Raw genomic sequence first — 565,273 nt, 5'->3', positions numbered from 1 at the left:
TATGTTTTGTTCGCTCATTACGTAATAACTAATTGGTGGAATATGATGTACAGTTGTAATAGAATATGATATACCATATTCTATATAAAAATTATATATAATTTTAGCTATGGTGGCAATTAATTTGCCACTGAATTGAAGTTAGAAAAATATCAATACTTCCTGAAATCCAATTAACCAAATCGACGAGATTGCTTGTTTATAATAATATTTGACGAAAAGGATCATGCTATTATTCCCTTACCAAGTACATAATATAGACTTTTAATAAGGACTGCCTTTAATTAGAAGTAAACAGTTTATAACCGATACTAATACACCTATTAAGAAATGTAGAATGGAAGTCGTATTCGTTTCTTTGCTTTGACAGCCAGCCAGGCGCTAAAGACATTACATCACTGCCGTTTCAGCAGGCCTACCATCAACTTTTACAGAACGACAATGCAACTCAGTTCCATTTAGGAACCTAAAATGAATCGCATTCATACTAAAAATTAAGTCGATAGTACGAATTTGCGATGCAGTTCAGTTTAGGTCGTAAAGTGAATCGCGTTAAGAGATGATGGTAAGCCCCCAGGACTTCGATCTACGCGATACATCTCTGCTACTGAGCTTAAAGTACGCCACGTACTTTAAGCTCAGACCTACTCACAATCCCAAATATCCCAACTAATATTATAAATGCAAGTGCAAAGTAAGTTTGTTTATTACGTCTTGAAGCATTATATACTGGACCGATTGTTATGAAATTTGCTACCTACGCGGGTTGAAAATAACCTAGAATAACACATAGGGAAAAAAAACATACTTTTTATCCCGAAATTCCCACGGCAGCGAAGCCCCGAGGCGCAGCTAGTAGCGAATAAAAAAAGAAATGTAACTTACTTAAGTTACATTTACAAATTAGGGATCAAAGGGAGGATCCCTTTGGTCCTTAATTAGGGAAAAGGATCCCAACTCAGCTTTACAATAGTGGACGTATTTATCAGAGATTTGGAAATTATGTCATAATGTGTATGTATAATATGTATATTTAACTCATATTACTGTGATTGAAAACTAACATTTTTTTATAGAAATTGGTAAAAATGTGATGGTTGCGCTAGTGTGCAGTTAAGGCGAGTACTCCCAGCACACTATGCGCGTGCTCACAGCGCACTATGCAAAGTGGCGCTAATTAACTAGCGCCACCTGGCATTTTTTGTTCATTTATTTCTAAGCGAAAATTAACACATGCACTTATTAGCTGCTCAACTATTTTGCAATACAGTTAAATGGTGTTTTTTAACGGTGCCCAAGCGACTTTTTAGTCTACTATCTCTTAAGGCGATTACTCCAAGCGCACTAGCGCCACTTCGCATTTTAAACAATTTCTTTAAAAAATTGCTACTTCTTTCTAAATCTTTTATTTCTTAGCGAAAATAAAAAACAATATATTTTAATAGATTAAGCAACATTACGTACATACAAAAATGTAGTAGAAAGTATTATAGTTTTCTATATATAATTTGGTAGCGCTAGTGTGCAGGGAGGAATCGCCTAAATTACTCCAATAAACATTAACGAATCTACTAATAAAAATCAAATCACAAATTACTGTACAAACGAAATTTATTTAACAATAATATAAATATAACAATTTTCTTCTGAGTTGGTTAGGCTTTGTAGTATCTGTGAGCGACGCCATCCCATTGGCTGGCGGTAATTGTCTGAAAAAAGAAAGAGAAATAAATATAGACTACCCGAATGAACATTATAACTATTATTTGATCTTATGTATTGCCAAATGAAGATCTATTATTTCTAAAAAAAAAATATTATCATTCAAAGTAGGTACCAATAAATAAATAAATAGGTATTTTGTGTCGTTTATTTTTACGTCGTCGTTTATTTTTATTAATAAAATATAGTATATATATTTTATTTTATATGTAATTCGTAAAAATAAAAGGTCCCATGTGGGTGGTTGTTACGAGCGTTTCCACCGCGGCTATCATTACGATAACTAAGTATAGGTACTACCTACGTCAATTATCTTGAGAAAGATTACAGATTAATTATTTTTCCTTGTTAAAATTTATCAATATATAATAATATAATATACTTGAATTATGTGTATTTGTTCAAAATAACAATTTATATTTTAGAAAAAAAATGGATCTCAGAGATAACCAAAGAAATTTATATAAAAATGATTTGTATCTTCCCATTGTAAATAATGAAGTGTATAAAAAAGTGCCTATATTTCTGGAATAAATGTACTTAACCATTTACCTGTAAATATCAAATGTATCCAAAATAGTCACTTATTCAAACTGAAGCTTAAGGCTTGGTTATTAGACCATGTGTTTTATAATTTGGATGAATACTATGAGTATAATACTCGTATCTTACGAGAATAAATTGGTATGTATTCCATAAATAATTATATCGTGTGCAAAGACAAATTACTTATAAGTTGTTCAAACAGTTTAATTTGTAAATACTGCACGTACTTATCCATATATAGAAATATAGTATGTGTTATAAGTGTAACATAACGCTAATATTGCATGCCTGAAAGGGTAAACTGTTGAAACTATATGTATTGTATGTGCCACACCTTGTACTACACAGTTACTGCAATAAAAATATTTGAGTTTGAGTTTGAGTTCAAAGCGGTCTGAAAACCACCTATGCATGGTAGTTTTCACCACTTACTTCTGGCTCCGGCAAAGAAAATATCGTGAGAGAAGCATCCACACTCTGGTCGATGAATAGATATATCAGCCCCTGCTTCTAATGGAAAAGGCAACGGAAACAGCCTGTTTCACTTTACATAATAGTCACTGCCTACATCCACGACGTATACGGCTATAAGAAGAGAAAAATAAGTAACCCACTCACCACTGTAAGGTTGTCACCATCAAACTCCCTCTTAAAAGTGGCCGACTTATCGTCGCGCTTGAGCACCTGTGTTATTACGTTCCCGTCCACGGTATATGTAGTCTTAACCTGGAAAAAACCCGGAGTTATGTCAAACCAAGTACAATACCCATATGGTAAGATACTTACCAAATTCTAACATTTTATAAACCTTTAAGCAATCTTGCTTAGGGGTTTATAATAATCGTATCCTCATGTTATTGTTATACCGGCTCCACAATATCGTCGAACAGTTTGCCAAACTTTGGCGGATTCGGTACACATTGCTGGTTTTTTGTTGCGGTAAATAAAAGCACGCATACTAACTACACAATGTTCACGTATTCGCGTCGGCATGTGTCTGAGTTCGGCGACAGTTCGGAGCTGGCATATTAATAACTATTCCCATAGGATTTAGTCAATGGCGCTTTATAAAGTAAATGGCGCTGTGCATTAATACGTAAGTATCTATATAAACACGTATCTATCTAAGTATCTAAATAATCTATCTCACGTATCTAAATATCTAAACAACGTAATATAGCACGGTGCAGTTAGTTTAAGTGTAAAAGGGTACAAAGTAATTAACGCTAACCTTAGACCCATCCCTGATTTCTTCATCCTGTTCCACGCCAGACTTGAACTTCACCTCCTTGGTCTTGAGAGGATCCGTGAAGGTGAATACGTAATAGTCACCATCCTTGGTCAGCTTTGTTGCTGGCTTATAGTGAGCCAACTTGGCTATGTCTTCGTCTTTAACGCCTTTGGAAAAATAAGTTATATTAAATATTTGCGACATGCCTCGGCTTTGCACGAGAATAATCCCCTTCCCCTTGAATCACTCTATTTATTAAAAAAAACCTCATCAAAATCCGTTACCAAGTTTTAAAGATCTAACGGCATAACGTTTTAAAGATCTAAGAGCATCCATAGGGACAGACAGACCGCGGGCTTGACTTGTATAATATCATGTAAATGTAACATGTAATGAATTAAATTTGTTGATTTTTATTTATATTTTGTAGAAATTTAATATTAAAATATAGATTGCAGATATACCTATACGTCGATAAAAAATATAAAAATAGGAGTATTTTTTGTTATCAATCTAAAGTCATGGGCATGGGCGTATCATTTTATTGCATGTATATATTTTATCGTAAAAGGTAGATAATAAAAATACAACTTTTCATAATTGGCATTAATACACTTTTTTTATAACCTGACATTAAGAGTGGCTTGCATCGTCAAATTTGACATTGATTTTAAACTGTGCGCCACACGTTTACACAAAATGGCGTACTTTGCGTCTTTCTCCGCACGTTGATAAAGTTAGGTAACGTCAAAATTGATGATGCAACCAACCCTAAGGAGCACCAGTCAACTTTAACGTTAACTATTGATACATTCTTTGTTATGAGAAGAACAAGAGATACGTATTATTTGTTATTTAAGTTCTACTTTTTAGCAGAGAATTTTCTAAAAATAAAATATTGTTAAATCTACTTTAATAATTATACTCACAAATAACTCTACGTTTTGTGTAACACTCACATCACACACACTCTATTCTTATACAATGCAGTAATATATAATAAATATTTCAATAATTTATCACGTAATTTTGAACAACTTACCGATTGCTTTGAGGAAGCCGTCAAAGTTATCTTCCTTTACGAATTTGTATTCCTTGCCCAAGTAAGCCATTTTGCAGAATACAGAGTATATTCACGATATCAATAAATTAAATTGCCAAATTGACCGGCGTTATATTCACAGTGATATCTTTGATAAAAAGAAACAGATTATAAAAATGCGAGGTCACGTAAATCGTTAATGCACTGTAACAATTGGGCGAGATAAAGTGTAGTTTTAACACCTTGTTTGCATTAGCGTTATAAACGCTCAACACTATTTAACATATGACAATGATATTATTAAGTTGTAACTTTGAAAGTGAAATTGTTTTGTTTTGATGGACTGACTTACTTGTCTTGTAGATAAAAGCTCCCAAAATTAATAAAATTAAAAAAAATATCCGACATTTAAACGCCAACTTTAAATTCGATAAAATCATATATTAAGCTTTGAGTATTATGCGCTAACATGAAGAACACTTAGAACACGCATGCGATAGAAAATGCCGTCTTATAAAGTTGAACAGATACTCGTGGTCGCAAATGTTCCATTGCAGCGTTTTTTTAAGCGCGCATTGAAAAAGCGTTCGTGCGAAAGTGGCCAAATGCATTATACCGTATATCGCATCACGAGTTAACCTGTATGGCTCAATGCAGGGTTATACGTATAAACTTTACAGGATGGTTAACAAAGTTGATTTTATACATGTGTTGTTACTATGAACCAACGTTGTCAATGAAAGTTGAACATAAGTAGATTATGTTTTTTATAATTATGTCAAATATATATTAAACCCAATCCTACTGAAGTATTTCATAAAACTTTCAAAGATTATCATAATCTAACAATATCTCAACTAGGGAAGATACCATAGACGAAAGAAAAATATATAAAGGTATACTTATTGACCAAAAAACAATATTATAATATATATTTAACAAAAATTATTTGGACTCGCAAAAAGAAAAAGCTATTTAGTACAATAAGGTATAAATTCATAAACTATCAAGGAATATTCGTGCAAATATGATTCATTGTGAATCTTATCAAAATGGCCGATCATAATGACTTGTTTAAAAAATTATGTGACATTTGAACCTTTATTATATTAAACTAAGAGAAGAAAAAATGGGCGTAGAAAATATTAACAAGATTTTTATATGTGTATGATGTTTGGGTAGAATTTTGCAATTACATTTGAAGCAGATTGAGCGGCCTCTACGGCATAGCATATCAGCTTGTCAAGTTCTCTACGGCGTAGCATATCAGCTTGAGAAAGTTCTCTACGGCGTAGCATATCAGCTTGAGAAAGTTCTCTACGGCGTAGCATATCAGCTTGAGAAAGTCCTCTACGGCGTAGCATATCAGCTTGAGAAAGTCCTCTACGGCGTAGCATATCAGCTTGAGAAAGTCCTCTACGGCGTAGCATATCAGCTTGAGAAAGTCGTCTACGGCGTAGCATATCAGCTTGTCAAGTCCTCTACGGCGTAGCATATCAGCTTGAGAAAGTCGTCTACGGCGTAGCATATCAGCTTGAGAAAGTCCTCTACGGCGTAGCATATCAGCTTGAGAAAGTCGTCTACGGCGTAGCATATCAGCTTGAGAAAGTCCTCTACGGCGTAGCATATCAGCTTGTCAAAGTCCTCTACGACGTAGCACAGAAGCTTAATAATTGCCAATTACTCTATCAGCTTGTTAAAGATATTAAAAATATGATAAGAAAATCGACAAATAAAGTTGTGAGACTAGTTGCAGGACTTCTGTAAATATGTGGCACGATTCTAAGACTAGGCAAGCAAAGTCTTGTCTTTTAAGTAAACATTGTTAGCAATTTATGATTTAGACTTCAAAAATTAAGTTATTATTCATGACTTATATTAGTCATTTGAAATATTGTTAAATCTGTGCTTGAACTAATTACGATCACAAATTGGTAAATGTATGCCACTTAAATAATCTGTTCCGTTTTAAAGATTTATAAAACCATACAAATAAAAGTATTAAATAAGCATTTATTTTCATTTCACCTAATCATCCATCATCGACTTCCGTTGCATCATCATTAGTCATCAAAAGGTTGGTACGGTAACGGTTATAATTGAGTCACTTTATGGTAAGTGGTCACCGCTGCACAAAATCAGCTGCAATACCAGGAGCATCGAAGGAGCGTTTGAGGAAAAGTCATAGACTCGTTTCTTGAAGATTTCAATGGCTTACCAGATCGGTAATCTCTCTCTCTCTCTCTCTCTCATCCAACCGTATTTCCGGGTGCTTCCAGTTAGTTGGTTGAGCATCGGAGCCCAGGGTTCGTTTTTCTACTTTTTCATCTCTATTTCTCATGACTGTCGGCATCCCTAGTTGTCAGACCATTGGCACGCATATCATCCCTGACGACATCATGTTAGTTATCGAAGTTAAAGGAAGAAGGGTGGAAAGCGGGAATATAAATGAAGATTTATATTCCCGCTTTCCACCCTTCTTATGTCCACAGTTTGGTCGTACGTGTGTGATACGAAGTTCTTTATAAGAATGTGGCTCATTTTCAATATTTTATATATTTTTTATGGTGACTTGTAAGAAATCAAGTCAATTGTTCTCTCGGATATTTTCTTTCAGTCTCAACCCTAATTTTGGTCTTTTTTCATGTATGCTCTTAAGTCATTGAATAGTGAGAAGCATGGAACATAGTAGGTACTCCGTACAACGAAGTAGGTACTTACTAAATCCATGGTGAGAAGTTATTATTTGTTTTGACGACCTCGGTGGCGCAGTGGTAAAGTGCTTGCCTCTGAACCGAGAGGTCCAGGGTTCGATCCCCGGTCAGGTCATGATGGAAAATGATATTTTTCTGATTGGCCCGGGTCATGCATGTTTATCCATATATATATTTGTTATAAAATATAGTATCGTTAAGTTAGTATCCCATAACAAGTCTTGAAATTATATTGGGGCTAGCTCAATCTGTGTGATTATTTTTATATTAGGACACTAATATATTTATTTAATTAAATATTAATTATATAATACATATTATTTTCAGAAGTCAAAATCATGTTTTCAATAATTCATTTGGGAATATCACATTTATACCACTCAAAACAAGTATTTTTAAAAATCTTACTTATAAAAATATATTTAGAATATTTCGTTTACAAATTAGATTTTATGACTAGAGTAATTAAAACTAGGCTGAGTAGTATCTGTTGCACACGCCGTCCCAGAAGTTGCTCGTGATAGTCTGGAAATAAAAAAAAAAACCTTAAAAATCTATTTCACACGTAACTAGAAATCTTCTTATTTTCGAGAGAGTTTGAGTGTCGAGAGTCGCCACTGTCATTGGCCTCATTCAGGTCTTCTATGGAGCTGAAAGAGGGACAACGACCACCGACTATCATTAATTTACCTAAACTTTCAATTGTCTTATGTCACCTTTCAAACTTAAAATCCGCCCAACCCGCGCGCGGGGCTTCTAAATCTATGCGCCCAACAGTTTTGTTAGAGAGACACAGATACGTCATCATTATATCATCCCTTTATTATATACCAGTCGACGTCCGCGACTTCGTTCGTGTGGCCGATCAATTTTTGGTAAGGAGTCAAAAATATTAGAGAAATTTAATTGTACTAACAAATATTATATAATATACATCAGACTGAAAAATTATATTTCCTATAATTTAGCTGGATCATTATGAATATTGTTCAGGTGTTCTAGATTATTTATACCTCAACAGAAAATTCTTATTAGACTGAATAACTTTTATTAGGGCGTCATTTCTATATTTCCTATAGTTTAGCTGCACCATCATGGTTCTGCATCAGGTATTCCAGATCTTCGATTTTTATATCTTAACAGAAAATGCTCATCCGAATGATTCATTAATACAAGTATGTACTTATATTTTTTGACCCACGTTACGAAGATATATTTATATATTTCGATATTATAAAGTTAGATAATGCTTTCAGCCATTTATTGCACTTTTACAAGAGTTTCATTAAAAACAACTTACAACTTTAAGTGAGTCACCGTTGTATTCTCGCTTGAAAGTGGTTACTTTGTCTTCATGCTTGATGACCTGTGTCACCACGTTACCGTCCACTGTGTATGTAGACTTAACCTGAAAAGTGAGATGGAAAATTTTCCAATCAACAACATCATTTGTTTCAAATCTCAATAATATTTTAATTTCCTCGAAAATATTAGGAATAAATTAATTGAACACGAACTAGCTATTTTCCATAAAGTGTACAGTTGTTTCATACTACTTCCTACTAAAGGCGAAAGCTTGGATGGATTGAGAATGTTTGACTCAAAAACATTCATAAATGGACCACAACCTCGCTCGGCAAGGATTGACCGTTGCATGGAAGTGTTATTTTTTTAATTTCTATGTGCCTATTTTATATATTTTTTTACTTACAACCAGTCCCTCTTTGATTTCATCGTCCTGTTCGACTCCAGGCTTGAACTTCACTACTTTAGTCCTTGCTGGAGAGGTGCTAGTAAAGGTGTACGAGTCTCCATCCTTCTCCAGTTTAGTGGATGGCCTGTATTGAGACAGCTTTGCGACCTCTTCGGCGCCAAGACCTTAGATATGTATAGAAAATAATTGACCAATGCATTCTAAAATAGAATTTCTTTAAATCAAGAAGATTGTTATGTGTAAAGTAGTTATCAATGCCTGTCCAGATTTTGTACTTGATATCTGCACTTAACACTAATCGAACGAACCTGGCTTAGGATTTACTATTTTGTTATTTTGATATATGTGTTAACATTATATGTTTTTTTGGAAACGTATGTAAATAATTAAATAATATAAAAGTTGTATTCATTCATACACAGTTTACTACTACTCAAATATAGAAACAATAAATGTTTAATTTGAAAAGAAATAAAATATCTGTATAAAAAATATTTTTGAATATTTTTGACCCCTTTAGAAATTGAAGCGTGCTGTAACTGAAGAAAAAAGTGAAAAAAGTGTGAAGAAAAATGAAATTAAATAATATTTTACTACTTATTAAATGGGCAAAAATGGCAGCTCTTGTAATCTAATAATTGTCTGAGGTATAAACAGATATAAAAGCATTACATTGAACGGTATAAATCGGTTAATGCTTTTAAGGCTTTAAAAATATATATATCACTAACTGTTACACGCAGCTTCGTCCGGTAGTCTATTCCATATTTCATTATAATCGAACGACATTCGGATAATACATATACTTAATATTAGTAGATTATTGTATTAGATTATTTATTTTTATATCGATAAAATCCCGATTACTATCTCAAGACTAATTATTATTGGCGTATAATGTTCATTTCACAATACCGGATCTCATATCGTAGTGACTAATTGATAAAAATATGTTTCATGATATCACTAACTTTATGAGTATATCTACAATGTAAATGCTACAAACTGAAATAATAAAAAAAAACGATAATTTCGAATAATGAAAACAGATAATTCATCCAAAATAGTTCCATATCTTTTAATAATTATTTATTTATTCCATAAACTGCTTTACTCGGTAATAATGGCACCGAAAATTTACAACAAAATTCCAAATCAATATAAAAGCTTAAATTTAAATCTATTTAAAAAGCACCTCAAGTCTTTATTAACTGATAAATGTTATTATACTTTAAATTATTTCTTTAATGATAGACTCGGAATTATGTTTTTGTTTTGTTTTTGTAGTGGATAGCATGCTCCTCTTTATTTATTTATATTTGCATACCTATATTCGGTAAAACGTGTAGGTCTAATTCATTTTCATGACTAATTGTACTCATGTTTTTGGCAAATAAATGTTTTTCTTTCTTTCTAAACATAAAATGAATACCGAAGATTATAAATAAATAAGTTGACATATTTCTACATATTAATAAATTGATACTAAACTAATACTACGTATTTTACTAGTGTTTGGCCGTGACTATCCATATGGTTGAAGTGATGGAGTGTGCCATTGGTGTGGACCAAGAATCGTGTCAATCCAATGTTCCATTTTGTCACGAGAAAGGGACAACAAACAAAGGGAATAATATTATGTGGATTGCTCAAAATTCACTCGTGGATAGATAAGATTTAATAAAATACCACAACCAAATAAAGATGATATTTTTTTCTATTACTAATTACGACTGGAAACAAGAAGATTTTTTAAAGTGTGATTTTAATTATTATCAATTTATATAATTGTAAGCAAGTTGTATCAGCCACACACTGGTTGAACAAAGATCGACAAAAAAGAAAAAAGTGGTTGGTTCTAAAATTTCTAAGATGGTAGTAATAGAAAGACTTATGGCTTCAGAATATAAGTCAATCTTTCCTTGTATATTAATCACAGATATTAGTTTACTCTTTGAGTCAAGCAAGCCATATACTTACCTATTTTAATTGTTGTAATTAGTTTTGAAAGTAATTTTAAATAATAGAAATACAACTTTAGATAAGTAATTAACTACATAAAATAAAAATCAAAGGAACTCACCAACTGATTTGAGGAAGCCATCAAAATTCTCATCCTTCACGAATTTGAATTCCTTGCCCAAGAACGCCATTTCGCTGTTTATTGTGTATGATCTCCGCCGACCAGTGTGCGATAGTAACGTTGCGATAGCAATATCTGCCTTTTTATTTACCTTCGTATCTGTGATAAAGTGATAATAAGTACCTAAAGTGACCAAAGTTACAATGAGTCGAAGTACGAAGTATTAATCAATTTAGAGAAAATTATTCGATTCTTTTAGACAAATTATAGTATTTTTTCTTTTAAATTACTAATGAAACAACAATTTCTAAGTATAGATTACGATTAAGAATATCGTAATAGGTGAGCAAATTAGGAATTTTAGAAACTCATCTATTAATAATCTATCTTATCGCTGGCTGATCATTCGGAAAATTCTGTAATAATATTAAATGACGACATAATTCAACGTGTAAACGTTTTTTTCACACAATCTGTCTCTCTTTTTCTTTATCTTATATGAAATTCATTTTAAAATTAAATGACCACATATAATCTCTCTTTTTCTTTGAGCGTTTTCTCGGTTTCTTCCTCAGCAGTTAAGCGTCGGAGCCTAAACCACACACTTGCTGTTTATCGTGAATATAAATAATATTTATTTTCACTACCAGGCATTTCAAACTTCTCTTATCACAAGGCGTGAAGAGTCCAATTTTGATGACCATTCATAGATTATGTACGTAACGATAACAATCAATGTGCGTAACACACCAGCACCAAATCGCGAAATAACTGTGATTGATCTTGAGTGTTTAAAAATATTTAAACTATGTTTTAACGATTGTTACTTGATCGTACACAATATGAATTAAGTTTGGGTTAATTAATGAAATAAAATAGGTTGTTATTAAAATAAAAACTGACTGAGAAGTCTGTAGGACGCATCAACATGTTTTTGTAAATATACCTACCTACATATTACAAAAACTTTTGCTTCGTTAACGTCACATCGACTTATTCTTGGAAAAAAAAAATACAATACTAAGAAATAGATATCCCATTTTTTAAAGATTAAGACGACCGTTGTACTTTATTAAGTGTAGATACGCAACTTGAACCAAAACGTTTTCCAGATAATGGCTTTCCACTTTGTACATAGTGGGAAATATTAAAATCCATTTTGTTCCAAAATCGATTATTTTAGATAAATGCATTACTCACAAAACAGACTTTGACCGGACTAAACATGACGATAATATCAGGATATGATATTTTAATGCACAGTTAATGATATTGTAGTAGTAGAGTACCGCGAAATTATTAGGTCATCATGACATTGACAAATAGATGTACCTACGCAAGTAGTACAATGACTTTAATTTTCAGTCTCATATATAATGTTAATCCATGGAATTAGTAGGTACTCCGTACGAAGTACTTACTAAATCCATGTGTTAATCACACAATAAAACCGGCCAAGAACAAGTCGAAGTTTGCTACGAAACCCTAAAGCAAGAAAATCCATGGTTTTCCCTCCTTTTTCCGCATTGTTGACTTTTATAATATGTAGTCGCATACACACTAGTAAACTTCTTTTAGTGTGAAGGATTTCGCACGATGTTGTTTTCTTTCCGCGGAAGCAAGAGGTGGCAATGATATAAATTTACCTAACTCTAAATGAATCTGATTGTCAAACTCACAAAGTCTGTGGTCAAACTAATGTTGGAATGAGTAGGGAATTCTAACCTGTGACCGATTGTGCGTCGTAACCATTAGGCCACCACTGAGGTAATAAAAGCCTGGTTTGATACAAAATATTTTATTAACGAGTACAGTACATAACGAAATATAGTATAATAATTAAGTACATATGTTTATGCGGAGTAATATCTGCGAGCGATGCCATCCCAGTTCGAAGATTGGATCTTTTGTAAAGTAAATTTCACGAATATAAATTATTTATCAAAATTCATTTTACATGTCTAAAATAAAAGTAGCAGTAACTGCGGCTTTATTCTCAAGGAAATTTCTAGACGTGATAGATTTGAAAGAATTTTTCATATCGGACTGGTAATTACAGACATTTTATTAAATTTGACTTCCATGTGTAAATTATTTAGTGCAAAATATGAAATATAAATTTTCATAAATAGGTGCCAGTTTGTCTACTATAAAATTGTTAAGAGTTAAGTAAATTATGATCATGGTCTGGCTAATAGTTTAACATTTAAAAAAGAACTGAATAAATATATATATGTATATATATATGAAATAGGTAATATAATCTTATCATATCATAATTATGATACTTATATCATGGGCCACACCTTATGTGGGCTCCACACTATCGCCGTGGAGCATATATACAGGGCCACAAAGCAGTATCAAAACCAGTCGTTCTATTTTTAACTAGCTAAGAAAAGGGCTACTCGCAATGACCAGAGGTTGTTGGCTAGGGGAGAAGATCCTCTTGAAGGTAAGCTTGCCCTTGGCTCCGAAGTCCTGGACCTGTGTGACGTTGTCGCCATCTACGGTGAACACACTTTGTGCCTGTAATAAGAAACAGAACTAATTATATATCAGAGAGGTTAGTGCGGGTTGGCTTTTCACTTCTCACCATCGAATCGATTCGAAGTGAGACGCAGCGAACCAATGTCATTGCCGTGTGATTATCAGTGCGTCACAATGGCGTCGATTCGTTGTGTCTCGTTTCGAATCGATTCGATTCGATTCGATGGTGAGAAGTGAAATGTAACCCGCACTTCGCCCACAGGTCACCGTTTAACATTTTTTTATCCTGTTAAGCAAACAAAAGGCATGCGGTCTCCCTGATAGGAAGTAGTTATGTCTAGCCCTTTGACGCCTGTAACAAGGGTGTATCTTCAAAATTTTAATATATATTTTTTACTACCCGAGCTTGTCGGTACCCTCACAGCTAATATAATGTACGCTCAGATTAAAGGAAGACATTATCTTTTTCAGTTATGTGAGGTGAATAAAACAGGTTTTTTATCCAAGACTATGATCAATGTCTTATTTGATTAAAACAGTAAAACTGACATGAGTATACATTGTTTAGTGAAAATACGGGTCACTCAAGTGTGATATTGTAATCTTGCGCTCGTCTTGAAAAAGTTCTTCTATAAGACTAAGACAAAAAACAAAGATTATTTATTTGCAAAAACATGAGTTTACATTTTATTACAATGTGGTGTTTAAAGAAAAGCTTAATCCTACATGTTTCACACGGGTATGCAAATTTAAATGGAGAGCATGCTATCATCCCACAAAACAAAATCGAATAAATAAAAGTAACTAAATTAACTAAATTTTTATCTAAATCTATCATTAAAAAAAAATTCAAATTATAATAACATTTATCAATCAGCAAGGACCTGACGTGCTTTTTAAATAAATTTAAATTCTGATCTTTAATTTGTTGTGGAATTTTGTTATAAATTTTAGGTGCCATACATACAATACTTTTACTGGCTGAAACTATAGTCCACTTTTCCAGCGTAAATGACCCGTAAATCACACGTAAATGACCCGTGTTTTCATGAACAATATATTTATTACCTGAAGCCCATTAATCTCTTCCTGGAACTGCTTTCCGGGGGTGATTTCCTTAGTCCTCTCCCCGAGGACGGAGATGGTGTAGCTGTCTCCGTTCTTCACCAGCTTAATCCTGGGCTTGTAGTTGAGATAGTTCAATTTGTCGTCGCCGGACAGACCTGGAATTAAACGGTATTGTTTATATTACTATTTAGGCAACAACATCGAATACCAACAACAAAGAACCGGATGAGGTGGTGCTCCTCTAGCCACAAATACAACCTCTTCGACTGTGTGGTGCTGTCTATTCAAAGGATCACCTATGGGATTCGAACCTGGGACTAGACAAGCGGGCGTCCAATACCGCTTGTGATAAACACAGTACCACTTTATAAAACGCCATTTATACTTATGCTATAAATTATTCACTGTGAAATTACGACCACCATTTATTTTATTGTTAAACGATAAATGTCCCTGCGCGAAGCGAATAATTCTCCTTAAATATACATATTATAAAACAAAGTCCTCTGCCATGTCTATCTGTTCACAATAAACTCGAAAAACTACTGCACGGATTTTCATGCGGTTTTCATCAATAGATAGTGTGGTTCCTGAGGAAGGTTTAGGTGTATGATTTATTATGTTTATACCCGAGCGAAGACGGGACGGGCCGCTAGTATTATACGTATAATGAATCCAATACTAATTTATAAATTACTAATGGATAAATATATTTGCATTTGTAGACTTATTTACAAGACATTTATTTACCAGTTTGCGCAAATTTCCGCGACTTTAGACTTTGGATTTCCGATACTTATGGATTTGTTGATTTGGCTTTATTTTAGTGCAAGTTTAATGTGATGTCTTTAACATTAATTATCCTTTACGAGGAAGACAGTCCATTGGCTAATGGGCATCTTGTGTCGGCCTGTCCGTCTATCGCAAAGTTGTTATTTAACAGAGGAACGAAAACAAGTAGGTACATATTTATTAAAAAAATAAATGTTTTTTGCTCTAGGTGATCGTAGATAATAACAACTTGTAGAAAGAATGATTTGTTTTGAATAAGACTGGCAATTTAAGTTCTCTGAGTAATAAATAAACGTAAATATATATTGGAAAATTCATTTATTCTGAAGTCAAATATTCATAGATTTTACGCAATTCAGAAATTAAAACATTTTTAATCTTGGAACAGTCCCAACATTTCTAACTTAACTTCAACTTTTTATTGATAAATTGTTCATAAATTGTCTGGCAATAAGATGTAGTGAATTTGAAAGTTGTAACTCAAAATGAAGAAGCGAGGTAATAAATGAATTCTCCCAGTCATCAAGGTGACTCATGCAAGGTAACGTGATGATTAGCGCTTAGCGCTCAACCACAGGGGTTTTTCACGCAACTTTTTTCTGTGGTTCACTAAATAACCTATCAACTTCTCGAAAAGTCTATCGTTTTATTATAAACATCGCTAAATCACCACCTTTTTGGTTATTGGTGCCCTTGGATTGCGTTGTTTTCATATCAACAGGCAATAAGCATATTTATTTATTTACCTACTATGTTACCTTCTTATACAATAGACGACACAATGTGCAAGAGAAAATCTGCAGGATCCATATGTACTATATAAAATATTTTCAGCAGAATTAAAATTAGATAATTATCAACTTTCAAAATCGTAGAAAGCAAACATGCACGCAAGTTTCCAGATGGTAGGTAAATGCAGTCTGTGGACATCAGTAAGTACCCAGATAGATTTGCCAATATCATAAGAAAGCGGTAGACTATTTTTTGAAATTGATAAAATACAAATTGAAATCTAGAGCTTTGATGAAGTTCTCAAAGTTCTCCTCCCTCTCGAATTTTAAGTCTTTGCCAAGGTATGCCATGTTAGCAACTTGTGCCGTGTTGTGTTGTGTTTCATTGGACCAACTAAATGGATACACATTTATCGCTCCTTACATTTGTTTTGGTAAGTCACTGTAAAGTTGTAGGCTACTGGGTTACATTTAAGATAAATTTAGAACTATGCTCGATCCGCCTATCTATAGACTTTGAAGCGTTCCAACTTCAAGATATTCTATCAAACCTAAGTATCAAACCATCGTCTTGTTTCTGTGAGTAATTGCGAAAGAGTCAAGCAGGAAATCAAATAATTATTATATTCATATAATTACTATATTATTATATTCATATAATTACTATATTATTATATTCATATAATTACATTTTTATTGTCAGTACCTTTTACAAAATGTGAAAATTAGATTGTATTTCCAAACCATTGCATAATAAAGGCTTGATAATAATTGAAAATTGTTATTTTTTATAGTCAGCTGATTTATTATAATATATATTATATTTATGAGGAACTTAAATGAGTTAACGTTGAATACTTTTTTTAAATAGCTATTTATGGCCCTGTGTTGGGTCCAGTGTTATATCGCACCATCCTCTATGAAACTTACCTAATTCAATTTCTCATTCCAGCAAAAGGCGGCCGGGTCGTCCACGGTTGCCAAGGTTGGTCGTCCAAGTGAGGAACTGAATTGAATACTAGTTACTCCAAGAACTACACGTACATAATTAGTCATTAGCCTTAACGTTTTCTTTCATTTAGGATTGGTTTATTATGGGCTGGATATATTTCCGTGGCAGAAAACTGCCAAATCATCTAAACATATTACAAAATTGTGGAATATTTCAAAAATTACTTATTCGATTTTGATGCCCCACGAACTTCACAATTGTATTACCAGATCCTAGTTCCACCAACGGTTCGAAAGTTATCGCGTTACAAACATACATACAAAAAATGTATTCTTGCCCCAAGTTGATTCGTAGACATCGCTCGCTATGCTCGCTTCTGAAGTATTTTCTCATTCTATTCCGAAAAAGAGAATTCAGAAATATTAAATCTAGTATGAATTTTTGGGGTTACTTATAAGTACACAGTCAACCACATGCAAAGTTCTATAAGACAGATAAGGCTTTAAGATGAAATATGTCCAAACATAGGAAGCGGTGGTGGTGTAATGGTTAAGACGCCCGCCTGTGGGTCGAAAGGTCCCAGGTTCGGATCCGACTCGTGCCACATGAGTTTGTATACAAATCTGACTCATATAAAGTAGTTTTCATCGACCACCACTTGCTTCCGGTGAAGGAAAACATCGTGAGGAAACCTGCACACTGGTTGATTATTATTAACTTGTGTGTAAAATGGAGAAGGCAATGGCAAACCACTCCATTAATAATGCCAAGAAAGTTGTTGTGTGTGTTTCATTCCACGTAATGACCACGACCCTCAGTCATGAGGAATACGACTATGAAGAAGATGTCAAAACAATAGGCAGCGCCGGCTAATTTATTATGAGTATTATTATTTAAATAATTCAAATTATATGTATGTCTGCGTGACACAGCAGAACGCATCATTAAACAAAGGTGGGAATATTTTACAAAAAATAAACAGTTGAATTTTTTTCGCTGTCAATAAAAAAATAAGAGAGGTCGACGTAATGTCATTTTCAATCACACGATACGAGTGCATGAACGCCCAAAGTTGAAGTACTTATTAGATTTATCGGCTTTATTTCTCGGATTAGCTTTTGACCGCGGCTTTGCCCGCGTTTGTTTCGCGTGTCCGCTCTTAACATGTTATTTTAATATCTCCTATATAATGTAATGTTTAGTAAATAAACCTGTACCAGTTTTTAAGTCAGACTATCCGCTACACAGCCGTGAAAATCGCACCGTTTTGCGTGAAAAGCGAACGAACAGACAGAAAAAAAAAACAGTTTTGGCTTCTATTAGTATCAAAAATATTATTTCCCCATTATTTTTCGTTAATACGTAGCTTACGTAAATCTATCTAAACAAAATTTCAAAGTAATTCATCAAACTTATTTGATAATAAATCTGATAGAAAGTCTGTCTTTTCTGACGGACATCATCATCATGTTTTAGTTTAGTTACGACAATATTCATTTAACTTTGACATTTCGACTATCAAATACTGAATGCATATAGGTAAAGATACTAGGATGCGCAGTAATTTCACATACGTATAGATTTAATTTGCTCTTAATACCTCGCCAATTGTTATCATCGATTTCTCCCTGACCTTTGCCCTGCTACTATCAGGGCATTCACAACAAACAATCGATATCAGTTACCTTAATCCACATACGAGTTATCTAGACCACACCTGTTGCAGGCGATAATCTTCGTTTATCTAGGTTAGCGAATTTATCTTAATGCAATTTCAATCGATTTCCCTAAGTTTTAGAAGTTTGTATGGCAATGCATTATTATTATAAGCATGGCCTTGATGTTGCACCCACGAATTTTTTGTCACACAATGTATGCATTATAGTCTCTCTCTTTTTGTAAATATACTTATTTTTAATTTTGATAACACATATATTGTGCTATTTTTTCCAGCAATTTTTCTATTATTTTAATGGTTATAGGTAAATATAATTATGTTTTTTTATTTATTAAGAAATACTTTCTGATTACAATATAGGGAGAACATTTGTCCAGATGTGGAATGCACATATGCACATGGCGCGTAAGTGTCGTGTTTTCATATATCAAAAGATTTTGTTCCGGAAAAATCCCAACCGGATCTTTCAACTCAAAGATAAAGCAAAAATATATATAAAAATTTAAATCCAGGTGAGTCATATCAGACAGTACCTACGTATTTGTAGAGCTGTTGATGAAAAAAATCAATTACATAATTTTTTATGTCTGTCTGTTTGTACATCACGCAAAAACTACTGGATGGAATTTGATGCCGTTTTCTGATGACTGACAATGATAAGTTATGAACGGACGAAATAAACGCGGACGAAACCACCTGCAAAAGCTTGTTACCTAATAATGTCATCATCTGGCTACAATATATTTGCAATAATAAAATTTAATTTCTTTTATTTTCGCCAAACTTCAAACAAATTCATAAAAATCATCACCATAATAAAAAATCTGATAACAGATTAATGAAGATGATCTAAAAAGGGGAGATCAAACCTTATATTGTATAGCATATAAAATAACACATATAAACACTGAGATACCTTTATTTTGTGCTCATTATTTAACCATCACATCATAGGTACCTTGTTTGTAAGTACACTAGCATAAAACAATTTATATGGTAACTACGTGATAGGTACCTAAATCCTACATGTTGGTATTATAACTATTTGTATAAAATTTGATGTTTCATCTTATGTAAATTTTCACATACAATTATAATTTTTACTTTGTACAGTTGGGGACAACCTGATACATACCTGCTTATATAGAGCGTTTAGAGTAGGGTAGGACTTATCTACACTCGTCTGTGCTATACCTAAGATAACGTATGGCAGTCGGTAGTTACAAAAATCAATTAAAATAACATTTTTATTTTTTTGTGAAAGTAAATCACCACCACAAGGCATATCCAAAAGATATTTAAGTTGATTGTTTAAGCTAGAATTGAATACTACGTTACAATAACAAATGTAAATCTATTATTTAATTGTAAAATCCTATTATAACTTAAGTTATAATTAATATCAAATATTTACAAATTTATTACAGTAACAATAATTTATAAGTTTTTAATTTTTTGGAAGACTTTTTTTGGCAAGAATGTATCTAATGCTGTAGGTATCCCTTTTCTGGGGACTTTTGATAGCTTTGACGTATTTGTGTGGGATATAAGTACCTGATATTTACAATAGAAATTAATAGCATGTTATTCCTGAAAGGTATTCTTATCTTTCAGGGCATATTAGCCATTACGTCACATGTAATTGCATTTTCTCGAAAAGATAAAATTTTGACATAAGCCTCGTTGAATTTAAATATTCATAAAAACCTAAATTTATTCGATTCGAAAACAATAATTAGTACTTATATTCACAGTGAAATTCATGTACTAAAAAAGGTAATTATTTCACGATTAATCAACCAAAATTGTAACAATACTCTATCTACCTTATTTGGTATTCGCCTTTAATGTTTGATCCTACTTATCCTCTAATAGTCTAATTGGTCTACACAAAGGTATAGGTAACAGTACAAAGAGAACAATACAGATGAATTTGTTGCTCTAAGATGCATATTTATATACTCGAACACACTCCCCGTCCCACCCCTCTGCTGTGGTCACCTGGACAAAAAAGAAAGAAACAAAATTAATACAAACTTTTATTTAAATCACATTTTGTTCGATTTCTTTTAATTAACAGCGAAAACTAACAAATTATACCTACTTACACACAGAAGATGTGTTATACTATATAAAGGATTTTAATATAGTACCTATAATAGAAGTCCATATACCAAATGTTTTCAATATTTACGACAAGATCACCATTTTATATTTTATGGCTAGATGATAAAGGTACACTATTGCATAGGTATGTCTGAGATCAAAAATGTAAACTCATTCGAAAAAACTACGCAGTGACTGATCAAGTTTGACTTGTTTTAATTTAGAGTTTGCGTCAAACTCCTTTATAAATGACATAGGTATATTTTTTTTGTAAAATCATCAATAGCACGCCTACAATTTGTATACTAACCAAGGTCACGGAAATGATCTTTATTTTCAAAATACAATACCTAGTTTTAGGTTTTTATTGATTTTTTCATTTGTTATTATTTTTAGAACAACGGTGGTTTCAGAATTAATAAAATAAAGAGAAATTGTTTAATGTAATTAAATAATAATAATTTCTTTTTTTGTAATATCACTGATTATAATTATTCTATTTTTACCTCTAATTTTGATAATAATACATAGGCGCTTTTTTGTGATTATATGGGTAATATATTTAAAATTGTGACTGTGATTTGATATATTTAAAATTATCTATTACAATTTTTTTTACTCGATGAGTTACTGTCATATATTTTGTTAATTATTATACAATAAATCGCAAAAAGAACTTGTATAATAAGTGTTGCATAAAAAAACATTTCTGTGTTTTTGACAAACACATGTACCTGCTTATTATTTCTTTTTGTGCCATCCTCTCCTCCATCGGTTTATAATAATCATCTTTTTTGCCACTTTGTTCGTCTTTTTTCTTCTCTTTACATGCCTAAACCATAATAACCTGTCCTCTCAACTCATTTAGGTAGGTACTACCAGAGCAACTATCATACTTCTAATATATTCGTTACTCACACAGTCAATAAATTAATAAATAAAAAAATTACGTACTTAATTATTTCTTTGTTTACCGATTGACATTAACAATGGGGTCACTGATCCAGAAGATAGTGTAATGGACTTACCGCAGTAATAGATTCATCGGTGAATGTGCGCACATGTTTGGAAGTCCTGCCATTGTCTTCGACCTGGATGTGCACCAGTTTGCCATCTTCCACCGTCATCTTGGACTTCACCTGAAGAGTAATGTGAGGAACAAATTAATAACGAAAATGTAGCTTAAGTGGAAGACCATGCAAAGTTAGATATTTTGGTATAAAAGTTTGCCATCACCAACGCATTTACGCCTTCTTTCGGTCTCCCAAAGTACACGAATCTGAGCAAGATTAGTAAGAAGCCCCAAGTAAGTCTAACTCAACGATACCATACTGGCTATAACATCTAACAATATCGTCTTCACTCGGGTAAATTATACAACTAAACCTTTCTCAGGAATCAGACTATGACAGCATCTATTGATGAAAATCGCTTGAAAATCTGTGCAGTAGTTTTTGAGTTTATCGCGAACAGGACTGTATTTTATTATATGTGGAGAATGTAAGGATACACATACAGAGATAAACATCCATATCAGGCATCAGGTCATCAAATCAGAGCCGATTTTAAATCAGAGGTCAAGCGTGAGACCAAAATGATGTTAGGAGAAAGAGAGAGAATACCGTACCTTGACGCCATCAGGTCGCTCCTCGAGGAACTCCTCGCCGATCTTGAAGACGGAGCGGACGGTCTTGATCAGGGTGTGGAACGTCAGCACGTAGTAGCCGTTCTCGTCCTTGGTCAGCTCCACCACGGGATTCACTGACCCGGCCGTCTTGCGGGACACTAAGCCGATTTCTGGAATTTAATAAGTAATATTTCAGATTGAAATATAATTCTAAATTCTATAAAATGGTTGCAATGACTTCTCCCACCATGGCGTGCTTGCGGCCATGCTTTGGATCGTGCCCCAAATCAAATCTAATTCGTATATTTTGTGAACATAGGTAAAAAATCTTCTAGTAACAATGTTCTTAAGACTATGTTAGTAACTTATTTAATCTAATTATGGTATCAGAGCCCAGTGTTTAACAATGATACTGTAAGACAAACCATGCGCAATGGAGAAAGATCGATGGAAATGATGGTAGGTAGAAAGGTAGGAAGGATCCGACGCCTTACGACTGCGAAAGAAACCGGGAAAACGCTTAGACGAGAGAGAGAGAGAGAGAGAGAGAGATATTGTAAAACAGAAATATAAAAAGCACCTTGGGCTTCACCCGCGGCGTTCCTTCCTCAGCCACGTGGATTCGCCTGCCTGGATTTTTTTTTGCCATCGCCGGGATTGAGAGATAAGAGTAAGTTTTTGTGTAGAGATAGATGGAAGGCTGAAGAGTGACGCATAAGTACATGTAGATGTAGTGTACATATATGAACACTCAAAGCACTACACACCCTTTTCACCAGTCGTGTAAAATTTTTGACTGCTTTTATACTACCTGCTACCTGTAGTCTAAATCTTTCAAATACAAATTTGATAGAACGATTGAACAATTTGAATACTTTATGAGGACAAAAATAGGAGAAGAGATATTTATAATTGACCAAATGTTATAATCTATTATTAGTCATACAGAATTATGTAAATTTGATTGCCGAATATTACGTCTACGTTATAAGGTCGGCAATCCATTTGAGTAAGTTATAAAACCATATACCGGCTCTACACTGTCGTCGAACAGTTTGATAAACTTTGGCGGATTCGGTATACATTGCTGGTTTTTCATTGCGGTAAATAACAGCACTCATACTAGCAACGCAATGTTCACACATTCGCGTCAGCATGTGTCTAACTTCGGCGATAGTGTGGAGCGGGCATAAGGAGAAGACGACTAGGAAATTTATTTTGTTTCTAGAATTTATGCAAATGCTTAACCTGTTCACCTTACAACGCAATAATGCAGAAAATATTAAATGCATATTTTATGGTAGGAAAATAAATATTTTTAATACTCTAGAAAATCTAGAAGCTAATTTAATTGCATCTAGAGACTGGAGCTCGGAACATTAAATAGTTTAATGTCTTTTAAATTTTGAATATATACTATTTTGGATACTGCATAACATTCTGCGATCATCCTATACTATGTACTATAGATAACTAAAGTTGTAAAAATAAACAAATATCCACAAATAACACAGATTGAGTTGGCCGCAAAGTAAGTTCACGATTTGTGTTATGGGATACTAACTCAATGATACTATATTATATATTTTATTATATATATTTTATAAAAAACACATATTAGATAGATTATCCAATACTCAGGACAATCAGTATAAGATTATTTTCCGTCTAGACCTGACCTAGGTTCGAACCCAGCAGTCCGGCAAGCTCATTAGAATTTACCATAAGCCACTGAGTTGGTCAAAAGCTCTTACCAATAGACCACAAATGTATATATATGTAATAGGTAAATTAACATTATAGGTAAATTAACATGATAATTATTAGGTAGGTTGTGTAATATCTGAAAGTTAATAGATGGTTTTCAACTTTTCAATGATCTGCTGTACCTATACTTAAGTACTTTCATTTTAATTCCTCCAAATTGCAATGAAAATTCGTTTCAAATTTTCCACTTACTTCACTAATAATAGATGTTGACCGGTCAATATTATACCGGTATTAACAATTCATTGCCGGCAGTTTATGTCAAAATACACGCCCACAACAATAAACTTATCTGGTGCCCCACATGTAACCATATAAATTGAAAAAAATACATAAATCTAAAGATACATTTAAAGATGTCTCTAAACATGCTAATAATTTCAATATATTTTTCAAATGTATTACTTTATTTTTAATACAACTTCTACCATAATAATCGTAAATAAGATGGATTTATTATGAAAATTGACAACTAAATTCCAAGTAACAATTCAACAAAAACACTCAACTTCGAAGTTAAATCGATCTACTTAATCGATTAATCTTTATCGGTTTCATTGAACTTAAAATTGCCTACCAGATTAAACCACGACCATAGATAAAATAAATATACTACGACTTACCTAAAAACTTCAAATATTCGTCGAAATTTTTAGCATCGGCCGTTGCTAGTTTGTATTTCCTTCCGACAAACTGGTCCAAATCCATTGTAATTTAGCTCAAGGCTGGTACTTGGTATCGTAGAGTAAATACCCGATTTTGTCGCACGTCACTACTGGAGGGCGCGGTACACCTGACTGAAGTTACTTGAGTCGGAAAACATTATAAACAGCAACGAATAGCGGTCAAGAATGTTCCCGTCGCGCTTCGGTGGTTCCTTACATGTTATATTCATTTTTAACAAGACGCTTTCGTTATAAAGTTTTATCAATACTCATCTACTCTTCACCGCTACTTATCTTCACTATATTATATAAAGGGAAGTGTTGGTAACTTTAAGGTAATATTCAACTAATTTACGTAATTTTTTTCACCAGTAGGAAGCTGAATTGAATTGTTTTAAGTTATTTTAGTTTGACTTAACTTCGATAAATTTTCAATAAGATTTTCAGATTCAGTAAAGTTTGTTCGATAAATATACAGAATTCTACAAAATATATTTATATTATCAAACATTGAGGCAACTCGTTTTTCGAATAAAGTTATTTACCTATGTCTTTACAATTTACAGAGATGTTAGTCATAAAACTTCTAGCCTATAAAAATAATACCCACAGGGGCTTCACAAAAAATCTACAGAGCCCTAAAATGGACTAAACATCGCACCTATTGATATACGGATTATTTAATTGACGTTTCAATTCTTATTCATGACACACTAAACTAACATTCGACTTGTCTATAATTTGACTTTCACACAAAAAGTTTTAATCGAAAAAAATTGACACAAGTGAACAATTGCATATTGAAACTTTTTTTTAAGTTTTTTTCATGCTGACTTTAATCCTATTACGCAAGTATGACTAATCAATATGTAAAATTATAAAATCATTTAAACAGACTGTCTTACGCTATTTAGAGACACGACGACTACAATACGAAACTTGAATAATTTTTAAATTAATGTCCATAACATCTCACTATTAATTGAAATATTTCTAAGCTCGCAGCTCCACCCGCGTGATCTATGACTATCTTGACCCCAGCTAATTTACTACATCTATTCAAAATTTCATCAAAATCATTTCACCCGTGAAACTGATAAGCTTTCGCATTATTATGTTAGTACTCTTTTATATATTAATTTTTAATGAAATTTATAGACAAAACGTGTTGCTAAGGAGACAACAACATTAACGTCGAAGAAGGTTTTATATGAAGAGAAAAATTGGAAATATTCGTACCTTTTATACGTCCATGCTCGTACCCATGTAAGGAAGCCCAGGGCGTTTAAACCTTCAATCCATTCTTCTTCGACTTGTCTCATTGGACTATAGTAGTTTTGGCCATTAGTTGGCCAAAACCGACAAACCCATATATAACCTATATATAGGTAAATAACAACAGCTACTTAATTGTACCTATCTTGACACAAAATAAAATTGTTATTAACTGACACTTAATGTCTACTGACGTTATAACCTGCTAATTCCATGGTTATAACAAATAAACATTAATTTGTGTCCGTGAAAGGGTTCAAAATAAAAATAAAATAATAGGTAGTATATTTTCTCAGTTGACCTGTTATACTAATTTTATTTGTAAATAAAAATATACCAGATCCTTCTTTATTAAAAATGATAACGCAATGTTGAGGTGCTGAAACTTGTATAAATAAATAAATAAATAAAAGTCAAGGTCCGCGTTTATACGTCAACCGCGATTATACGTAAATAAAGCAGGCATTTTCTAAAATGAGATTTTCGTAGACAAAGCCAGAAGACATGATTGGTGCTTCTAGCAAATGTTAAGTATGTCGTTTATTACACAGTCCTAGGTGGGCGACAAACGCGGCAAGGCAGCGGGACGCGATGTGTAGATATCCAATGTACCCAGTTTGTTTAGATTTATGTTCATAAATAAAGATACCTAAACTTCTTGCGTGTTATAATCAATTTGCTTGTTACATTCAAAATCATAAATTACATACATATTATGTAATTTATGATTTTGAATGTATATGTGTTATATTTCGTAATGTCCAAAAGTTTTAAATATAAATAAGATATAGCAGGAATAATACAAGCAAAACTTAAACAAATTTTAGATGTAGGCATACTAAGTTTTAGTTAAAATGTTTTTAACATGTTTCCTATTATGTCGCCGGCATCACTCATATGCGCACAACGTCGCATCGCGTCGCGCAGCGCTAAGAATCTCAACTAGGACGCCGGGTAAGTAGTCCCATTCCGGTTTTCGTTTATGGTACGTCGGTTGCGACATGCGTAAAGCAATACTCTATAAATACCTTATAAAAAACTTGCACTTGTGTATATTTGCTTACGAGTTTATTTTAGTATGGAGTAGATTTCCTTGTGTCAACATTGTGTTTATTATTTACTAGCGGCCCGTCCGTGCGTAGTTTTAAAGATTTAAGCATACATAGGGATATAGGGACAGAGAAAGCGACTTTGTTTTATACTATGTAGTGATTGTTAATAACACTGTACGGGATATTACTTACCAACATATGTTACCGTGAGCAGAACATATTATTTAATGATAAATTAATTAACTGACTTCAATGTCAGTTAATTTATTTGGCACCAGCATCAGTCTCTCTACCAAATATTGTTCGAATAATAAAATTATTAGAGAGAAACTAACATAAGTCCGAAGGCATATTCTATACATAAATAGTAGTTTTAGCCAGTTTAGGCAAGTTTGTAATGATAGATCACCCGTCGATACGTCGATATCGAAAGTTCGATATATGCCCAAACTGTTAAAAAAATATGACACTTCTTCAGGTGTTCCAGATCTTAAATTTTTATACTTCAATATACTTAAATGAAATGCTCATCAACAGTAATAGGTATATAACAAAAAATGTTTCATTCGAATCAGTCCAGTAGTTCTGTAGATTAATGTGTATAAAAAGACAGACAAATAGACAATTATTTTTTTCAAATTCTTACTCTGTTAATGCCTCTCTCACCTAATTTTGTTTTTGAAACTGATATTTACTTATGAAAATGATTTTCCTTTAATATTTTAAAGATCACAGACCTTAGTTTATCATTAAATGTTTAAAGATACTTAAATAAAATCACTTGGAACGACCTACTTGACCCACGAACTGTCATTTCCCAAACGCGATACTTTGAATCTACTAAAGTAATGTTACAAGGTCCAATTTAACATGTTTCTAAAGTAATACTTAACTGTCATTTCAGGGACGTAATACTTTGAACATACTTAGTAACATTTATTATTATTGTTATTTGCTGGAACTAAAATCAAAATGAATTCGCTTATTCAAAAATTAGCCCATCAGAAATTTACAAAACGGCTAAATGACCTTCAGCCAAATCGTTGAACATTTTATTCAAAAACGAACGAATAATGCGCTGGCCGGGCTGTGGCAAGTTGCAATTAGAACGGTCGCTGAAGTAGAAAAAGAAAATTCAAAAACTTGGCTATATACCTACTTACGCAATGTAAGTATATAGTGAAAATTTATACAGTGAAATAAATATTTACCTTGTACCTATACCTAATAAAAATAAATATGTCTGTTCCATAGATAAAAGAAGTCTGTTAATTACGGTGTGTAAACTATATAAGTAGACCAATTTTGATGAAAGTTTGTATGGATATAAGTTAAACATATGACAGGTATTTAAAACGGAGTGAAACTTAGTAGATTTTATCTATAAGATTTTATTTTACAAATTTAACCATCTTTGCTAAATGAAATAAAAACGTAATTATTTAGATATCACATTTATTTAATACTGAGTTTCGTGATCACTAAAACATAATATTTAATGTCTACTTACTTAATATACTTAATTATGTGTTCACAAAATTGCGTTGCGGTAGTTATATTACGATTATATTGTATGTTCAGCGTTATTCAATCTTTTTCACTCCACTGACCCATAGAAAATCAAGAAAAAATTAACAGAAACCGTAATGTATAAAACCGGTTAAGTGCGAATCGGCCTCGCGCCTCAGACTCCAAAAAGTGTAAAGTGTTACGGTTTTCGAATTGTGTCCTTCATTTCTATTGTAAGCCCTTACTTCTTGCCAAATTCGCATATGCAGTAACTCCGTGCTATAATGAGGAATCAGATCCATTTTAGTCTTGCGTCCATGGGCTGCGGTGACCACTTGCCATCGGGCGGATCGCGTGCCTATTTGCCTGCCCGATCGGGCTCTATATTTTCGAATACTACAATGTAGTATATAAATAAAACTAAATCAAAAATTTAAAAAACCTTAGAAGCCTCAGAAGTTGCTAGCAAAGAACTGACGAATTTAAAATGGCCATTAGCACATTTTCCAATCATAGCTAACACTCTCAATTAAATTCTCTTTCAAATAAAAAAAAATAGCTCATAATCGCTCACACCGTTTAGAAGATACGGTGACACGGATAAACATACATATAAACTTATAACTACTCCTTCTGTGGTCGGGGGGGTTATAAAAACGTGCATCAAATCAAAATTTTCTGTGCTCGTTGTATACAAAATTCACTCGCGGATCATAGCAAGCGCCAACTCCTTGAGTTTTCGACGGTGCACTTTAGTAGACGCGGTCGTGGGAATCTCGCTCACGAATATTACCCCGCCGCGAAGTTGTTTAGAGTCCGACAGCGATTCTGTAACAAACATCAACGATGTCGTAAAAGTATAGCGGCAGAGCATAGATCAGAATGTCATGCCAGATGCCTTTAGGCGACTTCAATAAAATGACAACACACTCGATATGAATGAATAGATCCGAAGCGGTGTAATGGTTAGGAATGACGCCTGTGAACCGAAAGGTCCCAGGTTCGAATCTTACTCGCTGCCACATCAGTTTGTGCACCAATTTGAAACATATATCTAGGTATAATAGTTTTCATCGTGTTAATCGGTCATCAGTGTTTATGGTTTTACCCTAGAGCAGGCGGGATAGGCCGCTAGTCTTAAATAAATTCTGATCACAATTCTAATCAGCATTCCAATACATTCAAAATTTTCTTAATCCGTTATTAATTGTGAAGACCTGTAAATGACTCTAAAGTTTATTAAGCTGTTGTCCCAATTTATAAAATAGACCAAAATAAATAAATAAATAGTAGAATATACCTTTGACCAAGTCCTTGATGTCCTGCGCAGTGACGTCGCTCCCGGGCTGCCTCACCACACAGGCCACGGGCAGGTCCCCGCACTCGGGGTCGGGCAGCCCGGTCACGGCCGCGTCCAGCACTCCAGGGTGCTTCCTGATCACGTTCTCCAGCTCCACTGGAGATATCTAACATAATGGGATCTGGGTTAATAAAATCATATACATAAAATAAATAGAGGCGAATTGAGAATCTCTTACATTCAAGTCGTTTAAAAATAGCATTAGTTTTTATGTGTTTTTAATTCTCTTTTGCCACTGCTGAGCAGAGGTCACTCTTCGGTTAAGTATAACATTCCTTTATCATTATTTTATTTCGTTCTCAATGCTTTCGTAATGCGTCTATAAGCGAAAGTAGACGATTTTGTTTCATTTAGCAGCCACTTTTTTCAGAAAACGATAAATTATTATAATAACTTTATTTTATAATAATTATATTAGGAGTAAATCTTTCGATCTATCGATAAGGTAGGTATTTCGAAATATACTGCTACTGAAAAAAAGCACTGAAAATGATAACAACGTGAATGTTTGAGTTATTGATGCCCATCACGCTAAAATTGCGCCATTTTATTGAATATGACCGATCAACTCTTGGACAGATATTTTTTTAAAATTCCAGTTTATTGTGTCATTTAAAAAAATCACGAATGTATATTCGTGACAACAATAGACAACATTTAGACGGCACGCAATGTTAGCCTGTCCTATTTAGTATTTTGTTGCTAATATATATATTTTTTTCTTTTTATGCATGTATATTCTTAGTAGGTATGACTAAACAGAACAGAAGAACAGAAGCAGGCAAACAGACATGCGGCCGGTGTGGTCCTGGTAAGTGGTCACCATTCACCAAGCTCTACCTCTGATTTTCCACCTCTACGAGATCACTTACTTGGTTACTCTTGTACTTGAGCAGAAGCTTGATCCTCTCGACAAAAAAGAAGTTCCAGTACTGGTCCCTGTAGAATGTGTCTCCGGTTTTGAACCAGCGATCCTCTGCAAACGTTTCTTCTGTTGCCTCGGGGTTGTTGTAATATTCCTGAGACATTTTGTTACTTATGGATAAATTAGGTATGTATATTCTTTTACATTGAAACTTGGAGGATATGCGTGCGTATCTTACTAGTAAAGATGCCAAAGACCGTGCGAAATCTAGGTGTGTTGCAGTGTTTTTTTATTTCCATTTTGGAATGTTTCGGTTGAAATAATCTAAGAGTACTTAATAAATATTGTATAAGTAAGCGTAAAGTAGATTATAAGTAGATAGAATCAGATGTACGTATAAACCTGTCAAGGCTTTTGTACATCTTCTATGTACGTTATTTTAAGGTTTTATAAATAAAAATAATAATAATAATAAAAACAAAGCGGAGAAGAAAAAGTAGGAAAGATGACCCTGGACTCCGAAGATTTACGTCTGTGGAAGAAACCGTGAGCCCCTGTTATATTCGCAATCGTTAAAACCCACCAATCCGGAATCACGCGTGGTGGGTGACCATACCCATACCTTATCCATAAGGAAGGCCTATGCCCCAGCAGCGTGTACGTTTAAATGACTGTTGATGATAATGACGATTCTACTTATCGTCATTATTTCGGATGAGCAGGAACAACAGGGGACAATAAGACCAACAAATTTATGAATCCTAAAAATCTAACCAATATTTAGTTAGGTAACCCTTCAAAACATTTAATAACAATATGTAATCGTAAACCGGTGAAGCGGTGGTAGCGTAATGGTTAAGCCTGTGGATCGAAAGGTCCCAGGTTCGAATCCTACTCATGCCACATGAGTGTGTATACCAATCTGACTCATGTATAGTAGTTTTCACCACGACCACCACTTCCGGTGAAGGAAAAACATCGTGAGGAAACCTGCACACTTGTTGATTATTAACTTGTGTGTGAAATGGAGAAGGCAATGGCAAACCACTCCATTAATAATGCTAAGAACGTTGTTACGTGTGTTTCCGTCCATGTGAAGACCACGACCCTCAGCCATGAGGAATACGACTATGAAGAATCGTAAATCTATTTGTAATTTCCGCAAATTGCGTCTTTCGATTTCACAGCTTTGTAGTTTCAAAATACGAGTAAGTTACGTAAGTAAGTACGTACTTACTTTAAATATTCCGGGACCTTTGATCCACAGCTCCCCTGGCACGTGAGGTTCAAATATGTCTTCTTGTGTTACGGAATCTACGATCTGTAAGGTAAATTAAAATTAAGCATTTCAGTACGTACCTATGTTTTATGCGCAACTCTTGATCATATCCTTTATCCTAATCCTAACTAATATTATGAATGCGACAGCAAGTTACTTTATTACCTCTTCAAGCTCTATCTACTCAACAAATCTTGAATAATAAATAAATATAGGTATTAGGACGAATCACACAGATTGAGCTAGCCCCAAAGTAAGTTCTATACTTGTGTTATGGGATACTAACTCAACGATACTATATTTTATAACATATACATACATAGATAAACATCCAAGACCCGGGCCAATCAGAAAAAGATTATTTTCCATCATGATCCGACCGGACCGGGGATCGAACCCGAGATCTCTCGGTTCAGAGGTAAGCACTTTACCACTTCGCCACCGAGGTCGTCAAATTTTTCTTGAAATTTAAATACATGTAGTTTAAAGTACGGAGAAGGACATAAGGTACCTTTCATCCCGGAAAATAAACTGTTCCCGAGGAAAAATTTGGTGTACAAAGCCGCGGGCAACAGCTAGTTCTAAATAAATGGAACAAAAGATATGAAATCCTAATTAAAGTACTATAGAGTGACAGTTATGACTATGGTCTAAGCCTTTGAGAACAGCTGCTCCTGTGAGCTGCTATATATATTATTGCTTGAATTCCCAACTTCAAAAATGGATTTCAACACAAATAGTGATCGATACAAGAGTGTGACGACATTAACAAAGTAAATAGGTAAAGGGAACTAAAAGTGACCGAATTAGCCAGACAAAAGGTTTATTGTATCTAAACTAAAATGTATTCTCCATAGGTATTACTCACCCTATACTGGAAACACCCCATGGGTCGGCCGCACGAGCCGGGCGGCGGGCTGTCAGTGTGGAACCCCACCGACGTCAGCTCACTCATGCCGTAGCCATTCCACACCTCGGTGGCTGGAGTCACCTCCTGGAAACATCACTAGCGTAAAATAAAGTCGCTTCCCGCTCTCTGTCCCTATTTATGCATATAAAACCTAGACATAGAAGACCACATAGACCTTTAAAACTACGCAACGGATTTAATGCTGGTTTTTTTATTAGTGTGATTACTAAAATCTCAGTTCGGCGATAGCCGACTCGGCACCTAACAATTGTTGATAGCAAAATCACATACAAATATTTTCAAACTCTTGTAGCAATTATCTTGTTAGTGTTTAGCCTAATAATTTCAACTCTAAATCGTTTAAACTTTTATCTATATTATCTATAAATTATAGTGTAATTAGTTACTTAGTTACCTTACTATACAATTTACCCCTTAGATAATTATATAATAAAGCTTTCGAAAATCAATACAATAAAAATCCCTTAACTGCATAGGAAACAAAGCATCAATTATAAGCTTGAAATTTAAATTGTGACCGCAAATGGCGCAAAGGGCAAAAAAAGGGTAAAATAAAGGGACGATTTTAATGCGTTTCGTTCCATTCAGTAATAAGAAATACATTTAGGCAAGTGTCAAGCCCAAACAAGTTATAAAAGAGTGACCCATTCTTCTATATCTATTGTTCACTAGGAATGCGAGCAACAGCGAGAAGTGGAGAGCCATTACGAAAGCAGTAACTTTAGCCTAAGGAACTTTTGCGTAGAAGATTCTACGCCAGCACGATTGCCACAGCCACAACCACTCTGCCCAGAGTGATCGACTAAAGAAGGAAGCCACGGCCAAAGACCAAACACGGGTTTTACCTTGATCTGCGCGATGAGTTCATTAGGAACAGCACTGCCTCCCAGCATGAGGGACTCGAAGCATGTAAAGTCACACTGTTCCCGGTCGCCAGGCTTCATCAGCGTCGTCATAAAGGTTGGCGAGAACACTGTGTAAGTTGGCTGAAAATTTTAAACATGAAAACGTTTATCATGTTGGAAACGAAAATAGTTTCAAGTAATGTTTGGATATGATGAAATAGTAATAATATTCTTCTTCGAATCTGTTATTGCTAACACTTGTGTCACATTTTATCCCAGTGTCCCATAAAATGTGATACGGTAAAACTTTTACGACTCTATCGACGTTTATTTGGCAACTCGTATACACACTGTCAACCGCAGGTTTCCTCATGATTTTTTTCTTCACCGGAAGCAAGTAGTGGTCTATGAAAACTACTAACTATACATGAGTCTGATTAAATAAATAAATAAATAAATATATTAGGACAAATCACACAGATTGAGCTAGCCCCAAAGTAAGTTCGAGACTTGTGTTATGGGATACTAACTCAACGATACTATATTTTATAACAAATACATATATAGATAAACATCCAAAACCCGGGCCAATCAGAAAAAGATCGTTTTCCATCAAGACCCGACCGGGGATCGAACCCGGGACCTCTCGGTTCAGTGGCAACAACCTTACCACTGCGCCGCCGAGGTCGTCAAAACAAAATACAATGATTGGTATACAAACTCATGTAGCATGAGTAGGATTCGAACCTGGGACCTTTCGATCACAGGCAAATGAAAGGTTTAGGCAAGTGCATGGCGCCAGATGTGCCTTTAGTTTTTTTATGTGACATGAAATCGTCAAAGTTTGGATACTAAATCGAAATTATAAGTACGATCCTACATAATATATTTATTTTATCTATGGATCCTACCAAAATTTTGTGACTGGCCACAATAAAATACCCGCCATTAGTATATAACGTGAAAATATAAAAAAATGTAAGGTTAAATGGATTTTGTGATCGCTTATTAGCTTATTAAAATGTGATTAACTTTAATAAGCTGTAATGGACCTACAACCTTGGCAATTTAGTTGAATACTATAGGTATGTCCGAGTCTACTACTATTAATTTGTCAAAATTAGACGAATTACAAACTAATAAATCCATACAACTTGGTATACAATTTGTACATTATAAAATATTTTGATTAACTTATTATTTACTTGTATTTGATAATAATCTCCCATAATCTTCATTACAATGCATATTGTAAAATGTCGAGCAAAGGAATCCGCCGGATATAGATAGAGTCATCGCTAATCTTAACTTATCTTTTTCAAAAGACATTATAATTGAACTTAAATAAATATTTTGCCATTTATAACCAGCTTACCTGATAAGTATTGATCAAGTAGTAGTTATAGCCACTGGCCCAGTCATAGTCGTAATTAGTCTCAGAACGTTCCACCGCTGCGCCGCATTGTCATACGATCCATCAATTTTCTTGATGAAGGAATTATTTCCAAAATCGATCATACATAAAATCGTGAGTATAGATTTATTAGTAAAAAAATTATTGCTTTTGTTAAAATGTTAAAAATTGTAATGACAACGCGGCCCCAGCTGTCGCGATACGTTCTGAAATCCCCGCAACATTGGAGAAATAACGAAGTTTATCAACGCAGGCAGCCGCGGCAGAGATTCTATCTAAAGCTAATTCAGTTACCAACTCACCCGGTAAGTATTAATCAAGTAGTATGCGTGGTCCTTGGTCATAGCCTGGGAGGTTTGAAGTCGGGTGTAGCGCAGTATCGGAGACATGACGAAGTTGACCAGCGCAGTCAGCCACTGCAGAGGGGAGCCTATGAGCGCCATGCGGGTCGGTGCTGGGAAGTCGGTGAATCTCCCCCTGAGAAGCAAATGTATCTACCTACTAGCTGCGCCCAGAGACTTCGCTCCCGTGGGAATTTCGGAATAAAAAACATCCTATGTGTTAGTAAATTGTAGCAAATTTCATAATAATCGGTCCAGTAGATTTTGGGTGAAAGAATAACAAAAATACACACAGACATCCTCACAAACTTACGCATTTATAACACTAGCTGCGCTTCGTTTATATTCTGATTCTCTTATGTTTTAGGTTGTATTTAATTAAATCTTTATAACTCGTAAGTCGAAAATAATCGTAACATTTTTTGTTAAATATAAATAATCAAGTATGATTTTCTTACCACCAATAAGGTCCAGTAATAGCGAAGTTCTTATGTGTCGCCGCAGCCGCTTTAGGCAAGCCCGTAGTGCCACTGGTGGCTATGAGGAAAGCCACTGTGTCTTCTGGGTCAAACTCATTAGGTCTGAAAATAAATATTCATACTGGAAGTGGTTCCGCTTTAGGACCACTCGTGGAAGTCGTTATATGGGGCGACTAAGGTACACCCAGCCTAATAACCTAAAATAGCTAAAAGCCTAAAATTTTAAGGAAATTTATTGCACTAACCCCGGGCTTTGCGGAATCGCAACCCCGAAGCCTGAAACATGCGGAGATGAGAGAGATGCCAATATGTAAATGGCTTCTTACTTGAAGTCGTCAACGGGAGAATCATCACCGTGCTGCTCCAAGAAGTCCGCGAAGCTGCCCAGATAATCACCAGTGTCAAAAGTGACGATGTGGGTGTCCAGCTCGAGGGCATTTAGCACTACTTGGATATCAGGTGCTTTCCCGCTTTGGCAGAATACTATTTTAGGTCTGTCCACACTAAAAGTACCTTGAAGTTCGTCTGAAAAAAGTTGATTCTCATATTATTTAAATGTTATTATTTAAATTAATTATAAAGTTATGAAACCATATAATTTTACCCTGGGCTTTCAGGCATCACAGCTCCGAATGTAACCGAGAACACACGAAGAATTTTACCAAACCAAACAAATGAATACTCGAAAGTAATATAGCTGGTATCTGGATGGTGACAATATGGAATATATAGGTAACCATTATATTAGGAATTGGAAAGCCCATGGTGCTTAAACTGTGGTCGACTGAAGTCCAAAGACAACGACAAATTCCAGGCCTACATTTAAAGTATGTCGTTGCGTGTTTTCCTTACCTTAAAAAAACTAGGTATCCTAAATATCGATGAAGAGTGTAATATATGTGTGAATCTCGTTTGAGCGTAGCACCTGACTTTATGGTGTTATTACATAATTGGGTTATGAATTCCAATTTATTGCTTTCAAACTGTGTCGAAAACTTGAACGAAATCATTGACCCCATGGGAGCAAAGATATAGGGTACAAGCTGTCTGCCCCTGATTCTGTTTTTGATGCGGATATTTTTAATTTGTAGAGTAATTTAAGTTAAATATTTAGGGGTATAGTTTATTATGGTTTTATCTGAGCGAAGCTGGGCCGGCCGACCTATAAGTTGCTTATTAGGGTCCTTGTCTTTGTGGGACACGATACTAGAAACGAATACTGGCTAAAAATAAATGACTATCAACTTACTGACACCAAGTGTACTATCAACGGCAGCTATGATGATCCCTAGGCATAAAGCGGCTTGTAATGGCACGGCCAGGTCCACGTGGTTCGGAGCCATGAGAACTACGACGTCACCAGTCTGCAAACCAAAGTTCCTAAAGGCCACAGCACACCGCACGGTCTTCTCTAAGGTTTCTGCGCTGTTTACCGTCTCGCCAGTAGCTCCGTCAATCTACAATGTTTTAGAAGCAAATAAGTACCTAGATATAATGAGGAAAGGCCGAAATTAGAAATTTGTGAAATATAATTTACTTATTCATTCAGAGCGCGATGTCAAGTCAAAATTTAATAGTACCAAGAAAGATGTGTTTGTTTCGTTCCACGTAATGTCCAGGATTCTCTGCCTTGAGAAATACGACTACGAAAAAGAGATTCTGTCAGTAGTCATTGTAAATTATAATTTTTTTTTAATTTATCCAAAACAATCTCGCTCTTTCTACCCAAAACTATTTTATAGAGTCAAAAATTTCTATAACTATTCTCGTACACCTACCTATATTTAATTATGATATCAAGATGCAAAGTTGTAAATATTGGACATTACATAGAAGTCGTTATTCTTGCGCAACGCAAAGCGGAGCGCGATAATAGGGCCACTATATTCATTTGTTGCATCGGTTATATTATCGCATAAATTACCTGGACAATAAATTCTGGGTCATCTTTAAGACTCTGCAGCATGATCTTCCCCAGGTGGAACCTGTCATTTGGGTTCCCTGACTCGGCGATGATGCGCGATGTCAAGTCATTCATGAACCAGTGAACTCTGTCGTTTGAAATCCTTGCCTGCCTCGCCATTTTGCTACAAAACCACTAACAGTAAATAAAAATACCGAAATAACGAAAAATAGACAGGAAATTCTGTGACTTTCATTCCTAAAAATTTCAACAAGTTTACTCTTCTAAAAAATATATTTTCATACTAGTTCTAAAAAATATATTTTTCAAAAATCTTGAATCATGGATTAAAGTGTACATAGAAGTGCAAAAATATCAATCGGTTATACGAGTTAATAAATTGAAATTAACAAAATAATTGGCACACAGTGACTACTTACCTATCTAAGTTTTCCATTTAATAAAGCCTTTTTAAAAAGTACTTAATCTAAATTGAAAGCTTAGTTAGGAAAATAATACACACGCTCCTTGGCATGGCTGTTTAAGTCCTCCACTCAGACTATAAGTACATATACCAATGCTACTTCATGATCACGAAATACAGGTGCCCCAGGCAGTTTAACAAACAGTACTACTTGCTATTAATCTATAGCCATAGTATAAACTCCTAACCGATCGACCAAGAAAAATATCATTAGGTTGCAATGCAAAATTTCCGGAAATAAACACAAAAATAAAATCCCTACTTTTACAGTGGCTATACCTTTTATAGGCCCCTTTTATAGTTTTAAACGCCTACCTCACAAATTCCGAAATTGACCATTCACTTTTTAATTCACACACACAACGACATAAAACTGGACGTTACCAAGAGGGTCGTGCGCCCTTTCTAAAGACTATACTTTGAGTGATTTGACGCTTGTTGTTTGATAGATTTTATGTCTCGTCCACAGTACAAAATGTAAGGGTAATTGCACACTGATTCATATTTGTATTGGGGCTAAAATACGAAAACGTAATTAGAGATCAGAGCTATTTTGAAAATGGGTCTCATTATTTAAGAGCGCAATGATTTCGTTATGAGAAAAAATAAGTAGCGTATATATTTTTACTAAACTAGGTCTTCCTTGTCTTAGCCCTTCAGTTGAACAGCAGCGTTTTTTTTATGTTGTTAACAATGTGGACATTTCAAAGCTCGCTATATTTTCTATGTATCTTATGCTGACTCCACACTATCGCGGACCAGTTCGCCAAACTTGGTGGATTCATCATACCTTACTGATTTTTCATTGCTGTAAATAAACGCACTCATACAAACTACGCAATTTTCATGCATTCGCGTCGGCATCTGACAGAATTCGACGATAGTTTGGAAAAATAGCTGTAATACAAAACACACAATAAACCATGAAATGTGCATTACGTTACATCTCTCGTCGAGAAACGCAATACAATTAATTGTGCAGCAATTGACTGCAGCTGTCATAATGTTTTATTGCACGTGGGATCAAATGAATGCGTATTTGTAACGAAATATACTATTACAATAATAGTTGTTTGTCTTGTAGGATCAAAAGCTGCAGTGTGAGTATTCGCCTGTGAAATGAAAGTTTCGGGTCCTACTCGTGCCACATCAGTTTGTATACCAATCTTACTCATGTATAGTAAGTTTTCATCGTCCACCACTTGCTTCCGGTAAAGAAAAAACATCGTGACTACACTCTGATCGATCATCAACTTGTGTGTGAAATATAGAAGGCAATAGCAAACTGCTCCATTAATAGTGCCAAGAAAGTTGTTGTTTGTGTTTCATTCGAGGAATACGACTATTAAGAAAAGAAGTTTCTCACTCAAATGTGCAATTCATAGGTACTTAGGTATAACAGATAGCAAAGACTTGAAGTGTTTAATAAGTCATTGAGTACTACCTATTTAAACTACTAAGTACCTACTATAAGATCTTATGTGACCATCATGTTTCGTTTGTTGGTGATTATATTTTTCGAATTTAAAAAGGGAACGCGTTAACTTATAGTTCCATTTTAATTTCTTTATCGTAATAAGTATATAAGTTATATTCTTGACTATATTACCTATTTAAATATGATCAGCAAAAGTCGCAAAAACAATTTTTTGTTAGATAACATTACATCACAATGTAAAATACTCTTTACAATCCGAAGAGGTCGTTCTTTAGAACATTTATAATGCACAATATAATGAAGCACGGCGATTCAGGCCGCTGCAAATTACAGGTCTAGACTGTTGTCAATAGGAAATCCTACATGATTTTTTCAAGAGCTGGTAGGGTATCCATTACAATGTACTTTATCTTCCTAAACTGACCTGTGTGTGCGTAGTGAGACTGTTATTTATTTCTCAGCATAGAGTCAATTCGCAGCGGGGCACATCTAATCAATCAGGGAGAGAAACAGGGAGCCATTGTGACGCAACGACAAACACACCGCAATGTGATTGGCTCGCTGCGTCTCATCGAATCATTAAAATCGACTCCATAAATAAATATATTAGGACAAATCACAAAGATTGAACTAGCTCCAATGTAAGTTCGAGACTTGTGTTATGGGATAGTAACTCAACGATACTATATTTTATAATAAATACATACTTACGGATATAAATACGGATGGCGCTAGTGTCGCAAACGTCACGTACTGTGTCTCGATATGGTCAATTGAGCCTCTTTTAATATTCGCGCCTACGTATAGATAAACATCCAAGACCCGGTTCAATCAGAAAAAGATCACTTTCCATCATGACCCGACCGGGGATCGAACCCGGGACTTATAGTTACTTATAGTTTGTATAGAAATGAATTATCATTGAGGTCATGGTAAGTACATTAATTGCAGAGTCACTATAAGTATAAGTATGTGTATAAATAGCCTTAGAGTTTAATGCATGTCATTATCATCAGACCGTTAAGTACTTGTGTATTTACTTGAATCTACAGATATAATTCACTAAGATGTAACTTTAATAGGTACTTGGTAATGATACCCATTATTGATATTCCACTGTCATCGTTTCTTGATTAAGTAGTGAGTATATTCATATAAGTAATACTATTGTATATGGACTTATGTATTTGATCGCATAATGACATATGTATCAACTTATAAAACGAATATACACTATTAAACAGTTCGTCAATCTATGTCGGTTTCGACGTTCATTGCTGACTTTTCCATTAAATTAAAAAAATTAAATTTCCGGTAATAAAAAGCTCTCATACAAATTGAGACGCATTGTACGTTCATTCGCGTAGGCATCTGTCAGAGTTCGACTATAGTATGTTGTCGGATTCTGTGAAAGATTCATCCATTGCAAAAAAAAAATATGGTGACAACACTGATCAGTATTTCAAATGTATCCAATTATGTGTATATTTCCATATTATAACAGTACCTAACCTTGAACGATTTTGCTGTACGATCCAATGGAATATTATAACAGCTATGTATACTTTGTCATGGCTAAACTAACAGCGATTTTATTTTCTTTGATGCTTTAAAATTAGTTTTCAATATACATAACTTACCGTTACTGAGTGGCTGACTGACAGACAACGTACAGCCGAAACTACTGGGCGTAGGAAGCTGAAATTTGACATACCTATAGGTTCCCTGGGGAGTGTAGGTGAGCACTAAGAGAGAGATTTTTTGAAATTCCACCCCGAAGGGGGTGAATAACTTTAATTAACCTTCAACCCCTTCAAAAGATAAAACAGGGGGGTAAAGATTGTATGGGACTTAATACAATGTTCAAGATAAAGAGCTCAAAATTGGCAAACTCTTTGTAGTAAATTAAAAATAAAATTTTCAAGATTCTTTAGCAAGTGCCCTCCTTTATGGAACAAATAGAAGCCAAAATATTTTTTTTTGTCTGTGTGTTTGATCGCACATCATGCAAAAACTGCTGAGTGGAATTTGATGCGATTCTCACAGTTGTATAGCATATGGTCTAACTTAAAATCTGGAATAGGTTTCATCGCGATACGTTGCTTAAAACCCGACCCTTGATATTGATCAAAATAACGAGTTACAAGCATACGCACGTAATAAACGCGGGCGAAGCCGCGGGCAAAAGCTAGTTAGTTTATATTTTGCGTTTTAAATTTCAGCGTCTAATATACCCGCTATCTAATGCTGATTGATTAGATCAATAATGCTGACTGGAAGAAATTGCATGGGTTTATTTATTTTAAAAATTTGCCACAAAATTAAAAATAAATAACGACACCATTAATTGTTTTCTATTTTTTTTTGTGGAAGAAATTGACGACATTGACATTTGTTTGAATACTTAATAAACATATGATCAGTCTGTACATTTACAGACTGATGGTTCAATTTAGAGTTCTATCTATCAAATATAGACTTAAATATTAACACCCTGAACTTCGAAACAAGGTCAATTGTTAGAAAAAAAGTCCGTTTGGATCAATATTATGTAATTACTAACATGGCATTTTACAGACAATGGAAAATCGTGTAATTGTTGTCCAGCAAGTAAGTACCTAATAAACAGAACGATTCGAATGATCGCAATTATCAATTGAATGGTTTCGAAGCACGGGAAGGAGGAGAATGCCAATAGACCGAGGATAGGAATAATGATGGTTGTTTTAAAAAAGAAGAAAAAGTTTTTTTCACATTTTACTAAAATCATTTATTAAAATAACTTTATAACATGAGACGAGTCTCATTATATATCATATATTATTTACCCCGAGGGGTAAATAATATATCTCAGAGTAATAGATATATATTTTGTTATACAAGAATAAGACCCGATAGGATCTTAAATATTATTTGTATAATTTTAAAAATATTTATATCGTAATTCTAATATATGTTGTTTGTTGTGACTCTTGAGTAGGAATAAAAAAATAGAAATTGGAAAAAGGTAAAAGAATTTGAATTACGACAGTACAATGTATTTTGTGCCAGCACAAACGAAACAGGTTTAATGATATCAACGTGATGACCACGTTAGAACTTGATGCAAATTTATACTGTATATATATCGATTCTGAAATAAAGAGCAATTTTATATGTTTTTTTTTTATTGATTTTGTCTAGCGGGGCTAGATTTCCGTCGGAACAGCATATCAGCCATTTCTCTTCACCACATTATGCCGAACGTATTCCATTCATTCCATTCCTTTTCATAATGTCCCCATACCATCGAAGCTTATTCTTTCAATTTTTTCTGTAATTGTTACTACTTTCAGACTTTCACATTAAGTCCTAGTAACTTCACACATCCATCTTAACAATCTCTTCTACGGCACAAGCAATGTTCGTTCATCCGTCACCTTGGGGGCCCCACATTCCGAACCATATAAAACAAACGTTCTTGTCCATCTAGAGTTTGGAAGGCATTCGAGAGTAATAAATGGCTCCTGCGATTTATTGTACTAATTCGACGTAGTACTATTTTCATACATAGTACTCATTAAACGTTGGCAGCTTTGGTGAACATTATTTAAATTGGAATAATAACATGAAAAAGTGTCTGTGAAGGTCTAATGTTTGAATAAATGATTTGATTGATTTTTATTTTGAAACCGGACGTATACCCATCTCTGGTTATATATAACTAATAGTAAACAAGTAAATATATTTATACATATATAATTTCGAGAAATATCTGATGTGATGCCCGTTATTCCCTGTCCATGGTGAGAGCCATCTCCTTTAACTTCATCCGATGCACTTTAGACGTGGCTGTAGTGGGAAAAGCGTCCATGAATATTACTCCTCCCCTCAATTGTTTTGCATCCGAAAGCAAACCTGAAAAAAACATTATGTGTAGCTAAGCAAAATATTTATTGTTCTTCAACAATTCAAAATTATAAGATATTATATTCGATACAGCTTCGCTCCGGGTAAAAACATTACATACACCTTCCTCTGGAATCGTGTTGAAAATAAATCAAATATTAGTTCAAACTTTAGAATGTACAGACATTTTAAAATATTATATAAATCGCGACAGTAATTTCATAGTAAGTACCTATATTCTAATGTATAAGTATTGCTGTAAAATTAAAAAGACATGATAAGATTGTCTACATAATAACTCTGTAATTCATAAAAAACATAACTTTAGCAACACTGTAGCAATGATACGGGTGTTAAAATAAAAGGCGAATCCATACTTTTAACCATATCCTTGATCTCCTGCGCAGAGACGTTGCTGCCCGTTTTACGGACCACGAAAGCGGTGGGCAATTCCCCGCATGATATGTCAGGTATGCCCACAACCACCACGTCTCGCACGCCAGGGTGTTGCAGAATTACACTCTCCACTTCGACCGGAGAAATCTAATGACAATAAAAAATACTTAAATTTATTTGAAGCTGAAGAAGATCGAATATCGAAATCGATTAAGTTACAGCTAGGAGAGCTAATACAGAGCAAGGTCCACGTTCAAGACACATTAGAATATTTGTTTGTATCCCCTTTTTAATGTCAGTCATAGTTAAAGAACCTCACTCGCGCACATAATTGAAACTGTATCGATATTTTTATTATGTACAATAAAAGGTTATTGTATTGTTTTGTAAAACTGTACATAATACAATAACTCACCTGATAATTTTTATATTTGAGAAGAAGCTTCATGCGATCCACGAAGTAAAAGTTCCAATGTTCGTCTCTGTAGAACAGGTCGCCAGATTTGAACCATCCGTCTTCAGTGATTGACGCTTTCGTGGCCTCTGGATTGTTGTAATAACTCTATAAGTAGAACAACAACAAACACATGTAAAACATATTTTGATTTATCACTAGGTGTTGTCCGCGACTCCGCCCGCGGCAAAAAGTACCAATATTATAGGTATCTTTTTCATACAATATCTCAACCCCATTACAGCCCTTTAGGGGTTGAATTTTTTAAGTAGCCTTTGTTTGAAATCGGGTCGAAATAGATCTGTATCTTAACCGTTGATGTTCGTAGTGTTTTTTTTTAATCGGATTGATAATTGGAGAATAATTGGAAATTAATAACAATATAAGTAAGCTAAATAAATAAATGCTCAAGTCAAAATGAAAGTAATATAAACTTACTTTGAAAACAGTTGGCCCTTTGACCCACAGCTCTCCTTTGACGTTTGGTTCGATTATTTCTTCTCCAGTCACAATGTCCACAATCTGCAAAAGACGGTAGTAAATACAAACTTGGCTTTTGGTTCCGCCATAGAACAGGAATACTCCATCCTCCCGTGAATATAGCATTGCCGAATCGATTCGCAGTGAAACGCTCACCAATCACATTGCGGTGTGGTTGTCGTCGTGTCACAATACCTCACTGCGATTGGTCATCTCAATCAACGGCAACTCACTGCGAATCAACTCTATAATGATATAGGTATGCAATCCCACAATACGGACTCTGGACAGACTAACCTTGTTTATCTAGGACCATCCTAAGGCCTATACCCAGCTGTGGATCATGGAGAACTGTAGATGACCTTATGTTTTTTTTTCTGTAAAACCATACATATTATAAATTGAAGTCCTGTCGCGTATGTTTGTCTGTATGAACGCGATAAACTCCGCCCGTCCCGGCTTAGCTCGGATGAAACAATAAACTATACCTATATATCTAAATCTTCCTCAGAAATCACACTAAGTAAGTATGTATTAGAGATAACCGTACAAAAATCCGGCCGGTAATTTATCGCGAACAGACAGACGCGGCAGAGGACTTCGTTTTATAATATGTAGTGATAAAGACACTTACTCTGTACTGGAAGCAGCCTACGGGAGTCCCGCAGGAGCCCCGCGACGGGAACTGCGGGTGGAAGACGGCGCCGCTCAGCTCGCTCATGCCGTAACAGTTACTCGTCTCACAGCTCGGCATCACTTTCTGTTTTAAATTATTTAATTCAACTCAATATTAATTTATTCTCATAACGATTTTTAGGGTTAGCTCGCGTGAGGAATTGGACATATATATGTATATTTACATTATCAAATTAGCAAAAAAAAATCAATTAATATCCAAGTTATAGAAGAATATAAAATAGAAGGGTATAAAAAACGCAATGTATTTTAGATACTGTTCGTATTAGGTGGAAACTTGATTAGTTTTATAACTGTTTCGCAAATAAAATAAAGATTTATTTCAATCCAAACTAATATTATAAAGAGGAAAGATTTGTATTTTTGTTTGTAATTAATAAACTCATAAACTTCTGGGCCAATTTTAATGAAATTTGGCACAGAAATAGGCTAGTGTTGAATATGTTGTATGAGGAACTCGCGCATTAGCGCCATCCTTCATATTGGGATACGTAGTACCTACTGATTAAATTATGGCTAGATTATAATAATATGATGACCAAGGCAACTATTATTTCTAAGCCATAAAACAGTAACCTACGCCTACGTTAAAACTTGAGATGCGTGAGATGTTAAACTTTGAAGATATAATGATTCTACTCCAATTACCTCCACTTCGCCCAATAATTCCTGATGCACGGCGCTGCCTCCAGTGAAGATAACCTCAAAACTACTGAAGTCACACTTATGTCGGGTTTCGGGGTTTATCAAATTTATCAACAGGGTTGGCGACATGATCGTGAAAGTTGGCTGGAAAGTAAATAATACAAATTAAATGTGTTAAATTCTTATATTTCCTATATATTGTTCATTTTCAGTACATTTATCTAATATATCTAAAAGTGGATTACCTACTTAATAAAAAAGAATCGTAGACAGCAAAAGAAGAAAATAATGACGCGATAGTTTTATTCTAAAGTCATCTAGAACTGATCTGGTACATTATATTTCTATGAGTAATGTACATACTACTATCGAAACCAAATCTTTATGAATAAATTATTGTACAATTACCAAAAAATATTAGGATCTTCAGCCTTACCGTCTTCAGCCTCGGTACTTGACTAAAAAGTCACTTGCTGGTATTAAATTGGAATCCTTATAAGTATTAATGATGTGGTACGTATGGTCCACAGTGAGGGCCCTCTCGGAATGCAGCCTCGTGAACCTTTATGCTATAGAGCTTAAAATCTAATTTTAGGCGGCCTACATCCAATCCAAACATAATGTCAAACTTTATGAGCATGAGAAGTGAAAAAGATATTAAGTAGTTGGACCTTCATCGTCAGAAAGTCAGCTGGTATGAAATTGTATATGGAAAAAAAAAGCTACATGAACCTACCTTATAAGTATTAATGAGGTGGTACGCGTGGTCGACAGTGAGAGGTCGCTCGGAGTGCAGCCTCGTGAACCTCATGATGGGGGACGCGAGGTAGTTGAGCACTGCCGTCATCCACTGCAGTGTTGTGCACACCATGGCTAGTCGGGTCGGCGTGGGAAAGTTGGTGAATCGCGACCTATGGGCACGAAGCTATAGGTAAGATTGTAGCCAGTACTCATAAGAACTTTTTAGTCCAAAGTACATGTGTTGCCATCCATGCTAAAAGGTAACGATACCTATACACAACACATAGGTATATACCTAGTATAGGAAAGATAGAAAGTAGTGAAACTATCTTCCTGCGAATAATTTCATAATGAAAAAAGAAGAAATGTCTAACTTTTCTTTGCAATTTTAAAGGTAGCAACTTAGGTACACACTCGGCATTCAGCACACCTAGTACGCGGTTACCGCAGCCTGTGAATCCAGCAATTTTTATAATACATAGTATACATTTGGCATGAAAATGCTTTTAAGTAAAGGCCTAATTTTCTGAATAAATGCTTTTAATTTGTCTTAGAAGATGGAAAAATCGCGTCATAAAAGCTGGTTACAGTAAACTCACCACAAGTAAGGGTGTGCTATAGCGTAATTCTTGTGTGAGACGGCAGCAGCTTTAGGCAGACCTGTCGTGCCACTCGTCGTTATGAACATGGAGGTCGTCTCTTCTGGATCAAAATCGTTAGGTCTGCAAAATTAAAATAATACGTTCTTGACCAGCTTTTGATGTCAGTTGAATATTTACTGAATGTATTCTTATTCACATGATAATACATCTGTCTCGCTCTCTCTCTCGGGACATAAAACATCTGCTGAAACTTTGCTGAATCTGCTGAATCCGTCAACCACGACGTCATTGCTACGAAAGCAAAAAGGTAAGCTCAAATGTGAGACGATGAGAGAGAATGATGAAAGGACATCTAGCACTTAATTTAAATGAGATAAAAAAATACTCGAACGGGAATCGAACCCACGCCCATGTCGAAGCGAAAAGCATGATATTCAAATACGAGTACCAATATAAAATGTAACACTTACTTAAAATCTTCAACAGCCGAATCATCTGAGTATTTCTTAATGAATTCTTGGTAACTCATGTATTTGTCCCCTTGGTCGAATGTTACGATTAGTGTTTTCTCATTTACAGTTTTGAGTGCTTCGGTAACGTCTGTTGCTTTGTCGCTTTTACAGAATATTATCTTAGGATTGTTCACTTCAAATGCGTATTTTAGCTCCACTGAAATTAATAACATTTAAATATAAATATCTACATTATATCCTACTATAATATACCTAATATAATATTCCTACTAATATTGTTTGTGAAGATGTATTTATGTACCTATATTTGTTACTCTTTCACGCAAAATCTTCTGGACGGATTTTTATGAAATCTGGTACCAACACGGGTAGAATATAAACTCGAATAAGACATAGGGTACTTTTTATCTCTAAATTTCCAAGGGAGCGAAGCCTCGAAGATTACAGAGCGTAGGTACTCTTATTACTTACAAACAGCCAAACTCATATCGACCGGAGCGATGACGACGCCAAGATACAGGGCAGCATAAAATGCCGCGGCCAAGTCTGAGTAGTTCGGAGACATGAGCACCATGACGTCACCCGGCAGAAGCCCCAGGTTTCGGAATGCTGTGGCACACCGCACCGACCTCTCCAGACCCTGGGCGAACGTCACCGATTCCCCTGTTGATCCATCAATCTGAAACGAATCAAGATCAAAGCATTTATTCAGAAATTCGACTTTCACTTTATCACGTCAAACTTTTTATAGTGTGACTAGCTTTTGTCCCGCGTAAATTTCATGGTAAAAAATCTCGGTTATTCTTTTATCGCGTATTTTGTAAGACTGGTAAACATATATGATTTCAAGTTCAATTTTCTGTTTCCCGCTGCGTGTCTCGTCCCGCTACTTGTCTAATCACGCTTCCCGCTTCCTTCCATGTAGGGATCCCGTATCATTGTCCCATCACGTTTTTCGCCATGTGTTCCACCCGGTTCCTACTACTTGCCTTGCCCATTTTTCACTACATGTCTCCATCCCATTTCCCGCTTTCTGCAACGCGTGTCGTCCTATTTTCCACGACGTAGGTATTACGTCCCGTTGTTTTATTAACCACAAACGTAAATCAAACATTTCACAGGTCTCTGTTCAAGAAGTTGAAGTTTCATATAAAATTTCATCCCCCTACATCATTCCCCTAGATGCAATTTTTAAAAAATAAGATTGCATTGTTATATTTTCTTCTTCTTCCTCTTACCTTTTATTATTTGTATATACCTGTTATTTTCACTTCAAAAATGATGAATAGTATGTTCACCAATTTTCAGCTTTTTATCTTGAAAATTGTATTCATTCCCATACAATCTTACACCCCCTTTTGAAGTTTTCAGAAAAATCTAAACCAAGTATTCATTAATTTGTGGTAAACGGTGTAGAACTACTGTTTCTTTAACTAAATGTCTACGAGTCCCTACATAATATAAATTTAAATAAATAAATATACATATGTATGGAATTGGACAAATCATAATGCACAAATTGAGTAAGTACGAGACTTGTATTATGGAATAAGTACTATTTAACTCAACGACAAGTATATTTTTAACATGTATTAGATAAACATTCAAAATTCAAGATTTAGGTAATCTGACAAAGATCATTTTCCATCTTATGACTTGACCAGGATTCGATCTCGGAACCTCCTTTCTAGCAGCCGGCATGATGAAAATTAGACCATAGAGATCGTCATAATATGATACCTACGTGGTAAGATATAATGAAAGACTAAAATAAATCACGTAATTTGTTTGTGATAACTAGGCCATATGTTTCAAAAAGAATGTATTTGAACAAAGAACTTTTAGAGGATATTCTATATTATATCCAAGTGTTTATGTTATCAGACGTTTGATTGTATAATAGTCTCATATAATCAGTACCTATCAGATATGCTTTGAAAAACATGACTATTCATTTGCATAGCTTTGTAGATTTATTGAAGTCGGGCAATCAGCTATATTGTAATGTAATTTTCCAATCTGAGTCTGATTATATACAATTTATCTATTGTTATCATATAAGTAGTATTTGGAATATTAAGACACATGCGTCATAGGAATCAAAAATAATACCTGCATAATAAAATCCGGTGCATCTTTGAAGCTCTGCAAGATGAGTTTCCCCAGATGGAACCTGTCTTCGGGTCTTCCAGACTGGGCGACGACTCTGGATGCCAGCTCGTTCACGTGAAGATGGGTTGCATCATTGGGATATCTCGGGCTTCGTGACATTTTGCTAAAAATATGTATGATTTTTTTTTTCAATTTTTAAATATCGTTTTTTTAATCCTACTCTTTTTACCCTAACAATATTATTAGGACCTACGTCCCTATCTAAATAAAAATATTTAATGAGAGAAAATAGCTGGTATGAGTAAAAACTCATACCCGCTATTTTCTCCTATGTTCTATTTTTACTACATATTGGCATCATAAGCTTTTGTTTGTAATAACTTTATTGGACAAAAATAAGTATATGTAAATTCAAACAGATACAAGAAATATACATATACGACGTACTTTTTATATAAAGGTGTATATTTTTTAAATAAAAATACAGATTAAAATCACAACAAAACCACCTATGTAGGTATAGGTACTTAAGTACTACTTGTAGTTAATTAGACATGTTAGACTCATTTATTGAATTCTTAATTACTATACATAATTATACAATCTTACATGCTACAAATACACTACAAAAGAATAATTAATACTTACCAACTTAGACAAAAACAGAATTAACATAATATTCAGAAACTACATAATTCGGCCAAATGCACGCCTTCCTACCATTCTATCAAAAGGCAACCTTGAACTAAACCACACGACTAGCCGCTCCGCGCCATTAGATTTGTTTGCCTTGGTATGAGTGATGATTCTACATTGTTGAAATAAATTATCTAATACTAGCGGTCCGTCCCGGCTTCGCTATGATTTATTGGTTTTACAATAAATCATACCTATACCTAAATCTTCCCCAGGAATCACACTATCTTTTGGAGAAAACCACATGAAAATCCATGCAGTAGTTTTTGAGTTTATCGCGAACAGACAAACGCGCCAGAGCACTTTGTTTTATAATAGGTATGTAAAGATAAGGAAAGGAAGGATGCATTTAGTAATCCGAACTATAAGTAATGTAGGTTTGTACCTACCTTTATATACTAATATTTCGCGATTTGAAGAAGGCAAGGAGAGAATATGCTGAGAGAAAAACCACTGATTATCAAATGCAAATATAATTTACACTTTCTCTTACAACACTAAAATATGACAAATAAACTACTAGATAAATCTCCCCGAAGTGCTTGACCCGTTAGACCATCCAACACTTGTGAAAAAAATATTTAACACTCAATATGTTACATAATATGATAGGCTATCTATACTATACCTATAGATACTTTATCGGTAAGCATCATCTCAAACTAGAAAATACATTGGTGTTAAGGAAAATAATATTTTGTTTTTTCCAACACCAGGTTTTAAATTATTTAACTAGGTAAAAATAATTTTGTCAATGTATTTTTCCCGCCATTAATTTTTTGTTTTGTTTTTATTTTCCTTTGTATTTTGAATGAACTGACGTCACTTAGGTATGTTAAACAAATAAATATGTAATTCAGTTTATTTTAGAAAAAATAATACTTAGATTTATGTACTTAGTAGACTATAAGGGCCCTTTAGGATCATATAGATGAGTTGTACAAAGGTTACATAATAACTTACACTGATTATTTTAATTGATATCAATAATGTCTCCTTGTTTTTGATACGAGTCCACGACCTTTGACGAGCGTAATCTTGTGTGATTACAAAAATCTAAATATTATACTGTAATAAGACAATTCTGTTTGAGCAACATACAATTAATGATAAGTATTTTTTGTGTAATATTTATAAAAATAAATTTTTAGTTTACAAAACAATATAGATAATATAAATGCATATTGGCAAAGAAAATATATTGAAATAAGTTATGGTTCTCAAAATCAACTGAAAAGTATACAAAAGAAAGGTTGATCGTTTTTTAATTCATTTATTCTCTGTGCATAGTGAGCGCCATCTGTTTCAATTTCATTCGGTGCACTTTGGAGGTGGCCGTGGTTGGGAAAGAGTCAAGGAAGATAACGCCTCCCCTCAACTGCTTCGAATCGGCCAGCGATTCTGGAAATACAGATAGCGATCAAAATTTTATCCTATCATCAATTTGGACTTCCAATTATACTAATAATTAAGCGTTTTAGTTTATTTAAAACTTCATTTACAAAAAAAAGTACGGAACAAGTTTCTTGGGATACAGCCACCGTTACGACATTCTCCCAGTTGCCCACTTATATAAGTGAATTTAGTATAGAGCTGGCGCTCATTATAATCGGATGTTTGTCATTGTGCAATAACTGACCATAAACAAGCAGCAGTGGTCCTCTGCCCGACAGTGATTACTAGTTAGTTACTAGTTAGCACGGTGGGACGTCTAGTCAAAATGGTTGTGACGTACAGTTCCTTACAGAGGTGAAGCACGGAATCTTTTCGTGTATAAGTTAGAGCTTTGAACTATTTTTATATTCATTATTACACTATTCCCTAACAAAAATCTTGAATGTCTTCCACTACATGGAAATATGTGAATCTGAATGAATGAATGATTGAATGAATAAACCAGTGAATTCATGAAAGCATTCAATCTAGAGATATCTATATCTAACTTTTGACAAGTTGCTTAATCTCGCTGGCAGTGACGTCACAGCCAGGGCGCCTGATGACGCAAGCGACGGCCAGCTCCCCGCTGGACGGCTCAGGGACGCCGACAACCACGGCGTCCATCACACCTGGGTGTTGTAGAATCACCCCCTCCACTTCTACTGGCGATATCTAAAAATAAAAAAATATTGATCTGATCCGATAGGGTAGACAGAGAAAACTATACTTCGTCATACACGTATCTTTCGTTTCACTCATGCAAGAAAGAGAAATGCGTAGATTAGAAATACGCGAGAAGGAACGGGACAGCCTAGAACGCGTTGAACACAGTTTTATCGCTAGTCAGTTTTTGGCTTGTCTTTGCTCGTACATGGATCACTAGTTTTGACCGGAATACAATAATGAAATGAACGCCGTCTGGCTGCATAAATAACTTACAGTCGATTAAATTTCTAATATTAACAAAACAACAAAACATTTTGCGCTGTTTTTACGACGGTAATATAAATATGTCATCAGTAACATCTATAAGAAGTCCACTGCTGGACGCAGGCCCTTTAAGACTTCCACGTAGACCATTTAAAATAGGCTTTGATGGGATGATAATTTTTTTTAAATAATAATGAGATGAAATAACTCTGGAATCGAGCGGGAATTGAACCCGCGCACCTGTCTATCCGGGACAGTGCTCTTAATTCAATTCCCGCTCGATTCCAGATTTTTTTCATCTCATTATTATTTTCAAAAATAAGTTAAAAAGCATGTGTGACATGTGTAACAAATCCATTTAAAGTAATGATAATTACCTGATGATTCTTATACTTGAGCAGGAGTTTGATTCGCTCCACAAAATAATAGTTGGAGTGTTCGTCTCTATAGAAAAGGTCCCCGGTTTTGAACCAACCGTCTTCGGCATACGTCAGCTTGGTCGCCTCTGGGTTGTTGTAATATGTCTGGGAGAAATAGTGTGAAGGTTGGAACGCTATACTGAGCCTTCACGCCGGTGTAAAGATGGAGACACTGGTGTGAAGGCTCAGTGTGAAAGTAAGTATGTCGTGAAAATAACATACCTACTTATTACTAAATATCTAAGTACTACTAAGAAAGTCGCTTACATTAATTATGCCGGGCCCTTTCGCCCATAGCTCTCCATTGACGCGCGGCTCGTGAATATCCTTTAGTGTTTCCACATCGATTAACTGGAAATAATATACTATGTCTTTTGATGTGTTTTTATGTTCTTTCTAGTATACTAGATTCAATAAGTATCGGAACCAAATCTTAGCGACAATTAATTAATTGTGTTCAACTAATTTTAAACTTTCGGGTACTAAAAACGGGTGTGGAATCCACGGACGAGTTGATGAAATGAAACTCGTGGAGTTCCAACAGTATTATTTAATCTTCTTTTACAACAGTAATATGAACACCTCTCACACTATCCAATACAATTATTAGGAAGTAAGGATGTAAAATAGCGGGAGTAGCATGCATCAGGGATAGCGTCGACGACAAAGCAGGCAACATGCGGACGGTGCAGCAGACATCATCGGTGTGTCACGAGACGGTGAAAGCGGCCGTCTGCGCGGAAGTGGACAAATTTCGACCTCTTGCGCGCATGCTGTGCTAGGTCCGCTACATATCACGACACGACTGCAGATCTGCGGCACGACTCGTCGTACTGCGAGGTAAATGAAATTATTATAAATAGCAAATATATATGTTGATATATAAATAAAGTATTTATATGTATAGATATTATATGTGGGCACGCCACATCACTCCCCCCCTGAGGCCGTCCTAGGACGGACGATAACGGGCCGGAGGCTTTATCGTTCTTCTAAAACGAGTGCGTTTGTTATTAATCTGAATGTTTTTATCTATTTCAGTCTTATTTTCTTTAATTTCTTTTTCCCTTTCAGGATTTTCTTTTTCATTTGCTACATTTTCTCCTTTCCACCCCTCAGTTTTCTCAGCGCTTCTTCCTTTTCTGTTTTCAGTTGAGCTAGGTTCCGCAACCGGATTATTACTGACGAGGTAAGCTGGTTTCAGCCTGTCTACTGACACAGTTTGTTCTCTGCCTCGTATTAGCAATTTATATGTCTTGTCTTTTCGTTCAAGGATTTGGTATGGGCCAGAATACGCCGGCTGGAGTGGAGACTTTACACTGTCATCTCTAAGGTAAGCGTGAGTTGCTGCTTCCATGTCCTTGAAGATGAATATGCTTTTGTTACAGTGACGAGTTGCTGGAACTGGTCGAATATTGCTTATAATGTTACGAAGTCGTACAATGAAGTCGGTCAAGTCCGTCGATGTGACTGAACTTGGGTTGAAGAATTCTCCAGGAAGTTTTAGGGTTTCGCCATAAAGAAGTTCAGCGGGTGACGCTTGCAAGTCTTCCTTAATGGCACTCCTCATGCCCAGTAGCACCAAGGGTAGCGTTTCGGTCCAGTTTGCTGAGCCATGACAGGTAATCGCGGCTTTTAGCTGACGATGCATCCTCTCTACCATGCCATTGCATTGGGGGTGATATGCCGTTGTCCTTTTGTGTTTAAATCCAGCTATGTCAGACAGGTACCTAAATAGCGAAGATTCAAATTGCTTGCCGCGATCAGTAACGATCTCCGTGGGGCATCCGAAGCGTGAGATCCAACCTTGTAGCAGGGTTTTTCCAACAGTTTCTGCTGTGATATCTGCTATTGGGAATGCTTCAGGCCATCTTGTAAACCTATCCACTGCTGTCAGGCAATAACGACATCCATCTGAAATGGGGAGAGGCCCTATAAGGTCAATATGTACATTTTGGAACCGAGCTTTAGGAAGACTGAATGAATTGAGAGGTGATGACGCATGTCGGGTAATCTTTGACGATTGACAAGCATGACATGTTTTCGTCCATTCTCTGCAATCTTTTCTTATTCCTGGCCAGACGAAACGATGAGCAACTAGGTTTGCAGAAGTCTTTGCACCAGGGTGACTGAATGAGTGTATACTTTCGAACACTTGTCTTCTAAATGGTTCAGTGACGAAAGGTCTTTCTATTCCTGTGCTGATGTCACAGTAAATGGGAATATCAGTTCCATCTAACTTCACTTGCTTAAGTCGAAGCGCTGTTTCTGTGTTTTCCAACAAGTTCTGCAGCTCAGCATCTGACGATTGAGACTTCGCTAAAGCTGTCAGGTCTATGGGCTGTGTAACTTCAGCTATCCTGGACAGGCAATCCGCTACCACATTATCTTTCCCTGATATGTGTTTTATATCAGTGGTGAATTGTGCGATATAGTCCAGATGCCTGAATTGGCGCGGCGAACAATTCTCTTTACGGGCCTGGAACGCGAAACAGATTGGCTTGTGGTCCGTAAAAATGGTAAAGTGTCTAGCTTCCAGCATGTGGCGGAAGTGCTTGATGGCTTCATAGATGGCAAGTAATTCTCTATCGTAAGGAGAATATTTCTGTTGTGATGGACTCAACTTACGAGAAAAGAAAGCTAAGGGTTGCCAGTCGCCGTCCTTCAGCTGCTGTAAAGCTGCACCCATAGAAGTGTCTGATGCGTCCGTTACTAATGATAATTTTGCTTCTAGGTCTGGGTGTGCCAAAAGAGTTGCCTGACAAAGACTGGTTTTGCATTCCTCAAATGCGTTCAGCAGACTTCCGGTAATATCAACAGGAGAAGAGCCTTTGACTGATCCTGTCAATAGTGCGTTCATAGGAGCCTGTATCTTCGCTGCTTTTGGAATAAATCGGCGATAATAATTGATCATCCCAAGAAATCTACGGAGTTCCTTGACATTCTTCGGGACCGGGTATTCTTGTATGGCTCGAACCTTTATATCCAGAGGCTTTATACCCTGCGCTGAGACATTGTAGCCTAGGAAATTGACCTCTGATGTCCCAAAAACGCATTTGGAAGTGTTGATGACCATTCCAAATTCTTGGAGTCTGGTGAATATTTGTCGTAGGTGTTCCATATGACTCGCCTCGTCACGTGAGCAGATTAAAAAATCGTCTAAATAACAAAAACAGAAATCCAGGCCTCTGGTCATCTCGTCAACGAACCTTTGGAATGTCTGTGCAGCATTTCTGAGACCGAATGTCATAAACATAAACTCGAACATTCCAAAGGGCGTGGTGATCGCTGTTTTGGGGATATCCTCCGGGTTTACCGGTATCTGATTGTAGGCTTTTACTAAGTCAATAGTGCTGAACACTGTACAACCAGATGCGTGATGAGTAAAATCCTGTACGTGTCTTATGGGGTACCTATCAGGAATTGTGCGGGCATTGAGCATCCTGTAGTCACCGCATGGTCGCCATCCGTTGTCCTTTTTAGGAGTTAGGTGCAGCGGCGACGCCCAGGGGCTCTCCGATGGTCGGGCAGTTCCGTTCTTCAGCATGGCTTCAAATTCCTGTTTGGCGATTCTCAGTTTGTCCGGCGCTAATCTTCTTGGGGTACATGAAACGGGCGGGCCTGGCGTTGTCCGTATGTGGTGGACAGTTTGATGCCGTGGTATTCGCGGTGTACCAGAGGGACGTGTTATTTCCGGGAAATTACTGAGAAGTTTGTGGTACTTCGAATCACCAAATATTGTTTTTACTGATGATATGCTGGTCGTTGAAGTCGCTAGTGACGCAATTGTCGACAGTGATGTTTTATTATCAATTATACGACGATTCCGACAATCTATTACAAGATTATAGAAGGAGAGGAAATCTACTCCAATGATAGGCTTGGTTACGTCGGCGACTATGAAGCGCCAGGGGAAATCCCGTCGAAGACCAAGGTTAAGCTCCAAGTGAATGATTCCATAAGTTGCAATGGGTGTCCCGTTTGCTGCAAATAATCCATAAGTAGTGCGATCTCGCCATTGTTTAACAGCAGAACGGGGATACACGCATAGGTCGCTGCCTGTGTCGATTAAAAACTGCATTCTAGTCCTCCGATCGGTGACAAACAAGCGACTGTATGAAATAGGGCAGTCATCTGTCGCCATTAACGACCGCCTCTGGAGTTTTCCGGTTTGTAGTCGCACGGTTGTTGGCACATTTTAGCTTCTTCTCCATATTTAAAGTGATAGAAGCAAACAGGATATCTTCTATAATTTGACTGCGACCGACGACCACGCTGGCTATGGGAACTACTACGTGACCTTGAATTTGATCGACGATGATTCCTCCTATCTTTTGACGAGAGAGCGTCAACTTTGCGAGTCAGTTCCTCGATCTGTTTTGTCAACTTGGCAATTGTTGGATCAGGAGATACGCTGGCTGCTGCTACTTGCGGGGCTGAAGGTACGAGTTCGTGAACCTTATCTGCTAGATCGGCTAAAGCCTGAAGGGTTGAATCGGGCTGGGATGCTATTACCGTCTGCAGGTTAGCAGGCAGACGGCTGGTCCAGATTGTCCGTAAAAAATCTTCAGGAACGTTAGGCCCTGCCAGGTGTTGGAGATGGCGAAGGAACTGTGAAGGTCGACGATCGCCTAACTCCTCATGCATAAGGAGCTGCTTAACCTGTTTTTCCTTCGATGCTGATAATCTTCTAATTAACTCCGACTTCAATTTCTCGTATTTGCCTTTCGATGGTGGTGCAACAATGATATCCTTTACTTCAGCAGCATACCGTGGTTCCAGCTGCGCAGTGACATAATAATATTTTGTTTCATCATCCTTGATGCCGGACAGTACGAAGTTTCCTTCTATTTGCGCAAACCATATGGCCGGTTCCTCTGCCCAGAATGGTGGTAATCGTACCCCCACTCGGTGAATATCGGATGGTGTAAACGCACCTTTTTCTTTTATTGCACTATCTTGTTGATCGGTTGTCTTGGAGTTTGCCATTTTTATTTAAATAATATTTCACTGCCTTACTTGGTTATATCCAGTGGTTGTAGCCGAATCGTGTTCATGAGGGGTCACCAGTGTGGAATCCACGGACGAGTTGATGAAATGAAACTCGTGGAGTTCCAACAGTATTATTTAATCTTCTTTTACAACAGTAATATGAACACCTCTCACACTATCCAATACAATTATTAGGAAGTAAGGATGTAAAATAGCGGGAGTAGCATGCATCAGGGATAGCGTCGACGACAAAGCAGGCAACATGCGGACGGTGCAGCAGACATCATCGGTGTGTCACGAGACGGTGAAAGCGGCCGTCTGCGCGGAAGTGGACAAATTTCGACCTCTTGCGCGCATGCTGTGCTAGGTCCGCTACATATCACGACACGACTGCAGATCTGCGGCACGACTCGTCGTACTGCGAGGTAAATGAAATTATTATAAATAGCAAATATATATGTTGATATATAAATAAAGTATTTATATGTATAGATATTATATGTGGGCACGCCACACGGGTATTAAACACGGCACGTAACTTTTTACACCTTTTTTCGGACCGTTGCACGTTCCAAAGTATAAAAAAGAACATGCGCGTTTTTTTATTGTGTTCAAAGTTAATTGTTAAGTTACCGTTAAGTTGTAACTTTATGTGAAGTTTTTAGAATTCTAGAACAAAATATACACTAATTCTAGTATCATAATTGTAAATGATTGACTGTACATTTTACACATCAATACAAGCTTACTCTAAATTGGAAGCATCCTAAAGGGTGTCCACACGCGCCCCGTGCGGGGTACACACTGTGGAACCCAATGCCGCTCAGCTCACTCATTCCATAGCAGATTGACGCTTGCACGGTTGGTATTACTTTCTGAAACAATTCGATTTTCAAATAAACATTTTTTTTTTCGGGATTTTTTTATTATTAATAATTTTAATTTCAGTTGCAATCCTACTAATATTATAAATGCTAAAGTTTGTAAGGATGTATGTGTGTATGTAAGTTTGTTACTCTTTCACGCAAAATCTATACTGGACGGATTGTTATAGAATTTGATACACAGGTAGAATAAAACCTGGAATAACACATAGGATATTTTTTATCCCGAACTTCCCAGTCCCACGGAAGCGAAGCGCCGGGACGCAGCTAGTAGTTAATAATGTATCTTGACATTTTGTAGGAACATTCTTCAGATATAACAAAGGGAATTTCAAGTAATTTTTATTAAAAGCTAAGCCACATCAAAGTTTCTAATGGTAGGTAATGTTTTACCTCGATTTCGTTGATAAGTTCCTGGTGGACGGCACTGCCCGACAACAGAATGACTTCGAAGCTACTGAAGTCACACCTGTCTCTGAGCCCAGGAGTCAGCAGGCTCGACATCAACGTAGGAGACATTATGGTGAATGTGGGCTGAAATATAAAATCTATAACAATAATCGACTCTTTCTTTCACGTAGTTATACATATATCACGTCTATTTCCCATGGGGATATGCAGAGACTAGGGATTTTCACTTGCCATGAACCTGACAAATCTCATTTCCCTCCTGTACCCTCCTCTATACTCGTGTGGACTCTCTTCATGAATGCTTTTCTGATGTAGGTACTCCTTATATCTCTCTAATGGTTAGTTGTAGTTATAAATAAATCTTAATTAAACTATAAAAATAAGTTTAAAAATTTCGATTACTCCTGTTCAATTCTTTCGCACATTTCACAATTTGATAAACAATCGATATTATTGGTACACAAGATTTTTTATTGGATTACTTATAGCTATTTGTAGGGTCTTGCATGGTAGTATGGTTGCATTTTCGATAAAACATATTGAGGGTTTTTTCCATTTTAATCTGTTTTTAAATAACTGTTAAAATGGTATTGATTGGTCTCGTTTTTGTTCCGAGGTCTCCTAAACAAAACCGGCCAAGAAGAGCAAGTCGCATTTGCTCACGAGGGGTTCTGTAACATAATATTTTTTGAAGAAGATTTAGGTGTATAATGTATTTTGTTTTAACACAAGCGTAACCGGTACTGTCCGCTAGTATTTAATATACTTATATTTTTTTTTATTTGATGCCAACTTTAATTATACACTGTACTAAAAATTAGTTTACCCGATATTTGTTAATGAGGTCATACGCGTGGTCCGGAATCATCGGTGCCGAGGACTGTAGTCTGGTGAACCTCATTATCGGTGAAGTCAAGTAGTTCATCAACGCAGTCATCCACTGCAATGTGGTGCACACCATAGCCAGGCGGGTCGGAGTGGGGAAGCTTGTGAATCTAGACCTGGGACGTGAAATAAAAATCTGTATCTAAGTACATTATAATAAAACTGTAAGTGGGAATGTCTGTATATAAGAGATATTCAAGATAAATAATTATGGGATTAATGGTATAAAAAAGCGAAAGCAATAGTGGTTTAATGGTTAAGTTGGCCGCCTGTGGATCGAAAGGTCTCGGGTTCGAATCCTACTCTCGTGCAATGTGAGTTTGTTTAATAGTTTTCATCGACCACCACACACCACTTGATTCCGATGAAGGAAGAGTGAGAGTATGGTGAGGTAATCTGCACACTGGTTGATTAGTATCTTATTATCTTATAGGTAATGGCAAACCACTCCATAATAGTGCCAAGTAAGTTGCTGTGTGTTTTTCATTCCACCTAATAACTATGTAATAAAATTTCAAGATTGTTTGAGTACCTATATAAAGCTTGAATACGTAATAAATAAAACATACTTAGTTTTGCATTTATAATTATTAGTTACAATTAGGATAAAAACTTGGCATTAAAAAACTGATAAGCAACATTAGCATTGCCAAAGAGGGTTGCCGTCACAACCGTGTCATCAAAATACTTTTTACTTCGACCCTGGCATCACAGCCCCAAACGAAACCAGGTGAAACATGTGAAGATAAGAGTCATACCATAAGTAAGGTTGCACTATAGCCAAATTCTTGTGTGTACAGGCTGCAGACTTGGGTAGACCAGTTGTACCACTAGTAGCTACCAAGATGGCAACTGTGTCCTTTGGTTCAAAGTCTCTCGTCCTGAAAAACCGGTTTTAATTACAGGGTGACCAAAAACCGCGCGTAGTGGAGAAGGAAAAAGAGGATAGCGGATCCGCCAGCTGCCAAAGATATTTTAGGTGTCGATTTTGATAACAATAATATTTGTATTTACAATGAAGGACAGTGTCCCAGCAGTGGGGACATCCTAATTAAGACTCAGTATTTTTTTTTCAACAGTCCTTATTGCTTATAGCATGGATCTGAACTACCTAAATATTAGCGATGATTTTTTATTTTATCTGTAGAAACGTTACCCTGATAAAATTATAAGTGGACTGAATAAATATTGTTTAAAAAATATAAGTACTTATAGCTCTCAATCGGAGAATCGTCTGTATATTTCTTCATAAATTCGGGAAACGTCAAAAATTGATCTCCCTTGTCAAATAATACTATCGGCGAGTCCAATTTGACAGCTTTGAGGGCTTCCTCCACATCCCCCGCCTTACTTGAATGACATAATACTATCTTGGGCTTGTTTACTTCGAAGGCATTCTTGATTTCCTCTGTAATGTAAACACAAAAATTATCAAAATATCAGCATATAGTTAGTCAAATAATTACATAGTTATATTAGAATTCCCTCGCATCTACAAAATCAATACCTATTTAAATAGCACTCGTGATGTTGTTGAGCCAAGATATCCTCCCACTCTTTGCTTTCCGGCAATATTTCTGGTCATTATTTTGTGAAGGAGATTGGTACTGGGAGATCCTCAATAATAATGTGACCAAGGTTTGAACATCACTATTATATAGTATAAAACAAAGTCGCTTCGCGCTGTCTGGCACTGTCTGCTTAAATCTTTAAATTATTTAACTTATTTAAATAGATATTCTGAAGAAGATTTAGGTGAATTTATCATGGTTTTACTCGAGCGAAGCCGGGACATGCCGCTAGTTTAAAAATTATACTTACGTGCACCCAGTCCCATATCCACAGGAGATATTATGACGCCTTCATATAAAGCAGCATAGAATGCTATAGCAAGGTCGGAATAGTTGGGCGACATGAGCACCATGACGTCACCAGTCTTCAAACCTATGCTGCGGAAGGCTCGGGCACAACGCACCGTCCTCTCTAAGGCTTGGGCGAATGTAACTGTCTCGCCTGTTAATCCATCGATCTAAAAAAATATATGTTACTAGATGTTGCCCGGGGCTTCGCTCCCGTGGGAATTTTTAGATAAACTCTTGGATAATGTTACCTTTATAATGGTGAAAGAATTTTTGAAATCGGTTCGGTAGTTTCGGAGATTACCCGCCTCAAACATACAAACTCATAATTAATATACTCATATTACCGAAATTATTTGCATATACTTTGTACGCACGTCTTTATTTCTTACGGCGCAGACAGAGCTAAGAGTTGCTAAACTTTTGAGTTTGGACTCACTTTGGCCCAGGGCTCCGATGCTCTATGACTACGAATGCGGTGCTTGCTTACAAAACGCTCAAATTATTGATAACATACCTGCATGATGAAATCCGGCGCATCTTTGAAGCTCTGGAGTATAATTTTACCGAGATGAAAGCGGTCCTCTGGATTCCCAGTTTGGGCGACGATTCGAGAAGTCAAATCATTCATAAAGAGCATGACCAGGTCGTTGACAGTTTTTGGTGGGATTCCCATATTGCTACAAATGAGGAAGGCGAGAAAAGATCATATGATAGTGAACGCAACTTTATACTCTGACATTTACATTGCTTTACGGATCAGGTTTTGGAAGCTAAACGTCCTTGGGTGCACATCGACTACAATGTATAATGCTCTGAGAGCAAAACGTCCTCAATTTGAAATGGGTTCGAAAGCTAATTGGCCTTGCCAATAATTAGACCTCTAGACATAATGTCTTTGAATCTTTTTGACCATTACGGAAAAAAAACCAAGAAGTAATTGGTCCTCATTTCAGAAAGTACTTAGTGCATTTTTCCTTCTCAATAAAGATAATTTATAGCATTAGTGTAGATAAAACCTATTTAGAATATTAGTCTATGATTGTTATTGTCATATATATGTCAACAATGTTTCAAACGACCAAACGACCTTACAACTGCAAAGTTTGTGAAATCATTTTTGGATTTGAAGGTTCTTCTTCTAAGTGGACATTAACTGCAATTAATAATCTTTAAGATGTACAAGTGTAGTTTTATATCTCTAAATTTAAATAGTACTTAGGTTATTAAATGAAACAATACTTAGGTGAATAAATAGAAAAGTATATCTGTATTTATTTCCTTTATCGAATATTTTTCATACTTTCATACCCTCATTATAAACGTTTTGCTCTCTAGGGCATTATATATTGACGTATTCTCAAAAGAGGATTATAATTTTTTAGTTTTTTAAAACGTCTGGTTCAATTGCGGATGTTTTACATTGGAAATTACAGAACATGAAGTCTTCTAGCTGTCATGATGCTTTACAATGAGAAACTAGCAGTCGTTTTAAATTGAGGACGTTTTGCTTTCAGAGTATTATATATTATAGTCGATGTGCACCCAAGGACGTTTAGCTTCCAAAACCTCCTGATCCGTAAAGTTACATACAAAATACTGCTTATATTTATTTACCACTAGCTGCACCCGGCGGTATTACCTGCGTAATTATTTAAAAATACTCACGTTTTTATGTACACCATCTACTTTACAAAGCGGCATTGACAATCAAACTTTTTGATCAAATCCTAAGGGAATCGCCTTTTTTCGGGATAAAAAGTATCTTAAATAAAAGGTATCAACTACCTCAATACCTAATTTCATAAAAATTGGCTCACCCGTTTGAGCGTGATGAAGTAACAAACATTCTCACAAACTTTCGCCTTTATAATATTAGTGGGATAATGCCATGATCAAAGAACCTAACGAAAATGTTTATTTTCTTGGGCATTTCATTTCAATTTTTTACTTGCCATAGAAGATCATGGTGGTGGTGAAATTGATTGTTACAAAAGGATAGATTGACGATTATACCTAAAAAATCCGGTCCCAAGAAAAACAATACGATAGGCACCTACACCAACTTACTTCATTTCTATTAGCCATCTCTATCTTTTTGTTTTACGATGGAAATTTTAGTAAGTGCTTATATTTTATTAGGCCCCAATTTATCTAGAAATAAACCTTATTCCCGATCATAATATGTGAAAATTTTAATAACCATTCATGAACCTCTATATGCGGCGGTAGTAGGACGAAGTTTTAACAAATTCGGGTAGTTGATTCTGTTCACTGTATGCTGTCAATAAACTATTATTTTACATACCATACGTGCAGTCTCAATCCTATCTGATGTGCACCAACAAACAAACACTGAGGCAATGGCCATATAATTATAATATGCTATTTGTCAACTATCACATTCCTAAAGAAGCGTCTACATGAGGTTGTAAAAAATCATACTCATCAAACATACACCTTATGATAGTCCCCACTATCCTTGTACGATAAACACAAAAATTAGCCGACGGATTTTTGTATGGTTTTCACCAACAAATAGCGTGATTCCTGTGAAAGGTTTAGGTTAATAGTTTATAATGATTTAGCCGAGCGAAACTGAGACGGGATGATAGTAAATAATAACTAACGTGAGAAACATACCTACTTACCTTCTACCTTGTGTTTCTCACATTTATTCGACGACGCTCTATGTTTAAGGAAGTAACTCGTAAACGCGCAGATGACAGACATAGTTTTTCGTTTGTCTCTGCTAGAGGACCAGTTTCTTTAATTAGATAACCTTATTATGTTATCATTGTATAATATTATTCAAAGCCGTAAACATGATAACATTTCTGATGGAATCAAAAATAATTGTGAGCTCAATCCCAAATTCATATCTCTACTATTAATATCTCAATGTACGTTTGTTCGTAACAATAAACAAACATGAAACAAATAGGTACAAGCGGAATCCACGCGGGCGAAGTCGATAACGCTAGTGTTTTAAAAAAAATCATTAAATAAATTTTAGTTATAATGATTAGTAGTTAGTACTTAGATTAATTTTCTTAGACAATAAGAAAATAATAGGCTGTATGAACATGGCCTTTGTTTCAAAGATACGGTAAGTCAGATAGTAACACTTGGGTGTAATGATTTTCATATTTAATAAATTATCAAATTATACTTTAATCATCAAAACTGAGTTTGTACACATTTTGTTATCAAACAGAAAAAAACTGTATCGTTAAAAGAAAATTATATATACATATATAAGAATACAGATAATGCCCGGGACTTCACTCCCATGGGAATTTTGAGATAAAACATAGCCTATAGCAATCTCGGATAATGTACCTTTCTAATGGTGAAAGAATTTTTGAAATCTATTCGGTAGTTTCAGAGATTACCCGCCTCAAACATACAAACTCACAAACGCTTACCTCTTTATAATAATAGTATAGATATAGATAACCAACTGAAAGTAAGGTTTCGACAACTTTCGACACAAAATCGTGTCTTCCTTCGACTAATGTACTTATTAAAACTTGGCACGGACTTTCACTAAAGCCATAGTTACATGTATGCCAGTTTGTCTCTTAGATTAAACCCACTAATTATATTATTTCACGGTTTTGAGTGTAATTAATTAATGAGTTTATTGCTGTTAACGTGGTACAAAATATTAATTTTGTTTCTTTATACCTATGTATTTTGCTTGAAGTGAAAGGTAGCAAATCAAATAGTATTTTATCCATGATTTCAAGGTCTGGTTTTTCCATGGAATTACTAGCTACTCCGGGAGTACCTACTGATTCCATGGGCTTACCTTTAATTATAATGCGCCCTGCGGATTCGCTCCCGTAGGAATATCTGGATCTGGAAAAATACTCTACCTACTCGTATGTTAATCTAGAATACTGTATCGTTATATTGTATATTATATAAATAATTTGAGTAGAGATTATGTACTGTAAGTACCTACTTAAACACAAACTTAGAAATTAATGTAGACCACAGATATTAGAACATTTGGACTCACCAAGACTAAAAATAAAACTAAACTTGAAAAATAATAAAATTTATTGAAATAATTAAAAGAAAGAATATTAACAATCGTTATTATAAAATACATGGGTTTATTAATAGCACATTTAAAATATTGAACACGGCATATAAATGTCACATTTTTATTACAGTACTATAATTTGATAGATTTACTGCTCCTCGCAACGTATTCTTTTGTAGATTCTGAAAAAAGCATTTAGAAATATATTAACTCTCTAATATAGTCTCTCTTTTTGTCAAATTTTTAAAACGGTTAACACACGTTTTCATACTTCGATCATTTTACGTTTGGATATTATAATAGAAGAAAAATCAATTTTATACTCGGAAAAAACATATTCCACGTTTAAACTCAGATGTGAAAGTAAGTGATTGCAGTAGAACAAAAAGGCAGGCGGAAAAATGATATGTATTATTTAGTTTAGTATCCTTCCCGTATGGACCTCATTGGATACAAACATCACCTAGACAGGTCCAAACCATGGATTAAGTAAGTACTTCGCGGAGTACCTACTAATTCCATGGTCCAAACAGAATTCCGTAATATCATATCAAAATTTTAGGACAGCAACAAGGTTGCCGCTCGATAGTCAACAATCGATTGCGTTTCAATTGACTATCGATAGTTTGAGGAAAAGCAATAGTATCGATAGCCGGGTTTGGTGCAATACATTGAGCAATACTATCTAATTATATTGCAAAACAATCGAACCGTGATGATGATTCGACTATCGATACCATCGATAGTATGGCCTTTTTCGATTGAAACTATCGATTGTTAAACTATCTGTAGTTCGGCAACCCTAACAGCAACTCAAAATTCCTTGTTAGAATCTTTTACTTTCTTTTCTCTGTATACATACAACAACTATATAATATACCTACTATGCATTCACAATATACCTACCTTTTTGAATATATTAGCCATCAGCAAATTGGTCTTTTTAATATTTTCTTTCTTCTTCTGCTCCTTCTTTTGCACAACTTCGGGCAAAGATTTGTATATTTTCTCCGAATGTTTCTTCATTTCTTTTTCACTTATAAATTTAGAGGGAACTGGAAATAAAATAAATTCAAGATGAAAAACAACCAACCATGCCATGTCCACTCCCCCAATAGATGGCATTAAAATTATAACAAATAGTAATTTTTATTTCGTCCTGCGAGGGAAGCCGCGGGTAATAACTAGAATATCATACCGCCATGTAGCAATGGTGGTCTGCGAAGTCTAAGGCGCCCGCCAGTGAAGCAAAACAGTTTGCATCTGATTGATGTAAAACATCGGGAAGAAACGTAAAAACGAAAAGTGTGAAATGGAGTAGGCAATGGCAAACCACTCCATTGATATTCCACCAGGAAGTCGTTGTGTGTACACTCACTCCACATAACTATAGACTACGTAATGCCTGACGTTTTGCTTATGCAAGAAAGAGAAAAACGTTTTTGTTATTTTGTCCATCATTGTTTTAGTCGCTTGGATGAATGGAAAGGTCTATCTCATGTGGCTAACGAGCTAGCGTTCGTTGTCTGTAGTTTGCTTTGTCTGTGCACGGGATTTATTTAGCACTATTACAGATTTGAATGAAGTACAGTGAAAGAATCACTGGACAAATCGAACTACGCTCGTGTTTCGATTTTCTTTTTTGGAAACTTTCTAGAAAATTCTACTAATTTTAAATTTAATTTTAAAAATTATACTTTTCTTACGCCGCGTGTCACCCATCTCGGCGAAGTCACTCAATGGCCGTTGCTCCAGTTGCAGCGACAGCAGCTGCCGCTGGGCAGCGCGTTCATTTGCTCTGGAAAATTGTATTTTTATGTAGAACCTATACATTTATCAAATTATTCTTATCAAATAATTCTTGAGCCAACAGGATTTTTTGAATCAGTTATACCTGTCATGTCCCCCAAGTCTTTGTTTCCAAGGGGGATTCCAACTGATGGATTTGTCTTATGATGACAATGACTGATTTTATCACAGACCTCGACGCTTCCTGAGAAAACGGGCCTTAGGAACCCTAGAAACTCCTAAGCCATATGTTTGTGAAAAACTCACCAATTCTGGTCATTTCACTCATAACATGCATGGGATTATGTGTTAGGCAGCCGTGAGGTAAACATGGCGGACAAAGCTCGCAAGGATTTTGAATCGAGCGCAGCGTACCTTCACCAACGAAAAACGGTACTATGAATACTCATTAACAAGCATATAAGTGATCCTCAAAGTTATCAAAGTTTAATTACTCAATTTCTTATACTGAAAATAATAGGTACTTGTTATAATGTTAACTATTAGTATTTCTCTTTTGGATGTACAAAAGTTTTTATGGATTTTCTATTGTATATAAAAAATGCTAATCTAAAATAAATAGTATTGTAGTACCTCCGCAACACACATTGTAAGCCTCCATAGATCCCATAGCCTTATATGGCTGATAATAAAACATTTTCATATTTGGCAGGCAGCGCGCATCTGTTGTTCTGGAGTAACAAAAATTGGTGAATTCTTCCAAACTACATAATAATTTTAATGGATACCTGATATTATTTTTAATTAATGACCTATAAAATTGAAACTATATTTAAGGAACGATTTCCAACAATTTTCTATAAAGATCGTTGTATCTAAGAGGTAGTTGTCGGGTATTGTTGCCATTTTCGGCAATGACCTTTAAACATATGATCATGATCATATAGCACCACGTAGACACCTTGCGCTGGAAACGGTAAGTAAGATGATGATGATGCACAATATCTCAGATTTTACAGGTTCAAATAAAAAAATATCTTACCTTTTCTCACTAATCGTCTTCAAACAGTTCTGGCGATCTGAACTCCGCTCCACGAAGTCTGGTCGGTTTTTCTCCAAATAGTCTCTGACAGTATAATCTTTGCTCTTTTTAGTGCAGTCTTCTGGGGCACAGTTGCACTCGCTGGACACCTCACTCTCATTCGGACAACTCCTTGAACGGAACATGGACCCGCGGGGGCTACCAATCTTTTTCTCAATTTTTTCATACACCTCCTTGAAAGGGACATTATCAGAAAATTTATTCTTTGGAACTTTCACGACAATATGTTGTAAAGGTTTACTATTTTTATTGGGACGCTCGTCGCTAACCACACTGTCAGACGTCTGTATTATCAGATTGTAAGCCAGGCATTTCTTTCTTACTTTCTCTGTAGCCTTTTGTCTAAAGCCTTTACATTTATGTGTCCGACAATGGCAGTAATGTATGCGCTGACATTGGTTACAATTCGACGTACTACTAGAAGGATCACATTTCTTCCTATTTCCGTGAGATTTACACTTCTTTTGATGATACTTCTCACATTCTTTTTTTATCTTGTTAAGAACACAAGTTGCAGTGTCTGTAGACGATGGCAACTCTGATGATTCAGTAATACAACATCTGTCTTTGGATTTCCCAACATTTACGCCTTTATCTACCATTTCAATTGGCTTTGTACATGCAGCCATCTCCATATTAGCAGCTTCAACACTTTGGCGACAAACGGCGTCTTGTGAAGTACTGCTGTCAGACACTACGTGATCTTGCTCACCATCATCAGTATCTAATAAATAACTCAAAACAGTCACAATTTCCTTGAAACATTTCTTTGTCTTGTTCTTTTCAGCATCTTTCTTTGAATAGCGTCGTGTTATGTCTTTAATTATGTCGACTATAGGATCTTTGCTGCTATCGCAACTTGATTTGCAACTGGCCGGCTCATCCGACGCCTCCCCCTGGTCTTTGCATTTACAAGAGTTTTTGGATGATAATTGAGGAAATACTCCAGTAAGGTGTTTGCTTTCCTGGCTGCTGTAAGGGGCGTCTCTATTATCTTCACATTCAGGTATATTCGGTGCTGCTGCATCCAAAGTGTCTACATTTCCATCTTTTGTAGATTCTGTATTGTAACAAAGTGTTATAAATTTGCCATTGTCTGTATTTCTGCGGGTGAAGGGTTTAGGTTCTTGTTCATTATTTTGAACAGTTCTAGGATATGTGTCCGCTTTTTTATCAATAAGGCAAGTATTAATTATACAAGTCTTTCTCAGAGAATTAATCTGTTCTTTGAATGGGACAAAGGGTAATTCTGAGAATCGAGGACGAGTACTAACTCTGGTTTGATCTTTTGGATAAAATATTTGTGTAGCCGAAGACTGAACACCCTTCGAACATTCTTCCGTAAGGCAAGTACCTTTTTCAGCTAAATTTATTTTGTCTGTTGCAGTAGCCTCACAAACAGATGTTTTTTGTTCCCACAAATTGTCGTCACTGTTTTTCGGATCATTTTCATTAGTTTTCGCACCAATACTGACAAGTAACGTCATATTAGTTCCCTTAATGGGTATAGTAAAGTTATCTTCACCTTTATCTAATATCCTATCAACATTAGTTTCTATATCAGATTGCACCTCTTTTTCTAATGTCCTCGCTATACTAGAAATAGTACTTCTGATGCCTAGATTGAAATCTGTTTGTGAATCTTTTGCAGCAACATGCTTTTCATGTATTACACATGTCCCTGATCTCTCGCCCTCTGCACTACATTCAGGAGAATTATTAAAATCATTATCAGATTTCCCTTTCGATACCATTTTATAACATTCGTTTACCACCCTGCAGCAATCAGTATCACTTACGATGTTAATATCTCTCAAACATGGCTCTAAAATTGCTGTATTTATACTGATTTCAGTTTGAACAGACCTGGTTGCTTCATGTACGAAAATATTTTGATTTCCATTTTTATTTGATGTTACTCTGTAATTATTTTTATTATCTGATGATAATGTATTAGCTCCTTGGCAATTTACATGGAATGCCATATTAACGCTACTTGGACAAGGCTGACTATTACGTCTTGCATTTGCAAAAGGATCAAAATTTGCTCTTCCCCTATTGTCATTCCAATCTTCTCTATCTTTGGAAGTGGACGGCTGATTGAGACGGTAATTGGTAGTATTAACAGTACTGCCACATTGGACATTGCATGTGGCGGATGATTGTGAGTTGAGAGTATGGTCAGAGATTCGAGAGCATTTGTATATGTACATATTAGGAGGTATCCCTTGAGAAGCTACATTCTGATCAGCACATAAACATACATACTTTATTTCTTCTTCATTTTTCGATTGCTTTTTCTGTTCCACAGAACTGACATTACTTGTGTTTTGTATATTTACTTGTACACTACTGTCAGCGACATCAATTTTAGGCCCTTTTATATGTAGATTACCACATTGACAAAGTCCATCTTTGCTGCTACCAGCTCTAGATTCTTTCATTTCTTGTTGTAATCTTTTTTTCAAATTGTTTTTTCTATGAGGACAACTGTCCGAATTTGCTGATGAGAGGGTGAACACAGAATGACTCCTCTGATTTTTAATGCAAAAGCCATGTTCATTGTCAATAGCATTAGAATTACCTCCTCCTTCTAATTTACTTGCATCGCCTGATCCGTCATCATAATTATTTCTGGTGAGATCTTTTAGCAAATCCTGTAATTTACTATTGGCTTTCAAATCAGGTCGTGAAGTCAATTTGAAGGCCGTATCACTACTGACTAACTTCTGCCTAAGGAAATTTTCCTTATCTTTCAAATGTCTCTTGTATGTCTCTTCTCTTCGAAGAGCAACTAAATACTTCTGATACAATTCCTCTGACGATGTCTTTGCAAATCCAGCATCTGACGACTTTTTTTCACTTGATACATCAGATTCTGTGTTTGATGATGTCAACACTTTAGGTACTTTAGATAATATTGACTTCTCACTTGCAGAAGCTACAGGTAGATTAGGAGCACTTTGAGATGTTGATGCTAATACATTTGAATTAAATCTGTCTAGTCTCAGTATTGATTTTTTTGGCAATTTTTCTCTAGTTTGATTTCCATCAGAATTACTAGATGTTGTAGTATGTCCTTCACTAAGGCCTATCTTTTTACTGTGAAAACTCAAGCCTGAAAGAAAATCAGTTGTAGTATCATCATCTCTATAATTAGATTTGATTAGTCTTTTAACAACATCCTTGATCAATTGTTTTTTCAAAGTTGAATCGTCATAACGATGTTTCAATGCTGCTCTGAGCAAGTCAATGCTTTTTTTCAGATCTTTGGTAAAGGAATGTATAGAAGTTTTACTGGAGTCTGTAGTAAGAGCCCCACTAGACTCAAGGCTAGATTTATTGCCAGCAAAACTGGAAAATTTTGGGTTACTTTGATTAAAATTGTTTTGGTTCTGATTGTACATATGACCAGGCATATATTCGAAACTCTCAGCTTCAGAAACTTGAGCTCCACTTTTCTCTTGAGCTGGAAGATTCTCTTTATCAACTTCTAACTTTTTCCTACTTTTCAATCTCTTTTTAACTGTTTTAAGTTTCCTTCTTTTATTTCTCTTTTTTAATGAATTTAAGTTAATCAAAACAGGCACTTTATGAACATAGACCGGTTTCACCATAGTATTTAAGTTAGCACTGGAAGTTCCTTTGTCTTTTGTCAAAGTAGTTTGAATCTCTTTGTCATGTCTTATATGTGGTGTGACCTCTGTCTCCACAGCAACATTTTCTGGAGTAACGCTTGCATCAGTCTTATCTTTGGTGTTGTTTGGATCTTTCCTTTCATGAACAACACATTCACTTTCCTTTTCTGGTGTAACACTCAAATCTTTTTTAATGTTTCCAAGACTAACAACTCCATCTTTTTCAACATTAAAAGATATATGTTTTGTCAAGTTCACACTGATTGCCTGGTGACAATTGCTTTGAGGTAAATCAACTTCAACAAGATCTATATCTCGGTTATGAATAGATGTTTTTTTTGTATTGCCTCTTTTACCCTTACTTTTATTTTCAGATTGATCAAGAAATGTAGAATGAGCTGTAGGTGGTCCTAAGTCAGATTCTTTTTTTGTGTCATTATTTGAATATTGTTGCTTCAAAGCCAGTCTTTCTAAAGTGCTTAAACTGGAAGCAGATGTCTTTCTATCACTTTCATTACCATAGCCAACATCAGCTAAGGAGTCCCATTCAAGCTTACGTTGAGATGTGATGCTACTTGTTGGTGAAAATGGCTTATTTATTGATGTGTCCAAAGCCAAATCGATAGCTGAAATATTATAACAATGTTTTATTTTTTATCATCTAGATTTTAAAACACAGAACACAAATTCATTGATATACATTCAATAAATGTGTGCCAAATGCAACTAAAACTAAACTAAAAGAGAAAGTTAGGGGAGGCTTTTGCGGTGCAGTGGGACACTAGTAGTTAAACAAATATTAACAATTCCAAAGCAGCAGACACATACATATAACATGTTCTATTTTTATAAATAGAACATGTTATATGTACTTACACTTGTGCATTTTCTGGCATGCATAGTTCTGTTAAAAATAATAAAAACTAGCTGCCCATCCTGGTTTTTCTCAATTAAAAACAATATAAATTTTATAAACCTGAACCTTCCTCAGGATTGACTATCTATTTGTAAAAATTGTTTCATGCAATTTTTACCAATAGATAGTGTCAATCTGTGCTGTAGTTTTTTGAGTATACTGTGAACATACAGATGTGGCAGAGGACTTAGTTTTATAATATGTTGATAAAAAGCTTTTTGTTGGACCAAACCATTAAAAACCCAAAAAACAACTTATTTACATTTCTGTGAATGGTTGTCAGACTTCACAGAATCTTCTCCATCACTGTATTTTGTTGCATCTTCTGTGATGATTGGTGGTGATACTGATGCGCTCTTGTCTTTAGATTCCTCTTCCTGAAAAAAAAATTTAACAAATATTGGTGTCATTACTACAATTTTACTACAGTTGATTGTATGTGACAGACTGTTGAGCATTCTTTAAGCATTATTATGTATTGATAGATAGAAGATAATGGCCAAATCAGTAGCAGTACAGTGGAACAAAAATCAACAGCTCAGCTTAAAGTAGCCCTGAAAAACAACCAATGATTTTCAGCTGCTACCTGAAGGTAACAAGAAGATGTAACATTATTTAATTTAACTACTAAATTTCTCTGAAGTTGATATGGAAACTACTATTCAAAATTTCTAAAGCCAATGTTTTAAATTTGGAACTATGGACACAAACATTCATCTAAACCCTGATAATTAATTCCATGGAGTTCTGAAAGTCAAAATCAGGATTTAATTTAAACTTTTGCATTTTATCAAACCACAAATTTTAGAAGACTGCATGGAAGATAGAGAAGTTATTTACTACGTACTATCACATTACAATACCACTCACTTCCCTGTGTTCGGTTTGTCACCAGATGGATGCAAGAAGTATATGCAAAGTGAGTTTTACACATGTCCTCTATAATAGGTCTAAATGTCACAATAAAAATTATATATTTTTTTTATACCTGAGAGCTAGGTGACTGTTCTGGCAAAGAACACTTAATGGATATTCTGCACAACTCCGTGGAGGATTCACTTTTTTTGTCACCAGAATCTGACGACTCATTTTGAGATTTCATTCTCCTCCAAAACAAACCCGTAGGGTCCCTGATTTCACCATGCGCCGTTGATAACGAAAAATATTGTTCCAAATCTCTTTTTCTCCCAAATTTCTTGTAATAGTCCAAAATTAATGAATTCACTGCGGTAGGACTGGCTTCAGCATTCACTTCAACAGAATCTGCATTTTCCACATCTCGAATTCTATTACAGTCATTGGATTGCGCACTTTCCATCATTCCCTTTTAAATACACACCAATATAAGCATACATTATTACAGAAAAGGATACCACACCATTACAGAATAATTTCCACTGCAGAAGAGAAAGAAAGAATCAAAGAAACAACCGAAACAAACGGCAAACAAGCAACAAAACAAGTCAAACAAACTTCAATCAAACAGTCATGAATGACAGTTAAATTGACAAGTCAACGCTCACTTTTGAAAAAAAAGTATTTTTCTAACCACTTTACCTAATCCACTGTATTGACGAATAGGGAGTATTACTGCACATTTATCCCGCCAGAATACATCACTATATGTTAGGTACACAAAAGCTTTGCCGCCTTTTGCTATATCGATTTTACGTTTATTTTAGGGTACTTTATTAATCCTTTCATTAAGTAAGCATTCGTTTGTGAAAATATACAACAAATGTAGCATATTCGGGTGCCGAAATATTGGGAAAAATCGTTTTCCGTAAGATAAAAAATTTCGAAAACTATGGGATACGATACGGCTCACGCTGTAAAATTTTCGAGCCAGTAAACGGTCGAAAAAAAGCTCGGAACACTTTACACGTGAAGACTTATTAAAATATAGACTTCATACAGTTAAGATCTTCAGTCAAAATCAAGTTTATATCAGTTTATGACCACAGTTGACCAAATAATTAAGAACATAACCTAAAAACTGAAGTATTAATTAAAAGTGTACTCAAAGGCAACAAAGAGCTGCTAAACGTGAAACTCAAAAACAAATATGTGTCGTCGTATATGAAGTTAACCCTGTAGACGGGTTTTTGTGTTTATATTTTTTATTTGAATAGTTTTTGGGTTTATGTTGAAGAAGTGGAGTGGTTGAAAATAATATACATATCCCAATCCCACAAATAGTGCAATGTGATATCAATAGTGTTGAATAATTATAATAAAGGTTATGTTTTACAATGGACTTGAATCATTTAGCAAATTAGTTTTGTATTTAACACTTTGTGTTATTAAAGCCTATTCAACTAAATCCTTCCTTTTTCATTTAAACTCGCACAACGATTGTGTAGAAGGCATTTTTGATCGTAAGTCTGCAACAATATTGAAAATTGGCGCTTTTTGCCTCCATTGGTAATGTTTGTGTACCTTAGTTGTACCAGTACCTCCATCTGCGCTGAGCTTGCGTAATATTAACCTATTTTTTCTATGCCTGACCTAAGGCCTGACTTGACTGCTTGCTAATGTCAAAGTCAATGTCAAACAAAATTGTAGGTAGGTAGCTAGGTACCTATTTTGCAATATTTCAATTTTTGTACACTCCTTTCAATAAATAGGTATGAGTTTGTTTCTATAAATTCTATAGGGGCAGGCCTAAAATATTTAAATAAAAATGCCCAGTAACGCAAAGACTCGGTAAGTTATATAAACCTAAAATATGAATAAAAATTAAAGCATTTTTATAGTAATACATAGTGTCGCTATGGTCGCTATTCAATTTATCCTATATCCTTAACTTTGGTAGAGTGGTGATCACCTTGCTTGTTGTATTCTTGTTGGCGGTAGTACGTTTACGTCAACATATGAGACCAATCCTAACAACCCATAATTTACCTTTTCACAAGCTTATATTTAGTTTCACCTGTACTGTCTGTAATAAAAACTTGAAGATACAATTTTACTTTTCATTTTATTCATATTTATAAATTGTTGGTCGTACAAACATATTTGTATGTTCTTTCTTTCTAAATATTCATATTTCAATATTCCTTTAATGTTTGAAACTAAAACTCCAGCATTTCTTATGTGAGTATTTTCCCGAATCCTTTGTCAGCTGTTGAGCTTCGGTGCCCAGGGTCCACTTTCCCACTATTTGTCTTCACTTCCTTTGGTCATCAGCATCCCTTGTTGCATGTCATGTTGAAATATAAATAGGTAATTTTACTGGTGTGGAAAGATCTGCCAATCCAACTACATACAGGAAGCCTGATGGTAATATCAAGCCAGTTGTCACCTTAGGTGTCTTTAGTTAAATTATTTGTTTTCTTTTATCTCATTTCAGCATTGCAAACCGCACACAACTAGGTATTGCTGTGATATGTTTCATTATTGGTATCATATTAATAGCTTTGGGTGCAAAATCATTACAGGTATTTATTGTTAATACATCAATACTTTAGGTTATTAATATTTGATAGTGCTATGAATTAGAAAGTTTTATGCATAAGTCTGCAGTACCTAAATATTTAACCCATTTGTATTTAAAATATTGAATTTACCTGCATGTATGATATTATATTATGATACTATACTAATATTATATTATTACAATAGTTTTACTGTAATGGTAGTTGTAAGACTATAATAAATAAACATTAATAATTGCCAGCCATTCTGCTCATTATGATATGATACATAAATATTTTCAGCCATCTAAAAGGATTGAATGTAAGGAAAACTTTGTGGGCTCTCTTTAGGCGTGATGATGCAAAGGCCCACATAATCCATACTAATGTTATAAATGCGAAAGTCTGTCTGCCTGTCTATCTGTCTGTTTGTCTGTCTGTCTGTTCTGATTTCACAGCTAAACCTTAGGACCAATTTTGATTAAATTTGGTATGCATATAGTTAAAGGCTCCCATACTTTTTTTTTTCAAAATCAATCTTCAAATTACTATAAGGGGGGGTGAATGTTGGTACGAAAATCATGTTTGTTTTAAATTCACGCGGGCGAAGCCGTGGTCAAAAGCTAGTACCCAATAAAATGGAATTTCCCTATGAGGCTGGCATAATTACACCAAGCAACTGAAGACAAAAATATTGTCAAAAAATAGGTTTTAAAAAAACATTAGATATAAATATATATTTTCAGCCATCCGAAAGGACTAAATCGAAGGACATTGTGGTTGACTACACAAACTGCACACAGCACATATTCAATCAACCCGAGATCCGATGCATTGATTACAATCTAACAAGCCCTGTGTGTGTTTGTCAACACCAATTTGTTGTACCCGAACCGCTAATTGGTAATATTACTTTATACTATGAATTGGATTCAAATGTACAGACAGGAGATTCCTATATTAATTCTAGGTAAGTTTGTATTACGAATTTCTGTTACATTCTACTGACTGTATCCTAGTTTTCGCGGCGTGTGGTTACCGCCCTTGAATTGACTTGAGCACCACTCCATAATCCCCCATGGATATTGTGCCAGGTAACTAAGGTATAAAGTGTTTTGACAGAGGACAACTGGCAGCAAGCCATAAAATCTGAAAATATTCAAATTTAAAGTATTAACTAAGGTATAAAAGCCTTGACAGCTGATAGACAAGAACAGCATTCCCAAAATGGTTGGAGTCAGGCGGCGGCAGGCGGCCGGTCATAAAATCAGAATATCTTCCAAGGTTTATTCTTCATACAAAGCCAAGGGCAAAGCTTAGCATTTACCTTAATTATACATCAAAATGCTAAAAGCTGTTTGGTATAAACCACAAACAAATAGCATTTGTACACCCCAAACATGAGGTATTTATCAATAACATGAAAATGAATGTAATATTACACGCTTATAAGGAAGTTAAATAGTTTATAAATGTGGATTTCCCTTCCCTTTGCAATTACACAATATTTGCACCAGCACCAGTAACTTTGACGTAAATTTTAAACTGCGAACTGCCGTCGTTTATATAAAATGGCGTACTTTGCGTATTTCTGCGCTGGTTAAAGTTAAAGATAATGTTGACTGGTACAACGCATCCCAGAGTACAAAGTGCTACAAACACCGCGACACGCGACTATTTATTTCGAAAACCAACGTAGTTTTATACAATTTCTTAAATATAACTTACTAGCGGGCAAAAGTCCGTGACTTCGCTCGCGTAAATTTCCCACGCGAACAGTATTTTTTCCGGGGTGAAAGGTACTGTATGTCCTTCTCCATACTTCAACTACATGAATACAAAATTTCAAGAAGTTTTCGTTGTGTCAATAGAGCGTGAAGAGATAGATAACAAACAAATTCTTTCGTGTTTATAATATTAGTAGGATAAGTTAAATCATTTATCCACCTCATCTACAATATACCCATTGTGTCGCAGTTTGTGTTTAGCCAATAATAAACTTATTTTCATTTAATTTCAAGAGTTGTTGTACAAAGTAAGCATTTATTTTGCAGAGATGATCAGCAGTTATCAGGACAATTGTTCCAAGAGCCAGCGGAGGAGTGCGACCCTTATAGGTTCGACGATTCTGGCAAGCCTATAGCCCCGTGTGGGGAAATTGCTGATTCTATGTTTACTGGTGGGCACATTATCCATACTTACTCTCTCATATCCGCATGTTCCCTGTTACGTTCGGGGCTGTGACGCCGCGACGCCCGGGGTCAACGTGAAAAGAACCTCAAAATTTTGAAGATTCGACGCCTGCTTGTAACCCTACCTGAAAATGCTTTTTTTGCCAATATTATCACAGTATTTCGACATGGGGATTCATTTTTATAATATGTAAGCATATTAGTAGGTATAGGTACTTAATGTTTCAGATAAATATTTGTTGAGACGACCCGGCGCACAGTATATGAATGTTACATATTACGGAATGATAAAGAAGGATATGACTAAGTATCACAATCCGCCCTGGAATAAGTCATATCCGCTTAGTAAGTATTTATATCTATATTAAGAAATTTGTTTTTATCAACGACAAGGAAAACTAAAATCGACGAGCTAGCGTAACCTAATGAGATGTTATCACACGATAAGTGACAGGAAGATACTAGATAGGAACTCCTCAAAGGCTTTTTGGACAGACATGATATTTTGTCACACATTGAATGCAATAAGATCTCTCTAGCAACAATAAAAATTCTGTCTTCGAATTGCACGCTAGTCGGAAGTACAATTCCCCTTTATTTACTTAAAATAAAATTACTAGTAACCCAGTACCAGTCATAACTAGTAATCTAACAAAATAAAATTGTAATTGTGTGTGTTTATGTAATGTAGTCATACTTGACAGACTCAGGAAAGTGAAGAAAACGGATTTTTGACGAATTACTTTTTTAGAATGGTCAAGATTGGTTGATAAACTCCCAGTGTTGCCAACCAAAAGGAAACTGCGCCCTCATTTAATTTCTTCACTTTCTTTATATACTGTAATATATAAAATATCGCAAACATAACAGTGAAACTTGTATTTATAGAAGATGCATTTAATGATTTCGCTAAGCCTAAAAGTTGGAGTCAACATATTTGGGAGTTAGATCCTGACAATCCTGATAACAATGGATTCGAGGTAAAATTACATTACTTACTAGCTTTTGCTCTGTGTCTAATCTACTACTACTATAACTAATCGGGTTTCTCCATATAAATTTTGCACCCCCCCTCTTTATCCCCTTAGAGAATTTTAAAAAATCCTTTCTTATTGCACCCCTAGACCACATAACTTTTAGCACGTAGGTTACGTGCTAAATTTGAATTTTCTAGATCTCGCACAGGTCAAACCCCCAGCGGTTTGACCTGTGCGTTGATATATCAGTCAGTCATTGTCTTCCATACTATGAAGAGAAAAGAGATGTATTATTGCAATGATTAAACTCAAAAACTACTGATTTTGTTGACTGCCGATTTTGATGAAATTTGGCACAGAGATAGGCGAAACATTCAAGAGTGACATAGTCTACTTTTTATCATGGTTTTACCCGAGTGAAGCCGGAGATAGAAAGATAATAAATAGATAAGAAAGTCCCTACCTATATAAAAATTACGTGCGACACTTGAGCAAAATTTTTTCCACAAGAAGCTATCTGGAGATTATGAGTTCAATTCCTCGCGCGGACAATTATTTGGTACCTGTGATCGTAAATATTTGTCTGCGTTTCTATTTGTGTGTGCCCGTTTATTCAAGTCGCCCAAAGGCATGATATGTAGACATTATAGTATCTATCTCTTATTCCAGAATGAAAGGTTCATTGGATGGATGACTACTACAATGAAACGCAAGCCTGCCTGGCGACTTGATTCCTCTTATAGTGTTCCAAACGGATCGTATGTATTGAGGGTGGAATACAGTAAGTATGCAATGACCATCTCCTAACGAATATTATAACTCCGAAAGTAAGTTTGTTTGTTACCTCTTCACGCTTTATCTGTTTAACCAATCTTCTTGAAATTTCGCAAAGTACAATATAGTTTGAAGTACGGAGAAGCATGTAGGGTATTATATACATTTTATCCCGGAAAAATAAATGTTCCGGTACCGTAAGCTTGTACTAAATAAACGATTATTATTATCGTCTCTCAACTTTAGGAATGGTATTTTTGCAGAACAGCTGTCTTAGCAGCGGACGAAATTGAGGGCAAACATTTGTAATAGATGACAATCGTTAATATATTTTTAATAACGATGACATCGTACGAGGCGACTAAGGGATACAAAACCTTAACAGCTGATAGGCTGAGTGATAGCATTCCCAAAAAGTGTTGACGTCAGGCGGGCGGCCGGTTGTAAAATCGTAGCCAAATCTTTCAAATCTAATGGCATTTTTTTACGCTAACCTTGAGCCTTGGAGCGTCATAGCTCCGAATGAAACCGGGAACATGCGAAGATGAGAGAGAACATCGTTAATATATTTTTATAATTCCAGGTTACCCGCCATCTAAATATAATGGTACGCGGAAGGTTATATTGGTCGCAAGCTTGAATGTTCTAGACTACGGTTCGTATGGCGGTGGGGTGGCAATGGTCGTTCTTGGTGTTATCTCTTTAGTACTCTCCTTGGTTTTGGCAGGTTATAACATTATGTTGTACTTGAATAGCCGCAGGGAAACCAGGGGGGCCGGCGATGCGTTCGGCGGCCTCATGAATTAGGCCATCGGAATCACATTGATTTATATTTTGTAACTTGAAAAGGTTGAGACTGCCCAGCAGTGTAGCAAAATTTGTAATATTTCCGGTAATTTTTCTGGGCATAGTTGATTTAAAAAAAATGGTTAGACAATGCTACCGTCATAAGGAAGAAGGGCTCGACTAGTGTTCCAGATCCTTAGTCCACTATCGATAGTGTCGATAATAATTTCTATATTGAGTATTGAAATTCATCTCTTCCGGATAGTATTGCACTATATTAATACTATTGTGAATTGCAAACTGAGCTATCGATAGGTCTATCAATATTTTAGATGATTTCCGAGGTCAACTATCGATAGCCCTCATTTGGATGATTATTTTTTTTCAAAATCCAAGTCATTACATATTCGTTTTCAGTGAAAAAGGCGCATATTTCATTATATTATTTGGAAAAACTTCGAATACGCTCTTCTTGCTTATAGCGACAGTATGAAATTTTCCGTAATACCTCAACGCACGAGTTTGACTCGCACTTGACTGGTTAATTTTATGTGTGAAACACATAATATATATTCCTAGGGACTAAGGTGTAAATGGATTTAAGAGTAATATTTTCTTAGTTTTCGTAGGGCTAAGCTTAAAGCTACTAGTCTTGGAAGCATTTACCATTTTATATTTAGCTTTTACTACATTTTGTCTATAAACCCTATAAAATAAATTAGCTCTTGGCTAGCAACACTGGGTGTTTATCGGCCAATGTTGAACATTCTACTTAGTATTGTAATAACAAAAAAAATGTAGTTAAGAATTAGTTTTCTGTTCTTTATAGACTGTATATGAATCTCTCAACAAAATTACGCCAAAGAATATAAAAATCACTGTATTATATGAGTATCATTTAAACGGGCGAAGCCGCGAGTGAACAGCTAGTTCTCAGTTACTCAATTGTTTTACATTTTATATAAATATTAGCTGATGCCCGCGAATTCGTTCGCGTGGCCTAGCTGGACCATTATGACTCTTCTTCAGGTAGGTATTCAAAATCTTCAATTTTTATATACTTAAACAAAAAATGGCTCATCAGCCTGCTCATCAGGCTGAACAACTTTTGTTAGGGCGTTATTTCTATATTTCCTATAGTTTACTAGGACCATCATGGGTCTACATCAGGTGTTCCAGATCTTCGATTTTTATACCTCAACAGAAAATGCTCATCAGGCTGAACAACTTTTGTTGGGCGTCATTTCTATATTTCTTATAGTTTAGCTGGACCATCTCCATCAGGTGTTCCAGTTTTCAAAATCATTTATACCCTATATTCGCGCTTAATAGCTATATAACAAAAAGTTTCATTCGAATCCTTCCAGTAGTTCCGGAGATTAGCGTAACGCCTAATTTTATTTTTATGTAGGTAAAAATATATTCAATATACAAAATTTTTTATTCTACTGTTTTATTATATGTATTGATATTTAAGTAATCTTGGTGGACAGTATTTAAAAATAAACATATACGTACCTAGTTTATAATTGATTTCTCTTCACCCGCGTTTATTTCGTGCGTCCGCGAACTTATTGTCAATATTTATAATAGGTTCTGAGCAACGTATCGCGATGAAACCTATACCAGTTTTTAAGTTAGTTTATCCGCTATATACCTGTGAAAACCACATCCAATGCCTAGCGTGATGCACAAAAGTGCCTCTTAGTGCCACAATTATTGTTACTAAATATCTCCTATGTACAGACATAGCCCATATTATATGTATAGACGCGGTTTAACCCTTAGGTTTCATTCAAAAGGTGGATGAAGAAATTAAAACTAGCTAAATTGTGAAAATAAATGTTATTACAAAAGAACAGGGACTTTTAACAATTTATTATAAAATATGATCTTTAAACCTATTATTATCAAAAATACATCACAGTCACGTAATGGCAGCTTAGAATAATTTTGTTGTAAGCAACACCTGTAACAAAGTAAACAAAAAGTTTATTTATGCAGTTCTGTTCAAACACAATAATACACATGATTTTTGGAATTCAACATAGTCCGGAAGGTCTTCAATTATGAGATGTAAATACACTTTAGACTCTAATGCAGTAAAAGAGATAAATTGTTCACTCCTGCAATTACGGCTAAAGGCTAAAATATAAAAGTTACTTTTTGACAGCTATTATTAAACCCGGAACAACAAAAAGGTGAAGTCTTATTCTTCCACTTTCTGAAATAGGTTGTTAACGATATGCGGGGCTGAAGAAGACGAGTGGGGATGCCGTAGACAAACTACAGACATCACATCACTCTCATCTTCGCATGTTTTCGGTTACATAGAGCTGTGATGCTCCAAAAAAATAACTACAAAATTTTGAAGATTTGGCTATGCTTTTACAACCGGTCACCTGCATGACGTCAACCCTCTCCGGGAACGCTACTGTTGACAGATGCTACTGACATCCACGGAAGGTCCTATTCTAGGGCGGGACCACACGCCACATATTATATGTATTGATAAAATAAATTAATACCTACATAGATACCTGTGTTCAAGTAACGGCGGGCACCTGCTGTTTGTTGTGTATACTGAAGTAGTCGGTCAGCTTGCTCTGCGACTGCACGTCCTCCTTGTACAGCAGCGGGCACGGGAAGTACTTCTGCAAATACAATCCTACATCACAATCAAGGCGGAATCCAATCATAGACAATATCAATCAAAGTACGAGGTTTCGTTTTTTAGATGACGAGGTTATTCGATTATAATAAATAAATATATAGGGATAAATCACACAGATTGAGTTAGCCCCAAAGTTCCAAAACTTGTGTTATGGGATACTAAGTCAACGATACTATTTTCTATAACATATATAGATAAACATCCAAGACTCAGATCAATCTGATAAAGATCATTTTCCATGTTGACCTGACTGGGGATCGAACCCGGGACCTCCAGTGTAGCAGTCCGGCATAATGACCATTAGGCCACGGAGGTCGTCATGATTATAATCGACCTAACACATTTTTTACACATTTTTTAAACAGGAAAGTTTGTGATAATGGATGGATCAACATCACTAAATTCCTAGTATAAAACAAAATCACTTTCCGCTGTCTGTCTGTCCCTAGATATGCTTAAATCTTTAAAACTACGCAACGGACTTTGATGCGTTATTTAAATAGATTAGTGTGAGTAAAATAACTCACAGGAAGGTTTATATGTATACCTAATCTATTAACTTTTTACCCGAACAAAGCCGGGGCGGGCGCTAGTATTAGTATAACTTTTATATTTAGTTTATGTAAGATGATGCATGTCCTCAATTTAAATTTGCATAACCATAGCCGGTTAAACATCATGAGGTTTCTATTAACAACACATCCTACTAATATTATAAATAGGTACTAAAGTACGTATGAAGATGTGTATGTTTGTTACTACTAAAATCTACTGACGAGTTATTATAATCTGGAAAAACATATGGTACTTTTTATCCCAAATTCCTACGGGAGCGAAGCTCCGGGGCGCAGCTAGTTGTAAATTCATGCCAATAAATTATCTTTATCTATGATGTTCGTTACTCTTCTCCGCAAAAACTTCTTCAGATACATTAGTAAAGATACGCATGGGCTGGAGAGCGCGTTGGTGATGTCGAGAAAATGGAACAATGACATTTATTTTCAATTAGCTTTTGCCCGCGGCTTCGCCAGCGTGAATTTATCTACGAAAGTGAAACAGTCACGATTTTCGTACAAACTTTCACCCCCGCATTATAATCATTTGGGGCTTATGTATGAACTAGCCTATGTTTGAGGTCTTATCAAATTTCTTCAAAATCGATCCAGCGGTTTAACCGTGAAAGCAAAAGCGAAACAGACAAGACTTTCGCATTTATAATATCAGTATGGATTCCAAGAAGGCATTTTTGCCTTTTACAACCCTGTGAAACCTCGGGTTTTGTTTTTAGAATCAAAAGCAAAATATTATTACCGGGTCACTCATCCAGTCATTATGTACTTTCTTCTTACTAGCTCTCTCATTTGAGCGTTCTCAGTTATCCTGATTGCTCCCTCAGCCGTTGAGCGTCGGAGTCCAGGGTCCTCTAATTCTCTTACACTACAATATATATAGCTATTGTGTGTTTCTTAGAGCGTTTCGACCAATGTGGCAGTGCTGTCATTTCAATTTTTCAAATATTAACAAAGACAATAATTATTTTCCCAACTGACTTTAAAATAATTAATCTGTACAGTGGTAAATTTTATGAATAATCGATTTTGGTAATGATTCCTTCAAGAAAATTCACGGATCAATTAATTAACAGCGCGGCCGCAGCAGTCGAAACGGCCTGAGAAACATCCTACTCTACTCTACTAGTATTACTTGCAAGATATGAACCTAACATACATTGCAAGTTACTTAAAAGCCTGTAAAAACACCTGGACAGCTTTGATCCCGCCAGAGATGTCGACGGTGGGCACCACCTGCTTCGGCTTGAGGAACTTCACGAAGCGAATCATCTCAGAGAAACTCGAATGTTCGCTGTATGGAATACCTGTAACGGCCACAATCAAACACAAGATAAACAACTGACACTTGATACGACACGATGCCTTTAGAAATAAATAAATATGTATTGACATATTACACAGATTAAGTTAGCTCCAATGTTAGAGACTTTTGTGTTATGGGATACTAATTCAACGAAACTTTGTTTTATAACATATTCGTATATAGATAAACATTCATAGAAGGAAAAGAAATAAGGTCGCAGGAGAATAAAGACAGTTACGTCACGCAAATAAAAGAAAAAGTGAGCGTAGTGTCGTATGAAGAAGTGAATGAATTGGCTATGGAGAGAGAACACTTAAATTAGTATGCTTGTCAATGAAAGTGTCAATTCGTCAAGTTTTCAAAATTCCTGGCTCTGTCTACCCTGTAAGGAGTAAAGACTATCCATATATATATTATTTTGAAAATATTTATACTTGTGATTTCACAGATGTTTCTATGTAACCTTCAAATAGCTCGCAAAATAATATCTGCCATCTATTGGCTGTAGATTGCCAAAATTGTTAAAGCGCTTACCGTGTATGGTGACCACGTCTTTCTCAACAGTGGAGTTCTTCTCGTTCTCCCAGCCGCTGGGTTTGAAGGCCACCACCTCCGTGAACGCGCCTTGGAGGCTCTCCAGGTAAGTTTTTAATTTCTATAAAAAATATTCAGTTGATTTATTTTTAGCGTCTGGCAAAAATATATGAATTATGAGTTCCAAGCTAGACATGAGTTACATTGGTTCTGAACGAATATGAACCTTCACTAGCTGCAGCACGCGGTCCTCCTCTGGGAACCATGACCAACTTCAGAGCGCATCAGATATCAGAGAGTATCTCGTGTAAGTACACAATGGTGCTGGTTCACTGACCTCATAAGTCAAATCCCGCATGGCCAGCACGTGCAGCTGGCAGGACTGCGGCGGCGCGTGGCTGAAGCTCCGCCCCTCCACTAGCTGCAGCACGCGGTCCTTCTCCGGGAACGCCCACACTGTACAACCCACGCGCCGAGCCATGCCCAGGAAGAACTTCTCCTTGCCTGGATGGAGAAGCCACAATTTAATTTTACACTAATCATGAAACATGGTAGATATAATAATAATGAAGAACACTTATATTATTGTAAGAAAGAAGAAAATATTATATTTGTCCGATTAGAAAAATGATTTCGATTTGATGACCACATCCGGTACGAAAAGAGGAAATGCGGCAGACCACACAAGCGTTGCAGTGATGATCTGTGAAACTTTACTAAACGATTATTTTTAGGAATAGGGGGAGACCTTTGTCCGGCAGTGGGATGGAATAAATTAAAACAAGACACATTTATGAGTAAGGTTGTAGGCTATATGGAATCCCGAAATTCCCACGGCAGCAATGAGTCATGACACCAGTTTCTGAATAGATCGCCTAATTTTAGGAGAATCATTTCAACATTGTGTTATTATAATTTCAGCCCACTGCAATTTATTACATTACCAAGACCAAATACCAAGCCAACTTCAGAGAAGGTAGCGGTAGCAAACTACTACAATATAAATGGGAGCTTTTTCTTAACTTACCAATAGTATAAGTTCCGCACACAATCAGAACGGAGGAGAACTTCTTGCCGACCTTTTCTAGTGCGAATTTCTTCTGCCGCAACAAATACAGGGCCATTTCCAAACTTTGCTCCTGAGTCGGAAAGTCGTAGCGGGGGTTACAATACCTGAAAATGTAAAACTGTTTGAAACTAAGGGATATGCGTGCCAATAGTCTGATAATTGAAGAATTGCCAACGACCGCGTGAAGTGGAGAAAAAAAAAGTAAAAAAGCAGACGTTTAGGGCGTTTCGACACTGATAAAATATCATAGGAAACTGCTAAATAAATCTGTCTGATGTGATTACCTAGTTAGTATTTTCTAACACTTTTGAAACACAATTTTAACGCTATATATTTGACAAGTTACATTACGCTATCAGATTTTATCAATCAGCGACGTACAGTCACCCTTAGTAAAATTTTGTTAGTGACCGTAAATTATAAACAAGGATATTAAAAATTCGAAGTATTTTTTTTTTCATTATATAAGTAGTAACATAATACAATTATGCAAAACTTTAATGAAACTTCTCAATGATGTCACCACACTCACCATAAAATTGTATACAAAATTAAATATATGCGGGTTTCCACCAGTCATGCAAAACTTACACAAATCTCAATGTGATTTGGTACAGTATTTATAGCATATAACCTGGAATGCAACATAGCATTTTTGTCTCGAATTTAGTGTTTGGGCGTAGTAGCTAGTTTGATATATGTCGAAAGACAGACTCACGTGGTATCAAGGTATATAGTATGTATATCCTTATTCCAGAAGATAGGGTAGGACTCCATCATGGGGCAGGCTCTGAAATCGCCACAGTGCAACAACGTCTTCCCATTGGGCAGTGTGAACACCAGCATTATCGCACCTGGACAACTGAAGAATACAATCGAAGTTATAAATAAAATATAATTTAGACTAATGTTTAATCTATCTTGTTGCTTATATTGTGGTCATATTATTTTTATAAACATATTTATACATATTTCCTATATACATATTTGCTACACACATAGGTATAAAGTAAAATTCGCTCAAAATCTACCCAAAATTACTTCAGGTGATGGAAAATATCGTAAAGAAGCCTGTACTCCAGTATTGTGTGATATGGACAAATGTCTTCAGACATATACAATATCCACACTCAAAGATGCTTTTACATAAAAATCTAAAGGAATTTATATTTGAAGACATTTTATGACTCACTGATTGGCATCCACCGCTGTCACATCAACCCCCTCCACTTTGATAGTCTCATTGAGGTTTATTACATGAATGCACTTCGAATTCACACCTAGCCGAGATATGCACAGATCCGCTGAAAAAAAAAATATTTTTTTATAGTTTAAATTACATATTTTATACAACATGCATGTATAAGTTGAGTGGTGCAACTAAACCTTAAGTTAATAAAAACAAGTTTTATTTACCAGTAACTTGAGAGCAGAATAACCATTTATTGAATCCTTTCTTCAGGCCAGAATAGTGATCAGAATGGAAATGGGTGAGAAAATAATACTTCACATTTGGAATATCACCATACGAAAATGCATCTACAGCGAAATGTGTACCTGAAAGACGTACCTTAATTATTTTTTTATTAACAAATATAAATATGTCCCTAACATATACAACACTTCTTTGAATTTCTAATATAAGAATCTTAAAAATGGGGGCAAGAAGATGCTCAAACTTAAATCTATTCATATTTACACAATAACATGCATTGATATGTATACAAAAACATTACATTTTAGACTATCACATTTCAATGTGCACAAAAAATAAAATTGCATTACTGCCAATCAAAAACATACCTGCTACTATTTTATGATGTGGAATAGTCTTAGAACTAACAGTAGATTTTGCGATTTTGGCTTTCGATGATAGATTAAATTGTAGGGACTCTGCAGTTTTCCTAGGGGAATATGAACTTATGCTGTCATTTCTGCTGCGCGGTGACGAGCCGCGCGGCGCGTCGGAGTTGGAAGTTTTGACGTCATTGCGTTTAGGAGACTCTCCTTCCCTCCTGATCCTGTTAGATTTAGGCGATTCATTGTCCCTCTTAGGCCTTAGCTTCCCGACTCCGGTATTGGCGGCGTCTGCGATACTCAGAGTCTTGCTCATGACCTGCGCGTCATCACGAGCTGTAATAGCACCTCCAGCTACATCTAATTTCCTTATGATACCACTTGACAGTTGACTATCTGGTTTAAAAAAATAACTCTCAATTCTCTTCTGTTTCAAACTATCACTTCTTCCATTCTTGTCTGGAGACTCAACTATTTTCTTCTTGACACGGCTACTAATTTTTTTGCTTGCAAATTTTCTTTTCACTAATTTATAATTTGGTGGCTGGACAATGACATGGGAAATCTTCTCAATAGCATCAGTATTTAAAATAAGAACTTTTGAGTTGTCATCTGTGTCATCTGACAATTTTTTCCTTTTTATTTCAAAGTTGACAGATACTTCCAATTTTCTTGTTCTTTGTGAATTATGTGAGAAAGCTTCATTCATATTTTCTTCCAAATCACTTCCTATTGATAGTTCTGAGCTTTCAACTATTTCACAATCAACATTGGTTTCTTTATCTCTATGTGATACTAAAACCCTTTTAATATTACTATTTCTAGTACTTACTTCTACATTCTTACAACTTTGTACTCCAAATGACACCTTCACAACAGGCTTTTGTACTTCATAAATGACTGTATTTTCACTTTTCTTATCTGACACACATTCAACTAAATCTGTATTAGATGACACAGACCTTACAGATCTATTGTCTCTTTGGTGGATTATAGTGGTAAATGGTATAACATTACCAAAACTTAAAGGACTAGAATGAGATTTTCCTATTGTATTAAGATCTTGAATCGCAGAGTATCCAATGCTGCCATCTTCATCTTGCTCTTTTCTATTGTTTGCACAATACTCAGCAGCAATGCCCAGATCAATTACATTTTTAGTAACATTTGACTGATGTGGTGGATGATTTTGAACATTTAGTGAATTTTCCTTATTTTTGATAGGAATCTGAAAAAAGGATATTAAAACATACACTTGCTATGAACAAAGTAAAATAATAGATATATAATAAAATAGTAAAAAAAGTTGTACATTTCATATTTTTACAAAAAATAATGAAGAAAGAGTAATATGAGTAAGAATTTTTTTAAATGGCTATCTGTTAGTACATGATGTAAATGAAGGTTAAATTCAAGCCAACACACAAAAATAAATAAATCACTTACCTCACACACTTTCTGTTTCCATTTTGATATGCAGTTTTTTCTCCTTAGGGATAAAGAGCATCGACTGGCAATAGAATTCTATGCAAAAAAACTAAATAAATTAGAGCTAAAAGTTACCATTCTTATTTTCTGAATGTAAACAGACAGAGATACACAGATAAAAATACTTAATTGGTTCCAAAATAAGTTTAGTTTAGATAAAGGGCAAGGTTAAATAAATTACCTATATTATTTAAAACACTATCAATGTCAGCTAAAACAGCACATTGTGTTCCAGAATGTAATTGTTAGCTGTCATTTGGGAACAGTTATGATGGCCATCGTCTGAGAAGAATATCCATATGAATAAGCTCTTCAGCAATGATAGTACTTAATGATCATTTATTTTATACAGTGACAAAGTGCATGTACAATCGGTCTGAATTGTGTTTATTGAAATTTTAACCATGACTGTTACAGCTATTTTTATTTTTGTTTCTACTTTTAGCTGTAGAATCATATAGAATTAAGCTTTTCATTGTTGTACAAGTTATTATATTGAACTTATAAAAGAATCTTGGAAGATGTACACAATTTAACCTACCTGCGTTAAACTGATATCTTTATTCTCCTTTTTATATACTCTTGGATTAAGAATCGATGGCATGTAATCATTTAAGTCGTCTTCTTTCATTTTCCATGTTCATTGTATTCACAAATTGTTCATTTAGGTTGTTTATTAACTCCAACCAAAACACCAACTTTCATTCTACCTAGGAGGTACCTACGGTAACTTTCATTTCAACTTTTTTTTATTTCATCCATTGTCAACGTCAATCATCAGAACAAAACTGTCACTGTCATAAAATAAAACAAATGGCTCGTTAATGTTACCAACTGAAAATTCAATTTTCTGTCGACATTTCATTTACTTTTATAGAAAGAATAGTTTTTTTTACCTATGTACCTTTTTGTATTTAAAAACTACGAAGTTTCGCATTGTGTCCACAATGCACAAAATCAATGATCTACGAAGATTCATACACGTCAACGACCTTGCTAAGGAACGTGTTGCTATTATGTTATATGTTTTTACCGAGGTGAATGAAACCCTATCTATATGAATGAGTATATATGTAAAACCCTCAGAATCTATGTATAATAAGTTCATGGTGTACACAGAACAGACAATGAATTTAAAGTAGGCGCCGGCCAGCACGTGTGTCAACAAATATTTATTTATTGTTATTATTTATTACAACTCATGTTGTAAAGCACAATAAATAAACTTCAATACTTGTCTTTTGATTCTCCATTGTATTTTCTGTTCTGTGATGAAGTATGTATAGGCAAGGATAGTAAATTCGCTTATTACAGGATTTAGAAAGCTACTATGTTTGCTTGCCGTCAAGAGTTTAAGACATCTTTTGCCATATGCAGACCTATAAATAACTATATTCAGTTTAATATAATTATTTTGCTAATTATCATTTCACATGTATGGACTACATGGTACCGTATATTATGATGAATCGATTTAATGACACGATCACACCAAAAAAATGTATTAAGGTAATTTGATTTTGAGTATGGCAACATTCTTAGTTTAGTACTATTTGATGACTTGTGGAAGAAGGTTTGATTAATGTATGTATTTAAATTAAATTAATCATTGAAGTTTTAATAGGTAATATACGAAGAAATTAACATCATCTTAATTTTATTCTATCTCTCTTGGATTCAATCCAATTGTAAGTACCTATGTTTTATTTATCTATTATGTTATTGTTTAAATAGGTTAGATTTTGCATTTAATTTTTGCTGACTGTCCCCTATTATTTTCTATTAAACTAATACTCATGCTTATTTTACTAGGGGCTGAACGAGCTTTTTGTTTTTGGAACTTCTAGATATTATCATATGTTTCGATCATAACAATCCAGTGACACAAATGTTACACTTGACTGAACATACATATAAATCAATAATTTTGTGAACATTACTTTTCATTGGATTTAGTCTTGTTTACATCTCAGAAATTCATTCTTATAATCATAACATTAAATAAATATTTTTAACAAGTTTCTATCATTAGCCTGTATCTAAACAGTAAAATTCATATATTCACTAAATGAATATAAGTATTTACAGCAATTCTAAGAAACTTGAGGTGCGTTACCTGTATTTGTTTTTACGAGTAGAATTATTTGTTTAAATCAGTTCATTTATTTATTTTTGTAAATTTTATTGCAATTAAAATATGTAAAGCGTAAGAGGCAAATGCTAAGAGCATTATCAAAATCTTGTCTAATCTAGTTACTACCAGAATGTCCTATTCTAAAGAGCAATTTTATCCTACGTCTAACATAAATAGTATATATGATGTATGATAAAAATTAAGTAGAACCGCATAGCTATTGTAATAAGAACTACTTATCAGGATAATGATGATTCATTGATTCCTTTGAATCACAATTTGAAGTTTAAATGTCATCAATATGAAATAATAATTCACTAATGAAAATAACTTCTAATTAGCCAGGTTATATCTTTTAATTACTCAATATTATATTTTATTATATATTCTCATGTTTATATTTAATTTGGCATTATGGTATTTTAAGTTTATATATTGTTAGCCATTTTACCTATTTGTTCTCAAATCATTCATAAAACTTATTTTATTATAACTAGTACTGATTTTTATTTATTATTCTTTGCATATTTATTAACTAAGTGTTACCTATCTAGTTATAAATTTAAAGCAATTTTATATAAGTATATCTTACTTCATTGAGATAATTCTTTTAGAATAGTATATAAGTAAACTATTATATTAATTATGTATGTTTAGGAAGGATGCCCTGCAGGATCTGGAGAATGCAAGATTCTCTTAGTGATTAGTTAATTACTAAAGCTGGCTGGCTTATTGTGTTAATCTCCCATTATTTAAAAAAATATTGGCAAAAAAAAGATGGGTAAAAATGACTGTTTCACCTATGAAAACTTTACATTTTATCTCCATACCAGGGAGACAATTAGTTATAGTTAATTATTCAAAAATATTTTTTACTTAAAACATTATTTGTAATTTTAAATTTACCCCTACCTGCAGCAATGCATACTTCTTGATATCAGTATTTATTATTATATACTTGAATGATTTTCCCTAATTCTACAAGGAAGAGAGGAGTTACATCATATGGAGTTATAAATTTCTTATACACAAACACTGGAAGCATTTTGAAATTAAAGAAAAGAAGAAAGAGCAAATATGGCAGGCACAAGACGTGCACGAAATCAAGCCAATTCTGTAGCTATACCTAGACAGAATTCTGTTAACGAAAATGGCAGAACTCGGCAGAATTTGAGCCCTGAAGTTTTGGCAGCAATGAGCAAAGAACAGCTCCGTGCAGAATGCAGGAAACGGGGGCAGCGTTCTACAGGCAACAAAAATGAATTGGTATAATGCTGTCTGAGTTTGACTGTGCTTTATTTAATTTTTTTTGCCGGCCTGTATTGTCAAGCTTATTGTTATAATCTTTTATTTTTTTATAGTTTTGGTAGATAAACATTGACTATTGGCACATTTGGATAAGATTTGTGTTGAATTTTTTAAGAGTTTCATACATGCATGATGCAACACATATTTTTCTTGTATAAATTATCTACTGCCAATAGTCGATTTGTAAATATAATTTTTTATTTTACTAATTTAAATTATTTTTTGTGTATTATAATTCTTAGGTAGGCATAGAATTTTTTTCAAAAATGTATTTTATGTATTTTTAAAAATTAGACACATCACATGACATTTTAGATTTCATTGTGCTATATCTTATTATATTTTTTTCTATTTGTATTACTTTTAGTTATTGTTGAGTGCTTGCCAGGTAGAATTCGAACACACATACACATTGCACTTGATTTACAAAAATTAAGTACCCAAGTAATATGTAGTAAGACTCAGAATGGAAGATCACATAATATACAAAATATATAAGTACCTACTAAAACAAAGTACCTAAATATATCATCTAGAAAGTATAGATCAAATTAAAGTTTGTTGGCTAACCATTCTAACACAAAAATACTAACTCTATCATAACCAATTGAGTAATAACTTTGTTATCAAAATGAAATATGAATAAATTCCATTCTGAACTCCCTACTCCCTACATTTACACTCGATTTTAGAGCACTAAATGTTTTTTGGCATGATATCTTAGGATAAATTAAAATATTTTTCTTCTAATTTCGATCGTTCAGGAACTGGAATTAGTATCCATAATATTCATTAATTAATGTAAAAGTTATACAATTAATTTGTAACTACATTTTAAAGTATATTACCTACCTAATTTAAATAAAATCATAAATTACATATTTTAATCATAGAACTTCGATTCCATGATTCAACTATTTAGTGATTTAAGGATTCCATATTCTACTATTTACTATTCAAATACGTATTTTCCTTATCATTTAAATTACATATCATCTTTGAATTAGGTACCTATTCATATAATATATACTATTATTTATTTTATCGTTCTTTTCATTTCAGTTTCGAAAAATATAAAAAATAAATTTAATCTACCAACAACATTAACAATTTGTTTAAAAAATATATTATTTGTTTAAAAAATATAATATATTATTACATGCTTAAATTATTGTTTTTAATAAGCGGAGTCTTATTCGCATACTTTTAGATATTTAAACATATGTTTGTATCCTATATTTCGCTGTAAGCCTACTTAAAAATAAAATTAATACTTATCTATCATACTACGAATAATAGACTAACTACAGAGTATCGAACTCCACGAATACAGGTCAGTAGACCTGCGCACGCGATCATCACGCCACCTCCTCTATTTCCGTACTATGTCTGCCGTTTAAATTTATGTTCTAATGTCAAGGTTATAGAGCATTATTTTAACTGTACGGACTAGCCGGACACAGTCACATTGATTTAAAAGTAATTCTATTGTTTAATTCACATTTCAAAATAACCCCTATGCCGCTAAATCAAGATCGAGAACTGATTGTTATAAATATGTTGGACAGTAGCCCAAGATTGGTATCACAAAGACTATAGACGTTAGTTTTTGTTTATGGATCATTAAAATACTAAACGACCTAAGAAAGCCACATTTGGCTCCTAATAATATGCAGTTTCTTTCCGAAATACAATTGTAATTAATTAGTTAATTTATTTGCAGCCAGCCATTAGCCAGTTTTAATTATAACAAGGTGTAAACAAATGCGCTTTTGTTTGGCCAATATTTATTCGTTCGCGTTATAGCCAGTCGGTTTTCGGTAACCGTCTTGTACGTCTTTGTTGTAAGGACAAAAGAAAATATTCGATCGAATTCAATTGAATTTCTTTTTTTTCTTGATAAAGCAGTGATTTTTAAGCGTTAATCTGCATTTTTAAGTGAATAATGAAACAATAAATAAGTCTAATATCGCATACAGGCTACTGTGTCATGTAAGTAGGTAGACCAATGTTTTTTTTATTTCAATACTATACTTTATTATCGAATGACGTTAATTTTTTTATTTAAATAATTTAAAATTTGTTGTGTAAATTGTCAAATTAGAAAACCATAAGTAATTAGTAAAAACAACACTTTAATGCAAAATAACTGAAAATAAATTGTAATCAAATGGCGAACTTAATTTAAAAACTATTTTAGCCATGTTACTCGTAAAAAAATTAAGTTGTCTCTATCTGCCCATGTTAAATATTATAAAGTGCGATAGAGGCAAAACATACATTAATTGAAATTACATATATTGTAACTTTTTTTATAAATACCGGAGTTAGGTACTCTACAACGCTCGTACCTATTTAATAAAAAAAAGTAATAAATCAATTTTCTACAAGAAGATTACTTTCGATTTCTGTCACTATGCGGCCCGAAATGATAGTGAAATGAGTGAGAGTTTGAAAGTGAAACTTTTTGTGGCGTGATGTGATGTCACAGCCATTTCACTGACTGGCGCGCTAAAATAAACTCACCAGTTACCGACGAACTCGTAAAGATATAACATTATAATTAATTTTCTATTGGTAATTTTTTATTTATTATGTAAGTGAAAAAGTATACTATGTGCATTGTTTGTTAAAAAGTATATAAATTATGATTGTGTTTAGTAAAGCACTAGTTGTGATCGTGACTTGTGTCTAATCTAACAAAACAAATTTTGAGTGCATATTTGTATGAAAGAAAGTAATTTGATGTTTGTGTGCGTGTCTGTTTGCATAATATAATAAAACAAAACTATTTGGTAAATATTTTTTTATTTTCCGTTCTTCATACACAACCATTTATTACGGTTATATTTTCTTAGTAGATTATATATTTCAAATAAAAAAAATCTGAACAAATAACATCTGATTTTTCATTGTATATAAATACTATATAACAAATTAAAGAAAAGTGAATTTATCGTCTGACTATATACATATGTATATTGATATAATTATTTTTATTATTTTTGTATGCAGCTCGCCCGCCTCGGGTATTATAAACTGGCGGCTGCGGTACAGGCTGATAGCGAGCAGCGCACGCGCAACGGACTCCACCATCCTTACCCTAAGGAGATCAGGTCACTATTTTATATTTGAATGAATGAATGATAATTTGTATTAAAAACAGTTCAAGAGCAGTTGTTCAGTATCAAATCTACATTATACTACAAAATGTTTTGGCGGAGCTTTGCTCCCATGTTTATATTTAGAAACAAAGCCGTTTCTCTCTGTCTTTATGTATACTTAGATCAATTTATTGCAAATTATCACAATTTATTTGCTGTCCATATTGGGTTTGTGAGCAATACTTAAAACTATGTTAATAATATTACAATTTATTATATAGCAACTTAGTAATTATCATACAAAAGCCATCATATATGAACTATATATTAATATATTTAATTATTAAATACATCATATAATATCATATTGTACAAAGTAAACAAAATTAATAAAAAACCTAATTAGCTCAGATCAAGATCTTATAAAATGCAGCGTGTTTACTAAATGCTACCTCCAGTGAATTCCGAGCGTGTTTACGTCGCGTGCTCTTAGTTGTGCACTTGTAAGATCTACGAATGGATTCACACGATAATACGCTACCGGGAATAATTGAATATTATCACCGGTAGCCGCTCTGTTAGCTCTCGTACTAGGCTACCTGCCTTGATAGCTCTGCTGTGATAGATAAATAAAATACTTACAGTCATCGAAATCTATACTATTATTACAAAGAGGTAAGCGTTTGTCAGTTTGTATGTTTTAGGCGGGTAATCTCCGATACTACCGAATCGATTTCATAAATTCTTTCACCATTAAAAAGGTACATTGTCCAAGATCTATATTTTATTTCAAAATTCCCATGGGAGTGAAGCTCCGGGCAACATCTAGTGTAATTATAATTAACAAACTCGCCCCAGTAGCTCGGGTGAAACCAGAATAAACTATACACGTAAACCTTTCTTAGGAACTAAATATATATTGATGAAAACGGTACAAAAATCCGTCAAAAATTGTTGAATTTATTGAGTTCATACAGACAGACAGGTGGGTTTATATATCTACCTATGCTTGCGAAGCAACTGTCTGTAACTGCAGAGCATCTTGCACCACATTCACGGAAACGATAGTCTGATCTGTCTGTAAAGAACAAAAAACACAAACTGTACAAAATGTTATTTTATAACAACTTCATATTGATAAGACTCTAATAATATCCGAAAGCAGTTTTAATACATGCTATTAGATATATCACGAAACTTCCTATACAATTATTATTAGTTTTTTTGCATAAATAATACAAATTTCCGACTTAGAAATGTATTGCGCAGTTTCCAAATTATATCAGATACAATATTTTGTGCGTTTGCGTGGCTATAATTCCATTTTTTTTCGTGTAGGAGCAAAGCTGTGACGATGGATACAGATAGTTTGGTGCTTTGGCGGCGACCCTTAATTACAATAGAGTACTTCTTCAAGGAGCTCTTTATATTGATCTCAAGCGGTATACAAAGGTAATATACTATATTTATTTCTACTTTTTCAAGGACTTATCATGTCTGTAGACGTACCTGTCCCGGAAAGTGTGAAGTATATTTAGGTTTTTGGGAAGGTACTTACCAAAAATCCTAGTCCTAACTATTATTATAAATGCGGAAGTAAGTTTGTTTCTTTGTTTGCTCTATCTACTCAACCAATCTTCTTGAAGTTTTGCATATTATGTAGTTTGAAGTATGGAGAAGGACATCAAGTACCTTTCATCCCGGAAAAATAACGCGGGCGAAGCCACGGAGAAAAGCTAGTATACATATACATACTTTAATAAATATATTTACCATATAAATATAAATATGTCATATTTAGATGATGGAATTTAATTCTAATTTTTAATTTGAATTTTATTGCGCAGGAAATTTTTATTGTTTCCTATTTACTATATTAGTTACTGCATATTATTTCTTTCCCATATACTATATGCATAAGCGTTGCATTGTAGCGGACACTGGGCTCCTAGGTTCAATAGCGGCGGATGCATTAATTAAAATTGCATTTACAAAATGTATCTACAATTATGCATCGATCGATATCGGATCGCAGATCTCAAATACAAAGTTTCTTTATATATCTTTTTCAATTAAGTTTATATAAATGAATGATAGATGGGATCATAGTGTGATGAGAGCCATTGTTTCAGGTTATTGGCGTATAAATTATTAGCATTAACAATAGTGGTGGCGACGATAGCCACCGCTTCTTCTTACCATATCAGCGGACCTCACCAGCACTATGTACATGTAAGTTTACATTTCCAGTTCGTAGATATCTTTTTATAATATGTAAGGATAACTTTTTATAATATGTAAGGATAACTACATATTATAAAAAGACGTCCCCCTGTCGTGTTTGCCTGTATGAACGCGTTAAAATCTAAAACTAACGGACGTAATTTTGTACGGTTTTCACCAATTGATAGTGTGATTCCTAAGGAAGGTATAAGTGTATAATTTATCATGGTTTAAACCCGAGCGAAGCCGAGACTAGCTGCTAGTAAATAATAAATGAGGTTGCGTTTAGTTGTTTATTATATTTACAAGTGGTGGTTTATAAAAACTATTTTACTACTATGAGCCAAATAGGTATACAAATTCATATCAATTTTATCATTTGGCACGAATAGGATTCGAACCTGGGACTTTTCGATCACAGGAGAACCATGGTTGGTGATTATTTTCTGTAAAATTTTTGTGGAGCTAGCTCCACAGATATGATGTAACGAATTGTCCTAGTTATGTAGAGCGTATATTTCTTATCATGGATTTATTGCGACATTTGCGACTTCATTTCCCAGCCGGTCAAAGTCAACAAATATTGATACTGTTAGCGTTTTTTCAATTGTCTTGGCTTACCACGATACAATACCAGATTCTGAGTAGATTCTGTTTGTGTTAGCGTTTTCTGAGAAATTATCGTAGTGATCTTCATAACTATAAGCATTACCAAGACTGTGTACTAGATTCGAGTACAATATTGTCTGTGTATTTACCTTTTAATGCATAGCAATGCAACGCGTATTACTAACGCATCTAGAATAAAAAAAACTTACAACTGGACTCTTCTGATTACAATAGTTACATTTTTTTTTGCTTTTGCATCACACGTAACACGTACATTACAGTAAACAATTAAACTAAGTATTAGTTTAATTTTTTACCTATTAAATCCAGAACACAATAATCTACCTATGTATAAAACGCGCCATATGAATGAGGCAACGTAGTCAAAATACTGGCAGCGTTTCTCGTTGTATTGCGCGCCTTACACAGGCAATAAAACTAATCTCCTGCTAGATATTGATAAGGAGACGATTCTTTTAAAAATGGAATTCCTTTCTTCCTAAGGTGTACTGTAAACGGTAACGCTTAGGCGGCCCCTTGATCAATTATATTGTGCAACATTAATGAACACAGAGGATATCTGGCCCGGTGAAAGAGTCAGTATAGCTGTGTAAAATTGAGGAGAAAGTGGTACTTTTCAATTTGGTCATGTATTCTTGTCATTCATTGATATTGCGCAATTTTGACCGTTAACACAGTAAGCCGCCTGTAATTCGAATGGAAATTTTCAGTTGGTGGTGTCTACGCTAGCATGGTGGGGCTGGTGGGTGGTGCTTGGGGTTTGCAGCTCGGTCGGGCTCGGGACAGGGCTGCACACATTCCTCCTGTACCTCGGCCCGCACATAGCCCGCGTCACGCTAGCGGCCTACGAGTGCGGCGCACTCAACTTCCCTGAGCCGCCGTATCCTAACGAGTATGTGTTTTCAATTGTTTATTTTCCCGTGATAAAATGAAAGTTTTGTTTTGTCAATATTTTGCTATATTAATGGGCAGTTACGCTAGCGGTCTTCGAATGTGGCGTATACTGACGCGAGTAAATAAAAATGTGTTTGACGTTTTTATTTGCGCGTGATAAGATTACAGTTTTGTTTTTTCAATATTTGAACGCACAAATGTGTTCGAAGGCTAGATGTTATTATATGTGTTAATGGCAGAAGTAAGTCATTTGTTTTTGACAGGCATATCGATTTTCTCCATTTTTTTTCTGGTTACAAGCTTCTTATCTGCGCTTTTGAAGTAGGCAGTACACTATTATGTAAATTTTGCATGTAATTAAATGATGTCTATCGCCATAAGTTGAATAAAGATATTAAATTTGAAGCGAGAAACAGATTCATAAAAGTACCTTTTTTCTCAAGAAACAGTAATATAAATAGTTTTTGTCTTGAAGTTAATTTATGCGGCAAAACTTTGTTGAAATGAGTGAGACTATGACCTCTATAGGCTGTAAAAAACAGCACAAGGTGATACAAAGTACAAACTGACGAGTGTGAATCAATATTTTGTTTGTCAATGCTCTATAACATAGGGAAATTTATTAAGATAGCAGAGAAAGCTGTGTTGCTTTAAAAACTTGTTTGATTCGATGTCTATTTTTGACTTCAAATTCAACCGGCTCCAAAGTGATAGCTTTAGATTTATTTTAGATCAATAATATAATTAGCTGCGAAAGGAACTTGCGCATTCGCGGCAATCTTCATATCAGTGTCATAGCAGATAAACTCCCTGCGCTGGTACGGCCTCAACTGGGTCAACCAGCAAATAACGTGGTATGTGTTATTCTTCTCTCAAAAACTACTAGTCGGATTTACTACTACTAGTCGACTAGTAGTTTTTGCGTGAGAGAGTAACATACATCCGTACTTAGTCACGATTATTCTCATAAATGTATTAATGTATATTAAAAGAATTTATTTCTACTATTACTTTATTTTTCCATTGAAATAACCGATCAAGTGTCGCTATACAGGCCCCCATTAAAACATGTTAAACATTTTAATTTTACCTTTTTAACTGAATTCCTTGATAAATGGTATTGCAGTTTGCGGTTCCAATTATTACGGTACGGGCTTATCAATCGCAATCAAATTTGCGGAAAAGTAGCGTTTCAAATCTACTGAATATATTATTTTCTATGATTAATTACTACATTTGGAAAATAGCATTAAATTACTATATTTCGACCACTATAATGTGTTACGACTGCTGCAAATTGATGGCGGCACTCGTAATAGTATGTCAAGTTGTCATATCAGATGCCTATAGGCGATTAGATTAAAAATTGCTGACGTTTCAAAGCACCGAGTAAAAAATAAATCTTTAAATTTTGAAGTCAGAAGAAGCTATGATTTTCCTATTTTTTTTGGTATGACCCGCATTCATTTGTTTAATTAACAATATGTTAATTTTTCAAACTTCCAGCATAGTTTGTCCAGCAGAGTTGGACCCGAACAATCCAGTGACGATATGGAATATAATGGCAAAGGTCCGAGTGGAGTCGATGATGTGGGGCATCGGGACAGCCCTAGGGGAGTTGCCGCCTTACTTCATGGCGCGCGCGGCGAGGCTGTCTGGCGGAGGGGTCGCTGAACTTAACACTAATGACGACTCTAGGACTGGCAGGTATAGCTATATTATTTTTTATAAAAAAAATATACTTCAAACTGGTCATAAAAAAAAAGTTTTCTGACGAAAATATCAGAACATTCGTTTGTTTGGGAAACATTGTACTGTATGTTTATATGTCGTGATGTGTACCTACGTAATCTGCAATGCGGGGAATTACCGTGATTCATAGCTTGAGCTGGGAGGTTATCTGAAGGGGTCGCTGAACCCATGATTCTAGAATTGACTTGTATACTTTGATAATGTGTTTATATTTGATGTACGTTTAGGTGAATCACCACATTATTCTATAGTGTTGCCAGCGCATGTCCGTAAAAACATTCTAATATTTTTGAATACTCGGTATATTATATTGATATTATAATGTTTTACGAATAATAACATGTGGCATTATGGAAAAATATTCATTAGTAGATATTAGAATAATTTTTGTCTAATAAAAAACTGTAGCAGTATCACTAACTTTTTAAAAAATCACCTTGCGATACCACATTGTTAGTACAAATTTTACCACACATAAATTTTTTTAATTTTCAGAGCAAAGATAATGGTGCAAAAGTTAGTAGAACGCGTCGGGTTCGCGGGCATCCTAGCGTGCGCGTCCGTTCCCAACCCGCTATTTGATTTGGCCGGGTTAACTTGCGGACACTTTCTGGTGCCGTTTTGGACATTCTTCGGGGCTACCGTCATCGGCAAGGCTATCATTAAGATGCACATACAGAAGATGTTTGTGATTATTGCCTTCAATGAGACACTCGTTTCGTAAGTATTTCATACTAGTTTTTGCATACTAAAGAAGAAAAATTTTGTAAAAATTAGTCGTCTTATATCATGAAGTGAAGAAATGAGAGAGAAAGCAATGGAAGTAACTCCACTGGCAAGAGCATCCCTCTTAAATTGTATGATGATGAGTGAGAGAGAAAATTAATATGCCTTCAAAAACAAGCTCAGTTTTTCTACCGTAAAAAGTTGTGAGATCCATGTTACCAAGTTGATTAATTTATTTAGTCCCTACTTAAGGTACCTTATGTCTTAAGTTATTACTCAAGTTATTATCATAACAATATTAAAAATCTTTTAGGTTTTAAATAAATAGATCGACTTGTTAGATGAATTGTTTAGTATGTACCATGCAACACTACGGAATTATGTCATCCGATGAGCTGCTTGGAAAAATTACACATTCGTTTTGGAGTCGAGTTTCAATCGAGTGGTAGTGATGATGAGTGAGAGAGAAAATTAATATTATTGCATACAAGTACTTCAGTGTATGCTACTACTTTCCACTAAATGTGAGTAGGTGGTTGTAAAAGTTATGTCAGGTGCCTTTAGCCGACTTTAATAAAACCTGTAGCTCCGCCGGCATTAGCTGTGTTGGTTGTGTGGTGTGTGTGTTGGTTTCGAGTCATTAACTATATCTAGGTATAACATATTATATATAACATATACACATATAAGCGTAACAAACAGAAAAACTGTAATATTAGTTGATCTCACCTATAAATAAATATATTATGTATATAAAATAAATAATATTGATGAACATCTTCAAAAAATGTTATAATAAAATTAAATAATAATTGATATTTTTTATTAATTTCAGTCAAGTTCTCTCCTGGGTAGAGAGGATACCGTACGTGGGGCCGAGACTAGAAGAACCATTATTAGAATTCCTTCGCAACCAAAAATCGCGTCTTCACAAAAACGAAGGACCTCATATAGAATCGTCAAATCAAGGCTCTATGCTATCGAGCCTTCTAGAGAAATTCGTATTAGCTATGGTAGTCTATTTCGTAGTGTCGATAGTCAATGCGCTTGCGCAGAATTATAGTAAACGGATGGGTAAGAAGAAGGGCAAGAAAAGGGAATAGGGGTCGAAGAGAGGCGACTCCTTTGGTGGACTCGGTAAGTTTATTTTTTTCTTCTTGATGAATCCTATATGTATTCTGATATCCTATATGTATGTATAACACAAGCTGCGCCCCGGGCTTCGTTTCCGTGGTAATTTCGGGAATAAAAAGTTCCCTATATGTTATTCCAGCTTATATTTTACCTAATATATTTTATTATATTTTACCTGTCTACCAAATTTCGTAACAATCGGTCCAGTAGATTTTGTGTGAAAGAGTAGCAAACATACATTCTCACAAACTCTCGCATTTATAACCTTAGTAGGATATCGAAGATATTTATTATTTATTTATATATAATAAATATATAAATAAATTATATATATTATTATAACGCTATACGCAGCACGTTTTATATAAGTACTAGCTTTTGCCCACAACTTGATGTGAGTAAAAATCCGTTTCCCGTGGGAATTTCAGTAAATCCCTTCTTAGTACTCTCCTACGCTGTCCTACACACCAAATTTCAGTTTTTTACGCCCAGTAGTTTCGGCTGTGCGTTGTCTGTCAGTCAGGCACGCAGTAACGCAAGAGTTTTATATATGTATAATAAATAAATAAATATATTACAGTCCAGCTCGCGACAGCGGAGCGCGCGCGGTAACGCCTCGCGACATCTAGCGGATATTATTGTTACCTACGTACAGAGACATTTTAAACGATACCAGTCATTACATCCACTACATTAACTGTTACGCATGACAGATGTAAACTTGTAAGATTATACTCTTAACTGGCTGTGCCTCGCGATTTTGTTTAAAGCGAGTGATGTCTTAGCGGGTTTTCTGCACATTATACTCGTCAGATGTCAGCAGCGAGCTGTCAGACCAGGACATAGAAAACTATAGACATCGATGTGACAGCTTCCATACACAAAGATATTAACGTTGTATCTCGTTTCTTGTGAATTTCTAATACGCATTTCTCTCCTTCATATCTCTTGTATGAGCGCAACGAAAAATATGACGAAGTCTATAGTTTTCTCCGTCTAAGTAAGCTGACGTTCCAGTGGCACAATCTGGTTGGTAAAAAGCAGAAACTCCTCCCTCTTGGACAATGAAAAAAAATTCTGTGTTTCCGTTCGTGAAAATAATTGCAAAAGTCCAACAGCTGGTGTGATAGCGACCTGTGTTAAAAATTATATTATAAGATAAAAGTAAATCTGAGGGTATATTATCTGAAGTCTACATCTGTAATATGTAAAATTACTGAGTGAATTGTCAATAAGAAAATAATGTAAGTGATAAATCTAATAAACTGTAAAGTTTCATGCTATACTATTGTCTTTCTGACAACTCAAAACTAGTATTTGATGGCCATCTTATGTTACACATAACTTTGCAAAGAAATCTGTCACTTACAGTCGACAAAATTTAGAAATAACTAATTCTGTGAAAGTTAAAATAATAACAATACGGGTACGTGTAACATGTAATGATTGCACTTTTCGTATAATGCAACTTCAATTTATTCAAATTATCTGGTTATTTCTTTAATTTTGTTGACTGTATCTTCCCTGGTTCATTATTGACTTTCGAAGAGTGGAAAACTTTTTCTGCCAAGGTGTAACTATAGCATAACATTTTAAACGTCTTCTCAATGTGTCTATATTAATAACTCATATGCTGTGTAAAAATTTATCTTAGATATCAGCTATCGCCTGACCGAGACTATCTTGCCTTTATGTCTTTGGCAGTGGGTCGCTTTGTTCGGCCTATTACTTGTACAGGGCGACGTAAAATGTAGGAAATGGTAGTTAATTGAAACTTAAACCTGGCAACATCGAGGTTTTAATCGAATCACAAAAATGTAGGAATAAAATGTATCAAGATCACATTGCTGCGTGTAATGATCATTCGTAATTATGTCCTACAATTTTTTATCGCACTTTATGATTGATTTGTAGAAATAAGCTGGATTGAGGCTTACATGGGACCGATACAAAAACCTATTTAGAATACTGGTTTGATACTAAAATGTTTCGTTCTACATATTTAGTATCAGAGTCTACAATCGAAAAGTAGATACGATCAGAAATGAATTACTATCGTTATGTTAGTATGAAATTTATACTCTTAGCACCATTACCTACTGTGTGAATACCTAGTTGTGTGACGTGCTTATTTTTGAATGTATATACTTAGATTATATCAGTCTGAAGCGATGAGTATATATAATTTCATATATTAGAATGAAGTGCTTTGTGTAATTATATACCTCGAGTTATGTAGACTGTAGGTGTAAGCATGAAATACAGGAAAACCATCTCATTGACAGAAATATGATAATCATTTATACCTTGATTTATTATTTATTTCTACGATTGGATATGTTTGAAAATGACACTGTAAAATGAGAATATGAAAGCATACAAAAATCACTTTTTGTTATTCCGACTTTCTATTGTGTTCCACATTTGTTACGAAAGAGGAAATGAATAATAATGATCAATAAAATGAAGAGCCAATGAAACTGGTTGTGTGCCAAACGATGAAATCTTTTTATGTGAATCGAATTATATCAATGTTTTTTTATAAACTACAGTCTATAGTAAATCTTACTTTGTTTAATACTATTCCAAGAAATAAGCTTTTGGTGCTGTTCCTTTAATTGTTTTGAACATTTCATAAACCTAGTCCATAATAACAAAATCAAATATTGAAGATTTTAGTCAAATGGAAAACCTTTTACCGTTAATTTAAGCCTTGACTTTGGTATTTCTGTCATAAACTGTATGCGTCTGTATAAGTTCTTAAATTCCCCTGAGTCCTGCTTATTTCTTTTGAGGTTTGTATTCCCTGGTGCTCGGTGGGTCACTTTACAGTCAAGACACAAATATCTTTATTTCCGTTATGTACAGGTTTAATTTAGTCGGTTAGTATAAATTATAAAGACATTTTAATAGTGAAATATGAGTAAGCAGAATAAGCTCAGTATTATAAGAATTTTGAAAAAGGAAAGTTCTAATTTCGGTAAATTTATCGTTTGTAGTTTTTAAATATTATAAGCGATATTATGTCCCTTGATTAAAACAATTTAGTATGTATTAAATAAGATGAGTTTTGTAACGTCATGCAGAAAATAGAAGTAGATAATGCATGCATTTTTGCACGCATGCATGCTTTGCATATTTTCCATAAATGTATTTAGTCAGTATTTTACATTCCATACTAATGTGAAAAACTAACATGAATGCAGAATTGTGATTTCATAAAAGTTTTTGGTGTTTAGCGATATGTGTTTCATGTTATTATAAGTCTGCACAAGTGTATTTTTCGGATATGTTAATTTCAATATTTTTTAATCTAATGTAATATTTAATAAATCAATTTATGGATAATTTATGATTACGTAGGAAGATGTGCTGTTAGAGATTGTACTATTTCATTATTTGTAGACTACTATTATTATTAACTACTACTATAATTTACTCGGCAGATATAATTTGCTATAAAATTTATTTCGTGAATAATTTAACTTATAACCAAATTTTATAATCATCATAAGTTTTGTTTTGGCACAGAAGTATATAAGGCCAGGGATTGTTTTCATGGTTTTTAAATATTGTTGTATTTTATTTTCGAGTTTGTTTCAAGTAAGTTAAGCATATAAGCATGGTTTATAGTGTGTAACTGTACAGTCATGTGGAGTGGTACATTTAGTACAAAATAATGCTTATAAAGTTTGTAAGTTTGAGGTTTCATACTCTGAAGAGCAATAAATGAAAAATAATGTTCACTTTGTAGCTTTTATTTGCCTACATCTAGACTAAATAGACTGTCCGTATAGATTAATAAAAATGGTAGACCTCAAGACCTGTCCATAACGTATAATGGAGAACAAATTGCAGAGTGTGTTTCGACAAAGTTTCTAGGAATCACAGTTGATAAACATTTGTCGTGGAAAGAACACGTTGAAAACGTGTGTCAAAAAATAAACCGGTTTGTTTATGCTCTATATCGGTTAAGGAACACTTGTGGCCAAGAAACAGCACTCCTTGCCTACCATGGCTATGTTTGCTCCATTTTACGGTATGGACTCGTCGTTTGGGGAAATTCAGTGGATTTAAATGATGTCTTTCTTATACAGAAAAAATGTGTGAGAGCTTTATGTGGCGCTAGACCATTGGATAGCTGTAGACAATTATTTCAGAAATTAAAAATTTTGACATTAGTTTGTATGTACATATTGGACATTTGTATTTTTGTAAAGATGAATTTAGAATTATTTACAAAGTTGCCGTACCCTTCTGGATTAAGATACCCAAATCGTTTAGTTGTACCACCTCACACTACCACGTCTTTTAGAAAAAATAGCTATAATATGGCGGTAAAGATATACAACCATTTGCCAGAGAGTTTAAAGTCACTGCCATTTACGAAGTTTAAAAAACAACTTCATACTTTTCTGGTCACCCATTGTTTTTACACCATTGACGAGTTTATTAGTTTTAAATTTTGACATAAGGTAGCGCCCTCAAATTTATTTATTTTATTATGTTGACTTCATTTTTTAATCCTTGACATATTTTTATTTTATTTTTTATTTAATTTTTAATATACCTAACCTAACATTTGATTATTAATTAACTAGAACTTTTTATGTATTTTTAAATAAATAACTTTAAACATTTGCATGCCAATTGTTGGCGCAACACGCTTGTCCGATTTAAAGACATATTTGTCCTATACATGTATATATACCGTGTTTGTGTGCAAATAAATATTTCATTCATTCATTCATTCATTCATTCATTCATTCATTCATCCGTCTGATATTCATGGATTTTATAAGTATGAATAAAGACGAAATAAAAAGCACAAGGCTAAAATTTGCCAACACGGAACTAAAAAAATATTATGCTTGTGCTAATTACATAGGTCAATAAAAAACCTAACGACCACGGCAATAAAACTGAAACCGTTCTTCAAAAGGCTCTATTGTTGTTGTACATGGCAACATTTTGAGTTAAACTTCGACGAAAATGACAGTGACAACACAATTGACACAGTCACCAAGTCAAAATAAACAGGACTTGTGTTTTCTTCTAGTTAGGTTATGTATGAAATACGTTTAATATTTTTGGCTAGTTTGTAATAATTGCTTCCCAATTCATCGCCAATAATGTTACGTCGCTTCACGACTTGTTTAATTCAATCTCGAGGCATAAAAAATCAAGTAAAAGTGAAATGGGTGAGGCCTCCCTATGTGCCTGCTTACAAAGCCGAAAGATCTGGGGACTTAGAGGGCCTTCCACCTATTCCCACAGATGCAGTAGCTAAAGAATATGCCCAAAGCGAGGAAATAAAAGAGTGAGTACATTCATCTAGCTGTTTACTATTAGATGCAATGTTAGGTAGTTATTGAAAATAAACATGTAAATACTCTCACCGTCGTGTGTTGCCTTCGGGCAAACAAAAATAAATTTTGACCATTTGTTGTGATTTTGCAACAAAACACCTGCTTGCTATCAATCCTCTTTGGAAATACTGTTGTTGTCTATGTGGGCCACATAGACAATAAAACACCAATAGCATTGCCATTAGTCACCTTGTTTAACACCTTGATATGGTGTCGTGCTATTCTAACTACTACTAACTATGTTAATTTTAATAACTATGCAAGGCAAATATGTATAAGCAATTTCGATCACGCAGAATGAGGACACAATAGATAAACAATTGTTTGACTGGCACTTTTTGTACCACTTTGTAAGGTAAATGTTAATAAAGAGTTTTCAGTTATTTAGAACCATAAATAATTTTGAATAAGTATAATTTGATAACAAATTCTTCTTTTCAGTGCATCAGATGCAGTAAAAAAAATATTTTCTGTAGCACATATGGGCCAAAAGGAATATAATGCTTTAGTTATACAAGAATTAATAGACAGAGTGAGAAGACATAATTATGATGAAAGAACAGCGGAAACAAGAAGTAAGTGTAGTTACAGAATCTTGTTATTTTAATATGCTGAAATTGGTTGACTGGGAAACCCTCCATGGGACATGTCAAGGGTAAAGAATATATTGTTCATATTTAGCAAGTGCCCTATCAATTGTTCTGGAAAATCTAATTCTGATGTTGTTGAAGAGGTCAACAAGCAAAGAAATTAAATAAGCAATTCCACAGCATGTAAATTTTTTAGTGTACAAAGTGTTAAAACACTCATTGGATTACTTTACAAAAGTGTTCTCTTTGACAAAATAGTTTTATATTTGCAGTTGCCAGAATCACGGGCCATATTAGATGTCTTCAGAGCACCATGGAGAAATTTCCCAAAAATGTGAAAGCAAAGGTAATTATAATTTTGAGGTTTTTATTTCGGTTAGTTAGTTACTTATACAAAAAACGAAACAAAAATTCCTAATCAGATTCAATGAAAGTATTATATATGTTGAGGGAGAAATTGAGTAAAACAACCGGTGTATTTGACTGTGTATATTCGACTGGGCGCAGCCAGCCTTTGACTCAAGTCTTACACTAGGTACCCACATATTATTTATAAAAATCGTATGACGTTTAACATTTATAACAGAAAGATACTTGAGTAAAAGCTAAAGTTAACATCTTGTCATTTATTTTGTTTTATTTTAGCAAACAGTCCAAGAACTCATTGACAAAAGGAAGAAACTACTAAAGTTTCTACGCCAGTATGACTACAAGAAGTTTGAATGGCTGCTAGAGAAACTAAATATTGAATATAAAGCATTCCCGGAGTAAGTGTGTGACTATTTTATATCATATGAGAGCTTTTGTTTTAACAATAGTAATTTATTTAAAAAAGTAATTTCTTTTCCTAAGTATTGTAATACACATTGTATAATATAGCTAGAATCTATGAAATAATATTTAAGTTACCTAACTGTATAATTTTCCTTCCTCATTATTACTTCATTATCTACTACTACATGGTTACTGTATAAAGTAATTTTAAAATTTATTTTTTTCTAGATCATATCACAAATTATCTCGCAAAGAGTCACTGAGGAAGCTGACAGAACTGCACTGTGAAGAAATACGAGACAAAAAGCTTGCTGATTACCGGAACTTATTGGAAAGTCAACAGGGGCCATTCCTCGAAGATAAGTTGAAAGCATTGAAGTTCATCAAGAGCGAACAAATGGAACTCAAGCTGCCAGTAACGATTACTGATCAAGATATTAAGAAGATTGAGAAACAGCTGGAGGAATGGAAGATCAAAGATCAGATCAAACAACAAGCGAAGAAAAAGAAGAAGGATCTGGTGCTAGATTTGGATTGAGCCTTGCAATTGTAAATAAATAATAGTAGATGCCACAAGATATTTTTTAATTATTAAAAATAAACTTTATGTATTGGGCATATTGCAAAATAATACTAGCAGCACCCCACGGTTTGTCATTCTTAGTAATTCTTTAAAAAATACGTTTTTAATTTTATGCACAGTAGTGCCATCTACTTTGTAATGTGACACTGGCTATCAGGCTTTCTGTCCTAATACTACGGGAATATCATCATTTCCCGTACCCTGTGTTAATCCAAGTAACAAGATATTACAATGTTACTAAGCACTTTTGTTATTGGGGTTTAGATTAGAGAATATAGGATTAAAAAAAAACAAAATCTATATAGTATTTTTATAACGTCTATTCATACAAATACAAAATATCTTATGTAATCACAAGATTTGGGGTCTGTTTCACCGCTTTCTTGTAAAATATCAAATCTAAGTCATTGTAATCTGACTAACTGCTAGATATGATTGGTAAGTTACAGCCATATTAAATACATTATTTGCGCTGTCTGATATGTTACATTTAGGTTAATCTAAATTATCACAAAGCAGTAAAACAGACCACTTTTTTAAAATACATAAAAAGCGTAATAAGAAATTCAGTCGAATTTGGACGGATAATATACAGTAGTTATCGGAATGTTGAAACTTACGACTACGGAAGACAATCTTAACTAAATTTACATAATAAAAAAACAATATATGGCCATAATTAAAAGGCTAAGATTAAGGCATTTTGAGTAATTACATAAAGTATGATTTTAATAATAAATTGACAACATGTTTGTATTCATGTAAATGTTATATTGAAAGTCGAACCATGTAGCCGGAGCCGAAGAAACTATTATGTTCTTGGGAGTATTGGTTCCAATATTATCTACAGCATCATATCGGAGAGTAATGTAACTACGTCTTCTCGTGTGTGGACGCTATAGCTGGTGTAGCGGGAGCGTGACGTCACAGCTCGGTGGTGTGCGGCGCGCGCGCGTAGGCGGTGGGGATGAAGCCGGAGCGGCGACACTTGGGCGCGTGCGCCCACAGCCAGCCTTCCACCGTCTGCTGCGTCAGGTCCGCGTACACCCACTCGCCGCGCTTCACCGACAGGTCGTCCGGCGCTTGTGCCTACACGACAAAGAGAAATCATGATCACAAGTTAAAAATAACTGTGGTTGTATAGTAGTCCAAGAAGTCAAACTTTTATTTAAAAAATCATATATCGACAAAAAAAAATTTATAGTTTGACTTCACAATGAAATTAGATTTTAAAAAATATTTACATTTTTTTGTGCAAACACATTCGAAACTTAAATTTTATAATCTTTAAATTACTCAGTAATTTGTTCCGGCTAATAAAATTAGATTTCAAAGCAGTGAGAAAAATTTCCCTACAAAGAAAGCTGTCAAAAGTAAGGATTATTCTCGAATTAAGCCTCATTTTCAGAAGCACTAAAGCCAACTATAAACGTAACTATGATGAGTGTAATTATTTACCTTGTAATCATAGAGCATAACTAGCTCCGTGCCGTGGTAGCGGCCGTCGCTATCCGGGGCGGTGAGCGCGGTGGTTGTGGATAACATTGTGGTGTTGGGGTTCGAAGCCGGCGGCGACAGCAATTGCTGACTGTTGTCTTGCTGAGTGGCTGAAAACATTATTAAAATTCATAGGGCCTATTTTATAGTATATGTATTTTATTTGGAAGACCAACACCAAAAGCCATACTTAATAGATACAAATTAGAAACATTCGGCCATTTATAGGCCCACACAATGTTTAACGCTATGGAATAGATAGGGTAATAATTGTATTTCACAGCTGTTACATAGGGCTAATTCACCAATCATATCAGGCAGATTTATCAAGTGGTTAGTTTTCTATTCAAATTTTTGAAGGGGAAACAGTAATAACAGATAATGAAAAGAAATATGGAAGGAACACCATCGACATGAACCTAGCTTTTACATTGATGAAGACTTTATATCACAGTGAGCACTTTATTTTGTGGGTATTGAGACTGAAAATAGCATTTTAAAAAAAATTATCAGACAAAAAAAATGCTTACCTTGTACTACTGCTGGGTAAACAAAGCCGGATGGTATGAATCCCTCTTGGCCGTCGCTTCTCACTATCCAATACCAATCTGGGTCTTCTCTATTGAGTACTGAAATTCATGATCCGAAAATAAAATATGTTCATAAAATTTTAGGTACTCAGTTTTGAACATATTACGACGCCATGGGTACCGTATGAGTAAAAAATAATTTTATTTTAACAAGAACCAGTGAATTTAAATTAATGTAAATAGTCATCAAATTAGAATAAAATTAAATATAAGTATTCAAGCTAATAAAATTTCTAATGATAGCGAAAGTGTCGATAGGTTATGTAAGCAGGTTGATTAATTCTTGGAGAAGTTTTAGATATAGATATCCATACTAACATTATAAATGCAAAAGTCTATCTTCTGTCTGTTCATTAAAAAGGCTACCTTGTTTGTATGAGAAAATGTTTTCTACGTAAGATAACTTTAAATGAAGATTCGAAACATCTGTTGGAAATCTCTGAGAGACCAGTAAGACATATACTTTAACTAACCAGTAACAAATTCTCCTCGTTCAACATCAACATCATTCTCATCCCTGGCAGTGAATGTGTACAGTACCACGTACCGCCCTGATGGGTCTTTGCTGAAGGGACATGCTTCTCCTTCGCTACCTAGTTCTGAGTGCCCGTCATTTGTTGCTCCATCTGACACTGATAGTCTGGAAAACGTTTAAAAAATTACTGGATCTCAAATGGAGACAAGGTAAAAGTTATATTCTTGTATATCAATATGCGTGCAGAATTTTTAATCTCCTGTTTTTTTTCTTATTTATTTTATGATTAGGAAATGTCATGTGATATAGCATTTTTTTATTGTCTTTGTAATTCAAACATCTGTATTCTATACTCATATTTATAAAACAGGTGATAACATGTATCTTCTACCAAAAGATAAGGTCCAAGTAGATATATGTTAGATACTTAGTTATAAAATTATTTATTTATCATTTTCTGTATGTACAATAGTACACTTTAAAAAAATGGTGTCATCACACAAAACTTTGATCTTTAATTTGATAGATAAATAAAAGAGGTGCTTACTGTGAGACATCTCTGTGTGCTAAATCTGCAGGGGATCTGCTTCTCGGAAGCTTTTTCTTGAGATCATGAGGTTCACATGGAGCACAGTATGAGTGTGGTATGAACCCTTCTCTTCTCGACTCTGCTACAATCACATACACCCAGTCATTCTCTCTGTATAATACATTTACAATTTGGCCCCTTTTAACCTGGAATTTTATATAAAAAGTATGAAATACACCCATCCTATAAATGTGAAAATGTATATTTAGGTACTATAAAATATTTAAAAACTATCTCTATGCCTTCTACATTCAGACTCAATTTATTACATTTTTTTTGTTCAATAAGAGATTACATTGTCATCAACATGCCAAAGCTCCAATCCACAACTCCAATTTAGCTACTAAAATAGTACATTAACATATGTACAATTTTATTTTAAGAGTGCTTACAATTTAAATAACATCATGTGTATCATTTTTACCTCAAGTTCATCATCAACACAAGGTGCAAAGTCATGCAGCACCACCATCTTGGAATCTGGGCTGAGACCATGTTCCTTTTCAATACCGACTCTGACCAGGGTCTCAATACTTGCAGACCCCGTGATCCGGCCCATGCCAGGACTGAGTCCTGACCCTGGCCGTGATAGATCCTTGTCGGAATCTCCACTGCTGGCTAGAATTTATATCATCAAGATAACATTTATATCTATCCAGCTGTCATGATTTAGTGCAGCACTACACTGGAAAATAATCTACTAGATTACACATATGTAAGTTATTTTATTATGAAATTTCTAAAATGTGTATTATTTTTTTTAAAGCATCTCGCTCCTGCTTCGCTCAGGTAAAACCATAATAAAATGTAGCCTATGTTCAATCCTGAAAGTTTCGCCTATTTTTGTGCCAAATTTCAAATTGTACTAGTACTTTTTGAGTTTATTGATTACAAACAACTCTTTTCTCTTTATATATAAGTATGGATATCATTAACTTGAACCTCATACATAGACCAACATGTTTGGTAATTATAAGATATTTAATTACTAAAGTTCCCACGGTATAAGCTTATATATACTTGTTTTTCGTCAAGTACTATAAGAATAAAATTAAATTTTCAATATATTTCTAATTATGTAGAAAGTATACGGGGTCAATGACTTAAAAAACTTACGAAGCTTCGTGGTACTCACATTTCTTCTTTTTCCCCCTTCGTATCCTCACTGGACATAGGAATGCCATCGTGTGTTGATATTATTTTAACGCATTCCTCATATATAACCAATGTTTTTATAAAAACATTGTTGAATCCTCACATAATTCACCGTTTTACAACATTTTACGATTTTCACACGGTTTCTACCTGTCAAAAAAGTTCACCAAACAAGTTTTTTGAACACGTTTTGTTTCTCAAGACTCACTCGCTTACTTTTGATGTAAAATGTCAAACGTCAAGGCGTTTTGTTTCATTTTAAGTTAGTATTAAGTACCCGAAAATTACATTCGGATGTGGCATACCGTATCGCATGGGGCTTGAAAGTTGGGCAAATGTGGCATACGCATAACATATGTGATACTTAGTACGCAATTCATGGATGTTGGTAGAGCTAGCGGGGGAATAGAGAAGCAATATTTACCTGTATGTTTTCAGGCAATATGTGGGTAGGTGAACTACCTAATAGATTTGCCTGAAATCATCGGGCTGATAAATAAAAAGTCAAATATTTCTCGATAAGTTTTATTCATATCTGTATAAGGCAGTTTAACCAAATTTAATTATTTTAGCATCATACTAAATATTTGGCACATAATTTATTATACTTCAGCAACATGAATAGGACTCTATGGTGGCTCTAGTAATATTTATGTGGACAGCTTAGCAAAAAAGTGTTTCGGTCATAAATAGGTACTTTTAATTATTCAGGTTTCTAAAGTTTCACCATGGTTCGGTGGTGTACGTACCTTAATGTTATTTTAATGTATATTTATATATGTATATTTTAATGTTCTTAGACAAGTTTTAGATCCTGTTTTGTGTTGCTTTGATTTGCCCTCCATTATTGAATACTTTTTGTTAAGCTGTATAAGATACTTAACTAAGTATGTAGTAGGTAAGTAGATACAAAAATACATTAATTACTTATAACAAGTATACTTAATATAATTTTATGTCGCACACAGTATTTCAAAAATATAGCTTTCATTTATATTTTATGTTTTCATATCTTTTAATAGTGAAATTATTAATAAGCAGAATATAGGATTGAGGAGAGGATCGACATTTTCGAAACGGTTATTTATGTAACTATGTAGGTATAACTACGAGTACCTATATATATATTTTTATTTATCTAATTTGGTATGACGTATCTAGTTTAAAAAACTAAAACTTTTCCCATTTTGTTTACGTATCTAGTTCAAAAAAATAAAACTTTTTCCATTTTGTTTTCGAAAGACGCGATTCGAAGTCGTGGTTATCTAGCTAATGAAATAACAATTATAAACCATTTAATAATGTTTAACAATAAAATATTAGGCATATGCAACAACAGTTACTACTAACATCGGTTTAGTGTAATATACTTTCAAAAACAAAGCTTTTTAAAGTACCTGTTTTTTTAGCACGACATATAATCGTATCCCAGCACCATACATTTCAAGCTCTCATACAATGAATATAATAAATAGGTATACGGCATACAGTAAAAACTATCGATCAGTAAAAATATTGAAGTACATGATAGGTATATCATTTTCTTTACAAATGTTGCGTATCAGTGAGGGAATGCCATTGTTCGTGTCTATGGTCAGGGAACTTTATACAGTCCATCCAGTGTTTTAGTCTTCTGCCTTTACTACTGGATCCTAAGACTAAACTGCCGAGGAAATCGTTTGGCTTCCCGTAGTCTTTGTCCCAAACTGTCAAAGTGAGATTTTGGCGGGAAAGCTCCGTTGGACGAGTCTCAAACAGGAACTCCTCATTCCACACTGGATTCAGATTTCTCCATTTGATCGATGTTTTATGTTTTTTGTGATACGGATCGGGGTCTAAATGCCTGCAAAAATATATAAATTAGTCTATTCCTTTGTAATATTGTCGTTCAGTTCGAATTAAACTATTGGGGTTACAATACACGCATTGAAATCTGAAGCAATCGGGAGGTGTTGCTACATTGGCTTGCTATCAATTATGGAAATATTCGAATTGTGCAGTTTTCAAGTAAGCGGTCAAATAGGAATTTTCTATATCTATCAATGTAACTATATAAATAATATCGATAGCTATTTTTTATCCACACCCTGCCCCCACTACGGAACCTCTAAGTTACCTACATATAAGGAGGTTTCACCATAAATATCCCACCATGCCTAATATGACGCGGTGGTATTATAACTTAATACAGTCGTTACAAACAGCACAATTTGCTTTCCGAAGCACGGATTCAGGTATATCACTTAGGTTATTATTAATTTTCTAGCTCACAAGTTAAGTAGACATAACTCACAGTTTAACAAAAGGATCTGAGTATCCGTTGCTATCCTGTGGCGGGAGATCTGCTGCTCTGCACAGCGTGACGACCAGCGCGCGTTTCTTGGTGCTGTAGCAGAGAGCCAGAAGGATCCTGGGCCCCGTCGGCTCCACGGTGTTGGCTCCTGAAAGCGCTAGGCGGAGCTGCACTGGTGCCTTTGCGCATTCTCTAAGGGATACTGTGGCTGAGCCCATTTCGTCACAGCCGAATCTGAAAATTGTATTATATTGAAACGAAATAAAAATAGAAGTACCTACATAATTAAGAAGAAAATTGCAAGTGAAATAAAACTATAAAATTGAAATCATGAAAATTAAAAAGAGTAGGTACCATATGATTTTTAGTACCTAGTTCGCACGTGTAAAAACATAATCTGGGGGCTCGGCAGTGCTCCCGTAAGTCGAGCAAAAAAAGAGGCACGGCAGTACCATCCTTTTCTCGAAGCAATTCAGGCCAATAATTTATACACCTATCAAACTATCTATTGGTGAAAACCGCACGAAAATCCATGCATCAATTTTTGAGTTTATCGCGAACAGACAGACAGATGCTGCAGTGGACTATATAATATTAATAATATGTAAGGATAACATTTCCTATAACATAATTGGCAGAGACATAAGATTTTGTTTCTGAATAACCGCTTGAAAGAATTAATGCGAATTTCCTTTGAAAAACTACCTATCGTCGTCAAACAAGACGATTTCCAAGGATTTGCTGCACAAATCGGACTCTGTGATGCCGAAGAAGTGAAGAGTTTCGTTGAATTCCGGGTTTTTGGTTTTGTGTACGGTTTTTGTGCGAAGTCTGTTGGAATAGGTGCCTTCTGAAAATAAGAAAAGCCGAAGTGAGGCGTGCGAATAACGAAATCAATTAAGCAATGGGTGTCGTGAAAGTTATAAATAAATAGAATCGTGAAAAAGTATATATATGTAGGTAAATGTGACACTCATTAATTATGAGTGTTTAATAAACACTAGTTTTAAAATATGAAAGTAACGTAGTACTTCGGTAACGCAATAATGATTTTACTAAGTATGTTCGAAACTAACTTTATAATTAATTATGTACAATAGAAAAGTAAGCTATATAACAATACTTTACCCCTAGGCAAGACTTCTAATCTACAAAACGGGTCGGAAAGACCAGTCATGTCCATTCCGATTAGACCTCTCGCCCTCAGCACAACGACGGCTACTGAAGATGTGGCGTTTTCATACGCCAACTTTATCTCCAAGGTACCGAAACCTGCGTCTGGTATTGTAGTGGGTCTTTCAATCTGAAAATAAGTATAAATCTATCATAAAAATAATTTTAGCATACATAAATTGCGTCACATATGAAGGAGTCCATTTAAGTGTCACATTGTGTGATAAGGGGAGGGTTCTTGTGACTTTCCATTTCGAAATGGAAGTCAGCTTTGATGTTAACTTTAACCTGCGCACAACAATACAAAGTTCGTTCCATTTTATCTAGACTTCTTTTCTCATAGTTAACGTCAAAGTTGTCTGGTGCATATGATTTAAGCAAGTTTTGTACTCATTTTCCACCTCATCAAGGTTTTCATTTACCATAGGGGTAGGTTTAGTTTCTTTCCGTGCGTTTCTCAGGCTGTAGGCACTGCCTTTGCTGCCAGTTCGTTTCAGGGCCGTCAGGGGTCGCTGGTTGAGGCTGTCGGTCCGGTGGAGGCTGAGGCCACTTATTCCATGAGTCAAGATGTCTGTTTCGCTCCAGTCGTAGTGGGAATCCTGTAAAAATAGTACTTTTTATATTTAGAAAGTTGATATCTATTTTTTGTGTCAGAAAGATGTATGCGAAATATCGAGAAGATTGCTAATATTTTTATATTAGGCTGTTATATATTATAACAAAAAAATATTTGTCTTTATTTTGTTTTTTTGTTTGTAATGAATAAACTCAAAAACTATTGGATAGATTTCGATGAAATTTGCCAGTATTTATTTACTCTCCATAGGGTCATAGGATTACAATATCTTACCAAATTTTTCCCGATTTGGTCCAATAGATTCGAAGCAAATAAAATTTCGAGTAGGGTAAGAGACACACGAGTGATCTATAGTGGCTCCGTATTTTATTTTTTTACGAAACTCTAAAAAACGTATCATATGTGCAGTTAAAAATATATAAATATAAAAAGAATATGATCATTAAAGTTTGTTTTAAAATTAAGAAATAAATAATTAAGAGTTGATTAATGTCAATAAACTTAATCTACCTTCAAGTACAGGCAGTAAAAATAAAGAATAATAGCCCTTAACGATGCCTAAGCTATACCAATAAATATCTCGATGAACGCATTTATTTTATTGCGCGCAACCATGGAGCGAAGTGTTCACTCAATTAGGACTTTTATAGCACTATGGGATGTTTTGACATTCAAATTAATGGCTATTGCTTATAGCCATTTATTTTGGAATTATTTATTTATTTATTTGAAAAACAAACAGGCTTAAAATATTACAGATAAATCTTATAAAAATATAAGTTGAAATAAATATACCTAAAAATACAAACTCGTAGGACGATTGTAGTATGGAGAGAAATGCTACTTATGTAGGTAATTTAAAATTTGACACTATCTTTGTAGCAGGGAGCCGTTCGTAGTGAAATCGTAACACACGATGGCGCACCTGAATCACTCTATATCCTCCCATGGATGTCGTACGAGGCGGGAGGAAGGTTGAAGTCCAGGCGGTTAAAAAAAATATTTTTTTTAAAGGTTTTTTTTTTACTCTGAACCCGGGTTTCACGGCGTCACAGCTCCGAACGCGAAAACGAGAGAAAGAGCATATTTGCAGTGTTCGTAGGAGTTTGTCTTCATTAGAATTTCCGTAGATGATTCTTAGGGATTAAAATGTTCTAGAAATCTGACAACAATAGAACGTAAGTAGGTTAAATAAATTAAAGGATCACCAGATGGTTAATGATGAAGGCATTTTATGTTTTGAAAATGACGGTCGCCTTAGGCTGTAGTTATATTTAAACCTCTACGGACATAAGGCAGCTTTGAATTATGACATAAACAAGTCCCGGCGGACGGAACTACTTAACTCATATATATAGGTAGGACTGATTTGTTTTTACGCCGTCTTAGTGCTTCATAGAAATGAGTTAAATAAAGTTAATTAGCATAGCGGTTACCACGCTCACTCTACATGTGGTATGGGGGTCATGTGTTCGAATGTATTTGTACCTGTGATCACAAATATTTGTTCCCGTTTCTGCGTTTGTGTCCATCGTACTCGCGATACAAGCTTAGTGCTTGGTGTGGGCCGTTGTCCATTTAAAGTGTAAACATTCTCGCAACACACTTCTAACCATATTATCTCCACACCATATCTCATTTTCTCAGTTATTAGTAGTTATTAGTTTATAATTATATTACGGCATCGGTCTGCAATATACCGACGTATCGATTGTATTCAAATTAGAAAACAAATTTGTCCAAAACCTTCCTCTTGAATTTAACTCTCTTCCCTACATCAAAATCCGTTGCGTAGTTTTACATAGGTATATAGGTACATAGGGACAGACAGATAGCAAGAAAGCGACTTTATACTATGATAATTATGTTATGTTGTATAGGCTCAAATTTAAACTTATTCTAGTAATACTAAAACAAAAAAGAATATATAATATTCTACTAGAACATTAGATTATAGAAAAACCGTTTACTGTCAACCCTATCCTCCGCTTTGCAAATGCGTAGGTACGTGATCAAAATGTAAGAACCTAGTAAGTCATCTGAGAGTTTTTGACATAACGTCGGCTCTGGAGAAATGAGACGCGAAGTGACCTCAAATAACCCGGAATCAATAATACTCTATGATCATCCTCCCGCCCGTGCTTCCTGCAGGGCTGACAAATAAATATATACTCTCTGGGGTTGATAACTACTAGTATCAATAAATACTTCAACCCTAACCCTTATCGTGAAAATGGGGATCGATTTATTCGGATGTTAACTGCGCTACTATGGGAGTTATTGATAATAATAACTGCAGAAATAGTAAATAGGTAATACGTCATAGTGGCGTAGCGTGGGTGTCGGCTCCCCGGGGCAGAAAAAAAATGGGCAAAAATAATAATGTCTACCCACAAGTCTATGAGGGAAGGACAGACAGATACCGGTGGTGGTCCAATGGTTAAGATCGCTAGTGAACTGAAAGGGCCCAGGTTCGACTTCTGTGTGCCAAGTGAGTTTGTATACCAGTCTGACTTCTGTACCTATAGTAGTTTTCGAACACCACTAGCTTCCGATGAAGGAAAACATCGTGAGGAAACCTGCACTCTAATTTATAATTTATCATTTACTCTGAAAATCGGTGTGTGTGCACTAGTTAACTTTAACTTGCGCAGAACTACACAAATTACATCATTTTATTTAATCAGCGGCGCCTGATATAGTTAACGTCAAAATTGAATGATAAAACGTTTAATAAACACGGTCATTTAAATTACGGCTGTAAGGAAGGGAAAATGAGATCGACAACCCTAGAGCCAGACTCGTTTTTCCAAGCGATAGATATGATGACGCACAGTGACGCGGCGAGGCGACGCGACGGCAAAATCTTTGAGATGACGCCAAATTATGTCTGTGATGTTGTTCCGATGTAGGTTTATAGGGTACACAAGGTATATTATAGTAGAATCATTTTTTTAAAATTATTCTCCACATTCTTATTATCTTATTAGAAAGAAAGAAAATATGTTTTTTCGCAAAAAAAAAAAACATAAACTTACAACTAACTATCCGACTTAAAATTAACAATTAAGTTTATAAGTTTTCGTCGAAAAGGCGGCCAGTTCAGCATATTGCTGTGGTAGAAGCCATAGCGCTGGTTTTCAGCTGGCACAATGAGACAGCTTACTATATATATACATATATTATAGGCATTAGTTCCTGGGCTTCTTAGAAATTTGACAGAGCAACGCTTTCCTGGAAATTAGAACTAGTCAGCTATTGATCACGTGGCGTAACTAGGTATCCGTGATCCGTGATTCCATAGCATACAATTATGAGCTGATACTGAGAAAAGATGTATTTTTTTTATTATTTATGTAGAAATGTAATAATTTTCTTTTTTCCTTAGGTCTTGTTGCGAAAAAGGGCCCCCAACCCAACTCTGGCTGTTTTATATGAAGTGACGAAAAAAGCGCTGGTCAGGTCCGATGGCCTCCATGGCCAGGGCCACTGATAACGGGTAGCTACGCCACTGGACCTTCTGTTGCTTTTGACTACAACGTGTGTAATTTCATAGGCTCCATTCGACAAAATTTGGTAGGTACATTCATTATATAATAAAATCTACTTACCATTACGTACATACCTATAGGGCATTTTTAGGAGTATCCGCCAGAGCAAAGAAATATGATATAAAGGTATGTGTTTGCCTTCGAACGCAAACAAAAAAACACCACCAAATTCCCTTAGCAGTGTAATTACGCGAGAATCCTGTCAAACGATTCACACATGTACCATTACGACTATTTTGTATGCTTACATTTTCCGTATAACTTGTGCTATTTATAAAAAAAAAACATATCACTAAATTTATACAGCCTTCATAGGCCGGCGCTGTCGGCACCTGCATCCTTCTATTCCGGAATAGGTCAGGGTTGTCTGATTCCAGCGCCTTCCTACATCATTTGTTCTATTTACCGATAGTGGATAATAGATAGCCCGGTCGTAAGTGAGTGACGGAGCGCTGCATAAAGCGATGCTGTACTTGTATCTCCTGGGTTTGGATAAACATTTATCTCCGGCACAAATTCATATTTGATGATTAGACGTATGCGCCCGTATATAAAATTCGAGATCGCGTCGACTCGCTGTACTACTTTTGTTACTCATCTAGGACACCGGTAACGAATCAGTAATCACACACTAATCAAATGGAAGAGGCCGTGCAATAAGAAACACGTAAACTACACTTAGTTTATGTATTCTCCTTGCATTAGAGTGACAATTTAAGAGCGTACGTGCTTACTTATAGAATCTTTAAAAAAACTTGAGCAAGTAAAAGATTAGCAGGCTTGTAGAGCAGGTTTGTAAATAACTGGGGGAATATAAAAGGAAACGAAGCTTATGTACTAAGAGGATTGCTGACAAAGGAATACTTACTTTAGCTTACACTTGTTACTTATGTTCAGATTGGTCATGCAAAAAGGTGAGTTGGAGTGTTTTTCTTTACACGCCTACTCAAGACTGAATTCCAGAATCCAGAGATAGTCTGAATAATTTTATTGTTCGACTGTTTTTATTCCCGTGCAATTTCTCCGGTAAATTATTATGACTCTAATTTAATTTTCATTTTATAATTTTTATTTTATTTGATTATTATTATTATTTGACTATTTTGTATCTCCTTTTGGGATTCACGGCACATAGTCCGGTTCTTTGAGAGGCTTGCGTGGGGATATGGATCCAACACGTAGAGTAGAGTATTTATATATTTTTTTTTTGAATTTGCAATACGTTCGACAACACATACCTATCAATCTGTTAGAATTATATGTTTTTTCATACTTTACAACTTCAACAATGTGAACAAATGAAACCTTGTCTTTACTGGTGCAAAATTCAATAAGCTACTTGTTTACTTTTTAAGACATATTCAAAGGAATTTCTTCAAAAGATTATATTACTTTTATCAAATAACAAAATATCTTATAGTTAATAATTAATTTTTGGTAGATTTCACGTTATTTAGAGAGGTAGTATAAAACAGAATCGAGTTTTACGTAATCGATTTTCTATATTTGTGGATTTAAATAAGGAATAATTTGTAAACGATTGCGAATTCAGTCACAAAATAAGGAATTCATAGAAATATCAAGTAGTCAACATATAATTTCACTACCTACCTACATATATAGCTAAAGCAAAAAAACAAATTAATATGAAAAACTTTATTATTATTATCAATAATTAGTACGTAAGTATTTATATAGAGAAAAAACACTAATGAGAAATGGAATACTTACAGGGCTGTTTATTCTATGACCTGATTATTGTTTATTCGGTCACCAAACTCGTGGTTGGTAATTAATTTCGTGACAATCGTCTCGTTTCGAGTGATTGACATAACTGCTATTTATTCTGTATTCCAATATGATTTTCAGTGTTTTTATTAGATTAAGTAGTATGTACTGGACCTAGTCGTTTTACTTTTAGAACTTTCAATATTTTCACACCAAAATGAGCCAGTAACATTTAGCTTCCAAAATCTCAGCTGAAATTTATGTAACAGTCATGAAGGGTAAATACCTAGTTACCTACATAAACACACATTATACAGTACTCGTAGGTGCAGGTGGCCGTACCTACTGTAGTTAGGTAAACCTATGTGTGTTTATGTAGGTAATTTACCTTTGTAATTGTAAAGTACAGAATCACAGTGTTATATCAGCACAATAATATTTTTATTCACAAGTACCTGTTGTTATTCTGCTAGTTTCGTAAAGTAAGTATTGTTTTCAAAATTACATACATATGTGCAGGATCGTTAAAAAGAAGTATAAAAATTTGGTAAATGGGTTTATTTTATTTCGAAACTCCTATGAAAGGGGAGACCACCATGTGCGCAGGTTGAATATCACATATACAGAAAATTACTAATTTTTTATTTGTCGCAAACATTTATGCGCAGATTTGGTATACAAATTAACGGTAAGAAAATGCTTTTAGCATTTAGTCCGAATTACTTTTACAAATTGTATTTTGAAAGGGAATTTAAAAAATAAATAGTGTTCTTAGTTGTGTTTGGAAAATGTGTGTTCACAGTTCGGAAACCGTCAGCTCTTTCTCTCTTTTTCTAGCAGATGAGAGGATGCCTGCAACTTCATAGTAAGAAGATTTTAAAATTTTTAATTGAGTTTTTATTTGTTCCAAGTAATGAGCATATTGAAAAAAAAGTCCAGTGTTAAAAAATAGCCTGTACTATAGGATTCGTTGTTGCATCACTGCACAGAATACATACACGTGTCTCGTGTCAACTAATATACTGTGGTTCAGTGGGTACGAGGCAACTGTTTGAATAAATATAAAAATACACACGTCGCAAATATTTTAGCCATTCATTGATTTTAAAGTATGTTTTCCTCCCTTTATTTGCAACTCTAATTTATTATTTTTGTTGAGAAACAAGAAAATTCTAACACCTGGTACCATATTCTTTCAAATTGGAAGTTTAAGTTTCTATTTAACTTTTAATTGAGGTTTGTTGTACAATTTAGTGAACGGGAAAATGATGTATCATTTTCCTGTCCCGAGGGCTACTGAAAATAATTATATAATCAGTGCATGAGACAAGAAAAACATACGTGAAAGCGACACAGTAAATGGTACCTAAATTACTGAATGAATGTCATTATACAATAACGACAATACGAGATTTAACTTATACACATATTTTTATTACATGAAAAAATATTGAAATTTAGCTTGAGATAACCCTAACCTAAATTCCTCATTAAATATTTAAATTTTTATTTGCATCTTGTTCATCTTTGAACACTTCCATTAAAGCCCCTTTTGCCCGAAGCTACCCCGGCACGTTATTTAAACCCGTTTAATTATATTCATAACCGTTCATTAATAAAACCATCCTGAAAAATAGTTATCCTTTCAAATCAACTTTTATGAATTATGTGAATTGGTGGAATTTGTTATCCATTTCTATTATAGGATTATTGTTAAAAATTAACTTTCTTTATAGATCTACAAAAACGTACACATAACTACATAGTTAGTATAGTAAGTCCTTTAAAATAAAGTCCTATGTCTGTCTGTGTATGCCTGTGGATCTTTAAAACTGCGAAACAGATTTTCATGCGGAGTTTTTTAAATAGTCTAGGTGTATATCTGTTATGAAGCTGGACCGGGCTACTAGTTTTATTTATATTTACCTTTTTTCACTTAATTTCAGAGAATCGATTAAATACATATTTAAGTATTATTATTATTAACTTAGAAAAGTAAGTACTTAAGTATGTTTTATGTGACGACAAAATCTGCATTAAAATAGATTTTGTGACAAAATCGGTTTCATACCGTCTTTCCTAACCTCAAATCCGAAAGATGGCTACTAAGCAACAGTTCCCAAATTTATGTTTGTGTTTTGCCGTACCTGTTTACTGTTTCAGTGTCTCATTAGAGAAGTTGGAAAAGCGGTTTGGGTTTATTTATAGTTAGGTTAGTTGAGTGGTGCTGATTTTATTTAGAATTCACAGTGTTAGAGCGTGTTCCCATTGCACAATTGCGCTGTGACGACTTCCGTCATGTTGACATCCGTTGACGGGTCGCAGAAGAACGTAGGACGTACAATTTCTACGTTCTTCTGCGACCCGTCAAAGTTTCAACGTACGTCAACGCATGTCAGTGTCAAACCCTATAGACAACAACGGAGCACGACGGAGTAATGGAAACAAGCTCATAGTACTGAGCATAATACATATATAACAAGGTTACAATTAAAATAAGGCATTTAATTCACTGTTACATTATCAGTCCGTTGCGATCCAAAAACCAAACAAATGATGTTATATAGCGTTTCATTCAACTAATTCCCTTTTGGCATAAGCCAATATTTTCTGCCATTTATTGCTATGCAAGTAACATAATTTAATTACCAATTTTAATAAGATGAAACTTGGTTGGAAATACAGCAAAAGGAAAATATAAAAAATAGACACTAAAAATATTTTTTGTTTTTATATGATACTAGCTGCGCTCCAGGGCTACGCGCCCGTGAGAATTTCGAGATAAAAGTATCCTATGTGTTATTCCAGATTATATTTTACCCGTGTACCAAATGTAATAACAATCCGTCCAGTAGATTTTGCGTGAAAGAGTAACAGACATACACACACATACATCCTCACAAACATTCGCATTTGTAATATTAGTAGGATATTTAAGCAGCCAAAAAAATCCTTAAAACAAATTCGATAAATAAAGATTTATGAACATCATAAAAATTGGTGAGAACACATTTCCTTTACAAGGCTAAAACTTTATCCCGTATTTATTTCTCGTGTACCAGTAATTGCTTTGAGTTTGTTCGAACGGTTCCCGACGTGGATGGAATTGGTTGATGGAATATGTACTAAACAGTATTCTAAATATGTTATAGAATATTCAATAAAATATTGAACTTTCAAATTGGTCTTACTAATCGACTTGTATCTAGTTGTATTATTTCCTAACAAAATTAACTCAAAAAACGTTGTTCTCCACTAAATAATATTACACATATATGAAAATGTTTGGTTAATTGTGTTATATATTTTTAGTTTTTATCAGCACTCGGTCATAATCATAACATGTTATTTTGTATACTTTTTGACAATGTACTTCATGAAATTAAGTAAAAGAAAGCTCTTAAGGCATGATAAGGACTAACACTGTTTAAATGTGTATCTTTCAGCATTTTTCTCCAGTATTTTGTAGCTTTGAGATATCTATTTAAATTTGATGTGAAGGTTTAATTTTTAATTTTGAATTGTTGTTCTTAAAAATTATAAAAAGTTAACGAATGTATAATTTATATTGCTTTCACCCCGTAGCAGTGCTACGACGTAGCGCGTTACCGGCTACGAGCTACGAGGGTCGTAGCCATATAAGTTCCAGCGATCCAGATTTGAATTCCTTCATCTTTGTCGATGGCAAAAGCCCTACATCTTGGTTACGAAATCATATATTGCCAGAATTAAGCCACTTCCTTGAAATCTATCTCACTCATTTTTTCATATTCCCGGATGCATTCGGAATTGTGTCACCCCAAAGCCAAGGGCAGGGGCAGAAAGATTTGGCTATCCATTTAAAATTGACTTCTTGTCTATGTTAAGGTTGCCCTTAGTCGCCTCGTACGACGTCCATAGACTTGTCCTATCATAGGACGGGACTACACGTCAGAATTTCCTTTAATTCCTTGTCATGTTCAAAATTTTCTTCTTTATTTTGTGATGACGAATTAAAGATGCGAGTATTAATTTAGTTTTTTTCTATTGTGTAACTAGGTACATTATTTCTCATATACATTAAATTCATATATACATTGATATATACTATATCGTCTACTTACATGCGGGGAGCCGATGGACTTCCGACTGTCGTTGTTGCTGCCCTGGCGCGAGAAGGTCGGAGCGTGGACGCTGAGGGGCGAACCCGGCTCCGAGTCTGTCTTCCCTTCGTTACTACTGTTGCCGCCATCCTGGAATTATTATATATTCACTATCGCTCTCATAGAATATGGAAACTCTCTCTCTCATCTGAGCGTGTTCCCGGCTGTTTACATTTCCAGCTGTGACATCTCGGAGCCCAGGGTCCGGTTGTAAAATAAACCTTCAAATACTACAGATTTCGCTGTTATCATCATCATATCGAGTATGTTATTGCTAACACTGGTGTCAGATTTTATTCAAGTCGCTTAAAGGTATCTGACATGACTTTTCCGACAACTTACCTCCATCTGGTGGCAGGTAGTCGCATACACACTAGGGAACTAAACTGTCAACCAGTGTGCAGGATTCCTCACGATGTTTTCCTTCATCGGAAGCAAGTGGTGGTCTATTAAAACTACTATGTATGAATCAGATTGGTAAACAAACTTATATGGCATGAGTAGGATACGAAACGGAGACCTTTCGATCCACAGGCGGGCGTCTTAACCATTACACCAGCACCGCTTTCACCAGATTTTGCTGTGATTACTATAAGGACTAGGAGCTAATCACTTCCTCTTGAAGAATTATATTACCAATTGTTTTACGTACATACAATGCAAATGAAATATAATTATTCAATTTAAAACACCTGGCTAAATCAACCAAGTGCTTTAAGTGCTTAAAGTACCTGGGTGTACCTGTAGTCGTACCTGGGTGTAAAGTAAAAGTACCTGTGGCTTAAAGTACTAGTAAAAAATTCTGTAAATAAAACCTTGTAAAAACAGATGTTTCCAGGAATACACTTTCCAACAAGGATTAATGATGGGTATGTAAGTACTTCACGAGTTAATATTATTTCATGTAAAATGAGTAAGTAATAATGTGTATGCTCGGGTTTTCCCACTGACTTTCTTATAAGTTACTTTTCGAAACATAATGTAGCTACCATCGTCGAAGCAGTAATAACTTTATCTGAAGCTATGATGGTCCATAGTGGTTATGATCAAGCACCTGTGATCGAAAGGTTCTAGGTTCAAATCCTACTCGTGCCATATATAAGTTATTATAATGTGCAAGTTTTCTTCGATGTTTTCGCTTGTTAACAATATAACTTTACTACTGCGTACGGCTACTAAATACTAGTAGCTATTACTACTATATACTTGCCACCAGATGTCGATAGGCAGTCATAAAAGTCTTGTTCGGTGCCTTTAGGCGACTTTAATAAAATCTGACAACAGCATTAGCAATAATACACTTGAAAAGAAGAAGAGCTTTCATATTGAATATCAGAACAATGGCTAAAGTTATGTTCAAGGTTCATTATGTTGATGTTATCAGTGACGTTGTGTTTGTATGCAAAGTTTCCGTTTCAGACAGGTATTGGGTAGGTTGTGTATTCGGGCCAACAAACAACACATCTATTGGTTAGTATACTTAAGTATTATCGTGTACCTTTATTATATTAAGTGATGGTTAATCGCCTCCTTTATTATGTTAAGAGCGGGAATTCCGCATCATTATTACTTTCAAAATTATTAAAATAGCATGCGTGACATGTATGTATGTACAGTACATACATACAAGCTTCTACGCGAAGTCATCATCGAAGAATCAGAAAAGAAGAATAAGAATCGCATTTTATAAATTTATTGTCTCGCTTCCATCGCCTTAAATGACATCAGCAAAGTGCTGCTGGCGTTTCAGTAATAATTGAGTTTATTACGGGAATTGTTCCTACCGCGGGATTGTTAATTAACCAATTATTTCTCATGGACGATCATCTTTATTCTGCAAAATAAAAATCCTAAGTCATTACCTATTAAAAATGAATGAAATTAATAAAAATATTTTTATTTATTTTTATCACGAAAACACATACAGTTTTATTGTGTACTCAACAGAATGTAATTATCACAATACTATCGAGTTGTAGGTGCTTAATCACAGTGCTTATTATATGTATATCTTATTACAAGTATATACTTGTAGTGAGGGCTTATTTTCAATATTTACTATCTTACCTGTAAGGCTCTAGCCAGTTCCGTGTCGTTGTACCGGCCGGTGGCCCGTCTTTCTGGCAGGATATACTTGGGCAGAGATTTGAAGAACCAGGCACCCGACTTCTTCCACATCTCCCTGGTCTCCGCGCACAGGTTGCACATGTACTGTTCTCTGGAACAAATGGCAGATCTACTCCCATTGGTTTTATCTTCAGGGGTTGTACGGTAGCAAAAAATAGAATTTTAGAAAATTTGTAATTTTGTTTTCAATCATGCTGGGATTTTAATTGATGGAGAGTAAGGAAAACGTGGCCCATAAAAAATTCTAACTACTTTCGTTTTTTTCATGAATAACATCGAAACTGTTTGTTTTAAATAACAAAACTATAAGTACGTGAGATCCTTATAACGAGCTTTTTATTTGATACATGACACAATAAGATTTGTAAAACTTGTTTTTAAATTTCCTAATTTATTCCCGAAAATCCACCTTATTTGAAAATAAATTATGTACTCTGCACGTCTGTGTTTGGGTCATAGGATTACCTATACCATCTTACCCCACACCTCTAAATTTCACTTGATTTGGTTGACTAGATTCGAAGCAAATTGGTAGTGACAGACGGACGTTCAGACGACAGACACTCGAATGATCTTAAGTATAAACGTTCCGTTTTTTTTGTACGGAACCCTAAAAAATAACGAATTACTAAAACTACATATATATTCTGTCTTCTGAAATTTTATTTCTAATATATTTTTAAATCTCCTCATAGGACTCACGACACAAAGTCCGGTCCTTTGGGAGGCTTGCGTGGGGATATATTAGCAGATCCTATAGGTAGAGGCCGTTTTGAGAGTTATGATGTTATGTTGTATGTCTCCCACTAAAACCTGCTCCCGGATATGCCAAATAAATAATAAGTCCATTAACTAGTCTAATTCTTATTAAAGAATGAAATAAAAATGTAAAATACATCGTTTGAGTATAATAGACGACCTCGGTGGCGCAGTGGTAAAGTGCTTGCCTCTGAACCGAGAGGTCCCGGGTTCGATCCCCGGTCGGGTCATGATGGAAAATGATCTTTTTCTGATTGACCCGGGTCTTGGATGTTTATCTATATATGTATTTGTTATAAAATATAGTATCGTTGAGTTAGTATCCCATAACACAAGTCTCGAACTTACTTTGGGGCTAGCTCAATCTGTGTGATTTGTCCTAGTATAATTATTAATAATAAAAACAGCTTCATAAAATGTGTTTACTGAAATTCTTCCGGGACCCGAATAACTTTGGATTTACAGAGATTCCGTTGTCGCTAACAATTTAAAGAAAATATTTGCTTATATCATTATGCATTGCAAACGGTAATTGGATTTTTGGATTTGGATCGTAAATTTTCCAGGATTATTAGGATTCTCTAAATTTCACAAATTCATGGAAAGCAATTAATGGTAAACATGTGGGGCACAATTGGTTAGGTATACCTATCCCAAATCGATGTAATTTACAGAATCATAATAATAAGCAAGAAGCGGTGGTGGCGTAATGGTTAAGACGCCCGCCTGTGGATCAAAAGATCCCAGGTTCGAATCCTACTCGTGCACATGAGTTTGTATACCAATCTGACTCATGTATAGTCGTTTTCATCGGCCACCACTTGCTTGCGGTGAAGGAAAACATCGTGAGGAAACCTGCACACTGGTTGATTATTAACTTGTGTGTGAAATGGAGAAGGTAATGGCAAACCACTCCATTACTACTGCCAAGAAAGTTGTTATGTGTGTTTAATTCCACGTAATGACCACGACCCTCAGCCATGAGGAATACGACTATCAATAATAAGCAGGTAATTTATATATATATTCGTTTTGAGTTCAAACGAATGCCAGTTGTTTCAACTGACTGACTGTCTACATTGAAAATCCCTCTTTGGTCGCTTAATTAAAATGTCCGAACTATTTATGATTTATGAAAAAATAAAAGGGTATATTTCTAATGATGGGATCTTGGGAAATATTCGAGGGAACTTTTCAAATCTTTCATCGAAATTTCTTTCTGCATTCTTCTATACTTATTTAGGGTTAAAAAAAAGTTCTTACCTATGTGGTGGGTTTTCTATGACACATTTGGCGCAGGCGGACTGCCGGCACATGACACACGTTCGCAGCGGAGACAGCAGTCTGGCGGTCTCGCCGCAGACCAGACAGGATCGAGGCGCTGGTCCTTGTGCTGATCTCCGCATGCCTGGGTAATATGAAACAGTCACTACTTGTCTTCAACCGCTATCTTATATGAACATAAAGTCGTCCAACGCGTTAGCCTCAACTTCGTTTAGTTTCTAAGCTCGTTTGACGATGTCTACTATTGCTTACTGCTTGGTGGATATAGACAACAGCAACTTACGCGTCGTGCAACCAGTTATCCAGGCTTTGTGGCCATAGACTACACAAACCTTCGAGTCGAGCGACCAGTCGCCCAACGCGTTTAGCCTCAACCTCGTCCAGTTTCTCTGCTCGCTTGACGACCGCCGCTATCGCTTCCCGCTCTGTGGGTGTCAGCGGGGGCTCGCTGCGGGCGGCACTCCATCCCGTGCGGAGTCTGTAATGGACAGAAATTGACATTTCATTAAGTTATCTATCAATTTTTTCCCGAATCGATTAACATATTTCCTAAATTGCCCCGAAAATTTCTTTTATTTGAAGAAAATATTTATTTATTCTGCACCTCTGTGTTTGGGTCATAAGATTACACTCTTTTTCTATAATGCACCTGATTTAGTCCATAGACAGACGACGGACAGATAGGCATACGACTGATCCTATAAGGGATCCGCTTTTATTCTTTTTGTACGGATCCCTAAAAACATAATAATAATAGATAATGTAATTTCTTAGTACTTTAACGACGTTTTGTTTAACCTTCTATTCAATTGTGGTGATGAGAGTGTATTAATACATTGAACGTTAACAATTCAAAGCAAATATTATGCTAGACTCTAGCTCATTTTCGTTTCGCCAGTTTGATAAAAGAAAATTTAACTAATTTTGCTTTTAGAAAACGAAGCAAAACACGTAAGTCTGAATGTACTTTACCTATCTCTTATCTTCATGTGTTAGCGTAAAAATAAACCTTAAAATGTTGAACATTCACTGGCTTTACAACCGGCCGCCTTACGTCAATGTCAAGTCCTTGAGAATGTTATTGTTGCCTATTAGCCAAGGCTATGTATTCCTTAGTCGCCTCATTCGATATTCACGGGAGGATATGGTGTGGTCGTATTCTAGGGCGGAACCATTGTACTTAAAGGTAATGAACTAATTGCTCTTCATAGTGCCAAATCATTCATTTTCCACTAGCTTTTCCCTGTGGCTTCGCCCGCGTTAATTTTCCGGGATGAACGGTATCCTATGTCCTTCTCCATGCTGTAAACTACATACATAGTTTCAGAATATAACCTATTCTATTTTGCAATTATTACAAAGCATTTTGGTATAGGTATTTTTTCTTAATTCCCTACAAAAATTGAAACGTTTGATGTTTTTAATTTTGCGCAATTATTTTTAAACTTATGAAGGTAACATTTTAACTTATTGACTGTACCTTACAGCTCGAACTATGTACGACTAATTGTTCCCTGGGGCTTTACTCCAATGGGAGTTTCTTATTTATATTAATTAACTTCAGGTTATATTATACCTATGTAACAAATTTCATAACAATCCGATCAGTAGATTTTGCGTGAAAGAGTAACAAATATATACATATATAAGTATATCCTCATAAACTTTCGCATATATAATATTGAAAGGAAACAGATAATCAAAATTCGCCCTTATTACCGTCGCTTAGACTTCACGGCTCCAGGGTAACATGACATGCGGTACATCACCTATTGAAATTGAAAGCTTAATGCTCAATCACATACTGATCCTATTTTACTTAGTACACTACAGTACAAGCGCAGCCATTGTACACACAACGCTGTCTTTATAGTATCACATGTTGGGAATCGCGTATAAAAAGATATTTTCTGCCCTTGTGTCTTTACATGGCCGTGACCGTGACCATGACCTAATAATAACGTTACTACCCAACAATATTTCCCTTAATGAATACATAATCATTTGCCCCGTGGGATATTTCGTAGATCTTCGAAATTTCCCATACGTGATTACCTTCTATTATTCTATTATAGGTTATGATCTATGACCTTATGATATATAATTTTATAAGAGAGTCGATCATATTTTCATCGACGTGTGATCCCCGCCCTGGAATAGGAGCACTCCGTGTCTGTTCGTAGATGTTGTACGTGGCCACTGAGGGTGACTAGCGAGTAGCGAGACATAAGGAATAGATAATTTACTGTCGTGGATTATGTTCGACCCTACATTATCCAAAAACCTTGATTATATACGGTGTGATTATAGTGATCACAACTTTATTTATACAATCTGTAGGCATTAAATTACTTTCGCATGAAATCCGCGACGGAGTAAATTTAGCCTTTGCCTCACCTCCCATGGTTTCAGATTCGAATTTCGTCTAAGAAGCTTAGTAAGTACGTCATATACGAGCGAAATTAGGATGGGACAAAACATTTTAATACCGAAATCTAAAGTGATTCTATTTTGAAAGCTTTTTTATTTATTGAACATGGGTGAAAGTCACACATTGTACATAAGTACAGCATATAATAATAATATATATTTTACTGCTACATAACTGCCAGCTAAATACATTCTATCACTACATAGTATAAAACAAAGTCACTTTCCGCTGTCTGTCCCTGTGTCTGTCTTTAAAACTACGCAACGGATTTTTGTACGATTTTCACCAATAGATAGAGTGATTCAAGAGGAAGGTTTAGGTGTAGGAGAATAGTTTATTATGGTTTTATCTAAACGAAGCCAGGACAGGCCGCTTGTATTCATATAATATAGCAACGTGAAAGTAGTAAATTTCTATCAATATGGAATTAAAAGCACCGCGTTGCGCGTTTGAAAAATAGTTGGTTCTCTAATGGGCAACTGATCTCGATCGAGAAATAGAGACGACCATCAAAATAAAGAAAACACAGAGACTTATACCTCTTATATCACAAACAAGTAAGGTATGTTTTATCTCGTTCTATAAACGTCAAATACTGTAAAGTGCGATAGTGACAAAATATGCTGCAACATTTTTTTGATAAGAGGGAAATATAGGTACCTAATACTAAATATAATAAGCAAACCAAAACCACCTATCCAAACATAATTTTTGGGTACTGGAATTCTTGATGTACTCTTGATCTCCGGAAAACACAATCATATCAATTTGAAGTTCTTAAAGTTATGACAATTTTGAAATGAAGTAAATAAATTTATTGTTTGGGACGTTTTGTACATAACTCATTATAAATGTAAATCCTATACGTAGTTTGAACCTCATTTTCAGAAATAAAATTTTAACATTCATTGAAGGAGATTTATTGGAGACATTTACATTTGTAACTACTAATTTTGTAAATGCGAAAGTTTGTCTGTATATGTCTGTACTGTAATAAATCGTCAAAAATTATAGCCTCTTTATTTCATAAAACATGCAAAATATTATCTTTTCTATCCTTGGAAATACAATATCTGCAGTGTAACGAGTAACGTAGATATAGGGTGTTATTAATCATCGCGGAAGGTTGACTCTGAAAAATCTATCTAATTTCTACAGGGTGTATCAGGTAAACCAGAAATTACTTTATCTAAGAGTCGTACTTTGTTACCCTGTTTATATTTTTTGTGATTTTCGATTATTTATTTAAAGTATGAATTATGCGGTTAATTATAGCGAAAATGTGTCTTTTGTACCTACGTGTTTTTTAAATTTATCAATATGAGAATATTTTGGGTTCTATAAGTTATTTGTGATTTGTGATGTGATGACCCTACGTCGTACGTCGTCAATCAATTAATATTGCCATTTCCAACTAATATTATATTTGTTTGTTACCTCTTCACGCTGTATCTATCAACCAGTCTTCTTGAAATTATGCATTCATTTAGTTTGAAATACGGAGAAGGACATGGGTACTTTTCATCCCGGAATAAAATCCTGTTCGTAAGTAACTTTTGAACGCGGCTTCGTATGCATTTATATATTAATACTATATTATTATTATTGCAATGCAATTCCATAATATTAATGCATTTTGAATATACCATGTGCTCGCTCAAACAGCGAGATATTTCTCTCGATACGACTTCGTAGACCCAGCTACGAATTTGCTACAAGTTGAAGGGATAAATATCTAATATCTGTATACAAGGTGAAATCTAGTTATCACTATAAAGTGATTATAATAATAATATTATAATCAATGTTTTTTAGTGAAATTGTGAGTTTTGATTGTCGTCGCGGTCGGTGTGAATGAACACAGGAAGCGGATGTTAAACAAAGAGATAAAACGTCGCAAGGCCGGTACTGGCTGAATAATCCACATTACCGTAGCCTCGGGTTATTTTTAGAAAAATAAAACTTTTCCTTTTTAAAATTCTCGCTTTGTACCAATTTCGTGATTCTTTCTTCACTTTGAGAGGATATAATTGAAACAGAAAAGTATGTATTTAACTAGCATAAATAACGCAATAAGCTTATAACGTTTGGATGGATTGGATATACAAACACAAAACCGAGCACAACAAAATTTGCAACCACTAGGAATCGAACCAAAGACCTCTAGTGAGGTATGGGCGTGATTCCAACCACTATGCCAAGGAGATCAACGTGTTCCTAGTCTGATGAGATAAAATTACAAGCTGATGATATCAGCTGTTCCCATGCCGCAGGTATCACATTAATTGCTAGATCGATACTGACAAGAGTAGTAAGAGATAAGAAAGATAACATTACAATTATTAATGTTTTTTTTTACTTGGAAACAACCGTCGATACATCCACTTATTTCACTCTACTAAAATGATAGTAAACTTATCGATAAGTAGGTATCTGACTTACTATACCTACAAATTAGAAAAAAAAACTATTTCTCTAGTACTCTATTAGTTATACACTCTACTATACAAAACAAAAAAAAAATAAGCTTATACTATTTGAACTTTGGAATGTATCTTCAATCATTCAAACCTTGCACATTTTAAAATACCTAAATACAACATTTTTATTTATATTATCCGTTAAAAGTAAAAAAAGAACATTTCGTAAGTAGGTATTTTTACGAAATGCCTAGTTACGTTAATGTTTTTACAATTTAATCAGTAAGTTAATTCAATCTCAAATAATTGTAAAGCACATTTTAGAATAGTTAATAAGATTTCATCATATCATAACAAAACATCATCATAAGTACTTGATGCTGATAATAAATAGGCAAAATTCTCAGCAAAACACGTTTATAAAATAGGTTGAAATTTTTTTGACAAAATAATTTCGTTATAATACTGTTTCTTATTCAGAAAACAAAAATGTAAATAATTGTTTTAAACTGAGCAGTTTTAAGTTTCTCCTTGTCAGACTTAAAAAAGTTTTAAGTACCTACTTATCCTTAGTTTATTACTTACTTGGCTCGCAAGGAGAGCTGCCGGTCGTTAGGACACACATATTTATTGGCTTTACTTTGACAGTTCATTGCTTAGTTTTAAATAAAAACAATAACAACAACGATTGACAAACGTGGAAAAAACGGCGGGAAAATGTGGTGCCGCGCGTTCCCGCCTGTTGATACTATCCAACTGTTGCTTCGCGCGTGAACATGGCTAATAATCGATATTTTAACAACGCTGCTCTTGAAAACAGCACATGTTGTTGCCTTTTTATCTGACTGATAGACGCTAACTCCCTTGTTAACAGGAACTTTATGGTTAACATTTCAATAGGGTTTATAAAAATAATATATTACCTTTATTGAGAAGATTTTTTGTATTCTTAGTAACCATTTAATAAGTAGTTAACCAGCTATTTGTGAAATTGTAATATAGAGATATTTATTATATATAAATGTCTCGTAATTCTAAAAAGGAAAATACGTGGAAATTGATAGTTTATATTTTATTTGTCTAAATTAACTATAATATACTCAAATTACCAACTTATATTTAAAATTTTAAATGTACATTTATCGAATATAAATTAGCTACTTAATAGTAACCTTTATGATTGTTCTATAATTAGTTCATTTAATTTGCGGGCACTAAAATAATGTTTAACATGCTTTTACTTTTACCTCAAAACTTTAAAAATAAAGCATTTCGTAATAGGTACCTACTGTGGTACAACTACCAACATATTTTATTTACCGCGCTTTCTCTCTAGCGGATTGTGGTAATTTTTTTGAAGTACCTAACTCTATAAAATATATGTGTTGAATTTTTTATACAAAAACTCATTGCATGAAACACGAAACCCTCTTTACCCAAGTAGGTAAAAGTTACCAAAGTTTTAGTATCAGCTCAGTACAAATATCCGAACGCAAAATTATAAGCTGATATTTCCATCTCTCTTTATAGTAGCTGCCTCTCATTTACTCTTATCCGATAGCTCATATCGAGAATAGTAATGTACGTTGTATAATTGTAACTGTTATTTTAATAATAAGTACGTTATTATAGTTTAGGATAACAGCAGTTGTCCACACCTGTTACTACAATTAGATAGAGATAGTTTACAAGAAGAGTATTTAATAACAATCAAGTTATTTTACTTAGTTAATGAGTGAAATTGAAAGTAATACATAATATGGCGGGAAATTGTATTGTTTTTAGGTAATTTATCTGTTGATATTTATTTACGTTTAATAATGCTAATAAGTGCGAAAAATTCGGCGTAACTGTATAGTTACGCCGCATTTTGCTTATTCATCCATACGGATGATCCTTTATCAAGATGGGGTTATATCAAACAAATTCTCATTGTATCCCCACTCTGTCTGTTCAATAATGCTTGTGGAAAGAACATTCGTTCGTTTCGTTTAAAGTCATCTGATGTCAAGTACATCATGTACTACTTGATGTACTTGTCTACTATTTATAAAAAGGTAATCAAACGTTATCGTTGAAATATTGATAACGTTTGTCATTTTGATCGCTTAACGATAATGAAACTAATAACGTTTACGTTGTTTTTTTACAGCACAGCACTACACTAGTCTTAATTTGACATTTCACTTTTTTAGTAATGATGGCGCACTTGCGAAAGGTGGATAGTTTTCTGTAGGTAATCTTTGTTTTATTTAGTGCGGTGAAGTGAAAATAAGGTGACTTTAATGCCGTACCCCAGGCGCTTCTCCGCCAAGATGCCAGAATTCGACGACGACGTCACCGTCGTCGATGTGTATGATCTGGCATCGGATATTGGCAAAGAATGTGAAATAATTATCGAAAAATATGGCCCTGACGCAGTAACTGCACTGCTGCCGAAGGTGATAAATGCTCTGGAGCTGCTGGAGAATCTAGCAGTGAGGAATGAGAAGGAGAATCATGCTTTACAGGAGTTGACGGCGAAGATATCTCAGTTGGAGAATGACAAGATAGAAAAGGCTGAGTACAGACAGCGCTTCGAAAAGGTACGTGGTTGAGGTCATTGTTTATTAGATTCTGTTTCATGCGTGCTGTAAAATTGAACGAATGATCGCTCGGGGTTTCGTCACCAGCAGTGGATGCAGTTGCAAAAGGTAGCGGCGCAAAGCGCGCCTATTGCGCGACATTGACTTCAGCACTGCTCACTTACATTTAACTGCTATTGCTAGGCATGCTCTTGTGTTTATTATAACTCTTTCTGGTATATCAATTTTAACCTGCATTAATTATTTTGTTACATATTTGAGGTAAGTTCTAATGTGTTACATTAAAAGTATTTAATTTTTCTTGTTCAAACAAATAATAAAATTATAGAAACATCTCCATATGATTTCCTATGATGTTTATGTATGATTCATATATTTATACCATTAATATATAGATAAGAACACTAGGCAGGACGACTATCAATAGGTTTTTATGTGAAACCATGCCATACCATACCAAATGTGCACCACATGGGTGAATTTCATGAGTGTTTTTAACTCTGCCGTGGGCTCTCATTAGTGTTTATTAAATTAAGTACCATACACAGTAATCAATTTAATGAAATATTAGACCATATTTTCACTTTTATATTCACTATCCATTACCAAGCTTTTAAATCTAAAATACAAAACATGGTTTAGAATTCTCAAATGGATAAATTAAAGACCCCAGCAGTCATGTTTCATCACTAGTTGTATCAAAGTAAACAGTGTGTCTGTATCCTTATCTGAAATTATCATGCATGTTTTTGTAATTCAAATAATATATATAAATTATTTTTTTTTTGTTGGCATTGCCTGTGTGATATTTCCACAGGTACCTTGTTTAGGATGGAATATACACTATGTTCTGTATATTATCTAATTGTGTGTACAGTTCACAGCACAACAAGCTACCTTAATATTATACCTTCTAATAAATATATTGCAAATTTGCTGTTATTACCGCTGCATAGGGATCCATTAAGGGTAACTTGTCTTGTGGTCAACTGTACTCACATAATATGTGTTTTTTTTTTGTAAACTGGTTGAGTAGATAAAGAGTAACTAAATAAGAAAAGAAAACACACTTTCATATTGTAATACAAAAAATCAAAGCTAGGTTTGTCCCAATTTTATGATTGAACATTGATAGACATTATCATATCAATTGCTCCATTTCTGTAAGGAAATTTTATTTAAAAGATTGTTTTATTGCATTTTTTTAAATTATAATATGTTAGTGTGCATCTTGTTCAGATTTGATCTAATGAAGGTAACATAAATGCCCAGGCCATCACAAATGTATACTCAAAAATCATTTAATTATGACTTTTCGCAATAAGACTGGATGACGGAAGAATAAATTTTATGAATAGGTTTTGAATAATGGAAGACAATTTTTAAAACTCAATTTTCAGATAAATATTATTTAATAAACATTTTATTTTTATCTATTTATTTTATTTTACATACAATTACATATAACATCTTTATTGTTTTCCAAATAATTTACAATGGCTTCATTCTAGAGATTACTAAATCAAAAACATGTAAACTATAAAACATCTTACAAATGTACAGTTGGTATTTATTGTTCAATTGAGTAATTGGATTCGGTGCTTCCTGTCGTGCATACGCCACGTTTAAACTTATCCTTATGCATTCACGACTAAAAATACAAGTAATATAAAATGACACTTATGGCTATCGATTTAAGAATGGTCTGGCAATATTTTTCGACGTCACTGTTCACTTATATTAGACATAGATAGGTACTTGGATCATGTATTTGCAAATACTGAATGAACGTATTGTTCGATAAATACAACGTGTAGCTACTCTAAGTAATAGATTACCTAGCTACTCCATTCGTCATGCATTAAGATTTCTATAATATTGTGAGGGTACGGTAGAGCTGAATCATCGTCTTGAGATTCTTCAGAGATGACATTTATTTATCATATTGATTTCTTATTGTTATCCCATTGATATCGGTGTGGTATACTAGTATGCGGCAACAAAAACAATGAGTTAAGTATTATTAATTATTTTTCATAACTCAAATCAAAATATAAGTTTTTTTTCTTGTTTAGTAACTGGAAATGAAATAAAAACTTTTATTCGTAGCATGAATGAATCATCGCTCGAGTGTTGTTGTGGATCCGCTTTGTTTTTTTTTTTCACCTAGTCTGTCCCACTTTTTGACAAAAAATCTCCCACAACTCCTTCGAAGCCGTTTTATCCAATGCCAAATCTCCCCATTGGTCTGCCACGTTTCCTCTTTCCGTACCTAGGTGTTCGATCTATAGCTAGTACCTATTATGAGCTAAACAATAGCGTACTCCATCCATTCCATTCCATTTTAGTACACCATATTGCAGAGTATAAGTAATCTAACAATATTAAACATTTTGAAAGCTCTTTAAAAATTAGAAAACTGGAGTATCTTATGTATAGTGAAGGGAGAACAATGTTGTGAAGTAATATAAGAAGGTATTTTCTCAGCGAGATTATAATAACAACGTTGAAACATTCCTTACAAAATAATCTGGCTTAAAATATCCAAAATATTCATTTACTTCGCGAAAAATTTCCTATTATTTCGGTCGGGAATATCGAAATAACTGAGATACAGTTTAAATCTCTTTGTGCAATAAATTCTTCGTCGTTATACCGAACGAGGGATTCAATCTTGTCTTATCTGTTTCGATATCCTATACGAAGATGTAAAAAGTAAAATAGATGTTCAAATATTTTACTGTTTTAATTTTTACATCAACTGAAAAGGGGATCAAACTCTTTATTCATTTAATATAGATCAACAACTATCACGGCAATAGATGATTTGAAATAAATAAATAAAAAACGTTTTATTCATAGTCGTCGTTTTAGGGTGTTTGGTACTGAAAATGACAGGTCTTGGTTGTACTTCTCCAGGTTCTATTAAATTGGTCGGTTAAAATTACTGTCGAAATAGCCAATTTCTGGAAGTACCTGTGAAGTACAATCCTATGACATTTTAAATGATAATGAAATCTTAAGAATGTACTTATAAAGTAATACCGTCTTTTTTAATGTGGGGGTATTCCGTTACGACGAGACAAACATAAATCTCGCACATTTCACAGAAAAGCCTCCGCCCTGCCTTGTAGACGCACCCTTTATAAGGGTCGTACCCTTGTCTAATCAAATACGGTATATTTAGTCCCCTGACGCCTGTTCAGTATTAAAAATCTCATTACGAGGTCATGCCAATGACGAGTTCCTTTTGAAAATATCAAACGCTATCGTAGCACGCAATCTTTTCTATTTTCGACTTGGGTACATTACTTTTGTTTTCGTGGGAATTAAAGGATCTGATGTTTAATAAAGAAAAGTTATTATTTCTCGGGCAAACAAATTCGTCGACTTTTAATTAAAGTTTGTTATTTATGTAATGAATTTGTTTAATAAAATTTAGAAGATACACTGGTGAAAATGGTCATTTCTCACTTTGATTGGAGACTATTAAGCATAATTTAAAAAAATATAGAATATAGTAAGGAAGAAAAATCCTGGGACACAGAATCCATGACGACGCGACGTTATAAAATTCCCTTTTGATCGTTCATCCATAAGGACTCTCATAGACATTAGTGTGACAACATGATACATTTGAGTTTTTCAATACTCTCGAAGTATTTTAAAACCTAAATAATAATGGGCAGATCATTGCACTCATACATTTTCGGTTTGTACCAAATGAATTACTCAATCTCACTACGACCATTTGGCTAGATTATGATTTCGATACTAAAAGTACTTTTAGTATGTATAGTATAGGTAGACAGTTACTTACACTTAATGTAAATAAGTAACACTATGTCTACCTACTTTACTCGTCACGGTACATTGATTACGTATATATATTCATTATTTATTGAGATAATGAACATCAAAGTCAATGGATGTGAGTTATTACAACGCTCTATTCGGACAGTATGTTGCGGTCGGAAAATTATGCAGGAAATGAAGCTGATGAAGTTGAATATTGTACGATGGTTACGGAAGATTCTCATAAATGTATAGTATACAAAATATTATATGATGCAACAATACCTCTGCGACACATGACGTGCATGCTACGTATCTAGGTCAGCTTAGTCTCGTTTGCAATAAAATATTATGCTTTAAAATAATTAGCTAACTGTATAATATTTAAACGTAGCGGCCCTTTCGGCTTCATACAGACAGTCCGACACGACAGGCGTCTTCTATTTATAATATGTAAGGACATTAAGTTATGTATTATATATTATAGTATTCAAAACCCCACACCAAAATCCGTTGCGTAATATTAAAGATCAAAGTAAAATAGGAACAGGCACCGGGAAGCGACTTTGTTTTAGGTATAGGTACTATCTAAGTGTATTATTTTGATCAGATATGAACTCTTTATATATTCACGGAAACAAAATTAATCTACATTTAAAGTGAATTGATAGCGTACTCTACAAATGTTTACGTATAATATTTATCTGTTACCTTGACCAGTATTTAAGTTATCGAAGTAGATAGTTGACATTGTGTAAGTAATTGTCAGTAAATGCAGGCTTTACCTTCTAGATATGCATAAATTCATCTTGGTGACACCTGCATTGAAACTGAATTCAGCTTTTTAGATAATGGCTACCTATGTTAGCTACTTTACAAAATGGTTTTTGAGTCTCCATTTCCATTTTACTTCCAGATGTATTTGGATTTTTTGTCGCAAATTACGTAGGTTGCTAAAACAAAAAAAGATACTATCATTTGAAATGTATATTTTCATTTAAAGCATGTTTTCATTTGAAAAGTTCATTAAAACCCAGCCTTTGCTATTCAAATTTTTTTTCCCGCGCATGTTAAAAACCCACTTCACTTGTATAAATTCTCGATTGAATTTAAATTTTTGTACTTTACTACTTTTCCCTAGCTGTGTAAATCTTATTTTTGTGGCTCTACCACCCGGTCGACTCAGTGAATCATATATTAGTGAAGACCAAATATGTCGTTACGCCACCGATACAGCATTATCTGTGGCGTCATACAGATCGATCACCAAATAAATATGATAAATTATTCTCCTATACGATTTTCTTCTATTTTGCTTTGTCTTTGACCTCCTCGCTCCAAGTTGTTTTCTTGCTTAACTTCTTCAGGTCTTGATGAAGACTCTTTCACTGTGTAATTCATAAAGCTAATTTGTTTATTTTAATGCATGCATTGTTTCATTTTCCTCTCTTGTATAAAGCGATATAGTTGTCATTTACCTCTTGTTTTTCATCTGAGGTTTATAGAATTTTTATTATTTTTATTAGGTCTCTACATTTATCCACAGATATCGAAACTTTTATTTCATCATCATTTAATTAATTTTAATTATAATTTTCTGTTTGTAATTTATCATCATCATCACTACATATTTTTTCTGCTCACTGCTATTTTTTATATGTATAGGAATATTAATACTCAACATTTCTTTCATACGTTGAAGATTTAGAACCTTAGTTTCTGACTTAAACGCAAAGGTGGCCATGGACTGTATTGTTACAACTTACAACATTATTACACCGCTTGACACAACTGATTGAGAAAATGTTGAGTCCACATTACATAACGTTTTGTTACAGTAAATAAATTACTGGCGTTCTTCAAGCATAACTCAATGATCACTATATGCGATAATAATTATACATCAATGACGAGAAGAGGCTTTCATTGTTTTGAAATCATTGAAATATAAACACAGTTCATTAAAATAAACAAAATCAACTCGTGCATGTCCTGTGGACTGTAATAAAGTTCGCCATTTTAATGTATCTTTCTTGTTTTAGTAAAAAAATATGTAGTACTTACTTTTTTGTACAATAACATTGTTACAAACAAGGTCTAGCAAATTTATCCCGTCATCTCACCTCTAAAAAAACTGTTGAGTGACCTTTTGTGCGTGCCTTGCCGAAATTCAGAAAAAGCTTTCGTCAATGCAAAAATGAACTAAATCAATATCTCCCGAAATGAGTGACTATTTTTACCGTCATAAGCTTTGGCGTTGCTATGAATTTGAATGGACTTTTTAGGTAGAATTTATTACACGACTGCCTAAAAGTGGGTCTTTTAAAAGTAGGGTTTTCAAGGTTCATGAGTTCACTCCACTGTTCGTGTCTCAACAGTTATTTGAGACCCTTTTCTTTATAATAATACCTAATACATTTATTTTATCTCCACAATCTTTATGTCCGAAGGATTACGCCGGGTACATTTCTAATTTATTATTTTTCGACAGGAAATAGAAGCGATTGAAGAACAATGGCGGACAGAGTCTGCGGAATTGGTGACGGCAGTGGCCAGGCTCCAGGATGAGAACAAACGGCTACGGAGGACCATAAACGCGCCCGGCGATGGTGAGTTGATAATCATTTGTATTTAATACAGAGAACTAGCTGCGCCCCAGGGCTTCGCTCCTGTGGGAATTTCGGGATAAATATATTGTACCCGTGTACTACATTTCATAACAATCCCTGCAGTAGATTTTGCGTGAAAGAGGAATATACATACATACTCGTACGTACATACATAATACATCCTTACAAAAAGCATTTATAATATTAGTAGGATGTGTAGAATTATCTTGGTGAACTTACAAGTACTAAGGTAGAAAGTACTGGACGCTGTGATAGTTTGCTTATGTAGTGGATAAACAGTAGGCAGAAGGGGCAAATCCAAGATGTCATTGTTATGCGTGGAGACGACGAAGTATGAATGCGGACACTGGGCACCGAAAGAAAAGGAGAAAAGGCTCAGATGAAAGATAAACATTGCGTAATATCCGCATATGAGTTTGTGATCCTATGTATTTCTTCCTGAACAAATATATGATGTCATATATTTGTTCAGGAAGAAACAGAAAAATACGTATTTTCTAGATTTTACTTGACCCAACGTGATATATTTTCATGTCACTAAAATAGCTCAAAAATCATGAAAAAATTCCATATACGTCTTCTGAGTACTGTTCATGCATTTAATTTATTCACCGATGTACGAGTACAATGAGCGGATAATTACGTAGCTCATCTAATTACACAAATTTGAAGAGTTTAGTTTCTTTTGTAAAGAATATCAAACTAAATAGTTGCCCGCATTCACTGTACTTCAGCTAGATTTTTATGTTGAGGTTAATACTAGTTAATTATGCTGTTAATTAAACACATAAAATCCATGGTGTTACATTAGTTTGAAATGTAATTTCTTAGTTTATCTATTCGCAAGTACCGCGTTTCCTGTTCTGTATAATGAAATACCACATATTGGTTTGGTTTGTGTTTAATAATAAATTGTACCACCGCAAATATCTGGAGTTACCTGTGGGATTTGAAAAAAATATCATTAAGGAAAATTGGGTTTTTATTTTCATGGGAGTGTAGCCTGAGGATCAATATATTTGAAACTAGTTGTTGCCTGCACCTCCGCCACCCGCGGTTGCCTATGTTTGACCATTAACTATTAATTTATTCCAAATTTCATCAAAATGGGGCATTGATTTATAATATATGTAAGTAAGCATTATCACTACTTGCGTTTGGGAACAATCGCTGCGCTGCTAAGAAAAAATTGTCGACTGATAATGGCCCTAAGGTACTGAGGTACGAAGGATACGAAGCAAATAGACAAGCTGTGCGTTCCTCGGTCTGAGGCCAAGTCCACTATAAGTACATATTAAACTTCTTCTTCATCTGCTACAACAAATAATGTGTTTCAGGTACCAGTGCGCCTCCGTCGCCGGCTCGGGAACACGATCAGGAGGTGTTGTCCAGGTTGAGCAGCACTGCGGAGAAGCAGAGGGCGACCCTCCGCCACCAGGAGTTACAGCTGCAGGAGAAGCAGCAACTCATTGAGGGGGTAAGTTTAATGTTTAATTCACCACTACTGCCACTAGATGACACATTTTTATAGCTCGAAAAACACCCTATTATTACAGATAATGTGCTATCATGTGCAGATATAGCTACGTTCTCGGCCAGAGCACATAAATGGGTTAGAATGGCCAGTATTAGTACTAACACTATATGGGATACTATATGTAGTAGTACTAACACTATATGGGATACTATATGTAGTAGTAGTACTAACACTATATGGGATACTATATGTAGTAGTACTAACACTATATGGGATACTATATGTAGTAGTACTAACACTATATGGGATACTATATGTAGTAGTAGTATTAACACTATATGGGATACTATATGTTCTTACTAATCTCCTTAGCTTCCCTCTGTGTTATAATTCTCCTCGGAAAGCTCGACAACACCTTAAATATTAAGCTTATTATATATTCTGTTTGTTATAATTTTATATAGTTCCAATATCAAAATTAAAAAAAAAGAAAAGACATTGATGTAGCCAACTTGTGGCCCAGTAAAGTTGTAAGGCTGGCCGCTCGACTGAAGTTTTAATGTCCTACTTTAGTTAGTATTGACTTCGAGTGGAGTTTGTCTTTGAGCTATAAATAAAAGTTTTAATTAACTCAGTTATCCTTCGTGTAACCAAAGATTAATTCCATTCCCTTTGAAACTTTGTATATTCCGATAGAATAAGTTTTTGACAATATGGTAGATGACAATTTTTTATTTTGATGACTATTCGAAGGACCTTATACTTATTATTAGAAACACCAGTGAAAATAATATTTTACAATACTTTTAAAGATAAAGAATGTATATAATTACTACATAGTATAAAATAAAACAAAGTCGATTCCCGCTGTTTGTCTGTCCCTATTTATGATGGTTTAAAACTACGCAGCGATTTTATTTATTTATTTATTTATAAAACTTTATTGTTCCAAGTAAAACATACTAATAAACAAATGGCGAACTTAATGCTTTTAATGTGGTTCTTTTTATAGATAGTGTGATTCAAGATGAACGTTTATTATGGTTTTACCTGAGCGAAGTCGTGATGGGCCGCTAGTTATATATAATGGCCACATGGTCGAACTTCCTTACTTTTTACAACAACAAATTTGAAAGTAATAACAGTAATATAGAAAAGTGGAGAGTAAAATCCCAGGCTAATTTCTTTTCCATTGATGGAACCAGATATCATCATTAATCATACAAATCCCAAATATATTATATGCTTTTCGATTCAGAACTCGGACGAGTAGGTTTTTAAATTAATCATAATATCAGATGAAAAGATGTAATCCCAAGCGCTGCAATTGAAAATTATAATGAGCTGGATACATCATGTTTTATTCAGCGAGCGAACCTCCATTTTGGTTTGAAAAGTTTCCTCGTCTCATTCGGAAAATGTATTTTGGATTGGACGAAAACATGGACCAAATGTTCGTTTTTGCTTGGTGGGCGAAACCGACGTGTACCGCGAACGGGCCTCATTGAGCATAAGGGACATAGCGCGAAAGGACTTAAACCGTCCTCACTCTAGTGTATTAAGTTCAGTCGATGCATTTTTTCAGAAATTTGACCTTCACAGATTTTCACGTCAAATTTTAATGTATTGGTATTTCTCAAAGATCTTTATGTAGAATCTATTCACCTTAGCTATTCACAGATAAAACATGTCGAAAAATGTATAACAAAATTTACTTTACTCATGTTGTACAAAACTATTTTCCGAGACTAGATTTATAAACCTTCGAGAATAAATTGTCTAAATAACAGTGAAGACCGCATAAACCACGCAAAAGGTTGGTTTAAAAGAAGTATATATAGAAACAGATAGACGCTATGGGCGACTTTATTTTATAGAGGTACTATATAGTTGATAATAAAGCATGTACGTTCAGTCAAAGTGACATCAACCTGACTTTAGGTACATGCGGTTGAATGTACTAATTTATTTAAACTAAATATAGATATTTTTCCTGATAGATAGCTATTTTAATGAACTAAACCTGCCCTGATACTTAAAAAACAATCGCGATAATATACTTTATAATATGACGAATACTATATATAACAATCGTTCCGTTCATTAACAACTGCAGACACTGTCTAGACGATCCGTACATTTAAGTACGGGCCGCCTTTCAAATAATTCGCCGGCCTCATGGGAAAGTACATATCAGTGAAAGTTCTGAATGTTTCTAACAGTTTGCTAGCTGGCTGGGAATTTGCGATGTTTCTCAATGGTAGACCTAAAATATGTATACATTAAGATCATTTATATAAGCTGTGTACAAACATAACCACGTTTTCGTTACTATAGTTTAGTACTATTTCTAATAATTCTGTTTTGGCTAGTTCTAGCCATTGCTATACCGCACTGAAATAATAAAAAAAAAATTAAATTTTATCAAATCCAAATTAATTAATACCATTTAATTTCACAAACAAGGCGATCTTATATCCCGCAACTGTATAAAGCAATGCAGTTTTACTTCCATTACTAAGCCTTGTTTGTCAGCATTATTGTATTGCGCCGGAACTCCTTTGTGGACTTATTCCTATAAGCTGATGTTGTAAGCAGGATTATTACTTACGCTTTCTTTCTATAAGGACTTAGGTATTATATTAAGTCTCAAAGACACTCAAGACTAAATGACGACAGCCGAATCTTCAAAATTTAAATTATATTTAGCCACACCTGCTACATAGAATAGACTGATTTTGATTTAATAAAACCGGGAACGCGCGAGGTTGAGAGTTTGAAAGAGAAGATGGAAAGAATAAAGAAGAATAAATAATAAAAAAATTATGACTCAAAAGATTTTTCGCCATTATTGTAATTACATTCACATTATTTAGTTTTTTTACCAATGGGACAAATATCTCACTGGTAAGAAAACTAAATAATGTTTTTTAATATTAAATTTTAATATTAAATTCACATATATAAAAGGAAAATATCAATTTTTCTCAAAACTGTTAACAAGGAATATTTATCAGGAAGATTATCTAGTGAATTGCTCTTACAGGTTTCTGTATTACCGTTCATTTGATATAAAACCTTACGAGGTTGTCATAAAAGCTATTTCTGTTTGATGACCTGTCGACCTATGACATCAGGGGGATGCTTTACGTATTTTGTATGGCCCGACGATAAATCCATCTGACCTTTCGTTTATGGGCCTTTATGATCGTAGCAATTAGGTTCAAATTCTTTTGCGACTGCAATGAAATGTCTTAGGTCATTAAGTCGACCTACTTATTACTAAAGCTGTAGTTTGTGAAGCTCGGTGCAGACCCAGATTGCGGTTTCAGTTCGTACTAGAATATATTTTAATGTAGCTTTTACTGGTAATGAGTCTGGATATAAAAAGGGTTAGAGTAGTACTGGAGAAATGAGTCTGCATTAATATGTATTTCTTTAGCTATTTTTCTTTCAAAATTATTTGAATGAAAATTTTTCACCGAGTACTTTCAGTCAGTTGTATCATGAGGATTGTTGAAAAAATGCTGGCTTTGATGTGGTAAACGATGATATGAGTGCCAATAGTCTGACTATTAAGGATTCCCAAGACCGTGCCAAGTGAAGCAGAAAAGAAGGATCCTGAAATCCGGCGCTATACGGCTGAGGAAGTAACAGGGAAAAGGCTCAGATGAGAGACAGAGATAGTGCAATATCAGCGCCTGCCTGAACCTCGCGCTTTGGCTGTAGTCTAATATAATAAATAGCCTAAGAGTTAGTCCAGCCTTGCCCCTATGAAGACATAGAGATAATCAGTACGTACGTACGTACATGGTATCTAACTGTCCGCACTGAACATTCGTCATAAACAAAGATTACCTGCTTTGATAATGGCCGCCAATGTATACTAAAATATGAATAAGATTTATTATTATTTTACATACAATAACAATGTCAACGTAAGTTTACGTAATTTCTAGAAAGGGTCTGAGATTATGAGCACATAAACGTCACATAATTATTAAAAAAATTAAATGACCCTTTCTCTATTCAAGCACACGTGCATTGGTTATACAACTCACGTTTTACAACAGTCTTGAATCTCGTGTTTAGATATGGATTTTTGAGACTGAATAAAAAATATATTACATAGTGTAGTTATCATATACTTACTTATATCTAAAAATAAATTACATCATTTTGGATCAGGACGATCGAAAATAAGATTTTGGCCGAATGTCTCTAGGTTTCACGATCCGTAAATAATGTTATTTTATGCTAGATTTTGGTAATATTGTGTATTTTGATTATTTTTATTTTATTTCCCTGTGTCATTCCATATTATTATTGATTAATAGATTAGCTAGGACAAGGATTTCGTAAGTTAATTCAAGGAGACAAGGATTTGACAAATAAAATATATGGAATTTTAATACAACCAACACTTGTTTAATCACGACATGATTCACCGTGGCTAAAGAAAATATGATCTCATCTGGCTGTGGATGTTTACACAGATAATGGTTTTAGTGCAAAAAGTAATCAATCATTTGGAATAGAGATAGGATTATATGTTTTTTAATCTTTATAGCACTTTTATTTAGCCGCCTGTCCCGGTTTCGCTCGGGTAAAAACATAGTAAATTATACACCTAAACCTTCCTTATGAAATACGATACTTAATGGTGAAAACCGCATGAAAATCCGTGCAGTCGTTTCTGAGTTTATCGCGAACAGACAGGCAGACGCGGCAGAGGACTTTGTTTTATAATATGTAAGAATAAGCATTAGGTTTTTTATTGTTTATTTATGCATTATATATGTTAGGTTACAAAAATATGTAGACATTATATATATTGGTATAGTCTGGTACAAGTACAATAGATCGTGAGGATACATCCATATCCTAAAAACATGTTTGTCAAACAGCGATTTGCATCAAAGTAAAGAAGTACCCTATGTGTTATTCCAGGTGGTACCTACTACCTACCCGTGTACCAAATTTTATAACAATCCATCCAGTAGATTTGCGTGAAAGAGTAACATACACATATGTGTGTATGATGTATGCATCATCATAAACTTTTGCATTTATAAAATTACTAGGATAGATAAAACCATTCAAATGGTATTTTACTCGCTGTTACAGTTTCTGTTTGCGGTTGTAGTGTATGTACTCGTATTACAGCACTGCCGATGGTAACCTATTTCATTACGTATGGCAAAGTTATCGTAATATCTATCAGAAAACATTATAATGCCCAAACTAATCAAACTGATGAAGTTTTGTCGCCTATTAGCTAATGCCTCTTGATTATATGTGTGGGATGCAAAGATAATTTTATTATTATTACTTGCTGTTTTGTCATTTTAAAGTTTATGAGTATATTAACTTTAGACCTAAAATGATTATGTTTTACTGCTTTTTGGTTTTCTATTATTCTCCGCCACTTCACACAGTCTTCGCCAGACCATTGCGCGCATAGAATCTTTGACGACATCAAAGATATAAGGACTAGAAACCAAGAAAAAAACACGAAAACGATCAACAGACTGTTTTAATTATTTAATTTCATTCGAACTTATAGGTTTGTTGAGTAAACGAAGTTAAGTAAGTTGCGTTCCTGTGTGGGCTTAGGATACGATCGACCCGAACCCTGGGCCGGCAAATTGACCATTCAATCAATACGGCGACGTTTTGACAAACTGATAAATTGCCTTTTTTATAAATATACCTAATATTCCTTATTAAAACTGTCTGCCTGTAGTCTAACTTTCAGAAAATTGAAAACATTTCATAGAATGTTCAATCCATGTATAAAATTACAAATAGTTAGTAATTTTTTTCTCTACATACTACGAAAAGACCTAAATTGTAATAAATATGCGTCGTACGAGATTTCAAACATTTTTTGATTCTGAACAAAGGTTCTTAGAAATCCCATTATCACTTGATAAGGAATGCTTAAGAATCAGCACACCTGAGCGTGAATGTGGTTTGAGCGCTCGGCGTGCCTAATATAATATTATATATCGCTCGCATTAATAAATCAGGAACAAAACAAATGAATTAGTTACTCTAAATAAACTCGGAATAAGCCAACGTCATACTTGATTTGTATTACCTAAATGTTAGTGCTAATGCAGAGGCACCCCCTAGGGAGGGCTGGCAACAGCGATGTTTTATGTCCGTAGCGAGCCAGACTGTGTTGTATAGTTCTACAATATGTAGGTATGTTGTATCTGTGCCCAAATTGGCTGTACGAACATGGCAACTCTCCAATAGTTTAATGCGCCACTTTTATATGAAATATTTATAATCAAAACTAGCTTATCCCTTTTGGGACCAGTTCTTTATCCATATTCTATATAATAATGCGAAAGTCTTATCTTCTTAATGAAATTTCGAATAGGTGTTAATGACTCGAGGTCATTTAAAGGGTACTACGGGCGGAGTTGGGAGTAAGAGCTAGTTCTCAATAATTTTCTTTATAATCTTAGGACTATAAATATTCTCTTTTAGTATTTACTGATCATAACTGTCTACTTATTATCTAGACTTTCTCCTCTATGCATGCTTCTACCTAATTTAGAATATTTTTTATTGTTTGTGCAGATGATATCTGGAACTACTGGACCGTTAGTAATTTATTGCATAGAAACCACACGTAGAAATCTAAGCAATAAAAGTCCACAATAACCAGGAATTGCGGTACAAAAATCGATTTATGCAAGAAAAGTTTCGATAATAACCATAAAAACTCATAAGGAAGAAATTATTTATTTTTAAAATATATCGCAGCATGTGATTGTGTTAGGTTCCTATTTTATCCAACACGATTTCAGAGCTCGTTCTGTATTGATATTTCTATAGTTGGATTATTACATTAGATAGAATTTGGACCACGAGGATGTATTGGTTGGTGGTTGGTCGGTCCACTAAATTTTAGATGATTTAATTTCCCGTGTATTGCTCGTAATTGGTCTATTTTAGCAGAGCCTAATTAAACACGATGCCCTAATTTTTATGTGTGCTTGTTCTTCAAATATAAAATGCAGAATAAATAATAACAATATTTTTGTAAAATTATTATCATGGACAGAATTTTTGATTATTTCTACAAAAAAAAAAATACAACAATTTTCGGCTTGTGAACCATAAAGTTAGGGGTCCAAATTACCAACTTTCCTTTATGTAACTCTAAACCCTAAGTAAATTTCCTCAAGTATTATACTCAAAACTTTCTGACCATGAGGAAAATGTTAAAAGCGTAGCGATGGGGAAATATTTTTAATTAGCTAGCAGTAGAGATTCGCTACTGAGACTGTACAAATTCTTCTTGTCTTTATTTTTTATTAGCTCTTGCCCGCGGCTTCGCCCGTGTATATTCCCACATGAACATGAAGTTCTTATTCCGGGGTATAAATTAATCTTCTCAGAACTCCTAACTACATGACGATTAGTTGAATATATAAAGCGTGAAGAGGTAACAAACTTACTATTGCTTTTATATTAGTTATTATTATCTATTAAGTATATTCAATACTATAAATTGTATAATTAGTCTGCATGAAAATGTTATTAATTGATTTTAAAATATTTTAGTTGAAAGACAACACCGATGTCACACAATTAGAAATGTAAAATTATTCAGACCGGTAACCATTGTGTGAAAATGTTGACTTACAATGTTATCGTGTGTTCATAAAAAAAAACTAATATTATTCCGAAAATTGCGCAAATCCCCCGCAAAGATTCACTATCACATCGACATACGAAGTTTATCTTATCCATTGTCATAAAATTTTGAATTATCGACGTAAAATAATAAAGTTATCTTTGTTCGATAGCCGTCTTATGATCAAAATCACGTGTGTCGAACTGGAAAACTCCTAAAACTATTGACTTGTGATAGTTTCTTTCGAGTTTTTGAATAATAATGGCAATCTTGGACACTTTGCAGTTGACCAACCAGGTAGAGAAGTTGGCGCAGGTCAGTCGCGATCTCCGGCGGAAACATAAGCAACTACAAAATCAGGTAATTATTACGACAAGGTTGTTATTTTTTCCACTTTACATGTTTCATTCGAGTTGTGCCTTTTCACAATAACTTTTTTCTACAATAATTTATTCTACCGGTTTTTTAATAAGCCGACGTATTGCCACAGATTGCGGGGTTTATTTACCATCAGGCATACCGCATGCTCGTTTGCCTATTATGCTAAAAAATAAGTTTTAAGGTAATTTCTCAGTTAACTTATGGTGTGTATAGTTCGATATCACTATCTTTCATTCCTTAACTGTATTCTCATACTAGAATGTATTTTTTTGCGAATTTTATTAGACATCTCAAATTAAAGTTTAGGTACCTACCTATTTGTCAAAATTTGTGATGGTGTCCATCATTTCGTATATCATTAAATTTTCTTCTATTTTTACACAAGCTGTTGTGTGATTTTAGATGCGGTTAGTATGCGAGGAAAGGTCGGAGCTGACTGCAATAGTGCAGTCGCAACAGAGAGACATCGCCACGCTGCAGCAAGCGGACGCACAAAACAAGGTTAGATTGGTTTGGTTTTGGTTGTTGATATTTTTTAATCAAAGCTCAACTTCCCAGTTTAAGATAAGAAGAAATGTATTAAAATCACAAATGTATCAATTAACAGCTTAACTGAAGCTATTTTAAAGAACACCGATAATTCTAAATGTATGACGTACATATACTTGTAAGTCGAAACTGATTAAATTGTCATAAATTTTCGTCGGTGCAACTTTAAACTGTGAAATCAATGTGAACAATGTAAACCGCAGACAGAAAAAGCTATACAACCTCATATCTTCAATTCGCTCTAACGAAAATGGGATGTGTTTATTTGAAATACGTGAGATGAAACTAGACAGAACGTCATCTATTATCCCTCATCACGTGCCCGGGCAAATACCACCACTTTCATTGAGATGAGATGGACCAAAGACTATATAGATATATAGTTTTATCGGTCTTTGATGTAATCTAAACGTGATAATGACTTATTTCAGAAATGTGCCGCATGCGGCGCGTCGACGCCTGACGGTGACGACGAGGACCAGTCGTCAAAGCCCACATTCAGCGTGCGCGAACTTCGTGCTATACTACATGAGAGGAACGAGCTGAAGTTGAAGCTGAACAGAGCTGAGGAACAGCTGCAGGCGCTGCAAGTCGAACCACAGCCGGACAGGTAACTGGCAGGTTATGATATCCTGCTACATTAGGAACCAAATCAAAAGTAAGAACCAAATGAGCTGAACATCAAGCTGGATAGAGCCGAGGTTCAGTTATAAGCATTAAGTAATCTAGGTAACTCGCTAATTATGATATCTTGTAACATAATGTTAATGTCTCCCACCCACCAAAATCCAAGTCGTAAACTGTGCATAATGACAGCGCGGCAGCAGCTGTCGAAACACTGTGAGAAACACCCTAATTATCTGATTGAATACTGCAAAAACCATTGGTATTGCAGTGGTTCAGACACGTCGCCGTCGCTGAGCAGCACGGTGACCGCGGAAGAGGAGGAGGCGCCGGTGCAGGGCCCGCTGCCGGCGGAGCCCGACGACGCGCCCTGGAAACGGCACAGCGGCATACGCAAGTTGTGAGTACTACCACTACAGCTTGCCTACACCTTCTTCTTTTGGCCGGGTTATAATCTGTCGTCCTCCCACAGTGCATGTTATAATCTACGAAAGTGGAGACTTGAAATATCTATTTCCGAATCATTATCTGTTATAAATATCAAAATATAGGTTACTAGCGCCCTCTGTGTCAAGTCTTATATTATTTGTGGTTATTATTAAAAAATATATCACTCTGGTCTTTTGCTTGCTGATGCATGAACATTGCTTAGTTTACACGAGTGCTTTTATTTACCGCAATGAAAAACTAGCAACTTATCCGCGATACTGTGGAGCCGGCATATGGTTTCCCTGCGGGGTGGACGCTTGTATACCCTTAGTATCTTATGATGAGCCTATCTTTAACCTCGGTTTATTAACTATACCTAATCAAAATTTCACCAAAAGTGGCCCATCGTTTTAGCCGTGAAAACATGTCAGACTTATGCGTTTATAATATTAAGTATGAACTTTGAGCACTCTTACAGGAATCGTACAAGAGTATCTTTGTATCTGTTTACACTACAGTGGATTTATAATACCACGTTTTACTATCGTAATTTATTTGAAAAAGCATTCATGTGAATAAGATTTCTCTTTCTCGCTTTTAATTTGACTCTACGAAACGGACGATTTCATTGATTTATTTAAAATTCTATCTGCATTCTTGAATATTTTTTTCTTGTGTTTGCAACTATTTTTATTTACTTGAATGTGTCACCGTATCTTTTTTGTGATGTGGGCATTGTAAATATAGAGTTCTTCACAATAATTAGTGTGCACCACATTTATACATAATCTGTCAAAATCTAACTTTATTCATGGTGATGGTTATCTAAATCCTCGGTGTTGCCACTCACACAATACACTTTTGCTTTTGTTTGGTTCTGGTACATTTTTTTCCTTTTTTTTACTGTTAATTTGGGTAGTAGACGCATACAAATTTAAGTTAAGATTACTCTTAAGTATGTTTAGTTTATTGAACATTGTTTTGTCTTCGATGTATTTTTATATTGTTCAAAATGTGACCAGGGCCGAAAGAGATCTCCACAAATACAGTACATTGTCTACACGTGTACGAATTTGCAAATAGACGAATAACGTTTGGCGAGCTTGATAAAATTTCAATTCTAAATTAGGACTTTAGAAAAATAAAGTTCTAAAATTATTTGCAAATTTCTCGAACGTGTGTAAGACGTTACACTTTACCAACTTCCATGTAATACTAGACATTGAAATGTATACCTGCTATAGTGACGCTCAGTACTAAAAACTATTTTTATTTTTTAAAATATGTTTATTCGTTTGGAAGTTAACAGATAACATAGGATTCTCTGTTTGACCCAAAGGTTGACTGTTACATAACGCTTTTAGGAATATGTCCGCCTATTTTACTTAAAAAATATATGTTTTTGTGTAATAAAGCTTAAATAAATAAAAGTAAGGCTTAATAAATTCAAAATCTACTGAACCAATTGAGACGGAATTTGGGAAATAGAGATAGAGTAGCATATAGGTGAATTTATACCGAAATTCCTACTAAAGCGAAGCTAGTTTAAATTAATGCATTAGTGTGTATTTAATGTTGTTGTTTGACTAACGACTTTATATTACTGCGCTACATCATAACATTACTCTCCAACGGTATTTTTTCTATTTTCACATTATCTGGAAGTTGCTAAAGGCACGAAGCACGGTTTTGCATGGAGTAATTCTGATACACGAACGAAAAGCTTGGACCCGCTTGACCACTCAACATCCTTTCCCTCCCTGTTTATTCATTTTCGTTACCACGTACACGTAAATTAATGAAATCATATTTCAATATATTTAAAGCACGTCATTAAAATGAAACATTTCATCAAATACTTGTAATAAATCATTATTTCTATTTATAATCGCACGTTTATTTTTTATTATATGTATGTAATATTTTTTCTTAGATCAACATTACCAATTTTATTTAATTTAAAATTTTATTAAAATACAATATCTTTATAGATGATATTCAGATATTATTATTTTTTAGTTTTTATATTTAATAGTTTTCGAAATCTCTAGAAAATACTACTTAGTATGTCAATCTTAATAAATTAGTGATGATTTTGATTTTTTTTATCCTTTCGATACCTCCCCCCTTTTTTTGTTCGTCCCCCCTGAGTGGTTGTGTTTGGACCGTAGGTTCCGGCTGGCGCTGTCGTCGCGCCGCTCCCCCCCCGCGCGGATCTCTTTCGGTCCCTGGTACTGAGGACAGCGTGGTATGTCCATCGGCAACCACTACCAATTACATGCCTAGGATGTCATTCATTCTTTAAATGACTTCATGGATATTTATTTGCAAACATGTGAAGAAACATGTAATGAATACTTTTTTTTGTGGGTGTGGTCACCAACTACAAAGATATGTTTAAAATATGAAGTTTATCATTTTAAACATATCTTTTCTTGACAATAACGCTTTTACAGTTTCTCAAATTATACTGGAAAATACGGCAGATGTATATATTTTCTGGTATATTAAAATAATGTGCATTTAAATGCATGCTGTTAAGAAAAAAGAGGTAATATGGTAGTAACCATAAAACGTTAGAACGCGTGGAACTTATCGTGTTCGTTTCGACTACTGTGGGGCTACCATGAAACAAAAAACACGTGACACGTTATTGCGTCCACATGTTCCTTCTTTTTTTTACACGATGTAACACGATATGGGAATGGAAACATTATTGATATAATTATATATGTCCTGTGATATAGTACAGTATTAACTTCATTGGTGCCAGTTAACCTACTAACATATATAGACAAATTATATATTGAAAATATTCGCATGTACTTTCGTGGTGTTAACTAATAAAAATAATTTTGAGACATTTTGGTTACACTTAACCCAAGTTTGTATGTGATTGGTAGTGGTTCTTGATTTAGTTTATATTTATGTCAAAATCTAGCTTAATGTAAGATTTTTATCGCAAAAAATCTAAAGCCTAGTTTCGTTAGCCTACAATATTGTCGGAAGATTTTTATTAAATTAAATTTTTCGACAATCAATTGTTATAACGCATACTCTATTTTTGATGCATTTTGTCTATTTTTTGGCTATATTTATGTAATTATATTTTGACACAACATGAAATTTTTCAGTTTTCGCAAGCTCTTTGCTGAGTCTGATATCACCGTGGGGTCGTTCCCGCGCCGCTCGCTGTCGTCGCTGGCCAGCAAGATGTCCGCGCCCCCCGCGCCCCCCTCCGCCCCCGCGTAGACACTCGCTGCCCCCCCTCCCCCGGCCACCGCTCGACCCCCACTCCCCCCACCCTCCGCACTCCCCGCACTCCCCGGCCCGCTCCAAACTCGACCTTAGACAGGAACTCCTCAACTCCGACGTCCCGGATCGCGACTTCGACGCTTGGCTCGGAGACAAATACGAGACGGCTGAAATACGTGACGATCGGTTCATACACGACGTTCCGTTGCAACGGTCGATATCTTTGGACGGTGGTATTGCCATAATCAATTATTTAGAAACGGTCAGTTCGGATTGGTCGGGACGCAGCGTCGCTTCATCTTGGACCATTGATTCTGAAAGCGGTCCTGGGACCGGACAGTATAGAAGCTTTGAAGATGTCCCGACTTCTCAATGGAAAAGTAGGCGCGCATCTTCAGATGTCGGCACCGCGTTATTCGAACATAATTTGGCTTTGTCGGTGTTGAGAAACAGCTACAAGGGCATCGATGTAGAAAGAGGCAGTTTGAATCCACAGATAGGACGATTGAGGCGGAATTTTTCGGTCTTGAGTACTGATGACCCTCAGGATATCAGAGGGTCAATAGAAATAAGAAACGATAGTAGTCAGAGTGAACTCAGCGGTAGCCTGGATTATGAAACTGAGCTAGAAGTGGGGAGACCGTTCTATAAAAGCATATCACAAGATGCGAGCGAGAGTAATTATGATGCTCCTATCAGAAAAGTTGGTATAACGAGAAATCTCTCGTACCAAGGGATCAAAAAGATGGACGATTTGAGAAGGAAAGTGTTGACCAAGCAAAACTCTTTTAATTTCGGCAGCTACGATGATATTTTCGGCCGAGATATACGTAGACGGCGTAGATCAGGAGAGTTGAGCATAGACACGTCAAAAGCTGTTAAATTACTGAAAGATAGTTACAAGGGTATGGAAGCTGGAAGTAGCAATATAAAAAAGTTAAAAAGGACATTTTCGTTTCGTAGCCCCGGCGAGGGCGAGCGAGCCGTGCCCGCTGTCATAGTCTCCAGCGCCCCGAGTGATAGCAGTGTTGCCAAAAGTTTATTTCTCCCAAATACTTCCAATATGGTAGGTTTTAGTAGAATTTGTGACTGTCAGATTTGTACGGAAGAAGAAAAGAAGGATCGAAGGTCGATGTTGTGTAGAATGTTAAGTAACCTGTTTATGAAGATTGTATCCTGTAGAGATTTTGGTAGGAAGTTGACATATTGGGACGAGAATAACAATTTAAGCGAAAGTGAGATGTATAGCAGTTGTATTCACTTACTGAAGTTAATGATTGGCCTTTGGCTGAGACATTTTGATCACAATTAGAAACACGTGCCATTAATTGCAGTCTGACAAGAATCATTAGGCGTGTGCTCGAAAATCTAAGTATATAGATATACTTAGATTTTCGAGTGATAATATTTCTTATATTCGAGGTAACTAGCGCCCTCATTAAAATTCGGAATGATACTTGTTGGATTGTTGAATGACAACAGGGTGACAGACTAACGCAACTAAAGTCTACATACATATGTATTTCATACAGTTATACTATAGTTCTATTGATTTCTAGTGAGTTAATGTTTGTATACTGTGTCAGAGGATTGTATGGTCGGTCGATCTTATCATAGTAGGTATAGTGGTGTATCGTAGTGTTTTATATTGCGTTTTCAAGTTCACGCGTCCACACTGGGTGTTTTTTTACATCAGTAACTTCCTCAGATGGCTTTGATGAGAAGATGGAGAAGGTATCCAAATAATATACAACAAAAATGTGTCATTTTTGCTCTTATGTATAAATCGATCGGTATTGACATAGAAAGTAAAAATGAAAGAAAATAAAAGGAAAGTAAATTTTGTTTTCATAATTTACTATAAGAATTTATTGCAAGTTGTCGTATTCCGTGTACTGAGTATATTTCGATAATTTGGCTGATGTTTAAAAAAATAGCCTCTATAATGAAGTAAATGCACTCCGTCGAATGCCTTGTATTCCAATTTATGTCAATTTCCTATTTGTGTTTAACGGTTGCAAAAAATATCAAGAGATATATAGAAAGTGACGTATTTTATAATTATAATTATTAATTCAATGACATTTTTAACTTTGATAATTATATGATATAGGATAATTTCGTGTTATTTTATGCAACCAACTTATGGCTACAATGTATCTGTGGAAAGTATGTATGGATACCTGAAAAGAATGTCAAAAATCGTTCCAAATCATAGATGGGTTGGTGGCGCCTGACTTTTTAGAAAGAAACTGAAAAATACTTGATGCAAATTCATCTATGATTTGGAACGACGAAACTGGGTGAAGACCCATATCTGTTCCAAATAGCTGAGTAATGAAAGTATTGTTCATGATTACGCGGATTTTCAGGTGAATTAAATGTATGAAGCGACTGATATTCGGCTGTGTATGTGTGTTTTGTATGATATGGCCATTTATAATAGGCTATCCAAATTACATGACTTGTTATAAAATCGCGTATTTGAAATCGTTATTAATTCATGTGCAGCAATGCATTTTCAACACAGATACAAGATTTTTGTTGCGATTTTAATTTTTTATGGCAATATTCGCACATTCCTTTAGCATTTTAGTAAACAGGTATCTTAAAAATTTTATCATATTCATCTTAACATCGTTTATAGTTTTATAATTTTATTAAGATAAATTGATCGAATTTAATAGCTATGTCCCGAAAAACAACGGCATCTTTTTATAATTTATATTTTTGTGGAAGCGAGAGTGCCATTGTTAAATTCATTGTGATTTTCTTTATAGATTTCTTATCATGTTTATTCTTGCTGCATTAATTTTGTCAATTATATCATTCACGTTAATCACAATTATTTCATTTGTAATATCAAATTTTAAAAATACACACGGTTATGTCAGACCTTAATGGCCTAATGTTATATTTTTTTATTTAAGTTACCAAATCGCCTAAAGTATACGTTTTATAAAAGTATTATTTATTTTAATGGAAGTTCAAAGCACTCGACAATAAAAGCACATTCCATATCACAAATTAAAGAAAAGACTAACCCACTGGACTCGACTGTAGGTACTATCGTAGATTAGGTAAAGGGTTTTCATAGAAACAAATACGAACCATATGTTAAAACGTAGAAAAGTTTTGACAAAATAGGAATTAAGTCTTTAGATTTTTTTGCTTTTTTCATCTTTGCAGCTCTTTCGCAGTTTAAGGTTAAATAACTTCAGTTGCATAGTATAAATGTTAAATATCGATGTTAATTGCGTTAATTTTTCACGGCCGACCAATCACAGTGTGGCATTATGATGTAATGACACCAACGTCACAATGTGATTGGCTGCATTAATTTTTCGCACTTCGCATACTGATGTCATAATTTATTGCATCCAACCAAAATAACAGTTTTATCGTACAAGTGCAACTAATTGGTTAATGACGCTGCAATCTTCTAAAATTTGAGTTTTATGCGTTCGTGTTTAAATATGATAATTGTATAGCCTTTTCTCTATAACCCTTTTCATTAAGAGAACGAAAAAACTACCAGAAGCGTACCCGACGCTTCTGGTAGTTTTTTCGTTCGCACCTCTCGAAATACGGTATTTTAACGTAACTTCAACTTTAATTAGTAATTGTAAGTAAAATATCAGTAATATCATTTCCGAGAAAAGGTGGAAATAGAGTGCGATACAAAAACTGTCAGAAGTGAATCATATGTCGGCGTACGATTGTAAATACAATTACATGAACCGTGTTCCGTTTCATTTTACATTTTGACGGTTTCACATGGATATAAAGTGTCGAAAGTTTATACGTTTAGGTATCTTATGTACCCGCACACTAGCCCCACTGTTTTTATTAATTTCTTTTATTTGTTAAATTTATAAAAAAAATATGGTGGCGCTAGTGTGCAGGTACAAAGTGCCTTAAATTGTAATCGTATACTCGACAATTTACAATCGCGCAAGGAATACTAGAAATAAACCAACGTTATTTACAATTTTACGAAGATATATAAATGGCTTTTATAGCTAAAACGAGTGCTAATAATAATACACACCTGTAATGTATTTATATAGCTAGAGAGCTATTTATTTAGCTCTCTCAATTTCACTTATTGTTGCAAGTTTATGCAAATGTTGATTTCAAAGTAATTTGTTTATTTCTAGTCACAGTACAACTGGTACTAGATGTAGGGGTAATTAACTTACTTGTTACGCAAAAGGTGTATAGCAAATATCGACTTCTTACATTAAAAAAAAAAGAAAAACTATGTACGAAAAAAAAATTAAACTTCACAAGTGGAATCCAGATTCGAATTGAATTTTTGTCGTAGAGACAGAGTTTTTCGATTTAAGGCACTTATTCCCGCACACTAACGTCACCATTACATTTTCATCAATTTTTAAGAAATAAAAAGAAATTTATAAAAATGGAAGGTGGTGGGTTCGGGCGCCTTAAGATTGGCTAATAAATTTGGCTGATAAAAAAATTAGATGACATTTTTTAAATTAGCTTTACTATACACCTTTTGGGATAAAATGAACACTAAATCATCAGGTTTTCGGGAACACTAAATGTCACTTTATATCGATTACTGATTGTAATCGATACCATTTGAAACCTTACCTAGGTTTTTTATTAATCGTAATTATGTTGTAAAGACATTGGTACATCTATATATTATAAGTTGACGGTGTCAAAGTAATTATATATCTGTTTGTATTAAGAACTGGGTTTTTTAGTTTCACCTGAATTCCTGTCCTTTCGTTCAGATATTAATCATAATAAATGCGAAAGTTTAACGCTAAACCTGAACGTATTTCGATGAAATTTGGTACACGAGAAGAATTTAACCTGAAATTGCACATGGAGCGAAGGCCCGGATTGCAGCCAGTTCTATGTATTATACAGAAAAGCTAAGAGATAGGTACATTTGGCAGTCCATGATGTGTTAAGAGGGCCAAGGCTCATTTACTAGACATACATTCTACACTACTATATATTTTCCATGAAAAATATACGAAGTATGTAATGTATTAAATGTACCTAAATTCAGTATGCGACATTTCAGCAGCGTCTTGCTATACCCACCTACCTGTGTGTGTGTACCTTTTACCCAGTATTTTGCTAACTGCTAACCCAAGCATTATACAGCAATATAGTAAAATATTTTAGTCTCTAATAAGTATTTAGCGTTCTTGACTATTGAAAGTATTGACGTATTTGTTATGCAAAACAGGTTCAGAGTTACATATCTATACGTATTCGTAAAAACAACAGCTTAATGATCTTGTTTTCGACAAAATGTTTTAAAATAGTATCACCGACTAGGAGGTAGGGCCTTAAATTTTATCTCCTATTCTCTTCAAGGCGGCAAGTAATGACATGACATTTACATTTAAATTTAGCTTTGTTTGTGACAAGAATTGTGGTACCTCAAACTGATACCGCATCCAGGATCTCAATGACTTGATGACGATCCTGTTTTAGTGATCTGTGACCTGTTAGAGTATTTGTCAACCCCTGTTGGTTTACTGGACATTATTCTATAGATTCGAAGGTCCAAGATATAATTCCCAATTACGTTACATTTTAGCCATACGTACAATCGTTTCGTTATTAGACAAATACAATCATCTCAAGCAGAAAATGTCCCCTAATAGTAGAAAGATTAAAATATAATTTCATATTAAAATGTAAAATACGTATTAAAATAAATTTGGGCGTTAAAATGTTTTTTTATTTCTTTGAAAATAGTATTTTTATTGTAAGTCCCTGTCGCGACATTTTGCGAACGAGACATTATGCGAAAGATAGTTATCTAGTAAGAATGTGTGTAAAAGTTGTCTCAATAGTTTCATTACTGTTTTTCTTTCAGTATTATAGTAGATGCAAATAAATGGTTGATTTACACAACTCTGTCGCTATAATGCGGTACTCTATGCTAAACAAATCCAAAATTACTATTCAAGAATTTTAGTGCGACAAGGTTCCGCTGTCGATGTAGGAAGAAACAAGTTGTACATAACAGGTTTATATATTTTTTTAATGCAATCGTAGATAACTTTTTTTGGATGTTACCATCTTGTCTGATCATTATCTTAGTTTATAATTTATATATTACGTAGGACTATATGTTAGGCTAATATTGCGAAATGGTTGTTTTGGAAAACGATTTCAAGATTTTTATGAAGATCAGTTTGCTCAAGATTAACTAACGTGCATGTTTCAAAATTTTTAATTACAAAATTGAAATCGTATCGTCGACTGAGAATAGTTAATAGGTAATAGCTATGCCTCTGCCACTCACAGATGACGGTTATCGAGTCGTTTCAGATGACGGTTATCGAGTCGTTTCAGATGACGGTTATCAAGTCGTTTCAGATGACGGTTATCGAGTCGTTTCAGATGACGGTTATAGAGTCGTTTCAGATGACGGTTATCGAGTCGTTTCAGATGACGGTTATCGAGTCGTTTCAGATGACGGTTATCGAGTCGTTTCAGATGACGGTTATCGAGTCGTTTCAGATGCTTTTAATCAGCTTTAATCCAATTTTGAAACCAGTGTTAGCAACAACACATTCGTTATTAAAGAAAATAGACGCTTAGACACTAGAAGTGTTACTTTCATTGTGTCTTACAATTTCCTCAATTCATTAGGAGAATCATTATTTGGCTTGATGATGGCTGATGGCTTAGTTAAAGTGAAATCTTTTCGTATCGAACCCGAAAAAAAAAAACAAAGAATTAAGTAGTCATGATTAGCAATACCTTCGGAAAATTGCTAAATAAATGGTCAAATTTTAGACTTTTCATAAAGAAGCTCGGTAATGATTTGCAAAATTTCACACGTAGGTAGAAATTACTAAGAACGTAAAAAGGAACTATGGGTACACTGTCAAGCCTTTACATATCAATGATTGTATTCGTCCTCTCAATGCACACTGCAGTCTAAAGGAAAGTACTTACCTACAGTTTCCTGCAGGTTTCCTCGTCACACTGGTCACCTATAATTTTCGGAATACCAACGCGACAGGACCGGTCTTGGTCAAGTTCGCAGCAGGTTGTGACCCACATCGCGCAACTTTCTTTGCTCGTAAAAATGACGTCCCACACACGCTGTGTCGTCGCAGTATGTCATTGTCTCTTATGCTCAGTTGTTTAGATAAAACTGATTGATCTTGAGTTATTCATTAAGAAACAACTTATTTTCATAAAGACATTATGAAAATAAGTTGTTTCTTTGCTATCTCTCTCAGCATGTACTGGGTTGCATTTGGGGTGGAGCGGCAGAGAGCAAAAAATCCTTAAAATGGCCTTGGCCTGGCCGCCTGCTTGAGCTCCTTGCGTGATTGCTATATTTGCAGCTGCCAATAGTATGTATCGGTTAGTCATCTCGTACGACATCCATGGAAACATATGGAGATCTATTAAGTAGATATTTTGCTCTCTATGTGAAGCTTAAAAGTCTGACAAGAAGTATTCTACTTATAACTAACTACCTAGATTTTGGCTGAGGCTTCGCTTCCATGGGAATTTTGAGATAAAATATATATATAGCCTATAGGAATCTTGGATAATGTACCTTTTTAATGGTGAGAGAATTTTTGAAATCGGTTCGGTAGTTTCGGAGATTAGCCTCCTCAAACATACAAACTCATAAAGTCGCAAACTCACAAACGCTTACCTCTTTATAATATTAGTAGGGATAAGCCATTTAATAAATCTTGTCTGCTTTAGGGAGATCAAAAAGCACTTTTCCCCCCCTTTTTGAGAAGAGAGAGAGCATGAGGGGGAAATATCGTCTAAAGGTTAGATCCTCTAAAGTAAAGACGTTAGCGTGACTAAGTGTAGGTTAGGTTGGAAGCTAGGATAGCTTCGATCCACCGATCAAGGTGCAGTGATGTGAAGGAATCACATCGTTTTGTTCATATAAGAGATAATGATACATTTAGATATCTGAACCCACACAACGTTTTATAAATGAGGCATAATGTAACACGTATTTACTAAACATTCATGACAAATGCAGTTATGAGCGTAAATTATTATTTATTTGTTTGCATACCTAGTGGTATTATTTAACAACTTGTGATCGCATTCTGATTCAATCGGTGCTTACGAGTACTTCAATGTTTATGGTAAAAATGTCATGTCAGTAAGGTAAGGTACTTCAGAACAATCTTAAACCGATTTTTTTTAGATTTTGTGCCCATGGCCAGGGCGCCCATAGTGCCTTTTAATAGGCAGACAGGCTATGTACCTACCACATAATTTTCAAGATAGTTTAACAAATTTATTCAGCGCAGGTAATTTTCCTTTCTTCGTCCTGTTCTATAAATTAGTTCAGGTTTTTCGAAAGAGTTATCAACTTTCGACGAAGCATTTGCGTAGGCGCAGTAATATTGTCGTTTTCGAGTCGTTTAGGATATTGAATGCGATAAAAGTTGTTACGTAGTCGAATTATGGGCAGGTAGCTTTCTATCGATTTAATTTTAATATCTCTTCCTTCGTTAAATGGACGAGTTTTAGTGAAGGTTATTATAACATGTAGGGTGAGTTGCACCAGTAACATTTTTCAAAATTCTTTATTCAATTTAGGTTGATATACTTACATCGCTTATTGACATCAAAAAATTATGCCCCTTCATTGATGTTGACTTTAACCTGCGCGCCGTAACCGATGTTTAACATCACAAAATGGCGTAATTTGTGTTTTCGTCAAAGCTAACGTCAAATTAACCTAATGCAACCCAATCTTATTTATTGATAAATATGTTTTAAAATTTCAATCTTCACACGTAGGTCACTAAATCAACAGAGATTCTCTCTCTCTCTCTCTTATCTGAGCGTTTTCCCGGTTACTTCCACGGCTATGGAGCGTCGGGACGCTTAGATAGGCACTACTTTTTCGCCTCTCCACTTCACACTTCGTTCGTATAAAAATACTCTCATCAAAAATGCAGTTCATATTACATTGTACTGCTTATGAATTTCTGTATGATGTTTTTTATATAAATAAGCTTTAAATATTTATTGTATATATTTATTGCCTACATATATATAAAGATCGATAATAATTGTTTTGGGTTGTCGATGATAAAATCTTTCTCTACGTTTATTTTGATTTTGACTGTCAATTGCAAAAGTTACCCTGAACAATCCCTTAGATCTATGCGGAGAATTAAAAAAATAAATAAAATCATGTTTATTCAGATGAACAAAGATCCAAATATGTTAGTAACAATTTAACTTAATACTTAATATGTTAGTAAATATTACCGCGAGCCAGTCATCAACCACAATCTTACTCAAGAATGAGAGGAATTAGTAATAAACTTGGGTATCGATGAAATTGGTAATCGATGAATTTGCTCGATTTCATCGATTTAGGTAAGGTTAAATTCGCAGGTGATTCGGAGCATTTTGGAAGAAGGAAACATAAGTGGCCTGAATAATAATAATAACCTACTAATGTTGCGTAAGAATCGCCAACACATGTAGCAATAGGTATAACGAGTTGCTCCTTGATCGAGTTTAAATTGCTGTTTACATTGTCGTAATTTGATTTGGGTAATTTATAATTAACCTCAATTGTTTGTAAAATAGTTAAAATGCTACTATTTAGTTATGTTTGTAATTGTAATGTAACATCTTTATTTTCGCAGGCAATTGATAGCTTAAATTGTTTTAATAAAGGGTGGGTAAGCAAACTTTGTGTTACCAAATCTTTTGTTACTCATAAATTAGTAAGTAGCTAGCTGTGGTAGGTAGGTACCTACAGTCGAACGCATGTCAAATTTGCAATGAATTTAGTAGATTTATATGCTGACTACACATTCTGTGTAATACCTAATATGATTTTGTACACTTTATATCTAAATGAATAGTCTAGCGAACAGAAAAAATAAGGGCCAATTTTCAATATGATGAACTAAAAAAAATATTAATCAATATATACAAAGTGTTCATTAGTCAAACATATAACCGTTCTATTTTGACTAACGCAGCGAATGGACATAGCCACAAGACATAGTAATGTGGGGCATCATAAGTGTGTGTTCACAATGTTTTTTCAATCCGTCCGAGTATTCCGCGAGTCTGACAGCGATAGATGGAGCGTAGAGAGGTGCAGCCGAAAATCGAGGCCGCTCAGCCGAGATCTTGGTGGTGCGAGCGCGACGACATGTCTTGATACTTTTGAAGCTAATATTTTTTATATATAATAACAAAACATCTTTTATTATTCTCCAGAATAATAAGTAATTATTGCTAACAGTTGGATGTTATAGAAGGTAGATACATGAAATTAGGGAGAACTGACTGCTATAGCCCAAGATCAGCGTAAAAAAGAATCTTAAATTTTTATACATTTGGCTGTAATTTTCCAACCGGCCGCCTATCTGATGTCAACCCTCCTTAGGAATGCTATTGTTGCCTATCACTTGCTTAGGATATGTGTCCCTTAGAAGCCTTGTACGACATCCATGGGAGGATATGGAATAATCCTATTCTAGAGATCACACGCCACAAATGTCTTGTGTATCAAAGATATGTGAAACTACAGAGTTGGCCGAAGATCCCCGTTGCTAGGCCATCATGGTGGATTTACAAAATATCAATATATCTACAAACTAACTATTCCACTCTACATTGGATACAAATCTTCAAGCATCAAGACATCAAGGCAGCGTATAACTAAAGGTGAGGTCTGCGCTAGCGCACCGCGTGACGTGTCTCACTTCTCTTCCTTCAGTGAACCGCGAGCCGCAGCCCGGAGTGAACGTATTGAGCGTGTCGCAGCGAAAAGACAACAGTAATTTAATTACTGCTAATTGGTGTTACCTTCGACATAGTGTGATAAACCCGCGTCAATAAAACAATCAACTAATTTGAAGACACACTTTTCTTACGAAAAGTTGTATTTCTAGAAGGCAAGGACAGTGTTTTGAAAGTTCTTATTGCAGGTCAATCTGAGTGATATTTTTTCAATTTGTTCAATACCGGGATTGTTGCGTGTTGTGTTACGGATTTTTGAGGTGAGTGTTCAACTTAATGCTATCTATTGTACGCATTTTGTAGAATCTGTTAGCATCATGGAGATTTTATCACAAGAAGTCGCGGTCAAACGGGCGAAACGCGGGGCACTTGCGGGTCGTTGGCTGCAAAAACAGTGAAATGTTTGCATTGTATGCCTGCAGAAGAAATGTTCAAACCAGTAAAATTTTTAAAATGTGCTATGTATTTCATTTACATTCACCGAATAGTCTATTGAGCTTACGATATCAACGGGATTGGAACGATTTTTTACATATATATGGAAAATACAACAAATAAGACGCTGTTTGAAACAGTCTGAATATATTATATTTACCCTTTTATACCTATCTAAGTAAATACTCTTTTTGGTTAGTTTTGCAAAAGTATTAAAACTATCTGCACGTCGAAATCTAACAACAATCAAAAGATTTGTTTGTGTTATGAAATGGAAGTAAGAAAGCTTCGTCAACAATTTTTATACTTTATGAATTAGATAATAACCGAATGAGGAAGTAGTGACGTTGCATATTAAAAATTATAGGTATGACAACGATGTATGTGTTATGTGATTATTTTGGTATTTGAAAGCTTGCATGGCGTTCGCCAATATCAAGCAGGATCGATTCTCAGCGTGACAAATGATCGCACGTTCACCGACAGCAAACACGAACTTGGTAACCCGGCGTCCTATTTGAACGACGATACGTTGTACGATGCGGTGCGTGTGTTAGCAATTACGGCGACAAAATAGGCCGACAAACAAAACCGGTTACATCTACATGAATAAATATGTTTCATTTAGTATTAATCTATCATATAGCGCTGCCTTGTCGCGTTTGTCACTCACCTACGACAGCGGGTAAGAAACGCATCAAACCAAAATATAAATTCATGATGTCATCACCAATTTAATTTAAAATCGCATGCGAAACGGGTTTTTGATTGCTTATATTTGCCTGTCCGTCTAAAATCGTGAGGACCTAATTTTCTGCTCACCTAACTGCGCTGGCAATGATTGATGAGCAAGATCCTCATCATCATTCGATCTGATCTTTCAGAGCCAATCATCTCGAATTATCCGTAAACATCTCGGATTTTAATTTGTGCATTTTAACAATTTGAAGTTTAATTTCAACTATCAATCAAGATGCAATAACAGTTTATTGCGATAACAGTTTGTCGCTGTGGTCCAGGCGGTTGCATCTTGTTCTGGAGGTAAGCCCTTCAATTAATGATAATAATACTTTGAAGCTAATGGATTACTTGATTAATCAAATAATTACAAGCTTCATTCACATGATATTGCAATAAGAAACGATTCGCATGATTTTCTGTGCAGTATAGTAAAAGTAGATGTCACACTTATTCATGTCGCTACCAAGGCAAAAACTTTGCACTAAGGAACGCAGGATCGATTGATCTTGCAACAAACAATTTATTAGGAAAGCTTGAAATTCAAAATATAGGGAGGATTTCAACTCTATGGCTTCCTATTGAATTACCAAATACGTGTCTTTTATAAATACGTGTCCTTTTGTGTCTCACTGCTGGGCAATGGCCTCCACTTTCTTCTTTGTTGCAGTAAAATGTATTTCGCTTTATAATGACAAATATGAAAGTAAATTATCAGTTCTGCCATAGTTAGGCGAGAGGTGAGGAAAGCGGTTTGTTCAATATATTTTATATGATCAATTTTATGATATCATATAGGTGCTGTAACATCCTCGATTTCTCCAAGCGTAGCAGTGTATGAGATGCGTCTTAATTTTAGCACTATGGTTGAAAGCAAAACAAAAGTTTAAATTAAATTTAAAAGTACCTACGTGGAATCCAGTAATTAATTCGTAAAAATAACAAGGCAATAAACGAAGGTGTCATTATGAGAATTATGCCAAGATTTATGAATTCCTGCCTCAGATAATAATATCTAATCTAAATTTAACACGCACATTAATGAAATCATTAATGTGCTTGTGCAATTTAGAGACAAATATGCATTTTTTGACTACTTGAAAAAACCTTATATTAGGAGAGAGAATGGTATAGTATATCTGTAGCGAACTGGTCAGCTAGATCTCTTATTATAAGTACTTTATTTTGTCACTAATATTCGTCCCGATTTTATTTGCACTCGATCACAATCGTAACCTAACACTTTTCTCTATACCTTTTGACCATGTACTTTATGCGTTTGTTATATTAGCTTTTGCCCACAACTTCGTATGTAAGTAAAAATCCATTTCCCGTGGGAATTTCAGGAAACCCTTTCTTAGTGCTCACACTATCCTACGAGCCTACACACCAAATTTCAGTTTTCTACGCCCAGTAGATTCGGCTGTGAGTTGTCTGTCAGTCAGTTACTCAGTAACGCAAGAATTATATGTATATATATAGTATCTTTCTGTATAATTTAATGTGACTTTAATGTTTTTCAGAATATATGCCTATTAGACCTGACAGTGAAGCCCAAAGACTAAACGGTAGTCAATACGAGTACACACAACACACGCTGACCTCATTAAAACAACCAAGCTGCGCCATTCATTACACTTTACTGTTCGAATGTACTGATTTCAGTACTTTTCGCATGTTCAGTATCTTTCTGTGTATTATAGTTTGATGATTTGAATTCGTAAATCATTATTGTAAGGCTAAGTGGAAAGTAAATAAAGACAGAGATAAGTGAAGAAAATTAGGGGAGGCTTTTGCCCAACAGTGCGACACTAACAGCTAAATAAAAAAATATTTACATAACCATTACGTAATTGTTTTGCAAAACGTAGGTTGCATTTTATTGTATATCCACTACGATTGGGATAATAATATGTATTTTAATATATATTTATATTGAGAAAATAATAACCGTTCTGTCAATCTATAAGGTCCATTTAATATATAAGTCTGTAGGGACAATTATTTTGCCATTCGCCTACGGAACAATATGCATGATGTAGTTACATGTCACAAATTAACTTTCAATGTATGCAACTTACAAATACGAGTATGTTGCAATCTGATAGGTATAAATCCTGTTCTCGTCGTCCTATCCTGACGTCACTATATCGCCTTGATTTCAAGAAAGATGTAAACACGGATACAAAGAAAGGGCCGTGTTTGTCAACAGCATTGTTCGACGCGAGGCTCCCCGTATACTGTTGTGTTTACATTTTTTGTCGCAATGCAACAATGTGCACTGCGCCCGAGTCCAGAATGTTTGTAAACAAAATATGTTAATCAATTAATGTGAGGTACCTGCTGTGGCGTAGCTGGTGTCTATACTGTAGACTATTTTGGGGCCCAAACAAAACCTTAATAAGGTCACCCCCAGTCAATTTTAACCTGCGCAGAAAAATGCTAAGTACGCCATTTTGTCTTATCTTGGTCCTCTACCAAGGATGTAGGACACTGGGCTCCACTCTGTGCCTGAGAATTGAATGACTAGTCACTCCGATGAGTGTGCAGAAATATAATTTTGTCCTATTAGACATTGGAAACAGCTTTCAGGTTATATTCTGTCCATTCATCAAATTTCAACGAAATATCCCTTAATTTTATAATATTTACATCCAAACTTTAGAATATACGAGAAGAATTGGATTTCAAATTGTTTTTGTAATACTCTGTATTTTATTAATCTACGAATATTTACATTATTGATAATAAAAAGAAAGATATCATATCATACAAACACGAAATAAAAAGATTCCGCACGCACAATGTAAAAGACATCAACGAGCTCGATGATTTTAGTATTTTATTTTTTAATTTTTTGTTTTTTATATATTTATGTGTTTCACTGGACAATGGGAAGCAGATATTCCTACTTTTGTTTATTACTAAAGGATGTGTTTAGTACTAATTTATACTTCATGTATCTAATACAATGCAAATAAGCATCAAATTAATTAACTATTCCGGAATTCAACCAACAAATTACCGACACGATAGATATAATTACATGGTACTTTTATGGAAATTCAGATAATCACCTAGCATATAACATACATGTATGTGATGTGTGTATATGTTGATTTCACAGTCGTGTAGTGATAATTAGACGGGCGGGTAATAACTGATGTTATCTAGCTTTTTGTTAATTGCTACACGAATGTGAGACTAATCAAGCAATTAATTTATGTTCCTAAGTTATTTGCGCCGAGCACTCGGTGCGGAGTAAACATCTTCTAATTGTTAGAAATTTCAATATTTAGAAATCGCTCGATATGTTCATTCATTGTTTTGTTTTGTCATTACCAATGACTTATTTTCTTAGAATATTTATTATATAAGGATATAAGAAACAGGTTGTATTTGTATGAAATTGAGGCATGGCATTGAAGGCAAATGAATGTTAAAAAAAATGTTTATTTATTATTTAATTTTTTCATACACTTGTGTGTGTAAGCAGTCTAGGGTTAGGTAGAAAAACTTGTGCAATAGGTAAAAAAAAATGAAGATGTATTTTATTTTGTTTTTTTTTTCTTTGGGGTCCTTGTGGACAATTGATAAAACAATTTCATTCAATTTTGAAAATATTAGTGAGATTGAAAAATTCTGGAATCGAGCGGGAATCGAATCCACTTAAAGATAAGGCATTATTATTTTCAAAAAATAGTTTAAAAAAGGCATGGTGTGACATTTACTTATAACAAAACCATTTAAATTTCATACAATTACAAACGAGTGAAATGTTTAGATTAATATGTGATCAGGATGATACTCCAGAAAGCTGTTTGTCAGACGCACAGTGAGAAAGTACGAAAGTCGACGACGTAGCTTGCGCACTTTCGCGTTCCGTTGAATATCTAGAGATTATTATCTCTTGATTATGTGTTCGTTTCATCAATGGGTTACTTTAAATAAGATTAATTGGGTAAAATTACTTGATTAAAATAAATTGCGTAAGTTTGTATGTTTATAGTCCTCATCAAAAATTTTGTTAACAACTCGTGGAAATAGGATAGTGCAATGTGGAGCTTGCACGGTGACGTGCTGTGACGTCACGATTCTATAGTCAAAAATCATTCCTAGCTTAGTACTTCGAACAAAAATAAATAATTCACGTAAATAATAAAACTGATGACTTCAAGTGATATTATACATTATTGTATAGGTATTTTTATTAAAAAAATAAATATATGTAATAAAATAAAAATATAAAATTTATATAAGTAAATAAAATGCATTTAAATTCTTACTTATACATTCAAAAACAATTTCGGGATAATTATTTAGTCCATTCGGGTATTTTACCTATATATATATTATAAATCTTATCCAATCTCGCAATTACTCATAAAAATATTGTTATCTTAAAATCTATTATTTTTTCAGCAAGTTAAAATATCCATATATCCAGCTTGCATGAGTCTTGCTTTATCTTACAAAATATGTATCTAACTGTAATTTTTTGTAGCCAAAGAGCACGAGAACAAAGTATAAACAAAATATACAATTCATAACTTAACCGCTTAAAAACTGCGTTCCCGTCGATGGCCTCTCAAGCATTACTTAATTTTTATTTTATTTTCATAAACCACATGCCGACTGGATCGCAAATGCTTACAAACTAGATTTGAATCCTCTTACGTTTGAAGAATGGGTTTCCTTTCGGTTTCTTCGTAACAAATTAATGCTATTTATCTATTGCCGATCTAAATCTAGCTCTGTGTCTTCACAGTAAGGTACAGAATAGAGTGTGGATAGTAAATTAAATTATGTAGTGAGAAAAAAAAGGAATTAGTATCCTGTGAGTTATGGGTGGGCTCGGCCGCACGATCTAAGTCATATTTTTATTTTACTTATATAAAAGACTTTTTCCCGTGGCTTTGCCCGCGTCTTATTTTAACCCCCCATAATAGATTCGGGGGTTGATTTTTGACCAAAAAAAAAGTAGCCTGGATTTGAACAGGTATAACTATTTCTGTACACGAAGCAATATTTTTCTGTGTAACATGCCTCATGCATTGAAACGATAGTAACTTCCAGTGATATAGATTGCATTATCAAGATTGACATCTCAGATATCAACTCGAGCGAATATTGCTTTGCGATATTCTTCGGGAGGCGTTTCTTACTTAGATTTAATGGAACGATATAAGCGTTTGTCTACTTTTAGAGGTGTCCTTTAGAGCAGAGTAGTAAAGATTAAAATTTATACATTACAATAATTTTGGAATCTGTGGAAGTTTGATAGTTATTTTGCGGACGCAGGACTGCTATAACAGTGATAACAATTAAACTTCTTTTGTGTCCTATCGAACATCCGCGAAAATTCTCATTAACTACCTGACCACAGTGATATTTCCCAACTTTTAGACATTATATATCGCCCTGAACATCGTTGAAATGTCCTTACATATTATAAAATAAAGTCCTCTGCCGTGTGTATCTGTCTGTCTGTTCGCGACAAACTCACGCAGTTTCAGACTTTCACAGACTCACTGACTTTCATGCAGTTTTCACCACCAGAATTAAAATGTATAATTTATTATTATGTTTTTATTCAAGCGAAGCCGGGACGAGCCGCTAGTCTACATTATAATAAATTTTCTCCATCCTCGCCACACCTACTATCTATTTCACAGATCATTTTACGAGATCACGATTCGAAGCTTCCATTTCCGCAAGTAAGCATGGCTCTGACTCCAGTCCAATTGCGCAACACGATATACTTGATTCAGAATGGATTTCTGTCTGTCAATTATGCATATTTATTGCCTTGAAGTATTTATTATCTGTGGTCCCAGCGCTATGATCCCCTAGTGGGACGATATGTATTTTTTCCACAGAAATTCAAATCTCCTTTCAGTTTTTTATTTATTTCCTGCATAATTTTCATATGTCCTGAGTTTGCCTTTGTCCAAATTTTTTTAGACGCTTATTTTATCCCAACCCTAAAAGATAACAAACATTTCGGCTTTCAGTTTGAATTCCTATGATTATTACAAGTGATTAAACATTTTTTATTTCTATTTTAATTACTCAAATTTGTACTACTTAACATTAATACATCGTCATTACGTACATTATATAAGAGCGAAGCTCTTGTCGGTGGAGTTACTTCCTTTCTATCATTCTTTCTCACCATAGTTAATTCCTTCATTTCTTGATACGATACTCCACTATTTAAATGCTATTACTGATGCCATATTCTAACTGTGAACCAAATATCAAAATCCGTCCAGTCGATGTTACGTGAAAAAGTAACTTCCTTAGAAACTTTCACATTTCCATATAATATTAGTATGATATCTTTAACCCCTCAATACTATTATCGTGTCTATACATTACATAATCTATTAATATTTATCAATAATGATATATCAGACTTTCCCGTTGATTAGAAGCATTCACGAACAGATCACTGTAGTGTTGGTTGAATTTGATTGACGTATCGTTCAATCTATTAACTCTTATGTAATAAAGGGAAGCCCTTTAAGATTTTTTTATGAATGTCGCACATGTATAATGGAATGGCATTAGATAATAGTACATTTCGTTCAGTCTGTTATTAAAAAAAAAATGTTTGACATACAAAAGTTAACTGTAAATTACGACAGACAAAACATTAAATTTGTCGCTGTCTCTTTCAGGCGGTTTTGATCAATAGATAGTGTGGTTCCTGAGGAAGGTTTAGGTGTTTAATTTATTATGTTTTTATGCTTTGCCCCGGCTTCGCTCGGGGCGAAGCCCGGGTGGTCCGCTAGTATATAATATGGTTTGTGTAACATATTTCCGTCGTATTAATATCGTTCGAATGAAAATAAAGTTTCGCTCGTGGTAATCTCTAGATAAATAAGCTAACCGCTATCACATCACACCCCGCGACCTTGCTGAGCTACAAATGTGACTATCATCAAATGTATTAAGACATATACTATAGACTACTAATATATTTAATTTCGTGTAGCCCATTTAGTCGTCATAATATAATTATTTCATACCCGTATCTTCGCATCATGTCAATTAGTTTACCCGCAGCTAGCGGTGACAGTGCCATCCACACAGTTTTCGCGGCACGCCGCCGGATGCGCGCGCGCACGCGGCATACTAAGCCTGACATCCGGCCACAAGTAGGGCTGATGCCCGGCTTTTCTTTGCATTAGTATTAATCTATGCTGATTTCTGTACCTATATTTAATTGAAGTTTATTAACTAAGAATATGTAAGTTGTTTAAAAAACCTCTTTCTTAGCATTGATAATTTCTTTCACAATCTCTCTCTCTCTCTCTCTCATTTTTAATTCCTGCAATTTTGGTTTACAAATATAGAATTAGTTGTACAAAAAACACAATCATAAAATCTTTTACGAAGATATATTTTACGTAGAATAAGAAAGTAAAACAAAGTTTAACATAGTAATGATTTGGCATTTATTTAGATTTTTGGTTGCTAAATGGAATTTTCCCTTTTGTTTGTTTACATTTATGGTAGTGTTGTGTTAGGATATGTTGTTTATTCTGAGCGGAATATTATTATTAATGAGGTAACTATTCACTGTTTTGTTTAATCGTGCTTCTTCAAACAACATTACAATGTAACAAAACTTCCGTGGTCATAAATGGTCTCGTTCAGGTCATCGACCGACCAACGGTAGCTATATAGGACACCCACTTTGCTTGCCCTGTAAGGATTGCCGGCCGATGTCACGGTCGACCTCCATACCTACTCAAATGATGATCTAATAAAATATGAATTCTATAATGAATGTCGATTAAAGGACACATAGAGTTGGCAACTTAACAGCTCATACGCAACAATAACATTCCCGAAGATATTTTGCCGACTATCATTGGTACTTTCTTTCTCTTCTTGCATCTCTCTCGTACTCCTACGCAAGTAGTGTCTATTTCACACAATTCAAAATTGAAACCACTTCCATAATGTCTAATATACTGACGACCTCGTTGGCGCAGTGGTAAAGTTTTGCCACTGAACCGAGAGGTCCTGGGTTCGATCCCCGGTCGGGTCATGATGGAAAATGATCTTTTTCTGATTGATTCGAGTCTTGGATGTTTATCTATATATGTGTTTGATATAAAATATAGTATCGTTGAGTCAGTATCCCATAACACAAGTCTCGAACTTACTTTAGGGCTAGCTCAATCTGTGTGATTTGTCCTAATATATTTATTTATTAATATAAATTGACACTAAAAATCTTGTATGTTTTAATTTGTGTGACAAATACAGACTTAGTTACTTGTGTATGTATGCTAATGAGGTTATCTTCATAGCATTTAGCAGCTCTTCCGAAGAATCTTCCGTCCGGAAAATCTCCACAATGCCACGGAACTTGAATGCTTAATTATATTGTGAGAAAATCAATTTGTACCGCAAACTATGCCGACTATGTTTTATGTTGTACTTGTTCCTTATCGTCGGTTGCAATTTCCAGTGCAGTTTACAAAATGTGTTTGTATTGTGAAGAGAGAATGGCTAAGTATGTATATAGTATGGTATTAGTCACGTTGTGAGGATATTTAGGAATACATAATTTATATGTTTTTAATTTCATATTAAAGGAGTATGTTTTTTTTTACTTTTTTATTTTATTATTTCGCATATAAGAGGCTAGGCGTGTATACAATTTTCAATAAAAAAAAACATTGCTTGAATAACAGAGATTTGTCTACAGTTCCGACACCTACTGCTTGAAATGTTAATTTAAATCTTAGATATAGATTAGCATGACTTTATTTTTAGCAGGATATGAATTATGTATCTCAAAATACATATGTTTAAAAACCCAATTGGGAGTGTGTCATCGAGACATTTTTTGTTTTTTTCTCTGGACAGCGGGACGGACAGTTTGAAAACGGGACAATTCTACCAAAAGCAAGTCCTCTTTCACATTATTCATGCATTCTTATAATCTTTTTACTACTCTCATCTAGTTCATATGACAGCTAGTCTGCCTGTCTCTAAACTAATGTCGTCTCGCTCCACATGCATGTGTGTAGGTGGGTGTAGATTCTAACAACGTTTAGTTACAATCGTGTCTTTCTAGTATATGGTATTCTTATTAAAACTCAATTAAATCTATTACGGAAATCCTGTAAGAATGTAATATTTACGTATAATATATTTTATTTGTCATAAGTCTCCCGTTGTACATATCTCAATCTTGTGTCAGTTATAACTTATGTACTTCATTTTTATGCAATAAAGATGTTACAAACAGCCTATTGAGACACAATTGCGGCTTAACGTCAGCAGAATAGATACCCTGGTCATGTCGTCCGCGGTCGCTCACTGTCACAGAATACCGTTGTTGTGTCGCTGGCGTTATCTTCACGCTCGCAAGTTCAAGGTTTGATGATTTGTCGGCTGCATTTAAATTATGAAACCTAAACAAGGAACAAACGTTAGAATATAAAAATCCTTTATTACACACAACGTATGCAAACTTAATCATCACTACATAATAGAAAGCAAAGTCGTCCCCCACATCTGTCTGTTCTTCTTTTAAACCACGAAACAAATTTTGATACAGTTTTCACTGTTTCACATTTATAATTTTAGTATGGAAGTATGGATTTCCACTCGAAGATAAAGTACATTAGTATCAAATGAGCTTGTGTAAATTAGTGATAAATAAAACTGAAGTGTATACAATATTTTAAATTAAAAGGATCATAAAATATATATTTCTGTTGTCGAGAAATCGCAAAAATACCACAAGATCTTCGCTAAATGGCAAAATTAACCCCAATATTACTCTCGTGAGCTTTTAATCCTCAATTAAAGAAGAAAGTAGCAGTCAATGGGCGATATGTTATACTTTAATATGGCAACAAAGTTATTATGGCCTTTCTTGATATTGGGCACGCTTCAATGTTGTGAAATTAAGATTGTTAATTTTATATTTAATTGAGACTTGGGTTTGAATAGTGTGATCTCGAATCAAGGTTATGGGCACAATCAATATATGTAATTGCTGGGTGTTTCACTATATTGAATACACATAGTTAATGTTGGTGTTTTAACGTATTTATTAAAATTCATTATCGAAAGAATTCTTTATTTAGGTGTAGATAAGTTCACTGTCAAGTTTTCACAATTGTCGCTTGCACGAACAATATTGGTAGCAAATCTCTCGATATCCGATTGTATCTGTGCAAAATTTAATTTATCAACACTGTAACTTGGTAGATTTTCGGATGATGAATGAAAATCTGAAAAATATAGTTTCAAAATGTCGACAGAATGGATTAAAATATGCTAATAGTTTTCCCGTTAATAGCAAAATATGCATTCAGTATGTAAAAAAACTTGTGAGAAAATTTGAATTGAAACCCACCCGAGGCATCAAAAATTACCATAGATTTAGAGTTTCGTCTAATAGCGCGTGATGCCTTGGGCGATGTTACGATTGAGCGTAAAAGGTGCGCGTTGCTTTCACCAAGTGAGACAGACGTCCATTTCTACCTATATTATCTATATTCTGTATATCCGTCTCCCTCCGACGAACCGTGAAGTTAGATATCTTTCACTGCTCAGTTTTTTCCACATTTTCGGAATTATATCTGACATCTAACACCTAATACATTAACGAGGAGCGAAGTTAAACTATATCTGGTTTGAATTCCACTCTTATTAATGTACATTTCACATTTTCAGGTAAATTTTTCTACTAACTTCTATTAGTCATCACTTCACCAAGTCACCAACGAAAACTTGTCCCAATATAACAAGTGATATTAGAAGCTAGGTCACCTGTGGTCTTAGTCATGCGGTAATTAATGATTAAGAATGTACACACGTTAAATAGGGACAGAAACACTATGATATCATTGATTACAATGGCTTTGGTAGATACAATCTTTTATTTACATGCATTTAATCTCAAATATTTTATCTTTTCAGATCTCCGAGCATACAGCAGAGCCAAACACGTAAGTCCTAGCGATTCATAAACACAGAATTTGGATTAAATAAAGCTGTGAAAACAACAAACAAACAAACGCTGTGAAATATGCTATTATACACTACTTATGATGCTACTGATCAAGCATTTAACATCGTTCTTTCTGATGGAGCAGCCTCCATTACCTTATATCCTCTGCCATCGATTATTACTCCTGCGACACGACTCTTGTATTCTCTTTCAACTGAGCCACGAATGTGCTTCTTGGCTTTCCTTTACCTTTGTGTTTTCCGACTTTTTCTTCAATCAATAATTTCATAAAGTGATGTGTTTACACGCCCACTAATAACGAGCAAATTATTATATTAATATTCAACTAAAAATGTCTTATTATTACAAATTCTGTGTCCATAAGCCATTTTATCTTTGAAATCGTTCATACTTCTGTTCAATAATAAAACTTGTGAAATCTCGAGCTAATAATGATTGCAGTCTAGCACGCGAGTTAACGCTTGTGTGGGATAGAAAAGGAAATGCACACGCGGCAAATTATCCACTGTTCAAACTGATAATAAGTATTAATCCAGTAGAAGCCACTGATGTGGAACAACGATGTAGGCACGTAAGTACTACGTGAGAAATTTTAAATCTTCAGTAAAAGTGTTGTAGCGATCAGTTGGTATAAAATTATAAGTTTAAGGTATATCTCACTAGGAGTCTTCACCTATCACTTCACTTGATTTAGTCACTAAGTAGGTGTTTAGTGCTCGAAGATTTTATAATTTGGTACGATTTACTTATTTATCGATATGTTTTGTTAAATTTCATTTAAGAAATATAGCATGATAAAAAATAAAATATAGTATGTAACAATTGTATAAGAACATTATAAACTTGCCGCAGATTTTTTGGTAAAAACACAAGACACGCAGGAGACGCAGCAAAAAGTTACACAACAACGATTTCCAGTGATGCAAGTGTGGTTATTAAAAATAATTACTCTGTCAATCTGTTCGTTTTGTCATGATGATGCGCCGGCACAGACGTCACGCTGCTGTCACTTAAACTGTTGTCATGTTGACGGATATGATTGTTACGAAATTATTTCGACAAATGTGACAGATGTATTTATGACCTGATTTTTTATTGCCTGTTTAGTAAAACCGAGAATCAGTTAGGTAGATTGTGATTTTTTCTTCACGATGCAGAGCACCAAAATCAACCTACATACCTAACTATAATAGGTTCATAAGTGGCGAATTTTTGTAATATCACGTAGCAACAATGGCTCAAACACATTGTATAAAAACGCGCCTATTGTAAAATACGCATAGCGTATTATATGAAAACACGGATTTATATTTAGGCAAGGTACACATAACAATGTTTAATATGGGCAATTCAAGTCATAACGGCGCGTACCATATTTACGTACTTTTTGTCCAATTTGTTTAGTAAAATTTTCCCACACAATTTATTATATCACCAAGAGTTTGTATAGTTCGAAAACGTGTGAAAAATAAACCGGCGAGCGAGAAAGCTGTAATCCAGTCTGTTGACGCGTAATGCGAAATGGTTGTCCGCAAATATGGCCGCCGCCGGCTTTCCATTTCGGACAACGGCCCCGAAAATGGCACCCAATTTTCAGCGTTTATTACATCACGTGCGTTTTGTAATGTTAATGGCCGTTATTAATCTCGACAGAGGACGCGTGAAGGACATTTTAATAATCCACAAATTATACGTCATAACACAAAGCAGAATAACAATATATAAAATGTTAAAATCGTTAGTTGGCAATGATATAGAATCTTTACTCACCTGGTTAAAATAGCTATGTTTATTTTAGCTATTTTATTTAGAGGCTAACGAAATTTTTCATTAAATATTATTGGACAGGTTATCTACTTACTTGACCTTGACAATCTATGACATGTTTTGTAAGGTTAACAATCATTTACTTAATATTTTATTGAACCAGATTGCGATAATTTTAACCAACTAACTATATTCACGATATTCTAAATATTGAAAGAGGTCCGGTCATTATGGCAGTGTAGTGTAGCTCTACCTAGCCCGGAAACTGGTTTTTCTTTATATATAGTAGTGTAATATAAAGTAATTTTTTTCATTCCTTGTAGCTTGTTAGTACCTTTTCAGGTTTGGATCTTAATTTATTTTATAATAACTATTAACTTAAATGTACTTTTGATTTAACAAAATAATTATTATCACTTATTCCATTACACGTAAATATAAATGTATAATTTGAGATGACGTATTAACATTTTAATTTCCACTTATGAGAATGGCAATAAAATGTGCAAAGCCAATAAAAGTTAATAGTTTTTATGGTATAACAACATCTGAGCTATTCCTTATCAGCAAGATGTTAATGATAAAGTTAACCTTGATGTGGAAATCGCAGTTAATACGTCGTTTGATGCTTGAAGGTTTACTATGCTATAACTTATATCGAATGCTCGAAACGATGACTTTTCTTTAAATTTAACAATTATATGTTAAATTTTTAAATTATATTTGGTCACTAGATGCACCACCCGCGTTTTAAAAGACATCTACGTTTTTATTCATCATCGACTTTTTGACTTACGGGAATCGTCTACTTTCGAATAAAAAAGTACCCTATGTGTTTGTTCCAAGGTATCCGCAAGGTCTCCGTAATCGCTATCTCTCTACGAAATATCATATAAATTGGCCCAGCCGTTTCAGCAGTAGGCAGAGTGAAGAAGTAACAAACATACAAACTTTCGCCTTTATAATATTAATTGTATGGAATATTACCCCTACAACAATATCCAACATTTATTACATTTTATAGGTACTCAGATTTACCGGTTAATCTGGATATAAGTATTTTTGGATCTAGATTTGGATCGATCGTATAATATACATTTTTCTACCAACATCAGTGCACTCATAAATAGCTACATTATGTAAAAACATTTTCCTTGTTTTACCGGTTTGGATTTTCTTCATTTTAATCCAGTGTCAGAACCCGTTACTTCCAATTTAAAAAGTTATAAAATTGTAAATAGCTGTCCGAAAAGTATCGGATCTAGAGAGCCTTTTTTATTATCTGTGAATCCAATTTCGAGATAGGTACCTATTTATTTTATTAAATTAGACATATGCATTATGCATGTAGAAGGAACGAACACAAATATAAAACTTAAAGATATTAGAAAACTAGTATATATTTTGTGAGCTTATTTCAGTAGACTTCCTAGGTCATATATGAAAAACAATTACACAAATCGACAGCGTTCTTCGTGGAATTTTTAGTGGCATGGAAAATTGATGACCCAATAAGCCTATATGAAATTTACCGCGTTTACGTAATGTGTTGATCAAATCTGATTAAATTTGACCCTTTGGAGATCTGTCGGCACTTGTGAAACGTTTCATTAGTCAATGTTACAAAACTTGGTTCCACCGACCCGCTTCTGTGAGAAATTAACGGCAGTACTCGACATAAGTTGTGCTATGCTGTGCTACTGCTGAGCAGTGCCACTCAACCCACCTGGGGCGATATAATAGAATATAAATAGAATATCACAACTTATTACTAACGAAATTCTATCGGTTGTTCGAAACTTAGCTTTAGTTAGCAGAGCATAGCACAGCTCTTGTCAAGTTCGGTCCTAAAACTGATGATTCATGGACGCGTCGCGGAAAAAGTGAAGCTGTAAAAATAATCTAAAAAATATTGAGTCTAGTCTGAAAGAGTACCGCCTGGGCGGTTGTGTTCCACTTGAAGTGTTAACTTTCCATCCAGTGAGATCGTTTACCTGTTATTCAACTATTTATTGAAATACAAATCTCAATCATAAAATTTACGTGTTCTTAAAATAATGATTACCAGGAATGTTCCTCCTTTTTTAAAACATAGCTCACAAAATGTTGTTAGGTGTATTTCGATTTTCGTATGTTGAAGAATAAGAAGAAGTATACAGCACTGTCAGACTAGAGTATTTAAATTGAAATTTACTTATATAAACATTATGTTATAAAATCAAACAAAACGTTTAAAATAATGCATTTTAATGTAAATAAGTAAGTATTAACTTGTCGTTTTCGTTGTGCTGTTAAATATATTTCGACATTGAAATGTTTCTTAGTTTATCAGACGGATTAACTGTTGACCCATAACAAATGGCCCAGTGAACCTTATGAAATAAGTTCATTGGTGACTTGCAAAATTGTGGTGACCGCGGATAATGTTCCATTGTCGGCTTATATCAAATAAATTACATTGTAAGTATCTAAAATATTATGATAGTTCCTCTTTTATCATTCATGATAACAAAATACGATCGATATTTCATTAGCTCTATAGGTACCTTATATTATATAATTCATACTCAAGTTTGATTTGATTAATTAATAATAAAAAACAAATATGTCTTTTAGGTAACCTCATGTTTGCTGTGCCCTTGCAGGGCGTCACTTGTGCTTGTCTGCTTATGTAACAACTTCTAACTTGTGCTTTGCAATAAATAAATCGGACCAATTTCTTAGGTCAGCATTAAAAAACTATTGTATACTTAATGGTAATAAAAAGTTAATAATATTAAATTTCTAAATAAATATAATTTAAATTTTATCGGTGGCCAGCGAAAATGTAATATTAAACCTGGACAAAATCTGAATTTTAAGTAGATACAATTAAAAAGTTCCTATACACACATTTATATATTACTTAGTTATATGTATGCGACTTCTTTTCTTACAGAATGTGTGGTGATTTGAATAATGCGTCTCAATATAACATCCTCAGTACACAGTATATTTATGGTTATTGCCGACAAGGTAATAATTTGCTATTATAACTTACCAACCATGCATTAAGTAGCCATTTAAGTATTTTCCTGAAAGCATCTAAGTACTTATATACCTACTGTTTTATGACACCCTTAAGTCTTGGACAAAGTCTATAAGAAATAAATGGAAAAGCAGATAGAAAGCGAAAAGATTTAGTTATCACTGAAAAATATCTGTTATTTCTGGTATTTGTCTAGAGGACTTGGTTAAAATTAATGAATCGGGTAATAATTAAAGTGCACAAATCCAACATATAACAAATATCTCAATGTAACTTTATTTTTAAACATCGATTTAATATGAATGAACAATTTTGTTATGAGAAGCTAAAATTTACAGCGCTTTATGAAAGGCAGTCATGTAAATATGACATGAATTAATAGAGAAAGCTTACATATCTCGGTTATAGGAAATCATAAATTGTAGGAGGAACTTCATACGCGCTGTATGAAAGTGAAATATTTCTTGTATAAAAAGCTAATTATTCACAACATGATGATTGAGGTGCAATAAATGCACATGCATGCATTAATATGTAAATACTGTACGTGCAGAGTGCACTTAAATATTTCAATTGTAAGCAAAAGATAATTTTATGCTCGATTGAACGAGTAGCCATATCGTCTACATAGGTCAGACACATAAATGATTTTAAAAACTCCTTACTGTTGTTTTCTCTCTGTATCAGATTTCAATACTACCGTATTCATAAAACGCAGCGCAAGCATTAACATGCCCCATCCAGTGCACACACCAGTTGATTCACTTTTACTTATCATTCACGCTAGGCAGTGAAAACAATCGATTGCGGACTTTCTCGTCAGCCGGATACCTGACCCCTGGTCCTGATGGCAAATTGTTAATAACATGTCTTCACGGGAATCTGAGATTTCTCTTCGTGGCTTGCGAAGGTAAATTAATGGCTTATACTTGTGTACTCGTAAGCCGGGCAGACCTAGTGTAAAGGTTGTGTGAAGTATGGTACATAGTAGGCACTGGTGAAAATAATGATGATCTATTAATATTGAAAGTCGTTGCTTGTGTTTCATCTAACATTTCGACATCAATGAGTGATAGGAATATATTATACGAGTACACACTACACAGGTCTTAAATTCCTTTATATGCCGAGTAACCCTGTATTTACATGGTTTCTTGAGATACCATATCCTCACACGACTAAAGCTAAACGTCAACAAAATATCGTACACTAGATGTTGCCCGGGGCTTAGCTTCCGTTAGAATTTTGAGATAAAATATAGCCTATAGCAATCTTGGACAATGTACCTTTCTAATGGTGAAAGAATTTTTCAAATCGATTCGGTAATTTCGGAGATTACCTGTCTCAAACATACAAACTCACAAACGCTTACCTCTTTATAACAATAGTATGGATTGTTCTACTAGTTGATAATTCGTTACATTTTATTTTATACAAAAATTATTGCACATCGCGAATGAATACGGCGACGGTAAACCGAGGTTACTTTTTGTTGATCTATGCTGTTATATATATACAAGTAACTTCTTCAGAATTATTTTATGTCCACGAGAATTGGAATTCCAAAGATATAATTACTGCGCTTATAGAACGTTAAACGGAATAGTAATAGAACTGTATACCATTTCCCGCTGTGAATTCCATTTCAAAAGTAAATAGGTATCATTTTGAAATAGCTACTACACAAATCATATTGAATGGTTGACGTCACATCGTGTACATTATCTATTACAAATTGAAAAGTATCTAGTTCATTTCTTTACACTTTCTCCGATTTATATTTCTATTTGATGACTAAAAATTTTTATAAATACTTTCTAAGAATTTTCTCTAGTTGTTTTTTTCGACAGTTAGGTAAAAACAAGTGAAACAAGTCTCACATTTTTAAGAATTTGTACAGTTCTTCCCATTTAAAAGGATATAAAAATTGTTTGTTGGTGCTACTTACATATAAGCAACATCATTTATAAAGATTTATTGGGATAAAGTTTCTGCCACATCATCTGCTATAGATGAGTTTTGTAATACTTAAAGTGTGTGTGGTTTGATGCCCACTTCTTGAAATCCTATGAATATTATTTTAAGATTTATAGAAAAAATTGTGAAAGTTGTTGACATTAGATTTGTAAAAGGCTACCGGTGAGGAATAACATCATAATTGTAATCACTGCAAAAATATAGACAAATTTAAAGAAGAAATAATATCGAACTAACAAAATTCTGTTACCTTTTAGTATATTTATATCTGTAATATTCGTTCAGAGCGCGAAGTTATTCGGGTGTATATCGTTTCGGTATGCTCGGCTTCAAATATGTTTTAGCTCCATATTTATTTTAGTGGCTCTTTTTTTTTTTTGCCTTCGTAATTCATGTTATTTATCTATAAATAACCGTCTAGTATAAAAGATAATTTCATTAAAATGAAATGAATTTGCGGAATTTAGTGCTACCTTGGAGTAATTTAACTTATAAATAATAAATGTTTCACCCACTTTACGAGGACCAAAGCATAAATCAATCGTTGAGAAATTAATAACGTCAGACTGTTTATATGCTTTGACATCAAAACAAGTTAATTAGTTTTGTAATCCACACGATCAAAAAGATGTAAATTTTAATAAGTTTTAATTTGATAAAAGAGTAACCAACCAAATTATTTGAAATTGTCAATGTTTTAAATTGGAGTACCATTTTTGACGACGACTGTACTGGTATCCTTTTCTGGACAGGTAGGTGTGTCAGGCACGTTAATGGTGCAAGTTCGATTCGATCGCGTGCCTGTGTTTTTTTTTTTACACTTTTATGATCTTTGTTTCCTTTTTGTAAATTCAATATGGTTGCTCCATCCTGGTTGCTTCGTGTTACGGTGTCTTGGAACTTACACTAACTGGTCACAATCGTTGTATTTCGACTTACATTGCTTGGTTGACTCAAAGCTTACATCGAAACGATGCAATGTACGTCGAATTGTGGCGATCATGGCCGATGTAGAAGAGGCAGTACGGTTTAACGCGTTTCTGGAGGTGTTGGAATGTTGTGATTTATATTTTGTCTCGTTTTAGTAATTTAGAAACTTTTTTATCACACGGATTGTAGTGATAGCAACAAAAAATGTTGTCCTTATCAAGAGCACTTTATTAAAACAATTACTTCATATACCTATGTACCGACGCCTTATGTATAGGTATGCTGACTGTATACCCACCAGCATTTTTCATAGGACATTAACGAAACTAGTATGTTGCGATTAAGTCCATGCTAGCAACTTAGGTCCACGCTTTTTTTGTTATTCTAATTATCCGATGTTTTTCAACTTACATTGAACTTCGTTTGCTGACCCGGGCCGATTCATCGTCCGATTTGACAAGCGCTTGACCGACTTACGGTATTCACTCGATACTACGAATCGATTCTTCCGGAAAATCGGTTGCGTAATCGATGCAATATCGAGAGAGCAATGTCGTGATTCTTATTTCATCTTTTCGATCAATCATTTGAGAGCCGATCGATATGGCTATTAATTTGCATGTGCATGCAAATTTTTTCACGTTTCGATTCTAAATAACAATCCGGAACTTACATATATATGTAGGACACATTTATATCTAGTGCCAGTTGTTGTACAGGTATATTGACTATAGTCAAGCAAAATGCGGATGAGGTATGTATATTTATATACCAATTTAATAAACATGTGTATTTCATTTTCTTACAGGCAAAGATTCAATGATTTGCCGTCTTTTATATATTTTAAATTAGTAGTAAGTAAGCTTTAAAAGTATTGAAACGTAAACGTGTTATAAACGTCGTCGTCACACTATGCGGTGAAATGAGGACTTCCTACCGGTTTCTGTTGACCCCAAGTAAAAGCTACAGCTAACTGATAAGTTTATTGGATGTTTTAGTATTCAGTTGCTTCTTCTGTGACCACGGCCGGTGTAACCTGTGCCGAATTAAGCAAAAAATAAAAAGGTATGCACAAATTAAAAACAAATATACCGAATGAACTGTACTTATAGATGAAGAGCAAGGTATTATACCAAGGTACTATATACGAGGTACCCAAGGTATCTCATGGTTACATGAGATATAATACCTTGGGTAGATCATTTATAAGCTTCAAGTAAATACATAATAAATTATACACCTAAACCTTCCTTAGGAATCACACTATCAATTGGAGGAAACCGCATGAAAATTCATGCATTAGTTTTTGAGCTTATCACAAACAAATACGCAGACGCGGCAGTGGAGTTTTATTTTATAATATGTAAGTATATTACATAAAAGTTTGCATAAAGAATCCCTATCTGACATTGTTATATACAGGGCGTTAAAATCATATGTGTATGAGTATATGAGTATATTTTAACGCCCTGTATAATAAAAGTTAAAAGGTACATGGGTATGTACCTATTTGTAGTACTAAATATAAGGTCAGAGACACACATAGAGCTCACGGGCTGAGTTAAGATACTGTACCATTGCGCCGAGTGGAGTGGTCGCCCTCCACTCAAGGTGACTCGGACCAGTCGCATTCCAATGCGCTTTTTTTTACCATTGTTGCCGAACGAAAAAACTTGGGTCTCGCTTTGTCATTAAGCCGAGTTTCTGGACTGTTAGATAATCTTTGTTGTCGTGTTATCCTGTCTTATTAAACGAGTAATATAAGTATTAAGTATGTATTGAAAAATTAAAAAAAAAATGTTTTGGCTATTTTTCCCATGAAGACCCAACATATTTTTTTTATATCTCATATGTACAGATTTCATTATAGTCTGGAAAAATAGTTTTTTCCATATTTAAAAAAAAATATTTTATATATATATAATTTATATATAATTAATAACGGATACTTAAAAAAAACAGTTACTGTTTCTCCTATGGCTGTTATGTTTTAAAAGCGTTTCTGTAACTTTGATTCGTTGTTGCTAACATAGGAATACATATTGTTGAGCTGCCAAAGTTGTGGCGATTCGTACTACGTTACAAGTTACAACAAACTTAGCATTGTGCTAAGTACAAATGCGTAACTGTTTTACATGCACTTGCTAAAATGTCTAAAAATTACACAGCAGATCGATTTAGTAAATAGCGATCGTTTGGAAATATTTGAGAACTTATAAAAATGTTTGAATTATTATAAACATAATAATAATAGTTTTATATTTACATCGTTATATTGTTTACGTATAAAAAAATAAAATCCATACTATTATTATAAATGCAAAAGTCTGCCTATATGTCTGTCTCTTCGCTTTCACGGCTAAATCACGCTTTTGATGAATTTTGGTATACATGTAGTTAAATATCCTATTCAAATCAACTTAAATGTGGGGTGAATGGTGTATGAAAATTATGTTGAAAAGATAACCTAAAACGACATAATTGACTATCATACAAAAATATTGGTTCTAGAAATTAGTAACTGGCGTGGGTGTACACATGTAATATCAGACGTACGATTGTAGAAAATAATAAGTAGATCTAAAAAATCCGGTTCCCAATATTTTAGCAATTATGATTAATTATAAAATGTATCAACTATAAAAATAATTATGTCATGTATGTACCAGTCAGTTGATTTTCCATTTTCTCTAACATTCCTAGTATAAGGTCACGGAGATGTTAACAAACAAATAAACATATGCAAATCCGAAGTCCACCGGTATTCGTGTCAAGACGACACAAGGACAAGATATTAGCATATTGATACAACAGTGAATATGGCAGTCATAAAAGAGGTTGGTATCAACAAACAGACCCACAAACTAAGAGTGATATATGGTCGAATATTAATCATATTTTTTGCTCTAAATTTAAAGGCCCATCTGAAAATCAGCGCAAAGGCTCATGCCACAGAATACAGCTGAGCTGACATCCTTTTCGGCAACGATCAAATTTTGTATACATCAGTAGAAATGTATTTGTTGATAAGAAATTGTAATGTGTTTATAACTTGTTCTTTTTTGCCGAATAAAGCTTTTTTTAATTTATTTTCTTAGTCTAATTAAATTTTAAAAATATTTATATATATATCTGCAGGAGTAAATTTTTGAACCCTTACTTATTTGTTAAGGTATCATGTTTTTTCTTCGATTTTCTTACTAGTTTCCATTACATTCTTGACTGCCAAAAAATAATGTTTAAGATCTAGGAACAAAAAAACAGCATAGCAATACAATTACGTAGTTATTATAGATTGTAGTAAGTACATAAGTTTGTAATAAACCTATGTCATACATAAATATAGTTAAATATAGTAATTTTCTATCCAGCACAGAAACAATAGTGATGTCAGGAGTGAAGTGCGGTTCACCTTCGGCGCGTGCGCCTACTTGTCGCATTCTATGTCCATTCTATTGCACGGATATGGTTAGCAGATAGTCTGTTTTTTATTTACATCAACATACGCCCCGTGTGGATGGATAGGAGAAGAAATAAAGCCAGGGGTAGTATAAAGGTAGTGCCTATTAATATAAAAGTAGACAACTTGCTAACAATCGCCCATGAGGAGAATACCTTTTACGCGGGAGGATACTATGTTTTCGATTTGATCAGACCAGGATGGAAGGTAAGAAGTATATACCTTAGACCTTACATTTTACTTTTGTATGCACGGCATTTGTAAAACGAGGCATGGCAAGTATAAACAGTTTTCCCGAAATTTCCACAAACCGTGAGCGAAAGGCGTTGCATTAAAGATTTTAAACAATTACCTTTCGTATGGCAACTATTAGCATACAAAATAGGCGAAGTAATGAATGATAGATGAACTTATGATTTCCATTGACCCACAGTAGTGTAGGTAGGTATCTACTCATTCAAGTTAATTTTTAAGTTTATATTCAATTATTATTATTTTTTCAATTCAAATCGTTTATTGCCATTCATATTGTACATCAGTTCTCTTAGCTAGCTAACACTGTTTGCATAATAGGTGCAATATGAACCCTGTCGGGTATTTGCAATATACTTAGACTTAACGTTATTAGGTATATCTACCTTTGCCTATACTTATATCTTCCACATGCAATCTACGCATGAAAAGTGTAAATTTTGTATGATTGAGCTGATTTTACCTTTGATGTCAATCCTTTTTGAGAATGCTGTTGTTGCCTATAGGCTGTCAAGGTTTTTTAATCCCTTAAGGGCCTCATAAGAAATCAGACAATGATCAATTGTACTTATTTGTAAATGCATCAACTAAAATTCCAAACGCGTTTAACCCACAACACATTTAACCTTCATTGAAACTTATATATGTAAATATTTCAGTAATTCATACCTACTTATACAAATTCATACAAATCTATGCCATACGGTTGTATAATTTACTTAGTTCATGTATTAAGCACGTGACACCAGGACCTGACATCAAATGATTATGGTATTTCAGAGAATAATATGATGAGTCATGTGATTCCGCCTATATACCCTAAATTTCGCAAAAAACCTTATTGTCCTACCCTATGTGTCCTACCACCTGCACACTGAAAGACCTATCTGACATCATATATAGTTCTGTTTGGGGGGCGTAAATTTAGACGGGTTGACGCGTCATGAAGAAGATGCCGCGAGCGGAGTCGCGTACAGCTTGTAGCTTATAAATACTAGCACAAAATGCACATGATTAACTGTATCTCATTCGAAATATCGACTAATGCTAACACGTTTTAAATCCTATTAACTAATCCCGTTAGCACGTACCGGTCTGTCCGTTATTCAGATATGATTGAACCTGCTAATACTCTACAATTTATGGAGATTTATCAGGAATTGCCAAAGGTACCCTGAGGCTTGCTGAACGAGTAAAACATATTACTTTACTGCGATATTGGTGTCAATAAGGAATGAATGTTCTTTGGAGGATTGACTTAAAGATTTCATTGTAATCTGACGATAAAAATCTGGCCAGTTAGCCTCATCTAACACTTGTGAAACAGTTTTTAACGCTATCTTTTAGATATGTTACATGTAAGCTATCAGATACTTTATCAACGAGTAATGAAACAGTATATGGTTTTAATTATAAGTATAGACTTAAAAGTATAGACCAAAATTAGCCAATTTTGAGTACCTGAGTGCTAAAGGCTGACCAAGTAGATGTCAGGGTGACCTCAACAAATTTACCCAACAGTGGGGTATGTCATCAAAAGGTTAAAAAAATTAAAAACTCTAAACTCATTCATAGGTATGAGTTAGCGACACGTAACAGTTTCAGGTTCGAGAGACGATTATGTTAACGTGTCTCAATAGTTTCTCGATGCTATAACTTCTCGATGGTACTCTGTGTTAATGTTAAGTCATAAGCATGTCTTAACTAAGACTTACCATTATTACAGTCGAATTTTAGTCAGTCAGGGTCATGTGTCCTTTAAAAAGTAAAGAAAATTAAATATATGTATATTCATGTTCTCCACTACCTAATTTCTGGATATATTTTTTAACAAATACCTAATACTTAATATCAACATCATTAACTTTTATGAGCATGTTTTTTAAACCTTACTCATAATTAATTGACCTATCAATCCAGCAGTTATATAAAAAGACACTCAAATTATTCCAATGATGCAACCATACGCCTTGAAGAGAACACAATAGCACATGCCTTTCAATCAAATATAAATTCGACATCTTAACATTGATCGAATGTTAATTGAGGAGCTGCCTACGGTGGCATGTGATAGACAATATTATGTAGAATATGTGTCCTTAATAGTAAATTAATTTGTTTCTTTGATTGAAATGCACATTTGTGTCAAGTATATTTAGGGGGCGATAAGTTTAGTAAATGGAGGCAGCTCCACAGGCAAGAACATGATTGTTTATTTGTTAAAATACATTAGGTTGATTAAACACTCATGTTCAAATATACGTAGGAAAATTGGTGTCGATATAGATACGACATAGACAGAGCTAAAAGTCCACGAGCGAGCTTAATGGTGGAATTGAGAAAGTAACAGGTTACTAAGCTATCGTCTATGAGAAGAAGCCCTGAATAGATTAGATGAATGTGATGTTTTGGATTGTATAATAAATAGTCACTGTGTTATAAAAATAATTTATATTATCTGGTTATGTACAAAGAGTATAAGGCGAGCAAGGGTCTACCGGAAGTAGAATAAGATGGCCGAATATCCGTCGCTACCCGGGTTCGGTGTTGCCTGGAATTGGCCGCAACAAGCCCTAGTTTATATCATTAAATATTCATTTACTTTTACGATCTGTGCAGAAGGTGAAGCTGGCACATTCTTTGTTTATCATTTGCTCCCAAATCAAGATGTCAATAATTTCAATAATATCTCTTTCTCAAGATGCTTCAAGGAATCTAGAGAATTGTTAATAAGTACAATACACTAACGAGGCGCGAATGATTTGACAGGAAAAAATGAAAATCAAAATAAAATTGATCGATCGGAATGTCGTTTTACCTGATAACTGTTATCTAAACATGTAGTTCAGTTAAAATTCCATGTATGTGGTTATTTTTTATTGCAAAATGACGGAAATGCTATGGCTAAATCTTGCACAGATAGTAAAGGCATGTGGACGTAGTTGATAAGATGATAAATCACATATCGAAACCTTTTAGTTTGATGTCAGCGAAAGAATGTCTCAAATATTTGTTTACTTGAGTACGTTTGTTATCTCAATCGATAAATGGTTTCAATTTGTCAGATAGCCAAGTTATTGAGCATATATTTTCCCTAGGGATGCAGAAATATCTAAGTCTACATTCACATAAGTCTAGAGATTGAAAAGAGTATAAGTACCTCATTAAATTATCTACAGGTTTTTGACCTTGTAAAAGTTAACGGAAATTTGCACTTTCAAAAGTTGATTCAAAAGTTGACTTTGCAATTTTTCTTCAAATATATCTATGGTCCACCATAAACGAGAGGCTAAACGTTCCGCAAGCGCCGTATTGCATTAATAGTCGCAAAAAGCACCTATTCAAATCGATTCACGTCGCGCGCTCATGACCCATTCGAAATTTATTCGTCAAAGAATTTCATTTTGGTAATACAGAAGGGTATGGCCAAATACGTATTCAAGAATTTTTATTTTGAACGTTTATACAAAATGGCAATGGGTCTATTTTTTTCATGGTACAGTCTAACAACACCCACATAGAATAAATGGCTTCTTAGGCTTGTGTTTGATGTTTTCCACAAGGAATTAAGGCGAGTCTCCTAAGAGATTGTTATCTAATAGTAGTAGCGCACAGTAGTCCTATAGTAAGTAGTACTGTTACTCCACTTATTACATCTAAATGAAAAATCTTGTAATTTGCGTAATAGCACTTCTTTAATGACTTGATTAAGATAGCTCTGAAATTCTGAACGGGTCGCGATGCCGCATAACTGTTCCTTTGAGAAAATGCTAGGAAGAGCTTGTGGCGCAGCTACCGGAGTGCTGACCGGTGGCGTGTACAGCCACCTTTCTTTCTTTCGTCACATATATTTCTATAGATTTTTTTGCACATGTACCCTGCTAGTATGGTAACTAAGCTCAGGGAGCCCTCACAAGCAAACAAGTGACTTTTTTTCATCGACACGAGCCTCCAGATCAGTTTTGCACCAAGTTCCATGGTCATTAGCTACGCCACTGAAGCGCAATTTTGTTGACGCTGTGATTAATATAATAACCTACGCCATCTTGGAGGAATGGCGACTGTCGTGACGACATTGTAATTACACACTGATATCTCATGCATCTCCTTCATAATGCTTAGGTTTCGTGCAATGAGACCGTGATTCTCTTTTCAATTCCAATAAATTTGTAGATTTATTAACTTTATCATACAAACCATCCAAAATATTAATAAAACGACTATTTTGGGTGGTTTGTATGATGTGCTAATAAAAGTTTAAGTCTTAACTCGTAGACAGACGACTTAAGACTAAGATGGAACAAATAAAAGGACATGTATGATGGTTGAAGACATACAAATATAAGCCATAAAATCGTTTTTATTAATTGATGTAATATTAAATCTCCGAGATGAAAGATTAGAAAAGAAACAAATTTTGAAACCGCATCTTTAGCGACCATTTCCATCACATAGATTACGTCAGCGTATATATATACCACGAACATGTAATGGTCTTCATAATTTCGGAATAAATTGCAAAATAACTGTCTAGCTATGAAATGATAAGATAGTTGTGGTTAACCAATCATGTATGTATTTGATGCCTTTACGGAATCTACTAACCACAATTTAGTAAGTAAATATTACTTAGTCAATGCCAGCTCTTATGTCAATTCTTATTAAAATTTTATTATAGTAAGTAATTATTAAAGGCGTTTTTCACTAATTAAATCATGACAGATCTCTTAGATTTGCTTAAGCATAATAGATTTGTAAGTTTTTTTTTAATAATTATTTTTTATTATACAAACGGCTAACTTTGATGAAGTTTCAATCACAAAAATTACGATTTTAAGGTCCCAATAAATTTGAAGTAATACAATAGGTAATATAGGTCCCAATAAAATTGAGGTAATCGGAAATTTGAAACAATTGTTATAAAGCTCATATTTTATGGTGTCAATGTAATCAGTAAATACGAAAAAAAATATCCAGATCGAATAAAGGAAGAACAACGTTTTCTCTTTTTGTATGGCCGAGTGGGCAGCCCGCCTCTAAAGTGTCAATTCTATTTATCACCATTTATATAGTCTATGGCGACACCTAGAGTAACGGGCGCGGTCGATGACAGCGCTCCTGGCCCGCAACTCACCACAACTTTTTGCTTGTATTACATAACATATTTTATTATCTAATACATAAATAGGTACGTCGACCGCATGTCAGGTTAATTAACCCTGCATGGATTTTTTACGTTTGTAAAGATCCATGCAGGGCTATAATACTATGCTATAGGAACTATACAATACTACAATACCACATAGTAACTAGAAACAGTCTAGACTATATACATACACTATTCTTCGTTCAGAAAGCCGTAATACTGAAAACCTGACAGAAACAGAAGTTTAATTTCTAACATCATCTAGGCTCATATCTAGGTACAATGCTTTATTTTTCAAAAAAGGAAACGACATTTATAACTTAATAAAAATAATAAAACCCTGTATTGATTCTAAAAAGTTGCAACTACATTATAGAATTAGAAACTGAAAATAAAGTCGCATGCAGGCATCTCTATGACGCGGTAAATGAGGCTAATTTACAATGAATTTAGATAGGTTTATGTGCTGTTGACTTATCTCTTAAATAATTTCAAGTGACTCAAATTTTTATATAAGTTTCACAAATATTAGCGATTAAAAGGGTAGCATATCCGCTGCTAAAGCAACGTATCCCTTAATCGCCTCGTACTCCATCCAAGGGAGAGCATGGGAGACCACAACCACTAAAATAAGTCTTGACATCAAAGTACGAGCCTTCGATTTAACTGCCCTTTTACTGGACGCAAATAATAAGTATTTTAGTACTTTTAAATAATACTTAATAAACTTCAGACCTACAAAGCCATCGTGTCGTAAATAAGAGGACGCGTAAGACCTCAAACCAAACATCCCGTAGGTACTTACTTACCTGTACGTAGACCTTCGTGTCCCTTTTCAGGGCTATCGCAATTCTGTTTTTTATCATCATAGATAGACCTAACCAGATAGACTCAAAACAGAGATTTGTAACCATAGTCACCTATCATTTTTATACATTTCTTTTTTTTTTTCTAAGCTGAGCTAGCAACCTGTTCGGCAATGATCTCATCTTGTTTTGTATACATCAGTAGAAATTTATTTGTTAGGCACATGTAAAATTGTAATATGTTTATAACTTGTTTTTAGCCGAATAATTTTCTCTTTCTTTCATCAAAAATGCATAAGTATTATTTACCTAATGGTAACTATCATATTCGACCATAGGTTGTCCCATAAATCAAATCTTTAAGTATGATTTATTTACGAAGCAACTTCTTCAAAATGGCTTTAAAAATCTTTAGGTCTATTTTAGAATTTTTAGCATTATTTAGTTGCAAGTAGATCTGCATAGAAATTCTCACTTTTATTTTTATTTAATACTTACATTGCTTTTCTCTATCAACTTGTGGGAGTGATCTATCAGCTAAACGAAACCTTTTACCAAAACAAAAAAATATTAGGCAAAGTAGGCAGTTTTATAGCACGACGAAACAATACTGGCAGGTAATAAATAAACTTTAAATCTCACTTTCAAGTTTTCAACTAAACATTAAAGCGGGTTAATGAACTCTAAAATGCTACAAGTAAGTGAAACTTGTCATAATTGTTAAATAATTGCCGAGAATTTTGCCTAAAGCCATAACTACTAACTTTCTTCTTGAAGCGAAATTGTACACATATATTCATTAAAAAAATTGTTTTAGCTACAAATCTTGACATTTACGATAGCAATTATAAATAATCAAAAAAAATATTACAAAGGGTTGACAGATAGTCAGCGGAACAAAGGTAAATAATTAAAATCGTGTCACATAGCTTTAATTAGAAAAAATGAGAGAAGGATAAAGTTGTGTACACAATACTATTATATTGACATTTAATTTAATAGAAATTCCTCTGCCCCAACCCTTGCCTACGCATCCCGTTACCTAGGCCCAGCCGGGACCGGTCTAGACTCGTTTCTAGATAGATTTATCCGCGGGAAACGAACACTTAAACCTTGAATTGGATAAGGTTTGTTGTTGATTGCACCATTTATGTCCAATTATATCGAGCAAAAAGTGTTATAAATTGAATCGAGCACGTAATCTAATTAAACTTTTTTAAATCACACGAATGCGCATAGAAATAGACAAATTTTATTACGGAACTAATGAAACTGAAAAACGTTTTCAGAAACAATCACTTTTTTGTGTGACTTTTCAGCGGTAAAATCTATCCACTACTTACATAGTATAAAAAACAAAGTCGCTTTACGCTGTGCGTCTTTCTATATATAATATCTTCAAAACTACGCAACAGATGTGTTTTTTAAATAAATAAAATGACTCCATAAGGTTTAGGTGAATATGTCGCAGTAAGATAGAAAAAGCCGTAATATAGTTAAATCCCTAGGAATATAATTATATGCCGTAACATAGTTATAAGAAAACATTTTATTACTATCTTACTAGGTATATAATTATAAAACGGTTCAAGTTTAGTGATATAACTATATTACAAGATTCAGTTCAGTGAAATAATTGTAGAATTGTAGTGCGGGGTGCGGCGGAGGCGGCTGCGAGGGCATTTTATATTGCCTCGAAACTGACAAGTACGAAATTTTTTCATAATCAATAACTTTTTGCAATTGTAAATATTGTAGATTTAAATACGAAATACGATTATTTTTACAAGGGTGTTATTTAAACGGTCAGGAAAGTATTCGTGGGTGGGTTGTGCCCCCTGTAGCTCTTGTTCTCTGTGCTAGGTTTTCAAATTATTGTCATCACCATCATATATGCCTAGTAAGATTGTAATAAATTGCTTTCTTATAACTATGTTCCGGCATATAATTATATTCCGTACGGCTTTTTCTATCTTACTGCGACATATATAATTTCTTAAGGTTTTACGAGTAGCCAGCGAAGCAAGGACGGGTCGCTAGTTATACCTAGATAAAAACACTTTGATTGAATTCTACTTTCATGTAACTAGCGACCTGACCTGGCTTTGCACGGAGTAATTGATGTATGTATAATTGTATAAACCTTCAGGTAAAAATTGTCTAAATCACAGTGAAAACTGCAACAAAATCCGAAAGCTTATAAACAGACAGGCACGCAAAGGGCGACTCTGTTTTTTACTATGCAATGATATAATATGACTATATAAAGTATAATGTAATGAGTTGACACGAATACAGTGACACGACAAAACCGTAAAAGGAAAAATTACCGAGAAAGTGGAAGCTACGCACGTAACATGTTGTCCCTTGGGTGTGGTGGTGACGGGTACATTTATACGAATTTTTTTCGAGTTTATGACCTCTTTATAACCTGTTTGTCCATTTCTTTTGTCACTGTGGTAATGCTGCTAATTTATCATCTCTCTCTCATCTTCGCGTATTAGGTTTCATTCGGAGCTGGGACGTCCCACAAGCCCATATTTAGCGTAAAAAAATTGACATTAAATTTGGAACATTTGGTTATCATTTTTACAACCGGGGCGGCTGGTTGCCGTCCACCCTCTTTGGGAATGTTATCGTTGCCTATCAACTGTTAAGGGTTTGTGTTCCAGTCGCCTCGTACAAGATTCAAGGTTTTTGAAGGTGTGTGTATTTTTGTTATTTTTTGACGCAAAATGTATACCTACATGATGGATTTTGCTGAAATTGTGGGCGGAATCCAGGACTGTAGTTAGTTCGTAAATAAATAATATTCTTTTTAATATACATCTCATACACTGACATTTGAATATGTACTTGTAAATGCATTTTGCAAAGTCATCATGAAACATTTGGTTATGTACATATTTCTGTAACTATTTGATCTGTTACGAGTTAAACTAACGTAACAAGCCGCCTTTGATAGTTGGCAGTTCATTACAGAATTACGATTATTATCACTTCATATTACATTCTTAACATTTCTAAAAGCCAGTGAAAGTTTAGTAATATATTATGAACGTTAAAATCTGTTACAGTTTTTATTAATCTAAGTTAGACAGTTTCTATACAAATTTACTTTCGTACGTTTACAAAATTTATATAAAATTAAAAAATAAATCAAATTAAAAAAAATCAGCTTAATTACAGTCTTCAAAACTTAACTTATTAATATTGCAATAAACATGCAATATATATAAATATATTTAAGTATCACTTTGCTGCCTATAACGATTTCTCTTAAATTGATTGGCCAAGAGTTCGGTTGTAAGCACCTCAAATTATCACTTAATGGCTAATACAACGTGGAATGTGCGTTATTTGTGCGTACCGAGTATCGAACCTTGGACCAGTTGCAAGCACGATATACCTACGCTCTCGTGTGGAATAATTTGCAGCACATTGTCGTTTCGTACAGTCTGAAAAATAAAATCGAAGAAAAATAGCTAGGAAATTATATTTTCGTAATTAATTATAAATAATAATTCAAATTTCATTTTCAAAAAAGAAAATATATAACATATTTAATTTTTTTGCAGAAATTTCTAAAATTAAATATTGACTAAATAAGTCAACAAAGCCTTTTTATTCCTGGATCAGATAATCAGGTATATTATCAAGTATAATTAGAAATAATTATTTATAATTTAAAAAAATATGTGACTTACTACGAACGAAGGTACCTTATGGACGAGAATTTTATGCATGTGTTTTTATTTTAGATCTGAATAGTTTTTGAGTAGCAGATTACAGAAATATGCATAATTATAAATCGACCAAGAGGTATCTTTACCTGTGGAACGTCACATTGATTTTTTTATTTTATTTTAGCTTGATGTATTTGCTATCGGTACGCAAATTAGGTGTTTGTGTGAATTTCACAAGCGCGATCTAATAGTCGCGTAGGTCGTGGCCACTAAGTATGTATTAATAAAATAGCCAGTACAACCATCATTGTCTCTATTGCATGTGTGACGAAACTGATATCGTTGCGATACGATCTTTATGTTACAGATTTCATTGGCGCGAATTATTCTTAATGTTCAATAATCCTAATGAACTTTATTACGCTATGAATAGCTCGGTATTAATTTGGGTTTTTATTATTTATCTGTGCAACATAATGTTAGTTTATTGATTGTTTAAATTTTTAATAGAAGCGTTACACGACCTGATTACGAGTATGATTATACATTCAGATAAATGAAGATTACCTAATAACAAAGGCATTGCTGATTTGATTAAGCGTTGATTCGTCGTCAAGAAAATATGTGAAGTAAGTGTATAACCAAAGAGCTAGAAATTAAAATTAAACCGGCCTAGTGCGAGTGGCACGTCTTCACCAAGGGTTCAGTACCATTATCTATATAAAAACAGAAATAAAATCACCTTTGTTGTATTCTAGCTTTTTAACTATAAATAGAAATATTACAAATGAATTTCTATATGGCAACAAGCAAGCACCCTTCAGCCGCCGTCGAATATTTATCAGTATCTATACAAAAATCTCATTTTTTATTTACTTATATTACAAAAAATAAGAAATATATATTCCTAAATTAATAAAGAAATAAAATATTATTTGAATAATTTTAAATTGACAACATCCGGTATGATTCAAATCGTATGGTGGGGATGGCGATTGGACAAAACACTTTGCACTCGCGTCAACCGGCTCAATCTGTGTGCGAATTTCAAACAGTTCACACATTGAAAGAATATTATGCTGTGTCTTTCGAGTTATTTCAAATTAATATAAATAAATTATAAGGAAATTTGAGTCCTGAAATTATATTATTTATTTCTGAAAAATAAAAATTATGTTTCATTTATGAAAAATCAAGAAAATAAAAGGAATTATATTGAGGTGAGCTTTTATTATAAACAAACTCCCTTAAACGATTTTAAATTTCCTCTGAAGCGAAGGTCATACTAAATTCTAGTTTTTATCTAAACCCACTTGAACTGCTCCAATGCACATAAGGTCTAGCTTGATATGCTAATGTCCTTATCTAAGGTGAACGACCGATAACGTTACCTGGCTCTGCTCTTAGTGCATAGATAGGTAAGTACTCTTAATCGCTTGATTTACATTAGCTAACTATTACTTGAGGCTACCCACGCGTGATAAGGAGTCTATTTCACAGAGATAATTAAACTACATTCTGAAGTGCATCTTAATCTATGACCACGATATTTTATGTGTCGCCTGCTTTCGTTTCAATATACGTAATAGTAAATTCAATATACGTAGGGACCAACACTGTTCAAATGAGTTTCTTTCGGCATTTCTTCTCAGCAGTGGTCGTTCCGAAATACCAGTAGTTTGTAGCTTGTGAGAAATAACTATAAATATAAAAATTGACGAGAAAAAGTGCCTGTGCAGGTCTAATTTCTGAATAAATTATTTGGATGTGAAAATGGCAAAAGCTACTTTGAAATAAATATTACAATTTTAATTTCAGGACTCTGAATAATATAACATCTAATATTTATGCTTTTAGTATAAAAAAAATCCATAATCATAGTTCTTTCATAATAAATTAGATTATTTTCATGCTTGATCTAATTTACTATCATACTATGACAGTCGCTCATACATATAAAAAGTAGTGTAAAGTCACAAGAATATCACAATTTATTTTAATACATAGTTTATGTTATTTTTTTATGTTTATTTATGTTTTGTTATATTTTTTATTTGTTATTTTTTTTATATTTTACTTGCATCAGCAGTTACGCAACAACAAACAAACATTACAGTCTAAGTATGGGCAAACATCAATTAGATACTTTTCCTACATTTCAGTGGTATCTAGAGGCTAACTCCATTCTCTTTGAACACATGTATTCATCTGTCGGCAACCGTGTTGCTTCACTTCCTTTAATAGCCTGTCCACTCGTATAATTAATTTATCTTGTATCGCATGTAGAGATAGGTTTACTCCCGGGCATAAAAGTTTTTGCCCGGCGTAAACCCAACTGTCATAACACACATAATAATATGTGCTATTTCATTTAAGTAATGAATTTAATTTTATTTGTTGCAGATTAATCTCGGCGTAATAAAAATACCGCATTGAAGGTAAGTCTTTAATAGAATATAGTTTCACGGTAGTTCTTTCTCACTCTCATACCGCGTGTTACTCGCTGCATTTGTGGCTGTGACACCTTGTCTCCATGCTTGAAAAATCTTTTTATTTTGAATATTCAACTTTTGTACGATGAATGCTTGATGTCACCTCATCCCTCTTTGGGTAATCCTGTTGTCACCTATTAGCTGTCAAGACTTATTATCCCATAGTCGACACGCACGACATCCACAGTATGATTTTGGAGTGAGTTATTGAAGATTTTTATCCAGAGCAAACAAACTAAAGATTGAAAATAGTTGCAATTACCACAAACAATCGTTTGCAATACCAAACAACTTTATCCGTAGTTACTACCTACCTTAGTACTCACTACCTTTCTGGATATAACTATTTCCTACATTAATCGATTTGAGGAAATGTAGTGTAGTGACACTGACTTCAGTTTGTCGTGTAACTGTTTACATATTGTTGTCCAATAATCAGTGAATTTAGTAATGGTACATATTTTGACTTGTTACCTGTGCTTGTTACGAACATTCCCAAGCTATGACGCCATATGAAGTACAATTGAAAGTCTGTTGTTAGATATAATTTTAAACCGGACCTCGGTCCGGTGCCGAATCTGCTAAGTTATAATCGTGTCTCAGTGGTTTTAAAATAGTAGATGGTATTATTGCACGTAATAGTAGATGGTATTATTGCACGTAATTTTTTTGTTGAAATATACTAGTGGTAAGTTACAAGTGGTCTTATTTGTCAAATTAGTAAGACTATACTCATGTTTTTGGCAAATAAATGTTTTCTTTCTTTCTTTCTTTCTTTCTTTCTTTCTTTCTTTCTTTCTATAATGTATGAAAATTGTCAGTAGTTCGAATAGTAATACTGCTCCGAAAAAATGTAGGATCCTTATATTTTTCCGGAGCAATATTAAAGTATACCGCCTTTTTTGATCTGCGATAGAAAAACCATGGAATCATCTGTGATGCTTGCATAGTATGGATGTTAGAAGGCATTTTTATTGCTCATTCTCGCAAAATTTACTAAAAATATTTCAATGACATTCGAATTGGATTACTTAGGTATGTGTGAAAACTGAAATATATTATTTTAAAAGTCTACAACGCATAGTGTTTCTTAATAGGTGGCTGGTCCTCATGGACTGTAGGTACTTGCAACCCACAAGTTCCTATGCGTACTATCGTCTAAAAATATTAAACTAATTCGGAATAGTAGCATAGCGTATTGTGCCAAAATGTGTGTTGTTGTATTGTATCAAAATGCCATTCTATCCAAATAAGCAACTATCAATAAATTTATTAATGCAACCATTATCTTGATCGTAACAAATTAATGGACTATTTGTTTATCGGTATTATAAATAATTGCGTGCTAAATTTAGTGATAAAAGCATTTAATTGTATTTAATTCTCGTTTATTCTCCAAGGCATCATTTGTAGAGGAAATAGCATCTCGTAAAAAGTAACAACATGGCGGAACATGCACGATTACCGGGGAGGTTTCCGCTCAGTTTCCCACTTTCATTTCGCTATAAAAATGCACAAAAAATTCATAAATGTATCAGAGATGATCAGTAAATTGTAAGCGCATGCAATATAATCATATGGTCGGTTTAATGATAGATAGTGCATAGATTTTCACTTGCAAATTGTAGTTTATGTTTTAATTAGATATTTTCGTTTATACGGTTTAACGTGATAATAGATACTCCTTTAGTTCAGTGAGTATTAATAGGCTATTTCATTACCAAGCGGACTTTGAGCTCCGACGATCTACGACTGAAGAAGGCCTTACTTCGCCTTCATACGTCTTACCGCTATGATATCGCTGGTATAATATATTAGACAAATTATGTCCAATATAAATTATATGATATTCAGAATTATTTGATTTGTTGAAATCTCCCTCTCGTCTGAGGTTTTACTGTTGACTTTCTCAGCCATAGAGCTTCGAAGTTCAGGATCCGCTTTCGTACTTCTACGAGTATTTCTCGGCCGAGTCGAAACTTGTATTGCATATTCTCCCTGAAGACATCAAGACTTCTTTGAAAAATTTGGTTACGCAAAGTACTTTTGCATGTTTATAACTAGTTAATTCAATGTAATAATCACTATATGTTAATTGAAAGTCTTTGGAGAAAAGTCTGCGGTAGACTAAATTTTTTTACGCCAATAAATGACTTGTATCATCCTAAATAGAATAAATTATTTTGCATTTTGAATGTATCAATCAAAGTGGATCTATATACACATCAAAGTGAATGGGGTCACAAAAAATCGTCTTACCATAATATGCTGGCTTGACAGCATTGTGCTGGGTATAGTCTTCCGTCCGCAATCCAGAGAATTGCTCATTGTTCTAGCTGACACGCCCTAGCTGTGTACACACTCTTACATGTGCCAATATCTGTATTTCTAAGAATTAACTAATAACATTTACAGGAATGTTACTTTCTATGTAATTGTACGTTCGATTGGATTGATCGTACACGCGTAAATATTAGGTGTGGATTTTTAAGAATATTTTCGAGCATTTATCGGGTTAATTTTATAAATTGTTCAAAGCAATATTAAATAAAAGTTTATTATTTAATTTATATATTATTCACATTATTCTAAGAAATAGAGAAAAGGAAAGGGATGGAGAGGCCACCAAACCAAAGAAAGTCGTTGTGTGTGATCCATTCCATTTTATGACCACGACCCTTTCGGATTCGACTCTAAGGGTAGCAAATAGAATTGTGTTAAAAACAATATGAATACAAGTAAAAACAAAACAAGGTAAGAGTGAATAGCCATTTTTTTTTTTGGACTTGCGTGTAGACCGAGCCTTGCCTAGAGCTCATCTTTGTTTCCCATTTGGCGACTTCAAACGCACCCAAATTATCATTTTAAAATATATAAAATATGATTACTATGACGCTAAAGCATCTTACAAATGGGAAACAGCTATAGGAAATTGCACCAATCGGCCGTATATTCCTCTAAGTTGTTTACATCACTAATAACACCATGTATATGTGCCAGCAGTATATCAACCTAGGAACGGTTATCGGTAGCGTGTAATTAAATCAAGGTTGCACCGGTGTTGCGCAACCGTTACAGTGACGGTAACGGGAACACCGAACGGTTTACGGTACTCTGATAATTTTACCAGTTCGTGTAAAAATCTCATTTGCAACAACACACAATTTTATTCCGGAATTTAGATATAAATAAATAAATATCTTGACAATAAAAATTAAAGGCGCCGCCTCATCGAGGCAAAGTATCCGGAACACAGGCGATGTTTTCTCACTGAACTGCGAGTTGAAAGTTCTCAAAACTCGTTTTAATTTTGTTCTAAGAACAATAGATAATTACGATTTTTTTGAAAATTTTTTCTAAGTATAAATCAAATATTTTTCGATTCTGGTTAAGGACTTTGAGAAGTCAAGGCTGGAATAATAAATTTGATCTATAGATGAGATATTAATAACTGAATTAGATAAATATTTTTAGTCCATTTCCTAGGCTAGAATCATAGTGAATCGTATAATTTCAAAGGAATTTTAACTCCAAATAGGAGTGCACAGCTAGATTTCACGTTGCATGTTCTATAGCGTAGCTACAGGCTACATCCATGATGAATGAAAATAATAGCAAAAACCGAGAGTACATGATTTCACTTGGCGCTGTATGAGAAATGGCCGCGTGCCCTCGATCTCTAAGCTTATGCTATCTACATATTGTAGGATAATAATGGTTATACTATAGCATTGTTGTGTGGACAATAGCCGATGATTGTTATTTATTGTTGCTCGACTTACTCATGAAGAAGTTAAGGAGATCACTTTTTCTAAATCTGAATGAAGTTGGCTAATATGGTTTAAAATATACAATCAATCATCAATCAATATCCTTACGCATATTCCATCCTCTGCCGCGTCTGTCTGTTTATTCGCGATAAACTCAAAAACTACTGCACGGATTTTCATGCGGTTTTCACCAATAGATAGTATGATTCCTGAGGAATTAATTTACAATCTTCCGTAAAACGCACAGTCGAAGCTACTCCCGAAAGAACATTCCTTGAGGAGAGTAGGGAGGGCAACACGAACGAGGAGAGGATTGCCCATAATTCCCACGGGAACGGGAAACGTCTGAATTGTTTTTGCACATACTCGTAGCATGGTAGATAGCGAAATTACTATTGCTAAATTACTATCTAAAATTATTTTGACCCGTCGATCGCAGAGTATCGAGATACAATACGCATTTGCACTGCAATGTCATCTACATCTCATCAACCATGGTTCGTGAGGTAGACGTTACATTTTTTATTTTATCTGATATACATGTATGTTTTGCACAATGTATTAATGATACATTGTGCAAAACATACATGTATATGTGTAATAATTCATTTTGTACTTATGTATACTATGAACTAATTATGCACGTACGTTCGTTTTTTACAATCAGTCACTAAGATTTATTGGAATATAATTGGTATAGTAATACATAAATATGAAATAATAATAATCTTGATTATTACACATACATATAAACGACTCCATTTATTTTTTTATAGCATTTTAACTTAATTACTATATCATATTTAATTAAAACATTTAGACCTTTAAAATCTAGAACGTATTATGCCGATGTATGTGATTAAACTGGAAACGTAATCGTAAAATTAATTATCTTTATTGGTTTATTCGGGCGGGATACGCGTTTATTTAATTCCAAGATGACACGGCATTTTTTCTTTTTGTTTATCTAAGTATGTGCATTGCCCACCAACACATTGCCACTATATTACGTATTTTATTTATTCTTTACTAGTTGTCCACTTCGTCAACTATATCCACACTAAAAACTATGCTCCGTTTTTATATGAAAGAATGACAAACAAATAAATTTGCTTTCACATAATATTTCAATTAGAATCAGTAGTTAATGATAATTTCTAATCGAATATTTTAATTATGTGAAATATCTTTTCATTTACTATCTCTGTTTTTGTCTGAGCGCATTCCTGATTTTTCCTTCCTTTCGAAATAAAGTATCTGGATCCAAGGTCCGCTTTCACTCTGTCGTCGGCATGCCTAGTTATCAGACCATTGGCACACATATGTGTGTCAAGAAGTGCTGGCTCGATGTCGTCAAGGATGATATCATCCTTGACGACTTCGAGCCAGCACTTCTTGGGTTTGCCCCTTCTGCCAGGGCCAGGCGGGACCGGTATAGCCAAACATTTGTTCCATACGTAATTTGCCGATGTACTATTTGTAGTATAATCGATTCGTGAGATTCCATTAGCTGATTATTTCAATGTCTTCGCGGCCCTTGACTATATCCAATCGAAATGGATTTAATTAAGAGTTCCAACTGTTTGGCACTATTGTAGTGGTCACGGTGAAAGTGACAGACTTTGCCCGATTGGCTAATTACACAATGGAACACAGGGCCGTGATGTAATTGTTAAATAACGAGTTATTTAGTTGTAAATATGTCTCAGTAGAGATCGCCCAATTCTGTTTTGGGTCTCTGTAGATTCGTCATAACGGTGAACTCGTCGATCGTCATCAAACAAGTGCATGGTGTTGAGTTAGCTTATTTCATTGCATCGATAAATAGAATGTCACAAATAGTAAAATTGTTCTTATTTGGCAAGTGAAAACCAGATTGTAATGTGAATTGCATGCAGGAATATTATACATTAATCTGATTTGTAACATTTGGAAATATATATAAATAAATGTCACAAATTTCGGGATAAAAACTGTTTGAATGTAAGCTAAAGCTACCTAGCTTGTTTTTATTTCTCGAATAATAAATATCTAATAACTAACTACCCTTTGAGGGATCAAAGTGGATCGGTCAATGCGGCTAGGACGCTAGGGGACAATGCGGCTAGTACACTAGGAGATAACGCAGCTAGGACACTAGGGGATCAAATAGAATGAGCGAATATTTAAATTTGAATTTGCATACCCGTAACCAGTGGAACATGTAGTATTATGTGTTCCTTTAACATCACATTGAAAATAATGTGTTTACATTATTGTTGTGTGTGTGTTTACAAAAAACATGGGTTTTCATGTTTTTGAACATAAATTGTCTATGTCTTTCGTAATTAATAATACCAGAATAGAATCTAAATTATTTTTCAATGGTAAGTACTGATGTTCATGAGAGAATGTATACGCGTAGGAAGAAAGGACAATCAATAGTCACCACACAATCACACATCGAATGATTAAATTTGAATGCCTGCGTGGGAAATATTGTTAGCATCTACTTATGTGGTTATTTAGCACCTAATAGGGATCCTGGTGACGAATCACAAAAAATAATCGATGGTTCCCATTGTATTTGCTTTAGGTATGTGATCAGTGTGACGAACACACCATTGTTTAATAGTATAAGCATAATTTTGCATATAATAATGTGTTTAAAGATGTTTATGGCGCAACGAAAAGGTATTAGAATTAATTTACAACCCACATTATATAAAGTGTCGTCATAATTACTATGACACTTTATACAACTCTAGGTGTTAAAGGTATTGTAATGATACTCCTTCATTACATTTGAAAAACCTCTTTATTGCATTTCGAATGAAGAATAGAAAAAAACAACAAGAGTTTATTTGATGTATGTTTTGAGACAGCCAGCCCCCAGAGCTTAATAAGATTACGTGTGTGTTAAAAAAAGTATTAAATGATATCTAATAATAATACATTTTAATTAATAAGCCATCCCAATCGTTACAGTATATAACTTTCCACGTATATACAAAAATAACAAATTCTAATTTGTGTCTAATATTAATAATATTCACCATGAAAATAATAATATTATCGACGCCCTTCTCCGTACTCCTACTATTAATATAACGCTAACTATAACTATACATACTTATGTTATGAGAGATTTAAACAATATTGCTTGAGTAGATAAAGCCTAAAGAAGTAACAAACAAACTCACCTTTTAGATTACCAACCTACGACAGGATATTAGGAAAACTATGATATAACTATCTGCGACAAAATATTAGTATAAAGCCGTGAAAAATTAAATAAAAAAAGCATTTTTTGCCTTAACAATAACGGTAACTTTAAACTTATTTGTTACTTTCAGTAAGAGGCTAATATGAGTCTGAGTGTAACGGTACTGTCACTAGATGGGCCGTGGCCATTACTGACACGCTGCAAAAAATCTAGGCAGCCTCTGAAACACATAGCGGTTCTCTCAAAAACCGAACTTGGCATTTTGTCTAATTGATCATAATTTGCTATACGTACTGACAATTAGTAAGTATACTTTTTTATCAGAGGACAAAAACGACACTAAAGAGTGCCTGCGGTTTAATGAATCATTTAAGAAAAGTGTCAAACTACGTACTTATATCGTTGTACAGGCAAACACAACCACAAAATATATTACACTGTCTCAAGGTTAATTGTTCTTAAACTTTGTAAAATATAAATTGAGTCATATGACAGCAGGATGAAATACATTCGAAATGAGAGCGCCAGAAAAAGATGTATTATTTTCATAATATACCTATCAGTCTGTCATTATAATCAAGTTATATTTTTTACAAAGTATAATCGTTGACTTTTCCGAGTATAACACTAAAATGTTTGTATTCTGCTGTATATTCCAATAATATATATATATATATATATATATATATATATTTGAATTAAATTCCATTAATTGATTACTTTTTCTATATTCAAATTCAAATTCAAATTCAAATCATTTATTCAGAAATTAGACCTTCACAGGCACTTTTTCTCGTCAATCTTTAAATTTATAGTTATTTCTCACAAGCTAGAAACTACTGGCATTTCGGAACGACCACTGCTGAGAAGAAATGCCGAAAGAAACTCATTTGAACAGTGTTGGTCCCTATCATGCCAGATCGGCTTACCATTATTGTTTCTTACAAAAAAATTTTTTTTTTCTTTTCTTTCTAATAATATATAAAAGTACATAATGTACATAGTCAAAAGGTATATCAAAACAGGTTATGATCGTGATCCGAGTGCTGATTATAATATATATATATATATATATATATATATATATATATATATATATATATATATATATATATATATATATTATATATATATATATATATATATATATCGATGTGAAACACAATTAACTTACATGAAAATATATGAGAAACGAGATGACCAGTTCCCTCTGGCAGCACCCGTTCACGAGTTGACGCATGGGACAGCCATCGCGTAGCTCAACCATAATAGAGGGAACCTCACGACCCGGCCCACGACGCCACCACCAGATTGACCATTTGAGTGAGCATGACACACTCGATTCCCATGACTTCATAATTACAATTCTTATTCGTCGAAATAGAAGTATAATTCAGACACTTGAAGATCACAAATCACGTACATGTTTTACAAATAAAATTTAAATGCCATACGAATTATTATAACAAAATTCAAAATTGTGAATAAAATAATAAAAAACAGTAAAATAAAAATTAGGAGATCATGTGTGGAGTGGCAAAGTTGTCGGGAGGATCCAAGCGTTTTTATCAGTCAAATAGGCGTTAATTGTGTAATACGCTTTATCCATTAATTTTTTCTTAACATAAATTTTAAAATTTTTCATTGGCAGATTAATAGCCTCTGCAGGGAGTTTATTGAATAATTTTACACTTTGACCCACGAAAGACCGCCGAACCTTTTTAAGCCTGAATCTATTCATACTAAGTTTGTGCTTATTTCTAGTGTTTACACTATTTACTTCGTTTAATTTTTTATATAAATGTAAATTTGATTTGACAAAAATAAGCACATCAAAGATATACTGACATACAACAGTGAGGATGTTAATTGATTTGAAGAGTTCTTGAAGAGAATCTCGAGGTTTTAACCCATAAATAAAACGGATAGCTCTTTTCTGTAATACAAAAATTTTTCCTATGTCAGCTGCATTACCCCAAACTAATAGTCCGTAGGACATAATGCTATGAAAGTAGCTGAAATACACAAGTCTAGCTGTATCTATGTTCGTACACTGTCTGATCCTTCTCACTGCAAAAGCTGCCGTACTAAGTTTTTTGGCCGTGATTTCAATATGTTTATCCCACTTTAATTTGTTGTCCACAGTAATGCCCAGGAATTTAGTACTATGTACCCATTCTAGAGCTTTACCATTTACTGTTAAAGGTATAACATTGTGCGAGTTATTTAAGAGAGAAAATTTAATACATTTTGTCTTCTCTGTATTTAGAGCTAAGTTGTTGGTTGTAAACCAGTTAAGCACTACCGACATGCTATTACTTATAAAGTTATAGTTTTCACTTTTTCTATTGACTTTAAATAATAAGGATGTATCGTCTGCAAATAGAACTACTTCGCATAAATGTTGGGCAAGGCATGGGAGGTCGTTAATATAAATCAAAAATAAAAAGGGACCGATAATGGAGCCTTGAGGTACGCCTATGTGAACAGGTGCACTATCGGAAATTGTTTTGTTAATTTCTACTCTCTGTGTTCTATTATCTAGGTAAGACGAAAGAACACTAAGAGCCGCGCCAGTGACACCATAATGTTGAAGTTTATTTTTGAGTATATTATGATCTACACAGTCAAAAGCTTTCGATAAGTCACAGAAAATACCTACGACATCTTGCTTGGATTCCCAAGCTTCATTAATTATTTCGACTAAAGTGGCTGCTGCATCAGTAGTTGAACGACCTTTGGTGAAACCGTATTGACGATTATGTAAAATTTTATTTATATTAAAATACGACACAAGTTGACTGAAAATAATTTTTTCAAATATTTTACTTAGAGTGGGTAATATAGAAATAGGTCTATAGTTTGTGGGATCATGTTTAACGCCTTGTTTAAATAGAGGAATTACTTTACTTATTTTCATTAAGTCTGGGAACACGCCTATTGAATATTATGGTTAGGTGAGGAGCAATCAGGTCAATAATGCTGCTCAATACTGAGACGGAAATCCCCCACAGGTCCTCAGTGTTTTTAACATTTAGGGCTTTAAAAGCACATATAATTTCATCTGGTGTAATATGTCTGAATGTAAAAGTGGACTTAGGGTCCGGAGCATTTCTTTTTAATAGATCATCTGCCGCATAGGAGCAAGAGAAAAGGGATCCTGTGATATTCTTAGAAATGTTGGAAAAGAAATTATTAAATTCGTTGGAAACTTCGTCATCTGCACTTATGGTTTTACCGTCAAGTTTTAATACAAAATTTACGTCACGCGTGTTAATTTTACCAGTCTCTTTATTTATGATAGACCAGGCCGTCTTTATCTTATCACTCGAATTTTTTATTTTATTAGTTAAATACAAAGATTTCGCGACAGAACATACTTTTTTAAAAGTTTTAGAATAGCGTTTAACATATGTTATGAATTCCGCATTAAAATTGTACTGTTTTTGGCCATAAAGTTCATAAAGTCTGTTTCTACTAATATAGATACCGTTTGAGGCCCAATCACAAAAGTTAAGTTTATCTTTCTTGATGAAAGTTTTGATAGGAAAAGATTTTTTGAATTCTTTTTCTACTATATTGAACACCTCATTGTATTGGTCATTCGGGTTTTTTGTGAGGTCTACATCTGGCAATTTGTTATAAACGGATTCGCGAAAACGCATTTTACGTTGCTTAGTTAGAGGCCTACAAGTTACAGGAGCGGTGCTTAGGTCAGACTCTCCGTCACGTATAAGTGATACCTGTTGACCCAGGTGGTCAGACCCCAGACAGGCGAACAGTTTTTGATTATAAACAGCGCAATCGCAGAAAACGTTATCTATACATCTGGCTGAGGTCGAGGTTATTCTAGTGGGTTCAAAGAATGTATGCTTTAAGTTAAATGAGTCTAGTAGATTTTTAAATCCATTGGTTTCCGAACATGAAACTAAAATGTCTATATTAAAATCACCGCATAAAATTATATGCTTATTGTTAGATGTAACTCGCCTGAGTGCTTCCTCCAAAACGTCTAAAAGAGTTTCGCAACAAGCTGATGGAGGTCTATAAGCAGAAATAATAATATATTTATCCAACTCCACACAAGAAAGTTCTATAGTACATTCAACTGATAGACTTACTATGTCTTTCCTTTCTTTATACTTATAACTCTTATTTAATACTATTAATGATCCTCCGTGTTCGGCATTTTGTCTTACAAATGCACTTGCTAATATATACTTATCGGGAAAATTTAATTTAATTTCATTTCTAAAAAAGTGTTCAGTTACACAGAAAATATCAATACTATTATTTTCTAAATATAAACAAACTTCATTGAATTTGCTGGTGAAGCCCTGGATATTTTGATGTATAAGATTTAAATAGGAGGGCTTCACCGCTGTCTTATTATCTAGTGTAAAACTAAATTATTAGTACTTGTACTAATATTTGGTAATTTCGTTATATCGGCTATAACGGGTCTATAAATATTGAATGCTAAGAGTTTAGCAATGGTCAGCTTAAATCTATAAGATAGGTACACGGCCTAAAGGTAAATCAATAATATTGGCTAGGGCAAATATTAATGTTCTAAAGTCACCGTTTAAAAATGTCCTGGTCACACCATCGGCACCCACGAAATCATATAAATAACAGAACCGCCATCACCGCAAAGATCCAGTAATTTCGTGAAATTGCGGACAGAAGCAGAGATATTACAAAACTGCGGAACAGTTAGCGATGTGTCGGGAATTAGTTTCACGATTCAGGCCATTAGAGCATTCATTGTAACAGATTTTCCTTGGATTTTAGTTTCGCTTCATTCGGCTTTTAAAACAAATTTCATGGGTAAAGTGATTTATTTTACAATATTGTTTTTTTTTTTAATAACGTGTCACTTATCTTCACTTGTTACTATTCGAGGTATAAGGCCGCGAAGCCGCGGGACAGCGTAAAAATAAACTTAAAAATTTTGAATATTCGGTTGTTATTTTACACCCTGCCTGATGTCACCTCTTTGGGAATTCTATTATTGTTTATTAGCCGCCAAGGCTAGTGTCCCATAGTGGCCTTGTACGATATTCACAGGACGATGTCGAGTGGTTATATTCAATAGCGGAACCACATTCCACAAATAAGGCATACTTATCTTTAAAAAATTACTGAATAATTTTTTTATGAGACAGATTACCTGTTATGGAAAACATAGTACCTAATTTGAAAAACACAGACATTATGTTATTTATTACAGAAAGTATATAATTCCTCCAACCGCCATCAATAATACTTTACAAAATTCCTCCAGTTTATTGATAAAAGGTTAATTGTACCACCAACGTATTTCCAACACAAATTGAGACAAAAACTGTGTTACCATTACTTCATGCCTTATAGGGTTGCCATTTAACCTTTAAGAAGAATAGCTTCACCTGCAGAATGCATCTTGCAATAATAGATGCTGCCGACCTTTGGTTGATACACGCTAAATGTCAAGCGAAACGTCTTCGTTGCTTCGTTGAATCAATGAAATAAATTCCTTTAATTCTCCAGTCCATTTTTTATCACCAACGCAGTAAGTACGATTTCTAATATGCTCCCATAGGATCCAGGTAGGATTAACAAATTAGGATTGTCAAATAATAAATGATCTTCTTAAAGAGATGTTTAGATATTTATAAAGTACTCTTTTTCTCATTTTCGTTAGTTTCCAGGTGTATTGGAGGCAATGATGCTGCGAAGCCCGGGGTCAGCGTTTAAGCCTTTATTTTGAAGAACTCTTAAATTTTGAAAGAATTTTACTCCTTGGCACCCACTGTAATATCTTTAAAATATTTCGCAATTATTTTTATAGAAACTGTATTCAGAGTCCCGAACATCATTCGTTGCGTGCGCACACGCATATAAAAGAAATGCCGGCCGCAACAATCTTGAGACATAGCATGGCAACAATGTCGAAATAAGGGCAGTGGACAGTCCTTTGTTTATACGAAAATCTCACGTGTCGTTCTCAAACCTTGAATAGATTTAATTGTTGGACAAATCTGTGCTAATATAAACTGCTCCATTTCGTCATTCACCTTGATACTCTCGCAGAGACGATTGTTATGACAATACAACAATCTTCTGACTTTATTTATGTATATTCTCCTTACGTGTGGCGAGCAATAAAGTGCCCATTTAATAACGTTCCCACAACGGTTGATAAAAACTGCAATATTGATTAGATCTTTTTCGCTTCTGTATACTTTTTGACATTGTTTGTTTTTGCTAGTTATTATGTTACATGTAACATTTCATACTCTCAAAGGCTAGGTTCTCAGAGCTCTAATTAGATATAAGTTTTCTATTAGAATTCATATCTAAGTATCTAACTACTTAATAACCTATTGGTAAGAATATTATGTAATATGTTTTATGGAATTTAATCATTATTATTATATATTATATTTAATCATTGGCTACAATATGTATTGAAAAAAATCTTATTATAATTAAATTTGGTATCAAATGGTATAAATAATAATTCTCAAAGTACAAACTTCTCGGAACGACCATTGCTGAGATGAAATGCCGAATGCTTTAAAGTTTGAAGGAGAACATATAAGAGAAACACTCTTTACATACCAATTCTAAAACCCGCTTCATAATAAAGTGGCCGATAAATAATTTCTAGTATGTTATTGGAATTTTAATATAGACGGAATCCGAATATTAAACACACGTTACGTTGCATACGAACATTCTTCGAAATCAAATGCCATTTAGATCGTATAACAACGTGGTAAGGTCTAAATTCTTCATTCATTTCCCATTACCGTATAAATAACGATGCTGTTAGAATAATAAAATATCTTTGTCTTATTGTATGACATTCAGTTATCTCCTGGTCATTGACTTAGGATTTCCAATAAAATTAAAGAGTGTATGAATTTTTAAACTTTTAGAAAATAGAGCGTAAGTAGACATAAAAAACATTATATACTTACTAGCACATGGCTAAGTCATAGCAAAAGTGTATTTGTAAACAAAATATCCGCACACGCGTATTTTTTTTTTATTCCTTTTTAGGGACTTTTTTATTTAAATACAATAATTTACTTTATTTACTGAAAAGAATATATTTTTTAATGCATAACCTATATGTCTTTAATTCTAACAATTGTATGAATTGTTTCAGATTCCCAACAATGTCATAAAGCTCTCACAATGGCGCTACGACTCAAGAAAGACATCAAAAAGGCGTCGTACTACGTGTGGTTCCTGGGTGCGCAGGAGTCGCGGGGCCTGCGCGGTGAGGAGTTCGCGCTCCCTGCCATCAGGGTACTAGAGGAAAGGGCTCGGGACTTGGAACCTTTTAAAGTTACACTACAGGTGAGAAAAGTTACACTATAAAGACTATCTATGTAATTCGCTAAAAAGTTATATTCTACTTTTGTTCCTATCGCATTTCACAATATTGTACATTGAAACATATGACCTAAAAGAATGAAAATAAACATGAAGAAAAGAGTACATACATTTATATATATTTTTTAGTTATTCTGCTATTCTGGTCAGACGATTAATTACAAAATCAAAAACAAAAGTCCTTTCGTACTAGGGTTGGTGTAACTATTACACATTTATTTTACATTAATAGAATTGCTTTATCTGAAAATTTGTAAAAATTATTCAAAAATAAATATCATAACAAGTACATAAGTATTGGAAAATTAAATGTTAGTGCCTGTGATGGGAATAGAGAAAGTAAATTTTACGACGGTCTAAGTGATTTATTGGGAGCTTCGATCGCTTACATAACTCTATGCAACACTGAACCGACTTCCGACAACGGTGTTAATTCCATTTATTATCATATACGGGTTAGGAAATTATATACATTGTAGTACATAGTAGAACATAGTATATAAAACCGATATATACAATTTTATAGATAAAGCAATCAACTCTTTAATGACAAATTCTCCTAGCCGAACCTTGTGGAAACCATTGGAAAGTAAAAAAACTGAACCAAACACGGTATAGTGACATTATTAATTAAAGACTCTGATTGACACGCGAATCCATTAAAATTAGTAGAACATTTTGTGTCCTTTCCTTTGTAATTTTAGAATTTTTTAACATTGCTTAATTTCTAACATTTGCCTATTTTCTCATAATATACACAGTGAAGAAGAGAAAATATAGCAGTCTCTGGTCTCCAAAGCTTAGTTGCTGAGAAATGGATGGGATATTATACAAATTATAGAAAGAGACAGAGACCTAATTTTCAACGTTTACGTACTTTGTGTTTTGATCATTTAAAAATGTACGTTATGTGGATCTATTACATATTGTATTGCGTCCTGCCGCCAGGTATCCCACAAGGGCCTGAAGATAATCCAGAACGTGACGGCTAAAGGCAAGCAGCAGACGATCAAGCACTTCATTCCGCACGGTAGTATCACCAGCGCAGTCGTCCAGGCTGATGTGGTGGCGTGTGTACTGCTGCTGTACAACCCCGTCACCGGCTGCCCCGTCCATGTCCACGCTTACAGGTTCGTGAATAGAGTTACGTAGTGCGGAGGGCTACAGTATAGATGATCATATTAACACGCAATAAGAAGTGACTAATCACATGAACGATTATGGGTTTGAAAGTAGTACTCAGTCTGTGTGTTAATAGGATCATCTGACTTTGACGTTGACATTGATCATCTGTGTTGACAAAATCAAGAACTGACAACTACTTTCAAATCATAAAGGGTTTGAAAGTAGCTGTCAAACTATAACTTCAGACTCTGGCGAAAGAAGAAGCTGCGCCGTGGGGCATCGATCCCGTGGGAATTTTGGGATAAAAAGTACCCTATGTGTTATTCCAGGTTATATTCTACCCGTGTACTACGATTTTATAACAAGATATATAAGCAAATTCTACTGGACCGACCACTAGAATTTGCTTGAAAGAGTAACAAACAATACATACACACATCCTCACAAACTTTCGCAATTGTAATAGGATGTTTCAGCTGAAAGGCTAAATGTCGTAAATGTCAAATAAACTGCGTGATATTCCACTTGACATTCGCGTACGGAATGTGCCTCTCAACAACGGTACACCCGAAGACTGGGTCAAGGTGGAGATATGTCTGATAAATAACATTTATTATCCTGCCAATAAAGAGCTTCTCTATAAACTAGGGTTCATTGTTAACACGGATATTTATACTGGCTGGATAGTAAACTTACTATACAATTGTTGATACATGCAACTGCATGTATCACAGTTTATGACTTATTCAAATTGAGGTGATTTTTGGTGTGGAGATGTTGGAGAGCTGGAAAGTGTCATAAGCTATTTTTTGCCGATCGCGGAGCCGCGGGCAACAGCTACTATTCTATATTTATACCTCAAGAAATAGTCCCGAATAAAGTTGATGAACAAAAACATTTGAAAGACATATTGTACAGCATACTGAGGCTTGTACACACAAAATTTATATTGAAAAATTCCATTCCGTGTTTGTGATTAGACCAAATTGACTATATAAATCTGCTATTAAATGAACCAGTTCTCGCTTAAGGTGCACATTAGCGCCACCATCACATTTTTATCAACTTCTTTCATTTCTTTGCGAAAAATTAAATAAATATTTTTACTTTAATAAATATTTTTAATATGCCATACTAGAAAGAATTTAGGCAGAAAGTAGTTTTCCATAATACAATATGGTCACAGTTGCCTAAACGGAATTTTGTGGCCGTAGTTTTCGATTTAGTCAACTAGGACTACCTACATTGTGTAATAGATAATATTTTTTTCTAATAAAAGTTTTTTATGTGCCATAATCTGTTAAAATATTTTTAGTTACAAAAAGCCTTTAAATTAATTACCAAATATTTACGAAGCGAAGTTACCTATCACTAATTTATTATATCTATTAACTTAATATGTGCTGGTTTATTAAATGGGTTTATTATTGCCTATATCTATTGCTTCTGTAGTTATCAAATCTTTATCGTTATAACAGTAGATCTCGAAATAACAATTTTAAATAATGTCCACGATAAATAGATATAGAAATGCATTTGTTAAATTGCTCAGTTTGGCTTGACTACTACGTTATTGAAGACCGCAGTGCAAACGTAGGAGTGTCACCGATGTTGCTATAACAGAGAAAAATATGTTTGAGTTTAAATATTACCTGTGACCTTTGTGATCGAAATGTCAAGTTAATCTTAATTCTGACTTCAGCATCGTGTTGTACGAGTAATTTACAAAGCTAAAACCACTTCTTTTTATTTATGGCCAGTTATATTTGCAATAATTCCAATAGGTAAGTGAATTTTGCTTAATCATTTCTTTTTTGGGTTTATTTCCTATCTTATTATGCATTTTATTAATTGCATACGTTCTTGGGTTTTAAACATCGCTAACTAATTTAATATGTTTTTGCATAATTTTGAAACCAATATAGTCTATTTGTAATCTGAAATTCAAAGTTTTAAATACGAGAAGTATTTTAAATATCTGTTTTTAAAAAGTATGATTTTACACGTTTTTAAAGGATGATTTTAAGAAATATTTTAAATACGATATATGTTTTTAAAAAGTATGATTTATACGATGTTTTTATATACACAACAATCTTAATATAATATTTTTACATTAAACTACAAATAAAAGAAAATATCTGGGACTGGCATTTTTAAAAATGCGTGTATATAATTCTTATCTTCTTTTTTTAATAGTTTCTTATTTTTAAACTAAAGAGTGTATATAATTCTTATCTTCTTTTTTAATAGTTTGTTATTTTTAAATTAAAGAGTTTTATTATTTTAATTAATAATAAAATCAAATAGATACTTAATTTGTTCGTGAATCGTGATGCGTTTTGTAGTGTATAATATTTGCATACAAAAAGGGCTAAGCTTCACCTTTGAATAGGATGTGTTGCAATCTGCAAGCTGCGCGAAGATGCATCCTTGCATGTTGCAACAATTTGTAATCCTACTTCACTACACAGTATAAAACAAAGTAGCTTACCGCTGTCTGTCTATCCCTATGTGTGCTTAGATCTTTAAAACTACGGAACCGATTTTGATGCGGGTTTTTAAAATATATAACGTGATTGAAAGGGAAGGCTAAGGTGTAGAATATATTATGGTTTTACCCGAGCGACGCCGCGACGGGTCGCTAGTACATAATAATCGTAAAAGTTTATATGTTCATTACAAATTCATGCAAAAACTATTTGACGAATTTAGTTGAAATTTCTATGGCATATGGGTGGAAAGAACTCTGAAATAGCACATAGAATAACTGCTAATTATATGTTCAGTTTATTTTGATTTATACATACGCTCTATAAATTTATATAACACCAAAGAGTGTCTGTCTGACTGTAATAAGGGTTAAACCTATACCCTATACTTTTTTCTAACTTATTTGAATTTTCATCTTCAATAACGTCTTCAAAATGATAATAAACTTTCCGGTTATTTATTTAGCTCTTTAAAGAAGTGTTAAAATCTAAGCAGTAGTAGCCCTAAGTTGGTATTTTATGTAAACTGTGGCATCCGACATGACACAAGTAGGCAGCGCCTACTTCTGCCTATGGAATCTGTGACGAGAACTGCAGGAATGGTGACTGTTACAGCACTTAAAGCTTAATTTCGTTAGGTATGTCATTGACTTCGGCTAACTTTTAGATATAAAAATACCTATGAAATATGTAATAAAAGAATATAACATAGTTTATTCGTCACTAAATTAATTATAAACATAACAAAAAACTACAGTGTTTTCTCAACGTAGGTAAGTAAAATATAAAATAGTGGACGAACTAGGCCTCCGCTTAGTACGAGTATAATGACTTGAAATACCAAATCGTTATATCATGGCGCTGGTTTTCTGCGAATACCAGGAATCGTTCCTCAATTTACTCTTAAAACTCAAAGCACAGTACATTATATATTAGCTTATACTTTTAAGCGCAGAGTAGTCTTTGTGAGTCAAGAAAAAGTAAAACTAAATCCAAAACCATTAATCTACATTGGAAGGAAGTCAATTATTTCGACGTCAACTTCAATAAACAAGTTTAAAATATCGTCTTTTGAAAAAAAAATATAAAAATAATAGGTAATACTTATTAGCTTATGAAGAGTCTATTGGTCTAATGGAAAATAAACCACCTCTCTTTTGAGGAGACCATTAATAGAACCAAATCAATATTTAAATTAAGTAACCAAAGGCCGCTTCGTATTGCTATAAAAAATTAACTTAATAAAGGAATATCATAAATCAACAGACTGAAAAACATTCAGCAAGCAATATAAATACAAAATATAATTTCTCAAAGTTTCAAATTACGTAGGTTATGAATACAAGAGCAGTGCATTAACCAGCAGTAAACGCGGAGATTACAAACGAAATGGCGACTAGTTCTAGGTTTAATGGACACAAAAAGACTAAGGGAACCAGCACGGCAGTTAGAAGCTTTAATCCGGAATGAAACCAGAATCCCGCGCACAAAATGGCGACGCAACGGGCTTCTAGCAATGGCAGCACACTATGCCTGCTGAAAACATACGCTTAGCATGTTTACGTTCTTAGGAAAATTTATGCGTTGCGAATTCAACGTGTAAATCTCTCTCTTTCTTCTCCTCGCGTGTTTCATTCACGGATGTGACATCCGAAAATATATAATTTTAAATTATTAATATTTGCATTTGATATTCGACCAGCACCCAACTGGACTTCAACCCTAGCTGGCTGTAGGCTACATTCCCATCAGATATCACACCACCAACACCAGTATTTTATAGGCTTTGTACGCGAGCCTAAAGCAGAAAATCACCCTAAGGTATAAGTATGATTTTCTGATAAACCCACCTTTCTTGTGATTATTAACAAAACTTATTTAATTCTTATTGTTGCCAAATTGCATTTAATATCAACAACCAAGTACTGAAGCATTTTTAATAATTAGTTTGCCATTTTTAGTACTTCCGAAATTAAATTAAGTTTTTTAATATTTTTTTTGTTTCGAATTTTAAGTGCATTTGACTTCTATTTAGCCTGATGGGAAGCAGAGATGAGGTCTAAGATGTTACACGCAAGAATATATTCCAGGGTTAGGTAAGGGTTAGTGCACTTTAATTGCAAAACTAGACTTCTGTATTCTCATGATTTTATACATCGGGCCAGTAGCCATCTCCCTAGTGAGTTTATGATAGGACCTGCCGTTTAAGGAAACCTGATACGTTGATTAACTTGGAAACAGCCTGCAATCTGAATTCTAGAATAACTATGTAATTATACTATGTATGGTTCTTTAACCTCGTAATTTAACTTATAATTTAGCCTGATTGGTAATAAAATATACTTAATTAGAATTTTAATTGATTTACGATGCATTTATATTAGTTGCAAGAAAGTGCTGATTTAAATCAGTATTTTTTATTTAATTTTTATTAAACAGCAATTTAGATTTTCCATCTAATTAGAACTCAAAATGCAATAAAAAAAACTCAAAATTACAACTTTTGATCTACATAGACCTTGAATATATATTATTATCTGAATTATCTCAATCTGCTTTACTTTATCAGTCTCTCTCCGACTTTAATACATGTCCTTACTATACATCCATACTTTCATAATATCCACTAATGTTAAAAGAGAAAAGGTTTGTATTTTTGTTTATTTGTTTAACCCTATTTTGATGAAATTTGGCACAGAGACTGACGAAACCTTCAGGAGTAACATAGGCTACTTTTTTATTATTGTTTTACCGCAACCGAGACGCGAACTCAAGTTATTTAAAAGATTGCGTAAATATATATTCGTTTAAAGACAATTCACATTCATCGTATCCAAATCGCGCTTATAGTCAAATAGTTACTTTCTAATGTTTTAAAATTCACTTTTCTTCGTTTACTAGACCAAAGGTTAACAGTGTGACCTCGGTTTCAACAAAGACTTGGAAAATATTTCTGTGACTCAGTAACAAACAACAGCGACTGTGAAATTTGATAAAAATATTCATTTCGAAAACTTTTAGGTCATTAGTAAAATCAATGTTCATTGTGCTGATGTTAGTATATTCATTAGAGATTTTAAAAAATATGATATTATGAGCTACAGTATTATCAAAATAACTTAATTTCTCAATTTTTTGTTATATCATTTAAATTATTATCATTAGGTATACCGTAATATTTTCACTGGCGTTTCTAATAACATTAGGGCCTACGAATAGTCATCAAAATAAAATTTTGTCATCTACTCTATTTTCTTTTATATCATTAAGAAGAATATGAACCCCTCGACTCTAGACAAAATAAAGACAATTGAACAGGATTTGCTGTCCGATCTAGTCGCGCGGGAATTGAAGGGTCCTATTTTTAATTACTTGCTTTTCTGCGCTCCTCCTGTATGAAACGTACACAAGTAATACCCAAAATTCGTTTTTAGTTGAAAGTTGTGTATAGTCAATTCACTAATTATTGTAATTTTTCCGATTTTCAAAGGATGAAAGCTGGTAAACATCAGATAGTGATATATTCCTAAGAGATACAGGAGACTTCCCTCAAGACTACAGATAAATAGACAAATCATTTATATCGTAGTAAATGAATCAAAATCGATTGGAGGTATTTGCATTACTATAACAAACGTTGTAGATAGATAAAACGTTTACTTGTAAAGACAATAACACAATACATCCAGACACAGTAGTAATTTCGCTAGTCCATCAGACGCTAGTCACTTGACACGGGAGGTAGTCGTAAAAGTCGCTTCAGATGCTATTAAGCTAGATAGATGCTAGCAATTAACACGCTCGAAAAGAAGCTGGTCCATTCAATACTCTGTTTGTTGAATTGAGATGAGAGACTCGGGAGCAACCTCTTTTCCATTATACCAGCAATATACTATTGCAAACAGTTCGCAAAACTTTGGCGTATTGGGCATACATTGCTGATTTTTATTTGCGTTAAGTAAAAGCCTTACGCAATGCTTGTGTATTCGCATCGTGCATATGTCAGAGTTCGGCCGTATACCGTATAACCGGCATTAGAATACAACATTTGATTGATAACTATAAAAACCGCAAAACTTTCTCCGCAGTGTCACCTGTCAAAAGAAATACGGTAACAATGAGCTGCCTTTGGGCGCTAACATCAGCTGAATAGCCTGTTAACAAACCATGAAGTGAAATTTTAAAAACGCCCGTTGTTTTGTTTCTTTATATTAAGAAAAAAATATATTTACTTGGGTAGACAACTCTAATGATAAATTTTACTTTTTATTAAACGTAGTGTCAAAACAGTCGTTAATGATGTTGATTTCTAAACGATTGATTGGATAACTATGCAAAAATATGAAAAACATGTTGCATCGTACGTAATACTCTAACCGGTTTTCGGGTCTAATTAATTTTTATTCTCGGATGGATCCCTTAAGTTCTTATATAGTTTATTTTCATTCATCTTTTATAGAACTATTGAGGTTTTATAGATGAACAGAAAATGATGATGTTTAAAAAATATACGTTTACGCCTTTTAAATTTTAATGGTGCACAAGTATACATACCTTAGTAGGTACCACCTACAGAAGTTAATAATAACTTGATATAAGTACAGGAATGAGGATTTTATAATTACTTATATCGTAAATAATATTATCCTAAATAAATTCATTTTATTTGGGTAATAACATAAGTACAAAACGGAACCATACAATGATAACCGCCGAATCACATCCTATTAATGTCTGGCGCCGTCGCAGCCTTGACTTTAAAATGTCAACATACCTCAGTTACCCATCACCAGGGTGTTGTGGTTCCTTGCACATCTGCAAGTAGACCATCACTAAAAATGTTTTTTTTTTTCATTTTCAAATAAGAAGAACGATTGAATTAATGAGCGACTGACATTAATATCGATTTTTGGGCCTTAGTTACCTGAAATAAAGCTATTTCATTTTTTTATTTATTTATAGAGCCTCGGGCAAAATTAGTGAACCAACCGACATGTCATGTTCTAGTGCGCCGGTCCCGTTGCTCATGTAATAACTGATAATAACACTAGTGTACACTGAACACGTGCTGCATTACAGCTAAATGGCATCTCTGCACCGGCAATTATCTGCAAGGAGCTGTAATTCATGTTATTTGACTTGAGGAATGCGAAGCTTGTCACGTTGTCTTTAACCTATATGTGTCTATATAGACTACTCGTTATGTAATTTTATTCTTTTCTGTGTTTAGTGAAGCATTTGGTGCGTCCATTTCACTGTGTTAATAAAATTACTTCCTCAGTGCGTTGTAGTTAATATTTTTATTTACGTCGCTTCGTTGTTATGGATGTCTTTCAACCTTATTTTTCTACTTAGCGTGTTCGATTGATAACTTGATTAAATAACCGATGTAGTCATTCTATCAATATTTCCCTTACTAGCTAGTAAAAAAACTTAGTACGTAGTGAATTTGCAGGTACCTACATGTAAACAAGTAAAAAAATACTTTAAACTATACGAAACAACACCTTACCTAAACAGACAACAGATTTTGAGTGATTAATGTATTTTGAAATATTAAGTCAATTGCTGTGTGTACTATTGAGATTATCAACCTTCTTGCTCATGACCTCAAACGTTAAGAAATACGAACATGGTCACAATCTAGAGCGAGTATTATCATAACAATAACTGCAGCGTTATTTCAAACGCGTTTAACGTTATGTAACAGTATGTTAATAACATTCTATGTTAATCATCTGATACGCCCATGTGTGAACAGTCCTTAGGAATTGCATCACGTCCGTCAGAAGTTGTTTGAATTTAGAATCGTAGTGATGTCAATAGTCGGAGATACGAAGACTATAAAAAGCATAAACAAATTATAATTGTTAGGTTTATAATCTGTCTCTGACTATACTTATTATATAAAACTATCATTGGATAAATATTGATTAATTGTATAAATTAAGGTACCATTGACCTACTTATCTGTTCGTTAATTCCACGTAGTAGGTGTTTTCAATTAACTTTAATTCGTTGCACGCCGAAAAATCCGTTCACTATTTATCTGTTGTAGCTTTTCGATATGACATTGATTAAAGGTCGAATTTTCACGTTTTTTTAATCACGACATATTATAAACATTCCATAGCAGGGCCATAATAAGAAATTACCTGTGTGTTCGACTCCATTTCAGCTATAGTAATCGATAAGAATAAGCGGTATTTCATAACAGTGTGATATTTATTGAAGTTTTATAGTTCCCTTACTACTAAAACGAAAACAAAGCATACGTACCTACGTATAGACATTGACAAATGTCAACCTCTACCAACTACAATAGTAGAAACGAAGACTAAGAAATGTATTTATCCGATGGACGATTATTCGGTTAATGATATAGAAGATTTTAATACAAGATCCCGGCCCAATCTGGCTAATTACATACATAGAGTCAGCGCCCTGTCTCGTTTCTTCTCGTGTGTTTCTAATACCCACATCTCTTTCTTGTATGAGCGAAATGGAGCATATGACGAGGTCTATAGTTTTCTCTGTCTTCATGTTAAGCCCATCTCAGTCATAAGTGGACTATAATTTGAAATGACAGACGAGGTCGTGTCAATAATCGTTCAACTTTGACATTAGCTAACAATGCAGCCTGTGGCACGCGGTCCGTATCGCGTTACGTGTCTTGTCAGTCACTATACCTACTCTATTTAGTAATAGGTATATCGATATGTTCCGAAACTTTAATGGCACAACACGCGTGGCATTGAATGACATGTTTTCATAATGTTATTTGGTAATTTCTGACGGTATTTTAGGTCGATGGCGTTTACAATGATATATTGTTTCACAGCAATTTTTATTAATATATTAATATTATAATTGTTGGACTTCGAACAATTAGGAAGCGAATTGATATTGACCTTTCGGCATCAAGTACGTTAGTTAATAAAATTTAACCTTTTAAACGGGAATGTCAATAATAATTTAACATTATGTTTCCAACCATTTAATGCATTATAGAAAAATAGGTAGGTACATTTTTTAAATCGCCATTGTGGTATTTAAAAATAAATATTCTGTTATTTTCAATGTTAAAGATATACTTAAATAACTATATGTTTATCAATATATGTATATGTTATAAAATATAGTGTCGTTGAGCTAGTAACCCAGGGCCTCTATAGCATTGCACAAACTACCCCCTAGGACGGGTGCTGACTCTCTGGCTACTTAGGCTTCCACACACCCTCCTCATGGCAATATTTATTTGTCCAAAAAATGATAAATAAATGGACAACACTCGCACTAAGCTTGTACCGCGGGTCCGATAGACACAAACACAGAAACGAGCAGAACACACTCAGAACCGCAAACAAATATCACAGGTACAGATATTTAAGTTAGGAATCGATCCCAGGACCCTTCAGATGGCGGACGGGCATGGTGGCCACTACACCACCTCGGAGGCCGTCAATGATCTGACAGTGGTCCTACCAATAGCATTAAATATTTGTTCCCAAAAAAGTCACAAACGAAAACTAGTAATAATTTGAGCCTTATTGTCTACAGATGCGACTCCGACCACACAGCTGAAATGCTGTACACGCACCTGCAAGCGCTCATAGACAGGCCAGAGAACCAGAAGAAATTCGCCGACATTGAACGCAAACTGCAAATGAGGGGGGCGCTCCCCTCCACCAAGAAACCCCCAGATTCCTCCCTAGGGAGCGAAGTCTCAAGAGAATCAGACTCGGGAAGTAACGAAGAGCGCTGTGTTGCCAACTTATATGATAGTCTAGCAGCTGAACTGAAACAGAAATTGTCGACAGGTAAAAAGGGACTAGGTCAGTGGTATTTTCGATTTTCGTAGGTAGATCGCTTCCACGCATTTATATGTGCACCTCTATTTGGTAAGGGTACGTAATTGCTATTTTTATATAGAAATATATAAAAATATTCGCTTTATGAAAAAAAATGTCTTAGATTTAGTCTTGGTTAGTAGTTTTATTGATACCTGCTACTTTATAACGCGATATTTTTATTTTGTTAATGCAAAATAAAATATAATATTCAGCATATGATACTCAATTGGCCGAAATAAATACAATATTATATAAATTATTTATTTCAGACATGCACGCTATTAGTTATCTAACGATATATTATTTATACTATATTATATATAAGTATTTAACTATTGCTTTTAAACGAAAATAATTCTTTTTAAGATTCTTCATTTTAATTTTAGGTACATTATAATAAGTATTTTAACTATTCAAGTTCTGGATAAGAGAGAGAAAGAGAGAGAGAGAGCGTTCCGATAAAAATTAAATATTGCAATTTAAAAATAACTCCAACTTAAATAATCAAAATATTTGTCACAGCCGATTTGATTCGATTGAGATAAACTAATCTGAGTAGCATTGAACACAACATTGTAATATAATTTGTAAACAACTGTCACTAAACTAGTAAATAACCTACAACGGACATGAATAAAACAATCGCTAGCGCTTTCTGCTACTACACCATCTCATGTGCCGAACTTTAACCCTACTGATCAATTCCAGGCAAGAGCCCCATTTTACTGCCTCCCAGAGACTACGATACGGTCCACAGACAGAAGGGCAACTTGAGCAACATCGACACCCGTCGTTGCCTCAACCAGAACATCGTTGGAGTCAACGCGCGCCGCAAACTGGAGTCTTCTGGAGGCAGCTCCGGAATAGGCAGCGATCTCGCGCCATCGCCAGAGAGGAATGAGTACGCGAGACAGCACGATAACCACAGCACCAGCGGTAAGATATCATTTTCTTCTTTTCTTGTTTTTTAATGGCCAGTATTATAGTACATAATACTCGTTAAAAAAAAAGCAAAATGGAACATACTTATCTAGCCCGATACGGGCGACGCTGCTGATGAATCGATTTCTAAATAGCTCTTTTATTCAAAATTGCCAGTTTTGGCCACCGGTTCAAGTAACCTTGTTAATTGATAAAAATGGCCACTATATTCTATCATTGTTAAACTGGAGTAAAATAAACCTGGTGTTATAAGGAAAAGATTGAAATGTTATTAGAGGATAGAAATTCTATTATGATGTAGTACGGCTATGGCTGTAACGTTATTTGTGGTCTTACTTATGTGAGAATACGACATTTTTATAGCACTACTAGACTGTGGTCAGGCCGTTAACATGTTTAGGAAAACTTTATTATGAAAACTTCGTTGCATAACACTCACACGTGGGTGGGTGCGGCGTCCATTATTATGTTCATTTAACATTAAAGTTATCAACCGCCAATCAATTTTTTTTAATAATATTTCCGGTTGTAATAATATTTTTGTCAGTCAGTTACTACTTTGTTATTTATTTTAAATTTTAAACATACCTACACAGTGCTGAAATGTCTTATAGTTTCTATGCTAAACATAAGTGCTCGAACAAAATTTACAGTGAATTATTCAGTAATGAGTTCCTTAAAATGTAATATTGTGAACTGTCTTTCAAAAGAACTATTTTTATCTTTTTCAAACTTAAATTAACTCATCAATTTTAAGTCAGTCTCTATTTAACTACACAATCGTAGAGTTTTTGTAACAAGCAAAGCACAATAATTAAAGCACAGAAGAAACATCACGTCGATGTACTGTAGCGTAAAATATAGTACCTATTGTTGAAGCACGGAAAAGTATTAATCCTATGTTTTCAAATAAAACAAACAATTCAGGAATGGATTTTCACTTCTCACATGCGTTAGATCATCTATAGATAGATATTTTCAGCGCAGTTTATTGAAATTATTCAAATTTTACAACATATAATATGTGATTTAATATTTATTTTTCCACTAACAGAGTTTTTTACTAACTTAACAAAGTAGAACTAGTATGTATGAGATACATAGTGGTTTAACTTTCACGTAACACTTGTAGATAATTTCGAGACTTTTAATTTTTCCTTTGCCTTTTCTCCTATTGTTTCGCTTTCAAAATAAACCGTTGTCTGTACTACCGTTCTGTACTCTATTATTTTTTGGTTCACGTCTATTAGTTGAATTGCAGTAATTACTCTGAGACACACTTGCGCAAAATCCATTGTTTTTGCCGCAAGTGGGTAAATGTCTCGCTTTGGTTAACTGCTGTTACTAAATATTGCTAATTAAACCCTTTCATATCTTGATAAGGGTTTTAAAAAATCGTCTGGTCTACTGTATGCTCTTAACGTTTCAACCAGGAGATTACATCGTTTCCATCTTTATTGCTAATATTGGTGTCAGATGTATTCAAGTCTCCTAAAGGCATCTGACATAACTTTTACCGACATCCGGTAGTGAGTAGTTTCCTATTCCTTTTGGCCGATAGTTTATTAGAATGAGTGCCTAATGACCACCTTAAAATATTTTCATTTTATTATATAGTTCAGTGGCAAAATTTGCATTTGACCGGTTTTTTATGCAAAACACATTAAACCACTTTACTTTATCTGTGACATCACTGTGCCAAAATAGCTAGGCAATTAACAATTCTATTTGCAAGTGGAACAGAAAAGGAATAACACGATAATGACATAAAACTGATAATAAACACATTAAGCAAGTAATGTAGAGTATAAATAGTCACGTACAGTTATTGAGGTTGACAAACACATATTGTTCGGAGAATTGATACATTTTGTTCGTAGATACCAGGTATTTTATTGTCTGATCGCACATCAACCTAGTCTAATTCATGGCAATGCCGCCGCTATCACCGCTGCATCTGCATCGATAGCTGCGTTCCGGATCTGCTGTTGCAATTACGCTCCCTTGAGCATAAAACATGAGTATCCAACTTTTTTCATGATTGTATTTTAGTCTATAAGCTATTTTCACAATACTAATATTAGTTCATTATTTTAGCAGACTAATAAATAATTTTACATTGACCTTGTATTATAAAATCCACACCACTGGTACCAATATTTTAAAATTATAACAAGTGAGCAAACTATTTTTTGTGAGAAATTCTGAATGAATCTTAGATTTAAATCGGTCGATTCCATGCTTATTTAGTAGTTTACGCATTTATTTAACCATAGACACAAATCACGATCGTGACTATTCGAGATTGTTTTTCCTATTTCCTGCACAAATACATTATTGTTTATATCATCAGTTTTTACTGCTCACAAACGAGTTATGAATCGCTTAGGAGATGAGTTCACGAGTCGTGACAAAAACTCTTTTTATGGATTTTAAATGAGCATAATTGTGTTATTTCAAGACTAGCTTTATCAAGTGTATCTCCTTGGTGAAGGATTCTAAAGTGAACTGTCTTTGTCGGTTGCAGCCTGCTCGATTATTATTGTTTGCATACAGGAGATAAATCAAAACAGTTTATTCGACAGCTTATGATATTTTAGCAGACTTCTAATTTTAAAAAAGCTTATTTATTTATAACTTAATTGACAAAAATAGCAATATGATAGAAAAGATATACTGATTACTAATAGCACGCTATACCAGTCAACATTTAGAATAAAAAGAAAACAAAATTTTGACCAAATATGCCCAAGAATCAACAACACTTAATATGAATAAAATTACACCCAGCAAAACGTTGGGAGAAGAACTTACTGACAGCAGAATTTACAGCACAACCTTTATATGTTTTTCTACACATAATATCAACAAGATGTTTAATTTGTTTAGCCGCGGGCATCAACTAATTACAAAGCAAACATTGGCATAAATATTTCACTTACAATAAGTAATTATCATCATTCGCATGTCCTTGAATTCACATAATATTCGTAAATAGAACTAACAATGTGGCAACTGGCAAGTCATGTTGGTTAACAATCAATTTGTAATATTCATATTTTGATCTCGTGTACTTTATCTTCATTTTTTGTAACCGTTGAATTCATACAAGATATTATTTATATATTATACTAACCACAGATCTTACTACTTACAGATATAAGAATTTTTGAACTTAATAATACTCAATTATGTGAATCTATTGAATAAGATACTCTTATCTAGGTACAATGACCAAGTGTTCAATGAACCATAAAAGAAAAAAAAAGAGTTATTACACTTTATTTCCATACAAAATACCATAGTTCGACAATACAACAAAAGATCGATACTATTTCAAAAGTATTATAAAAGTAACATTGAACTGTACAAGAGTGGTTATGGCGTCATTTAGAACGCGTCGTGGTCGTGACTCCACCAGTTTACATCATTTAGCATCAGTACCACTAAAAATAGACTATTTTTACATAGAAATTTATAAAAATAAACGTTTCAAAACCACTGTATTCCGATTTATAACAATTTGGTTCAAAGATACTTAAAATTGAACCAGTATAAACGAGAATGTAGTTAACCACAACACAATCGTTACTAAAATATGCCTCAAGCATTTCTGTTTCAATACAGAGAAGACGTTTGGATAGATACTGATGGATTACTCGACGTCCTAACTGAGCTGCAGAACCCAGCGAGCACGATGCGATTCTGTGCATTTATGACAGATGACATGCGACCAATCAACCCACACGTTTAGGCTGGAAAAAATTCGAGCTCTAATATATATTATATTATTCATATTGCTGCATCGCGAATATAGATGGGTTTACTCTTGACTGTTTTCCTAGCCTAAAAAGTTTGGTGCAAACCTAACTAGTTGTTGGGTTTTTGTCGGACTAACATCTATGCTCGCGAGGCATCGCGCTGCTTTATCGCATTTGTCGCTTAGCTAGGATGCCGGGCTACAAACTATCTAATTTCAAAACAATTTTAAACGAAGCGACGTATCACGTCGTGACTAAAAAATATTCAATGTGCTAAGGTTGTTATTAAGCTGTAATTAAGTAATGTATACGATGAATGATGGGAGCTTGTTTCTAGAAAAAACTAGAGGAAATATGTAATATGTTCTTATCGTAAGATAAAATTATAACCGCCTTCAACGTGTCGTTGTGGAAATAAGAATCATGTGATATTCTCAACGTTATTTCCGATTATACCAGACGGAAATTTTAGTTATAGAGGAATGTTCACTTATTTCCGATTATATCAGAAGGAAAATTTAGTTATAACAAAATTAATCTTTTTATGATACACATGAAGCTGTCCAAAACCATTGCATCATTGCATAGAGTTTTAAGTAGACAGCCTGACGGAGGAACTGGTTGCCTCAAATTGTATTTACATAAATTGAAGAACTCTGTATATCATGTGTACCACAATCAGTTACACTTTTGATTCATTTGTAACTTGGCTAGGATTGACACAGTTATATGGCTGTCCCATTATTTACAATGTATGTATTCGTGCACTCAATAAGTATTATAAGGTCACACCATGAATAGTCGACTTTTTTACTCCGCTCAACTCAAGAACAGAAGTTCACCTTCATACCACGCAACAATAATAGTACACGTATCTAATGGCACATAGGCCAAAATTGCTGAGTTTTTATTTGCGTTGATTTAAAGCTGATATTTAAAACAAGCAATGGACGTCGTAAGACCGCGATCATGGCCAATAGTGGACGTAATGACTATTGCTCAATCACAAAAAAAATCCGATCATTTGCTAGTATTTACAAATTGATTTCGATTGCATTCATGTTAATTATAAATTAAAAACTTGTGGTGAGAAAACATGTTTCAATATGTTTCTATCATTATCGAATCGTATAACCAAAAATGGCCAAACCAAACATTCAAAGTGATTAGTATGTTGAAGTTACACAATCGTTTAGAAAATACTTCAGTTTTTACTAGGCGAACTAACGTATTGATGATTGGGCATAAATTAAGGAAATCAACTAAATACTGACTAGTAGCTTGTTTGTATGCCTCTATTTAGCCACTCTTTAGTCTCCTGAGCTACCAGAATACATTTTTTGCCTGCAATATTCCTGATGTCGACGACCTATTTAGCTGCCAGATGTTCTAAACTCTATTACTCATTCCATCTTTTACCGAGCGCCAGTTCGTTTTTAAACTTGTGATTCTGAAGATCTCGTCTCGAACTTTATTTCGGCGATATTCGTACTTTCACCAGGTTTTTTCTCATACAGTTTAGTTAAAACGAGTAAGTAATTAAATGTAAGATTATCTTAAACAACACGAAAATCACAAAGAACTTGCATCGGCACAAGTAAAGTTTTCCCAGCGTACAAAATGGCGATTGTAGGTAAATCTTCCTAATTAATACGACCTTCGTATACCTACAGTACCTTAGGTGCACTGTCCAATTCTTTTGTTTATCCTTTACTGTGGGGTGAAGTTTCCATTGTCTTGAGTACCTACATCGTTAAGATTTGTACAATCATTTTATAAACACTTGCAAACGAATACTTATGTTTTTTTTAACGTAATATAGATATTTTTGTATGTAATGTACTAACTGTAACTATTATGTAATGTACTTTAATACTACAAATGTTTTCTCGTAATAATTATACAGGGTAATTTCAAAATCAATGTGTAATTAAATTGAAAATGTATAGCCAGACCAATAGTTTAATGTTATACATTGCTAGTTACTTAACCACAAATTAAATTCCTTAGTAATCCAAGAAAGATGCAATTCCGGATTCTTGGTGAATTACCTTGAAAAGAAAGTGGTGAAAACAATTGTTGCTACAATGTGCACGGAGAACTAGTCCGTCTCAGCACAATATATAACATTAAGAGGCATTATCACCGCGTTACCTAAATCCCATACAATTAAAAGCGCGCGCTTTAAAAGAGATTCGCTGGATAAGTTCCGCTCTGCACGTGGGAGCGACAGGTTCTTTTGTATGTCAATTTGAGTTTAGAAACACGTTTGCGAGCCAAAAGGCGTTTTGGAGATCAGATCGTCCCGTTAGCCGTATTTATGTGCAAAGTCGTTTAGTGACAATAGGTCACGTAGTAAGAAACGTTTGCGAACATCCATGCATAAAATTATGATGTTAAACTGGGCTAGTGGAGCAAAAAATGCTTAGATTATCCGCATTTGTCGTAACCTGAATACTGCCAATTGATGCAGTTTTTATGTCGACCGACGTTATTGAGCTTGTTGTTGTTTTCGTTACAGAGGAAGAATGGGCCGAGAGTACTGCGTACATGATGCACGAAGCATTCGAGGCTTCACCTCGCCGCGCCGTCTCTCCCCGCCGCGCCTCCCCGCCGGCCGCACGACGCGCCCTGTCTCCCCACAGCTACGACCGCACACCAGCTTACGACGATTACAACGACCAGTACCGTGACCAACTTGCACCCTTCAGAGAACAATCATCATTCGATCGAAGGTTCCGCCACGAATCCCTCGAACGGGTCAGCAAAGACAAGCCGGACAAATTTAATGACGATGCTCCGAGTTATAGGAGAAGATACATCACAGATTCCAAACCGTCCAACAGAAGCATTGACAGGGTGGAAGACCGTCGATTTGGAAAGCTACAGAGAGGAGCCAGCGAAGGGAGCTTGAAAGTAGCAGAGATAGCATCACCCAAAGATCGGTTCAATGTAGCGAAAGAGAAATTTATGAACCTGGAAAGAGAAAGGTTTAATAGAGAGTTGGAACAACACATGGCTATAAGGAGGAGTATGTTAGAACGCAACAGTCGCTCGACTTCTTCCCCAGAGGAAGAAATAAGGGACGAGCGGCCGGAGCGTCATCGAGAGCTCAACTCCCGGAGAGAACCAGAACGTACCCACCGGGAGCTGGACCGTGCTCACAGGGAACCCGATAGACGCAAAGATCCCGAGAGAGTACGAGACGTGGACAGAGATTTAGCACACAGAGAAATTGAAAGGCTACCACGCGTCAGCAGAAAGCGTGATGACAATATGAAGCGGTATGAATATGGGGCTGAGGAGTATTTGAATAGAATAGAGCCCAAGCCTCAAAGAGAGGAATTTGACCGATACAGAGATAGAAGGGAATTAGACAGACGCATCGATGAAGATGAAGTTTTCGAGCCTGTTATAGAAGAAAGAAGACGAGACTGGACAGACAGGCAAAGAGCATTTAGCCGTTCTCGGCTCTTGGAAGACCATCGCCAGTCGTACGCAGAAGGAGACAGAGATAGGTATTATGACAGAGACTACCCCAATTTCCGCGACCTCGCGGAACGTCAGCCGGCAAAATTTCGCCATAGCTACGCGGAGCCGATACCGAGGGGGCGCCTGGGCACGGTTCGACCGTATTAAAGTGCATGCCATAATAGATTTTTAGCCCTTGCTAATGAATATGTGACAAAGCTGTTAAGCTTCATTGTTTATGAACTAAGAAGGCGGTGTCTTTCGGTTGGAAAGTCACGCCGATATGCGGCTGCATTGTTTTGGGTTAGAGATAATAAAATAAATACAGATTCAACTTTCCATGGTCGCTCATTCACATTACTTTCGTTTATTATTATGTTCACACGAACATACTGATATGCGTAGAAAACTGAAAAATAACGGTCATAATTTTAATGCGACCATTTTTATAAAATTGCGAGTCATTATGGCTGAGAAAATACCGTACTTGATATTTTAGTGACGTCCATGGAATAGTGTTTTTTTTATTGATCCAGAACAAATAGATATGTATCTATATGAGTGTAGTCTAACGATAAAAATATATCAACAAATGGGTGTATTAGCTAATAGTCATTCGAATCATTCTAAGTACCAACCCAATAGGATACAATTGTACTTATAAATACTCAATTGCAAGCAGATTCAAGTCAAGAATTCAAGATTTATAATATTGTAAATATAAATTACATACCTGTATTAAAATTGACTGTCAATTCTATTAGCACCTAAGGCATACTAAAATTAACATCTCTAAAACATAAGCCATATATCATTTTAACGATAACTGAAGATTTGCCAATTTTAGTGTAGTCTTATTCTAATAGGATTGGCATTTTGTTAAAAATTAATATTAGAGATAATAATATGTCTTTATAAATTATAATTTTTCTATAAAACAGACGGATGTATAAAATTTTGTATTCATTCGATTTGTTTCTTCAAAGATCGTATTAATTACAGATAAGATTTTAACTTTTTTCTTATAGATATTTTTTTTACAAATTATTTTAAAATAATTTAAATGATAAAATAATTCATCATATAAATTTATGAAAGCATCTTTTAGAGATCTTCATATTCATTTATGAAGTCATCAAAAAGTATTAACTATTTTTTTTTTTGATTTTACAAAACGAAAAATATTTAAAACTACATACAACATATTAGGAATATATGACAACGAGATTATGTTATAAATAAATATATATGTTTATATATTCGTTGTATTTTATATGTATAATAATAATAATAACTTTAAGTCATATATAAAATGTAGGTACCAGTGACAAGTTTCTTATTCGTGTCCGTCCGAAGTACTTACAAAATATTGTAAATTAATTATCAATAAAACAATTAATTTATCTCGGTTTTTATTACAGATTTTATTTAGTTTCACCTGTTGTGTTTACTTGAAGCGCTGGTGGTCAGGTGGTAAGACCGTCCGCCTGTGATCGAAAGGTCTCAGTTTCGAGTCGTACTCGTGGCACGTTAGTTTGCAATCTGTCTGTTGTGTGACTGACTGTCTATGTGACTCGTGTATTGTTTTCATAGACCACTACTTGCTTCCCGTGAAGAAAAACATCGTGAGGAAACCTGCACACTGGTTGGCAGTTTGAGTTCACTAATGTGCAGCGTGCGCATGCGATTACTTGCCACTAGACGCAGTAGATAGCCGTAAAAGTGATATCAGATGTATTTGTCGTAAAATGAGAAAATTTCCAAAGCATCATTTGCATAAAAATTCAAACTAACCATGCATGTTAAATCCTATCAATTCACGAGTCCGTGTTAAACCACATTGCTTACATTATAGAATACAGGATAAAGCTGCCGTGCATGTTATCATCAAACGTGCATATATAATACAAATGCCTCATTCACTCAACTACCTGAGCCCACTAAGCATGTTTTTAAATAATTTTATATGATTAATAAGAAACTTTAAACAGATTTTTTAAACTCTTACCCACTGCACAGGTTGAATACCGTGGAATTATAAAAACATCCACGATTCACCAACCTATAGGGCGGCAAATTAAGATTCCGCCCTGGGCGGCAATGACAAAGCTACACCACTGTAAAAAACGTTCAATTAGTCGGAGAAGCTGTTTAAGGCGAGAAAAATGGTAAATCGCTAATTGGCTCCACTGTGGGGAAATAAACGCTGCTGCAAAATGTTAGTAACTATTCGTGTGTTTCACAATAATCCTCATACTTGTTAGTGTAGGGATATTGTGAAATTGAGTTAGGTTCTAACGTTTAGAGCCATGACCAATTGCTCAGTCGCGCTCCGTCGTTGTCACGTCCATCGCCAGGCAAAGCAAAAGTTGTATCAAGTTTCGGCGTTCATCAACGCACGTTATTGTCACACACACTGTCACACGTTGTGATACACCTACAAAGTCATGTGACATGAATAGGATTCGAACCTGGGACATATGGGTTCACATCACCACACCACATCGCTTCATAATACATTCTGATGTAGGAAAATCAAATGCAGTTTTAATTTTTATTATTTATTTCTTCAACACGTGTATATTTACAGCATAATATTGCACTCTGGGAGTGATCCAGTAGGTACTTAACTTTAAAAATATTGCACCGAAATTGCACAATGGTTTTATAAGATCAACGAAATGCACTAGTCTATGCTACTTAGGGGACGATGAAACGATGTTTAGACCGCGATGGTAATAATAGTAATTAGCTCTTTCAATTTCTTAAAAAAATGTTTTAATTGTTTCTTAAAAACAACACATGGAATTTGTCTAAAATTATTGGAATTAAAATAATGGAATTTGTTATCCTTCCAAATTTTTATGAGCAAAGTTAGCTATTTTATTTTGCCATGCGCTGATTTTCTTTAGAACCGCGAATAGCTGCTTATTCAGCTTGAAGCCACTTACTAAACATCACTTCATAGTATCCCAAACACTAAAGTGAACAACTAACATAACTAAATTAACAATTATGAGTGACTCAATATATTGCACCTATGTATAAAATGGTTATTCAATAAATAACTACATACATAGTTCTTATAAACAATCGATATACTTATAATCCTTATTCAGTTAATAAGGTGGTATACGGTTACAACGAATTACACGAAAAATACGATGTGTAAAGAGTTATCGAACAAAATATTCTGAATGATAACCAAAAGTTGAAAAAAATATTCCGTGAAAATGTGTTTGTGAGAAAGTTTATAATAAAAAAATACTACAATTTATTTGATTCTTTAGATGTAAGCTGAACATTAATTAGTATTCCAAGAAAAAAAAACATATTTTATGCTTGAGAGAAACAATGATTCTTATTGTTATTTACACTTTTTCTTTTTTTTCTAAATTAGAGAGCAGTCTCCGTGATCGAGTAACTAAATTTCATACGCTTGCTTGACATTCTTCCTTTATACAACATACTTTTGACATACCAGAATAAAAAAACAAACTACGTAAAGATTCAACAAGGGTCTTAGCGAGGAGAAAAGATATGCCAATTTAATTCACGAAACTCCTTTCTCGTTTCGCATAGCAATTTTACGCTACTACATCCTAAGAAAAACTACGGCAAATACCCCAGAGTATCTTCAAGGCTTGCGTTTCTGCTGAGCGGACGGTGGTCGAACATCCTGGCCAGCGGGGGCGCGGGGCGGGGCGGCGCCGGCGGCAGGGGCGGCGGCCGCGCCCTCCTCCCCCCCGCGCCCGACACTCCTCCCCCACCTCCCCCGCCGCCCCCGCACAGCGCGCGCACGTCCGTCCTCTGCGAGAGGCGCACGTCCGCGAACAGAGCCGCCATCTCCGCAGACTTTTTCACGCTCAGGGCGTCATGCGACCCCGCGCCCGTACTGCGGACTAAAATAAAACCAGGTTTAATAATGAAGGTCATTTCTTCCTATGTCAAAGTCTTAATTTGAAAAATACAGCTGCTTAACTTGATTTTTCCTTCCTTCTAATGAACTAATTAATTATTTTGATTGTACAAAAGTATACCGTCTATGAAAACTATTACATGGCATATATGGGTTGGATTTGAACCTCACTTATCTTTCGATCACATATGGACGTCTTAGCCACTTTGCCATCTCCACTTTGTTTTTACATTTAGTTACTGAAAATATATTAATAGGTAGCGGTCCTAATACAGTCCCTTGTGGAACACAACAAAACATTCCACTTTCCCGCCATTCATTTTACACAGAAAAGTAAGGCCTCCTGTGAATCCTATCCAACGGATAGTCATCTATCTCTGCGTCCTAAATACATCAGCAGGGCACCATCGTAGAATATAATATCCATGCCAGAGAAAGGCGTCAAAAGCATTAGCAACGTCTGAAATTATAATTAGCGAATGGATTGCAGAGACGGGGTGGATGGTGGTTCTAGGGGTGACAATGAGGGAAGACAACAGAGTTGTGGTGTGTGACTCACCTGTGAGACGCTGCATGTTGCGGCTGCGCGTGTCCCGCGCGCGGTCCTGCAGCAGCAGCTCGTAGTCCAGCGCGAGGCTGTCGGACGAGCGCGCGCGCCGCCGCTCCGTGCGTCGCCGGCCGGCCAGGCTGCCCGACCTGGGAATTAAAACGTCAGTGGTGACAACCTTCAACAAATAGTCTTATCATCAACCTCATATTTTACCATTTTAATGTCATCAATATAGGTGCTTTGACCTGTTTGGTTGATGAAAAATAAAGGTTAGTTGCATATAGGTTCAATTCGGATTAGTTGCTTTTAACGATACCGAATACAGTCCTGCACTGGCTAATTTTTTTTCTTCCTTTCTAATGTGTATAATAACATAATATATTTTCTGACTGTGGTCTAGGCTGGAAGCTTTAAAGCCGTAAGGTCGTGTAAAAAATTATCTTTACCTGTTTCTACCCCTACTGCCGTCGTAGTCATCGAAGGCTCTCTTCAATCTGTCCGAGTAGGTCTTTTGTGAAGGACTGCGAAGGTACTCAAGACTTTGTGAAGTCTGCATAGTGGTACGACGGGGACCGGCACAATAGCACTTATTGCTGTCAGCACAGCTCTCAGAATCGCATGAACAGTAGCTGAAGTCACCGTCGTAAACTTCTCTAAAATAGTAATTGTAGAAATCAGAGAATAACCAAAATTAGATTATAATAAATCCTGGTTCAAGCCAGTACCCAAACAGTATTCAAACTACGAGTCGTTCACGAATTTAAGTGTTTTAAAATATTTATAAAAATGTTGTTCATTATCAGACATTTTGATGTTCCCATAACCAATGCTAAGTCACTGGATCATGAACTATGTAACATAGGTTTAATCTGTCACATTCACATGCTACTAGGTACTTTAATTGTAATTTATCATGATTCGTACGAGTACCCACTTTCACTAAGTCAAAACAATATAATTTTAAAGGAAATAATAAATTACGTTGGTATTTCCTTTATGATATCAGATAGGTTATAAAAATAACAACGGAAATCGATTTATTTATTTTAGTATTAATTAAATAATATTAATATCGGAAACAACCTAATATAACTTCCAAGCAGCATCATTACTGAAAATATTGTTTACTGACAATGATTGATTGATAATGATCAACACGCAACTAATAGAATCCGAACACTCTTCTTTTAATGACTTGAATTATAGAAGAATGTTCTATTAACGCACCACACTCAGTCAATTAATGAGATTCTTCCCATATCCTAGAGAAATGATTGAATCATAGCAAACTGTAAATAATTCTAATTTGGTTTAGTTACTCACATGGCGTCGCAAGCTACGGACGCGTCATGCTCTGATTAACGCCCGCACATTTCATTTCTACATCCATACATATTATTTATAATGAACCATAAATAACAATAAGCAAGGTTCTAATTCCTTTGGAGATATTAGCGACAAGTTGGCGAATGTAATTAAAACACACTCACTTCGCTGAGATGCTGCTACGAGCTAAATGAAATGTAAAACGAAGACTGACGAAAGTAGAGAAATTTTAACTTTTGTTTATGCTAAGACAAATTATATGATTATTAGACGAAACGGAAAAATCTTTAACAATTACTTAATAATGTTTTAAAGTCTGTGGATCAGTCTTAATAGAACAAGTCTTTACAGTATTGTATAGGTACTTACTTTAAGCAATCCTTGCAATTTTTGGTTTTACTCAGCAACCTGGCTTTCGCTGGATCTCGCTTGTCGTCTGCGACGGAGCAGTAGCACTTCTTGCTGGTTTCTTTCAGGGAACAGTAACATCGGTCTATACAGCTTTCAGACTCACATTCGGAACAGGACACATAACCGCTAGAACTATTTCTATTCTGGCACCCGAGTCGATTGCTTAAGGTCAGAAAATCCGAATCTTCTGACGTCGAGGTCCTCTCCCCAGGTCTTGACACTTTACCGTTTCGCTTCGATACTTGGACCATTTTTTCAGATCGCTTGGAATTCCGCTGTCGCATGGCTTGCCTTTTTGGTGGCGGTAAAACTGGTTCTTTTGGTCGGAATTGTCTCAAGTCATAGCTTGATGTTGACACCGAACTTTCAGATATGGGTTCCTTAGGGTCACCTACTTGAAAATCAATGGAGCCCAAAGGAGACATCTCTTTTTCTTTTCTTCTAACTTCTTTACCGAACGGTAGTCGAAATACCATTCTCAAACCGCTAGCTCCTTTAAACATTTTTCTCCTTTTATTTTGGAACAAACTGTTTCTTCGCAATATCTTTTTCTTTTGTTTTTTCATTATCGCTTTACTATGCTGAAATATTTCGTCTTTTGTCAACGTTACCGCTAATTTGAGCAAAAACTCTTTGTAAATCGGCTTTAAGTCATTAAAAGACATTCCTTCTGCATCAATTATGGCATTTAGGATCTCGTCCATAGAGTGCAAGTTTTCTTGAACTTTGAATTCATTGAAAAGTTCATTGAAGCCTAAAGGCGATCCTCCTCCCTTTTTGCCATTATTTCTGGAAATAATAGACAGACATAATTAAAAAGTTGAATATGGTTTTGCTAAAGTGTACCTATGTAGTAGTTGAAAAAAATGACGTTGTTATACTAGATCATATAGGAATGCAACGGACGCGGTTGCATTGGCACAATTACGCGCATGCACGGTGGAAACACTTCACTAACTAAGCGCATTTCATTCGCATCTCGTTATAACTCTTTGAGATATTTTTGCGCTACATAAAGAAAATTGATCAAGTGAGTGTCCGACGCGTACAAATGAGATGTCAACGTACCGATTAAAAAGGAAATGATGTCGCTGAAGCGTTTAAATTAAATTACCAGGAACCAATGGCGCCTGATTATGTGACTGCGTAATTTTACACTTTGTCTTCTTACCTGTGTCCGATGGACTTGTACCGAGTCAGACCACCAGCGTTAAGGAAGCTGCCAGAGCGTGGAATAGCGACTTTAGTGAGTATATCACCAGATTCATTTATAGACTTTCTCCCGCTTTGACTTCTTCTCAAAGGCTCTTTGGATGCCTCTGTTGTCGTCTCCAATGGTGGCTTTGACGGTACAGGTGGTGGTAATGTCGGTGGCCTTTGAATGTTTTTCCGCCGCTCTAATTCTCTAAAAAGCTCTATTTTCTCTGACACCTTACTTCGAACTGATGATTCCGTACTACTATGAGGTTTCTGGAGATTTTGAATTCTACTACTTGCATTAAGAGAATGCTTCGCTACTGACTTTTTCGATCCTTGCGTGTCGCTGCCACTAGTGTCATTATGTTTTATTGAATCCAATTTAGCTTTCACTTCTTCAACTGTGATTCGCTTCGCTTCAACGTGAGGTACACACGGGGGCGGCGGAAGACGCGGCATGCTCTCCGTCGAATATTTCTTTGTCCTGTCCGATTTATGTTTTTCGTTATATGATTCGCTGGCAGAGAAACCATCTGCCCTGTCACTGTCTCCACTTAAAGATGAATTACTTCGTTTTTTCCGAGGTGGTCTGACAGGAACCTCGTTTGGAGACAGACTGCTTGCTACACTCATGCAGCTCACTCCATTTCGATTCTTTAATTTCTTTTTATCGGTGTGGCCTTGCCGACTCATATGTGACATGAGGGACTTGTATAGCGTAGCCGCTATGACTATAGCGTCTTCCGTCGTTTGACATACAAACCCATGACACTCTAATTGTTTAGCAACGCCTATCTTCCTCATCACGACAGCGAAAAGTGGCGAATGTGAATTTTCGTTGTGGGAGAGGATGTATTTTTTTTCAGGTGGGTCCATATCTTTGAATAAGGCATGTCTATCGATGTTATCTGGATCTGTTATTAAAGGTAAGAATGCATAACTTAGTTCGCGACTGTCGTTGTCTGAGGATTGAACTACGAATTTGACGGCTGACCAAACAGCTATCGTGGGGAAAGGATTCAACTGTTCCAAATCACCCTTTTCTCCTTTATATCTAACTTTGAGACCACTTTTGGATATTTCTAATCTGCCAGTTAGTGCACTTTTGTGGCGAAAATTTCTTCTATATGCAAAATATAAATCTTTCAGTGGCGTTTGGAGTCCAGACAAACTGGTGACTTTACTTTGTAAGGGGGTGGAGCCGAGGTAATGTACGCTGAATATGTGGACTCCAATATTTTCGGTGGATTGTCTGGATTCTCCCGCCATTTCCGCGAACATCCTCTCTATTCGATCTTGCACAGTGTTGTTGATCTTGTTAAGTTTATTCTCGCAATAATCGTCACCATCTTCGTAGATCGTCGCTTTACTCTCCCGTGTAGAACTGATCTGAAATCAAGAATTATAATGAATCAATCATCATGCATAATAACAGTATAAAAATGTACTTACATACCTATTTTAATATGCTGTGACTGTGACACACTAGCTACAGAACGACCACAGTTAAAAAAATATATAAGCTGACTGGACTGCTCAAAAATAACATCTATTTTGAGCTTGTAGAGAGAAAGGGAAGACATGCTCAATGCATGAGATCGGCGTACCTTATAGTCTAAAAAAAAACTGCAAAGCTGCTGGTTCACTCACCTTGCTATCCCTTCTTCCCAGCTCCGACACAGTCAAATTGGGACCGTACTGCGGCAGGCTGGCCACAGAGCGGCTGTCATCAAAAAGGGCATCAATCTTCTGCTTGTAGAGAGAGAGAGAGGACACGCTCGGCGCGCGGGAGCGGCGTGCCTCATCCTCTCGCGCGCCCAGTCGGAACCCGCCACACGCCGCGCTTTCGTCGCACGTTACCATCTGAAATTCATTTTGTAACCACATAAACTAGCGAACTAGTACCGCTCTAGAATAGGACCTCGGCATCTGCTCCCGTGGATGTCGTACGAGGCGACTAAGAGACACATAGGCTTATCAGCTGTCAGGTAATTATAGCATTTCAGGAAGGTTGACGTCAGCCAGGCGGCCGGTTGTAAAATCACAGCCTAATAGTATTTCATTAGCAGGGTTTGCAGCATCACAGTCCCGGGTGCAAAGGGAAACACGCCAAAATTAGAGAGATTTATACTAGCAACCCGGGCCGACTTCTCATTGTAATTAAACAATGAGATGTAATTTAAAAAAATCTTTTTAGATTTGTAGCGTGGTTCAGTATGAGCCAAATTGAGATGGTTCATTTTAATGAGTATCAACATCAACGCTACATGTAGACAGAAGAGATGTATATGTTCTTGCTCGGCTGCAGGCTGACATCATCTTACTACACTAACAATTTAAAGGCAGGCGGAAAATAATAATGTAAGTTAGACAACGAGCTTGTATCTCAGTAACATAACCAGCAAGATACAACGTTTTTGCACATTAAGTTTTCACTGAGTAAATAAACCATTCTGGTTTTTTTCTCAAACCAGATTTGTAGCTGGAACACGCATAACTTACATTGGGTTATGATTTCGTGATCATTGAAGTGTGAACGTTTAAATTCAATATTCTACAGATATTAGGAACCAACAAATCAGACAAATAAATGGTATGTGCAGCGCACCGCTCATGCAACGGTACTGGACGGCAAAAACAAATGGCTACGCTTCTATTGCTCTTGCGCAAATAAAAAAAAATGCAGAATTTACTTCATTCGGCAGTGTTCTCAAATTAGCGTTTTATACTTAGTTATCACTAGATTTAGCCCGCAGCTTCGCCCGCGTTTAGTCGGCTCACAACTTATTATTGTCAATATTTTTAAGTGAGCGAACAGTAGGTTATGTTAGTTTTCTAAGTGTAGTTATGTTAATAAACGTTAATATTTTCTAATAAAAATATTTAGTAACTGACTCTTACACTGTGATAAATCAATGGGCCGCTTTGATGTCCCGGAGCCTACACAAAAAGAAAATTTTAAATTTTATAGATTCTGTTGTGATTTTACGACCGGCCAGCGTCGGCTATCTGGTATTCTTCTGTATACTATTATCATTTTATATAAAATGCATTTGCACTCCCAAGTAACCGATATATTAACATTAGCATACATACATTAGACAGTATACGTCCTTCATATTATAAATAAATATATTAGGACAAATCACACAGACGGAGATAGCCCCAAAGTAAGTTCGAGACTTGCGTTATGGGATACTAACTCAACGATACTATATTTTATAATAAATACATATATAGATAAACATCCAAGACCCGGGCCAATCAGAAAAAGATCATTTTCCATGCATCATGATCCGACCGGGGATCGAACCCGGGACCTCTCGGTTCAGTGGCAAGAACTTTACCGCTGCGCCACTGAGGTGTCGATCATGGAGATTATGGAGTTTTTGTTATGGAAATTATTGCATCTATTGAATGAATCTCATATCAATAAATATAATAAATTCTGTCGTCATAGTAAGTAAACGTCAATTATACCTATTCTATTACATATTTTACAACAATAACACACGCAAATAATAAATAAATTACTGTTTATATGCGATTTCTTCATGAAACGAATTCTATTGTCAACATAAGATAAAATTGTGGCTTTCTGAGTCTTTTATAGTCTGTAATAGAGCAATGGATTGTTTGTAATTACTTCATTACCACTTCAACACGGTTCATTCACGATTTCTTAACCTAGAAATTCATAACATTTTCTCGCAGAATTTGGTGTAGGCTATGTTTATACAAGATTTATTTAGTTTCTTTTGTCTGTAATCAAATCTTGCAAGTTAAATTTAACTTTAACTTTTCAGTGTTAAAATTTTCCACATCGCTTAATTTTTTAAACGGTTTTATCATAATAACGCATGATTTGTTGATGAATTCCAACTGCAGGGATATGATTTTTTGTCACACATTAAGTGCTATAAGATCTCTCTGATGACGATAAAAGCTTGTCTAAAATTTCAGTTTTATAAAAAACTTCCTTTCATTTCATTTGCAATCTTTGACAATTCAAAAATGCAAAAAGCAACGGGTTAAGTACCTTCAGAATAAATAGCCATGAGTAATTTACTAATCCAATTATGTCAGTCATAGAGTTAAGAATTTACATATCAAAGAGAATTGGATTCGGTTCGGTGCCAACAGCGGAACAAATAAACGCAGCTTTGCGTAAGATTATCTCATAATTCGTCTCTCAACTTTGAATTGACACCATAATAAATCGTTACAAGATTTAGGGTTAGGTATAATAATAATATTATTTTGGTCAGGGGGCCAGCTAGTGTTTGGAATTTGAATTACCCATCCATAATTAAATATCTTATTTTTTTATATGAACGCTCTTAATTCTAATTTAATTGGAAAAGGCAGCATAAACCTTCATACTAACAATGAATATTTATTTATCATGAAAAAGTATTTTTTGTAGTGTGAACTATTTCTAAGCAGTTATCAAAACTTACTTCTCCACGTGTGGTTGGGCCCTTGGCCCAAAAATTTTTAGCATTGTGACACACTTTCGCCCGTTATCCCGAACACCTGAAACAATGAAATTATCCAAAGTCAGTCTAAATACCTTCGCGAATACTAATACGAATTTCTTTCGAACTTTGCCTGATTAAATTTCCTGATTAAATCCTAACTAATATTATAAATGCGAAAGTAAATTCGTTAACTCTTCACACTCTATCTATTCTACTCTTCCTGAATTTTTGCAAAAATATGGTTATGAGTATTGAGGACATAGATATAAATAACGAAAAAAACTGTTTCCGTAGAATATTCACTCGGGTGGGATTGTTTAAGTTCCAGATCAAGAGTTGGCATCGTAAACAACAAAATAATTTTGCTACATAAATCTGGATTGTAAAAATAATAGTCAAAAACATTTTTTATTCAGAAATCAGACACTTTTTACATAATAAATTACTACAAACTACTAGCATACTAGAACGATATGATTGTTAAGCCAATTTGGATTTAGTGATCGATGCCTTTATTGCTAGTAGTCAACCACAAGATTCTCGAAAGGAAATTTATAGTCATATCCTGCAATATTCTGAGACCACTAACGCTATACATCGTGGCACAAATTTTGAACTATAAAATAAGATATCGATTACCAGAATACGTATTTGCATCCAAATATAAAAGGGTCAATTTGACTCAACTCTTGATGGACCACTACGAGGAAAAAAGATTCCAGAATTTACAAAAAAGTACAAATCAATACATGAAATATAATTTAATAATCTCTATATCATAATCATAGTTTGACACGCCTTTTATGTCCCACTGCTGGGTGTATGTCTCACTCAATTTATACCATTCACCTCTTTCCCGAGCTCGAACAATTTTCGACTTCCGACTTTCGATCTAGCCTTCAGATGTATGAAATGTAAATAACATTTCTGTACTTTATTTAAATTAATTCATGTAACACCATATCTTATTACCCGTAATAGTTCAAGAGTAACATTAGTAGTTTACCTTATTCAAATGGTACAAAATTTAAAAAAAAATTACGAAAAATATTTTTTGCAATACAAAATGAACTTGTGAAATCAGCTCGTGTACCTTCAACAAAACGGAAAACGTATTCAGTTGCACAATATTGACCCACAAGTCCGTTACTTAAAGATAATGTCTATTTTAATTGCACCAGCATAGTGTACGAATAGTCATAAAATAGTTAGGTACAGAAGCATACTCGTAGTTCCTTATGATAAGAAGGACGGTGCCACAGCAGTGGAAAATCTAAAATCATGATATAATATTACTTGCAGAATCACAAAACCAATAAATTTTAATTGCAGTTATCGTAACGTATATGTTACGAAAAATATTTTATAATTTAATTTGTTATTGTTTTATTCTACGAAAAATTTATATATATATATATATATATTAATTTTTATTATTAAATAATACCTTTGAAACATTCATTGCATTGTGTGTAATCCGTACCTATTACATATTCGTTTATATTTAACTAATTTTATTATTGTAAAAAACTATATCTATGTACGTATGTATGTACTATGTACCTATAATAACAAAAAGAGATCTTTATGCACTCTCGTTGTTTTGTTGTACGGATCTCGTTGCGTTAAATCGCAGATAAAACTATCAAATGTTTATTTAACTATGTAAATGAGAGCTATAAAGCGAAAGCGAAAGTGCCGTATCATACCAGCTAAATTGTTGTGAATTCAAGGAAAATTGGTGTTATCTTTGATTTGCCAATTTTCTGTTCCTTCATATTTATATATACATTACATAGCAGTTTGTGTACAATAATAAAAACCAAAATAAATGTTACGATCAATAACACGTGATTACGTGTTTGTTTGAGGGTTTTAATTATGTTTAACCATATTCGTGAATATAAGCGATAGACATAATAACATGCTAAACATACAAGCATAAGTTGAAGTTAAATTGTCTAGCTGCAGCTGACGGGTGAAATGGAAATACATGCCTATTAAAATTATGTATTGTTTTAAGTTTCTAGTTTGTTTTAGGTTCTTATCGATTCGTGGTCGGCTTTTACGTATTATACTAGTCAGTATTAAATTAGCGTGGGCTAAAGCCCACGAGCTTGCTTGCATGAATTTCTTGCGATATTCCAAATAAGTAACGATATTCGTTACTTATTTGGGATGGACAAAGAACTTAGTGACACTTCCCTTTACATGTATATAATGAAGTATAGAGTGGGAAATAATACACAGTAGAAGTATAGCATTTTTATGCATATATGTACCAGACATATAAAAGATTGGTTAAGTATATAAAGCATATAGGTAACAAACCCACTTTAGAATTTCATTTGGATGTCTCTATAGCAAATATGCCAGAATACAAAGCACAAGTTCTACATGCTTTATTTTTAAAATAGGAATTTTAATTCGAATACCAATTACACTCCGAAAGACTGAATATTGTCTGAGAAGATACTGGCCAGTTATTTCCTCGAAGCGAAAGTATAATATTTTGTGCAGATCGAGTGGCGTGAGGCTGGTTCGGAATTCAAACAATGGAATGCATTTCAAATCCTATCCTTCACGCTTTGGGGGTTTGACAAAATAACTGCTGCTCTTTATTAATGCTGAAAGTACTAGGGTAGTTAATGAAAATTATTTATATTATATTGAGAATTCTATAGATTCGCCTACATTTTTATCTCGAATTTGTCTTTTTCCCAAAAGGGTGTAGAAAGTCTTGACAAATTAATTTTATTTACATAAAAATGGATGAAATTATTCCAGCCATATTATTGCTATCGATGAATATATATTAGGTTTCAACAAATTACCAACTAAACTCGTTGATGTCTTTTATATTGCAACGATTGCAAATCTATCTGGAAACACATGTAGTTGCGTTTCAAAGATACGCCATTCAACTCTTTTTAATTCTAAACGACTGTGATGGAAAACAATTAGCATAGATTTATATCAAAATATTATTAGTTAACAATTAACTTCACCAAAGGGAAGACAACTAGGCTTTTCAAATTCATATTTAGAAAAAAGAATGAAAAAAGTGTTGACTAGAACTAGGTATGTGGATGTATTCGTGAAATGGTATTTTATGGTCGTAGGAGAGATTAGTACTTAAGAATTTTTTTTTGCAAAAATATGTGTAAATAAATATTTTGACTAAATATAAAGGGACATGTATCTTGGCAACTGATAGGAAAAAATAACATTCCCAATTGGACGAAGATGGCAAAATTTTAAATTTCATTTTTGATTGGACCCCGGACTTCGTGTCATCATAGCCAATAATTAAAATTGGGATCACGCAAAAAAAAGATAATAACACGTATACACGTAACTATGTATAACCAAACCTAATAAGTCATTACGCCGGCCTGAGTCCGAGTGAAACACTGAGGTGTACACTAATTAACGCGATTTGATTAACGCTGATATCGCTCGTTGAAAGCGATACTTAACGCTGCGTAATTTCTCCGCAGTGTGTTTTGTGTAGTAAAAGTGTAGCTAAATTATCCCAACTAATATTATAAATGCGAAAGTAAGTTTGTTTGTTACCTCTTCACGCTATATCTACTCAACCAATCTTATTTATATATCTATATTATATATATTATAAAATTTGCATATGTGTCCCTCTCCAAATTTTGCATATGTTGTAGTTTGGAGCATACCTTTCATCCCGAAAATCATCCATCCCGAAAAATTAACGTGGGCGAAGCCGCGGGCAAAACTAGTATAGTATATAGTTTTGTAGCTTTACACCGGGATTTTGCTCGTAGACTCGCTTCAAGCGGCAGTTCTGGACGCTCGCAAAAAATCGGCCGTCCTATACTATTAGGAATATAATTTAGCACATCAATAGAGTTGATTTTTATAAATAAAACACATTGGACAATGATACGAAGACGGATTGTTTGTATATCTTATTCCAACACAAACATTAAAGTATTTGCCTACATAAGTAGTTGCCCGAACATTATAGTACATACATATAGGTGCTCTTTCACCTCTTAACGTCATGAGGAAAACCTATAAAATTATATCCGGACACGTGAAATTTGCATCCATAAAACAACAATTACCATAAAATTACACATAATAAAGTTGTGTTTGTGTTGTGGTTATTAAAATTGGCATGTTAACAAATAGTTTTCTAAAATAAACCATATACAACAACAAATCAATTTACTTTGGAAAAACTCTACGCACAGGTAATATTGATGAATTTTCAATGATTTTCGACAACATAATATACAGTTGATTGTACCTGGTAAGTACATCGTTTCCAATTGAAAGTTTATCCGGGCGGACAAATAGTCGACTAACTTCGGTTAAGAACAGTGTTCAGGCAGCCGTTAAATAAACATGTTGATCGAGTTTTACTGGACTTGTACAAGAAGCTGCTTGCCATATTATATTATATTCAATGCTATATATCTATACAAATTAACTTTCCAATTTTAAAATTACTTATACAAATTAAAAGTACACATTTTTGCATAAGTACTACATTTATGCAAACGAATAATTTGTCGATGCAATTCACCCTATCACTACTACATGGAAGGTGTACCTATAATCATAAGGATGTTTTCGTATTCGTTACCGTGAAACAAACAGACGGCCACTTTTTAGAAGTATTTTAATATTAACTTGAATCATCGCATGAAGGATCTACCCGAGGTACCGTATATTACCACTTCGTATTCATGAAGATATTTTGTACCTAACACCCTGTCACCCTGTATGACACTGAACTGAAACTGTAGTGTGATAGATTTTTGCGACCTACTAACAAAAGCCACTACCAGCTAGAGACCATGTCATCTGTCATACTACAAGACAAGACCAGTACCGTACTCTTTATAGTCTCTCTTCAAATATATTTATGTTCACGTAATGAGTTCGACGACCGAAAAGTTGACGCACAGCCAAGTAATATTCTCAATTGTGCAAGTTTGTACGTATATATTTTTTGCGAAATTAGTGGCAATTGTTACGTTGGTAACACTAAGTGGATTAGGTGTAAGATCTGTGTTACGGAATAAGTACTTATGTACTTAAACATTTATAACAGTTTTTTTTAATCATTACTTACATACGCAAATACTAAGACACATAAATACATTCCACTGAATTTTCTGATAATAGTGATATAATTTGTTCGACTGAAACATAATATTTATTAAAGCTTATAACATGTTCTGATTATTTCCAAGGTCACAAAATGTCGAGTCCAGCGTACGTTATCCTACTTTTCTCCTCACCACACAGTCTTCCTGTTAGACCATTAGCAGTTGGATGTTTATCTATATTCCATAATATGAGTCTCTAACTTATTTTTGGGCTAACTAAATCTGTGTGATTTGTGCATATATTAATGTGTGAAGTTCTTACATTCGCATGTTACTTATATTTCTCTTTCAAAGAAAAACCATCACCACACTTTACTTATCACATTAACTATTTGAAAGATCAACACATATCGATAATTTTGTCAAATTACGTTCCATTAACAAGTCAAATGTATAATAACCTTTTGCCCCTTTCTTGCTTTGACATAGAAACCAACATCATTTATCTAAATTATTAATGTATCATACTCGTAAGAGCGTGTTAACATTTTGTTTAATCTTTAAGATCTGATAACAAATAATTAAGTTGAAGAGAAATATATTTTATTCCAAAATCGAATAATGATGTTATAATGAATTCATAAATACATTAAGATATTTTCACATTTGTCATTTATTGGCTTCTGTTGAAGCTTTATGAATATGATATTAATATATTTAGCAGGGAAATTGAAACTAAATAGCTTTAAATAAATAATTTTATGCGCAAACGCAGAATTAGAAAATATTTTCACATTTCCAATGCATCACTAAAGAAGTGGGTACTTTTAATTTGGATTGAGTTAAAAGAAAGAAGATTTCGCTTTTAAAGAATAGTAATTCATGTTAAATTTTCCCGTATATTTCTTCATATATTTTCGTCAGATCCCGCTACGGGTTGTATGCGAAATCATGCGCACGCGCTCGTCAGCTGCCGAACGAATTCAATTACACTCGCATTGGTCATATTATAACGGCGAAGCACCGCTAGGCTACCCTGCCTCCAGCCACTACAGTTACTGTTACCCCACTTGCCTGAATATTACCAGATTGAGCCATCTCACTTATCAGGTACGCGATGCAATAATCAGAATATGGCCATTTATGGACCGTTTTTCGATTCAGATTTCAATCTTTTCTTCAAGGGAGTCGAATCAATTATTTTTTATGTTTAGTTATTTAAAGGTTGTTTCATCGCGTTTTGATAAAATATCTTATTTTAATCTAACAAATAAACTAACCTACTAGATAAATCTGTTTGATGTGATTGCCCAGTTACCCCATATTTAATCCAACACTTGAAAACACAAATTTTTAAGGCCATCTGTTCGATATAGATTCTCAGCTGCTTGACCAGATCATACAAAGAAAATAGGTAGTTTAATTTATAAAATCGATTATCTAATATCGTAAAACATGCCTATTGTGCTGATACTATTAATGTACTAATTTAGTAAAACAGACGAATCAATAATCAAAGCAGTTGCGTGTAAAGTATGCAAAAAAATACCGAAACATGGCAAAAATTGATTGCCTCATCTACTTGAGCATTCGTTTAATTTACTTAATTACAAAATTACACAGTCTCTACGCAAATAGAAAACTTGCTTATATAAAATACAAATAATTTTAATCAACATGAAAGCGACGAAGTCTTTAATAGTTAAAAAAATGATATAACTAAACATGAATTTGAAAAGGAATTGGAATAAGTTCGTGTATGTGAACTCGTGTGCATTGTTAATTATCTGATCAACTTTCAAAACATAATTATTATCCCTTAAAATTACTAAGTTCTATTTATTCAAATATTTTTGCAAAAGGTGCACTATGAAATAGACTTGTAAAAAATTGTTTATTTTATACTTAGCTTTCACTCCATGGCTTCTTCCATCACAATCCTTAATGCTTTATTGCACCGGTTTAGAGAACTGTTTCCACTCATGGAAGATATCTTTTTTTTATAAAATATTAAAGAGAAAATAAAAACTTCATTTGTAAAATTTTGAAAGATATGCTAGTAGCGCAATTTATTTATAACCTGTATGTTAATGGATCCTGCCATTTGAAGCTAGATACTTGACAAACTTGAACATTTTGGAAAACCTAAAATGTACTAACGTTACATAAAAGCTAGTAATCTGGCATTTGACTGTCTAGGCAATAGCGGCTGCGAACTTGCCGTAAGTACAAATAATTTCATAACTTTAAGTACGAGTAGTAGTAGTAGTAGTAAGGAGCTTATCTGTCGCAGCCGTATAAAGTCATAATAATATGTTTATTTTTGTCAGACATGAGTTACATCAGTCAGAACATAGTACTAATTAAAAAATATATGAAAATAAAACTTTGGCTTTATTGTGCAAAAATTCATCATTTAAGGCTAGGCATTGACACTCCATTATTAATGACCATAACATGTTTCCTTTACGAATAAAAAAACATCGGCCGTTATTACACAAAAACGAATTACCCACATACGAAATTTACATGCGGAATTAGAAGCCTTGGTCGGCCACTGTTTCGCAAAGGAGAATCTATTCTTGGTTGCGTTTATTGATTGTCATCGTGAATGGTCGATTGTCTGTAGCAACCTCCGATCGATGAGTTTACGTGTTTGAGCACAAAGAGCAACTTTCTCATTTGCAAAGCATTGGGGTTTTCATCAAGATATTCCAATGACTTATTGGTATACTGCTACAAGACGACCTCGTGGCGCAGTGGTAAAATGCTTGCCTCTTAACCGAGAGGTCCCGGGTTCGATCCCCATAATGGAAAATGATCTTTATCTGATTGGCCCGGGTCTTGTATGTTTATCTGTATATATATATTTGTTATAAAATACAGTATCGTTGAGTTAGTATCCCATAACACAAGTCTAGAATTTACTTTGGGGCTAGCTCAATTTGTGTATGATTTGTCCTAATATATTTTTAAAAAAAAATTTTACTTGTTTCATAAAGCCGTGCCGCTGCACTCGCCCGCGATAAGTGCAGCGACACTTTTATACTTGATAAGAATATTTTAAATCTTTTTATCACGGCCGCTGCCTAAAACACTGCTTTCAGCGATGAATAGAACAGAAGCAGAGTTTAAAAAATAATGTTAATTAGCCGATTTAAAATGTTTAGAATGTATAATCCTTTCATATTATAAGTCTTCTGCCTCATCTGTTTATCTGTCTGAATGTTCGCGAAAAACTCAAAAACTACTGCACGGATTCTCATGCGGTTTTCACCAATAGATAGTATGATACCGGAGGAAGGTTTAGACGTATCATTTATTATGTTTTTACCCGAGCGAAGCCAAGAGTCGGCCGCTGGTGGTCTATAAGAAGTATATTTACAAACCATACGCTTACCTTTTATTTATATTACTACTATACTTTGTGTAGAGCACGAACATCTGTTCGTGCTCTACACAAAGATCGAGATATACAAATCAATGTGAAAGTCAAATGCAAAAGGGACATAAAGCTTATAAATTCCATGTATCGTCCATAGATTTCTATTGTGTGTAAATGGCTCGTGTTTGCCAGCAAGGAAGTGATCTACATGATCTACGTGCGCACTTATCTTCGTATACATAAATGACAACGTTGTATTCTCAATCTTAAGAACTTCCTATTATACGTGCGTGACTGTTGAAACGGAAATGATCTGACATACAGTGCCCGCGGGTGTGCTCGCGTAAACTGCAGTACAAACATATTTCATCCTGACCGCTTTGGATGGATGCTTTAACCCAAAAATATATGTCGCTACCAAGTCACATATTATACAATCAACTTTTACTTGCGACGTGGCACGTGCGTGAAATTCCGTTTTCTGGAAAAGGATTCACGTATGTACAGGTATGTCCCATCATAATGACTTCAACTTAACTATGTAAACTGAAATAACGTTACTAACAGTTCCGTTAGTTCGAAATGGGGCGCCTGCGCATGTCAGGGCCTCGCGGTAAATCTGGATAGATCTGGGTTTGTGGGCTGCTGGATCTGGTTTGAATGCATTACCGCCATCCCCCGCAACTTACTAACGATGCCATATTACATTTGGCCTAGTAACTTGAGAAAATTTACTTTGAGGCTCCACAATGTTGCTTACTGCATTATAATGTAAATATTTTTATAACCCACCGAAACGTGACACAGATTTGATAAAGTATTCGATATAGTTTCGTATTGGATCATTTACAGAGCATAACGGTAGAGAATTAATATATATTCGAAAGTTAAGTCAAAATTAGTGTCTTAATAGGTAGGGTAAAATACACTAATATAAACAACAATCGTCGATTGTAAAATGAACGAAGTAGACCAAAGATGGGAGTATTAAATCTATATTTCTGACAGAAATGTGATGTAATTATGAACAAAAACAATACGTCAGTTCGATTAGCTTCTGCAAGTAGCTATGTATTGAACATCTTATAAGAACAGGCACATAGAATGGGACACAGAAACTTTAGTTATTAATTATTTGTACTTGCTTAATCGCAATCAGACTGATATTAAGGTCAAGATTGCAATCGAAAAGAGCTTTGAACCGCAACGTGTTTTTGTATATTCAAAGAAAACCTAAGGATGCATGATTCACGATAATCGCTTATTGATGAGACGTACGGTTTTGCAATTGCACTTTCTGAGCACAAAAATAATTCCACAAGTGACAATTGGCTATTTTACGTAATTACGCGATTTACTGTCAAAGTCTATTAGGAATGCTTTTTGACTCTAAAATTATTTGACTGATTTGACTAGGAAAATAGCCTATTGGACAAAGGTTTTTTAACCGCTAAGTTTATCGCTCATTCGTCGCGTGAAATATTGACAACTCGTCGTGAATCATTTGAACTTCTCGTCAAGTCTATTTTGGTTTCAATATAGCAGCAAGTCTTTAAAAATTGCTAACTTTCAAGTATCCATTAGTCAAGCCGTTCAATACCTAGTGTTAACTGGTCTTCAAATAATTCGGGTGAGTTTAACTCGGCAATTACGATGGCATGCATTCGGTATCGAATGAGGATGAATGAAGTAATTCAAAGAAGCTTCGATAGATTTCTACGTATAGCCGAAGTAGGTGAGTCCTACCTATGTACAGCATTTTCCTGCGATTTTATTCACCACTAAATATATATATGTAATACCCAACGCGCTTGTCGGTAAATGGTTGCTTTCTAGAACTTGCCTACCCCTAAGGCCTTCGGTCCTTGCTTCAGTACTTGACTATTGTTACTTTAAAGAAGCGATGGTCCAGTAGCTAAGACGCCTGCTCGCGATCGAATATCCCAGATTCGAATCGAAGCTGACAGAGAATATGGTGAATAAACGTGCACACGGGTTGACTGATTAACAAATGTATTTAAATAACTAGAAAGGTGACAAGATGAATAATAACTGCGTAGATTAGCACTAGGAAGTTATTGTTCATCTTGTTAGGCTAGGCTATATTACTGACACAACTGACATAATTATGTTCTACAGATTTCCTCATTTACATAAATCCAAGCATATCCCTCTTAATAGTCTGTTGGGTGACATTAATAATAGTTTCTGGTATAAACCGTCCGCCAAGCGCTGTCTTTGATCATGATCACGCGCTTTCACTTTCTTTCGGACAGTTTTCGTTATGGTTTTCTTCATACGTGCCCTCTCAGATTATACTAACAAAGTCAACAATATAATTGACACACGTTTCAAGCACAAAAGTAAGATTTTTGAGTTTAGGGTAAAATAACTACCTATATCTCAAAAAACTAAGTATATAACAATTATTTTTATAGTGTGTGGTTCCCGCCTTAGAATAGGATTACCGATGGATATCGCACGAGACGACTAAAGAATATAAAGACTTGATAATTAAGAGTCGAAAAAACCCTTAGATTTACAAGGACATTGTAAAAAAATATATTTTACTTTAAAGTTTTTATTGTAATATCCTTTGAAAATATAATCACTAGAATGAAATGATGTAATATACATAACAGATCGTAATATTCGTAGTATGCAATATGTAGCAATAAATAACATCTTTACTAATAAACCGGATTTCACGCTTAAATCATACAAATTTATGCTGCCGAAATTAATAAGTATTCAAATTCCTTGTGTTGAATGATAAAAAGTAGTTTTCTTTCATATTTTACGGTCCATAATATCTCACCGATGTGATAAATTATGCGGAGAAAGCTATTAAATGTTTCGAACAATTCTAATTATGAGTTATTTATTATATATTTACAGAGTTTTTTTTAAATTTTATATAGGAAAGAATATATATAATAAGGTAAGCGCTTCTGGCATGATATAGACCAACTCTTTTGAAATGAATTTCTTTCAGCATTTATTCGAGGCAATGTTCGTTCCGAAAAGCTAAGAGTACCTATTATCTTTATGTATGTATATGTATATATATCCTATATGTATCTTTGATAAATATTATTTAATCTGCGAGGGTCTCATTTCTGTATTAATTGACAGATCACGAATTAGGAAAAACAGCACCTGAATCCATGTGATTATTGGGTGTATAAGTGTGGAAAGCAATACCTGAGTATACGTATTTTTGGAATCACGCATATCATCTTAGCAATAATTTTTAATAGCAATTCGTTAATATAAATAACGAAATAATATAGTACATGCGCATATGCATATTGCGGCCGGCCCAGGAGTCGTTCAGGAAAGCTGATCTATTTATTTTAATAAATACTAACACAATATTTTATATTTTTTATTAACAACATATGGACAATTGTCTGAAATAAAAACATTTTATTGTATTTTGGTTAATGAAAAGTAAAATCTACTTAGAGCGATATCTTATTAGTTTAAAGAATAAGTATACTTAGGTACCATCAATTTTCTATATGTCTACTGATCTATATGTAATTGTAAGTGAAAGTCTAAACGTGTGTTGCAAAGGAAATAAATATACTTAACTACACTACAATAAGAGAAGACATTAGATATAATATTAATGGGCTAAACTAAATGATAGATCCTGTTTAAAAACTAAATCAGAGACAATACCTACGTCCAAGAATCATTAGGAAAATTAAACCCAGAAAATTTGGTTTGAATATATACATTCTCACAGTGGTTGCATGTTAGAAAAACCCTTGAAGTGAGAGTTTTATGTCAAAACATTGACCTCATTCATCGCATATCATGACCAAAATTTTTAATTTATGTGTCTGTCTCACGCAAGCCTTACCGTTTGGTTTGATAGGCACATCGAGTGCATTTCACTTTATTTTAGAAATCAGTACTTTTATTGCTTTTTTTCTTGGGCTCAGATTGTATTTTATACTTTTCAAAATGTTCATATTTTAATAAAATTGTTGGTTGTAGTAAGTATCAGAGCATTTGTTATGTTACATAGATATTTAAATGTATTTCTTGTTGTGCTTTAATCTGAATTGAGTTACCATTGAGTCACAACTTTGGCTTAACTTTAACAATTCATCCAACCTCGAACGGGCAAATAACACTCGGATAAATAACTGGAATAAGTGACAAGCAAGAGCAAAAAAAATTCTAATTACGGTAATTCGTTACATTATCGTGTATTAATAGTAGTTCCTATTGCGTGTTAATATATGAGCTATGATTGAAACACACATGGGGTCAACGTTAGCAAAATCGACACATAGGATACTTGGCAGTAATCCTGACATAATCGGCCACATAACATAATTAAGTAATACGGTTATTCAACACCTACTTGCGCTCCACCTAATACGACGACGCATCAATCAATTATCAAGTTTGTTGCCAAGTATTGCAAATATAGAAGGCAATGATAAACCACTCCATTTTCCCTTTGACAATAAAGTCGTTGTGTGCTTCATTTCTCATTCAAATACCACAAGATGTCAGTCTTTTGTAAAGGGTTTTACTACATCGGAGAATCCTTTCAAGGCATTACAATGGTTTTAGAGCTACTTTCGTAGTTAGGTATGTGCCTGTTGTTGTTTATATTCTACGTTTTTTATGAAAACTTTGCGTATCGAGAGAGAGAAAACAGGTACTCGTTCCAAAGATATCAACGGGTTGGAAAATTTGCCAAAAAAAAAAACATTATTGACAACCAACGTTCAACAGACTTCATCCAAAACACTTTTACAAAAATTGTTATAAAATGCCCTGAGACTATTAAATCACCTTCTCAGTCACTCTGTTTAATTTGATAGCTTTAAATTACTCATCAAGAGACCACGGTCTCAGAGCCAATTATAATGTAATAAATTTATTTTCTAATCGAGATCTTGTACCGCGATGTTGGAAGACGAGAACGCACCTTAGCGTTTTATATTAGAGCAACTCCTCGACATAATAATTGTTCACTGTTGAATAATGATAGGTAATTTTAATATGATATGTGAGGAACTTTACAAACCTAAATAAAGCCACATGCATTAATGTAAAAATAACTGAATGTACTGGGTGTTATTAAACTTACAATATCTTTCATCTTCACAATATATAATTAATATTAATTTCTGATGGAAAGCTATTATTTTAAACCTTAATGCTATGAAGTTAAAACGCATAAATTTTACTTGTTGGTAGACAAAGTGACAAATTATGTATAGAAACCGGTCGGCTGGGCTGTTTATTAAATAATAGTTATCTACGTAACTGTTAGTAACGAAACATGTAAATTTTTATCATCCACTGGCCCTGTGACAGTTATTATTATATTTATTCATGATGGATCAATCAAATTTTATTATATATTTATACATATGTATACACATCGACGAGAAATTTTTTGGAATATCACGGCGGTCATTTAATAAATTAGTGAATAAATTTAAACTGAGTTTATATTTTAACAAAAATCTAACTGGGATAATTTTATCAGGTCACTTACACATTTATATTAAAATTTTGTGAGAGTTTTTATCCAGTATCATACTGAATGACCAAGCAAATGCATACTTTTTAATATCAAGTTTAACCTTGAGTGGTGTGACTTTTACTTCGATTGTACGATAATTTTATATCGATTTGAATGAAGATGACATGTCGTAACAATTCCACTTTCAATCCGTCTCGACCTTCGATTGAATGCATAAATGCATCAGTAATCTAAATAATATGGATTTATATGCAATGGTTTATTAATTTGAAACAAAATTATGGTGACTTTTTATTATAAGCCCTATCAAAAGTTATAATATTAATTTTCTTTAACATGTTTTTGATTAGATTCGATTTCCACGTATTAAGATAAATATTTCGTGTAACATTATTGGTTTTAATAATTACTTTTGATACATAAAAAAAAATATGTTGATTAATTAATTAGCGTGGAAAACAAAACAAAAGTGCTCACATTGAGTTGTATAGATTAAATTCTACTCGTATACATTCATATTAAGTTGATTTAGACATATTGATACTTTTTTATGAAACTTTTTATAAATAGCAGTGTTCGATTATATAAGAATATTTTTTTAATAATAAAAAATAATTACTTGTTAATTCTTTAATAAAAAATATATCAAAACATAATATCACTAGGGAACTAATAACTTTGAAAATGCAGGACTTTGACATTACTACTTACTACTACTATAACTACACTGTTAAGTGAAGGTCAAGCCATGTGCTAGTAAATATTATGGCCACATTTTATAACATCGTCGAATAGGCCATCATAAAATTCATAAAATTACCTGGCCTATAAATTAGAAATAACCGTCTGCAGAGTACAAGAAGCTGCATATTAATGTATGGATTGATATATTATATGATATGGATGAATAGTTTGATGTGCTGCTGACTGTACAAGAAATGAATTATGCGCGAGCTTTTTGTTCCGATACTCATTCATTATAATAGATGATGCGTAATTATAGACTTAGTTGACTTATATACCTACTTTGGTAGCAATTTTATAATTATATCTTCTTATTTTCTTTTCTAGATATCTTTGTGTCGTCCATAAGTGTACACTTAGTACATTATTAACATAAACACGTGTGTTATTGTATTAAAAAGTGTGTGTTATTCATTTTACATTTTGCTTAATCTGGACAGAAACCTAAATATTAGGAGACTAATATTTATTTCTACATCTGGAATTTTTTTACAAATATCACAGCTGCAGAAAAAAAATAGGGAGTCCGGATGCTGATGGATGGAGTAGCAATCGGGTAACCGGTAAGATTAGAGAGGCTCGGTTGAGAGAGAGTAGAACTATTTAACTTTTTATTTTCTTTATTTACTAAAATTATATATATTTTATAATCTCCAATGATAGATGAACTTGTAATAACGCTGAATAACGATTGAGAAAAGGATGAAAAGTAGTGAACAAAACGCCGCTACTTTCCATACACCACTCTGTCGGTTAACTGGTAGAAAAAATCCTAGGCTTTAACATTTTTTTTATTAAAGCTGTGTGTGTGTGTTTATATTTTCTGTCATTTGAGCTTGTCAGTAATTTTTTTATGATTACGGATCAGGTAACTTGAAATAAACTTATTTTATTTTTTAAATAAATAAATGTAACATGAAGTTAGCAGCAGTTTCCTTGCGTTTCACAGCAATCAGCCGAGCTCGAGACGCAAAGATTAATTTCCCGACTAGAAAGCTGCTGGCCGTGAGCTATAGTCAGCTATCGGCCGTATCTGTAACTTGACTGATGCCTGTGTAAATATACAATATTTGTACAAATTCAAATTATCTCTATTGAAGATGCCAGATAGGCAGATCTTACATTACAGTTAGGATAGCCGTATCCCGCGTATTTTTATAGAAAATGAACAATCATGCGGTGACTCACATAAGTAGGTACCTATCTAATATAGAAAAAAATGTATTACTCTAACCTTTCACTCATTTTTCCATCAGTCATGTCTACGAGGGCTGCTATTTATGTATCCGGAACTGGCCAATAATTCTAGAATATTTAAAAAGTAATTACAACATTTGAAAATGGAACTCTTCGGCTAGAGAATAAATATTTTTCATGTCCCTGTCATTTGTTTTTTTCAATTGGCGCCAATTTTGAAAATAGCTTGTCTTCATTGCCATGGATTTAACTCGTGAACATTTTCGCGCAATGATTTATTATGATTTTCGGCGTGGATTAACTCAAAAACAGTGCATCGAACAACTGATTTTAACTTTTGGAGATGAAGCACCATCGAAAACCACTGTGTATTATTGGTTTAAGGAATTTCAACGTGGACGGTCTATGCTCACGGATGAAATTAAGGAGGGTCGTCCTAAATCGGTAGTGGTACAACAAAATATTGATGCTGTGCGACAATTAGTAATGCAAGATCGTCATGTTACATACCGCGAGATAGAGGCGTCTCTGGGCATTAGTATGACGAGTATACACGCGATATTACACGAACATTTAATTGTTAAAAAAATTTGTTCGCGTTGGATTCCGCACAACTTGAGCGTAGATCAAAAACAGGCTTGTGTCGACTGGTGTAAGAAAATGATAAAAAAATACAACCGTGGCACGTCAAAAGCTGTTTATAATATCTACACAGGTGACGAAACCTGGATCTATGCTTATGACCCTGAAACTAAACAGCAGTCAACGGTGTGGGTCTTTCAAGATGAACCGAATCCAACAAAAGTTGTTCGTGCGAGAAGCACTTTAAAGCAAATGGTCGCTTGTTTTTTTGGTATCAACGGACATGTAGCTACAGTGCCACTAGAGAATAGTAGGACGGTTAATTCTGAATGGTACACCACCATTTGTTTGCCAGAAGTCTTTGAAAAAATACGAAAGAACAACCCACAACGCAGAATCATACTTCATCACGACAATGCTAGCTGCCACAAGTCAGCTGAAACAAATAATTTTTTGGAGGGTCAAAAGATTGAATTGACGGGTCATCCGCCGTACAGCCCCGACCTGGCACCCAATGATTTTTATTTATTTCCAAACATTAAAAATAAATTACGTGGTCAACGTTTTTCGAGCCGCGAAGAGGCCGTTGATGCGTTCAAAACACACGTTTTGGACATACCTCAATCAGAATGGAAAAAGTGCTTTGAAAATTGTTTTCATCGTATGCAGAAGTGCATAGATCATCGCGGAGAATACTTCGAGAAACAATAAAACCATATGTAATAATATATGTTTGTTTAATTTTGTTATTCCGGATACATAAATAGCAGCCTATGTATCTGCTTCATCTGTAGCAAGGCAGAACTAATTTCCTTATTCATTTCGCGCGCAATCATTTTGGAAAAACCAACAGACCGTAATGTAACAGAATGCTTATCTGTAAATAGAGGTTTTGTTTTATACCGTTGAAAAATTTGTGATAAAAACACATAAAATCTTGCTGTTATATATTATTACACGCATTTCTATTTTATAATTATGTTTGGAGAAAAGTAAGTTATTGCGATTACTTCTTCATGTGTTTTACTTAAATCTAGCTTCGTTTATGGGATTTAGTAGAACAGTTTGAACGAAGGAAGCAAAAAATGTTCTTATGAATACTGGTAAATAAATCATTACTAATTAATAATAATCATTAATAACTGCTAATCTAACACTGTTCAGACAAGATGTTCTACCCACCTATATACTTATCACTGTAAGAAATATAAAGATACACACATAATGAGACATGATTAAAATCCAAGAATCTTATTTTTAACAATTTTTAGATTAGTATAACCATATTGTCATAAACTATGTATAATATTTTTAACTATTGTTGTAGACTAATACCAGAAAACTTTTATCATACGTATTTACCTACTTGAAAACCTAAATCTCCGTTGGCAGTCGGGCAGACAGAATAAATGCAGTGTCAACACAAAATGTCCATCGATGTCATCTGATCAGGGTTTCGGTGTCATTATCGATTGTCCGATGCAATAACACTCTCATTTTCTCCTACCTCTGACCTCTGCTTTCGCTGATACCACACAAAACAACAATAAAACTTCCGCTATCTCATTGTGAACTTGAAACACGACTAAGCAATCCTTGACCACGCTCCCGCCAAAATAACTGTCAAAAACGACAGACCGCTCCGTGACTTGCACGTGTCAAACTGCAGTTAAAAAGTGAAATTTACCTTTTTATGAGCTTACTACATATTAGATATTTGTATTTCGACAATATGAGATCTGAATCGTTTCGCTGTTCAACATATTTAATGAACTAACCGATGATACTCATTTTGACACGATATTTTTTTCAAGCTCCGTAATTGTTCGTTTTTGCTTCTAATAGTTTAAAAAATCTTTAGAGGTATATTAATTTGTAATGTCTCTTCTTCTTCCTGTAGTGCCTCTCCATTACTGGAGGTTGGCCGTCAGTTCCGCAAAACCGGTGTTCTACTCTGTTGATTGTTGATGTCTCTATACTGGTCTATTTAGAAGAACTAGAACCTTAATATTTTTATACACTGATCTGTATTTAATCGAAAACCAAAAAGTATATTCCTTGAAAATATCTAGTTATTCAAAATCAGTAACCCAGACTAACCCATGTACTTACCATGCCTAGCGCATGAAACCGTCCAAAATTGCAAATTAATTATACAAGATAACTTTTCATGCTATGGACCGTACAATGTGTTATTATAACACTTGTCTGGTAGACCGTCTCATACGATTGATATTAAAGTTTAACGGTGACTGTTATAGGCTAGTTAAAAAATTTGTTACACACTAACCCACTGAAGAACACCGAAGAGAGCAAAATACAGACAGTGCAGAGATAGGCCACTTTAAAGTATATAAGGTAATCATAATTTGCTATTTAGTAGCTTAATAGGTACCTACATATAACTATAACTTTAATAAACACATAACATGTAGGTAGCTACTTGATTTATTACAATTACGAGATTTTTTATATAATTGAGCAAGTAGCTCAACATTGTAAGTGTCGGTAATACACTACACTACTGGTACTATCGCGTTCAAGCCATGCCATGCAAAGAAAAACTTGGTTTGTGTCATTGGCATATTTTATTATTTCCGTTTTCTCGGTATTTTGTGCTCAATATATTTGAAAAAAGACAGCTGAATGTGGGTTGTTGCGTGCTTGAATACAATGATTTACATTTATGAATCGGGCGTATTTCCAATTGTCATAGTGATAGGTGAGACCACACGCATTTCGTTTAGTGATATTACTGATTATTACTCTAGGTAAATAGGTACATATATGAACCAAACTAAAGACCGGGATTTTATCATACCAAAAAGCTGATGTGTAGTAGCAGTTAATTGACTCAAGAAAAATCTTTATGTTGTACTATGTACAAAAATTGAAATATTAAGTATACATTTTATCTGCTTTTCATTAGAAAGAGGCTTAAGTGTACACATTACCAAGGTATACTTAGTTGATATATGTAATGTCCATCTCCACGTTTCCCCAATGACATAGTCCAAGACAAGTCATACTTATATGAAAGTCAGCAAACGAGGGCGCGATTCACAGAAGCTTGTTACCTGTACTCCACCTACATTTTGATTCTCAGCTCTCAAATCGGACATTTAAGGTTCAAAAGTAGACAGAATAAAGTATTTTTAGAACGTTCTTATTTGATCACGTCACTAAATGACATTTACAGTTGTGTTTCTGCAGATTTAATTTTAAAAATATTGTAGGTATTTAACGTATTAAAGTATATCAAAGTTGAAACAACAAAGCCGATCAACTGATGAGCTGTATCTTAAGATTTATCCAGAAAATATGTATCACGATATAACATTCGTAGCATATATACTTTGTAGGAATAATAAGCATAAATATATTTATTACCATGTTTTATAATTATCCAAGCTACGAATGTATATTCGTTAATGTTATGAATACAATTTTCTCCGCCGTTGGCCGGTGAGTGGTTAACTTTCGGAAGTACTCGCAATTCGCTTAGTTTTAACACTTTTCACACATGACGGGCCACACATCAACATTCATACATAAATTAGTTCCCAGCAAGCAAATAAAATCTCAATTAATTAAGTACATTATCTTTATTTAAATTAGACTAATTTAGAAACTTTTCCCGCAAAATATTGAGATGTCAGGTGACAGAAGTTTATTTACAGTGTCGTAAAATTTATATTGGCTATTCCATGTGTTATCTTTTTTATGGTTACGACTTATTCTGGCGGTTCATTTTGAGGATTAGCCAATATGCATAAGATATCTTGTTATTCTATTGACAAAACAGCATTTCGCGAATTCATTATAAAAATATATTGACTTTGAGAATGTCCACCAATTAAGTAGTTTTGTTAATCGATATCATAAGTTATTTATATTATCAGCATCTGCATAATAGTAGTCTACACTCTGAGCAAACATCGTAAATATTATCTGTCGTATTTGTATTTATAAGGCAAAATTGATTTATCTTCTGTATTGGAAGAATTTTGAACTTGACTTTCCCATAAAGTATTTGCTCTTTCGGGGGCTCTTTAACACTATGTGCTTACAATACTGCTAAAATAAGTATAACTAAGATGTATCGTAGGTACAATTAGAAATCATTTCGCATTTATATCATATATAATGTGATATATAACATCGAATAGATTTCGTTAAAATTGCAGTTAAAAGTAGATCGTAAGTGGTTCCACGTTTAAAACGAAATTGGCCAAATGGAACTCAAATTTTGTATACGATTTCCAAAACATTAAAATAATATTTTCTTCCTTGTCATCGTAAATTAAAATGGTTTCGTTTTCACAGTCACTCGCTAAATGAATCATATGAGTGAAACTACACAAGATAGATAAGTAAGATAGCAATAAAGGAATGTATCGCATCACACAACAAATTGTATGGATGACATAGCATTCTTTCTGTAATTTATTGTGATTGAAAAAAATATATATAGTTAATAAAAACTGGTTGCTTTAAAAACATAATAAAAATAAGATACCACTAAAAATAGATGATACAAATTAATCTACATTAACCAATGACATATGTTGCAAGAAAACATTGTCATTGACATTCACATAAATTTCTGAGCACATTTCCTTTCCGTTCTAAAGCCATTTTCATACTTAAATGAAGTTTACCTTCGGTTTTTTAATCATAAAAATTCCATACGATATACTTATTTCGATTTCGACTTCCTTTAATTAAAGTAATATCATCAAATTATATAAACCAGTCTAGAACAAAAATGTTTTCGAATATATGAATTTATAAATGACCAGTAGGAAAACATAATTTTATAAAATACATTTAAAAAGTCGTAGCCATGTCATAATATCGTAATATATGAGTAATACATTTGCAAATTTGCAAACAGTTGTGAATGGACAGACAAAAAAATGTAAAGGTATCCAGAAGAAACTAAATGCTACCTAGACATTAGATTTGCCTAAGGTTCGCCCATCGCGTACTCAAAAGTTCATCAACCTACCCAACCTCATTTCAAATTCGCAACTCTTCCCGGCAATAGGCAGGTGCAGAGTAACTTGCCCTGCAGTAGACTAACTACACAATCACCCATAATTCCATGAAACTATTAACGCCTTCTACGTTGAAGCACCTATACATAATATAACTGTAGATTATGAGGCACGCGCACCGTAAGATGCTATCTGTATTGGTTCAGGCTTACCGAACAATTAAACGAATAAACAAACGTAAACGTAGATTCTATCATACAGGGACGTAGAACGGAACATGCTAGCATATATCACTGAGGATTATATGACAGTGATCAGTTTTTATACAAACAAATTTGTAAGACTATCTTCAAGTAGCAACTTCTTATGCGGGTAAAAGTTTAGCTTCTGCGCGTTCCAGTGGGAATTTCGGGAAATTCTCTCTTAGTACTCCTCCCTTAATGTCTATGATGATGACGACACACCAAAGCTACAATTACTTCTTCCTCAACAAACGGTTATCTTTATAGATAAATTTCGAGGAATTTTAGTTAGTACCAGAAAATACGAGTACAGACAGAGTCTCTAGGTTTTAAATGTATTTTAGTTGGTACCTATAGATATGTAGAAAAATATATAAGTACCACGATTTAATCGTTTAGTTATAGCATGTAAAGGTGTGTGAGGTGGTAGGCGGCATGTGAAGATTAAAATAACAATGTATTGCAACCCTATAGCTATTAAATACTTATGTCACTAGAATTTCTTGAAACTAGGTACAGTTTCATAAGCTACATCTTTTTATGGTATAGGTCGGCAAATGTCTGATGATCATGTGTTAATGAAAATTAAAAATTATAAGTGATACTTCACAAGAATGCTTCAAAGAAGGTTCGCAGTTTCACTCCGCCGTTTAATTTAAACGAACGACAGCGCGGGTAAAACCGCTATGTCTTAAATAGTTTTATATACATACATATACAATTTGAAAACGCATTTTTCAAGTTAGTATCAGTTTTAGTAGATTTATCTATCATAGCAGTGAAATGAAATAAAACTGAAATAACTAATATAAAACATGAAACATTTACTTACCATAATAAAATCCGAAAATGTGCCAAATAAAAATAATAAATCTGCAGATTAATGTTCTTGAAAATCAGTAAACTGTTAACAAAACCGAAACTTGTCATAAAACAAAACAAGATAAATTAAAACAAATAAAAAAATTCTTATTTAAACACAATTTTATCACATCACTTCAATTTCGAAATCCGAATTGCGCCCGACAAAAGACAATGCATCTTTTTTTTTGGTTATTGTTTTCTTTTCCAAATATTTATCTCCAGCCAGTGATATAAGTTCGGTGAAATTCGTTCGGGAGTGTATCGTGCGGGACGCGTGTACAGCACGCGCCGGACGGTGGTCAACTGTACTGTATGTATAGTTACCGCACATGATGCGCTCAACATCTGTATATTTTGTTTCATATTTAATTAATTTCCTTAAGTTTGTACGCATTTTACATAAAATTATTTATTTGATAAAAACGATTAAGCAACAATTATTTAATTATTGGTTACCCGCCGATTTATGAGAGATAAATTCAATTTCTTCAACTTTCACCATACGCGAAAATTCGATGATGATTATCATGTTAAATTCGGTGGGCACAATATGGGCGACAAGATGTGTGTTGGCCAAAAGCAGGTACTAAATTTTAACTATAATGACTTTCACTTTTGTATTTTTACTTAATTTAAGCGCCAAAGACCATTTCTAATGAGTACAGAGGTATACGTGGCTATTCTTTAGAACGTCAGAATGTTTTAGTCGTAAATTATAAATTAGTTTAGTCATTTCATCACATCAGTTTCATCAGACCATCTCATAATGGTTTAATGCATTTTAAAGACATTGAACTTTTGAGTGGGTACAAATTTTATTTGGTTTTTAATGTTTTTAAGAAGTTTTATAAAAGGTCGAATGTATTCTTTTTTTTTGCTTTAGTAAAATATAGATATCTCTATACGAAATGCCGTGCCAATACATAATTTACTTAAAATAATCACTCTGCGATATTTAGAAAGTATTTACTATTTTTATTGCCGGAAACCTTTTTTGTTACGCATTAGTAGTTAGAATTATGTAGGATCAATAACCCATATATACTTAGAAAAGCATCCGTACGAGGCTTAGATATAAGGAAATCATTTAACATAAATAATTAGACACAAATGGCGCGAGAGGTGTCGGGCGACCTGCGATGAGATGGGAGGACGATATAATAAAAGTCGCAGGTTGTACGTGGATGAGAGAGGCACAGGACAGAGGAGGTTGGCATACACGAAGAAGGCATGCCTACGCTCAGCAGCGGGCACAAAGAGGCTGAAATGATGATGTTATTCTTGCAGATAATAAGCTATCAAGAATACAGAAGACCGTGTGAAGAGGAGAAAGAATTATGTACATCGCTTATTGACGTCAAACTTAGAACTTATCTCCCGCCGCAAAGAGCGACGCGACAATTTTCACCGCAGCGTTTTTTACAAAGATGTAAATTTACAAAAGAATAAGCGCCAGAAGCGTCTATGTAATATTTAACGAAATTCTGTACATTGTACATCTGTAGGTAGGCAACAATGCACATTTAACGGATTGTAAAGAATGAGGCGTGTGGTTGCCGCCCAAAAACAAAACCACTCTGATCCTTTCATTGATGTCGTATGACAACTAAGCGATATAAAACCTTATAATGGCTAAGCAATATAAAAGCATTCCCAAAGAGAATGAAAATTTGAGAAACCTGACCCAAATAATTTAGTCGATGAGAAAGAAATACACTGATGGTTAACATTTTGCTTATAAAAATATTGCGAACGAAAGTTAGCTCAAAGAAAGTTAAACGAAATAATTAGAAGAAGCTACATCTGTACCAAACAAATCATTTTAACAATAAAATGAGACATTTTTTACATTCGCATTCTAATTGGATGCAAATTAGCCACTACATGAAGCTAAATTCTATGCATACAAAATTACATACTTGATTGATTCATTATTTTGACCGTGTACAGACAAATGGACGATCAGATTCGCTTTCGAGTTATTATTTTATTTAATAGATACTTATTACAAATGTAATGTTTTCTTTCGATGGAATACTTAGGTTGTGCCAGCTTTCTCCTACATTATAATATACATTTTAACCATGAGATGCAGTCCCATCTACCTAAATAGCGCTTAGTGTATTATCTCCACTTGTTCCTTATTTTCATCCAACTGTTCAGCTTTCTATATAAGGTTTTTGGATTGGAACTTACGCGAAAAATTAATAATTTAGCCAAGCCTTGCTCAACCTATGCGCGATAGAGAGAATAGAATCCATGTTTAAAACAGATTAAAATTATATTTTCTTAATTCAAAAGTTGATCGCACTTGATCTTCGATTCTAGTTGACAAGCAGGATGCTGCACAACTATGTAGAGCTAGGGCTCCAACTTTATTGTCTCTTGATATCGCCAATGCCTTCAACTCCCTCCCCTGGCCGTGCATTATGGAGGCACTTCGCTACCACGGGGTGCCGGCCTACCTGCGCCGGATCGTCCAGGACTACCTCTCAGATAGGAGGATAGTATTCCCTGCTCGAGATGGTTGGAAGGAGAGCACAATGACGCGCGGTGTTCCACAGGGTTCTGTCTTAGGACCGCTCCTGTGGAACATCGGATACGACTGGGTGCTGCGGGCCGTAAATCCACCAGGTGTGGAGTTGGTGTGTTATGCCGACGACACCCTGGTCGCGGCCCGTGGAGCCACATATCGAGAGGCGTCATTGGTCGCTACTGCGGGAGTAGCGCAAGTGGTGCGCCGAATCCGCCGGCTGGGTCTGGAGGTAGCCCTTCAAAAATCCGAGGCGTTGTGCTTTCACGGCCCTCGAAGGGGGCCCCCGCCAGACTCCAGCTTGACGGTTGGCGGGGTTCAGATCGCCATCAAGCCGACGATGCGGTACCTAGGCATCGTCCTTGATGGCAGATGGAATTTCGGCGCCCACTTTGCGGCGTTGGTGCCGCGCGTGATGGCGGCGGCTGGTGCGCTGACACGGCTCTTGCCAAATATCGGAGGTCCGGAGGCGTCCTGCAGACGCTTGTACATAGGGGTCGTGCGATCCATGGCCCTCTATGGTGCCCCCATCTGGGCAGAGGCCCTGAGTAACCAAAATATCGCTCTTCTGCGACGTCCGCAGAGGGTGATGGCAATCAGGGCCTCCAGAGGTTATCGCACGATCTCCTGTGAGGCAGCGTGCTTGCTGGCCGGTAGTATTCCTTGGGACTTAGAAGCCAGGACCCTCGCGTCTCTGTTCAAATGGCGTGAGGAGGCACTAGCCCGGGGCCACCGGCCAGCACCTAGGGAGATTGCGGGGCGCCGCAACGAGCTGTGTCAGCGCAGCATTCAGGAGTGGAGCCACAGGTTGGAGCGGCCCTCTGCTGGGCGTAGAACCGTCGAGGCTATTCGTCCAGTTTTGGCCCAGTGGTTGGCGAAGCAGCACGGTTCGCTTTCGTACCGCTTGACGCAGATGCTTTCAGGGCATGGTTGCTTCGGGGGGTATCTGTGTCGAATAGCGGGGCGTGAGCCGTCTGCCGTTTGCCACCATTGCGACGGATGTGCTGACGAGGACGCCCAGCACACTTTGGAGGACTGCCCAGCCTGGGACGAAGACCGCGCGCAGCTGCGCGCGGTTGTGGGGGACGACCTCTCCCTGCCGGCTGTCGTAAGACAGATGGCCCACAGCGAGACGTCGTGGACAGCGGTGCAGGCCTTTGCGGAGAGCGTAATGCTCCGCAAAGAGGCGGCGGAAAGGGAGAGGGAGGATACAACCGACCTCCCCATTCGCCGCCGGCGCACAGGGCGCAGGAGGCGGGCATACGCCCTGCACCTGCTGCCCCCACAATAGGGCCGGTCGGGTGGCGGAAACGGGATTTCCCGTCGCCCGGCTTAACGGCCCCCGGGTAGAAAGGCGCGCCCATGCCAAGCGCGCCTTTACCCAAGCGGGTAGAAGGCTGACGAGCCGTCCCGCTGGCCGCTCCGAGGAGAGCGGCCGAGCCGAGGCCGCCGTGGTAGCGGCCGCCGCGCCGGGGCTGTGGAGCGAGAGTAGCACATGGTCCCGGCACAAATGCGGTTGGCGTTGGCATCGTGTGGTTTTAGTGGGTTCAAGTCCCACACACCTGTCCGGCTTCCCGTGGCCGGATGGACGGGACGAGGGTCTTTCCACACGTTAAAAAAAAAAAAAAAGGGCTCCAACTTTATAAATTAATTCAACGAATTTTTTATGATACAACAACAGAGCTATGTCCATTCAAAGATCTCCACAAACACGTTTACACAAAATTGTACCTGGCACCATTTAGGTACCATTATACTAGGTAACACATTACACAGTACCATTATAAGTAGGTAATCAAAATTAATCATAATTAGTATCGACTAAATAATACCTGCGGCCCCAAGTGCAGGTGTTTGAAAGCGAGAGTGTAAGTACTTTCTCTGTGATCCTGGCCCAGGGAATTGGCAGAGATGCCAAGAGGGCTTTCGATTCGAATGATTTCATCGCATTGGTAACACCACGGGGATTGGAGAAGGATTACTCAATTAATTTCACCACCTACGAGGATGGAATATATAATACATAAATATATTTACTATGCTTCCATGCTGAACTAGGATTGAAAGAAAACATATAACAAGCCAGCTACTTCTCCTACTCGTATATAATAGCCATTAGGCCTTAGAGCTACAAATTATTCCAGGTAAAAGAGGAAATCTATTTGTGTATAATGCAATGAATTCGAAATTCTGGATTTGAACCAAAAGCAGCTTAAATAACATAAATGTTTAATTTTAATAAATTAATAAAAGGAAAATTTTTGGAGATTCTCTTCATAGGCGATACGAATAGCAACCTTTTCTTTAATTAAAGCATTCGACTTTTACAACTCTTGGCTATGTCAAACCGGTGAGGATAAGACGTGATAATATATCTACTACCAGTTATACTAAAAATAGGTATAATATTAATGGGCTAAAGTTAGGGTTTCACATTTGTTTTGGAAGACAATGTTTTTCATGTGTACTTACAGTGAATGATTTTCATTATTTACAAAGAAAACAGAAATAGCTAAGTTATACCTTAGCACAAATAACTAAATAACATAGTGACAACCGGAAAAAAGTACTCATACAAATATTAGAAATTTGAAATGAAGGGACAGACACTTAAAACGATCACCGTTTGTGTTTGATTCTGAGTGTGTTGTGCCTGTTTCTGTGTTTGTATGCATCGATACAAGCTTAGTGCTTAGTGCGGGCCGTTGAGTGTTGTCCATTTAATAAAAATAAAAAAGATATACATTGAGTACATTTTTTTATATCGGTTCGGTCGAACTTTAATCAAGAGAATTTTTAATTGAATAAATAACCGTAATTAAGTACTTATATAGGTACTATGTATTAGCTCCGTATAAAGTCAGGTGTCAGTCTCAAACAAATATTGCCGTCATGTTAGTCTAAGGGTGAGTTGCATCTATCACTATTGACATAACTTTAACATGCGCGCCGCTTACGTTTAGACAAAAGTTGGCGTCAAAGTTGACTGGTGCAACCCGCTCTGATTTTATCCAATTATGTATTCTTAATTGGTTTTTGACTACACTTCCATCCATTAGCATTAATTTATCACTAGCATATTTATCATTGCCAATATTATTCAAGTCATAAGTCACTTCAGGCAGAGAGAAACTTCACTATATCGCAAAATGCAATGGTGTGTCTATGCAAGAAAGGAGATCGTTAAAATCATATAAGTAGTTGCAGAAAGTAAACTCTTATAAATTTTAAATCGCAAAAAGTATTTATAATATTTCAAAATTTTGATTATTTTACTTGTGCAAAATGTGTGTACTTTACAGTTAAATAAACCAACTGTTAAACATATATACTAATTTACTACTAAATTGGAATGTTGAATTTCTTGATGTCACCCTAAGTAAAATAAATATATTTGAAATTGAATTTGAATCCTTGGAAGACTTTTCGATGCTGAGTTGATGTTCCTGTCAATATAAATTTATACTTTTATTGTTTAAACACGTAAAACGTGGAACAAAGAATTCCGAAGCGAGTTGCGCGCGCGTCGCCGCTATCTCGGCAAATATCCGACGCGTGCGTACATTCACAGATTAGACAGGGAATAGAACGGACGTGCGGAAACTTTGGTTTCACACTTTTATGTAACAGTTTTTGACAATACTTTTACTAGTCAACTTAACGCGAATTTAAATTTATTGATTGTTACTTAGAAAGAAAATAAACAGATAGGTACATACCTATAATAAGTAGCATTAGGCAAAACACACGCGGGCGAAGCTGCGGACAAAAGCTATATATATAACAAGCTGCGCCTTGGGGCTTCGCTCCCGTGGGAAGTTCATAATAAAAAATATCCTATGTGTGACATAACAATCGGTCCAGTAGATTTTGCGTGAAAGAGTATCAAACAAACAAACATACATACATACAGACATCGTCACAAATTTTGGCATTTATAATATTAGTAGGATATACATACATACACATAATATAATATATGAAAAGTTGTAAAATAAAAGTCTTACTCGAACAATCTCCTTATACATATAGGTACTATGTTTTGCCCGCAGCTTCGCCCGCGTATATTTCGCGCGTCCGCTCATAACTTATTATCACATGACAACCCATCTAGAATGTTATCAAAATATGATCCTCCTAGAGACACCGCATGTACCTATCTTCACAAATAACATATCATATATGATATTTACTTACTCTACGATGTCAGATCGTGTGCAACCCGTTAGGTGAGATTAATTACCTGTTCGTACTAGAAGTATTCGCTCTGCGTGCGGCCAAGTAATAAGCAGGGTGGAAATGTATCTGCAATCTTCTTTTCGAGTGTGTTAATTGCTAACACTGGTGTCTTTCAATTCGACTTAAGGTATCTGACATGAATTTTGCGAGTACCTACAGCGTCTAGTGACAAGTAATAGTATTACACTAGTGATCTTAAACTGTCAACCAGTGTGTCGGTTTATTATAAATATAAATGTATTTTAACTTCCAATTGTGGTGTTAACGTGAACGTGCTAGACAACGTGCGAGAATTACATCGTATCTACAACGTCAATAGTTATAAAAAAATATTATAATAGTACCTTTTACATATATAGGTGTTGTTCATATTAGGTGACAATGGGACACAACCTAGGCAACAAAATTCCCAAAGTCAGCCTAATCTTTAAAATTTTAAGACCATTTTTACGCTGACCCCGGGCATTGCGGCGTCATAGCCCCGAACGCAATGTTGATTAGATGAGCGAGACTCATGAACAAAGAAATGACGATCATTGCCAGGAGCATCGCCTCCTGAAGATAATTCGGGTTTGTATATAATGGACAACGCTTAAGTTTGACATAATCAGTTTTTTAATAACTGTGCTGATTTTAACACTCGCTGGTTAAATCTTAGATGCAGATTCACTTTTAGACTATTAGGCTACTAAAAGGCTAAAAGAGTACCAATTACCTACGGTAATCAAGTTACTACATGGAAACAAATCGGAACTGTCTTCTATTAACGACTTTCACCGTGACTTACAACTGCTGATTCTATTAGATAAGTCGCGGAAAACAACATTTTGTGTCTCTTCCTCATCTAATCGTTTCAACGGTTACTTCCCAGCCATAGAGCGTCGGGACACAGGGTCCGCTCTCCTGGTTCTTTACTTCTTTTTTCATAGTGGGCAAACGAGCATTGCTTACCATCAGGCAACCCGTATGGTTGCCTAATGGTAAGCAAATACTGCATGCCCATGGATACCGTCAACCCGATACGGGTCACCGGTGCCATTTTTCTTCATATTCTTCGCACCGCTTCGCATAAATTTCGTTCTATAATCATATTTTGTTATATCAGTTTACGTCCTGTAAACAGATGTTTCTATTTAGAAGTTTTTATTCATGTGATGATAGATTGGAGTGGAAGGGAACATATCTATGAGAAGATTTCGTTGGTGAAAATTAGATATTTGTTAAATACCTAACCACATACTGAATTATGATTTCTAGCTTACTAGCGCTGGAAAATACTTGTTTTGTCTGCGGTTCTGTGCGCGCTTTGTTTAGTCAATTTAATTTAGGGATTGTTAAGAACAGTGGTAGTGTTGTTGTGCTAACCAGTAATATATATACATACCAGAGAAACGCAGTAACTGGCAGAAAGCCATAAACATTGCAGTTTATGGTTTGTGTTTTGTTTGGTCAGGTACAGCTGTGGAATAAGTAACATGTTATAATTTTGCGTGTCCAGTCCAATCCACCTAAAGCTTAACTATGTCTTCTATAAGAATTTAGTTCTAACAGTGTGAGCTATTTCAGAATTTCCTTTACCTATTTACCAACTCCACCAAAATAACCTTGTAAGAATCATGCCCCATTGGTGTCTTGCTCCGTTGCGACCACGCAGTACGTTGCGGCTCCGTTGTACTCCATTGTTTTCTGGTTGAATCTCCATATAATTTCTGCGTTGCCCACCTTGACGATCAAATTCTTTTCGGTTATAATAATACACGCCTGTCTATTACAAATAGCATTCATACAATAAAACGTCATATCAGAAGCTAAACCGACTTGAATAAAATCTGTTGTCAAACTTACGCTATGTAAAAATTATTTCTATTGTTTAAATAAGTATATTATTTCTTAAACGTTGAAAAATTAAACATTTTGTATCATATAACAGTCTTTAATGAAGTTAAGTATGGCTATATACAATGAGTATATGGTTATAATATTTTTTACTTACATTATATCCTACGAATAAATAAACAATAAATATAACTAACTAAAATATATCGGGCTTAAGATTAAAAAAATATCGACCGGTTTCACCCTCGCAAACCAATGTGAACACGTTCCATAAAGTATTAAATTAGTTAAAATATCCCGATTGTCTATGATGTCCAATATGCCCATAATAGAGAAAAGTACCTACCGCCACAGGCGTGACCAATAAAAAAACATATCAAAAAACTATCCCATCATAAAAAAAAAATTGCCAATATTTATTAATTGCAAAATAATTATCATGTTACAGTGTAGTGTCATTTAGTACGGGGCGTTCAAAAATTTCCGAGATCATTACCATTATGAAAGTGATTATTTCACATAAGTATATTTCTATTAACTAAAATTCGGCATCTAGCCTATGAAGAGACTTATTTGATTGAGAAAATAATAATGAGATCAAACAAATTCTGCTGTCGTGCGAAAATTGAACCCACACCTCTATAGGGTGGATATTTGATTTAATGAAAACGTCAGCTGTTTTCAGTGTCTGATTCCGACGTGACCGGATTTCCGAGACACTCCACAAACGGCCTCAAAAACTGCATTTGGTTCACCCACGGCAAAGATCTTGGTCCATCGACTTGTTCAACACCCTGGTTCGACCTCAAGAATATTCTGTAACTGTCAACCAAGTTTTTCCATTTCAATTTAACTGTCTCACCTGCAAAAGAAAACATACACACTCACATATTACATAAAAAGTACCCCTATCGCGTCTGTCTGTGAGAACACGATAAACTCAAACAATATCAGATGGATATTTGTATGGTTTTCTCCGAAGGATAATGTAATTCCTGAAGAAGGTTTAGTGGTATAATTTATTTTGGTTTTACACAAATGAAGCCGGGACAGACCGCTAGTATATAATATAAAAATGTATATCATGCGAGTGGTGGCGGATAGTGATCCCACCCAGACATTAACATAGCTTTAAATTAAGAATAATTATTACTAACAAAAATGGATCTCATACGTCATAAATGAAAATATATTAAAAATTAATTTACCGTCTTTTTCTCCAATGACTTGTGCTATATTGTCCCATATTTTGTTTTTCTTTTTATCATTTCTGTATCCGGATAGAGTGTTGTCATACAACACTGCATAATTTTTTACAACTTCTATTAGCCTCTCTTTCTCTGTAGCGGTCGTGGCCGCCGCCTCTGCTGCTGCAGCTTTCGTCCTTGAACATAGAACATTAAAATTATTTTTTATGTCACAGCTAATATCATTTACTAAATTTTTATGTTAGGAAAATACTCCATCCACAAGAACCAAGAACCTCAACCTCATTGTTAAATTTATAGATGATGTTAGACTAAAATAATCAGAAACATAAACTTGGATATTATAGGTAACTATGGTATAATATTATGATGTAGATATGATTACATTTCTTATATCCATCGAAAATATCAAATTTAAACTAATATATGCCCAATACAATAAAAAATGAAAGAAAATTTAAAATAGTACCTAATAGCTACAAAATTACATTAGAATTATTTTTTTTACCTTTTAATTTCTTTTCTAGAAATATTATTTCCAGCTGGTATATTCAAAGGTGGCGCGCATATTATTGCGAATTGTTGGGACTCCTCAATGGCAACCTCTTGCGTCGCAATGATGACCGGACGATCTTGAGCCGCAACAGTCATCGTGTTCAACGCACTGCCTCGATCCTGCTTCTCATTAGCACTTTGAATTTCAGCATCCATCATCAATTTTGCAAATTCAAATTTCAATTTTGCTTGAAGTTGGAACGACATTTTATTAACAATTTTCGCATAGCCCAAAAATATCAAAGATGTTTCGTCATAATCTGCAATTGTTCTGTTATTAACATAGTCATTTATTTCTTCACCATGTGAAAATGCATTCGGTTGATTGAATGAGCCATTAGAATTTACAATTTCTGTTTCTCTAATGACAGGTGCAATGAGGCAGTCTACAAATAGTCGCAAAAACGACATTTGGTTTCTCCAAGGCCATGATTTGTACCTCTCATCTGTAGTGGCATAATCTGCATCTGGTCTATTTGCTTTTAAGCAATTGATGTAGCTCTCCTTTAAATTTTCCCACTCTGCTTTGACTGTTTCCCCTTTAAAAATAACAACAAAATAAATAAGTAACACAACTGACTTTGAAGTTATTGCTGTGCTGATGATGATAATGCAAGCTGCTTTTACCATTGATTTGGTCCTGTCTATAAATCAGTAGATTTATTCCACTTTTTTCATATTAAGTGGAGGTAAAAATTCTCCATACACATTTTTCAAGAGTTTGAAAAATTTAGTACTATCCATACTACTTTAACACAAAAAGTAACAATTTCAACTACCAGTGTAATTTAAAATAGTAGCCAGGAAACTTACCATCTTCTTCACCCATAACATTAGCAATACTATCCCATATTTTGGTTTTTGTTTTATTTTTTCTGTATTGGGCATGAGATGGGTCATACAAAGCTGCATAATTTCTTACAATTTCTATTAGCTGTTCTGTTTTTTCTGGATTCTTTCCCCTTAAACATAATATTAAAAATATTAATGTTCTTTACTGTAATTTAATTGAACACATAGTCTTGTTCATAATAAATACAATACCAATTTAGACAACAGATAAATATTGGTTTAAGAAAAGCGAGAGTTAGAAAGTACTGTCTACATACTTTAAAATATCCAACTAATATAATAAATGCAAAAGCAAGTGAATTTCGTTACCTCATCATGCTTTATGATTTCAAACATTGTCTTCCTGAATTTTGGCTAACATTATAGGAGTACTGAGAAAGATATAGGTTAGATAGCAAAGTTATATGAGCAGCAAGAAAGAACTATAACTTACAAATATTCTTTTCCAATGTAAAATATTTGTAATGTAGACAACTCACCAGTAATTATCATTTTTCTCACTATCACATTTTCGCTTTTTTGAAATGCTTACATTATCTTCAATCTGTGAATCCTCATTGATATCTGAACAAGGTTCATTTTTGACAATATCCTTGCCAACCTCATTTTCCTCAAATAATGGTGTTAGTTCAAACAGAGGATTTTTTCCTATAAGTGTTTGAAACACAGTTTTTAACTTTTTATACTGGATTTGAAGTTCCTCTAATTCATTGACAAGATTTAAACATGTCTTGCAAATGTATCCGTGTGGTGAAAACCCAAGACCTGCCTTGGCAAATTTGGTGAAGAAAGTATACACGGTAACCCCGGAGGCTGTAAGCTCTGTGTTGTAGATTACGAAATTATCCAGGTGCGGTTTGATGCACAAAACGCAAGATAATTCTTCCTGTTCTGTCTTCACTAACTGATCGAGCATTTCATTCTTTACTTTAAAGACAAACTCTTCCGAACTGATGCTGGATGATGAATCCATGTGGATGTTTTAAATAATATATAATTTAAGGAATATAATTCATTTTACTGTACATTTAATACTTTTATTTAAGTAAATAAATAAAAGGCAAAAAACATTGATATTATTTTGAAAGCGAGCGACAGTCTGCGACAGCCGACAAGCCGACAGTGATAGATAGTGTTGTATTGACGCTTGATAAACACCAATCGATAGTTTGAGAAAAAGCAATACTATCGATAGTATCTACATAGTCTAGCTTAGGTAAATAATATGTACCAAATTTAGAATATGACGTGAAATGAATTAATTTTTATATAGATAGAGGTTTTGGTGAAATAGTATTGCACCAAAACCGGCTATCGATAGTATGACCTTTTTTGATAAAACTCACCTACATAGTTCCGCAACGCTAGTGATAGAGTGATAGTAACTGACTCCAAGTGTAGTGATAGAAGCACATCGTTATGTTAATATCGATGGTAGGTTAATCTTTCAATAGAATCGAATTATGTATGAATCAGATGGTTGCGTGTTCAAATTAGTATTTTATTTAGTTTCACCTGTCCCGATGTTTGTTTGTCTGTCTATAATCAAATCTTGCAAGTTAGATTTCTCCTACTTCCAGTTGTCCTACAGAGTTGAAATTTCACACATCGCTTCGGTTTCGGTCAGTATATTATCAGTATATTTTAATTACCAAAACTTACAGCTTAATTTAGCTCCAAGAGTCATAATGGAGCGTTGAGACCGCTCTCGTCGTACCTCTCAAACCACGATTGACCTGCGTCTAAACGCTCGAAATTGGACTGTAGGCACCAATCAATAGATATGACATGTAGGGTTGGCAAATAGTCAGCTGTGGCAATAATATATTTTTAGTTCGTTAGCGAAGTACGCAGGGCAGTGTAGGTAGCGTGACCCTTTTCCGGTCCTGCAGCAAATCATTCTTCTCATTATGCCCTCAATCCCTATTTTGTCGGGTTGCAATATGAGCGCAAGTAACTAGCTGGCCATTTAAGATCAATTGATGTGATTTTTGGTATGTCTGCGGATCGAATATATATTTATGACTTCTAAAATCATTACATTTTTTCTGCCAAAATAGTTCTTATATTTTAATTTTTTTAAAATAATATTCTTTAATTAAAATTTAATTTAAATACTACGTACTCCTTTCGTACTAAAATATTTTCCCTATTTAAAGATAGAAACCAACCTGGCTCACACCAATTAGACTTTATCGACCTCATTCATTGAAGAGGTCGCTACTAGAGTCTAGTGATAGTGGCGCCATCGTTAATGGAGATAGATAATCTCTAGATTATCTATTTCTAGAGATTATCTATCTCCATTAACGTAGGCGCCACTATCACTAGATCACTTTCTATACTATACCATGAAAGACAATGGTCTTTCATGGTATAAACGATATTCTAAAACCAGGCGAATTAAAAACAAAGCAATGTACGAAACTACATAATTTTAATTCATTCATAATAATTGGATACATCGTTGTCTTTTCGCTGATACTGTTTCTTACTAAAAGTATAAAAAGTATGAACCATTATATACAGAATATTTTATAATTATTAATGTACAATGCTCTGCGATTAGGTACTTTCATTAAATAAGTAATTCAGTAAAATAATAACATTAATGGCACACATAGCCTACATTAACAAGACACATATCTCCATTTTTCACATAATAAGAACTTAAAGTACCTACCTACAAAATTTAAGTAGAATTATATATTTATTTACAATAATCATTTACGAAAATATCTAGATAAATATCCATATATTAAAACTTAAGAACTTAATCATAAAAGTTTGATTATGTGTTAGATTATAACAAATGCAGACTTAACTACGTATAGGTAATTTTGAAATAAAAAAACACTTAAATAGAATATTATTTTTTTGCCTATTTCAAAAGCAAAAAAGTAAATAAGCATTTGAACTTTGAAGGTACAATACAAAGCTTTGATAAAATTTCCATAAAGTAATTAATAGTGTCCGTAAGTATGTCTTCTTTATATTAGACGCATAACTACATTTAATATTGATTAAAATAAATGAATGAACAACCATTTACTCAATCGCTTTTTAGGAAGCAAATTATGAAACGTAAACTACTTAGTTACATACGCCCCGACTTGGTTGGATCCGATCTTGCTTCTCTTTATTTTGTAGGCATAACTGCATTCCTTTCTTTAGATCGGTCCCACAGATGATGTTACAAGTTTTATCTATAAATCTAGGACTTATCTTTATTACTAATTCGTAATATCCCAAAAAATATTAACATAAGTACCCTAATGCAATGGAATTACGCCCTCTCTCAATACTTAGATATCTAAGACTTTTGACGCTTGTTTTTATTCTAATTTTGTACAAATGTTCATACAATAATGGCCAAATACCGTTTCATATTTTACATTATAATGTCTACAAATATTTTACCTCAAAATAAAAAACTTTTTTTTCTTATACTTTTCGCAGGTTTGCATAATATGCAAATATTAATATCCCGTACAGTCAGCGTCAAAATGATACGAGCGTCTAGTAGTAGATAATATAGACTGAAACATATGAAATCAATTAGATTCAGGTAGGTACGCAACTCGAATCATCATATTGTTGTCTGTGCACAGGGTATAATAATATACAAAATATCTAAAAAAACAAATCAATTTTCGTAATTAAATGACCACATTGGATGTTAAAAATTATTTTAGCAAACAATACGAGTTGGGGATGATACTGATGTCCTATAGTGTGATAGTGGGAATAATCACTGGTTGTGAATAAAACCTAGAATTAAGTAAGTATATAAATTAACACCAACTTTAGTGTAGGTATTGATAGAATTTGAATTTTGAATTTGAATTTGATGGAATAAATATGAAGCAATGATTAGTAACATATTTTTAATACCTTGTACGCAGACAATACGATGGTTCTGTATCATATTGCTTTTATATTTTTATTTTGATTACTCTAGACGCTAATATAATTTTGACGCTGACTGTACAATAAGTACACACATTAACCTAAGCAACGGTCATAGGTAGATGTAAATCAATGGTAATTTTATTTTTAATAATTATTAATGACTTATGAGGTTCGTGTGGTTTAGCCATGAATGTTACATAATGTGTGATCAATTGGATAAAAATACCTATAACCTTAAACATGACATTCCTATCAAAATTTCATAGCTCAGCTCACAGTACGTTTCTATACGATAAAAAAAATTGTTAACTATTGACAGTATTGACGCAGATGACGTTTATCATTCAAAGTAACTTATGAACTCTTTCTGTAGTTTAACTTACATGTAGGTAATAAAACTGAAACGGATAAGTACGTCAGTAAATAGAGGATAGTTATTTAAGAAAATTAAGTATGGAAATGTAGAATTTATACAGCGGGGGCGGTCAACAGAAACAAAAAAGAAGTAATTTTTACAATTTTCTGTTTTACTGTAATCGCTTGATTTTATTATAGTATAAAATATGCTTGAACAAGGTTGCTATTTGTCTATTATGAATTAGAACGTAACACTATTTAAAAATGATTATAACTTGTAAAAAAACCATATTAACTTAGGTAATACAAATTCGATTTGGTATTTAAGACGTAGATAAGATGCATTTACAACAATGCAAATTATGCTTTACTGCTTCGTCTTATGTATCAAGTCGGTTACATTTGCCATTTGGTTCAACTGTTCAAATCGTTTTCATTATTCGATATCGCTCAACTGGCCGAAGCAGATTCTATCCGAGAGATGGCACCACAGCTGCTATGGCGTAGTGTTATCTGAAATTTAAAAAAAAAACAACGTTAGCGTTTTACAGCACAACTATATAGGTATCTAAAATGCCTAGTTACCCCAAAGTTGACTAGAAGAGATCGCTTTTAGCGATAAGTTCGCCTATGTGCCTTTTTAAAATTTTGTATGTTGATATTTCTTTTCTGTGCATTTCACTTTTGGTGCAATAAAGAGTATTGTATTGTATTGTTACAGTGAAAGATAAAAAGTTTGGAGATTTAAGTAAATAAGTGCAATTTTATGATAGTCGACTGCACGATCACGATCGCTTTGTATGTTCACATGAGATCGATCTCCTCACCTGGGCGCGTGTCTCGCCCTCAACATGTGCGGCGGTACCTCGCGCCGCTCCACCTCGTCTGAGCTGAGCTGCAAACCAGCTACCATCTGCATGATCTCCCGCTCTTTCTTCAGTTCCTCGCGACCGGACTCCACCTGGAAATGAGAAAAATAAAAATTAGATACTTAATTCAGAAAGAAAAATAAGTGTCACTATTTTTTGACACAAAATATAGGTTTTGTTTTTAATTTCACCATCGTGTCATGGTCATTTCACGGCTTCAATAGTTTCCTATGCGATGTGTTCAACATCTCAAGTCACGTTTGATTACGCAAATCGTGATGAACCGTAAAGTTCACGCGTTTGAAAGTTTTTAAATAACGTACCAAAACAAGTTTTATATGTTCTCGTGCTAGATTATTAATTTAATTAAAAATATTAAATGAATTAAAAATATTACATGTAAGTATCTGGACTTGGAATCTATAGAGTAACAAACTACATACATAAGTAATACACAGTTCACGGGGCGTGCTGTAGACAGGGTTTGGATATGACGGGCGGGGCACGCGTGTACAATATTGAACAGTTAGAGACCAATTAATGTCGTGCTATACTCCAACCGTCTTTATCCATACTAATATTATAAATGCGAAAGTCCGTCTGTCCGTGTTCCGCATTCATATCAAACCGCGGAACCGATTTTGATAAAACTTGGTATATGCAGATAAAGATCCCCGTTCAAACATAGGATATATTGTTTTCAAAATGAATACCTATAGTCTATTATATTATTAATAGGGAATGTAAATGTGTATGAAAATTATGTCTTCCGCTTTTACAGATTAATTCATGCGGTCGAAGACCCGGACAAAATCTAGTATGTATAATATCAATTTTATATTATGATCTTAGGAGCACCTTTTACGGGGGAAATTTTAACATATTCATATAATTTAAAAAAAATACAATCCCATGAAACCAAATAGATAAACGAATCGATTAATCTGCACTCGGCCGCAAGTCCTAGCGCAACACGTAATGTTGCGCAAGCGCAATTGGCGACCCACTTGATACTGTATTCAGTACTTCCTTATTGAACCGCGAGGAAATGGCTTTTCAAACATTTTAATGCTGTTGGAAACCAGTTGTGGAGAACGTGTGTAGGTACATCGAGTTAAACATGCAACATAAAAAATAAGACATGAGATTTAGTTTATTTTGTAACGTAATGTTACAAGTCTTTTCAATAAAGATTTAAACTTGTAACTGTAAGTAGAGTTTTTAAAAAAATCTCAAATTTTTTCGAAGAACAAAAAATGTTACCACCACGCATGAAATAATAGTTAAATGTATTTTTTATTTTTATTGAACTGACAAAGCTTTTTATGGATACCACTTCAGTTCTATGGTGAAGGAAGATCCATAATTTACCAAATTAAGACTATATTACTGACGGCTCGGTCAGCAACCCAATCAAAAGTCACTTATGATGACCGGTTGGATGGCGGTTCCCACGGAAATGCATACGAACTTTGCAAAACTCATCGTACGTTGTGTTATGTTACAAGTCTTTTCAATAAAGATTTAAACTTGTAACTGTAAGTAGAGTTTTAAAAAAAATCTCAATTTTTTTCGAAGAACAGAAAATGTTACCACCACGCATGAAATAATAGTTAAATGTATTTTTTATTTTTATTGAACTGACAAAGCTTTTTATGGATACCACTTCAGTTCTATGGTGAAAATACAATTAATTCATGGATAACATTTTCGTTGACAATCGATACCACCAATAATTACTTACTGTACCTATTTGATTGACTATTGACGAAAGTTGACAATCAACGATATCAACCTGTTCATCGTATATGATTTTTTAGTTTTTCAAATTAGCTTTGAAGATAATACCAATAATATAAAAGGACCAGCTTTTGCCCACAACTTCGTAAAAATCCGTTTCCCATGGGAATATCAAGAAATCCCTTCCTAGTTCTTCCCTACACTGTCCTACACTTTTTACGCCCAGTAATTTCGGCTGTGCATTGTCTGTCAGTCACTCAGAAACGAAAGAGGGGTAACTAGGCTAACTTTGGGATAACTAAGCATTTTAGATACCTATGTAGCTGTGCTGTAAATCTCTAGCGTTGTTTTTTTTTTAATTTCAGATAACACCTACGCCATAGCAGCTGTGGTGCCATCTCTCGGATAGATATATTGATTGATAGAACTGATTAATTCAAAATTACCTAGTTATGACATACGCAATATATTCTAGCGTACATCTCATCAGCAAAATAAGACAATACGTGATGAATCAATCATAATGGCATTTGTTTGTATACGTCATTACTTTCTCTTCATACAGGTACCTAGGTAGGTACTTAAACTACTATTGCAGACATAACGATTTGGGCTATGTACCTACCTACCTACGCACTGACAGTTTCTCACACGGTCCGGCAGGATGGACCGTCCAGTTTTCTGTTTGTCAAACATTTTATTATGTTGGCTATACATGCCGAGGAGAATATACGAAGATTGCGTAGTTTGTGTGTGAGATTTAATTTACCACGATGAAAAACTAGCAATGTGTATCGAAGCCACAGTTTAGCAAACTATATCGCGATATTATAAGTTCAGTAATTTATTTAGATGTCTCCAATTAGGCAATAGATTTTCTCATGGTGATTTATTGAAAAATATGTAATGTAAGATAAGAAAAATCACGATGAACGCCATCAAAGTGCCTTCAAACGATTTGTTGGGGTAACAAGCTAACATCGTATTATCACCAATCCTTACTCATTGTATGAATATCAATAAAGTTGTAAGTGAATGCAAGTTATTTATGAATTAATAAAAATCATTCATAAAAATCTTAGGGTGAGTTGGACCGTCAAATTTGACGTTAATTTTAACCGACGCGCCGCCGCTGACGTTTAGACAAAATGGCGTAGTTCCTACTTTGCGTTTGTCTGCAAGTTGACTATGAAACCCACCCTTCGTTGTCTTCATTCTGTATTTTATGATAGCCAATAAAATCTTGAGAAAATATGGCCACCCACCCACTAACTATATAAAATTAAAAATTATACACAACCAATTACCCCGTCTATCAATTACCATGTCATCATGGATCTTCTATTGGATATCAATGTGGCAAAAGATTCGGAAAAAAATCAAAACAATTTAAAAATTTAGTAACGTACCTACTATACCAAATGCAATGGACATCTCAGAAATGATGTCACTCGTCGTTATCGACTCACGACTTCGTGTATCAATCAATACGTTTCGTCTAAAACATAATAAATATTCATTCCACCTTCCTCATTCCACTCTCAAGGGTAGGAGCAAATAATACACGACGAAAGCTGTTCACCATGAATTAGCGGAGTTGCTACACGAACGCGGCTGCATACCAACTGAGTCGTCAAAGGAATAGCTTTGTTAGGTTCATTTGAGGGCTTTTGCGGTCCAATAAGTTTTCCAAAATCAAGGAACTACTAAAAAACGTTTGATGTCGATTTAGTTGAACTACAGTTTATGTGTAGTTAATGGCTTAGAACAAATTGTTGCCTCCAGTAATCTATATATATATATATAAGAGCGAAAAACACTCATTCACGAAATCTCGATAACTGCAAAGCCCAAGCCAATAAATAGGGAATACGGCAAGAATGTGACTAGGACCCATACGCTAAGAAAGGACTTTTGGAAATTCCAGCCCTAAGGGGATTAAATAGGGTTTGCATGTTTTACTTTGGAAGGCAAATTAACGTGGGAGAAGAAGCCGCGGTCAATAGCTAGTATCTTATACGGGTTAACAGAACAATATGGCTAAACAGTTATAACTATACCGCTATAGAAAAATATTGAATACAGTTCAATAGTGACGTCTCGTGAGTAGGTCATAGGCCCATTCACGACGCTGTGTCGCTCAAGGTTACTGCTTTCACACAATCAGCTGTGGATTAGCTGTGTCTAAAGTCGTTCTACATAAGGACCAATGTTAATCATTAAAACTCCGACAAGGACAGTTTAGATAACCGGCCGATACGCCAATAAAAAAGATTTCTAGGTCACAGTTTTGTTAATTAATTCTTGGTTTCGAACCAATTTTCAGATTTTTAAACCAAAAATAGAAAAATCACTTTTTCTCATATTAAATTAGACCGATGAATAATTTGGATAGAAGACATGGATTAGGAAAAACTAGTTTTATTTTAATAATTCACAGTCTGTCCAGAAAATCATTGCAATACCAAATATAATGATCAAGATTGGTTGATAAACACACAGTGTTGCCAGTCAAGCCAACAGGAGACATCGCCTTCATTTTATTACTTCACTATCTGGACAGACTGTAGATACCTCAGAGTCAGGTAGTCAAACTAAGTACCTATATAAATGCTACAACGAAATCGTGAATCGTGACAATACAATATCTAATAATATCTACCTGTATAAATGTTACAAACAAGAACACAAGAACTACCTCAAAGAAAACAAAAGTGCAAACATAAAAGAGAATCACAATAACTGAGAGTATAGGCAGGTAGTAATATTATCCTTATGCGTTTAATTTCTTTTCGGGTTATTTCAATAGTTTTTGTTCTCAAACCGCATCGTGGCGGCCGCAGCCTCCCAAAATGTCTGACGAGAAAGTAAAATACACAAAAAAGTCGCCAGTCGAGTTTCTCCCGCCAAAAGCGAGATCACTGACCGATTGACATTCGATACCCGCCCCCCGCCACCCGGCGCGCCCCTGTCTCAATAGGTGGACACACTGGGAAATGGAAATGCGCATTTTTTATTGAAGTGCCCACCTGTGGCACACTGGCCGCACAGAATAAATTAGCAATAAGTTTATAAGTTTTGACATATCTCCTTATATTTTTAATCAACTCAACTAGGTAAAGCCACAACTTCAACGAATCATCTTTTCGAAGGTTTCCCCATAATAACAAAACAATACAAATATAGTTTTCAACTCATTTATGTTTTTACGTTTACCTGCACTATAATGCAGCTTATTTTTTCTAAAGAATCATCTTATAAGCCGAAAGACGCTCAGTCACAAAATAAATAAAATATTACACAGTCCAGTGCATCAAGTTTCCTTAGCACGTACAATCGGGAGCAGGTAAAACTAACCACCTAACTAATCTACTAACACAAGTGGGTCAGATTTATCTGCCTCCAACTATACAAAATATGGGGAATTCGCAACGAATTTGTTAGGTTAATGCCGTACCGTAGCATAGTTTCCCACGCATCACCTCCACTAGTGAGCACATTGCCACAGAATAGTAACTGCACCGACATTACCCACAGCCTACGGTGGTCATTAATTAAATTAGCGGGCCGCGGCCGCGTTTAACGAACGCTTTATTACGACAAGAACAATAATAAATACCTAGAGATAAGTTAAGTGGGAAAAGAAAGAAATTTTCACAAATATTGTACTTGATTATGCGTAATAGCTGCAAGAAAGGGTGAAAAACATTGGCGAAACGGGGAATAAAAATTATCTGTCATCGCACAAGGCGTAAGGCGTCCATATAGGAGTAAGGCCATGGGGACCTCGAAAAATCAAAATGCGAGCGAAGATTTTTGGGTTTATCCTCTCTTATGGCATCCTCTATGTCAAACAGATTTTTATACGCCTCGTGATTCGATATGGATTTCGGCTTCTCCTTGTCTGTCAAAGACGGGATTTTTTTTCACGCGTAAACAGGAAAATGTGGCATTATACGCGCATACAAAGTTGTAGGCAAAAGCTAGTTAAGTTTCTGCAAGTATTACAAAGTAAGCAATTTATCTTCTTCTTCGTCGTAGAAGTCGACCTTTCTGCAACTCATATAAATTAAAATAATAATACAATAATTATTTCGGAATTAGATTTTTACTACGGCCAGCGCATTATTTGTGCTCTTCATAAGATCTCCCAAAGAGCACGAATCTGTTATTACAATTAAAATCCTAACTACCTAATAGTGCCAAAGCATGTTTGTTGTTTATTACCTATTTACGGTCTACTCAACCAATATTCTTGAAATTTTGCATACATAAAGTTTTAAAAAAGACTTAGGGTACCTTTCATCCCGGAAAAAATACTGTTCCCGTGGGAAAATTACGCGGGCGAAGCCGCGGGCAAAAGTTAGCTCATTATATTGTGATAATACGGACTCTATAATGTACTTTTTGCTGTTCGGGCCGAAGGTAATGACCGCTTACCCTTCAATGGTCAACTGAAACATCGCAAACGGGAATATCTCGTTCCTCGTATCGAACTTGAAGTTGTACAGTCTACAGCAATTCAAGCTACACAAATTTATTGAAAATTCGTCACAAATAACACTATATTACCGCAGTCGCATAGATTCAGCCAATAAAGGGTCCTCGGTTCAAATCCTATCCGTGTCACGTGATTTTTTATATATGTATGTATTGTTATCAATCTGACATATATATATATTCATGTAAGATAGGTAGTTTTCATTGGCCTCGACTCCTGTGAAGGAAAAGAACGCGAAAAAAACCACTGCACAAGCACTGTAGTTTTGAAAATCAACTTTAACTTTAACCGTCGCGCCGCTGTCGTGTGTTTGCTTTTTTCTGCGCACGTTAAAGTTAACGTTAACGTCGATGGTGTAACCCACGTGTGTTTAATTCTAGATAATGATCCCTCACCCATGAGGAATACGATACTCGACGTGCGGTCGACTGTACCAGCAAATCGTATACACTGTAATGTTATGCTTTTAGTTTCAGTGACAATGAAACCCGAGACTATTTGCTGCAGTGGAGTCAAAACTTTGGATTCAAAACATTTTGACATGATTTCAAGTTACGATAACAAAATATAATTCTGAATTTATTAAACACGCCACGTTTGGTTAATTCCATGCTATATTTTGTTTTTAGAAGCATTTTTCATTCAGTATTTTTTAAACGGTGTTAAAATTTCAGTTAAATTTGAACGTAAAACTCGGTAATTTTACGTTAAAATTTTACTGAAATTTTATGTTCAAAGCGAATTCAAAGCTATAACTAAATTCTTACATATTACTTATGAAATAAACACCTCTGCGCGTTTGTCTGTCTATTCGCGATAAGACTCAAAAACGACTCCATAAATTTTAATGTGGTTTTCACTAATATATAGTGTGGTTCCTGAGGATGGTTTAGGTGTATAATTTATTATATTTTTACCCGAGCGAAGCCAGGACGCACCGCCAGTATATGTTAAAAGGTTCGTGCTAAGTCTATAAAATATATAATGTAGTCAAACTTTTATTTAGCTATTTCACCTGCCCCGTCTGCCTGTAATCCAATCTTGCAAATCAAATTGATCTCCTGTTTGTTCTTTCGTCATCGATAAAGTATGAAATAAAACGGCGTTTCTATCGTACATAAAGGAAACTAAAAATCCTTATAAATTTTGATATTGTCGATACGTTTACTTTATCACAAATACTCATGCTAACCCATTACAAGGACATAATGTTTTTCAACACAGCAATTGACTGTGGCCGAAACCGAAGCAGGTCCGCCATTGCCTGCCGGTGTCATAACTTACGCCTCGGCCATGAAACATTGCGTCTGAATGCGCAGATTTTTCTTTCAGCGAAAGTAAATAAAATAAGTTTTTTTTTTACTTTCGATGTGTAACAAAAACATCATGGCCGTGCAGTAACCACGAGTTCCTACGTCTGGGGCACCGTTCCTGGGTGCACCATCAGACCATGCTTATCATAATAAAGCATTATTATCCAGACGAAACGTGTGTAACAAATTTCTTCAGCTCATTCGGTTTAAGATATATGCTTCAAAATTGAGTTGCAAGCTCGAGTGGAAACTCGAGACATAGGGACATTATACATTACAAGTTAAAGCTTATAAAAAATACGATTTATATTTAGTTATGTTTGTGTAACTCAAAAAATCTATAGAGGAAATACTGCTCTGTATGTATGGAATACAATTAATAATGCAAAAATAATTAACATTGTAGGTGCAATGTATGTTAGACAATTAATTAATCATGGAACACGTGACAGTACCAAAGGTCAGTGATTTCTTTTGCAACACCATAATTTTTCACAACCCTACATCTTCATTTATGTATTCTTTATGACCCTTAAAAGAAGACTCAATGTTGCATACTTGACAGTTAATATTAAATTTGTCGACTGCAGTATTCAGAACGCAGCGGGTTCGTTCGAAACCCGCATTCCGATCAGCGTGCCACTTGCGTGACATTTGCATTGCGTAGGTAAGCCACGTCTAATCTAACTCTTATCCCTTTATGAATAAGGGCTAAAAACAACCGAAATGTGCGGATATTTTTAGACGTGCCTGCGAGTAATAAAGCCTATGTTGTGTGAAGGTAATAATAAAGTAAATCTTATTACGTGTTCATCAAGGTCGAATACTGAATGTGTCAGAGAACCATTGACAGTTTGAGTTGCACTAAACGGTACCAACTTTATTCGTAGCGTAGGTGAGCAACTGGCTGAAGTTTATGATAGGTATGTATAGTCAACAGCACAACAAGTTACCCTGCATTTATCTCTATAGCGCGGTAATAGGGGCGAATTTGCAATGAATTTGGGTAGGATCCTGTGCGGTCGACTATACCTTGTAAGAATTTGAGGAGTGTACTCCTCAAATTCTTCTTACAAGCTGTACCTTGGTACAGCATGTATGCTGTACTAAGATTTTGAAACTAAAATTGGGTTATTCGTTAAGGTTCCTCATCCTCGAAGTTAAATATAATCCATGATATTATTAAGTCCTATATTTAAACATAATTTTGATTGATTGCTCTAAATGTTTGGACCTAAATTTCGAATAAAGTATTTTTTTAATAATACTTATATTAATATTTTTAAATTGCTTTTTCATTTAGCACTATGTCTTCGGGTATATAAATAGACACAAAATATATTTCTTTCAAATTTAGTCGTAGTCACTACTTACACACTACAAATCAATACTATGGACTATAATTAATCATACAAAAGACATCAACGCGCTATTAAGAAATACAATTTTGATAAAATCAAAACTTATTTTTTCCATTTCAATATTTATTATTAAAAAAATATATATACTTGTTCCTCAGCACTAATATACTATCAGCCGTATTATTTATCTTACGATAACAATGGAACTGCATTTAAAACAAGACCATTGAAATAATGCACCTCGTTCAGCACCAGTTCAGAGTTATTTTTGACTATTGTTTATTCGAGTACTGTGCAAAATATAATAGGTATTCAGAACAACCTAAATGATAAATAAGTTCTTTTTTACTTATTCTGCGACAGATTTATTTATAGAAAAAAAAAGTTATGTACACAACATCCTACTAATATAATAAATGCGAAAGTTTGTGAGGATGTGTGTGTGTATATATTTGTTACTTTCATGCAAAATCTACTGGACGGATTGTTATGACATTTGGTACACGGGAATAACATATAGTCATTTTTATCCTGAAATTCCCACGGGAGCGAAGGCTCGAGGCGCAGCTAGTAACAGATAAAAACTTAAAAATACAATAAATGATAAAAGTACTTCAATATGCCCAAAAGAGGGTATTTAATTGGTTGCATTAACTACGCAGCCGATAGTCATGAAATTTTGCATACGACGATGATGACTGATAGCACTTAATCCTGAAGCGTTGACTCATACTATACAGCGAGGAAACTGCAGATTACAAGGCCCAGGATCAGATGTTTTTTTATTTATTTCCACGCGGACGAATTTGCAAACACTAGCGAGTTCACATATAAATCTCACTACATCAAAGTCAAATGCAAGCATGCTATCCCGTTGAAGTATATTGCGCAACAGCACGCATGCGCGGACAAGACATGTCTGCATGCAATTTGCCGCCTTCACACGTGGACACGTAAATCTTCCTTTTTTTTAAGTTTTAATATGCACTGTTTAATGTACCATCGAAGTCATGACTAAAAGTTTCTTTAGATAGACTCGCGTTCAACATGTCCTATGTTGATAACCATAAATAAAAGAAAAAATATTTATTTTATCTATGGTTATTTCTAAGTTACGACTACTACACTGTTAACCTTACTAGTTTTTTAACCCAAATAAATGAACCAAAATCGTTTCTCTCTCCCTCGCCTTTTTCCGGTAAATAATTTTTTTAGAGCCAATCAATAAGTTTACATTTGCAAACATTACATAATTTCATACGGCTAGCTGGGACGCCCGAAGTTCAAAAAAGGAACGTTTCTGTAGCAGATGAGAAGAAGATGTGATAAACGCACAAATCTTCTTGAATAATCCTATTCTAGGTTTCAACTATATTATTTCGTGTAAACTAGACATTCGTGAGCGCAAAGCGTAGACATAATCTCAACAACATAAATGCAAAAATATCTCTACCATATTGTGATAAAGTATATTTTCATATAACTGAGTCGGTTATTGGCGATTAAATTACATAGCCGGCACTAAACGCTTAATGGAATGCCGTAACAACAATGAAGAGATATTGCAATTAGATATGCACAAGTGATAGAAGCTGCAAAAAATTCAACAGCTTGGAAGAGTATGTATCAGAAAGTATTCAGATTCAATATATGGAAGGAGATGTGTCTCGCGGCATCCCTTGCCCCGCTGTCAGAGCACCTTCCCCCTGGATCCAATCTCCCTTGGCCACCATGGGAGTCTTTAAACGGGCTCCGGTAACAAGTCAGTCGAAGAAAATATATCCAAATAGGGATACAGCTTGGAAACTGCTTGCCTATCCTCAAACCATGGCACACAAGCTGGGCAAGCCCTGCGTGTTCTACCACCTGCTCACTGAAGGATCTGCATGACACCACAGATACTGCTGTATCGGTGGCGTCTTATTGGTCTTCACTAATATGAGTCGACACGCTAAGAAGAAGTAGATTCAAGACTTCTTGACAATACTTCAAAAGGGATTGGAGATTATTTTTGTGCAATGAATTATGGCGAATAATTTCTAGGCCAGGTTTTTATTTATATACAATACAACCCAGAGCGGAGTACTTTTCTGTACAGGTGTATGAGGAGAGCCCAGACTCCCAATAATAAGTGAAAATGAAGACATATATCTAGAAAACAAACCCAAGAATACATTTCACAAAGGCAAAATTTAGTTACAAATATACAATAAACTATCAAGGACTTGACAAATACTTCAATAGAGTATATTAAATTGTTTAATTAAAAAAATTCGCGGCTCTTACAAACCCAACCGTGAACCGATTGTTGTACATTTCAATGAAAACATTTGGTTTAATTTGCATCAACAGAAACAAAGAGCTGTCATGGGAGTACCCGATTGTAATATTGTAGGAGATTTTATTTAGTACCGGCCACTTTGGGTGTGGCGTACTTTTACATTGACTTCAAATAACAAGAAGCTTTTTATTCATAATTCCACGCGATATTTTTATAATTGATGGAAGTGTGGAGAAATATTTGAATTAAATCTCTTTTTTTATTATTTAGGTATTTGATCAAAATCATAATATTGTATAATCATATTTTATGTGGAATATCTACAAAAATGAAGAAAACGACAAACTACAATTTTTAAATTCGTATTTTATATTATTTTGTAACTAAAATATACGATCTACAATATAGTGCATACAGTTAATGAATTTGTGAATAGTAAGCTCCATTATCATTTAAAATATATAAAGCAATATCAATTAACATATCCATAATTAACTTATGTGTAATAAGTATATACATACACAGGCGAATACATTGTTTATTCGTCCCGCATTGCGGACGACATGAACGTAAAAAAAACAGGAAAATATTAAGAATTCAGGACGCATGTGGCCATATCCTACGGAAAGCCTCGTGTTTCATAGAAAGGAATAGCCACAGTCGTTATTGTGTAAAACGTTTATTCTGTTGCGATTTAATTATTCAAGAAAACCGATTGCACTTTTTCTAGCAACACAGTTTGGGATTGTAATCCACTTTCAAATAATACCTACTTAAATCATTCATTAAAATAAAAAATAATAAAAAAAACATGCAAAATTAAACAATAAGTAAAAAAAATATTACTAATTCTGCGATTCAACAATCACTCGGTGGTTTCCTTTTATATCTATGCATTAAAATAAATTAAAAATACAAACACGTCTGTCGGAATTACACCATTTTTCGAAGATGTTTAATATCACTTTATTATAAATAGTTTAATGGATTCTATTAAAAATACATTCATACACAATGTCTGATGCACTGTCACATCTCTTTAATTCCAATGAACAGTGTCTTTAGCTCTAATTACATTTTGTCATAATTGTAAAAGTGATTCAGATTTATTGTAATACATATACACAATATATGTTAATGATTAAACTACTTTGTACCATGAAAATATCGGTAATTCCGCTAGGGTGACCAAGCAGTCCCGCAAATTTAATTGATCGAAAATATATGACACGCAGACTAGCTTTTTGTGCCACGACGGCGGCCGTGTCAACCGGGCCGCCACTTACAGAGCCTAGACTGTTATCAACATGCTAACTAGATCACATTTACAGCTATCCGATTTCGCATAGATTGTTTTTTACATACGTGTGGTGACAAAAATTGTGGACGTTGCAAAATGATAGCTAGACTGAAATAGTTCAACTTCCGCATGCACCAGGAGTGGTTGGCACAGATTTTATCATCCTGGGTTCCTGCGGTGGTTATAAGAAGTCAAGGGCGAAATGGTCAGATGAATTGAGAGCGATTGACAGAGAATTAATTATGTAATTAGGCTTTAAGACCTCCTTAAATAAATAAATAAATAAATAAATAAATAAATAAATAAATAAATAAATAAATAAATAAATAAATAAATAAATAAATAAATAAATAAATAAATAAATAAATAAATAAATAAATAAATAAATAAATAAATAAATAAATAAATAAATAAATAAATAAATAAATAAATAAATAAATAAATAAATTAAAGAAGCTGTAAGACAGACGATAGAAAATATTGAGATTGATATGCGTGGAAGTTAGAGGAGGCTTATGTCTAGCAGAGACAGTGAGTATGTGACATAAATTAGTTATTATCTAGAAATACAGTAGTTATAAAGATTATATGTTTCAAATATGTAGAAAATATCTAAATATGTTTCTTAAAAAACGTCCATGTTTAGTTTAAAATATTCACACAGAAAACTGCCAAAACATGTAAAATCTTACCATCATACGTATTGAATCTTAAAATAGCGATTCACTATTTTCAATTCAGATTGCTGATACACAAGTAAATATAAACAGCTTATTGTTTCGTGTGCATTGGTCCACCGTAGCCAGTTGGGAGTTAAAATCTGTATGTATGGAAGCGGCGACTCAAGTGTGACGTTTGAAAACAAAACAATGGCTTATTTAGATAGCTAATTACTCTCATTGTGATCAACAACCCACCGCTCACAGAAACCAATAAGGCGATTAGTTACTTATGTTTCGGAAACTCATGCAGAAAAAATGAAAGTAAAATAATCTTCAGTTATGATTATGATAAAGCTACTTTCAGCGTGTCGACTCGACTAAATTTGAGAGAAACGATACAACGCCACCGACGGAGCATTATCATCACATTTGACATTTGTTTGTTTGAAAATAATTTCATTAAAATATTGAGATAATCAAATTACCTATAAATCGACCTGGATTGGATGCCAGAGCTCTGTACTTAGCTTAATACTTGCAAATGTGGAGAACTGTGTAATAAGTATCTTTATGATATTGTGAGATACCAACCACTAATACGTATCGTATTTATATACGAGTACGTTAACTTGTTGAAATCCCTTGAAGAAGAGTCTATATGAAGCAAATCATGTGTGACTGCGTCTCGATGGCTGGTAAGCAACTGGACCTGTTTGAAGCTGCGTATGCGCGGAAAGTACAGGCACTTCGCACCAGGTGATCAGGGAATCTGGTGATGATGATTCCTTCTTCCCGGAAGAAATCCCGGCGCGGTTGAGTAAGGCATGGGGGTGAGTAAAAAGGTTCGACATGCCACTTTATTCCACCTAAAATTCCCGCCTGATATTCCCGCTGAATAGTATACCTAAATTAAAAAGAGTCTCGTACTATAGATTCTAAATTTCCTTTCTACACACGGTTCAATATAACAGCATAATTTAGCAATTTTCGACACACCGTTGTGGAGATCGGGTAAGGCGTGTGTGATAAACTCTTGCCTCACCGTTACCCACCAGTTGTGAACGAAAGTAGTCGATACTACGACACGCTCCGCTGGCCCAATGTACAATATGATTAATTGACGAAACAACCGGCGAAAGTAAACGGTAATGTGAGTCAACAAGTTTCAGAATTTTATCACCTCTCTTGTTGTTAACTTGGCTCTCTCTCATATTCGCGTGTTCCCTGTTTAGTTAGAGGCTAGCTAGCGTCACAGTGAAAAGTGATCCTAAAAATTTTTATGAACCTGTCTTACTTGGCAGAAATTAAGCATTGCAAAATGACAACAGAAAAACAAAAAGAAAAGGGCTACTTTCAGCCTCGGTTATTAGTAATTTAATTCTGAACTGAGAGATGAGAAATAACCTGTGCATCAAGTGAAATGTTGATGCAACTTCATTTTTGGAATAAATCCAACCGAATCCCTCAGAGATCCCTGAGAGGGTAGAGGTCCTCAATTAATTTAGCTACATACGACGACGCCTATTGACATAGCAATCCTGAGAAAAGGTCCAAAGCCGTGATAAATTCATCAAAATAACTTAATTATTCAAAAAGAAAAAAATGTAAACTACATTATAGATGTATTCATTATAAACTAAGTTATCATTTAAGTATACAAAGGCAGGTAACAAGAAAACTTATAACTCATTAAAGTACTAACAGCGGGCCAGAAGCATTGACCGTTGCTGAGCAGCAAAATTGCGTGGGAGACCGCATTACAATGACACAGATGCTATGCAACTGACTCTTAACTATATTACATTAGAGTATGATTAAGGATGGCATTGTGTTGATATAACGTTGTGAAGACGACAATGCATTCACACGCGCCGTTGACTCATTCCTAAACTAGTGCAGTGTAACGTGGCTTGGGATTTAGCCCCAGAAAAATTAAAATGGTCTAAAAATAAGGTATAACTTTTGGTTTAAAGTCACACACAGTCTCACAGTCAGTAATTGTAGCCTAACATTTTATTTTATTTAAGCTTTTTGGCACAATAATACAATTTATAGGAAGGTTATTATCATTCTTATGGTGTAGCTCGCAGGAGTTAACAAAAATCTGGTATGACTGAATCCTACCCAATTAAAACGTAATTGGTATAAAAAATACAAGTTTTCAATCTATATTTTAAAACAGCAATCGAATTTCAAATGTGCATTTTATCTCGTCTGCAACCAGTACGGATTGGCACACTACTGGTCTTTTTTTTTAAAGGCTATTCTGTTCACGCTCATCTCGTAATTAACAAAGCATTTCCGTTAGAGGTTTTCATAGCTTTCAATCTTCTCGGAAATGCAGGTTCCAACTTCATAGAATGGACGTCCATATGAATTTACATTATAAAGAGAAATCTTAGCAAGCTTTTGACAAGATAGTACCTACATTTCAACTTCTCAAACATTATCTGACTAAGATTATTAGTCGCCGCGACTAAATAAAACATGTACAAAATTAAGATGATGAAAAATATTCACCAAGTACTTTCCGAGTGGCTCCATAGAGCAGATGTTTAGTTAGTTTGAGCCACCTTTACATTGACATAACTTCGAATACGTTGATGAACAAATTCTAGGAGATTTGGTACAAAATGACTTTTTTCATGTGCTAAATGGGAAGATCAGTTTCCTTTTAAAATCTGAAGTGGCTCCTCTATCCATACGTTCACCTTACCTCACACTAAGTATGTAAGCAATTCTTTTTGGATTGTAGATGTGTGCCATGACCTATGTGCCATTTAACTTTCAATTGAGTTAAAGTAACTTTACTTTTGTAATTAAAAAACTTGCATTAGTTAACACAAATGGAGGCTTTGGCACCGAAACAGTAATCGTACAAAAGTAGCATTAATGTTATAGATTTAACTGCTCTTTTCTGCTTTTCTCCTTTTTATCCGATAAATATCGTGGCGTTTTAAAAAGTATCGCATATCGCAAACATCTATTGTTAAAACGTTTCGCTTTTCGTGGTTAAACACAATAAAAGTTCGTGCGCTCATTTTAACAATTCATTGTTGCATGATAAGAAACGGTGCAACCAAGTAAGCAACTGTCTTATCTACACTAAACACAGCTTTTGTTCAGTTTTTTAGCAAAAAAATAAACATAGTAACTACATTTTCTATAGGTAGTACATATTTTTACAACATACAGTCGGGTGCAGATAAAACTAAACAATCTCCTAACTAATTAACACAAGGGCGTCAGGTTTATCTGCCCTCGACTACTAGCTTAACTACAGCGCCCCGGGGTATCATTTCCGTGGGAAATAGGATATATAGGATATTCTTGGTTTTTCTCTGTCTGTATACCAGCTAAATCGTTTCAATCAGATTTGCTAAATCGTTTCAATCAGATTTTCATAGAAAAAAAACCGAATCGGTGGAAGTTCGAAACCTTGTAAAAATAACCCTTTCAAATACCTGAGATTTCTCAAAAGGAATCTGACATAAAAAGAGATTACATCATTTTACCTGCTCCTGCGCAGCGGCTCGGCCTCATCTGTAAAGCCTCCGAGCGCAGCCGTGTCGGCAGTTTTTGCAACACGTAATGATGAGCTCATGCATAATTATTTAATGTTGATTAAAATGCCGACGCCCGACGATTAACTTCGAACGGGTCTTGACCGAATTCTTATGTGGAAATTTGTTAAGTACATGCACATTGATTTTGATTTATGTATAGAATTAACTTAATTAATATTGAAAGAAACGCGAGACATAAAATGTTATGAAGAAATAATTATTGCAAGAGAATTTCTTCTAAAATGTATTGCTTTAAGTTTGAAAAAAATTATAACGACCGAACTATATGTGGACCGAACTATATGGGTGTTTAAGATAAGAAGAAGGACTTGCAAGTTGACATAAATGCTTGCAACGAAACCTATTTTATCATCAACTGACATACATCTGTACGCACGTGAAATTGGTACCTAATAGGTGTTTAAAAAACAAACAATTTCGTATATGATCCATGATGGACGGCAGAAATCTGAACTTGCCAGGCAATAATCAGGTAAATAGAAAGGCAACTTAGGAACAGGAAAACAAAAGTTTTCAATAAGTACTTGGGTACATAGGTACATCCAGTAAGTCGTTTATATGCGTTTATGTGACAACATTAGTGACTATGCCTGCGGTTGCATAACATGTTCGTAATTGGAACGCAATAATTTCGTAATCGGCCAGTGTCATTATTATAAAAATTTACGTCTCGTTAAGTATATGCTGAGAGAAAACGAGAATATAACAGGAACAGCGGTTTGAACTCGAGTAAATATATTTTATTATTTGATATAGGAAAATATAGGTATTTACATGTTGTCCATTCAGAGACATTGCTGTAGTATTGACATAGTAAACTCTTTAAGGATAATTTTATTTGAATTTCGAATTTGCGTTCTAGATAGTTCAGAATCGCTAAAACTCTTCTAGTGGCGTGGCTTGTGTATTTTTCATTGCTTTGATTGATTCAAAGAAACTTGTTTACGAATAGAATGAAAAAAATAAAGCGATTATTACAATTATGTGTCGATAAAAAAACATCCGACGAGTTTTGCACATTTGACTGACATTGGCAAAAATAAATTCAGGTTTTTAAAACGTGTATTTTCTGTTTTTCTTTGCAATAATCACAGACCATTTAGCCTTAATAATAATGTATAATACGTAGTTAAACGATAAAAACTATATCCTTTACGACCACAAGCGGATATTTTAATTCTTCAGCACCAACTATGAATACTCGTACTATTTAAATTACAACTACAGATTGCAATACTTGTACATCTCAAATAGTTGAAAGAAATGGAACAGGTTGGGATTACCATCAATGGTAAAGGCGACTTTTCTAACTGGTCTTGCTGCGCGGACGTTTGACATAACCACAGGCAAATGCCCACCGCACCAGAATAACTGGATACTCATAAATTGGCCACCTCGATGTAAGAAACTACTCAGTTCGACGCCGCATACTTGCAAAGATAGAAATTGAGACGGCGGATATCGATTATATTTTTTTATCCTTAAGGCTGGTACACACCGACGTGCGTGCGTACGCGCAATCATTTTTAGATAAAAAATGAGACTATTTTTATAGAGATGAATGATTTGTCAAGATGTCATGATTTGCGTTTATTCATGGATTTTAGTCATGCCATCAAATGAAGAATAATTTCATCAAAACTTATATTTACGTAATAAATAAGTCAAGATTTCACATTGAATAAAATTATTTATAGCTGTTAGGATATGTACTTTTTATTATACCTATGTTAGTATTAATTTATATTTGCAGTAAATCTCTCGAATCCTAAGTAGTATTTACTACTCGTTCGACTTGGACCATCGCGGCTTTACTCGGTAGTTACTGACGACCTGTGTGGCCTTTGAACCTTCGCTAACATGTCATGATATACCTAGCTAACAATAAATTATCTGTACGACCGACTTATTCTCTCATTTCAAGGAGATATGCAATAGATCTAAAAAGAGAAAACGTTTATCACAAAATTTGTTTCTCAGATTTCATCATAGATATTCTAACACTGCTTAAAAAATTTTACAATAAGTTTACGACATCAACGCGATATTTTCCAAGAATTCTGTAAATGGATAAATACTCAGCTGTTACATTGTGTAACCAATCGCATCTCCAGACGATAATAGAGATAATTGCTGTACAAACGTAGCTTGACGATTACATTGTCACGTAATAACTACGGCGGTATTTCAATTTCAAATGTTCATGAGAATAGGACATTTAAAAAGAGGAGTCTTGATGGAATTTTAGTGGCGGAATAAATAGCGGCTCACCTCAGGCGGAGCGGCGAACTTCAGGTTGGCGAGAGATCCGTGTGACCGACTTCTGTGTTCTTGTCTGATACTATATGAAAATGCGCGCTCGTTCAGATGACCTTTCTTCCTGTAGATCCCCCCAGCATCCTCGACCGCCTCTAGCCCGGTCATACTCTGCGCTGCTTTCATGGCCGAGGGCGGAGGCTTCGAACGCCGGGGATCAACTGTGGCATACTGTAAGCGACCCCTGCCTGGCGGAGGACCCGGTGGGAAGGGGCCGGGCGGCAGACGACCCCGATGGCCCAGCGTGGCGGGCCGCGCGTGCGGCAGCGTGGCGGCCGGGTGCGCCACCAGCACCATGGGGTGCGCCGCGTGCGCCGCCCACGCCGGCGGCGCGCGGCCCAGTGACCTGCCATTCATCATGGGAGCCGGCCCCGGCATTGTCGCATACAATTCGTCGGCGGACGCAGAAGACTTTTTCTTTGTTTTCTTAGTTGTCGCCTTCTTTTTAGGTTCCTCAGGTGGCGGAGGGGGCGGCGGCACCGACGCGGGCCTAGTGATCTGTCGAGGACGTGGCGCTCGCGTCGGGTGAGGAATGTCATCGCTCGCATCGTCCCGTTCCACCTCCCCTACCCATACTTTGTGATTCTCATCCCCGTCAAACACTTCCAGCTCCTCTTCGGGTTCGGGTAGGAGCTGCGGGGGCGCTCTTTCTGCCTCTAAACGTTTCGCGTAGGAACTATCAGCATACGCGTGGAAGCAACAACGGACTAGAGCATTGGCTGCCGCCTCGCGGCGACAGATGAAGGCGTGACACTCCAGGACCTTTATTCCTTGAGTACGACGTAAAACCGCCGCGAACAATGGAGGACGTCGAGGAGCGGGAGCCCGAGCGAAGGGCGAGTCCAAAGGTAAAAATCTCGGCGCTCCTTCGACTGTCACTCGCCGAACAGCTGCGCAATAATGTAGACTCGAAATGGGAAAAAACCTGGCCACTCTAGAACCGCTCTCATCGACATTCTCCAATAAGATGCCGTTGGACCAGACGGACAGCCACGAGTCTATGCCGCCGGTGGTCGCTCCCTTTTCCGGATACAACTCGCGCAAAGGTTCCTGGATGCCTTGCAGGCCGTCTTTACTCTGTTGGGGCACCGCCGAGCCCAAATAAAGCACGCGGCACCGACAGATCGGAGTCGACTCCATTTCGTCACTGCACCATCACAACATGTCACAAAACCACTTAAAACACTATTATTGTAATGTATTTGTGCGGTCACCAGTCGGTACGTGCGCTGGCAGCGAGTCGGCCGCGGGTATGAGTGAGCGGAATTCAAGATGGCGGGTGGGGCGGGCGCGGGTGGCGCGGGGAGTCGCCTGGTTACCTGCGCTTACGCACCTGTGAAGACGCCTCCGCGGTATGGGACGGATAGTGGCGATGAACCGGCATTGTGTCAAATGAATCGTTGCGAATTCGGTCGCATTTCTCTCGGTGACGCGCACTCACCGACGTGACGGAATGCCACTTTTGTCTTTGCAGTGAAATCTGAAGGCCAATTGACCGATGTGCCGATGGGAAATGATTAATTTCTATAGCGATAGCTGTGCGTTCCGGCTTATGTACATATTTAATTACGGCCGGTCGACAGCTATAGAAATGAATGATTTCCAGTCTGACCGGATTCTTAACTGAATTCGGTCGTCGAACATTAGCGGCGTAATGCCTCATTTATGGAAATCGACGTGGCTTAATCAAATGTGGCTTGAAAACCTAATGACAGGTTGCGCAATAACTGGCACTAAAATATTGATATTCAGACTAATACATACAAATACACAAGTTAATTGCCGGATCTAAGTAATTAATTCCGACATACGTTTTATGATACTCGAGTGAACCACAGAAAAGTATTTTAAATGAAATAAATAGTACACTTGAATACAATATTTATTATTACATAAAACCTAAAATAATATTTTTATATACAGACTTATACTTAATTATAAGCACACATTCTATCAGGCACTTAAGAAAACCTTAGCCAACACAAGTTGCAAGCAACACAGTACCTAAAATTAATTACATTTAGATAACAAACATATTGGATAATTACAAAGTACAAAATACTTTTATATTGAACTAATCTTTAGTGAACTTTTGGTGATATGGGACATATATTTTACAAGTGCCTGCATAAAAAATTTTTTAGTATACCAACGGCCCGTCCCGACATAATGGGTAAAACCATAATAAATTATACACCTAAACCTAAGGAATCACACTATCTTTTAAAAAAACTGCATCATATTCCGTTGCGTTGTTTTAAAGATCGAAGCATACATAGGGACAGACAGATAGCGGGAAGCAACTTTGTTTTATACTATGTAGTGATTATTACTATTTTATGTTATTTCAGGAACATAACAAATCCATGTAGAACATATATTATTTTTGTGGTATATGAAGTAAAATTATACTTGTAACTCTAATTTCTAATCTTAATATTGTTATATTTTTCTTGTTTGTGTGAAATATAGGATATCGAATAGTGAAACTTAATAAGTTTCAATATTGAATGACGAATATTACAAAAAATCTGAGGTCTTAAATATACAAATAAGCACACTCACACACATATATCTAGGATGTTAGTATTTCGGCGTCTTGTAACTTGGCTCTTCTGAATTCTGCGGTGCTTTACGCTTTTGAATGATATTTTGAATCTGCAAACAAAGTTTCTTCTATGTAAAAAAACAAGTTTTACAGTCTTCTTAGCAAGTCGACAGACTATCGATAGTTTAAAAAAAGCAACAGTACCGATAGCTATCGATATTATCGATAGTTTTGCATACTTTAAAAGTTAAAATTACAATAAAATTATATGTCTACATTTACTTTTTTATAATACCTGAACAATGGGGTAAATAGTGATTTCTACAAAATATGATCTTAGTACAATTTAGTTCTGTATTTGGCTAAATTTGAATTTGGAATTATGATCTGACATACCTGCTGCCACTCCCGGTCCAACTCTGCCTTCTCGCTCTTGTCCTTGGTCTTCCTTGTCTTACGCCCATCCTGCGTCTTCACCCCGTATTGGAAGGCTGCTTTAGGAAGCGCCTCCTTGCTGCTCATGTAGGCTGAGTACTCTTCCTGGGTGTCGAAGTCCCAGCGGCCTGTGTCAAAAGATATAATATTGATTAAGCCATATTAATATTACTAATTTTCTGTTTAGTCCTATGGTTTGACTAACAGAGAATGCCATATGGCAATTTTCATATATTATTAACTTTTCAAGTTGTTCAATAAAATGTAGCGGGAGCCAGGTTATTGCTCGACCGCCACCGCAGGGAAGATCTCCCGCCGCCAGGCTGCTGCAGCGCCGGGCACCGCACGCGACAGACGGTGTCATGTCGGAGGTTGTATATATGCTTCCAATCGAAAACGCACTGTCTGCGCGGTCTAGGCTTGTTAGCTTTCTATAGTGAGTCGACCGTAGTGCCATCTATCCGTAGAGTCGTGGATCACTTGTGTGGCTTGTTATTCGTTGCGTTGGTCGGCTTTTTACATCTGCGGCGTTGTGCATGTGGCGTGGTAGATATTGCCACAAAAGTATAAAACATTAATGCTGTTGGGTCGATTTTTATTTGTTTCAAATTAATTAATCAATGACCTGAAGTCAAACATGGACAATTTTGGATATAAATTTAAAAGTTATCGACACGTTAACATTTTCGAAAATACCGTGCTGCCATATGGAAAGCGCATACTCACCGATAGGTCCCTTCTTATTGCCGGCGTCCATCTTGGTATAGTCCACTTCATCATCAGAGTCGTCGATGGCGTCGTCCATCTCCCGCAGGCCGGGGTAGCACTCGGCGTAGCCCTCGGGCTCCGCCGCCAACCGCGAGAGCAGTGCGGCCGATCGCTTGTCTCGCTCTTCCGCCGACGCGCCAGTGCGCCGCGCCAAAGGACCCGGACCTAGTCACAAAGACAAGTAATATTTTTTTACAAAAATCACATTTTTGACACAAGCTTTTATCGTTATCACAGATATGTCATTGCATTAAATGTGTAATGTACATACATACATATAATAAAAAAAAATAAAATGTGGATTTTCACAGTTATCTAACGGATGGTCTAACTTAAAATCTGTTATAGCTTTTATCAGCAAAAGCTAGTAAGATTCAGTGTATCGTTTTCTCTGTACAGTGTAAAGATCCTCACCCTCCTCCTTCTCGGCGTCCCGGCTGGTCTTGTCGAAGTACCCGTCCCGCGGCCGCTCGTCCCGCCGCTCCGCTCGACGCTCCGCCACATATTCCCCTATCTCCCCGTAGATGGAGTCGTCTGCGCGACCTTTCTCTGTTGTTTTGTCCTGTCAATTTTACATTTGATTATAAAACAAAATCCTCTGGGGCGTCTGTCTGTCTGTTAGCGATAAACTCAAAAATTACTGCATGGATTTTCATTGTTTTCAAATAGAAATATAGTGTAATTCCCAGAAATCATATCAGGATAGTTTAGGTGCATAATTTATTCTGTTTTTACCCCCAGCGAAGCCAGAACAGGATGTTAGTTTAATGATAATAATTAGGGCCTATTTCATCACTTGCTTATAATGTAACTGACATGTCTATAAATCGAACAGACAAGTTTTAAAAAATTGTGTTTCAAAAGTGTTGACTGTACATAGGTAGGTACAGTTCACAACTATCAGTATTTGTGAATTGTGAATGCTATCGTAATGGACTGTAAACAGATAAATAAATAATTGTTAAAAATTACATAGGTACAATTCACAACAATCATTGTGAATAGTGAATGCTATTGTTATGTACTGTACATTGTACAACACACACACTCCATCCTCACCTTGGTCTTCTTAAGTTTCCTGTGGCGGCCGTGCCGGAGGTAGGAGAAGATCTGCGCCAGCTTGTCCAGCAGCACGTGGCCGGCGGCGGCGGAGCTGGCGCCGGCGTCGTCCGGCACGTCCGCCTTGCTGCGCGTCAGCGTGGTCGGGATGTCGCTGTCCAGCGCCGTCTCCTCCTCCAGCTCCACCACGTACGCCATCCGACCCGCCGCGAATAACTCGTTCCGGGACACCTTCTTACTCCTATCACCGAGAAATTGTAAATAGAGAAACGAAAGTCACAAATTCTAACGGGGGTGTATGCTGAGACCAGAGACGTTAGTCGACCGCAAAATGATAAAAAATTATACATAAATTTATATTTGAAAAATGGTAAGCCCTTCTGGCATAATAGGGACCAACACTGTTTGAATGAGTTTCTTTCGGCATTTCTTCTCAGCAGTGGTCGTTCCGAAATGCTAGTAGTTTGTAGCTTTGGTAAATATCATTTATCTTAGAATATAACGTGAAAAAGAACCTGCGAAGGCCTAATTTCTGAATATGATTTGATTTTGTTTTTTTTAAAAACGCACGAATTGTGAATCTTAGTTTCTTTCGAGTGATACATAGTGCTTTATAGTGCTGCCTATGACGATAATAAAAATAATAGAATAAAATACCATTTCTAATACATAAACAATTACAAAAACGTCCATCAAATATTCACATTCGCAGTACCTATATATTTCGTGTTTTTTTTTTAATAGAAAAATTTTTTTGCCATTCTGCATTATAAACATTATAAAGTCTGCATTATTTAATCGACTAATATCATACAAATGATGAGGGACAAAAGATGTCCAGTCTCATGTATTTCTAATAGGTACGTCACATTTCTTTTTTTGTATGAACGAAATGGAAGATATGAATAGCTCTGTCGGCGCCTATGACAATATTTTTGGTCCATATTTAAACGTTTTTAAAGCATAGTGATACTTATCTATGTATTGATTTCATCAGTATCACTTGCACCGTGGTGATCTTCCAAGCATTACTGTTTCTGAGAGTGAGTCCTTTACTAGCAAAACTCTATGTAGGCACATCTTTCATATTTACTATTCATCTACAAATTACTGACTTCCTTAGTATCAGTTTTTGAAAAGAACTGTAAAATCTGTGGTAAAATTCAAAATAAAAATCACTGTCATAACAAATGACTAGCACAAAGTTTATCAATCAAGTAGCCAATTAATATGGACTTGTGGACAAGTGGCGATACACATAAATAAACATGTTTGCTTACTTTTGTTCCAAAATCATGTTGTAGATATTCTTTCCCATTGTAGTCTTGAATTGCATTTCTTCCTCCTAAAATATTTAAAAATATAATTAAACAAGTGTAGAGTAGAAAAAATCTATGTTGTAAAGATTACACTATTATATTTTTTGTATACATACTGGATACAGCTAGAAGTACTACATTTATGTGAAACAACATTTAAATGTACAACATAATATTGATTGAACTTCAGTTACCGAGCTTAAATCAACTTTTAATCAAGTTTTGACTGATACATTTCTCTATAAAATAAGCTCAGTGTGCCTCTTGGCAAAGGCCTCCTCCAACTGCCTCCATTGGTCTCTGTCCAAAGCTACTCTTGTCCATTTAGGTCCCAATGTTAGGCTTAGCTTGCCTTTCTACCTTGTTGTAGGGCCAGTGGGTTAAAGTAAGTGGGATAAGTCTGCCAATAAAGATACATGTACAAACACGTATCTTCCTTGTATTAATTTAATTTTTGTAAACAATTTCTTCGTAGTAATTGCAAACAAATGTATTGCAGTTATAATTTATTTTCAAGACATGGAGAAAATTTAAAATATATCTCACCACAACTACTTCCTTCTTTTCTTTGACCGCTTCAGGAGCAGGGACGGACACAAGTCTCTCCATTTCCGCTTCTTGCTCTTGTTCCTTTGTTTGGATTTCAGATCGAACCTAAACACAAAAGTTGGATTGGGTATTCAATAAAATTTGAAGCATCTAATTATGTATCAGATATCAAACATTTTATAAACATCTCACCTTTTGCAACAAAGCGTAATCAAGACCTTTCACCAAGTGAGTATGCTCCATGTCACCACCTAGATATTTAGATTCCTGAAATAAATATATTCATTTATTCATCATTATTATCACAGTACTCTCGAACTCATCTGGTTGCATTCGCGGCTGTGACGACGCAAAGGTTATGGTCAGCATTTTTAATTTTATTTTGAAGATTCGACATTGATTTTACCACCAGGCGCCTGTATGAAGTATTTTTTTCTGCAATGCTGTTGTTTGTCTATTAGCTGTCAAGGCTATTCGTATACTTCAGTCTCCCTGACATCTAAGGGAGCCTATGGAGTGGTCTTAACTTCCAGGGCACACTCTCTCAATAGCTTGTTCCACACACTCTCAATATTGATTTACACTAAAACTATAGACAACAAGCTGGCAACCAAAATAACCAAATTTGATAGAACATTTCCATACAATTTGCAGCTTATTATACAAAAAATAGGTGTTGTAAAACCAGGCACATGGTTAGGGGACAAAAGATATCAGAACCCTGTCCATGTCCTGTTTCTTGTGTATTTCTACTATGCATTTTTCATTATTGTATGAGTGAATCAAAAGCATTGACTCTGTTTATACTTTAAACATACCTGAATAAGCTGTCGCCTTCTTTCCTTGGCATCCATGCCAGATTTGAGATCTGGAGCTACAGCTCTGAAAAATTAAAAGCATTATTTTTAATTTAAGCACATTATTTGTATTGTTTATTATAGTGTTTCCATAATTTTCTTGTAATTTCATTTCCAACTTCGAATAAAAAAGTACAGTATTTTTCGCATGTACTGTGATACAACAATACCTATACAAATAAGAAATACCTATAAGCACTACTAGTATTGCTGGTGGGATCTGCAGGCCCAATGTCATTAGAGCCATCTCTTCTCTCCCTCGCTCTGTCACGGTACTTTTCTGCGAGCTCTGCAAGTTTGTTATCTTCTTGTTTCTTCAATGCTGCATAGTAAGATTTCTTTTTACGACGTAACTCACTTTTGTTTTCTGCTGGTGGAGGCATAGATCTGAAAATATCACAGTTTATCAACTAATTATTATGCCTAATAATATTAAGTTCCTAACTAGATAATATTTTTAAAAAACTGTGGAGTTGATATTGTGTGTGTTATGGACCAATTGGGGTCTTTATCGATATAAGGATTATAATTTGAATTCCCTTATTTATAATATGGCTCACCATAGTGAATATTGTAACATGGTTGTCAACAATAATTCTAAACTCTATTTTTCTATCAAGTCTTCATCATCAGCCTACCCTTATCCCACTTTATGTGGGGTTGGTAGTTTGGTACAGCATGTTAGTCTCCTCCACTTTTTCCTTTCTGATGTTAACCAATCTGTTACTTCCTTTTTAGGCATGTCTTGCCTAATGCACTCAATCCACCTATTCGGCCTGTGTAGGCACAGGCCGAATATATAAGGCTTATTTTCCCATTCAATTTCATATCCATAACCTTTCTTACAAATATTATTTCCCTCCCTTCTCATAACGTGACCATACCATCATTGAAGCATTACTTTCCAATTTTCTTATGATTGGTGCTACCTTGAGACTTTCTCTTACATATTTGTTCCTTATCTTGTCCTTCCTTGTCACTCCACACATACATCATCTCCGTGCATGCAACATGCAGTAACCTTTCATCCTTGATGGCCTAACATTCCGAACCATACAAAACAACAGGTCTGATCATGGTTTGTAGATCTTGCCCTTGAATTTGAGTGGTGTTCAAGAGTCACAGATGACTCCGGTAACCAGCCACTATTTTTCTATCAAGTCTTAGATTAAATTACTTTTATGGTTAAAAAGTGTTTTACTTTGAAACGTATAGGTTCAAACTAACATTTGATTTGTAAGAAATAACTGAGTGTAGTTTCACACTTGCCTATCTTTTAACTATAAATGAAAGGTAAGTTTTAAAAATGGGTTTTGATTGTTCTGCCCACTAGGCCATGCCACAGGTGACGAGAATTATTAATATACATGGTTTATTACACTTAGATACGAACATAATACAAAATTAAATACATTTGCCCCTCACAGATAAAACTTACATTATATTACTTTAGTTTTACATACCCTGCATTAGCCATAGCCTCCCGTACAGAGCCCGCAGGATGGGAGCCCCCCGAAGGAGTTGCTCGAGGGGTCATCAATAACTTCCTGAAGTCATCATTCGTGAGTCTTTGAGATGCAGGAGTATCCTCCACATTTCTATGTTCGTCCATGGTTGGTTTTCACGTAATCCTTATTGCAGGAAATTAGATTCAAAAAGTTTTTGATTAGCAACAATCTAATATTCTGGATCAGAAGAATACTAGCAACTAAATTAAGTAAAGAGAAAAATCTTTTCTTGCATAAAACCCTAACCAAACATCAACCAACCACAACCATTATTCAATTGATTGACGTTTCTTCTTTATAATGAATGAATTGACAGTGACATATAACAAAGACAAGGGTCTTTTTTTCCTTTCATTTTAGCGCGTACAAAGCATCTTGCAGCCAAGATGTTTATTTTTGTTAAGCATTTAGCGGCTATTAGTAGTTCTTGGGCTCAAGTATTTTTCCAATATTCGTAGTTTTAATTTTTCAACACCACATGGCATTTCAACCCTTATAAAAATGATATAGAAATAATACAGCAAATAGATTCCTCGAAATACTTTAAGGAAATGGGCTATCCACTTAGGAGAATAAAATATTACGCCTACTCAAGGGATTGCAAGGGCAATCGCCCTTTAAATTCATAAACCAAAAGGATTATCAACATTGGGAGACTTTAATTCCCTATTCGTATAACTTACGTAACCAATGTTACGTAAGTTATACGAACCTGGCTCCTGAATCAGGGGTTCTGGTTTAAACGCAGCATAACACTTTATAAGTAAAATATTAGATAATAAACTAGCTTTCAGGAAGGAAAACACGATGAGGAAACCTGCACAATGGTTAACTATTAATATACCTGTACCACTTATTATGTACCTATACGATAACTTGTCACTAGATTGCAGTAGGTGAGATTATTTCAAGTTGCCGCAATAAAAAATCGGAAAGGAAAGTTAATAAAACAATTTGATTTTTGTCTAATTTTATTATATCACATTTATGAATTATAAACCATTCTAAAAAATAAAAAGTTATATGAAATGTTTATGTCAAAAATACATCAAAATATTAGTTTTAAAAAAACTAAGGATGCTATAAAAAAACTAACAATTATATATTTTATGCTATAAAAAAACTAACAATGATATATTTTATAATCTACATATCTTATTAAAAAATATATACTTAGGTACATTATATACTTTATCCAAATAAAGCATGGAATGTGGTTCCCTTAAATCCAACATTTCCAGTTGGCTCATCTTGAAATGTTATGTACATTCTGAAATTTAAAAAATATATTGATTAAGGTGCTGCATATTTATGATCCACAAGTACTTTTACTTTAGCCTTTGAGTCTTTATGCAAATGCAATAACATCATTGACACCAAGTATGTAGGTTCAGTTATAAAACAATGACATCATATTGTGATAACAAAGATGTTTATTAAACATGATAGGTACTGTAAGTGCTATCATATCTCATTTTCACTCACTGCAACTAGAAGTTATATGCATGAAATGTACAGAATATTTTAAACAAACATTGTGGGAAATTATCTGTAGTCACAAATGTTCCTGATCGCTACCCACTGGTCCTGGCACAAAGTGCAATCCCAAGAAGTGCTAGCTAGATGTCATAAAGGATGATATACCTGCCAAATCTAAGAAGTATGGATTGTGAAGACCATGCAAAGAATTTTTGAAATTGGTTTGGTAGTTTCGGAGATTACCTGCCTCAAACATACAAAGTCACAAATGCTTAACTCTTTATAATAATAGATTTTGTATGGCTGGCCAACTTATATACTGTTTAATTGATATGCCCGAGAATCAGTAGAGAAATCATCAATTGTACCTTGAAATAAAAAAAATATTTGGAATTTACCTTTCTGTAGATATTCTCAACTCATTAGCCACTACTTCAAACAAAACCTTGGCATGTTTCTTGTTTTGTTCAACTCCAAGGCCCCCAATTGACATAAGATTAGCAATAGCACATGGCTCAGTGCTACCACCAAAACTCATTATTACATCAGGTATGACACTCACTACGCAATACTGAAATGTAATGATGAGAAACATGAATTGGTAATCTTTATGAAATTATTGGGATTCTATTACTTGAAATCTTGAAAATTTCAACTTGCAATTCACACTTCTATTAAACAAAAAAAAAACACAGATAGGTTTTTTAAATTTTTTCCAGGACTAAATTATTTTGTGAAGGGAATTTTCAGAAAAAACTTCAAAAAACCCCTTTTTTCACGCACAAGTTATAAAAGGGGTCAAAAGCCAAAGAATGGCTCATGCACAAATAAAATATCAGAATGAAGTCACAACAACATAATTCTCGTGCTGGAGATAAGTAAAATTCTGTCAATTTAATAAAGCTGGACGCACACAACCCATTTGCATTGTTAATAAGACGGATTGGAAAGTATGAAGACGCAAATAACGCGTAATATCAATATTAAATTTTATCAAACAAAACCATATTTCGTGTAAAACACATTGCAAAAATATTGCAGGACTGCAGATACCTGCTCAGGTTTGCCGAGGGATTTAGCCAAAATAGAAACTATTTTAGACACAAAATCCTGGGGTATCTTATTTCTTGGCAAGTTTGTTTCAATTCTAAAGTGAGGCATATTGTGTTAAAACTTTTTGGGAAAGAAACAAATTCTTAAGATATTGTACTTTGGCAAACTTGATCGATATCGAACTGAAAGAAAATAATAAAACTAGAATAAAACTAGAATTAGGGACAGGACGCACTTCTCGGTCGACTCGACTAAAAGAAATTAAATTCATATTTCATTAATGATTGACATTGATTGATTTGCAAAATGACAGTGACAGCGAATCGGAGCCAAATCGTGATTGCACGCTTCCAAGGAGAGACGGAGCGGAGGGCAAGAAAAGGAATGCCATGGAATGGCAGGAAGGAAACAACTATACTTCACCATGAAATTAGTAGGTACTCCGTAAGTACGTTTATACTCCGTAAGTGCATTATACTTTCATTTCTGCCATTCTTTGGCACAGTAAGATGTGCCTTCACCTCGTCTACCGATGTGTGCTGAGAAATCACTGTTCTCGGTTTCATCACAAGAGAAATAAATTACTATAGGACATTTCACGGCAAAGACCAAAAAATCTATTTATAAAACGACGGACGAGTCTAGACGTTTTCCTAAGAATTCCATACAAATCCCGTCCCAACCCGGCTAAATCCGGCTAATCCATACTCCATACAAATATTATAAAAAGAAAAAAAATGCTTTTAACGAATAAACTCAAAAACCACTTGGCCGCTTTGAAACCTTCAAGAATAACATAGGCTACATTTTATTATGGTTTTACCAGATTGGACGGTGCACGTCATAAGAAACAAAAGAAGGCATCACTTTGTCTCGTCTCTTCTCATATATTTTAATATCATACGTACATAGGTACTTTCTTATAATGAGAGTTATCCCTTTGTAGAACGAAGATAAAACGAGGTCTTCTCAATTTACGTTTTATGGGAACGTTGTGAACTAAAATCTAGAAAAAGAAGGGTAAGGGCGAACGGACGGTAGGAAGATTTGAGGGGGTAGATTCATAAATAAAAAATAACATACCTACGTCAGTGATAATCTGTAATTATAATCTAGTATGTACTAGTAGTAGGTATTGTACTTACTGTTCAGTACGGAAATAATTTAAAAATATATACTTTTAGAGAAAACTGTTTTGAAAAATGGGTACAACGAAATCTAAATTTAGAAAGAAGGATGATAATATGCAAGATCTAAAAACTGAATCACAGACAAGGTAAGTACTTAATTTGTAGTAAGTTCTCGCATGAAAAACAATCCGAAGAAAGATTTTAAGCACTTTATTGGTGACTACTTTATGAGACATCATACCAATACATTATGTTTTATTTATGGAAATACAAACCATACCGTTAGGTTAGAGTGTATAACATTCTTGGTTTTATTTAAGTTATAAAATATAGAAATTGAAAAACAGCGTAATGTAAAAAGTATAGAAATTGAACAAGGGGCCAAGTGCGAGTCGGACTCGCCCATTTAGGATTCCGTATTGCGGTGAGGAATAATAAACTTCACGTGGAAGGGACGTGTGGGCGGGGCGCGCGTGCCAAAGTTACTTAACTTTCTAGTCTAAGGAGACTTAACTCGACTCAGTCCACACGCAATCTCTTCGTGGTTGCTAACACTTTGTGACGTCTGTATCCGGCGTGTTCGATTACAAAAAAAACACACAAAATGACTCGATGTTCTGTTCTAGAATGCAAAAGAACGAATTATTACGATCAGGTATTTCCTATCATCGGTATGTCGCTATTCACTTTGAATATTATTATTTTATATTTCGGTTCCAATTAACTCGAAAAAAATATTAGTGTGAATGAAAAACAACTTGTATTCCATTGTGATAAAATCTAAAATCGTATAACGCTTGATCCGTATGCGGCATCTAACGTTGAGTGGCTACACCACACGTAACCCCACCACCTCTTTGAGTAGAAAGCACAGTTCTAAAAAAACGAATGAGCGAATTTGAATCTCAACCTTAATTAATAGCTTTTGCATAAGGTGTAATTATTATGGACATATTATTTAGTGACATCTATCAAATAGCATAACTAAATCAACAGTAATGAATTAAAGCACGCAGATAGAATTCCGACATCTAAGTGTTAGTTAGTCTAAGTTATCAGATCCAGGGATCGAACTGCTATCCCTTTCACGGGTTTCGAAGGGGTTTTTGGTAAGGGTTTGCTTTCGAAAGCCGTTCGGTGCTGTAACCCGTTTACATTGCTTTGGTAAGCGCTATATCAACGACTACAAAACCCTTTCTTTGAGGTAAGTCATACGAAGGGGTTACCCGTTCAGATAGTAGGCTAATTTATGCTTTAAGCTCAGGCCATACGGTTTTAATTTGAATAAATTGCAATGCACAACAAATACTTACCTACTAAGCGCGTGCGGTAAAGCGGTGCGTTATTATTTATGTACACGATTCAATGTGTCGTTTCGTGTGTTTTAGGCTGTTCACACACGGAGCTACGCAAATTTGCGCAAAGCGGGGTGTGATGAAAACCAGGGACCGGACAAGCCGTTCGTTTGCTGGACGGACAGACGGACAGACGGACAGACGGACAGACGGACAGACGGACAGACGGACAGACGGACAGTTCCGTTTCTGCCATTAGGCTACGGAACCCTAAAAATCAGTGAAAGCGTCTGCGTCCGCCCCTACCATAAAGTAACACGTTATCGTGAACAGACGCCGCCATTTTGTATTGTTTGTCTATTGGCGGGGTATTTTGTTCGTCACCGATCGACTCAAGATTAAACAATCTGCTCATTCTCGTATTGTAAGTTCGTTAAAAGTTTGTGGGTGAGTGAGAATAATCATTATTCTATTGCAAAATCGGTTGTTTGATACAGAATAGAAAATATCTAGTGACATTAAAAATCAAAGATTTCGAAATGGGCAACGAACCTTCCAAAAATAATCCTTCAGAGCAGAGATTTGCTGACGTGAGAACGCCACAAGTACAAACCAGGTTAGTAACAAAGAGTCATTTACTTTTTTGTCAACTTATTACTAGCCAAGTACTGACGCTAACATTTATTTATTCACTTACAATAACCACAACAATATTTAGTCCATTATAGTCATCTACTCGCAAAAAAACCTGAGGAAATTTTGAGCGTGCAAATGATATATATATTTCGTTCACAGCAGTAAGGAATCTTAACATAGACTAAACTTTCTTAGTAGGGTTGGCAAAGGAGCCATTTATCATGCCAGCTCCACACTGTCGTCGTTGAACAGTTTGCCAAACTTTGGCGGATACGGTATAGGTACATTTATAGGTACTATTTACACTCTTTTGACTATAACCCTGTTTAAAAAAAAAGTTAAAACAAAGGTTAAAAAAAAACTTACCTAAAATATGTTTTGTCTCTTTCAGTCAATTTTAAATATTATTAAGTGCGATAGTGACAAAACATATTTTAGTATAAGTACTTAGGTAGGTACCTATGTTTTAATTTTTCTATGATAACGGGGCGTCTATTTAAGACTTTTCTCCACTAAAAATAATCTAAAATTCAGTTTTACTGAGCTAGAGCGCAAAACATTGCGACAGTCGTTGCGCAGCCCTCAGCTTGTAGGTAGGTAGGTAGGTACGCGACAAGCGGCTAGTAGATAAACCATCAGAGATAAGCACACATATGCACTGCCTGCATGCTTGTAGTAGTGTACCTGCGAAAAATATGTAACAATCTTAGCCTAGTTCAAATTCCTTACTCCTGTCTCGACACGATTTTATCACTTTCATACTGTATGTAGGTACCTACTTAGGTACCTGTGGAACTGGAAGTGGAAGTATTATCTAATCTGTGCACGGAGTATAGGTATAGGTATCCTAATCAAAACTAATATTATAAAAATGCGAAAGTTTTGTTTGCTGTTTGTAAAATCTGTTTATCTTCACGGTCTATCAACTCAACCAATCTTCTAAAAATTTTGCATAGGTACGTCATGTAGTTTGAAGTATGGAGAAGGACATAGTGTAACCTTTCATCCCATAAAAATACTGTTCCCGTAGGAAATTAATGCAGCAGGCAAAAACAATAATACTTAGGTATTATACCTATACCTATACCTACTTCGTGTCTGTGGTAGGTAATTGGTACCTACCTACCCGTAATGTTTTTCTTACTTTCAATGGCGCTGACTATGGTGATATGGATCTGATTATTTTATATCAGATTATTATAGGTATCTAATGGACTAGCTGATACCCGCGACTTCGTTCGCGTAGACTCTATGACTCCAGCAAATTATAAAATAGGATATTTGTGTCATTATACGGTATTGGTATTTTCAGAGGCCCCCGAGAAAAAGTTATGTATTTGTAACATTCTCTTAGTAAATTTATATGTGAAATAAAATTTAAATTGTTATTTATTATTGTTTATTATATTAATAAATGAAATACTATCAGTCCCAAAAATGAATGATATCTGGTTACAAACAAATTAACAAAAATATCAAATTTATATACACACGCAGACATAATGCGATGTCTTATTAAAAGGTCCCGTTTTTACCCTTCAGGTATGCGGAAACAGAAATACATAATGTGTGAAAATTTCAACTATCTAGCTATCACGGTTCCTTAGATATAGCCTGGTGACAGATGGACAGACAGACAGCGTAGTCTTAGTAATAGGATCTCGTTTTTATTGTTTTAAAAGACCAAACAATAATAAATTACATTTTAGTCACTTCCCTGGCTTTAATGTATCTCCCCTGGTTACAAAATGCCAGTGGACTGGCGCCAGATTAGTGACAAAATCGCGAATAACCTCTCAACACAGCTTAAAATATATGTTCTTCCATATTTTCATGCAATCTGATGCCTGTGCTCATAATAATTATTGTATTTTATAAATAAAAATCTAAGTAACAATAAAATATAAATGAATAGTCTTATCAGGGTAAATACTGCATCGACTGGCACAAACACACTCAACGACGCAGTATCGGTTGCTATAGCGACGCTCATTTGTAAATCCGCCCTTGCGATTGGCTTGTTTGTTGTTATGTTTACTTGTTTCGATTCCAGGCTGTCATAGTTATTATCATCGTTATTCTCAATTTTTGGCCGCCAATTTTGACAAAAGTTTGCCAGGTGGAGGTGATACTACTTTACTGGCTCTTAAAACTTTGTTATTATTATACGTAAATAATTAAAAATCCTTTTCATACGAGTATAAGTAAAAATGCTTATCATTCTGAACCAGTTTCGCTAAGGCGTCATTTCGATATCTCTATAGGTACATATACATATCTACCTAGTTCGGAGATTAACAGATAAAAATACATTTTTTTTGCCCTAAACAGACTAAAATATTTTTTTTGTAAATAAGTATAATACATATAACATAAATAAATGTACCTATTTACAAACTAACTTTTTATACTGTTTTATTAGGTATACGTATTGATGGATAGACGCGTAATTCATCTACCTACATATAACTTACGATAATCTAAGATATTTTATATTGATTTTTAAAATTCATCACTTATTGACGTTAAAAATTACACAAAGCGCAGGTGAAGAAGAAGCGGCGCAACAAACTTCACCGCGGCCTTTTCCCCAAAGACGTCAATTAACAAATGTAGGTTTTATAATTATAAATCTCTACTTATGTAGGTACTGTTATTATTTGATGAACATTTCTTTGTTTCAGGGATCTATTTACAGACACAGAAGTGGCACAGTTATTAGAACGTCAGAGAGAGTATTTTGAACAAAAACATCAAAAGGATACGCGGGCCACCCAGTAAGAAGAATACCAGTGCTTCTAAAAGCATTTACTATTACGTATTCTATTTTATTCATGAGTTGGTTGGCCTGGTGCCATCCTGTGGATATCGTACGAAGCAACTAAAGGATAAAAAGGCCTTAACCGTTGAAAGGCAAAACTAACTAAAAACAATTATGTAATCATGAAATGCAAACCAACACTATCACTAGTACATTATGCGTAAAAGAGTAACAAACACACACAAATCCTCACACACTTTCGCATTTATGATATCAGTAGGATGGAAGATAGGTTAAATTTTGGTTAAATTCTTGGTTAGGTACCTACCTATACTTATAACGGTATATATTATAATATGTATATAGCTATTGCTACAGCCTGACCATTGCACTGTCTGAATCAATAACCTAATTATTTAACTGCATTATGTTTAGGCTTCAAGCTCAAAATGTGGCTGGAAGCAGCAGCAGTCCAGTGAGTCCTTCAAATGCTGCGAGTCCAACATATCCTAAGTAAGTGCCATTTTCATTAACGTGTATTTTAAGTACATACCATGGAATTACACACGAGCCCTTACTAATTTCATGGTACGGAGTACCTACTACTTTCATGGTAAGTACCTACGAAATTGCTCTGCGACGAGTTAGAAAAGATTCACGGCCGAGCACATTTTCACGTCCATTTTCGTACACATATACACGTATTATAACTACACTATTAAAATATCATATCATTTCAGACCGATTACTACAGAGATGAAACGCTAGAACACATTATGCAACAAAACTTATCAATACGAGTACCTATACTACGTCCGCGCAGATGGCTATGATGAGAATGAAATATATATTTTTCCCAGCATCAGTATTATGTACCTTGAACCCATAACCTTGCTCATAGTACATTATTTCTTTATACTTGCTAAACTAAATAAACTTTAGATAAAAAAAAAACTGGATAAAATTAAAACTAACTAACTAAATTGCTAACCGCTATTACTTACATCTTAAATCTTATTTACAATCTTTACTGATTGGACATACATTCTTTAAAATAAATATTACCTGTATGATGATCAACACACATACCAAATTGTCTTCAAGAATGTATGAACCACAAATTTGTACCTATATTTTCTTTTTCTGGACATCCATATCTGAGCAGAGGCCTTAGCGCGGGTTTGCATTTCACTTCACTATCGAATCGATTCGAAGTGAGAAGCAGCTAACCAATCACATTTCGATGTTGTTGTTGTTGTTGCGTCACAATGTCGCAATGTGATTGGTTCGCTGCGTCTCGATGGTGAGATGTAAATAGCAAACTCGCACTAAGCCCTCCGTGGTATCTACAAAATGACTAGTTTCACTAACTAACTGCTTTATTTCTACTGTTTTATTTTTGTTTCAGCGTGGCAATGGCTACATCTTCATTCAGTCATCCACTGTTTAACTCGCCAGCACCACCGGGACACACTTTATACCCTAATTTGAATACTGTTCAGAGTCAGTATCAATTTCAAAGCAACGTGGCCCCACCCCCATCGACCTCCGCAGAATACGTCTTCGTCAATAATAGTGGAAACATCCAAGAACGGTGATTATTTATAAAGTACTAGCTTTTGCCCCCGGCTTCGCCAGCGTGTATTTCTCTGCGAAAGCGGAACAGACAATATTTTCATATAAGTACCACGTACTTACTTACGTTCACTTCACCCTCCCTTTAGTCATTTGGAGGTTAACTGTACACATGTAGGTATAGGTAGGTATAATCAAAATCGGTCCAGAGGTTTAGCCGTAAAAGCGAAACAGACAGGTAAACACAGTCTTTCGCATTTATAATACAGCGCCCCGGCGCCGGGGCTTCGTTCCCGTGGTAATTACGGGATAAAAAGTACCCTTAAATGTGTTATACCAGATTATATTCTACCCATGTGTCAAACATAACAATCCCTCCAGTAGAGATAGTTGCGTGAAAGAGTCACAAACATACACATATTACATCCTTACAAACTTTCGCATTTATAGGTAATATTAGTAGGATTGGACCGGACTTAGATACAACCAACTGAAAATAGCGGCCCAAAGCCGCGAGGGTTTCCGTATGCTGACGAAGTTGGCACCCCATCATGATGATTAGTAGGATAAGATTTCTGAGCCTAGATTCAAAACCTTGGTTATCTTCGATAAAAACTTACTATAATACTAATACGTATAGCGGCTCGTCCCGGCTTCACTCGAGTAAAACATAATAAATTATACACCTAAAACTTCCTCAGGAATCACATTATCTAATGTAGAAATCGCATGAAAATCCGTGCAGTAGTTTTTGAGTTTATCGCGAACATACAGACAGACACGGCAGAGGACTTTGTTTTATTATATATGTAAGGATAATTAATAGGAACACTAGGAACTATCGGGGAAAAACTTGTTCAAATAAATATATACTTACCCATATAAATATATATTTTTTAAATGTATAGCGGACCATTATAATGGAAAAAAAAGAAAATAAACATCACGTTACAGAAATGTGCCTGTCCCGACAGCCCCCCCTGCTCCAAGAGATCGCTCGATTTCAAGAGATCGCCATAATTCAAGGTTAGTAGGTACTTACCTATTTTAGGCGGTGATCTGCGACAAATGCCATAAGCCGCGTCCGGCATCTTTATTCTGCTGAACGTCGACGCCGCCGAAAGTTTACGTTTATCGTTATTGCTTTCTATTATCTATGGTTATTACGTAGGTACGTTTATCGCAGGTTTAGGCCCTAAACTTGGGGTGGTCACTCTAGGACGCGGGCTTCCAACGCAAACTGTGATCAGATTCTCGCACTTTTCTTGAAGAGGAGGATGACGATGATGTTATAACAAAAAATGAGAGAGAGAAGTTTTTCTCGTTGAGAAGAGAAGAAAAAGGCGTGACGACACAACATTTAATTTAATTTTAATTAATTTTCTCCGAAATGACTGCATAGGCGGCGTGCGGCGCTCTTGCACCACCGCCATGTCAGGCGCATGTGAGAGACCACATTAATAAAAACATTTCTGATTAGCCTCGAAATAGTTATTCTTTGTATTGTCTCGTTCTTTCAATGTCAAATACTGAAAAGAGAGAGGGACAAAACAAAGAAAAACGACTTCAAGATGACTCCAAGCATGTTCCATGCCTAATCAGAGAATTAAATGTTTGTGCGGTTAGTGTTTTCCATATCAAGCATTTGTACGTCGCGTCCAGCGTCACGCCGGACGTCTTCTGGAATGTAATTATACATAATACTTATAAAAAAGTATACTTACTTACAAATAAGTAATATTTTAATACTTATCTACATAACAAATAGTAGAAGGTTGAAGCGGTTGTGGTCAAGTGGTTAAGACCGTCCATCTATGTTCCAAAGGACCCAGGTTCAAATCCTACTCGTGCCACATGAGTTTGTATACCAATCTGACTCTTATGCATAGTAGTTTTCATAGACGACTACTTGTTTCCGGTGAAGGAAAACATCGTCAGAAAACCGAAAATGTCTACGGATATAAATAGATGTATTAAATAGTTCTACATATATGCGGATAACATTATTTACGCTAATTGGATAATAATTATATACACTGTACCTACTATATCGAATAATAATTCACAGGTACAGTATATTTAAAATAGATATATACAGAATGCCAGCTGTCAGTTTTCTCTCTCACTCTTTATAGACAAAATATACCTACATACCCCACTATAAAAACCAACGCAAACACTGCCAAAGTAGGAACTATAGATTGCTTGTTTTTTAGGCCCCGCTATCGAAAGGCAGACAAAGAAAAAGGCAGTGTAAACGAAATGACATGCCCAACTTGCAAGAAGATGTTTGGATTAACTATATTCCAGTGTTCGCGGGGCCATAGCTCCTGTAATGAGTGCAAGCAATTCAGACGGGTCTGCGGCATATGCCACCAGCCTATAACTGATATGCGGAATATTGACGTGGAGGCTGTCATTTCAGAGGTAATTACGTATATGGTATACAATAGTTACCTACATATCCATAGCTTTTATCAAAACTTGTATTTTAATGTATACTAATATCTCTCTATCATCTCTGCATGTTACCGGTTGAGATCGGGATTGTGAATCCGCGAAGCCCAGGGTCAGCGTAAAAATGATTTTACAACCGGCCGCCTGCCTGACGTCAACTTTTCTTGGGAATGCTATTGTTGCCTATCAACTACCTAGGCTGTGTGTCGCTCAGTCGCCTCATCGACGACATCCACGGGAAGATATGTAGTGCGGGCCCTGGGCGCGTAAAGACTGAGTAACAACCAGGAGCTTAGACGTGCGACAGATTTACAGTTTCATTTCAGATGAAAGTGAAATGTCCATACTCTGATGATGGATGTCATCTATTCATCAAGAGAGCCGACTTGGAGAAGCACTCCAAAGAATGTTTATTCCGAGAGATGCTCTGCCCGCTCAACTCTTCATTTGGTTGCCAATGGAAAGGTAAGACGAAAACATTCTATATTCTAGGACAGAAAGAAAAACACTTTTTTAACTACCGTAGCATATGGACGCTTACAACACCACGGGTGTTGCTGGCGCTGATAGGTTTTTTTTTTCAATCCACGAAACTGATCGTCAGTTCCAGTTTCGGTGTTCAATCTTTATTTCCTTCCAAAAAATAACTTAGTATCGGAGATCGTAATATCGATGCATTTATTTCAGGTAAACTTTCTCAAATAGAGTCGCACTTCGATAACACTCATCCAATAAATCGAGGAGCTGTCGACACTGAAATGACCATATCGAACTTGAGAAACAATAGTCATAACGCTCATCTGGTAGTGATCGGAAATTTCAACTTCATGTTTCACTTCATAGTCTCCCATAGCCGACAGAATGTCTGCATGGCTGTGCAGCTCATTGGAACCAATATTAGCGCATCAAAGTGGACGTATGAAATCCACGTCTATAACAAAGGACAACCTCGCAGGAAGTATCAGCATGTAGACGTCTGCCAGCCTGTCAATATCAGTGTTCATGACGTCATCTCTGAGTCTAAATGCGCTATACTTCCCCTATCCTACGCATCTACATTTGCTACAGATAACAAGTTGACATACAAATTCTATATAAAGAAGGAAGTTAATGAGAAGCCTTTCGGAAGAAACAACCGCGGTGCCCGCGGTGGTCAGGGCAGATAACTAGTTAAATTATTATTTTTATGTTTGTTTTCATTTTCATTATCATTGTTTCAATCATAAAAAAATTAATAAGTACCTAAATACAAAAAAGATGTGTGTATTGCACTATCGGTAAATAGAAAACGTAATTTAGTGAACGTAAACTTTAAATTTATCGTTATAAGTAGTATATTGATTGATTAGTATTATTTTGCCTAAGCCAAGATGGCATAGGTGCTAAAGTATAAGTAAAGTGATGGGCTTTCCTTGCAATAAATAAAAGCACTCATACAAACTACGCAATGTTCGCGCATTCGGGTCGGCATATGTCTGGGTTCCGGTGTGGAGCCGGCATAAGACATTTGTTGTATTAATTAAATATATAATCATTGATAAATAATCTTAAATTCGCTGATCATGTTTTTAATCAGATAAGTAGCACTGAAGATGCTCTGTATTCTTAGTATTATTTTATTTGTAGCTGGCAAAATCGCGCAAAAAAATTTGGTTCTGTTTGTACAATTTTGGCACTTCTTCGTATTATAAGAGAGAAGTTATTTGATGCACCAATCAATAACTAGGCAGAAAAGCCGCGTTGGTCGTAGTTCTAGCAAATATAATTATAAGTCTTGAATAACGATTAGATATGTATTTGTATACTTTTATAGGAACGAAATACAGGTACAGTCAACAGCACATCAAGCTACCCAAACTCATCGCAATTTCGTCGCTATTACTGACGTATAGAGATTCCTGCATTGTCACTTGACGTGCGGTTGACTGCACAAACCGGCAGTGTTCCTGCCTAAATAATGTGTAGCCAGGTCTTTGGGTTTACCGCTGGCAAGAAGAGTACGTACAAGAGAACAACCAACACCGTAAATTACAGGTGGAACTTCTCTATTGTGAAAATTTAGTAATGGTGCATGTCACACAAACACTATTATGAAAATTTGGTACAGGATACGGAGGTAAGGTTAGCAATGCGTAGACGCGTCGTCCGCTGCCATTGCGCATTCGGTCTGCACCGATATTTAAAATGATTGAAAGGAAAAGTTCACCCATAATACTACGGTGTGAATGTATACCTAAATAAAGTTTAATTCAAAGAGATATGGAATGGGTAATTTTGTGTGATGATTGATTTCATATAACTTATACCCGTATTTTCCTGTCCTTGAAATATACTTGTATTATGTATTAGTATGGTTGATAAAGCCTTAAGTCCTATTCCCAGCAGTAAGAAACGAAGGCTGTCATCGATGATGATGATTGATAGGCTGGTCGAATTAAGTCATTTAGTATTAGATGTTTTTTTAAATTCCATATTACCTATAATTTTTAATTTCAATTTTATTAATGTATCATGTATGAAATCGAAAATTTTAATAAAGCTTTTAATCACAACACCCGCTTCTCTTTTCCCTTTCTATTATTTAACAAGGTTTTCACTAAATCTAAAGTATCTCAAAACGAGATAAATAGTTATTATACTACAGTTAATATTATTTACGTCCATTAAGTACTTTTTTCTTTTTGTTGTGTTATGATACTTAAGTATGGTATGGAACAAAGTGTCCATTAACTAAAGATAAGCCATTATTGTGTCTCAATATTAATTCTTATTGCGTGTCTATATACCTACTATTGAAAAGCAATTTTGGCTTAAAATTAGCAGAATAGACACCATGATGCGTGGTGTTTCAATAAAAGGTGGTATGTCATTATTGTTATTTTTTATCTCATCGACAAACTAGTGTAGTGACAGTGACAAGGCAGATCATTATTAGTATAGATTAAAATACAACCGTTTACAACCTATAACACAGATATATGAACATAATGTTCATATATCTGTGTTTACAACTGAAAAACCACTCGATTTCTACAAATAAAATAATCAAAAGTTTGGAGAAAATATAAAATCAGTTTTTTTTTCACACAAGAATATTCTTGTAAGAATAAAAAACAATATGGTCGAGATCTTGAGGTTTACATATAAGTCTGCGGTCAAGATAGTACTTCAAAAGATTTAAATAGTTCTGCACCTCAGCCTTATCTACAGAGTAATCTGCATCTTAACAATTACATACCTACCACATCGCTACTGCAACATCCGTGGATGATATCTACCATTACATAAATAAATTAAACATATAGCAAATAAACACACACGTGAACACATTCAATATTATAGTCTTGAGAATTTATGATAAGTTCGCTTGATTGGACAAGCAATTTGGACGGCATTATAAGAGTTCAAATGTTTTAAATCATTTTAGTTCCTGCGATAAAACCAACCGCCATACTGCAAATAGCAACACAAACGCATAGCAAGTCAGTGCGTCCACACGTTCTATCTTTTTTTTTGCACGATGCGTACACGGTATATGGGAAAAGGGATAGCTTGTGGACGTTAGTAACGTGCTGCGTGCGTGTTTGTGTATTTCGTGGTAGGCCTTTCAAAAATATTTGAAAGCAATGGCTGATGCAGCCGTGTTTTGACCTTAAATTATACGAAGTGTGAGGTTCCACTGGCTTACACCGTACAAAACAAACAACAAACATTAGTTTTGTAATGCCGGCAGATAAACAATCGCCGAACTCCTGACAGATGTCGACGCGAATGCACGAAAATTACACATTGAAAATACAACAATGTAGGTATGCCGAATCCGCCAAAGTTCTGCGAACTGTTCCGCGATAATGTATAGCCGGCATAGGTAGAGTTTCGAACCAAACTATTTAAGTCTTAATGTTTTAATATTATTGTCGTTAATGCTTTCTGTCCACCTTGGAATATAAAATAATCATTATGCCGTTAAAACCTTTAAACTCCAATGTGTTAAACTGCGAAACGTATTCGTAGGTTGCACAATACTTTTACAGTACTTTACTATTATTTCGGAGCAGTCTTATATTAAAAACCATTAAATATGTATAAACTGAGTATATATTTCTTCTTCTGACGAGATCGTAATGAATAATGACTTATAACATTATGGAAAATAATTGTAAATTTAAAACATGATTACATTTATAATTAAAAACAATAAAGACAATTTTATTGATTTGATTTTGTTAAGGTAAATCTTATAATTTGTTGTATTATTACGTCCTCCCTGTATTTCAAGTTATTTGTTTCAATATTTCATGACAGAATAGATTTACAATTAATTATATTCGAATGACTAGTTTTTAGATCAGTGAAGCACCCACTTAGCCTACTCACATTACAAAAGTGTTTCACACAATAATACAATAAGTGAATAAACATTAAGTGCTAAATAGTGAAAACGAAGTGTCCATAACAAATTCTCAATAAAGGCACTCTCAATAAGTCAAGTACCTATATAGATAAAGTTGCCTTCCCACTATTCAGTAGGATAGTTTTATATTTGATTTCAAACTCAAAAAATATATTTGTTGGATACTAAAATCTCTCGAATTAGAAGAAGGTTCTAATGATAACTCCGCAACAACCTGGCTATCGGTTGGTAATGAAGAGGTATTTATGTGTTTTTCTGATGATGTTATATGATGAGTATATGATTAGTGGAAAAAGCTTAAAAAGAAAATATGAGCAAATACTGATAATGTACTTTAAAAATTGACAAGTAAATAATGGATTCAAGAAATAGTATTTAAAATAAAGACAAATACAATGTTTTATGTTGGAAAAGTAAAGCATCACTTTACCGGAATGTGAAATATACTAATTAGGTACATAAACAACTTTCAAATAAGTACCTAGATAATAAATTATTTACTATTCAAAAAGTTGAAAAAGTAGTCAGTTATATCGTGAGAGGCATTCATTAATGAGAGTGATTTTGTAAAATCATCAGAATATGAAGCTAATCTATCATTGCAATTGATTACAATATTACAACTTACAATTTTTGGTACCGTGACGTAGCCATAGAAAACTACAGACATCGTCATATCTTTTGTTTCACTTATACAAGAGAAGCTTGTATTATATAACAAACGGGACAGAGCGCTTATATATTCTGTCCCTCAATCTTTACCCACTGCACCAACGCCCACTTTATTCTAGATGCAATAGATGGGTTAGTCCATCAAGTTATAGGTACCTAACCTACTATTAGTTAAACGGTATCGACAAAAATTGAACGTATGTGTTGAATTTTTTGAAGTTAAGAAATGTTTTTAATTTGGCTAAGCTGGGTCGATGTCGTTAGTTTTCTTTGCCTATGACGCCGAGTAAGCAACCTTGTCTATCGAACTAAGCCTCCCCGCCCACCACCCATAACAAATATTTCAACCGTATCACGCACGCTGGTGACACACCGCGACCTTGGTCAGTTATTATTGATTGCATAAAGGCGCTATTCCATTAATACACACGATAGTCACTTAACTCGCCTTTGAAATAGGCAAATATTACTATGGCTATTAGGCCCAAGTTTAGAACCTATATGGAGCATACAAAACCCAAAAGTCCATTACTGTATTCACACCTAGTTTTCTGATGAACAAGAAGCTAAAAATGGATTATTTTTATCCTTACATAAAACAAAGTCCTCTGCCGTGTCGGTCTGTCTGTTCGCAATAAACTCAAAAACTAGTATACATATAAGATCAATGGCTTTCTTAACATATTTGTCTATTTGTATGCTAGAAAATATTTTATCTTAATTTTTATTATTGAATAACTTCGGTGTTTTAAATTGTACCACATCCTACTTCATTTTCTTTGATTTCATTGTTTCTCTCACAAATGTAAGTTTCACTTTGAGAAAATCTATAACAATAAATTATGAAACCATAAATTACAAATTCAAGTTGATTAAAATTAAGTACTTAACTAAAATGTTTGATAATAATAGTAAATAGATATACATCACAATAATTTAGATCACAATATCAAACAATCAATATTACAAACCAATGGAATGTGTAAAATATAACAATAAACACTTTTTAAAATTTCCAGATAAAATAATGAGTGCCAATTAGGAATTGTAAATAAGAACATAAGTAAATCTATTATACAGTTCATTAGCTTATATTTCTTTTATCAAATTTGTTTGTCGAATATATTGCTATCTCTTTCGTAAGGTTATGCAAGATGAAAGAGATAGCAATATTATTGGATTGAACAAACTTTGATGATTGACAAATGGAGTCTTAGATAGTGCCACTTAAATTTTCATTAATGATAATGAATGCAAATTTTTTGTAAACTGAGTATAAATATAGGATTTCATTCATAATGCTGGCTACACACTATTGGTAAACTCAGACAGCTGCCTAAGGGAATTAAAGTCAATTGCATAGTTTGTATGAGATCATTTGTTTACCAGCATTAAAATACCAGCAATGTATATTGTAACTTGGCTTTGGCGAACTCTTTGCAGATAGTGTACAGTCAGCACAATGGCTATATTGAAGCATGTGCATTCATATCATAAAAACACAAGTGATACTATATAAGTAGTTCAGCATGCCAGTGAAAGATTTAGTTGTTTATACCACCATTATATGCATAATCTGCCTTGTTGTGCATCACAAGGCGATTATCCACGAAGTAAAAGCTGTCCGAACAAGTCTCAAATGGTGCTGCAATCATTTCTTCAACTAAAAATAAAGAAAAAAAATATTTTTAGTTTTATGAATGGGTTGCCCTTCTTATCTTTTATTTTTGTCCTTTTACCTAGAAAGTTTCTACTGTAAATAAAGTATCTGTGATATAAGTATAAGTAGCAAATGTTACAAGAATTATTAAATATAAGGTAAAGCTTTACCATATTAAATGTATGGCTATACCAAGGAAGGTGTGATAAAAACAAATTCTAGTGGGATTTAGAAAGCAATGAAAAAACATTGTAACACTGCATATAAGCAACCCTAGCCTATAGCAAAAATAAAATAAAAAATTACCTAGATCAGATGGCAGGGCTGGAAACTCGTATATATGTTCACAGGTGTTTCTAGAAAATGGAATGCAAAATCCAAACTCAAAATCAAATGTTTTGAGCAATGTGTCTCGAAAGAAGTGCTTTTCAATCATTCTAAAATGGTTTACTGGTCGGGAACCTACTGTGAACTCCACACTGAAAAGATTTTTAGGAAAATTATAAATATGTCAATATATTTTAGAAACAATCTGTTAAATGATTTCCTGACATGAATTTGAGCTTAAATAACTAGTGTTTAGAAAAATTTACATTTTTTTTATGACTAAAGTATAAAATTATTTTAAAAACAATTGGTTTGTGATACAATTAATAAAGTTAATCTCTTTTTTTAATAATAAAAATAATTTGCTTTTAGGGTACTTACGTGGCTCCGACAGTCTTCAGTTTCAAAAATTGAGGAGTAAATTGGTATCGGACGAATCTTCCCGCATTTGGATCGAGAGGCTCCTCTGGAGTATCCTCAGTGCCCTCATTGTCCACGCCAAAGTCAGTTGGAGGCTTTGCTATTTCGAACAACACTGTTCCAGTCTCCAAATCTCTAATTTTAAATCGCGTAAAATCTATGTCGTATACATTGGCTTCGGGACTACAGAGATATGTATCAGTAATCCTGTCCAGGCGCAATACATCATCTGGTGTTATTTCACTGATGATACCATCTTTATTTGAATCTGTAATGGCAATTGATTCGCACTTCTTCCCAACCAAACTCATTTTTAAATCAATTTAGTAGAACGAATGGTAAAGTAGATTACCTATAAATTAATCACAAAAATATAGGCACGGCTGAACTAGCATCTGAACAAGATGAATATTTTTATCTTATCATTTTTAGAATTTATTTTATGTAGGTACTACTTATTTTTTAATTCATTTTATTTCTGCAAACAAATCAATCCGTTCAATTATGGTTCAGTCGGACAAAAAAAAATTAACTTTGATGAAATAATGACGTTTGTATATTGATTTATCTTTTGACATTGACGGTGGTGATTTTTTCCGTTTAGTTGTCAATGTCAAACAGTCTTTTTTTTTTACGATTCCAAAAATAAGCAATGATTTTCAAAATGAATAGGTAGCTTTGTAATGTTTTAATATCTTGTTTATTGTAGTGTTTTAATTATATGTTGTTGAAGAATATTATTTGTTCATGGTCAGTCGAACCAGGCACGGTACGGCGGCGGTGACAGGTAGCGCAATTCACTTATATTCACTGTTCTATTATAAGGTGAATATAAAATACTGAACAGAAACGCACTCTGAATGTTGACGTAATTTCCGTTGCGTCATAGAGCGAGCATGCGCCTTGTCATTTTCATTGGCTGGTCATAGATAAAAATTACAATTCTGCCAATAATCGGGCCATAGCTCAAGTCTTGTTCTGTGATAAGTCTAATTTTACGGTGTTAGTGGGCTGTCTGATGTGCATTTAAGTGAAAATAAATTATAATAACAACATGCAAATCAAAGAATAGTAAGTATTTCGGTTAAGGTTACATGGTTGTGGATATAAATCGATTTTTGTCTTGTACTCCTTTGAGTATTCTTCTTTGAGATCTTCTTATCAACCCTGTTTTGTAGCAATAATTGGCCGTGTTCACATTGTGTGCTAATAACCATATATTATCATACCCATGGCAATTGAACTGCTCAAGCAATCGGTACATTTTAATGCTGACACTGACAGATCTTCAGGTCAAGGTTTGCCAATGGATGGAATGGACATTTCAGAAATACTTGCAAAATAAAGATGAACAGTTTTATGGTTAGCATATGCTTATGCTCATAGTGTATATATATTTTTTATTTACAGCCGTGTTACTATGCCCCTCACAGTAGATGAGGTAAGAGCTTTTTTTTTATCATTATACAGTTTTTAGTGTATTCTTAATTTGTCAGTCTACTCTTATCACTATGATTAGGTATTATCAAATTTTAGGAAGAATATTATATTAATTTATATAAATGATACCTGGACTAAATAATGAATCAAAATTTCTTCCCTTTTCACTTTACATAATATCATAATATTTGGCAAAATGCAACATATCTTGTTACAGGCAAAGGGAGAATACAATAAATAACATGAATTATGGTGACATCATAATTTCTGTATACCTATTCTTTTTGATACTCTTGTGATTAGTTTCTTTTTCAATTTAAACATGTAGGGTTGTCTTCCGGATCGAAAAATGTGTACTGTAATCAAGTCTATTAACTTATCTTCTTTTGTTCCATAGTACCAAGTTGCACAGTTGTACTGTGTAGCAGAGGTGTCCAAAAATGAAACTGGTGGTGGGGAGGGCATAGAAGTCATAAAGAATGAACCCTTTAAAGATTTCCCCTTACTGGGTAAGTCCATTTAGTTTTAAATACTAACTTATAAAAGTGAGAAGTATGTTTACTGGAATTATATACTATTAATTCCTATAAGGAGATTGAATGGCAATATAGTATTGATAGGGTTCCTGTTGTTTATATATCTTTTTAATTAACTGTTATGTATTTGTATATTTTAATAATAATTTTGCTATTTTTAGTTGGTAAAAAGATTGTTGAAAATGACGAATGTGGAGTTTGCTCATCGTGCAAATCCGGTATTTTTAACTCTTTACGTGTATTTAACTTATAACATTAATTTCGTCGTTATTCTTAGTAGAATTGTATTACTTGATTTATTTCATTACATGATATACCATAAAAATATTAATTTAGTTTTTCTTTTATCACAGTCGAAACTAGAACCCAAGAAGTACCTGTCACTTTGTCGTAGCTTGAAGAGAAATCAGTATCGTAATTTATGTTCAATATCATAATAATATAGAATAAAATATTTACCGCGCGATTTTCGGATTCCCGGCGGGTCTTGTCCTAACCGGCGGTTCTAAATCAATCAACACTACAAAAATATCAGCACCAACAGTATTGTTGCTGAAAATATGATAATTTTACTATCGACCTTAATCGAATGTTGATCTTGAAAATCATATTTTGATGCAGTAAGCATTTTCGATAGTTTTGCGCACTTTCAATAGTATTAAAGAATAAAATAATATCGAAGTTATCGATAATTCAACTACTGTCAAATCGCATCTCTCTACAACCTCTGACAAAATGGTCTTAAAAACATTTTATCGCAAAATGTTTCTTCAGTAAAATGTCTCGATCGCAAACTCTCCCTTTCTGGGGCAAAAAGAGATTAAATTGAAGACGCTCCATAACAGAAGGTCTCTCAAGGAAAATTACGATGATTGTAACGATTTGTTAACAGATATAAATTTTCCATCACCACCAATAGTTGCGTTCAATTGGAATAGATGTAGGTAGTAGTACTTCAGATTTGTTGGATTTTTCGTACATAACCTCTGCAGCGGTAGTAGAGGCTATTGCTGTAACTGACATCACAGTAGTTTGCTCAGCTGTTTGTTTGTTTAGGTGTGGCGGAGTCTGAACTGTGCGCACCTGTACAGTGGCTCTAGTTTTATATTTATATATTTATAGCGGCCATTCCGGCTTCATAAAACTATGATAAATTATATACATAAGCCTTCCTTAGAAATCACAATATTGGTGAAAACTGTACAAAAATTCATATACCTAATATCATAAAAAAATCATCGTAAAAACCAGAATCAATTCACCATCTCATCATTACATATAAAAAGAAGTCCTCCTATCACGTCTGTTCACGATAAACTGAAAAAATCTCTGCATGTATTTTCATATGGTTGTCACCAAGAGATCAGGTGTAATTCCTGAAGGAGGTTTTAGGTGTATAATTTATTACGTTTTTCACCGAGCGAAGTCGGGACGAGCCGTTAGTATCACATAAAATTAAATCATATTCCCTACATACGTATTGTACCTTGCCCTCTCAGCTTTTTCCTAGTTTCTTCCGCCGACATTGAGCGTCAGAGCCCAGGGTCAGGGTCCGATTTTATATTTTGTTTACTACACTTCGCACGGCTTTCTGCACCCTTAGTTGTTAGACCATTGACGCGCACATTGTTCTATACGACATCTTTCGGCCTTTCTGCAGGACCAGAGGGAAATATAACATAGTACCTCTACCTATATAAAAAAATAACAGAAGTCAACGTCCCTCCCTCACGTTTGAATATAAGTCGGCATTTTTGTAGTTTTCCATTTTCGTCAAACTAAAAAGTCGTATAGAAAGTTAACCCTCGTTGAAGTATTTTCCGAAGGTCCCGTTTCAGTGTTCTCGCGCCAGCCTCCATTGTTCTAAAAATAACCCACAGTGGTCTAGTCTCAGTTTTTATGTCTCAGCATTTCCGTGGCGACTCACCGACTGGATTGAATGCTTTTACAAATCGCTGTCTATTACACGAGATGCAATTTTATTAGCGATTAGTTTTTTTTCACTAAATTAAATAATATCTATGTTTATTTCCTCTCTCATTAGTCTGTCTGCAAAATCCTATAATTTCTATTAAATATTTTCTCAAGAATTTATTTATAAATCAATCTCTTGATAAAATTCCGCTGCCGTTCCTGATCTATCATAGCTTTCGTTAGTGCCATGAAATGATTGATGTTCAGTCAGTCACAGACTCAGTCACAGATCTTGAATATTTTGTATGAAAATAAAAAAATCTATAATCGAAAAATCTAGTGTCATGAATCAGCTATTTGACGATTACTTACGGTTTTCATGGCTTTTCAAAAAATATATATTTCTATTTTTTTCTCCAATGCCAACCAACCACACAACCAACCACATGAGACATCGTCTGTTTCGTGTTTGTTTTTGCCTTTATTTACAGCAGTTTCCACACAAACATGTTGGTGTTAATAGTTCCATAAAATAATGAATGTTTTCGCTATTATAACTTGCACAATATTAGTTCGAAATCACATATTCCTCTAATCATATATAACCCTTCTTAAGCACTCATATGTATTTGAACGGAGTTTATCTCACGTGTTACGAGGTGCCTCCACAGTAATAGTACCTGACACACGCTTCTATCGCTATAGTAGTATGATGTCAGTATCCGGAAGATGCGCGTATTCTGTGACTTAATTTTACGTGATTTACGGAATGCTTTATTTTTAAAATCGTTTTCACACAAAATGTATTAAAAACACAATACATTAGAATTATAAAGCTGAATGAATATGAGTTTTAATAATTGTATAAAATTCTTTACTAGATTGAATCACAGAACGCTCAGTCAAATCACCACCGGTCGTCGAAAACTGTTTTTTTTTTATAATTGAAATGTACGTACACTTACTTTTTACCCAAACTTACCACAGGCCCGTGAAAAATTGTGTTTTTATAAACGTACGATGATGTTACGATCAAAAGGTAGTTTCTTATAAAATACATTGATGAACGAAGATATCTATATTATAGATAGTAAATTAAATGTATGATTATCGCCTATTTCTTAGATAACAAACTCAGGCTGAGTACTGTAGCCTAATTTAGCCCAAAGGAAAACAGTAAATAATTATCACTTCTCTGTGCAATTAGCATGCAGGAGCGCCAGGGTGCTCCATTGATCGTCCATTGTTTACACTGCCGTATAGCTGGTTCGTAGAGTATACAAAATATATAATTATCTATGTACTGTTGGCTGATTCATCATCACATAATATTGTAATTGTAATAAAATTTTGCGTAATTTAACACATCTAATCTATACGCCCATATATCATTAAAGTATTTATTATAGACTTCTGTGTTACTATTTTAAAGTACAAAAACTTCTTTGGTTCTACTAACCCCTTCACGGTAAAATAAGATTCGAAAACAAGGACGAAGCGGGGGCTAATTTATTTAAATCAAAATACATAAAAAATGTTACCATGTATTGTGTCTTGGTTCCACTAGGTACCTAAGACACCGTGGTTATGTATAATATATATCTTCTGATTTGACACTTCTCATTTCCATACAATAAGAATCAACTGCAAAAACTATCAATTAACGTAGTACGTACGTATTTTTCTATGATTTATAGGAATTTATAGATATTCTATAATTTATTGTATTAATCTTCTGTTCAAGGACTTGTATGTTTACTACAAATTTTCATATAACTACAGGATTATTACATATTTCAGAATAATAATACATATAACTAATCAGTTCTATTGGAAGGCTTATTATTAATTTTTTGTCATTATTTATACAGTATGTTATATCCAAATTATCGTGAGAGAAGCTATGGTTCGGTTAAAATTCTCATACTTACCTACTTCTTAAAATTAAAATTTTAAATTTGGAATCAGGTGGGAAATTTTCATCTGGTCAGTACACATACAAGATTTACCACTTGGCGTCGAAAGTGCCAGCGTTCATACGGCTACTGGCACCAAAGGGCTCCATGGAAGTGCACGAGGAGGCGTGGAATGCCTATCCTTACTGCAGGACCGTGCTCACGGTAAGCACATGAATTATGTATGTGTTTTAGCATAGATGAACAGAAAAGAAAAAAATATATTTAGTCGATATGGCAACTGTTTGCGGTATCTTAAATTCTCAAAAATGTTTATTTGATAGCATTTTGTGGCGAATTACTATTTGTAAGTAAGGCGAATCTCATGTTTCACAAGGTTTATATTATACAAATGCACATCTAGTAATTGTTATACGAATCTCATCAAACAAGTCGAAAGGGTCGGACTTTGTAACCATAGATCAACAAAAAAGAAAATAAATTGTTTACAACCGATTCACTCTGTAGAAAGAGAAAGAATAAAAAACATTACATTTACAGCCACACAAAGTTTTTGTCAGCTACCACTGTCACTGAGGCTCTGACATTGATATTATTTACTTATTTATCTCAAACTGCCGCCGTACGCGACTTCGTCCGCGCTTTTTTTGCGATGGAAAGTGTAACTCTTTCTCAAATCCATGCTGTAATTGTTGATTTTGTTACAAACACAAAAATAGACATATGTGACGGGGACGGGGAGTGACGAGAAGTATTACTGTCTAGTTTCTGAATACACGTTTAATCTATTCATGTTTGCCTTATCAATAATGTCTTGACTTTCAGAACCCGGGTTACATGAAAGAAAACTTCGTCATTTGCATAGAGTCACTACATTTACCAGATGTTGGCGATCAGTTCAATGTAAGTATTTTATTATTAGCTCTAGCGTGTTTGTTTGTTTGTTTGTTTGTTTGTTTGTTTGTTTGTTTGTTTGTTTGTTTGTTTGTTTGTTTGTTTGTTTGTTTGTTTGAAATAACTTTATGGTATTTTTGTAATTCATTTATTAAAAATACAAATAATAAAACAAAATAAAACATAAATAATTGCAAAGTTAATCAAAAATGCCACCCCGAATTGTACCCGGTTCAAAAGTACCCATAACGCTAGCTGCGTTACTTTATGGTACAGAACAAAACACAAAAAAGGAAAGAAGTTATAGAGAAAACTTACTTAGTTTTTTCTCCTACGTGCGTAAAAAATAGTTTTGCTCGCTGTCGTGGATTTTATTTTGTGCAGTGTTGTGTTTACAGTATTTATGACATATTATCTTAGTGTAGGGGAATCTCCCCAAGGAAGGAACCTACACGCCAATTACCAATATCCAACATTTTATAATACACTAGCTTTGCCCACAACTTGGTATTTGAGTATAATTCCCGTGGGCATTTCAGGAAATCCCTTTTTAGTGCTCCCCTATACTGTCCTAGGAACCTACGAAACACCAAATTTCAGCTTTCTACGCCAGTAGTTTCCGCTGTGCGTTGTCAGTCACTCAGTAACGGAAGAATACTTATAGATTGATTTATTTCTTTTTCAATGAAAACCATATACTATTTGTTTGTTCTCTTACGTGTAAAATTTTCATAGATTGGCCTACTCTATCTTATTAGACCTATTAAAAGATTTGTGAGTTACAATGTAAACAAAGAACTTATTAACATGGTAATACCTTGATTGGATTACGTCGAAATGAACCGTGACGACGCTTGAGAAATAGTGTAGCAAGTGAGCGATGTCGGTGGTGGCATAAATCTTTTATTTTGTACCTAGGTTTGGAAATGATTGTGAAAGTAAATGATGTTCTAAGAAAATGTAAGATAACTAATACCCGTAACAAGTTCCAGTGTTGCTTTGCTATACATACCTATATACTTCATCGAATTGCAATTAAGTTCTTTTGGAAGTCGATCAAAAGTAGCAATGTTAAACAACATTTAAATTTAATTTAAAAAATGTTAAAGTATACGTTGTAAATGGAAGTGGAAAAATGAGGATTTTTTGTAATAGCTAATATAGCTACCGGGTTTTTTTATATACTGCACAATACTATTAGCTACGGATGACCAAACTGAGTACTGAAAAATATTTTTTGACCTCTCATTCATAATATTAACTGATCAGCCGATCGGATTTAGAAGGGGAGGGGGAGTCCAAATTTCACATTCTTTTATTATTAATTTATGTTGTTTAAGAGTAGGTTGTTGTATATCATGTACTGAGCATATTGTGAAAATTTGTGCAGTGAATAAAGGATTATCATATACCTACTGTTTGTTATTTTTTGACATGACCACTAAAAGGAAATATCGTATCGCGGCTAATAGATTACAAAAATTGATTCTTTAAAAAGCGAATTTAATAAAAATTTCATGATCGCGCTTAATCTTCCGCCTTTATCACCGGCCTATCGCAAACATTATTAATTTGCGGCCTTCCCTCTTGTGATAACAGATGTTTCGGAACTTAAAGTTATTTATATACTGCGGTGTTTATATAATTTTTCCTTTATCAGTAACTCCAGAGCATTATCGCAGTTTTTGTACGTCAGCCCTTCATGATCAGCCATTTTGTCCGCATTGTGTCCGCAACTGCTGGGGTACTGGCCTTCCTTGTGGATGGATAACCCTGGCTATGATTATGGCACTTTTATTAAAGATTTAAGTGCATTTAGCAGATTTATGTATATATTTTTTGTTATTTGACTTTAATTTAGCAGATTTATGTATGTATTTTTTGTAAAATTATTAACTTCCAATTACAATTATTTTAGTGTTTTATAATCGCGTAAATGTGTCAACAATAGGCTTATCAGTTCCACATCTAGTAGTATTGATAAGAAAAAATGTTTACTGCCACATAAATATAATAGAATCTGAACAATGGAACCAAATTAAAGTAGACGATCACTAATTGTAACGGTGACTTACGTTGTATATTTTAGGATTGGACATTTATTTAAAAGTAACATAATTATTAATAAGTAAATATGATATTTATTTTTCTTTTTTATAAAAACGCCTTAACTTTTGATTTACTTTTAAACTTAATTTTCTTTACGTAAACGTAGAAAAAAAATTTAACCCATATGTAATATGGGTGTGTAACCTCAATGTGGTGTGTTGGTTATTACTAATATGTCATCTTCGAGTAAATATTAATTCGAGGTGGAATATTTGATTCGACCTCTAATATGATCATGGCCTCTCACACCATTTGCCTCCAAAACTCAAACCTTTTTAACTCAAGAAGATAAATAAAACCGACAAGACAGCGCACGGCGGACGACTTTAAAAATTAATTTTCTGCAAAAGTACTCTGTAATAATCGTTTGCGTAATGACTAATTACAGTGGATCTTGAACTTAACATTGGTTGCGCAAGGTCGCGACAGTTGTGGTTTCATGTTCCACCTGTATGTATTACTAGCGACCGCGCGCTACTTCATTCGCGGTCATTGAAAAAAAAAACACATTAACAAAAAAATAATGTCCCCGGTAAATAAAAGGCAACCAAAATTACATTTCTGATAGTAGTCTATATTTGTGCCAAATAACACAAAATATGTAGTTTTAAGAAATCTTTACTCTTTATACTATTAGAATAGATCGATAACTCGTAAATTTGTTCGCTCAGAGTTCCATCCTACTTCCTTCCTACTAATAATATAAGTGCGAAAGTTTGTGAGGAATGTATGTATGTTTGTTACTCTTCCACGCAAAATCTACTGGACCGATTGTTATGTAAATTGAAACACGGGTAGAATATACTCCGGAATAACACATGGCTTCTTTTTATCTCGAAATTCCCACGGGAGCGAAGCGTCGGGGCGCAGTTAGTAAACTATAAAACAAGTTCTTGAATACTATATATATGTATATGGCATACTAGAATATTAAAATTTGTTCAGCTCTTTTGTGTTCTTTTGTAAGTAATGTGCCATCATAATTTTACTTTTATCCAAATCCATAAAGTCTATTTATATTATTAAAAACTACGCGCACAGGTCGTATGGTGTAACCCGCGCGATATATAGAAAGCTATATATCTATAGCTTTCTATATATCGCGTCGCGTATAAGCTATATATCTATAGCTATATATAAAGGTAGGATTAGTCATTTTTGACGCGCAGAAGTGGAGGCACCGCTAGCATCATGTATTATAACTACATATGCACAGCCATTTCCTCATTGGGCTATAGTTTCGCCCTGGAACCGGACCACTCCATATCCTTCCGTGGATGTCGTACGAGGCGATTAAGGGACACGTACGCCTAGACAACAACAGCATTCCCAAATAGGGTCGACTTCAGGCATACGGCTGGCAAAGTTAAATTCGAGTCTTAAAAATTTTAAGATTATTTACGCTGACCATTGGCTCCGAGGCGTCACAGCCCCGAACATGAGATGTGAGAGTAACATATGTCCATTCCCAGGTACACGAGCTGCCCCCGGAGAAGCTAAAGAACCGTGAAGTGGTTAAAATCGACATCGCGAATGACCCCATCTCGGCGAAGGACTACAAGCCAGAGACAGACCCCACGAAGTTCAAGTCGAAAAAGACGGGCCGAGGGCCGCTGGTCGGACCCAACTGGAAGGACGAAGTGAAACCCGTAATGACGTGCTACAAGCTGGTCACGTGCGAGTTCAAGTGGTTCGGGCTACAGGTAATATAAATAACTTAATGAAATATATAATACCTAGTTATATATGTATGGACAAATCACACTTATTGAGTTAGACCAACAGTAAGGTCGAGACTTAACATCGAAGTCTCAGGTCAATATGAAAATGATCATTTTACATTTGGACCTGACCGGGGTTTGAACCCGTGACCTCCAGTGTAGCTGGCCGGCATAATAGGGTGTATTTCCACCAGGGATGCTACGCTACTTTCCTATGGATGCGTTTGATAACCACCACTCATATTCTTTGGTCCACATAGCATAGTAGAGAAAGGGGTTCTATCTGTGGTGGAAAAACACCCTAAGACCTTGACAGATAAAGGTGAATATCGATTAAGTAGTTAAATCAGCTGTCTTTAGTAATCTTGTCACGGAAATACTATCTCACGACTAGTATTTTGCGAAAGTTTATATGTAAGATTGTTAGTTTGTCACTCAATCTTGCTGGATACAATTTTAGAAAAAATATCTATAGTTAAAATATAACCTGAAATTCCCACGGGAACGAATCCCCGGGAAGCAAGTAATAATACCTATTGTGTGTACTGTGTGACAGAATACGACCCCTCGCGCTACCTTCATAGGGCCACAAATACTTATTACTCATAAGTATTTTGAAAGAAGTTCTAAACCTACGTCCTTACGTCCAACATTGCTATATAATTAAATCGACTTACCACTAATAAGCAGTCGAAGGTCGAAATTGTTGTTAATTGTATTGAATTGTAAAGGAAAATATTCCCATAATACAATTCCTACACAAATTACAACAAATATATACTGGAGTTCAAAAATTATTTGTCTTGTTATGAAAATCTTTTGTGTTTCTTTTTTACATTCAACATGTTTGTGTCATATAAATATTATCGTATACTGTAATTATTTAGATGATCAAAAATTCATGAAATCTGTGGAATTTTATATAAAAAATCAAAGGACAAATATAGATATTGAAGTGATTGAAGAGAGTTCGAAGTACAGAAAACATTATGGTGTGATTGGCGTGTGTATTTGCATTATGATTGACTTCTCGAAGAGTAGTTGACCTTGACGTGTACCGTCTGGTTTAAGAATTTATTTCTCAAAGAACAATTACATTTGCTTATAATTTGAGAAACTTTAACTTAACCTGCCTTTTGTTTTCGCAGAGCAAAGTAGAAAATGTCATCCAGAAAAGCGAGCGACTCTTGTTCACAGTTTTCCATAGGTGAGTAACTGAGAATTTTATTATACTGCTGAATAAGCAATCAAGCATGCGCCACCTGATGGGCAGTGGTCACCGCAGCTTACAGACGCCTGCAACACTAGGGATGTCACGTGTGCGTTGCCGGGCCTAAATCTATACACGTCTATTTGAAGAAGTCCATTATTTATTTATCAAAGAATCAACAGCACTTATTACTTAAAATAAGAAAGTAAAAATTAAACACCAATGATCTAAGAAATAAACAAAAAGGACAGGGCTCATTATTCATATGTTTTTTCGACACATTTGCTCAAAATATTGCAGCATTTGGTACTTTAAGTATTAAAAAAAAATTGTCATTTTTTGATAATCCTAATAATGTCAATGTATAGTTATATACAAACGAATGTAATCGAGAATGGTTTCGCTGGTTGGCAGTTTGGTTTCGATTGTTATTAATAGTTTTGTCTTTGGTTACAGACAAGTGTTCTGCTCTATGGACGACTGGTACGGCATGTCGATGGCGGACATCCGCGCTATCGAGGACCGCACCAAGGAGGAGCTGGAGAAGCTGCGGCGCGAGGGAGAGGTGCGCGGGATGCGCGCAGAAAACGAGTAAACTGTACAATATGGACAGGTGATCGGACTTGACGAAATTGCGACTATATACCTTCATTTGTTGTTATACCTTTGTTTTCAGGACAGCGAAATATGACGGTTACGTTACTGAGGCGATGGGAAAATGTGCCGCACTTACATTTTGACGCACTAGACCAGATACGCGAAATACCAAACTCAATTCGAAGCTGTTGTATGGAATTACTTTTCCATATAAGTTCGTTGGCTACGAATATTATACCCGGTTGTTGAATTGATATCTGTATGATTCAGAGTATATTATTGTTTCTATTTGTGGGTAAAATGTATCGTTTCGTCTCGTGTCTGTGAAAATTTGTATATTTTGTGCTGATTACATGTAAAGTGCAAAAACTCCCAAAGCTTTATCCATTAAATATTAGCACACGCCCAATCTCAATGAACATACAGCCCCTCTCAAGTAAAAGAAGACTTATTTTTCGACAGTTGTTTATTTATACTTTATAAAATAATTAGATAATAATTCTTTATAAGAAAATCGAGACGTCTTTGTCCTAAGACCAAGTTTATGTTGATGCTTCGCATAAATATTTATTTTTAATACCGATATGTAGTTGCAATTTCTTCAAAACTCCGTTTCACCATTAGGCGTCAGGCGCACGCTAGCTTCCTCTTGTAGAAATGGCCAGTTACTTTTAAAATATCCGTATAAAGTGCTAATATAGCAAAGTGAAAAAATTAAAGTAAAAATGTTTAATATAGCTTCATAATATACTATTGTCTTTAAAAAGTGTGTATTTTTTGGACATTTCTAGAACAGGAAGTTTGTGCGCACGAAGTGTGCGGACGCGCTTGCGTCCACCGCGTATGATACGCTCATTTCATCCAATAAAAAGTTTTATTAATATCAATTTTTGTGTAGTAAAAATTAGTGTTTCATGACGTCCATTACTTCGATGAGTCGTTTGTGAAAGAAACTGTTACAGAAGCGCTCGGCGCGTCCGCCCTCGCTCACATGCCCGAGCCTCGCGGAATATTCTGTTTGGAGCAATCTTTACACAAATTGTTATGTTACGGCTGCTGGCAGTCTTAGCACGTCAATGTTTATCTAAATCTTTCTTAGTACCTTAAGAGATCCCCTTTCGTACGAATTAGATCTCGACGAGGCGAAGGCATAAATACCATTAGAAAAATAATAATATAATTCAGATGTGGAATAGATAATATTTAACTAATAAGTCGATGTAGTCAGTGGTTAACAGGTAGTGTTGTCGTTACCTAATAATTAAAGTAATTCGATACAACTTTGACAATTGATTTATCAACGAGAACGGTGAGACTCGCTGCTTTCGCCGTTCAAATGTTCTGTTAGATAACTTGCCTCGAGCAGATTTTTGGCTGTTGTTTATATTTATATTATTATATAAAGAAAACACTTATTGTAAGTAATTTTGCGCAATAGTATCAGGTAAATAATTTTGGCACGAATGTAAATTCGAATGGATATTTTATCGGTGCAATATATTTTTAACATTGGCTACCGGAGATATTATGTGGGTCGGTTTCACACGTAGCGGGCGTCGTCGGTGGATACTAATATGGCGGCGGTGGCAGTATGGGACATGTGGGACATTCAACATATATCGTATTTATAACAATATGCGCGACGCCCTCGCATGACTTGGTGATGCATGTGTATTTTAATTAATAATAAGTGTTTGTTGTTTAACAAATCAGTATTGTAATATTTGTGTGACATTCCAGATGCTATGCCGATTGTTGGTTTTAGTTTATTTTGTCGTTCATTTATTGTTTATTAGCTCTCTGTCCGCGTTATACCCTGTAATGGGCAGCGATTTGTAAACTAATTTTGATCATTGAGTACAATAACATAAAAATATTATTGTGTCTGCCACCTTGAATAATGTCCAATCCAAATGTAAGCTTTTATTCCCCTTGTTTTTAACCACTGCGACTTTGGCCGCATATATTTATATTGCTTCTGTTTGTTCAGAGCCGCCGGAGACCGCATTCTCATAGTAAATGAACTCGGCGTTGTAGCTCCAGAGCGGCCCCAGCGACTCTGAACAACTAGATATTTTTGCTTAATTATTGCACTCGTTTTTTAAGTTTTTTTTACTTATGTTGTAATAAGTTTTACATCAAATACAGCGTGATATATATATTTGAGAGTAGTCTTTTATTAGTAGACATTAGCAAATTGTTCGCATCCCGCTTTTAGCAACGTCTAGAGCTTGTGTTCCTGTGTTTCATTACTTTGAGCAGAGATGTAGCATTTAAAGTACTTAATGACTGCTCTAAGGTCACTGAAATAGCACAATCTTGTTCGTGGAGTTACAAATATAAATATTTTTGTAGTATTTCGGACCAAAATCTAGGAAATCATTTTATCTGCAATTCTCAAATGTTTGGCCATAATAAAGAATCTGCTGTTTATTAAATCCTTGTCGCTTTGACATTGTTAAACTAATTTGTAGCAGTTACCAAATAAAATTAAGTACACATTTAAAGATATTTTATTTTTCGATAAATACTTTATCGAAACGTTCCTCAATGTTTTTATGTGTGTTGACGTTTTCATGCATGTGTTGTGAGATTATTATTATTTACGCTTGACAGTAAAATCGAAGTATCGCTGGTCTCGCGGGCTATTTATCAGTATTCTATTGAAATATTGTGGGTAGCACTATGTGGTATTGGAAAATTTCCGTATTTATGATACCTATAGAGCGCTAAAATTGTCAATTTTAAAATGTTTAGCTAATTAAAAGTTTTGAAACGTTCTCGCATTGAAATGTAAGTATTATAATAATGTAATAAATAACATTTGTTGTAAAATGTACTATGAGTATTTTGAGGCCAACAGAAATAAAATTAATTTAATCTGTTATGATTTGTTTGGTTTGTAGTTAGACATCACCTTACTTTAATTTTAATATACATTTATAGATAAATAAAAGATTAGGTAATTCTTAGTTGGTCATATATTGCAGTGTAATAAAATAACAATATTCATTTCAGAAATGAATAACACAAGCCAGCTATAAAAAGATTATAGTAATCGACAGGTGATTATAGATAATGCACCAATTGTACAAAGTCCAAAACTTTTGGAAGCGTAAAAACATATCACAGGTAAAATACATTTCCAAATGTTGTGCTAATCTAAATAAAATTAATTCCATTTCCTATTGTTCCTGTACTTTTTAGTCATTTTTGTAGTATATCAACATTTGCATACAATAATAAAATAATTTATATACAAGAAGGAAGCAATATCTTTAAATTTTAAAACATATTTAAATTTAATACTTTTATTACGTCACAACTTTTCAAATATAAATACTTATACACAATACAGGGCCCCGAAATTAATGGAACCTATACTAGCAAGTTTTATAACACCCAAACAAAAGAAGGGAAAGGTGCGATATTTTAAATTTTTTTTTTATAAAATAACACAATGGCGTGTGTTGCATTGCAGTAGAAAGATAAATATTTTTTCTGGGAAGCCTGCCAATGTTGGGTATTGGTTCAGCGTAAGTATTTACAAGTTTTATCCACGTACTATACATAATATGTACTCCAAAGGCTTGACAAAAATCAATAGTAATCAGTATATATGAATAATTTAAGTACCTATGTTGTACGACAATCTCAAACGTGTTGATATTATATTACATAAAAGTTACTGAATAGAAATGCGCAGGTATGCGGTTTTCGTAACCATATACGATCGAAGACTTATCATCCTTGTTCATTCATCGGGACGTTCAACAACAAACACCATACATAGACATAATTGCTATTCTATTACATATGTAGATGTATATGATGGGTCCGTGGATTTAGATATTATGTCCAACTTTACTAAACAGACTTTTACTGAATTATTTTGAAAGGTACACTTATTTGAACATTCAACATCACCCTAAGACTAGCCAATCTTATTAGTTAAGTAAGATTACTTTTAAAATATTGTACCTAAATGGCAACTATAAACTTATTAACCTTCTAAATAAATATAAACATAAGCAGTCACATCCTAACCTTTATTGCAAATATTTGGAAGGTTTAAATACAAAACACACATGATTATAGCAAAAAAAATTGGATTCGTCTTTTCTATCAAGTGTTTTATTGCTGAAACTGGTATTAAATTTTATTCAACTCTGGCGACTTGAATGAGATTTGAAGGCATCCGACATGACTTATATGACATAATACCTTAGATGAATACCGCCATTCTAATGACAATAGTCTTGTACACATTAGTGATTGTGATGTTTTCCTTCACTAAAAGCAAGTCTATGATGAAAACTACAATATGAGTCAGATTGGTATACAAATTCACGCGTGCGGCACCATAAATTGAACTTGGGATCTCAGGTCGTAACAGCTAGACCACCACCATTTCAAATTTGAATTTAAAATGGCATAAAGTATTGAAAGTATTGGGCTCTTCACAATTATCCATAAACAAAAGTGTGAAAATGATTCTCAATATTCTTATTCATCATTTATAAAATAAAACACAATAATTTTTGTACTCAGTCAGAGAATTTGAAACATTTTTTCAATGTGGCTGATATTTCAGACTCAGTCATCGACCTCAAGTTCCAGTTCTATGTCAGTTAAACTTATCCGCCGCAGCGTGTTGATGACCATGTAGCGGGAGAAGCACACGTAGAGATGTCGGAACCACACCATCTGAGACTTGTGCCGCTTCATCGCGCGGACCACGCGCCGGCTCTCAGTCCAGCGGAGGAAGTATCTGCACATTTTTAAAATCTTACTTTTTGATTTTATAAATTGATCTTCAAATTTTATGAATATCTTTGTGTTTTTTAGTTTTGTTTGGAATTAAATAATAGCATCATACCACAGTTGAGTGGTATGTAAGTATAATATGAGGAGTATGACAATAAAATTTTTTCTCAAAATAAAACACATTAAAAATATAATTACGCAAAATAATATGGTATATTATAATTGGTTAAATTTAAATTTACGTATATTTAAATAGAGGTAAATATCCTATTTAACATTGACAACTTACCTTTTGGAAGACAGTACAAAGCTAAGTGGTAGATCAAAGAAACCCAAATATTTTCTAAGTATATTGACTGAGTCTAAAGTATATACTGTGCACCCTGGAAACAAAAATATCATACATCAATTTTATCACATAACATTATATATACAAATATATTGAAGAAAATAGGAACAATATCCATTTTTTAACCCCCAATACAAAAAGAAGGGTGTTATACGTTTGACCGCTAAGTGTGCCTGGTTGTCAACAGGTGAACCAATTTGGATGTGTTTTTTTATTTGATAGCTAATTTTTATGGAGTGGTTCTTAGATATAAAATTGTAGCTAAATGAATATTAAGCCGGGGTTTTTTAATTTGTCTAAGAAATAAACTTGTTTTTAATAAAAAGGCTATAGTATCCTTTGCTAATGTATGGGCTGGGCACCGCACAGCACACTAACTGGCAAGACGACTCGTTCCAAACTTATAATAAACACATAAGTTCACATCATTAATTGATGATCTAGCAAACTTATGACATGGTTTGTTTAAAACAATTTATTCTGATAATAATTTTAACAGATAAGATTACTGTTCATTGTGGAATTCAACAAGGAGGAAAATAAACTTTAAAACTGAGTAAATAGATTCCAAACAAGGTTAATATCTGGTTAAAATTGCAGTCAGAAACTGTATTAAAAACTACTTCAACAGTTAAATAGAGAATAAATAAACTTACTTGTAGGCATTATTTTTTCAACAAACATATATGCTACAGCATAAAACACTGCAGAATGATTGACATGTGATGACACTCCTCCACGGTCAAATGTAACTAAAGTATCAACATCTAACATTTCTAATTGGCGTTGTATAAGTTTAGCAACCACTGGCACCGGCCAGTTTATTTTAGGGTTGTCCCTTAGCCGAGTATCATTTATAAGACAAATGTTTTTATCTGGGATTCCCAGTTCTTCACAGGCATCCCACAACTCTTGGCGCCTAATGTGGCCTTTGCCCTCAAAATTACCTGAAACACAGTATAATGAGTAAGAGGCAAAAAATAAATTTTTAACTGAAAACACATCTTGTTTTCATTATGACTCCTGTCTGCCGTACAAACAAACATAAGAAATATTTTAATTGATCTAAACTAAAGCAGTGGACACTATCTAATTTTTTTCATTAAGAAATTCTTAGTATTGTAGACAAAATAATCACCATTTGATAAGCAAAGTAAGTGCACGTCAGCCCCTTGTTCACAAAGCCTAAATATTGTGGGACCAAAAAACATGCACTCGTCATCAGGATGGGCCACAACTACCAAAACTCTTTTAGCTCTAAGTGACCCACGAGTCCGTGTTGGTAGCCGCCTTGCGTATCGCCGATATACTACACAACACACTAATATATAACAGAAGAACCACAAACTTATGTACAATGTAAAGTTTCTAAAGTATAATAGAGTTTCAGCCCAAAATTTCAAATATAAACTATATAATAGCTCTAGGTCATAGTATGAGGAAAATAGTAACATTTCTGACTAGAAACTAAGGAACTATTTCTATACTTTTTTAATTATCTCCGCGAATATTCCATAATTTCTTAATGAATCACAAACATTCTGTCTGATAAGGTTAAATAAAAGAATTCGCGAAATTGTACGAACATAAAAAACTTATTTCTCGTTATTCGTCAATGTTAGCAACTGTCAATATGTCACAGTGAGTGACAGTCAGTTTGTTTTTTCTAAAGTTGAGAGGCGGAAAAATTTGATGGAAAGCTCTTTTTTCATTTTTTTTCACTCTAGTAAATCTAACATCGTTCATACAAGTGGAGTAAATATACGCATTAACTTTGTTATGACCTAAGTTTATTTATTTAATTTCCACAGCTTATTTCACATTTTTAAAACTTTCATCATTACAGTCAAAATGGTTAGGCGAAGGTACGTACCTACTAATTCCATGGATATGGTCAAAAGATTTTGACACTGACATTATTGAATTGACAGCTAATTCCCGAGTGACAGTAGGTATGAAATGTTTTTTTCGTAATTTAATTGCTTCTTTTTTGTAAATTTAACATCTCGTTGTAGTTATAAAAAACGCAAGCTTAATATTTAATTATTTCCTTGCACAATTCAACAATAATGATCCAACCGGACTATCCTTCTGCAATGGGGCTGCTAGCTCACTTAAATTCGGATGAACTTAAGGAAATGCTCAATGATGATACAAAGTTCGATGCAGTATTGAAAGATTTTAAACAGGTATATTATCTTTATTTCATATTTTTCTATTACTTATGTAGTGGATTAATAATAAGTTATTTGTATTTTTAAAACTTTATAAATAATTTTACCTTTGACATAGTTTTGCATGACTCATATTTTATAAACAATGGGGATTCGGAATTACCTATCAGTTTAAACAGAAATGCTTTACTGTTGAAAGTGTGGTGCAGTGACTGACCAGAACACTAATATTATATATTAGAAGCTGACAGCCGGACCCTTTTTTAAAATTTGTTATTAAATATAATTACAGATAAAAGATTGGGACACAGAAAAAGAGATGATTATTGCTAGCAACCGATCTCTGGCTGAGTTCAATCTGAGTAAGGAACCGGAGCTCGAGGAGTTAAAGGCGCAGGTGCAGCAGAAGTCTGAGACAGGGGAACAACTATGTGCCCGCATCCAGGAGTTGCTCCATGAATACAGTAAGTTTTCCTTTAAATAGATTTGTACAATTTCATAGTGCATTGTCCCATCATGTACTGTAGCTAGCTACTGGATAACTAACTATTGTTTATGCATTGTGTCTCAATTATTCAGAATTGGGGATTAATTTGACAAATTGAATTGTATTTGAATTTTGTTTTATTTCATTTTCCTTTCTCGGAATTGAGCATTAATTTGAATTAATTTTTTGCAGAAACAAAATCAGCTGGAATTTCTCCAGACACAACTTTAGCCCTTCTTCAGACCTCTGCGGCAGAATGTGAAGAACAATCAGAGGACATAGCGCAGGACTTTTTATCTAAAAAGATAGACATGGAACAATTTCTAACAGACTTTGAGCCAATAAGGAAGAAAATGCACTTGAAAAAATTCAAAGCAGAGAAAATGAATGAACTGTTGAGAGCTGGAAATCAAAGTTCCTATGGCAATGGCTTTGCAAAGCCTTATGTACCATACCCTAGTTATGGACCACCTCAAAGTGCACAGAGTGTCCCCAGTGTGCCATATCCTACAGGGCCCTTCAACATGCCTATGCCAGGGATGTTTCGTAACCATTTCTGAGATCATTCTGGCAGTTGTATGTTCAGAGGTTGTCTGACATTATATTTGTAAGCCAAAATATGATGTATGTTTTGTTGTGTCAGTTATGGTGAATAATGTGACACTTTATGATTATGAAAATATGCTACATATATATGCAGTGTAATAACATGTATATTATTTTGGAACAAATATGTTTTAGGATAATTAAAAAGGCCTTGTTTTACCAGATAAATTTATCTTGATAAATATTATTATGCTATTGTAAACAGACCTTCAGTTTTCATGAGACGTAGGCCTTATGTGTCTATGCCTTCTCTACACTATAGGGGAATTCATATGTCGACGTGAATGTATGTGTACATTGCGTAATTTTTTTAATGCAAGATAAATTTAGCAATTTAGGTTGAAACTGTTAAAATTCAGTTTGATGTTTGACAATAGTTTGGAGCCAGTTTTAACAGTAAAAAAATCAACATTATGTTACATTCATCCTAAAATTATTTAAGTGTTATTATTTATCAAAGCATATATATAATATATATATATATATATATATATATATATATATATATATATATATATATATATATATATATATATATATATATATATATATAAATTTATCATTTTTGAAATTTCAAATAAAGCAGTTTAATTGACAAAGAACATTGCTGGAAAAATATTTGACCACCAGAATAATAAGGTTGACCACTTATATATATATATATATATATATATATATATATATATATATATATATATATATATATATATATATATATATATATATATATATATATATATATATATATATATATATATATATATATATATATATATATATATATATATATATATATATATATATATATATATATATATATTATGTATAATTAACCAAACTAAAAAAACTTTTAATAAAAGATCGAGCTGATATAGAATAATAAGGTTGACCACTTATATATATATATATATATATATATATATATATATATATATATATATATATATATATATATATATATATATATATATATATATATATATATATATATATATATATATATATATAAGTGGTCAACCTTATTATTCTGGTGGTCAAATATTTTTCCAGCAATGTTCTTTGTCAATTAAACTGCTTTATTTGAAATTTCAAAAATGATAAATTTAATAATATAAACCTGTCCGCTTCATGCTGGTGCTTTTGTAGGATATGAGATGAGTATATGTAGTCTAATAGAAAAATAAATAGTTAAATTGTAGAATGCACCAAACAAAACAATGTTGTTTAGTTTATATACTCTAGTATATTTATATACCAAAAACACGAAAGATCAATCTGTTTGACATTTACAATCATTATATAATTTACTTGCACTTTAAATGAAAAAGAAAAAAAACATCAAAATGTACATTAATAAAAAAATATGAATTCATTCATCTGTAGTAAAAATCTTTCTGATTATAGTACAGTTCTTTCTGTGTAATTTAAGACCATACAATCTCAAAATTAATAAAATAGACAATTACAAAAATAATATGTTTTACTATGGATTAGTAAATAAATACTAAGATGTTTGTCCCTTATTTACGTTTTTATTAAACTATTATCACAATTTTCTACAATTATTTGAGGTATGTACATTATATACAATATACTCTATTCAAACACGATATTTATATACATACCACATTTTACATTATGCCTATTTTTGGTAAAATAAATTAACTACATAAGTCATACAAAAATACAATGATGCTAAATCATGTAGTAACTGAACATTTATAGTATCAAATTCAGCTAATTTTAAGGTTCAAACTGAAATAATTAGACTAGATTTTCAAAAGCAATACCAGTGTCAAGTTAATCTCTATCAAAGAATCAGTTTCAATTGACAGTCTCATTCAGTTGAGACTGTGACAACATAGGCCTAGTAATGTATAGTGGTATTACAGCATTTTATATGTAATATAATATAAAGTTAATGTACTTCATTTTGCTGGTCTGGTTTACTTTCCTGGTCTGTCTGATTTTCTGTATTTCTTTTTATTAAATCTTTATCATAATCTGCTGTACCATTAACCACAAACATTAAGAATAGTCCACATATAGCAAATACAAGATATAACATTGCTTCCTGATGTGTGGTTTCTGATATGGCTTGTCGTTTAGCTTTCTTTTGCTTTATTATTTCTCTATCATATTTTGCTTTTTTGAATAAATCACCATAGTGATTCTTAGCCCTGAAATAATAAACAAAACAATGTATTTTGCATTGAAGAAATACAAACTTAAAATTAATAGTTTAGTTCAGGGTCATCCATAAATAAAAAAAGTATGATGTTAATACTTTCATGACATTTTGACACCTCCCCCTCATTATCCTAATAATTATGTGATGTAATTTATGGATCCCTTTTTAAGATCGTTATTTTTATTTCATTATTTGGTTTAATTTTATATAAAAACTATTATTACAATTACCAAGCGTCAAAGTCATAAATGGGCATTTTTCCGTCCAAAGTAGGAGCTACATGTCTCTTAGCACGCGACTTGTGAAATTTAAGATTCGGGTCTGTAGGTTCTGGCTCTCCATGGTAGTCCACTCTCGAAGTACTATGACGCCCTACTATCAGGCCTGGAATTAAGAAATAGTCCATTTATTTGTAACATAAGTACATTAGCAGAAATATGAATTTTCAACAAATTTATTATAATCATGTGTTTATGAAAGGGAATTTTAAAAACTGACACACAGGAAAATTCTATCAACCATTTATTTATATTTATTCGTATAAGATTTCCTTCCTTTTGGTTGATAGAAACCATATTAAAAACTATATTTATATGAGTAGTAAGTACTTATTTTTATATGAGTTCACTGGATGTCAGCCATTATACAAGTGGTATACGGAACAAGTGTGAATAGTTGGTTATAGAAATAAAAGTTTTTTCAAGTTATTATGTAATGAGCAAGACAGTTAACAGATATATCATAACTAATAAATATTATAAAGATGTAGGTACCTCTGTCATACATTTTCTTCAGTTTTATATTTCCAAGAACTTCATAAGCTTCAGTTATTGCTCTAAATTTCTTTGCAGATGCTTCATCCTGAGCACAAATTGAAACTGGTAATAATAGCAGCATTATTCAAATATACTAATGAACTACTCAAAAAATCTGAGTATAATATAACTAATAGTGAATATGAATTGACTTTAATAATGTTATTATTGATAAATACAGCCCCAAGTTCAGTCATTGAGTCAGACTTATAGGTATATGATAGGTTAATTTATATGATAATGATAATAAAAATTATGAGTAAAAATAATAGCATGTATATCGACATACATACATCAGATTTATCTGGGTGATAAATTTTGGACAATTTATAATAAGCAGATTTGATTTCACTTTGTGTTGCCTTCGGAGTTACTCCCAGTGCATCGTAGTGGTTTGAATAATTCCAACAAGACGTACTAACAGATCGCAAAATGCCAGAAATCAATCTTAATTTATTATTGTTCAGCATTTCACTGAAAAAAGATATTTTTATAACCTCTGTTGAAGACAAAATAATAAACAAATACATTACGTAAAATATTACATGTTTGCAAGTTTCATTAAAGAACTATCAAATTTAACAAGCTTATTTTTTAAATTTTGCTAAATTTAGATATTGTGTTAGCATTATCTAATATAAAACGGAGAATTGACAAATGAAAAAAAGATCGACATATTCAAAAATCAAAATCATAGGACAAGGACAGGACATTGACATGAGAGGACAGATGTTGTTTGTTGCCCCTTGCCTCTCGATGGTCAAATATCGATAGCGTTTCGATGGACTACCTATCAATTGTTTTGTTACTATCTATAGTATCGATAGCCGTTTTTGGTGCAAATACCTAAGAATAATATATAAAGCACAATACTATCGACAGTATATATTTAACCGAGATGATGATTGGACTAACGACTGTAGAGTACAAATAGAAATAAAATATGAACAAAATTATAAACATGTCTTATTCGATTGTGTAAAACGATCAATAATTTATGTAATATTGCAGAGCAATATTATCGATACTCTACTCGTCATAATGTTTCGATACTATCCATAGTATTGTCCTTTATTGATAGTTTTGTCTTTTTGACTTAAAACGTCGGTAGTTAAACTATCGATATTTCGGCAACACTAGGTACCCCGAGTACTTGTTTACTAAATCCATGGTCGGTAGTGTTGCCTTTGGCTTTCGAAATCTATTCTCTCATTTCTACAAACTATTCGTGAAAAGCCTTTTCTATAGTCTTTGACATGCATGCTTGACATTTCTTTTTGACTAAGACTTGACCTGACTTGACAGTCTAAGGACTTGACTGACATTTTGTGACGTCAATTTATTAGTCACCGTTTTTACAAAACCTAAACGGAATTTAATGATAAATTTCGAGGTGAATAAAGGGCGTAATACATTTTAGTTGATATTATAAGCTATTCCCTATCACGTAAGTAAAAGCACCTATTGTATATAATGTTAAAATATAACAGATGGCTGGAATGCAAAACTGTAGCCTTTTATGGAAATCCTTGTGCTTGTTGTGACATCGGGCGCCCTAGATAACTATTACTAACACGAAAAAGTTATTTGTAGACCTCTTGTGTGAGTCATATGCTCATTAATGCGGTGTCAGAGATTCTTTATTGATGGAGCCGATGACATATCATTAAAGTTTATAATTTTCGTGCCGTGTTTGTCAAGTCATTGCTTAGTTGTACGTCAACAAAGTGCGACCGTTATTGCAAGACTACTAAACGGGTAGGTAATAATTTTGTTTGCCCACCAAAAGGAATTGATGACTATCTCATTGTATGTCGTTAAGGAAAAAGTAACAGAATTAATTTAGTAGTAGAATGTGTAAAAAATTGTGTATTAGCTTACTAATGTACAATGTAATACCTACCTGTAGCACGGTGGAAACAATAGAAAGCATAAAAGTGAAACCATGGTGATGGTACGCGTAATCAAGAGCTATATGAAATTATGAGCTTTCGGCGCCTCTGCCGCAACCTGCACTACACTCCTACAATTATTTCATTGAACTGAATCTAGTAATGTAGTTATATTACTAAACTTGAACAGTTTTATAATTCATAGTAAGAATGTAATGGATCACTTTCATATAACTATGTCCCTAGGGATATAACTTTATTATCTAGGGATATAACTATATTAAGGTTTTTTCTATATTATTGCAACATATATTCAGTTATTATACTATTTTTCAATAAATGTAATCCACTGTTACTTAGGTGAAACTGCTATTGTTTTTTGTAAATAATTATGCATAAGTTTATATGTGCAATATTCCTACTAATAATTATCTTCAAGTGACCAAATTTTTTTATAAATGTTTAGATCATGTCATCTCGCAAGACTGCCGGCCGCCGTGGCACTAACAAGAAGCGCGCTCAGCGTGCCACCTCCAATGTATTCGCAATGTTTGACCAGGCACAGATTGCAGAGTTCAAGGAGGCCTTCAACATGATCGACCAGAACCGAGACGGATTCGTTGACAAAGACGACCTCCATGATATGCTAGCTTCTTTGGGTATGGAATTTCAATTTTTTAATTTAGACTGAGTGCCCTTGCTGTCTAGTGTATATTTTGTTACATGCAATTGTTTCGATTTCTGTTTCCGAATGTTAGGTTTTCAAAGATTTAGGAAAACCATTATAAATCAAACAGATCTATGCCATTTTATCAACTGACTAGTTTGATATTTATAAGTCCTTATATTTTCTTCTATTATGATTGTTTCAACATTCACTTCTAAGTTCACACAAAACACACCAGTTTTGTTATTGTCTATTAAAATATACATTATCATTGTTCAGGAAAGAACCCCACTGAAGATTATTTGGAAGGTATGATGAATGAGGCTCCAGGCCCCATCAACTTTACTATGTTCCTGACGCTTTTCGGGGAGCGTTTGCAGGGCACTGATCCTGAGGATGTCATTAAAAATGCATTTGGGTGAGTAGAAACTTGTGATTCAATATTTTGAATGCAATATCAGGAAATTTTCTAATATGCCTGATTAGTTGTATAACAATAATCCAGACCCAATCATTGGCACCCTGTAGCTTTATTATTCAAGTCTATTGGATTTGATGTATAACAGAAAAACATATATGGTACTATCATGTTATAATGTGCTATTTTAATTCCAGCTGCTTTGATGAGGAGAACATGGGTGTGATTGCCGAGGAGCGTCTCCGCGAGCTGCTGACCACGATGGGTGACCGCTTCACCGACGACGACGTGGACGAGATGCTGCGGGAGGCGCCCATCCGCGACGGGCTCTTCGACTATGTGGAGTTCACGCGCATTCTCAAACACGGCGCCAAGGACAAGGACGAGCAGTAAGCTGGCGATGCGGGCGGGTACGAACAAAGACAATGAAAACTAAAGACTGGCTGGCGTACCCAATTGTAATTGAAGATTTCTATACAACTTTCATGCTTCCATCTCATACAAAGAGGCAGATTTGGCCTTGTAAAACTAGGCACGTAGTGAAGGAATAAAGATATTAGCACCATTAGCCGTTTTTGTGTCTATTTCTAGTATGCATTTTTTTCTTGTACGAGCAATGATGTCAAATGTCTATAGTTTTCTCTGTCAGTTATGATGCATTCACTTCTATCATATTTTTTAAAAACTCTGTAGTGTATGTCATTCATTTCCAAATTATGTTGGAAAATGTTGTTAACCCATAATAATTTGAACAAAATCAAGTGTGATATGCTTGATAGAGGTAAATTTCAACTTAAGTACTTATTTTGAAAACTTAATACCCGCCCAAATTTACATATTGATTATTGCCAAATTTTGTATTGGTATTATATTAAGATTTATTATAAAGCTATGTTTGTTCTAAATCAGAAACAGTATAATCTCGAATTACAGACTGAGGTGCTAAAATACCGTTTATTAACATTGCATTTTCGAAATGGCGTGTTTTATATACCATGCATTTCTCAATATGATTCCATGTATAACATGTAACTGAAATTGAAAATTTTATTTTTTGTTCTTTCTGATTTGAAATTTTCTTAATAATGTGATTGATCAGAAGTATTAGAATCATTCCCGAAGTAAGAGATTGATTAATTCAGTAATATTTTTTAATGAAGTATATATTTTAACTTAAGTTCATAAAATTTGTTTTAAATTATGAATTATTAGTTTAGGAGATGATAGCTATCGTAATATGCAAGCGTGTGTGTTACATAGATATAAATAATCATGTACCTATGTATGTATTTATTAAGCCATATTATATTACTAATTTTTACCATATAATTTTTTGTTTAATTTCAACTGTTGCTTCATGCTTATGTATTATAAAAAGAGGTTGGTTCCCTTGTTGCTTGTTTGACTTTTAGGCGGTTTTCACCAATAGATAGTGTGATTTCTGAGGATGCTTATAAATTCAAAATTAATTTTAAAAAACCCTATGGTTTTTATATTGCTAAATAATGTATAATAAACATGAAACTAAAGTTAAATCTTATCAAATGAGATCATTATTGTTTATAATTATAATTTTGGTTATTTTAATTACACTAGCCATGTTGTAATTTATATTAGTTTTTTATTATTTTGTAGTTGCTTGGTTCATACAAAATTCTCTATCCTTAGTGCTGTGAATGCCAAGATAAACAAGTCAAATGACGTCATTCTTCTATAGAAAAAACTGCTCTGACGTTATAATGAAACAACACTATTTATAGTAAATTTAAAATAAATCCTACACGTATAATGAACGACATGATATTATTAAACATACGGGCCAGTGTCCGCGTGATATAAACACAAATGTATATTCTGACAAGTGACGAAACTAAATGAGGGCTTTGTCTACAGTTGGCTGGCAACACTGGGTGTTTATCAACCAATCTTGACCATTTGATTAGGTATTGCAAAGGCAAAAAAACGTAGGTCGTCAAAAATCTGTTTTCTTCAATTTCTTAACAGGCTGTATAGAGGTTTAAGTATGTATTTGTTTGCATTGTAGTTGCAAAGTGTTGTGACACCAACGCAACTACAAGAACTTCCTAACATTACATTGTTTACTTTAGTAAGGAGACTAAGTTGAAGATCATAACGCCATTAAAATGAGTAACGGCGGACAAAAACAACGAATGTTGAATTCATCTTTATTATCATTAAATCACACTTTTTACAAATCACAGGTCAATATATTGTAAACTAGCTTTTACCCGCCTCTTCGCCCGCGTGAATCTCTTTGCGAATGCGGAACAGACACGATTTTAATACAAACGTTAATTTGGGGGTTGATATTTGAAAAAAAAAAAGTATTTTTTTGAACGGGGGCCTTTAACTACATGCATACCAAATTTCATCAAAATTGGTCCAGTGGTTAGCCGTTGCAGCGGAACAGACTGACAGACTTTCGCGTTTATAATATTAGTATAGATTTTCAACATTTTCCTCGTTTAAAATATCATTAAGTAATCTACTGTTAGGTCTAAAATGTTTCCACATAGACCTTTTTGTCGTTGTAGTTATGATATAGCGGTGCTGAAAGAAACTGGTTTAAATATATAATGTTACTTGCTAACATGCAACAGAAATAGCCACGAAAACATTATAAAACAAGCCTTATTTATCTTATATTCAATATTACCAAGATTGGTCATTATGGAAATAGGAAGTACTTAAATGCAATTATCATTTTGTATTTATTTAATTAAATTGTACTTCATGTCGTCTACGTAAGCTGTGCTTACTAAGTAAGAAAAAATATACTTAGGTATGTAACTATTTCTTCTACGATCATACGAGATCTAACAAAAGCATTGACATTATTTTACAGACTGACTTCATTTGCTTTATGACATATTTATCATTACTGTTGACATTCATTGTGAAATCTTTTCATTTAGTTCAAGTAGAGTTTCAAATACTTACTTAAAATTTTTTACATAGAAAATAGTGTCGAGATTCTGTATCAAACATATAAAACTTTATTTAAAAAATTTTGCTGTGTAAAAACGCTTGCTTGAATATTACTGTGGAACTTTGAATGTTAAAACACAAAAGACATACCCTGGTTTTTCATTTTGGTGAAAATTGATGAATTTGTGATAAGTACCTAATAAAGTAGTGGTTATCATAATTGTCTAAAATTATAGTAATATTATTATTGCACTATCAACAGACTTTACAGTCTCATAACATAAAACGAACGCCTTGTAAAGGCCTGTGCACACCGAATTACTGTGCGGTTGTAACTATGGATTTGTAACGCTTACTCCTATACACGCGTGTATACGTGCGATTTCCATACAGTTGTATTGTGTATGTGCTGATAAAAATGCAAAACATTTGACTTCATAAGTTTATCAAGAATATGGTGACTCGTTTTACGAATAACTGTGCTTGTACAAGCATCCTGCCATCTTGCCACAGCATGTTGCAAAACATTTGCTGTCTTTATCATACGGGAGCACAATAAAACATATCGATAAAATCATTATTCAAAAAACAAAATCAACTGCACAATATAAGAAAGTACGATACCAAACATATTTTACGTTTTAATATTTTATGGCTACGGCGGTAACAGATAGGTCAGTATCTTTATGAATACTACGTCGATTTGGACCATTCCTGTTTGATGAGGTGTGCTCCGCGCTCGGCCACCATCATGATGGCGGCCTGCGGGTTGCCGGTAGGCTGCGTCGGCATCGACGACGCGTCGATCACTCGAAGACCTGCAAAAATCAAAATCAAATCATTTATTCAGAAATTAGGCCTTCACAGGCACTTTTTCACGTCATATTCTAAATTAAATGACGTTTACCAAAGCTACAAACTACTAGCATTTCGGAACGACCACTGCTGAGAAGAAATGCCGAAAGAAACTCATTCAAACAGTGTTGGTCCCTATTATGCCAGAAGGGCTTACCATTTTTTAAATATAAATTTATGTATAATTTTTTATCAGTAATATAACATGTAAGTACACAATAAAGTACATGGTCAAAAGGTATACTGAAACATATTATGATTGTGATCAAGTGCTGTAAGGAAAATATATATACTTATATATATATATATATATATATATATATATATATATATATATATATATATATATATATATATATATATATATATATATATATATATATATATATATATATATTATGTATAATTAACCAAACTAAAAAAACTTTTAATAAAAGATCGAGCTGATCAGTTCCCCCGGCAGCACCCGTTCACGAGTTGACGTTGACGCGTGAGTCACCCACCCGAGCCACGACGCCTAGCGCGTAGCGGCCTTTCTACGGCGGTACTTTCGACCAAATGGTCGAAAGTATTCCTAATTAAGTCCAACTGACATAATAATCGTGACTATTCAGGGCCGGCAGCGCGCGTTGATGGTTTTACAAGCGTCTATAGGCTGCGGTGACTGCGTGTCAACGGACAGCCCTTGGATGTCCTGCATGCTTACGAATAATTTGCAGTGGAGTTTGTTGAGCCGGTTCTTCATAAAGCGCAGGTCTTTAGAAGTCGGCGGTAGAATTAGTTTAAGGTAAATTTTAACGTCAATAACGGATGTATATGATCCAAGTAGAAGAAAGAGCTGTGTTTATGGTATACCTGTAACATTGTAGACTCTGAGGTCGGTGTCCAGCACGCGGGCGATGGCGGCAGTGCCGAGCTGATGGTTCTGCGGGTCGGTGTGCTGCAGCGCCATACAGTCCAGCCACGGCTCCGACCACGCCGCGCCCGCCTCGGAACACGGGGCCGCGTATTCTGGGTCGAGGATGATGCCGTACTCGTCTTGTAATGTCTGGAATTGTTTGGAAACTTTAGTCGGTATATACTTTAGAGGTCAAGAAACTTTGAATATATACTAAGAGCCAGTTTCACCGTTTTCACAATATCATATTGTAATTTAACAGATTAACTGCTAGATTACTGTCCGGTAGCTGCCAGACACACTAATCAGATAACACGTTTATGCACTGTGTCTCGATTCTTAGCGATCGAGGGATACTTAGTGTATACTTACTTTGCTCTCAAAGATCCTCTGCAAATACCTAGCGGCGTCCCTTATCATGATGACGTCCTCTGACCGAGTGAAGTACTCCGGGTAGAAGAGGGGGTAGTCCAGAGGGTCACTGGAGTTCAAGGTCATGTAGCCGATACTGCGCGGCAAGAGGAGTGCGGCATTTGCTCTAGAATAAAATAAATTATTATTTTAAAAAAGCCACCTGCGAATGTCATGTAGTAACGATACTTTATAAGTGAAGCCAGAAGAAGTATAGAGAGGTGGTGGCGAATACTCGGCCGACAAGAGCATAACTCTTAAATATGAAGAAGTAAGTACTCTATGCAGTACTCATATGTTTTTATCTAATAAGTAGGCATGTTCCTTGGCACACCTCACAGCATGGGTTAGGCTAACTTACAGTTGTAAGTGTTGTGTGTACTATTTACTACTCCACCAAAACAATTAGGCACATGGCAAACATGGCGTCACTGTAGCTAGGGAGGGGAATATTCGAGACTCGCTGATACCTAGTATGAAACTGGTAAGTAACTATTGTGAATACAACTTAGTATGTGTATATTATAACTATACTTTATTTATTTTGGGAACAGAGAACTGTGTGTGCAAAGGAAATAATAAAACTCCTAATTGATTAAATGTACTTTATTTATTGGAATAATTTGAAAAATTGTTCTAATCAGAATCTAATTCTTCAATCCCTGACATTCTTTCAAAATCTGAATGTGATTCCAAATCACTGTCATCGCTGTCGTCATTTACATTTATGACTAACTCTCTTGCGTCTTCTAAACCTTGCTTTTCCCAGTACGCCTTCCGTAACCGGTCCACGTGATTAATTTCTTTTTTCCAATCGTCTTGCGTTATTGATTGTATGGCTTCCCTGGCTAGTTTTTCGATTTGTCTCTCTGACTGATCGACATTCTTGTCGGCGACTCTTTGTTTGACCAGGTTCCAAATGTACTCAATAGGATTGAGGTCACATTGATATGGTGGAAGTCTGAGGACTTCGTGACCGCTCTCCTCTAAAAGTTTGTCCACTAAATATTCTTTTTCCGGTCGGTTGCGAATTATAATATAATTCAACTCAGCCTTTGTCATTCGCGGGTCAAACGTAATGTTTCTCTCGCTCAGCCAATTCTGCATGTCTTGTTTACGAGCGGCCATAGTAGGAGGCTTATTTAATTGCTTGCTGTGGTAGGGCGCGTTGTCTATGACAACAATACTGTTAGGTGGCAAATTTGGAATTAGTTTTTCGGTTAACCATTTCGTGTAGTTTTCTGTGTCCATTTCGTCGTGGTAATCCCCTTTACTACTTTTACATTTGTATAATAAGTCTGCACCTTCGACGAACCCAGTCTCTCCTCCTGAAATACAAAGATATAAACATTAATAAACAGTGTAGTGACATGAACAATAGTTAAATTATTAAAGTAGAATATCACGTACGTGCAGAAATATTAATTATATGGAACCCTAATAAGACAGCTCATTGGGTATTACCTGCGTGAACGATTATCCAGCGTTGGCCAGCACTATCGTTTTTTCTTATGCCTGGGACCGTTTGACTTTGCCAACACTTGTTGACAGTGTAATGCGAGTGGACCCATGTTTCATCGGTAAAAATAACAGGTTTTTTTTCCGGGCCCAAGTCGTCGTTTTCTTTTAATCTTCTTAAGTAACGTGCACGCCACGCTGCTATTTCAGGTCTTTCTATGAGCACGTCTCGTTTTTTGGAGCACTTTTTGAATTTAAATCCCAAACTTTCTGTTATAATTTTTCGCAGGGTCTCTCTTTGACCAGGAAAGTTAAGATCTCTCTTAACAACGTTTAAAATTTTTTTCAATGTAGGCACTTCTTTGTACACGTCATAAAAGCTTTCAATTTTTGTTTTAATTGCACAAATCATGAAGTCATCAATTTCCAGCTTTTTCTTTTGTTTTCGCTTTTTCCCTGGAGTGGGTAATTTGACTGTCTCTGTTGGGGCTTCGCTTGACGTACCCGGCTGTGGTGAAAGCCTTAGTTTCTCCAAAACTTCTTTTTCCTCGTTTTTTATTCTGGCCAATGTGCGTCGACTAATGCCAGTAGCCGTACACACTCGCTTTTCCACTTGAGATATTGGAATAGCTATTCCATGCAACTTTTCTTCCTCAAAAAAATGTAATACTTTTAATATCATTGTCCTTTCGGACCCACGGATAGTTTTTTTCCTACCCATTATGAGGTTAACAAAAAATATCAACAACAAAAACAACACGGGACTTTTAAACAACACAGAATGAATTAATAACAATTATTTAACAAAAATTAACAACACAAACTCAACAAAAACCCAACTGACAACGAAAATTTTAGGAGGCGCGAAAGCACGTGGTGTAACTGCAGAGCGCGAGTACACGACTGCGCGTCACTAGGGAGAGCGCGGGGAGGTGAGACGAGGTACGGGCGCCGAAACCGCATTCCTGTCATGCGCCTAATTGTTTTGGTGGAGTAGTACAAATGAATAAATACATGGATGAATGATTGAGTGAGTGAATGAATAAATAAATAAATAACGTACGAGATGTTTCTCCCGCGCTGTGAGCAGTCCGCCCGCTCCCCGACGACGCCGTCCCTGGAGCAGTCCGCGTAGAACCCGTTGAAGAACATCTGGATGTCGGGCTGCCGCCGGGACTTGTCCGCCAGGCTCGAGTACATCAGCCCCGTCACCTGCAACCACGTCAAACTGCCAGACTCGAGTCATGGGAGAGACGCCACAGAGTACTGGATTTCATCGCCCTGCGACAACTTCCGGCTGGCCATGATCAGCCCTGGCCTACTTGGAAGTCGCTAAACAGACTGTGGAGGCTCACACGGTGCAAAGATAGTCTACCTAGGTGGGGTATGCTTGATCACTCTTATAATATGTGCGATTGTCGCTTTTTCCCAAAATCGATCGGTAATCTGCTCGTCTGTCCCGAGTGCATATAAACATTTGCACTCGTGGTAACTTGATGGCAGCTTCCAATGAAGCCAACGAAGTGGCTCGGTTCTAACAAGAATAAATTTAGTCTCTGATATAGAAGACAGACATACAGACAAACATTCTAAAATAAATTGTTTTGGATTCTATTAGTCCCACAAAAAAACCCCAAAATTATTTACAGTAGATATAGGCCCTTAACAGTTTTATTATATTTATATGTGAATAGGGATAGTATTGAGTATAATACTTAAATACATTGTTAAAAATTGGGGCTAAGTACTACCTGTACTTATTCACACTAGATAAGATTCCTTGTTAACAATTACCAGCAGTTTATATGGTAATCGGGGACATAGCTGCATCCTATGCGTTCCGAGGATGCTCGCACTTCTATAATCAAACGTAATTTTAATATTACAGGTACATAACTAATTGTTATCATTTAAAATGTTTATCACAGACTTATATAAAGTCTGTGATATTTATAATACGGAGCACGGTAAATAAATTTAGATATTTAATTTTAAAAAAAAAAAACGATATAGGTACTTTAATAATCTTTATTCCACTAGACTCCTAGACTAGCTAGCTCCTGAAGGTGGGACTAACAGCAGTACTACTGGCCACTAACCCTACTTTCCGCAGAGCTCAAACTTCTCTCTCGTCCTTGTGTGATTCTAAACAAAAACGACAAGTTAATAAAAACCTTTAAATTCGGTTGTCACTTTTAGATCGACCTCCTCCCTGACAACAACCCTTTTTGGGAATGCCGTTATTTTTTATAAGTTGTCAAGGTTATCCCTTACTCATACGACATCCGAGGCAGTATATGGATTCTATTCTGCAGCAAACTAAGATGGGTGACCTACCTGCGTGATAGCAGTAGAGCTCATGGGCCCGTCCCTCTTCAGGAGATACTCGGTCAACGCCTGCCAGTCTAGCTGGTTGGTGTTGTTGTTCTTCGTCAGAAGGAAGTTCAGGGTGATCCCATAGTGGTTCCGTAGATTCTGCCCCACTGGCAGGTCTTGTATGACGGGAATGTTGAACTTGTCCAGGGTGTCTTTCGGCCCGATGCCGGAGAGGAGGAGGATGTGAGGACTGTTTAATGCGCCTGCGCTTAGAATTACCTGAAAAGATACCAATGATGTAAAATCCTTCTTTTAAATTATGCCTAGTCGCTATTCTGTGCATTGGGGCCGAATGGATTCCACCCGATATTTTAATAGTTATTGTGAAAGTAAATATATTTGCTTGTTTTGTTTATAGAAAGTGATGAGTATAAAGCGAGTACGATTTCTCAGGATCGTTTCATGTGGAAGTCTCTAGTCTCTGCCTATATCCATGGGAAATAGGCTTGATAATATGTATGTTTGTTTGTAAAAATAGACACTTATGAAAAAAACAGCCTTTATTTTTCTTCCTATCCTCAAGATCGAGTTATAGATATTAGATAATACCCTACTGATATGGACATAAATCATTACTTTGTTTATTGTCTATGCTATTGCACAATAAAGAATGCCACATAAATATGGATTTGGATGTTACAAATGCATAGTTTGAAAATAAGCAAAGCAATTATGTGCGCTGGTTTATTTGCTCATCGCATCTTTCAATTCGGCCGATAAAAAAATATCGAATATCATGATGAGCGTACAAACATGCAGACAGGCAAAAATTAAAAAAAGAAGTTTCATTCTATTAGTCCCATAAAGACCCCCATAATTATTGGAGAAGAAACGTTAGGAAATTTGACAGTAGGCTTCAACGCTAAGTATGAGGAAAGAGTGGCGACTATTGACAATAGCAAATAACTACAGGTAGGTATAAATACTGGCCATTCCTTAAAAAAATTCTCAACATATAAATATGTCAATATGAATCGGAAAAATGCTCAGATGAGCGAGAGAGAGAATATTTCCTATTTGTCTAACCTCTTTAGTGGTCTTAACAGTTTGCTGTTTCCCCTGTTGGTCGATGTACTCCACCCCGACGGCTTGCTTTCCGTCTACCAGCACTCTGCTGACGTGAGCGTTCATTAAGACGTGAAGATTCTGCTTCGGTTCTAAATATGCACGTGCTGTGGTGTATCGTTGTCCGTTTCTGAAAAAAAAACATTTCAAATGTACTTGACTGTGCATTAATGAAATGAGTTATATTTATTTATTTAAAAACATCTATATATTTTTAAATAAGTTGTAGCGCTTATTGAAGAATTGATGATTTTTATACTATCAGTTATTTGTTTTGATCCGGCTAAAAGGACCAAAGTTTGAATGACTGAAATAATGATTCGAAAGTTCTTAGTGCAGGCAGAGCTCATCTTGTGTGTTCGATTGTAAACATTAACCTTGCCGTTTTGTGTAAGGTGCTGGGAAGTTGTATCTTCTTTTTTTTTTCCACTGAACACTGGAAAAAACCGTGGACACCTAGGAAGGGGGGCCCAAGTAGTGCCGGACTCCTACCGGCCATCGCTATTACCGGTTAAAAAACTAGTATTCAGCGGGCTCAACTTTTTACTTTATTCTTTGAAACAGTATCTTACAGATTGAAAGCTTGTGCGATGGCGAAGCCGGCGGGCGTGTCGGGGTCATTGAGGTCAGTGACCACGGGCAGCCCCGTCTCGTTGATGGCGTCCAGCAGTCTGTACACAGCCTTAGGTTGGTCGTTGAACTAAAAAATCAAGGGCCTGTATTAACGATTACTAAAGCTTGTGCACATGACATTTTTAACGAAAATAAAGTCGCGAAACTATCCTCGTGCCACTACTTTCGTAATGAAAACACAGCTTAGGATACAGTCTGCGTTGCTTAGCTTATATGACACCCCTAGCTGCGGCGACCATTCACTGCAGTCTATGGACGCCGTTCACTGAAAAAAAAAAATGGTTGCTAGTAGCTAAAAGTTTAGCTGCATATCACCAAAATCGAGTGACTACTAAACTGAGGGCTACAAGTAACTAAAACATGTTTTGTAAACAGAGTTTAGTAATATTATATTAACTTCTTTTAGGTAACTGGTGATAACTTAGTTTTGTTATTTGAACTAAACTGTTTGGCTGTCAATAGTGCTCCGGTAAAGTTGCTTTAGCAAAGTTACTTTGGCTAATTAAAGCTAAAGTGTTAAATAACTAGTAAATCTAACAGTTCAGTAAGAAATATTAAATTATTTGTTTAATAATTAATGTTAAGGTGTGGTTATCTCTTGCTAATCTGTTTCATTACTAGTAGACAAACACTTTATGTGGAGGTAACAGCATTGTTTGTTTACCTGCTCCTGTTGGTTTATTTACCAGTAGCTGGTCCTAGATCTGCTATTGGACCTGGATCTACAGGCCACCTTCAATATTATTGGGATGTACTGGATTGATATGATTAATCATATCAATCCAGTAAATCCCAATAATATTATTGGGATGTACTGGATTGATATGATTAATCATATCAATCCAGTAAATCCCAATAATATTATCAAATGGTGTCCTGCCTTGTGGATGTATATACAGGTCTAACAGCCACCTTAACATAGGGATAACGGGCTAAGTGCAATAATGAATAAAAAAATGTATATTATATAAGTAATTTTTTTGAATTATTTATTTAAAATGTTCAAAAAAATAAAATAACACAATTTAATGTCTTGTCATTCACTCAATAAAATCCAGATTATTAAATTTAAGTTACATACGCTGTAGTATCTCCATTGTATAATAACTGGTAATCAAACACCAATATATTATAAAACATAAATAGGGCTAATAAAAATAAAGAATAGTTAACCAAATATTAATAAGACATTGCTTAGCCCAAATTAATGTCAAACACATTACTTGAGTTTAAAATTTAACATAACAATCATAGTCTGTTTTCTTCATTTTATATAATTCAGTGCACACCGGGAGAGGCGCGGCGAAGATACTTAGAAGAATTAACTTTCAGGAATTCATTCCATTTTCTTTGTAGCGAAGAAGTAGTCCTTTTCCTTCATTACATGATCTCAAAGTGTTGTATACTCCCTGAAATTTAAGAAACTATAGAGTGAACTAATAACAGTCCTCTTGTTTAGCCTAGTAATAGACACACAGACAGATGGACGAAGCAAGTGAAATCTCAGTAATAAGATCCCATTTTAATCCGTTTTACCTTAAAAAGTAAAAATGCTTACATTTGTATTTAAGTTTGGTACTTCCTCATTCTGTATATTTGTCCAAGTTCTGTAAGTTTTCAAGTCCTGATTCAGCAATATACTAGTAGGTAATGTATGGTGCTATCAGTAAGGATTGGCAAGTTATTGATACACACAGCATTTGATGATGCGATGATGCAGGGATGCTATCATCACGGATATTATGCTGTAAAAAAATATGAAATTATTATCCACACTATTAATAAAACATACACATCTTAGGGATATTTTATTAGTTAAGATTGGTAAAAACATATTGCTTACATCAGAGGTTAATCATAACAATTATTATCATCTTAACTGCAAACCAAAACTAGACTGATAACAATTGTGAAAAATATCTTAAAAATTCTAAGTCCTCTGGACTAACCCTTTCAGGGCACCCTTGTCTCCAGTAGCAAGCGGCGCGAATGGAACTTTGAATGAAGCGACCCGCCTCGCCCACTGGCGACAAGACACACTACGGGGCTTCCCTGCCGCTTTCGTGCTACCCGATCCGGCAGCCCTCTGCGATACCTACTCTGACCGCGCCAATATTTGATGATTGTTCGACTGAACATTAAACTAACACGAACTAAATAAAAATTAAACATTCACATACCTTTGAACAAATTTATGTACATTTCAAGACCCCATAAGCGCAAATAGTCACTCATAGGATCAGCGGAGGTCTCGTCTTTGACCGTCTGCCATTGCACTGTTTATTACGAAAACACGTTTACTAAGTTTTTTTATATACATAATGTCGCTACAAATCTCCCGAAAACAATAGGAATGTGAAAATCAATTCGATTTGCCGCCTTCACCAGCCAAGCCACACAATAATGACCGAACGCAGAGAACGAGTTCTAACGTGAATCGAATATAACTTTAATGTACTGACTCGGACGCAGTGCTGCCAACAGTGCCAACTAGTTTTAACAATATTTTAATTAAATATTGTTAAACAGTTTTGTGATAATACTTACATTTTTATTTTAACTTCATACATTCGACATAGGCAAATATTAATCAAATGATGATTTAATGGCTGCTAGAAAAGTTTACTACAAATAAATAAATTGATGAATGTCCAAATAATGACTTTGATTGTGTTATCTATAAATAAATTCATGACAATGTTTTAATCAACATTGTATTAAATTTAAGTACATATGTTCGGTTACCAGCTATGAAACAGTTTGTTCTTGCAGCTAAAGTAGTTTGACTGGTTTATTTTAATAAATAATAGCTAACATTTTGATTACTGATTATCAAGAACTGATTAGCTTATCTGGTTTGGGACATGCAGTTACATTGGTTTAGATAATTACAACCAAAGTTTGGTATCTATTAAAGAAATTTGCAAATAGCAAAACTGGTTCAGCTATTTCTTTTTTTCAGTGTTCTTGGGCTACTGCTCTGGGGCCCCTGACTCCGACGCTCTGCAGCAGAAGAAACCGGAAAAACGCTAGATGAGAGAGAGGGCAATAGCCCTGTCCATTCCCTAAAATCGGCATTGTACTTACAGTAAGCAGTAGACGAGTCTGCCGCCAAACTGTCTGAACTGGTATCACAGTTCTCTCACCTGAGTGTTTTCCCGGTTTTCTTCCTCAGCCTTTGAGCGTCTGAGCCAAGGGTCCGCTTTCTTACTTTTTCGTGTCCATTCGCACAGGGCAACCCTCCGATTCAATAGATCAGGTGATGTACCTGATCTTAATGTTATACATAAATAAAATAAAAATTACTTGTTGCACGGGCAGAGGGCCGGTGTCCGAGTGGTGTTTGGCGCTGACGAGCGAGCCGATCTGCTTGTTCCCCTCGGTCATGTCGAAGTAGGGCAGGTTCTCCTCCCACGACCAGCCCTTAGCGCCCGCGTTCACCCAGTCCTCGTAGTCGGCCGCGTGCCCGCGATGGTACATCATGCCGTTAAGCACGCTCGAACCACCTGCGATCAATAAATGCAAAAGTAAGTTTATTTGTTTGTTACTTCTTCACGCTCTATCTACTCAACAGATCTTCTTGAAATTTTGCATACATGTAGTTTGAAGTATGGAGAAGGATAAACCTTTCATCCCGGAAATCAACGCAGGCGAAGCCGCGGTCAACATGTCGTTCTCCATGTTAACTATGCAAAATTTCAAGAAGATTGGTTGAGTAGATAGAGCGTGAAGAGAGATAAAACAAACAAATTTTCGCATATTTATAATATTAGTTAGGATCTTAGGTAATATCAAACAATTTTTATATCCATAATAAATGGATTATAGCTGCTTTAGTTTATTGTTGCTTTACGAGTTCGCAAAGAAATTGTTATATTTTATTTGCATGTGCCTATATGTCACAACGTTAGGTAATATTTGTTAAGTGAACATATCAAATTTATTCATCATGAATAATCTTGACTGATAATAATTTGTATCATAACTAGGTACATAGTTACTTACGATAGAAGGATCACAATACATCCATCCATCATTCTCATTAATAAATTTAAAAATAGAAAAAAAATATAGCACTTATTTTTTGTCGTTGTTATGTAGGTATAATAGGAAATCATAACCTGATACATATAATATAATTAATGGCGGGAAGTATCGAAAAAAATAAAACAAAGAACTAAGCATATTCGCCATAACTAGAGCAAAAAACTTCACAGATTATAATTTTATATGTTGTCTTTGTATTTAAAAAAAACACTATACAGTAAAGATTGTCTTTTTATGTCTTGAGGTTTAGGCGTGTGGTTCCGCCCTAGAAAAGGACCACTCTATATCTATATATGGATGTCCCCTCGATGAATAAACTCTGCTCTGACAGCTGCTGGGTAACAGTAGCATTCCTTAAATTAGGCAAGCCGCCGGTCGTGTAACCAACCAACCGTGTAAAGCGGAGCCTGGGCTTCGCTCAACGGTAGAGTAAAGAACCGGGAAAACACATGAGAGAGAAAGAGAAAAACTTGACATTCGCACGTAAAAAAATTACGAAAATAAAGCCACGAAACTTTTTTCATGTAACTAGTTTCGAGATGAAAACACTATTCCGTGTTAACGTAATACTATGTAACTTAAATAAGACAGACCATTAAATGGTCTGTGTCCTTACCAATAACTTTCCCCCTGGGCCACCAGCAGCCCTTGCCTTTCTGGTCTAGACAGTAGTTGGACGGGACCGTGCGGTACTTCCAGTCTACTTGCTCGTTGTCCCAGAAGGTCCTGTAGAACGAGGGAACCTTTGCACCTATAGGCTCTGGACCACCCGCCTCTATTAGAAGGACCTGTTGGCAGGATATTTGTACTTAATATCTAGGTATTTTGTATACAGGATGTTTAGGTAAATACCAGTATTTCGTAAATGAGCAATTAGAGTTGTTGTAATATCAATAGAAACATCGATAATTAAATGGAGGTAATGAAATTATCGATACCTTAACAATAATATTGATGATTTTGTTCGATGCGATGGGGGATTTGTCGATGGGGTTAAAAAGTATGAAAAACGTACAAGTTCCTTAATTCGATGAGGACGGAAATACCTTAAACTTTTCATCCTCTGCCAGTCTACCAGCCACAATGGACCCTGCCGAGCCTGCACCCACGACTATGAAGTCGTAGTCCTGGTCCACACGCTTAACTGACTTTAGTCTTTTGCACGGAGACGCGATGTCGCATCGTCCGTTCAGGAACTGTTCGAGAAGCACCATGAACAGGATTGTACCGCTGCATATTGGGGAGTTTGTTAACGACGGCCCTTCTGTTACTAAAGGGCATTGGCAGTCCTGAAAATTAAAAAGATTGTAAGCAAATTATTGAATTAATGAACTTTTATTGTCTTTGATATTACAACTTTCTTTTTGATAACATACTTTAACGAAGAAATGTTTTAATGTACAATGGTACAAAACAACTGGTACAGTCGCGTACTGGAGTTGACATAATTTATGAGCAGTAAATAAAGCTTCTTTAGGTATTGCAGTCAGTACTTTATGTACACTTAGGTACTGAAGTTGACGATATTATTCGAATATACATTTACGAGATATGTATTGAGATACAAATATATACACATTTCTTTTGATATATTTTATTTTATTTGCATGAATTCGCATATTTTTATTCTCGTCGTAGATGAGAAATTTATCGCAAGTGCGATGAATCTACATATTGATTTATAGCCAATTCATTATTATCAGAAACAAACTGGATAAATCCGGTATAAATTGATAACGTATTTATCGAGCGGCATTTCATTTTTTCTTTTGTCTAAACTTACTTGCGCAGCTAAAATCATTTTGACTCTTTGAAGTTTCGGGTGGTGCGCTGTGTCCCCTAGTGAAATAAAAAAAAATTAAAAAAATTGTTAATATTACTTTCTTGACTAGGATTTAAATGGCTGGGATAGTGTAGTCCCTTAAGCAGAGATGTCACTATTAGCACATTAATGCTGGGAACGTCATTTATATAGGTAACAGCTTATCTGTTTTACATCAGCAATCAACATAGCGATGATATGAGCACACGTGGACAGATTTTCCTCTTATGGATGTTTCTTAATAAGTCCAAAACCTTTTCCTCGGGAAGAAGTAAAACGACCATTTCTGTGATTATAATTAATGTAGGAAAAAATACAAAGAACGCTTCTATATACAATGTTTTTTCATGCAAGGCATTATATTATAATCGCTAGTGTCAAGCTCAATTTGTATGAGATAGCAAAGCGGGGTCACTTGTTTGGCTCTCTCATACAAATTGACCGATGATCACCCGATAGAACTTAGTAAAATCGAAATTTTACGTAAAATTTTATTTTTTTGGAAATTTTAGTACCTATTTATTCCATGTAGATAGGTATTGAGCATATTGTGGAAAATGTAGCTGATTTTTAAATAAAAACCCTGTATACGTACGTTATTAGGTTACCTACTTTGATTTTGTAAGAAATTGATGAATGAGATAAAAATTCAAATCATAATCTTCAATAAGTAATCAGGTTTTAATAGTAATAATGTAATAGGTGGAAAACCTATACATTATTACTATGTATTGAGTGTATGTAAGGTAAAAAGCTAGGATAATTTTTTTTTCTACAATGACAACGTACTTCAAACTAATGATATAAAAAGATTAAGTAGAGAAGAAATAAGTAGATATAGGTAGGTGTATCACATTGAAACTGTTCTTGATTTTCGAAGAAATGTAAATATTTGTTTCCTTATTTATCTGTTGGTAACAATATTTGTTTTCCTTCCGCTAGACTTATCAAACTAAATAGAAAAAAATTAACTAAGCCTTGGACTTAGAACCTGAATGATTCGTTACGAGAAAAGAATATAGAATTAGAAAATAGACATGCCATCAAAAACATGCTGTAAAAAACCCAAGTCTCGCAGCTCAGTCTGTCTACCGTAAAAAGTTATGAGATCCATGAGACCAAGTCAATTAATTTATTTAGTCCCTACTTAAGGGACCTTCTGTCTTAAGTTATTACGCAAGTTATTACGCAAGTTATTACCATATCAATATTAAAAATCTTTTAGGTTTTAAATAAATAGATCGACTTGGCCATCGCATGAAAACACAATGTATCTTACAAATGTAATACTACATATTATATTAGATTGTTTAATCTATGGCGCGATTGAAACTCTCGTCTCCAAAAATATAATACAGTACCTGCTTACTAACAATACTGAAAATTTAGACTTCCGTTTTATCCACAACGAAGTTATTGGGGTCTCTAATTGACCTGAATTGCTTTGAGAAAAGGATGGTAAGGCCGTGTTTTTTTTTTTGCTCGACGGGGGCACTGCCTTGCCCCCAGATTGGCGACAATAATATACATTTTGCACGTGGCTTCATCTGCAATTTCCATCCTTACATATGAAAAACAAAGTCCTCTGCCGCGTCTGCCTGTCACGAAAACGACTACAAGGATATCACCAATACATAGTATAATTCCTGACGAAGGTTTAGGTTATAGTGTACTTATTAGCATATTCATTAGGTGCTTAGATCATTTTACCTTTTAATATTGCCTCCTAATCGGTAGATGATTCCAATAGAAAAGAAAAACTTACCCGAAAAAGATCAATTTTAAAAATAGACCGGAGATAAAATAATGAGCAGTCTTAATATTACTGTTTGTAGATATACGTTTCTTTTTATTCGTAGACAATTAGTAAAACAAGTATACAGTGTGTACATAGTTGATTTAGCAACAAAAAGAACTTCACTAGAAAAAATATATTTCAAGTAAAATCTAATCTTTATTTTTTCTTTTCGAGTGTGTTATTGCTAATACTGGTGTTAGATTTTATTCAAGTCGTCTAAAGGCATGTGACATGACTTTTACGACTACCTGTCAGCATCTAGTGGCAAGTAGTTGCATTCACGCTAGTGAACTTAAATATCAACCAGGGTGCATGTTTTCCTTCTCCGGAAGGAACAATAAGTGGTATGACTACCACTTATTGTTCTACAGTATTTACATTACATACATTACATACAGTATTTACAGTAAGTATTACTATACCTACAGTCAAATTTACATAAAACCGTTAGTATAATCGAAGATCAGTTCAGTCAAGAAGCTTTTTTGCAGCAAACGACAACATTTTCTATACGTATACTATTGCAAAAGTAATATCTCAAAAATATAATTATCGTAAGTCGCGGGAAAACAGCTAGTTTACTCATAAAATAAAATAAAACTGCCTCTAGTTGACAAGTGTTATTTTTTTTTGCAAATTCATCATAATCTATACAAAACTACAATGTAACGATATGATTAATGATAACGAACACATACGAACGAAATTTTTGCATTACTTTGTATCCACTTAAGATAACTAGTCTTTTTCTTTTGCTCAATAATACTCATGGCGTAGTGAGCTTGAGCCATGAATGACACACAATTAACTCGTCCTCCCTATTCATCCAGTGCCCAGCAGTGAGGATGTTAAAATGGTTGATGATCATAATCCTTACATATTATAAAACAAAGTCCTCTGCCGCGGCTGTCTTTTCACGATAAACTCAAAAACGAACTAGGTATGTTTTTAAACAAGCTAAGCCGGGCCGGGTTCTAGTTAATGTGTATGTTAACTGTAATTATATTAATGTAAGCATTATAATTACGCTCTATGTTTTCTATAATGTAATACGTTTGAAACGTTATTAGAACTCTCTATTTTTTTAAAATATTAACATTATTATCATCTTGTACTGGTATATGTTAATGAGTAAGTATATAATCTTCTGTAAGTAACCTGCTAGCATATCCATATCCTTTTCTGTGTCCTCTCCATGGATTCACTACAAAACTCAATGAAACAATTGTTGGAGCACTTCAATACAAAGATGAATTCCAAAGTTATTTGCAAAGAGCTAACCCTACACCAACAGTTAGAACACTGTCCACTGAGTTCGCGTAGATCTGAATAATTAGTAAATTTAGTTAAATAAAATGCGTATGGAGAACAAATAACGTTGTAATTTTTTACGTCATCAGAAACCAGCTGTGACAATTTTGCTGTATTTAAAACTGGATAAATGCCTAAAGACAAAGAAAAAATAGGCCGTTTATGTAAATTGGATTAATTTTAGGTTGAATAATTGTTCAGTTGATTTCAATTATTTTTAGAATATATCCCTTATAAATATATCGGCTCTCTAAACATACCTACGCAATTAGATACACAAATGTAACAAACATTTGAATAATTTTTCAAGGAATTTGACGGTTGAAATAACACAAGGTCTTATTGCAACTATACCATCCGTTCATCTCCGTCATTTATACAAAACCAATAACTTTTATATAGTTCCAATTTTAAAGGTCAGTTGCATATAATTACTATTTAATTTAGTTAGTTTTTATTTTATCAAAACATGTAAATAAACTAATACTGTATTATAATAGAATAGCAATATGATACTAAACGCGTATTTGTGATAAAAGCATTCTCAGTCAGCGGTCAGGAAAAAAATAATGGAACGAGCTAATTTCCTTGTTTTAAGTAGGGTTCCGTACTAAACCAAGAATATTGCAAAGGTATTATGGAAACTTACAGTGATACGTGCAATTCAAGGCTGCTTGCTAAATCATATCCGTGCATATCATTAGATTCATATTTACTCACATAAAACAATAGTAGGAACACAGGAAAGATTTAGAATCAGAAGGGAAGAAGCTTTAATAAATAGATAGATGCCGTGGGCCTACCAGTAGCCTACCACGATAGTAGGTAGACTACTGGTAGGCTACACGTAGGTAGCACGTTAAGACCAACGTCCATGTTGCCTCTTTTTGTCATATCGTGTACATATGCATCGTATAAAAAAGAGATAACGTGTGAACGTGCGACACGGGCTAAGTGCTTTATGTTTCGTGGTAGCTCTACAATTACAACAGCTTTATCAAATGGCATAAAATAAATTTGTTTTCTTCTTAAAACTATTTTAACAACTATTATCTAAGACTAAGACTACATTTCTAAGACAAGACAATAAAACTTACCAACATTAGGCCGTCTTCTTGTGTCTCTAAATGAGATCCAAGACGATTGTAATATCAATCCGTACAATAATAATTTTTCAAACATATTTGAGGTTTAATAATCAAAAATCATTACTGGAACTTTGTTTTTGTATAATAATGTAAGATTTATGAACAAAAACGCAAAACTAAGGAGTTGATTAAAAAAATCAACCTTCAATCGGCTGAAGATATTTTATTTGTTCACAACTGAGAACATTCTCTATAAGTCACATAAGTATGTAGTGCAAATCAAATTCGAACCATTCTTTTATGAGCTATGATATTACAAACAGATACACATTAAGTATTTTTACGTTCGTATATTTTTTAGTATAAGTCATATTGCACCATTGACGGTTATTTACACAACTACCGATTTTAAAGTTCAAAAGGAGACTAAAAAGCAAAGTTAATGACTAGTAGCATAGTTAACGTTAGAACGGATGCTTTTATTACTATTAAGATTTCATTGTTACATGTTAAAATAAATAGAACATCGATTTGTTGATAACAACTATATTTCTGTATCTAATTGGTTAACGCAGAATGGTCGAAAAAAATTAATTAAAAAATGTTGGTCAACGTCCTAAAAAAAATGTCGTCTAGATTTCTAGTAACTCAAAAATAACTTCACATTAAGGATTAAAAGTGTACGAAAGAAAAAAAATAGATATATATGTAATACAAATAATAGCACACTTGTACATTGTAACTCACGTATTGATCTTAAATACATAACTAGTGTATATAACCTGCGATTAATTATTTCAGTCGCAGAGGCTCGGTTTGCCATCACTGAGGAGCACTGCCCATTCCAACACGTTGTGTATACGCATGTGTGGGTTTTCATTTTTCACTGAAAATAAAAATAATAATTAGGTCACTTTTTCTCATTAGCGTGTCGACTCTGCTAAATTTGTGAGGACCAATAAGATGCTGCCGATACAGCATTATCTAGGATAATATAGTAGGCAAACATAAAGTTCCAGGCTTTTAAGATTTATTTTTTGTAATAAAGTTAAATAAATACCTATAGATCTCACGAACTGCTTGGTGGGCAGGTCAATGGGCTTCCACTTGGGTCTGCCGTACATGAAGTGCGATGTGGACGAGATGCCTTTGTGATATTCCTATAATTTAATTGTTTGTTTTTTCTAAACACTTATAAAATTCATCCCCTATTTCATCAACCAGCTATGCTCAAACGTCCTCAAATGTTCGCTTTACTATATTAGCTAACATAAGACCTAGTTGTGGCGCGTGGTTACGCCCTAGAATAGAATCACTTCATTTCTAGTATCATTATACAGGGTTACTGGTATCTAACGCATAACATTCCAAAGGCGCATAAGACATAGAGACTAACATCTTTTGTTCTGCGACTTCTGTCTAATCGTAATAAATACAAAAATGTTCCTTTTTTTAGTTTTAATGTCGATTCTATAAAACGTTAACTCTATGTTCGATTCCGCTACTTATAACGCTACACTGTACTGTCTCGTGTTGTCTCTATTACATAGATTTACGATGTGTATCGCAAAGTAGATTGTATTTTTTTGATGTACCCACTTGGGTACATCAAAAAAAGACTACTTAGTCTTTAGGAGGTTTTGCGTTTTATACCAGTAACCCTGTATATATCATAGGCTTGGCAGCTCGGCTGGAACTCATAGGCTTTCTCAAATAGGGTTGACGTCAGACAAGCGACCGATTGTCCAAAACATTGGCCGTATCTTAAAAAAATTTAAAGCCCGCGGTCGCGGCTACACATCCCCGAATGCAACCGGGAACACGGAGGGTGAGAGAGATAGGACATAATTACCTGGTCCCAGATATTTTTCCTTATAATTTTTGGTTCCTGTCGGTCAGATCTCGCGGATTTGGGGTTGTAGTCAGGGGGGTGGTACAGCATGTCGTAGGCGCACAGGGGTTCTTTAGTTGGCTTCCAATTAGTATTAAAGAAAGTCCCTTTGGAGACTGGGATAATCATCTGAGTGATCATACGGTCTTCTAGTCCGAAATCCATTATTATAATTTATATGTGATGCCAGTAGATATAGTTGTTATAATTTACGACTTATAATTTCAACGAGACCAAATGCAACCAAACGTTCAGTTGAAGTGTTTTGACATTGGTATATGACTTGCAATTATACCGTCAATAATGATATAAAAGCTTTTTCTTAATTGAAATATCTATTATTAAATATATTTTCTAGTCATAGTTTGGTTTATTCGTGTTACAAAATCTATTGCACCCAAGGATTTTAGATATTTATGATCTTTGATTTTACCGTTATCAGGCCAAATTATTAGTAGTAAGTACTTTTAATTTGTAGATATCAACGCTTAGAAAATAAATAAAAACCTTGCACTATGGGTCGCGGTCAGAAATGTCATAATGTCAATAAAAATTATGTCTGCTTTCATAGCTGCATTTTCTTATTCGATGTAAAAATTAATAATTTCAAAATTTCTGATATCCATTTTATATAATGGATTATAGCAGCGAGTCTGAACTGATAGGTTTGAATTAATTTTGTTTTTATCAATTTATTTATTTTTTTGTTTATTCTATACAAATCATATTTGCTTTCCCTTTAGAATCTTTGGATTATTTAACACTACCCGTGAAGAGGAGTAGTTCTATTGGCAAAGGAAGTGGTTTTTGTGAAAAGAACAAAACACGATATTTAAGAGATTTTAGAAACAAAGTTTCTCATAAAACACAAACCTCGCATTCTTTGCATAGATGTAACGATTCTATAATACTAAATAGTACAAAAAAAGAAGTAAGTAAAAGAATCTTTGTATATAAGTAATTTACATTAGATGTGATTCTCTCATTAAAAATATATTTTTGCAGATCGTACAATATTACACCGTCTTGAGTGAAACGTCCTCCGATAAGTATTTAAAAATTTTACAGTCCGAGGAGAGAAACAACCATAAAAAACCTAAATCACTTATCAAAGTTACTGTTACACCCAAAAAACCCAAACCGCAAAAATTGAATATATTTTCGAGACGCAATCAAAGCTCTAAACAGCTCCACAACACCGTGTCTGAGGAAGACCGGTCTAACAAAGCTAAACATATGTGCTTGGTCGTCACTGGAAGAAAACGAGAAAGACAATATAACATAAAGACTACTGAAAGTGCAAGACTATTGAATGATATACGCAAAGTAAACGATGATATATCATTAGATCAGGTGAAAAGTGTTAAACACTTAATAGAGTCTTTGAATATGGACAAAAAACGAAAAAAAGCTCCGGCAACCAAAAGACCGGCGTCACCCACAAAACCTAAGGGCAATGCTACGAAAACTGAAAAGAATATTGAAGTCAGTGACGGACAAAATATGGTCAGAATTACAGGGCAGATTGGTCTAGGGCAAGACAACCAACTCATGGTGAGATGTGGCGTGGAGGGGACGAAAGGTTCTTATTCATTTAATTACTGTTAACACATAAATATATTTATTCATACACTATTAAAATATCATTATATCTATTTCAGCTCCAAAGAGTATAGAAATGAAAGAGTACCATCCTTCAAGCTTTGGGGAACATATTGCAGGAACACTACTACAGTAAGCGGTATAAATGTATAATAATTAAGTACCTACATAATATTTTAATGTTCAGTTTTTACACACTTGCTCGAAATTTTATAGCATTAGGGCGAAAATCTTACCTCGTATACTACTTACTTCCAAAATATGCACGCTGTACATTTATTTTATATATTACACTTTACTCGTCTGTCTATTTCCTATCAATAACCTTTTCATTAGGTTCGCGTAGAGATATCATATTGAAATTTATATTCAACTAGAGTATCTTTTAGCTGTTATTAAATCAAACTTGTAAGCCAATGCGCATACGACAATATAATCATATGGTATCCTATTTAATACTGCCAGTTGTCAGAACCATGTGTCACCACCAAAATTTTGCAAGGGCTTGCAATCTAATAAAGAAAAAAAAACCGAAATCCGCAAATATACCTATGAAAAAAATCTCGGAACCTTTTTTATGTTACAGCACTGTCACTCAAGGTACTCAGATGGATATCAGCGTGGTGGATAGCGCACCACATAAAAGTATCCCACTGTATCCAAACAACATGACCTGTTTCTGTAACAATGTCAATGAATTTGAGACTTCACCTAACGATCACTCTGCAGTCAAAAAATGTCAAAGTCCTCTTGTTGTAATAACAGTCTATCCAAACGATGAGCGATGTGAAAATGTGAAGATTTTTAAAAACCATAATCGATGTCGAACCACTTTAGATGAGATGTATGGAAGTTTAACAAATTTGAATTGTATGCCACAAAGTACTCGATTTAATAACCAGTATCAAGAAGATAAAGAATGTGTTGACAAAATTAAAAAAGAATCTGGCGAAGACAGAAAGAGGCGGCCCAGATCTGCTTCTAGAAGTGGGAAAGGGAAAAAAGCAGAAACGAAATACAAAAGGGGTTCTAGTCGACCAAGAAGTGGATCACGTAGCACAAATTCTAGTTCTAGTCAAAACGTGAAAGGACAAAGACCTAAGACAACGGAAAATGCCACTCGCCCAAAAAGCCCTAGAAATCTGTCTCCCAGTAAAAATACCGCTCAAAATTCTAAACCCAAAGAAACAGAAAACCGACAAATGCGTGCAAAAACCCAATCACCCGATACAAAAAACCAAAATGTAAAACGACAGGATGAAGGTAATAAAAACATTTCAAGTAAAAATAAAAAGGAAGAAAAGTACATGAAGAGCCCCACTTTATCGAGAAGTCCATCTCCTAGTGGAAGCTCTAACCATAATGTTAAACGGCAAATCATAGAAAACAAAAAAAACAAGAAGCACGAATCCAGACAACAGGGATTACAAAGAAAAGAAAAGGAAACTAAGTCTCATTTGACTTCGACAGCAACCAACACAGACCATGTGTTGACCAAAAAGGCTCTCGTAGACTCCTTCACAAAGGAAATAATGGGGCAAATGGGAAAGCATAATAAAAAAGATAAATGTAAAACCCCACAATTCACAGAGTCTCAATTACAGATCAATATAGAAGGTGATAATGAAAATTACGACGTATTTCTGCAACAAGGCAGAATGACCACTGATGTTAGAGTGAAAAAGACTTCAAAATATCCCTCAGAACAACGAAACACAGAAAGGTATCAGTGTCAAGCATTCCCGGATCCTGCTTATATTATGGAAGAAAAATCAAAATCGTTATTGAACATGATAGATATGGATGATTTTAGGGTATATTTTCTGTCTATATTTTGTAAACTAGTTAGTAGTGTGTTGTGTAGACTGAGAAGCTTTAAATAATTAGAAAGAAAGTAGCTAATGTAAACTTAGAAACGTTACTTGTACTATAATAGTACGGTAGGGTAGTTCATTGTAGAAGGACCAGATGGATGTATTCCATTTTGTATGTTCAAGGATTGCAAATAAGTGTCTAAACGAAAAATAACGTTTCATTTACAGGAGACTTATGAATCGCACGGTCTGACGAACGCGAATGACATATTGGAAATGCCAGAAATGAAAGTTAGGGATAGTTTAGAAATTGGCCATAAGTAAGTATTTTTATGTTAATGTAGTAACTACCTATTCTCTCAGAAATTCGTGCTGAAATACTGAGTTGTTATAGAGGCCGTGTAACTAATCCAATGGCCTACATGCTCCGCTACCAGATATTACTAATCAAGACATGCGAACACCCACGGTAGATAAAATACTAATATATAATCATATTATGTAAATTGAAATAGTTACAGTGGTTGAATATATGATTTACTCTGATGTTATTTCGATAAGATCCGATTTTAATGATTTTTAATTATGTAGTTTATATTTAAAGGAATGCTAATTATAGGAAAACATTTGTAAATGTATGAAATGTTGTACAAAAGTATCTACTAACCATTCTTTTCAATAAGGAAACAATTCAAGATGATATCATTTTAGGTTCCTAGAGATATAATGAAGTATAATACTTATGAAATTAATTTAAGTTCACTGGAACTGCGCAATATTGATAAAATTAAATAGTAGCGATCAATAAGAAACTGTACAAGTACAAGACTATATTGTTAGATTTATTATTAACGACAAAATTACTTCGTCGATTTCTCACGTTTCTTGGCTCCTAGTGAACCTTTAGGGTTCGCTTCTCTTGCTCGCACCAGTGATGAAGCGATTAGCCAGACAATGATATATTTGCCGAAGGTAGTCTATTAAACTGAATGTCAAAATAACAGGCGAAAAGACCGTTCACCGCGGAACACAAGAGAGGAAGATTTCGAAAGAGATTTTGAGAACCACCTGCGGGAGCAAGCTGGTGCGTCGGCTGCGAGGGATAGTTTCGGTATTATACATTTATTTACATCAATATATATTCGTACTTTAACCCAGAAGTCGAAATTGTCAATTGTCAAAATATAAGTCAATTGAAAGCTATATTTCAGCTAACAAATAGTATAAAATTGAGTGATAGAAAGAATTTCAAAAAAACATCCGGGTTGAAGGGAAAAATATTTTATAGTATTAAAGAGTATATGAACGATAAACATTGAACTTATATAAATATTTTATGGCATAGCATTGTTTCTAATTAGTGTATTATTTATTATTAATATTTGCATGCCTGCATGCAGGTTGGTTACAGTTGACTTAAGATCTATGTAAATCTTGCATTTCTTTTGACTTATTATTTCGACAGTCTTATATTGTCCGACCTAATTTATGATTGAATTTGTTCCGGTAACAACCTACTAGGTTTTTTTTTCCTGAACCTTTATCTACTTTTTACCTAATGTAAAACTTAATCCGTAAGAGATTTGCCAGGAAATTGTTATAAAATAATCAAAACAATTTCCCATTAGTTGCCTAAGGATCAGTTACAATCTCGAAACATAAAGTTTACATCACATGATGATCACGAGTTCTAGGTGGCCCCTCATCCTCAGCGCATAAGGCCACTTTTACATTGATATACATTAATTATATGGTTGTGTATATTTGCATCCTGGACAGGTTGTACCTACACCACAAAATCAGGAGAAGTAAGTTTGAGGAGAAGAGGGATGTTTGTATTTTAATTTAACATGGAAGCATCATCAGAAATATAATAATATACCGTAGCCTAGAATTATCACAACCTGCTATGATTTAAGTAGTGTAGATACCAAAATCGACTTTTCTAGGTAAAGTCTTTTAATACAGTATTCCTATGATTCAGCGCCGATCAAGCATTACAGAGGTGACAAGTGCCTCATCCCTGACCCAGTCAAAAGGGACAAGGAAGTCAGGCAGCTGTTGGGTTTGGAGGCGACACGGAATGACTGTTGCCCGTGCCCTTACCAGGTTAGATTACATTACATTATATGATAGTGATGAGTAATATCTAGCGATATACACTGTTATAGTTCTATACGTACACCACTGTTTGAGCAGTCGTGTGAAAAAACATTTGCTGGCAACATCTTGAATTGGTTCGCTCCCGACTAGTGATGTGGCGAGAAATTTTAGAAAGTTCAATTTAAAAAACAGTTTTTCAGTATATTTTTAAAGCATATTTCTCTGGAATCTCTTAGAAAATATGTCTTTCGATTTCGGCCAACTTAAAAAGATAATTTGTGATCATATGCATCTATCGTCATCTTACAATGAAGTCTATTATTCTTGTTAATGTGAAAAGTTGCTTTCTTTTAATAACTCTCACAGCAAAATTATATCCTATAACTATTATAACTACAAGAATAATCAGCGGATGTTTTATATATGTAACTACTGTATTTTTTTAAATTATGTTTTAGATGCCGCATCATCATCGTAAAAATGATGAATCGGAACGACTATGTGAACTTTTTTATGCGAACGATAACTACCGATCACGGTTATTTTTCTTTGTTTTTATTTTTTATCATTATACCTACTACTTATTATTTCCTTAATTGCTTTTGTTTTAAAATGCGAGGAATATTATCTGATTTATTTTTTAGATTAGTACTTGGTAGGTACCTACCTAATGTTTATTCGATTTTTTCCTTGTTGGGTTGATATGTATTATTTAGTTTGGTTTTCAGTGAAATTTTGAAATTAAAGAACATATTTTCTGTGATTTCTAGAAAAACAAAAGACGCTCTACGAAACACGGCTCAGATCAATCGAATTAATTATCATAAGAAAACTATAAAACAGACAACCGGCACACAATACGAAGCGCCAAATTATAGTCTGGACAGTTCACTATCAAAAAAGTCGACATTAAATCGTAACATCCAAGTACTCCTTGAAGTTCAAAAGTTTACAGAAGAAAAACCAATAATCTTATCAAGAAAACAGTATCATAAAGTGAAAAAGGCGATAGAGCATACGATATCTAAACATCGTCCGAAGAGCAGATTAGCAAAGGCTAAATGTAGTATTATGAATATTGAAACTAAAAAGAAAAATGTCAAATATATTGATCAAAACATAGGAGAGAAACGAAGTCATATCAATATATTTTCTACCAAATCAAAGGAAGTATTTGCAAGCAACGAGACTGCAGTATTGTTCACAAAAGCGTTCATACGAAGCAAAGCGCAAGCGAAACAAGAAGAGCCGGTGAAGCACCACATATCAATAACTGACCTGCGCAGGTCGTTTCTTGAACCTTGGAATGAGTCTTCCACTAAAGTTGCAGTAGGCTCATCTTATTCTCATTCTATACATACTCTTTTCAAAGGTATGATTTACGTAGATAATATTAGATATGTAATGAAAATCAACATTCCATTCCCAACAAAGTTCCATTATAGACAGTAGGATTATAAATATAGATAATCTCCATGTTTAATACTACATTTACGACTTAATGGCTGGTAACTTTTTGTGATAAATATGTTTTTTACATTTTCCTCCTATAGATATCGTAAGTTTGTAAGGTATTATGTGATTAAACATTACAGTTTATCTCGCTTATCTCGTATATATGATATTGTTGATCGCGTTTCGCACGGTTGAGTATGGTTTCTTAAGCTTAATCTGATTTGAGAAAAATCCCTATTCCTCTATATCCTTACTGACATTTCCATTCTGATAGGGATAGTGATACACTGAACTCCGACACTCTATGATTGAGTAAGAAAAAGGAAATCGCACAAATGAGAGAGAGAGAGAGAGAGAGAGAAAGGAATACAAGTTGCTGCCCCTTTTTAATTTAAAAACCATTCCTTTTCTATAAATTTATAGGACTCAAAAAACCCCGCACTCCTAACTTTGGAACATCGGCGTGCTCGTTCTTCTCAAACAGCATTAATGAATATCAGGAGTGCGACTCGGTGAAAAACTTCAAGTCTCAGCTAGACAAACCCATCAGAAAGCCGTTTTTGAAAAGGCTCATTTCATGTTTGATCTTGAGGGCGAGTACAGCTTCAGAAGTGAAGTTATCAGCCATGCCGCGACGGATGTCTAGTAACAACAGCTCAATCGACTCGTATCACATCAGCACATCACTTGGGGTATGTATGACTCAGTTCTTAAAATTGTGCACCAATCACGGAAATTATCACAAATATCAGAGATCAAATGTTTGCAGAATCCATTGGTCGAAGTAGAACAATTTTCATCGTATTTCCTTGCATTTGAATTCTTGAGCGGACTTTTACAGGCAAAATTATATTGGTCGTTTTAGAGACATTATATGTAATACTTCTTTCTTTTCCGAATCAGTCTTAATGCTTAATGCTTTTATTTTCTCAGGCAATAGAAATGAGTTCGTCGATATACGACACCTCGGAGTCTTTCTACAGTAACCACAGCATTATGCCAATCAACAGTAAGATCAAGAAAGAACGGGGCTTCTTTGGTTCTATGCGCGGTTTACTGACTGGAAAAAATTAGTGCTATAAATTAAAAGGATATTTATATTTTTGTTTTGATTGTACAATTTTACGATTTTTGTATATGCTAATATAGTTTTATCTTTGTTGCGTATATTTTTTATCGCCTCCATGTTATTACATCATCTGCAAAAATTACTCTGTTTTTGATAATGTATAAAAAAGTTCTATCAGCTGTTTCTGATAAAATATGTTATAAATATATTTCAAAAACAAGATTCGTCGAAATGTTTTTATTGAGATTCTAAAACATATATTTTTTTCTATATTTTATGAAGAGCGCCGTTTTTATTTTCTCACGTTGTGTAAAAAGAATAACGTAATTTTAAGATTCGTAATTCGTTTCTCCATTCGGCTACGAAACATACATAACCATGTTCACATGAATTTAAAAAACATACATAACCGAAAAAAAAAATTACATGTCTTGTCACTGTTAGTCAGACGTTAAAGACTTGGCTGTATGGGCTAGTACCCTTTGCCTCCTCAATAAAACGAGGGAATAAAAAAAAAAAAAAATTAGTCAGACGTCTGACATGACAGAAAATGTCAAACTTTTATTTATAAAATTATGAGCTTGTGAAAAGGTGATTTAAATTTGATAATCTTCATAAATTTACTGTAATGGCTTTAATTCGACGTTTTGCGCCTTTTATTAATTCGGTGAAATATGTTCCTACATCTATGCAAGGTTAGTACATAATATATGTATCTAATGGATTTTAATGATTGGAGGTTATATACTTTGTTTTCTTATTCTTAGCGTGTCGACTTGGCTTAATTTGTGTGGACTAATACGACACCACTGATACTGTTTTCTAATTTTTAGCTCGGAAAATCCACAGATATGTAGCTCCAACATTAATGGAATTCAAAAGGAGAGAAGACAAGCTCGGTGGTAAAAAAATAAATCCAAGAAATACATTTCTTGAATGGAATTTAGAAGCAGAGTTGTTTGCATTTGGTAAGCGCTTAAATGAGGACTTCGACTCGGACCTATTGCTGCAAGCATTCACTGATCGTTCATATGTGATCAAAGAGGAAATGAAGCAAAAAGAACTTGATTTTGATTTAAAAATGAAAGACAATAGAGAGTTAGTGGAAGAAGGTAAATACTAGCAATATACTTTGCAATATCATTACTATGTAGTTTAATAGCTGTCACCAATTGCTTTGCTATCCATCTGAAAGGAAGATGGTGATATCATTAAAGCTATGAAATGTCAAATATGTATCTGTAGTCACCATATTCAAGCTTAAACACAATGTTTCTGTTTCAGGCGAAAGGTTCATAATTGAATACATACAGTTGTATCTAGAGGCCGTCCTGCCAAAACTGCCTTTAGAGGGCATCACCAATGTCCGGAAACACCTCACCAGTGAAGAAACATTGGCACATGTGAGCCTTCATCTAGGAACAAAGGATATTATTCTTGCTGCGGTAATATTTTGTGATTATTATTGAACAGAAAACAAAATTTGTAATATTTACAATTTAGAAATGTAACCTGTATTTTCCTGTCTTGCCCTGTGTGAGCTGCAGACATAGAAGAGGTATTGTATCGTCCTTATTAATTCAACAGACTAGTCTCACTACAAAAGTTCAAACAGGTAACATGAGAATGATGGGCATTAACACAGTTTACAAAACAATTTATTAAAAGGAATTATTTGTAATGAGAATAATTTATACAAAAAATGCAGGGCGCCTGGTCTTCATAACAACATGTAAAAAGTTATTATTTATTTTAGGAATATCCTGTAGACAACTACATCCTCTCAAATGCATTTAAAGCCATAGTGGGTGCACTACTGAAGTCATCTGGTGAAGAGAGAGTGGCGCACTTTGTACGAGACTTTGTTATCACACAGTTACAAGGTATAAGCTTTATAAAGTATACTAATTAGTAAAATTTTATAATATATAGTAATTTCTCCAAAAGCTACAAATTACTGGCATTTCGGAAAGACCACTGCTGAGAAGAAGCCCCTAAAGAAACTTATTTAAACTTAAGCTTCACAACATAAAGTGATATTAAAATTAGAGTCAAAGGACAGACACTTTCACATTTATGAATTAGTATGGATATAAATGGACAATGTCTTTTAGTAATTTTAAGATAAGGCTTAATCTCCAGGACAAGATGTGAACGAATTCTGGCATATAGAAGACCCATGGACCATGCTGTGTGAGATCCTGTCTAGGGATGGAGCAACTCCGGAGCCGAGGCTGATTGGGCAGGCCGGGACCGGCACGCTGCTGGCCTGCTACAGGGTGGCACTTTATGTAGACAAGAAAATGATATCCTCTGGTAAGTTTTGTCTAAATTTTCAAAAAACGAAAATTTCAAATATCAAAACGTTTTATTTTAAACATTTGTCAATAATATGAAATTTTTAAAAATAAAACCATCGCAGGTGATGAAATTTAGAAACGAGACTCGTAACGAGTCTCGTTGACATTCTCCTGCTTTATTTTTTACTAAATTACTACATTTTGCTACTAAATAGCAGAATGGCATATAAAGCATGCTTGGTTAGGTGGTAGGAAACAGAAAACTGGTGACAATATAAGTTGAAAGGTTAAAATCGTATGTAATGTGAGTTTATCATTTTATTTAAGGTTTTGGTGAAAACGTGGCAACCGCAAAAGAAATGGCAGCAAGAGAAGCCCTGAAGAAGATCTTTGGCACCGAGGATCACATGAAACCCATCAACTTCCAGCTCCAAGGAATGCCCAAGCCGCAATCTCAAACGCGTCACCAAATATCTGCCAGCTAAAATTATGTAATGTAGTGTAGAATAAGTATTAAAATAGTACAAGTAATAATTTAGTTTCATTTAAATTATAACCCTTCGAGTGCTGATGCTGACTCGCGGAACTCCGGTCCGGTCTCCATTATTCATAAAAAAGTTAAAGTGTACTTTAAGCTAAAGTATGTTTTGTCACTACCGCACTTTACATTATTTTATATTGACTTAGTAGGTACTCTAGGTACTTTGTACGGAGTATATACTAATTCCATGGCTTTATTATTAACAGGGTGTATTGTAACTGTACCATCATACTTACGAAGTGCTATTTGTTCATATCTCTACGATAGATACTAAACTTCGTAAATATAATAAATACGGTATGATAAAAATAATGCTTTAAACCTGATGGCATATTTTAGCAAGATGATAAATGAAATAAAGAATGCAGTTAAATTTCCATTTATTTTCTTATACATAACTAATTCAATTCATTTCTAATTACATATCAACAACTTATCGGATAGTTAATAACGCAGACGTGTCTCATAAAATAAATAACACAATCAAAAATATATAATATATAGTAACAAAGTTGCATTGTAATAATAATAATAACAATCACATTTTTAACATTATACAGGGAAGGAAGTATAAAATCGAGATGTTTGTAAAGATTGCTAATATTTAAAACATGCACAAAGATATTTGATAGAGTAGAGATGAAGAAATTAAAATGCCTAAATTTAAAAATTTATGTATTTAATAAGCCAACAAAACTGCATAGATTCGAGATTCTACCGCACTCACATAGAAAATACTCTTACTAGAATCAAATTCATAATTTTGTACAAAAATAGTGTCCGGCCGATATACAATTTCAAGGCATCTTCTATTCTCTATTTAAGCTACTACTAACTATTGCTACTAATCTAATGAGGAAAAGAACATTTTACTAAAACAATGCTGAATATGAAGGTTAATGGTTACAGAAGATGGAGACCAAGAAAGAGATGGGATGGACTGTGTGAGAGGGATGTGAAGGAGATAGAAGTGGACGCGATTATGGCAGGAAGTAGAGATTTACTGAAAGAAAAGATTTATTGCGCAGACCCCAAATTATGGGAAATAATAAGGAAGATGAAGATAGCGGACTCTGGGCTTCGACGCTCCATGGTTTCGGAAGAAGCCGGGATAACACTCAGATGAGAGAGAGAGAAGTAAGGATGATGATAAACTACTGATACTATCTAGTCGTCACCCAGGAGCGGAGTCCATGATGAGGTGTCCGTGTTTGTTCTTGATGCGGACTCTGCCTGAAGCGTATCGCGTCTCTGACGTGCCGTCATTGTACACCAGCTTCACTGTGCCGTCGGGGAACTCCCGGCGCTGGGGACCGACAAACAGTGTTTAAATTATTTCAGAGAAAAATAAATTGTTTTCTACACACTTAAGTATAAAATTGAGTCTACTTGGGTAACTTTTTGAAGATTTGTGTTACAATACCTTCCAGTGGTGGCCTTGGATCTGAATCAGTGTGTAGACTAGACCTCAATTGGGAGTTTGCATTTTTAGTTATACATGCGTCTCCTGTATAGACTGACATAAATATGTTTTTTAATATTTATTCTTTATCTATATCCATATTAAAAAAAATGTATTGTCAAGACATGAGTATGATTCCCACTCTGCCTGAGGTCACTCCTATACTATTTTTGATTAATAGCTAAACTAATCCACATACTCACTTTATGGTCTTTAGCATGCACTTCAAGCTGTCCATTGGGGAAGACGATCCTCTGTTCCCCGTCCGCGGCCACGGTGAGCGCGGCGCCGTCCGGGAAGCGCCACTCCTCCCGCACGTGCTTGTTCTTGGGGTCGAAGTAGCGGACGCTTCCATTCGGCAGTCTGATCTCCGACGAACCGTCTTTGTAACGTTTCTCTACTTGCCCGCTGGAATTATAAAACAAATCATATGTAAATTTTCAGGAAAAGGAAATATATTTTGATCTCAAACAGTTAGAAGCTCCACTAACTGGGAGTTATTATTATTGTAAAATATTTATGTGAAATTAAAAATACATATTATAAATACTTCAAATAGTATGTTCAGCCGCTCCATAAAATTGATTGAGGAGCTGATCTTAAAAATGTGAATATTGTATGTAAGAAAAAGATCTGCTTTATATAAAAATACTCACTCAGGAAATTCCAGCACTTCTAAACCATCAGCATGAGTAGTATGGAAAGTTTTTGTTTCTGCATAAAAATATTTGATTCTGCCTTCATTGTAAAAGTTTTCTTTAATATCTCCATTGTAGTAAATAAATTTGCTATAAAGCCCATCAGCTGAAATATATTTCACATTACCATTGGGGAAACGAAGCTCTTTAGAGCCATCTGGCTTTAAAGTTTCTGTTGGGTTCAAGTTTGTCTTTGATAAACTAGTTTTGCTAGTGGATGGTTCAGGACTGACGGCTGATAGTCTGTCCCTGTATTGTGCTTTATTCACAACAGTTACAGGTTTAAAACTATTTGATGAGAATTGCCCACTTGAATGTGGTGACTTAGATCTACTTGGAGGACCAGATGAATTGTTGGCTATACATTCTCTAGAGCCGCGCAAATCCTTATTTGATAACATTCTGTTATTTACTTTATGACTAAGTATTGATACAGGAGACTTCGATTTACTGGAACTAGGTCCACTATAGATTCCATTTAGAATATAAGGTGTATTTGATTGAGAAACTGGTGATTTTGAGTCCCTACTACTTGCAGACTTCCGTAAAAAGAAGTGATCTGGGTCAGAAATGTTACTCTCAAAACTATTCCGTTCACTGTTAGTATTGGTGGAACTGGATCTGTTGCATTTGGGTGATGTGGATTGAAATCGCTCTGTGTACAATTTTTCCAAATTATTTTCATTTTCACTATCACTAATATCTTTCTCATGAACAGAGTCTGATATATTCAAATTGTCTTCTTCACATACACCATCTTCATTGTCTGATGGATAAGTATAAGTACCAAAGTTCTCTACATTTGATGACTTGTTTTTCTCTGCTTGACTGACAACATCTCTCTGGCTGAAATACTTGGCATAACGAGATGTAACATTCAAGTTGGGCACACTCTTTGCTCTAGGTCTCATACCAGTCTTAGTTGAAGGTACAGCTCTTCTGCTCCTACTTTGTCTTTCAATTTCAAAAGCTTTGTACTTCACATTGTTATCCATATCAACTTCTGATTGTGTCTCTTTAGCTGTCATGTGATTTAATTTCTTATTGATCTCCTCTAAGTATTTTAAATTAGTTAACCTCCTAGTTACTTCATTACTATGTTGGATTCTCCGATTTTCTTTTTTCAGTTTTTCAACTTCTGCCTGCAAGTCTTTTTTCTCCTTATCCATAATTTTTAACTGATTTCTTAGTCGGGCTATGGTTGAAGTTGATTTTGCATCTTTAAGTCTAATTTCATCTTTGAGATCATTGATCTCTTTCTTTAAATTCAAAACCTCATCTTTGTCCTTCTTGTTTAGCCGACCCCTGATTTCTCTAACATATCTTTCATACATTTGCTTCTGTTTAGTCAACTTTTCTTTTTCTTCAGCTAAATAGTATTCTGAAAGTATTTTTTCTTCATTGAACTTTTGCTCATACCCTGCCTTTTCTTCATAAAACTTTTGCCTTTCCAGATCAAATTCTTCACGCATTTTTGTTAAATTTGTATTTTCTTTCCTAAAAGATTCTATTTCATCTTCTAGTTCCCTGAGTCTATCTTTTAAGAGCTCACTGGTAGCAATTAATTTGGCATTCATTTCTGCCATATTAGCTTTTATGGCATCAGTCTCAGCGACATTGTCAGTTTGATCACAATCATTAGAGTTATCAACCTTTTTTTGAGAAGTTTTTACTTGTGATACTTTTTTTGTGTTATTTTTTTGAACTTGATTTTGTTGTGTTTGTCTGGGGTTAGTAGCTTGTTCTACAGTTCTACAAGAACAGCAACTGGAGACTGAAGAACAAGCATCACTACAGCAGTCAGTGTACTCACTGTTACAAGTCTCTAATTCACTGTGTTCACTTCCCTTGCTACAGTTCAACTCGGGGTGTATGTGCATGAGAGCTGGATTATTAGCTAAACATTTCTGCATTACCAGAGGAGTACTCTCCCCAGAACATTCTAACTTGCTTTTCCTGAAAAACCTATTGAAAAATGAATTTTCCATGTTGAAACTTTCATGAGAAACTTTGCTTTCAAGTAATTCAAACATTTTTTGCTCAATTGTTTCCCGCTCTTGTCTGACTTGGGACAGATTTTCATCACAACTGATATCAGATGTAATGCTTTTGGCAGGAGAAGCAAAATTTTTATAATATGAACTTTGTTTGAGTTGCATAAGAAAATCATTTTGTTCTTTTGTCAAAATTGCTGCCCAGGTTTTCCCTTTATTCTGCATCATTGGGTGCTTCCCTTTAGGCCATTCAAGTAAACCTTTCGGTTGCACTGGTGATGCACAGACATTTGAATGTTTAGGCTCTGTAGAAGTTAGTTTACTCTCACTTGTTTTTGATTCTGCATGTGATATAATTTTGTCACAGTTTACATCTTTAAGACCAGAGTCTGTAGCATCACTTTTATTGACTATTATTTTTGGTAATTTATCTTTCTGACCAGATGTCATTATTTCAACTGGTAATTCTTTGTTCTTTTTATTGTTTGATTTTGGAGTTGCATTAATCTGTTTGTTCTTATTTGATTTAGGATATCTTTGTCTCCAAGGTAAAGACTTTGTGTTCTCTATAACAAGATTATTCTTATTCAATCCAAATCGAGCCATACCTTGACCTCTTTTTAAATATGATTTTTTAGGAAGTGGCAATGATTCCAATGGAGCATTTTTGGCTTTATCAACTTGCTTTTCTTTTTGTAACTTTTCCAATATTAAGGCTTCAAAATCTTTTTTTGGTGAGAGTATGGGCATTTCGTCTAGTGAAATATGTTTCTGATGTTTAACCTTGTTTTGGACACTATCTGTCTGGGATTTTATTGACTCTGATTTACTCAAAGCTGAAATTTTACTCTTGCCTGAATTGGGAGAGTTAATGATAAATTCAGATTCTTGGGACAAATTTAATACAGAAACTCCGTCAACTAGATCCCGTTCTTCTAGCTTATGTGATAGACTACTTGTGTTAAGACGAGGGCTTGCTTCATTACTGCCTTGGGGAGTTTGCAGCAAACTACGAAACGTGCTGTAACTGATACTGTTCGTGAAATGGCTAATAATTTCAGTGATACTGGAGGAATTTTCAGATACATCCTGATATTCTAAACGCTGCTTGTGCAGCTTACCTCGCTGTAGTAGTTGAAGTTGTCGTAAAGCTTGTAAACGTTCCAATATCTGTGAAGGCGATAGTGTAACATCACTCTCGGAGTAGGATTCATCCATAATAACTGTTTGTATGCTTATAAACTCAACAAATAATTTTAAAACTCTACAATACTATTCACAAGTTTATCAAAGCGTCACACAAGTTTTGAAATTTGACAGAGGGAAACGTTTACCTTTGCCTTTCATTCATTATTCATATTCATTCACTGAGTGACATATAGTAAGAAGTACCAATATTGAGAATAAAAATATCAGTATCAAAGGTGTTTTTTTCTATCCTGCAGGCGGAGTGTTAAACCCAAACCGCAATCCTATCGTAGTCGCGACGAACAATCTTAAAAATGTTTTTATATCTGTGCAACCTTCGTGATAAGTGTGGACTCAGCATGAATCGCCTGACGATAGAATGGTGAATACGTTTCTTTAATTTAAATTGCCAACAGTGAAAAAATAATTAATTAATAATTTGTTAATTAGTAATTTTGGAAACTAAATAATTAAATACTATGTGCATTTTGCGCATTTTCACAATAATATAACATAATTTTAAGAATTGAAAAAACAATAAATTATTTTTAATTCTAAAAAAAGTATTAGTGGTAGTTTATAGTAGAAATTTTATTCAACGCACTAGCACACCAAACATGCGTACATAAATGTCAAAATTTTTGTTCGTGTATATTCAAAAAACACCTAGCTATCTGCAGGCGAAACACCTTTTTATAAATATGTCTAAAAGAAATGCATTTCACAAAGCCCCTAAATTTAAACCTGAAGTGAAGAATTTGTCGGGTCGTCCGTCCCAACCCCAGCCAACAATGCTTAGAAAAGAAAAAGTTGTGGTTCTGCCTGATCCCATCAAGTCTGAGGCTGATCACAAGATATACAAGTGAGAAATTTAAATATTTTGATATTCATCATCTAGTTCGTACTGTTACTTTCCATACCTAAATAAATATAGTATGGCTGATTACTGGTATCAGCAGTTGAAATATGGATCAGCTGAGTTGTTGATGATTTCTTTAACCTCTTCGAATTTCTTTGTTGCAATTTTAAATTATTATCACTATATATAAGGTTAAAAATAGTTCTAAAAAACTTTTTTGTTCCTATTTTTCTATCTATAAATTAACCATTTCTTCTATTGCCACCAGTAGAACTTGAGTATTTTTATTTTTTAAATAACACATTAACATTTTAGCATGAAATATAACATGAAGTTGATATGTTAGCTCTAAAAATAATAGATTATAGTTATCTTCATATTGTTTTTGTGTTTAAGTAATTATTGTATGCAAGGTTAACCACTTTTTGTGACACTATGTATAAAAAATATATATCATCCTTGTATCTCAGACTTGCCTATGTTAAAAAAATGATTTCTGGACGCAAATAAACTGCTTGTACCTTGTGGCTTTGCTTCCATAGGCTTTTGTGGATTTTAACCTAGCTCATGCATTATTCTAATTAGCAACTGGCACGTCTAGAAATTAGTATTTTGAACATTGATTTAATCAATAAATGGAAGATATGAAAATATTCATTAAAATAAATATTTGCAGTAAAGATAGGAGTTCAAATTGGTTTTAAAAATAAAACTTATTCTACATGTATTAACAACTATGTGTATTGGGTATGTAAAAATATACTATGTAATTAGTATTATTTTTTAATTTTTAAAGATCTAAAGTATATAGGTAGGTAATAGGTTCTTAAAATCCTTGCATAATCCTTGTAGTTAGTAGCAAAATAATTCATTATGCAAGCATGGCTACTTCACTGATATTGTTCACAGAACCATAAGATTAGAGAATGGCTTGACAGCCTTACTAATATCAGACCCGACTCGGCCACCTGTGACCGACATCTCCAGTGAAGAAGAGTCCAGTGGGTCAGACGAAGCCACGGGCCCAGATAGCGATAGTGGTCAGTCAGCACAATCAGCCACTAGTGACCGAGGCGCCGGCGCTAAGCGCCGCAATGAATTCGATGAAGAGAAACTGGTGAGTCTATTTTTAAGCTATACTTTTCAATATTTTCAAATGAAGGTTAACTATTAGCATGTCCAAATCTTTTAAGAAATCAGATGAGATAGATGTTCTTTCCACACAAAACAATAAGTTTAAATAAAACAAAATTCTAGCATTATTCCTGAAGATCATTAGACAAAAATGTTTCTCTTGTTTCAGAGCAACATTGTGATTTATACATTGTATGGACAATAAAAATGTTTTTAAAAACAAACAGATGTGCATAGATATATTTTTGCATTATTTCCATGTAGTTTATATATACAACTTGTCATTGTTGTCAACTTGATTTTTTTCATATTTTGAGCGACTTATATAACAGTCCACATCATATTCCTATTATCAAAGCATACATAACCAGACATAAGCCAGACAATGGCCAAGGGCCGTTTCTATACTTATGAAAAAAATTTACAAAAATTTTGAATGCATTTTGTTTGCATTTCAATGTTAAACAATGCCATTTTTGGGTTAACCCTGAAATAACTGACCACGACAACCTTCACCCTAGTTAGAGACCTTCATTTCGTTGGGTAATGTTCTCGATTTGTTATTTATTGAAAAGAACAGCAGAATCACCTATTCAATAGCCGGCAGAACAAAGTACTTGATGCAATTTGTCCTAGACACAGCTGCTGTGTGAATGGATGCTATTTATTTAGTGAGCTGTCGCGACCGCTAAACTAGACCGTAGTTGATTGATAGAGAGAGATGGAAAGGATAAGGTCATTTGTTACGTAACTATAGTTATCTTTTTGAAAAACAGATCGTTATAACGTTTCCTCGACGCTTTTTGAGAAAGTACAATATAAAAAAAAGTAAGCACCTACTTATTTACTAGGACTTATTAACTAAATTTAATGTAGACCACACCAAATTAAATAAATCTAAACACCGAAATATTGTGTCTATGTTAATTTGGTAGTATGAATTTGTGAAGTGCTGTTAATAAGACCTCAACTTAAGGCAAAATATTAGGCAAAGGACACTGAAAAATAATCAGAATTGCGTATAAATGAGTTATCATGCAATGCAGAAAAAGGAAAAGTCTAAGTGGTACTTAATTTATTTACAAAACGAATGCATGCATACACCAGCAATTTTAAGTTTGCCAACTTCTATAAGTACTTATCTACAAAGCACGAAATTCTCGGTATGCGAATCCGTCTCGCACTTGACCGTTTTTTTTTCATAAAGCATCATGCTGGTCATGGTTGACGTCCCCTTAGAATTTAAAGCGGTTACGTCAATTCAGGTGGTCAGAAGCATTCGAACGAGACTGACCCAGTTCGCGATATATAGATCAAAATGGTTATTCAATATTTCACTATTGGTATCGTAGTATACATAATCTTGTTATGGTCTAGACTAGATGTTTCTTATGGATTGGATTGTTAGGATTTATGCTATTTTTATTAAACAACTAGCGGCCCGTCTGGGCTTCGCTCGGGTAAAAAACATAATAAATTATACACCTAAACCTTCCTTAGGAATTGCAATATCTAATGGTGACCGCATGAAAATCCGTGTACTAGTTTTTGGGTTTATCGCGAACAGACAGACAGAGGACTTTGTTTTATAATATGTAGGGACAAGGATGTAACGAAGGATTATATTATGTAAGGAAGAAACTACAAAGGATATTACGAAACAACTTGTACAATTACAACTGTTAAGTATTTAATCAGAAATCTAGCCAGAAAATTTAATATGTCATAAAGTCAGTGAAAATGTAAAGGTACATACTGTAAGTGCATTGTGTACAAATTATTTACTTGTCACCGCAATGCCCTACATTGGGTCTGTCACAACTTATAGGTACAATTTGAATTAATATTGACTCATTTTTACAAGTAAAATCAAAGTAATCGTATACTAAAAAACCTACTAATGTTATAAATGTAAAGTTTGTAATTGTGTTATTTTTATTCAAAACTAGCGACTAGTGAAAACGCCCTGGTTTCGCTTTTCGGCTAAAACCGTAATAAAAAAGTATGTATATTACTACTGAAGGTTTTGTCAAACTCTATGCCAAATTTCATCAAGATCAGCCCAGTAGTTTTTGTGTCTATTCATTACAAACAAAAATACAATTACAAATATTTTTTTTTAAATATTTCTATGAATATGGATAGTATAGATTTAAATGGACTAGTATGAATGAACTAGAGTGTAGATTTCTCCATTTGGTCTGATATTCTCGAGGTAAAGTAGGATTAGAGTCTGTGATTCCTAGGCGTCTCAACTTTTTGTCCATAGGTTAGTAAGATAGCTGATTATATTTATGAAAATATTGACAATATAAAATATATTCTGCAGTGCACTCGCTACAAACGTGACATACTGAGAGTTGTGCGGTGCGCATGCCGGAAAATGTATAGGAAGCGGTGCAAGATGTTGTTCGTACACGAACTCTCCAAGGACACGGTACCTTACTATATGTGACATAGGTACCTTATGGCGGGTTTCTTGTTACAATTATTTCTTCTTCAACTTCTATTCACGATCGATGGTTCGAACTAAACACAACCTATACGACGGCGACACTGCGTTGCCGAGTATTTTGTCCGGCTCGAAGGACCATATAAAATGTTTCCAACCTCTTGCTACTGGGAAGAAATGACTGGTTACAATGTAGCAAACAAAAAAAATATATCAAAAATATAGAGCCGTTGCCATGGTGTATAGAGCCAGTATAAATATGAATGATGTAATTTTTTATAAATACTAATTGATTCCTCCGCAGTGTTGCCGTCTGGGTTTGTCAAAAAAGAAAATAATATACTTAAAAACCTTCCTAAGGTACCTTTACCCGAAAACGTTACATATTTAGTTCATACTGTAATTGTACATAGCTAGTTAGATAGGTAGTCGTTTGGGTGAGTAGGTGTTGTTAAGTAGGTAGGCTTGTTAAATAGTAGGCTGGTAGGATTAGGGTTGATTTGCAAGTACCTAAGTAGGTAGGTATCAGATATATTGCTGTCAATACACAATTGAAATATTACGAATTCAAAGTATGATGCCGGACTATCTATCCTTTTCTGTGTCGTCGTCAATAGGTCAATATGTTTTTCACTTTATACCTGATTTAAAATTAATATTTTTTTATTACCCAAGCTGTGTATTAATATTTATCATTATAGTTAGATATAGAAAAACGCAAGAATCTAGATATCGCAACGGCGTTCTCAACTTGTCAGTTTCACTCCATCCATCCATAAAACGCTAAACGGTCGCGTGAAAGTTTTGTCGCGAACACATTACCAGTTGATAAACTATAATTTAAATTCTTTAACAACATGGTCGCACATGCACCACACACATGCTTATACATAAGGAAACTATGTGTTATTCTATCATAAAAACAGAAAAAAGTTACTGATTGAAGAAATAAATTAGGGCTTATTAGCATATTAGCACGATAATAGCAAACGTAAGAGTTTATAGCTGTTAAATTTTAATTGTGTTTTCCACGTGTGTTACTTTTTTACTGTCCGCAAGATTGTTAATGATTTTTTTTAGGATGACAAAAGTCTGATCGGATTTTTTTTACTAAATAGCAAAATAGGTACGCGTCCAACTGATTTAAAACGGTTACCACAGACACGTGATCTCGGTACCACTCGTGTTGCCTCTCTTTCTATTGCCCCACTGAGCTGTAATTACTCTGCCTTTCTCACCCTTCAAAAGAAACAAAACAGAACACAAAGCACCCTCTACATTGTGGCGGCAGGAAGAGAAAGTGGAGATGACTATTACCGTGGAAATAGAAGCGGGCGGTAAACAGACATCGATAGAAGAACATTTTTGTGGTGGGTGAAGAATGTTACTTAAAATTTGTCGTTTCTCACAGGCAGCCTGCGCGCTATGCGTCGGAGTGGGCAGCTACAGCGACCCCCCAGACATACAGGGCTTGGCGCACTTCGTCGAGCACATGGTGTTCATGGGCAGCGAGAAGTACCCCAAGGAAAATGAGTTCGACTCTTTCATTAAGGTGAGAAATTTCTAGAAAAACATGCGGTGAAGGTTTTTGCACCGCTTCTTTGGGCGTTAGCAGTAGATTTAGTTTCAAGTAAATTTTTGACTACATAGTCTTGAACATGGCCATAAACCTGCTCATTATAATATAATATTGCATATAGAAATTCTTTGCGCACACTAATATACCTGTTTTGCGTAAAGAACCCCTTTTAACCGTACGATGCTCCACTTTCGTATTTCGCCGAGTGGATCCACGTTTGATTGCTCGAGGATGCATGTGTGTGTGTATAACATTGTGTGCATGGGTATAACATTAGTGTCGATAAAGAGTGCACACAACTAATCATAACCGTTAGCGTTCGTATTAATATTATGAATTTAGATTGACTAAATCATATCTGTATTTTTATTAAGCATTCAGCTTTGTAACTAATTAATTAAGGCTGAGAATGTTGATTAACTACTTAAGGAATGAAACTGGGGATTTAATTTGCATAGAGCTAGTTACGTTAATCTAGAAATAAATCGAAATCAATATTTTCTTTAAGGACTAACACTAAACAGTGTATAATTTTATAATTAAATTCCTTTTTTATTTTTTCCAAAGGTTTGTGTGTGTTGGTTGACATAAGTTCAACTTATATTGAATATGCCGAAGAACTTATTTAATAAACGATTGGCTCAAGATGAGATAAAAACATTAGTTCCGTAAACACATAACTTTCCAATACTGGATACAAGTGACGAAACGGCGAAAGTGAATATTGCTTATCACTGAGCTCATAAAATATTAGCATAACAAATACGCTAGTGGAATATTCTGATAGATGGCTTTGCGATGCGCAGTAGAAAGTGATGGAGAAATATATTCGATGATAATTAATACTACACGCAGCCCGTGAGAAATAATATGAGACTTATGTCTTGTAATGTTTGATTTTACAAGCTAAGTTAACACTGTTTTAAAAGCTTCCGTATTGCTAATCGTAAAGTTTGTTATGTTTATATTGAAATTAAATTTTAGCATCATGTTACGTCTTACAAATTTTCATAAAACACACTTTTGAAATGAAATATTTTAAAGGGTTTGAAATTATGTCATCACCATACTTCTGTTCTGAAAAAAGGGAGTATCTATCTATTTTTGTAAATTTACAAGTACTGGTGAAGTTTAGGTGTTTTCTAAAAAACACATTTTATGTCTACTGATAAGTTATTATATTGTTGACATTATCTTTACAGAAAAAAGGGGGAGCAGACAATGCAGCGACGGACTGCGAGTTGACGACGTTTTACTTCGAGATCCAGGAGAAACATCTGCCGCACGCCATGGACATGTTCAGCCAGTTCTTCGTCAGCCCGCTCATGCTCAAGGAGGCCATGCAGCGCGAGAGAGAGGCCATCGAGTCCGGTAACTATTCCTCTCTCCCTCTTCTCCTCGCTTATTCCAATTTTCGTTCTCCACTGTGACACCCTGATGCTCCGTGTCGGTGAAAACCTTCCATCAAATTTTGAATATTCGATTGTGATTTTATGACCGGCATATCTTCTTCGAAAGACGGCGCATTATACCGCTTTGCCTACTTTCATAGGCTGCCGTGAGTAGTTTTATAGGATTCAGTGACCGCATCACTAATAAACACGCAAACGCATGTATATAGTATAAAAAATAAAATGGGTTGGGTTATCCCAATGTCTGGCCAGATCAAAAGAGTGAATAGGAAAAAAGTATGTATCCCTTAACAATAAAGGCACTTCACATTGAGTATGGCAAAACCATAGCTATTTCAGCTATAATTAACATTTTTCATGCAAATCAAGCAGATAAACTAAATAAAAATCTCAATCTCCTAAGATACGATCTCACAATACAATTACGACTTCCTTAATACAAACGGGTCACTAGGTTAAACATATAAGAATCACATATTTTCCTAGGGCTTCTAATAACATTCACGTAACGTCATTATGCATGTTGTTTAACATTATTAATCATTTACATTAATCAAATGTTTAAAGAGTTACGAGCGCCAATCGCCATTGTTATAAATAGAAGTGTAGATCTAGGTGCAAGTACAATGGCTAGACATTCACACAGGTTATTTTATTTATATTCTTAAAAAACTGCGATGTTACATCACTGGGACAAAGATCGAAGTGATCTAGAAGCATAATTGGATTTGAGTTAGTTTGGACTTGAGAAAAATAACTTCGCTAGTAAAGAATAAGTAAAAGCTATTTAATTACTTTTTTATAATTCTAAAAACCACGGTTCTAAAACTTAGTCTATCCCTTATCCTTCTCAAGTTCATACCAAACTTCATAAATATTAACATCAGCATTTTGCATGTGAATAAGTAACATACAAGTAGAAACATAATACTACTAATATGAGTATTATAAATGCAAAAGTTTTTGAGGATGTATGTATGTTTGTTTGTTACTCTTTCACGTAAAATCTACTGGACGGATTATTATGAAATTTGGTACACCGGTAAAATACAACCTGGAGTAAACATAGGGTACTTTTTATCCCGAATTTCCCATGGGAGCGTAATCCCGGGGCACAGCTAGTGTATAATATAAAATTATTTTTGGTGGAATTCCAGTTGTATTTTTTTATAAAAATTGGTACTTATCACACGTGAGCAAGTCAGGACAGTAAGGACTGTCCGAGGCTAAATTCAGTTATTATCTAGATTACGAGCGCTTCCGTGCAGCTCACGATTGTATTGTCAACTGCAACTCAAGTATGCCAATAGACTCTATGCGGTTGTAATAGAGGCAGTTTGCAATGGTGCGCGTTTTGTTAACCGTACAAATGTGGTATTTTATCACGTGCAGTCGTTTACATTTAGATGACGATGATGTGACATTATTTTCTTGCAATTTATATGCGAACATGTTTATAAAATAGTTAAACGCTGTGTATAATAGATTTTAGTCGATTGATGTACTATTTTTTTACATTTAACTTGCAATGTTTGTACGTCAAATTTTCCTTTCATTAAATTAGAACCAGTCTTTATGTAATGTACATATTCATGATCGTTTAGTTGCTATAATTATGAATTTGATGAATGACAAGTCTAGAACTCCTTATCGAGACATATTTTGCTTGAATGTTGGCTGAAATTACGACTATAACAATACCACTGTTCTGAGAAAATCTATTCGGATGTACATATTTGTTTATCTTGACCCGATGACATGACGTATACATTTTTTCTTATACAAAATTTAAATTATAAGTAGTTCACACTGGTCTAGGAGCGAAAGAATAACATACAAGGCGCCAGCTGCTTCTCTCACCCAATTTGTAAAAATCAATCAAGGAAAACGCAGATAAACTGGAGGCGTTATCTGCACACGGGAACACGCGATTATGGACTTTATATGTTCGATCATAAGAGCCTGTTAGCCTACACGACTATTGCATTTTAGAGTTCGCGTTAGCAACGCCTTCCGACACGAACCGCAAAGACCAGCTGCTCTCCAGCTTATTCCCCGAAGGTCATCCAGCTAGAACCTTCACTTGGGGCAACATCCGCAGCCTGAAGGACGACATCAATGACGATGAGAAGCTACACCGCGCCGCGCACGAATTCAGGAGACGGCATTACAGCGCTCACAGGATGACTGTCGCTGTTCAGGTAACTAGTTTACGAATATATTGACATCGAATCTAAACCATCGAAATCTGTAGTTTCAATCGAATAAAATTTTATCATTTGTCTTGTGCGCATGTCCAGCGCATGCACACAACACAATCGTCATAATTTGGTTTGAAAACTAACCTTTTGCCATACCGGCGGCTCTAGCGGTGAATTCGTGCGCATTCCTCCATTCATGTGAATCCCTTAAATTTGTTTAATACAAACTTAAACTCGCAATAAACAGTGCCTATCCACACTGTATACGTTACACCTATATGCAGGGCAGCCGATTACGACTAATTATGCGCAATTATTGGCAAGTGAAACGTCTTCGCGATTCCCCTCTGTGAGGTACTTGAACATATCTTCGTTTTCATAGCCGTATCCCGCATTACGTGGAATAAAACACAGACAACAACTTTCTTGGCACTATTAACGGAGTGGTTTTCCATTGCCTTCTAAATTTCACTCGCAAGTTAATAATTAACCATGAGTGTGCAGGTTTCCTCACGATTTTTTCCTTCACCGGAAGCAAGATTGTTATACAAATTCATGTGGCATGAGTAGGATTCGAACCTGGGACCTTTCTATCCACAGGCGGGCGTCATAACTATTACACAATATATAAAACAATATATCATGTCCTGTAAACGTAACTTCAAGGCCCGCATGGAGCTGGACGCGCTGGAGCAGTACGTGGTGAACACGTTCGGCCGGATCCCCAGCAACAAGGCGCCGCCGGACGACTTCAGCCCGTTCTCGTTCACACCGGACGGCGTCACGCGCCAGTTTGCCAGCCTCTACTACATGCGGCCCGTCAGTGACATCACTGAGGTATATACTCAAATTGACTTAGTATATTATTGTAGTATTTTCAGGTTTATTAAAAAAAAATCCCGCAAGATTTTATTGTCATCAGATAATCTTGTTGCATTCAACGCGTGACAAACGTACGTGCTGTAAACTTTTGAGGAGTTCTCTCGTTGGGAGCCAATCCTGCACCATCAGGTCATGCTTATCATAATATTTCATTGTCATGGAAACTAAAGCGATGTGGGAAATTTCAATTAAGTAGTAGAAGTGGAAGTAGGTAAAGTTTACCTTGCAAGATTTGATTACAGACAGACAAACATCTGCACAGGGGAAACTAAATAAAAGATTGTAAAATACTTTACTTTTTTCTGCATTTTAAGGTTCGAAGAATGTGAATCATGTTTGACGTATGTTAATTTCTTAGAAGTAGTGACGACTGGCAACACTAGAGGTTTATTAAAAGGACATAGTCACAAACACAGAGGGCTGTCATGTAAGAAAAACTATACTACAATGTGAAGTGAAATTCGATTGTCAGTGAATCAGAGAGACTGTTTATTGTATCCATCGATACATATTATAAAACAGAATATCCCCTGTCGCGTCTGTCTGTATGTACGCGATAAACTACCAGACTGATTATTCTACAGTTTTCACCAAAAGATCATGTGATTGCTGTGAAAGGTTTAGCTGGGACGACCCGCTGGTTCTATACATACATGTGTTCGGTCCCCAGCTCCATTTGACGTGGTGCATGCGGTCGTTGATATCGGAGTACGAGTCGAAGCCGCACCAGTACATATCGTACCTGCTCGGCCACGAGGGCAAGGGCAGTCTACTCTCCTATCTTAGAAAGAAGTAAGTCTTAGGGCCTTGCTGTTAAAGTATCTGATTGCGTATAATGTAACATATCGAACAGATAACGTTAAAATTGTACTTCCCAACTGTTGGATAGAGCTAACTGGCCAGTCACATCAGGCAGGTTTATCTAGCGGTTAGTTTATCTGTCCGATTACGATATAATATTTTCATTTATCCGAAAGTTGTGAAACATGTCCATATTTAAAAAAAAAATATATTTTATTCATCTTTTGGCGAAAAATTAAAAAAAAAATGCGTAGTTATTAAAATATATGGTGTAAAAAAATACCTGTACAGTGTGATTAGTAATTATAAAATACGTTACATTTTTCTTACGCCGGTCTAATGCTTACATTAGACCACCGATTAAATTTGTATAAAAATAAATGGTAGGTACCATTCTACTTAGTTTTTTTATTTGCATGTTTTATATTTACACTGTTGTGTTGTGTAAATGATTATAAAAAAATTATTTTCTTACACCATCTATAAAATATATATGAAAACCATGTTTGTCTCTATGTCTTGAACAGAGTGTGGGCCCTGGGCATCTACACCGGCAACTCTGAGAGCGGCATCGACTACACCACCATGCACAGTTTGTTCCTCACACAAGTCGTATTGACCAAAGAGGGGCTCGACCACATTGACGAGGTATTTTTGTTACATTACCTACATATCCATGATTCCATTCTATACTAATATTATAAATGCGAAAGCCGTGTCTGTCCGTCTGTCTATTACGCTTTCATAGCGCAATGCTGTGTCGGTTTTGATGAAATTTTGAACGGTATTGACCCGAGATCTCAAACATAGACTACCGCGGGCTACAGTTAAGCTAGTGCTTATATAATTCGGTGAACCTACTTGTTGAAATGAAACCTTTATATATATAAATAACTTAAAAAATGTATAGGTATATGTTTGTTAGAATTTGCTTGTTTTATTACCTGTTAATATTAAAATCTTTGTTTCAGGTTTTAGACGCAATATTCTCTTACATAAACATGTTGAGAAAAATAGGTCCGTCTCAGCGTGTGTTCGAAGAAATAAAGGTAAAAAATTCATTCTATTCCATATGTGGAGATCAATTAAAGACTCTGTCTCCTCTATTCCACACACAAGATGAGAAATTCAAATTCTACTACTAATCTCCGAATTCGAATACTAGTCGCATTAATTCGACTAGAATGCATGCACGTTTGCTTGAAGCTAGGTAGTGGTCTATTATAACTACTATACACTACTAATTTCTGGGCAATATCGATGGTGTGGTTTGCTATTATTATGTCCATTTCACACACGAGCTGATAAATCGTCGACTAGAGTGCACGTTTCCTCACTATGTTTGGCTTCACTTGAAACTTTTTATCTCTTAAAACTACTTTACATACATGAGTCAAACACATAATTAATCCTAGGCAATATAAATATGGTGATAGGCCCACCCCGAAACACCCCGGGGTGCAGCTATAAAGGAGATGAAATATGTATAGAGAAAAAAAATGTCATAAAAGAATACAATGTTACAGTTCGAAGATACGTTTCATGAATTTACCTAAACTTAAATATAATTAAAACATGCTAACCTCTACGATATCGACGTAAAACAAAACGTTCCGTTATAAACTATAGAAATTAACACCTGGCTACTTATTATTTCTAGTTTTAAAGTATGTTATTGACATTATTATTTCAGACTATAGAAGAAACAAGCTTCCGTTTCGAAGAGGAGTCTCAGCCGAGCGACTACGTGGAAACTCTGGCTAACAACATGCACTTCTACCCGCCTCAGCATTACATCACGGGCGACCGACTCTACTACAAATACGATCCCAAGGTGGGTCACCACTGTTACCATATTTTCGATACACTCTATTTCACCACTTTCTTGTAAAATACTAGATTTTGCGGCTTCGCCCGCGTGAATATCCCACGGCAACATTTCTTTTTCCGGGGTGAAAGGTACCCTATGTCATTCTCCGTAATTAAGACTACGTGTATGCAAAAATTATGTACCTATTTAGTTCTGCACCCCGGGACTTCGCTTCCGTGAGAATTTCGATATAAAAAGTACTATTTGTTATTCCGGGTTTTAATAGATTTTGCGTGAAAGAGTAACAAACAGACACATAAATACATCCTCACAAACTTTCGCATTAGTATGATATTTTTGGTACATAAGGTTTTAATTTGTCACAAAGTGATTAATTTAAAATTAAAGCTGCAGCTTTAATTTTAAATTGATCACTTTGTCCACATGTGGAAAACAAAACCACTGTAGAAGATATAAATCACAGACAAGTTCGAATTTCAATCGACCTTGTCTGTGACCTGCCTTTTTATTCTACGAGAAATAGAAAGAACGAATTTGTGTAACTCCGAAATGTTTAGCTTTGGTAAATTTAATTTAATTTAGAATATGACGTGAAAATGTGTCTGTGAAGGCCTAATATCTTCTTAATAAATGATTTGATTTTTGATTTTGACCTCATAGTAATGTAATATTTACAAATATCCGCAGGGTATAGCGGAGCTGCTGGACAGCATGCGGCCGGACAGGGTCAACATCCTGATCATGTCCAACAAACACTCCACACCCATTATTTACGACCAGAAGGAGAAGTGGTTCGGCACAGATTACAGGCGCGAGGGTAAGTCACTGATATAACTCAGTTGAATCAGATCCGTACTGTCGTTCGACGGTTGCTGAAGGGCAAATAGCCGCTAAGGCTGATAACGCTGTTAGGGTTGTCACAAATTATGAAAGACATGATGCTGTATCTGTATTGATTATTTTTATTAATAAAAAATATAGCCTTTGGCTTAGGGAGCGACCCCCTCGGCCCCGTGTCTCTCAGCACCTTCACTATTGCCCAAGTGTTAAAGTTGTAACGATGAATTCTTTTCAGGTTGAAACCAGTTCTAAATCAAACTTTTGTAATAAGATCGGTCAGTGTCAGATTTTAGGGTTCCGTATCGAAAAAAAAAACGAGACTTATATAGTGTCCGTCCGTTTGTTGTGCCGTGGCCGGTTTTATTATTATTATATATAATTTATCTTCAGACATTCCATCAAAGTGGACCCAACAGTGGTTGACAGTAGAACCATACCCCGAATTCCACCTACCGGCCAAAAACGTGTACATCACCACAAACTTTGACCTGGTGCCCCCGGCCCACCCCTACGTGGAAGCGGCTGAGGAACTGGGCTTGGAGCTGGCCAACGCTACGGCTAAAGATGTGTACCAGAAGATGAAGGATCGCCCGCCGAAGACCAAGGTGTTGAAGAGGGGTGACCTTATCGCTACAGTTAATAATTTCAGGTTGGTTAATTTCTTACATTATCCTTATTGTATATATTGCAAGCAATAGTGAACCTTATGCGGGGTTTACTCAAACAAAATGTTTGTTAAATGTCAAAATTAGTAGTTATATTTAGGTGACAATAAATAAATACACAATTGCAAGTCAAGTGAGTGAGGCTTGAATGCAACACGATGTAATTTTCTATAATGTTCATCATTCACATACTTTTGAATGTAACATGTAAAATAAGTCCATTAGAAGAGACTGACAATTTTTCCTTTTCGTAATATATAAATATGTGTTGACAGGCTGGACCAACCGAACTTGATCCGCAAAAATAGACACATGGAGCTGTGGTACAAGCCCGACTTCAAGTTCCGCTTCCCCACCGCGTTGCTCTACTTCTACTTCATCACGCCGCTCAGTTTGAAGTCGCCGCGCGAGTGAGTAGCGCACAAATAATTTATTTTATTCTTTATAAGTTCATGTATAGTATACACGAATTATGACAGGACATACGTCGAGATTTGTACATATTTTTATTATTTATATATATTTTTCAGGAATTCTGACAGTGTATCGTCGGCAATTCTTTTGAAACGGCTGTTGCCTTGGATTATTAAATGACGCCAGCCACTTCTTTTCTTAAATTTTTATTATTTTTTTGACATGATTGAAGGACATACTAGCCTACTTTCAGTTTTAAAATATTAGTGTGATTTACTTTATTTTATTTAGATTTTTTTTTCTAAATTATTATTTTTTTTTGACATGAAAGAAGGACAAATCTTCTTTGACATTAATAATATTAGTGTGATTTCCTTTAATTTTTTTTCTTTTCAATTAAACAAAAATATTTTAAAATACTTTATATTTTGTTCACAGGGCTTGCCTATTGGATCTGTGGAATGATGTCTTGCAACAAAATTTAAAGGTAATTTAAAAACAGTCATTTACATTACAACAACACATAGGGTACAAAAAAATGTTATAATAAACGTATTTGTTTTATTCAAAGACCGATTTTAAAATAGCACTTGTGATAATCAGGCGTAATTGCTACAAAACTCTTTAAAAGTACCGGAGCTAGACCTTGGTAAAAAATCGTATGCTTAACTCACTCATCTATTTATGTAACAAGAGTCGAACAAAAGTGCTTGCTTTGATGTGTTCCGGTTTGAAGTTTAGAGAGGCAGTGTAATTACAGGGTACTGTGGCAAAAGACCGTAGACGGAAATATATTTTAATCGGATTTGTAATTGTTAGATTAATATCAATTTCAATGTTTTGTTACAGGAAGATGTGTACCCAGCAAACATGGCAGATTTAGAACACGTGATATTTGTGGCCGACAAGGGAGTGACGTTAAAAGTGATTGGGTATAGTCAAAATTTACATGTAAGTTATTTATTATGTTTCTTTTGTTTTAGGCGGTTCGTGGATGGAGCTGCGTCTACAGTTAGTTTATAATAAGGACGATTTAATGAAATTCATGCAATACGGCCTTGTAAAAGGAGAAATAGCCGACAGTGCTGTTAGTGCAGACAGGGTTGTCAAAGAATATGAAAGACGTGATGCTGTTTGTTTTGATTAATTTTATTTCTCAAATGTTACTCTTGAATTAGACCCAACTTGTCATGTCTCGTGTTGGGAGCGGCCCTCTCCGCATCTCTCAGCCCCTCATGAACAACCTGTCTGGACAAAAGATTTCATGTCACGTGAAGGACAAAAGATGTTACAGCACACAGTCTAATTTGTTTGATTGTCTAATTTAATTTGTATGATTTCCAACACGTATATGTCATGATCTATAGCTTCCTCCACGGTAGTTAGATAGTGAGATCGGGCACCTGGTGTTGCAGCTGCTGGTGGAGCTGGTGACGCGCGAGATGGGCGCGGCGCGGCGGTCGCTGTCGGCGCCGCTGTTCGCGGCCGTGCGCGAGGTGCGCGCGCGCACGTACCACAACGTGCTCATCAAGCCGCACAAGCTGGCCAAGTACTGACTCTCTCCCTCTCTCCTTCTCTCATCTGAGGCTGCCATCACCGAAAAATATTATAATCACTAAAAACCTTTCTGTCACAACATATGTTAAAAGAAATAAGAAGAAATAAAATTTTGCGCACTAAACGAGACGCTTTGTCCCGAAGCACTAATCTAAAGAAAGGTTCCATGCTTCGAATCTTCTATTTTTTCATCCCTTATCTCATTTGACTTGAGGTCACTTGTACACTTGGGCCAGAATAAAACTGAACACTACTTTTTGCTTGAAATTATTGCAAGAAACTTCACATATAAAATCTCAAAATTAGGTATATATGATAGGCATTTTGTAACACCCTATATATAACCAAGTTTAAATTTAATTATTATAGTTTGTTAAACCAACATATTATCGATATAGTTTTGTATCTGTTCTAAGTCTGTCTATTCGTCCGGCAGGGACATGCGTATGAACATACTACTAGACCCGTACATATCCCCGCGAGACAAGGCGGCTGTGGTCCAGAACATTACACTCGAGGAGCTGAAAGACTTTAGCGACAGGCTACTCAGCAAAATGTATCTACAGGTAGGTGCAACGTTAAAAAAGAAATACCAGTAGTTTGTAGCTTGTGAGAAATAACTATAAATATTGACGAGAAAAAGTGCTTGTGAAGGTCAATTTGAATTTAATAAAAATGCGAATATATTTCAGCCAATCATATATTTTTGGCTAAAAGCAGCGCGTCATGCCTGTTCAATCCACTGTTGGTTGCTGTCTAGGAGCGATCTGGCTGTCAAGTAGATAGAGCGAAATAGCACAATATGTTTTCTATTTAGTATTAATTTATAACATCTGGGGCACATTTTTCAAAGTCTAATTATTTTCTGAGGTACCATGTGTTAAATTAATTTTATTAGTAAAAAACCAGAAAAGATCTATTTTTATCGAGTTACTGCGCTGTTGGTTTCAGGTGTTGATGCAGGGCAACCTGGCGTGGTATGAAGCTATCTCTATCTCGGAGACTGTTCTCAAAAATATCAAGTTTGAGGGGCTGCCTGAGGAGGAACTGCCTGAAGTGAGTTACAATACATTATGCTTTATTGCCAAAGCTTACAAATTATTAATCACTACTTACATGGTATAAAACAAAATCGCTTACCGCTGTCTGTCCCTATGTATGTTTAGAACTTTAAAACAACGCAACGGTTTTTACGCGTGTTTTTTAAATAGTGATTTCTGAGGAAGGTCTAGATGTGTAATTTATTACGCTTTTAGGTACTCGAGCGAAGTAGGGACGGGCCGCTAATACAAGAATATAACATTAGGTACAAACAGCGGTCTTATCGCTTATGCAACTTCTAAAAGACGACTTAAATTAAAAATTTCTTAAGTTTTGAGTTCCATGTCTTATCAGTCAATTTAATTTAATATCGAAATATAACTTTTATGTATAAAGTTTATTTGGAGGCATTTTCTTTTCAATATCTATTATAGCTATATTACAATTCGGCTATTGGGCAACTACAAGGTTAGTATATAACAGTTGATTTACAGCTGATATCTTTATGGAAGTTGGGACGAGAGAATTCTAATTTGAGATAGATGTTCTCTCTCTTTAATCCTCGCGTATTATTACAAAGACCCTGGTCTTTAGTTGGCGTTAAAACTTAATTTAGAAGTTATTTTGTGATTTCGCCTGCTTGACCTCAACAATGTGGTCTATTACATGAGCTAGACCTTGGTTATAATTTTACTCTAATGAGATGGAAAAATTCATGAGTCGAGCGCGAATCGAAACCACGTCCCTGCCTAACCGAGACTTTTAATCACAGAGCTATCGACTATCATACGTCAGATTTTTTCATTATATTACATTATATTTTAATTACATTATATAACATTTTCGTTTTAGTTACGCGTTCACCAATTGCCTCTGGGTGAGAGGAAGATCCGCGTGTACAACCTGAACCCGCAGTCGCCCAACAGCGTAGTCACCAACTACTACCAGGGAGAACTCACCAATCCCAAACATACCGCCACCTTGGAAGTGCTCATGGTGAGATCATGATTTTATCTACACGTTGTAGTGAGTTAGCTTGTTTGGACGACAATTATTTAGGCGATCATAGTTTATTTTTCTTAATTAACCCAACTAACATCGTTTGACTCAACCAGCATTTTTTCTCGTCATATTACACCTCCGACATATATATGTTATCAATATATATATATATATCCGCGGTCGGGTCTAGATGCTGATGGAGGAGCCGGTGTTCGACATCCTGCGCACGAAGGAGCAGCTGGGCTACAGCGTGTTCTGCATGATGCGCTACACCTTCGGCGTGCTGGGCTTCTCCGTCACCGTCAACTCGCAGGCCGACAAGTTCAGGTGACCCACCTTACACACTCATTTCTTGTTTGTTGTGACATTTCTCATTGAGGGTTATAGTCATTACTGGCCGCCTGTCTGACCCTGGCAGAAGGCAAACCCAACTAATGCTGGCTTGATGTCGTCAATGATGATATGCGTGCTAATGGTTTGACCACTACGGATGCCGAATCCTTCGAAGTGGAGACGCAAAAGTAGGAAGGCGGACCCTGGGCTCCGATGCTCAACGGGTGGGAAGAAACCGAGATAACGCTCAGGTAAGAGAGAGGGTCGTGGACATTACGTGGAATTGAATACAGACAACTTTTTTGGCACTATAAGAGTGGTTTGCTATTGCCTTTTCTATTGCATACACAAATTAATAATCAACCGGTGTGCAGGTTTCTTCACAATATTTTCTTTCACCGGAAGCAAGTGGTGGTCGTTAAAAACTTCTATACATGTGCCAGATTGGTATACGCTTGTATACCAATCTGGCACATGTATCTGGCACACTCATGCGGTACGAGTAAGATTCGAGCCTGGAATGTTTCGATTCACATGGCCACTACCGCTTCAACTGCGCTATGATATAGCGGCCCGTCCCGACTTCGCTCGGCTAAAATCATAATAAATTATACACCTAAATCTTCCTCAGGAACGACACCCAATCTTTTCTGAAAAACCATCCAAGATCATTTACATTTACTCTCTCTCTTTCTCTCCCATATTTGGTATATTCAGTAATCACGTGTTGGACATGAAAACCATTGAAATTGCAGCGTGTCGCACGTGGACAGCAGAGTGGAAGCGTTCCTGAAGAAGTTCGCGCGCGACACGCGCAAGCTGCCGGAGCGCGCGCTGCTGGGCGCCAAGCGCGCGCTGCAGCAGCTCAAGCACACCACCGACTACGAGCTCAAGGAGGAGGTCAGTCAGTCAGTCAGTCAGTCAGTCAGTCAGTCAGTCACTGTCCTTGACATTTATTTTGCTTGATGTATCACTTCACCAGGATATGTGTAACTTGGTGGTTCTCAGTGAAATGAGGTCTATGTTCAGCAATGGGCGGAAATGAGCCCTTCCACAATGTTTAAATGAGTTTCTTTCGGCATGCGGTCGTTCCGAAATGCAGATGCATGTTGCGGATTTGTTATTTAATTTAGAATGTGATGGTCTAATTTCTGAATAAATTATGAGATTTAGATTTGTGTATCTGACAATATACCTCCTTACATTATGATAAATTAACTGCCGTCCGCTGCTGCCCATGTCATTCTCGTCTCCAACTATCTCCTCCACACTCAAAACCACCTCATGGTCCCTTTAGAATAAATAAACACATTTATATTTTAAATATGGATTAATTTTCAGGTTGAAAGAAACTGGAGGGAAATCGTTAGCCGAGAGTATCAGTTCCAGAGGTTATTTACTGAGGTACTTATGTAAACCTATTATTTTTAAGTGCAGCCATTTTTTCAGTTGGATTCCCCTACTTTATCTACTGAATTTTTGTCAATAAGTAACCAAAAGTACCGGGTATTTTCTTTTTGTTTCCAAATTTAAGAAATACGTTATTACGTTAACAGCACATCAAGTTAGAGAGTAGAGGATTCTGCAAAAGGTTATATGTTTTCAAAGTAAATTGGCTAGAAAATCCCAAGTAAAAAACTTACCGCATAATGTTTTAATAATATTATAAGCCTAGTAGAAATGGCACGAAGAAGAATGAAAAAATAATACTTAATTTGTATTATTTTTTCATTCTTCTTCTATCCAAAGACTGATTGGACTAGGTCCATTATTGTATTAATTTTTTGTATGTGTCTCGGGAATAAAGAATATAAATATGTGTTGTATGTTTTTGCATAGTATGTTCATGTTAGGTATTTGCTAAATTATTTTATTTCTTTATTGTACAGTCAACAGCACAAACTGAACCAAATTCATTGATATAGAAATAGAAATAAATTTATTCATAATATACGAATATACATCACAGAAAATGAACAAAATTTTTGTTCAGTTCAATTAAAATTATTTATTTCAGACTTGGTCCATATGATGTTAGTAACTAACTTACACTAGTATTAGTAAAAGCAAACAAAAATATATTCTATAATATTACAAAGGTACATTAATTACAATACAAAATGGTACCACTCAGCTTGTGCCATGGCGAAGAGCCGTGACGCTGGCACGCCGCCGCTTTATACCGCGCCATAGAGGTTCATGCGGGTAACTTGATGCTATTAACTGTACTACACAATACTGTTAACTGTACAAAGCTAAAAATGTAAAGAGTCGTGACCTCGAACGTTTGGCTTTATGGCCTGTGGTTCCCTCCTATAATAGTACCACTCCATTCCCTCCTGTGGATGTAGTACGTATAATATTGGCAAGGAATTGAGTGCTTTATTAAATAAAAATTTTGATTGCAGGCGGAAGCTATAGAAAAAATAAAATTGTACGACCTCAGGAGTTGGGTGGAGAACCATTTCTCCACCGGAAACAGGTCACAGTTCCGGAAACTATCCGTCCAAGTATGTATTACAATATTTTTTAATTATACTTGTAATATTTAAGAATCAATGATTTTCAAATTTGTATGTCTATATCATTTTATTTACGCTTCGATACCTAGGTACTTTTATTTCAATCAAACTGTAATGCATTTGGAAGTCTTGATTAGCAAATGAATAAAAGTGTAGTGATCTCACTATTATGTTAAGTATATAATTGTCATCACTAGTTTTTATTATTTTATCAGAGTCGTCATTTACAAAACTTAACTTTAATTAAATATACCTTAACTAAATATACCTTAACTAAATATTTACAAGTTCCTATTTGCAAGTTTTATATATTACTTATTTACAACAAATTATTATTTACAAATTTACTTTACAATCGATTGATAACATCTAGTCACTTTATTATATAAATTATCATTTGTATAATTTTCCTTTTACTGTATCTTCTGTATTATATTAACACAATATTTATACATTGGTAAACATGTACACAGATTGTAATAGATATGAAATAAACACATTGGTCAAGGAGCAAACTGTCCGGGTATAATGTTACATAGTAAATCCCGTAACCGTTGTCTAGCTGCCGCATGACGACCGGTTTGGCCGGCCGTCGGCCAGCTGATACTCGCGGCCTCGGCATTCCTGCGCGTGAGCGGCCCGTAGTCTGAATATTGATCCGACGCGAAACGCACGATTGTTGTTTGCTCCTCGACCGCTCGCAACGCATTTACGTGTTATCATTTATTCTATATCCATTCTTCGCTATCATACTTTCTTTCGCTTGTCTGGCTACTCCTTCTGAATTTCAAAATCTTTGTCAACAACGCTTTAAAAGCTATCCGTCTCTTTGTAGATAATGGGCCACAAGCCGGGGTGCCCGGACGAGACGCAGCAGGGGCTGGCGCTGCTGGGCGCGCTGGGGGACAACGACTGCGACTTCATCAAGGACATGGAGCGGTTCAAGAAGGGCCTGCCCATCATCCAAGTGCCTAAAGTGGAGTTAGCTCAGTGTTAGTGCGGGAAGCTGCGGCTAACTTGCGAATTTGTGCTTTATTGCGCGTTTATAACGCATATATATATATATATATATATATATATATATATATATATCCTTTTGTTCGTAAAAACTAAATTTGTTTGAGTTAGAGTAATTATTTTACAGTATTTGACAAATAACGCGAAAAACTTTAACTAAAATATGAATTTATGAATAAGTGGGTATAAAATAAATTTACATTCGCAGTAACTAACAGTCGCAGTTACTTTGATTTAGGTCTTCGGCTAGTAACGAAATATTGAAAATAGTTTGACAGGTTTTACAGGAAATAATTTATTATTTAAAAAAATAATAACTGATTTGATAATTCGTTACAAGCTGAAGTGTGTCCTGATTAGTATTAGTAGTTCATTTTTAATATAATTTTATATTCAATTTTATAACTTTTAGATAATCGAGAACAGTTTGTTTTTGCGATGATGCGAGAAAATTTAGTTGAAAACAACAAAAAACTGTAAACTATAAAAATAAATTTAACGAAATTACTTAAAAAATAAGTAATATATTTAATTGACTTATAAATATGGGCTTTATTTGTAAATAAAGGAACATATCTACCATAGTATATATAATTTATGATGACTAGAGCTCAATGGTCGAATTTAGAACAATATATTGTAAATATACTTATTATTATTATCAAAACTTTAGTGTTAATCAATAGCACTCTGTGAATACCAATTGTGCTTAGAATGAACAATATAAAATAATAATGTGACAGAAAGATTTTTATTTTTACATAACCTGTAAAATACGGCTGGACATAAAAGCTGATTACTGTGTGCATAACAATGTAATTTTGTCGAGAGTTTCACGAAAAAAAAAATGGGTTTATGTAAAAGTTATATTAGAATGCGCGCGCATTCTAATTTGTACCGGGTACGCAACAAAAAATAGTACAAGAGGCGCGATTATTAAATGGCAGTGCACTGTTATAAAATCGCATTGCGCCACATATTTATCCGAATTATTTAGTTTTTTATATTTATCCGAATTATTTAGTTTGTTATATTTATCCGAATGATTTAGTTTTTGGTTTATAAGTTTTTACTTGGAAGTGTAATAAATAAAAAATGGCAGGTATATTAGAAAATTGCGCAGATTCGCGCTCGGGCACAATCTGACATGAATATCTTCCCGGATATTCAACAAGGGTGCCCTTTGATTCGTTTAAAATTATTGTTTCTAATTTCACTTCGTCAAACCTTATTGGCCGAAACTTAACGCACAATTATTATCTAGTTTATCGCCTTATAATTGTTAGCTACAATTTTAGAATCTCTATTGTAAGACATCCTAAAATCGTTTAGAATTTCTTTAGACTTAACAGTAACCTAGTTCAATAATATTTGACACAAAGTAATAATAATTTCGAAATGTACTACAATAGGTTCAAAACTCAAGTCGGACAGCAGAAGTGCACGGGGGCGGTCTAAAAAGAAACATATAGATAACAAACCTGTGACGGTTAGGTTAGTATTGTAAACACACCAAGCAGAGCTTCAAACTATGCCAACAAAAGGTTAGGTTTGGATATGTGTCCAAAAAGTTGGTTAGGTTGGAAAGGCCCTATACTTACTGAATGATGGTTGGTAAATAAAGATTATTACACAATAAAAATTAGGCGTTATACTTTTGTACTTAATTGTTTAGTGAGAAACATAATTAAACTATTATGAATATTAGAAGTAATAAATTATTTGGACTACTGACTAATTTGGGAAGTAAATGAACTGTGGTAAAATGTTAGGGAAATCAAAAATAGGCTATACTAAATTAAGAATAGTAAAAATGTACGAAAAAATTTTAAGCAAAAAGTTTGTGTACCAAACTAAATTAGTAATACAAAAAATTAGGGGAACCAATAGAGATCCATTCAACAACAGCTCAGTCTATAGTAAAACAAGTGAGAAGAGAATATAAGCTTTATTTACAAGGGCGTAAGTGTTAATTTAGTAGACGATCTGTATACGGCCGTCGAGATCTTTGACCACGATCTGCTGTCGTCGCATGAAGCGCTGCAACATCTCGTAGTCCACCTCCAGGTCTATCGAGTTCTCTTTGTTCTCTGACAGCATCTGTGGAAAAATATACTTCAAATTAAATTCTAGCAAACTGATCGAATTACAAAAACTATTAACAAATTATACTATTCATTTCTACAGTATCTATATACTATTTGCCGCCGCTAGTCCTGCCCTGTAAAACGATGCAGTAAGTGGCGCTAGTGTCAAGCACCATATACTACGATATGTGGTAGTCGCGGTAAACGAAACTGAATTCTAAATTCTCACGACAGTAAAGCCAAGGCATGACTAATTGGAAAACTCTCACAACATTAATGTAAAACTAGTATTAGTTTTATATTAATCTTGTAAAGAAAGCATACGCTTTCTTAAAAATACTTTTAACGAACTACATTTTTTCCATTGCAATGCCAAATAGTCAAGATTGGTTGACAAACACCCAGTGTTGCCAGCCAACAAGAGCGTCCAGCGTCAGCGTCGTCATTTTTAATCACTTTCTTGACATAGATATTCTGATTTAGAACATTTCTCATAAAGTACAATGAGAAAACAAAAACAAGTATATAGAAACGTAAAAGCTATTGATAAACAGTCTCACAGTGTACCCGCCGCCGCCGTCGCCGATGTAGTCCTGCGTGACGACGCGGTAGGTGGCGCTGGTGTCGAGCGGCAAGTACCGCGGCACGGCGCACTCGGTGCAGCGGACCAGGGCTTCGGACACGCGGGCGCCTGCTGGCTGCGACGCGTTGTACGTCACTCGCATTCCTGGCCAACGCAGAAAATTATTTCGTCAATGTATTCTTCTGTTGTCTTCCCTCCAATCGCGCTGATAATATCAATTAAATCGCAGATGAACCTCCATCGTTCGAGAATTTGTATACCGTTCCAGTATTGTGATAAGGACCCTATGTCACTCAGGAATAATATTGAGCAATCTTCAGAACGAATCAATCTATTAGTGAACAGTCGAGCGCACTGACAATTCTTTTTTTGAGATATTATGGCAGACAGAATATTTTTTTTTCACATTTATGCACGAATTACCTCCAATCTGTAACATGCGTCCACTGTAAAAGCCGCCAGGTGTCTGGGCAACACCCACGGAGAATTCCAACGCCTCCAAAAGATATTTCCCTTTCAGGTCGTATACCTGCACGTAGTTCTCGAAAGGCATCGCCATTAGCAGACTTTCTGTTGTCACATCTGTTATCAAAAAATGACCTATCTTTAGACAAAAGCTTTAATTATAGTTATATACATCTAAGGAGAAGAAAAAATTAGTAAAATGACAACGACGCTCAATGGCTGAGAAATTAGAGAAAACGCTAAGAGACGAGAGAAATATATATTACACTAACGGTGGCTTCATTCCAGCGGAAATTTCGGGATAAAAGTACCCTATGTGTTATTCCAGGTTATATACTACCCGTGTACCAAATTTCATAACAATTCGCCCAGTAGAATAAATAAATTTTATCATATTTTAAATAAATAATAAATAAATAAATATATTAGGACAAACCACACCCCCAAAGTAAGTTCGAAACTTGTGTTATGGGATGCTAACTCAACGGTACTATATTTTATAACAAATACATATATAGATAAACATCCAAGACCCGGGCCAATCAGAAAAAGATCGTTTTCCATCATGACCCGACCGGGTATCGAACCCGGGACCTCTCGGTTCAGTGGCAAGAACTTTACCACTGCGCAACCGAGGTCGTCAATTTTATGCGAATATAAACGATACAAGCTATAAGCTTAAAGCGTGTATCGTTTATAATCTCTAGATAAAATACTATTAAGCATTACTCACTGCCTGGGTCAATCTGGTTTCTTAGACCACCAGCGTTGATCAAACAAACGTGAGCGTCATTCCACCGGCCGCCGTCGGCGCGGCTCATCAGCTGAAAACAATGAATATGTTTTAAATTTTGATGGCGACTGCAATTGCGGTCGTCTGTTCGTCGAAACGTTGGCTACATTACATAAAAAAATAAATAAATATAAATTGATTCTCATCCGCAACCATTACAATTATTTTTAAAGTTAAAAGCATTAAATATGTAGGTGATAAAGTTTATAAAGAAAATTTCTGGTTGTGGAGAACTGGTGTCCGAATTGTATTACGTGTCACAGGACTCACCAAACACATCATGATTAGCATTAGGTACACTATAGGTACAAAAATGTATACGAATAATTATAAAAAGACTTCATTTAAATTATCTATTCCAGTATTATAGTTAGCAGTGAATGTTTATGTAAAGTTTGCAGTTTTTATGAAGTTTTACGTTATCTTTAATATCGAGTGAGTCGTATGAGGCGTCTATGGTATAAAAGTCAATTAACAGCTGAATGGGGACAAAATCATTCCCAAAGAGAGATGACGTCAGACAAGCTGCCGATCATAATGAGCCTTGAGCAGAGAGTGTATTACGGAACACACTTTGTAGAACCTCGAAACAAACGTGCTAGTGTGTTTCCAAGTTCATCAAGCGGACCCTGAGCAATTGAGACATCACAACCGAGTGGTAACAGGAACACACCCACATGAAAGAGACAGAGAATCAATGTTACCTCTTCTAAGAACCCGTCGCATGCCCAGCTACCCAGGATACACTCGGCGCTGTAGCAGCCCCTGGATAAACGCGCGAGGGTTGATCCCAGCACCTCCTTCCCTACAGAGTCCACCTGCTCCCGCCAAGGCTCCAGCTCTTCCATAATGAACGGATCTATTGCAAATAATTTAACTATTCAAGCTATTTGACAGCAAAGATTTTATTCATTATGGCAGACACCATCTTCTTTTAGATTTAAAAGGCATTCTAATATTATTGTCTGTTGTTACTGGCCACTAATAAGTTGCATTTTGTGAGATTGTTATATAGGCAGCCGTGCCGCGTGGTCAATGGATAAGACAAACAGACAAGCCCAAACTCTAGAAAACGTTTTCTTTGGAATAACAAAAATATACAGCTAGAGATATGTGTATTGTTGTCATCGACAATATAATGTTTATAATGTGATCGTCGTAAAAATAACATGAGAACGTTTGGTTTGGGAGTTTGTATGTTTGAGGTGGGTAATCTCCGAAACTATCGAACCGATTTCAAAAATTCTTTCACCACTGGAAAGGTACATTATCCAAGATTGCTATAGGCTATATTTTATCGCAAAATTCCCACGGTAGCGAAGCCCCGAGCAACAAAAGGTTTTGAAACGTTGAGATTTTATAACGTATATTGATGAAGTATGTTTTATTTTACGAGCCACCCGCCACGCCTTCGTTCGGGTGAACCCTTAACTCAAATAGATAACCTATTCTCAGACTTACCAAATATACATATAAAATTTCATCAAAATAGGTCAAACCGTTTCGGAGGAGTATAGGAGGTAACTAACACTGTGACACAAGAATTTTATATATTACATTTTACGTGGTAACAAGCTTCTCTCTGATAACATTGTCACCTTGCACGATGGAAGTTCCCAGATACACGGGCTGGCCCTCCCACCTCTGGACCACACCTTCTACGTCGATGAATAACTTGATGATGCCCAGGTACCTCGTGTAGCACGACGCCTGCACCACTGGGATCTGAGGCAGACATCATCTCCTTTTACATTTGACTAGCGGCTCGTTTCGGCTTCGTTCGGGTAAAAATATAATCTATACTATGATTGCATAGAGATAATCGTTTGTAAATTTGTTATTTTGCATGTTAGGCGGGTAAACTCTGAAACTACCGAACCGATTTCAAAAATTCTTTCACCACTGGAAAGGTACATTATTCAAGATTGCTATATTTTATCACAAAATTCCCACGGCAGCGAAGCCCCGGGCAACATGTAGTACATTATATAGCTAAACCTTCCTCAGGAGTCACACAATCTATTGGTGAAAACCGCATGATAATCCGTGCAGTAGTTTTTGAATTTATCGCTAATAGACAGACGCGTCAAAAATCTTTTTTTTACATAATTTTATCAAAATTAGCCGTAAAAGCATGACACACAAACTGTCGCATTTATAATATTAGTATGGATTACAGACACAAATACGAGTATCTCACCCTATGTCCATTCTCCTGCGTGACGACGGTGGGGTACTCGCCCAGGGCAGTCTCCCCGCTCGGCGTGTCGCCGGTGTACAGCAGGGTGTGGGAGTGGGCGCCCACGATTATGTCCACTGTTGGGGAAACGCGCGCAGCTATATTCCTGAAACATAAATCTATATTATGTCGATATCCTTATATCTGAGTGTCTTATCTAAACATAAAAAAAACTTATATATCTCATTCTGAAGTCTCGAATACTACTGTATGCTCCAAATTCCAAATTTCATCTTAATGTCCAGTACTTAGAATGAAATTTTCTGATAGCTAAGAAATATATTATGGAAATGCCATACTTGAAAATTTATCGTTGATATGCAATTGTTGACAAGAAATGAGCAGTCCAGTCTGCTAATTTGTTGTCAATGTAAAGTATGTCTACACAGCATGCTTTAAAACTCACTTTTCAATGCGCGCATCTGTCTGCTCGTGATAAACTCAAAGACTTGTGCACGGATTTTCACACGGTTTTCACTGTTCATTGATAGGAAAGTTTAGGTCGGGACGCGACGCTAGTTGAACAATAAATTATGAATACTCACAGTTCATTCTGGTACCCGACGTGTGAGAGTACTATGATGATGTCGACTCCCTGCTCGGTGAGGATGGCTGCCTCGCGGTTGATGGCCTCCACCTCATCCTCCATTATCACGTTGCCGGTAGGCGCGGAGAACTGCCGATTTGTATTTTTAAAAATAGGTAATCATTTTCGCACGGTAATCGTCATCCACAAGAAAGATAGCAAGTTTTTGTGGGAGCTAACGCCAAAAATTTCGAAGTTTTGAAGTTTGTTTTCAATTATTACGTTTGTGTTACGTACGTGTGCGCACATGCACATGCTTACAGAAATACAGAATAAAGAAATTTATACTCTTAAAAAACGAAATATAAATAGTTTCAGAATATTTCACCTCGGTGGCGCAGTGGTAAAGTTCTTGCCACTGAACCGAGAGGTCCCGGGTTCGATCCCCGGTCGGGTCATGATGGAAAACGATCTTTTTCTGATTGGCCCGCGTCTTGGATGTTTATCTATATATGTATTTGTTATAAAATATAGTATCGTTGAGTTAGTATCCCATAACACAAGTCTCGAACTTACTTTGGGGCTAGCTCAATCTGTGTGGTTTGTCCTAATATATTTATTTATTTATTTCAATATCGTACGGAGCACGCCGATGGTGCCAACAAACAGCATCAGTTATTATTTCGATATTGTGTAATGGTTAAAACGCTCGCCTAGCGAATGTGGACCCAAAGGTGTCAGGTTCGAATCCTACTCATGCCACGTTAGTTTGTATACCAATCTGACTCATGTGTAGTAGTTTTCATTGCTTTCTGTGAAGGAAAACATTGTAAGGAAACCTGCACTCTAGTCGATAATTAATCACCTAGTATGTATTGCCAAGAATATCGTTATGTGTGCTTCATTCCATTTAATTACCAAGACTCTTAGCCATGAGGAGGATTATTTGGATATCTTACGACTCTGAGCAGCACACCAATGATGCCGATCCTGCGTCCCCTCCGTTCGACGACCACGTGGTTCTTGACGTACGGCGTCATGTCAGGCTCGAAGGTCGTGTTCACGTTGGCGCCCAGCATCGTGGAGTTCAGCCGCTCCAGGTAAGGAACCAGCCCTTCTATGCCGTGGTCGAACTCGTGGTTGCCTAGCACCTGCGGAAATTTATTTACTTACCTAGGTATTATTATTATTAACACACAAAACAGTTTATTTTGTACGCGAAACCCGGAATCTGGATTCTGGATTCATATCCAAGAATGCATGAAGAACATTGGTAATAAGAGAGAGAGAGAGAGAACTATTATGTACTCGTAAGTATTGGCCTAGTTTTAATACACGCCTACTTTACATGATTGCTATTAATTGAGATAAGAAAATTCGCGTGCTAGACAAAGAATGATTACAATAATTTATTAGATAATCATTTAATCACTAGTGGAATTGCAAAAAATATAGCTATATACGTAATAGAAGATTGACGTATCACAGGTAGAATCAGATATAAACATTGATTGATTTTGTTATACAATGTTATGTTATGGTACTTATATAAAAATACTACAATAAACATACTTTTCTGAAACTTTAATAATTCATTGGCCGAATGCGTAATGTACATATTAGTACGCGTTTATAGGCGAGTATTTATGTGTGTTTATGTTTGTCCTTTTTTCACGTCAATACGTAATTGGATTGAGGTGATCTTTAGTGCGGAGATAGTTAAAGTGTAACAATTACTTATTACCACGGGTGTAGTCGCGGGCAACAGAAAACCTAGTTACATATAAAATATGAATACGCACATGAGCGTCGTGCGGCATCATATTCATGAAGTACTGCGTGACGTTCCACCTGAGGAAGTTGTACCAGATGGTGCCTTGGAAGGTGTCCCCGCCGTTGAGCAGCACCGAGTCGGGCTCCACCTCTAGGGCTTCCTTAACGGCCGTGTACAGCCGCGCGAAGCCCCCGATACATTGTTCGCCGGGGCTGCATACCGTGCCCGTAGAGCTCACTTCTTCGAAACTGAAATATATTTTTAACATTATAATATAAAATAACTATTGGCCCGTCCCTGTTTCGCTCGATTAAAAACATAGTAAATTATACACCTAAATCTTCAGAAATCACACTATTTATTGGTGAAAAACACACGGCCCGAAAAAAAATATCCCGAGAATTATACAGAAAGCAAACAGGCATGTGGCCCACGAGGCGTTGCGAGCCATGAATAAATCTTATTGCATGCCTGTTACTAGATAAATTTACAACAAGCGGGTCGTGGGACTGATGGACACAAACGAGAACAATATCCTAGACATATGATAAATCTATCACAGCAAATATTCAAAATTTGGTCAATGGGTTACAAATGGCTTAAATATTTGCAATAATGTCCCCCCCCTGATGGGTACTGGCCTTCCGTATAGATAGAAGAGAGTAATTTCTCCACACTTTTCTTTCAGCAGACTATAAATAAATGTACTTACTGTGCGTGGAAGTCATTGTAGTGGACGATATTGAGTTCAAACAAGTCTTCATTCTGAGCCATCGCCGCCGCCAACAAAACTAGACACACCACCAAATTCGGCATTTTGCGGCACGAACTCGCAACAGTCTTACGAAAATGTACTGAAGTTTTTGTAGCACTAGCAGGCACAGGGCCGCGTCTAAACGCGCATAGCGAATAGCAGAGTAGCTGGTATCAATTTGGTAGATTGCTTCCTTGCGAGATTAATTAGTTTGATTGAAACAAGCGAATGACTCTTGTTTTTAACCGACTTCAAAAAAGGAGGATCTCAATTTGTCGCGATCTTTTATTTTTTTTAATGTAATTTCTGAGACACTTTATTAATTAATTCTATAAAGTTGATTAAATGTGATTAGTAAAATATATAGGTAAAAATATAATAATTTTGGTTTGTGCTCCACAAACCAAAAACACGAGTTTAAAGGAATTAAGTAAGCCCATATTACCAAACACTAAATTCTACTAACGATATTATGATGAAATTTTATGATTTGTTTAATTCTGAACGCGGCACAAAACTGCTGCTTTTGTAGTAGTTCTAAAAAAAAATAATTTATATGTCTCTAATACCTTTGGAAATATTATGGGCGACTTTGCATAAGGAAAAGATAACAAATCATTGGATTGGCGGTAATTAAAGTAATTTTAAACTAAGTATTATAATATCCAAAGTTTGCCTCTGTGTCGCCGATTAGGTAGCCATGATAGATGAATTGATAAGATTTGTTTTTATCTAAAATATTATAACAGTAATGCTTTCTGAATTATTCTTTATCAGATTATCATATCATAATTCCTTTAAGTAGGTACTTCAATGCATTTTGGTATATCCAAAAGATGAAACGAATCTTTTAAATAGGCACGCCCCTGTACAAAAACATTCGTGCAAAAATTCAATGAAAATCAGATATTATCAGTTACATTTATTTCATAATTACATATTTAATATTTGGGTTTCATGGTGCGTGTACATAATATAGGTTAAACTACAACTACAGCGATAATTATAAAACTGACTGAGATTTATACTTGAAAAAAAAAAAAAATGTTTGTTATTTTTTATAACGAACCAATAAAATAAAAAATAACCTTGCAATAAGTTTTCTAAAAAAATAAGTAAGTTCTAAAAATAAGTACCATCAAAAGTAATTAAAATTTCTTTTATTTGAAGATTTCGACTACACAAATACATACAAGGGACAGGCAAATAGATGTAACATTTCGCACTTTTGAATATCTAAGGATATAAAATGGTGTAATAGTGATTACAATTTTTGTATTCCTAAAAGGCACTTAAGTTTTCCTATATAACTACTTACTTAAGGTAATTTAAAGTGTTTAAAATAGTTAAAAGAGTGTTATTTTAAGAGATAACAAATACATTTTATTCATAATTAGAATATTACGTAAGATATAATGTATAAGTACATAATAGATCGATGAAATAAAAAAAATATTAAAACTTCCAAAGCAATTTAAAATCAGAAAGTATAGTAGAAAATTATACTAAATTGTTAAAAATAAACATGGAATAATTACACAATATAATTTTGTTCAACAACGCAACAATAAAGCACATACAAATTACCTATTATAAAATATTAAAATACTGCAACAATAACCAACTATCACATTGACTAAACTAAATGTACCTGTGGAGCTAGCGTGCCATCGAAAATATATATATGGAAAATAAACAGCACTTCTATCAAATGTAAAAAAAAGCCATTAATTTTCCACATACAATTTGACGTTTATAAAATTGCGTTCTCGCAAATATTCTCGCTAACCCCACTGGTTATATGCACAATGTAGCACTTATATCGAAAATTCTGTTTCTCACTTGAAAATAGTCCTTAAATCTGTGACAGAAGGTTCCATAAGAAATGACCGCCTAGGGCGCCTTGTCACTTGAAATAAGTTATAATTGTCATGCCCTGTCAACACTCTCGTCTGCCCACACCACAGATATCTTCGATTAAACTGATACAATACAACACAATCTATGATTGAAGTATCTTTTCGTCACCTACCAAACTAGTCACAACTAAGTGAAAAGCAATCTACTTCTCTTGATACGGAATAAGTCTACGCTACAATAGCAGAGTGTTATGTCAAAGAAAATTAGACACTATGTTCTGTTTTGGTATGGCATAATTTTGCGTGACAATATGGGGTTTAAGATTATTAACGCATGAAAATGTTACAAAAAATGTGATCATGCCAAATGAGACATTATTGTATGGGAGCATAAGGACTAAATTATACTGGAAATAATAGCCGATGCTACACTTATAGAAGTTGATACACTTGAGGAAGATTTTCCTCAAAAACAATCACGATTTTACATGTGGCGTAGAATTATACCGTACGTTAACTATGAGAAAATTAGTTTATAAAATCATTTTGCATTATTAAGAAATAACATTAAAAACAAAAACATCGAGTACTTAGACAGAGAATATTAGAATTAAATAGATTGCTTGCAAAGTATCACCATTGAGTAAATTACAATAAATAAATGCACGTTTGTTTATTTAGTGATAAACCTAGTTCTGATTGTTATCGAGAGATGGCGCCATCAAGCTCATTGAGATTTGCCAATTAGCAGCGACGGCCGTAACCAAACGAAAAAATAATTCGCATATACGATATTTAGAAATCCAAATAACATCTAGCCATTCATAAATACAGTCTTTAATCAAGATAAATTCGCAGCATAACATGATTTAAATCACATTAATCACAAATACTTTACGAGACTTGGTATTGAAACATAACACGATAATACTTGTAACACTTTAGATGTTTTGTGTTCAAATAGACTTTATATTACCTTAAACATCAGAGGTTCCATTCTCTACCTAAGCACACGAGATATATACCTCGATGAAATTAAGAATACGGTGTACGTGGGTTCACGTTGATCATTTCTGTTGTGCTGGAAAGAGAGAAACGATAGTATTAATATTACTGTTTGAAACGAATGTCTTGTTCACAATCTATTTGCTATTTAACTTACAATTTTAACTTATTATGATGTACGTGCTAAACGTATTATATTTGTGGCGCCCGGCACTTACACCGTTATAGCCGTTGTTTTGTATTCGAACCACGGTAATAAAGACCTAAGTGCCAGCCGACATAAGGTCCCTTTTGCTTTGGACGACCACATTTAAGTCGCTTTTATTACAATAAACAACTACAATATATAGGAATCAAGTCATTTATAATGATATTTCATGTATATAGGTCCAAAAATATAAGGAAGCAAAACTTGAATAACTATTATCTAAATAAATCTTACTTAATACGCTATGAATTTCTTAACAATATACATAATTCTGCAATACAATTGAAATACAACACTTTCCGATTTTAGTAAAGAGTTCCCAAAAAGACTTACGCACTAGTGTTTGGAGACGTTTCTTCCTCAAGGAAGTATGAGGAGGTGGTACATGGGACGTATCTACGTCACAAATACTTTATTAGACCTATATGATATATATAGGATATATTTGTCTATTCTCAAAAACATTTTTAGAAAGAGTATTATTTTATTCCAAAACTAGTGTCGTAATATGATGTCTATCTACATTGATTTTTTTTATACTACCAAACAGGCAAATAGGCATGCGGTCCACCTGATGATAAGTGGTCACCACAGCCTATCAACGCCTGTAACACTAGGGGAGTCACACGCGCGTTGCCTATTTTGTGGCCTAGGATCTTTCGCTACAGTACCCTGTGATATTACTGCCTCTCTCACCCTGCAAATCGGAATACAACAATGCAAGCATTGCTGTTTGGCGGCAAGAAAAAGATAAGAGTGAGGTAGCTACGCAGGCGACCTTTGCATCTACTGTACCTCTGGTAGTAATAATTTGGTATTAGGTTTGTATGTGAGATCCACGATCCATACCATCCTCCAACCAACATTTTGGCGGCCTCTCCGGGTGGTTTATTAAAAACTAATTTTTGCCCGGGCCTTCGCCCGCATGAATTTCCCACGGGAACAGTTAGGCATTTTGCCGGACTGAAAGGTACCGTATGTCCTTCTCCGTACTTCTAATTACATGTATCCAAATTTTCAAGAAGATTGGTCGAGTAGATAATTCGTGAATAAGTAACAAACAAACTTAATTTCGCATTTATAATATTAGTTATGATTTGCCATTCAAGGTTATTCACATCTGGTGTGAGAAAGCTGCTGCTGCTGTGTTGAAAAAAAAATTTACTTTTTGAACATTCTGGAAAGAGGGAAATATAGACCTTACCTCTTAGAGCAGCGCACGTGTATAACCAGGAGCACAATGCCGAGCAGCAGGCACAGAGTGCCCACGACCACGTACGCGACGCCGAGGAACGGGTTTTTCCCGCCGAGCAGCGACGTCGTCGATATTATGAACGTCTTGCGCCCATTGAAGTCGATCACTGTGTAATCTGAAAGGAAACAGCCGTGTTATAAGTCTTCACTACCAGGTATCAGTAGTTTGTAGTTAAATACTATATAATTTCAAATTTGTCTGATTCATGAATAAATTATTTGACTTTTTAATCAGATACTTTTTTCCATATGTCAAAAACAATAATTATATGGAAGTTGTATGTGGTGATGGAGTGACGTTATTTTAGAGTTAAAGAGCATTCATATTCAATAATATTCAATAATATTCAATAATATTCTATTAAGAACTAAAAAAAATAGGAAACCACCAAATTAATTGAAGTAATAAATAAACCTTAAATTATAGTGCTTTTTATTTCAATATTATTATTTACTTATTAATTAATAAGTTGTTACAGAAGAATAATAATGGCATTATTTGTACAATGTTGACAGCGCTGCTGATGTTGGCTTGTATACTATCCTCTACACTCTGTCTCTAGTACAATACTCACTGTAAGCCACCTTCAGCATGTATTTCCCCTTGAGCAGGCCGTTGGAGAAGCCCGGCTTGCTGTGGTCCACGCGCCGGTACAGCTTGCGGAATGTTGGCAGCGCCGCCGTCCGCATCCATACTATTAGATCTTCATTCTAATAAATACAAATATTTTTGCTTGTGTAATATCTCTATATAAGCTTGTCTAAGAATATTGCAAATTAAATATCAGCTAGAGTTGAAATTTTCCAGTCGCTTAATTTCCGTGACAATGCATGACCTGATGGTGCATAGGATTGGCTCCTAAAAACGAACCTACACAACGGTTTACTGCACGGACATGTTTTGTCACACTTTGAATAAAACAAGATCTCTCTGACGTTAATAAAAGCATGTGGCCAATGTGATTTTAATTATTTACCGTATGGTTTTGTAAAAACCTTATTTTATGGTGAATGCACTATCAAATTTGACGTTGATTTTAACCGACGCGCCGCTGACTTTTAGACATAATAACGTACTTTGTGTTTTCTGCGCAAGTTAAAGTTAACGACAAAGGTGACGGCGCAACCCACCCTTAGTTGATATGGAAAACTAATATTGATATGGAAAACTAATTTCATACAAATTCAGCATTATAAAATACTCACACTCTCTCATCGGAAAATATATGCACGGGACTGGTCGTGTCAAGGCTACATCGCCTCGCTATCGACCCGTCTCCACCGTTAATTTTTGTTTTACTCAAATCATCGAATGTGTTTCAAAATAGTTCTATGTTAAAAGTTTTTTGCATCTCACCCAATTGGATTGTTGCAAACAAGGCGTAAGTAATTATTCTGAGCGCGAAAGACAATAATCATAATGTGAAGGCACCATGTAATTACACCATTAGTCCCAAAGTTACAATATTCTTACTTGGAAACCGTTATTGTTCGGATCATCGAGATCCAATTCCCAAACGTTGAGACGCCAATTCAACGGCTTGGAAAAATTTTCAAATGCTGAAATGTACAAGAACAAAAGCAAATTAAATATATTGAGAGATAAAAAAATTACCACATCATTAAAACTTTTGGGCCAAACAAAGTCAAAAAATAGATAAGAGTACACGGAAAAAATGGAAGTTTAAGAAGCTTCAATGTAAGAGTATGTTTATGTATAACTAGCTGCACCCCGCCCCATAATTATTTTAAAAAAAACTATTTCAATGCAAGTAGCTCCATCTATTTTATAAATCACTATTGACTATCAGACTTTTTGATAAAAATTATCTTATGTGTTAATTCAAGATATCAGCTACCTCAAATTTCATAATAATTCATAAAAATTGGCTTAGCCGTTTGAGTGTGAAAAGTAACAACCTACCTACAAACTTTCGCCTTCATAATATTAGTGGGGTTCTATATTTACCTTTCTGGAGGTCTCCAGGAGGATTTCTGAACTTTATCTCCTTATCTGAACTCCAAGCTATGCCTGTGCGGAAAGTTGGCACTTCTTCCTGAACATTTTGCAAATATGCATACACAGTTAATGTATCTGCAATAAAACATCCACATGACAAAGCTCCTCACTAATATTAAAACACATTTACAAATATTTAAACACAGCATAGTAAAAATATTATCATAACATAATATATAAGAATTTAAGTCATGGACACATTTTTTCGTTTTTACAGATTGACATATGTTATAAAATATTGTCACTTCTGATTCTTTTGGCTGAGTGATCAATTATTAAGAATAAACAACCAACCATATACTATAAGTAACTGGATTTTCGTTAACTTTATTTATGCTTATAAATATTTTTTATCATATTAATTTTGTGTCTTAAAATTTAAGCAAAATGTAAGGATTAAAATAAATACCATTGAAAAGGGAATTTGCTATTGCGCCACAGGGCGCCACAGGTTTGTTGTCCAAATATGCAAACGGCACGCAGTCTGATGATGGAGTCATGGACAGTCGGCCTAGCAGTTGGTTATCATCCCTGTGTAAAATATTCTAGTTTTCAAACTGTTGTTGAAGATATTTGTTTCCTGTTTTTTTTTTCATTCCCACTTCTTGGGCAATTAATAAACATGTGTTCTTTTTGTATTCATGTGTTTGTGTACATAAATAAATAACAGAATTTTTCTAAATTCTGTTATTTATTTATGTACACAACATAAGAGTGTAAATATTAAACTTTACAACCAGTATTATTGTGCATGTAAAACAATAATGTCAATTATGAATAAGATAAAATTGAGACAATGAGGATTTTCCCAGAATTCACACTTGATAAGATAACTGTTGACTCAATTGGTTGCCAAATGGATAATAGAATAAACTAGTATGAAACGAGTATCAAGTACTCAAACCGTACCTAGATTTCACATATCTGCGATGATTTTGGTAGTAGTTGCTGAGTCCGTAATAAAAGAAGACATTACTTTGGAAATTATCCTCCAAAGTAAAATCAATCTGGCATTCACATGGTTTCATGAAGTCCTGCTTGATATACTCTGCACATGATATATTAAATCCATGTCTAGTACAGTCTGTGTAGTCAATCACTTTCTCTTTAACCTAAAAGAATATTTATTACTTTTAATTTTAAGGATATCCAGGAACGCAGTTAAAATTTGAGAAAACTTTGAGCATTTATATTTAGGAGACACAGAAAGTATATAGGAGATACAATAATCATTGACATACAGGTCATCCTAAATAACAGGTGACTTTAAATTATATGTATAATTGCTAAAGCTATATCAGGGTTTCCCAAACTATGTGGGTGTGTATATAGAGTGGCTGAATGATTAGATACTCGTTTCTTATAAGTAGTAATAACTAAAATGACTAAATAAATCACGGAATTGGTCACTATGGTATCTAAGAATAACAAATTTTATGCCTGCTTCTTCTTGTGACAGCTTAGAGATGGGTTCCAGGGTTGGAAACTAGTATTAGATGAGTCCAAATAATTTTGGGAACTACTGAAATAGAGACTGTAAGTATATTAAATATTTACAGAAATGTTTCCTCTGAATTGATTTCTTGACTAGAACTAATATAAAAACTGGTGGAATTAATAAAACGCATATACAACATAAATAACAACAAAAATCACTCACCTCATCCGAAAAGTAAAGTAGTCCAATGCCAACAGGGATGAAGGCGATTCCTATCACAAAAAATGTTGGCAAAACGGTACCAGCAGTCAGTATTGGTTGCCATGCTGGTAATCGCTGCTGCTTAAATGCGGAATCTACGAAATGAATACCTTATATCAGTGAATAATTTACTGCAAGTTCTAAAAGTTAATCGATACGACAAGGTCGTACACTGCAGTACAGGGTGTGTCATTGAAGCTTACCAGCAGGGCGCTTAGACTTTGCATTTTGATCTGAAGTTTCACTAGGAGTAGCCATTTTAAGGCAGCATCCAATATATTTGCAGAATGAAAATCCTAAATAATAATATACGATAAATTAATTGAACAGGATACTTTGTTGTTTTCACAGACTAGCTAGCTTTTAGCTGGTTGGCAGAATTTATTTTGACTTGACAAAATTGACGATTTGACAGTGGCAAATAGAGTGACCCAGCCGGCATAGAATGATGTAATGTACTCACAGACCACTAAATGGTTTGTGCCTCTGGCCTACACACTTTCCAATCTGTATTTACAAGTTTTCATGATATCAGGGCGCAGACAGGATATATACAATCTACACGTGTATATTTCAACACGTGTATTTTTTTTTCTTTTTGTTTATCTATGATTTTATCAGCAAAAATGTTATTTGGGAATGCGGATGCCTGTCCATAAAAAAAGTGTCAGATTTATTTTCTCTATGGCAGGAACTTAAATGTCATTTCTGTTTCTGTTGAGGTAGCGGGTGGCGACTTCATTTCGTCAAAAATAACACAAATAACAATAAATAAGGTTTTTCCATAATTGTGATCTATTTGTGCATTATTGAATATAGTGTTAGGTCAGTTAGTTTTTAAATTAACGTTGATATAACGTATAGATACCATTCGTCATCGTTCACTCGTTTTCGCATCTAAATCAACCAAGGCGAATAAATAATAGTTACTTCATTAAGGAAAAAATATAGAAAATGTCTAGCGAAACAGGCAAAAACGTAAGTAGAATAGTGTACTATAGAGTATAATAACCTATTTAGTTTTCTCTTGTCTTTATACGAAGCTGAGACTAGATTATTTACAGTTTAGAGTTTTTCTGCATTCCATAGCAAAGTGGATCTCAATACAGTTATCGGCGGAAGTGTGTCAGTGTTTGTGCATGCACGGAATATTTGACAACTACTTACTTTCATACAATCACAACATTTTACATTTTTAAAGGCAATCTTACAAGTGTATTGCATGCATATATGCCATGTTACTTCATCTGTTTATATAGATACTTGTTGTATAGAAGGTGTGAGTAATGCTACAAGTCATTGTGTGAATAATAATAAATTGGTGCTGAACATCTGGACATCAAAATTGGTGGTGTCTTCACCAATCACTTGACATCAAGTGATGGGTTCTTTCAGAAAGAGAAACTTCATAATTCCTACTCTTTGACAAATCAATATAGAATTTTATTAAATTAATAAAATCAAAATAAAGAATATATGTATGTTATCTGATAGTCTATACAGATATGGGTCATTCCATTTCAAATGCTACCACAGCCAATTTTCTAAAGTTACTTGTTTTTAAATAAATTATCATTAAAATCCATCACAATACATTATATTATCCGAATAAAGAATAAAATTTGCATAAATATTACATTTTCATTTTTTTTTCTCACATAAAGTTAAGGTAAATATTTTTTACTCAGTGGTTGTATTTGTATGTCTCAAATTACAATATTGTAAAAAAATATACATCAGTTTTAGACAGCTAGCAAATGCAAGTATTACATAAATTTATAAGGTGATATATTGGAGCAGTATAAACTTAGGAGATGTTTATTTATTATTGTAGTTGTTTTTTTGTATTTTCTTGCTATTAACTTGTAATAACGCAAATAAAGTAACAAATTTACTAATCATTAGCATGCCTATCTTTTGTTTTTGTACCTACACCTAATAATGCAAGGTTTTCGTTTGTGCCTGAGTTTTAGCTTCATGATGGAGAGAATGAGAAAATATCGAGAAATATTCAAAAATAATGCAGAGAAATATTCTGAGCATCTGACAAAAGAGAAGAAGAGAGATCGCAAGCGGTGTTAAGTTTTAAAGAGAAAAAGTGATTAAACTACAAACAACTTTATTAAATTATTAAGATTAAATTAACAAAGTCTTCATCATTTTGAAACAGTTAACAATACTGAGATAACAGTTTCACGCACTTCAAAATCGACTCCATCTACCATTGAAGTCAAGAGTTTAAATAGCGAGAACTGATGATGATGAGTCATCAGATCGGGATGATGAAGATTCATCATCTTGCTGCCACGCCAAGCGATAAAATAGATGAATGTGTTGGTATATCGCTATTTAAATTGGATTACGACACAGATTACGAGGACGGATCTGACCTTCTTCTGATAGGTGGTCTTTTAGATTGTCAACAATATCAAGAAGAAATGGTGTTTGATGAAGGCGAGGTTCGCGTAATGTTCCTTAAAATGGTTGACTTCAATTCATTTCTAATGAAAATGATTTGTCTGATGTTCCATTTGAAATTATTATTAATATTTTGAAAGACCCCATTCTCGCATGTTTATGAGAAATAAACATAAATATTACTTAAAATAAGTTATAACAAGAGTTCCTATTCCTATTCAGTTATGTTTTCTAATATGTGAACAATAAATGAGTTATTTGTTATAATTTCGTACGCGTAACACCGCGTTATAAATGCATGTAACACCCATTACAAATATTCATATGCATAAAATTTAAAATTTTCTCTAATTTTTCTTTTACGCATGCTATGCTAATTATTTATTTAGTATATTATCGTCTGAAGTCAATATTTATTAATTATTCAAGCAATATTCATAGAAATTTGCGTTTCAGTCTGACTACTACCGAGTAGGAGGCAAAATCATGTAACGCCCGTTACACACCTTTGAAGCTAATTTTTGTTCGTTTAACAAGGAATAATTAAAATATACTTTTATTTAAAAGAAATATGAGGCTTTAAGTGATTGTTTTTAACAAATCTATGTATGTATCTTTAGTAGTTATTAAATTATTATCAGTTAAAGTCATACGAACTGTAACACCCGTTACATGGAATGACCCATATGTAACTGATGTATGTTATCTGATAGTCTATACAGATATGTAACATAGCATCAAAATTGTATATTCTAACTGGCCAATCATGAAAGGCAGATTTATCTAGTAGTTAGTTTTACTGCCATTATTATATTTTATCCAAAAGAGGTGAAACAGGCTCTCTTAGATTATTTTATTAAATATTAATCTAAAATTTAGCCAAACATTACATACAATTTTTCTTGTTCATTCTATGATATATATTTTTTCAACCCTTAATTTTTTTCATGTTAGTTGAACAAACATTCAAACATGTCCTCATTAACTGCAGCTCCTCATTTTAAAGTTGATAACTAGTAGGTACCACTTATCAAACCTTGTTTACAGCCAGGAATGTTGTTACAACATTGTTATCAGTAGTCATTATGCAGCTGGTTCAACTCACCTAATTGCCCATATGTGTGACTCATTAGTTTGTTTGCATCCAAGTGTAAAAGTAAAATTGCTAATAACTTTTTTTTTGGCTACATAATTAACAAGATGTTTAGAATTCGTATAATGAGAAGAGAATGTTCAACTGATATTGGTTAGACAGGCTTGTCAAAAAATCCTGGACTCAAGGATAGTGTATTAATGAGTATGTTATATATGTTTGAGTATATTAATATAAATAATACTAGAAAACAATGTTTATAATTTAACAAATCTATGTGAAATGCATGAGGGTTTTTGGGATGAAGTTTTTTAGAACTTTTCTTTCTATGTGATATATGGTGTATTGTAGTGTTGCCTATTAGCTGCCTAGGCTTTGTGCCCCTTAGTTGCCTTGTACGATATCCACGGGAGGATATGGAGTGGTTCTATTCTAGGGCGGAACCACACGCCACTTTACAAAATGAAACAATGTCTACTACAAAGAACAATATAACTGTAAAAGGAAATAAAATGTTTCCATCTCTCTTTCAGTTTTCAAATCTGGAGACACCTGGGTATGTGGGGTTTGCGAACCTTCCAAACCAGGTGCATCGCAAGTCTGTGAAGAAGGGGTTTGAATTCACTCTGATGGTGGTTGGGGAGAGTGGACTCGGAAAATCTACGCTTGTCAACTCTTTATTCTTAACTGATCTCTATCCAGAACGCGTTATACCGGATGCTACTGGTAAGTAAATAGAGTGATATTATATTCAAAAAATATTGTTTGTATTGTGTGTTATTAAACCGTAGTTAGATAAGGTCATTATCTGATTTGATTGCAAACACTGGTGTCAGATTTTACTCAGGTCGCATCAATATATAAAGACATCTGACTTGACATTTTTACGACTACCTACCGCCATCTAGTAATAGAAAAATAAAATATTTTTCCTTCTTGCAGAGAAAACAAACCAGACAGTGAAACTGGACGCTTCTACTGTGGAAATCGAGGAGCGCGGCGTGAAACTGCGCCTGACAGTGGTTGACACCCCTGGTTACGGGGACGCCATCGACAACACAGACTGCTTCCGTGTAAGAATGTCTTCCGTTATGAACCAGCTGTTGCCCATAGTCTGTGATAACCTATATTTGGCCAGTTTATTTACTATGTCTATTTTACATTTCATCGAAATCGGTCCAGCGGTTTAGCTACTTACATACTTTCACATTTTAATGTTAGTGTGAAGTGTGGTTAGTGGTTAATGAAAATATGATTCACTCTCACACGAGAGTGAGTCATATTTCATGTTTTATATTTTTTCAGCAAAAATGTTATTAGGAAAATCGACTATAGTTTTATAGAAGACCAAACAGATCAAAACTAATGTGAGAAATTGAACTGTTTTTATGTCATCTAAGACAAGAAATAGTCACTTATTTCTATGTAATATAGATGAAAAATAGACACTTATTTCTAAGTAATCTAAGATAAATAGACACTATTTATCACATTAGTTTTTAATTAATTCATATAATCAGTCAGGCAGTTTTAAAATAAACTACATTATCAACTATCATTGTTGATGTGTATATATATATATATATATGTCATTCTTCTGGCAGATATATTACTTGTATGTTTTTCGTTCACAGTCGATCATCCAGTACATCGACGAGCAGTTCGAGCGGTTCCTGCGCGACGAGAGCGGCCTCAACCGCCGCAACATTGTCGACAACCGTATCCATTGCTGCTTCTATTTCATATCGCCCTTCGGACACGGGTAATTCTCTTACGGCTTTTTCTCTTATGGGGTATAGGCAGTATAGTCTAGGAAAACTCTAAAACCATGTTCAGTTGGATTGTGGTGGTAACTATATTTTGCCCGCGGCTTCGCCCACGTTGTTTTTCCATGGAATCAGTAGTTTTTTTCTGGGATGTAAGGTAATCTATGTTCTTCAACATCGTACACATAATGAGGGGTCTCATTATGTGTACGGAAAATTATTTATTTAAGCTTAATATATTATATAAGCATTCTTATATAATAGCATTCTTATATGATAGCCGTGCGTATTTACCGGTAAATAGGTATAGTAAAACAAACAATTGAAATTCTGATATTTTTATAGACAACATCATATGAAGTTCTTTTATCTATGGAAAAATATTTATAGTGATACTGACCGATATTTTACTAATAATTCATAAAGTAATTGGCATTGATATTGTTAATGATGTAACAAAACCAACAATAGAACAATATGCAGTATAAACTGAACTGACTCTATTCACAACATATCCCATTGTCCTATTCTTGTTCTGTTTGTCTATTAATTACTGCATAATGTATTATCATATCCAGATATAAAAATGTATTTAGAAATATCATTGAATTAAGAGAAAATTTTAAATACAGTTCATTGTTTACGTTTAAAATATATGTAATATATAAATACTTATTTTTATTGTAACGTACTTATTCTTAAATTGCTTGAAAATGTATTGTAAGTACAGGCACATAGGAGCTTAGATACAAAAATATCTAATTTCAAAAGAAGATAATTTGATTTGTTGTTAATTGGCCCATTAATGCTGGCCAGTATCTCTTTCTATTACGTCTCGATTTGTCGACTATCAACATCTGGCACATAAGATCAATATGAGTAAAAAAAGAGAACATTGATTTAAAATAGTGTATTCTCTGATGTTACAGACTGAAGCCTTTGGACATAGAGTTTATGAAGCAGCTCCACAATAAAGTGAACATCGTGCCGGTCATCGCCAAGGCTGACTGTCTCACCAAGAAGGAGGTGCAACGGCTCAAGACCAGGGTATGCAATTTTCATATTAATTTAATAAGTACATAAAATAAAATTAATACAAGATACATGTACAACGGCGGAGTTATCCTATGTAAGGTTCTCTTACAGGCAACTGGTATTGTCTTATACTGTTTTCTCGGAGAAGTTATTCTTTTAGACTCTACCTCCCATCTTCGCGTGTTCCCGGTTTCATTCTCAGCGTGAAAATGTGAAAATTTTCTTTGAGAAAATATACATATTTTTGAAATTACTTTTTAATCAACAATTAACATTGTTTGAATTGTCTTTGTAGGTGATGGAGGAAATCGAGAGAGAAGGAATTAAGATCTACCCCCTACCTGACTGCGACAGCGACGAAGATGAGGATTACAAGGAACAAGTAAGTTTATTTTATTTTCGATTTTTATATACAAATACGTATTTTAGGAAGAAGAGGTCCAGGGAGAGAGCGAGCCGATTACATTTCACTTCTCACCATCGAATCGATTCGAAATGAGGCGCAACGAACCAATCACATTGCAGTGAGGTTGTCGTTGCGTCACAATGGCGTAATGTGATTGGTTCGTTGCGTCTCACATCAATCGACTCGATGGTGACATGTACGATTGCACTAGCTAGTACCTGAATGTCAAAAACTTAATACTACAGAATAAATAAATGGTCTGTGATCACAAAACGCTTGGGGCGGCTGCGACAGGTGCGGCAGCTGAAGGCGGCGGTGCCGTTCGCGGTGTGCGGCGCGGGACAGCAGCTGGAGGTGCGCGGCCGCCGCGTGCGCGGCCGCCTCTATCCCTGGGGCGTCGTCGAGGTCGAGAACCCCGACCACTGCGACTTCATCAAGCTCCGGACCATGCTCATGTGAGTGACACTTGTGAAGGAGCTTGGTTTATATTTGCCAAGTTTCTTCCGGTGCAAACCGATCTAATGGTTTGGTCATACTGATCACGGTGCATACGTTCTGTCTGTAAAGAATACAAAACAGATTTCTAGCGTACACATTTTTAATGCCATTGCGGTATATAATAAAATGATCCAAATTGGTTCATAAACGCCCAGTTTATTTTCTACCCTTTATACAGGGTGTTACTTTGCATTCTTGCCATATTCACAGAGGTTGTTATATTACTGATTCTGAACACAAATCAATTAAAAAAACATGATCAAAAGTTAGGTATTTTTTTTAAGAATATTTTATTTAATCGACATTATGTTATGAACAACACTTATTATCGAAACATATGCACATCACTAGTCCGTCGGCAAACTTGAGTACATAAGTCGGCAAAAAAAGCTCCGCCCCTTTTCTTTGTGCGGCGTAAACGCCGACCGACGGCCAGCCATCCCCGCAACCCCGCAACGCACCACCACCCCGCCCCAGTCTATTCGCGACGCCGACGCACGGCGGATGTCAAGATTTCGCTCGCTCCGCTCGCTCTGCTCGGTCCGTGTTGTTTAAGTTGCGTATCACAATCAAATCAAGAAAATGACTGAAGCGTATACCAACCACGAGTTGGTGGAAATGGTGCGCTTGTATGCCATATGTGGTGACAGTTTGCGGCAAGCCGTGAATATGTTTGCGGAAATGTTTCCACATCAAAGGAGGCCGTCCCGCCAGGTTATGCTTGCGGCCACACAGCGATTGAGAGACTTTCGTCAGTTTGACGTCCCAAGACACGCGCAAGCTCGAGGCAGTGTAGGGCTTACTGTAGAGTTGCAGGAATTAATTCTAGACTACTTCGAAGTAGAGCCCCGTGCCAGTACCCGTGAGGCAGGACGACACTTCCATGTGAGCCACGTGACAGTGTGGAGACTATTGAAAAGTGAACAGAAACACCCGTTTCACTTTAGAAAAGTACAAGATCTGCTCCCACAGGATAATAATGCACGAATCACATTTTGTCGCTGGCTGCTAGACAACCGAAACGCCAACATTTTGTGGACAGACGAAAGTTTGTTCACAAGAGTTGGTGTATTCAATATCCATAATGAGCACTGGTGGAGTTATCGGGATGAAAACCCCAGAAAAATAAAAAGACACTCTTTTCAACACCGATTTGGTTTAAATGTCTGGGCTGGCATAATAGACGGACATTTACTCGGACCTTATTTTATTGAGGGCCGTCTTACCGGCTCAACGTACCTGGAGTTGCTGGATCACGTTATAAACGAGATGCTAGATGACGTTCCTCTCGCTTCCCTGCAAAACTTTTATTACCAACAGGATGGTGCTCCTCCACATTTTGCAATCCAAGTGCGTGAATACCTGACCCGCAAGTTCGGTAATAACTGGATCGGGCGTGAAGGTCCAGTAAACTGGCCAGCACGGTCCCCAGACCTAACTCCATTAGATTATTATTTGTGGGGTGATGTTAAACGTTTGGTGTACACTGAAGAAATCAACAGTGTTGAAGTGTTACGCGAACGAATCGTTTCAGCATTCGATAAACTGAAACAGGATTTGTACGTTTTACGAAAACTAAAACGAAATTCTTTACGCCGTGCAAGACTGTGCATTCGTGAAAATGGTGAGCACTTCGAACAATTACTTAGAAAGACTTAGATTTTTTTTACTTAGATTAATTTAGTGTTGTAAATAGACGAATCAATTGTAAATAGGATGATTTCAGCTTTTTAACTACGCCAAAAATACCTAATTTATAAAAACAAAAATAAGTTTTAACTTTTTGATCTCTGAAGAAATGAGGGATAATGTAATAAAAAAATAAAACTAATTAATTAAAAATAGGTATTTCTGTCGGTCCTAAGCCCGTAAAGTAGGAAGGGAAATCTGAAATTATTCATTTACATGCGCTGTTTCGGGTGATTTCGGCCGTGCCAGACGGCCACGCCCACTAGATTTATTCCTATTGCGACTTATGAATGCACTCGAAAAAATTGGTTTATTCCTCAGTGTCCTGTAAATTTAAGTTTATTGATTACTCAGCCTGCGTTATTCTAGGATGTCTCAAATTAAACTAAACTGATTGGTATTGGTTAGTACTATTAGCTGTGTGAATATGGCAAGAATGCAAATTAACACCCTGTATACATATTAAATGTACACTGTGGCGCTACCACCATCACCTTTTCACAACTCTCTAACTATGCACTACCCAAAAACCATCGTAATAAAATGCTCCATTTTGATGTGAAACAACAACTTTTGTTTCTATTGTGTTTTTTTTTTTCAAAGTTATATCAAACAAACACGTTTATAATATAACGTATGTGACTTCCAGCACGCACATGCAGGACCTGCAGGAGGTGACGCAAGAGGTGCACTACGAGAACTACCGATCGGAACGCCTCGCGCGACAGGGACAGCTGCCCAAGCGACACACGTATGTTATATTAAATTAATATATATGAACAAATCACAGAAATTAAGCTAGCCCAAAGTAAACTCGACGTTTGTGTTATGAGATATTAAAGGTTCATATTTGAATCTTAATTTGAAGTATGACATTTTGCCGTTCAAATGTGAACTTTTATAAAAATAAAAAAAGAGGTCGCAACAAACTGAAAATAAACCAAATGCGAGTCGGACTCGCTCACGATCTTTTTCATACTATTCTTTTTCATCTATAAAAACTGCAAAATAATACCTAATTTGTTTTATTAGGTTTTTTAGTATTTATTGTTATAACGGCAACAAAATATATCACCCGTGACAATTCCAACTATTTAACTATCACCGTTCATGACATATAGTCTGATGACCGACAGACATACGGAACCTTTAGGTACAGACAGATACCTAAAAAAGAGTGTCCATTACCGTCGGCAGATCGACGGAGAGCGGTCTGAGCGAGACGGAGTCCAACGGACACAGCAACGGCGCCGGCGAGGACGCGGCCGGGCGAGAGCGCGCCTTGAGGGAGAAGGTGACGCATACACTACACTACACTACACTACACTACACTACACTACACTACACTACACTACACTACACTACACTACACTACACAGTACACAATACACACTACACACCATGTACCAATCATTTCAATTTGATCTCAAAGACAAAACACTATGGCAGTTACTTAGATTCTGCACAGGTAGATTCAGGTCGCCACTAACATAGCATTCGACGATCAACATGTTGGGGCGCAGCTTACAAGCTGCGCCGACGCAGGGCTCCTCTCCCGTGGGAATTTCGGGATAAATAGTAACCCTATGTGTTATTCCAGGTTTTATTCTACCCGTGTATCAAATTTCATAACAATTGGTCCAGTAGATTTTGCGTAAAAGAGTAACAAAAATACATCCTCACAAACTTCCGCATTTATAATGTTACTAGTTTACCCGCACAACAAAAAAGGAATTCTGGGAACTGGGTGAAATATCTCAGATTGGGAGGACGGATCACCCGCCTGGACCAGGAAATAATAATAATGGTCGACACGCCAAGAGGAAAATCCCATGCACTGTCATTAAAATACCAATATATTTTTATGTGGCCACAGCTACTGGGGTATTATTTAATCTGTGCCACAGCCGACTGATCGATTCAAATACTAATGTAAAGTAAATGTGGTGTGGTTGTCAGGAGGCGGAGCTGCGGCGCATGCAGGAGATGCTGGAGCAGATGCAGCGCCAGATGCAGCTGCAGGCCGCCAGCACCACCACAGCATAATGCTTCACCGACGCACAGGTATACGTTTGTTTTCATACGTACTTGAACCTTCAAGGTCATAGCAACCGTTCCCATCAGGCATAATGTGTCATTAAAAAATGACCTTTGTGGCGTTATCTGTAGACAACAAATTAGCGGACTGCTCGATATCAGATCTAGCCTTAGGTAGCTACATAAATAAAATTAAGTACATATAATCTAGTTAGGTACATAAAAGGTAAAGTTTATATATAAAATAAATAAATATATTAGGACAAATCACACAGATTGAGGTAGCCCCAAAGTAAGTTCGAGACTTGTTATGGGATACTGACTCAACGATATTATATATATATATATATATATAAATAAATAAATATATTAGGACAAATCACACAGATTGAGCTAGCCCCAAAGTAAGTTCGAGACTTGTGTTATGGGATACTAACTCAACGATACTATATTTTATAATAAATACATATATAGATAAACATCCAAGACCCGGGCCAATCAGAAAAAGATCATTTTCCATCATGACCCGACCGGGAATCGAACCCGAGACCTCTCGGTTCAATGGCAAGAATCTTACCACTGCGCCACCGAGGTCGTCAATATATATATATATATATATATATATATATATATATATATATATATATATATATATATATATAATATCGTTGAGTCAGTATCCCATAACACAAGTCTCGAACTTACTTTGGGGCTACCTCAATCTGTGTGATTTGTCCTAATATATTTATTTATTTTATATATAAACTATATTTTATATATATATAGAGATAAACATCCAAGATCCGGAACAATCAGAAAAAGATCATTTTCCATTATGACCCGACCGGGGATCTAACCCGGGACCTCTCGGTTCAGAGGCAAGCACTTACCACTGCGCCATCGAGGTCGTCAAAAGACACTTAGGTTACTTTTCGTTCTAACCGTTACTCTAATTGAGATGTCGACTCAAAGTTGAGTTGCGAGATTCCACCTGAATAAACAGTGATCTTCATACATACACAAGTTTATATAAACTTGTAAAAACGGTATGCTAATGCTCTAAAATACGTCAAAAATAGCCTTTACAATTTATCTATATGCAATTTATCAGTATGATGGAATAAGTATGTATATGTAAGTTTATATAGAATGGTATGTATATATTTCAGTATATATGTATGTAATTTTAGGTAGTTTTATTTTGTTTTGTTTAGTACACGTACTTTACCCTTTCTTCCTCTTTCCTCTCTCGGGTCTGCTGGAAGAGGTTTCTTTAGAAATAAGCAGTACCTATGTATTCCACAACATCATTTCATTCACGTATTCTGTTTCGTGTACATAAATTGCTAAATAAATAAATAAGAATTTTCGTTCCAGTGCGAAACGAACGCGACGACGTACAATCCAATCGGGTTCGACATCGTCAACACCATACTGTGCGTCATCCCCTACTGCGTCACCTCGACCTGATAACAGATCAGTATGATTTATTCGTACGGCCCACGTATGTATTATGTTAGAGTACACTGATTGTGCCCAGTTTCTTATAGTTTGTAGGACACTTAACGTCTACGGACGTTATAACAATATGACTTCTTTTGTGTCTCATTTAGTGTTCGTGAAAGGGTTAAACAACAAAGGCCGGTGCATACTGAATGCGCTTTGCATGTTTATTGAATAGGATAGAATATAAAATACTTTATTGGCCACTAAATATAAACAAAAACATTACATTTCTTCTTAACAATAAATAAAATATAAAATATTGCATGTGATTATAACGCATACGTGCACGCGTATACATTAAGCATTAGGTCTGCACCGACTTTGAATACCATTTTGCCTATAATATATCGTCATAATGTATTCTTGTCTTTTCCTCTAAAGAAATCGCGTCGAAGAAATAAACGAATCGCGTTATTACTTTACATAATATGCATTGATCAAAAAGATGAGGAACTGGGCGTATCAGATATATAATTAGTATTATTTTCATTATTATTTTATCATATATCACAAGGCGTTTATTCTGGGCGACGTGTAACTAGAACATGAAACAATAACTTGAAATTATTTTTCCTTATATGTACGTTGATATAAGAAAGAATGATACTACAAAGATGATTTATTGAAAGATAATTTTCCATAAAAATTACGCAAACCCAATCTTAAGCGTACTTTGCTTATAAAAAAGTGTAGCCTGTCAAGAAAGTGAAGACGGATTTTTTATGAACTACATTTTTTGCCATTGCAAATAAAATGGTCAAGATTGCTTGACCCAGTGTTGCCAACGAATAGGAGACAGCGCCCTCATTTACTTGCTTCACTTTCTTGACAGACTGCAAGAGAGAATCTGGTAAAGAGAAGTGTATTTAACTTAAATCACGAATATGTTCATATTTTTATCAAATATATTCAATGTAAAGATCTGCAAAATATGAGTTTGACGGTTTTCCATGATATAATTTGCTAAAAACTCCAGCTTTCAAACATGTAACGATAAGTTGTATTGAGTGCCTTGTTTCAAATCTTTTCGTCCTTTAAACATCTCTAGATTTATCCCTCGTCTTGTCTCTCGCCTAGCGTTGCTGAGAAATCGATAGTTTTACTACCGATAACGAACTACCATCAATACCATCTATCAATCGATATTGGACTATTGATCGGCAACACTACTCTCGCCCTAAAGATATACTAGTAGTTACTAGAACTTATTTCTATGACTAAGTATTTCCTATATAAATAAGATGCAATATTATATTAGCAGTTAAATGTAGGTACAGTGTTAGCTGTAGACATAGAACTTCAGTCAATGAGAGAGGGCGATGCAATATGTCGAGTAGTGAAACGAATGTTAATGTATGGAATTTCGTGAAATACGTAAAGATATCAGCGGTGTGTGCAGATGAATGAGATTGGCAGAAGAGAATGGGGCGTTCTATACAAAACTATACTTAGTGAATACTTTTCGCTTTATTTTATAGGATAACAAATATTACACAATGACTAGTCTAAGTTAAACAACGCTTCCTAATGAAGTGAAAAGGCGCTGAGAAAAAACTTAACTTCAAAAGTAACACACTCTATTTTTTGTATAATATTTTGGGTTAACACATTATTTAAAAAGAAATTAAAATTTATTAAACATAAACCAGGTGCATGGAAAAATACAGTTCTTTTTATTCTGTGTCATTTTTTTTAACTGTGCTGATATAATTTGAGTCATCCATTGGTTTATTTATTCGAAGGTAAAATATGATTTGTTAGATTTAAGGCTGCAACTATTTTGCTAAATGTGTTGTCATTAACCTATGTCTCGAATCAACTACGATTGAACTTGAATTTTATTAAACTATATTAATTGTTCAAAATCAACAGTGTTATTAAAGTATTATATTTTTCTTATTGCACGTATTAACGTATAAATTTAGCTTGATTTATGTTGGTTAGGACCAATATAGCAGGATGGAAAATTGATATCTAATGACGTTGTGATTCTCATTCGTGATTTACAACATTTCTATAATACAAATAATAAACATCTTGACTTTCAAGCTAGATAGACTTGCCGATGTACTTACATTCGATGCTAAAATGCTATTTTATAAATCAAGGTACATTTGATTTACCATTTTATCTATGTCATCATAGTATTTTTTAAGATTTTAAAATCTCAATTTGACTGATTGCGTTTTCCATTAATTAGGATTTTTTTACTCTTTTATACAGTGTTTAATCTTATATAGTGGCTTGCCTGCTAGGATAAATTGAAAATGATAGTGATTTGAAATAATGGAAGGCTGATGTAGTTCCACGACTGGAATGGTAAAAGGAGTAGGGCGTAAAGTTTAGGTAAGAAAATCGAAGCTACGTAAAACGTGTTACACTTCCAATCCTTGAGGGGATCGTTTGGGCTCATTCGCTGGGCATTTTTTTTTCTGTATCAAAGTCATAGCAAAAGAAATTTCTGAAAATATAATCTTTATAGAAGAAAAAAAAAACAGTATTTTATGTGTTTGGCAAGTGTCACACTTTACGTATTACTCGTGTATTACACTTGCCTCGATTGACTTACAGATCTTAATCAATTAATTCGAATATTCCATATTGGTGCATTTATTTTATGTATGTAGCCTAGACTTGCACTCCTAGTGATATAAAACTTTAATAATAAACTTCTAATATTCTTATGTTGACTTGAACAAATCTATTTTAAAGTCAATGTCGCATTAGGTGGCTCTTCCTTCTTTTATTTCGAGGCAATAAGCGTATAAGATTTGATGCGTCATTAATTTTAAAATGTTTGCAACTAACCTTCTTACTCGCAAAAAAGTTACAACTCAATTTTAATTGACACTTGTTGGATGTTATCATGATTAAAAAAAACTCCTTTTGTGTCTCGTTTGGCTAAAGGTCTCATTCCACGAATCTCAAATATTGAAAAACAGCGGTCGGCAACCTTATCAAGCTGTCCACAGCAATGTTAAAAGAAATCCCTGATTTTTCCCTGACATTCCTGAATATGGTCACCCTTTTGGCAGTCATGGGCCACAATGTGGGAACATAATGTAAAGTCGAATCACATTGTAAATGTATGCCTAGAAATTCAATCCTATATGCGTACAATTGGTCACGTCTTATAGAATCAATAACTCCACATCCATCTACTATACTGCATATAGACTTTAAAAAGAACTCTTGTTTATTACAAGGTGAACTTGAATCCTACTATTTTAAGACTAGTCTTAAAATGTTGAGTTTACGAAAGAATGCTTCGAGCCGCGTGTTGCTGACTACTGTTATAAAAAATTGGGCTGAAACATATTTTGGTTAAAACAGGTGTTAACTTTTTTATGAATAAGTGGTAAGATTATAAATTAATTGGTGCCAAAGCTACATTGAATTGTTAGAACAGTTCTAAATTTAAATGAATCTTATTTCCAGGCATATCTACAAGTTAGGTGTTATAATGTACTCTATAGATATAAACTTATGTAATCACTATATTTTTTATAATAAATGAATAAATATAAGTAATTTTGTTTTATTGAGTATCAATACAATTATAATATAAATTACATATCTTTTGACATTGCGGATAAAATTATAGCCCATTAGGTATTTAAAGATAAACAATATTGTATAATAATAAACGATTTACTTATGTCATTTAGACAATTTGTAATTTTCAAGATGGTTTACCTTTTTAATTACCTACCTAAAATAATGGTGTATAGCTACTGACTCGTGGGAGCCTTGACATAAAGATTAACAAAGATTACAAAACTTATAAACATTAACATATAACATACAATGATTTGAATAGGGTAGATGACAAGGTAAAAAAGTTGTATTCTCTAGATAGATATTTAAGACCATTGTGACAATTCATAGACTGTAACAATGCTGCTGGATCATTATAGGAACATTTAAATTTGGTTGGAAAGTCAATTTCACGTTAGAGTATCATTTAGTATGGAGCGTTTGGACGAGTCCAAAAACGTGATTTTATTTTTGTCGTATCTTTGAAAGTATTGTTGTGTGTTGTTATCACTGGTGTTTCTAATAATATAAGGGCATTCGATTAGTCATCAAAATAAAAAATTACAAATTGTCATCCACCCTATTCCTAAAATATTGCGACAAATATTATATATTTTAGTTACATATATAACATTTTGTTAACATTATGATACAAGTGTGCAAATTTTGGTTCTTACACACGAAGTTGGATTTCTTGCGCAAGTCAAAGCCGAGCGCTATTATATACAGGCAGAGTGTGTAATAATCAAAGCACGCGTGTGTCATACGTTTTTCAACACATTTAAATATGCAACGTAAAACGTCGAATAAATAGCTAGTGCTGTAAGATTTCGAAAAAATCTGTCCGAAAAATAATCACAACTCGTTGTCTTGAAGGGATAATTTTATAGCTGCCAGTTCTTTTTTATTCCAAATATCTTTGGTTCTTTCAACTCATATAAATCCCCAAGTCACCCACCACCAGTCCTAATGACTAATGATTCCCAACAAAATGTATCTAATGCGCCTATAATATACCTATAATTTATACTTTTTACATTAGGTATAGGAACATGATTTTGACTTTCGCATGATTTTATGAGACCAAACAAAGATGAAGTTCATTATGCTGAAGGTAGTAAAGTAAAAATAATATACTTCAAAATAAAATAAATTTTATTCAACATATTTAAAACAGAATTTATTCCAAAATTGGAACAGCAATTAAAATACGGAAGCTGACTTCTACGTTATATGTTTCATAAGTAATACTAGCTTCGCTCTCGTGGAAATTTTAGGACAAAAAAGTACCCTATGTGCTATTCCAGGTTACATTCTACCCATGTATATAATTTCATAGAAATCCGTTCAATAGGTTTAAGTGTGGTTACACTTAAATGTACTGAACGGATTTCTATGAAATTTAATACATCCCACTAGTTATGAGAAAGTTTGTTATTCAACCGAATAACAAACTTTCTCATTTATAACTAGTGGGATATTAGTTATTAGTCAAAATCACATCCCTTAAATTGGGTCTAAACGGGGATTACCCTTTTTAGTAGTGGACATAACTGGCGAGTCAATGTGATGTGATATCGATATACAAGTAGTTTTAGAGCAAAACCAGTGGCACAAAAGCTGAGGTCTACTGATCCGGTACGGTCTGAAAGCACGCCACCGACTTTGATCTCACTGCGAAAAGAATCTATAGTGAAAAGCGAATTGAAAACTCGCACTATCGCATTTGGATCAGTCGTAGACAGAGAAAACTATAGACTTCGCTATATCTTTATAGTAATATAATACACTAGTAGAAACGGGACAGAGTGCTAATATCTTTTTCCTTCACAGTGTGCCATTTTTATGAGTTCAGCCAGATCAGGCCATATAGAATCATTTATCTCATTTGGCTCGTCTTTAGTTTTTTTTTTGGGATCAGTTGACGCCAGGTACTCTAATAGAATACATTCAAATTCAACACGCAACATAGCGAAATCACATCGCTCCGTTGCGTTACTGTGACTTCCATTCAGTTATTACAGGGTGTTACAAAATATCTATATACATAGTGTATAGATAGACAAAAATAGTGTTCTACACTCCCGCTTGAAGTAACATCCTGTATCTAAAGTTTTAGGTATCCGTGCCACCAGCTCTCCTCTTCATCAATACGCATCACAACATCAACGTGGCTTCATTGGACCAATACATCGCCACCGAAACAGTTGTGCTGTTTCGTGGCGTTATACAGGTCCTTCAGTATGCTGGTGGTAGAGAACATAGGACAATAATTGTGCCACAGTTTGGAGATCACGCTGTTATAGATCATTTGATCTATAGATGGAAGGTGCCATGGTTTGGGGATCACTGTCGACACTGCCGATCGCACTGGTATAGATTTCGAGATCTATCGATGGAAGGCCTGCAGCTTCTCGCAGCTGGGCGTCCTGAGCTTCTGCGCCTCGGCGTACTGCTTGGAGTCCCCGAAGTTGCGCGCCTTCCACGCCATGCTATCGCGGTAGTTGCGCTCGCGCTGGCACGCGTGCCTCAGCCCCACTGGAAGGCGAATGGCATCGTTATGAAATCAAATAGTAGAGATCACGCAAATAGATTTTATTAAAACAACCTTATTTAGAGATTCCATTCGTTTAGAATGTAAATTAATGCACTTTCACTTCACTTCTATTATTTTTGAAATTTGCATTAGTAAATATTTGATGAGTTAAAACAAATTATTTAGATTATATTATTGAGAGCAATACCTATGTATTCTTCCTCTATAGCCATTTCAAGCCTTCGCAGTGACCCTTGGTAGTCTGTGTGGAAATTCTCCTTCACATAATATGGTACCTGAAATAATCACAAAGCTGTATTTGTATCATCATCATGAGGTGCCATCTTCGAATTGAAGTTTGGAGGTCAGCATACGGAAATCCTCACGGCTTTGGGCCGCTATTTTCAGTTGGTTGTATCTAAGTCCGGTCCAATCCTTTATATCAACAAACCACTTTCGTCGTGGGCGGCCAGGTGGTCTTTTGCCAGGAATTTTGCCTTCAAGAATCAGTCTTAGAAATTCAAACTGGGGTCCCCTTTGTATGTGGCCAAAGAAACCAGCTTTCCTCCTCCGAATGTATTTGTATGTACTAAGAAAATTATAATTTGTCTATAGATTTCAAAGTACATGAGAAAAAGTGAAGTTTGTTTATCATCCTTCATGTCTAATAAGAAATCCAAACTTCAGGATATCAACTACATTAAATAAAAAGGTTCGTGCTAAGTTCGTTAATGTGTTCAAAGCGCGAAAGATCAAAAACTTCCTAGAAATACCTTCAGATTGACAGTTTCTCTCGGGACAGGATACTTGGAGCTGGGGGTCAAGCTAAAAACCGGTTCGCTGATGAAGAAGCCGGACATCATGGACAGCAGCACGAGCACCAGCACCGGCAGCAGCTGCACCAGCCCCGCGTGCGTCTCGCGCGGCGACGGCGAGCGCTGCCGGCGCCGCGCGTACGCCGCCGGTCCGCCGCCCGGGAACGCTGCGACAGCGGGGTGTACATCACCACTACTATTACGTGTTTAGGTGTGAGTGTGACCAATAAAGACATCTAATAGGCTAATAGTTTGTTTCAATGTCCCTTTGCTTGCATAAACAAATACAATTTTTACAAGCTTTTATTTATTAATCTAATAAGTATTTTGTTCACATAAGTTTTGAATATATAAGAAATACGTACCAGTGGCTCCAAAGAACATGTTGAACAGTTCTTCCGCCGTGAGATCGGACTCGAACCCTCGAGCATAATACTGATGATGAGAGTGAGTGGTTTGAACTGGCTCTTCACCTCTAAGGTCATACTGTTTGCGTTTATCCGGGTCTGTTAGGACAGCTGCTGCATTACCAATTGCCTGAAAATAATCCAGTAAAATTATAAAGTGTATGCATATTATTATTTTGAAATAATAAGTAATAAATATTTGTTTACAATAAAAATAACTACTTACCCGAACAATTAGACATTATCATAGGAAGTACTATAAATTTGCCTTCACAATTTAAGTATTCACAAGGCAAATTCTTTATTTCAATAACTTAAATGGTAAAGTTTAAAAAAGTATACATCAATGATAAATGAGCAGGTGAAATCGTCCTTATTCAGACATTGGTGACCATGCCAAACATGACCAAGCCACAGATTATACAATGCTTCCAGTAACCAAACCATTGTCAAATAATAACAACCACACTGCAATGCTGCAATAATTGGTTAGCTGCATCTCACTGTGAAGCTATTTGATAATGAGAAATGAGATACACATACTTAGCATTTAGATTCAGAGAGGAATGATAATAAATAGGTAAATAAAAATAGACAAATCACATGTTCTGGTCAGCAGCTCTATGGAATGAGATTTAGGGTTAAATCCTATGTGGCAGCATATTTTACTTGATTATTTGTGAAATTAAATTAATATAAAGTATTGGAACAGGTCAATTGTATGGATCATAATTACCTTAAATGCTTCAGAAGCTCCGGGAGCATGATTCTTATCGGGATGCAGCTGGAGAGCAAGCTTTTTATATGCCTTTTTAATGTCCGAGTCTGTAGCTTCCTTTGTCACTCCTACAAAACATAAACATTTCTATAAAAACAATATCAATGACAGGCGATAGTAGTTACTGTTTTGTTAAAGATGATATTTAATAAAAAGTAAAGTACAGGTGTACTTGTTTGAAAAGAATAAATTATTGGGTAATAAAAAAAAATCCAGATTTTATAATTTTACCAAGGATTTCGTAGTAATCTTTGCATTTCGTATTGATGCGACGGACTGCATCCAGTTGATCTGAGGTGTATTCTCTCTGTGGAGCCTGATGATTAGGAGCTTTTCGTCTGCGAACTTCCTCATTACTGGCAGAGGGACTAGATGGCGGAGTACGTTTACGCTCCGAACTAGAGCTTGCTGAAGCCCTAACTCGCGATAAAAACTCTTTAGACTTCGTTGAAGGAAATAATCTCTCAGCTTTTAGCAAGAATCTCTCTGCTTTTTCAAGATTTCCTGATAAAAATGCAGTTTGAGCAATCTCAATACACTTGTCAGCTTCGTCCTTGTCTTCGATGGTCATTTTAACTTCAGTAGCTGTCTAACGTGTACCACAAAATTAACTGGGTGACTGTGAAATTTTAACGTCACAACGAAATGAACAACACCACTGGGTCCACAAATCTAATTAGCGTAAATAGATTTATAACTATTTAAAATTCACACGTCATATCCAATCAAAGAAATATTTGGATCATATCTAATCCAAAGTAAAATTTACAATATTGTAGCGTTAAATTGCAATCAGCCACCATCAGCCTGTCTGACTTGTTTTTTTTTTTTGGTTTATTCCCTCGTTTTATTGAGGAGGCAAAGAGTACTAGCCCATACAGCCAAGTCTTTTGTATTGAATATTTATATATAAATAAGAGTGGCTAATATCCACTGAAGAAGAAGGCATAAGCCAAGTCTGTAGTGTACATCAAAAATTGAGGCCTAAAAGGCCTAGTCTTTAGTAATAAATCCAAATAAAACATAACCAAAAATATAAATATTTTTGTTTTAAGTCCAATCAAATTTCCATAAAAGTATTTGTTACAAATTCATATAAAGGTTTAAAGCATGCAGGATTGGATAAGAGTTCCTGAAGCGAGCGCGGGATTGCTTCAGAATAATTATAAATTTGTGTTAGGCGGTCGACTAACACAATTCTTTGCAAACAGAAATTGGAACATTCGTAAAACAAATGATGTAAAGTTTGATCTGCAATGTTGCAATAATTGCATATAGGAGAAGACAAAAGTTTAAGACGAAACAGATGAGAATTAAAACGACCATGGCCAAGACGAAGACGACAAACTATAGTATAGAACTTTCTACCAGCAAAATCTCTTCCTTTTACAAACCAAGGTCGACCTAATTTATTATTGATTCCCGCATACCATAAACCCTTGCAATTCAATTCCCAAGTCTCCTTCCATTGTTTGTCAAAAAGCTGTGATATATTTTGTTTTAATAAAGATAGAACATCTCCCGCTGGTAGTGAGCAAGATTTTAATTCAATGCAGTTACCATAACGCACTATAGTTTTGGCGAAATAATCTACACTTTCGTTACCCTTCACACCTATGTGTGATGGAGTCCATAGTAATATTATATCCTTATGATGATTCTGACAGAGATCATAGTACTTTTCTCTTATTTTATGTGTTATAAATGAGGTGGTAGAATAAAATTTTGGATTATTAAGCGAACTTAAAATACCCATATTATCAGTAATAATAATCCAATTATCATAGGAATGTTGAGAAATGTATTCGAGAGCTGAAAATATTCCAATTGACTCTGCCGTATAAATGGAAGCATTATTAGGGAGTCTACACCCATGACCCGTTTTGGCTTCTAAATCATAAATAGCCATTGAGACAGCTGACGTTGACGTATTCTTTGAACCGTCTGTATAAATTTGCTTGTAACCTCTGTATGATTCTAATTTGTTGTAAACATCCTCTTTAAATTCAAGAGATTTATCTATAACAATTTTAATAGGATAAAATTTGCTTTCGTAAGAACCTGAATAGCATGGCAGGATTACACTTTCATAAAGATTATTTTGAAGTTTGAATTCGACAGCTTCTTTAAGACATTCTGTTAAGTTTGAAGAAGAATTTACTAACTTAGGCATTAAGGGGTGACCTGTTGAAGAACAAATTTTGAGCAGAAATTTATAGTTAAGATAACGGAATCTTATGGCTAAAGGAGGTATGTTACATTCAACTTGCATTGAGATAATTGGCGTAGACATCATAGCACCCAAAATAATACGAAGACCTTTATTCTGAATTTTTTCCAGCTTATCTATACTTTTCTGATTAGCATAACAAAAATATGCATATTCGAAATGACTTCTAACTAGGGATTTATACAACATTAATAAAATTTTGGGGTCTGAACCCCAGTAAGTAGCAGATAATGTTTTAAGAATATTAAGAGCTCGAAGACTCCTGTTGGATATAATATCAACATATTTATTAAAATTATTATTGTTTTGAAACATGACTCCCAGAAATTTTATTGACGAATCAGCAGGCAATAAATTACCCTCATACATTATACAAATATCCCTAACTTTAATAGATTTTTTTGAAAATACAACCACTTTACTTTTTTGTTTGCTGATGCTCAGCTGGAGATAGGTGAAATATGAGTTCAACCCAGCCAGGGCTGAATTCATCTTTCTGTTTATGTCTGACATATTATCTCCTTTGCAATATACAGCCAGGTCATCAGCAAACTGTAAATTATTGACATCCAAACCTAGATTAATATTTAAGCGATGAATATACAACACAAACAGCAAAGGACTCAAGATTCCTCCTTGACTTACACCTTTATATGAATATCTTGGTCCTATAAGATTATTATTAAACTTCACATATAATTTCCGTTCATGAAGAAAATTAAAAATCCAATTTACAATTTTTTCAGGAAGTCCCAAGCTGATTAGAGTGGCAGAAAGAACATGCAAGTTAACATTATTAAAAGCACCAACTACATCAAAGAAGACACAAGCCAGAATTTTATTGTTTGATAAGGCCTCCTGAATGTCCAAATTCAAGTGACACAGACTTTCTCGAGCTGATCGACCACGGCGAAATCCAAATTGATTATAAGGCAATAAATGGTTACTCTCTACATAAAATTCAAGACGTTGTTTTAATAACTGTTCAAAAATTTTGCCAACACATGAGGTCAAAGTAATAGGACGATAAGAGTCTGGATCATTAGGAGCTTTATCTGGTTTTAGAATTGGAATAATACAATCCATTTTCCATTGTGAAGGAATTAAGGAGTTCTGCCATAGCAAATTTAAAATTGTTAAAAATGTTTGTTTATTAGAATCATTCAACAATTTCAACATTCTGTAAGATAAATAATCTAGACCTGTTGAAGTATTTTTTCTAGAGTTAAGGGCTGATTGTAATTCTTGCATAGAAAAGTCCTTCAACAAATAAGAATTATTGGTTGTGTGAATAGAGGGAACAGTAAAATTATTTTCAACTGTATCTGGGGTGTATTTATGAAGAAAGTCAGTTACCCAATTGTATTCAGAAACAAAATTTGTGGAAGGAGAGTATGAATTGTTAATTTTTTTAATTTTCTTCCAAATTTCACTCATAGAAGATAAACGATTTAGTGAGGAACAGTATTGCAACCAACTGAATTGTCTTTCGCGTCTTAAAATAACTTTTTTAATAGCCTGAACACGTTTCAAATTAATAAAATTTTCTGTAGACGGACAAGTTTTAAATAAAATATAAGCTTTATGAACATTTTCAACTGCTTGAGAACAAATGTGATTCCACCATGGCAAAGATCTACGACTTGCATTGATGCTGGGTGCAACAGAATGTTTAGCTTTGGGAGCTGAAGCTTCAACAGTACTAGAAATTATAGAACAAAAACTATTATAAGAATTGATGGGATCCACATGATTAACATTGAAATTAGACAACAATAAATTGACCTGTGCTTCATAAGTCTTCCAATCAACCAATTTTAAATTAACATGTTTTAGCAAATTTGAAGAGTTATGAAGCATATTATTAGAATTTGGTCCTAGACACAACCTTGTTAATGTAGGTAAGTGATAACTTCCAAGTGGGTTGTCACAGACCTGCCAATCACACTGTAATACTAAACACGATGAAACCATGGTGAGATCAAGACCATTAGGTCTAGCAATATTTGAACCAATTGTAGTAGGCACATTGCTGTTTAAGAGAACCAAATTATTTTTATCTATAATATCTAGAATGTCCCTACCACGAGCATCAGTAGAATGACAACCCCAATATGGGTGATGAGCGTTAAAATCTCCTGAAAAAATAAAGGGTTTGGGTAAAGAAGAAATTAAATTATTCAATTTATTACTACAGAATCTAGGGGTGCTAATACTAGGACAATAAACACTAACTATGGTGACAGATTTACTATTTAATTGAAGAGAAATTGCCACAGTTTGTATTGAGTTATCAGATGCAATAGCAAAATTAGAGAAATGAAAAGAGTTATGAATTAAAATAGCTACCCCATTGTGGTCATTGCCAGAGTCATTTCTTACAACAGAGTAGCCTTTAATATTAAATTTGTGGTGTGGTCTTAACCACGTTTCTGATATAATAGCAACATGTATATTTTGATCATATAAAAATTTCTGGAAGTCAAGTCTATTATTTAATAAGCTTTGTGCATTCCATTGACAAATATTTATTATACCTGTGAATTTTCCGAACAAACTGAATTTGTCTTAAGTATATCCTTAAGAGTGTCTGCAATAGTTTTAGTATTTACAATAGTGTTATTATTGATTTTATTGTGTGTAATCACCTTTATGATTGCTTCAGTGATGAAGCTGAGCATTTTAGTGTCAGAGAGAACAAGTTTTTGGAATTCTTGTGAATTTTTTGGATTAGTAAGTGATGGAAAGGCGTTGTTTTTCAAGGTTTCAGAATAGGATTGTGGAATAATCTTGTTTTTATTTTCAATAATTTTTTGTTTTTTTACTGGACAAGTGCCTGAAATGGCTATATGATTGCCTTTGCAATGAATACAAACTGCATTCGCTAAAGAAACATTACAATTTTTGAAGCTATGGCCTTCAGTGCAGATAGAACAACGTTCTGCATTTTTACAAAATTTGGCAAGATGGCCATAACGTAGGCACCGGAAACATTGTTTAATCGGTGGAATATATGGCAGAACAGGTACACGCCACATTTTTAAATAAACATAATCAGGTAAAGACGCACAAGATGCAAACGTAATCGCCACGGTCTGAGTGGGTTGTAAGTTATAAGATTCGCCTTCTTTTACTTTACGCATTATTCTACGAACACAAATAATTTTTTTTGTTGTAGTAGAAAGAACTTTAAAGATTGTTTTGTTTGACAAGTCTGATGGAACATTAGTTATAACACCAGTTATTTCTGTAACCGCTGCCGGAATAGAAGCAGTGATGCGATGTTCTCTATGGAAAGTAGCATTGTCCAAGAATGAATTAGCCATGTTAGGATTATCGAATACAACCCCCATTCTATATTTGTTGACTTTTTTTAAATATTTTATCCCTTTTACAAAGCGAGTGAAACTATTACTTAAATACATCATATCTCTGGAACCTATTGGGACATTTTCATCCGAGCTAGCTATGAACACGACGTGCTCATGCCCTGGACTATCTTCAGGATATCTACGACTATAATCGGCGACCCTATATGGTTTGTATTTGTCCAGTGGCGACTCTGACGCGTCAGAGTATTCTGAGTCACTATCAGAGCTCTGGATTACCGAATTGGTTTCATATTCTTGCTCCTTCTTTTTCCTCTTCTTGCCGCCCATCGCTGGAAAGGTAAAAACTTACCCCGACCTCAGCAACACTTTATACAAAACAGACTATAGAAAATATATAAATAACGAAATTATATACAAAAGGAAAGGTATTTACAACAAAATTTACAAATATATACAGATTTTGCACAAATTTAAATTTTCCCAGAAAAAAAGACCGCCGTCGCTTCCAAATTCCCGCGCTTTTTTCGAGATCATTCAATAGTCCTGTCTGACTTGGTTTCACTGACGTAGGTTGTCGTTTGACATATAAAAATTATTTTTCGTGTCTATGGTGGGAGTTCCAAAGGAGTCCATTCACGACACGTCCTATTTGCAGCCTGCAAATTGCAAGACGTAAACCGCGCGCGGGGCCCCTTTAAATCTGTGGTGAATGACAAGTAACATTAAAAATAATAATGGTGACACAGTGACATTAAAGTTAAACTGAGTCGAATGAGTTTGTCGTCATACAAAGTCGTCGAATATAACTGAAAATAAATAACAAATTAAATAGAATTGTTCGTACAATTATCTACATACTTCTTTTACAAAAGTATCCATCCTACAATGTCACGCCAAACATCTCGTCTCGATGCAAAAAAAGTTGTAAGGATTAGTTTTTCTTTTATTTATTTTCTATTTACAGCTACATTTTTTACAGAAATATATTTCAATTTACAGAATTCCGAGTTATTGACTCTTACATATGGTGCATTAGTGTCGCAAATGCTCAAAGAAACAGAGAATACGGACGATGTGAATAAGCAGTTGGAGCGAATCGGATATAATATGGGCGTGAGGTTGATCGAAGATTTTCTGGCTCGCACCACCTCGACGCGCTGCTTGGAGATGAGAGAGACTGCCGATAAGATACAGCAGGCTTTTAGGTATTAGTTTTGCTAATTTATTGACTTTATAAATACAATCTGTACTTCCATACTATATTAGTATGTAGTAGCGATAGTCCGTCTCTCATGCTTTCACGGCTAAACCGACAAGAGTAAACATTTTTTGGTAGCCCATAAAGCAACCCTTAGGATTTACTTCGTATGGTTATTATTAGATAAAAAATATTATGTTATTCCAAGTAACTTCTATTCCACCCATGTACCTACTAAATATAACATTTGGTTCATGTACGAAAAAGTATGTGGTCTTACCTAGGAGTCAATCCCATGTCAAGAATTTGGTCCAGCTAAATTCTTCCAGTAAATTTTACATATTATAAAAATCAGTGCCCCTATTGTGTCTGTTTTTGTGAACACAATACACTCAAAAACTACCAACAGATTTTTATATGGTTTTCACCAATAGATAGTGTGATTTCTGAGAAAGGTTTAGGTGTATAATTTGTAATTGCTTTATCTGAGAGAGACGGAATTCTACGGGTTTCTAGTTTTAAGTATTTTAAACTATTCATTGATATAACTTCAGATTATACCTAAATATGCAACCGACAGTCACAAGTTGGAGTAGTTCAGGGGATGAGTTTTCCCTCGTGTGGGATCAGTGCCCTCTGAGCGAGTGGGTCGAGATGCCCAACAATGGACTGAAGTACTGCACTCTGATCCCAGGGGCCATACGAGGAGCACTACAGATGGTACAGCTGGAGGTGCAGTGTTGGTTTGTGCAGGTGAATGCAGGTTGTCTTACTAATCCTTATCCTTAAGTCCCCTGTTGCATCTTTCGGTCTGTATGAAGCGATAAACTCAAAACAAAAGATTTTTTATATACGGTTACACCAATAGATAGTTAGGTGTATTTTATTATGGTTCTACCCAAGAGAGAGTCTTTAGTATAATATTATGAAACACAGTTTTGATGATCATTTTCAGTCTTACAACAAAACATTTCTAAAGTTGAGCATTTGTAAAGTTATTATACACCAAGAAAAGATATCTACAACTAGAAGTTGCCATCAAACATCTTACGTCATTAAATGGAAGGGTAATAATATGTTTAACATTGACATATAGTAAGACTGTTGTCCTATATCAGTTCTTCATTATTCATAGTCGTATTCCTCATGGCTGAGGGTTGTGGTTATGAAACACACACAACAACTTTCTCGGATTATTAAATCTAGTGATTTGCCATTGCCTTCTCCATTTCACACACAAGTTAATGAGAATCAACCAGTGTGCAGGTTTCCTCACGATGTTCTCCTTCACCGGAAGCAAGTGGTGGACGATGAAAACTACTATACATGAGTCACATTGCTATATACAAACTCATGAGCCATGAGTAGGATTCGAACCTGGGACCTTTTGATCCACAGGCCAGGTCTTAACCATTACACCACCACCGCCTATATCAGTTAAAATATGTTAAATCAAGTTCATTGCTAAATATGGGAAAAAGTTAGAGACAACAATTATTTCAGCTGAAATACACACCAAAAATAAAGTTTATCATTATTAAAGTCCTTGGATTTTTCACAACAGAAAGGAGAAATAAAACGGGATTCTAGCTCAATATTTATACTATAATATAGTCTGATTAGGAGTTAAATTTAAAAATGTTAATTGGAAATGGGACAATACAGATACTTGGAACAGAAATATGAAAGTATTTTTTTTAAATAGCCTTTTTTTACATAGGGGTTTCACTGACCTCTTCTTTTTTCCATAAGTGTCTATTTTCGGCAATATACCTCTACAATAAGTTATATTAAAAATATTAATTTTCAGGACCAATTGAAAGGAGATGCAGTAACTGAACTCAGGGTGAAGTACATAAAGAGATTAGAAGACGCAGTGCCAGCAGGCGAAGACTAAACAGTAGTTGTATACACATTATTATTTCTTGGTCTTTATGGCTATATACTATTGAATGCTAGGCACCGGTAAAAGTACTAGTTATTCTATTAAAATGATGAATAGATGAAGCCCCCATTGTTTATGAACTAAAATGGTAAACAATGTTGATATGATACGCAGTGTGTATACATAGATTTTTTTCTATAAAATAACTCACTCTCAGAAACAGTAATGCTTGTATGATCTCCACCTCCACCATACTTAACTAAATTTAAATCTAAACTGATGAATATGAAAATAGTTATAGTATTTCAAACATTTAATGTATCGAAATATTCAATGTAATACCCACTGCAAAAGGAGTTCTTTAACAGTTGATTGACCCACCTTGTTCGCTACTCTTTTGATATCAGTGTAACCAAATCTTGTCAACAATACTGTGCATGTCACGACACGATTCCATAGTATCAGTAGGATGCATGGAATTAGTAGGTACTCCGACGAAGTACTTACTAAATCCATGGTAGGATGATGCCATTGGTAGCGTCAAATACGAAGTTGATGGAATTCAAAGTACTGTGGATATCACGTCTAAATGGATCTCTATGTGGGGGCAATAGAGGCGAATTCACAATGAATTTGTGTAGCGCGATGTGCTGTTGACTGTACTTATGCATATAACATTTTTGGTACATAAATGTGAGACAATTATATATATAGTCTTGCAATTTATTCTACCAAAATTCGAAACCATGATATAAGAGTAACAGCGAAATTACTGTATAATTCTTACATGAATAATTACTGTAAATACATTATGAGGCATATAAAGTGTATTAATAAATAATATAATTTACTCTAAAGGTGTTTTATAGGTTTCTCTAAGAGTTTGAGTAAATCCCAATTAAATAGTATTTTAATTTAAAAACAAAATTTATGTATTAGATTGGCTTTCCCTCATCGTACTGATACACAAATATCATAATAGATTTAAAAAGATCAAGGAAAAAATAATAAAATGGGTTCAAAAACGAAGAATTAAAGCAAATAAACTTAAGAAGTTTATATCTAATTTTTGCAAACATATTTTTTTTTGTACCATGACCATGTGTGACGGCGGATTGCGATGACGCGATGATGTCGTCAATCCAAGCCTCTGGTACACAAATAACTGTGCCAAATAACCACAAGAGTAAATAAAATACCTTGCTAAATTTTAAACTACCTCAACACTTGTTCACCTTTTTTGCAACGTTTGCTAGGTAATAGAAATCTGGGTAAAACAATAAATGCAAAAGGCATTGTTGGAAACACAGAAATGTGGTTGAAAATATCTATTCGACGATTAACCTTTGCCATACTGATGTTGCCCTTTTTGGCATCTGAATCTCGTCAACAGAACCTGCTGTACAAATAAAAATATCTGGGATGATACAGCGTTGGTTAGTAATATTTTTCACTATTTTTTCCCTCTTGAAACATCTCGTTATCTCATCGAGAGCGGAACACAGGTATTGAGAACTTTAATTGGATTCTAACCTAACAATAGGGATGGATTCAATTTGTTTGAATACGAACTGCACGGTGTGTTAGATATCCACGTTGGGCGGTAGTTTGTATTCGCTTTCAGATTCACTACGACTATAATAACAAACTGTAAAATTATTATCTTCGGGTACATTCTCATTTATTTAAAAAAAGTAGTTTGAATGGCAACGGTCTATGCTCGGTGTGTGTGAATACTTCGGCATATTTTTGCACTCTAAATCTAGGTAGTTTTTTTTCGTTCAATGACAAGTAATCTTATATTTGATTTGTGAGATACTAAGTTAATAGACGAGTAGGTATTATATTTACTTAGCAAAACTCAGTCGAGCGCTTATGAATATAAAAACTGCCATACGGTCATAGTTGCAAACTTATAGGCAAAAACAGTAGAATCAGACAATGAGTTCGTTAGTGGAGAGAGCCCTTATTTGGAGGGTGTCACTCGGTTGGCTGTTCTCCACAAATGCATCTCTAATCTAACCCACCTCATACATCATTTATAGTCTTTATTTCCAAGCAATAAAGTCTAACTTCGCATAACGCACATAGGGTTGTGAAAAGCAAAATTAGTACTTTGAGAAAATATTCAAAGTGCGTCTGTAGACGACAGAAATAGAAAGCACTCGAGATATGAAAGGTAATGTACGTAATGTAGTGTAAAAAATACAAGGGCTTTGTATACGTATAATTACTTATGTACACCGAGTGTTTCCATAAGTATGTAAAAATGTATAGGAGCATTTATTTCTATTCAGTACTCGATTTACTTTTACATTAGTTTAAATTTTACGTATTGGTATAGCTATCTTATTTCTTATCATTATGTAAATAATTTTTACTAAACATGTCCCCCACTGGGTATGCTTGTAGCTATAAAAATAAAACCACTATCTTTCATATGAATGCAGTGACTCATGTTCAAAAATCGTTTCAGTAGTTACTAATCGCATAAATTTCTAAGTACTTAAATCAAATAAAACTAAAAAGTTTTGTTGGTCATAATTAGACTATTTTATTACTTATTCATATCAATAAGAAGAACAGTCAAAGTTATTTACAAATTCTTTCCAACGCAAATTAAATCTATTCAAAGCGTCAGTCTTTTCTTTTGAATCTAAAACGCTGTATTTGAGCGAGTTGATAGCCAATGCCTTCAGCATCTTCAGATCCGCTGTCCTACTGGCGACTCCCACGAACGCCACATAGTAATCATCAGAAAGGACGCCGGCTTCCCAAGCTCCGGGGTCATCACTCGACAGCACCACAGGCAGGCCATTAGCCAGGAACACGTTTAATGGATGGTTCCTCACATCTCGTACTAGAGACAAAACGTTATTTGATATAATATTCACTTCCAAACCTATATCTTTATTCACAACTTCTCTCATTAGCACTGGGTGTTTGGGTAAAGCATACGCGTGGCCGATACGTTTGGCTCCTAAAAGCACGGCGTCGATTAGATTTTCATCGGTTGTGCTTCCACACCAATCAGTTTCCCCAGCGTGGAAGAAGTAGTTGAATTCACCTGCTGCAGCGGCCAATTGAGGAGCGAATTCAATCAAAGGTTCCCCGAGGTCCTCTTGCCCTACCAAATCGAATCCAGCGAAAAATTCAGGCATATCTTCTTTAATTCTTCTAGCTACATTCAGGTATTTACTAATTGTTGCGTTGTCTACTTTTCTGGAAGGTGCGTATATTAGTTTCGCGCCTATAAAGTCAGGATAATCTTGGATAAATTTCAATGTTGCTTTACGATATGCTTTAGCTGTAACCAATTGGTCGTACTCAGTGCCATCGAGTTCGTAAAGGTTTGGTAAGATACTTCTAACTTCTACGTACATTATATTTTCGTTTCTAAACTTCAGCAGGGTGTCGTAGAAGTATTGCTCCCACACGGGTCTGTAGGACACCAGCGGGGCCACCGTGCCGAAGTAGTCCATGAACGCGCCCCAGCTTTGTGTTATGCTGGGATATACTTCATCAGGATTGTCTACAACGAGCGTGAAACGATTCCTCAATCGGGCATCAAATTCTGTAATATCCTTGGTGTTTCTTCTCGCATCGCGCATTAATATCCATTTGCTTGAACAGACCGAACTTGGAGTCTTGTTGGAAAATTTAAATTGGATATTATCTTCAAGACACACATAAAGATTTTCCATATATGTGATATTCAAGAGATAATCCGGGCCCAGGATCCCCATATCGTGAACATGCAACACTGCTCCTTTGGGCATATTTTTAATTATTTTAAAAACTTTTGAGTTTGGTATATTTTCTCTGTAGAAGAAGAAGTGATGACTAAAGTTGAAAAACTGGGGGCTATCAAATGCATAGTCAAGTTCGTTGTGTTTATGTTTCATGATACATTTATTCACAGCTTCTTCTTTGTCATTCAATTCGATGTTTCCTCCGAGCGAGAGTCTGCGTTCATCTTGAATGATTTTCTCTCGCTTTTGTAAGTATTGGTCTCCACAGAATACGGAAGTACTTGCTATAAGTAACGTAAACAGTGTAGGATTCATGATGGGTCACCGAGGTCCGTACGTGTGAGTCTACCGCGCGTCAGATTTACACTGAACCGAGATGCGCCAGCGCATTGACCTATGTCCTCCTACGACTTAATCGATAAACATACGTGTGAACAATGTATTAATAAGTTTTGTGTTATTGTTCAGCTAGCACGACGTGAATGAATGCTTGTTTAACAAATGTGTAATATTATTTTATCTAGCGGTTCGTAATTAGAGATGATCAATGAGAACGTAATCTATTCTATAGAAAATAATTAACTTCCTCTATACTTACTGATCCAGTTATAGACAAGTGTGACAAAAATGCCAAGGGTAATTGTTCCTCTATTATCACAACTACTATTCAATATTATCTATAAATATAGCTGTTAAATATAATCTAGCTGCTAGTTTTTATTCCCTTTAGAACAACCGTTTGAAGGCTAGCATTAAAAATCTAGCGCCTTTGAAATATAAAAAGCAATTTATCAAAGACGAATAAAGGAGCGCTAGTAAAAGGCTTAATTACCTTAAGTTCCCGTCCTATTTAAGCAATAAATTCACTAAAACCGAACTGGTGTAAATTACAGCCGTCTTTTTAGACGGTTTCGCTTTCAAAGCTCTGGTGGCCGGATCGCAAAAAAATGCGAGATGCATCCGCCATGCTGATTTTATGCGGAAGGGTTGGGGACGTAAGTGCCCTTTAGAGAACCGCCCCGCGTAGTAAAAAGGAAAAAGTATGGCGACTCTGCACTGATGTAAGTCACGTGAGTACTGTGACTATCGAATCATGGAAATGTATATTTATTTGTGAGTTCTGACGCCTATATTATCACTGACTCTATTTAAATGTGATGTAATTCGAGGAGCTTGGTGATGTAGTGGTTCCCGTGCTTTACCTGTAATGACGGTGACGGTTAAGCAAGTTGTACAATGGTCGGCCAGGGGATGGGTGGCTAAACATATGCATTATTTTGTGCTATTACCTACGTGCTGCGGAAGGAACGATGAGGTTTACAGTTCGCGCACCATACGAGACGCATTATTTATCAGGTAAATACAGGGTGACTTTTTAATAACTGTGGACTTTTCTTCTACATAATATTTGATCTGTATATGTATTTTATTGGTAGGTAATATTTTATACATACAAAGTTCCATATTCAACATCCAAGCACTTAAATAAGAGTGGGGTGATTAGAAGATTAAAGCCAAAATCCTTAATAGACAATGCGACTAATGCACGTGCTTACAAACAGATCCTACCAACGAAGTAGTTATTTTTTATAAAAAATAAAGGCTGAGGAAGAAACCTAGGAAACGCTAAGATGACAGAGTACTTTTATGAATTACGAAGTTTTAAACCTTTAAATAGAAATCTCTAATGTTACAGATACGTTAGGAATCATTGCAATAACTTCCTAAATTCCGATTTGAGTTAAAAGAAATAGACAGAGGAATAAACATACAAACTTGTGAAAACATAACGCCTGGTTCCAATTGTCGTGTAAACTTTTGTACGTGAAATAATAAACGTCCGTGACCGTAACGTATAATCATAAAAAAATAATCAAATAAGTACTCTATGACTTTACGTGATTGAGGACTGTCAACCTTCAGTCATCAGTCCCTATACATTACATTTCAGGTCAAAGAAATAGTAATTTAATTTGATGGAATCAAGCCCAGAGTTCACGAATTAAGAAGGGTCACCTCTTCTACACCTCCGTCTATGGGTATCATATTTTTCATTTAGTTTTGTTTTTTCTATTCGTTAGTCAAATTAGTCATGGGTATTAGGTATTCAGCTTTTAGTTTCCTATCCCTTTGTTTACCTTTCCTGTGTGTGTATGTATATTCAAATTGCTATTGCTATTGCTATAGAACACGAAATTCCGGTCTGAATATATTTTTATTGCGTAAATTTTGTTTAGATTACCGTGAAACTAACACCTACTAATGACGGTTCACACACATACATTGCTGGTTTTTCATTACGGTAATTAAAAGCACTCATACAAACTACGCGATATTCATGTATTCGTATATATCCTAAAGTTATCCCAGTTAAAGACCTATTGAAGCGTATCATGACCTGGTGATCATACTCTGAGGTACTCTTTTGACTATTCAGTTTTGCCAAAATTGTTTTTTCTAGACTAGGATTTATTTAAAAATAAAACTAGAATATGATTAAAAGTTTGATAAAAGTGTTCACTGATACATATATGATAGTGCACACAAAGCAGGTTTTAATTTAGGACTCGGTCAAATCTTTTTGTATGAATAAAATTTGTGATTGGTTAGAGTTTTTTCCTTGATCGTAATATTTATAAGTAAGCAACTATGGCATGAATACATTACGCAATTTGCAGGGACAGGTGAAACCAATATATAACCAATAAAACGGTAGTTCTATTACTTGTTCTGTGATACAAGCTTGTTATGAAACACGCGTGTAGTTTGATAGTCGTACGAGTAACATATACTATCGTTCGTGCTACCTGTTGATATAAATCTTGCTTAGGTTTTCGTATAGAAATGTGTTTATCAATATAAGTACTTAAGTGATATTGATTTTCCAACCTTGATCCGATTTTTTTATCAGTCACTATATTAAAGGAAGTTAGTCGTTGACTTTTATTAATACCGCGGGATATGTTGAAGGCGATAATCGTGTTTTTAGAGTTTAAAATATTGTTATCAGTGATGGCTTCCGAAAAATTGCAAAATGTTATTAAGCAAAGAGAGCAGCTACTACAAAAAGATCTTGAAATGATGCTAGGAAGTGATATAGTTTTAAGTGAAAGTGAGCAGAAAGTCAACGATATCATTATGAAATTGAAGCATCGTGAACTGGATTACGGATTTGAAAACCCCGGTCATTTCAACGTTTCAAAACATTTCTTTAGTTACAAGGATAATGTGAAGAATACAACACTGTTTGAAATTCTTCAACAAATGCCAAAAGGAGCATTGCTGCATACACATGATACTGCAGTCTTAAGTCCGGATTATACTCTCAAACTGACATATATGGATAATCTTTACGTTTGTTTTGAGAGTGATGGTGGCATCAGGTTCCTTTTTTCATCAAAAACACCGAAGGAAACTTGTGGGACGCAGTGGCAGTTAATGAAAGACGTGAGATATTCCTCCGGGGACATTGAACAGTTTGATGCCGACCTAAGAAAACATTTTACGATTGTTACTGAACGCCACAATGAACTTTACACCGATATAAACGCAGTTTGGATAAGGTTTCAGCAATATTTTATTGCTACAGGTGGAATCTTTACTTACAAACCGGTTTGGGAACAATATTTTTATGACTCATTGAAGGCTTTGAGAGAAGACAACGTAATGTACTTGGAGGTCCGCTCTGTGTTGCCACATCTGTATGACTTGGAGGGAAACACGTACGATTCGGTTAGCACTGCTCAGAGTTACAAAGAAACATTGGACAGATTTATGATCGACTATCCAGATTTTTGCGGTGCTAAACTAATATATGCACCAATGAGATTGGTCGATAGGGCAACAATAAAAGGGAATTTAAATACCGCAAGAGAAATAAAGAGACGATTCCCTAAGTTACTTGCTGGCTTCGACATCGTCGGCCAAGAAGACTTAGGAGCTGCATTGAAGGAGTTTTTGCCCGAATTTGTTGAAGCTGCTAATGATTTGGATTATTTCTTCCACGCAGGCGAGACTAATTGGAACGGCATGTCCTCTGATGAAAACTTATACGACGCGATAGTGCTGGACACCCGCCGGATCGGACACGCGTACGCTTTGATCAAGCATCCTCAGTTATGGAACGAGGTCGTCAGGAAAGATATAGGGTTGGAGATTAACGTTGTATCAAATTGTGTTCTTAAATTAGTTAATGATGTAAGAAATCATCCACTGGCTGCCTTTTTCGCTCAAAATCTGCCTGTGGTGCTCGGTAGCGATGACTCTGGAGTGTGGGAAGCTTTGCCGCTGACTCATGACTTCTATGTAGCATTCGTAGGCGTGTCCAACAGGCATGCTGATCTGCGACTGCTGAAAAAACTAGCCCTCAATTCTCTTAAATACAGCGCTCATGATAATAAAGACGAAATGATAAATGAATTTGAAATTAGATGGATGCGCTTTATAGATACTGTTGTTAATAATTATGAACACAGCTGCAAATGCTGAATACTTTGTTATACAAGCGGGTTAATCACATTTTTAACTTATATACCTAGGTGAGCTACTAAGCTGATTAATAGAAAATAAAAAATATATCTCGAAGAATTTTGGTTTTATATTGATAGAATATTGTACCTGACCTGACGTACCTGTTTCGATAATTTAGCCATTGACTCCTTTAGTTGAATGTAGTTTACTTTATCTTTATTTTGTCTACTTCCATTTTTTTTCAATCTGCTCAAAATATTGTATCAGTCTGAAAAAAATTGAATCTGTTTCAGTATTTTTATTTTATGATTATTTTTTACAAAATTATCTCTTACATCGTGAAGTCGGTAGTACAAAAAAAAAATAGAATATTAAACGTCGCCAATCAAGATAATAATAATCTTAGATCTAACTCTGTTTAAAAATAAATTGATAACGATTAAAAGAAAACAGGTAAGTAAGTATTATTTCTATTACGGAATATACAAGCCGCCTCTTGATTGAACAAGCCACCTCGCGAGGCACGAGACATTTGCCTCGGTCAGTCAGCAGGCTGTGTCTCGTCTGAGGTAGTTCACGGAAGCACTCTTCACCGAAAGCACGTTTTGTCGGAATTTTTTTGATTTCTCAAAATCTAGATAGGTTTGATTTAAAAAAATCGGTAAATTCAGTTTTGCTTGAGATAAGAACATGTTTATAAACCTTAAGTATCTTGAGATATAAGTAGATATTTTTTCGGCTAAACGTGCTTTCGGTGAACAGTGTTTCTGTATGAGATTCCTTACTCGAGGAATACATGCTTCGCCCGTTGGGTCGTGCCTCATTCAAGACGCAACCTTCAAAGGCGCTTTTAGGGGTGTACTGAGCGCACACTAGAGCACCACCATCATATTTTTAACAAAAGCAAATTTTAAATATCTGGCTCGTACTAATTATGCTTCCCTAGTTAATGGACTGCATTAAATAGTATTGTAGTTTTATATTGGACACAGTTGCCACAATCTACTAAACGGAAATGGCCTCTAAAGTCCATCTAGTGAATTGTGACTAAGTACATATTGTACAATAGAAAACTATATTATTTTTTAATTAAGTCCTTTATAAAGTGTAGCATAATCTGTCCAAGCTAGATTTTTAAAATTTGCTTTTATTTATAAGAAATTGGTAAAAATATGATCGTGGCGTTAGTGTGCGCTCTTTTTGTCTCTAACTTCTTATTTCTACACATATGTATAGGTATAATTCAAATAAAAAAACATATTGCTATAGAGTTCTACAAAAATGGCGTGAAAAGATTCATTCAGAGCCGGCACGTGCATGCGACACCCATGGTGTTGCAGGCGTCCATTGGCTGCCGTGACCACTTGCCATCAGGTGAGCCGCATGCCTGTTTAGTAGTAAAAATAATTTCTAGTTGAAGTGCGCCACAATGGAAGTCTGATGATGATTGACTGACCTGATATGGGGCGGGACGCCATATCAGATCAGTCAATCATTCAATATTGACGAACTTGACTTCACAAAAATGCCATGTGTCTGGAAGTGTGCTTATTTATTTATTATCTCGAAGATAACTTTTGATAACTACTTATATAATTTATGAATATCGAAATATTTTACGTTTGTACTACCAGTAGGTACCTACATGTTCTGTTAGTGGTTTTATCAGTTTATAATGAAGTCTTTATTAATTCGACTAATTTTACAATTTGATAAGATAGTTGAACGAGATTCTATCTAATCTTATTTATAACTTCTTCTATACCACGTGTTTGCACATTTATTTTAAGAATCTTTCTTTAACTTAATTTATAGTTTTCATCAATATTTATTACTAGCTTTCGCCCGCGGCTTCAGCCGCGTAAATTACATTTTTATCGTACCGTCCTTCTCTGTCCTGTGTAATGTTTCAGAGGATGTATGTGTATAGATAAGCGTGAAGAGGTACCAAATAAACTTATTTACACCCGCGTACAAATTTTGTAATCCATACTAAGTAATGTAAATGTGAGAGTTTGTTGCCTTTGTCCTACTTAACGTGAAAATAGAGCATTGGAGTTGAAGTGATTTTAGAGAATATAGCATTGACATAGTCCGGAGGGTGTAATGAGCAACTTTCGACGCGGACGCGTATTGTCATGCTTCCTTTGCGAGATATTCAAATATTTATTTTACTTTTTTGTTACAAATACCCCATTTAGAATACGATATAACAAGGGCCAAGGGTTCTCATAGACCACCACTTGCTTTCGGTGAAGGAAAATATCGTGAGGAAACCTGAGGGTGAAATGCGGATTTGCGTATCACTTCTCGCTATCGAGTCGATACGAAGTGAGACGCAGCGAACCGTCATACTGCGGTGCGAATCAACTCGATGGTGAGATGTAAATAGCAAAGTCGACTGTTTTAGTTCACTAGTGTGTACATGCGACTATTTGTCACTAAATGTGGGTAGGTAGTCGTAAAAGTTATGCCTTTAGGGGACTCGAAACAAAATCTTACACCAATGTTAGCAATAACACACTCGAAAAGAAGAAGACTTCTTACTTTTTCATTTAGGTATTAGGCACCTTTAGATTTCCTCTGACATCAACATTTCTTATTCTATCCATTCGTGTTAATAACCCGCTCATCCTACACAAGTCATTAGGATTTGTGTAGGATGAGCGGGACGTAAAGGTTTATTTTCAGAATAATTATTATTTTTCGATAATGGTTGTTGATCTCACCGTGTCGAATGTTTTCCACTACGTGACAGTCACGGCACAACTGTGACATGTCCGCGAGCGTGACGTCTCAGTGTAAATGTTCACAGTAGCGCTCGATTTCACCTCGGGCGAATTACGACGCTACACTAATTGAACGGCCGGAGGAGAAACATCCAAGTATGATTTTAATATTTTCACACTGATGTTTTTGAAGTCTTCAATCTGTTTAAATTGAATATAGCGGAATTGTACACAATTCTTATTAAATTACTTGTCAAATGCCATTATATATGTGTCCACTGCGTTTCGAAATTAATTTCGTCCTAGTGCTTCATGTCCTCCCTGAAGTATCTGTCAACGGCGATGGGACAAGTGACACTAATATTTTAAACCCAAAAGTGACCCTAATCATAATGTAAACCACACTGTCGCCGAACTCAGACACATGCCGATGCCAATTCATGAACATTACGTAGTTAGTATGAGTGTTTTTATCTACCGCAAAGAAAAACCAGCAACGTACACTAAATCCGGCAAAGTTTGGCAAAAATTTTGACGACAGTGAGGAGCCGGCATAATGTGTATAGTTACAGCTTGGAACGAGTCTTTTTCACCTAGTGCTTACTGACTACCTAAATTATAGAGTGTGCTACCACGCTTTTCCCTATTAAGTAATCCTAGCTGCTGGAAACAGTTTTTTCAATTGTTGCCACCGTACGGTTGGCATAGGTACAAGTTTATATAACCTTACTAGCACGGGAACAGTTACTATTCCGGGATAAAAGGTACTTACCCTATGTCATTTTCCATACTTCAAACTACATATACTTATGCAAAATTTTAAGAAGATTGGTTGAACAGATAGAGCGTGAAGTGTTACCTAACAAATAAATAAACAAACATACTTTCGCAATAATAATATTAGTAAGGATTAGGATTCCTGGAGTCTGGTCCTTCATTCTATAACACTGTATCTATTGTTTAAGATCTTTTTGTCTTTTATTTGAATTCATTTAACTATTTTTATGTGCATGTCTTTATTTTCTTTGTATTTTCAACACAAATAATTTTGTAATGAAATTGAATAAATGAAAAAATAGAGTTTCTCTTAGTACTCAATTAATTTACCTCATTTACAAAATAATCAAACTACAGATTTACTCTGTTTCGAGTTTACACCCGAGCGGTGTCACTAATTAAGCTGTGTTCACACGTCACGCGTTGGCTATGACGCGGCCCCACTAATTGGTGTCAAGCGGGAATGCTAGATTTATCTGAAGCTGCTAATGGTCCGTGACCCGCTGAGGATAATTGCAGTTTGCTTTTTATAAATTCTGGACAGATTTCCTGATATAGAGATGGGTGCTGTGTGTGTGTGAACTGTGTGGGACATGACACATCTACAACAAATGTGGGGTTATATTATTAAATTATCGAAAACCACAGTGGTTAGCAGGTTTTCATTTCAGCTCCGAATGATTTTCACTAGATGGAACCGATCAATCTTATAAAATACATATACTATGCCGTTATAATCCTTCCAGAGCGTTAGGACAAGATAATTATGGCAAAATAGACATACATACATTGATGGCTTTTACAAAGCTCGCGTACTATCATAGAAGTTTCGTAGGTCGGCTAGACATTAACGCGAAACATTTCGTGAACTTGGAGGATTCGGTACATTCCTAGTTTTTCACTGCGGCATTAAAAATCCCGCGCTTTATATTAGTAGTACAGTGCCATCTATCAAAGTATAACGAGAACTATGATATAAATACTCGATTCAAGAGTTGCTTGTCGTTCAATTCAAACGGAATGCCGGGTAATAGTATCGGCAAACAGTTCGTCAAATGTTGCTGGTTTTGACACTTTCGACGATAAATAAAAGCCATTTATTACCGCAAGGAATGCCAGCAATGTATTTATACGAAAGCTACTCCTGAATAATCAAATTCCATGTTTGAACTTATAAGTGAAAGTACCTAATTGAAGTCGGAACAAAAAGGCGGCGCGAAAAGGTATATGAAAATTGATTAATATTATAATTGTATACAAACATCCTAAATACAATTCCGTCGCGCAACAATATGTGTATTTTTTAAAGAAGTGCTTAATGGCAGAAAATTCGATCCTATTTTTTTGTATGTGTTTATTTGATTGAAGTTGTAATTATTTATTACTTGTGGGCAGGTGTTGTGCTTTTACTTACCGCAATGAAAAACCCGCAATGTATGCCGATTCCTCCATAAACCGTCGAACTGTACCCCGGTAACCTATAGACGGCATGAAGTAAGCTGATTTTATTATAAGATGGAACCAAAAACAACTTCACCTAATTTAGTTCCGCTATTCGTTACGAGATGTCGCCACGGTTATTTTATTCAAGTCCTATGTAGAAAACGGAAAATTTTTCTGTAACTTTAAGCAATGTTAAAGCAAAAGAAAGCCGAATTTCGTAACCTCACGATTGTCACGAAATAAGCATCTCCCATCCTCCCATCACGAACTGCCGTGACCTTTGACATCTCCAAACTGTGACGTGGAAATCGTGACTCATTTGGTATTTTTAAACCTCAAATGGAAAATTGGAACTAAGTTGATAACTACTTACATCAACAAAATAATTTTCTGTTTCGCTTAATATTTGTACCAGCTTCGCTAGGGTAAAAAAATAAATAAATCAATATACCTGAACCTTCCTCAGGAATCACCCTACCTATTGGCGAAAACTGCATTAAAGTCCGTGAAGTCGTTTTTGAGTTTATCGCGGGACTTTAATGCAGTTTTCGCACATAGATAGGGGCAAAGGACTTTGTTTTATATGTAAGGATAAAGATTCGAGGACATGTACAGTGATAACATTAGTATCTGCTTTTCGAGTGTGTTATTTTTATTACTAACACTGGAGTTCGAATTTATAAATAAACTGTCAGTCAATGTGCAGGTTTTCTCACAATGTTTTTCCTTTGTCGGAAGCAAGTGGTGATTTATGCAGACAATTTAATAAATGAGTCAGATTGGTATATACTTACAAACTCATTTGGCACGAGTTGTATTCGAACCTGAGACATTTCACAGGACAATATTAGTATATACTATGGATAGATACTTAAAATATATTTGTTAATTAAAAAGAAAATGAACTAGTAGAAACTAAATGATCTCGTTCGCTCGAAAGGACACGCAGACCATAAACCCAAAGTCCCCCCATAGACAACAAAGTCAAAATATTGCGCAGTTAAAAATCGACACACAGGATGTATTATTCAATTGTTTCTGGTCCGACCACTTGAACTGTTGTCCGTCGACCAAATATTTTCAAAACGGACCCTCTTCTGCCATTGTCAAATTGACCGGATGATTGCGAGGGGACGATATGAATGCATGCTCTCATGAAAACGGCTCAATTTTGAGATTAGTTTTCTTATTTTTGTTATTGCAATTAAATGGTGTTTGCTATAGATGAACTGATTTTACATACTTATACTGAATCAAGAACAACTGAAGTTCTTTTCAATTTGTTGAACGGAAAGCGTACCACGAAACATACACATATAGTGTTGCGACCCAAGACGTGATGTGTTAGAGGAAATAATCTATGTCAGTACTATTTTTATGTATAATGTTGTGTCAGCACATCACGTCCAAGAGAAACGTGTAACAGGGTCAATGCAACAACGTTATAACGTCATCATTATTAATAGTATATAAGCTCGAGTTAAAATAAAGATGTCATATATTCACCGGTCTCACTGTTATCATTTCCCAAGTCACCTGAGATTGTGGACCCAACATCGGTGACCCCCGACGTGATGCTCCCCGCTACGCAACGTACGCTACTAACGTCCACACGCTGTCTCTTTTTCTCATAGAGTGGACGCCTCGTGTAAATAAAAAGAGAATGTGTGTACGCAACGTCGTGCTATGCTTTATGTTTCCTGATTACATTAAAACATCTCAATCACCACGAATCGGCCAATAAATATCAATCCAAATTCAATCATAGAAAAAACATCATTTAATTACACAGACAATAAAAGCAATTATTACATCTCCTCAAATATTGACGGTAGGCATATCAATTTAGTTCTTTTAGTGATATATACATATGCAGAGTTATGTTTAAGCCAGGGAGTAAACTGGGCATAAACCAGGTGTAAACATGTGGCAACATCGACAATATACCTATATCCCTGTACTTCCTCAAAACCTGATGTCCGCTCTGCCGGAAACCAGCCATCATAACATGCTCATAAGCATCATAACGAAAAAACAACAATAGAAGGAAGGAGCAGCACGCGATTATTATCCTAAAAAGATGCGCAAAAACGGGCTTAATCATAGGGAGAGGTGTTTTTGTAGTAACTTTGTAATAAGTAGTAATAATTAGTAATTGGCACGGTGCGGTCGCGCATGCGCACGTCAAATTGCGGTTTCGGCATCGTTTGCAACATATGCCGTCTAACGGACACCCTATTTTACTTTTGTTATGAGATTATGAACAAAACATAAGGAGAAGGTTCCTGGAAGCGAAAGAATAACAGAATGCGCCAGCTGCTTCTCCTCCTGCGCAGATTATAAAAGTCAATCAAGGGAAATTGTCTTCATAATTGATATGCACAGCAACCTAACTCTGAAATAAATTTGAGAATGTATTAATTTATTGCACGTTGCTTGCGAGATTTAGGCAATACTTGAAACTTTTTTCGGTGTGCCTTTTATTCTGGCAATTGTCTGACTTTATTACTATTTAATCTCAATTTCGCCGAGGGGGCGCGGCGACGAACAATTGTAACTTTCGCAAATCCTGGCTCTGTTTACCCCGTAAGAGCATGGCCCGATTGCTCCGTCACCCCTTTTGTTTTTATTTCTGTACTTAAAGATTTTCGTCTATTCCCATCGCTCACACCATTCACCGTTATTTCATTGAATCCTTCCGTAATAGAATCTTCAATTTCCACCACAAAACGTACTCAAAAAGCATTCAAGTTTTTGCCCCAATGAGGGTCTTATCTTCAATACTCATGGTAATAAATACATCACGGTAGCTTCAGGTGCCGTCGGGATCAAAGGAGCGGCTTCCTTTGTACCCCTCCCCCTCGAGTCCCCCCTGAACCCCGTCAATATTTGCATAAGGGGTAAATAATAAAGGACGTGTCAATTGAGATGTTGTTTTTAGTAAAAGGCTTGTGAGTTGACTTTGCATGTGTAGCTGCGTTACAGGTTAAGTAAGCAGTAAAGGTCGACGTGGCGACCAACTGCAAGTAGGCTTCGATAAAAAAGAACACTTCCCGTTTAGGTCGAGGCTCATAATTAGTACTAATTATATTAATACAAGTATAATATATAAAAATATCGGGTGTATTACCGTTTTATTTTATACTAGATGTTTCCCACGGCTAAGCCCGCGGGATAAAGCCAATGTCTCTCTCCAGTTCTCTTAAACTATACCCACACCAAAAATCTACTCAATCCAATGCTCCGTCCTGACATGAGAGAAGGAGAAAGAAACAAGAATTCGTATGTATGGACTAGTATAGTCGGATTTGGGATCGGTCGGGATTCGTTCGTGGGATCTTGAGTATAAATAGTTTGTATTCTAATGCGCGCCTCGAAAGATAAGGTCTAACTTAACCGATTTAAAAGCAGAGAGAAGAAGCAGACGATTTAGAATTAGAACTTTTTGCTATTGCGCAGGCAAACCTGCCTGATCTTTCATGGCGCGTATTGGACTCATAAACATCGTGCCCAAAAAATGTTTTGTCATTTTTTACTTGTACTAATGATGTTACCTATCTCCTGATCAAGAAATGAAATAGTTAAGTAGGTATGTTCCTACTGGTTTAATATGGGTATTATCTATATAGGTAGGTTAGGTAAGTATCCTGATACTTAGGTATTATTTGTAAAGTTTCGTTACTTACACTTACTTATACTTATCTACAAATGAAGATAAGGTTGTGTATAGACATATTGTGTATTCTTTTACCAGCATGACATTTCTGTGTTCATCAACCAATAATAATGGCATCAATACCATTGTATTGACTGTCAAGCAAACAATCGGCATTGTGGGTCACAATAGTTGCGCGATTACTTTGTTTCCATAATAATCTTGTGCATTTTTTGTCCGTCCTCTTTTGTCGCGATGCAGACGACAGTCGCGAAACAGTTGCGGACAATCATCATTGTAGACTCCCGTCCAGGTCCCCCTTATAATAAAAATAATAGTAGACGTCATTTGCAGGTTTAATTAAGGTTCATCAGTGTTTAATCTTAACCGTATAGTTATGTAATATTTTAATTTAGTTTGTTCAATCTAGATGGCGCTGTTCGAAATTAGAACTCGACATGGTTTCGTTTTTGCTATATACCTATGTGTAAAGATGCATTGATAATAAATGTCTACGTTCCGGAAGTTTTGACTTTGATTCAGATCACCCAGGCTCGGTATACCTTTGGCCAATCAGTAACAGTATGTATGGCACTAAAAATGTAATTACTAATTTACAACAACATTCCTCAAACTTAAATTTATTTAAGAAGAAGACAAATCTGTTAAATAATATAATGTTTAATTGATAAAACACGTTCAATAATTTCTTAGACAGACTTTGATAAAATCATAAATGGTTTCAATTTTATGTGTTGCTTCTCATTTATTGATTTTTGCATTCACATATTTGGTAAACATGAAGGCTTAGCTGTTTCTTTCAACAGCAATTTGTATTTCCTACTCATATTTGTTGCAAATAAATTTTCTTTCTTTCTGTTTCATTAATTCGATTGTTCGAATTAATATTGTTCAAAATTAATATTTTTACAATTACAATTTTAATATATATAGTGTACGGGAGAAACCATCAACTATGACTTGGTAAACTATACTTATTTAGCATTAGTTACTAAGTTGAAATGAACTTAAAATTCTATAACACACATAATTGATGTATGAACACATACTTCTAGCATACTAATAAAATTGTGCTAATAAAACAAACTTAAATCACCATTACGTTGAAGTGTGTTTATGACATATTGCCCTGTTTTTTGATCGATTCGCTACTTCAGAAAATTTATAGACCTCGAGTATTTTCTTAAATGTCATTCCAGCTGTATTCTTAGAGTAAATGATGAAAGACTAGCCATCAGTTATAAAAATATATAATTTAATAAAGTTTTCATGGTTATTTTTTGTACACACAATTGGCTAAGAGTTACCGGCCTTTCGTTTTAAATTGAAAATAAATTGGACTCGAATGTGATTAGATTTCGAACCCATGAGTGTAACACTGAATTTCCAAGAATACTAGTTCGATAAAACAGAGCTCCGAAGTTTTTTAAGTTTTTTTCAACTCGATCTATCGAGGCTTTTGGTGGAGTTTCTATGACTGAAGAGAAAACTTCTTCTACCAGTCTCAATATACGCAGTTCTCTTCTATACACTTCAGGTAGGTACAGTCAACAGCACATCAACATACCCAACTTCATTGCAAACTCGCCGCTATTACCACGCCATAGAGTTTTATGCAGGGTAACTTGATGTGCTGTTGACTGTACCTACTGTAACGACGCAATTCTATAAACTTTGTATAAACTGTATTGTATGTTGTTTGTATAATTGTATAAACTTTGGATTGTATAAACACAAAACTTGTATTATTGAGTTCATTTGAGCTAAAAAATCATAGCTTGAAGTGAAACATATCGTTGTAGTGAAATGATTTCCAATGAAAGTAAGAAGTCGTGTTAAACGTTTCAATTATTTTAAAACTAGCAGCCGGTCCACACAGTTCACTCGAGTTAAAAGATAATACATTATACTCTAAAAGAGTCTCTAAAGATAAGGATTCTTTCATTTAGTCCAGTCTCTAAGGATAACAAATTAAGTGAAGCTTTAAGACAGAAGCATTGGCCCCGACAACCAGCATTAAAGGTCTCACTATTAGCATAATTGAATCTAAATGGATCCACATATAAATAAACCACAAGCCATTGACAACAAACAATGACAACATATTGCAGACGAGGCCCTGAATTAAAATCTTATTAACAACAACAATCTACATTACCACTTCTAAAAAAAACATCACTGATATCTTTCATTCTTATTCCAATTGCATTAAAGTTTATTTCGTAATTGATAATCGCTTCATGACAAGTAAATATATCTTTGTAGGCTACTGTGGTTATAAATCACCACTTGTGCTCGGAGTTTTTGTAAATTTGATATTTGAGGTTCGTTTGGGGTAATTTGTGGTGTTCTGTGAACGTGATTTGGTCACTGTCAAAGGTGCCGTCGTCTCCTACACTTCACACGCGAAGCATTTAGTGTAATTACACTTGTCAATTGATATTGTCTGCTCCAGGAGATGTAAATTTTGGAGATCAGCTGTATGAGAGTTTGTATATTATTTACCTCTTTATCCCAGTCAACTAATCTTAATTTACTTAAGTATCTTAACTGTATAGTTAAGAGTACGTAAGCTATATCTATTATCATGTTAATATATTTTCATATGAATTTACATAAAAAAATGATCTTTTGATTTTAAACATTTGTAAATTTTGTAAGACACATGACATCATTTGACACTTAAATCAGTAAACGTGTAACTGTTTACTGATTTAAGTGTCAAATGAGAAATACCTAAACATGGTAAATATTTATTTCTTATAAGTAGGTATTATACGTACTTATAAATATTACTGGAAACGATAAGGATTCTACTTAAGTATATCAAAATAAATCTCTTCCAGTATACCCGTAATAGGACGTAGGTACAACTAAGCAAGTTTAATTTGCATTTAATAAAGTGTGAAAATTTAAAAATGAATTTGTAGACCCATCTGATTCATGTAAGTATAGTAGTTTCCACAGACCAACACTTGCTTCCAGTGAAGGAAAACATCGTGAGGAAACCTGCACGCACATTGATGGACAGTTTGAGTTCACTAGTGTGTATCCGTCTACTTGCTAATACATGTCAGTAGGTAGTCGTACAAGTCATATCGTATGTCTTTAGGCGACTTGAATAAAATCTGACACCAGTGTTGGCAATAAAACACTCGATATAATGATTTAAGAATTACAAGCAAGAAAAGTGATCAAGATTCATCATGCGAATGTAAAGATGTATGGACGATGGACGTTAAAGGAATACCAACTCAGCCACAATAGCAGCTACCATAAAGGCACATTTCATTCGATAAGGACGAAATTGTTGATACTGATTACAATCAAACCACGGCGATCTGATTAAGCAACGCAATTACAAAATACACAATCGATCCTACCTATTTGTTATTCCCGAAACGAGATTCCGTAATCATGTTTTTTTCCGGTAACGAAGGCGAATCAAATTGACGAACTGCTGATTAAAAATAGCCATTAAGTTCAAGGAATACGGTTCAATACTTTACTAATGATGCGGAGTTTATTATTATGTACTGATTTGTCCAAACAGAATTACTCGGTAACCGATATGGACAAATTAGGTTCATTCGTAGCTCTCTGCGGGTTATAGGATCAGCAATTTGTCGTTATAAGAATAATAAGATAATTTGTATCAATTATTTTCTTCTTCATCTATTAACAACGGTATAGAAGGGAAATCTCCCGTTGTTTGTGTGGAAAAATACATTTTTTATGAATACGAGGAGAACTTTGATATCGTAAAAAAGTAAGACTTCCTTATATATTTTTTGTGGGTTTCGGTACCTAAACTTACCGTGAATGGACTCACATGGATTATAGAAATATTTTGCGAAGTACCTAGGTACCTACAAATGACATCTGTATTCATTTTATAGTGTACAATTTAATTGGAACTGATACTATACATTTTAATGTATTATTTTATTGATTTATAAAAGAATCTATGAGCTGTCTTAAACATTTCTTAATCGTTAAGTACTTGCGAAACGTTTTTGTTTTTCTAATAATGATCTCTCTCCCTCTCCCTCAACATCGAGTGTTCCCGGTTTACGTAAAAATCAAACATTTAATTTTTGACTCGGCTATGCTTTTGCAACCGGCTGTCTGCCTGACGTCAACCCTCTTTGGGGATGCTAATGTTACCTATCAGCTGTCCCTTAGTCGCCTCGTACGAAATCCACAGCAGGATTTGAGTGGTCCCATTCTAGGGACATACCTTTCAAAATTATTGTCTCCCGATAAACCAATATCACCGCTAAAAAGGCAAACGAAACAAAAACAAGTGATTGCCACTAGAATATTATTTGCAGCTTCAAAACAGACCATCACATCCAGCCGCAAATCATACAAATTGTTATACCATCTGAGGATTCCCGCTAAATAAAAGTTGATAAATAGCTAGATAAAGATAATTCGGACTCTTTGGACGAAGATATACTGCAAATAGATGTGAATTTACTACAAATAGATATCCAAATGGCGAAGCATAGAATCTTCATTTGGACCCGAAATAAAAGAAACAAATAATGTTGTTAAAATTTGCCATCATTTTTTTATTAAATTAATAATATTAAAACTGAACTGAAAGATGTTAAAACTTTGACAGCAGTTTCGAAATCAGTTAACAAAGTTCATAGAATTATGAATAAAATTGTAATGACTGAATACTTGATTATAACATGTTCACAACTAAAAATGAAAGGAACGTAATACGTCATAAAAGTTGCAGAATAGCGAACATGGCAGATAAAGATGACCCATCCCAAGTAATATTATATTTATGCGAAAGTATGGTTGTTTGTTACCTCTTCACGCATTATCTATTGGACCGATTGTTATGAAATTTGGTACACGGGTAGAAAATAACCTGGAATAACGCATAGAGTACTTTTTATCCCGAAATTCCCACGGGAGTGAATACCCGGGGTGCAGGTCTCTCTCTTTTTCACATTCTTATTTAGAAAATCTTGAATATAGTTATGCATCTAATACGTCGCACCCGGCAAAAATGTTCAGAAAACAATTTTAGAAAAAGTAAGACTCTTCCAGTCTTCTCTAGGTCAGTCACCCTCGATAATAGTCTTAGCAAATAGCTCGGTTGCACAAACAAACCGCCCCGGGTTCGCTCGCAAACACAATAAGGGCATTTCGTTACATTTGTTGATTGCAATCAGCTATACTTAGATATCGATACGTGACGCTTGTGTGAATGCGCCTTTATTTCGTTACATTGTGTGTTATTGACTTATTGAATACGAGATTGGGTATTGGTTTTGTTGTCTTTGTTTTTATACAATTTGCGCTTTTTTGGGACTAAGAGTGACTAGTATGGTAATACTTATAATTTGTCATTATTTCGACCAATAAGTGGTTAATTTGTCATTATTTTGACCAATAAAGGCAACTTGTGTGTGAAATGGAGAATGCTACGGCAAACCACTCTATTAATAGTGCCAAGAAAGTCGTTATGTGTGTTTCATTCCACGTAAAGATCACGACCCTTAGCCATGAGGTAAATACGACTATGAAGAATCTTGATACTTTCAGGTCAGAGTGATAGATTTCATAGCTTTAAGCTACCCTTCATAAATATTTAACCTTTATGGGTATTTAACTAAGTAACCATAAAACAACTTACAGTTAGGCCAAATACTTTATGGGTAAAATATTATCTGCACATACATCAGTATTTGTGAACATTCCCAATGTAAATAGAAGTACTCAAAGAAGTACCTATGTCATGATTTTCTTTAAATTAACAGAGAACTTATAAGTAAGTAAAGTTCTTCAATGTAATGTTTTTATATCTGTGGTAAAGTTACACACAGTATAGGCATGGCTTGTGACATTACCAATATAGCTCACATTGGGTGAATTTCAAGAGTGTCTTTAACTCCGCCGCGGGCTGTCATTAGTGTTAATTAAATTGTACCATACACAGTAATCAATTTAATTATCCTATCTTATAAATAAGTAAAGTACAGGTACAATGTTAATTTTTTATGGGTATTTAACTAAATAACCATAAAATAACTTACTTTACTACCTCAGTAGACTTTACTGACCGTGCATAAACTATAACATATAGTCTAGTTAGATTGTAGTTAGTTTTACGATTAACCTGGCATTATTTGATTGACTGTTCTCATTTCGAACAACCAGAAAATGTGATTTTTTTAAAATAGATAGAATAATTTCTGAGGAAGGGTTACTTAGGTGTAAAATTTATCATGGTTTTAGCGAAGCTAATTACAAATAATGTTAAAAAATATATATATATTTTAGAACTGCATGGAGGAAAATTAAAACAATTTTACCGTGACACGTGTGGTCTCCGTATTCTACGTATAAGGGCAAAAATAGTACGAAATAGAAAATAACACAGCAATTCTAGGCATTTCTAGGACATCCATCAATCCCCACTCACACTTGGACTTAGACCACGTTTCCCTCCACACGGAACTCAGCAAAAACTGAAACGAATGTTCTTGGAACTGCAAGAGGGCGGGCCTAGCAGGACACTAAAAAACCTTGGTTGAACTTATCAAATACTACGGGAAATTAGACTGTAAGCCTTTCGAGTAAGGTGGAGATTCAGTACGCAAGTTTTGTTAAATACAAAACTACGTCACTGTATTATATGTTAATATCAAGTACATAAAGAAAGTATGATTGAGTATTACTACGGACGTCTCAGTTAGTGTACTTACAGTAATTATAGACAGTATAATACCTAGTAGGAGTAATGTAATTCCTATAGTACTGACCTCCCACATCGTAATTTACCGTACTTAGAAATAAATGCATATTATGAAATAGCAAAAAACGCACCATTGGAAAAAAGTTCGATTGCATAATAAATATAATAATGTATTTAAAACACAAAAATCAAATAAAACTTCAAAAAGCAAATAAAACTTTATTCAACAATTTTTTGGGTCCGTATTATTTTGGTAATAAATTAAAAGCAACATCACAGTTTTATTTTGAGCAACTTAACAATAATATCTTTTAACAATAAATGTATGTCTCTCTCTATCTTATATTCGCGTTTTCCCGGTTACATTCGGAGCTGTGAAGCGTCAATGTCCAAAGTTAGCGTAAAAAATTGTCATTAAATTTGGAAGATCTGGCTATGATTTTACAACCGGTCGCCCGCATGACGTCAACCCTCTTTGGGAATGCTATTAATGCCTACAATCTGTTAAGGCTTTGTGTTCGATAGTCACCTTGCACGACATCCACGGGAACATATGGAGCGATCCTGTTCTAGGGTGGAACCACACGCCACAATTTATGTCTATCTTAAAAACACAGGTCAAAATACTTTATGGGCAAATATTAACAAAATCTGCACATACATCAGTATTTGTGAACATTCCCAATGTAAATAGAAGTACTCAAAGAAGTACCTATGTCATGATTTTCTTTAAATTAACAGAGAACTTATAAGTAAGTAAAGTTCTTCAATGTAATGTTTTTATATCTGTGGTAAAGTTACACACAGTATAGGCATGGCTAGTGACATACCAATATAGTTCACATTGGGTGAATTTCACGAGCGTTTTTAACTTCGTCGCGGGCTGTCATTAGTATTAATTAATTTGTACCATACACAGTAATCAATTTAATTATCCTATTTTATAAATAAGTAAAGTACAGGTACAATGTTAATTTTATAAATGTTTAATTTTTAAATTTTAGAATAGGTATAGATAATTGGATTAGCAAACTTTCAAAGTAATAGATTTAGATCAGCCACCCGTTGATACATTTATTTATTTTCTTAAATTTGTCAGACGATCTTTCATTTCATCATCATAACTCATTTTGATGACCCCACTGCTGCAGTAGCCTTATTTTTGGATGGATAAGGAGTATGTGCCAAGGTGTGCCAGGACCAAATACTTAACTTGCCTCTCGAAGCACGACCGTAAAAGGGAGTATTTAAATGGAAAAGTCTAGAAACAATACCTCCAGACACCTATCTAACTACACAAAAGTTTGTAAAACACAACAAACATCACTTATCGCCGTATTCAATCCGCAAATTGCGCTATAGTTGGCTTGCCCGATAAAAATCTCCATTGAAAGAGATGCTCTGTCATTCACGAGCTCCTTTCACATAGACAAACAGACAAGCGAACAAACACTCCTGCTAGATGCAGATCAAAGTGCGATACGATTCGCGGAGAAGTTTAATTTGGCGCCAACAGACCGCCGCCATTTTGTATCACGGCGCTTAGTGATGGGAAATGTCAGTGGCGGAATGACGATGTCCAAAATACAGTATGCTTCTTTTTTTCTGTCTTAATTTCTCTCATTGAATTACAAAATAATTAATTCTGTCTTAGCCAGTCTTAAAAAAACCGGTTGCTTTTTCAATAATTGATAAAATAAGTTATTTCTATAATGATTAGATAATTTACTATTTCAACCTCATTAGCTGACTTTATGCAGCAGTACGCATATCAAACCTCGAGACGCAAAGAAAAAGCATTTCGATAGTTGAACCAATCCATAAATTAATTAAGAATATCAATAAGGCAGCGCAAATTCACATTCATGACAATGGCTGTTAAATCATTTATTTTGCAACCATACTATTTAATTAAATAATTCCGCATACGGCTCAAATTCCGTTAATTTGGCACCGCAAGAATAGTCTTGACAGCTGAAAGACAAAAACAGTCTTCGGGTTGTTGCCAGGTAGGAATAAATAATAATTTACAGATTTTTTGCGACATAAAAATACAATTCGGTATAAATCAAAGATTCCTTATGAGACACTTGTAGAAAACATAAGTTTCCATAAATAAATTTTATTGCACACGTCGAGAGAATATTAACGCCTGTAATGTCTAGAAACACTCCGTATAAAAAGTGGTTCATCCTTAAATGATCCCCAGGAGTGCAGACGAGTTGGAGCTAGAGTGTTTATGAGTTTTCATTATTCATACATTCATACACACCAACCGAGGTGACGGAACGTGGCCTATCTTTAACCAACTTGTATAAAGCACAGTCGAAATAAATTGTGTGTATTGTATGACGGTAGTTCGGAATTCCTAATTGCTATTTATATGGGATGACAATTTATTTATTTTGTTTATTATTACATTTAAAATTAATGTTATTTTCCAGTTTTAATTGTTAATATTCTAGTTGTCAATTGTCAATTTTTATTTTTCATTTATCCACATAAATATGTTGTAAACTTAGAGTTATTGAATTGGCTTAGAGTTATTGAGATATTTAGAAAATTTGTCTACATAAAATCCGAATTTTTGGTGTTTAGGTGAAAAGCGTTGGTGGTGGAAGTATTGTATGTATAACATAACCTATGGTGAAGATGACACCTAACCTATCTCTAACGTCATTACAGTTAAGATAAATTAAGTAACATAACGCGAGACCAAGCTATTGTCCAATTTTTATTTGCATCACAAGGTTATCTATTAAGTATGTTATTTTTTTTCAGCTGAGTATGTATATATATGAGTATGTATATTAAGTAACATTTTTAGTCGCAAGTCGCAGCGTCATGTTGGCAGCATCAGAGTGGTCACTTCATACAAACCTCATTTCATATCGACTACATTAGTGTATCATTATGAAGATTGACGTCCAATATGCGATAAGAGGTTAGGGAAACGAGGAGATATGACTGAAATATAGAAATATAGCGACAACTGCTGAACATATTTGCCGCGCCGCGCATCTTGTTGTTTAGAATTGGAAATAACTTTGGTAGGTATGTACTCAGTATGAAACCCACTATAGCAAGTTGACAGATTCGCAACTGGACATATTCTCAACTGGAGAAGTGACGTGTGATTCCTGAAATATTATTATCATCAGTCATAAAACTATTTACTACTTAAATACACCCACCCTTTTTACTACATATATGTGTTATTCGGTAATTTAAATGATATCCATCATAAGTAATAATGTATGAATGAATTTGTTTATTTCACAAAATGTACATATAAAGAATTCGATTTCTTATCTAGGTTTAGTAAAAATACTTCCGACAAAATCTTTTCAAAACTGAAGAAAATGTAACACGATATGCACTAAAGAATTGACAATTTATTTGTTCGTCTTGTCTCGCCATATCTCCCTGTTTCCCCGATCTATATATACATCCGATTCAACCAAATGATCATCAATCAGATTATGCTGGTATATCTTATTACATACAAAATTGAATTTTTATGCGTAACTAGCGGCGCTATGTGGCTTCGCTTGGGTGGTATGATGATATTAATGATACTGGCCGTAATTATTTGGGTCTGTCGAAATGTTTGTTTCATTTAAGAAGTATGAATGACAGAAAACTTGGGTTTCAATAATAGAATGAACATTATCGAAATAGTAAATACATAACGTGCAGCTGTAAGGGTTTACTATTGCGGTAAAGTACTTGTGAGATACGTCTTCATTCATTTACGATTTACCCTTTTAGAGTTTCGCTTTTAAGAGGATATTAATAGTAGCATCATCACGACATTCAAACACAATGAAAATTGACAATTGCAATAAACATTACTTAAACGCAAATCTGTCAACAGCCCCTCGTTTTTAAACAATAAATTATCACAACCATCAACAACTAGACACATCTTCCTTAAATTCGGTAAAACTAAACATTTTCTATTTTCAAAATCGCGTACGTCACGGCGTCAAGCCGGAAGTGACGACGGCGTTGCGCACGCGCCTAGCTTCCTGCCTCGTGCGACCAAAATGGCGGCAGACTGCTTCCGGTTGGAATAGGAAGCGACGTTGGGGTGGCAGACGTATAAATTAAAGGGGATGCTGCATTGTCTGACTTTGCACAATCATTCTGCGCTAGGAATAGTGGAAAGATGTTGCTAATTTTATCTCAGATACTTTTTTAGTCATTCACGTTTACTAAGTGAACTAGCCGTTAATCATCGTATTTTTCATCTCCACTTTGTATTGTCTTTGGCACGCTGTGTCGTCAGACCATTGCCATGCATATCATCTTTGACGACGATATCAATAAAGCAGCACATTTTTATATAGTAATTAGTTAAGCGAAAAGATTTTATACATAATAAACGTTTACATTATGAAAACTTTAAAAATAATTAAATTACATCAATATATTTCCATCTTATATATTATTTTTTTATTAAAAACATAAAAACAACAAGCTTTCAAAGCTTACAAAAGAAACTAAGTAATCTTGTTGTTGCTTCCATTTCTTAATTTACTAAATTCTAGTTTTTCTATCTGAACCAATATCTTATATCAGTATATAAGATATAGGTTCAGATAGAATAACTCTACTTTGAGTCTACTAGAGGGTGGTCGCTGGCAAAAAACTAGTCACAAATAAGCAGAAACGGAAAATCGACATAAAAAAGGAGAAACCAGCGAGCATATTAGTTCCGCCCGGGTGCGCTTACACGGCGAATAATTTAACGCCACACGTAAAAAAAAAACGTGAAATTACCCTTAATTGTGTTATAATATGGGTAATAGATTATGTTGGCACAAATTTTCTTGTTAATCGTACCTCTCATCCTCGTCTATTGACTGTAATAATATACGTTGTTTTGTCGATTACAATAATTTTACATATTTACTTAGCTCTGTTGGGACAAAAAATTAATTTAGTGTAACTAATGTTGTTACGTGCTTGTGTGAAGCACAATGTAATTCGTAGAAAAGTGGTCGAGTTTCACTTTGGATTTCTATTTTGTATGGCGAGATTTATTGTTCGATAAAAAAGCAATTTATACTTATGTGGTTGCTAAACTTCTTCAATGTGATGTGAGTGTAATATTTAATGATTGCATCGTGAAATTATTAATTAGATAGATTACTATTTCAATGAACACATTTGTAATATTGCTTGATTAGTTGGAAGCTGTGGTTGGAGGCATTGGAAGTAAGGGAAATATAATGGGTACCTAACCTAATAAATTTTAACTTCATAGGCAAAAAGCATAGATGAACAAAAAGGAAAAATACATAAGTTAAGGATAGAGCATTGGATTTTTACTCAAAATACTGAGACCGAACCTTAAAATTCGACGTAAAATCATTCAGATGCATTTGTGAATGCAAAATCATAACCTCTATAAAAGCAAACATCAAACCATCATGGCAGCCTAATGAATTCAAACGAAGTATAATTCCAAAGAGCATCAATTGAACTCGAATTAGACCACAAAAGAACTATTAAAAGTAAGAGAAAAGGACATCCTGATAACCGTAATTAAAATCCACTAAACTGATTTATAACCAGGGACCCCTATAACTCAGCCTTTCTTTGATTTAATTGGAAGGATCTTTGCCATTTCCCTCTTTTTGTTCTCATTGAATGAGGACAGGATATACCTCGTTGGCTCAAAAGAGTGTTTTTAGGTTCGCTTGCGGGAGCCATGCGATATGACATATTTTATTGCATGCAAATTAGCAGGATATTTCAATCTCTTTTGCCCATTTTTTGTGAGCTATCCTTTTGCGAGAGCCGCTTCAATGAATACTAATGCGCGTATTTTGGGTTTGTCAGTAAGTACGGTATATTGATTGTCAATAATAAAGGATGCCGCAGATTGATGATAATAATTATACGGAATTTGTGAGACATTTGGATTGGGACTGAAGATTTATTTGTTATATGTTCTACTTGCAGACATCATGTTTATTGACAACCGGATGATAGCGGTTACAAATGAGACTTCCCCCAAAAAAGACACCTCTGCTCTAGGCAAAGATTTAGGTACAAACACTTGGAATGTTACTTTAAAAATATATATTTAAATTAATTTCATCTACTTTAAAAATGCACTGGTATACTACTGAGCGAGCTACACTTTTATTTTCCACAATCTCTATCAAAGCAACATTCTGTCTGTCCTGTCGTCAGGTTGTCCCACCATCCGTATTCTGCCTCTACGTACCCCCTTCTGGTAATATAGATTTTCGAGCCCATCTTTCAGGCGGAATTGGCGGCAATTTCACGTTAGTTTGGCTGCATTGGGGACTACGTCTGCAATCCGAGTTCTACAGCGCTGCTCAGTGTTACCGATTCGGCCAATTCGACGTACACCTAGTATGCTACCTACTTACATTCCATATTAACAAATTACTTTACAAAAGTCTAATTGTCTAAATTCATTCACAGTAATCGATGTTTGGGATGGAATATGAGCCGGTTTTCCTTTCAATAACTTTACTTATCTGGGTATAGTAGGTGCTCTTTTCACAAAATCAAGAAAATTACGACTGCAGATACAATGTCAGAGCCAAAATCATATTTGTCCATGTGTAGAACAAACTAGAGGGTAAACTCCCCTGTGTTTGCCCACGAAACAGATCTGTTGGCTCAGTTGATTGCAGATCGAAACTTTCAACTGACCGCGTGGAATCCGATTACTGGTTCGTTACCCATTTTTGCTGTTTGTCTGACCGCTACAAAGCAAACAGTGTCAGGGGTTAAGGTTCCGATCCATTGTAGCATTAGTAGTTTTTAAAATACAGATATTTTTACGAAATTTTATTATTTAAATGTTATTTTTTCAAATACTTTTTTTATTTAGAAATGTTTTGAGCTTTCTAGTTTCGTTTGCATATACAATTTATTCGATAAATATATTTTTAATACTATTGAATAGGTATATGCCAATTCCTCTCTATTAAAAAAAGGATATACATGTAGGTACCAATTTAAATATACCACATACAATATAGCCTATGAGTGACGCTTATCTGTCATCATCATTACCATTATCTGTTAATAAATCTGTTAATAAATCAAATTATTATATTTCTGTTAATAAATCTGTCACACGAAGCGCAACGGATCTGCGCATTAACCGAGTGTATGGCAGCCCTAACTTTAGCTTGTTTGCGCGTATTGATACTGGCTAATTTTGCGGGAGTCTGTGATTGTTTTCTGTTTCGATTGCGATCCCCACCCATGTCATTTAGTTTCGTAAACATGTTAAACTTTTAGATTATCTACTTCGCCTCAAATTTTCTGGTAGTCGTATCATAATAAGTGATTTGCCCTGCCCGGGAACGAGCCCACTTCCTGAGACTATTATGATTCATAATCATATAGAAAAAGAGCAGGCGCAGTAGCTCCACCTGCTATTCCTCTGGATATAACACATGCAGTTATTTTTGGCAAAGGTTTTGGTTTTCCCATTTGCCTTCTCCATGACTCTCTATTCCATCAAGGTCCCTCAACTGAATTGAAAGCAGCAATACTTATCCTCATTACCACGCATCGATTTAGAAATTCCTGCAGTCCCTCCTCGTTGGGTATCAATCTAAGTCGACAATGACGACAACACGCCGCTTCTCAAACTTTGAACGTGGTCACCAATTTATTTGTGGCTATTGAGCCTGTAATCGCGTGGACCGGCAAAACAAAGTCTCGGATAATTGAACTGCTTGTTATAAATTTAGCCAACACGTTAGCTAGAAGAGGCCAACTTATTCATTATTCAAAGTATCATTAGATAAAATACAGCAGTTTATTCTTTTCCAATTGCGCTTTGGAGGCAGTTGTCAACTTAATGTCATAAATTAAAAAGCTATTTACATTGTCAGCTTATTTGAATAAAAATATTTTGACTTTGACCTGCAGTCAACAAGTAACAAGAAGCCGAGAGAATTTATCCAACCCACGAGAGGAAATAGTTTTGTGTCTGTTTTTATTCCCACGACTTACTCAATATTATTTCTTTCATCTACTAATGTATGCGCTTTGCTCATCCGACTACGACAATTTGATTTTAAAATCGTATCTGATTACTGATTTTGGAAAAAAGAAACCATGTGTCGTTTCTCGAATGAATACGATATAATCATGAAATATATCGCAAATATTTGAGGACTACTGCATCTGTGACTACCAATTATGCATTCCGCCACTACTTTATTTGCTTACAGTTGAGTTTTAATGCCTAGCTCAAACCATTCACAGCCGAGCTAGTGCCCACTGGTCTCCAGAATTCGACCTCATCTACTTACCACTAGTCCTTCATACATTTTGCCTTTATAAAGTCGAATTTCGAAGGTCCATTCCATAAAAGAAGTCCAATTGGCCCATCCATCGAGATATACTAAGACTGATTTTGATACAATTTGGTACACAGGCAGAGTATATAATACATAGGGAATATCGTGATTAAGATGTTCCCTTTGTGTACTTTGAAGCGAAGCCACTTAAGAAAGTCGAATGCGCCCTGTCATTTTTGGGTCGAATCTTGAAGGTCCAATGGGTAGTCGACCTCACAGCCAACTTTAGTGCCTAGACACAAATTGTCCAATCTTCAATGGGCGCCGGCATCAGCGCTGTATAGGGACGACCGGAAAGGAATTTATTACGAGAAATAAGCACTTCTAAATATAGGCCTTAGGGTATAATAAGACACGAGTATACGTCCGTCATAAACGTTATTTGCCATCCGTAAACCCAATTTTGAGATGGGTTTGCTCCCAGGCGAATTCCATCTTCGGGTAAAACTAGGTTCTACAACGTTTTATTGATTTTTTTAGTATTTATAAATAGGTAGGCATATTCTTTAAAAAGAAATTGTGTTTCTTGATTGAATGTAGCTGGATCGGTGAACTTATGGTAAGCTTTCTGCGCACGTTCAAGTTAACGTCAAAGTCGACTGCAACTCCTTACCTAATGCTAGACATATACGAGTAAGAACACAATTTTCGCGTGGTGAAACTACATATAGGAATCAAGATGGCGTGCTACATCGATGCGTACGATATTTATTCTATCCAGTAGATAATAGTGAGATCAATACATTATGATTATGAATCATATCCAGAAGTTCTCGATTATTTTGACAGTCAATCAATCTTTGATTAGATTAATTGTACAGGCTTAACGTATTCATAATTACTGATAGAAAATTAATCATATCAACGAATCCACTATTGATTAATTTATATATGACGCCCTGCACGCGTCAATTCTCCGTTTCTGCCAAACGTTGTAATTAAATGGAGAGAGGAATCCGGGGCAAATCGGGCATAAAAGTAAAAGCAGATAATAAAACGCGAGGGGCAAGAGGGGAAGGATAACACGCTCGCAATGATATGGGGATGAAATGTGCATGTAGAAACTGTGTGCTGGTGTTATTAACGCACTTAGAACCTTTTCTTTTATTCCAAGACTAGATGTTGCCCGGGGCTTCGCTCCCGTGGGAATATTGAGATAAAATATAGCCTATAACAATATTGGATAATGTACCTTTCTAATGGTGAAAATTTTTTTGAAATCATCAACCTCATCAAATCAACCCATTTTATTCAAGAAGAAAAAAAATATATTTAGGTATGATTATAAATAGGTATACCAAAACAGTACAAAATATCTTCAAATGTTGAAATGGATTGTAATATCTTATAATAATTATATACATCATTTTAACACAATTAATTTTCGATAGGTCTGAATACTAGGGATGCCGACAACCGTGCGAAGTGAAGACGAAAAGGTAGGAAAGCACATCCTAGTTTCCGAAGCTGAGGAAGAAACCGGGAATGCGCTCAGATTAGAGAGAGAAATTTCCAATAGAAAAAGAAAACATAAATTTAATCTTAAATTTATTTCCCAATATAACACTCTTCGTTTATGAATAACTTAAGTCAACATATGAATCTGCACAAAAATTAATATAACTCTGTCCCCCTTCTAGACTCCCTTCTCTAGAACCGCGAGTCGCGTCATTATGTTGCGCGGAAGCTGGCTGCTGCGGCGCGTGCGTTACAAATCACTACTTTACAACTTCCGAAACTCTTAGTCAGTGTCCCTTCTGTCCTTTAGGTGCCATAGTTTGTGTGAGAGCAGAAGGCAATCTAGGTGGATGGGTGCAAGTGTGATGTGTGTTTTTTAACAGGAGCGCAGGTGACAATAAGTGCTAAACAATACCAGAAATATTAATTACATTTGTTTAGTGATTAAGAATTTGTGAAGATTTATTTTTTTTGAGGAAATAGTTACTGCCATATTACCACGTTTGCTCTTAACTTTTACGTCTGGTATTAAATATTAGGTAATTTGAAATCTATTTTATGTTGAGATTCATTTTCGGTCGCGCTAACAAAATCTCAACGAGTAAATATCAACTGTTTCGTAGTTGATTGACATGTAACCACAGTTGTACACAGGTTCAACTCTCTCTCAACTGAGCGTTTTCCCGGATCCCTCCGCATCAATTGAGAGTCTGAGCACAGGGTCCACATTCCTACATTTTCGTTTCCACTTCGCACGGTCGCTGGCATCCCTAGTTGTCAGACCATTATTGGCATTACACACGCTCAAAGACATTGAAGAAGATACCCTTCTGCTCTTAATCACATCATGTTTCCCTCAGTCTCCTCCCGACCGCTGCTCAGGACGGACGCCAAAAAAACTAACGTCTCATAATTTTTGGTCACGCACCACCGACTACTGGTAATGGTCGTGTGATATTGAAAATAATAATTTGTCGGCTCCCCACTTTGAGAATTAGGGTGATCCGTGTAGGGATTTTTTTAGCTTTGGATATCGATTTTGTAATTATGCTGTGTATCAGCGATGATTATCTTGTTTATTTTAGCAATCACAAGCTTTAAAAAAATACAAACGTAAAAAAGAGAACATTTATGTTATCCAGGTAAAATAAAACGTTAAACCTTTTAAAATAATCCCTCTTTTTTACCTATAACCTCTCTATTGTGTGATTTTATTTGACTATCATAAATTATTACATGGCATTCAGAAATTAAAATTTTAATAGATATACTACTCAGTTAAGTTATATCTAAATCAAATAATAAATCAATTAAAAAATTGTTGTTCACAAACTTCCTTTATCAGAAAGATAATGGTCATAACAAACAGCAGATCATAATATTCCAAAATCTGATTTAAATGACACTATGATGCAATAAATTTAAACGAATTAAAATAAAATAAAGGCTATAGATAGACCAACATAACTTGAGCTTTGGCTCGATATGAATTATAATAGATAAACGATTTATTTGAAAATACTCGTTTCTGTAATATCCTCATTTATTTGATCTTTAGTAACGAAATTCGATGTCCTCAAGGAGAAATATACATGCCATCGTGCGATGTAAAAGAAACAGTAATAAAATGGACACTAGGCTTCGATCTCCGCTTTGTGGCTGAGGATGAAACCGCCAACTGGTAAAGCTCCCAGATGAGAAAAGAAAAAGACTGACCATTGTTATTCAGTAAAATATTTAATTATTGACTATTAACCACACAGTTTACATGGACATACTACTTAATATTACTAAGTAGATTAATATACAAAACAAAGTCGCCGCCTCCGCCTGTTTCTATAAGCTTTCCTCTTGTAAACCACGCGACGGATTTTAATGCAGTTTTCACTGTTTTTTAGACAGATTTCAGTGAAAACTGTATTCAAAAGAAGAAAGCTTAGAAGCAGACAGACGCGGAGGGCGTTTGTATGGTTATTTGTGGAAGGGTGTTTGAGTCTTTGTTTTAAACTATGCAGAAGTTATCATTTATAAATAAAATTATATTTGTAGAGTGCGATTCAAAGTGTCAAGATGGACCGGTCAGACTCCCCTTCGACACGTGACTCAACCACCCTTTCTAAAATGTAGTACCATTGTAATAAATATTTGGACGATTAAGGAACCCTCAAAACTTGATTTATGACGCAATTTAGTATTAGTTTTATTTGCGAATTTATTTTGACACAATTATTACGAATTGAAGTGCAGCATTTACGTCCTTTTTGCAGTTGACGGAGTTACCTATGGGAGTTACCATACAGAGTTTTAACTAAATGCTGTTTTTGTTATTATTCTTGATATTTAAATGGTAGTTTCTTTGAGTCATTTGTCATTTTCTTTGGACTGAGAATAAATTAAGATAGAGATATAGATGAATTCTTTATTGAACGATTTACAAAAGAATAACTAGGTATTCAATAAATATATGAGCCTAAAGGCGGACTTAAAGTAAAAGCTATATCTTCCAGCCAAAGTACTACTTACCTGAAAAATGGCATAATACATAATAGTTACATAATTGCACGTATTTGCTTATTTAGATTTACAGGAGTTAGTAGTAGTACCCAGTGTGGTAAAAGAAAAATCATGTTTATATAGGACTGCACCAGATACATAAGTGCATTTTACGACAAACATCAAAGCCGTGCTGTGGAGTATCTTTATAAAAAAATCCAATCACCAAAGTGGAGGGGGGTTTGAAGGGGGGTAAGAGGGGGAGGTGACCCCTGAAGGAGACATCACGCGAGCGCGCACATATTTCATTGATACCATCCTTCACTAAACTAATGTAAGTGAAAATAAGCGGTGATTGTTTTGTACAGTCAGCAAAAACTTTGCGATAGATCAAGCGTGTTTTCCCTATCATTATTATAAAAACATTTTTTCTGCTGTAGGCATATATCTGTTATTATGAAATATAGAGAAGTACCTACTTCTATTGAAGTCTGGTCTAAATATTTACTTTTTCAATTCGTTTAACAATTAGCTAATTTTATGATTTATCGGTTTCCTATCTCTCTCTCGTCTAAGTGTTTTCCTGAGCCGTTCAGCATCCGACGGGACCGTCTGCATTTTTACATTTTCGTTTCCACTTCACATAGTGATCGGCATCCCTAGTTGTCAGACTATTGGCACGCATATCATCATTCATGTCATCAAGCCACCATTTTTTGCGGATTTTTTATTTTGCCAAAGCCAGGTAGGAATGGCATAGCAAGATATTTGTTCCTTAGATAATTTATCGGTCTATGCAAGACATTTATTGGGTTCGCCGTTCCCTACCGGTTCTGTATCAATCAGTTATTTTTCTAAAATACTCGTTGCCCAATTAATGGCGTTTGTTACACTACCATACTTTGTAAACTAAATAATACCTAAGCCTAGAAAAGTTTACCTTTTTGCTGTCTGTACAGTAATGGCGGTCACGGTGCGTGGCCGGCAAACAATGCTGGTCGCCCCTGCTTACCACACACATGGAGACTAGGTGCTCTGCTCGTCTACGATGACGACTTCTATCCGTGATATTGAAAAATTCAATCAAACCGAATATTCCAACTCAGCACATCAAACCATATATCTCGTTATCGTGTCTGAGCTATTCGAAGCTAAAACTATGATGGATGAATCTACTTAAGTCCTATCATGGAAAACAAGAAACAAAGCATAGATTAAATTATTTCCTTAAATCGTTAACTATTCTATTATTAAAACAATGTTTAAGTAAACATGGCAGGGTGCGGGGGAGCGGCATCAGCATCCTGAATGTGATATCTGTTCGTGAACTATTTTCTTATGCCATTTCGTGGGGACTGGTGTGGGAATGGCCGCAATGAATTTAAATTATATTTCTTGATAAACTATTTTGCACTAACATATGTAGTCACATATGTAATTACGAGTTTCTGTTACTTGAATAAATAAATTCATTAATTCACTATCACTGTAGTTATGGAAAATACAGAAGAAAAAAGAGCCTTGACAGACGGACAGACGGACAATGACGTGATATTATAAAGGTCCCTTTTGAAGTGCGAAACCCTAAATAGTAGAAAGGGACTCGGGCTCCGACGCTTTATTGCTATGAGGTAACCATAAAACGATTATACCAGAGAAACAAATGCTTTATCAAATAGCATCAACATCAAAGTCTCGAAACCCTTCCTTCTCAGATGCATATAAGTACTTGGCGGTGGGTGACACGATAATTATTTACTATCAGCCACCCTCTGTGACGAACCATCTTACTTGACAGAACCCTCTTACCTGTAGGTCTATAACATGATATAAATTAATAACTGGGAAATTGGCATATTTAAACGAACTATTATCTATATGAGAACATGGCTTGCTGTTTAAAACAACATAATAAGGTGTAATTTTCTTATACCATTGGAACTAAGTATTGAATTGCTTATGAGCTAGTTTTTCATTCTAACAACTACTTCAACTCTTATTCATAGTCATTCCATCCATAAGTACATTTCTTGATTGAATTCCCCCACAAACGGTTAATTTGCTGAAACATCTCATAGTTCTTCATATGGATAAATATCCTCCCACAAATCATATATCGACTGAAATGTGTTTCTTCAGGCGGACTAAATCATGCAGTCAATGTTGAAGCAGATATCTTCAACCGATTGAGTAAAATTTAATATAGGTACACATTGCTTTAGTTTAAATGCATTATTTATGCTAATCATAAGTATGATCTGATGATGGGCCAGGATCGGCTTCCAAAGATCTTCAATGGCTAACTGCACGGTCTCTCGTTACTGTCTCGCGTTAACTGAATTTAGATCTATCTGACGGCAGTAGTGAAATGCTTGTGTCAAAAATGACATTTGTGTAACCTATCACAATAGATTTAATAAGTATACACATAGTAACAACGTCTTTTATCAGCGACTTCAGTGAGTCTGGTTTTTAGGTTTTGAATATATAAAAATTGTAGACGATTTTCTTCTTTCTCGTTGATTGCTTGGACGTCTGACATTACATTACTGACAGGTAGTCCGTGCCTCATCTCATCTCAAATTTTACGGTGCTCCGTAAAATTAGAAATGAGCGGAAGCCAGTTGGAACTCACCCTAAGTAATACAATACATAAAGTAAGCTAAATAAATTGGTTGTACACTACCTATGCCCAATGGAAACCTATAAAGAATTTAGTTTTTTGTTATATAAGGAAGGATGTAGGTACTACATATTATACTGATATTTGATTTATTTCTCTGTTCTCTGTGTGTCCATTTGTGTGCGGTGTTGGTGTGGTCTCTATGTAACTTTTTGCCTGACCCACGACGAAGTTCAAACGAGTCTGTCATCTCGTCAAATTGCGCCGTGTGGGCCCCGCCACCCATGGCGACCACTCTCCCATAATATCTATATTTATTCCTAATCACTATGACTACGATTATACGTCAATTTGCCGCGTCCCGCGCATTATATTTATATTTTTTAAACGCGCATGAAACTCGATAATGAGATGTGTTTGGAGTCACGAACGCCTTGTTAGACGGGTGCTGGCTGTGGAGATGAATTTGTTTATTTTTAAATATTCTTTAATTTTATTAACAATTAAAATAACATGTAAATGAGCAGACACTAGATAGCCAAATTATTCACTTAGAACAATAAAATAAAATATAGGTCTGTATATTTTTTTAGAAAATATTATGCCAAATGAAGCAGTATTTTTAGATATTTTCAATTAAACTATCATTATATGTAAATACATATAATGATAGTTTAATTACTTAAATAAGTATAAGCTATGCAGGTGAGAAAGACTAGTATATGGATTATTAGCTAGTATAGATTATGTAGTACCTAATGCAGCTCTATGCTATCTCTGATAATTCCATAGAATTACCAAATTATCATAGAGCATACTCTATGTTAATTTGGTGATCGCTGCCACTGCCAGCAGCGACATCTGTAGTATCATAATACACAGATTTATGATGTAAATTGGAGTTCGATAGTAATGCAAATCAATAATATCTCAGATTAAATAGTTCCGAATGCTATTTCAAAATTTTCTTGGGTCTTTAATGTTTGTTATATCACATCTTATTGTATGTGAAAATAAAATCAAAATGAAAGTAAAATAAACCTAAATAAAACTACAACAAAATAAAGTTTGTTTTTAAATGCTACTATGTTGTTTTGTAAGAAATAAGGTGGTCTATGCCACCTCTGTTCCGGCCATACAGGTGATAATGTGGTGATCGCAGCAACCGCCAGCGGCCACGTCTGTAATATCGTTATACCCTGATTTATGGGGTAAATTAGAAGCCAAATAAGGTATTCTGATCTAGGAGCGCCAGAGTAATCGCTAATCATGTTTCTTTTTGCAAACGTTGCACATTCGGTGACTACATTTTTGAATAAGATATGTCCGTCTAAAAATGTCTGATTCTATATAAATTTTAGATACGAAGTGAAATTATAATCATCATAATATTGAGTTTACCTAATGACATAACAAAATGCTTAAAATATATATTTTCTGTACTTACCTATTAATTTAAAAAAATGGTCATGGACTCAAATGAACTTTTGACTTTTCATTAATAAGCGCTTTCTCTAAAAATGACTTTAAAATGTTTTCCATTTCCGTTATTTGTTTTCCATCGTTAGTTCGTCTAATTACCCCACGAACAGTACCAAAAAACATAGGCAAATTGGTCATAAATAGTAATCAGATGCAATAAATAATCACCAGTGTATTTATTGATCTAAATCCTAAGAAGTGGATCATAAATCTGAAACTATGCAATTACGAGGAGGTTACGTAAAGAAAGACATTATTTTGAAAGGCGAGTCACGAGCGAGTAATTTCGAGTGAATCGACTCAATAGTCTCATATTGGCGATTGAGCCTTGGCTGGCTCCTTCTGTCACCGTTTTATGCTGTAACAAGGTTGTTTTTGTTCTTATGCATGTTTGAATAAATATTGAACTTTTAAATCTGGAACATGTTCGTCTTGATTATAATATTTTCATTTTTAGCCACCAATAGGCACAGCTATGATGTGGCACAAATGCATAGTTGCATACCTTAGCCTGGTTCGCAACGTAGTTTAAATAAAGTAATTCCTTGTCCCTCGTTTTTGAAGAAGTTCAAAGCGATGATACTGTCAATAAGAAACGCTTATTAAAATTATGACTGCGATGGCGGTTGCTATTTACTTAGACCTAATGACCTTTTGCCTGAGGTTTCGTTTGAGCATATAGGTAATTTTGGTTCACATGAGAATTTTGCAACTCTTTCCAAGCTACATACCAAATTTCAATTTGGATTTTTTTTATTATGTATTGTGATTTATTAATAACAATAACATTTGGGAATCATCCGATGGAAACAGAGGGACTATTTTCAAGCCACCCACAGCCAGCGCTGAGGCCGGATGGCTCTAACTCGTAATTATCACCACTTGTAAGTTATGGGAAAGAGGCTGCCAAATTTGTGGCTCAGCCGCACCTCCGGCAGCCTTAGAGAGGATGTGAACGGTTTGGCAATAGGTACTCTGCGGATGTAACCAATTATGGGATTGAAATGATAAAATTATTATAAACGGCACGCATATTCGTGAATTCAATATTTTTCCACCGACTACTGGCTTAGAGGCATTTATAACTTGAATAGCCTTATGTATAATTTCAATAGGATTCAGTTAGAAATAAGAAAAATGTGTAAAAGTGGATTACTTATATACTGTTTTGTTGTCAGTATCTGTCTGGATATTTTTGTAAACAGTCGAATTGTGAAACGTTCAAAAAACCCGGTGTATTTAAAATAATTTAAATTAATTACTATACTTATATACATGACGATAAAAAAATGTTTTATTGTATTAGAAAACTATATTCTTAAAAGGTTCGACACTTCTGATCCACCAAGGCAGTGGATGAAATCAACAATGATCTAACAGTTAAGAGCACTTCGGTCTGATGCCTTCTCAGAAGACTGGTTTTAAATCAATTTAAAAAAAAACGCTGGCGTATTATGACATAATCCAGTGTAACAAACAAAATATCAATCCACACTAATCTTACACTGTCCACACCTCATTGAAAACGTCCGGGAATAAAAAACAAAGGTCCAAAAACCAACAAACTAAATATCACGGCACCTCAGCCTCGGGGAGCCAAAATTTAATCATACACATTATCCAGTTACGACAACGCTCGCTATAGTGTGTTCACAGACGAGTCTCAATAAATTCTTATAAGAAATCATCTTGTTGGTCATATTGTAACTTTGACGTAGTTAAATAGATTTCTTATACCTTATGGCGGGACATAGATAATTAGATAAGCTAATTCTTATGTATTTATAACATCTATTTACACCTGTGTTCACGAAATTAATTACTTGGTCTGGAATATTTCAAGAAACAAGAAGTGAAGTGATATTTTCTTTTCTTGTTTTTCTTCTTCAACGCATACCTGTCTTAGGTCCTTTTTGTCCAATACCCTTAAATCAAATGGGTACAAGTTATTTTGTATTAATTTTAATATGGTAATACAAATTGTTCATCACTTTAACGCCAAGAGGTTAAGAGCAATGATGACTGAGTCGAATTAGAGAGTTTTACACTCATACGAGTATTTTTCTTTGACCTTTTGATTATACCTAATTGAAATCAACTTCATTTAAGATTGATATGAATCATGTGAATAAAATGGTGTTAACACTGTCTGAAAACTATAAATTCATTGTTCATAGTGATCAGACCTAAGGACTTTCCTTATGGGAAAAAAAATCTTCTTCGAAAATTTCAACGTTGCTTGATTTTTGTACTAACCACTTACATTTAGTCTCAAAAATCTGATTAATTATTGAAATTATAAGTTCTAGGATACAGATTAAAAATACGAAAAAGAATCGCCCAGAACGCTCGCAGCGTTTACGTCGTGATATATCGTAACCACTAGAAAACGTGTTTGGTTTTGGAGCAATCTGTATGTGAGCATAAAGCAATTTATAACATACGCTTCGCCCCGTATAATTAGGACTGGTCTGGGCCACGTTGATTGCTTATTATATTGATGTTTCAATTTTATACTCATTTTTATGGTCATCGACCAACCATGGGGGGTGCCCACCCAGAATATAAGCCGTTCCTTTCTATCCAACTTTTACACCCATAAGTCTTTCTTCCTCTACTTTAACTTGACCGGGTTCTAGTATTTTCGTCTCTGTCTATCGTCTGTTATCGTGGTGGTTCTGTCTCTTTCTGGTGTGAGATGCTGATTACGGCAAGTGAAGAAAGTTGCTCCTCGCGAGCTCTTCGGGGCAATTCGTGATGTGACCGATCAAATTTGTGTTGGCAGATGTTTCCTCATTGATTTGCAAGAGGTTGGTCTCGAATATTTACCAATTTCCTATCAAATTTTGCATTACAGACGAATTAGTGGATGGCTTTTTTTAAACGAACTTAATTGCGATCGATTTAAAAAGAAACATATCCTCTTAAGTACGTAAGGAGAAAACATTACAATTTCCATAGATATGTGCTTATTTTTTATTTGTGTAGGCAATGAAACGTTTCCAATCCATTCCATCAAGACACAGTTTATCTATCTAATCCTCGCAATATATAATCGCTAACATTATAATTGTTAACGAAATGTGTGTTCTATTTAGTATTTTACTGACATGACTGATACAATCTTCTTGATTCTTATTAGAATATAATAGTAAGTAGGTAATTAGGGCAAACTATACATTTTGGTTTTGCAATGATTTACCTACGCATTTGCAGCCCTCCGTGACCCAGTGCTGGGTATAGCACCCAGCAGTGGCTCATCCTTCAAGGATTTTATTAGTCATTTTCAAATTTGAAGTTATTTAAAAATATACCGACTACTACTACGTATTCTGTTTATTGTGTAAGGAGCATTGATGTCAAGCTAAAACACGCATCAAAATGCGTTTTACTTTTAAATATCTAAGCATACAAGCAGGGACTGACAGACAGACGCGACTTTGTTTTATACTATGTAGTGACTTATTGGTTTAAACAATCGCTAAAGTCGTCAGAAGCCGCGCAGACAAGATTTTTGTGTCAAATTCAGTGTTTTTGGTTTTAATTTATTTTTGATCCTTTATCGTTCTGAAGATAGAGAGACATAGAGTCTCGCATCTCTGCTTTTTTAAAGTCTGAACTGCTCAAACTTTGTTGCATTTTTTATTTTTAAGTTGTTTTATTCGTGCAGCAAGGCAAACAACATAAACAATGTATATCTTTATGAGTAGGTAGTATAATACAACAAAAAAATCTTTACTAAAATCTGTAGTGAAGTTACAAAAGGTTTTAAAATTTAAATGAATTCGATTCGTGTTACTTTCGCACTGTCATTCAAATAATAATCATTGCACTACTGGCATTCGGTAATTTGAAAATAATAAAAAAGTCTGATTAAATTCACAATTTCTTATGAGGATGTAAAGGTTATTTTCCATATTTTACCGTCTAACCAAAAGAGTTTATTAGTTGAATTAATTCATTTATGGAAAACATATAATGTTTGAAAACACTTCAGCAGCAAACAAGAGATACCTGATTTTCTTATTCTTAATAACATACCGTCGTTTGTAGATTAAATGATTAACTAATCAACTGAGAGATTATGGATTTCAAATACTACGTATATACTTTTAAATCAGTATAGTAATCGATTACTTGAACAAGGTCCTTGCTAGCAGCCAATTATTTAAGTGGCTGCTAGCAAGATTTGAAGCTAAATTTTGGACTCAATTTTCTCAGAGAAAACTACAGATTGACAGTGTGTGATTGTCTTTTAATGTCAAAATAGGGTCCAGTGCGTGCAAGGTGTGCAAATATTTATACTCAAAAGAAAAAATTGAAAGAATTGAAATGACCATATTATTAAATAAATAATAAATAAATAAATAAATGTTTATTTCGGACGTAATCCATATATTGTTAGTAATTTACAAAGTAACTTAAAACTAGTGTTAGTAACAGAAAACAGTACTTATCCAAAAATATCACACATAAGACACAAAACAGTACGTCCTACCAGCTAGGATCCCACCCCCTGGTCACCGGTATTTGTACATCCACCGTGGTGTGAAGACGAATCCAGTGAGACAGTAATGGGGAGTCCCATCGGTCGGTTAGGACACGGATAATATTATTTGAGCTGGAACGTAATCGCATTAAAAGAGCCGCACATCGCTTTCTAATAATTGCATAGAAGCAATCAGTATTGGCGTCGGCAAACATTTTAGACGCGCTGCAAAAACGCGGCAGCCCAAACAATATTCTGAACGCGTCATTGTATTGAACGCGCAAAGCGTTGTATGCGCGCTGCGTATAGTCCGCCCACAGACTGCACGTGTAGAAGGACTGACAGTAAGCTTTAAAAAGTGTCACCTTAACATCCTTGCTACAACGCGCGAATCTGCGGGCTAACATATTACAGCGCACAGCCATCGCTCTGCGCTCGCGCTCAATATCCAAGTTATCACTTAACGTATCGGTTATCCAATGGCCCAGATACTTAAACTTATCCACTTTGTTCAATTCTGTGCCACACACCCGTACTGGCGTAGTGGTATAAGTTTTAGCCCCAGACTTGAAAATTAAAAATTCACTTTTGCGGGCATTATATCTGAGCCCATGAGATTCCGCATACGTCTCGCAGATGTTTATCAGCCTCTGCAGTGCACCGATCGAAGGGCTCAACAGCACCATATCGTCGGCGTATCCAATGTTGTTAATACACACCCCGTCTATGTGACAACCTATGTTGGTGCTGTTGAGCTCCCCAATCAGTCGGTTCATATACAGGTTGAACAGCTTCGGTGAGCTCATTCCCCCCTGCCTCACCCCGCATTCCAACCTATATACGTCCGAGTGCACGCCAGCCCACCTCACACTATTCCTCTGGTTACTATACCAATATTTAAATATTGATATAACATCCCGAGGCAGCGTAGTGTCGTTAGCCATCTTTTCCCAGAGTACATCATATGCGATGGAATCAAACGCTTTTGAGTAGTCCAGGAAACAGGCAAAAACTGGTGTCTTCCTCTTTGTATAATACTGCACAGTTTGCTTGAGACATAGGATCGCGTTTTCGGTAGACAGGCCAGGTCTAAAGCCAAATTGGTTATCGTGCAAGTCAATATGCGCTCCCAGATGTTTGTCAAGCAGACTGTCCAGTACTTTGGCTATTACAGTGGCGAGTGAGATAGGCCTATAGTTCGTCAGATCTGAAGCATCACCAGTTCTATTTTTCAATATAGGTACGACAACTGTATACATTAAATCGGCGGGCAGGTGACAATGGCTAATACATAAATTAAACAATAAGGCCAGAACCCTGGGAAGGTGCACTCCTGCGTGCTTCAGGTGCTCAATGCTGAGGCCGTCATGTCCAGGAGACTTGCCTCTGTCCATTTTATCAATAATAATGGATATCTCCTTCGCAGAAAAACGCACAATCTGACCTGTCTCATGACTACACTCAGCATCTTGCACCCTCGTCACTGGTTCGAGATGTGGCTGAACCTGAAAGTGTCGCTGAAAAACATTTGCGATATCACGTGGGTCCGTTACACCCGCCACGCTCACAGGGAGACTCGGTGTAGGGTTGAGTCTGTTAGTGTTTTTCCAGAATTTCCCAAACTGTTTTTTACTATGATTTTGAGCAATTATATTAAGTTTTATCTGTTTTTCATTATCTTGACAGTACTTTAGTTTAGACCTGAATGATTTTCTTGATTCACACATTTTTGAATAAATATAACCTGTGCCAGGTTTACCATAAGTTAACCAAGTTTTATACCAATACCGAGCCTCCCTATGAGCGCCACTGACATGTTTATTCCAGCCAGGAACGCACTGAAATTTCTTCTTATTTCTAGCACCTCTATATGTAATCTGAGCAGCCTCCGAGAGAATACAGACGATATTGTTGTACAATTCGTCAATTAATAATTTATGATTTCGATCAGGACACAATTTATCAGCACATTCCATAAATTCGGACGGAAAATGAATTTCTTTAAGCTTGGAATGACAAAATTCATGATATTTATCTATCTGACACGTATCCCTTTCCCCCCAACGTACTGTATTCTGCGGAGTATTTGATAACAATATTTTAGGCTTGATAGCATTAATATTACACTCAATTGACATTGGGATGTGATCAGACCAATACACACCATGGACTACTGACACATTCAATACGGTTGCACGGGCCGCAGCAGTCACTACGCAGTGGTCTAGCCACCTCAAACACCCATACACGTCACTAACAAAAGTATAGGTATCGCTTGGTAATAAGTCCATGTCAATGCACGACCAATACTGTTCAGTACAAAAATTCAATAGTTCTAAGGAAAATTGCTCACCGGGATGTGCGTTGAAGTCGCCCAGAATGAACACTGTTTCCACATCATTACTTTCAACAATAGCGTAGATTTCACTCATGCACTCCGTAAACTCAACTAAATTTTCTTTGCAATCGGTTGGCATGTACACTGTTATAACCAAAAACAAACGCTCACCCTGTGTTATTTTAATAGCCGCGAGACGCACACTTCTGCATGTTAGCACTGATACACACGGGAATACCGCTTTCCGCCACAACAACGCAACTCCCCCATACGGTCGACCTCTCAGCACTCCAGCGGATGTGTCCACGGCAGAATTGCCTGTAAACGCGAAGTTGTCGTCTATGCTGCCCAGAAACTGGATATCATGCGGTAGTAGCCACGTCTCTTGAAGCGCAACTATGTCGGCCTTCTGACACAAGGATCTCACACAATCCACTGATCGCACTACGTTTTTGCAGTTAAAACTAATCATTTTAGTTGTTGTTGTAACTGACATTATTTATGTGTATTTTTACTCGATAATCCGGGTAAGCCTCCGTTCGTTCCACCAAAGTCGATAAAACGTCGGAATGCAATTCCCTCTGGCCAAAAATCATTTTTCAAAAACAAATCAATATTTTGTTTGGGAACGAATACTTTATAGGCATCATAATCCTTCAATACTTTCATATTCACTTTTACTAGCGTAACAGGAATGTTTACTTTTTTATGTACATAGTTAGCAATGTCACTCACTGTCGTTGCCTTCGAAACGTTGTAAATATAAATAGCAACCTTAGTAGCGGCGGCCTTAAAGTTGGTGCTATCGCCAACCACTGCACTTCCTCTTTTTGCTGCAAATCGATTACGCTTTCTGTTTTGCACCGGTATCCACTTCCCCTCTTCTGACGTCGACTCACCCTCCGGTAGAAGTTCTGACGATGTCAGTGTTTTTATTTCGCATAGATCGGTCTGGTTCGGGCCGGCAGTGTGTCGCGGCGGAGCAGGCTCGGGCGATAAGCAGACGTCATGAGTCATCAATGCATCGCAAGTATCACGGTCCGCTACCGGTTTGTCAGCTGATCCGGCGTCGACATCGCTCTTAGATACGTTCATAGTTTGCGTTGGTGTAAGTGATTCTACACTACCTTCAATTATTGGGCGGTACCTGCAGACGTTTTTTGACGAAAGATGATGATTTATTGATATGTCTTGTTCAATATGTGCTGGAGGCAATCCCATGGGGCCACTATCATATTCAAAACTGTCCACTAAGCACGCCCCTCGCTTATAGTTTACTTTACTTTGAAAGTTGTTAACAATGGAAGCTTTTTTCAAATTCTCAATCTCCAATTTTAGCTCCTCCAATTGCCTTTTGGAGACACACTCCTCTTTTAAATAGTCTATATCATAGCGCATCTTTAAGTTGTCTTTTAATAACCGAGTTACATCGACATGGTCAAATGTCACTGGTGGCAATTTGTGCAACTCTCTGGCGACAAAAACGGGTATTTCTTCAGGACGTAATTCTTTGAGAACACAAATAATGTCGTCGATATCTCTAAGAGCTTTTCCCTGCCTCTTTCTTATCTTTTTTCTTTTTGCCGTTGATATGGACTCAAATAATAGATCCTTAGCAAGCTTTATATCATTTTCCGAAAAACCGGTAACACATAGACGACCAAGACTTTCTTCGTCCATCACTTCAATTTTATTTGATATAAAAGCTAACACTTCGTTTATCACAATGTTACACGACGAACACTTTAACAATTTCGACATTGTCACAAAAATAATGCACGCAAAGCACGCACTCACACAACGCGCGCACCGCGCAGATTATTAAATTATATCCGTCTTCCTACCTCGATTATTCTCTTTTGCGTCTATCACTATTCCACCAACTTGCCCGTCATACAGCTCAACGTGACTTTCGGGTTATGCAACTTTTGGCTCTGTCCACCCTGTAAAACATAAAGATGTGTACTGTATCTATACTACGAAGTTTCATGCATGATTTGCGATTGTCACACACATACCTACATACAATACAATTCCGATCCGTACCAGGATTCTCGCCGCATTCCGAATTGAGCAGTACATACCAGTACAGCAATGCCTGTCAAAAGCCAACGCTTCACCCCTCTAGTGTCCGAAGCACCCCCACCCTCCCTCCGACCCCCTGTCTTACGCCCAACTGACCCCTTCTAAGCACACTACCATTGGTAAGTTAGGATTTGGAACACTAGTGAGATAATAGGTGAGATTTTTTCCTCGGCGTCTAGATCTCTAAGACCTACTCTCAGCCATGAGTACACAATATAGAACAAATATAGCACATAGATTATATTTAAATATAAGTAACATTACCAATACTTTAACAAATAATTCATATTAAAAAAACTGTTTTATACAATATAGATACATATTTATAAAAACTCCGGGTTTCCTTTTTATTGAAAGGTGACAGCCCTAGCACATACTATTGCTAGGGTTGCCGGCATAAGAGAGATCTCTAGCCTCTAGTACGGCCAACAGCACGTCCTCATCTACACAAACTTATGACATTGATAATTCGCTGTTATGAATTTATGTTGAAGAAAAATGATCATTAACTTAGTGGAATTATGTGAGAACTAAGTACGGATATACTCGTAAGAGATCCAGCTATCGTCTTGTTTTTTCAGTATATATATTTACCAACAGGATAGTTAAAATTTATTGCGTAAAATATGCAGGTTTTACGATGATTGCATTTTTAATTATTTTATATAAATATACTGGTCTGAAATAGATTTTCCATATTGGTTGGCATATTTAAATTATTTTAAATTAGCTTGTAAATAAATGTTTTAATAGTTAGAGGCTATATGAAAGGCAGATAATAATAATAAATTTACACTTCTTATTTTTATGCGTAGTTAGCGTACAATGTCATATACCTATAATTTGAAATTATATACTTAATTATGTATGTCACATTAAAATTTACCTAAGTATTATGTATCAATATATCACGTAAAAATTGCAACTATTGTAGTTGGCGGTATCTAGAGGTAGGTCGTAAAAATGATTATAAGTACATGTCTTTAGGCCAGTGTTACGTGAAAGAAAAATAATCATAATAACATGCTTTATGCTTACTTTTCTACTTTCCGTGTTTCTTGTATCTAAAACATAAAAATGCTTCGTCGTTTATATTAGATATTTAGTTCATATCAGAAATGGGGTCACTCGGAGATTAAAGAGAGCCTCTGAGTCAAAAACGACATATAGCATTGAAGACTTCTCTACAAATAATAATAATATATATATATATATATATATATATATATATATATATATATATATATATATATATATATATATATATATATATATATATATATATATATAGGTTTTGAGCTGAAACCAGTGGTAGTGTCTGGGCGTCAAGGTGTCATGGAGACGCGCACTGGAGCGAGCGCCCGATATAACCCAATACCGTCGATGGCACTCCAGTTGAGAGCTGGAATTAGCTCGCTCGGACCTGAGTAGAGCTTTCTCACTGTTTTGGGGGCTGATGAGAAACTATATTATGAGAATTTAATATAATGAATATGATTCTTTAAATATTTTTTGTCGAGTGTATTATTGCTAGGATTGGTGACAGATTTTATTCAAGTCACCTAAAGACATCTAACGTCACTTTTTACGACATTTTTTTTATGGTTTTGTTAGACATGTCATTAAAAGACAATAATGAGGTGAAAATAATATAGATTCCAACGGTGACCGAAGCCACACCTCCGATTCCAAAATTTTGTCATCTCATTTTTTATAATGAATTAATCATATATAACAGTGAACATGTTAAATTACATATTAAAATCTGTCAACCATAACTGTGGTGTTATACCTAAGTACCTATCTCTGAGATTGTCGCAAATAATTATACTTATTTATAAAGTCTACATGCCCTGCACATATAATAAATATATGATTATGAAGATCCTCATTACAAGCAAAAAGAAAAGATTTCTTTAATGTAAAAATCACTCCTATCTCTAAAATCAATGAACTATATCAACAAAACATGACACACCGACGAAACACAGAAGTTCCACATTTTGATCACCGAAAAAGGTAAGTAACGACAAAAAAGCAAAATAGAATATGTCAATCAACCGGGCGTTTCCAATTAAAGTGAAGAGAAGGTATAACAACAAGCCGTATCGATTTCATATCCGAAAAAAGACAAAAAATATCTTCTAACTTGTCATAATATCATGGCTGATCCTTCACTCGGTTTCAGTGTTTTTTTTTTAATTAACTAGCTGATACCCGCGGTAAAAAGTAGTCTATGTACCTACATTTAAACTTACTTCAGAACAATAGAAGATGTATATAGCAATAGATCAAAAAATTTTAAACGTATATATGCTAAAAACACCGAATTAAGATTTTCATAGATAAGGCTAAAAAATACTTTATTTCGAAATGTATTATCGACTCACCGATTACAGATAAAACTCGGGTTTTTTATGAGATTTCTGCAGTTCTCCGAATAAATTTTACAGAATACTGTAACTGTACAAAAGATTTTAAAAAATATATGTTCTAACTTTCCAATTACATCTGGTAGATTTAGAGAGCTATGGTAGATTTTTAGGTTAAACTTTTTCGTGTTAAGTTTGTGATATGTTTCCTTAAAATTATGCTAGCATAATTAATAAAACATTAAAATCTATACTACGCATCTTTATGCCTAGTGCTTATCAAGTATGGCACTAATACGTGCTGAAATCTTTATGCCTAGTATCAAATATGGCTTATATGGCACTAAATTCTTGCAAAATAGTCGTTGGCGGTACACAACATCACGTTTCAGAGCAATTCACACAGATACGACTCCAGTTGACCCAGTAATTGGTCTGTCAACGAGTAATTGACCACATCGCTTCCTACTTAAGAGGACCACCCAAGCGATATCTGCATCCTCTTTAACAAGAATGAGACATGTACTCTATGTTAGTTAAATTGCACAGTGTACCTAGCAAAAAACATGTTTTTATTTGATAATATTTAATCGTAGCGATTATCAGGAACTTTCATTTATTAATTGCAGTAATATTAAACACATTGATAGATTGTAATGTAATGCCACCATGCTACCTCTCCTTGTATTAGGAAATGAACATTATGAACACGTACAATACTTACCACAAGACGACAATAATTGCACACAAAATAATAATTGACATTCGAAACTGGAAACGGAAACAAGTTGTAATTTAGAAGCAGCACAACCGAAATGGACACAGCAAACAATACCTTTCATAAAACAGTCAATAACGGGTCTTGCATTCGATTTCTCATTAAAATTTCAATCCTACTTGCCAGTAATTACAGGGTAATCATGAGTGAAATTCAACCTGGGGACACAAAACTTCACGTGGCTTTTAATAAAACAGGTATATCGATTCGCCCGTCATATTAAGTTTTTGAGCCAATTAAAGTGCCATAAAACTCTTACTACCCATATTGCCCCCACTTCCCCACTAAACCAACATGGCGGCGTCACGATTGTCACCTATGCTCAAGCAATTTTTATTTAACCCACGTGAAATCTTGTGTTTAACTTAAAATCGACCTTACTACTTTGGAATAACAGCCTGAAACGACACCTGAAGTCTTTCTCATTATAACTAGCGTGCGATATCGCCGTATCATAATCATTGTAGCTGCTAATTAAAAATAGACTCTATTGTTTTAACTAAAGGGTAAAAATCGCATAGGTTTTTTTAGTTTGTACGTTTTGTTGTTTTAAAGGTAGTAGAGGCGTGACATTATCGCCCGAAAGGATTGTGGAATTATGAATGAAGGGTTGAGGCGGTAGGGTTAAATGGGGTTTTTTAAGAACACCACTACCATTTATTATTGATGCAAAATGGCCGGAGGAAATCGGGCGACGTTTAGAAATTCTTACAATAAGCTACAAGCCGACTAACTCACCCTACATTTTGTTTTTTGAGTCTATTCGCTGCCTTGCATTGTAAATAGATAGTTTAAATCTCTTTACAAAAAAACAAAAGCATCTTATTAGGGATATACTTATAATAAAAATGAAAATAAAATAAATAAATAAAATAAGAAAAATGAAATAATAATAAGAAGAATAATGAAAATTATCAATCAGCTCAATATTTTAGACGTGATCAAGTTGATTTCATGGTCATTTTTTAATTAAATTATATACCTACTTACTGCTAGATTATATTACACAGATTTAGAGGGTTGTGATGTGGCCATGTTGTCAATAATTCTGAATTGATTTTATGGAATGTGAGACGCACAAAATACACTCCAGCGGCGAACCAAAGCGTTCTGACGCGTGCACGATTCTAGACAATATAATTAATAGAGCCGGCTCTTTTTATTTTTTTATATAAGTAGTAATTAACTCGCAAAACTAACATTAATAACCAAAGCGATAAAATGGCGATATTAGGTATATCAACTCTAGCGGCATTCCCGTGGGAATTCTATAAAACTTATTGTATATTATATAGTATAGTCTCGTTCATCCTAGTCATTTTCATATTTCATTGAAATCCGTTCTGTAAATTTTACATATAAGAAGCTTACTTAAATCAGCGCGAGCTCAGAGATCTTGGTTGGTTGCATTGCACCCACGGTAGGTACTGCAGAAGGAACGATGTCGGATAACATTATGGTATAGATTGGTAATAATTATGTTTCTAGGTTTTTTCCCCAGCCATTGAGCCCAAGATCTGTACTACGAAAAATATATTTGGTTTGATTTATGCCGCTTTCCTACTTCAAGATCTTTATTTCAGTTCGTTGGTATATGAAACAAACTATCTTCCAAAATCACATCAAATTGTGTACATCACTAAGTGCGGGTTGCACCAGTTAACTTTGACGTTAACTTTAACTCGTGCGTCGCCGTCGTCGTTTAGACAAAAGGTAAAAAAGGTCTGCGCAGGTTAAAGTTAACATCAACTTTGAACGGTGTAATCCAAATAAGTTGTATCAAATGCTTGATGCTGATAACACTGGTGGAACCCAGTATTATCACACTAGCTCTTAAGAAAAAAACAAAAATAATATTTTTCGTAGCTCTATGGTAGTCACAACGGGTGTTGTTGTACGATTAATATTTATTGAAATAATAAAAGAGAGGCGATGATATAACTCGCTAAACCTTGATCTGGTGGTAGTAACAAAAGTATATCAGATTGTCATTAGAAATGCTTTATTATATTATTTTGTGGTTGGGAACAAATGCCAAGGACAAGACGAACCCTTTATGGGACAAGTTCGCCGTTGCTTTTAAAATACTCTTCAATTTATGTACTTTTTCTTATATTTTATTAAGTTTTATTAAATTATTTAAAAAAATTAAAGTTATTTCAAACAAACAGGTGATTACCTACTCCTCACTCAGAATATTACTTCTTATGAGTTAATAACTCTACACATAGCGACCGGCATGACCAACGCGTGAAATATTTGATGATCTACAAAACTGGCTCTATTAGGTATGGCTTAATTTTAAAGAACTTGCAAAAACAAAAGTGTTTGTCTACTTATAACAAAATGGCGAACTACTTGTCATAGATCTATAATTGACATTTATCTAAAAAGCTAGCGAATCTACACAAAAAACGGTAGAAAAAAATTAAAAACGAGTGAAAAGAAAAGGCTTAAATAATTATCTTGAAGACTTCGTAAATGATTTATCAGTTACTCCAAAAGGCATGAGTTTGATCAAAACTAAACGCAACATTAAAAATAAAACAAAAACAAATGAACGCGACAATAAAAACGAAAACAAATTCCGAAAATTCCCACAGACGAAATCGAGATACCAAAGATTAGTTCCAGTGTAGCAACAAGATAAGCTTTACAAAGAAACATGTAGCCCCGGCTTTTGGCGAGTGTTGAACGAAAAAAGAAAGCAAACACGACCGCGAACCACCTATAATAAGGCTATTGTTTTTATACAAATACAATATTGCGTTTATAAATCCGATAAGCGTAAGCAACAGTGAATGGAGTGGAGTAGAGTTTGTATGTATTGGTATAGTTGGGTACCACAATATGAATAAAACAACAACAAATGGCAAAAACATCTCAGCAGATTACAAAAGAACTTAGATTTTTTTTAAATTGTAAATTGTACTACGAACAATAAATTTCTTGCTTAAACTAAAAATACCAATAGAAATCAGCGTTATAAAAGTTGCAAAATGCATTAAAAAATCCGACAAAAACAATCTGCTTCTAAACTATAATCCAGTTGGTTCAAAGTTGATTTCCTAACGGCAATTCAGTTTCACCAAATCACGTGCCTTTAACGATTCCACATATTTATTTATATCCGGAATATGTAACTGAAAATATTTTTAAAGCGTCTCCACGTTTTCTTTGTCCACGCGTGGCCGACAAGACGCGCCTGAACGTGGCGCCATCAGTAGCATCCTTTATTTATTTATATCGACCTTATTTATGTATTTATTCATTTCAGACTATCGACTTGCCTATTCCAAATCGCTGAGTTTTTATCATGGGAGGTGTGCGTTGGCGATCGCGGTACAGTATAGCGCAGGTCGACGGTGGACCGGCATCTTTATGCCAATGGAATAGAAGCCAGAATTAAAAACACTTGTAGGAATGTTGATTAACAGTATTGTGATACGAATTGCAATCGCTTATTAATGATAAGTGATTGTAGTTTATGTGATTTAAGTGCGTTTGTGATGGTGTTTGAAAAAATTGCTGAATTAAAATATGGACACCTACAGAGAATATAACCAACCTTATTAGAAATTTAAAATTATCATGGAAGAACTACCTACCTTACTCTAAAAATAGCTTGTTTTCAACAGTTCTTGCGGTTTTCACCAATAGATGGGATAGCATAGGATAGGATAGGATTAAGGTTTAGGTGTTTTATTATGTTTATACCCGACGAAGCCGGGAGGGGCCGCTAGTGAGTAAATTTTTAAATCTGATATGAGAAACAGCGATTGCTCGTGTTATACCGTTAATTATAAAATTATGTCTCCATCTAGATTATAATAAAGTACTTTACAACGATCATGAATAACGCATTTTACAACATTAATAGAAATCCAATTACCGTGTTCATGGTAAATACGATTGTAAATTATTTTATACTTGTAATTATGCCGATTTGAGCCCACCCCAGTTTCTAGAGAGGCACAACGAAAAATACATTCCACTGCATTTAACATAGCGCTGCTTAGTCCTCCATGCGCTGGTTATAAAGTAGTTTTTGCAATGTTAGCCAGGTTGATGTGCACTCGTCTGTATGTAAATTCTTGGATCTGGAATTCAGATCGTTAGCAAATTAGCCCACTCTGTGACAACTGAAGAAATCGATTAACAGCACATTTGCATACTTACGCAGTACTTAATTAATGTGAAACCTATTAACTTGAGGATGGCACGACTTTACTTGATAGCAAAAACCTAAACTAGCTACAGATAGAGCGAATCGTATGTAAAATAGTAATTGAGCTAAATTGAATGAAGAATGAAAATTAAGCTTCGGATACTGCTATCAGGGTAAGACTCGACTTTTCTTAAGGTATTCCCGAAAATTATAAAGATCGTTATATATCTTTCATTTTGCTCATAAAAGAAAGAGAAAAGTGTCTTAGAAATGCATAAAAATAAACGGGACAGATTATTTATTTTTATTTATTTTGAACCCAGTTAAATAGCCAATAGAAAACATATATAGTTATTGGAAGCCAAATATAACATAATGAATCTGGCTTCCGCTTCCAAATTCGAAAATAAAAGTTACTGTTATAGAGGTTCCAAAATCAAATCTTACTCACATGCTATATATACTACTTAGAGTAACTACCTAAAATTGATTTCTATCGTCTATGGTTTATGTGTTTATTGATGGAAGATTTAAAGTTATGAATACTGGCTTCCGATTCGAAATTGGAAAATTAAAAGTAAAGTACCCGCGGCGCCCACACACTGGCCGTCGCGCCGCGGACGGCGGCGGCGCGTGTCGTTTGATGCGCCGACAAAGAGCCCGCCGGTGGACCACGTGGCCGAGTGTAAGGACTGGATTATCTGTGCAGAATATGGATAAAAATCTAGATTTTCTACTTAAATAATTATAATAATTTTAGTTTTAGTTGTGATTTGAGAGATCCCAATTAACTACAATTACCAACCTACAATGGAAAATTTATATGGTTTTGATTGGTCAGTGTAGTTAAAATTTTAATGGATTTTGTTCTTCTATATTGACCTCGTCCACAGATAGAAGAATAAAATACTCAATTAGGTGCAAAGTTTCACACTGCCATGTCGAAGCATATAAGTTGTCTTCATTACTTTACTCTTTATTAATAAAAGAAACAGGCGGCTCTACCATTAACTGTTTTCGTTTATAAGTTAGCCGTTGCATTTTAATTTGCATCTTAACCCCACTGAGTTTTCAGGAAACGAAACACTTGTCTCAATTTATTCTTAAACATTCTCAAAACTCTCCGGCGCCTTTCTCAGAACTACCGGGGACCGTTCAGACGCGTTCGATAATTAAAATTAAATCTAGTTATAATTTATCTTTTAATTTTTTTTTCTGTTATCTGATGTATTTTCGGCCAGTTATAAAATTCTAAATTTGAAAATACCTATCGCCCGTAGCAATGAGCGGGTGGTCTTCTTGTAAAAGGCCGCGGGGCGCCCTGCTGCGCTCACCTCACATACCGACCTGTCTCAATACGATAAAATATCTTGTAATACGCTTAATATTTACTTATTGAAATGGCTGTCATCAACTACCTTTGTATCGAGGAAGAGTTATGGTTTATCAAATGTGACAAAAATCAGGGACTTGAAATGTATGGAGAACTTTGTTTCTTCATTTTACTTTTATTTGTATCTACTTAATATTGTTTAAAAATTTATACTAAGTTTTTATAATGAAAATTATTCAACTTCATCTGAGTTAATAATTTTCATGACAATACACTTAAACCGATCTTTCGTATTCAACTGTTTATCGATGACAATAAAACATAAAAATAATTTTGTAAATATACTTATAGTATATTCACAGGTAATATATAAAACGGTGAGTATATTTATTTTTGAAAGTTCGACTCCAAAATGTGGAATCTGTGCTACAAAAATGAAAATATTCAGCCATATATAATTGCCAGCAAATGGAAAACAAAAATGATCATGTTCGAACTGCCAAAAATTTCGATGAACTATTTGAAAATGGAACTAGTCAGAACTTTCGAACGTAGAACACGAAACATTTAAAACAAAAGTTTAAAAAATAAAAGAGCGTACAGACATTCAAAGAACATCGCGGGCGCGGTGGCGCCAACGTTCCAGGCTGGTTTGTTATTTTTTCCGTAGGGCCACGAATCAATTTGCTGAGGGCTCAGGATCAGGCATGAGGTCACGATTAATGTTTGCTAACTCTATCCTTAAGCTTTCAAATTGTTAATTAGTATTTTTTAATCATTGCACTTACTTCATTAAAATTTATGCATTTTTATTAAGAGTTAATGAAAAACGTTACTGCCAAACTTAATTTTAAGTGTGGCAATCGAGCTAACAGAACCTTCTCACGAGACATATTTACATCAAAAACTCTAATAACGCTACAAACGCACAAATGACGTCACAGTCCACTGAGCATCAGAACAGCGCAAATTGCACGACGCAAATGTCATTGTATTTTTTGTTTGGCTTAGGGCAATCCAATCCCGGTGGAAGGTTGCTACAGGCGACTGAATTCTATAATTCAATCAACCATTTCTATAATACAGTCGGGCAGTTGTATGCAATTGAGCATTTAAGTCCATTGAAGCCACTGTAAGTGGCACCCGGATTAGAAGTTGCGACAGTTGAAAAAATGGCGGCCGTTTTCAAACGTCAAAATGAACATTTGAAAAGGGAATTAGCTGAGTTACCATACCGGTTTGAAGCGGCTATATCCAGTTTGAGAAATATATGAGACTATTGCAATACTGTACCTGGCACCGTTACAATTAATCCGCTTCGGAGATACTGCAAAATCGTAATTACAACGAAATATCATTTTTTCTGTAGTTTTAAATTGTACTTACTTAGAAATTAGAACTAATTTATTGATATAATACCATGACTTCATAGGAAAATATATTTTGACTATTGGATTGAGAATACTATTGGCATGGCCATGGGGTAAGGCATTTTACAATATAATTACCAAAATGTATTGTTACCAAAGTAGTTTATTCGTAGTATAAGATTTCAATTTTCGCTTGAATTACAAAATTTTTCATTATCATGTAGTATGTAATTAATTTTTAATATTTTCTCAGTGACATCTTTATTATGGCATCCACCATCAGGCATCCTGGGTTCGATTCCCAGGGCAAAATTATTTGTTTCTGCTTTTACAGATTTTTGTCATCGGTTCAATTTTATTTTATTAGAAATTTGAGTGCGTTTGCGACCTCTATCTAGATGGGAATGTGAGATGAGGTCTAAGATGTTACACGCAAGCTAACATAATGCCTACTTATTCACTCTTACCTTCAAAATCCCTAAATTCATAGATTCATATATCATATCGAAATATCGACGCGGGGAGATAATTCCAGACCTCAGCAGTTTGCAGTAGGAAAGAGGAACCAAATCGGGAGTTACGACGAGGTGGAATGTCGACCCACACAACGGTGGAGACTTTAAAACGGTGCTGGGCTGATGAGATCGTACACTGAGCTCACTCGCCTAAGTGCAGCCTGTACACGGAAAAAAATGTTTGATAGAAACCAAATTTTGGCTTACCAGTAAGCCCCAACTTAGGGACTTGCAAACTATTATTAGTAACAAAACCAGGTTCTATAGAAGACACACAAACAAGCTACTAGTCGGTGACGATGAAGGCTCTGGAGCTGTTCCGTCGTAAGTGTCTCATCACCTATGAGTTTTTTGGCACGTTTGTTTATAGCTTCCAGCACTTCTTTTGTTTGAATTTTGTTAAAAACAATATTCAAAGTAAATAAGTGTATGAAAGCTGAGCTGTAATTTGTTAAATAAAATATAAACAAATAAATAAAGAACTATGTAACGAGGGATTGCAATGTCGCCATTCAGGCCTCCGAGGACACTCGGCGCGACCAAATTCTGTACAAATTGGACATAATTGCTCGAATTCTGTACCTTTATATAATCTTAGGGTTATTATACAATGATTTAAAAAAAATAATTCAAAAGTACTTTGTGTAGGCGGTTTCATTATGACCTACTTACTGAAAAATACTAAATATTACAAAAATACAAAATTTAAAAAGAAAACATAGCTGAAAAAATAATTTTCGTCATCTAATTTATTGAAATGGTTGATCACCGATTCACAAATCAGTGTATTATAATAGTATAGTTAATTCGATTTCTCATACATAAGTACCTAAGTATAGTAACTACATACCCTACAATAAAATATTAGAACAATGATGATTTTGTATGTTCAATACAATTCACTGTAAACTATTTACCTATTCAGTTACGGTATCTCGTGTAGGTACAGATGAATTGGATATACCTAATCAGATTCATAGAACTGATATTTGCATGATACACAATCAATAATTCAATACCTATATCTGAACAGAACAGATAAACCAAACAACATATTATTTTGCTTCGTTGCTCTAGTTAACGTTAACGTTATAACCAGATACATGATTAAGAAACCACGCTATAAAATCTCGACATCTCACTGACCATTCTATTTCACTAGGTATATACAAAACATCTAACCACAACGGAAAGTTTCTACTTTGAGAGAGGTATTTCCGCCCAATGTGAACACACCTTAGCTCAGCAACTACCGAAACGTCAGCCCAATTCGCCGCGCCTCGTTGCCTCCGACCATTACCAAAAAAATACAACTTTCAAGAGATTAATTTGTCATTTGGAAACTAGTCTCGTGAATAGAATTCAGTCGAGACGAAAAAATCGGCGACTAACTTGCGGCTGTTTGTTGAAAAAAATGTTTGCGTTTGCACTCTATGCTCGCTCTGGCTTGAAATATTTGTACTGAATTCGTTCGGTTTTTGAATTCTTTGGTCATTCAAAAATCGAAAATAGTTTAAATTAAACACCGAATCAATATTATAGGTACGTTACTGTATATTTCTTTTATCTATGTAGGTATCTACTTATCCCCCGGCAATAAATAATACATATTGGCAATTTTGACTGTGTAGAAATAAAATACACAAAGGTATTAAAATAATCAAAACAAGCCACTTTATTTCCTCCGATTTATTAATCACGCGATACACTATTGTTTGTTCTGTTTAAAGCATATTAGGCTTGCTTTTTGACTTCAAAATAGCGTCACAAGATATACCTAACCATTAATAATTTTATTTTTGATATTAGAAAAAAGGGTCTTGTTTGTCTTATACTCCTATGGAAAGAAGCCACAAACGTGATGTATAAGAGGCGCAAACCTAGACCTGAACTGGTAATATCATTTTTCATATAACCAAACACAGGTAAGGTACTTAGTACTCATAATAACGAACGTTATTACAGTGCCAGTGGTACAGTGTTGTACATTCGACATATTTAAAAGATCCTTGGCAAAGAAATTTGTGAAAGATTAAAACTTGGCATAAAATAGTTAAAAGGCCAACAAAATCTGGCGGGCTAACTGACAGCAAGATGTTTCAGTTAATTACCGTTTCCTGGCAACATTTTCACGCTTGCCCCATTTCTAAGTTCGCTGGAAGCTGGAACTTAGCTCTGTTACAACTTGTTGGGACAATCTTCGCGGTTTAATAACTTCTTCACGTGGTAGTTTGTTTTTAGGAAAACTTTTTCTTTGATAAATTCGCATCACTTTTTTTCTAAACTGTGGACGTCATTTTGTTATTCTAACTAATATTTTAAAAGCCAAAATATGTAAAATTGTTTGTTTGTTACCCTTTCACGCATTACCCACTTATCCAGTCTTCTTTAGTTTTTGCATACATGTAGTTTTAAATATGGAGAAGGACATAGGGTAACTTATATGTCAGAAAAATAAATCTACCCATGAAAAAAAATATTGAGATTTCTGTGCGAAATAATAATGTGAAGAAACCATTATTAAATAACAGACATCGACTGCACAATTGTATGTGTAAGTACTTACAATACAACAATAGGCGGTCTATGCCTACATCTATATCTGAGGCCGTGAAAACGCCGTGCTTCTGGAGCCATCAGTCTGGTTAGTATGGAAAAGGATATTTTATATGTATAATTTAATTCCACGTTGTTGTTTATCCTACTTGAGGCTAGCGTACTTTTAAATTGAACCTCATCTCCGCATTTTTCCGGATGCATTCGGGGTTATGACGCCGCGAAGCCCAGATATCGGAATCATTCCTCCTTGGGAATGTCATTATTGCCTATCAGCTGCCTAGATTATGTGTCCCTTAGTCGCTTAGTAGGGCTTCCATGGGATGATACGTAGTGGTCCTATTCTAGGGCGGAACCACACGCCATATATTTTCGCCCACAACATTATCTTACTTACCACTTCTTCATTTTATATTCAGAAGTTTTTATTACTAGTAATGGCCAGTAGTAAAAACTTCTCAAACGCAAATTCCCCAAGGATCTGCTTTTACTTACCGTATTTTCGCGTTATCCCTAACTACCCTCAGTTAAGCGAAATTACTTTATCTCCTCACCTTGCCAGTTCGCGGCTCTCACCCCAACTCACCCGCCTCATCCCCGCTTCACCCCTCCGCTGATAAATCTTGAAGGGAGGTTAGAAGTTCTTGAGACAATCACTCGGATTATCCAAATGGAGATTATGGTGAAATTTAGAATCAAGTACTTACGTTTTTAAAACCAATAAATATATTTTAGTAAAAAAAAAATTAGAAACACATGACGTGATGTAGTTTTCTTGTGTACAGTAACAAATTAAATCCTTTAGTTAGATATTTAACAAAATGGAACAATTACAAATATTGTAAATTTTAGATAGGTAAATATTAGGGTAATACTTATCTAACTGTTTTTTATTATTATTATTATTGAAATGCATGTGTGTGATTGTGACAATCCTATCTATCTAGATGAAATGCCTACCTATAAGTATTTGTAATATGTATCCCAAGTGTCCAACTTAGCTCGCCTGTGTTTGTGTTTTCCCAAAGAAAATACAGAAGAGCTAGCGAGCGAGGCATTATTGCACCTACTCCCAGTCTGGGTATGTTCCGCTTGGCCCCTATGGTTCTATTTTACCCCCTATGGTATGACTATATTGTTAAAAGTTATGGGTGTGTTGCACCAGTCAACTTTGACGTTGTACTGAGTCCCGCTATGTTTTGACAAAATGGCGCACCTACTTTGCGTTGGCAGGTTAAAGTAAAAGTTGACTGGTACAATGCACTCTTAGTGATTTTGCCTTCTCTCCATATCTATCTTTTAATTCTAACTAATTACAGTTATACTTCACATTTAATAAATTATATATATATAAGCAGCAATTTTAACAGTTGGTCTCTGATGTAAATACCATCGGTATTTATTGCTTTAAAAGCAAAATAAGTAGGTAGATATTCCAAATGTTTTTCTAGTGTTTTGTTATTATGAAAAGCCTAAATAAAAACATGTTTAGTCATTTTCTCTGGAGCAAACCTAAATAGTTCTGGTACGACATCGTCTATGATGCATGCGTTGTGACCTGACTACTAAAGATGCGGACCATGCAGAAGAAAAATTACCAAAGTGAACCAAGGGCTTCAACTCTCCCTTTGAGGAAGGAATCGGGATCACATCTAGGGATTAATTTTGGGCCAAAAGGGGCACCACACACGAGGGCTATTTTCCGAACAATTTGCGGCAGGCTCCGGGCTCGGCTCAGGAGAGCGTGCTAAAGACGTACGCCCTTTATAGCAGAGCTGAACCTTTCGCGTGACGTCACCGCTTAATGCTTCTGACCTATACGGCTTCGGAGATCCAGTGACGGGTTTCCAGTTTTGGGTCACAGATTGAGTTACTTAATATACTTAATCGGCTCATAACTTGCTGATGTGTGGAGGAAAAGCTATTGAGAAAACCTGCATACAACTGTCAGCTGTCTTGCTATACCACATTTCATTTAATACTAAGTGGAGTGGAGTATACACGGAATGACAGTTGTAACACAGTCTTTGTCTGAGTGTAAAAATGTATCCATTTGTTTTCAACAAAATAACCAGTTATATTTTCTTTGTACATATCTTGTTTGTTATATCTTCTTCCTTTTTTCGAGTGTGTTATTTATTGTTGTGTGCCAGTGCACAATTGAATATAATCTGAGACACACTGGTGTCTCAGATCATATTCAAGTCGCCTAAATAAAGGCGGTTTGTATCTTAAAAGACGGTAATGATACTTATAGTGTAGCATGAATAATGCTCGTACGGTGCAGTCACAGAATGTATAATTGTAGAATACTAATATTAATCTAAGGGTGCAGTTAACCAGTTGACTAGACCACCTTCATGCAGATTAGCTGGATGTAAATAGAAGGAAAATTTTCTTTATACTCTACTCTTTGTTTCACAGAAGACGGTAAAGGGAAGATACCCACAGTCTAAAGCATCGTACGACTGTCACGTCAACTAGCTGGCCACCCTCGCGCTGGCGATCAGCCGACGCCCGACAAAGCCTGCACCATATGCCACAGAGCAACAGTGCAGATAGGACAGACCTTTTTAGTTTAGTTAGCCAGAGTTAATACTCTGGCTAACTAAACTAAACAGGCATTAATATGCCTGTCCTGAGGAAGTCAAAAGAAATAGTCGTCAAAAGGAATGTGGTTTCACCCTAGAATTGGACCACTTGATATTCAATGGATAAGGGACAGACAGTCTAGACAGCTGACCTATTACGTGCCTAGGTTCTCTGTCTCTTATTTGCCTCATACCACATACAACAATAGCATTCCCAAGGAGGGTTGACGTCCAATAAGCGGTCGGTTGTAAAATTACTACCCGCAATCTTCAAAATTATAACGTTATTTTTTAAGGTTAATTCCAGGATCAAAGTCCAGACTTTGTGGCGTCACTGCTCCGAACGCAACCGGGGAGCATGCGGAGATGAGAACGAGAAAACAATAGATGAAACATCAATATATCTCAATTTCTTGTGTTAACTTTTTCCAAAAAAGGTGTGGAACCTCAATCAAAACGCTATATTTAATTATGTAAGTATACCTGTCCAGCCAGACAAGATAATACCAGTACCCAAAAGTTGACTTCCCAGAATCTTAATACCTAATATCTATAGATAGCTCAGCTATGCTTTAATTATCGACATATATCCCAAGTGTTCAATACTCTTTGGACGTCACACACACTGGTGCATGTGTCGTGAGTGCGGGGAAGGGGGAGGGGAAGGGAGTCTCCGCTGACCCGTGGCGCCGCCTTCAGATTGTTACGGCCAAAGAAACACTCCGTGCGAACAGCGGCGTCTGTGGATCGGCACGAAGCGAAATGGTGACGCACCTAGATTTTTTTAATTTTTATATTTCCTACTAGTGCGTTGAGCCGACTCCGTACGGGATCATTTATATATTTATGCATAAACCTTTGGGAATAAATCATCTCAATAATGGAATTAAAATCCGTTATGGAGGGCGACTTTTATATTATTTATGTAGTGATTTAGTTTAAACTTTTGTACGTGAACTACCATTTTGTTTGAATTATGTCAGTCATTACTTTTATTTACTTAACCTGCTTGAAGTCTTTTCTATTTTTCTTTTTATTGCAGTTTATCTTATCCTTAACTTGAAACTATCATCTAATGGATACAAAATGTGTTTTTTTCTTTTTGCTCTCATATCCTTCTGTATTTAACTTTTATCTTCAAGCATACAAGAAGTGGTCTTGGTGGAATCAATGCAAGAACTGGTGTTAGATACTGTATGGTATCTTGCAGTTATCAAAACAATGCCATAAAAATTTAAGTAAATATGTAGGCAGATATGTATCGTACCTATATATCTGAATTGCGTAAGCATCGGTTTGACAACTAACTACTTGACTGACTGTATCAAAAGATCACATATTTTCTCCTATTTTTTTTATAAAGAAAAATATCAAATTTGATTAAAGTCAGCTCCACGTATTTCCAGTCTCAACACAGAGCACATTCAAAGAATCGCGAGTTTCTTGCGTCCCGCGCCACTTTCATTTCATATTTTATATTTTTATTTGCCCACTGTATTTTTATAACGCTGGCTAGCGCCGGCTTTTTATGAAGGTTCCGATGTAGTATCAGCGTTTTGGGATGCGTATAATTCTAAGATGTGTCCACTTTATATACTTAGTCTCGTAAAGTCTAGTATAGAATATGTGTAAAACATTTTAATCATAAAAATATTTTATACTATCTCATGTTGGTCTGTGAGCGATAGAAAAACTATGTAGTGGTACCTACATAGTTTTTCTGCATCTCTTCTCGCGAAGACTGTATAAGTCAAAAGAAAGGGCGATTTACTGAATTTTTTTCTCATAGGTCATTGTTAGCTCTTCGCCTATGAGTAGCTCATCAGCTACTCATAGGCGAAGGGCTAACAACCTACTTATTTTAGAATAGCAACTCCACAAATCTCGCTCTCTAGCTTGCTCTACTGGCGTTATCTATCTCCTAAGATCTAATTTCCGAGATGAAAGGTTCCCTATATCTATAACTAAGTATAAATAGAAAAATTTCTAGAAGACTATTTGTGTCGATAAAGCGTGAATTGCCTACAAACAAATAAGTAGGTAAACAACTTCACATTCGCAGAATACTATTTGGGATTCATTACGTTAAAGTTATTACGTAATGTAGACTCTGCTTTATTTTAATCAATGGTCATTTGTGAGGCGATAGAGTGGACTATTGTCTTTACTAACATGGCTGTCATAAAATCAAATAAGTATGCCTTTATACGCTACGTGGCGTATTTCGATCATATCTTTCCGTCGCCGAGGTTAAAATAACTATTAAGATAAAATAACATAACCTTCTTTGTTCCCTTTTCGATATTAATTCAAATATGTTTTTGTCATGTTCCTGATTCGTCAAGATCTTATGAGATATTGAAGTTTTTTGTGAATTGGCAGTTTGCCATAATTTTCATTTTTAATCTAGATAATAACAATTAAATATGGTGGTTTCTATATACGATTATGATCTATATTGATGGTATTTGACTGATTCTCCGCGTGTGTCAGTCTGTCTGTGTGCTCGGGATAAACTAAAACAAAACTATTGGGCGGATTTTTGTGGGCTTCATCAATAGAGGGAGTGATTCCTGAAGATGGTTGTGGTGTATAATTTGTGAAGCTGTATTTGTTTTATGTAAAACAAAAGTCGTGAGTTAAAGCTAGTATATAATAAAATAAACATCCATTAAATTGTCCTTCGATTAAATATGTTCCCTAAAGATCAAACGGCCAAACTCTCTTTTTACATCCTAATAATATATTATTATGAAATAAATCACTTGTCGTATACCACACATTTCAACACGCGTGTTCACTCGCTTGCAAAAAGAGCGTGCGTGCACATGCGCCGGCGCATCATGGCGGCCATATCGCACACGATCTTATACTGTGTAATAATTATTTTATTTGCAACATATTACTTTGTAATGGTGGCCATAATACAATAATTGCAAGCAAGGGTTCAGCATTAAATATTAGGTATAAAATAAGGGGTGTGCAATTTCTTAGCTTGCTGAGTAAGTACCTCTACCTCACGATTATCAAACCAAAAACAATCTCTCGTGAAAAATATAACAGACGTAAGTATTGCTAAAATTATTGTACCTCATTCAATTTTAGAAAACGTAACAATTATCACGATAAATTAATTCATTTTTAATTAGGTCAACTATTATATGTTTTCATCTTTATGTTAAATTCCGGGAAAGTCACGTGCAAAATGTAATTTAAATTTAGTACAAACCGAATCATGCCACTTAACACTCTCATAGAACATTAAGTACCTACTTCTAGAAGTTTTTCTTTTGACTTTTTTGTTGATCTGTGTTGTAGAAGCAGCTGGCGATCTTCAACTGTTTCTAATCGTTCCTCCATAAGGCTAAACGCACATTTGCGAAATTTTCCCGTGAGCTTGTTCCCATTGCTCAGTCGCGCTGCGTCGTCCTCTGTCATATTGACGTCCGTCGACGGATCATCATCATTATATCGAGTGTGTTATTGCTGTAACACTGGTGTCAGATTTTATTCAAATCGCCAAAAGGCATCTGACATGACTCTTACGACTACTTACCGCCATATAGTGGCAGGTAAACGCATATACACTAGTGAACTAAACTGTCAACCAGTGTGCAGGTTTCCTCACGATGTTTTCTTTCACCGGAAGCAAGTGGTGGTCTATGAAAACTACTATATATGAGTCAAATTGGTATACAAACTCATATGGCACTCATACGAACTTGAAACCTTTAGATCCACAGGCGGGCGTCTTAATCATTACACTACCACCGCTTCGTAGAAGAACGTAGAAATTATATTAAGTTTCGAACGTACGACGTGTCAGTGTCAAACCCTATATAAAACAACGGAGCACGAAGAAGCTACAACCATAGAATTAGTAGGTGCTCCGTACCGAAGTACTTACTAAATCCATGGCTATAACGTAGTGGAGCACGTCTGAGCAATGGGAACACGCTCTAAAGCAACTTGTTTCACCTTGTTTGGACTTGGCACTGATGGCGATAAATTATCTGCCTTAGGGCTCTTGTAATTAGTCACTATTTAATCAATGTAGATCAAGTTAACTACAGACTAATGATTTGAGAAGATTTTTAGCCTTAGTTGCACCAGTCAACTTTGACGTTAACTTTAGCCTGCGCGTCGCCGGCAATTAGACATACGTACGAGCTTTGTTGTGCGCAGGTTACTGGGGCAATTGCCCAGGCTTAAGTTCGGTTGCACCAGTCAACTTTGACATTAACTTTAACTTGCCTACAGAAATGCAAGGTGCGCGGTGCGTCATTCCTAGAGCGTTTCGACCGCAGCGGTCGAAACGCTCTGAGAACCACCCGTTTGGTCTATAATATTTATTCACGTAGGCACCCTTCTTGTCCTGTGTAACCTTGGCTCTTTGCTTTATAGAGGTAAATAGTGGAAGTCAACTTAAATCTACCGATAGCGGCATCAATGGTGCCACGCAGAAGATTATTTTACCATAACATTACAATCGGAAGAAGCAGAAAGAAGCGTTAAGACTGTAAACCGAAAGGTCCTAGGTTCGAATCCTACTTGTGCCACATGAGTTTGTATACAAATCTGATTCATGTATAGTAGTTTTCATCGACCACCATTTGCTTCTGGTTAAGGAAAACGTCGTGAGAAAACCTGGTTGATTATCAACTTGTGTGTGAAATGTTGCTTTATTCACTATAGTGCAATGGTTTCATTTCACCTAATGACCACGATTTTCAGCCATGAGGTATACGACAATGAAGAAGATAGAACATTATAATATCCTAGTCATAAACAACACAAGAACCAACAAACCGCTAGAAGACACCAATTAATATTAATAGACTCCAAAAATCAATAACACTAACAAGACCGTAAACAATAAATTGGAGTATGAAAAGGCAATAGTAAAAGTACGGTCGGCTTTCATGCTTTTGAACCTTACTCCAAGAGAATAAGGTTTAAAAGTATGTCTAGACTTTTCCAGCTGGCCGTACGTCGGGTGGTGGGAATGAAAATGACATGGGGGCGCCGAGGCGCTAGTATCGGCGCCTTCACCAGCGCCCGAGATAAGCGGCCGGCGACCGTCGTCAAATTATAGCACCCTCTTTTGTAGGGCTGTTGCTAAATCTTCGATATTTTTTTAGGGTTCGTGTCAGTTTTCCAGAGGCATTTACGTATTTATTACTTCCATACATTGAAGGGAATTTGCCACAACTACTTACTCGATTTCGTTTCTTAATTATGTGTTAATTCAATTTCGTTTCTTAATTATGTTTCTTAATTCTTAAATAGTGGTTATGACGGAATGTCGTGCATAGGTACTTTTTTGAAAGACCTTTTATGGAAGGCATGACACCTTGTTGGTTGTTCAGCAGTTAAGACGCATGTGATGGTAATAAACGCGTAAGGTTCGAATACCACTCATGTAATTGCATGAGTTTGTATACTGATCTAACCCATATATGTATTTACATAGACCACTTGCTTCCAGAGAAGGAAAACATCGTGAGGACCTTCTGTCGTGATTAACTAAGTAATGCGAATTTAGCTCATCACTTGCCAGTAGTTTGCAGCTTTTATAATATTATTTAATTTAGATTATGATGTGAAAAGATATCTGTTAAGTTGTCTTTCTGAATGAAAGCTTTGACTTTGACATACACACATCATTTGGATATTCTTTCGAATAACGCGGTATATCATGTCACTCAGGTTACATAAGCAGAACAGTACCTTTGTTCTCAACCGCTGAACTGTAAAACATAACTTTCTTTCCCAATAAACATACAGAAAAGTTTCCAGCAAATATTTAAGAAAGGCGACAACCCTAGCGTCGAGAGGGTGTTCGGGTCGAGCTCTCCTTCGGGCCATTTGTCAGTGACAGGACGTCGCACGGGCGGCGAGGGGGCAGGAGTACGGGAGGTTACCTTGGAACGGGCAGACACCCACCTCCTCAAATTCCTCTGCACGCTTGCGGCTTTCCTCCATGACTGTACATGAACGTGTTACCCTTAAATTACAGCAAATACTGGCTCTATTTATGAATGGGGTGCCGTTTGGCTAGTCCAGTTCTTGTAGTTGCCTGTTACTGGAAGTTAAGTGAATGCCTCTGTCTGTGACTGTAGCAGGACCGTTGCCAAGTGTCGCTTTTATGTTTCTTAGTGTTTATATGCGGCATGGCTTGTAATGCGGCTGTCTTATGCGTATCATTTTTTAGGTGTGATTAACGTGTCTACGTTTGACTACAATGCACATTTAGACAGCATTGCTTTACTATAAAATGTATACTTAGTTTATCATTGTTTATAGTTGCACAATGTATTTTTTTTATTACATTTTGATGAGGTTTTCAAATTTAAACTAATTATAACAATATACTGTAGCAATGCAAACGAACGGCAGTCTTCTTCTGTAAATATAAATTGAAGGTTTTGATATGAACGTCATAAGTCGTCATTTATAAGTCAGCGAAACATTTGAATTATTAAATCAAAGTTTTCATCACATTGGTGATCTTGACTTGCAACACGACGCGCGAAAATGTTTGGGTTATCGAATCGCTGTTACATTGCTTAGTTTCAATGTAAGCTCTGTATCAACGCATGAAAACCCAGCAATGTAAAAGTTAGATTCACGATGATCGTGGCCGATAGTGTGGCATTAGAAACAATTTCGCTTCGTGTGCTGGCCAAGACCATTTAGTTCACATCTGTGCTGTGTCAGACGTTGAGTGATGTGGCGCACATTACAGCCCTGAGACACTGCGCGTGTGTGTTCTAATATATCACTTATCTTTCAATCCGGCTCTCTTTGCTTCATTTGTCACGTTTTAGTTGCGCACTTACTCTGCTGCGCTATATGCCATCTTGTTGGTAAAAAAATGTGGCCATGTTAAGCACACTTAATTAAGTAGTCCAGTTTTAAGTCCCGTTGTAATAGGAACTAAACTATCGTTGTAGTGAAAAAAATACAAATATTTATATACAGTGTTCGTATTTTCGTCACTTACGTGAAGAGTAATTTTCAAATATCGTCTAAACGCGTACACAAAAGAAGTAACAACTTAACATTAGTTTTATAGCCATTGATTTGTAGTACTTACCCACGTGATTAATTTTTTATTTCTTCCCAAAGAGATTATTTCTAGATGCCATATCTCATGCAACCCACTGATATACATATCTAATATCTAGTAAGGTATAAAGGTAAAAGTAATAGTGGAATTAGACCCAGATTTTGTTCCAATACGTAACAGTACCACTGGCGTCATCTAATCCACCAAATAAAGTCCACGATTCCCCTTCCAAACAATACCACACGTACGTCCAATAATTTCCCCACATCCGTGATCACACAATCTCTAAAATTCCGAGTCCAAGATCCTCCTCGTAAGTCATGATGGTCCAGGATAAAGGGAAAGCGCACAAAGGAAGGCGTTCTTCTCCCGAGGGGGGTTGACCCCCTGTGGGATCAATTTCACTGGGCACGCTCTGGGACGTAATCGCCTTACAGACCTTAGTGTCGTTATGTCCGTTTCGTGGTTGATATAGGCTTATGATGTGGGTGTTACGTAGCAGAGCGAAGATCAGAAGGCGAAGAGAAGAATATGAAATATTGTAGTAATTGTAACTAAGTATTTGTTGCAGTTTTAATGAAACTTGCACATAGTTAATACCACATTAACCCCCAAAAATTAATAACAAATTAATATGGTTCTATTATATAAATCTTGTATGGCCGTTAATATATAGATAACATTAGGTACCTATCTACCATCTTTTTTGCCGCATGTTCATACCTGATAGACAATAGAGATTTCAATGAGTGTCTGTTAGTTTAATTAGATGTCCTTCTGGTAGTAAGCATGTAAACACTGTGTCAGAGATTAATCTGTAGCTTTGAAACTTTGAACTTAGCTTTGTTAGCCGTCCGTTTCGCACCAACTACGCTTAAGCTGTAGTTTGAAGGTATTAGTCAAATGATCTGTCGTTTTTGGTACAACTAGCCCATCCCGGCTTCGCTCGGGTAAATCGATAATAAATTATACACAAAAACCTTCCACATTAATCACACTATATATTGATACGAACTTACTAATAGTAAATACTAGGTAAATTTATTGATCTAAGAACTTACCTTTTATTTTTTGAATGGCACATCTTTCCATTCCATTGATATCTCTCAATAATCTAAGTCTAGATCTTTGTATTTCCGTGTTCCTAGATCCAATGATTCAACTTCAACTCTGCATAGGTCTGCTATCGTACCATCAACCAGCGCACACGCTCGATTTCTTGCCGCGCCGCAAGATGGCGTCGTTTAGCGCCTATTTTGAGTGTTCCGTGTAACGCCCCACAACAAGAAGGTAGGAAGTGAATGGAGTTTTCATAAAATAATTAACTTTGAGTTACTCATCCGAAATTAAATTCTCAGATACTGATTTGAGTAGTGTTACTGATAGTTGAAGTGATAACAATAATGACCATTATACCGTCCTAGTACCGTCATAGTACCGTCCGTCGTCTTGAACAATATGGATTCAATCAAAAACAATGGGTACAACAACAAAATAAATTAGCGACAAATAAAAATTAGCAAAATAATGTAGAATGTAAGTTTCAATTGAGTTTTCAGCTAAGTTTCACCACATTATTCCTATTCGACTCTTCGATTCGTGTTCGATCTTGGTTATAACCTCCATGTTCAGAACCCCGCGACAGACGCATTGCGTGACGTGATAAACTCTCGTCGAGATAACGTGAGTTACTGGCTGGCAGATTTATCGGCACTGGCTTCTAGGAAGTTCGCCTATTTTGAATATGGAACCTGCGTGGAAGATTTTTTTTTAATTGTTATATTTAGATATTGCGCATTTATTGACTGCGCTGTAGGTGTAGGTGGGTACCTATATCTTGCCAGATATTTTCTGACAAAAATTACTGTTTTAGGTGCCTGTCTTGACATCAGATTATCATAAAGCAAATTGAAAAAAATCTTGACTGACTCTATAATAATGCATGCAATTTTTTACAACATTTATCTCTATGTTTGTGATAAATACCTACCTATGTGTGTAAGTCGAAATGCACTCTTACTTGCGTGTGTGGGTGACTTGCATTTATCCACATAATCTTCAATAATCATCACCTACCGCAAGGAATGGCCGGAATTCATCCAATCAGCGATCAGAACTGGAACCCTTCACACCCGAGGCGAGAAACCCAACACCTTTCACTCGAACAACTACATAATGCCACAACTGATCAACTAATTTTATTTGACAAGTGACGTTAACCTGCTACATATACAGTCGAAATTCGTTTGCCGCTGTAGGTGTGAAAATTGACGCCTATGTCAGAATTATCGACAAAGTTTCTGTGGACTTTGCTACAACACAATAAGGTCGTTTTTACTTTGTTGATTGCTTTTGTAAAGAGGAATAAAGACATCTTATTTTCAATTGTATCCCGTTGTGGTGGATTCTATATTTGAATGGCAGAAAAGGGTGTTAAAATTATCACCTACAGTGCTATGTTCGTGTAAATAAGTCACACTGCTATTGGTCGATATTTTATTTATGTATTCTTCGACCACAGATTCTATAGACAGAAAATGTTACATTCTGGCTGTGTAGAGCGCAGTAGAGATATCGTACTTAACTAATTACCATACCATGCCATAGTTTTAATCCAGTAAATAAGTACGAGAAATACACACTAAAATTATAAAATGTCTCTATATGTGTTATATTTATAACAAAACGCCAGAAACTTTTATTGAAATACTCGTATGTACAGGAAAGTAATAATTCATTTTATAGGTATGCAGTATGTAGCTATTTATTTATTTTATTTAATTATCTTATCAAAAGTTGTACTACTTTTCTACAAAAACAAAGCAAACATGTAAACCGTATAATGTAAAACATACGTTCAACAAAACACAGTAAACCGACATTCGAATTTCAAATTGAATTAAGTTCCGCCTCTTTTGTCTCTGGCCGCCACAAAGCTGTCACATTCACGCGCCGTTGGACAATTTATTTTTTAATTTTCACATCCATGTTCCGTGTCAGTATCTAATGTCTATTTCCAGCCAGTTATCATGTTACATTGCTGGCGGTTAACATGAATGTGACATGGGTACTATCACTATCATTTTCTTTTTTTACCGCCTCTAAGTATCTACCAACCGTAAAATAACAAGAGTGCAGAACTGAGTGCTTCATCTGGTTTAGCCATACGTATTGGTATGGGAAGGGTGGAAACGCACTTGACATAGAAAGTGAGGAATATGTATGGAGAGGAAGAGTTTAAGGTTAAAAAGAGATGGAAAGAGTGTATCTAAGGAATTATATGAAAATCTTGAATGAAAAGGTAGTTAAATAGGTATGTGACTCGAAATAGGCACTTGATGATGAAGAAGACATTATGCGCCAATAATTAATACCATGGATATTATATGTAGGAGAGTTGCCGGTCTTTCAAGAAGTCGTCGATAGGTATATCTAAATTCACCAACGTTGAATCATGGAGAAATAATAGCCTCTTCGGATTACAACAAAATGTGGAACATAGAGTAGGTATTCTGTTCCCGCATCATTTTACATTTTCTTTTTTTAAACCGCGCATATTATCTATGGCATTTTTTGTTATACGATTAGTGGCTATCGATTTCATTTACAAGTTCGTATCTTGATCTTGTTTTTATTACGGTTTTTGTGGAGTAGCTATCCACCCTTTTAATAGATATTACTCCACTAAGTACATGTTTTTTATCATGAAAATTGATAATGAATTGGTTTGATATGTAACTAAGGGAATTAAAAATCTAAGAGAAAATAAATGAAATAAATAAATGATATTAATATTTTTAATGCATTTTGGGTAGACATTTTTGGCATTTTTCTTGCAATCTGAATATAGTCATTTCGTACGACACGGCCGGAATTGGCGTGATTTGAAGGAGACTTTGTATATATAAGAATAATTGTTGCCCCCAACTCCACCCGCGGTAGTTGTCTGACTCGGATTATCAACTAAGTCCAATGTATTTAAAATTTTATCAAAATCGGCCCAGCGGTTTTGGCGTGAAAACGTAATAAAAAGATACTTTCTAGTTAACATACCAAGTAGAAACTAGGTGTCAAGAAGTATAAAAGGATCAATGGTTCAAAGTACTAATTATTAAGTTGACAGAAAAATATTAAAGTTACATGGTATGGATTCTGTATTGTAAAAAATAAAAACAATTATTCACGACTAATAGCAATGTTGCAATTAGACCGGTGATAGTGCAGTAACCGAAATAATCACCGATACCAAACCACTGTGCCGTGCGTTGTCCTCGGGACGCAGCTGGTCCGGTCACCGCGTCGCGTCCAGAGGGTTCACATAACCGCATGTCAAATTCATTTTTAAATTTAGCTCAGTCCTATCGGATCTTCCGTAATACATCTACCAATCAAGATACAGGTTTATTCCGTAGGTACATAAATGTTTTGAATTCAGTCAATCAAAACTTTTATTTTTTTAATTATTGATCACGTGCATGGCCATTTATGAAGCGGTAATAGAGACGAATGCAATGATTTCTCTGTACGATGAATGCTCAGATGAGCGATTTCCCGGTTGCCGCAAAACATAAAGTTAGGTTTCCCTTTCTACTTATCTATTCTTCTCCACAACGCAAGGTCTACGGCATCCTTAGTAATCAGAACATTGACATGTCGTCAACGAGCATATGCTTGCTCCTTGACAACAGCCAGCACTTTTTTGTAATGATTAAGGCATAAGGTATATTGTCGAATGTCGACTCTATAGATTTTTTCAATTTCCTATTTCACTAAATACATTATGTTCAGAGAGTTGATTTTGTCTTGAGCCTAATCAGCCAATTTGCAGGTTTCTTTTACAATGTTTTCCTTCAACGGAGTACAAATGAATCATGTTAACTATGTGACCGATTTGGGTATTAGACTATGTATGACCTCCCTGACCGTAACGCCCGAATAGATGATTCACAAGGAATGCCAGCGATGGACAAAAAAGCGGCGTTAACATCGTGTTGTACCGGGAGGTATATAAATAATGAACGGCCAAGGCTTGCTGCGACCTAGGCGCCTGAGAATAACAGCGCAGTGGAGTCGATGTTATTCTGAACCACAGATTTAAGAACATTACATTGCTCTTATAACTGTGTTCTGTACCTACCAATTCAAATTTAGAATAATATGCATGTTACTTTGCGATGTTATCACGTCTCATATAAATCCGATAAGTTAGGCGTTGTTATCACGTCAGTGTGGAGCACTAAATATTACTAATAAGTTTTTTAAATGCGAAAGGTTTTGTGTGCGCGAGTCAAAAATCTCTCGTAATCGCGCTGTGAGATAATTGTGAGATTTCGATGAATTTGGTGCAAGTATATAATAGACCGGAAATGGCAATTAAATACTTATCTACCAAAATGTCTACGGAGGTGAAGTTCGCGCATAAGATACAACTTTGTTCACTTGCAACATCCCGGAGTTTGTGTACCTACTTACTGTAAGTAGCTTTTGTTTGAAATTACACCACTGACAAATTTGTGAGTTTATTAATACAAGGTATTTGCAACGAATACAGTTGTGGAATGGGAAAGTATATACCAATCAAAACTGGAAAAATAACACCTCCATAGTTTTTCTGTGCCGCGGCTTGGGTGGCGCCCGCCGCTATAAAATTCGGACAGTGGCGCGGAATCCCACAGATTCCAAGTTAATATTAATTGACGATCGACTACACCACCCCCCACCCCGCTCCCTACCCCGCGAGCCCCTGTATGAGAACCGAGACTTAAAATTAAATAATCATAGTTTATATCTCATATCTAATGTAATATAGGAGGATTACTGATATGTATATTTACAACTTGATGTAGCTATGTTTTAGGTGGCTTAGTTTAATTTAATGGAAATTAAATTTTACAATACATATAAATACCATTGTGACTACTTTTCTGATATCTTCAATACGTAGGTAGTTTATTAGCAATAATCAGTGGAATTATGAAGTGGATAGTACGCAGTAACGCAAAACGAATATTAAAATGTTCTTCAAATTTTATTGGCCACTTGATTGGGGAGAAAATTAAAAATAAAATAATAACAGTTATATGCAAATGTTACTTTATTTGATCTATTTTATTAAGATGATTTGCTTTTTTTTTCTAATTTTGCCGCCAAACTCATCACGAGTTTCAAAGAGTCAAAGTACATTCACTGTCAATAATTTTTTTTGTTTTTGACATTAGAAAAAAGTGTAGGAAGTAGGAACCTATCTGATTTGAAGTAATTGGAAAGTAACTAATTTGGTATTGATATATTGCGGCCGTACTCTTCGTGTTCCTTGAATTCCAATTTATTTGAAATCTGCTCATAAGAATTTCATGACGTGTTTGTGATTTGTCACTAGTTTTACAAATTTAAGAAAAATAAGTATAATAAAATAACATGCCTACCAAAGTTTAAAGATAATCTACCACGATCGTCGTCTAAAGAAGAGGTTGCATCTAAAAGGACCAGACAACAAAACACGTCCGCACTTTCACCATAATTTATGACTTTTTAATTCGACACCAATTTCGGAAAACCGTTTTTAACAAGCCAATAACAAAGGACGGTAATACTGTTTGATTTGAATTTCCCCATATCCCGAAGGTGGTGATTTCGATTCAACAGGAGCAACGCTCGCCGCAAAATTATAGTAAAATCGTATAATTAGGGATGTTCCCCGGCAATTTGGACGTCTTGCGGTCTCCACTTCCTTCCCTATTGTGTCGTTATTTTTTTAATTTTTAAACACTGGCAATAACGTATGCGACAGGCCAGTACGCTGGTTATAATCGATTTTTATATTTTGACAGCTGCGGTTGGCGCGCTATTTTTTGACGTTTTAAAAGTGTTGAGAAATTGTTTTTTATTGTTTTCCCGTGGGGTGTGGTGCGGTTGAGTAGGAGGAAGTGAACTTTTTAACGTCATTTTATTGTCTATCAAAAAGTTTACTCGTATATTTTCATAATAAAATACATATATAGATTTAATTATTATTTTTATCTATATTCACTCATGGCATTATATCTAAGTATTTACCTACTTACATAAGTATTATGGCGATCATGTAACAAGCATTACTGTTTCTGAGAGTGAGTTCTTTGCTAGCAAAAATTAATCTGTATAGACACACTCCTTTACCTACATACTCGTAATATTAGATATGATATTTTGTTATAACAATAGACTATAAATCAAAATTGTCTTTAGATAAAAATAAACCCAATGAATTTGTCTGTAGTAGTGTAGATAGCCGAGGTAGGTGCAGAGCTCATGCATAATATTTATCGGCAGATTTGGATTATAAACCAAGTTGGTTTCCTAGAAATAAACGTCAAAAATTTATTAATTTTTTTTTTATTCTTTCATACAAATTTTCATGGAAAGTCAAAATATATATTTTTAATGGGAATAATTTTTTTGAGCTGTTATTAAAATATTCCAGATGTTATTATGATCAGTTGAAAAACATATTGAGCAGTTATTTAATTTAATGGCGGTTGATTAATTATGCGACAGTAAAACATGGACAGTAATAAAAAAATAATTAGTCAGTTATTTTATCATACAATCTGAATTCTGATGGAATAAGCGGTTCGATAAATAGTTCGGTAGATCATAGCGAGCGGTGACACCTGAACTCAAATTCATTGAGAGAGAGTTCTCTCTCTCACAACATTTCTATGTCTAAGCTTGAAGAACATTCCACTCGGACAAAAAAGGAAGAGAGGCAGACCGTCGAAAGCCAAACCTGCTCTTATTATACAATAAGTTTATTTTAGCTGCTACTAAGCAAATTCTATGTCATTTTAATTACTTAAGTATGTTTCTAGTTACGAATAAAAGTTCCTATTATGATTATACAATTTGTTATATTTAATTCCTTCAGTCAAAGCAAAAGTAATTTAATTTTTCATTACTATTTAAGTACTGTTTTTTTTATTTTACTACCTCATCGTTTATAGAATTGTTTAGAATGAGATTTCTTACCGCCAAATTCCGATTAATTACCGCCCACACATAACCGCTCGATCAATATTTTTTACCGCCCATTTAATTATTTTATTTCATTATTTTTTATTACTCATTTTTGTTAACTTTACTGCTTAGTTTTAACTGCTGAACTAGTTATTAAACGTGCCATTTATAATTTTTAACTTACCAAAACTACTATTTACAACTGCCTCTTTAAATCAGTGCCATTTTTAATTTGTTGTGTTAATAATAATAACAAATTGCAATGCTCCATGAGCATGTATTGAGCGTTATTGTAAATTTTGCAGTGTTCAAATTACTGTGTATAATGAACAAAAAAGGGCCAACTCCAAGAAAACTTCAGCAAGAAATGAAAACGACTTAAAGTACACTTAAAGAGTGACAATAAGGGCCGTAATGGCCAACTTGTAATGGTTTCTTGAAAGTCATTGTATATCCTAGAGTTTCTAGCGTTGCACCTGTGGATCTCTGGTGTTTCTACTACTTACTAACTATTTATACTTCCTATATTAGTGTTATTTCTCAGAATCGGATATTTATTTCCAATTTAAAATTAGATGTTGGTACGATCTAATGAATTACTTCGATATAAATTGCTTATATAATTATGGTTGAAGTTGTTTTCGGATAATATACATCGTGGTACCTATCTACTTAATTAATGATTCTCAAATGTGTTTTCTCCTCAATATAAATATCAAGTATATAATTTTATGAGATCAGGGTAAAATTTTGTAACATTTGTCTCGTCGTTTGAGCGTGAAGAATCACAAATGAACGGCTGGCCAATTTTTATGATTTTTTTTTTATATTGAGAGTACCTAAATACCTTGTAACGGGGTACATTTATCGCAAAAGTAGGTACACTATTCTCGTAGGATTTGGTCAAAAAGTATGACATGGTGCTAAATAAAGTAGAATGTATGAACGTAAGTATTTTTTTATATTTCGCGGGATACACGTGCGGCGTAGGTACGTGTAAGTGCCAGCTAGTCTTTCGATATTTTACTTATTAACATTCAAACAATTTCTATGAAATCTCAAGCGTGACTGTTAGCATGTGGGTATAGAAATGTAATAATAACCAGCTATAGGCCGTAACAACGCATGGACGCGTTCTCCTACTATAGAATTCATAGGAAAATAAAAAAAAACTGCTCTCGGCAGCACTTCAGTCACTTGATACGTTCAAAAATCACCCGCTCGGTAATAGTACCGAACCTCCGAAATTTAACACTGGATAATAAAATGCCGCTCCAACCGAAGCCCTAAAATATGTAATCCAACTATACGACCCAAGATAATTTTATCCCCTCACATTATCAACTAAATAAGGTTTAAATTTGTACAATTATTTTTAAATAAACATGCGTTTCCGAACGCACAATAGAACCCGAATGAATTTGAAAAAAGAACGGTGACAATACACACCTATTGAGTGTCGACAGATGTTTAAATTTCGAAATCAGTGTTGCCAGGAAAAAAATAATGAATGGAGTTTTTTCAATACTTTTTAGTACCTAAACGGTGGATGGTGACATGTGCTTGGTGTAACAAAAGGTGACAAACCACAATGTAACCACATATGTAAGGCTGTTAACTACTATTTTGAAGGTAACGGAAACAGATGACGAGAGGTTGTCAACGTTTCTTTCAGTAAATAACGTAATTTGGTTTTTACCCCATGTGGTGGGAGTGGGCAACATTTGTTAGAGCAATTAGGTCAGTAGGCAGAGAAGGCAAATACTTATAAGAACAGAACCTTTAGATAAAAATAACATGTTTAAACTATGATTTACCACAACTTTATTATTATAAAAACGTGAAATAAGCAGCTCGTTCTATACTAAAACAATCGTCACTTAAATAAACATGATTTGATGAATTTGTATCACCATAATGTCATTACATATGAATAAGTAATAGTAGTGCTAGGATAACTAATGTTTTAACATATATGTCAAATGTCTGTCTCTACCTCTATTACCTAACTAAAATATGTTTTGTCACTATCGCACTATAAAATATTTGACATTGACAGACCAAGACCAAACATACTTTAGCTTAAAGTACCTATGCTTAAATTTTTTATGAATAATCTCTAGGTAAATCTTTAGGTATAGAATATTTTTTGATTCAAACCTTTTTTTAATATAATTTTTTAAGTCTTCATGTCTTAAAATTATTATCTTAAAATTATTTAATCTTAACTATATACTAAATGAATATGATCCCATAATTCCTGCGTCGCAAAATGATTCTCAATGCCTACTTCGGTAGACATTCCTGAAACAGAACAGACCGCACACAACACAAGGCTAAAAAACCAAAGACAACATCTACAAATCCAAAAATCGAATATTTTATTACATCTGCACATGAAAATATATTCAGCTATCAAAGATATAAAATAAATCCACGATTTTAATGATAACAATACAGTGCGGCGCGCATGGAGGATCTATAGATCATTTCACCTGGATCCTTATTAGTGTAGATCCGACTTGCCCCGCCTACCACAAAGCCCACTGAACATTAATTGGACGCAAAATTCGATGGCGGAACGCCCATACTACGATTATCTCTTTCTAAAGTATGGTGAAAGAGGTATATTTGTCTTTCTCGCTGACATGAAACGCGAGTCGTTTTCGTTTTGCGCTCGCGCAGAGCGTCACAATGCGCGCAAACCTCCAGGGGAAAATATGCTTTTTTTTTTAATTTTGCCGTTGTCGTCGTGTGCAATATTTGTATTGGATAGATAGTTTTTTGCCCGCGTTTCGAATGTCTAATTTGAAAGTAAGTCTGGTTTGAAAAGCGCCGAAACTTTATTTTTTTCTTTTTTGGACGCTGATGAAGTTGACAGTGTTGTGGAATTCGAAATGGATTTTCAGAATATTAAAAAAAGGTTATTTCTTTAGTTGTATTGTTGACCGATATTCTACAAGCTGACTTGACCACCCCCCTCTATTAAGTACCTATACATCTAATTATGTTTTTGTACTTAGTATTAGGTAGTTCGACCAGTACATCATATATCTATCGTGACTATTATTGCCACGCAGGTAGATACAATCCTTAAAATATCTAGCTAGATAAAGGTAAGTATAAGGTACTTAACTATCATTTTTATTGAAAACATTTGTATATAAACGGGATTTTTTTACAACTACATCATGTATTAAATTGCAATTTGAGTTTATATTCTTTATTCGATCGAAATCGAAAATCGAATTTGTTAACTTAACTCCAAACTTACCACTCGCCGCTAGATGGCGCCACTGAACGGGAGATCGATATTCATATCATTAAATTAGAACATTGCTTCCACCCACATAAAGCCATTGTGACATAGGAAAAAAAGTTAAAAACAAAAAATATTTTCTTCTCACGTACTTATTATAAGCCTTCTCTGCATATCGGCTAAGATCGCCGCTATATATCGGCCAATATCGCCGCCGTCTTTATGCCGGCTATACATTATCGCCCAACTCGAGCAGATGCCGACGCGAATGCATTGCGTAGTTCGTTTGAGTGATTTTTTGCCGCAATGTACCAGAATGTATGCCGACAAGTTGGGTGTACTGGTCCGCGCTAGTGTGGAGCAGCATTAGAGTCAAGTTTTCCTTTCATCGATTGACACAAATCTCACACGAAACTTGGAGCAAAATAATTTAACAGGTAATATTTTTTAAATTCTAAATATGTAAGTACCTATGCTAAGTACATTTACGTCAACGACCACGCGATCCCAAAGACTGAAGAAAAGGGTGGAAGCCCTTTCTTTGAGCCCGCATCTTGCGTGGAGTGCGTGAGGCTCTACACTAGAGCGGCCCTAGGGTTGCGGAGGGCTTTAGCTGGTGCGTGCGTAATTCGTACATCTAGAGATTTTTTACCGACTACGGTTAAAAGTAGGAGTTATCTATTAATGTAGAGAAATGGCAGACAAGTAACCTAATCCCAACTAATATTATAAATGCGAAAATAAGTTTGTTTGTTTGTTACATCTTCACGCATTCTCTACAGGACCGATTGTTATGAAATTTGGTACACGGGTAGAAAATAACCTGGAATAACCCATAGGGTACTTTTTATCCCGAAATTCCAACGGGAGCGATGCCCCAGGGCGCAACTAGTCCTTACATATTATAAAACAAAATCTTCTGCCGCGTCTGCCTGTCTATCTGTCTGTTCGTAATAAACTCAAAAACTACTGCACGGATTTTCATGCGGTTTTCACCAATACATAATGTGGTTCCTGAGGAAGATTTAGGTGTATAATTTATTATGTTTCTACCCGAGCGAAGCCGAGCTGGGTCGCTAGTGTAATATAAAATTTATATGGTTCATTGAATTATTTTTTCGACTGTTGTAACTTCACTCATATTTATGTCATATGAAATGGCAAAAATTCGAAATATTAATAAAGAAAAATATTAAAAATAAAATGAAATAGAATTTAGTGTCAATTCTTCTAAAAATCGACGTCGACCAAAAGTTTACCTGCTATCCTATCTTACTAATATTATAAATGTTAAAATTTGTGAGGATGTACCTATGTGTATGTTTGTGTGTACTCTTTGACGCAAAATCTATTGGACGGATTGTTATGAAGTTTTATACACGCGTAGAATATATACACATATACATTACATACATACATATGTATGTAATGTATATGTGCATATACACATATACATTATATACATTAGAATATAACCTGGAATAACACATAGGGTACTTGTTATCCCAAAATTCCTACGGGAGCGAAACTCTGGGTCACAGCTAGTTTATAAAAATGTAAGAATCTTACAAAACATAATTAAAAATCCTTATCTGTCACCATTTAAAGCTCTTATCACTACCACGAACTCGCTCTCGAGACATCTAATAATTATTTTATCAATAAATTAATCGAGTATCACCCTTAACGTCATTAACACAAAGTTCATTAGAAGTTCATAAATAAGATTGTAATAAGGCCACCCACAGCCCTGTAAACAGGTCCTATAAAATTCATTTGGAGATCAATAAAATGTAGCTAAACTAAATAATTACTGCGCAGGATTCAAATGTTCTAAGCTTTCTCTTCTCGTCTCATATGAAAGTGGGTAAAGTGGTAAGTAACTTTAATCTTAATCCTAACTAATATTGTAAATGCGAAAGTAAGTTTGTTTGTTACCTCTTTACGTTATAACTAATCTTCTTGAAAATTCGATTAGATATAAGTTGTTATTTAGTTTTAAGTACGGAGAAAGACATAGGAAATGGGGAACTTTTAGCCGAAAAAAATAATGTATTCGCGGGAAACACGATCTATCACACCTGATCGTTTTCTCTCAAAATTCAAGCGTGATTTTACGACCACCTGGCTGATGACGACACTCTTTGGAGATGCTGTGGTTGATTATCAGCTTCGTACGACTACGTCGAAGAATGATCTTATAACACACATTAAAGTAGTAAAGGAATCACACAGCTCTGTTTAACTTTCAAATAATGCCTTGCCTATAATTTTCTCAGAGGCTTTTTTGAATCGAAACAATTTCTGTCTTAAATTATGATATTGAAAAATCAGAAATTTAAACAACAACTTCTAGAATACGGAAACAATGAATTTATTTCATTAAAACGAGAGGCGTTTTAATGAAATAAATTCATTGATTCACGCAACAAAGACACCGCGAGTGTCGGGACACCTCACCCTAAAGTACTTAAGCGAAAATTTCCTTATCATACTTTCCTTAAGATTTATTTATCCCATCATCCCCTTCCGCAACTCATACAACCTTGTCGCAATTCACAAAAAACATTTTAGCTCTACAAAATGCCGAGCGAAATTTCCGTTCCGAATTAGACAAGGTTGTTCGTTGGTAACTTTTTAAAGGGATTTGCCGGATATCATTGTGGCTTTACAGAATATTGAATGCAACCCTCGATCGGGGGTGGATATTCGAATTTCATATTTGAGACGAAAATTCTGTTTCGATGGTGTTTAACAAGTTTCCATTTTATTGATTTATCGTGATGTTAAGGACCAGGTGATTAATTTAGATAGGTATTGTTAATAGCCCAAGCACTTTCAATAGAGATTAGCCATTTCAGATGAAAACTACCTTTTTAGATGGATTTTATAAACATGTCACACATGAATTTAACTTAACTTGCACACATGATTTTATTTTAACTAACTTAATTTTTAAAATAATAATGAGAAAGAAAGAAGAAAGAAAGAAAGAAAACATTTATTTGCCAAAAACATGAGTACAAATATACAAATTGATGTCAAAATGAATTAAACTTACATGTTTTACCGAATATAGGTATGCAAATATAAATAAATAAAGAGGAGCATATCTATCATAAGCTATCCACTAGAAATAACAATAAAAAAAAAAGAATCATAATGTATACTGGTACTAAATTCTATCAGAGTTTATCATTAAAGAAATCATTTAAAGTATAATAACATTTATCAGTTAATAAAGACTTGAGGTGCTTTTTAAATAGATTTAAATTTAAGCTTTTATATTGATTTGGAATTTTGTTGTAAATTTTCGGTGCCATACATACTATGCTATTACCGAGTAAAGCTGTTTTTGATGGGTGCATGCATATGACGATAGCTCAATGGTTAAGAGCACTGTCCCGGATAGACGGCCGTTCGATTCTAGATTTTTTTCATCTCATATTATGAACTACCTTTTATCAAATTGGTTCGACATTATGAATATTAAAGTGTGGCTGTTGGGCAATGTTTTCTTTTTTGCATTTCCTATCTATGGATAGATATGGTTTCTATGGTATTATTCATATCGCGACGAGCTTCGTAAAAAAAATCTCACACAAAATCCACTATATAGTATTTATGACAATGTATTATCGTAATATCAACTTCATGCTACGTTAAATAATAACTGAATTATTGCGCAAAAAGAATCGCCCAAATGATTTGATTCGACTCGAATCGCCATATTTTGATTATACTTTATTTTCCTTATACTTACGGTCATACTTACGAAGCACACATCTCGTAGGGACATTCAAAAGTCGTTAAACCACCTTATTTACCTAATGCTGCCAATTAAACCAGTTATAGTAATTAGAATAGCCATCACGACCGACTGCAGTACAGGTGAACTCATAATTTAGGTACTATTATTACCATCTCTGTCTCTCGGAGTTAAAATTACAACTTTTTTTTTATCGTCAAAGTGATACACACTATTTTTTACATAGAATTAATTTTCATTAATCAGTAAATTCATCTTTCATTATAGTTCGCGTGTACCATTGCAACAAAATTTCCATGGCATTGATATTTTAATGTGTTTAATCGAATGTTGTTAACAATCATTGATGCATTGAGTCAGTTTTTAGGTTAAATTTAATTCTGACGATTTATCATTTTTTTATCTATGACATGGAATTAGTTTCTTTTTTTTATTCTAAAGTTTAGGCGAGCAAAATGTTTGTGCATGATGATCCGATTGTAGTTATTATATAATTTAATTTATTAATGATTTACTAATATTTACCTACGAGAATTTTGCTGGTAACTTTTAACAATCAGTTTAACAACCAAAAATAATTTATTTTACAATTATATTTTTATTTGACTGATATAATGCTTTTGCCGATCTGACTATACATTATCATACCATCTTACTATACCTACCTTCAGTCGGCTTCGCTGTTAAATGTCCATAAAAACGTTATGTTGATAATTACACAGAAATTACAGTTGCCTACTTAGGTTAACTTTAATTGCCATTCAATATTAATTTTGCATTATTTTTTGTTTTGAAGCACTGAAAATATCCGAGACTGTTAGTACCTAAACAATATTATAAATCATAACATACCTTTTTGTCTATTCATTGCAATTTTTATTATTAAAAAATACACCTCCCATTTTAAAAATAATCTCAACATACTAATAGAGAATGTAATGACATATAACTGGTAAGTGTAAAATTCTTCATATTATGTAGGTACCTACCAGTTAACAACATAATCTTATTTCAATTAGATTTTTTATCTTATGTAAACTTTGTGTATCTTATTGTACCAGCTGAAACTCAGCGCTATGGCTTCTCAGTCATAGCACAAAGCTGAGCTGGGATCCTTTTCGGAATAGACGCCATTAAGTATTTTGTAAGCAAATATGTTTTTTTTGCCTAATAAAG

At 34.9% G+C, this 565,273-nt stretch overlaps 42 protein-coding genes and 1 long non-coding RNA gene across 74 annotated transcripts; 16 read left to right on the top strand and 27 right to left on the bottom strand.

The window, feature by feature from the left end:
- Positions 1-1,593: 1,593 nt before the first annotated feature.
- Positions 1,594-4,701, bottom strand: LOC128679140 (fatty acid-binding protein 1-like). Its single transcript, XM_053761178.1, has 4 exons — positions 4,542-4,701; positions 3,500-3,666; positions 2,887-2,994; positions 1,594-1,709 (listed from the first exon to the last, which is right to left on the bottom strand). Exons 1-4 carry the CDS (start codon positions 4,609-4,611, stop codon positions 1,656-1,658), a joined length of 399 nt encoding a protein of 132 aa, XP_053617153.1. The 5' UTR covers positions 4,612-4,701; the 3' UTR covers positions 1,594-1,655.
- Positions 4,702-7,647: 2,946 nt separating this feature from the next.
- Positions 7,648-11,211, bottom strand: LOC128679139 (fatty acid-binding protein 1-like). The gene is made up of 4 exons (XM_053761177.1): positions 11,053-11,211; positions 8,967-9,133; positions 8,556-8,663; positions 7,648-7,780 (listed from the first exon to the last, which is right to left on the bottom strand). The coding sequence occupies exons 1-4, from the start codon at positions 11,120-11,122 to the stop codon at positions 7,727-7,729; spliced, it is 399 nt and encodes a 132-aa protein (XP_053617152.1). The 5' UTR covers positions 11,123-11,211; the 3' UTR covers positions 7,648-7,726.
- Positions 11,212-13,879: 2,668 nt separating this feature from the next.
- Positions 13,880-16,612, bottom strand: LOC128679471 (fatty acid-binding protein 1-like). Its single transcript, XM_064436653.1, has 3 exons — positions 16,405-16,612; positions 14,611-14,785; positions 13,880-13,894 (listed from the first exon to the last, which is right to left on the bottom strand). The coding sequence occupies exons 1-3, from the start codon at positions 16,482-16,484 to the stop codon at positions 13,880-13,882; spliced, it is 270 nt and encodes an 89-aa protein (XP_064292723.1). The 5' UTR covers positions 16,485-16,612.
- A 3,052-nt stretch (positions 16,613-19,664) lies between these two features.
- Positions 19,665-25,077, bottom strand: LOC128679137 (fatty acid-binding protein-like). The gene is made up of 4 exons (XM_053761176.2): positions 24,887-25,077; positions 22,497-22,666; positions 21,898-22,008; positions 19,665-20,764 (listed from the first exon to the last, which is right to left on the bottom strand). Exons 1-4 carry the CDS (start codon positions 24,969-24,971, stop codon positions 20,705-20,707), a joined length of 426 nt encoding a protein of 141 aa, XP_053617151.1. The 5' UTR covers positions 24,972-25,077; the 3' UTR covers positions 19,665-20,704.
- Positions 25,078-28,690: 3,613 nt separating this feature from the next.
- On the bottom strand, positions 28,691-39,139 carry LOC128679364 (luciferin 4-monooxygenase-like). 3 transcript variants are annotated; one of them, XM_053761545.1, is made up of 12 exons: positions 38,981-39,139; positions 38,203-38,365; positions 37,528-37,735; positions 36,605-36,803; positions 36,258-36,380; positions 35,761-35,935; positions 34,045-34,185; positions 33,137-33,262; positions 32,227-32,310; positions 30,997-31,143; positions 30,065-30,230; positions 28,691-29,592 (listed from the first exon to the last, which is right to left on the bottom strand). In XM_053761545.1, exons 2-12 carry the CDS (start codon positions 38,359-38,361, stop codon positions 29,465-29,467), a joined length of 1,656 nt encoding a protein of 551 aa, XP_053617520.1. In that variant the 5' UTR covers positions 38,362-38,365; positions 38,981-39,139; the 3' UTR covers positions 28,691-29,464. The 3 variants fall into 3 exon arrangements, with proteins under 3 accessions (XP_053617520.1, XP_053617521.1, XP_053617519.1); XM_053761546.1 differs by having other exon boundaries at positions 38,945-39,098; XM_053761544.1 differs by lacking the exon at positions 38,981-39,139 and adding an exon at positions 38,622-38,916.
- Positions 39,140-43,825: 4,686 nt separating this feature from the next.
- Positions 43,826-51,816, bottom strand: LOC128679133 (luciferin 4-monooxygenase-like). 3 transcript variants are annotated; one of them, XM_053761170.1, is made up of 12 exons: positions 51,676-51,816; positions 50,591-50,753; positions 48,950-49,157; positions 48,476-48,674; positions 48,003-48,125; positions 47,399-47,573; positions 46,666-46,806; positions 45,956-46,081; positions 45,280-45,363; positions 44,803-44,949; positions 44,369-44,534; positions 43,826-44,000 (listed from the first exon to the last, which is right to left on the bottom strand). In XM_053761170.1, exons 2-12 carry the CDS (start codon positions 50,747-50,749, stop codon positions 43,873-43,875), a joined length of 1,656 nt encoding a protein of 551 aa, XP_053617145.1. In that variant the 5' UTR covers positions 50,750-50,753; positions 51,676-51,816; the 3' UTR covers positions 43,826-43,872. The 3 variants fall into 3 exon arrangements, with proteins under 3 accessions (XP_053617145.1, XP_053617144.1, XP_053617146.1); XM_053761169.1 differs by lacking the exon at positions 51,676-51,816 and adding an exon at positions 51,239-51,393; XM_053761171.1 differs by lacking the exons at positions 45,280-45,363; positions 51,676-51,816 and adding an exon at positions 51,239-51,393.
- Positions 51,817-52,543: 727 nt separating this feature from the next.
- LOC128679132 (luciferin 4-monooxygenase-like) lies at positions 52,544-65,868 on the bottom strand. 4 transcript variants are annotated; one of them, XM_053761166.2, is made up of 12 exons: positions 65,755-65,868; positions 63,621-63,783; positions 63,066-63,273; positions 62,454-62,652; positions 62,003-62,125; positions 61,186-61,360; positions 60,342-60,482; positions 59,814-59,939; positions 54,340-54,423; positions 54,031-54,177; positions 53,230-53,395; positions 52,544-52,687 (listed from the first exon to the last, which is right to left on the bottom strand). In XM_053761166.2, the coding sequence occupies exons 2-12, from the start codon at positions 63,777-63,779 to the stop codon at positions 52,560-52,562; spliced, it is 1,656 nt and encodes a 551-aa protein (XP_053617141.1). In that variant the 5' UTR covers positions 63,780-63,783; positions 65,755-65,868; the 3' UTR covers positions 52,544-52,559. The 4 variants fall into 4 exon arrangements, with proteins under 4 accessions (XP_053617141.1, XP_053617142.1, XP_053617140.1 ...); XM_053761167.2 differs by having other exon boundaries at positions 65,747-65,819; XM_053761165.2 differs by lacking the exon at positions 65,755-65,868 and adding an exon at positions 65,412-65,497.
- A 1,285-nt stretch (positions 65,869-67,153) lies between these two features.
- Positions 67,154-76,042, bottom strand: LOC128679292 (uncharacterized). 5 transcript variants are annotated; one of them, XM_053761420.2, is made up of 7 exons: positions 75,551-76,042; positions 74,825-74,939; positions 69,949-74,272; positions 69,540-69,637; positions 69,213-69,320; positions 68,855-68,955; positions 68,076-68,212 (listed from the first exon to the last, which is right to left on the bottom strand). In XM_053761420.2, the coding sequence occupies exons 1-6, from the start codon at positions 75,881-75,883 to the stop codon at positions 68,894-68,896; spliced, it is 5,040 nt and encodes a 1,679-aa protein (XP_053617395.1). In that variant the 5' UTR covers positions 75,884-76,042; the 3' UTR covers positions 68,076-68,212; positions 68,855-68,893. The 5 variants fall into 5 exon arrangements, with proteins under 5 accessions (XP_053617393.1, XP_053617394.1, XP_053617395.1 ...); XM_053761421.1 differs by having other exon boundaries at positions 68,078-68,212; positions 68,864-68,955; XM_053761418.1 differs by lacking the exons at positions 69,213-69,320; positions 69,540-69,637 and adding an exon at positions 67,154-67,339 and having other exon boundaries at positions 68,064-68,212; positions 75,551-76,041.
- A 1,084-nt stretch (positions 76,043-77,126) lies between these two features.
- On the top strand, positions 77,127-84,231 carry LOC128679198 (cell cycle control protein 50A-like). The gene is made up of 8 exons (XM_053761267.2): positions 77,127-77,268; positions 77,915-78,002; positions 78,725-78,948; positions 80,033-80,157; positions 80,399-80,515; positions 81,059-81,150; positions 81,817-81,928; positions 82,505-84,231. Exons 1-8 carry the CDS (start codon positions 77,246-77,248, stop codon positions 82,726-82,728), a joined length of 1,005 nt encoding a protein of 334 aa, XP_053617242.1. The 5' UTR covers positions 77,127-77,245; the 3' UTR covers positions 82,729-84,231.
- Positions 84,232-84,537: 306 nt separating this feature from the next.
- Positions 84,538-92,884, bottom strand: Snm1. Of its 3 annotated transcripts, none has more exons than XR_008405726.2 (12): positions 92,686-92,884; positions 92,103-92,180; positions 90,663-91,884; positions 90,276-90,416; positions 90,052-90,163; positions 89,578-89,721; positions 88,818-88,963; positions 88,128-88,294; positions 87,791-87,911; positions 87,110-87,257; positions 85,240-85,361; positions 84,538-84,676 (listed from the first exon to the last, which is right to left on the bottom strand). XR_008405726.2 is itself a non-coding variant. In XM_053761266.1 (12 exons), exons 1-11 carry the CDS (start codon positions 92,773-92,775, stop codon positions 85,254-85,256), a joined length of 2,445 nt encoding a protein of 814 aa, XP_053617241.1. In that variant the 5' UTR covers positions 92,776-92,884; the 3' UTR covers positions 84,538-84,676; positions 85,248-85,253. The 3 variants fall into 3 exon arrangements, 2 of the variants coding, with proteins under 2 accessions (XP_053617241.1, XP_053617240.1); XM_053761266.1 differs by having other exon boundaries at positions 85,248-85,361; positions 87,142-87,257; XM_053761265.2 differs by having other exon boundaries at positions 87,142-87,257; positions 92,686-92,883.
- An 804-nt stretch (positions 92,885-93,688) lies between these two features.
- Tango5 (Transport and Golgi organization 5) lies at positions 93,689-109,795 on the top strand. Its single transcript, XM_053761179.2, has 10 exons — positions 93,689-93,832; positions 95,264-95,544; positions 98,602-98,702; positions 100,029-100,142; positions 100,823-100,922; positions 102,254-102,435; positions 103,944-104,144; positions 104,685-104,909; positions 105,751-106,052; positions 106,630-109,795. The coding sequence occupies exons 2-9, from the start codon at positions 95,356-95,358 to the stop codon at positions 106,016-106,018; spliced, it is 1,380 nt and encodes a 459-aa protein (XP_053617154.1). The 5' UTR covers positions 93,689-93,832; positions 95,264-95,355; the 3' UTR covers positions 106,019-106,052; positions 106,630-109,795.
- A 1,262-nt stretch (positions 109,796-111,057) lies between these two features.
- Positions 111,058-113,358, top strand: bonsai. The gene is made up of 5 exons (XM_053761480.2): positions 111,058-111,369; positions 111,860-111,993; positions 112,281-112,354; positions 112,654-112,775; positions 113,011-113,358. The coding sequence occupies exons 1-5, from the start codon at positions 111,182-111,184 to the stop codon at positions 113,318-113,320; spliced, it is 828 nt and encodes a 275-aa protein (XP_053617455.1). The 5' UTR covers positions 111,058-111,181; the 3' UTR covers positions 113,321-113,358.
- Positions 113,359-113,667: 309 nt separating this feature from the next.
- On the bottom strand, positions 113,668-117,846 carry Dlish (Dachs ligand with SH3s). The gene is made up of 7 exons (XM_053761479.1): positions 117,652-117,846; positions 116,941-117,134; positions 116,475-116,662; positions 115,926-116,092; positions 115,393-115,491; positions 114,824-114,972; positions 113,668-114,454 (listed from the first exon to the last, which is right to left on the bottom strand). The coding sequence occupies exons 1-7, from the start codon at positions 117,698-117,700 to the stop codon at positions 114,290-114,292; spliced, it is 1,011 nt and encodes a 336-aa protein (XP_053617454.1). The 5' UTR covers positions 117,701-117,846; the 3' UTR covers positions 113,668-114,289.
- A 336-nt stretch (positions 117,847-118,182) lies between these two features.
- On the bottom strand, positions 118,183-140,966 carry Rph (Rabphilin). Of its 2 annotated transcripts, none has more exons than XM_053761563.2 (10): positions 140,742-140,966; positions 135,638-135,783; positions 135,285-135,429; positions 133,203-133,353; positions 131,097-131,225; positions 121,560-121,736; positions 121,093-121,267; positions 120,670-120,814; positions 119,965-120,198; positions 118,183-119,514 (listed from the first exon to the last, which is right to left on the bottom strand). In XM_053761563.2, the coding sequence occupies exons 1-10, from the start codon at positions 140,807-140,809 to the stop codon at positions 119,217-119,219; spliced, it is 1,668 nt and encodes a 555-aa protein (XP_053617538.1). In that variant the 5' UTR covers positions 140,810-140,966; the 3' UTR covers positions 118,183-119,216. The 2 variants fall into 2 exon arrangements, with proteins under 2 accessions (XP_053617538.1, XP_053617537.1); XM_053761562.2 differs by having other exon boundaries at positions 133,203-133,371; positions 140,742-140,965.
- A 1,370-nt stretch (positions 140,967-142,336) lies between these two features.
- Rilpl (Rab interacting lysosomal protein like) lies at positions 142,337-163,656 on the top strand. Of its 2 annotated transcripts, XM_053761085.2 has the most exons (9): positions 142,337-142,741; positions 149,028-149,145; positions 150,504-150,643; positions 158,586-158,660; positions 159,084-159,182; positions 159,662-159,840; positions 160,126-160,254; positions 162,455-162,531; positions 163,418-163,559. In XM_053761085.2, exons 1-8 carry the CDS (start codon positions 142,442-142,444, stop codon positions 162,519-162,521), a joined length of 1,107 nt encoding a protein of 368 aa, XP_053617060.1. In that variant the 5' UTR covers positions 142,337-142,441; the 3' UTR covers positions 162,522-162,531; positions 163,418-163,559. The 2 variants fall into 2 exon arrangements, with proteins under 2 accessions (XP_053617060.1, XP_053617059.1); XM_053761084.2 differs by lacking the exon at positions 162,455-162,531 and having other exon boundaries at positions 163,418-163,656.
- A 10,618-nt stretch (positions 163,657-174,274) lies between these two features.
- Positions 174,275-245,461, top strand: LOC128679128 (uncharacterized protein). Of its 4 annotated transcripts, none has more exons than XM_053761157.2 (8): positions 174,275-174,571; positions 186,444-186,472; positions 209,951-209,985; positions 224,174-224,367; positions 225,352-225,533; positions 235,581-235,840; positions 236,582-236,809; positions 243,098-245,461. In XM_053761157.2, exons 4-8 carry the CDS (start codon positions 224,203-224,205, stop codon positions 244,213-244,215), a joined length of 1,953 nt encoding a protein of 650 aa, XP_053617132.1. In that variant the 5' UTR covers positions 174,275-174,571; positions 186,444-186,472; positions 209,951-209,985; positions 224,174-224,202; the 3' UTR covers positions 244,216-245,461. The 4 variants fall into 4 exon arrangements, with proteins under 4 accessions (XP_053617132.1, XP_053617130.1, XP_053617131.1 ...); XM_053761155.2 differs by having other exon boundaries at positions 235,581-235,855; XM_053761156.2 differs by lacking the exon at positions 186,444-186,472 and having other exon boundaries at positions 235,581-235,855.
- Positions 245,462-246,592: 1,131 nt separating this feature from the next.
- Positions 246,593-278,870, bottom strand: LOC128679358 (uncharacterized protein). Of its 2 annotated transcripts, XM_053761534.1 has the most exons (9): positions 278,531-278,870; positions 255,911-255,986; positions 254,352-254,390; positions 253,101-253,313; positions 251,425-252,839; positions 250,212-251,042; positions 248,963-249,169; positions 248,526-248,662; positions 246,593-247,949 (listed from the first exon to the last, which is right to left on the bottom strand). In XM_053761534.1, the coding sequence occupies exons 4-9, from the start codon at positions 253,311-253,313 to the stop codon at positions 247,660-247,662; spliced, it is 3,093 nt and encodes a 1,030-aa protein (XP_053617509.1). In that variant the 5' UTR covers positions 254,352-254,390; positions 255,911-255,986; positions 278,531-278,870; the 3' UTR covers positions 246,593-247,659. The 2 variants fall into 2 exon arrangements, with proteins under 2 accessions (XP_053617509.1, XP_053617508.1); XM_053761533.1 differs by lacking the exon at positions 254,352-254,390.
- An 8,376-nt stretch (positions 278,871-287,246) lies between these two features.
- Positions 287,247-290,895, bottom strand: LOC128679369 (uncharacterized). Its single transcript, XM_053761550.2, has 5 exons — positions 290,265-290,895; positions 289,747-289,895; positions 288,887-289,472; positions 288,379-288,554; positions 287,247-288,032 (listed from the first exon to the last, which is right to left on the bottom strand). Exons 1-5 carry the CDS (start codon positions 290,756-290,758, stop codon positions 287,842-287,844), a joined length of 1,596 nt encoding a protein of 531 aa, XP_053617525.1. The 5' UTR covers positions 290,759-290,895; the 3' UTR covers positions 287,247-287,841.
- A 1,310-nt stretch (positions 290,896-292,205) lies between these two features.
- On the bottom strand, positions 292,206-315,255 carry LOC128679135 (uncharacterized protein). Of its 2 annotated transcripts, XM_053761173.2 has the most exons (3): positions 313,940-315,255; positions 294,882-295,015; positions 292,206-294,567 (listed from the first exon to the last, which is right to left on the bottom strand). In XM_053761173.2, exons 1-3 carry the CDS (start codon positions 315,122-315,124, stop codon positions 294,564-294,566), a joined length of 1,323 nt encoding a protein of 440 aa, XP_053617148.1. In that variant the 5' UTR covers positions 315,125-315,255; the 3' UTR covers positions 292,206-294,563. The 2 variants fall into 2 exon arrangements, with proteins under 2 accessions (XP_053617148.1, XP_053617149.1); XM_053761174.2 differs by lacking the exon at positions 292,206-294,567 and having other exon boundaries at positions 294,878-295,015.
- A 593-nt stretch (positions 315,256-315,848) lies between these two features.
- beag lies at positions 315,849-323,309 on the bottom strand. Its single transcript, XM_053761172.2, has 11 exons — positions 322,983-323,309; positions 321,709-321,906; positions 321,481-321,544; positions 320,855-320,929; positions 320,660-320,767; positions 320,075-320,139; positions 318,795-319,035; positions 318,150-318,297; positions 317,694-317,900; positions 316,929-317,095; positions 315,849-316,642 (listed from the first exon to the last, which is right to left on the bottom strand). Exons 1-11 carry the CDS (start codon positions 323,129-323,131, stop codon positions 316,568-316,570), a joined length of 1,497 nt encoding a protein of 498 aa, XP_053617147.1. The 5' UTR covers positions 323,132-323,309; the 3' UTR covers positions 315,849-316,567.
- A 680-nt stretch (positions 323,310-323,989) lies between these two features.
- Positions 323,990-325,824, bottom strand: LOC128679341 (macrophage migration inhibitory factor-like). The gene is made up of 3 exons (XM_053761493.2): positions 325,560-325,824; positions 324,905-325,077; positions 323,990-324,297 (listed from the first exon to the last, which is right to left on the bottom strand). The coding sequence occupies exons 1-3, from the start codon at positions 325,665-325,667 to the stop codon at positions 324,219-324,221; spliced, it is 360 nt and encodes a 119-aa protein (XP_053617468.1). The 5' UTR covers positions 325,668-325,824; the 3' UTR covers positions 323,990-324,218.
- An 835-nt stretch (positions 325,825-326,659) lies between these two features.
- On the top strand, positions 326,660-337,965 carry LOC128679336 (E3 ubiquitin-protein ligase Siah1-like). 2 transcript variants are annotated; one of them, XM_053761485.2, is made up of 8 exons: positions 326,660-326,835; positions 331,305-331,397; positions 331,817-331,894; positions 332,790-332,975; positions 333,911-333,982; positions 335,173-335,383; positions 335,740-335,878; positions 336,101-337,965. In XM_053761485.2, exons 1-8 carry the CDS (start codon positions 326,762-326,764, stop codon positions 336,577-336,579), a joined length of 1,332 nt encoding a protein of 443 aa, XP_053617460.1. In that variant the 5' UTR covers positions 326,660-326,761; the 3' UTR covers positions 336,580-337,965. The 2 variants fall into 2 exon arrangements, with proteins under 2 accessions (XP_053617460.1, XP_053617459.1); XM_053761484.2 differs by lacking the exon at positions 326,660-326,835 and adding an exon at positions 328,337-328,600.
- A 314-nt stretch (positions 337,966-338,279) lies between these two features.
- Positions 338,280-343,467, bottom strand: unc-119. The gene is made up of 3 exons (XM_053761489.2): positions 342,868-343,467; positions 342,466-342,638; positions 338,280-342,162 (listed from the first exon to the last, which is right to left on the bottom strand). Exons 1-3 carry the CDS (start codon positions 343,215-343,217, stop codon positions 342,044-342,046), a joined length of 642 nt encoding a protein of 213 aa, XP_053617464.1. The 5' UTR covers positions 343,218-343,467; the 3' UTR covers positions 338,280-342,043.
- Positions 343,468-343,800: 333 nt separating this feature from the next.
- vib (vibrator) lies at positions 343,801-357,750 on the top strand. 2 transcript variants are annotated; one of them, XM_053761486.1, is made up of 8 exons: positions 343,801-343,977; positions 344,317-344,347; positions 344,744-344,855; positions 348,765-348,916; positions 349,538-349,615; positions 353,188-353,418; positions 354,585-354,643; positions 355,103-357,750. In XM_053761486.1, exons 1-8 carry the CDS (start codon positions 343,961-343,963, stop codon positions 355,239-355,241), a joined length of 819 nt encoding a protein of 272 aa, XP_053617461.1. In that variant the 5' UTR covers positions 343,801-343,960; the 3' UTR covers positions 355,242-357,750. The 2 variants fall into 2 exon arrangements, with proteins under 2 accessions (XP_053617461.1, XP_053617462.1); XM_053761487.1 differs by lacking the exons at positions 343,801-343,977; positions 344,317-344,347; positions 344,744-344,855 and adding an exon at positions 344,989-345,100.
- Positions 357,751-358,206: 456 nt separating this feature from the next.
- Positions 358,207-361,989, bottom strand: PIG-L (Phosphatidylinositol glycan anchor biosynthesis class L). Of its 2 annotated transcripts, none has more exons than XM_053761491.1 (4): positions 361,498-361,989; positions 361,016-361,306; positions 360,300-360,393; positions 358,207-360,014 (listed from the first exon to the last, which is right to left on the bottom strand). In XM_053761491.1, the coding sequence occupies exons 1-4, from the start codon at positions 361,811-361,813 to the stop codon at positions 359,840-359,842; spliced, it is 876 nt and encodes a 291-aa protein (XP_053617466.1). In that variant the 5' UTR covers positions 361,814-361,989; the 3' UTR covers positions 358,207-359,839. The 2 variants fall into 2 exon arrangements, with proteins under 2 accessions (XP_053617466.1, XP_053617467.1); XM_053761492.1 differs by having other exon boundaries at positions 361,847-361,980.
- A 282-nt stretch (positions 361,990-362,271) lies between these two features.
- Positions 362,272-364,045, top strand: Vps37B (Vacuolar protein sorting 37B). The gene is made up of 3 exons (XM_053761488.2): positions 362,272-362,548; positions 362,826-362,997; positions 363,213-364,045. The coding sequence occupies exons 1-3, from the start codon at positions 362,429-362,431 to the stop codon at positions 363,578-363,580; spliced, it is 660 nt and encodes a 219-aa protein (XP_053617463.1). The 5' UTR covers positions 362,272-362,428; the 3' UTR covers positions 363,581-364,045.
- Positions 364,046-365,024: 979 nt separating this feature from the next.
- Positions 365,025-367,351, bottom strand: LOC128679459 (dnaJ homolog subfamily C member 30, mitochondrial-like). Of its 2 annotated transcripts, XM_053761735.2 has the most exons (5): positions 367,178-367,351; positions 366,926-367,106; positions 366,591-366,678; positions 366,048-366,201; positions 365,025-365,806 (listed from the first exon to the last, which is right to left on the bottom strand). In XM_053761735.2, the coding sequence occupies exons 1-5, from the start codon at positions 367,192-367,194 to the stop codon at positions 365,545-365,547; spliced, it is 702 nt and encodes a 233-aa protein (XP_053617710.1). In that variant the 5' UTR covers positions 367,195-367,351; the 3' UTR covers positions 365,025-365,544. The 2 variants fall into 2 exon arrangements, with proteins under 2 accessions (XP_053617710.1, XP_053617709.1); XM_053761734.2 differs by lacking the exon at positions 367,178-367,351 and having other exon boundaries at positions 366,926-367,171.
- A 317-nt stretch (positions 367,352-367,668) lies between these two features.
- On the top strand, positions 367,669-370,938 carry sqh (spaghetti squash). Of its 2 annotated transcripts, none has more exons than XM_053761736.1 (4): positions 367,669-368,079; positions 368,991-369,183; positions 369,471-369,609; positions 369,807-370,938. In XM_053761736.1, the coding sequence occupies exons 2-4, from the start codon at positions 368,994-368,996 to the stop codon at positions 370,000-370,002; spliced, it is 525 nt and encodes a 174-aa protein (XP_053617711.1). In that variant the 5' UTR covers positions 367,669-368,079; positions 368,991-368,993; the 3' UTR covers positions 370,003-370,938. The 2 variants fall into 2 exon arrangements, with proteins under 2 accessions (XP_053617711.1, XP_053617712.1); XM_053761737.1 differs by lacking the exon at positions 367,669-368,079 and adding an exon at positions 368,214-368,390.
- On the bottom strand, positions 370,020-391,206 carry LOC128679457 (glucose dehydrogenase [FAD, quinone]-like). 4 transcript variants are annotated; one of them, XM_053761731.2, is made up of 12 exons: positions 391,103-391,206; positions 386,085-386,140; positions 385,348-385,590; positions 384,918-385,089; positions 383,561-383,760; positions 380,194-380,321; positions 379,583-379,751; positions 378,518-378,775; positions 377,244-377,392; positions 374,684-374,849; positions 374,269-374,461; positions 370,020-373,376 (listed from the first exon to the last, which is right to left on the bottom strand). In XM_053761731.2, the coding sequence occupies exons 2-12, from the start codon at positions 386,100-386,102 to the stop codon at positions 373,252-373,254; spliced, it is 1,821 nt and encodes a 606-aa protein (XP_053617706.1). In that variant the 5' UTR covers positions 386,103-386,140; positions 391,103-391,206; the 3' UTR covers positions 370,020-373,251. The 4 variants fall into 4 exon arrangements, with proteins under 4 accessions (XP_053617706.1, XP_053617703.1, XP_053617704.1 ...); XM_053761728.2 differs by lacking the exon at positions 391,103-391,206 and adding an exon at positions 390,330-390,741; XM_053761729.2 differs by lacking the exon at positions 391,103-391,206 and adding an exon at positions 389,080-390,303.
- LOC128679458 (uncharacterized) lies at positions 375,272-377,173 on the bottom strand. The gene is made up of 2 exons (XM_053761733.2): positions 376,187-377,173; positions 375,272-376,050 (listed from the first exon to the last, which is right to left on the bottom strand). The coding sequence occupies exons 1-2, from the start codon at positions 376,899-376,901 to the stop codon at positions 375,359-375,361; spliced, it is 1,407 nt and encodes a 468-aa protein (XP_053617708.1). The 5' UTR covers positions 376,902-377,173; the 3' UTR covers positions 375,272-375,358.
- Positions 391,013-392,495, bottom strand: LOC128679461 (uncharacterized). The gene is made up of 3 exons (XM_053761738.2): positions 392,173-392,495; positions 391,381-391,480; positions 391,013-391,206 (listed from the first exon to the last, which is right to left on the bottom strand). The coding sequence occupies exons 1-3, from the start codon at positions 392,374-392,376 to the stop codon at positions 391,118-391,120; spliced, it is 393 nt and encodes a 130-aa protein (XP_053617713.1). The 5' UTR covers positions 392,377-392,495; the 3' UTR covers positions 391,013-391,117.
- A 256-nt stretch (positions 392,496-392,751) lies between these two features.
- LOC128679456 (uncharacterized) lies at positions 392,752-400,352 on the top strand. Its single transcript, XM_053761727.1, has 12 exons — positions 392,752-392,876; positions 392,955-393,142; positions 393,217-393,793; positions 393,873-393,945; positions 394,400-395,627; positions 395,856-395,947; positions 396,632-396,738; positions 397,612-397,736; positions 398,189-398,268; positions 398,501-399,102; positions 399,609-399,877; positions 400,119-400,352. The coding sequence occupies exons 1-12, from the start codon at positions 392,846-392,848 to the stop codon at positions 400,257-400,259; spliced, it is 3,513 nt and encodes a 1,170-aa protein (XP_053617702.1). The 5' UTR covers positions 392,752-392,845; the 3' UTR covers positions 400,260-400,352.
- Positions 400,353-400,789: 437 nt separating this feature from the next.
- mRpL44 (mitochondrial ribosomal protein L44) lies at positions 400,790-403,088 on the top strand. 2 transcript variants are annotated; one of them, XM_053761580.1, is made up of 6 exons: positions 400,790-400,949; positions 401,088-401,366; positions 401,539-401,699; positions 402,011-402,137; positions 402,397-402,570; positions 402,882-403,088. In XM_053761580.1, exons 1-6 carry the CDS (start codon positions 400,883-400,885, stop codon positions 403,037-403,039), a joined length of 966 nt encoding a protein of 321 aa, XP_053617555.1. In that variant the 5' UTR covers positions 400,790-400,882; the 3' UTR covers positions 403,040-403,088. The 2 variants fall into 2 exon arrangements, with proteins under 2 accessions (XP_053617555.1, XP_053617556.1); XM_053761581.2 differs by having other exon boundaries at positions 400,813-400,949; positions 401,104-401,366.
- A 370-nt stretch (positions 403,089-403,458) lies between these two features.
- Sas-4 (Spindle assembly abnormal 4) lies at positions 403,459-408,572 on the bottom strand. Its single transcript, XM_053761523.1, has 3 exons — positions 405,214-408,572; positions 404,761-404,965; positions 403,459-404,401 (listed from the first exon to the last, which is right to left on the bottom strand). The coding sequence occupies exons 1-3, from the start codon at positions 408,465-408,467 to the stop codon at positions 404,270-404,272; spliced, it is 3,591 nt and encodes a 1,196-aa protein (XP_053617498.1). The 5' UTR covers positions 408,468-408,572; the 3' UTR covers positions 403,459-404,269.
- Positions 408,573-409,047: 475 nt separating this feature from the next.
- Positions 409,048-431,043, top strand: LOC128679239 (nardilysin-like). Of its 3 annotated transcripts, XM_053761338.1 has the most exons (24): positions 409,048-409,299; positions 410,206-410,413; positions 414,294-414,434; positions 415,664-415,832; positions 417,866-418,074; positions 418,741-418,911; positions 419,627-419,748; positions 420,285-420,405; positions 420,729-420,806; positions 421,451-421,591; positions 422,276-422,405; positions 422,819-423,077; positions 423,369-423,503; positions 423,946-423,994; positions 424,357-424,458; positions 424,923-425,056; positions 425,501-425,630; positions 426,016-426,120; positions 426,958-427,101; positions 427,298-427,434; positions 428,196-428,340; positions 428,782-428,844; positions 429,849-429,950; positions 430,798-431,043. In XM_053761338.1, the coding sequence occupies exons 1-24, from the start codon at positions 409,067-409,069 to the stop codon at positions 430,957-430,959; spliced, it is 3,390 nt and encodes a 1,129-aa protein (XP_053617313.1). In that variant the 5' UTR covers positions 409,048-409,066; the 3' UTR covers positions 430,960-431,043. The 3 variants fall into 3 exon arrangements, with proteins under 3 accessions (XP_053617313.1, XP_053617314.1, XP_064292725.1); XM_053761339.2 differs by lacking the exons at positions 409,048-409,299; positions 410,206-410,413 and adding an exon at positions 410,811-410,973; XM_064436655.1 differs by lacking the exons at positions 409,048-409,299; positions 410,206-410,413 and adding an exon at positions 412,770-412,867.
- A 1,869-nt stretch (positions 431,044-432,912) lies between these two features.
- Positions 432,913-440,355, bottom strand: LOC128679241 (apyrase-like). Its single transcript, XM_053761340.2, has 11 exons — positions 440,159-440,355; positions 439,475-439,694; positions 438,632-438,823; positions 437,692-437,822; positions 437,108-437,252; positions 436,506-436,632; positions 435,612-435,766; positions 434,848-434,938; positions 434,073-434,231; positions 433,627-433,793; positions 432,913-433,079 (listed from the first exon to the last, which is right to left on the bottom strand). The coding sequence occupies exons 1-11, from the start codon at positions 440,260-440,262 to the stop codon at positions 432,954-432,956; spliced, it is 1,617 nt and encodes a 538-aa protein (XP_053617315.1). The 5' UTR covers positions 440,263-440,355; the 3' UTR covers positions 432,913-432,953.
- A 754-nt stretch (positions 440,356-441,109) lies between these two features.
- Cdc50 (Cell division cycle 50) lies at positions 441,110-448,632 on the bottom strand. Its single transcript, XM_053761342.1, has 9 exons — positions 448,449-448,632; positions 448,207-448,340; positions 447,456-447,658; positions 446,956-447,077; positions 446,496-446,621; positions 446,001-446,086; positions 445,102-445,237; positions 444,477-444,642; positions 441,110-443,140 (listed from the first exon to the last, which is right to left on the bottom strand). The coding sequence occupies exons 1-9, from the start codon at positions 448,501-448,503 to the stop codon at positions 443,095-443,097; spliced, it is 1,074 nt and encodes a 357-aa protein (XP_053617317.1). The 5' UTR covers positions 448,504-448,632; the 3' UTR covers positions 441,110-443,094.
- Positions 448,633-448,943: 311 nt separating this feature from the next.
- Positions 448,944-464,220, top strand: Septin1 (Septin 1). The gene is made up of 11 exons (XM_053761341.2): positions 448,944-449,223; positions 452,290-452,482; positions 452,699-452,829; positions 453,391-453,518; positions 454,452-454,569; positions 454,853-454,939; positions 455,258-455,418; positions 457,800-457,901; positions 458,348-458,444; positions 459,110-459,214; positions 460,565-464,220. Exons 1-10 carry the CDS (start codon positions 449,200-449,202, stop codon positions 459,194-459,196), a joined length of 1,128 nt encoding a protein of 375 aa, XP_053617316.1. The 5' UTR covers positions 448,944-449,199; the 3' UTR covers positions 459,197-459,214; positions 460,565-464,220.
- On the bottom strand, positions 463,316-469,602 carry LOC128679244 (uncharacterized protein). The gene is made up of 6 exons (XM_053761344.2): positions 468,998-469,602; positions 468,725-468,834; positions 467,947-468,118; positions 467,540-467,748; positions 466,975-467,062; positions 463,316-466,768 (listed from the first exon to the last, which is right to left on the bottom strand). Exons 1-6 carry the CDS (start codon positions 469,335-469,337, stop codon positions 466,620-466,622), a joined length of 1,068 nt encoding a protein of 355 aa, XP_053617319.1. The 5' UTR covers positions 469,338-469,602; the 3' UTR covers positions 463,316-466,619.
- An 894-nt stretch (positions 469,603-470,496) lies between these two features.
- On the top strand, positions 470,497-471,961 carry LOC135309933 (uncharacterized). Its single transcript, XR_010370203.1, has 2 exons — positions 470,497-471,016; positions 471,743-471,961. It is a non-coding gene; the product is annotated as an uncharacterized LOC135309933 (long non-coding RNA).
- Positions 471,962-475,005: 3,044 nt separating this feature from the next.
- On the top strand, positions 475,006-478,268 carry Bet3 (Blocked early in transport 3). The gene is made up of 4 exons (XM_053761076.1): positions 475,006-475,252; positions 475,328-475,533; positions 476,081-476,279; positions 477,337-478,268. The coding sequence occupies exons 1-4, from the start codon at positions 475,214-475,216 to the stop codon at positions 477,421-477,423; spliced, it is 531 nt and encodes a 176-aa protein (XP_053617051.1). The 5' UTR covers positions 475,006-475,213; the 3' UTR covers positions 477,424-478,268.
- Positions 478,269-479,940: 1,672 nt separating this feature from the next.
- On the bottom strand, positions 479,941-481,558 carry LOC128679084 (adenosine deaminase 2-like). The gene has a single exon (XM_053761075.1). The coding sequence runs from the start codon at positions 481,476-481,478 to the stop codon at positions 479,982-479,984; it is 1,497 nt and encodes a 498-aa protein (XP_053617050.1). The 5' UTR covers positions 481,479-481,558; the 3' UTR covers positions 479,941-479,981.
- Positions 481,559-483,893: 2,335 nt separating this feature from the next.
- On the top strand, positions 483,894-485,763 carry LOC128679082 (adenosine deaminase 2-like). Its single transcript, XM_053761074.1, has one exon. It carries the CDS (start codon positions 484,125-484,127, stop codon positions 485,649-485,651), a length of 1,527 nt encoding a protein of 508 aa, XP_053617049.1. The 5' UTR covers positions 483,894-484,124; the 3' UTR covers positions 485,652-485,763.
- Positions 485,764-565,273: the final 79,510 nt, after the last annotated feature.

The sequence above is a fragment of the Plodia interpunctella genome, chromosome 21 (assembly GCF_027563975.2).
Source record: "Plodia interpunctella isolate USDA-ARS_2022_Savannah chromosome 21, ilPloInte3.2, whole genome shotgun sequence".
NCBI classification, from domain to species: domain Eukaryota; kingdom Metazoa; phylum Arthropoda; class Insecta; order Lepidoptera; family Pyralidae; genus Plodia; species Plodia interpunctella.
Note: the sequence above shows the minus strand (reverse complement) of the source record. Positions and strands in the feature narration are given on the sequence as shown.

Excerpts from the sequence above, each read along its gene's own strand:
- LOC128679456 (XM_053761727.1), top strand. The coding sequence starts at position 392,846 with ATGGATTATAGCAGCGAGTCTGAACTGATAG. Across the intron at positions 395,948-396,631 it reads AGTTTAGAAATTGGCCATAA|GCGAAAAGACCGTTCACCGC; the intron begins GTAAGTATTTTT and ends TCAAAATAACAG. Across the intron at positions 396,739-397,611 it reads GGCTGCGAGGGATAGTTTCG|CGCCGATCAAGCATTACAGA; the intron begins GTATTATACATT and ends CCTATGATTCAG.
- bonsai (XM_053761480.2), top strand. The coding sequence starts at position 111,182 with ATGTTACGTCGCTTCACGACTTGTTTAATTCAATCTCGAGGCATAAAA. Across the intron at positions 111,994-112,280 it reads AAGAACAGCGGAAACAAGAA|TTGCCAGAATCACGGGCCAT; the intron begins GTAAGTGTAGTT and ends TTATATTTGCAG. Across the intron at positions 112,355-112,653 it reads CCAAAAATGTGAAAGCAAAG|CAAACAGTCCAAGAACTCAT; the intron begins GTAATTATAATT and ends GTTTTATTTTAG.
- mRpL44 (XM_053761580.1), top strand. The coding sequence starts at position 400,883 with ATGGCTTTAATTCGACGTTTTGCGCCTTTTATTAATTCGGTGAAATAT. Across the intron at positions 400,950-401,087 it reads TGTTCCTACATCTATGCAAG|CTCGGAAAATCCACAGATAT; the intron begins GTTAGTACATAA and ends TCTAATTTTTAG. Across the intron at positions 401,700-402,010 it reads AGGATATTATTCTTGCTGCG|GAATATCCTGTAGACAACTA; the intron begins GTAATATTTTGT and ends TATTTATTTTAG.
- LOC128679133 (XM_053761170.1), bottom strand. The coding sequence starts at position 50,749 with ATGTCACGAAGCCCGAGATATCCCAATGATGCAACCCATCTTCACGTG. Across the intron at positions 47,574-48,002 it reads ATAGCACACCCTTACTTGTG|GTCGCGATTCACCAACTTTC; the intron begins GTGAGTTTACTG and ends TCGTGCCCATAG. Across the intron at positions 44,950-45,279 it reads AAGGGCCAACTGTTTTCAAA|AGTTATTACAACAATCCAGA; the intron begins GTAAGTTTATAT and ends TTCTACTTATAG.
- LOC128679292 (XM_053761418.1), bottom strand. The coding sequence starts at position 75,883 with ATGATGGAAAGTGCGCAATCCAATGACTGTAATAGAATTCGAGATGTG. Across the intron at positions 74,940-75,550 it reads AACAGTCACCTAGCTCTCAG|GAAGAGGAATCTAAAGACAA; the intron begins GTATAAAAAAAA and ends TTTTTTTTTCAG. Across the intron at positions 68,956-69,948 it reads AAGACGATTAGTGAGAAAAG|AGCAAATGAACGCGCTGCCC; the intron begins GTAAGATATTTT and ends ACAATTTTCCAG.
- LOC128679139 (XM_053761177.1), bottom strand. The coding sequence starts at position 11,122 with ATGGCGTTCTTGGGCAAGGAATTCAAATTCGTGAAGGATGAGAATTTT. Across the intron at positions 9,134-11,052 it reads TGGCTTCCTCAAATCAGTTG|GTCTTGGCGCCGAAGAGGTC; the intron begins GTGAGTTCCTTT and ends TACATATCTAAG. Across the intron at positions 7,781-8,555 it reads ACGGTGACTCACTTAAAGTT|ACTATCACGAGCAACTTCTG; the intron begins GTAAGTTGTTTT and ends TTTTATTTCCAG.
- LOC128679198 (XM_053761267.2), top strand. The coding sequence starts at position 77,246 with ATGCCCAGTAACGCAAAGACTCG. Across the intron at positions 78,949-80,032 it reads GATTCCTATATTAATTCTAG|AGATGATCAGCAGTTATCAG; the intron begins GTAAGTTTGTAT and ends TTTATTTTGCAG. Across the intron at positions 81,151-81,816 it reads CTGATAACAATGGATTCGAG|AATGAAAGGTTCATTGGATG; the intron begins GTAAAATTACAT and ends CTCTTATTCCAG.
- vib (XM_053761486.1), top strand. Across the intron at positions 344,348-344,743 it reads TGCCCCTCACAGTAGATGAG|TACCAAGTTGCACAGTTGTA; the intron begins GTAAGAGCTTTT and ends TTTGTTCCATAG. Across the intron at positions 354,644-355,102 it reads TTGTTCACAGTTTTCCATAG|ACAAGTGTTCTGCTCTATGG; the intron begins GTGAGTAACTGA and ends CTTTGGTTACAG.
- LOC128679135 (XM_053761173.2), bottom strand. The coding sequence starts at position 315,124 with ATGGAGTCGACTCCGATCTGTCGGTGCCGCGTGCTTTATTTGGGCTCG. Across the intron at positions 295,016-313,939 it reads AGTTCGCCGCTCCGCCTGAG|GTGGAGTCCGGTCGCGAGGA; the intron begins GTGAGCCGCTAT and ends TCTCATTTCCAG.
- LOC128679140 (XM_053761178.1), bottom strand. The coding sequence starts at position 4,611 with ATGGCTTACTTGGGCAAGGAATACAAATTCGTAAAGGAAGATAACTTT. Across the intron at positions 3,667-4,541 it reads CGGCTTCCTCAAAGCAATCG|GCGTTAAAGACGAAGACATA; the intron begins GTAAGTTGTTCA and ends ATTTTTCCAAAG. Across the intron at positions 2,995-3,499 it reads AAATCAGGGATGGGTCTAAG|GTTAAGACTACATATACCGT; the intron begins GTTAGCGTTAAT and ends GGTTTTTTCCAG.
- Dlish (XM_053761479.1), bottom strand. The coding sequence starts at position 117,700 with ATGGCATTCCTATGTCCAGTGAGGATACGAAGGGGGAAAAAGAAGAAA. Across the intron at positions 114,973-115,392 it reads TTACCCAGCAGTAGTACAAG|CCACTCAGCAAGACAACAGT; the intron begins GTAAGCATTTTT and ends TAATGTTTTCAG. Across the intron at positions 114,455-114,823 it reads TTATGCTCTATGATTACAAG|GCACAAGCGCCGGACGACCT; the intron begins GTAAATAATTAC and ends TTTGTCGTGTAG.
- Tango5 (XM_053761179.2), top strand. The coding sequence starts at position 95,356 with ATGGCAGGCACAAGACGTGCACGAAATCAAGCCAATTCTGTAGCTATA. Across the intron at positions 95,545-98,601 it reads CAGGCAACAAAAATGAATTG|CTCGCCCGCCTCGGGTATTA; the intron begins GTATAATGCTGT and ends TTTTGTATGCAG. Across the intron at positions 100,143-100,822 it reads ATCTCAAGCGGTATACAAAG|GTTATTGGCGTATAAATTAT; the intron begins GTAATATACTAT and ends CCATTGTTTCAG.
- LOC128679341 (XM_053761493.2), bottom strand. The coding sequence starts at position 325,667 with ATGCCTCACTTTAGAATTGAAACAAACTTGCCAAGAAATAAGATACCC. Across the intron at positions 325,078-325,559 it reads CCCTCGGCAAACCTGAGCAG|TATTGCGTAGTGAGTGTCAT; the intron begins GTATCTGCAGTC and ends ATTACATTTCAG. Across the intron at positions 324,298-324,904 it reads TTGAGAATATCTACAGAAAG|AATGTACATAACATTTCAAG; the intron begins GTAAATTCCAAA and ends TTTAAATTTCAG.
- LOC128679239 (XM_053761338.1), top strand. The coding sequence starts at position 409,067 with ATGTCAAAATTTTTGTTCGTGTATATTCAAAAAACACCTAGCTATCTG. Across the intron at positions 420,406-420,728 it reads GGCTCGACCACATTGACGAG|GTTTTAGACGCAATATTCTC; the intron begins GTATTTTTGTTA and ends TCTTTGTTTCAG. Across the intron at positions 428,341-428,781 it reads ACTACGAGCTCAAGGAGGAG|GTTGAAAGAAACTGGAGGGA; the intron begins GTCAGTCAGTCA and ends ATTAATTTTCAG.
- Rilpl (XM_053761084.2), top strand. The coding sequence starts at position 142,442 with ATGCCGTACCCCAGGCGCTTCTCCGCCAAGATGCCAGAATTCGACGAC. Across the intron at positions 149,146-150,503 it reads CATAAACGCGCCCGGCGATG|GTACCAGTGCGCCTCCGTCG; the intron begins GTGAGTTGATAA and ends AATGTGTTTCAG. Across the intron at positions 160,255-163,417 it reads CACAGCGGCATACGCAAGTT|TTTTCGCAAGCTCTTTGCTG; the intron begins GTGAGTACTACC and ends GAAATTTTTCAG.
- LOC128679336 (XM_053761484.2), top strand. The coding sequence starts at position 328,524 with ATGGGCAACGAACCTTCCAAAAATAATCCTTCAGAGCAGAGATTTGCT. Across the intron at positions 328,601-331,304 it reads ACGCCACAAGTACAAACCAG|GGATCTATTTACAGACACAG; the intron begins GTTAGTAACAAA and ends TCTTTGTTTCAG. Across the intron at positions 333,983-335,172 it reads AGAGATCGCCATAATTCAAG|GCCCCGCTATCGAAAGGCAG; the intron begins GTTAGTAGGTAC and ends CTTGTTTTTTAG.
- beag (XM_053761172.2), bottom strand. The coding sequence starts at position 323,131 with ATGGACGAACATAGAAATGTGGAGGATACTCCTGCATCTCAAAGACTC. Across the intron at positions 319,036-320,074 it reads AACATGATTTTGGAACAAAA|GAGTAAGAAGGTGTCCCGGA; the intron begins GTAAGCAAACAT and ends TCTCGGTGATAG. Across the intron at positions 317,901-318,149 it reads GGACGCCGAGAAGGAGGAGG|GTCCGGGTCCTTTGGCGCGG; the intron begins GTGAGGATCTTT and ends CTTTGTGACTAG.
- LOC128679241 (XM_053761340.2), bottom strand. The coding sequence starts at position 440,262 with ATGCCGAATTTGGTGGTGTGTCTAGTTTTGTTGGCGGCGGCGATGGCT. Across the intron at positions 438,824-439,474 it reads TGATGCCGCACGACGCTCAT|GTGCTAGGCAACCACGAGTT; the intron begins GTGCGTATTCAT and ends AAATTTCCGCAG. Across the intron at positions 433,794-434,072 it reads ACGCATGTTACAGATTGGAG|GAATGCGAGTGACGTACAAC; the intron begins GTAATTCGTGCA and ends TGCGTTGGCCAG.
- Cdc50 (XM_053761342.1), bottom strand. The coding sequence starts at position 448,503 with ATGGCTACTCCTAGTGAAACTTCAGATCAAAATGCAAAGTCTAAGCGC. Across the intron at positions 445,238-446,000 it reads CGAACAATAACGGTTTCCAA|AATGAAGATCTAATAGTATG; the intron begins GTAAGAATATTG and ends TGTATTTATTAG. Across the intron at positions 443,141-444,476 it reads CACGTGCGCTGCTCTAAGAG|CACAACAGAAATGATCAACG; the intron begins GTAAGGTCTATA and ends CTCTCTTTCCAG.
- sqh (XM_053761736.1), top strand. The coding sequence starts at position 368,994 with ATGTCATCTCGCAAGACTGCCGGCCGCCGTGGCACTAACAAGAAGCGC. Across the intron at positions 369,184-369,470 it reads TGATATGCTAGCTTCTTTGG|GAAAGAACCCCACTGAAGAT; the intron begins GTATGGAATTTC and ends ATCATTGTTCAG. Across the intron at positions 369,610-369,806 it reads GTCATTAAAAATGCATTTGG|CTGCTTTGATGAGGAGAACA; the intron begins GTGAGTAGAAAC and ends TTTTAATTCCAG.
- LOC128679137 (XM_053761176.2), bottom strand. The coding sequence starts at position 24,971 with ATGGATTTGGACCAGTTTGTCGGAAGGAAATACAAACTAGCAACGGCC. Across the intron at positions 22,667-24,886 it reads CGAATATTTGAAGTTTTTAG|AAATCGGCTTAGTGTCCCGC; the intron begins GTAAGTCGTAGT and ends ATTAAATTCCAG. Across the intron at positions 20,765-21,897 it reads CCGATGAATCTATTACTGCG|GTGACCACAGCAGAGGGGTG; the intron begins GTAAGTCCATTA and ends TTTTTTGTCCAG.
- LOC128679364 (XM_053761544.1), bottom strand. Across the intron at positions 37,736-38,202 it reads ACCCAGAATTTATTGTCCAG|ATTGACGGAGCTACTGGCGA; the intron begins GTAATTTATGCG and ends AAAACATTGTAG. Across the intron at positions 31,144-32,226 it reads AAGGTCCCGGAATATTTAAA|GAATATTACAACAACCCCGA; the intron begins GTAAGTACGTAC and ends AAAATGTCTCAG.
- LOC128679358 (XM_053761534.1), bottom strand. The coding sequence starts at position 253,313 with ATGGTAACGTGCGACGAAAGCGCGGCGTGTGGCGGGTTCCGACTGGGC. Across the intron at positions 252,840-253,100 it reads TGGGAAGAAGGGATAGCAAG|ATCAGTTCTACACGGGAGAG; the intron begins GTGAGTGAACCA and ends TCTTGATTTCAG. Across the intron at positions 247,950-248,525 it reads CAACATGCAGCGTCTCACAG|TCCGCAGTACGGGCGCGGGG; the intron begins GTGAGTCACACA and ends GTTTTATTTTAG.
- Septin1 (XM_053761341.2), top strand. The coding sequence starts at position 449,200 with ATGTCTAGCGAAACAGGCAAAAAC. Across the intron at positions 449,224-452,289 it reads CTAGCGAAACAGGCAAAAAC|TTTTCAAATCTGGAGACACC; the intron begins GTAAGTAGAATA and ends TCTCTCTTTCAG. Across the intron at positions 455,419-457,799 it reads AAGCTCCGGACCATGCTCAT|CACGCACATGCAGGACCTGC; the intron begins GTGAGTGACACT and ends TGTGACTTCCAG.
- LOC128679082 (XM_053761074.1), top strand. The coding sequence starts at position 484,125 with ATGTTGAAGGCGATAATCGTGTTTTTAGAGTTTAAAATATTGTTATCA.
- LOC128679461 (XM_053761738.2), bottom strand. The coding sequence starts at position 392,376 with ATGGATTTCGGACTAGAAGACCGTATGATCACTCAGATGATTATCCCA. Across the intron at positions 391,481-392,172 it reads GGAAAAATATCTGGGACCAG|GAATATCACAAAGGCATCTC; the intron begins GTAATTATGTCC and ends ATTAAATTATAG. Across the intron at positions 391,207-391,380 it reads GCAGTTCGTGAGATCTATAG|TGAAAAATGAAAACCCACAC; the intron begins GTATTTATTTAA and ends TTTTATTTTCAG.
- Bet3 (XM_053761076.1), top strand. The coding sequence starts at position 475,214 with ATGTCACGCCAAACATCTCGTCTCGATGCAAAAAAAGTT. Across the intron at positions 475,253-475,327 it reads GTCTCGATGCAAAAAAAGTT|AATTCCGAGTTATTGACTCT; the intron begins GTAAGGATTAGT and ends TTCAATTTACAG. Across the intron at positions 476,280-477,336 it reads TGCAGTGTTGGTTTGTGCAG|GACCAATTGAAAGGAGATGC; the intron begins GTGAATGCAGGT and ends ATTAATTTTCAG.
- Snm1 (XM_053761266.1), bottom strand. The coding sequence starts at position 92,775 with ATGAAAGAAGACGACTTAAATGATTACATGCCATCGATTCTTAATCCA. Across the intron at positions 90,417-90,662 it reads ACATCATAAAATAGTAGCAG|GTACACATTTCGCTGTAGAT; the intron begins GTATGTTTTTGA and ends TACGTCTTTCAG. Across the intron at positions 88,964-89,577 it reads ACTATATACCTTGATACCAC|GTATTGTAACCCCCGCTACG; the intron begins GTGAGTCTGTCT and ends TTACATTTTCAG.
- Rph (XM_053761562.2), bottom strand. The coding sequence starts at position 140,809 with ATGAACTGTCAAAGTAAAGCCAATAAATATGTGTGTCCTAACGACCGG. Across the intron at positions 121,737-131,096 it reads AGTCCATCGGCTCCCCGCAT|GATTCCCACTACGACTGGAG; the intron begins GTAAGTAGACGA and ends CTATTTTTACAG. Across the intron at positions 119,515-119,964 it reads TCAGATCCTTTTGTTAAACT|GCATTTAGACCCCGATCCGT; the intron begins GTGAGTTATGTC and ends ATATTTTTGCAG.
- LOC128679458 (XM_053761733.2), bottom strand. The coding sequence starts at position 376,901 with ATGGGTAGGAAAAAAACTATCCGTGGGTCCGAAAGGACAATGATATTA. Across the intron at positions 376,051-376,186 it reads CTGGATAATCGTTCACGCAG|GAGGAGAGACTGGGTTCGTC; the intron begins GTAATACCCAAT and ends TTTGTATTTCAG.
- unc-119 (XM_053761489.2), bottom strand. The coding sequence starts at position 343,217 with ATGAGTTTGGTTGGGAAGAAGTGCGAATCAATTGCCATTACAGATTCA. Across the intron at positions 342,639-342,867 it reads CTGAAGACTGTCGGAGCCAC|TGTGGAGTTCACAGTAGGTT; the intron begins GTAAGTACCCTA and ends AAATCTTTTCAG. Across the intron at positions 342,163-342,465 it reads AGCCCTGCCATCTGATCTAG|TTGAAGAAATGATTGCAGCA; the intron begins GTAATTTTTTAT and ends CTTTATTTTTAG.
- LOC128679244 (XM_053761344.2), bottom strand. The coding sequence starts at position 469,337 with ATGACCATCGAAGACAAGGACGAAGCTGACAAGTGTATTGAGATTGCT. Across the intron at positions 467,749-467,946 it reads CATGTTCTTTGGAGCCACTG|CGTTCCCGGGCGGCGGACCG; the intron begins GTACGTATTTCT and ends CCGCTGTCGCAG. Across the intron at positions 466,769-466,974 it reads TATAGAGGAAGAATACATAG|TGGGGCTGAGGCACGCGTGC; the intron begins GTATTGCTCTCA and ends TTCGCCTTCCAG.
- Sas-4 (XM_053761523.1), bottom strand. The coding sequence starts at position 408,467 with ATGGATGAATCCTACTCCGAGAGTGATGTTACACTATCGCCTTCACAG. Across the intron at positions 404,966-405,213 it reads GAAGTGCTGGAATTTCCTGA|CGGGCAAGTAGAGAAACGTT; the intron begins GTGAGTATTTTT and ends TTATAATTCCAG. Across the intron at positions 404,402-404,760 it reads TGCATGCTAAAGACCATAAA|CGCCGGGAGTTCCCCGACGG; the intron begins GTGAGTATGTGG and ends GTCGGTCCCCAG.
- LOC128679132 (XM_053761164.2), bottom strand. The coding sequence starts at position 65,474 with ATGGCCATTGCCTCAGTGTTTGTTTGTTGGTGCACATCAGATAGGATT. Across the intron at positions 62,653-63,065 it reads GGATATGGGACTGGGTGCAC|AGGAAATCAAGAATGCCTTC; the intron begins GTAAGTATAATT and ends TTTACATTACAG. Across the intron at positions 62,126-62,453 it reads TCTCCGATTGAGAGCTATAA|GACGAGAGACTTTGAACCAA; the intron begins GTACTTATATTT and ends CCGGTTTTTCAG.
- LOC128679457 (XM_053761728.2), bottom strand. The coding sequence starts at position 390,414 with ATGTTTGAAAAATTATTATTGTACGGATTGATATTACAATCGTCTTGG. Across the intron at positions 386,141-390,329 it reads AAGAAGACGGCCTAATGTTG|GGGACACAGCGCACCACCCG; the intron begins GTAAGTTTTATT and ends TTATTTCACTAG. Across the intron at positions 379,752-380,193 it reads ATCGCACAAGCTTTCAATCT|AAACGGACAACGATACACCA; the intron begins GTAAGATACTGT and ends TTTTTTTTTCAG.
- LOC128679128 (XM_053761156.2), top strand. The coding sequence starts at position 224,203 with ATGGCGCTACGACTCAAGAAAGACATCAAAAAGGCGTCGTACTACGTG. Across the intron at positions 224,368-225,351 it reads CTTTTAAAGTTACACTACAG|GTATCCCACAAGGGCCTGAA; the intron begins GTGAGAAAAGTT and ends TCCTGCCGCCAG. Across the intron at positions 225,534-235,580 it reads GTCCATGTCCACGCTTACAG|ATGCGACTCCGACCACACAG; the intron begins GTTCGTGAATAG and ends TATTGTCTACAG.
- LOC128679084 (XM_053761075.1), bottom strand. The coding sequence starts at position 481,478 with ATGAATCCTACACTGTTTACGTTACTTATAGCAAGTACTTCCGTATTC.
- Vps37B (XM_053761488.2), top strand. The coding sequence starts at position 362,429 with ATGATCCAACCGGACTATCCTTCTGCAATGGGGCTGCTAGCTCACTTA. Across the intron at positions 362,549-362,825 it reads TATTGAAAGATTTTAAACAG|ATAAAAGATTGGGACACAGA; the intron begins GTATATTATCTT and ends ATATAATTACAG. Across the intron at positions 362,998-363,212 it reads GGAGTTGCTCCATGAATACA|AAACAAAATCAGCTGGAATT; the intron begins GTAAGTTTTCCT and ends AATTTTTTGCAG.
- LOC128679471 (XM_064436653.1), bottom strand. The coding sequence starts at position 16,484 with ATGGCATACCTTGGCAAAGACTTAAAATTCGAGAGGGAGGAGAACTTT. Across the intron at positions 14,786-16,404 it reads AAAGCTCTAGATTTCAATTT|ACAATACCGTTTAATTCCAG; the intron begins GTATTTTATCAA and ends ATAGTAATATAA.
- LOC128679459 (XM_053761734.2), bottom strand. The coding sequence starts at position 367,162 with ATGTATTTGTTTATTATTTTGTCTTCAACAGAGGTTATAAAAATATCT. Across the intron at positions 366,202-366,590 it reads GAAGAAAATGTATGACAGAG|GCCTGATAGTAGGGCGTCAT; the intron begins GTACCTACATCT and ends TCTTAATTCCAG. Across the intron at positions 365,807-366,047 it reads ATTTATGACTTTGACGCTTG|GGCTAAGAATCACTATGGTG; the intron begins GTAATTGTAATA and ends TTATTATTTCAG.
- LOC128679369 (XM_053761550.2), bottom strand. The coding sequence starts at position 290,758 with ATGGATTCATCATCCAGCATCAGTTCGGAAGAGTTTGTCTTTAAAGTA. Across the intron at positions 289,473-289,746 it reads TGTTATGGGTGAAGAAGATG|GGGAAACAGTCAAAGCAGAG; the intron begins GTAAGTTTCCTG and ends TTATTTTTAAAG. Across the intron at positions 288,555-288,886 it reads TCTAGAAAAGAAATTAAAAG|GACGAAAGCTGCAGCAGCAG; the intron begins GTAAAAAAAATA and ends TCTATGTTCAAG.
- PIG-L (XM_053761491.1), bottom strand. The coding sequence starts at position 361,813 with ATGTTACTATTTTCCTCATACTATGACCTAGAGCTATTATATAGTTTA. Across the intron at positions 360,394-361,015 it reads TGAAAAAATAATGCCTACAA|GGTGCACAGTATATACTTTA; the intron begins GTAAGTTTATTT and ends TTTTGTTTCCAG. Across the intron at positions 360,015-360,299 it reads TTTGTACTGTCTTCCAAAAG|ATACTTCCTCCGCTGGACTG; the intron begins GTAAGTTGTCAA and ends AAAAATGTGCAG.